Source organism: Equus asinus, chromosome 3 (genome assembly GCF_041296235.1).
Source record: "Equus asinus isolate D_3611 breed Donkey chromosome 3, EquAss-T2T_v2, whole genome shotgun sequence".
Classification (NCBI taxonomy): domain Eukaryota; kingdom Metazoa; phylum Chordata; class Mammalia; order Perissodactyla; family Equidae; genus Equus; species Equus asinus.
The window spans coordinates 59,798,166-60,374,881 of record NC_091792.1 but is presented as its reverse complement, the minus strand read 5'-3'; the positions used below and the strand labels follow the sequence as shown (position 1 = coordinate 60,374,881).

The window sequence follows — 576,716 nt, the reverse complement described above, 5'->3', positions numbered from 1 at the left end:
TGAACTAAGTTTCCTCTCAAAAGAATAAGAGGCTTTGAAAAAAAAATGTGATTAAAGACAACTGGTTAGTAAAGTGATGAGTGGAAGTAAAAAATGTGAGGATGAAATATAAAGAAAGGAAGTAAAAATGAGCAATGCTCAGAGTATAAAATACAAGTGACATCTTTTCCTATTATGACCTTACCACATACAGGGAAAATAAAATAAATACTGGAGTGAAACAGGCAATATAAGAAGAAAAAAACCAAAGAATTCAAAAGCACATTCCTTAGGAGGACATGTCAAAGAAAGGAAAGATCAGGGTGGGCTAATGAAGTTTAGGGTGAAGCCTCTGATGTCACTTTAAGAACATATGGATGACAAAGCAAGTAAGTCAAGTAGAAAAAGTAGATTCCTTTTTGCAACTTGTAGTGCTTGGACAATCCCAAGGCCTGTGTTACTAGGCCCGGGGTGCCTGAAGCACACCACCCTGAGTCCACTAATGAGCTGCTCCGACTTCAAATCTTCCAGGAATGCCATGGTCTGAGTCGTGTTGCCTTGGGCTATAGGTTTTATACAGCCTCCTGCTCTGACAGTCAGCAGATGATCAACATTTGAAGACAAATCCAAGAGTGACTGTCCTAATAGTGCCAGAGTGTTGAACGAAAATGATAAGAAACAGAACAATAGGCAATGTTTCTACAACTTCATTAAGACATTTAAAAATCCATACTTATGTATACCTATTTATTTTTTTCACAGTCATTCATTAAAGTCAGAGATGCTCAGAAACTCCTTTCAGCATCCTGGAAGAACAAGAGAAACAGAAGCAAGGGAAATATACGAACAAGAACAGAACAGTAAGTTTTTGAATCTACAACAGTGTTTGATAGCTGCTGTGGAAAGAATCTAGGGGAATTGAAATGGGTTTCTCAGACATACATGTCCTGGCATGGGAAGAGCTCTAAAAATATATTGCGTAGAGCTTGAGAGTAATCTAGAATGGTATTCATTGAAGGAGTATAATAAACGGGGGACTATTATATGATTCTACCGCTGTATGAACAGACACAAAAACAAATGAATTATTTCTTATTTTATATTACCTGTTCAGATTGCTTGCACAGAGCCTCAGATCTGTTTTAGGAAATCTTTCCCAAGACTACTAGTTAAGAACATGGTAAATTACTTTGTGAAATTATGTAAGCTGATGCTTCATTTTTTTTTATGGTTGATATGATTTAAAAGAAGACAGGAATTATTGCTGTTTCTATTTTTATTGTGATGATCTGCCAGTTATTTTTTCCCCGCATGGCAGGGGAAGGGTAACAAGGCCTTGCTCTTACGTTCCTCTACTTTTCAAAAATATGATATGTTTAAAGATTCTTTAAAAGTCCATTTTTGATCGGTATTTATATAAACAATCAGATACTTCTCAAAAGTGAAAAGTTTTCACAGAATAAAAGACGGTATTAGGATATTTCGGGTCAAGAATAAAGGTATTTGAATGACCCTGGATTTCAGAAGTTAGTAAACTTGTGTAGACTGTGGTGTAAGTTTGGATTGATAGGTGATATATTGATTGTTATTTTTGGTTTTCACGCAATATTCACCAATTGGAAAAGGAAAGTAATATCTTTTTTTCTCAAAGTAAATTGTCACATTAGAAATATTGGCATTTAATTGAACTTTTCTGTTACTTCCTAAGACCCTGGATCTCTTTCCTTGGACCTAAAGGACAATATTACTTTGGAATAATCCAAGCTGGAGTAATCCAATAATTCAAGATTTCCCATAAAAGATCCATGACTGGTGCCATTTGCAAATGGAGACAATGCTTGACTTCCTAGTGTGATTTGAGGAATTTAAGAGATAATTGGTATACTTAGTAGCGGAAGAATAGGCTCTGAAGTCAGAAAAAGAAGCAGAGACAATAAAAATTGAACAAGAATGTTCACTAATTTTATGACTTCAGATAAAATACTACAGATTTCTGAGGCTTGTTTTTCTCTTAAACTGGAATAAATAGAAGATTAGTATGGGTATTAAATGAGATAGCACATATAAAACACATGATAAATATTTTTACCTTACTCTCCAAATCTCCTCTCCTTCTAAGTGCATGGTGTTTCACAATTATCTTTCTTATAAAATTTAAAAGCTTCCTAGGAAAGTCACATTCAGTCACTAGATCCATATCACAAACTCAGAAATAGTATTTATCGCTTAGTGATATAAAGGCATTTAGGGTACTTAAGGACTTTCCAAGTTCTGCTCCTATCATCTGAAAATATAACTTGCATGTTTCCTCTCACCTGTTGAAGACCTGCTCCTCCTGAAAAGTCATCTTCCTCGGATGTGGGTTCCATCTGCAGTTGCCTTCCAGAACTGCACTCACTCTCTCCTGTATTGCCAACTCAAACTCTCCTACTCATCCATTCACTCTTAACACATCAACATCCTCTGGCGTCTGCCATCTAAATCACAATCCCCTCGAGCTATTCTACAATTTCTTCCTTATCCTTCGTGGAATCTTCTCAAAGCAGTCATCCAGGATTTCTCTACTTCCTCATTGACCATCCCTTCCTGGACCTGGCTTCTATTTCCAGGTTCTACCAAACTGCTCTTTGTAAAATCAACATTCACTTCCACATTATCAAAGTCGAAGGTCTTTTTGGGTTTAAATCTCTCGGTAGATGATGATACTTTTGACTATTTCCTCTTTCTTCAAATACTTAATTTTGGTTCATATAAAAGCCCTCTTTTGTTTTTCCTTCTAACTCCTTGGGATCATTTCAAACTTGTTCATGAGTCCAAATCCTCTGCTTCACTTGCAAATATTCTTAATGTCTAAGCTTGCATCTTTAGCCTTATGTTTATCCCCTACTATATGTTCTTTCAAGACAACCTCATTTAAATCCTGAATATATTCAAATATCCCAAATATATATTTGCAGTCTCAATCTCTCATTCTTTACCTCTCTATAGAACGGCTCAATTGAAATCTCTGCTTAGGTGTCTCATAGCACCATAAACCAATTTTAAAACTAATTTTTTTAACCCTTCTTTGTGGTTCTATACATCAAATTGGCTTAACTTCCAATATTTCCCACCTTGGAAAATGTCTCCATTATCAACCTAGTTTCCTAAGGTAGAATCTGGTGATTAATGTTGACTCATATCCTGCTTACTCATCCATGCCCTTTTTTCATCATTTACTGTTTGTTTTTTTTCAAGTCCTCTTTTCTCAAATTTTCTCTCCAACTCGTTTTCTCTATTCCCAATGCCCTTATTTGGGCCTATGTTATTGTTATTGTCATTATTATTATTTAGATTACAGCAAAAAAAGATGTTAACTTGGTCAGACTCTACAATGCTGCTAGAATCAACTTTTTAAATGGCAACATAGATCATGTCACTTTCCTATTTAAAACTCTTCATGCTTCTTCATTTATATCCGATGTATTTAAAAGTAATCAAGTTTATCTTTTAAGCTCCTCATTATCTCTTCTTTTCTATTTCTTGGTCCTCATTTTCTGTTACTGCCATAATTACTTTTGATTCAGCTATAAAGAAATACTAGCAGTTTCCCAAATGTATAATTCGGTTTCACTCTCTATCATCATTCATTCTAGATCCTCTGATTAGAATGCTCTTCCCTTTTCACTTCATTTATTATTATTATAATTCTGTCTCGAATTTCAGTTGAAGTATTGTCTCCTTCAGAGAGTATTCTGGATTTTTGCCAGGTCCCCTTTCTCTACTTTTATCCTTTCCATTATAATGCATCACATTTTACTTATACTGGTAACTTCTCTCTGTTTCTTCAATAAACTGTAGCTCTTTGAGGGCAAGACCACGTCTTATCTAGATCTATGTTTTTATCTTATGGTACCATGCCATAGCAATTCTTTTACATAAATGTTTGTTGAATTAGTGATTGAATAAAGGCTTAGGGTACTTTTGAGGAAATGAATTCTTTGAGAGGGAACACACGAGGTAAGTAGGAGGAACCAAAATGAACTCTTCCTATAATTTTGCCAAAATTGTCTTTGTCAGGATAGATGATCAAGCTATGAAGGTTCAGGGTTTATGACTGCCAGGCATTGGAAATAGCATATCCTAGGATTCGAGATGTGCATCTTCATTGAATAAGCTTCTTGCATATTTTCCTGAGTTTCTACTCAAGCAAAAACCTTTTTCTAAGGAGATAGGAGTTTAGGAGTGGCTGCAACTTTTCTGTCTTTATTTTATAATCTTTACGTATTTCCTGATTTATTTTAACTCATTTATCATTTTGTTCATTGAAAATCCATCACAAATTCAAGATAGTAACCCAAAATGCTACTTAATAGTAATTATATTTAAAAATATAATTTTTGGACAGAAGAGAGATTAGATAGTTTTTAGTCTAATCTCTTCATTTAAAAATATCTGAAGTCTTAACAGTTAAGTTAATTACCCAAATCACACAGTACGCTAGTAATTTAGGGATTCATCTTAGGATCCACTTAATGAATACATGTTTACTAATCATTAAAGAAATTGTCTGGCTATTGTAAGAATTAGCCTCAAATGTTATCACTACAGTGTTTATTTGCCAAGTTTTGAAACACTTTGATACACAAATAGCTGCTGTTTTTAGTATGGCCTGACATTATAAGATTGAATGTTTGCTAAGATATAATGTTAATATGTCAGAGCATATTTTTCAAAAATTTAACGCCATGACTCTCACACAGATGTAAAACGAACACACGTCAAAGATTTCATTCAGCTCATTAATTGATGAGAGTATCATTAAGGTAGTAAAACACTCTAAGGAGAAGTCAAGAAGGGAGACTTACATACTCATTCAAAGGCATATGGAAATGAATTAGTTAATAGATTTAAATTGGTTAGTGCCCTACATGGCAATAAAATGGTAACCTTTGGGGTTACCTTTTTTGTTGGACAGAAAAATGCAAGATAACATGTAACTTCACAGTATCTGAGCTCTACTCAAATAGTTTACAGAGAAGACACACACACAGATGACATCTCCTATGTAACTAAATAACCCTTGGGATATCCTGTCAAATAAATTTCTCATATGACATGGAAAGGGCTTGCAACCATCTGCTTTATTTCCAAGTTTTACATAATTTTAAAGTATATTATAAAAGTCTTTGCAATATCCTGCCGCATCTAATGACATAGTAAACTTTTCAGTTATGTAAACATTTGAATGAAAACTATTTGAAGAGACTAGTATCTAGTAGAAACTCTTGTAGCTCCTGACCTGTTACACAAGGTGTGTGAGTGTATTGTATGAATTAAATGAAAGAAAAGAATAACAGAAAATTCATGCAACAATAGCTACCACTTATTAGTCTCATTATCCAAGTTTGGCAACATGATCAATGTTCTGAGTATATTTTTGTCACCCTCATTACAACCTTAAAGTTAGGAATTATTTATGCACAATTAACAGACGGCAAACTAAGATTCAGAAAGATTAAAAGCTTTGCTCAAAGAAATGAAAAAGCAGATTTGAATTAACCTTCATCTGCCTCCAGTGTTCATTTTCTTGCTTCTTTACCTTGATGCTTTTTTTTATTATTCTCTGGCTTTTCTGTTGTGCTATAAAACATTGGAAGACTGGGGACTGAGATAGTCTAATATGTAAGTAACATTTTTATCCCCTGGAAAATAGCACTTAGTGACCAAGGAATAATGCCATATTAATTGATAATAACATTAATGTCTATTGAGCATGTACTGCTTTCCAGTTCCTGTGTTAATTATATAATCTGCATTATCTTGTTCAGTGTTGACAATGGTGCTATATAAAAGACAATTTTGAATCATTAGTGCTAGCACCTGAAAGTAGACTTTGTTTGACTTAAGTAAAAAATAAATGAATTAAAATCATGGTGGAGAGCTGATAGAATTCCCCAGACAGTTAGAAATCCAATCGTGGAGAATACATATGCAGGAATAAATCTTATGTGTCCTTAATTCCTGTGATAATACCAGATACTTGGTCCATTGAGAAAATGGCCACCACGACTGCCACACAAGAGCAGTTGGAACTTGCATGGCTGATGTCCTGGGCACTGCTGCCCTCTTAGCCCTAACAATGTTGCCACTGCTCCCTGAGGAATGCGACTTTCTTGTAACTGCCTCCACTCCCAGAGATAATTATCCGAGGTCTTAGTCTGGAGCAGGTGCCTGACATTAGTATCAAAGTAGAAAGGGTAGTACGTGGCATTTTTAAGTTTCTACAGTGAGACAAGAGCTCTGTCTTCCCTGAGATTCATGTGGTGAGGAATTTTATCAAGCTTAGAAGATTTATGCTAAGCAGCCTAAAAGAACAACTACAGACTATTTTACCGGTAAGAAAACTGAAGCCCGAATGATCATGAGTCTGCAAAAAGACACAGTTAATAACTGGTGGAGCCTTGATTGGAACTTACGTCTGTGTGAATCTCAAATCTCTGCTCCTAGCTCTCTTGTGTTCTGGTAGTTTCCTATTGTCCATTTCTGGTTTTTCTGAGTTATTCCCCAGTCCTCATCTCTGTTTCTTAGAAGCCACAAGTGTACACTTTTCATTACTTCCCTCTGCCTGGCTGCTGAAAGGTCCCTGCTACTACACCTCTATTTCATTTTACGAACCAAAGCAAACATCATTAGAGTTTTCCTGTGTTACTTGTTCTAATAGCAGCTCTTAGCGCTGCTTCAAGACTCTTTACACAGGAAATTCTCACACACTTCAACCTCAACCACATAATGTTTTTTTCTATATGTGAATTTTCAATTCGTTTTGTATATTATTACATCCTATGAAGCTATATATTCTTTTTTTTATGAGGAAGATTGGCTTTGAGCTGACATCTGTTGCCAATCTTCCTCTTTTTGCTTGAGGAAGATTGTTGCTGAACTGTGCCAATCTTCCTCTATTTTATGTGGGACACTGCCACAGCATGGCTTGACAAGCAGTGCTAGGTCTGTGCCCGGGATCTGAACCTACGAACCCTGGACCACTGAAGTAGAGAATGTGAACTGAACCACTACATCACTGGGCCAGTCCCATATATGGATTTGATGACCTTAAGTCTTAAAGGTTTTGGACATGGAATAATAATTGAATTTATAAAATAAAATTTTTTGAAAAGATAAATGTAAAAGAAGCCAAAATATGGGAGAAAATGTTTGTATACTGTAAACATTTTTGAAACAAAGGGAAGAAGCTTTTAGGCATTGTCAGTTGCTAGGAAACCATATGTTGGCTATATAAGTCTCAAAATAACTGAATATCTCATGCCTTGCTTTAGGCCCATAAAGTACTAATAGGAACAAAGGAAAATCTTATGTATAAAAATGTTTTTCATTTTCAGTACTTAAAAAAGATTACTGCCAAGACAATTATTAATTGAAGAGACTGCTGTACCAATAGTAAGTTTCAAATCAGACACTGTCCCTTGTTTGGAGAACTGAGCTTAAGCTGCTATATAATTTATGAAGCTATGCAGCTATGAATTAACTATCTAAATTTTTGGAGGATTAAGGTCACCATTTTAAAATTATAAATACTATTAACTACTTCACAGGGTTTCTATGTAAAATCAATAATAATGTTTTGATACAATTTATGACATATATTTAACATATAGCATCTGAATCAGAAATGCATTTATTTTGCACAAATTGATTCTTAGGAACCCTCATGCAACTCTTCCTCGTTGGCTCTATCATCTCGAAATTGTCTTATGGCAATAGTCTTTTGACAGGTTTCCTGGTCAATGGTTTTTCTCTTAGGGCTAGCTATCTTTCCTAAACAAAAATCTTCATCCTCTGGGGAAATGTTGCATAAAACAGAACAAAAAACTTCCTTCTCTAAAATTCAATAGGCTGGACAAAAATAATTAGGAGCAGTAGAACACAAATGAAAGACAAGGTACGATTTCATTCCATAAACTGAAAATGGTCATTCACAGACAGAGTTTTCCATGAATTATTGAATGATTCCTCTCCAATTCCTTCTGAAGCAGTATAGTGGGAGAAAATGAGTGGACACATTTCTGAGAACTCCTGTTAACAACAGAGATGTAGAAGGAAGAATTCAGAATGGGGATATGGGATGGCAGTAAGTTGGCACAATAGGGACCAATGAGAAATGTAAGCCACAGTCCACCACTACAGGTGAATAGCACTTCACTTGAGTGAGGGAATTTCAGGGTTTATCAAGTTTTTTTTCTCTGGAAAGGAAGAAAGTGGGAGAGGCTTGGTAAATCTCAAAGTTCCTGTATATCACAACAAGCAAACACTTCAGAGAATAGAGAAAGCAAAGACAAAGGGGTAAGAAAATTAAGAATTGGTAGTGGTACCGATGACCTAGGGGAAAGATGAATAGACATCTCAGTTTAGTGTCCTTCTCTACGGCAGCAGATAAACAACTCTATATCTGAAGCTAATTCTAAGTTTTGCTTCTATTCCAAAAGTTACTTAATATTGTCCTCAAAATACTAGTCAACAAATGCACTCAGAAAAGAGAATGAAATGAGCAATATAAATACTGGAAACTCAGAGGAACAATATAATTATTAGCAAGTTATATGAAAGAACACTTAAAATTCCAAGAAACTTCACTGAAAAATGGAAAAACACAGACAGATAATTAATTTGTATAACTGGTTACATCAATAACATATCAAAATCAGAGCATTACTAGCACAAAGATAGTAAGGAAATATAAGGAAGTAAATATTATGTTTACATTAACAATATGAACAATAGTATGCCTCATGATGAGTGTAATATGAAAAATGTAAAACCCACATGTAAATAAAACTTTTGAAATAAAAGAAGACTTGGATAAATTGAAGAAACCACCTCATTCCTGGAGACTCCATATTTTAAATATATGAATATTCCTAAAAGGATCTATAGATGAAAGGTAAACTCAATAAAAATACCAAAACTTTTTTTAAGAGTGGGGAGTGAAACTTCCCAAAATTATTCTAAAGTTCACCTGATGAATAAAGATAAGTGACTAATCATGGAGGGGGAGGAAGGAGGGACTACCACAGAAGAGAGAACAGTGAACACAGTCTGCTAGTAAAATATAACATGGCACTCAAATACTGGGAAAGAAATGGAAGCTGGGTCTATACTTAACTCCTTACGGCTGAATACATTCAACATATATACTATAAAAATTCAAATCATATAAGTCTGAGGAGAATATATACACTAATATTTTCAATGACACAGCAATTTTGATTATTCTGTGAAATCAAGAAATCCAAAATAAAGTGATTCCTGAATTTGACATATGAAAATTTAATCTTCATTATGACAAAAAAATAATAAACCTCCATAATGTCAATCTCATAATAAGGAAAAAGAAAAATGAAGCCATTTTGGGGAAAAGGACTTGTCATATATAAGAAACCAAAATTTTTTAATATATAACATATTGTATATGTCATTGTGAAAAAACAATGTGATAGACACAATGGCCAAATTACATGAGAAGGCAATTTACAAAATCAGATAAAATGAAAATGGGCAAACAATATTTTCAAGAGCTTCAATTTCATTTTTAATTTAAAAATATAGTCAAAATAGCAATAACCTACCATTTTTCACTTATCAGATTCACAGTAATTAAAATTAATCAGATAAATCTCTTTGTGGCACTATGGAAAATAAAGATCATACAAGAACTAAATTAGCACAAGTTATCAGCAAATGTCTGTTCTATAGTGCAGGGCATGCAGGATGCCAGAGAGCCTTCTCAATGCCAACCCTAGCTGCTCACATCATATTTACAAAAGCACCTGAAATCAGAGCTCACTACTCTCCCACTTCAGAGCCTGGTCTTCAGGAGGTATAAATTTCTACCCACAAAGCTGTGTTCACAAGAAATGTAACTGTAGCTTTCTGTGTTTTTATTTCGTATTTTAAGTCCCCACTTCACATCAGTTCAGAGTTTTCACCCCTTTACCCCAGGTTTAAATTAGATTCCAAACCACCATGGTGGAGGACTGTCTCATCCTTAGTCAGTTTCAACCCTCACTGACATTTGCTGAGATGTCCATTCTCTCCTTTGGACATTAAGTGATTCGTGTATGTCACAAATGTGGCTTTTCAATGTTTTATTATTTTTATTTTGGAGTCTTAACCTCCTTGGCTGGCGGGGGGAGCATAGATCCCATTTGCCGTCAGATAACACAAAGTTACTTGGATACTCTTCTATACCTTTCCCAGTGGGTTTGACAGCTTTGAGTTTGGATGTATCAACTTCTCATATTTTTTTCAGACTGCGATCTCTTTATTGACGATATTGCTTGCTCTGAATTAGGAGGTTATTTTTCTGTCTACTGAGTCCCATCAGGGCCTAGGTCTGAGTTTTGGAACTCATAAGCATTTCCTTGCTCTGACATTTCTTTCCTGAGGCAATGAATGACAAGCGGCCTAATAGGTATTGGGGAATATTTAGCCTAAAAAGTTGATACAATTTGACAATATCTGATGACAGCTCTTCTCACTTGTAACTGATACCATCTGCAAAAAATATACAGGGATGGAAATGTGTAATGGCACAAGGAGGGGGTATGGGGGAAGTTTAGAGAGATGGGCTGGGCAGGAAAATCTTGCTAATGGAGAGGTATCTGAGCTCCTTTTGAAAAATGTGAGGGATGGTGACTGGGAGAAGAAAGGAGGAAAATTTATGGTATTGATATGTAAATTTTGAAGCAGAGAATATCTTGAGATGAGGTTCAAAGTATAAGCAGGGACCAGATGATGGATGTGACGATAAAGAACTCACATTTTGTGCTGCAGATCATGGGAAGACAAACACTCATTTTAATCTTGGGAATAACATTGTTTTTGCATTTGAAAAGATCAAGTGAGTGGCAATGATTTGCATTAATTTCATGGGAAAAAAACAGATAGAGGAAGACAAATTCATAGGTTATTTCAATAGTTCAGGCAGTGGCTTGTGAACATTAGAACTAAAAAAAGAAAAGACAGCCTTGAGAGATATTTAAGTGGTATGTTGTGAGGAATTGGAAGTGAAGGTGAGGGAAAGAAAGAAATGAATTATAGCTCCTATTTTCTTGACTTTGTACTCTTGAAGTATAAGAAAACAAAAGAAGGAAAAAGAAAGAGTACAGGGAGAGGAGAAAGACTTTGGAGACAATGAACATTGAAATTGGAACAGAAATTAGTTTATTCTGAACTTGGAACTATCAAATGTTACAGTGGTCAGAAATTCCATGTTTTCTCTCTTTTATCATTATTTACTTCTTTTAAAAATTGAATTCCAGTATCTGGTATAAGATAACAAGAATAAGAAAAATCAATATTTTTGAGACAAAAATGTTGATATTGAGGAAATGCTAACTTTTATAGTTTTAAAATACCTGCTTAAAAATATAAACTACTTAGTTATTTGATTTTTCCCCCAGCCTAAATGCATACACTTAGAAAAATAAAAAGCTGTATATGGACTGATCAAATTTAAACAAGCTAAAAATTAGTCCATGCAAAAAATAATCCACCTGTTTCAGTGAATTCACAGCTGTAACACATTTCACTGACATCAGCCCACACCAGTAAAACAAGTTTCCTTTTAGTTCTGATTTTAGAATGTGCATTATCTGGCCTGCTTATAAATTCTGTGCTCTTTTTATGTTTCTACTATTAATTAGTGCTGATTTTCCTTGCTTTAAATTTCCCAAGTTGTAAACTCAGAAATGGTTTAAGTATGAGGCATTTAAGTGCTGTAAAGTGGAGCCAGTAAACTTTTTTTTTAACTGAGGTCATAATAGCTTACAATATTGTGAAATTTCAATTGTACGTTTGTCTCTCACCATGTAAGTGCTTCCCTTCTCCCTTTGTGCCCACCCCCTACCCCACTTCCCCCTGGTAACTGCTGAACTGTTCTCTGTCCGTGTGTTAGTTTGTCTTCCACATATGAGTGAAATCATATGGTGTTTGTCCTTCCGTCTGGCTTATTTCACTTAACATAATACCCTCAAGGTCCGTCCATGTTGTTGCAAATGGGATGATTCTGTCTTTTTTATGGCTGAGTAGTATTCCATTGTGTGTGTGTGTGTATATATATATATATATATACACACACACACACCACACCTTCTTTATCCAATCTTCAGTTATTGGGCACTTGGGTTGCTTCCATGTCTTGGCTATTGCGAATAATGCTGCAATGAACACAGAGGTGCATAAGGCTCTTTGAATTGTTAATTTCAAGCTTTTTGGATAAATACCCATTAGAGGGATAGGTAGGTCATGTGGTAATTCTATTTTCAGTTTTTTGAGATATCTCCATATTGTTTTCCATAGTGGCTGCACCAGGTTGCATTCCCACCAGCAGTGTATGAGGGTTCCCTTTACTCCACAACCTCTCCAACATTTGTTTTGTCTTGGTGATCATAGCTGCTTTAACAGGTGTAGGGTGATATCTTACTTTGGTTTTGACTTGTATTTCCCTGATGATTAGTGATGTTGAACATCTTTTGATGTGCTCTTTGGACATCAGTATATCTTCTTTGGAGAAATGTCTTTTCATAGTCTCTGCCCATTTTTTGATTGGGTTGTTTGATTTTTTTGTTGTTGAGTTGTGTGTGTTCTTTATATATTTTGGAGGTTAACCTTCTGTTGGATATATGATTTGCAAATATTTTCTCCCAATTGGTAGGTTGTCTTTTTGTTTTGATCCTGGCTTCCTTGGCCTTGCAGAAGTTCTTCCATCTGATGAAGTCCAACTTGTTTATTTTTTCTTTTGTGCGAGAAGACATGGTATTTGAAAAGATCGTTTTGAGATTGATATCAAAGAGCAGGCTACCTATATTTTCTTCTGGAAGTTTTATGGTTTCAAGTCTTACCTTCAAGTCTTTGATCCATTTTGAGTTTATTTTTGTGTATGGAGAAAGATAATGGTCTACTTTCATTCTTTTGCATGTGCCTGCCCAGTTTTCCCAATGCCATATATTTAAGAGACTTTCTTTTCTCCATTGTATGTTCTTAGCACCTTTGTCAAAGATTAACTGTATGGTTTTATTTCTGGGCTTTCAAGTCTGTTCCATTGATCTGCATGCCTGTTTTTGAACCAGTACCATGCTGTTTTGTTTACTATAGCTTTGTGATGTATTTTGAAGTCAGGTACTGTGATGCCTCCAGCTTTGTTCTTTTTCCTCAGGCTTGCTTTAGCTATTTAGGGTCTTTTGTTGCCCCATATGAATTTTAGGATTCTTTGTTCTATTTCCTTGAAGAATGTCATTGGGGTTCTGATTGGGATTACATTGAATCTGGAGATTGCTTTGGGTAGTATGGACATTTTAACTATGTTTATTCTTCTGATCCATGTGCATGGAATATCTTTCCATTTCTTTATGTCATCATTGGTTTCTTTGAGTAATGTCTTGTACTTTTCATTGTAGAGGTCTTTAACGTCCTTGGTTAAATTCATTCCTAGATATTTTATTCTTTTTTGTTGCAATTGTAAATGGGATTCTATTCTTGAGTTTTATTTCTGTTGGTTCATTATTAGAGTATAGAAATGGAACTGATTTTTGTAAGTTGATTTTGTACCCTGAAACTTTACTGTCATTGTTGATTATTTCTAACAGTTTTCTGATGGATTCTTTAGGGTTTTCTATATGTAAAATTCTGTCATCTGCAAACAGTGAGAGTTTTACTTCTTCTTTTCCTATTTGAGTTCCCTTTATTCCTTTTTCTTGCCTAATCGCTCTGGCCAAAACCTTCAGTACAATGTTGAATAAGAGTAGTGAGAGTGGGCACCCTTGTCACATTCCTGTTCTCAGAGGGATGGCATTCAGTCTTTCCCCATTGGCTGTGGGTTTGTCATATATGGCCTTTATTATGTTGAGGTACTTTCCTTCTATCCCCATTTTGTTAAGAATTTTTATCATGAATTGATGTTGGATCTTGTCAAATGCTTTCTCTGCATCTATTGAGATGATCATGTGGTTTTTATTCCGCCTTTTATTGATGTGGTGTGTCACATTGATTGATGTGCAGATGTTGAACCATCCCTGTGTCCCTGGTATAAATCCCACTTGGTCATGATGTATGATCTTTTTGATGTATTGCTGTTTTCGGATTGCCGATATTTGGTTGAGGATTTTTGCATCTATGGTCATCAGTGATATTGGCCTATAGTTTTCCTAGTTGTGTTGTCCTTGTCAGGCTTTGGTATCAGGGTGAAGTTGGCCTCATACAATGTGTTAGGAAGTGTTCCATCTTCCCTAATTTTCTGGAAAGTTTGAGAAATCTTCTTTGAATGTTTGGTAGAATTCTCCAGGGAAGCCATGTGGTCCTGGACTTTTATTTTTGGGGAGGTTTTTGATTACTGTTTCAATCTCTTTACTTGTGATCGGTCTATTCAATTGTCTATTTCTTCTTGATTCAGCTTTGGGAGATTGTAAGAGTCTAAGATTTATCCGTTTCTTCTAGACTGTCCTATTTGTTGGCATGTAGTTTTTCATTGCATTCTCTTATAATATTTTGTATTTCTGTGGTATCTCTTGTAATTTCTCCTCCTTCATTTCTAATTTTATTTATTTATTTCTCTCTCTTTTTCTTTGTGAGTCCAGCTAGGTGTTTTTCAATTTTGTTTATCTTCTCAAAGAAACAACTTTCTACTCTTTTTTGTTTAAATTTCATTTATTTCTGCTCTGTTTTTTATTATTGCCCTCCTTCTGCTGACTTTGGACTTTGTTTGTTCTTCTTTTTGTAATTCAGTTAGGTGTAGTTTGAGATTTCTTATTTGGGATTTTTCTTGTTTGTTAAGGTGAGCCTGTATTGTGATGAATTTCCCTCTTAGGATTGCTTTTGCTGCATCCTATATGAGTTGGCATGGTATGTTTTCATTTCATTTCTCTCCAGATATTTTTTGATTTCTTCTTCACTTTCTTCAATGATCTTATGGTTGTTCAGTAACATGTTATTTAGTCTCCACATCTTTGTCTCTTTCTCAGTTTTTTTCCCTGTAGTTAATTTCTAGTTTCATAGTATGATGGTCAGAAAAGATGCTTGTTATTATTTCAATCTTCTTAAAGTTATTGAGGCTTGCCTTGTTTGCCCATATGTGGTTTATCCTTGAGAATGTTCCATATGCACTTGAGAAGAACTTATATTCTGCTGTTTTTGGATGGAGAGCTCCATATATATCTATTAAGTTCATCCAGTCAAATTTTTCATTTAATTCCACTGTTTCCTTATTGACTTTCTATCTGGATAACCTATCCATTGATGTGAGTGGAGTTTTGAGGTCCCCTACTAATATTGTGTTGTTGTTAATATCTCCTTTTAGGTTTGTTAATAGTTGCTTTATTTACTTTGGTGCTCCCTGTGTTGAGTGCATATGGATTTATACGTGTTATATCTCCTTGGTGGAGTGTCCCTTTTATCATTATATACTGCCCCTCTTTGCCTATCATTACTGTTTTATCTTGAAGTCTACTTTGTCTCATGTAAGCATGGCAACCGTTGCTTTTTTTAGTTTGCCATTAGCTTGAAGTATCATCTTCCATCTCTTTACTCTGTGCATGTGTTTGTCATTGTAGCTGAGATGTGTTTCCTGGAGTCAGCATGTTGTTGGGTCTTGTTTTTTAAATCATCCCACCACTCTGTGTCTTTTTATTGGAGAATTCAATCCATTTACATTTAGAGTGATTATTGATTATGACGGCTTAATCCTGCCATTTTATCCCTTGTTTTCCAATTCTCCTGCATTTCCTTTATTTCTTGTCCCGTATATTTTGGACTATCAATTCAGTTAGGTAAATTTCTATGCAGGTTTTCTTAGTTTTCTCCTTATTTATTATTTTTGTCTCTGTTCTACATATTTCTTTAGTGGTTACCATGAAGTTTGTATGAAAAATCTTGTGGATGAGATAGTTCATTTTCTGATAACCTCTTTTTTCCTTAGACCAAGCCAATTAACTCCCTTTCCTCTCCCCCTCCTAGGTTATTTTTGTCACATCTTATTACATCTTGTTTTGTGAGCTTGTGGTTAAAATGACAAGATTATATTTAATTTTGGTGTTTTCCTTCCCTTTATCTTTAATGTTATGCTTGGATGTTTGCTAACCTGTTCTAATGAATAGCTACAATTTTTCTATTTTGTCTAGTTATTTATCCCCTTACTCAGGACTTTCTAACCCCTTTCTTCTTTTTTTTTCAGGTATGAGGGCCTTTTTCAGGATTTCTTGCAGGGGGGGCCTTGTGGTGATGAACTCCCTTAGCTTTTGTTTATCTGGGAAGATTTTTATTTCTCAATCCTATCTGATGGATATTTTCACTGGATAGAGTATTGTTGGCTGAAAGTTTTTGTCCTTCAAAGATTTGAATATATCATTCCCAACTCTCCTAGCCTTAAGTTTTCTGTTGAGAAATCTGCTGAAAGCCTGATAAGGGTTCCTTTATAAGTTACTTTCTTCTGTTCTGCTGCTCTTAGTATTTTTTCTTTGTCATTGACTTTTGCCAGTTTCACTACAATATGCCTTGGCGAAGATCTTTTTACATTGATATAGTTAGGAGATATGTTAGTCTCTTTCACTTGCATTTCCAGCTCTTTCTCCAGGTTTGCGAAGTTCTCTGCTATTGTTTCTTTGAACAAGCTTTCTGCTCCATTCTCCTTCTCCTCTCCCCCTGGAATACTTATAATCCTTATGTTGCATTTCCTAAGTGAGTCAGATGTTTCTCAGATAATTTCTTCATTTATTTTTAGTTTTAGTTCTCTCTCCTCCATCTGAAGCATTTCTATATTTCTGTCCTCAATATTGCTGATTCATTCCTCCATAATATCAGCTCTATTGTTCAGAGAATCCCTATTCTTCTTTATCTCATCCATTATGTTTTTCATCTCCAATATTTCTGATTGGTTTTTCTTTATAGTTTCAATCTCTTTTGTGAAGTAGGACCTAAATTCATTGAACTATCAGGATTTTCTTGTAACTCATTGAGTTTTTTTTATGGTAGCTATTTTGAATTCTCTGTCATTTAGATTATAGATTTCTGTGCCTTCATGATTGATTTCTGGGTACTTGTCATTTTCCTTCTGGTCTGGAGATTTAATACATTTTTTATACTGCCATATGGTGTGGATTTGTGCTTCCACATTGTGCTAGCATTCTATTGCTGTTTCCACCTGTAGCCACTGGGTGAGGGTGAAAGGCTGTGTATTCTGAGCCTGCCACAATCTGTGGCACAGCACCCAGGTGCTGAACTTGGGTGGCAAGCAGGGGGAAGTGGTGCTTTCTTTCTCCTGCTTGATCTCAGGGGCTTCTCACTTTGCCCTCACTATCTGCTTTCCTGGGGCATTAGCTTGATGAAGACATTCCCACCATACCTAGTTGCCTTTGTGTCCCAGGCTGTGAGGAACCTCAGAGAGTGACGTTGCTCCTGTGGATGGCTTCTCCCTCCTCACTTTCCACTAGGAGCCACGTGTAATCCCTGAATTGCTTCCCTTCAGGGAGGAAGAGAAGATTTCTCTTACTTCGATTCCACTTCCTCAAGGGGGTGCTCCAGCACCTCCACCTTCTGATGTCTGGCTGCATGGGTCTCTCAGAAGTCTTTTGCATTGTGTGGATGTTCTCTGTTAGAATGTGAATGTCCTTTTTTGTTGTATCTTAGAGGGGAGAGTTTATGGGGAGAGCTCACTCTGCCACCATGCTGATGTCACTCTCCCAAAACGTTTTTTTTGATAGTTAAGATGGCAACAGCAATCCTAGTTTGCCTATAGTCAACCCAACTAGAGTCCATGACATGGACAATGAGGGTCTATGGTCTGAACTGTTGTCTGAGTGAAATTAATGATGGCATTATTGCAAGAGTCAGTGGAGAGAGACTCATCCAGGGATGACTAGAACCAAGTGCTGAAACAAAAAAGCTTAAACGAATGTACACTTGTACCCATTGAGAATGAGAGCATCTATTGCTTCAAATCTCACTGAGACTTGATTTTTTTCATCTTTTAATGTTTTGCTATGGTATGAAAATTCTTTGGCTCCTTATTTGTTAAAAATAAAAAATGCCATTGTTGCTAATTTTACTTGGTATTTTGCAAATATCTTCTCTCAATATGTGGCTTTTCTCTTCATTGTCTTTATGGTATCTTCTCATTAACAGAATTTTAATGCTTTAAAATGTATTATTATTTAGCTTTGTAGTTTGTGCTATGTTTTCTGTTTGTTTCTCTTCTCCACATTGATGTCATAATCTCCTGATTTTCTCCTAAGATTATATTATCTTTCCTCTTTCAATAATGCACCTGGGATTTATTTTTGTGTATAATGAGATTAGGGATATTATTGGGCTTGATTTTTATAGTGGAGATATTAGGGATACTTTCTCTCATGTGGATAACTCAGTGTTCAAGCAATAGTTATCAAAAACTCTTATCTTTCACCACTGATCCAATATAGCAATTTGACATCACTCTGGCCTTCTTATTTTATTCCATTGATCTATGTACTATACTTATGGCATCAATTAATTAATTATGTCTTAATTAATATGGTTCATAATAAGTCTTGATATTGATGAGATGCCAATTCCCCCCAACTTGTCCTTTAGCTTAAAGTTGGCCGTTTTTTACTTTTATACTATTACTTTCTTGAATCAACCCATCAAGTTCCTAAATTTGTCAGTTAAATTGTTATTGGAATTATACTGAAATTGTTTCAGTGGACTTTAACTGAATCTGTTTTATTAGAATTATATTGAATCAGTTTTGGAAGAATTGGCTATTTTTCAATTCTGAGTTTTCCAATCCGTAAATGAATTGTATTTCCATTTTGTATATTACTTTAATGTTTCCTGAGGTTTTGTAAAAAATTTTTTAGTTAAAGTACACGAAATATGTGAAACAAAAGTGTATGAGTAAGGAGGATGTGATTAACATAAAGGGTTCTAAGGTCCTTATTGCAGTGAATTCCTGTTTTGAGGGAACTGAACATCATATAGTTTTTTTGACTCTCTTTACTGTCAGCTTTATTGAGCTATAATTGACATATAACATAATATAAGTTTAAGATGTACAGTGATTTGATATATGTATATATTGTGAAATGATTACCACAATAAGTTTCGTTAATACATCCATCAGCTCTCACAGTTAAACTTTTATTGTGTGATGAGAACTTTTAAGATCTACATTCTTAGCAACTTTCAGATACATAATACACTATTGTTAACTATTGTGACCATGATGTACATTACATCCCCCAAACTTATTCATCTTAAAACTGGAAGAAGTATTTTTAGACTACTTTTACCTGTTTCCTCCACCTCCCCACCCCTCACCTCTGGCAACCAACAACATGTTCTCTGTTTCTATGAGCTTGATTCTTTTAGATCCCACATATAAGTGAAATCATGAAGCATTTGTCTTTCTCTGACTCATTCACTTAGCACAAGCCCTCCAGTTTCATCCATGTTGTCACAAATGGCAGGGTGTCTTTCTTTTTTATGGCTGAATAATATTCTTTGTACATGTTAATGCATTCAAAGGGTACTTGGCAGCGCTTAGTCCTCAATTTTCATACAGCTGTGACAAAATGCATTCATCAGCATGTTATAACCATCTTGTGCTTGTGGTGAATAAAGCCATACATTGATGGCTTTCATATGGCAACACCTTGGTAAAATAGCTGCAAGTGCTTTATATTAAAACAGTTTTATACAATAATCACCAACACATAAGTATTGGCCACCTTGTATTTCAGGTGGTGATGTGTGGGTAGATGTTTTTCAGTTGGTTCTCCATAGAGGGGAATAAGGGGCCTGATTTCTAACACTTGCCAATTTTGACTTCATACTACCAACTTGATGACACTGAACACAGAACTGAAGACAGAGATGTACAATCTGCTCTCCTGAATAAGTGCCAGATGGCTTCAAAGCATCACTGATATATCTGGATATTTCATTTTATTTATCTCTTCATTTGGTTTATGGTATTGATTATTTTGACCAATTCTGTGCAATCCCATTGAGATAGGTAAGTCATATATTTCATTTTGACCCATAAAATGGATCAAAATTAGAAACAGATTGGAAAATTTGTATGAAGTTTCTATAATTTGAAAACACATTTTTTTTGGTAGCTTCTGACAGGCAAATCTCTTCAACTTAAAAATATAATAAATGTAATTACACTTTTTTAGCATTTTAAAGTAACAGTGAATATTCTTTCTTGTCTATTTGACAAGATGTTGGCCTAGTTCATTTTTATTTGATTTACATGCATTCCAAGTAAATATAACCTTCTCATGCTCTCTAGTCTCTTCATGATCTTTGCAGGGTCTCAAAATATTTTAGTCAGAGAATTCACCATGTGTAAGTAAGAAGTCTCTTGCTGAAAACAATTAGAACAAAATGATGTTATGTAGCCTTTAGTCCTGGAATAGGCTAGCTAGGCTCTCAAAACATTTTGTTCATTGAACTTAAAATGTATCAGTTTGAGAAGCATTAATTATGTCAATTATATGTTGTACGTGATTTTCTGTAAAGATGATGGGAGTGTAATTTTGAAGAAAACAAGCTGTGTTTCATTAACAGAGCTGAATATAATTATGGTTCATTGTAACAAGCCATAATGAAAGACCACAGTGCATATCGAGTTAATGTATTTATATTTACCAAATGAAGCAGCTGCTCATTTTCAGGTGTGCCCTATTTTTGCACAAATTGCACATCTTAAAATTGTTGCTGTGTTTTACTGAGCTATATAATTGTGTAATCAGATTACTTTTATTCCAAATATATTGCATTATTGATGAATATGTGTGTATTTTGTTATTTGGACATTTGTTTCCTAAGGCTATCTTGCTGTGTTAGCACAATATTGCATGTCATTTCATCTAGGACTGTCAGAGGTTGTCAGGACCAAATGTGTCAAATCTGCTAAGATGCAATCCAATACCTCCACATGAATAAAAAGTGAATATTCATGCACAGAAATACCTTCTGTTTTATTGCTGTTTTAAATTTGTGCCCTACAAACATAGGAATTCAGATGTTTTATTTCATGTGATTCTCATAAAAAATGTGGAGCATTTGTACTTGCATTTATTGCATCATTAAGTATATTTTTACTTGCATTCAATTCCTACTCTAGGTATTCCTTAATTTCTTGATGGTTTATTGATTCATTTAAGAAGTTTCTTTAAATATCTTTGTTGTTAAATAGCTTTATTGAGGTATAATTGATATACAAAAAATAACTGGATGTATTTATTGTATACAATTTGATGAATTTGGAAGTAGGCATACACCAATGAAACTATCACCATGGTTAAGGTAACAAACAGATCCATCAGCTCCAAAAGTTTCCTCCTGCCTTTCTTTTTGTGTGTGTAGTAAAAACACTTAACATGAGATCTACCCTCTTGACCAATTTTTAGTGGGTATAAAGTAGTTTCAGTTATGCAAGCTGAACAAATTCCAGAGATTTACTGCACTGCATAGTGCCTATAGTTAATAATTCAACATTGTACACAAAATTTTATTAAGAGGGTATATCTCATATTAACACACACATACAAATATCTTATTCAATATGTTTGGGTGATTCCAGGGATAGGTTTTTCATGTCATGTGGTCCCCAATGATGCTGGAAATAGAAGTACTAAATTAGATAATTTATTCCTCCTCGTTTATTCCTCGTTTATGATTTTAGTTTCTTCCCACCTCTATCCTTTTTTTAGGAAGATTAACCCTGAGCTAACATCTACTGCCAATCCTCCTCTTTTTGCTGAGGAAGACTGGCTCTGAGCTAACATCTGTGCCCATCTTACTCTACCTTCTATGTGGGATGCCTACCACAGCATGGCTTGCCAAGGGGTGCCATGTCTGCACCTGGGATACGAACTGGCGAACCCTTGGCCGCTGAAGCAGAACACGTGCACTTAACTGCTGTGCCACCTGGCCAGCCCCCAACTCTATTCTTAATGTTATCTATTTATAAACATGGCAACAAACTCAGATTTGCTCTACCAACTAAATATAATGTTTCATTTATTTTTCAGGTAAGATTCATTTATTTAGTGCCTATCATAAGGAGGTGCTCAATTAATTTTCTTTCAAAATTTCTCTGATAGTAACCATTATCTCCTCAAAGTTTTGTTTTTGTTTTTATGATCTCTTTTCTCTCTTGTCCTGTACTTAACATTTATGCCACTAATATATGTCTTAGTTTGTTCTGGCTGCTATAACAAAATACCACAGAATGGGTAGCTTATAAACAAGAGACCTTTATTTCTCACAGTTCTGGAGGCTGGGACATCCAAGATCAAAGTGCCAACACGGTTGGTTGAGGGCCCTCTTCCTGGTTTATGGCAGGTGTCTTTTCCTGTATCCTTATGGTAGAAGTGGAAAAGGATGTCTCCCGAGCTTCTTTTATAGGGGCACCAATCCCATTCATGAGGGCAGAGCCCTCATGACTTAAGCACCTCTCAAAGGTCCCATCTCTTAATACCATCATTTTTGATGGTTAGAATTTCTGCATATGAATTTGGGGGGGACACATTCAGACCACAGCAATATATAAAGAGATTAAATTGTTATTGTATTCAATTCAAACAATTAAAATGTTTCATTTGACTACAAATTTTGTTTTATAGACTCAATTTTAACTGTTAACAGATTTTTCAAAAGTAAAAGCTTATTTTATTATTTTCATCGTTATAAAAAGCATGACTGTCACTTCAATGTTTTTTGTTGTAAGTAACAGTTTTGTTAACAATTCATTATGGAATAATGGGGTCTAAAGAAAAACATTAAAAAACCTAAGCAAGATGTTCCTCTTCAAAATGTTTGAATGTCTTTAAATAATAAATTTAACTACATAAATTTAAGTAACGAGACAAAACAAATTGTTCTCAGTAATTCAATCACTGTTTCAAGGTGACAATTAAAATATTACTTTATCTGTGACATTCTCCTTGATTCCAATTCTAAATTTGGTTTACTAAGTTATTTTCTATTCTTCCTTTTCTTATTCTTTTCCTTTGTATCATAATTTCTTTCTTTCACTTGTCACAATTTGTGATATAATCCTTAATTTTGTTTTAGTTCTTTAATACCGACTTCCCCAACTTCATCAGTTTTATATTCTAAACTGATGACATGGGCTCATATTTTTGTCAACTCTTAATGTGTAGCATCTTGCACTAAAGTTGTCTGGCTGAATCAGTTTGTTAAGCATCTACTACTGCCAGGCAATGTACTGGGAGATTGTACAAAAATGAATGTTATAGTACCTCCCGTCAAGGAGCTCACAAACTATTGGGAAAAAAAGTATTTTTTAAAAAACAACAACACTAGATTGAGTTTAGGGTTATAATTGGGACTTGGCTGTATGTTGTATTAGCAGAGAGGATGATCACTTTAACACAATAAAGTCAGGAAGGATTTAGGAGCAGAAATGCTAAGATTTGAACATGAGTTCACATGGACTAGAAGGGAGTAAATGACATGCAAAATGGAACAAAATATAATGAGTTCACATATCTCTTTAATATGTGCTATTCTTCTGTCTTGCATTGACAACACATGATTGTGTGAGAATTTCTTGAGGATAGAAAGTGGAATTGCTTCATCATAGGGTTTATAATTTCTTGGTTTTACTATGTACTCGTTCACATTTCCCCATATCTCTTTAATATATGCTATTCTTCTGTCGTCTAATTTTTGCCAAACTAACAGAAGTAGAATGTTATCTCCATGTTGTTTTGATTTGCATTTCACTGGTTACAAGTGAATGTGACCAACTCCTCATATACTTAACATGATGTCTGTCTCCTTTGTGATGGACCCTTTTCCAAGGAGGTTTATATCCTCGTGTTCCCTTTTCTTTTTTCAGAGTTGCCAACTATGGTACCCCATCTTTGGTTGTCACATAGTGATCATATTTCAATCAAACAAAATGATTACAGGATATAATAATTACAAAAGGATGCTTAATGGAGATAGTGGGCCAAAATATTTTCAGGAAGGGCTGTCACAGAAAACTCTGATTACATCATTGCCGTCTTTCATATATCAAATGATCTCTGGAATTATTGATTGTAATATTTGCCTATCTCATCCTTCTGGATTTTGTCATTTGACTGTATAATCAATCTGCCGTAAATTAGAGCCAATGTGCAGATGTTAAATGTATTTAATGGAGGTACGAGGCAGTTTTTAAATAATACTTGAGCTATCAGAACCATAAAAAGTCCATCTAAAGAATGAAAAAATAGGGCATTTTGGGAACTTTGGGAGAACCTAGTTGGGGCATATTATAAGAAGTAGATTCAGTTTAGATGCCAGTCATCTAGGGGCCAGACTGGGAACCTTTGTGATGCTTCTTCCCTGATGCCTCTCATTACGTTGACCACAAGCCCCGGTTCCCTCATAATGAACTTGTTTATATCTATTTTTCTAGCAGTATACATTTTATTGTAGATATTTGATTTATTAACAAAGTGTTATTAGTTCTGGTTGTGTAATTATATCAAGCTTATTAGTGCACATGACTTGGAGCTACTTAAACTATCATTTTATTAAAGAAAAGCTCTTTGTTCTCATTACAGAGATAGAAACATAAACTTAGGATACAAAAATGGAACAAGTATAGTTTTAACTTATATGTTGTATAACTGTTATATAAACATCATTCAGTTTATCTTTCTCATAAAATGTAACACCTAGTTCAGAATGTCTGCTCTTAAAGACAGTCCTGTATTTCAATGTTTCTTATTAACTTCTGAGGTTGATTGCTTCTAACTTTAATTATGCTTTTCTAGCTAGGATTAAGTTAAAGAAATGTCAGCTTATAATTGTCTGCATTATTATCATCATCATCATCATCATCATCACATATATTAGACTGCACAGCAAAATCTGTTTTCAGCTTGTCTTCTTTTGACTGTATGTTTCCTAAGGGTGGGAAGAGAGTCCTATTTTTCTTTATTTTTTTCCTCCTCAAAGCCCCAGTGCGTAGTTGTAAGTCCTTCTAGTTCTTCTATGTGAGCCACTGCCACAGCATGGCTACTGACAGATGAGTGGTGTGGTTCTGCACCCAGGAACTGAACTTGGGCCACCACAGCAGTGAGAATGCCGAACTTGAACCACTAGGCAATCGGGGCTGGCTCACGGGGGTTATGTTTTTCTTTGAATCTCTAATACCAAGTATAATTCTTGGGGCATGGGAAATATTGCGTATAATCATATAGTGAGTTAAGATACAAAACTCAAGCAAGTGTGTATTCTGTTATGGTTCATAAAGTATCTGAGTTATAAGAACAGTGATTTGTTCTGAGATTGCATTATAGCTCACTTTTTTTGTAAGCTGATAATGCTCATGAATTTTTGTGTACAGTTGAGTTTTGCAGCTGAACTGACTATAACTTATATAAGATAATTAAATCTATTTATACTAAATCAGTTTACTAAAGGAAAGAATAAATGTACAAGAATAATATTTTCACCATTATTTTCCACAATTTATTATTAAAGAGCTTTGTCTTTTTAAGCTATACAGCAAAAAAATCTACATTTCCACTGAATTTTCTCCTAGAGTTGGTATTTCTCTGATGTTAACATCGTCACATGCAATTTTCCTCAACTTTTTTCTATAATTACATAGGAATATGTATGTGTACACCTATATGTATTTATAATTATAGTTAAAAAATTATTTATAGATTTTCCACCAAATATTATGTGTTAGGGAAGAACTTTCACTTCTAACATCCTGCTTTTTGAAACCTCAAACATTTTGTTGCAAATAACTGATACTAATTTCTGAGACTTTCAAAAAACTCTTTATGGGTTAAGGTTTACACTTCTAGAATGGTTAAATTAGGAAAGTCTTTTTCAGCTCAATTATTAAACTTTTCCAAGCAGCACCATCCAGTTCATCATCTTACATTTCTTTCGATTGTTGACCTTGTCCCCTTAGGTATATGCTGTCTGGAGCCTTATTCTGTTCCCATTTTATCTTAAGTCTTATTCTTCCCTATACCACTGTACTGAGGAATTGTTATTAACAAAGTCCATTCCTTTTTAAAGGCATTTGTTCTTTTCACCCATCTTTCCTTCTACCTCCTCAGGCAACAACAGGTATCTGGGGCAGATGAAGCATTCTAACCTTTCTTCTTTCAGTCTCCTCAGGCAAGTGCACCCAACTTGAATTTTACTGGCAAACAGTACCTTTGGAGACCTTGTTGGCATGTGCTCAAAGAACTGTTAGCTGTTAGGCAAGTTATATTTTCTTTTCACTGAGATAGCTGTTACTGTTTCACATTCAGATTTTGTTTTTTTCAATTAGTGTCTCCTTTTTTCTGGTTCTCATTTCTCCCTCCTGAGGGGACTATTCTTGCCAGGTATACTTTAACAAGTACTATCTATTTTTTTATATAGCCGGATATTACATTCAATTATTCAAAAAGAATACTGAACATGAACCTAGCAATGAAGCGTAAGCCAACTCTAATTTCTTCTGCATGCATCACAAATGTATTTTTTTTCACTTTTTAAAGGACCACCTCAAAAATCACATTTTATTTTCACATTATCAATTAAGCAAAACATCAAAAAGGTATTATGTCAGAACTGTAACTCAAATAGGCAGTGGAAAGCATCTTCTTTTCTTAATTGTGATGAGAACATCAGATTTGTCTCTGTGGTAAAATGTTTTCCCACACACATACCTTTCTTAGGGTGGGATATTCACCCACCCACTCCTGTAGGATTTTGGCCTATCCCATAAAAGCAATGAGAATAGAAGTTGGCAGGAGAGTCTGGTAGAAGGTGGAGGAAACAGATACTCTTCACACAATAACTAACTGAAGTTGGGCTATTAAAGGTGGTATGTTAGCAAGAAAATTGTCTTGTAGTATTCTCCATCTGAGACCTTTCTGGGTAAAACCATTTTCCAACAACCTCTTAAGGTCTTTCCCTTCCAGTGATGTGTGGAATCTGAAGGTTTGTCATTTCTCTCTGTCTTCTCTGTGAAAGACCAATTGTGACTGATATTCTGGGAGAGTGATCCAAAGGACAAGAGCAAGATGTAGAACTATTCGGGAAGGATAAGAATTAGGTAGATTATGTCTGGAAAAAGAAGTAAAGGGATGTATTTTGAAGATAAAGAACTCTCTGCTGTCCACTGCAGGTGAACTGTCTATGAACACTGGAAAATTAAGGGGAAAAATGAAAAATGATTGGACTCTTTTAATATGTTTAATCATTTAATATCACATTTTCTTCTGGCTTTACACAACTCATTGAGTATTTGGGAGCTAATCTGGGATTGGGTAGCATGGCAGTGTGCACAGCCAAGCCCACCTGGGCTAGGTCACACTCACTTTGGCTTCAAACTATTAAAGGAATGAGATGACACTAGAAGTGGGTGTAATCTTTCAGTTGGAAAGATGATTCAGTGGGAGAGATGATTCTGATCTGAGTTCTGAATTCCCAGGGGCATAATATTCAAGAATGGATGCTTCAGCCAAACAGTATAGATTGTACTGTGTGAGATTATCAGAGTGATCATCTCCAGAGGCTTCCTTCAGGAACTTCCACAAGAAGCAGCTGGTGAAAGGAAAGTTTGAACAGCTATGTCATTCAATGTGAGATTTCAAAAATATGTTCTTAGAAGAAGGACTTTAATTATATAGAGGAGTCAGTGAGAAATGAGTGGGTGGTAGAAGTAAGCCATGAGATTGCAACAAGAGGGGCTTGCATTTGGTCCTTGACCAGTTTGAGATTTTTACCATGTAACTGCATGGTATTGTGTGTAGAATATAAGAACTGGTTACTAAGGTGCTTAGTTAAGAAAAGACATCAAGAATCATATTTTAGGCTCAGAGAACTCCCCAAAAATTGTCCTATTACCTTTGAGCAAAGGTTATTGAAAGATACCAGTTAGTTAAAGTGACAATTCCACTCCTACCATTCCACATCAGGATAAGAGGAGATGTGAGAGGGATATGGAAATCAAATTTTGGGCAAGTACCGTGTTTAAAAAGTGTGGTTTCCCTTATCCTGAAGGGGGAGTATAGAGTGATGCTAACAGCCTTAAGAGAAATACTTTGTCAGATTTGGGCTGCCACAATAAATGGGCACTAAGATTTTGTTTCCGAGATGGATTTCTGTTTAGTTACTCATTTACCTTGACTGTTCTGATGCTATCAGAAAAGATAAGAAAAATATTGGAGGGAGATGGCATGGCTAAGAATTAGTAGATAGAAAGGGGGTCAAGATCACTACTCTCCTTCATGTTCTTGATTCCCTAGAGGAATTAAAGGTGGATTTTGCAGGTGCCAGCAAGACTAAGAGTTGGCATGGAAAGTAGACAGTTTGAGAGGCTTATTGAAGACCACTGCTGAATGAGTCAATTGAATTAAGATGCCAGTTAAGTAGGAAGATAAGTTTGGAAAAATGAAATTTATGAAATTATTAGAAAAATAAAACTGTTTTATGTTTATATATATAAATTTAGGTTCCAAAGTAAACCAGTTAACAGTAGTTCGTAAGTTTTTCATCAAAAGTTGGAGTTATAGATAAAATAATTACCTTTTTTCTTTTTTCTTTGAGGAAGATTAGCCCTGAGCTAACATCTGTGCCAACCTTCCTCCACTTTATATCTGAGTTGCCACCATAGCATGGCTTATAAGTGGAGTAGGTCCACGCCTGGGATCTGAACCCATGATCCTGGGCTGCTGAAGCAGAGCGTGATGAACTTAGTCACTATACCATGGGACCAGCCCCTAAAATAATTATCTTAATTAATGAATCAAACCTATATTAGAACTGAAATAATAATCAATGAGATTATCCAAAAGTTCTTTACTTGAGACTAGAAAGATGTCATACCTTCTTGCAGGTAAGAAAGAGAAGAGGATAAAAAGCAGAAGGAAGGGAATGTGACCAGAACATCTTCAACTGATGTATTAGTAGTCTATTGCTGTGTAACAAATAATACCACAAATTAACAGTTTAAAAAAGAAGGTATTTTCTCACACAATTTCTGAGAAATCTGGGAACATTTACAGAGCAGTTCTGGCTCAGGATCTCTTAAGGAGTTGTTGTCAAGCTGTTGGCCAGAGCTGCAGTCACCTCAAGGTTTGACCAGGGCTGGTGAATTGGCTTCCAAGTTCCCTATAGCTGTTGGCAGGCCCTGTTCCTCACTGGCTGTTGGCTGAAAACTTTAGAGAGAAAGTTTGTAAGCCTAAAAATCCATTGGAGGTAAGCTATAGGAGGTCATCAATATTAGAGAAGCAGGCTCAGAGTTTACCTCAGATGGGCAAACTTTTAATTTTCTTAATTGTTATAAAACTCATATTTTACACTGGCAAAACTATTCCTGTGGATCCAATGACAGGAAAACTCCTAGAGTATCAGATGGACACAGAAAACAAACCCCCTGCACTTTCAACCTTCCCTGTGGTTTCCCACGTCCCTTTGCCTCTCGCCTCCATCCTGAGCAGTGCACTACGAGGCACTGTCCCTTCCACCATGCTCTCCCTCTCACCTGACCAGTGCCAGAAGCCCAACCTGCTTCCTGTGAGTCAGGGATCACTTTTGCGTCATTACCATTGTGTACTCTATTTTGTCTCTAAGCTTTGTCCTTGTTATGTAAAGGAAACTGTCTTCGGAATTTAGAAAACTCCTTTCTGTCTCAACAAAGGCTAGATTTCCACACCAGTATTCCACCAGGAAATTAACAAATCTAGTTTGAAATTCAAAGCAGAGTAATGATTTCCCCTTCAGAGATTTTCCCCTTCAGATGGACTCTGAACATGCTTGTTGTGTTTCACTCTGAGAAAGGTTTTAATTTCACTTTTCCTCTCCCGCATCACTCTGTTTGTCCCATGGACCTGCGTGTACTGTCTGAAACACACTGAGTGGGAGAGAAGCACATTTTTTTCTTTAGCAAAATGGTAACTGTGATTGAAGCCCCATCTAAAAATGAATTCCTCCTATTAGAGGCATGAATACCATATTTTTTTCTTTTTGGCTTATGAAAACATAAATTTATTTCTCAAGTTCTGGAGGCTAGAAGTCTGAGATCAGATTACCAATACGTTTGGGTCCTGGTGAAAGCTCTCTTCCAGGTTGCAGACTTCAGACTTCACTATATCCTCACTTGGCAAAGATCAGAGAGAAGAAGCAAGCTCTCTCATGTCTCTTATGAGGGCACTAATCCCATTCATGAGGGCTCCACCCTCATGACCTTGTTCAATCCTAAATACCTTCCAAAAGCTCTACCTCCTAATGCCATCACATTAGGGGACAGAGTTTTAACATATGAATTTTGGAGGGGCACAAAACTTCAGTCTATAACAAACAATTTTATTTTTCTCATTCCTAGCCCCGTATTGAACCATACGGCTTCTTTATGGCATCAAAGCTTAATAAGGGAAAAAAAGGTTTTTTTCATTTGAATAAACAGATTTTTGTAATTAGATGATTGAATTAGAGACATTTATAACAAAATACCTTGAATTGAGTTTTTATTCATTCAATAAATATTTATTGAGTGTTATCTCTGTGCTAGTTGCTGAGGATATAGTGGTGAAGAAGCCAGTTAAGTTCCTTGTTCCAAGGGGTTTACATTCTAGGGGGACAGACATTGACTGAAACAACAGTTATTCATTCATCAGTTAGACCAACAGGAGAGAAATCAGAAATGTCTTTGAATTTTGACAAATGCATATACCTGTGTAACCCAAGCCCCCATCAAGACATGGAAATTTACCACAATTCCAGAAAGTTCCCTCATGCCTGAAATACTCTTCTTTAGAGTTTGGCATGACTGACTCTTTTTTGTTATTCAGAGCTCAGCTTAAATGTCTCTACCCTGTACTCCCCTCCCCCACCATATTAATTTTTAATCTAAACTTATTAAACATTTCCTTTGTGTGCAGCAGCTCAGGAATGGTATTGCTTAAGAAATCCCTGATCAATAGTATGTAACTCAAATATTCACATCAGTATTTTGTAAGAGAATATCCTCAATTGTGTCTAAGATCAAGTTAGGTTTTGCTTTTCACTGTTGTCCACACATTGCTTTCAGACTCTCCATTTACCATCCTGGTTATCAAATGTTGAAGTAATGCTGTTTATTTCAAGAATTACATTGAGCCTAATTAGAGTTTTGAAATTCATGTTATAGATACTGAGGACTATGGGTAATTGTTATAAATTATTAAGAATAGGATTCAAGTATTCTGCTGTAGGATCCAGGTTAATTTTTGTTTCTCACAATATCAATTTGCTCTAGTTTTTCTCAGTGATTATCGTGAAGTAGATATGTATTAGAAAATTTCTTTGCAAGAACTTCCATATCTGTACTGTATAGAAAAATATGTAAGATTTGATCCCTATGCCATGTTTGTTTTCAAAGAGTTTGTTTTCTTTTCTTCTTTCTTCCTTCCTTCTATAAGGGAGGAAGACAATTCCTCTACCCTCTAGGTCCTTCTGGTTGGTCTAAGAATTAAATTGACATGAGACAGAATAACAGGAGAAAGTCAAACAAAGATTTATAACATGCATACATGGGAGAAACTCAGGGAAACTATTGAACCCAGCCAGAATGGCCAAAGCTGCCACCTTAAATACCATCTTCAGCTAAAGACAAAAGAGGATATTGGCTGTAGTGGCTTGGGGCTTCAAAGGGGAGGAAGGCAATTCACATGGAAATGGAAAAGCTAATGTTTGGTAGACAGAACTTTGATAAGAATGGGCTTAGCAAGGACCCTCACAGTCTATCAATACCCAGAGTTATCTATGATGATTGCCTGTCCTGGGGACAGGCCTTTTATCTTAAATTCTTTTAGGCAGTTAGGGGAAAGGTCAAAGTTTATTTCAGAGTCTTTTGTCCTCAACCAAATAGACACATTTTGGGGTGACCAATTCTGATCTCCCACACTTAGTTCATCCCTTTCTCCCTCCCTTCTTTCCTTCCTTCCTTCCTCCCTTCCTTACTCTCTGTCTCTCTCTCTCTTTCCCCTTCCTCTCCCCTTTCTTCTCATCTTTCCTTCCTCCCTTTTGGAAATACAAAGCATTTTAAAAAATGATACATTAGCATCCATTTCTCTATCTGCATGACATGCTCGTTTTCCCCTCAGGGATTCTGACCATGTGACTGATGACTTGTATTAACTACCTTCTATCCTGCTTTCTCCCTGCATCTACTATTTATACAGAGATAATATTACTTACTTAGACTGGCCACCTCATCAGAAACAGCTTCAACTGAAGCTCAAATTCTTGGAAATAAGAACTTGTAGTATGAGCAAGCAAGATTTTTGCAAAACGCGTGACAAATATTAAGACTGAACATGAGATATGAGTCTCTCTCTTTGCATTATCCCATACCAGATACTGCCCAACTTCAAGACAAATAACTCAATTAGTGTTATTTGTAATAATTATAACCTCAGAGAATATGGAATCTCAAAAAACTTAAATACTCCCTAATACTCCAAAATATTAGACAAGTCAGTATGGAAGACAGACTGAAATGGAAAATAAAAAGCTGGCGCCAAAAAAAGAAGTTAAAATGAAAACAATTTTGTTAATGAATACTTGTAGAAATGGGGAAGCTAGTTTCATACTCTTGGCTGGATAAGAATGGAGACAGTCATAAGGTGCTTATGTGTATTATTAATAGCAGATCTTCTTAAAGCACAAACAGAACTATCTCCTTCTTGCAAGGGAATGTCTGATTGCTGAGGCCATGAGGTCTCCCAAGATAGTAGAAGTGGTACAATTGTTTTGATTTGTCATTCCTGTAGGCAAGACTCTGCTTTGCCGCTTTACACTGTTGTCTGCATCTCCAATAGGCAAATAATTTCACCTCATTGAGCTGCTTCTGGAAAGGGTGAGGAGAGTTGAGTACAACACAGGGGATTAGCTTCTAGCCAGACTTTTCTGGATCGCTGAACATCATCCTATAAACAAACATCTGACTGCTAAAAGCTGAAAGCCCATTTGCACTTTTATTTCATGAATTTCATTCATGTCATGTCATTTCATTTCATTTACTCTTGTTCAATGTGAGGATACATTCTGAATTTGATGTGTTACTTTCAGAGAGTAGCTTTAAAAGTACTATTAAAATAATATATGCTTGGCTTTTTACCTTTGGTTTCAGTTTTATAAGATTTTGAACAAAGTGAGAATTAATATAGTTTGGCAATATTAGTTACATTTATATATATGTGAAAAAGTGAAATTTGGAAGACAAAAATATTGAAAGTTCTTAGAAAGAAAGAGAAAAATATCTTAACTATTTTTGCACTGCTGCCTCAGTTCAGTATGGAGATATTTACTCCAGTTCAGTGAATATCTGGAACAAAAGTTCAAAAGAATTTATACTTGAAAGTAAAGATTTGTTTTAAAAGTTAGTGACCCTTGCTTATAATGTCTATCCTTCATAAGAAGAATCTGTATTTTTCATACTAAAGCCACAAGTAAATTCAGGATTCATGAATTAATGAATTATGTAGGCATAAAGAATGAAATTAAAATTAACATATGTGTGTTCCTAATCTCTTTACTAATGTATGCTTCTTTAGTACTAGCCGTATTCCATTTAGTGGAGGCAGAAAAAACATTGAAGTAGGTTGTGTTTTAGGATGTGGAATAATCAAAAGCTACTTAAATTTGGTGTAAGTGAACTGAAATACACTCAAAATGATAGTTTACCATTCATACATAATTTTTCTTGGAAAAAGTCTCTAGTGTAAGAATAAACTTTATCAAAGCTTTCTCATGTAACACAAGGTAATATAGATGTAAATTTTTCATTGGCCTGCCAGAATCTATTTCACCTCTAGGAATTGTGCCGTGAAGACTGGAAGTGGCAAAAGCCAGTTGTCTGCATGCCTTCAAGGAATGCTTTCTTATTTTATTTCACGTTTTGTAAAATACAACAAATAGAAATGGCTAGCATTATTATTTACTAGGAAACAAAATAAACAAAATGCAGCTGAAATCCTTTAAAAGTTAAAAAAAAATAAACAGTGTTACAAATATGGCCACATTTTCTAAAAATGATCAAAAATTATTTTCTACATCAATTTTTTCTAGCAGCAATGAATCAAGTATATTTATTATTAAATATTTACATGTGGGGTATAATTTTGTCTCATATAATTGTCGTTATTTCACAACAGTATTTAGTATTTCTGATCTTGCTGCTAATTATCCTTCTAATCCTGGCTGCCCAAAATAAAAGTTAGGATATTTTGGCTTATGATGTGCTGTTGAAAATAAATATGACAGATGCTAAGTGATCAAAAACAAAGACCCATCTAATTGCTCTCATTTTGGGTCTGGAATTCTCTTTGTCTCAAAACAAAAAGCAAGCAAATAGCACAGTGGGTATATTTTGCTTAATACAATTATGCAGATTAAAAATATCAATGGGAGTGAGGGCATGGAATGAAAATGTGATCATAAAAATGCCTTACATTCTTCAGAAGGTACAGACTGCCTTAGATGAGGGAAGGAGCACACCATTACATCCCATTTCAACTGAGCCACGTGCATTAGTCAGGGTCCCCTCGCAGATACTCCCAGAATAATTTTGACGAAACGTCTGGGCTCCGCATGGCCCAGTCAAGTTGGCACACAAAATTAACCATCACATCATGTAAGCAGAAACAAAAAGTTCTCCCCAGCAAACTGGTGGAAAGTGGTTTACGGGCAGAAGGTGGTTCATATTTTCCACCACTGCAATGGTAGGTACACATCCACTCTGACTCTCATCCCACTGATTTAAACTCCTTGTGAGAGGAAGAAGTCATGGTAGCATTCAAGGGCATAGAGAGCATAAGCATCACTCCCTTTCACAAAGATTTGCTGATGCAAGAAGTTCAGGTCAGGCACTACATGTATCATTCTGTATGTAGTCATCCTCTATGTCACCATGTCCTTGATCACAGCAGTTATTAACAATTGTCTGCTACTTCTCTGTGTTCTCTGTTAAATGGTAGGTAAAATATTGACAGAAGTTACAATGTTTGTACTTTCATTATGATATCTCCCATGCCCGGTATGTAATAGCAGATGCTCAATAAATTCAGAACAAAGGAAGGGAAATACAGATTGGTTGATCAGAAATTAAAATCAGTTTAAACTACAATAAAAGAGCTAAGCACACAGGAATTAGAAAAATGAAAATGGTTAGAAAAATAGAGTACCTTTGGCTAGAGATTGGCAGATACCAGAGCAGGGTATTATTATAACAGAGGTATAAACTTTGGGAAACACATGATGGGAGTACAAACTGAAAAAGCTCTTTATGTGCTGGATTTTGTCAGATGCTTTTAGACTGCTTTGATCTGCTGTCACCACTTGTGGACCTAATTGAGTTTTGTGAACTCCTTTTGGCCTGTTAGTTTTCTCTCGATTACACCCTTATTTTTAGACTCTGATGTACCTCCTGCTGAGTGGTTATTTTTGTAACGTCGAGTACTAGAGGGCTCAGGCTTGGGTCAGAGGAATTGGTAAATGCAAAACTCAGGGCTGCTGAATTAGAAGGGATGACTATTAGAGTCGATCATTTTGAGGCATTGGGGAAATTTTATATGCAGTTTCTAACCTTGAATTTGCCATTTTCACAAGGTTCACTAGGAATGTTCCAGCCTTTGCAGATTTGACTGGGTATATTTGCTAGTCTGTGTTATCCTAAGGAGTTAATCTGCAGCCTTCCCAGAGGACAGCAGATTGCAATGGATGAATGAGCTTCATATCTGTCAGAATATCTTCTGAAACAGTCTTTAGCTGTCATGGAAAGTTTCAAACATGCAAAGACAGAGGCCCAAATACGTGTCCTAATTTGGAAGAGTTTAAGGAGCTTCGAGGGACTTTAACTTGATCCACAATTGGTGTTCATACTTACATAGACGTGGTCCTAAAGAAAGTCATACTGTGGGACAGGAAAATCAGCTTGTGAGAAAAAAAACCCAAAAAGGTAACTTATGAGTAATGACAAAGGAAGGAGCCACAGAGACTGAACCACAATGATCAACTTGGTTTGGTTCTGAGAAGGAAAGAAGGTCAGGCTGTGCATTGCTAACCCCCTGGCCAGGCACTGCCTTTCTTCTCAAATGCTGATATTAATAGGAAGATGAGGTCTGTGGAATAGGTAAACCATTGGAAAAGCTCTGCTGTGAGAAACTCCTTTGAGAGAGGAAGTGTTTACCCCTAGCTCAGGAAGAATGGTAAGAATAAGGTGAAGTCCTTGGGAGGGCCTGGAGGAGACGGGCTGCAGAGCTGGCGGTAACTAAAATGAGCTTGATTGTTCAACTTGTGTTGGTGATTACAAAAGAACAAGAATGCAAATGGCAAGAAATGAAGAGAAAATTGTTTGCTTACGTTAACTATTCATTTTTAGTATGGGCAAATCTAAATATCAAAAATGGGTATGATTTTTATAGTGAGAGGGCCAGAAACCCTCACAAGATCAATTACAAGAAATAAATTAAGGCTGTAGTCATGGAAATGTGTGTTGTATTTTTTTTAAAACCAAATATGCACATTTGACTCTAACAAGGAAACAGGCGCCTGTGTTGGGTTGTATCTACAGGAAGGACTTGTCACAAAAATATGATACAATTTTCTTCTTCAGCATCAGCTGTGAACTATCTCAGTGTGTGAAGGCTACCAGAGAGGAAAAGCCCTCTCTAGAAATTGTCCTCAGGGGTCAGCTCTGCTGAGTTGCTTCTGTATTAATAGCCTTTTCTCTTCTTTCCATTCTGACTGAACCCATTCCTTAACAGCTCCAGACTTTATTCTTGGTAGCTCTCACGAGAGCAGTGTTCTGTGGATTGACAGTAAGGAGCGGCAGTGTGTATGGACCCTCCAGTTTACACAGGATTTGTAGTAGCTTATTTTGCCATTGATTTCAAGCTACCTGCTCACTAAAAATCCTCCTCTTATCCCTAACCACATCCACATTTAGCATGATGAAACAAACCCTTGAGTGTTTACCTAGTAAAGAAAATAATTTTCCCTGTGGTGTATTTCTTTCATGTGTGTCACCAATGTGAAGGCACTGTGGGGGATGGGAATTGGCCACCCCAAGATATGTCTCTGGCATGAGGATTATTTTGGGCTGGTTACTTGTAAAAACTGCAGACAGGAAAGCAACTCGGAAAGGTAGAATTTACCTACCCTTTGTTAAGAGACACTTGCATTTGTAAAGAAAATTCCATCTGTAAATGTGTCTCCCTCTCTACCAGGAAGAAGGGGGATGACCTTATCTCCAGAAACTCTCATCAATGCAGAAGGGAAGGACTTAACTCTGAATAATAACCTTACTTTTCTTTACTGTGCTTTTCTGGTAATCTCCCCTAACTGACTCTCCCCTACGCCCAACATCCTCCTTTGTCTTTAGCTGAGGGTGGTATTTAAGGGGAGAGCTTCTGCCATTTTGGTGAGTTGCCTCTCCCATGTATACATGTTATCAAGCTTTGTTTAATTTTCTCCTGTTATTCTGTCTCATGTGAGTTTAATTTGTTATCTGGCTAGAAGGACCCAGAGTGGGTATATCTTCCTCCCCTATAGCACATGAGGAGATAAAATGAAAATCAAAGTTCCCACAATTAATTTGATTTTAACTTAAGTCAGGGGATGGTATATATACTAAGAATTTTATTTTCAATCTCATTCATCTCTAAAATAATTGAACAGCCCTTTCTTTCATAATCAGTATGTGTGCATGTATTTTCTTTTATAGAAAGATATCTACCAATAACACAAAAGGTGTCTTTAATCTCTCGTTTGCTGAACTTATTTTATTTATTAGGAGATTTTGGGGAACTCTGTAGTTTCATAGCCAGCTGAGAGATATCTCCTGGTTAGAGTTTATTCAGTTTTTCTGCTCTACATAACCTGATTTGATTTCCATTTATTTATTCACTCTTATTTTCCATTATTTCAACCTCTGAAGAATAGTGACTTCATTAACACTCTGGAATTATATTCCCTCAAAACAAATAAACAATTCAAATTGCTATTTCTGTCAAAATTCTTTTATCCTTAAAGGTCAGCTCAAATTGTGCTTCCCTTCTGTGGTTTTTCCAGATTTCTCCTGAGTCAGAAGTGTCTTTTCTATCTTGTATGATATTTTAGCATATTGTATCACTTAAAAAAAACCTTTTTCTGAAAATGACAGTTGACATCCAGGAAAAGTACATTCCAAGTCTTTAAAAGTCACCAAACGTGTAAACACAATTTAGCTTACAATTTTTCCTTTCCCAGCTGTAATAACTGAAGACACTACTTTTTAAATTTTCTTTTTTCTTGTTTCCACATAGGATAATGGGAGACATTTGCATTCTTAATCATTTTACCATTTAGCACATTATTTCAAACTTCTATTTCATGGTAAAAGGTGGAGGAGGAGGAGCCTTTTTTGACATCTCTACTTTTTCTGCATGTCAATCACAGCCCTAGCCATTGATTTCCTTGGACTATTTTTCAAGAGAGCCCCTCATCTTGATGTGTATGCTAAGGGTGATTAGGTTTACTCACCAGCTGAGTGGTTCCTGCATACAAATTAACATCAAAGAGAAGCCAATTTTAACATCTGTCAGAGTAGAGCCAAAAAACGGTTACATATCATGAAACTTTGGAACTCTATATAAATAGTAAAAACTGCAATTGGCAAAGACTAATGGTCTTCTGTGGTTATTTTTGTCCCTCAGTATTTTTGTATTTATATTTTTACTATATAAATATTTTATTATATCATGTATTATACATTTTTACTATATTATATGTTATTTTATATTTAAATGTATATTTAAAGAACAATCTGATACTGGTTGACTTTTTTTTTTAATAAAATGCAAAAATGGTGTTTGCAAAAAAACATTTGGTGGACTAGTCATAACCCAATGTGTTTTGGGAGTTTTGGGGGAGAGGAGAGGGTCGTAGTTAAGACATGGAACTCTGGAATCAGATATACCATGCTTTATAGCCCAGAATTTATGTTCTGCTATATATTAGATTTCTCACTTTGGAAAAATTATTTATTCTATGAAAACTTTGGAAAAGTCCATGCACAAAATGTAATAGAAAATAATAGTGTATATTTTTAATTAGGATTAAATTAGGTAATATATTCAATTTAATCCTATCACTAATAAGCACTCAATAGAGTTGTTATTATTAATTTTAATTATGATCATTAATCCAGTCATTATATTTATTTTCAATAAAGGTGTGCATGGAAGGATATGCTTAGAAAGTATTAAACAGGCAGAGAATTAACAATGACAAGTATTCTTTATTGAGGCAAAACTTACTGTGAGGTGGCCCAATATAAACGCTATACATGTAGCCCCAGTAACTTAGAAGGAACACAATATCATCAGGCTTTGGAAAAGTACAAAAATATTAAAATTATAGAAACCTTTGGAATAGAACACTGTCTTCTCTTAGCTGATTTTTAAGAAAAATCTTTTTGTGACATAAATAGGTCTTAACATATAAAATGAGTCCATTTCAAATTCTTGGTGACCAGGAAAGAATTGTTACTCTCTCTCTTTTGTTATTTAGTATGCTTTCATCAGGATAGCTAAAGTTATTAATGTCAAAGGGTTTTTGTGGAGAGACTTGTAAGGGTTCTTCTCTTGTTTGAATCATAAAACCTTAATAGTGAAGCCACAGCAGTCAATTTCTACTGAGATTTGACATTCTTGCCCTCAATAGTATCAACAAAAAAATCACATTCATCTAACTCCATTGCTCTCAAATGTAACCTGTTTTTGTGCTGCAACTCATTGAAAAATGAGTTCACAAAAGAACAATATCAAAAACAAAACAGAACAAAAATCCCCTAATTCACTAATAAATCTGTCTGGATAAAGATAGACAAGACACATCTTGAAACAATAAACGTATATGTAATAGAACTGTTTCTGTGGTTGAATACACCTATATAATAAAAGACTGAAAAATGTCTTGCCTGTTTTCCACTATGGATATATTTTGAAGGCATAATTTAGAAAGGCATCATTACCTTTGTAAATTATGATCTCAGGCTAGCAATATGCTGAAGATGGTTAACTGCAGTGATGAAATTTGTATCGATTTTGTGTCCAAAAATTCCTTCAACTGAAATTGTTATCAATATAGCTCATTGTTAGAAGCATTTCTATCACTCAAGTGACTTGCTATAATGCTGAGATCAGAATGTAGAGGAAACAGGACTAACTTTAAGGATTCAAACTTCTCTTGAAATACATAAAAATTTTTTGAGAGTGTCTTGTAGTGGAGCACATCTAATGATTTGAAAGACTCAGGTTTTGGTAGCTGGCTTTATTTGTCCATTGATTCATCCATCCATTCTGTCACCCATCCATCTACGACAGGCCCTTAAGAAATAAGCATAATTTCAAGGATATAATAATGCACTGAAGAGACAGTCAACATAATGAGCAATTGCAGGCATAATCAAAGCTCTTTTGGGGGCATAATTATAGGAAAGGCTAGTATAGAATAAGGAATCAGAAAAACTTTGATAGGGTAATAAATTTGTGCTAGGACTTGAAGGATTTAGCAGGTGATATAGCAGGGGAACATGGAATGTTGAACTAGAGGAACCAGTATTACAAAGGAATTTATTTTTCATGTTCCTCTTGGTATTAGTCAGGATGCTCCAGAGAACCAGAACAAATAGGATGCATCTATCTATCTTCTGTCTATTTATCTATCATCTATCTATCTATCTATCTATCTATCATCTATCTGTCATCTGTCTGTGTATCATCTATCTATGTCTATTGAGAGAGATTTTAAGGAATTGACACCTGTGATTGTGGGGACTGGCAAGTCCAAAATCTGCAGGGGAAACCAGCAGGCTGGAGACTTGGGGAAGAGCATTGCACCTTGAGTCTGAAGACAGTCTCGGGGCAGAATTTCCTCTTCCTGGGAGATCTCTGTCTGTTTTCTCTTAAAATCTTCAATTGATTGGTTGAGGCTCACCAATATTATGGAGGGTAATTGGCTTTACTCAAAGTCTACTGATTTAAATGTTAATCTCACAAAAAATACCTTCACAAAATATTCAGACTGGTGTTCGACAAAATATCTGGGTACCACATCATAACCCAGTTGGCACATAAAATGAACCATTGCACACTCCTCTTTATTAGTGAATGGAAACTTTTCCAAGAAGAAAAATTGTGATTATTCATAACATGGAGGAAGGCCAAATAACTGATGATCAACAGGCTGAAAGGTAATTCACAGAAAATTATTTGTCAGATAACCAGTTTATCAAATTACTAAAAACAGGTATTTATTCAACTATTTTTACAAGTTTACAACTGATATTATTTGTCATGATTTTTGCAATATTTGTAGACTTCTGCAAAGTTTAATGAAAGGTTTTATTTTATCCTTATAGTAGCATTTTAAGAAATATTAAAAGTCAACCATTTCTCCACTTATCCCTATGTGTCCTTTGTCTTAAAGAGGACATTAAATATTATCTTTTTTTTGTCTGAAAGATAACATTTATACAATGATTATTGTATGCCAACCACTGTTCTAAGTTTTTTATGTGTATTAGTCCAATTAATCTCAAACTTATAAGGTAGGGACTATCATGATCCCCTTTTTCAAGAGGAGGAAGCAGAGGTTAGGTCATTTGCCCGACTAACACAGCTGGTCCACGGTGGAAGTGGGATTGCACACTCAGCTGGGTTGTAGAGCTAGGCTTACTCACTACAGCCTACTTGTGCTGGACAGGGTAATGGCCCCTCGAAGATGTCCACCTCCTAGTCCCCCCATAACTATGAATATGTTTACTTCAAATGGCAAAAGAGACTTTTCAGATGTGATTAAATTAAGGATTTTGAGATGAAGAGATTATCCTGGATTATGAGGGTGGGCCCACTGACAACTGTCCTTAAATAGTGAAGAGGAAAGCAGAAGAGTCAGAGATGTGACAAGGAAAGCAGAGGTCAGAGTGATGCTGTTGCTGATAGGGGGCCATGAGCCAAGGAATTCAGGTAGCTAGAAGCTGGAAATTTATCCTTTGTATAAATCCCCCCTTTAGAGTCTCCAGAAGGAATTGGCCCTGCTAACACCTTAATTTTAGCCCAATAAACCCCATTTTGGTCTTCTGACCTCCAGAACTGTAAGATAGTAAATTTGCATTGTTTTAACTCATTAAGTTTTTGGTGATTTTTTACAGCAGTTTAGGAAACCAATACAACTTTCTTGAAATCAATTCTTCTTTGCCTTACATATCAAATAACTACTTTAATTTTTTTAATGTCTCATGTTCAGAGTCCTCAAGAGAAGGTATGAGTCATTGTATTGGTTATTTTTCTTTGGGGGCACAATTATCACCCAGGTAATCTCAAAAATCTGCCAATGGCCTGGGCTTTACTCCCTGGTCTATTCAGGCCATTATAGGAGAGTCTCACAGGACAAGAGTTCCTTGTGTGTTCAGTGATGAGAGTGGCATGGGAGTCGCTTGGAGCAATGTAGGTTTCTCTCTAGTGTAGCACCGTTGTTGTTGAGTTTTTAAAAAAACTGTTTATCTATCCACTGCACACCAAATCTTACATTTTGCATCCACTGATCTTGATCTGCACTATTACATAAATTACAGACGTGTCCTGTGTCATCTGACAACTCTGTGCTTCATTAGCTTTTGTGTAAATAAGATTACATAATAACAGGTGATTTTTAATTGTTGTGACAGTTTTAAACTTCATTCTCGTGAAGTCTAATGAATTCTGAAAGGAATTCTCTTGCCTCTTGGTCTAATGCTTGAGATCACAGACTCTGGTGTCAGACTGCCTGGGTTTGACCACTGACTCCCATGTGCTGGGAACATCTACCAAACTCTCCTTCCCTCAGTTTCCTCAATTGTAAGAGAATAGATGCTAACAGTACCTATCTCAGAGGGTTATAGCAAGGACTAAATATCCTAATACATTTAAAGTGCTTAGAACAATGTCTAGCACACAGTAAGTGCTTAACAAATATTAGCTATTATTATTATTAAACATTTTAAAATCACTTTGGAAAGAAATTCATCTTGTTGAACTTATTTTCATATACTATTGAACCTGAATGCAAATATGATTTGTAAGATGGAGCTCTTTGTTTGCCTGATATAGATTTTGTGTTTATGTATGTCGGAAGTCACTCTGTTACAAATGTTAAAGTTCAGAAAAAGGAACATGGGTAGATGTACATTACGACTAGGACATACATCATGTCCACTTAGTGTCAAAATGGCAGACTTGATGCCAATGTTTAGACAGCACAGTTCCATGACCTTAGCAGCAATGTCTGGACGGCGCTGTTTATTCTCTCTCTTGAAATTTAAATCTTTGAACAATGGATGGTGCTAATGACAAGTATTTCATCAGTATTCACAATGGCTGACCACAGGTAGAGAGACTTTAATTATGATGTGATTGGAAGACCAATTCTCAACAACAATGCAGGATTCTTGACTTGACTATCTCTTTTGCTGGAATAAAAGCTTCCCAATACAGGGCTCTCAGAAAACAGCTGCCTTTCATTAGTGCGCTATAGTGTAGTATGTTGTTAGCAGTAAGCCTTTTATTCAAACATTACACAGAGCCCATTATGTAATACAGATTTCCTTTTAAAGTACTGTTCTCTTTGAAATGGGTCTTGAGCACCAAGAATCTCTCTTAACTGAATGCTCTGCTTATCTACAATGATGGCCCTGAGACATTCCCATGGAACCACTGGTACTTTCAAGTTTTCTCTTGTTTAGGGGTTTTGCTATCTCGTAAATTTAGTAATTTAGTAGCTTTTTCACTTTGGGCAAGTCTCTTCAATCTGGGTATTTTCTTAAATTTAAAATGGGCATAATGACCCTCCTTTATCATTTTATGTGGTCATCCTGGGGATAAAAGAGATGTATGCAAAGACATACTGATTGATAAAATGTACCAAATATAGGTAGTATGTTGTTTTAATTTTTGTGTTATACTCCTCCACAAAAAGCTCTTTGAAGCACATAATTAAAATTTCATATTTTCTCCTGAGTACATTTTTTAAAAAATTAGACTTATTTTGAGGTAACTGTGGATTCACATACAGTTGTAAAAAACAGTACAGAGAGATGCCATGAGCTCCTTACCCAGGTTCCCCAATGGTAACATCTTGCAAATGTATAGTATAATATCACAATCAGGATTTTGAAGCTGATATAGTCAATTTACAAAACCTTTTCATCATCACAAGCATTTCTCAAGTTACTCTTTTTTAGCTGCACCAACTTCCCTCCTACCATTTCCGCTCTTTAAGCCTTGGCAACCATTAATCTGTTCTGCATTTCTATAATTTTGACATTTCAAAAATGTTACATAAATAGAATCAAAAAGTACGCAACCTTTTGAGATTGGCTTTTTTCACTCAGCATAATTCTCTAGAGATTCATCAATATTTCTACATGTATCAATAGTCTATTCCTTTTTTTATTGCTAAGTAGTATTTGAAGTCTGGTTGTATCACAGTTTGTTTAAGCATTCATCCATTTAAGTATACCTGGGTTGTTTCCAGTTTTTGGCTATAACAAATAAAGCTGCTATAAACATTTATTTATAGATTTTTTTTTATGAACATAAGTTTCAGTTTTTTGGGATGTTTGCCCAGGAGTGCAATTTCTTGATTGTATAATAATTGCACATTTAGCCTGTAAAGAAACTGACAAACTGTCTTCCAGAGCGGGTATCCAATTTTATATTTCCACCAGCATTGTATGAGTGAGCCAGTTTCTCTATATCCTCATTACCATTTTGTTTTGTCACTATTTTTTATTTTAGCCAGTCTGATAGGCGTGTAGTGATTTCCCATTGCTGTTTTTTTTTTTAAAGATTTTTTTTTTATTTTTTCCTTTTTCTCCCCAAAGCCCCCCGGTACATAGTTGTGTATTCTTCGTTGTGGGTTCTTCTAGTTGTGGCATGTGGGACGCTGCCTCAGCGTGGTCTGACGAGCAGTGCCATGTCTGCGCCCAGGATTCGAACCAACGAAACACTGGGCCGCCTGCAGCGGAGCGCTCGAACTTAACCACTTGGCCACGGGGCCAGCCCCTTCCCATTGCTGTTTTAGTAAGCAGTTCCCTAACGGCTAATGATGTTGAACTTAGCACATGATTAATTGCCATATGTATATCCTCTTCAGTGAACTATCTTTCATCAATTTTTCCCATTTTCTACTTGGATTGTTTTTATTTTTACTGTTGAGTCTGAGAGATTTTTATATTTTCTAAATATTAGTTCTCTGTTAGATATGCAGTTTGCAAATATTTTCTTCAGTGTATAGCTTGTCTTTCATCTTTTAACAGAGTCTTTTGCAGAGCAAAATTTTTTAGTTTTGTTAAAGCCTAATTTATCAAATTTTCCTTTTAAGGATTTTGTTTTTGGTATCTAAGTTAAAGAAGTCTTTTCCTAGCCCTAATTCCTGATGATTTTCTCTTTTTTTTCTCTAAAAGATATGCAGTTTTATACTTAAGTCTGCGATGTGCTGTGAGTTCCTTTTTGTGTAAGTTGTGAGACTTAGTTTCTTTTTTCTTTTTATTTATTTTATTATTATTATTATTTTAGGAAGATTAGCCCTGAGCTAACATCTGCCACCAACTCTCCTCTTTTTGCTGAGGAAGACTGGCCCTGAGCTAACATCCGTGCCCATGTTCCTCTATTTGTATGTGGGATGCCTGCCACAGCATGGCTTGATATGTGGTGTGTAGGTCTGCAGCCAGGATCTGAACCAGCGAACCTGGGCTGCCGAAATGGAATGTGGGAACTTAACCCCTGTGCCACTAGGCTGGCCCCTCTTTTTAAATTTTTTTCCTATTAATGTCTACTTGTTCCATTATCATTTGTTAAAAAAGCCATTTTTCCTTCATTGAATTCCATTCATAACTTTGTACAAATCATTTGGGTATATTTATGTGTATCTATTTCTGACTTCTCTGGTCTGTCTATTTATCTGTCTATCCTTTACAAATATCACAGAGTCTTGATTACTGTAGTTATATAAAATCTTGAAATTGAGAAGACTGATTCTTTCGATTTTATTCTTTTTTTCCTGAAGCTGTTTTAGCTATTCTAGTTCCTTTCCCTTTCCTTATAAATCTTAGACTGATCTTTTCTACATGTGCAAAAAAGTCTCAATCGGATCTTGATAGTAATTGTGTTAAAACTGTATATCTTTTGGAGAGGTTGGAGAATGCTCAAAATGGAATAGCAGCAACCAAAACTGAGCAAGTGATCCAGCCTCATAGATTGCTTAAGAACCCTCCACTACAGTCACCTGCCCTCCACCCACATTCAGGCTGATCTACCTGAAAAAGACTCTAAGGATCATAAAACTTTCTGAAGAATCGTGAAGTGGTAAATAAAATGGAAAAAAGTCAGACTGTGGCCTAAAAGCCTCATGATTGTTTCTGGCAAGTGTATGCAGAGACGCAGAGCCTTGCATTTTGGCACCCACAAAACAAGACTCTGTGGAGCATGGACAGGGGCCACTGCTTGATGTTTGCTGTGGTAGTTATTAACTTTCTACGACTTTTCTAATAAAAAGAGATTTTGATAAAATGTAGAGAAAAGATTAAAAACCTAAGACACTCCAGTTCTGTTTTAAAAATCATTCCTTCTTTGACAGACTGGTGTTTCTTTTCCTGTCCAAATTTATTCAAAATCTTTAATTTATATTTGGCTCATAAGGTTAAAAGAATGAAGTAGAGGAAAAAAGTGTGGTTAACTTCCTTCCCCTATCCTTGCCATTCCCTCCTACTTTCTAGCATTCATTTTAATTTTTACTTATTTGTTTTCCTAGCTCCAAGTCTTGGAATTCCTCCTTCCTTCTTGAAAAGAGGAAAGAAAGAGCTCTGGTAATTATGTTGGATTTTTTTTCTTCTCATGTGGGAGACTTGGTTGAAAGCACTCGTGACTTCAGTTTGTAAAATTCTGAAAAGAAATAAAAGGGAGAGAGAGAGAAACAGAGAGACACACACAGAGAGGGCCCTTCTCCTCTCTTTAAACAAAACCAAACAAAAATCAAAATTATTAGTGAGCGGGGAGCCCAACTCCTGTATAAAAATCCTGCCAAGGTATCACATAGTGTTGCTCACTATCTGTATGTGCAACTAGAGTCTGCCTCCCAGCCTGCCTGAAGCTGCTCTGCAATAACCACCTCCCTACAGGGAGGGCCTGACCAGCCAGAGGACTTTTGTGTTCTGAGTTTCTTAGAGGACAAGTATCCTCTAGGCCAAAGCTTGGCACTTTTTTCTATAGCCACTTTTGATGATCTGCTGATCATTACAGACCAAGCTAAACCAGAATATCCATTTGAAAATTTCAAGCTTATTTGTCCTCAGCCTACATAGGAACGTGTCCTGGTGTTTGTCTGACAGCTCAGTGTACTAGCCCCAATATAGCCTCCAGATAGGAATAGGCAGGAAGTGTTTTAAACGCCTTTTGTGGTAGAAATGAAAAACAATCTTAGAATTTACAATCAGATAGACTCCCAAGGGTATGAGTGTTAATGTCTTTTCAAAGCGAGTGCAACCATTCCTGAAGTGATAGCGTTTTAATGGTCAATTTAGCGAGGCTGAACTACAGTTCCAAATTATTCAATCAAACATAAATCTGGGTGCTGCTGTGAAGGGATTTTGTAGAGTTGAGTAAGTCTCTAATCAGTTGATTTTAAGTTTATGAAAAGGGAGGCTATCCTAGGTGGGCCTCGTCCAGTCAGGTGAGCCTTTACAAGCAGCCTGAGGCTTTTGCTGATCTTGTGCCCTCTGAGTTCTAGCATATTGGGGTTTTTCCCTTTCTTTGAACTTCACGCCTCAGCTGGTGTTCATGGAATTCCAGCCTACTCATGATCTTCCTTTCCTGAACACCTACCTTACTGATTTTGGACTTGTTTAGCAAGTCCACACAATTGTGTAAGCCAATTACTTGTAATACAACCTTTACTATATACTTATCCCATGGTTCTGCTTTTCTAGTTGAACTCTGACTCAATTATAGGGAAGCATTTGTTACTTTTATGCTGTGAGTAAACTGAATAGTGCATCTAAACACTGTAGTGTCACTGAGGACTTCCTTTCTTGGCCATTTGAGGGACTAGATACTGTCAAGAAAGTGATTGAAAGACCTTTAATCTGTCTTAATTTTAGTTCTCCTGCAACCTTAGATTTTTTTCCCTGGACTTATAGACTTATAAAACAATTCTTGTTTTTTTCTTATACAAATGTAAGAATTAATGGAAAAATTAGGTTGTATACAAATTTTTTTATTATCCAGACACACAGCCTTAAGTATGTAAATAAACTTCAGCTTCCTTAGTTCTAAATAGATAAAAGGCAGGTTTCTGGAGACTATTCTAAGTCCAGGGATGGCAAAAGCAACAGGTCAGCATTTGCAGAAAGATAATAATTGACTTTATTTCACTCACACTCAAACATGTAATAACATGACATTTTGTCACTAGTGTCATGAGCTTCTTCCTCCTGCTATCCAGACAAAATTCATGTGTTCAGGTTGTTTCTTTAAAACTGCCTCATTGCTTCCTATTGATTCCAGCAGTAGCTTCTGTCTGCTTGTCACTACCTCACCACGCTCATTCTCAGTGACAGTGAGGGGGCCTTCTTGCTGCAGCTAATGAGTAGACTGCTGCAGCTGCTGGCATCGGGACTCTGTGGCTGGCCTTTGTTTGTCAGAGGTCTCACTCTCCGAGAGAGTGTCAGATGGTGGGTGTTCCCTCAGTCAAGCCTGGGCTGTCTTGATTTTTACCACCAACTGTAACCCAAGAAAGTCATCCATTTCATCTCCGAGTCCTCAGAGAAGGCATTGAAGAAGATTTGAGTTAGGTTGACAGCATCTAAGCCAAAAACTTAAGCCCCATTGGGAATGTGGAGAGATATTAAGTAGCCACTGCTGTCCTGTCTTGACATTCCTGTGCCATGTGATTGCTTGATGGGTGCTGGGTCTTCTTCATGCTCTGGGCCCTCATTCTCCATTATTGGAGAAAAATAAGCATTTTGAGGTGTTGCATTTCTCTTCTTATAGAAACAATGAAAAAAGAAAAAAAGAATAGGTGAATTTAAAGGAAAGCAATCCAAACTACATTGCTATTAGAAAACTTGGAGTTTGTAATTCCAGAAATCTTACAAGAGATTAGATAAAAATGGATGCTTCAATAAATTTGGGTTAACTGTAGATCTCTAAGTTCTCAGCTACTAAGGCTCATAAGCACTTCGCATTTTAAATATACAGTTTTATGCACTGAAGGACTATAATATTTCAACCTCTGCAGCCAAGAGACAGAGAAGGCACTCAGGTGTAGCAGTCTTTAGGTTTGTGGGCCTTCCATTTACTCCTATAAATGGGCTGAGACTCTGAGACATAAAACAAGTGACTGGGTGATAAATGAACTGAGAAACAAGGCAATAAACCAAAAATGGGTGTAGACAACAGATGAATGAGTCCAGAGCCAAGGCAGTGAAACGGCTTTATCATTTGTAGAGAAAGCTGAGGCAGGCTTCCACATGACATGGTTTTCATTCTGGATAGCCTTCCCCCCTTTCCTGTGCACCTGTATGTGTATTGTCCAAATAGAGTAAAACAAACCTGACAAAACAGAATTCACAGTGCCCATAAAGTATAAGAATAGCTGAGACCATTTTCTTGAATGAACACTATACTGTAAGTGAGTTTTCAATGAGGGAAAAGTGCCTTTGGGCAACAGAGTAAATAGGGAGAAAAAAAAATACTTTGAGTAAAGTTTTAGAAATACTGTTTCATTATGAAGCTAAAACGGTGACTATTTGCTTGTGGAAATGCATTTTTATTTAAAAGCATGACGATTAAAATGCATATTTATTTTAAAGTTTATATATCTCTTAAGGTTTATGTCACTGAGCTTTGGATTTATCCCCTTTGGTGTTCATCTTGACCTTACCTGATTCTATTTAAATTCTGTAGCATTTGGTGACCACTAGATTGTTTTTATCATGCTTAAAATTTTCCTGGTGTTTTGTTAATGTCGGTCAACATTGAGTAAATTCAGAGGAGAAAGAATATGAGGCCCATTCACTCACTCATTTATTTATTCAACAAATATTTTTTATATGGCAGGCACTGTACTCTGGGCTGGAGATGTAATAGTGACCACAGCAGATTGCAAGACTGTTATCTTTGAGTCTGAAATTCACTGAAAGTCTAGAAAGGCAAAAATCTAGTTAAGAATTTGGATTCATCCTCTTAGTTTAGAACAAATGATGAGGGGCCAGCCTGGTGGCATAATGGTTTGTGCACTCTGCTTTAGTGGCCTGAGGTTCACTTGTTGGGATCCTGGGAGCAGAGCTATACACCACTCATCAAGCCATGCTGTGGCAGCATCCCACATACAAAATGGAGGAAGATTGGCACAGATATTAGTTCAGTCACAGTCTTCCTCAAGCAGAAAGAGGCAGACTGGCAACAGATATTAGCTCAGGGCCAATCTTCCACACCAAAACCCACCCCCCCAAAACAAAAAACAGATGATGACCAGTGGGAATTATTATCTAAGAGAGTACTTTAAATACATATGTTATTAAGTTGGCTTCTGTTTTGATTTGGAAGAAGTGTGTGAATTCTAAAAAATTGTTATAATTCAAAAAGCCTAGGAAAATAATATTTTAAATGATTCTTTTATAGGTATGTTATTAGGCAAATAACATGAAAAGCAAAAGCATATTTGCTATGAATCAAGTGTGTACCTTCATAATTCTAAAGTTAAAGAAAGGATCTCGTCAAGATGGCAGCATAGGCAGACTCTGAACTCACCTCCTGCCACAAACACAACCAGATTACAACTATTCTTGGAAAAGTTACCCTGGAGAGAAAACTGAAAGCTGGATAAAAAGCACCCCCACAACAAGGAGCAGTCTTGACTGAGGTGGAAGAGGCAGAAATTCCTTCTGGAGAGGGAAAAGCCACCTTTGTGAGTTGTGGACCTTCACAGCCAGCCAGGCAGGAGCTACTCTAAGGTATGCAGCCCTCCCTGGAGAAGTGGGGACATTGGCAGGGCACATTTCTGCTATAAGCATCCTTCAGACTCACCACAACTGAGACGAGTGTCCTACTATGTGACTTCACTGGCTATTAACTGCAAGAGGGAAAAGCTATCAGAGGAAAGTCCCCAAAAATCTGGCTTTTAAAGGGCCCACACACAAATTCACTCATCTCAGAGAGCAACCTCAAATCACCAAAAAGACAGCTGTACCATCTTTTGGTGAAAAGAGACTCACCTGGTAGGCTCTAGGCACATCTCAGTGAGAGGCGAGATGTCTCCTGAGATGCAGATATTGGTGGTGGCCATGGTTGTGACCAAGTACAGGTGTACTGTTACAGACCTTTACAGTTGTACTTGAAGTTTTTCCCCTGGCCTGATAGCCCAGGGGTCTGCCACACCCACTAGAGCACAGATTTATTTCAGTTCAGCCATGGCATGAAGCCTGCACTAGGGACTGGCCCCACCCAACAGCAAGCCCTCAGGCTACTTGTTGGCTTGCATAGGCTGGGTGCCTTTATCCTCTATAGGCAGGTGAGTGTATCCACCTCTGTGGGGCAGGTGAAATGTGGGGGGTGTTGTTGGAGAGGTGGGGGCCTCTGCAATTGGGTGACTGGGTATGTTCAAGGGGGTCAGGAAGTGTGCACAGACCAAGGATGTGTTGACGGGGTGTGTGGACCTGTGGGGAGTGGGACTTAACAGCAGCAGAAAACCTGTGCTTCACAATCAGCCACAAAGAGTATCAACTTCACCTTCCAGAGCCTGAAACAATTGGGTGCTCCTGTACTTAGGGACAGCCCCACTCAGCTGCAATCTTAAGAGAGCTGACAATAGCCTTGCAGGCCTGAGGTCTACAGCAACTATAAGCCCCTGAGCCTAGCAACCAGCCACAATGGGTACATACTCAATTAACAGGAAAATTGCAACAGGAGTGTGCTATTAGACCTTGCAGCCAATGATGCCGGGGCTCCTCAAACCTAATTTACAAACAGCTGGCCAGGGAGGGAAAGACTAGACTCCCTAGTACCTGCAGTAAAAGCAACCCTGCCACAGCAGACGGACACATGTAGCCCAAATAGGGCTCACTCCTGGATCATTTGGACTGGTGACGAGAGGGAAGCACACTGCTGAGCCTCAAAAGGCATCTTTTACATAGGGCCACTTCTCCAAGCTCAGGAGACATAGCTAACTCACCTAATACATAGATATAAGTACAGAGAAAGATGCATAACGAGGAGGCAAAGGAATATATTCCAAGCAAGGGAACAGGGGAAAACTCCAGAAAGAGAACTAAATGAAATAGAAATAAGCAACTTACCTGACAAAGAGTTCAAACAAAAACTCATAAGAATGCTCAATGATATTGGGAGAAGACTGGATGAACACAGTGAGAACATCAACAAAGAATTGGAAAATATAAAAAAGAAGCAATCAGGAATGAATACAATACTGAAAATGAAAAATTCACTAGAGGGACTCAATAACAGAGTAGATGATACAGAAGAACAGGTCAGCAAGCTGGAAGAAAGACTAGAGGAAATCACCCAAGCTGAATGGACAAAAGAAAAAAGAATTAGACAGAATGAGAACATCCTAAGGGAAACCTGTGACAATATCAAGCACACTAACATTCATATTATAGGTGTCCCAGAAGGAGAGGAGAAAGACAAAGGGGCAGAGAATCTATTTGAAGAAATAACAGCTTAAAATTCCTAACTTAAGAAATGAAACAGACTTCCAAGTACAGGGTCAATGAAGAAATCAAAGGAGAAATTAAAAAATACCTAGAGGCAAATGAAAATGAAAATATGACATGCCAAAATCTATGGGATACAACAAAAGCAGTTCTAGGAGGAAAGTTCATAGCAATTCAGGTCTATGTCAGCAAAGAAGAAAACTCCCAAAAAAACAATCTAACACTGCACCTAAAGGAACTGGAAAAAGAAGAACAAACAAAGCTGAAAGAGCAGAAAGAAGGAAATAATAAAAATCAGAGCAGAAATAAATGAAATAGAGACTAAGAAACCAAGAGCTGGTTCTTTGAAAAAATAACAAAAATGACAAACCTTTAATTAGACTCACCAAGAAAAAAAGAGAGAAGGCTCAAATAAATAAAATCAGAAATAAAAGAGGAGAAATTACAACAGACACCTCAGAAATATAAAAGATTATAGGAGAATACTATGAAAAGCTAAATGCCAACAAATTGGATAATCTAGAAGAAATGGATAAGTGCTTAGAATCATACAACCTTCCAAAACTGGACCAAGAAGAAGCAGAGAATTTGAATAGACCAATCACCAGTAATGAGATTAAAACAGTAATCAAAAACCTCCCCAAAAATAATAGTCCAGGACCAGATGGCTTCCCTGGTGAATTCTACCAAACATTCAAAGAAGACTTAATATCTATCCTTCTCAAACTGTTCCAAAAAGTTGAAGAGGAGGGGAGGCTTCCTAACTCATTCTACAAAGCCAACATTATCCTGATACCAAAACCAGACAAGGACAACACAAAAAAAGAAAATTACAGGCCAATATCACTGATGAACATCAATGAAAAATCCTCAACAAAATACTAGCAAGTCGAATACAACAATACATTAAAAAGATCATACATCATGATCAAGTGGGTTTTATTCAAGGGATGCAGGGATGGTTCAATATCCACACATCAATCAATGTGATACACCACATTAACAAAATGAGAAATAAAAATCACATGATCATCTCAATAGATGCAGAGAAAACATTTGACGAGATACAGCATCCATTTACGATAAAAACTCTAAATAAAATGAGTATAGAAGGAAAATACCTCAACATAATAAAGGCCACATACGACAAACCCACAGCGAATATCATTCTCAATGGAGGGAAACTGAAAGCTATCCCTCTAAGAACAGGAACAAGACAAGGATGCTCACTTTCACCACTTTTATTTAACATAGTATTGGAGGTCATAGCCAGAGCAATCAGGCAAGAAAAAGAAATAAAAGGGATCCAAATTGGAAGAAGAAATGAAGCTGTCACTATTTGTGGACGACATGGTTTTATATCTAGAAAACCCTAAATAATCTACTAAAAAACTTTTAGAAATAATAAATGAATACAGTCAACTCTCGGATACAAAATCAACATGCAAAAATCAGTTGAGTTTCTATACACTAACAACAAAGTAGCAGAGAGAGAAATTAAGAATACAATCCCATTTACAATTGCAACAAAAAGAATAAAATACCTAGGAGTAAACTTAACTGAAAGAATTGTACACTGAAAAATACAAAACATTGTTGAAAGAAATCGAAGAAGACGCAAAGAAATGGAAAGATATTCCATGCTCTTGGATTGAAAGAATTAACATAGTTCAAATGTCCATACTTCTTAAAGCAATCTATATATTCAATGCAATCCCTATCAAAGTTCCAACATTTTTTACAGAAACAGAATAAAGAATCCTAAAGTTTATATGGAACAACAAAAGACCCCAAATAGCCAAAGGATTCTTGAGGAAAAATAACAAAGCTAAAGGTATCACACTCCCTGATTTCAAAATATAACTACAAAGCTATAGTAACCAAAACAGCAGGTAGTGGCACAAAAATAGACACATAGATCAATGGAACAGAATCAAGAGCCCAGAAATAAACCCACACATACATGGACAGCTAATTTTCGACAAGGGAGCCAAGAGCATACAATGGAGAAAGGAGAGTCTCTTCAATAAATGGTGTTGGGAAAACTGGACAGCCACGTGCAAAAGAATGAAAGTAGACCATCACCTTTCCTCGTGCACAAAGTCAACTCAAAGTGGATTAAAGACTTGCATGTAAGACCTGAAACCTAGAAATTTCTAGAAGAAAACATAGGCAGCATGATCTTTGACATTGGTCTAAGCAGCATATTTTCAAGTACCTTGTCTGATTGGATGAGAGAAACAAAAGAAAAAATAAACAAATGGGACTACATCAAACTAAAAAGATTCTGCACAGCAAAGGAAACCATCGACAAATTAAAAGACAGCATAACAATTGGGAGAAGATACTTGCAAACCATATATTGGATAAGGGGTTAACATCCAAAATATACAAAGAAAACATACGCCTCAACAACAAAAAAACCAACAACCCAATTAAAAACTGGGCAAAAGATCTGAACAGAGATTTATCCAAATAAGATATACAGATAGCCAGTAGGTGCATGAAAACATGTTCAACATCTTTAACTATCAGGGAAAGGCAAATCAAAACTACAATGAGATATCACCTCACTCTGGTCAGAATGGCTGTAATTAACAATACAGGTGTTGGGGAGGATGTGGGGAGAAGGGAATCCTCGTGCACTGCTTGTAGGAGTGTAAACTGGTGCAGCCACTGTGGAAAACAGTGTGGAGTTTCCTCAGAAAATTAAGAATAGAACTACCATATGATCCAGCTATTCCACTGCTGGGTATTTGTCCAAAGAACTTGGAATCACAAATGCATAAAGATACATGCACCCCTATGTTCATGGCAGCATTGTACACAATAGCCAAGACTTGAAAGCAACCTAGTTGCCCATCAAGCAACGAATGGATAAATAAGATGTGGTATATATACACAATGAAATGTTACTCAGCCATGACAAAGGATGAAATCCAGCCATTTGTGACAACATGGATGGACCTTGAGGGAATTATGCTAAGTGAAATAAATCAGAGGGAGAAAGTCAAATACCATATGATCTCACTCATAAGTAGAAGATAAAAACTATGACAAACAAACACATAGCAACAAAGATCGGATTCATGGTTACCGGAGGGGACAGGGGGGCATAGGAGGGGGAAAGGGGTGATTCAGCTCATGTGTGTGGTGATGGATTGCAGTTAGTCTTTGGGTGGTGAACATGATGCAGAAAATTCGAAATATATTATGACGTACATCTGAAAGTTATTTAATGTTATAATCCAATGTTACTGCTATACAAACAAAAATAAAATTAAAAAAATAAAGCTAAAGAAAATACTAATATACTTCACATAGACTATTATTAAATTTTTATGAATTAAATAATTTGGAGGATACATCATTTGATCTTTAATACAACCAATTTTTTATAGTAAGATCCAGCATTCTCATTCCCTTTAGAACTTAGCATGAACAGGGACCATAAAAAATATTTTCTTCCTGCTGACAAACAAACAAGAGATGGAACATATTGTACTCCTGCAAATTCAGAGGAGACACAGATAATAAGCACATTTACAACCACTGAGGAGCAAGGCTGAAATTATTCCTGTTCCTATTAGGCTAAAATATAATGAGAACCAGTAGGTAACTGCGTGGTCATGCTCCCACAGTCACCTCAGGAAATGATAGCTCTTGCTAAAATAATGAGAAGAAAAGAAAAGACTCTTTTCCATGAGATATATCTTAAAAAAAAATTCTTAGTCTTCACATAATGACAAGAAACAGAGATTGACTTATTTTGCTCAAATTTGCTACTGCAGCTACTTCCAAGAAATACAAATACAAATTTTCCTCTCTTATACTCAAATCCTTCAGAATCTTTGGAAAAATTCAAGGGCATGTAAAAGTAGTTTTTATTCTACCCTTTTTGATTTCTTCTGTCTTTTATGTTTGTACACACACAATGTTTAAACAAACAAGCAAAGTTGAAAAACAAAACACAAGAAAACAAAACTAGTTGAATTTAGTACAACAGCCCATTATTTTGAAAACAAGTACAAAATGGATGAAAAATTACTTTTTGGCCGCTTAAATTCAACCCTGTGGGCAAATTTTTAGAGTCATTTTTGTATGAAAAATGGTGCATGTATTAGATCGTTAATTGAGCATGAAACTATCAGAAAACTCTAAGAAATACTTAAAAACAATGATTTCCTGGGATCTAAGAGTTTAAATTTATTTGGGAAAGTGCAAAAAAGGAGAAAAATCAAGAAATTCCATTGAATCTAAAGTGGATATTTTCAGTATACTATATGTTGAAGTGTTTTGATCTTCTCATCCATTTTGGATTGGAAGACAAGAAGGCAGAGTGAAATCTGAAGCACAGCCATGGCAATGATACTAACCCTTCTGGTTATGTTTCTTCAAACCACTTCCAATTCGCCACTTCAAATTCCAAAGTCACTCCAAATTGCCACTTCCAATTTGTATGGGAGTCTGTGTTACAGAGTGAATGTTTGTGATCCCCCAGAATTCCTATGTTGAAGTGCTAACCCTCAATGTGACTGTATTTGGAGACAGGAGTTTGAGAGAAAGTCCTAAGGTTAAATGAGGTCATAGGGTGATGCCCTAATCCACCAGGACTGGTGGCATTATAATAACAGGAGGAGACACCAGGGCTCTCTCCCTATGCCATATGAGGATGCATCAGGGAGGTGGCTGTCTGTATGCCACGAAGAGAGCTCTCACTAAGAACTGAAATGGCCAGCACCTTGATCTTCAATTCACCAGCCTCCAGAACTGTGAGAAATAAATTTCTGTTATTTAAGCCACCTGGTTTATGGTATTTTGTTATGGTAGCCCAAGCCGACTGAAACAGGCTAGAAAATAAAATACCAAACCCTAAGAAAAATCAAGATCCACACCCATATAATGTCAATTCTGGTCGCCTCAGGGTGGGGGAGTTCAATTTCTTAAGCCAAATTTAAGAGCCTTAAGCAGAAGAGTCACTGGAAGTGCTTTACAAAGTTCATGCTCAGGCTTTAACTTGGATCACGCAAGAGAAATTCTCGCCGGCTAGCAGAGATTTTTTTAAAAGGAGATTTAGCAAGGGACTGGTTTACTTAGATAAGCGTCTAGGGTCTAGCAACTGCTGAGTTTCAGAAATTAATGTAGAAATGACTTTATTTATATTATCAGGCAAATGATGAATGAGGAAACTTTGATTATAATACTTATTTCCTGATGCCTGATATTACAATTTATTATTTGGTATGTACACAGACACATATTTTACAATAAAATAAAAATACTAAATAAAATTGTAAAGGTTATACATAACACTACCAAAAATATTTTCTGCAAAAAGAGACTAGATATTTACAATTATGTATTAGCATCTTATTCACCCTTCTTCCTGCCCCCTGCCACTACCAACAAAAAGGAAACGATTAGAACTTGTGAAGTCAATTAACCGTATTTCTGAGATAGACTAGATATCTCAATAGAAAAAAAAGACAATGCCTGTTATGCCTGTTATGGAATTCAACAAATTTATATGTTGAAGCCTTGACACCCAGTGTGACTATATCTGGAGACATGGTCTTTAAGGAGGTAATTAAAGTGAAATGAAGTCATTAGGGTCTAGTTCGGCTGTAATCCACTAGGACTGGTCTCCTCTTAAGAGGACAAAAGGGATCTCTCTCTCTCTCTCTGTGCTCACTCAGAGGAAAGGCCATGAGAAGGTGGCTATCTGCAAGCCAAGGAGAGAGGCCTCACCAGAAGCCAATCCTGCTGGCACCTTAGTCTTGGACTTCCAGTCTCCAGAGCTGTGAGAAAATAAATTTCTGCTAAGTCCCCCAGACTGAGGTATTTTGTTATGGCAGCTGAGTAGACTAATATAACACCCTATGGTGGTACCAATGAAGATGTTGCCACAGGTGACGTATTCTTGTATATGCTATAGCTTCTTTGATTGCAGTTGGATCAAGTATTTGCCCCATCTCAAACCTATAGTCTCACACAAACAATTGCAATGATAAGATATTCTAGAAAGTCAAAGAAATAAATGGCTATAAAGTGCTCCTGGTTGTCATTTAGTCTAATTGCTATTAAAATCACCCTCTTCAACTCATTTCCAAAGAAAACAGAAAATAGTGTGTTTTCTAAGAATAACAATATCAACATGACCAAATTTTAGAATATTTCCTTTATATCATTACTGAAAATCCCAGATAATATTAACACACATGAAAATGATAGAAAGTGAAAACAAATTGCTATTATATTTCAAACATCTGTGGTTTTGTTTATACAGTTTGCAGATTTCAGGTAGTTTTACAAAAGACTGATTTCTCATTTGGATATAGAAATTATGACTTGTTGTGTTTGGGTAAAATCCATTTTTAGTTTATTTTTTTCACTCTCATGTTACAAAAAGAATAGGAAATACATGTTTTTTTAAAATTGTTAAAAAAGAAAATTCATTAGTAAAAGAAAAATAAAAGATCCTTTTTGTTTAATGTTCTTTAAGACCATCTCCTTTTTAAAAGGACACTGTTAATAGTTTGATGCGCAAGTAAATATATGCACACATGTGATACACTCATACATATAATCTTTAAAAATATGATCTTACTACATATAATGCAAGATGCTCTTTTTACTTTACATGCTGGTGTCTTAGTCCATTTGGGCTGCCATAACAAAAATGCCAAATACTGAGTGGCTTAAACAACAACTATTTCTTTCTTGCAGTTCTGGAGGCTGGGAAGTCCAAGATAAAGACATCAGGTGATTTGGTGTCTGGTGAGAGCCTCTTTGCTGGTTCATAAAAGGCTATGTCCTTACATGGTGGAAGGGGCAAGGGAACTCTCTGGGGTCTCTTTTATAAGGCCACTAATCCCATTCATGAGGGCTTTGCACTCATGACTTAATCACCTACCAAAAGCCCCACTTCATAACACCATCACATTGGGAGTTAGACTCTCAACATATAAGCTTTAGGGGGACACAAACAGTCTATAGCATCTGGATAGATTTTCATGTCAGTAGGTAGAGATTGACCTCAAATTTTTATTCCGTTATATGTAGCAACTAATACTTTATTTAATCATTCCTCCTTTGATTCATCTTTCGCAGGTTGCAATCAACTTATTGACAGATTACTTGCTGAAAATGCTTCACAAAATTACACTCTCACAAGCCTAGCTAACATTAACATTACAATCACTTAAGTATTTGCCAATACAATAAGTGGAAATTTTTACATTATAGTTCAAATTGGAAATTTAAAGTTAGCTCTTGGGCATTAAAAACAAATCTGTTGGAGGCAGGCAAAACTGTGGCCCAAACTGTGGCTCTTTCATGTATTTGCTGTAAGAAATTGGTGAAGGTACTAGACTTTTCTAAACCTCATTTTCCTTATCTGTGTTGAGGATAACAATATCTATGATATTGTGATAATTACATGAATTCATGCACGTAACATGTTTAGTACCATGTGTGGCACTAATAAATTCTATATGTAAATTTAAAACCAAGTAGTAGTAGTAGTTGTAGCAATATTATCTTTCCCTTTGCTTGCTGAACTAATCCTCTTATTTTTATTGGAAACCTTTTGGTAAAGTTCTTGTGTATATCCTTTACCTCTATGCTTTTCTTCAGCATAAGTCTTCTTCGTGTTGATTTGACTTGTTGGTGTGGAGAAGAGATAGGGCTTTTCTTTAGGAGGTACACGTTATCCTTCTGTTTCTTATTGTCATCATAGGTTTTCTGGTCTCTTGGGCCATCTTTCTCTCCATAAAAACCAACTTATTAGTCTTCTACTGCAGAAACCCCACACAAGAGAGTCTTTCTCCTGATTGTATCTTAAGGATGGAGCCAGTCATCCCCTGAGGGTGTGGTGTTGTCCAAGTGTAGCTGATTACAGTCTTCTCTATTTTCCCAATTGACTACCCTTTACCCATGTCTTTCTCAGCTCCTATTGCTTCTAGTCTTGTGGTGGTGTAACTGAACTGCAGTTTTCTAGGTCTTCTATTGTTGATTTGGATTTAATTTTGTTTTTATAAAAACTCCTGTCATTTCAAATAAATTTTTGAAGAAGAGAATATTAAAAGCAGTTTGTAGGTCGACAATATTTCACTGAAAAATAATAATTTTTTTAAAGATAAAATGATGAAAACAATTAAAAACAACAAAAAATATAGTCCTCGAATCCTTTCAGTCTACAGTTTAAGGGGTTGGCAAATGCAGCAATAAATGCTTCAGGAGGAGGAGGAATGAATCTAGTGAAGTTGTAGCATATTGAGGGAATCAAGACTCAGAGCGGTCACAGCCCAGGCTCACTTGATTTATGAGACTGAGGGAGGATTTTGAGCTGAGTAACAGAAAAAGGTCCATGGCATGGATGTTTTGAGACATCTGGGGAAATGAACCAGGTGTGAGAAACTGGAAGAGCAGTGGCTCTGAAGCTTTATTATCCTTTCTCCTTCCTCTCCCCTGCTCCACATAATCTGGACTTCTCCTGGGCCAAAGGCAGAAAAGATATAGCCTGGTAACAAGGAACAGTACATGGCAGCAACTGATTGGGGAGGAAGAATGGAGAGGTCAAGAAGAGCAAAGGGAAAATGCTCAGTTTCTGTGGCCACCTGCTTCAATGACCGGGTTTCAGTGAATTGTAAGATACTTAAATAAAAAAGAAACATGGTAATAAAACCCTGAATAATTACTGCTAGTATTCTCCTCCATTTTGAGAAAGGCATAGATTGTCAAAGGAGTAAGATACAATTCATTGAGATGTAATTATTTACTGCACATGACCAGTCACTTGAACAACACATTTCGACTTCTGTTTTCATGAATCATTTACATAGAACTATATTCAGAATCTGATCTACGTTACCTTTAATATTTTCTAAGTTGGAAATTCCCTGCTGTTTAATGATTCATCTTAATTTTTGAAACAGCCAGAAGATACATAGATCAAGTTAGAAGATAAGGTTTTGATCAGACTCAAGTTCTCAGCGTCATTTCCTTGTAAGGCTCAGAAACTGTCTTTGGAAACAAGTCTAAAAGAGGGCTTATGGTAATAGGAAATGTGTATAGCGACAGAAAATAAATCTCTAAAAGCAAAGTGCATAGCTTTCTCACCTATTCTCTGCCTGGAGGTGAGTGGCTGTTCAATAAGTGCTGAATGAATACGAAAAAGAAATGAGAGAAAGAAAAAAAGAAAGAGAAAGAAAGAAGAAAAATAAGAGGCATGTAAAAGAGAAAGAAAACATAGGCTAAGTGATAGCTAATATCATTACATTACTTTTCACATTACAGGTCACTTCTGTGTACGTTAACTCTGGGGCATATACAAGTACAATAAAATAAGGACTTTTGAAAAACAATATTATTCTGACATATTCTATTTTATTTAGGGTCATTCTCATGCTGACTTTAAGTTGTAGATTCAGTTTTTAATACTTTAGAAAGAAATGCAATACCTTAGAGCATAAAGCAAAGTATAACCGGGGTTAGCATCATGAGATTTCTAAATTTTGTGGTAGAATTTGTTTAAGGAGGCATAAGAAATGTGATTGATTTCATTTCATCAGAAAATTTATCCAATTCATAGATATCTGAAATCAGATAAAGAATAGCAAACTTACAGCAGTATTATTTTCCATTTTAATGCTAGTTTCTCTGTTTCCTCTAAAGTATAATTTAACTTGAAAATATTACTGTTTTATTTATTTATTTTTGGTTGCCTGGATACAGTGAATAGTTAAATATAAATGTTTACCTTGTTTCTTTTTCAGATTTTCCTTCCTGCTTAAGTGTCTCCCCCAGTTCTTTCTGATCTGAGCATCATCTTGAGTATAAAGTACACAAGTGACTACAGTATTTTAGAGATATTGACACTTTATATTCTTTATTCATGATGAAATTCCATGGTACCTAAAAAGACGCCTAGAAAGTTTATCATAAGAAAAATAGTATTGGGGGCCCACTATTCCAAAATGTGAATTTTTCACAAGACTATTCAAAAATTTTTGTCTGATATTGTCAATATTACTCCAAGTTTTATTTTTACTCAGAGTGAAGTCATATGAAATAACATAGACATTGTTTTTGAATTTAAGAGTATATTGGGCAAACCATGTTTGAAAAATTAAACTCAGCTTTCTAAAATATTCACATTTTTTCCATAAAATCTGAGATGTGTGGTTTAGTACAAGTGCCTATGTGCACATTTCAAAATAGTTGCATGTTTCCATTCTTCTCTATGAAAAAAAATTGAAGAGTGTCAGAAAATAGGTCCATTGATTCAAAACTAACTCAAACACACTGAAAATATTTAACTGTGTTTCATCCATGGGAAAATATCCTTTTCAGATGTCAGTGGATTACTTAAAAAATACAACACTTCACTTGCATCTAATTATAGCAAAATTTCACGGGTATCTACTCTTCTTATAGTAGAGAAAAGAAAATATGAAATATTTATTGACTTCTAGCAAGGAAGTAAGGATGAGAATTAAATTTTTTTATTACTCTGTTAGGCCAGAACTGCATTAGGCCTCTTGTAACCATCTGATGTGAGAGTTTTATTATTTCTATTTTACACATGTTGAATATAAAACTCAGCAAGATTAATTAACTAGCCTCAATTCACAAGAATAGAATGTAAATGAATCAGAATTTGCATTCAGATGTATCTGTAACTAATGCCTCTGCTATTGCTGCTGCTCTCTCTCCCTCTCTTTTTTCCTTTTTCTTTTTGGCCTTTATATGCATTTATCTTGATGGGAGCACCATTCTAAATATGCAATTTCCATTATTACACCATATTCCTACATTTATGAGAAAAGAAGAAAGAATGAAAGGGAAATGAGGAGGAATAAAGGAGAAGCAAGAGAGTTAGAGCAAAAAAGACGGAGAGACCCAAACAGGGAGAGAGAGGGACTACAGATTGCAAGCTCTTTTACTTTCAAACAGTAAAACCAGAGTAGCCAGTTGACTTTTTAATTTTTTTTGCTTTGAACAACTTCTTCAGTCATTTTGAAATAAAATTTATTTTCCACATATTTCTGAAGCCACTACAATGCCCTTTCTCCTACTATACAAAAGAATTGCTCAGTCATTTCCTAAACAGACCTAGGGAATAGAAAGGGTCTCTCCTCTAGTCATCTTCTCTAAAGTTGAGAGGAATACCTGATGACACTGTCTAGAGCTTCTCTATGTCTTTGCATAGAAGGCTATCTCTTTCTCTGAGGCAATATTCTACCAAGTTCTTATATTATCCAGTCCAAGCATGTCCTCTGTGCTCTTTCGTTGTTTTTTATTTATTTTTTTTTATAGATAGGAACTTTGACTTTTAAAAAGTTTCACTTATACCTTGTCACATGACATTTGTGGGCAAATCCATAACTGTCAGGGTTTTAGAAGGCTTTAATAAAAACAGCTGAGCACGAATTACTCCTTGCTCATAAAGCTGTGTTTTTATAAATATCACTGCTTATCTAAATCCTATCCAGCCCTCCAGATTACAGAGATCTTAACTTGCCCATGAAGTCTTTCAAGACAACTCCAACCACAGTGGTTTCAGTCCTCTCTGAATTTCAGTGGAGGAAACTACAGAAAATACTCAGTTTTTCCTTTACTTCTTTGAATATTACTTATCCTCCAGCTGTCAATTTCTCATCTCCCAAATAAGGCAAAACTATCATTTTATTCTCCCCACCACCCTACCTCCAAAAGCCGAACCCAGCATCTGGCAACTAGTAGGCAATTAACGAATATTTTCTTTAATATTTTTTCTCAACTCATATTTACCACAGTAATAATGATGATGATAGAAGACAGCTTGTTCTGCAATTCCTTAATGATAATGTATAAATAAATTATTAGGTTTGGAGAAGTGTGATACAGTAGAAAAAGTTAATTTGAGAATCATAAGAGGCTCTTCACTGTTCCAGTCTCAAATTATGGTTAACTCATTTTGTGTCTATGGGCGTATCATTTAATCACCCTGGAGCTTTTTCTTATCTGTAAAAAGGAACATAGAGACACATATTCTTTAGCTTTTTTCTGGCACTAACCTTCTGAAAAAAATCTGGTTCTTTTCTTTCATCTCTATAAACTGTAACTTAGGTTACTATCATCAGTTTGTAGGCAACAGATATTTTTCTTTCCACACTTAATGGATTCTACTACAGGTTCAAACAGGATATGACAATGAAACTCTGCACTGTTGGCTACTGTTTACAAGGGAATTGTGTGCTTTAAAGTTAATATTATCCTCAGATTTTTCAGAAGAATGTTAAGGAGCAGCAGATGTGCTTAGCCATTCTCAGCTAGTCTGAGCCACCAGACACTAGTTTACAGCTCTAGGAGAGAACTAATGTGGAGGAAACATAAAAAGAACCATTTTACCTACACTATGGGGCTGGATTTTTCTATCTTGTTTTTTTTTCACAGAGGTTAGCTCTCCCCTGGTTACTATGTTCTGTCTCTTTAACCAGCAGTAAGGAACTCAGACATAATAATAGCTTCCTGTATGTTCTGTTTTCCTTGTCTCTTCTGAATACCCTCCTTTAGATCTCCAGCATTGAAATGGGAGAGAATGGTTGAGGGAGTAGGGATAGTGAATTAGCAGGAAGAAGCAACCAAAAGAAAAATATCTGAATTGTATTCCTTAGCTGGGGTTTACAGAGCACCAGAACCAGTGGTAGATGCCACCTTCACTGTACAGGACGAGAACACTGTGGGAGGGGGTACAGGTTCTGGAGTGGCAGAACCAGATGGGAGACAATAGGGTTCCCCATGGCTCAAACGTTCCTTTTGTGCACAATAGAAGTTCTTGGGAGTATTAACTGACTACCAGCCATAAATGATCCCTTGGAAAAATGAAATATTTTCAGAGAGATCTGTGTGAACATAAAGTGAGATAAGGAGAGTAAGGAGTATGCTTTCATCTGAAAGAGGATCAAGTATGTCAGACAAGTCTCCAAGAACTCAGTTGCCATTCATTGAAATGAATAGTGGTTACTGTCTATGTGGTGGAACCATACTACAAAGACATTGGGTGTTTGCTGGTATCTATGGGTTAGCCTAGGTGACTAGCCAAGGCTTGTCAGCATTTGTGGGTTAACTATGACTAATCTTCTCTACTATTTTGAGTACTTCTAAGCACATAAGTATATTATGAGATGAAGAAATGGTGGAGTGGCACGATGAGTATGCCTGATTTAGAATTGATAAATCACACTGTGACTAGGACAAAAATCTTAAATTTTTCAAGAACTCAGTGGCTTGGGCTAAAAATTTAGAATATGTTTTCTGACGTCAGAGAAATGGAGGTTCAGAATGAAGAAAAAATAATCAGCTATTAAGTAAAATTTCATTTTGCTCTACTTTTTTTTAGCTTTTATAATTCATGACTAAATAATTTACACTTAGTAAAATTTTGTAATGTGTCTCAGTAACTATAACACCTTTATGAAATAAACATTATTTATAAACACAATCTATAAAATATATGGTGATATATAAATTTTACTTTTAATGTTATTTGTAACTTAAGGTCTAAATTACTTGGCGAAAGGACTAAGTACACCAGGAAACATATTACATACCACAATATTAACAGTATTTTGTCAGTACATACATCATTTAATTGTACAGTGAACAGGCTGTTGAGGAAGATAGACATATTATGAATATTTAAAAGAATGGGTAGATATTATTCTAATAAAGAGATTATTTAAGAGACAAAGCACTTAAAGATTAATTCTATAGACTGACTTGCACCACATTCCATAAATGTTCACTATAGAAAATGTTCACTTGGGACATACTTTAGTATGTAAAGTTGTCTGGGATCATAGGGCATTTCCTTAACTTGTTCTAGTCTTCTCCACAGTTGCTTAAGTATTTTGTTCTCTCCAGAGATGGGAGATGTAGTAGGTATGATAACACAATAACGAACTCTCAGGAGTTCTGAGGCTAAATAGGACTTTAACGGACTTGAACAGGTACTTGAGAGTCATTTCAAAGTGCGAGGAATGCTGCAGACTGACTGGCATTTTTATTTTCTGCAAAACTTTGTTTACATACAAAAAGAAGCACAGTTTGTATAATGAAGATGAAAATATCAAGTACCAGATAAATCGAAATAATAAATCTAGAAAATACTAAACCTTTAAAACATCTTTTGTAAAAGAAAGTCTCCGCACCCTTCCATCCTTTTTCCTTCTCTCCCTCCCTCTCTTCATCATTCCTTTCTTTCTTTTCCTTCTTCCTTAGTTCCATCTTTCTACTTTCTTTTCTTCCTCTCTTCCTCTCTCTCCCTTCCTTCCTTCTTTCCTTTCTCCTGCCCTCCCTCCCTCTTTCCCTTCCTTATCTCTTTCTCTATTCCTTCCTTCTGTCCTTTTTCCTTCCAATTTCCCTTTCTTTTAATTATTGTTTTCTTTCGTTGATGGCCATTTGTTCTTGGAATTCTTATAAAGCAGAAAATTCTATATTCTGATTTATACTTTTTTACCTTACTCTCCACAGGCTCCAAATAATAAATTGAATTAAGAGTGAAGATGCTGAAAAATCCCATAATTTTGTTATTGCCTTGGTGTCTTGAGCAGCATACCTATTTTCTCAGTATTTTTTTTTAGCTCAAATAGGAAACACATAGCCTAAAATAGTGGGTAGGTTTGAGTTTGTGTGTGTGCTGTAAAATATTAACTTTCTTTTTTTCCTAACTAAAGATAAGAGAAATTTTTCCACTTTTCTTAAAGAGTATAATTCTTTAGTAATTATTCATGGTGCTTGTCAGGTAGCAAAAGTAATATAAATGAAATGTATTTATATCAATAAAATGTTTCTCTTTTGTAGTAGACAATTGTCTCTGATTTTTCAAGGTAAGGTCTTTGTTTATTTTCAGAAGTCTCCCTCTGATCAACCTCACATCAGCTTCTCTCTTTAACAGTAGGAGATAATCTGGCTATTGGTTCCTTGATTTTATAGAATTAAGTCAAAGGAGAAGTCCACACCATTTTTCATTTAGCATGCTAAAAAGTCGAATAGATTTTATCTAGAGACTGAAAAAAAGTACTGAATATTAGCTAAATAATCAGAATTGGGCCAAGTATTTCAAAAGATTCAAAGAATCAAATAATCTGACTCTTGGTACAAATAGATTTATAGCCAAGTTGAGGAGATAAATTGACAGGTGTCATTATTAAGGGTTGACAAACTGTGTTAGAACGCAATATATACTTAGAATGCTTTTTAATAGTCTGTGAGGTTAATATCAACTTGATTTATAAACTTTTGCACTTCAGATATATAGACATTAAAATCGATGGAAAATAGTAACGCTTTTTTCATTGTACCTTTTCCCATGTCAATTCTTGTTACTTTAAAAAAAAGTAACTGGCTTTGAATAATTCCTGATAAAATTCCTAGTGTTACTTCACGTCATTCTCATATGCGGTATTTATAATTGAGGATTTCTATGAAAGTCCTTTACAATTCTTTCCAATTTCTTAGACAACAAATCTAATATAATAGACATTTATCAGTTAGGCAGTGCTCTTTTTGACTGTGGCACAGTAGGACTCACTGTCCTTGCTCAGAGAGCAATTCCTGTTATGCCATTTCTTCTTCACAGATGCTCCTACAGACATTCACAGCTTTAGTTACTATCTCCGCCTTTATACATTTATGAGTCTCCACTGTGAGGCCTGTTTAACATCTTCATTTCAGCATTTCATTCAAGCTCATCATGTAGAAACAACACTCATGATCTTCCCACCTCTACCTAATGCCACAAAGCCAATTTCTCTTCCAACATTTCTTATGGCCATGATTGGTTGTATCTTCCACACACTTGGGGAAGCCAAAAACCCAGTTTGTTAAGCTCATTCTGCCTTTTCCCTATCTTTTGCCCCTTTCCATATCATACACATTATCAAATCCTGGCCATTTTCTTTTCTACATTTTCCTCCAATCTGTATTGGGTCCATTTACACTATCACCATCCTATTTCTAATTATCAGCAGAATTGCAACTATTAACTGGACCCTCCATATTCAGTCTTCTATATGAAAACCAATCTATACTCTCCAACTAGTTATTTTTTCTGTAACATATATCTGGTCATGTCAATTATGCCTAAAGCCTTTTATGCATTCCAATAACCTTACAGAAAAAGTCCCAAATTCCTAGTACAGCCTACAAAACGCAACATCATGTGGTCCTCACTTATTTCTCCAACCTCATTTTTGGTCACTTTTCTCTGTGCTTCAGGCACACTGACCTTTAGTTTTTCCATTTTTTGAATGTAAGGTATTCTGTATAGAATTGTGCAATGTCCTTTTTTGTCTCCTGGGTTTTTTTCAAGCTGAAACAATGCTAATGTTTTATTCTCAAAGTGAAACAACTACCTCAGAATCATAAGGAATGTTTTTTAAATGCATATTTCTGGGTTCCATTCCAGACTTTTAGTGAGTGAGTCTGGGACTACATTTTATCAGATAACCCAGGGAAATTTTATATACACAAAAACATCAAGAACCCTTACTCAATATATTAGGTTCTTTAATAGTTGGTCTTCTCTTCTCAACAAGTACTCTCAATTTAGGTCATCTTATCCATTCCCTGACATTAAACATCATCTATATGCTAGAGAAATGCACATGTAAGTCTCAAACCTCTCTTTTGGACTTTAGAATTAGACATTGAATTCCCTCCTTGACATCTCCACTAGATGGCTCACAGGCATCTCAAATTAATAAACAGGGGGTGCACTAGACTCCTCAGGGTGCCCACAGCCTTTCCCTCCTCCAGTGTGCTTCCTCAAATATCCACCATCCACTTGCTCTGCCAGAAGCTTGTCTTTCACCTCCCACCAATTCACAACTATAGCCCGTCTTTACTTCAAAAAGTTCTTGTTTCTATTTACTTTTTCTGTATAAAAAGGAAGCCTTCTTGGCCAAGCTACCAGCAGTTTTTGTTTGTACTTCTTTTTTTTTTTAAAGATTTTTATTTTTTTCCTTTTTCTCCTCATAGACCCCAGTACATAGTTGTATATTCTTTGTTGTGGGTCCTTCTAGTTGTGGCATGTGGGACGCTGCCTCAGCGTGGTTTGATGAGCAGTGCCATGACCGCACCCAGGATTCGAACCAACGAAACACTGGGCTGCCTGCAGCAGAGCACATGAACTTAACCACCCTGTCTGTACTTCTTATTTGTTTCTCCCACTTTCAGAACTACCTCCCATACCCACCCTAACAATTTTATACATTACAGCCAAAGGGAAACTGCTTCTCCACTATTTTGCTTAAGACCCTTCAAAACCTTCTCATTGTATTAGTATAAAATTTAAAATCTCTAATGTAGCCAGTAAAACTCTGCATAATCTAGCAGTTTACTCCACCTGGTCTTACTTCCTGCTGGCTCTCTTTCTGTACTGCAGCCACACTGGCCTTCTGTCAACTCTTTCTGACCTCAGGCCCTTTGCATATTCTGCATCTGTCTTTCCTCCCTCTTATCTCCAACTTTGTTTGTCTAACTCCTACTTATGTTAAAGCATCTGTATTTTACATGTATATTATATATACATGTAAACATTTCTATGTATGATATATATACGTTTTCACATACACAATATGTGTATGTATGTGTGTGTGTGAACTGTGTGAGTACACACAGAGACCCCAAACATGAGAAGGAATTACGTGTATGTGTATATGTATGTGCAAAGATTTCTCTGAGCCCTGTGAATTTAAATCATATCTCTTTATTTTATTGTAATTTATTTTTCTTCTTAGAATACATCTATCACTTTTAATTGTATATTTGATTTGAAAAATTAGTGATTTAACACCTGTTTCTAATCAGGTGGCAACTTCAGCAGGACAGGGACATTTGTTCTGAGTTCAGCACCATATCTCTGATACCTAATCCAGTGCTTGGCATATAAGAGGCATTCAGTAAATAGTTACTGAATAAATGAACAAACATGGGAATATCTCAATATGAGACTACTAAAGTGAAAAAAAACCAAATCATCCCTCATCTTAATTGTTTCTCTTGTTACTTAACTTTTTTAACCTTTAGGGTGAGGAAGGGGGTGACTTTTTGTATCAAAATTTCAATGTAAATTTGATTAACTGGACATTTAGGAAGTATCAAGACATTTGTCAAGTTTCTTGGTACAAATGCAATCATTCTGAATAAAGCATTATGCTGGTGGAAAGCATGTCAGATAACAACAACTAGTAATCAATGCTATCAAATGCCAGAATTATAATCTAAAGAGGGAACAAGCAACTTGTTCAGAATCTAGTACAATAGAATCATTATGATGGCTTAAATACATGATCAAAAACATTTATCTTATAGTTAACATATCACTTAATTGAACTATCTAGAATGGATATATAGTTGAGGAGCACACAAACTATTTCTCTCATCTAAAAGATTTACCAGGTCAATAATATGTGAACTGAGAAAGTCGGACTACTGAATATTTTTGGAATACCTAAAATTTTACAGTATTTATGTGGGATAGTAAGGCCATCAATGATGATGCCTCTGACATCAGATTTCCCCAAGTAGACAGAAAACTGCATGTCGTTTTGTATCACAGCAAATAATTCTAATTACACTGCGCAGTGATTTGAGAATCATGTCTGCTGAAGATGGTCAAATTCTTAGAAATACATTTTACGTTTACTTTCCTCCCCATTTTTATTGGTGTAACTAGGGTCAACTATAAGATTTAACCCCAGCCTAAAAATGATCCAAGGCCTTCATTATTACATCTTAAAATGACAGAAAGACAATTAAGCATTTATTTGGCTGCCTCAGCTTAGGAGAATTGGGTTGGGAGAATCTACCAACTGAAAATATAAAATTGCAGTATGACCTTGGCTGTTTTCCCAGCATCACAACTTAGGCATTGTGGCTCTCACCTTAAAAGTGATATCCTTGGGGATATAGCATAGGGAAATAGCATAGGCACAATAGTCCAGTATTGCATAAGTGTTAAAATAGAAAATGCTGGACAAGCATTTTCTTATTCTTCTGTATACAATTTATGAAATGCTTTTTCTTATGGTATTTTCATTTTTAAAAATATAAATTGTATTCCTCAAATTGAGATAAGACTGTTCAGAATGTAATGGAATAAATAGTATGTGGGGAGAAATTCACTTTACAGATGAACAAAATGTATTTGGTCATGTGTTGCTTAACAATGGGGTTACGTTCTGAGAAATGCATTGTTAGGAAATTTTGTCATTGTGTGACTATCATAGAGTTTACTTACACAAACCTAGTTGATATAGCCTATTTCCTCTAGGCTGCAAACTTGTACAGCATGTTACTGAACTGAATACTGTAGGCAATTAGGCAATGCAAACAATGGTAAGTATTCGTGTATCTAAACATATCTAAACATGGAACAGGTACAGTAAAAATACAGTGTAAAAGATGAAAGATGGTACATCTATACAGGGCACTTACCACGAATGGAGCTTGCAGGACTGGAAGTTGCTCTGGGTGAGGCAGTGAGTGAGTAGAGAGTGACCTAGGACATACTACACTACACTACTATAGATTTTATAAACACTGTACACTTGGGCCATGCTAAATTCATAAAAAAATATTTTTCTTTCTTCAATAATAAATTAACCTTAGCTTACTGTAACTTTTTTCCTTTACAAACTTTTAATAGCTTAAAACACAAACACATTGTACAGCTGGACAAAAATATTGTCTCTTTTTATCCTTATTCTATAAACTTTTTTCTCTTTTTAAATTTATTAGTTTTTTTACTTTTTAAACTTTTTTGTTAAAAACTAATACACGAGCACGCATACTAGCCTAGGCCTAGAGAAGATCAGGATCATCAACATCACTGCCTCTCACCTTTACATCTTGTCCCACTGGAAGGTCTTCAGGGGCAATAACATGCATGGAGCTGTCATCTCCTAGGCTATCAATGTCTTCTTCTGGAGTACCTCCTGAAGGACCTGCCTGAGGCTCTTCTTGAGGAGGTGACACTTTTTTCAGAAATATGTCCATGGTGGTTTGCCTAGTTTGTTTCTTTTTTCATCATAGATTTTCCTGTAATCAGATAATGCGCTATGAACACTGCTCTTTATTAATGAAAATCTTTTGGTATTGGGGTCCCTGTTTTCTAACTTTTTAAGGATATCGTTGAGGTATGCAAAACCTTCTGCTAAACACTTCACTGTAAATTTTCTTCACTGTGAACATTCTTCTTCTTTTCCTTCTCCCACAGTTTCCTTTTCTCTTGCTTCTTCTTCAGCTATACATTCCCCATTCTAGTTCCAACAACTCCTCATCAGTCAGTTCCTCAGGGACCACCTCTAGGATCTCCTCAATGTCATCTTCATCCACACTGAAGTTCAAGTTTGCCATCTCAACCAGAGTCTTGTTGATTTTTGCAACATCCTCATCCCTAAATCCTTTGAAACTGTGGACAAAGCTCTTGAGTGCCTTCTTCCAGAGGCCATTCATACTCTCCTTGGTGACACCACCCCAAGCCCAAGCAAGGTTCTTTTGTTTTGTTTTGTTTTGAGAAAGATTAGCCCTGAGCTAACTACTGCCAATCCTCCTCTTTTTGCTGAGGAAGACTGGCCCTGAGCTAACATCCATGCCCATCTTCCACTATTTTATACGTGGGAAGCCTACCACAGCATGGCTTTTGCCAAGCGGTGTCATGTCCGCACCTGGGATCCAAACAGGCGAACCCTGGGCTGCCAAGAAGCGGAACGTGCGAACTTAACCGCTGTGCCACTGGGCCGGCCCCAAGCAAGGTTCTTGATGCAGTCATAGAATTGTAATCCTTCCAGAATTGCATTAGTGTCTTTCTTAGTTGCATCAATAGCCTGGGCAAGGGTTCTACCCAGGTAGTAGGCCTTAAAAGATGCTGCAACACTTGATCCACTGGTTGGACCAAAAAGGTGGTATTTGGAGGGAGAAACACTGCTTTGCTATTGGGATTAAGATCACCAATAAAAGGAAGATGTCCAGGAGCACTATCAACAATAAGCAAAATCTTGAAAGGTATGTTATTCTCCAAACAGTAATTCTCTATTTTGCTGGCATAGCAATTCAGGAGGGCATCTTGGAAGAGAAGCTGGGTCATCCATGACTTTTGATTGTTCCTGTAGTACACTGGCACTGTGTGCTTATTGATGTGCTTGAAGGCCCTGGGGTCCTCATTGTGTCGGATCACAAAGGATTTCAGTTTGTAGCCTGCAACATTGCCCCAAGAAAGACTGTTACCCTGTCCTTAAAAGCCTTGTAACCTGGCATTGACTTGGCCTACTTATGGATGAAAGTCCTCTCAGGCATCTGTTTCCAGAATAGGAAGCTTTCATGCATATAGAATATTTGCTCTGGCAAGTAATTTTCCTCCCCAATCAGCTTATCTAGAGTTTCCAAAAATTCTTCAGCTGCTTTCACATCAGCATTCGCAGACTCATCACTCACTTTCATATGATGTAATGAATTACAATTCTTAGATTGTTTCAACTACCTGGAGCTAGCGATAAATTCAATATCATAGGTGGGTCCAGCCTTTCATTTTAACCTTGCAAACAAACTTTTTCTTTAGCCGTGATAGTCATGGTGCTGAGGGGGATATACTTCTGCATCTAGTCTCCAATCCAGGTCATTAGAAGTTTCTCTACGTCTGATATAGGCCCTTCTTGAAGTTTTGTTAGTCTTATTGGCTTCAATGAAGCAGATCCTTTAACACGTTCCATCGCTTGTTCTTGATCTCCAAGATTGTAGCTATAGTGGAATGGAACATGCCTGACTGGTGAGCAATAACCATCACTGATTTTCCACTTTTGTAGTCATTAATCACTTTTAATTTTGTTTCCAGGTCAATCACTTGACATGACCTCTTACTGGCATTGTTAGCAGTGGATTTTGCATACCTAGAGGCCATATGAACAAAACAACGTGAGATTAAATCAAGCACAAGAGAAAATGATGCAATCAAGAGACACCGTAAACATGCAATGTATGAGGATGCTGCCGGTGTAACACACTGTTTTACAGCAAATTTTTTTCTTTCTTTTTTTGGTAAGGAAAGTTGTCCCTGAACTAATATCTGTGTCAATCTTCTTCTTTTTTGCATGTGGGATGCCTCCACAGCATGTCATGAAGAGCAGTGTGTAAGTCCATGCTGGGGATCCAAACCCATGAACCCCAGGCTGTGGAAGTGGAGTGCACAAACTTAACTGCTACACTGCCAAGCTGACCCTAAACTTTTTTTTAATAAGTAGAAAGAGTACATTCTAAAGTAACAAAAAAAGTATAGTATAGTAAACACATAAACCTTAAAATAATCGTTTACCATCATTATCAAGTATTATGCACTGTACATAGTTGTATGTGGTATACTTTTATATGACTGGCAGTGCAGTAGATTTGTTTACACCAGCATTACCACAAACATGTGAGTGATGTGTTGCACTATGGTATTAGGACAGCTATGATGCCTATGATGGCACAGGTGATGGGAATTTTTCAGCTCCATTATTATTTTATGGGACCACCATCATGCATGCAGTTCGTCACTGACCAAAGTGTCATTAGGCAACGCATGGCTGTGTTTTCTAGTTCATTTCATTGTTTAATCTGAGAACAAAGTAGTTATTTCTAAAATAATTTTCAGTTTAACATGATATTTTATATAATTTTTACAACCCCACTTCTCAAGTCCTAATGAGATACAATGATCACATTTGAAAATTATTTTTCTCTATGACATAGTCTTTAATTTTAACTATTATTAAATGTAAACTTCTATAGATTTATGTGATTTTGATGGAAGTCAGCATAGATAAAATGAAGCTGAGATCAGAATTTGCATTATTATTCTTTTCAGTTTTTTCTAGTAGTGTCCAATAAAAACAAGACCAAATGCTCCTTTGTTCTTATATAATGCATACAATCTAGAGATACTCATGTATTATGGTATCTCATTGAATATTTAACATCAAAGCAACTTCAAGGTGAAAAATAAACTGAAATACTTTGAAATAGAATGATATGCTATATTCAACAATTACCTTTTAAAGATAATTGGAATACACATTTTCCTTATAAAATTGGTAATAAGAAGTAGAAGGAAGAACTATGGCCTCATTCCTTGACTAATTTTTGTTAATTGCAAACTATTATTTTAAAATACCTTACTTAAGATAAGTGTAAATAATAAAACTTACGAAAATTTGCCACAAGAATTAAAAGATCATAAACTGGAAAATGCTTTAAAATAATATCACTTCATGGATTTCTCTTTTTCTCAAATGATTCTTTTTTAGGTGAAATATTTTAGAAATATGAAGAGATAAAAAACCGTAATGGCTCTGTTATAATTTACATTTCCACATTTATCCTATCCCTTGCAAATTGAAGTGACAATATAATTGAAAATATATTTGTGTCTATCCACAAATCTTACTTAAACAGGTACTAATCAATGGAGAATTAAGTAAGAATTATACATACAATATATAAATTTCTGACACAACTTTTGCTGTAAAAATAAGCAATTTCAGGATCATAGATTTAAATGTAAAAATGAAAGAATTCAAGTATTACAAGAAAACAGGGATGTATTCCTCTATAATTTACATGTAAATAAATATTTTCTAGCCAGGACTCAAAATTCAGATGTGATAAAAGAAATGACCAATAAAATTTCCTACAATTTAAAAGAATGCCTTGTGTATGATCACAAACTTTTTTAAAAATGTCAAGAGATAACTGACAAGAGACAACAACGAGATATCTGGGAGACAATATTTGTAACACCTATCACAGATAAAGCACTAACATCCTAAACAAATGACTCTTATTGGTTGAGGAACCAGCCCTGGTAGTCTAGTTGTTAAGATTCCATGCTCTCACCATTGCAGCCCAGGTGTGTTTCCCGGTTAGGGAACTACAGCATCCATCTGTTGGTTGTCGTGCTGTAACAGCTGCATGTTGCCTGATGCTCAAAGTTGTGCCACTGATATTCAAATACCAGCAGGGTGACCCATGGTGGACAGGTTTTAGCAGGACTTCCAGACCAAGATAGACTAGGCAGAAGGAGCTGGCACCCACTTCTGAAAAAATTGGCCCTGAAAATCCTATGAATAGCAGCAGGACACTGTGTGATATAGCACTGGAAGGTGAGAGGATGGTGCAAAAAGACAAGGCAGGGTTCTTCTCTGCTGTACACAGGGTCACTAATAGTCACAATTGCCTTGATGGCACTAACAACAGATTGGTTGAGGAGAACAAGATCAAAGTGAAATAGAAAATGGGCAAAAAACCCAGAACACATATGTTTCCTCATTTGCACAAAACACACACAGAGGATAAATCAGAAACTAATGTGATTATTTACTTATGGAAGGTAGGTGGGAAATTGGTAGAGAGGATGGGAGCAGTGGAAAGGGAAGAAGGGTGTGGGCAGGACACTTCTCTGAGTATACCTTTTTTAAAATTCTGAATTTATAATCATATTAATATTTCACAAACTCAAAAACTGATTCAATAAACAAGCATAGGGAAAGGTAAACCCAAATAGAATTCAACTAGAAGCAAATGAACCTAACATGCATTTCAAATAGACAACATAAACACACTGAAAGGGAAAAACAAAGTAGTATATTTTTACTTAATAAGGACATAAGAGAAGTGAAATCAAGTGTATTTTCTCTACCCTAGCTATATTTTAAGCTTAACTGATAATTAATGTTTGCTTTGAAATGAGAGCAACTTGATCATACCATAGCATATATTTGGCTCTAATGCTAGCACTTTCTTAATGTTTAAATAGCTCAGTGGGAAAGTAAAAAAAATGTTGAAAGCCTATTTCTAACACCCTTCTCCCTTGCTATTTCCCACTTACAAGATGGGGGGTGAGATACCCAATTTCCCAGACTCCCTTGCAACTAAGTGTAGCAATGTCACTCAATTCCACTCAGTCAGACATGGGGAAGGTCTTTTACTTTCCTGCTAAGGACAGATGCAGAGGGTGCCACCACTTTCCACAACCGTGCTGCTTAGATTTGCAGCTGCCAGAATTGCCCTACCACTCTATTCCTTGTTTTAGGCCATGAAAAATATAAACCTATTTGTTCAAACTACTTTAGTTTGGTTTGCTGTTAAATGAAAACAAAAATCCTCATTTATACACAGAAGATCTGTAAGCTTAGATCATGCCCTTAAGCTGGGATGGCACAAATAAAATGATTTCAGGAATCAAAGATCAATTAGTTCTTACAGATATTAAGATCTTCTATACATAATAGTTTTATATGAATAATCTCATTGAACCTTCAACATGCTGAAGACAAAAGATTATGCTTATGATATCTATCTTATATGAGATAAAACTGAAATTCCAAGATTTGGATTGTAACACTCATGAGCAATTGTTACTGGCTACAAACAGGTTCTCTACCCACCACAAAAGAGGGGCCAAGTGAAAACTAGAATGCTAGGCTTACGGCAAGGAGAGGGTTTTTATTTTGGGTGATGTTAGCTGGGAGACAAGAGTGAGCCCTCAAATCTGTCTTGTCTCATCTCATCTCACCGAAAGATGGGAGGTGAGGGGTTTTAAAGGTTGGCAGGAATGTCTGTGTTTGTAGGGAGCAGGGGGAGTCTGTGGCCTTGCTGGAGATTTCCCACCAGCCTTTGTTGGGGCTTGTAAGGCTGCTTACAGAGAGGAAGAAGAAAGGGAATCCAGTTGGTTGTCCTTGGCCATCTGTCTCCATGGCTTATAGTGAATTCTGGAGCCAGTAAGCCAAGGAATAAGCAAGGAATGAGTGCTTTGGTTTTAACCCCATATATGCTGGATTTAATGTAGGGGAACCGATATCAAGGCAAGTATCACAATTAGCTCATAAGAAGAGCCAGGATTCGACACCAGAACTTTCTTAATTGATTTTCACCACACCTTTCAGCTTTACATAACAGGTAAATTCAAAAGAACTTTAAAGAAACGCAAATCATTATACCATTTTGGAGATACAATCCAGATAAGTAGCAATAAGTATAAGCCTCTGTGGTTTCCACCAGGACTGCTGCTTTTCTAAGTACATGTGATAATGATGGGGTTCACAATTTTAATGTTCATTACAAGATCAAATAACAATATTTGTTTGTTAATAAAACTATTTCAAAGTGTTATGGCTTTGCAATTTTTCCTGAGTAGATTTTAATAATTTTCTGATTCTGGGCAGAACAATCTTCACCCAGCTTACTTACTCAAAAAAATTGTTTTTTCTGAGATAATTGAATATACTGATATTTCTTAGAAATAATGTGTAGGACTTGAGGCATAGAACTGATAAAAGTTCCCATTGAAATATGACCAACTCACTAGTACATGATTGTGATGGGCAGAGAAATATTAGTAAGATTAAAAAACTGTATTGGGATTTGAAGTATCTTACATTCCAATTTTATTGATTCAATAAAGATTAATTGCATGCTAATATGGGTCAGCTGAGAATATAAAGATAATACGTATTTAGTATAATGAGTTTAGAGTTTGTTAGGACAGACAGTCTTCAAAGCAGCTACTGAGGAAAATGCATGACAATGAAGGGATAAATAAACATGGGAATTACATTCAAAAAGTGGTAACATAAAAAAGCAGTTACCTCTCCCATGGAATGTCAAGGAAGCATATCAGATGAGGTGCTATTTGCTCTGGAATTGACATTTTTCTGGTGAGAGAAGTTGTAGGGATTTCCCCTGAGAGAAGCAACGGCTAATAAGGTAAGGAAAAGTGACATAAAAGCACAGCACATTTGGGGAAGGCTGTAGAGGTGGACTGGAGCCAGCTTGTGAAAAACCCGTGAAGGAGTTTTACTGTAATACGTGAAATCCTTGGGGAGATTTTAAGGAAGGGAAAGAACTTGTAAATTTTTGCTTGCCAGATCAATTTTTGGTTTTTGCTTAAACTTTATTTCTCTTGGAATGAAAATAAATACACCCTCTGTCAACAATTGTGTTTCTGGGCTTCTGAAGTTGGAGGGTTTTTTTTTAATGAATTCTGTTTTATTTCATTTTGTATTATGTTCTTTCAATTTAGTAAAAATATAAGTATCACTCACGTAAACAGTAATCTTTACTATACATATTCTTATCTTTTTTACGTTAAAATGTTTATTTATTTTTTCACCCTTTCAAGCATTTTACTTACAAACATTAAGTTGCACAAACTATGTTTGAATAACTTACAAACATTAAGTTGCACAAACTATGTTTGTATAACTTACAAACATTAAGTTACACAAATTATAATTGTACAGGGTGAGAAGATACAAAATGAACAAAGCCATGCAAACCACCACTAAGGTTAAATGACAGATATTACTAGCATATCACCAGCACCCTGGAAACCTTCAGTCCTAACCACCACCTTCCAAACTGATAAACATTATCTTGACATTTAACATCCTACAATATTTTAGTTTTATCTGTTTCAACCATTCTTATTGTCTTTAAATTAAATCAAGGTATAAAGCGTTGCTTCTGTCTCAGACACATATGCATCTCCTGAAAACAGGAACATTGGTCACAAGGGGGAAAAACAAAAGATTATCAGGAACTAAGACCAGATGTCTGCCCCACTGGGAGACCAGCCCCTATATAACTGGCCTGTAATCTCTGTTCTGGAAGATGAGCTTTAAGGACATTAGTCTACCATCTTCTGCCTTTCCTGGTAAAAATGAATAAACCCTTCTATTCCATTGACTTGCCTCCTGACTTTTTTTTTTTTTTTGAGGAAGATTAGCCGTGAGCTAACATCTGCTGCCAATCTTCCTCTTTTTTGCTGAGGAAGACCGGCCCTGAGCTAACATCCGTGCCCATCTTTATACGTGGGATGCCTACCACAGCATGGCTTGACAAGGAGTGCATAGATCCGCACCCGGGATCTGAACCAGCGAACCCTGGGCCATCAAAGTGGAATGTGTGAACTTAACCACTGCACCACTGGGCTGGCCCCAGCCTCCTGACTTTTTGGCTAGTCTTGTGGCAAGCTGAATGAGCCCATTGCTCAGTAACAAATTATTTTGAGAATTCCAAGTCTTCCTCGGCTAAACCCAGCAAAAATGGAATTTACACACATATAGTCAAAAAGATCGCCTTCAGAGCAAGGTGGTGGTGGTAGCAGCAATAGTTAGAAATAAAAGAGAAGCCACAATAAAAATTTAATCATAGAGGGGCTGGCCCCTTGGCCGAGTGGTTAAGTTCGCGCGCTCCGCTGCAGGCGGCCCAGTGTTTCGTTGGTTCGAATCCTGGGCGCGGACATGGCACTGCTCATCAGACCACGCTGAGGCAGCGTCCCACATGCCACAACTAGAAGAACCCACAACTAGAAGAACCCACAACGAAGAATACACAACTATGTACCGGGGGGCGTTGGGGAGAAAAAGGAAAAAATAAAATCTTAAAAAAAAAAAAATTTAATCATAGAAAACAATGCCTGTTTATCCTTTCATCTGTAGTACTCCATCAAAGAGGATGTTTGTATAAATATTAATTTCCCCCAAACTTTTCTGTATGTTGTGGAAAAATGCAGCATTCAAAGTATATATTATTATGATAAATGTGTGTAGAGTAATTTAATGATTACGCAACTGAGCAAATATCTTTAACTTCTCATGTTTTATTTTAGTATATTCCTTCTCCAGCCTCATGGTGTTTGAAAGCATTAATGGCATACAGATAGTATAAACTGAGATTAGGTTACTGCCTATGCATGGCATAATTCTCATTGAGGCTGAATGATCTGTGGAGAGGTGTAAGCTTATCTCAACAGCCCCCTTTCCCCTCTCTCCAATCTCATCATACTGCGTAACAGAAAATCCTCTCATTCTTTCTGGCATAGAGAGAAATTTATCTTTAAGAGCTTGCCTCTGGCTCCTGGGTTGCTTAGCCTAAGCTTGCTTAGTTTTATATGAATTGTTTCTCAACCTATTTGGTTTTCTGAGCTCAGTTAATTCATTTAGACAAAGCAAGTGGAGAAATGAATTACTTAGTGGATAGATGAGATTTATGAATGAAATGCTGGTAGACAGCATTTTCTGTTTTACTTTTGTTTTAGCAGTAACACATCAAGATTCTTATCAGGGTTGAATTCATTTATTTTACTATTTGTGTATTTCCGGGTGCAACAAAATGATAAAATAACTACATCATTGATTTATTCCACTTATCTGTAATATTTAATGAATGTAAATAGCCTATGAATTATGGGTCTCTATGAGAAGAGAAGACAAATATGTATGTTTAAATTGGACTGTGTGTTGAGAGACTATCCAGAGCTGAGTACTATAGGCATTCAAAATTAACCAAGGAAATGGGGAAATCAAGAAGAAAATTAGTCTTTCTTTTTTGCTAAAAAATAAGATAAAGCCGTAATGTGCTTTTCCCACAAAAACGAAACATGCAGAGAAGCTATGCCTGCTAGAGGTGAATTGACACTTGGTTCCAACCTTTCTTACAAAAAAGAGGGCAACAAGATCAGTTACATAAGACTTAACATCCATTAAAAAAAAGCAAACCAGTTTTTCAGAAGTACAACTATTTCTGGTTCTTATACTGAAGGGAATTTTCCCCAAGGGTCCCCATAAAGTACATGCTGTGATAAAGCATGAACTCAGTTCTGCTAACAGTTGCTCTGCTGGATACATCTCAGAGAAACTCTGGTTAGGATTACTGTTCTTCCTGAGTTCATGAATGGCATAGCATTGGCTTTGCTCATGCAGCTCATGCTCCATTTTCATAGTAGGATATCTGATTATGAAACTATTTTTATTACTTCATGCTTATTGGTAATATGACATAATCATTGCTAGTCTTAGGATCATTCAGCAAATACTGGAGTTATTTTCTGTACAAATTGTTGAGACAAGACTTGTGAGGTGGGCAATGATGACTAAGATTTGTTTTTTTTTTTCCCACTCTGGTCCTAAATGTTGATTTATAATAAAGGTGATTTCCCTCTGTGAGGTATATCAGAAATCTAGGGATCTCTACTATAGTGAACAGATTTAATCCTTCTACCCTCTCTCCTTGTATTAGGCCTGTAGGCTAACGGAAAAATAATTTAACCAAAGAATCATTTCTGGCTTTTGTCACTACTTAAGACATTCAAAAAAGAATGAAATTATGAGAATTATTTTTTCAACTCCAACCCTCCCACCACTAAGAGATTAAGGGTTACTTGAGCACAAGAACTGCGATACCTTGACAGTTTATCTGATAATCCAGACAGCTACTAAGTGACCGATGGGAAGATAGCATGTACAGCTGGGATACTCTGGACAAAGGAATGATTCACGTCTTGGGAGGGAAAGAGTGGGATGGTGCGAGATTGCATCACGCTATTCAGAATGGTGTGCAATTTAAAACTTATGAATTGCTTATTTCTGGAGTTTTCTACTTATTATTTTCGAACTGCAGTTGACAGGGTAACTGAAACTGTGAAAGCAAGACAGCAGATAAAGGGGGACTACTGTATACTTTCTTTCTCTTCATTTTCCTCTTTTATTTTTCTCTTAAGAGAAAATACCAATCTTTTACCCCACTTCCTAAATCCCAATCCACTGACTATGACTGAAGGGCAGAAAGTGTGTGTGTTCCAGGCCTACCTCTATTGCAAACCCTGCTGATTGTCACTGGGTAGTCACAGGGTCCAAGCTAGGTGCCCCACAATGGCTTTCTAATCAGCTCTGCCTTCTCTGAATGATACGTTATTTTTTGTGAAGACCTCAATTACTCTAAAATCTATCTCCCAAATGCATTAATTTACATATTTATGAAAATATATATTGATAGCCTAGAATGTACCACAATTGTTACAGGTATAGAGAATTTAACAGTCGAAATTGTGCCTTCATTAAACTTACATTTTAGAGTAGTAACACAGACATTAAAAATAAACATGTCAATATTTAATGTTAGATGTGATGTGTGTTTCAAGGAAAAATAAAGGAGGATAGGTTGGATCTGGAGACATATTGCAGAAATGATACTTTTTTATGTGAAGAGCTGAGTGAAGGCCTCTGAAATAAGATTATAGATTGAGAAAGAAGTGAGGGGGCAAGTCATGTTTGTGCACCTCACCAGATTTGCTCTGCCATAGTTTCCTGATCAGTGCATTTGATGACACTCTAGAGATTACTGCCTGGTACCAACCACATTCTCGAAAACCATAGAGATGAGATTTTGACATTCATTGGAGAGAGAAAGTCGCTGAGCACCATCATTGCCTTCATGGTAGAGTCTGGGTCATAATGATTCTGCATGCAGCACTATCTGAGAACATACAGAAGGACTTTTCTATTGACTTGGCAATCCATTCAATTTTGCCTCAAAGTGACCAGTCTTATGGCATGGGAGATACAACAATGTGTTCATAAATGTAGAATTCACAGGACTTACCATGTACCCTATAAGTTAGAAGCAGCTCACATAATAGAAGAGTGGTCCAGCTTGTTAAATGCTTATTTGAGATGTTACCTTAGGTTTAAGATGCTATCCTCCAAGAAGCAATCCCAGCATTGAACCAATGGCCAATCTATAGTACTGTGTTCTCAAGAACTAGCAGAAATGCATCCCAGAACCAAAGTCTGAAGCAGGATTGGCTCCTCTCACATCACTCTTAGTGACCAACTGTACAATTTTGTTTGATGGTTGTGTAATTTTAAGCTTCGTCAGGTTAGAAGCCATTTTTTCTTGGAGTAACACATCTGCCGGGAGACATTATATAAATTACACTGAACTGGAAGCAGCTGCTACCACCTATTTAGATGTCTTAAGCCAGCGGATTGACAGGAAAAAAGAATCATTGTACTCATTTGAGTAGTTGACTCTGATTATCCAAATTTTGTGGAGCCTGAAGATTACAAAATTTGGTGGGGGGATTTCTTTATAAAAAGAGAATAAAAATTACTAATAGGGTTTCTGAAGGATCCCTTGTAGGCTACAGGCATTGGATCTTTAAGATTAATTAGCTTCACTATAAATACACCTCTGGGATCTGGGATTGCTTACATTACTTACACTTGTGTAAGTAATGTCTGAGGCCTAAAGGACTTTCTGAGGTATTTTTTGAGGCAGTCATGTTCGGTGATAACAGTGTTGGGTAATTACAGCAACCATGGTCTGTTAAGGACAAGGCCAAGAAGAGTAATGACTCCTCAGGGCTGGAGAGACTTTCCAGGCAAGCAAACTAGATCATTCAAATTTCTCACTGAAAATGAGAGGAATATGGAATGGGGAGCTAAGGAAGGTTGAAAAAGATCACTTGTGATTTCTGGAATAGCTGTAGTCCCAGGAGTTATGGTTTTAGGTCTTTGGGACATTGTAACTGGTCTCATCTTTATCGGACTTGTACCTCCTCTCTAGTTGGAAGAACTGAGGGCATCACATTCTCAGAAGAGGGTGTAAGTGAATCTATGTATACAAGGGGTGGGTTGTACCAGACTCAGTACAGGTGCTCACCCAGAATGTTCAGCCTTGTTTTTCTGCTCAGTGCTCCCGATTAACTTAAGAATTATGAGGGAGTTGAATCCCTATGTGTTGAATTTTCAGCAGTGAGAGACAGGAATGAGCGAGCAACTAAATTCTCCTTCCTTCCTCTGACAGACTGCCCCAAGATGCAGTGCCTCCATATGACCTCTCCAGAGACTTACCACACAGACTAGCAACGTGCTATGATTTTTGGTAAATCTGGCCAGCTCAGTCACACACCACATTGTGTTGGCATTCCATTCTTCCTTGATCTACTTCCCTTTTCCCCACACTCTTACTTTCCTGAGATTGCAACATCCAATAAAAGGTTAGCACAAAAATTTTGTCCCAGGCTGTTTTCTAGGAAACCCACAGGAAGATTGTTCAAGGCAGTGGGAACAGCAAGTGCAAAAGCCCTAAGTCAGCAGAATGCTCAAGCAACAGCAAGAAATCTGGTGTGTCTGGGGGTTAATTAATAAGCGGAAGAATGTTAAAGGTAAGAGGTAACCAGGCAGTTGATTATATGTGACCTATTTGGTGTCTGTAAGGACTTTATTCTCTTTTTAATCCCACGCAGGAAACAGAAAGCCACTGGAGGGTTTTGAGGACAAGGTGAAATTTTCTTTTATGAGCCTTTTAAGAGGCTCCCCCTTGAAACTGTGTGCACAACGGAGCAGAGGGGAGACAAGGTGAAATTGGAAATTAGGATTTCTTATTCATAAGCAGTTACAACATAGATGAAATAATAGTGGCTGAGGCAAAGTTGGTAGTGGTTAAGGTGGTGAGAAGTGATCAAATTTTGAATATAGTTTGAAAGTAGAGCTGAGAGAATTTACTACTAGATTGGATAAAGGGTGTGAGAGAAAAAATTTTGTCTAAAGTATACTAGGAAGAATGGAGTTACCACTACTGAGATGGGGAGATTGTTTGATGAATGTGTTTTAGGGGAAGTGAATTTGTTTCTTGGATATTTTAAATTTAAGATGTCAAAGATATATATAAGCAGAGGAATGAGTAAATCCCCAATTCTCCAAATTAGCAATCGACAATTGATAGTGATTAACATGTTGCTATTATTTAAAGTCAGGAAGCCAAATAAGATCACTTTGGTTAATAACAAAGAGATAAAGTTTCACAAATTGAACTTAAGGTAAAATCCTTCAGATTTTATAGGATGAAGCAGCAGAAGAGACAGAAGCAGTCCTGGAAGCTACATGAAGAAAAGCTTCTCAAGAAGGAAGGAGTGATGAACTGTGCAAAGCTGCTATATATTCTACTTGACAGCATGAACATTATTCATTACAGAACAACCATTACTATAAGAAGAAAAAACGGGATGTGTTTAATTCCTCTTTAGATTTGGCCTCTTTTCTCTCCCGATGGCTTTCTCTAACTTAAATACTCTCTATCACTTTTTACTGGTGTAAGAGTATAGTAGTTTGGGGTATTAAAATGCTGCTCGATCATTCTTTTTTTTTTTTTTTTTTTTTTAAAGATTTTATTTTTTCCTTTTTCTCCCCAAAGCCCCCTGGTACATAGTTGTGTATTCTTCGTTGTGGGTTCTTCTAGTTGTGGCATGTGGGACGCTGCCTCAGCGTGGTCTGATGAGCAGTGCCGTGTCCGTGCCCAGGATTCGAACTAACGAAACACTGGGCCGCCTGCAGCGGAGCGCACAGACTTAACCACTCGGCCACGGGGCCAGCCCCTTTTTTTTTTTTTTTTTTAAAGATTTTATTTTTTCGCTGCTCGATCATTCTTAAGTTCACCCCTCTACTTCCGGATACCCAGTGCGTTTCTCCATATCATACTGGCATCAAAGACGTTTCTATAATTCTGTCCTCAAGAGAAAGGCACATATATGGAGAAAAAGGAGAAAAGTATTCCTTTACATTCTAAAACAAGCCCTTGAAAGCTTATGATGACAGCTTAAGAGAGAAAAGAGTCTTTGAAATCACTTTAAAGATAAAGAACAAAAACTTAGGAGACTGAGAGTTGTAAATCTAAACTATAAACCACAGAATAGGGAAGACTACATGGTGACGAGGGAAGTTATTTCTGCTCCAAAAGACATAAATTTAGCAAGTTTGTGGGAACAAAAGGAAAACTAGAGAGGCAAGATGAAATTTTAAATGCTGGCTTCTTGAGTAGCACCCTTCTGGCAAGCATCCCCATTTTCCCCACTGTTCCATATTCTTCCACATTAGTGGAAAGCGTAAAAAATGTAATAGAAATCACAATAATTTTAAGAGTTCAAAGCTAAAGCCTCTGTGCAAGCCCTGTAACCAGTATGGTGACTGACGGGTAGGTTAGCAATTAGTGAGGGTATCTGGTCAGATGGGCTGATGCATGGTTTCCTTTAGGACAATGTGGTAAGAAACATAGCTAAAAATTATTCAGTTTCTGCAAAAATGCTGAGAGAGCCTAGGAGACTGTCAGAAAGAAGGCTGTGGTTATAATGAGAAAGATACTGAATACCTGGCCCTTGTGATAGGAGGCCATGGGAGACCACAACAGATAACTTCACTCCTCTCTTGTCCAATTGCAGCAGATGTCAGAGAATGATGATGGCCAGAAATAGGCAGAAGCTGTATCCTGGGCTGGGTCAGCTGCTCTACACTGATGGTCAGAGAGAAGAGACAAAGTGACATGGAATAGACACACCTCCTTTTCTGCTGGGGCATAAGCAAAGCTCCTAAGAATTTAAATCACATTAGAGGAAGGGAATGGTGAGAGTTGAAATGACCACACTTTAATCCAGAAGGGGCAACATTATTGTCAAATGCAAGTTGGTATTCAGCCATCAACACAAGTAGGGCACATATGATAAGTTGAGTTCACCTTTGAAGAAAGACAGTTCTCTCATTGCACAAGGGACTTTTTAAATGGAAAGTTTAAACTTACATCATAGAAAAGATTCTATTGCCTAAAGACACCCCCTTCTTCACCTTATGGGATGAGATAACAACTTTGGTCAAGGCTATTGACCCACATTTCCAACTATTACTTGTGGCATATTAGGAAAATGGAGATGGCTCCACAGAGCAGCTAACAGATGCTGGTGAGGATATGTGAGAAAAACTTGGGTCCCACATTCCCATTCTCTGAACCTTAGGGAGTAGAATATATGGCACCATTTTGTATTCTTTATTCTACATAATTTGCATTGAAAAGAATAATGAAGAGGCAGCGGATAATACATGTAAAACAATTACCGAAAATAAATGGCAACTTAAATCATACAGCTATCAAAGTAGCCTATCTGGTTTTTGTTTACCTATTCCTTCAACCCAATATTATTACAATATTTATTTTTCAAAATTGTTTTGGGTTATTCAGATGTGTGCTTTGGGAATCAGAATTGGAAAATTTGGTCTTCGGTTTCAAGTACTTCATTTTTGGACTCATTTTTAATGTGCATAGAATAAGACATCTTTAAGAATCCTATTTTCTGGTCAGGAAAAAGTGGCAGATGAGTATATTAAAAAAAATAACTAACCAACAAACCAAGTTCTGGGCCATAATATTTCCTATGCAAACAACGTTGAATTGAGCTGAGAAGCATCGTGGCACCAGGAAAAACTGAGGGGCACTGATATCAGTTAGACCTATTTACATGCTCAGTATGCAGTCTGTAACAATGGCTTTGCTTCTCTGAGCCTAGATTTCTCCATTTATAAAAAGGGATAATAAAACTACACAGCATGCTATGAAAAGGATTATATGAAATAACATGCATGAAGCTTTCTATTATACACACTTAATCTTGGTATTTCTTTTCTTTATTTAGACACCTAAAGATTATAACTTCCAAACGGCATGGACTTTCCCAGTTAAAATAGACACTACCATTTATGTAAGTATGAATTTAAAATTTGCAAAGCGTTATCAAACACAAGCAAATATAAAAAGTAAAGATAAGGAAGAAAAACTATTATAGATGATTTTGTTCCAATTCTTTGATTTTCAACTTAAAATCATAGATTTTGTTAATGAAGGATTCATAATTTAGTTATATAAAATCTTTAAGGAGCCTCTGCAAACTAAAACATGCTTAAAAAACAGGATACTGAAAGAAAAAAAATGTAGCACATAATGGACAAATGTTAATTTCAGAAATTTATAGACGGGATTACAGATTAATTTTTTTAGACTAAAAATGATTAGAAAAAGAAATAAAAGAGAGTAGCCTGGTGGTGTAGTGGTTGAGTTTGCATGCTCTGCTTCAGCAGCCCAGGGTTCATGGGTTTGGATCCCAGGCGTGGACCCACACACTGCTCATCAAGCTATGCTGTGGTGGCATCCCACATACAAATTAGAGGAAGATTGGCACGGATGTTAGCTCAGCGACGATCTTCCTCAATTAAAAATAGGAAGATTGGCAACAGACGTTAGTTCAGAGTCAATCTTCCTCACTCAAAGAAAAAAAGAAAAAGAAATAAAGGAAATGGATTTTCAATTTACACTTTGGCAACAAGTATAGGAAAGGATGATTAAATACATATTAAGTTTCATCTGCCGAAAGGCTAATGGTTAGAAGCTTGAGAACCTTCTTGTTTGTGGAACTTTGGGCAAACTTTCACTATTAGCCACTGTGGAAGTATCAACTGGTGCAATCATGTTGGAAGGCAATTAGACAGCATTCATCCAAAGCTATCCTACTTGTCCTCATTGGCCCAGTGATTCAGCTAAAAATTTATCTCATGGGTATTCTTTCAAGTCTTCCATGATACATGTCCAAGAATGCTTTTTACAAGTTAGTGACAGTAAAAGAATGAAAATGACCTAAATAATAATCAACACAGGATTGGTTAAATAAAATGCTTTTGGCTCCTGGAATGCAGCTATTTAATACAATGAGGAGTTCTACTGGCACTGGTGTTGGAACGTCTCCAAGATATATTATTAAGTGAATAAAACTTCCTATTGTAAAATAAATGTCATGGGATGTGAACTACAGCAAGGTGAAGATAGTTAATGATACTGTATTGTATATTTGAAAGTTGTTAAGAGAGTAGATTTTAAAAGTTCTCACCATAAGAAAAGAAATTGTAAATATGTATGGTGATGGATATTAGTTAGGCTTACTGTGGTGATCATTTCACAATGTATACAAATATCAAATCACTGTGCTACAAACTTGAAATTAACATAATGTTATATGTCAATTATATCTCATAAAAAAAATGAACTCCTCTCCAAAAAACACACACTCAAAAGAATGTATCTAGTACAATTATAATTGTACAAAAAAATCAGAATTATATCATTTGTATATACTGAATGTACGCACTTTTTAATGGAAAGACAAAGAATTCTTTAGAGAAATTAACTCCTCGAAAAAGGACTGGGACAGGGGTAAAACTTCTAATTTTCCTCAGTGTCTACAGTTTAGTTTTTAACTATATGCATGTATTGTGTTTATTTTAAAAATGTGTAGGTAAGCTTTGGGACAATTGGAATAGTTCTCAATAGAGGTCATTTTTTAAAGCAAACATCACTTTTTAAAGTATTTTGGTTATTATTTTTTTCTTTCCTACTGTGCTTCAGTAAAATTTACACACTCTGGTGATATTTCCTTTTGGAAACATTCCAGAATTTCGAAGGGCAGAACTTTAGTTCCAGCTGGGTTCTCTACGGTTTTTCTGCTGAACAATATGTAAATGTCCTTCTGAGTATGTCACAGTAACTCAACCTCGTTTTTCCTGTATTTTCAATAGTCCTTATGGGATTGATAAAATGCCAACAAAAATGAAGATGTTGGCCTTTTCTTTTTTCTTTTTAACGATTGGCACCTGAGCTAACATCTGTCACCAATCTTCTTTTTTTTGTTTCTTTCCTTCTTCTTTTCCCTAAAGCCCCCCGGTACATAGTTTTATATTGCAGTTGTAGTCCTTCTGATTGTGCTATGTGGGACGTCTTATTCTGTCATGATTTTGTATTTGTAATTCTTGTATATTTTTGTAATACTAAAAAACACAACATTTGATATTTTTTGTAGGTTTTTAAAATCTTATACATGTGAGACTCTTGCTGTATCTACTGGTAGAAGTGTCTCCTTCTCTGGGAACCCGGATGCCTAGATCCTCAGAGCCTGAAGATATGGGTTTCACAAATGCCTCAAGCCACTGAGAGTGACAGTAAGTGGACCCATGCCTACTTCTACACCTTGCTCCCTGGACCCACATGTTCTGTATATTGCAGACACAGCACCATATAATGATCATTGCTTTCAAATGTATACTGAAGGCTGAAGGCTGTTATGTTCTCATATTTTATTATTCCCAAGCTGGAACTTCAGTTATAACTTTTAAAAAGCTGTTCCATCACTTTCTCTCTCTAGTCATAACATACCTCCATCCCTCAATCCAAAGTTAAAATAGGCACCAATGTAACAATAGTTGATGACTTGGAGGTCTAGGCCCTCTGTTCATGGGGATTGTTTGTGTATTCTGGCCCTGTTCATGCTTTATGCTGGAGGAACCCCTTGCAGTTTTCAATGGATTGCTGGTGGGACCACCCAACCTCATAACTTGTTAGGTCTGATAGATGCTTAAGCACGTTGGCTAGTTCTGGCTGCAAAGTCAGGTGCTCTGTCTCTCCAAACAGAGCTAGAAGCTGTTTTTCTAAGGCTGTATATTTCTCTGTTACAGATGGTCTGTATTGTGACACTCTTATTGGGGCCAGCCACAAACTATACTTGCAGTCTTTTCCACCTGTGACACCTATACCATAGGGTCTGTTGGGTCGTGTGGATCAAATGGGAGGATGTTTGCACTGTAGCTTGAACCTACTCCACAGACTTTTCCTTTTCTCATCCCTACATGAAGTGGGAAGCCTTCCATGTCACTTGGTAGATGGAATAAGGTAGTATTTCCGAGGAAAGAAGTTCCTTCCAGAACCTAGATGGCCTCTAGCTATTGATCTTTCTTCTGAATGGTGAAAGATGAAAGATGCGGTAATTTGTTCTTTACTTTGGAGAGAATGCCATGGTATACACAGATCACCAGATCCCCCAAACATCACTGGAATTTTCATAGGATTTATTTCCCATCCTGTGGAGTTTATCTGTTTTACCAAGGCCTCCAGCATACTTCTTGCTTGTCAAGTCCTCTTAATACAATTTTATCCACATAGTGGACCATTGTAATTTTCTGTGGAATGACCGGGTAGTTCAAGTCTCTTTGGATTACATTATAGTAGATGGTGGAAGAGTTAGCATAGCCCTGGTTTAAGAGCATAAATAGGTATTTTTATCTTTTCCATATGAATGAAAACCAATTCTGGGAACCCTTTCTGAGAGAGTTTGGACAGTAATGCAATTTTTCAGATCAATGATCCCACTGAGGTCATGCTATGTAGCTCTAGCAAAGATAAAATATCTGGCACTGCGGCTGAAATTATAGTTACTACTTATTTCAGTTTAGACAGTACAATGCTATTTTCCAGGTTCCTCCTTACCCTTATTTTTAGTGGGGATAAGCTGCATCCTCATTACATCCTTTAGGTCTTGAACTCGAATCTTGTATGCCACAGTCCCTGAATTGTCTGGGTATTGTTCTTTCCTCAGTGTCTGGCTACCTGAGTAAGTGGCTGTTGGCCAGGAAGGACTGGGGAAATCATTGCCATAAACATTTGTTGAAGTATATATGTTCTCCTGTGAACTCAGTCTCTCCTTAAATCACTAGGTCTGAAAAACTGACACAGATCTGGAAATTGGGAACATAATGATTACTTCTTGTTAGGATAGCTGCCCTCGGCATCCTGATCCTTGATTTATTTTGAATGTAGAGATTGAGCAATATTCCTGATGGCTGTTCTTCTGTATTTCCTCTGGGGTCCCTAAGGGTTATTCCACCAGGCTGTCACTCTAAACTTGCTACTCATTAAATAATCACATCATCTTGCTTCTTTCAGAATCCTATGATCCCCATTGCTATTAAGGAATCCAGTTCTGTAGCATTAACTCCTACCTTTAACTCTTCTCTACAGGAAACAGCCTATAAGCTCTTCAAAGATGATGTAGCCCCTCCCACTGGGGCACATCTCTTCATTTTAATAAACAGAATACTCTCTGTGCCCTTCTCCCCAGCCCAGGATATAGGTATAATTCTGGGATTATATAATACATATAGTACAGTATGATTACTTCTCTGTTTTTTTTCTTACCGTCTACTAAGGCAAATCTTCCATTTCTATTTCTTTTACCATAAGCCAGAAATATTTGCAGTTTTTTAAGAATGTGGCCTTAGCGATGGGTTTACACCATCTCTCTACATGCTTGCCAGCATGTCAAATCTTGTAGTATAGAAGAGTGGTACAATATCAATAAACTTTCCCTTATCCAACTTCTTTTCCCTCCCCACTTCATCTATCTCTCTCAGGATCCAGTCCCACACAAACTCTCAGAGCTCCTGCCACAAATGTTGGCTAGGTATCATGTGTCCATTGGAGTACAGTCCCTCTCTTCTCTGAGCAGCCCTCACACTTTCTTTTTCAGTTTATTTTGTGTCTTGCACTTGCTATAGCCTTGTGGCAAGAAGGGGAGTAGGGTAAGTCTCGAGGGAGATCATATTTATGGTGCAAAGCAGAGCCTTCTGTGTCATCTTCAAGCAAAAAACGAGAGCAAAATCTTATCAGGCAGGAGTAGGCCACTTGTGCAGGCCCAAATGTTTCAGAGTGATCTGAGCTTTCATAGTTTCCGAGAGCATCAATCCACATATCCTCATTCAGGGCATTCCTTCCCAAACAGCTCCTTGGAATAAAGATTTGTTGGTTATGAAAATTTAACCTTCTCTGGAATGCTTTAACATTCTAATTATGTCCTAGGCTTAATCGTCAGTTTTTCCTGTCCTGGGCTGCTGAAGATGAGCAGTTTTTACATGTCTCCATGGTGGCCCTCTGACTTTTGCACATTACTTTAGACTGGTGCTTAATCACGTTTAACCTTTCACTATATTTCTAAGATGTAGGAGTAACGTCCAGCAACAGCATTTGGATTCCATGCTCCTTATAATTACTACTCCCCTGGAACTCTCAAATGCCTGAGTGATTGCACCATCAGTTCATTCTTTTCCATTATGGGCTCATTACAGTTCAGGACTGGTGAAAGTTTAACAATTGCACTGCTACAACCTGTCAGGCTTACCAGGACTTTCTCTAATGTCAGTGATGTGCTCTTCTTTGCCACATCATTGTGGTCAGTGGGTGATTCAGCTCCACAATCACATTACAGAGTGTACTTCATAGGGCCATTCTTGGCAACAACTGTAGTGTGTTGGGTTTGAGGAAACAGATTCTGAAACAGACATTGGCCTGCAGGGCATTTATATGGAAAGGATCTCAGAAACACCACCTGTAAAAGAAGTTGGAGTGGGCAGAGGGAGAAGTTGATTTGTGATGTAGTTTCATAGAGGCCTCCGCAGAAACCATGGGGAGCTCTAACATGAGGGTGGCCCTTCAGAGATGTCCCACATTGAGGCAAGGGGCTCAGCTTTTGTACTATCACGTTGACCACATTTGATATGGGTTGCCCATGAGGAAGGCAGGGTCATAACTTTGGGCAGACTGTTTGTTTCAGCTAAAGGCAATGCTCATGGAGAGAGAGCCTCCCCCAGCTAATATTCCTCACATCTAGGAGAATGCCTACATTGGTCCTGAAGGAGTGTGCTAAATTCTTTGCAAACATGAACTTATATATCTTCATAAGGATCCTTTGCAGTGGGTTCTGCAAGGATATTTTGCAGATGAGGAATGCACAGAAAACTTAAGTAACTTACCCATGTGGATGTGCCAAGGAAGTATGGGAGCTAGGACTCAAACCCAGGCAATCTGGCTCACAGCCTCCCAATCACTTCCTCATGCTGTCCTTAATCACTGACTTTAAATTACTATATACACTATGTTGTGTGAACTAATTGGCCTAACCTATATAAAGTATACTATGCCTCATTATACTAATACTTTAATCACTAGAATCTATACTATCTAATCACTATACTAGGTTAATCACTAGAAAATATAGCAATTTATTTTAGTGCTCCACATTAACTTACCATTTATCTTGGTGTAACGTGAGCATAATGAGTGTGGACAGAAACTTTATTAAGAGGCTTCTAGAATCAATGTTTGCATGTTTCAAATTTCACCTGTGTGTTTACGTGTATACCTGATTGGAAAGATATAGAATCACCTACTTGTGGTGACCTGAAATAAAGACAGAGGCAATAGTTGTTATTTGAAATGCAGTGGATGCCTATATAAATTGTTGATGCTTTGCATTCTTGCCCTTGTTTACACAAAGAGAAAAAATATTTTAAGAAAACACAATTTAAACTCTATTTACTTTCATAACACTTTTCATAGATTGCCCCACTCCACGATATGCCAAACACTTGACCAACATACTCAATTTAAAAAAAATATTACTGTAAATACAACATTTAGAATAGGTATAGAATGCAGTCGTGGTGAGAAAAATGTAATTATAGGACTCAGTGACCATTTTAAGGGGAACTATAGATTTTTGAGTAAGAAAATAGATAAAAAGTATTCCAATTGGAAAATGTGTTTTGAAATGCTTCATTAGAACTCGTACTGACTATGAAGCATTAACATCTTACTTTAATACATATCTAAGAATAATTTTTCTATGTTTAACTTGTAACTGTTATTAAATAAGTGGTGGTATTGGTAAAAGTGAGTGAAAATACAAAGTCTAATATGCCCACAAAGATGCACACACAAGTTTGATACATAACCAAAAAAGACTTCATTTATCATCTACTTGTTCACCACTCTAAAAATGACCAAATGGTATTATATTTGACAAAATAAAAATGTAAACAAGTGACATCTATTAGAACTTTTTTCAATAATGCAAATGTTCTATAATACATTAATTTGATCATAACACCATATCTAAGGATAACATTTTATTTAAATTAAAAAATATATTTAAGTATTCTATGGGTAGCATAGCTGGAATAGTTATTATTACTCATGGAAAAGCTCAATATGTTTGAAGTGGGAAATTTTAAAATGTAGACATGGGTTTTCTTCTATTAAATCATAGCTAAGTTCTTAAAACTTAGCTTTTGTTTGTATTGAGATATTAATGTTGCTAGTTATGTTGTCATGATAAGCTTTGAAATTTAAGTTTCAGTGTTTGTGAAATAGGCAAACAGTTAGCCATTGATGATTAAGTAGCTAGTAAATAAAGTTTTTGTCCTTTTTGAAGTTATTGATTACAGCTTTTAGCTGTTCCCCAGCCCATTGTTAACTGTGCTGCTTAGGCAGTATGCCATCTGACTGCCACTAGCCTCCTACAGATAACATCTCCCTGGAGCCTGGGTCACCATGGTAATGGGTGTGTGAGCTGTTCTTCAGGAATTAGAACCCCTTGTCCACTTCAGCCCGATTGAGACCACCAACCCATCAACTGGGCCCATGCAGATAGGTGACCTTTTGACGTCAAGAGGCTAAAAACTCCACCCTCAGATCATGCTGCCACCACCATTTTGTGATCATGCACCCTACGAAGAGCCATGAAGTCTGATTACGCTTTTGCAGATCATCAGTTACCTCACCTCTCCTCACCGCCAATCATCTATCTCCACATTTCAGACCACCTTGCCCCGCTACCCCATACATATCCCTGAGTCCCTATTTTCAGGGAGCAGATTTGAGACTCATTCTCTTGCTACCTCATGTGGCTGGCTTGTGATTAAATGCTTTCTCTGCTGCAATCTTGTCATCTTGGTGTTTGGCTTTCTGGGCGGCGGGCAAAAATGAACCTGGTTTGGTAACATCTGGGTCTGCTTGTCCAATATAATAGTCACTAGCCACATATCTCTATTTAAATTCAAATCGAAATTAATCAAAATTAAATGATATTTAAAAAATCACTTCCTCAGTTGCTGCAGCTACACTTCAAGTGCTAAATAATAGCAAGAAAGTAGAGTTATCTACAGGCTAGAATTTCCAAATGGTTTAAAGAAGTAAGTAGTTAGGGGGAGATGTGGGGCTGCATATTTTTTATTTTTCTTCTAAGTTGGGAGAGATTTGAAGATGTTTAAAGGTTAATGTGAAGCAGCCAGAAGAGTGCAAGAGGTTTGTCAATATAGGAAGGAGAGAGAAAAATCAATATAATAAAGTCCTTGAGGAGGTGGGAATAATGAGTAGAGCACAGTCAAAGATATTAGATGTTAAAAATAGAAGGGAAACGTCATTTTAAACAAGAGAAGGGAGGAAGAATGGGTTTTAAGATCGGTGACAGGAAGTTGAGGAAGGTTTTGTCTTTGGTTCTTACTTTCTTTGTCAGCTATGAATCAAAGAATCTTCTGGGACCCACAGGGGAAAGAGTGAGGTCAGAAGTTGGATATGGCGGAAAATATAAATCAGGTGAGGGGTGGGTGAAACAACAGGACCCAGGAAGAAGCAGTAGGATTGCTGGCAATGTTGAGGGCCTGGGTGAGGTTGGTGATTATTCAATTACAGTTTCAAAGGTCTAGTTAGTGGCGTGATTTTCCTGCAGCTGTCAGCGGCCCATGGTAGACTTAGGGAATGAAGTCAGTTGGGTTCCACCAGGATTAACTTTTTTTTAAGGTTTTGTTTTTCCCAGATGTTCCATTGTACTAAATAACAGATTTAGGAAGAGTTGCAAAAGAGTTGGAGCATGGAGAGAGAATTGAGCTGCCAGGATCAGAGTAGTCAATTAAAAACAACAAACCAAAAAATAAAGGTAACAGCTAAGCCTTTACACTTACTATGGTAGTATAAGCAAGAGGCTAAACCAGAGAAAGCTTCAACTCCCACACTGTTCCATTTTCCCCATGGTTGAGGGTCCCTGGTTTAGGGGCAGGTAGATTAGCACAAAAGTGAGGGTCATCTCTTTTTGCTGAGGGAACCCCAAACTAAAGGCTCCACCAGTTTCATTGATCTGGGGGCCAAGAGGAGGGAGAGGGGAAGAGTAAGAAAAGTACTGAGTACTGAGCCAGAAGAGAGAGATGTATCTTCAAGTTTCCCCCACCTTCCCCCTTTAAAGAGATTTTTGCAGAGGTGCCTAAGGAAGGCCTGTGCAGAAGGCCCCAATAAAGAGGCCTCCAAACGCAGGCACCTGGGCTAGGAATGCAGCTAAACAGAAGAGCAAGGCCAGCCAGGGGCACCTGAGTCCTTGACTGCAGCTCCCTCCAGAGCCTGCAGTGCATTGGCTGTGCCTCGAGTCTGGTGTGGGGAGTGCAGCTTTCCCCATGAGTCCTGTCAGGTGCAGCCTTTATAATTGCCTATGTTCAGCTCTGAAAAATCACATAGTTATTTTGGCCAGGAGCCAGAATCCTCATGAGAGAGTTATGAAAAGGGCGAAGAGCAGTCTATCTGCTGGAAGATTTGACAAAAGGTGAAAAAGTCATATATTGTGAATAGTTGTTTTAGAGTGAAGAAAGGATAGGTGATTAGGTCAGATAGATCAAAGAATAGGTCGGGGAGTCCGATGTGGTTTCCAAACTGCAGCTAAAATAATCTGAGGATTTGTTATGAAAGCATATTTCTAAATCTCACCTCTGGAGATTCAGATTCAGTAGTTTGGGGATGGGCACGTAAATATCCACTTAAAGCGAAGATCTAGGTGATTCTGCAGCCAATAATGTATGACCACAGTTTCAGAAAAACTGTGTGTTTAAGTATGAGTGGCTAAAATGAAGTGAAAGTGAATATTCCCAAACATGAAATTGTCACATGTATGAGAGGTATAAACTGACAAACAGAAACCAAAGGAAATGGAAGAAGCTTCTCACCAACAAAGAGGTAAAAGGAGAGGGGCTTAACTCCTGATGACATTAATAAGAGTAGGTAACATCCGCTGTCTCTTTTTCTACTTTCTAATTTGATCCTAATAACAATGCCAGCAGCCTCCTCTGGATCGCTAGTTTTATACCCATTTTACAAATTAGCCATTGAGGCTCAGAGAGTTTTAGCTACTTGTCCAAGACAGCCAGTAGGTAAAAATCAGGTTATAGTAAGAGCCCTCAGTTTTGCCTGATGTGCTTGTCAAAACTCAACCTTGTCTCTGGGTCATCATTAAGTGCACTTAGCTTCCTTTTCTACATCCTTCTGATAGAACAATTCTCATAGAGCAGAAACCCAGAGATTTGATTTGAATCATTCTCAATGATTTTGCCTCGCTTTCATTCTTTCTCTCCTTGTCTTCCTTGGTTTCTCCTGTTAGCTTCTCATGCTGGAATACTCCTATCTTAGCTCTTGTTTAGTCTTCCATATTTCCCGGTGACATTGACTTTCCCTTTTGACTTCTTCTGCCAGCAGGTTTCAATTGCCCACATTAAACAAGCAAACAAACACTAAATTAAAATACTAAGGTCAATCATTGAATGAAGTTTCAGTGTCTCAGTTTGACTTTTTATTTAAAATAGAGATTGTCCATTTCTGACAGAAAACAAAACACAACTGAAGGCTTTGATAGCATTTCTTCATTCCTGGTTTTAAAATAACCTTCACTCAAACGTGTATCTCTTTTGAACTTTTATAATTTCAGTACTGATTTTGGGAAAAGTCACATTTTTTGACTCTGAGATTTCACAGAGGATTTACCATCCACCCAATGACTCATGAATACTTTTTATTGTATAGATTTGTGAAGGTTTTAACAAGAAAAAGTAGGCCATTTATTTTCAGACTGTTAGAGTCAATTCACTACGCAAATAAACACTTATTTTTGCAACCCAGTTATTCTCAGAAAATCAATGTAAAACTGGAATTTGCAAAGAGAAAGAAAATGAGTTAGCTGGCTGCACACTAAATAAATCTTTATTCTAGCCTAAAGATGTTTGCGTACATGCTCCTAAAGCAGATCTATGGCTAACAAATTGAGTTTCAGATTGCTTAACTTCAGCAGACAGTCAATTCTCTTCCTCAAAAGAGAGGAAATGTTTGCAAAATAGTATTTGTTTATAGGCTTTCTCAAACAAAAATAGCATCACTGGCCCACTACCATTAATATTTGCTTTTAGCTATTTTTTGAAGTGCAGGTAGGTTTTGTACCAATTCAGACCCTGTCTTGCTAAATCCCCATTTAGCAACAAAGTTGATCATGTGAAGATTAAGAGGACTGGCATGAAACCAGGTATAACTAACTTGGGTTTTGGGAATTGAACCCTTGACTTTACCTAGCCAGAGCATCAAGAGACCCCGCTTGGTCTGCTTTTAATTTTTTTCCTTCATGGCTTTCTTGGATACCCTGCAGTTATTAAATTCATGATTCACAAGCTAGACTTTCATTTTAGACCTTGGAATTGGGAAATAGTAATTGAAGCTCAGAATATTTTTAAAGCCTTGTTTGGTTTACTTATCTGTCAGGAGTTCATAGAAAAGTGGAAAACAAAATGACTATCATTGACAATAAAAGGAGGAAGAGTGCTTTTGAGAGATTCTGAAATTGAAAATTTATGAGAAAATATTGAGGTCTTTTATTATTTTATTGCATTAATCTGCTTACCTCCTCAGTTGCAATCACACTCCACATTGCTATATCCTTAGAAAAAGGGGCACAAGAGATATCTTTAAAATGCAGGATTAATGAATGCCAATATATTACCATGAAATGCACTGTGATAGAGAAGTGTTACTAGAAGCAGTTACTCCTGACTTAAAAAAAAAATAAAAAGTTGTCAGTCACATTAAACCTTTAAGTAAGTGCAAAACAAACAAACACAAACAAAAACACCTTCTCCAAAGTAACGTCATGAGTACTAAGCCTGTGTGATTGCCTCTGCACGCAATCATGACATCCTTCTACATATTTCCTACATTCCACGTGCTGGTTAGATAATACAGATACATAGTATACCAGGAATCAAACTATTTTATCATCTCTCTTTGGGAGTACTTGACAATATATGGTAGATACTCAGAGAGAAGTATATTTCAGAGTAGCTCTTGGTTTACATAAAATGAATTGAGTTATTTATATGCGATAACCAAGAAATCTGATGAAATTTAATGGTCATATGGTCACTATTATAGCATCTTTGGTGATAAATAATTATTAGAAAATGTTACAAAACACCACCAATTACTTTTTCTGCATAAGACCAATCTATTATTCTTGACAACATATAAATATGTGTCCTCATTTGAAAGAGAAATAAATGGATATCGTGGCTAATGGTAAAGTTGGTTTATTATGTGATTTGTCTGTCTAAATGATTTATCTATCAAAATCTCTCCTGAAGAGAGAGAAAAGAGAAGATCAATACTATTGTTGTTGATTGGTTTATCCCATTTAGATTGAACTTGAAGTTAGAAAACTCTGGGATAAGTGTTTTTGTTTGTTCATTTGTTTATTTATTTTAATAAAGTTAGGCCCTACTGTAAGACATGGCAAATTATAACCATTGTTTACTTGACCAGTGACCTAAAGATGATAATGGAGCTTTTATAGTTATCAAGAGCCGTATGAGAAAATAGCTTTGAGGAGTTCTCATAGGGCTCTCAATAACTATGAAAGCCCTATTACCATATTTTAGCACGTACACAAAAATATATGTGCATAACATCTGTTAACATGTATATAGTATTGTCAGTTAGTGCTTCTAAGTAAACAAGCAATACATAGTTGATCAAGATAGCAGGCTGAAATGTATTTGAGATCATTGTCATGAATTTTGTGGAGAAATATCTCCTGACTTTGAACCAGAAACCATAGCTCAATTCTAGAGATGTCAACTGAATTAGTTATGTGGCTGTACATGATCCATTTGAGCTTTCTGACCTTCAGTTTACTCGTCTATACTATATACATTAAACCACGGTTTCATAGGTTTACTTTAAAACACATATCAAGTTAGATAATTAAAAACACAGTAACTCTAAACTATTGTATCTGTAAGATGGTAATATGATTATCAATATTAGATAGATAGATAGATAGATAGATAGATAGATAGATAATAGATATTATCATTTAAAAAATATATATCCTTTTATTTCCCAGTGGGTGAATACCAGGTGGGCTTAATTTTCCTATTGAGGATAGCGAAGAAAATTTGCTTTCACTCTATTCTAGAATCAGTTGAAGAAAGAGAACAGGTTAGAGGTCTCTCTTCTCAGCTGGCTTCTCCTCCACACAATCTCAGACAATATTGAGGCAGGACAAAGAAAAACAACTTTGGAAGAATGTCACATCGGGAACCAACTTTAACTTATACGTATGCCACTTTACCTATGTGTGGTTATATCTTTAAGATAATTCCTGGAGGTGATATTGCCAGATCAAAAGTTAATTGCCTCCAAAATTTTGATAAATGTTGCTATATTGTCCTTGATAGGGTTGTACCACTTTATATTCTTTCTAGTCACGTGTGACAATGCCTATCAAAATTGAGACTCTCAACCTAAGTGAAAACTGATAAATCAATTTGGTTTTATGTTAAGTTTATCTTATTAAGAGAGAATATGTTTTATATATAAAAACTTTTTGTATTCACTTTTGTTGTGAATCCTTTTTGTCATTTGCCACTTGTCATTTGATTCCTTGTTTCATTATATATAAACAGAATATATATTTGTGTATATATATATATATAGTATCTGTAAGATGGTAATATGATTATCAATATTAGATAGATAGATAGATAATAGATATTATTTAAAAAATATATATCCTTTTATTTCCCAGTGGGTGAATACCAGGTGGGCTTAATTTTCCTATTGAGGATAGCATCTCAAATTTCCTATTGAGGATAGATGAGGACTAACATCTGTGCCCATCTTCCTCTATTTTGTATGTGGGATGCTGCCACAGCATGGCTTGATGAGCGGTGTGTAGGTCTGCACCTGAGATCTGAACCCATGAACCCTGGACCACTGAAGTGGAGCACATGAACCCAACCACTATGCCACTGGGCTGGCCCCCAGAATATACATTTTTGTACTTAAATTTAGCTTTATACTTCTATATTTTATGTCACTTTTAGAAAAGCCTTCCATAATTTTAGATTATAGAATAACTGTCTCATCACTTCTTCTAGTACTTTTATGTTTTCATATGTTATGTTAAATCTGTAAGCAAACTCGGATTTATTCTCATATAACTTACAAGGTGTAAATCTAAATTCATTTTTCCAGATAGCTAGTCATTTGTTGCAATGCTGTTTACTAAAAAGTTCATTTTACATGGTAACATTATTATTATCCTAAGTTCTTACATGTGTTTGTGCCTTTTTAAGACTTTCCATCATGATCCCTTAATCTGAATCTTTATTCAAGTGGCTGATATTACATTGTTTTAATTATTGAGGAATTATACTTTGAAATATCCAGTAGGATATTTTATCCAGGCTAGTCTATAGTAATTGTGTAAGCTTTACAAATTAAGTTACAGATAATCGCTATCTTTATGAATTTTGATCATCTTTAAATGAGGACATGGTATGCCTGTCCATTTGCTAAGTCTTTTATTAATTCAGGGTTTAAAAAGACCTTTTTTTACACAGAACTAGTATATTTTCCTATTGAGTTAAAATTTCTATTAGATGTTGTGAATGCACAGATCTTAAGTGCAAGATTTGATGTTTTAATAAAGGGTTGCATCTGAATTACTCCCCTCCCAAACAAAGTAAATATTTCCACCACTCCAGAAATTTCCCAATGTCCACTTCCAGTCAATTCGCATCACCCAGAGGTAGGCACTATTTAATTTCTACCACCATAAAATAGTTTTACCTATTCTTTTAAGATTCTTTGAGAGTCACTCTTCTTGTTACGTACATCAGGACTTTTATTGCTGAAAAATGCTCTCTTTTATGGATATACCACAATTTTTTATACGTTCTTCAGATTTATGGACATTTTGAACAGTTTGGACTTTTAAATAATCTTTTATCAATGTTTTTTTCTGGGCTTATTTTAATATATTTTTTGGAAATATGTCAGAATGAAATTGATCAATTACAGAGTAGTTGCATGCTAATATAAGAAACTACCATGGGGCTGGCCCAGTAGCACAGTGGTTAAGTTCGCATGTTCCGATACTTGGCGGCCTGGGGTTCGCCGGTTTGGATCCTGGGTATGGACATGGCATCGTTTGGCAAAAGCCATGATGTGGTAGGTGTCCCGCATATAAAGTAGAGGAAGACGGGCATAGATGTTAGCTCAGGGCCAGTTTTCCTCAGCAAAAAGAGGAGGATTGGCAGTAGTTAGCTCAGGGCTAATCTTCCTCAAAAAAAAAAAAAAAAGAAAAGAAAAAAGAAAAGAAACTATCAGTTTCTAAGGTGTTTGAAAATTTTTCTAATCCCACCAGCAATAAATGAAAGCTCCAGTTGCTCTATTCATCAACATTTAATGTTGTCAAACTTTTAACCCATTTGTGTGGATGTGTAGTAATATCTCATTGTGAATTTAATTTGCCTTTTTCTCATGATTAATGATATTGAGCACATTTTTGTATTATTATTGGCCACTTGAATACCTTCTTTTTTGAAGTGTCTGCTCAATTCCTTTTTGCTAGATTGTCTAAAACATTATTTATATTGATGTGTGATTTACATAAAATGTGCCCATTTAAAAAGGTGCAGGTTGACTTATGAAAAACTTACACATTATTGTAACCACAACAAAAATCAAAACATAGAAGTTTCCACCACTTGAAAGCTTGCTTCTTGCCTCTTTGAATCAAGCTCTTATTCTACTAGCCTCAGAAAACCAACATCAGCCTTTCTATAGCTACAGATTAGTTTTACCTGTTCTAGAATATAATATAGATGAAATCATGCTATATGTGCTTTAGTATGTCACGCTTCTTTAACTCAACACACTATTGTTGAGATTCACCTGTTTTATGACATACTAGCAGTTAGTTCATGTTTATTTTGGATGCTATTTCATTATATATATTTATCACAATTCTATCCATTCATTTGTTGATGGATTTTGTGTTATTTTGCAGTTTATGGCTATAATAAGCATAGCTATTTTGAATATGTTTTGTACGTTTATTTGTATGGACATATGATTTTTACTACTTTGTTTAATGATAAGTGTATGTACAGCTTATAATAACCTGATAAACTCTCTTACATTCCCACCAGCTATGCATGAGGGTTCCCAGTTGCTCCAGATTCTCACAAACACTTGGTACTTTCAGTCTCCTTAATTTTAGTCCTCATGGTGGGTGTGTACTGGTAGCTCCTGGATGGAATTTATATTTATACTGATGCCTAAAAGGGCTGAACATCTTTTCATATACTTATTGGTCATTTCAATATCTTATTTTGTGAAGTGTTAGTTTAAATCTTTTGCACTTTTAAATGTGCTTGTCTTATGATTGAGATGGAAGAGTTATTTGCTGGACACTCATCATTTGCCAGATACATGCATTATGAATATTTTTCCAGTTTGTGGCTTACTTTTTCATTTTCTTAATGGTATCTTTCAAAGATCAGAGATTTTATATTTTTTTAAGGTCTGTTTTGTAATTTTTTTTGGTTTGTGATATTTTGTCCTATCTAATAAATTTTTGCCTACCCAAAGTTTGTAAAGTTATCCTTTTATGTTTCTAAAAGTTTAAAAGTTTTATCTTTTACATTTAGGTGTACAAACCATTTAGAGCTAATCTTTAAGAATGATTGAAACAAGGATTAAGACTTTTTTTTTTATTCAAATGGGTATCTAGTTGGTCTAACATAACTTGTTAAAAAGGCTATCTTTTCCTCATTGAAATACTTTGGCACCTTTGTCAAAAAGCTATTGACCATACATGTGTGTCCAATATATCCATACTGTTCTATTGATCTCTTTGTTTATATTCTTCTGTATAGCATATTATCTTGATTCCTATAACTTTATAGTAAGTCCTAAATCAGGTAATGTATATCATCCAACTCTTGTTCTTTTAAAACATTATTTTGGCTATTCTGTATCTTTGCATTTCCATTTAAAATTCAACTCATCAATATCTACAAAGAAAGCCTTTTGGAATATTGATTTGGATTTCTTTACATCTATTGAACAGCATAATGGAATTGTCAACAAATAATTTTGTATTTCAATCTGTGACTAATAACATCTCTTACTTAATTAGGTCTTCATCAGTTGCAATATTTGCAATTTTAAGGTGCACATATTTTGTACCTATTTTGTGAAATTTGTTCTAAAATATTTCAAGATTTTAATGTTATTGTAAATGGTATTGTGTGGGTTATAATTTTCACTTTTTATTATTAATACATAGAAGTACAAATGGCATTTTATATTTGCTTTTTATCTGCCATCTTGTTAAATTCATTTACTTGTTCTAGTAGGCTTTTTGTAGATTCCTTAGGATTTCCTGTTTCCACAATCACATCTTTTATAAATAATTTCAGCTTTGCTTTTATTTTTCCAATGTGTAAGCCTTTAATTTCTTTTTCTGTCCTTACTGCACCGGTTATACTACATGCTACATAGAACTGGAGTGAGCAAATATCCTTATTTTGTTCCCATTCTTAGGAGAAAAGTGTTTAGGCTTCATTATTGTGTGATGTTTGCTATAGGTTTTTTGCAGATCCTCCTTATCATATTGAGAAAATTCTTCTGTACTTGTAGTTTGCTCAAAGCTTTTATTATGAATAGGTGTTGAATTTTGGCAAATGTTTTTTTTGCATCTATTGAAGTGATCGTATGCTTTTTCTTTTTTAATCTGTTAGTATGGAAAATTTGATTGCTTTAAAAATATTAAAACAGGCTTGGATTTCTGGGGCAAAGTCCACTTAGTTATGAGGTTAAAATTTGCTAATACTGTTAAGAATTTTTGTTTTAAGGTTTATGAGAAATAGTGGCCAATAAATTTCTTATTGAAGGGCCTTTTTCTGGCATGTTATCAGGATAATGCTGGTCTCATAAAATGCAATGAGAACTGCCCCTCTTTCTTCTTAAAAAAATAATTTGTCAGGATGGGTATTATATTTTTTCTGAAATGTTTACTAGAATGAACCAGTGATGCCTCTTGAGATGGAACTTTTCTAGTAGCAAAGTTTTTGATAGTGAATTTCATTTCTCCAGTTCTCTTCAGATTTTCTGTTTCATTTTGGGTCAATTTTGATATGCTGTTTTTTAAAAGGAATTTTCCATTTCATTGAAAGTATAAAATTTGTTGACAAAAGGATGTCCAAAATATTCTCTCATAGTATATTTAATGTTGGCAAGATATATAGTAGTATTTGTTCTCTCATATATTTCTGATATTCGTTCTCTTTCCTCTTTCTTTTCTTGATTTACATTTTTTCTTTTTTTGATGAAGATTAGCCATGAGCTAACATCCACCACCAATCCTCTTTTTGCTGAGGAAGATTGGCTGTGAGCTAACATCCCTGCCCATCTTCCTCTACTTTATATATGGGATGCCTGCCACAGCATGGCTTGATAACTGGTGCATAGGTCTGCTCCTGGGATCCGAAACAGCAAACCCCAGGCCGCTGAAGCGGAGTGTGTGAACTTCACCACTACCCACTATGCCACCAGGCTGGCCCCTCTTGATTTGCATTTTTAAGAGCTTTATCAATTTTCTCAATCTTTCTAAAGAAGCGAATTTAGCTTTGTTATATTCTCTATTTTCTCTATATTAATTGACTACTGATTTTCTATTTTTATGGCATATTTGTACCCAATTTGTGTTTAATTTGACCTTATTTTTAGTTTCTTAAGGTGGAATTTAGGTCATTGATTTTAAACATTTCTTCTTGTCAAATATAATTATTTAAAGCTATAAATTTTTCTCATAGCACTGCTTTACCTGCATCTCACAAATTTTTGTATGTTGTATATGAGTATACTAATCACTTCAAAACGTTTTTCTGCTTTTCTATGCGATATTTTACCAGTAGGATGTTAATCTGAGCTCACATGAAAACTTCTCTTTCCATGATTCATTTGCCCAACCACAGAACTTTTTATTAGGCAACAGAAGGAAGAATATTAATTTTTCTTACCTCTTCTGTCTTGGATTTGTGCTATGAGCTATTAATTTTAGTCTAACATAACAATGATTATAATGTGGGCTTGCTTTTTAAATAATATTCTTTTAACAAGAAGACTTGAGAGAAAATCCCAAACCAAATAAAACTGATATGAACCAATACTAGGCATTCCTACAAATTGCTCTATATATTCACTAGATTTTTTTCTTTGTTTTTCTTTTTCACTCAAGTAAGCAAAAGATTTTTTCAAGAATCCATATCTATTGAAATAGCAGCGTGACAATTCAAACAAGTTTAAAGCAGGAGTGGAAAAATAGGGCTACAAACATCTATATTGAGTAAAAAGAATTTTTTTTGCTTTATGCAATTATGAATTTTTTTTAAAGAATCACTACTTTTCAAAACAGGCAATACAATATGAAGAAGCCACATTCAAGTTAATGATGTAGAAAGAAACTTTTAATAGTCATAGTTCTGAAAGGGAGGCAGGAGAAATGGTTAAGAATGTCAGCTCCATCCTCAGAGAAATGTCAGGTTTGGTCCTGGCTTGCTGCCTCCCAGTTGTGTAATTAATGGAAAATTATTTAACTTCTTTAAAACTAATCCCTTTATCTGTAAAATAGGTATTGAAATGAACAATGTGCTAGCACCATTTTTGTAGATTCACTTAAACAGTCAGGGATTTGGGAAACAGTTGTTAAGCCCCTGGAGGGTGGAATCAGCTATGTTGGAGGCATATCCACCCTGAAATTTGGATAATGTTACAAATAGGGCTTACCCCTCTACCCTTTTCAGAGAGCTGGTTTCTGAGCACACTTGGATGGCATGGTATAACACACGCCATCCAAGGTTGATGTGCTTATGCACTAAGGTACCCAGCACATGGCGAACACATAAACACTATCAATACTGCTACATTCTTCTGAAGGGCAGTGAGAGGGCTGGCCAAGGTGGAGTGAAGCAGGTGCTCTTTCATGATGTGGATGCGAGCTGATGAATGCATACGAATTTGGCAATACTGACAGCTTAAAAACCTTCATAAATCTTGACCTAGTAATTCCACGTCTTCGAGGATGTCCTGAGGAAATATTTGGACAGGATTTCAGAAATTTACAAGGTAATTTATAATGGCCAAATACTGTGCATTAAAAAAAAAGATTACACGAGCGCACACACACACACACACACAAATACACACACAAATACTAGCCAACAGTTAAATTATAAGTTCCTTGAAAGCAAGGACTGTGTCATATCTCCACTATATGCTTAGCAATTAGAAAAGTGAATATTCAATAAATATTTTTTGAATGAAAGAAAGAATAAAGGAGAAAGCTTAATAAATATTACACCTATATTATTATATATTTATTAACAATTATGTCTTAAATCATAGTTAATTAAATAAGAAAATATTTGTGTTTAAGTATTAATTAAAAAGCAAGACAGATAACTCTGGGGACCCTATAACCTCAAGTTGGGACAAAAATACAAAATGAATTCAACTGAAAAATTACTCTCTGGCTCTGTTGCTCTTACAAATATGTACATACACACACACCACTTACACTGAGCAAGGAAAAATAGAGAGAGAGAGAGAGAATATGATGAGTTAAGAAGAAATACTATCACAGCTTTAACAATTACTTTAACTGGGGATGGAATTGAAATGATCTGTATTTTCTTGTCTTCATGGTACTACTGTATATATTTCTTTTCAAAATTTCCATGACTGTGTGTTTCTTTGATTATAAAAAGGAAACTATACACTACAAAAATTAAATTTAAAGAAATATGGTTAAATAACTCATAAAGTATCCAATGAAAGTACATTAGATATTTAAATATAAATGTATTACTTACTAAAATAAAAAATAAAATTAATGGATGAGTAGGCACAAATAGATACGACTAACTGAAAGTAGCCCAAAAACTTTGTTCAGAAAACAAGAAATGCCTGTCTTACTACCTGTCTTGTCTATTCCTCTCTCCCTCCCTATTTCCTTTCTTCTTGTAAAGTGTAGCATTAAAAAAAAAATCGCATGCAACATTTTTGAAATGACATTGATCTTAGGGGTTGAAATTTTGGGCACACAATTTTCACAGCATAATCTGTATCCTCAAAGTGATAGGGAAATACAGCCTGCTTTGCAGCTTCTCAAGAAAATGTGCTATTTTTATCATCAATCTTCTCCATTTCATCTAATTCTATTTAAGGATATTCCTTTCTAAAATTATTTTAGATTACTAATTTGTGTTAACACAGATGATACCAGAAATAGAGACACCAAATCCATGATAATAGATGATACACGGTCATGGACGTACTAAAACACTGAATGTCAGCTTATTATCAACACCTTACATTAATTAGCTGATCAGTATTTGACAGTCAACTTTAATATGGCTTTGCCCTCCTTAACCTGTTGTAATGTTTTATTCTTGATTATTTTATACATGAACACTCCATTCCTCCCTTCTAAAACATATTTCCTCTGTTTTTCCCCTTCTACTTTCCTCAATAACTGTTCAATCATATTTTCTTCTCAGAGAGCTAGTATTCTTCACACTTCACAGAACCATACATCTCTTACCCATTAATGCACATAAGCAGTGAAGAAAGGCATGGGTATAGGTGTCAGCACCACTGAAAGATTCTGAAATTGGGTGTGGTCTCTGCATTTACACTTTCTAATAGGTAAGAAGCACGTGTTTTCTTGACTGTAAGTCATTTGAAAAGATCATTCCCTTTTCCTGTGTGTTTATTAAGATGAAATAATACAAAGATTGGAATTATAAAAGCACATTTTATCAAATGTGCTTCAAATGAGATGTAAGGCATAATCTGTTTGATGGGATGATTTTGATTATTTTGGGAGGTAGAAATGTTCAAACATGGGCACAAATGACAGGGTGCATTTGTAACCTGATAGAACAGACAGAAATAATGTTTTGGAAGCACAGAGGATGCATTTTGTAACTTGATGGAACAAAGAGAAATAACATTTTGGAAGCTCAAAAAATGACTTTACATATCCCCACACTTCAGTGCAAAACAATGGATCATTTAGACAAAATGGTCTTTTGCCTGATTGAATGTTGTACTAATATAAATATTGTACTAATATAAATCGTTTAGATTTAAGTAATCCAACATGAATTTTATTCCATACATAATCTTCTACAAAATGTTATTCCCTGGTTTAATATTTCTGTCCTAGTTTTCTTCAAAGTAATTTCCAATGCTAAAATGAGGCATCTGGGTGGAGTCAATTGGCTGGCTGGATTGGTGGCTTTCTACTAATTTCTTGTTATTGTGCATACAATATTTAAAAGACCATAGCTAGATCTAGGCATAATTAACTATCTGAGAATTCCACAAACACAACAGATTTGACTTATCTAAGTGGAAATGCTGCTTTGTTTTTCATTAATTTGGCCAGTTATTAGCATACTAAAAATAGGACAGTTGGAAGTTTCTGCCAGTTTGAATGAACTGAAATCTTTATGTTCCAGGTTATATCTGAGCTTAATCTCTTGCAGAGGAGACCTTTTTTTATATACCAGCTCTTTTCTTTTTTCTTTTTCTTACCTCCTGTCCCAACAGGGTACTTTTTGGAGAAATTCTTCCAAGATATACTGCTTCTACAGACGAAGCCTTATAGCATTCAAAGATATAACCCTAGTGGTCAGGAGTAGGGAGTATGATTCCTGCATGGGAGAAGCAGAGACAGAAAGAAATCAAAGTAGTGGAATAGCTCCTTGGGGAGCCTATCAGTCTGCCTTTAAATGAGACTTTGACCAAGGAATCAGTGGTCTCAGTTCCCTGAAAAGGTCAAGGTAGGCTTCTTCTGAGGTCATAAGTGTTGTGATTACTCTCAGGATATCTTTGTACAATATTTTGTCTATCCTTCTTATTGAGGCTCTGAGACTTTGGGATATGTTCCATATAATCTGTTTAAATGAAAAATAAGAGATAATGAGTGAAAATGTTTAACTGGAGCAATGTTAGTAACAATTGTTTGTTTTTCTTTGTTTGGCCAAATATAGTCCCTGAGAAACACATTCTTCAGTATTCAAATATGAAAACGAATTAGTATTAACTCAGGCAGGAAGATTCCGTGTCAAATCTTTGGCTGTATCTTTATGATATTGCATAAAAAAATGATGAACTGCCAATTAGTTAGGAAAAAGATAGATGTCTTCAAGTATCTCAGTCTAATGAGGCCATCTGTCTTATAAAACTTTAACTGTCACTAAGAAAGAAAACCTAATTGACAACCATTTATTTAGGCAAAAAGGGGCAGTAAGTAATTGGAGCTGAATGTACTTATACTTTAAGGAATTCTCACACTGACAGAAGAGAATGATTACAATTACTATGAAGTATTGGAACTGAATTAAGGCCAGTATCTACAATGTTTTGACTAAATGAGCATGTCTTAGGTCATTACAGTATCTGGAATACATTAGTGGCAGGTAAAAAGACAAGGGAGAATTTGTGAAACACAGAGAGAAAGGGGTCAGTGAAAGAATGTGTCTAAACCTTTAAGGCAAATCAATTTGAAGATTTATTCAGGCGAAGGTGGGTGGAGGAAGGAAAACTAATCTGGAAATGTGGATTTTCTAAGCCAGCCTTGTGTGAAAGGTATGGCTCCATGGTACCCGTGGGGCGCAGTTAGTGTTCATAAAGTAATCTGCATCTTGAAGACCTTTCCTTATCTCTTCACCACATCTCATCTTTCTCAGTTTTGTAATGTAGGTGAGACATCATATTTGATGGATGGCCACACAATTTTTTCTGTGACAGAGCAGACCCTAAAAACAAGCTCCATCATCTCCAAGGCCCCAGGCTATTTTCACCACACTACACTAAAAAGGATATTTTCCATATCCTGTCCTTTTCTAGGAAAGGAGCCATTCCCCTTCCTCCAGTTCGATGTGCACTTCAATTTCATATTCAAGCATCAAAGCATTGAAGACTACTAGCTCATCTCCAACAGACAGAGTGCAGGAGAAGTTTTGCTCATCTCCGAACTTAGTGTAGGTTCCTCAGCAATCTAGAAACAATTCAGCTGATGCTATTTCTACTGAGCAAAATGCAGAGGTGGCAAAAAGCCAGATAATGTGCTGCTTCCTGTGAAGCTGTGGTGGAACATTTACCTAATCTCCTGAGAAGGAACAAGTGTTCATGCAAGTAATTTCTCTTCTCTATTTAAAAATGACTGTGTTCACTATAATTTTAAAAAAAACAGCCTAATATTAAAAGGAAAACAATGGCTTTCTTGGAGATGTTTAGGTAAATATCGTTGCAGTTGCGGTAAACTTTAAAAAAAAATAGATGAGATAGCTTACAGAACCGATATTCTGGCTTACTGGAAAATATTTATCATGTGAATTACCAACTTTCAAAAAATGGACTTTTGAAACTTCCTAAGAAATGCTAATCATCGCTTTTTAATGTGCCCAATTTAATCTTTGTTTGGTAAATCCTAAGAAATCTGAGGCTTCTGCAGTGTACTGACAACATCCTTATCAATATCATCATTATGCAGTGTTAATATACAGCTTCTGGCTCTTTGTATTATCTCTTTATTTCGGCTCTGGATTAACTACAGTTTTTTTTTTTTAATAACACTCTGCATTTTTATTTGTGCATCCATAAAGTTTATATTTACTGCCCTGTTTCCAAACTATAGCATTTTATTACTCTGGAGAAAAAAATTATCCCTTTTAGCTATATTCTCCTTACTTTAGAGTACATTTCAAATGACAAGGTACTCAGGGAATGCTGTCCTTGTGCAGATCACTAGCTCAGATAATTTTCTTAAAATTCTTTCAGTAAGTACAATTTCCAATTTTTATCTTTGGAATAATATGGCACAGAATGTTAATAAAGATGTGAGTTCACTGAAGTTATACCAAAATCATTAGCATTCACAAGACAAAAATGAAATTAAGATAAAAGAAGACATTATGATAAAGGTGAATGCTTTATCTTCTGATGTTTTCAGAAAAAAAAAGTTTTCTCTTTTACTTTTCAAGTGTTTGATACCATCAATTTAAAGTAACCTTGCCCTAGATCTCGGCTTAAATATTCACCTAATTGTTCTAACTGATAAAAGTGAAGTTTCTAAACAAATTTTTTTTTTTTGCATGAGCACTAGGTCTATAATTGTTTTGTTTACTTCCCTCTCCCTGACATTAGCCTGGGTCCTGGTGAAGCAAACATGCTTGCTATATTTCTTTAGTTTAATGATTAATGACATCTGATATCCAGAACAATAAAGGAATTAACCATAAAAGGGGTCAAGTTACATAGCTGGGGGATTTTATACAATTCTAATGAAAAGCTGAAAATAAATCCATTTAAAATTAAATCCATATGTCTTTTCTCTTTTCAAATAAGTTTATAGAGAGTTTTCAGAAAGACAGAATAAGAATGGAAAAAGGAAGACAAAAACAGTTGAGAGTGCGTTAGAGAACATATGAACCAACAATGAAGGTCAGCCCAATTGCTGTGATTAAGTATAAAAGCTGGCACTAATATTTTTGGCAGCCAGAGCAAGAGGTTAAGTGCATTGCTCTGATTATCAAAAGGGAGAAAATGTCAATTCTCAGAGGAAAGTAAGACGTTCTAGGACTGTATCTGTTAATAATAGTGGCTGGTTATTAGTAACAGATACAGTAGGATGGAAGCTTAACACATCAGGGTTTATTCGCATGTGTAATGAGATATTTGAGGATAGGCAGTTGTGATACTGGTTCACCAGATGAGGAATGTCAGGACCAAGCTCTTGGTAATTCTCCTGACTTTGTCTCATGTTCTCAAATAGACTGCTGAGATTCAGCTACCTAATGCCCAGGAAGATCATGTCTGAGACCCCAGTAGTCGACAGTGTTTGGTATTATGTAGCAAAGTCCCCCTAGTAGAAACTATACCCTAAGCCCAGTTGGATTAGGTCACCAGCCATAAAAGACAGGACTCACACAGAAGGGACAAAACCGAGATTCTGTTGTCAGATCTTGTATAAAAAGTGATGACTTACTCACACAGAACAATAAAGAAGCCAGTGCTACACAGTATGAGTCTTTGTTGTTAGTGACCTTGAGTCAGTTGACGCCTAGCAATGAGGTCTTTTTGTCATTCTCTCATCTTCTGGCCCTATATCAAACAATACTCTGCTTCTATTCACAGAGTTTTCATGGCCAGTTTTTTGGAAGTGGATGGCCACATCCTTCTTTCTAGTCTGTCTTAGTCTGGAAGCTCTGATGAAACCTGGCCACCATGAGTGACCCTGCTGGTGTTTGAAATATCAGTGGCATAGCTTTCAGCATCGCAGCAACACACAGCCCCAACAGTATGACAATCAACAGTTGGGTGGTGTGGTTCCTTGACGAGGAAAGGAACCCAGGCCACGGCAGTGAGGGCATTGAATCTTATCCACTAGACCACTGGGGCTGGTTGATATGAATCCACCTAGGCTGAATTTAAAGTCTATACCTCTCTTAACATTTCCCAGACTAGCCATAAGGTTTTTCCCAGAGTATGATGTGCAGTTGAGTGTGCGAGTGGATCTAAGTTACGGGAATTGAAATACTGCCATGAGAGGAACTAGGTGCGAATCAATATTAATTTATAGATGAATATCAGAGGCTTTGGTACAAAATCTACCATTTGATAAAGCAGCAGAAAATGAAGGAAACATTTTGTGCAGAGGGAGCAGAATTTACAGAATATATATTCAGTAAATATGGTAAATCCAGTGGCCAATCAAAAATAATTCTTATGTGTATTTTTTCTAATATAATATTTAAGTGTTGTGTTGTATTTTCATGAGGATTCTGTGCTTCTTAACTCAATACAGTAATTACACATAACAGTACGTCGAAAATGTTAAACAAGCTGACCCATTCAATCTAATTGTATTTACAAGAGCATTCAAGTTGAGGATTGTTTTATTTGGCGATATCCAAACAAGAAGAACTGCAACTAAATTTATGCTTTTGAATTTTGTATTCTACTTGAGTATCTTGACCTTGAAAAGTGAAGTCACTAAATACATATACAAATCAATTCTTAAAGTACTGTTATAGGCAATGGTTTATCCACATTACTGAAATTTCATCTGATTCCTCCTTGGTTTGCAGGAAAACCCCCCAAATCATAAAGTTATTATTGTTTTGAAACCACGAAGGTTGAAACTTCATATATCCTAGAATTGAAAAAAAAAAACCCCTTCATTATTACAAAAGACTTTCCCACAATTTGTATCTTTGTGCATTTGGATGAAACGTTAATGATAATGAACAGCTGAGCTTTTCATCTGAAAAAAGCATCTGTGTAATACTAGCATTGTAAAAGAGTAAGAAAACACAACTACATATCATTAGGCTGGTTGGCATCACAACAGAGATGTAATTGAAGAAAAGCATTTTAAAACTGAGACTTTTGTTGTTGTTACTGCTGTTGTAACAACTTGGAAAGTGTCCCTGAAGAAGTTTCTTAGCTATATATACACCAAAATTTAGAGAAACATTTTCTGCAGTGCTTGTCTGTATAATACTCACATCTTGTTTTGACATGTGAGAATTAGTTTAAAATATAAGTACACATTTTAATAAACACTATTTTCCCACTCCTCACCAGAAATTCCCCTAGAGATACTGAAGGATTGCTTCAGCAACAGCTTCTCCACTGGGAATACCTCCCACTGTGCTCAAAGAATCAGGGAAGTAATTACACTGAAAAGAGAAAAAAAACTGGCTGCCTCAAGGGTAGACTTAACAGGGATGAATCATGTTTTTCAGTGTTATTTTTATCGCTGTCCAAAGTGTCATGGCTTACCACTGAATGTGACAAATTAAGCAATGCAGACAAACATAGGTATATTATTGAGTAAATGTATATCAAGATGAGGCAGAGGGCTGGTATTTTTTAATTCTTTAATGTTAGATATAAGAAAGTTCTCTATAGAATCAATTATTTACAAAATTAAAATAAACATCAATTAGGGTTTCTTTTAATAGTTTACATGAATATGAAAAGTCCATTCTCAAGAGTCTTTGCCTATAGTGTTTGAATCAAGGAAGTCTAAATGCAGTAAAAGAAACAATGCCCTGCATTTCCATGGCTTACCACAATAGAAATTAATTTCTCACTCATGTGACAGTCTGCTGGGATCTGTAAGACCTGCCTTCCACCTGCTGAGTCAGAAAGATAGCTTCCTTCCCTCTTGTGATTTTGTCATCTCCCAGGACATTGGAGTTCTTTGCTCCCAGCTGGCAAATGGAAAAAGAGGATGGATAAGGCAAATGCTCTTCTTAACCATGTCAGCCTTGATGTGCAACATATAATTTCCATTCACATATAATGTCACATCCACTGGCCAAAATTAGTTATGTGGTCACCAAATCATTCCTCAGAAAAAGGAGGTGGGAAATAACACCGCTTTTCAGACACAAGTGTACACTGCAGAAGAAGACTGGGGATTTTTAGTGGACAGCTAACTGACTCTAAAAACTCAGAATGATTTGTTTTGGGTTGGCATTTTAAAATCTTGGAGGAAGATCAGAGTGTATGAGAATGAGATCCCTGTCTCAGGATGCCACAATTTTAAAACATATTGAAAACTCAAATTTTTTCTCTGAGATCAAGAAGTCAACAGCAAAACATTACAGTTAGTTATGTACACTCATGTGCCCAGATACCTACGTTACGTGTTTAGGCATTGTTAAACACGCACTCCACGCTGAAAGCATGAATTTGCTTTACATTAGCTACATATAATACCACATGTTGAGACAGGATAGATTCATAGAAGGTTCTTACGGGATTCCATAACTAGTAATCTTGCCTCTTTCCATTTCTTCAAAGTGCTGCATGAACCTCTTGATCTATATGTAAATAAACAATGCATGACCATGCCTACAAAGTTACTGAGATGCTTTCCCTCCACATTATGTAAATTGAATCATCCGCAGTGGATCCGGTGTTCAGGCTCATTTCACATGGCATGTTTTCAGAGTATTCAAATTGGATTTATGCTTTTCAATTTTATGACTTAAAATACATAGAATAAGACCAGGAGGGTGTTTTTAGAGAAGGTAGCTTGTCCTGACTTTCTTTACCAATGAACCAAGGACCAGAAGAAGTATATATTTGCTAGGCATTAAGCAGCTAAGTAGTGCAGAGCTGACACTGATGTATACAGGATCATGCCTTTTCCTTCAGGGCTGCTTTCTATTGTTTTTTCTTCTTACTGATGAAAATATATGAATGCTGACTTGTTTTTTGTTTAATTAACTATCAGCTGAAGAATACAGAGAGTGGTATGGTTTTTCTTCATCACAAGCACATTCGTTTGAAATGTAATCCATAAACAAATATTTAGATGAAAAATTGGGGACCAGCCCCGTGGCTGAGTGGTTAAAGTTCCATGCGTTCTGCTTTGGTGGCCTGGGTTTGCAGGTTCGGATCCCAGGTATGGACCTACTCCACTCATCAGCCACGCTGTGGAGCCATCCCACATACACAAAATAGAGGAAGATTGGCACAGATGTTAGCTCAGGGCTAATCTTCCCCAAGCCAAAAAAGAGGAAGATTGCCAGTGGATATTAGCTCAGGACGAATCTTCCTCACCAAAGAAGAAAAAAAGAACAATTGAAATCAAGATGCAATTGATTTTTTTCAGCAAGCTGTTGAATAGGATTTTGAGCTACCAGAGAAGAAATAATTATGACTATTCTTGCAGCATGAAACAGCTACTAGTATATGTTATTCATTCCTGAAATATTTCGTATACTTTCAGAAAGTCAAAACTATGTTTAAACATGGATAGCAAAGAGTCTGTCTCCAAAACTGAAAACAACAAATTCAAATTAGGAGAATCTTTGGGTGAATACTGTTTTTTTTTCTTTTTTTGGTGAGGAAGATTGTCATTGAGCTAACATCTGTGCCAATCTTCCTCTATTTTACATGGCATGCCACTACAGCGTGGCTTGACCAGCAGTGCTAGGTCTGCGCCCAGGATCTGAACCTGCGAACTCCGGGCCACTGAAGCAGAGAGCATGAACTTAACCACTACACCACCAGGCCAGACCGGTGAATACTTTTTTTATTGTGTCTAGAAAATGACACGCAGCATACAGTAGTGGGAAATTTATGTTCATTTAGTTAATTCATTCATCTATTCATTGAAGAGTCATTTCTAGAAGGACGTAAGTGTATGTATGAACTCCAAACGACATATAAGTCCCATTAAGGACTACTTTTTTGCTATTTTAATTTGTGGATTTGTAGTTAAACCTCAAAAGACCTAAGATATTCAGCAGGAAAGTGACATGAGAATCTCACAAGAAAAGGAGATTTTGATATTAGTAGCTTACTATTTCTGCTCTGAGAGATGAGATGTGTAAGAATTGTATAATTTCGTATGCTTAACATTTAGTTATATGAATAAAAGATCCTAACCAACTTTACTTCAATAGGGCATTCCTTTCTTTAAACTAAATAGATTATCTTTTAAAATTCAGGTAGAAATAATAAAGTGGGAAAGGAGTTATAAAATGCAAACCTCCACTAAAAATATTTTTTAAAAATCCTGTTGATTATATTAAAAGAATTATACTCTGATTTGATTAGGAGGGAAATTCCACCTTGGATCTATTACACTAGAGGAATAGACATACTTTTATAGCTGCTCTTCATCTTTCTACCTTTTATAAATATTAGGAATGATACACAGATAGGAAGTTATCAAGTGGGATTAATCAATATTGTTTTATTATAGAAGCCATGTTTTATTAAAAAATAATATACTCTAGCAGGAGACTTCTCATACTTCTGTCTTTTATAAATACTTTCTAAGCTACCTATATATTTACATTTTCTGGATAATTGTAAATGAGAACAGAAAATTTTGATGTTTGATAATGATAAGAAATCCTTGATATGCATGGGCATAAATGAGGAATATTTGATCTGGGGACTTCTTTTTGTTGTCACAAACCAGAGCACTTCTGAGTTTATGAGAAGCATGAATATCCCATTTTTAAAGTAACATTTTCTTCCTATCTGTGATCCTTAGTGAAGTGTTGCATTCAGTAATGCCTTTTGCTTTGCGTGCTCTTTACCAGGCAGAATTACCCATCTGCAACAGACGCCCAATAATTTTGATTAGTCTGTGAATTCTTGCATTGAAATTCAGCTCTTTTGGGCAGATTGTGGAGAGGGAGGAGATTGAGAAATATCTGTGGTGTTACAGTAAGAATGTGTTAAGATAGTCCTATATTTATGCAAGGGAGGTACTCAAACATCACAAGCTATTAGTAAACAACAAAATATTCAGTGGATGTCAATGGCCTTGACAACTAATTTGTCAAAAAAAGAAAATATAGTGCTAGAGAATGTAATTGTTTTTTAAGGGTTAGCTCTGGGAAAGAAACTAATTTAAAATTACAAGCACACTATGAGACTGTATGCTTATATTATCTTTTCTAGTATCAAGGGAAACTGGGAATCTGTTTTATTGATTTACCAATTCTTAAAACTGAATTTCTGAGAAATGTGTCCTCATTTAGTATTCTAGGTCAATTGATAGTCTCTCATTGAACAGGTTACCCAAGTTTTCAGGAATTGGCATCACTGGGGGCTGAAATAATTCCAATTAAATAATTAATTTGAAACTATTTATACTGAACTGTTTTGGTGAAAATGCATGATTTGAATATACTTGTGATTTTTCAATCCAGCACTAATGAACCGTAATAGAAGAGAATTAATCTCTGCCACACTGAAGAAACCACTGTGACTCAAGACGGAAGCTCTAATCTTTGAAGTGAGTGCACTGCCAATCAGCAATTTTCTTTTGAAATGGACCCATTTTATTTCACTTAGTTGCTTTTTGAATCCTAAGTCTATCATACCCTTATCTTCCTATTAGAATAGTGCCAGGATAGAAACAAATTTTGTTGTTCAGCAAATACTAAAGTTAGAATGGAAGCCCAGAATGGCCTCTGATATAGAATTCACCTTATTTTTCTGCTGACTCTTTCTTGGAATGCTACTAGATTCTGTTCACTATGTACTATTTTTGTGCCTTTCTACTTCTGTGCTTCTCTATTATCTATGAAAATCTCCATGTATCTCACATTCAGAGGACCCACTTTATTGGAGCTCACCTCGGACTTTGATCCAATTACTCACGGCCAGGATAGCAGGAGCACACAGGGCAAAGTATGGCCACTTAATGGAGCAACACTCTTGACAGGATCTCAGAGTATGTTGGGCTCTTATTCAATCCAATTTGGGGACCATAAGTTATAAACTTTAAAGATTATTTTAACTTGCTCTTTTTCAGCCATTTTATCACAATCAGGCACAGCTATTTACCATATCCTATTACACATTATGCCATTCTGAAGAGGAACAAAGAATAGTGTCCTAAAGATTATCCACTCTTTATCTTATTGTAGAGAACACAAAAGCTCAGAACGATAGAAGGCTTGTCCTCTACAACACTGTGAGATACTACATAGCGCTGGGGTTATATATCAGATCTTCTTACGCCTGCCTATTTGGGGGATCAGAATTTACCACCTCAAGATGTATCTCTTTGGCTTGATTATTTTACGTACAAAAGACTCAGGGAGAAACTCTGAACTTCCCCCTAAGTGCCTAAAAGAATTTAAGACAGAAGGCCTGTTCCAGGAAGGATTTCATACCATAGATAACTATAGCATAAAATAAACTAGGTGTAGTAGACAGGGAGAAACCTAGCGAGGCCCATTTGTTCAAAGTCCGCCCCATGTCGTGTTGTCTTCACAAGGCATGACAAACATTTCTTTACCAAACGTTTGCTTTTCCATCTCCATGTGAATTGCCTTCCTCCCCTTTGAAGTCCCAAACCACTAGTTCCAACATCCTCCTTTGTTTTTATCTGAAGATGATATTTAAGGTGGTGTCTTTGGCCATTTTAGTGAGTTACTCAGTTTTTCTGGGTGCCTCCTATGTATGTATGTTAATAAATGTTTGATTTTCTCTTGTTATTCTGTCTCATGTCAATTTAATACTTATATCAGCCAGAAGAACCTAGAGGGTAAAGGAATATTCTTCCTCCCCTACAGTAGCAAGCTGTCTAATAACCTATTGCATGTGGACTTTGGAAATTCCAGATTTAAGGGTCTAAACCTTTATCCTTATAAATCTTGAATTAACAAGTTTTATGGAAATCAGTTGTCCTGAGGTTCAAACATATATTTTTAAAACCTTCCTAAAAAAATAATTAAAATATCCTTTTAAGAGGCAAGTTTAATTCACTTACAGCCTCCCTTCCTCAACCTTACTCCATGATGAAGTCAAAGTTATATGTTTAAAGCAAATCTGATTATGTCACTCCACTCCTTAAAGACTTCCAATGACCCTATTCCCCTCTGAGAAAGTTCAAGTTTCTTTACACAGCCTTCCAGGTCTTTTCTGAACTTGCCCCATTTACCTAGTTGAATCTCATGTTGGTCAAAAAAACACACCCTGCTTTCCAAAGATGTTGAAACTGTTTGTACTCTTCCAAGACCTTCTTCCCTGTGCCTTCTCTTCGGACTTCCTCCTCTAACTACATTGTTCCTATGAAGACTGCTCTAATTACTTTTGTACATATATTTAAACGATATGTAAACCAGACTGTGTGCCTCAGAAAAGCAGGGCAGTCAGAACCAGTTCATCAATACTTTGCAAATAAGTAATTCAAAAAATTTCCCTGAAGCCAGGTTACTGGGGAAAGGAGGGGGTGAAGAGGTGGGAGAGGGTAGTCATGATCACCTGGGAATCTGTAGATAGCAAAGCTCTGAGGCTTTGAAAAATGTGAGAAGATCTAGGTCTAAAGAAAGAAAAAAGCAATTTTAATAGTGAACTGAAGAGTTTAAATATAGAAACAAGTTTTAAGTTTAGGAATAATACCGATAAATCAATAAAAAGACAGATTTCCTTGTACTTAATTATAATCATTTAAAAATAGAGTTTGTGAAGTGAAATTTATTGGTAAAAAAATGTCAAAATTTGAATGCCCAAATCATGTATGAAAGTGATTGAATTAGCAACGTTCTTGAAATTAATCTCTTTAAATTTACTTAAAATCTCTCTCTAGGGCCAGCCATTGGCATAGCAGTTGAGATTATGCACTCCACTTTGGCAGCCAGGGGTTCGCCAGTTCGGATCCTGGGCTTGGACCTACTAACAGCTTATCAAGCTATGCTGTGGCAGGTGTCCCACATATAAAATGGAGGAGGATGGGTACAGATGTTGGCTCAGGGCAGTCTTCTTCAGCAAAAAGAGAAGGGTTGGTGGCGGATGTTAGCTCAGTACTAAATCTTCCCACCCCCCCCCCCCAAAAAAACCATCTTGCTCTGTGTGTGTGTAAAATATCTTTAATTTTCTTCCTGTTTCTGCCACTTTATATATTTTCAACAAAATTAATTTGCATATGGCTTTATTTTTATTTGATTTTCATGCACTTCACTATGTTGACCAAATATGTGTTTCAAAACCAATTCAGATATAATAACAGTACTTCCATTACAGAAGCACAATATTATCAAGATCCTGTTTTCAATCCAGATTTTTGGTAACTTGTAAGAATTGGTGAATCATATTGGTTCACCAATATGATCAAAACCGTTAAGGAGACTGGATCACAGTGAACAGATACCAGGCCTGTTGAGGTAAGGGAGAAAAAATTCCGTTACAAAATACATATGAGTTTAACTAATGGCATAGTCAGGAGAGATGAAAGCAACACGTTAAATCAGAAGTCATTGATAATTATGTTTGAAAATGTTCTGCAAGCAGTCTAGGAAAGCAAAGTGTGCTGGCATTTAAAAGATTTCAATAAGTTATTCATTCTTCACTGAAATATTACTTTCAAATTTGTGGGTTTGCTGCAAACTTTATACTGATTCATTATTTTCCCCAATAGCTGGATTTTGATTAAATAATGTAGTTACATTTGAATTTGTTCTGTTTTACCTTTCTTGAATGTATTGAGGAAATGCAATTATTAAAATGACTCTGAGTAATAACTTTTCATGATTAAAAACATTTCATTTTTTGAGAAGAGGAGGGTGTCCTTGCCTAAATGCCAATAGCCTTTAATGGAACTGCAACTTTTAAAAAACTTCATTTTTATTTTTTAAAAGGTAAATTTTTTCCTTTTTTTTCTGGAGAAGAACATTGAATGTCTATATTAAAAGGTTTTTCATTAATAAAGCATGGTATAATGTTGGCAGATAGGTTCTTTAATCAAGTATTTGTACATATTGAAGTTGTGCCAACAGTTTCTGATTTTCAAGTAACTTTTGCTACTTTTAAAGTAGTTACTTTATATATATACCTTTATGTATAGATGCACATATACATATATATGTCTGTTTATACACACACATATATGTATAACTATAGACAAATATGTAGATACATATATATGTATTTTAAGTGACATATATATGTATATACCCACCCCACCCTGCAAAAGGAATTGGGAGTGTCGAATGGCTGCTGCCTTAGCAAGTTGGTGGTTGATGGAAATGCTTCTATAGAGCTCATAGCTCAAGTCTATCAATTGCTACACAATGGTGTCAGGACCTTTTGATTCTGGAGCTAGTTGCAGATAGTGTCAGAGAATGGACAAGATGTTCTCAGCGAACTTGAGTTGTGATTTACTTCATAGATTATAAATGGTATGAAAATATTTTGGTATATCAACTATTTTTTTTTTCCGAACAAACATACAATATGCTGATACTATGTTAGGGTTTGTCCAAAGTGCCAAAAGAAATTGGGAGCAAGATTTTTAAAGCTTTGGCTTTCGATATCAAAATTGAAGTCAAAATTAAAGACTAAAAATTTGGAAAAGTATATGAGGATGGAGATTATTATGAGGACAAGTGGAGGAGACTTGAAGAGGATGAGATGATATTGAGGCTCATAAATAATCCCAGTGCCTGCCAGAGCCAAGTTAACATGAGCAGAATCAGTAGAGAGAGACTCAAGGGGAGCAGTTCCATCCACCACCAGCACAAGGCTAGCACATGGAGACTACATCAGCATCCAAACTGCTCCAGTATCTGAGTTAATCTGATGTAGTCAGTGCCAGGGAACTCTGTTAATTGTCCTTTTAGTTGGTATCTCATGAGGAACTCTCATCAAAAGTAAGTAGTATATCACCCCTTAATATCCAGGAAGGACGCCTCTCTGTAACTCTGTAACTGTGTTCAGCCCCTCACCCCGAATGTAAGAACAAGTGTGAAAATACCTTCAATAGCCTCAGACACTCTTAAGATCTCTTAAAACAGAGGTGGGCATCTCGGTGGTTTGTGGTGTGGACAAATTCTATAGTTCTGCTACTGTTGAACTGAAATGAACCTGTAGAGACATCTCCACAAGCCTTGGTATATAGGTATATTTACATATTATTTAGCATAGGATATATCCTTTAGAGACCTGAAAAAATAATGAAGGCAACTTCTCAAGAAACCCAATTTACAAATAGGGGCAAGCTTTGATATGAGAGGAAATTAACTTAGTAAACACTAATGAAACAATTATAGACATACATATATACATACAAAGCAATTGGTAAAAAGAAGAAAATATATAGGGGCTAATTTAAGTTAAAGAGTCAGGGGAGGTCCTGGATTAAAGTTGAACTTTAAAAAAGTTAAAATATAAATTTTTGACATTTGTAGAACTCAAGGATCTCTCTCAGTCTTATTCTTCTAACACTAAGGAAAACATTCATCTTGGAGGCTTCCCCAAACCTACAGGTGTCTCTGTAGCATGGATAGTCCAGTTGTTATCTAGTATGAATTTTTCAAGATGGCACAAGAAATGCCATTTAATCTTTATTTTATATTCATAAGGCAAGGCTGGTTTTATATACTGAATACATTATATATTTTAGCTGAAGTTGTTTTTATATTGAATACAATGCTCCCTGAAACTGGCATTCTAAAATAGTTTAAAGATGAACATTCAGAACATTTTTCACATTTGTTGTATTCAAAGAATTTTGCTCCAGTATGAATTCTTTGATTTAAAAGATGGAATGAGCTACAGAAGATGTTCTTAAATGGCTTATAGCTTTTAGGATGCTGCTGAATATTTTATACATATGTTTATATATATTTTAAAATATTTTTTGTGAATATATATATATACACACACAGCTATATAAACATGTATACATACATGCACATAAAATTTATATATATTAAAATCCATATTTTTTGTTTTATTCTCTTTATTGTTTTATCTTTTTTAAATTGAGTTCATAATAGTTTACATCATTGTGAAATTTCAGTTGTACATTATTTCTTGTCCGTCACCACATAAGTGCTCCCCTTCACCCCCTGTGCCCACCCCCACCCCCCTTTCCCCAGTAACCACTGAACTGTTTTCTTAGTCTATGTGTTTGTTTATGTTCCACATATGAGTGAAATCATGTGGTGTTTGTCTGTCTCTCTCTGGCTTATTTCACTTAGCATAATACCCTCCAGGTCCATCCATGTTGTTGCATGGGATAATTTTGTCTTTCCTTATGGATGAGTACTATTCCATTGTGTATATATATAATATACATCAAATATATATATCACATTGTGTGTGTGTGTGTATATATATATATATATATATATATATATATGTCACATCTTGTTTATTTAATGACCAGTTGATGGGCCCTTGGATTGTCTTGATGTCTTGGCTATTGTGAATAGTGCTGCAATGAACATAGGGGTACATATGTTACTTTGGTTTGTTGATTTCAAGTTGTTTGGGTAGATACACAGTAGTGGGATAGCTGGGTCATACAGTATTTCTATTTTTAGTTTTTTGAGGAATCTCTGTACTGTTTTCCACAGTGGCTGCACCAGTTTGCATTCCCACCGGCAGTGTATGAAGATTCCCTTTTCTCTACACCCTCTCCAACATTTGTTATTTTTAGTCTTAGTGATTATAGCCATTTAACGGGTGTTAGGTGGTATCTTAGTGTAGTTTTGATTTGCATTTCCCTGATGATTAGTGATGTTGAACATATTTTCATGTGTTTATTGGCCATCTGTAGATCTTCTTTGGAAAAATGTTTGTTCATATCCTCCGCCCATTTTTTGATTGGGCTGTTTGTTGTTCAGTTGTGTGAGTTCCTTATATATTATAGAGATTAACCCCTTGTTGGATGTATGATTTGCAAAAATTTTCTCCCAATTGGTGTATGATCTTTTTGTATTGATCCTAGTTTCTTTTTTCTTGCAGAAGCTCTTTAGTCTGATCAAGTCCTACTTGTTTATTTTTTCTTTTGTTTCCCTTGTCTGAGAAGACATGGTACTTGAAAAGATCGTTTTAAGTTTGATGTCAAAGAGTGTACTACCTATATTATCTTCCAGGAGTTTCATGATTTCAGGACTTATCTGCAAGTCTTTGATCCATTTTGAGTGTATTTTTGTGCATGGAGTGAGATAATGGTTTACTTTCATTCTTCTGAAAGTGGTTGTCCAGATTTCCAAACACCGTTTATTGAAGAGACTATCTTTTCTCCATTGTATGTTCTTGGCACCTTTGTCAAAGATTAGCTGTCTGTAGATGTGCAGTTTCATTTCTGGGCTTTCACTTCTGTTCCACCAATCTGTTTGCCTGTTTTTGTACCAGTACCATGCTTTTTTGATTACTATTGCTTTGCAGTACATTTTGAAGTTAGGGATTGTGATGCCTCCAGCTTTGTTCTTTTTTCTCAGTATTGCTTTAGCAATTCGGGGTCTTTGGTTGCCTCATATGAATTTTAGGATTCTTTGCTCTATTTCCATCATTGGGATTCTGATTGGGATTGCATTGAAGCTGTAGATTGCTTTGGGTAGAATGGATATTTTAATGATGTTTATCCTTCCAATCCACGTGCATGAAATCTCTTTCATCTCTATATGTCATCATCTGTTTCTTTCAATAATGTCTTATAGTTTTGATTGTATAAGTCCTTCACCTCCTTGGTTAAATTTATTCCTAGATATTTTATTCTTTTTGTTGCTATTGTAAATGGAATTGTATTCTTGAGTTCTCTTTCTGTAAGTTCGTTATTAGAGTATAGAAATGCACCTGATTTTTGTAAGTTGATTTTGTACTCTGAAAATTTACTGTAGTTGTTAATTATTTCCAATAGTTTTCAGATGGATTCTTTAGGCTTTTCTATCTATAAGATCATGTCATCTGCAAACAGTGAGAGTTTCACTTCTTCTCTCCCTATTTGGATTCCTTTTATTCCTTTCTCTTGCCTAATTGCTCTGGCCAAAACCTCCAGTACTATGTTGAATAAAAGTAGTGATAGTGGGTATCCTTGTCTTGTGCCTGTTCTCAGAGGGATGGCGTTCAGTTTTCCCCATTGGACATGATGTTGGCTGTGGGTTTGTCATATATGGCCTTTATTCTGTTGAGGTAATTTCCTTCCATCCCCATTTTGTTAACAGTTTTGACCATAAATTGACGTTGGATCTTGTCAAATGCTTTCTCTGCATCTATTGAAATGATCATGTGGTTTTTATTCCTCAATTTGTTGATGTGGTGTATCATGTTGATTGATTTGCGAATGTGAAATCATCCCTGTGTCCCTGGTATGAATCCTACTTGATCATGATGTATGATCTTTTTGATGTATTGCTGTATTCAGGTTGCCAATATTTTGTTGAAGATTTTTGGATCTATGTTCATCAGTGATATTGGCCTGTAGTTTTCCTTTTTTGTATTGTCCTTGTCAGGCTTTGGTATCAGAGTGATGTTGGCCTTGTAGAATGTGTTAGGAAGTGTTCTGTTTTCCCTAATATTTTGGAATAGCTTGAGAAGGATAGGTATTAAATCCTCTCTGAAAGTTGGTAGAATTCTCCATGGAAGCCGTCTGGTTCTGGGTTTTTATTTTTTGGGATGCTTTTGATTACTCTTTCAATCTCTTTACTTGTGATTTGTCTATTCAGATTATCTATTTCTTCTTGATTCAGCTTTGGGAGGTTTTAAGAGTCCAAGAATTTATCCATTTCCTCTAGATTTTCCATTTTGTTGGCATATAGCTTTTTGTAGTATTCTCTTATAATCCTTTGTATTTCTGTGGTATCTGTTATTATTTCTCCTCTTTAATTTCTAATTTTATTTATCTGAGCTTTCTCTCTTTTTTTCTTTGTAAGTCTGGCTAGGCAGTGTCAATTTTGTTTGTCTTCTCAAAGAACCAGCTCTTTGTTTCATTGATCCTTTCTACTGCCTTTTTTGTCTCAATTGCATTTTTTTCTCCTCTGAGTTTTATTATTTCCCTCCTATGCTGACTTTGGGCTCTGCTCTTCTTTTTATAATTCACTTACCTGTAGTTTGAGATTGGTTACTTGAGACTTTTCTTGTTTGTTAAGGTAAGCCTGATTGCAAGGAATTTCCCTCTTAGTACTGCTTTTGCTGCATCCCATTTGAGTTGGTATGGTATATCTTCATTTTCATTTGTCTCCAGATATTTTTTGATTTCTGATTTAATTTCTCCAATGATCCATTGCTTGTTCAACAGCATGTTGTTTAGTCTCCACATCTTTGTCCCTTTCTCAGCTTTCTTCTTGTAATTAATTTCTAGCTTTATAGCATTGTGGTTGGAAAAGATGCTTATTATTATTTCAATCTTCCTAAATTTATTGAAGCTTGCCTTGTTTCCCAATATGTGGTCAATCCTTGAGAATGTTCTGTGTGCACTTGAGAAGAATGTATATTCTGCTGTTTTAGGATGGAGTGTTCCATATATATCTATTAAGTCCAACTGGTCTAGCTTTTCATTTAATTCCACTGTTTCCTTGTTGATTTTCTGTCTGGATGATCTATCCATTGATGTAAGTGGAGTATTGAGGGCCCCTACTATTATTGTGTTATTATTATCTCCTTTTAGGTTTCTTAATAGTTGCTTTATGTACTTTTGTGCTCCTGTGTTGGATGCATAGATATTTATAGGTGTTATGTCTTCTTGGTGGAGTGTCCCTTTGATCATTATATACTGCCCCTCTATGTCTTTCTTTACCTGTGTTATCGTGAAGTCTACTTTGTCTGATATAAGTACTGTGACACCTGCTTTCTTTTGTTTGCCATTAGTTTGGAGTATCGTCTTCCATCCCTTCACTCTGAGCCTGTGTTTTTTGTTGGAGCTGAGATGTGTTTCCTGGAGGCAGAATATTTTGGGGTCTTGTTCTTTAATCCATCTCACCACTTGGTGTCTTTTTATTGGAGAATTCAATCCACTTATGTTTAGGGTGATTATTGATATATGAGGGCTTAATGCTGCCATTTTATCACTTGTTTTCTGGTTCTCCTGCATTTCCTCTGTTTCTCAACCTGTGTGTTTTGGTCTAACAGTTGAGTTATTAGTCTTTTATGTTGTGTTTCTTTGTTTTCTCCTTACTTATTATTTGTGTCTCTGTTCTGCTTTTTTGTTTAGTGGTTACCATTATGTTTGTATTCAAAATAATGTAGATAAGACAGTCCATTTTCTGATGGGCTCTTTTTTCCTTTGTCTAAACCGATTTGGTCCCTTTCCTCTTCCCCTCTGAAGTTGTTTTTCTTACATCTTATTCCATCTTGTTTATGAGTTTGTGGTTAAAATGACAAGATTTTCTTTGTTTGTGGTGTTTTCCTTCCCTTTAATGCTATACTTGAGTATTTGCTAACTTGTTCTGATGTATAGCTACAATTTTCTGACTTTGTCTATCTATTTATCTCCTTAGTCCATGCTTTGTAACCCCTTTCTCCCATTTTTTTTCAGCTATGAGGGACTTCCTGTCGATTTCTTGTAGGGGGTTTCTCATGGCTATGAACTCCTTTAGTTTTTGTTTATCTGGGAATGTTTTTGTTTCTCCATCATATCTGAAGGGTATTTTCATTGGATAGAGTATTCTTGGCTGAAAGTTTTTGTTCATCAAAGATTTGAATATGTCATTCCAGTCTTTCCCAGCTTGCAAGTTTTCTGCAGAGAAATCCCCCGAAAGCCTGATATGGGTTCCTTTGTAAGGTATTTTCTTCTGCCTTGTGGCCCTTAGTATTTTTTCTTTGTCATTTACTTTTACCAGTTTCACTACCATATGTCTTCCAGTAGGTCTTTTTACATCGACATATTTAGGAGATCTGATAGCCTCTTCCACATGGATTTCCATCTCCTTATGCAGATTTTGGAAGTTCTCTGCTATTATTTCTTTGAACAAACTTTCTGCTCCATTCTCCTTCTCTTCTTCCTCTTGAATACCTATAATTCTTATATTGCATTTCCTAATTGAGTTAGATATTTCTCACAGACTTTTTTCATTTCTTTTTAGTCTTAGTTTTTTCTCTCCTTTATCTGGAGCATTTCAACATGTCTATCCTTGATTACGCTGATTTGCTCCTCTATGATGCTTGCTCTAGTGTTCAGGGAATCCACATTTTGTTTTATCTCATCCATTATATATTTCATCTCCAATATTTCTGATTGATTCTTTTTTATAGTTTCAATCTCTTTTGTGAAGTAGCTCCTGAACTCATTGAATTGTTTCTCTACATTCTCCTAACTCTTTGAGTTTTTTGATAATAGCTATTTTGAATTCTCTGTCATTTAGATTACATATTTCTGTGTCCTCAGGACTGATTTCTGGGTACTTGTCATTTTCTCTCTGGTCTGGAGATTTAATATAATTTTTGATACTGCTAGAGGGTGTCACTTTGTTCTTTCTTATCTTGGTATTATTTGGTCACAGTTACCATCTATTGCCAGTGGGTGGACGTCAAGAACCACATGCTCTGAGCATTCTGCTGGGATCCCAGGCACTGGAGCTAGTATTGGGAGGGTGTGGGGGAGGGGCACTTTCTTCTGCGTGCCCTTGTGGGCTTACTCTCTCTGCTCTCATTAGCTGCTCTCCTGGATGTTGGCTTGATGAGGGCAACCCCAAAAATATCTTTCACCCTGGTAGGGGACTTCCCTCCAGGTTGAGAGGGCCCTAGGGGATCTTTGACATTCCCATGAATGAAAGTCTCCTTCCCCCTTTCTTCTCTCTTGGAGGCCATGCACAGTCCCAGATCACCGTCTTTTGGGGAGGGAGTGAAGTTTTATCTTACCTCATTCCACCCCCTCCCAGGGGGGCTCCAGCCTCTCCTCCATCCAACATATGGCTGCGTGGGTCTCTAAGATGACTTTTGTGTTTTGTGGATGTCCTCTGTTGGAGTATGAAGGTCTTTTTTGTTGTATGGTGGAAGGGAGAGATTACTGGGAGAGCTCACTCCATCATGATGCTGACATCACTCAATAGGCTCTATTTTAAGATGTCATGTAAAATGATTATCTATATCCTTGCATAAGCATTCATAACAGAAAATATTGTGTCTGAATTTTTCATTGTTTTCTATTTTCTATATTTTTATTTTTATGGTCAGAGTTTAGTATTATATATATTGAATTTGAAATAATATTTAGAATAATGACTAACATTTTAAAATGTTTTATGTTCATAAGAAATTTAAGCAATAAATAAGTAGAATTGACAAATCTTAAACTCCAACACCTGAGATAACTATTAGTAATTGTAGACGAATTTCTCTCTATATGTATTTCTAGCCATATATTCTAATAGAAGAATGGAAAAGACAAGCAAACAGATGGATATACAATAAAAATTTTACACAGAATTATCCTTTACAATTTTTATCAAAATATATTAAACATAAATTTACTTGAATTTAACAAAATAAAAGCAATGGAAGCTATTACTAAAATTTCTATAAATGTGTATTCCCAAAATATATTAATTTGTAAAATATTACCAAGATGTATTAATTTGTAAAATATCTTCCAAATTTAAAATATACAAGTTACTATAACACCACATTTCAATTTTAAATGCTTTATTGAGTAATTATGTGGAATTTAACATCCTTATACCTGTTTGCCTGGTTTCTCATAATTTCTGCTATTTGTAATACTATTATTAGTATTATTATTGTGATAAATTTTTGAATATTTATATCATTTGCATTTTGAAATTTAAAGATAATTCTCAAAAGAATTTTAATCTATGATGTGTTTTTGAATAGATTTAGTGCTCTTCACTGCACTAGTTGTTTTTATTCTGTTTTCTTCATGTTTTATTTGGCAAAAATTCATACCAATTTTCTCTTTTTCAAAAAGCCTTTCTGTCTTATATTCCACAAGTTCTTTCATGTTTGCTAGTTTCTGCCTTTCTCTAGTTTATTTTTATTATTCATTTTAATTATGAAATATTAAAACTTTAGAGAAAATTACTACCTGAGTATGCAGCACCAAGTTTTATCAAATCTTAACATTTTGTCATATTTGCTTCAGATCCACTTTTCTGAGAAACAACATAGTAGGCAAGCGTTGAACTTCCAGTGCACTATTCCACACCACATCCATTTTCTCTACCACTGTCTTCAGCTAAACACTATCCCAAGTTGATATTTAACATTTCCAGGTTTCATTTTTTATAAAAATTTTCCATATATGAATATATTTGTAACATTTTTAAATTTATTTTTAAACTCTATATCATCAATGTGGTCATACACATTGTGGTGCTATTTACTTTTTCATTCTTTTTGGGTCTTTATGTTTTATGTTGGTAACAGTAACTCAATGCCAGCAGTTTTATTGGTTGAGGAGTATTACATTATGTTACTTCACCAGAGATAAATTGACCACACTTTTGTTTATGAACATTCTGATTATTTCTCTTAGCTATTGAGTACAATGCTGTGATGAGAAATCTTGTACTCACCCCCTTGTGCTCATGTGCTGGAGTTTGCCCAGGATACTTGAAAAGAAGCATAATCATGAGGCACAGGGTATGAGTATCTCACGTTTTAACTAAAAAATGCAAAACTACTTTCTAAAGAGGCTTTATCAATTTACACCCCTGACTTCAGATTCTGAGTTTCCATTTCTCCCTCCCTTTGCCAACAATAGGTATTTTTGAATTGTAAAATAAGATTTGAAAATTTTATTGGGGATAAATAATTTGTTTATTCATATCCACATTGTGTAATTTTAAGGTGTACAATGAGTTGACTTGATACACATATATTGCAAAATGATTACCACCACAGGTTAGCTAACACCTCCACCACATCACATAATTAGCATTTTTTTCTGTGTGTGTGAAGTGAGAACATTTAAGATTTACTCTCTTAGCAACTTTCAAGTATATAATCCAGTATTATTAATTATAAGCACTATGCTGTACATTAGAACCCCAGAAATTATTCATCTTATAACTAGAAGTTTGTACTTGCAATTATGACCAACATCTCTCCATTTACCCCACACTGAGCCCCTCATAACCACCACTCTACTTTCTGTTTCTGTGAGTTTGATTTTTTGGATTCCACATATGTGATATCATATAGCACTTGTCTTTCTCTGTCTGACTTATTTCACTGAGCATAATGCCTTCAAGATCCATCCATGTTGTCCCAAATGGCAGGATTACCTTCTTTCTCATGGCTGAGTAATATTCCTTATCTACATATAACGTTTATATATACACACACATATGCCACATTTTCTTTATCCATTCATCTGTCAATGGGCACTTGTTTCCACATCTTGGCTTTTGTGAATAATGCTGCGATCAATATGGGAATGCAGATTTTTCTTTGAAATAGTGATTTCCTTTCTTTTGGATATATACCCAGAGATGGAATTGTGGATTTTATGGTAGTTCTATTTTTAATTTTTTGAGGGACCTCCCTACTGTTTTCCATACTGGTTATTCCGATTTACGTTTCCACCAACAGTGTAAAAGTGTTCCCTTTTCTCCACAATCTTGCCAAAACATCATTTGTCTTTATGATGATAGCCATTCTACAAGAGGTGAGGTGATATCTCATCGTGGTTTTGATTTGCATGTACTTGATGCTTAACGATATTGTGCACCTTTTCACTGACCTGTTGGTCATTTGTTTGCCTTTTTTGGAAAAATGTCTGTTCGGGTCCTCTGTCCATTTTTTAACTGGATTATTTGTTTTTTTTGCTATTGAGTGTATGAGTTCTTTATATATTTTGGAATATTAATCCTTTGTTAGATATATGATTTACAAATATTTGTCTCCCATTCTGTTGGCTGTCTTTTTGTTTTGTTGATGATTTCCTTTGCTGTGCACAAACTTTTTAGTTTGATGAAGTGCCACGTATTTATTTTTGCTTAAGTTGTTTTTTCTTTTGGTGTTAAATTTAAAAAATCCCACCCAAGACCAATGTCAAGAAGCTTGCCTCCTATTTTTTTGCTAGGAGTTTTATGGTTTCAGGCCTTATGTTCAAGTCTTTAATCCATTCTGAGTTGACTTTTGTGTATGGAGTAAGGTAGGGGTCTAGTTTCATTGTTTTGTATGTGGCTATTCTGTTTTCCCAGCACCATTTACCAAGAGACCATGTTTTCCCCATTGTATATTCTTGCATACTTTGTCAAAAATTAATTGACCATATTTGCATGGATTTATTTTAGGATCTCTATTCTGTTCCACTGATCTACGTGTCTGTTTATATGAAAATACCATACTGTTTTGATTACTATAGCTTGCTGATATGGTTTGGAACCAGGAGGTGTGATGCCTCCAACTTTATTCTTCCTAAAAATTGCTTTGGCTATTCAGGGCCCTCTGTGGTTCCATACAAATTTTAGGATTGTTTGTTCTACTTCCACAAAAAATGCCATTGTAATTTTGATAGAGATTGCATTGAATGTGTAGATGGCTTTGGGTAATTTCTAGACAGACATTCTAACAATATTAATTCTTTCAATCCATGAACATACAACATGTTTCCAATTATTTGTGTCTTCAGTTTCTTTCACTATTATCTTGTAGTTTTCACTGTCTAGATCTTTCACCTCCTTATTTACATTTATTCCTAGTACTTGATTCTTTTTGATGCAATTAAAATGGGATTGTTTTCTTAATTTCTCTTTCTGATAGTCCGTTTTTAGTGCATAGAAATGCAAGTGATCTTTTAATTTTGATTTGATATGCTGCAACTTTACTGAACTCATTGATTAGTTCCAACATTTTTTGGTGAAGTCTTAGGTTTTTCTGTATACGATATCATGTAATCTGCAATTAGAGTCAGTTTTCTTCTTCCTTCCAATTTGGATGATTTTTATTTCTTTTTCTTGCCTAATTGCCCTGGCTAAGACTTGCAATACTACATTGAATAAAAGTGGTTAAAGTAGGCATCCTTGTTTTGTTCCTGATCTTAGAGGAAACGATTTCTGCTTTTCACCAGTGACTATGAAGGTAGCAGTAGGTTTGTCGTATAGGCTCTTTATTATGTTGAAGTTTGTTCCCTCCCTATCCAATTTGTTGGGAGTTTTTACCATAAAAGGATGTGTAATTTTGTAAAATGCTTTTTCTGCATCTATTGAGGTGATCATATGATTTTTATCCCTCATTTTGTTAGTGTGGTGTGTCACATTGATTGATTAGTGGATATTGAAACATCCTTGCATTACAGAAACAGATTCCCCTTGATTCTGGAGCATGATATTTTTAACGTACTTTAGAATTCAGTTTCTAATATTTTGCGGATGATTTTTGCATTTATGTTCATCAGGGATACTGGCCTGTAATTTTCTTTTCTTGTGTCCTTCTCTGGTTTTGGTATCAGAGTAATTCTGGCCTAGTAAAATGAGTTTGGAAGTGTTTTCTGCTCTCCAAGTTTTTGGAACAGTTTGAGAAAGATTGGTATTAAATATTCTTTAAATGTTTGGTAGAATTCACCAGTGTAGCTATCTGGTCCTGGACTTTTGTTTGTTGGGAGGCTTTTGATTACTAATTCAATCTCTTTACTACTAAATGTTCTGTTCAGATTTCCTATTTCTTCATTATTCTGTCATGATAGTTTGTATTTCTAGGAACTTGTCCGTTTCTTCTAGGTTACCCAATTCAATCGTGTATAATTGTTCATAGTACTCTCTTATGATCCTTTGCATTTGTGTGTCATCAATTGTAATGTATTCTCTTTCATTTCTGATTTTATTTGTTTCAGCCCTCTCTCCCTTTTTCTGGATAGTTTAGCTAAAGGTTTATCTATTTTGTTTATCATTTCAAAAAGCTAACTCTTAGTTTCATTGATAAATTCTATAGTGCTGGTCTCTATTTCATTCATTTCTGCTAAGATCTTTATTTCCTCCCTTCTACTAATTTTGGGCTTAGTTTGTTCTTTTTCTAGTTCCTTTAGGTGTAAAGTTAGGTTGTATTTGAGATCTTTCTTTTCTTCTTAATGTAAGTGTTTATGTCCATAAACTGCCTACTTAGAATTGCTTTTGTTGTATCCCGTAAGTTCTGGTATGTTGTGTTTCCAGTTTCATTTGTTTCAAGATATTTTGAAGTTTCTCTTTTGATTTCTCCTTTGACCTATTGGTTGTTCAGGTGCATATTGTTTAATCTTCATCTCAAAGTTTTCCAATAGGTTCAACCCAAATCTTTATTTTCTAAAATATTATTTTCTTTTCTCACATACTCTTTGAGATAACATTTATTTCATCATTTGGATCTCAGCTTAATTGCCTATAAAATTCTTCCATATCTGTTATCACCTTCCCACTCCTAATGGCTCACATCACACTTTTATGTAGAAACAGAACACTAGTGTACTCATTTATAGAAGGCAATCATTCTCAAATTTAGCTTTTAAAAGTATATCTGCATTTAATTTAGCATACAGTTGCCTCATGTCCTCTCTGAGATATAATTGATATTCAATAAATATTAATAAATATTAACTTATTTACTGATAATTTCTTAAGGGACATTGTAGGCTGAAGTGATTCTAAAAAAATCACGAGGAAGCTTTGTCATATGGAGCACCTTTAAAGCCCTCAGAGAGTTTGGGTTATTCCACAAAATACTTTCCCTTTGCATATAGATATATTTATATTAATGTAGGGTATATGCAAAGTTCACAAGATTTAATTATTTAAAAAGTATAATTTCTAAGATGAGGGTGATGCTAGTAAACCTAAAAATCATGATTTAGATTAATCTACATTAGAATTATATATCAATATATATATATGAATGATACATTTTGTCTGCATTAATAAGCCTCATTGGTTTGGGCATTCTGCAAATTAATTTAATAATTAACACTAAGTCAGATCTTTTTAGGCATCTCTTCTAAAGCAATACACCAAGAGAGACATTCAAGTACAAAGATATCCATGTGGCATCTAAATTAAAAAAAAAAAAAAACCTGGAACTAAATTTCCAAAACTAAGAGAAAGGTAAATGATAAAAATAGACTAATAGATAACACCTTAATCTGTATACAATAATAGCCAGTCACTTTAAATAGTACCTTTAACATAGGATATTATAAAATAATTTTTAGATAAAATATGTGATTTATTTAAATAGATTAGTATTGGTATTAAATTGAGATGAAAGGCATTTCCTCCCTAGTCTTGAGAAAAATCATTTCAGAAATATGATCAAGAGTTCTTGTCAAGATGGCGCTGTGAGCAGACGTTGAACTCGCCTCCTCCCACGAACACAACCAGGTTATAACAATTTTGGGAAGAATCACCCTGGATTGAAAACTGAAAACTGGATAAAAAGAACCCCCACGACAAGGGACAGTCCTGACGAAAGCATAAGAGGCAGTAACTCTGGCTGGAGAGGAAAAAAGCCACCTTTGGGAGCAGTGGAGCTTCTCAGTCGGCCAGGCGGGAGCCAACCTAAGGTATGCAGCCCTCCCTGGAGGAGTGAGGTCCGGAGCGGGGGCAACACTGCTATAACCATCCTTCGGACTCAGCCCAACTGAGATGGGGGTCTTACTGTCTGGATTTGCTGGCTATTAACTGTAGCGAGGACACCCCAGAAAAGCTATCAGCTGAAAGCTGAAAAGATCCGGGTCTTAAAGGGCCCACGCACAAACTCACTCATTGCAGCAACCTGAAATCACCAGAGAGAAGGCTGACTGTCTTTTGGTGAAACAAGACTCACCTGGTGGGCTCTGGGGGCATCTTGGTGAGAGGAGGATCCTCTCCTGTGACTGAGACATTGGTGGGGGCCATTGTTCTGAGCCGGTCCAGGTGTGCTGATCTGGACACTGGTGGGGGCCATTGAGGTTCATCCCTTGGGCTGTTAGCCCAGGGATCTGCCACACCCACTAGAGCACAGATTTAATCCAGTTCAGCCAGGTCAGGCAACCCGCCCCAGGGACTGGCCCCACCTAACAGCAAGCCCTCAGGCTACTTTTCAGTCTGCATTGACTGAGTGCCTTGGTCCTCTACAGGCAGGCAAGGGTGTCTGCCTCTGTGGGGCAGGGCTTGTGTGAGGACCAGGTGAACTGTTGGGGGCATTGGGGCAGAGGTGGGGGCCTCTGCAGTGTGGTGGTGGGGTACGCTCCAGGGGGTTGAGAAATGTGCACGGACCAGGACTATGTTGACAGTGTATGTGGTCCAGAGAGGGGGTGAAGCTTATCAGCAGCAGAAGACTTGTGCATCACAAATAGCCATAAAAAGGATCAGCCCCACCTTCCAAAGCCTGAAACAACTGAGTGCCTCCATGCCAAGGGCTAGCCCCACTTAGCTGCACTCCTAAGAGAACTGACATCAGCCTTGTTGGCCTCAGGCCTATCACAACTGTATGCCCCTGAGCCTAGCAACCAGCTACACTGGGTACCAACCCAATTAAGAGGACACTTGCAATAAGAGTGTGCTAATAGACATTGTAGCCAACAGTGCTGAGGCCCCTCCAAACCGGATTTACAAACAGCTGGCCAGGGAAGGAAAGATCAGACTCCCTGGGTACCTGCAGTGGGAGTAACCCTGCCACAGCAGAAGAACACAAGTAGCCCACAAAGGGGTCACTCCTGGTTCTTATGGTCTGGTGATGAGAGGGAAGCACACTCCTGGGCCTCATAAGGCATCTCATACATAAGGCCACTTCTCCAAGATCAGGAGACATAGCCAACTCACCTAGTACAAAGAAAATAACACAGAGAAAGAGGCATAATGAGCAGGCAAAGGAATACTTTCCAAGCAAGGGAACACTACAAAACACTGGAAAGAGAACTAAATGAAACAGAAACTAGCGACCTCCTTGACAAGGAATTCAAACAAAATATAATGAGGATGCTCACAGATATGCAGAGAAGAATGGATGAACACAGTGAGCACATCAGCAAAGAATTGGAAGATATAAAAAAGAACCAATCAGAAATGAAGAATACAATACTTGAAATGAGAAATTCACTAGAGGGACTCAATAGCAGAGTAGAGGAAGAAGAAGAACGGGTCAGCAAGCTAGACAAAAGATTAGAGGAAATCACCCAAGCAGAACAGAAAAGAGAAAAAAGAATTAGACAGAATGAGAACAGTGTAAGGGAACTCTGGGACAATATCAAGCATGCTAACATTTGGATTATAGGGGTCCCAGAAGGAGAAGAGAGAGACAAAGGGGCAGAAAATTTATTTGTCAAAATAATAGAGGAAAATTTTCCTCACCTGAGGAAGGAAACAGACATCCAAGTTCAGGAAGCACAGAGAGCTCCAAACAAGAGAAGCCCAAAGAGGCCCACATAAAGACATATTATAATCAAAATGTCTAAAATTAAAGACAAAGAGAGAATCCTAAAAGCAGCAAGAGAAAGGCCACAAGTGACATATAATGGGAAGCCCATCAGGCTGTCAGCAGACTTCTCAGCCGAGACCCTACAGGTGAGAAGAGCATGGCATGACATATTTGAAGTGCTAAAAGGAAAAAACCTACAACCAAGAATACTCTATCCATCAAGGCTGTCATTCAGAATGGAAGGAGAGATAAAGAGCTTCCCAGACAAGCAAAAATTAAAGGAGTTTATCACTAAGAAGCCAGTTCTACAAGAAATGCTGAAGGGACTTATATAAGTGGGAAAGTAATGACCACAAATAGAGATAAAAGAAAAAAATTATCAAAAACCCCCAAAACAACAACAAGAAAAAACAGGCAATAAAATCACTTGTAAGGTAAAAGTATAGTAAAGGCAGCAGATCAACTACCTGTGAAGGTAATATGAAGGTTAAAAGACAAATGTACTAAAATTACCTATTTCAATGATAAGAGGGTAATGGATATACACACACTAAACAAAAGACTATATATGATGTGAAAAACATATAATGTGGGAGGAGGGGAGTGAAAAAGTAGAGCTTTTAGAAAGAGGTCAAGCTAAAGAGTCTATCTACTGAGTATAGACTGTTATATGCGTAGTATATTAAATAGGATCCTCATGGTAACCACAAACCAGCAACCTACAACAAGTAGGAAAAAAAGTAAGACAAAAGAAATGAAACATATTACTAAAGATGGCCATCAAACCACAAGTGAAGAGAGCAAGAGAAAAAGAAAGGAACTGAGAAGAACTACTAAAACACCCCCAAAAAAGAAAAAGTGACAAAATGGCAATAAATACATATTTATCAATAGCTACTTTAAACGCCAATGGATTAAATGTTCCAATCAAATGCCATAGGGTGGCCAACTGGATAGAAAAACAAGATCCAGGTATATGCTGCATACAAGAGACACACTTCAGACCTACAGACACTCACAAACTGAAAGTGAAAGGATGGAAAAAGATATTCCATGCAAATGGCAAAGAAAAGAAAGCAGGGGTAGCAATACTTATATCAGACAAAATAGACTTTAAATCAAAAACTGTAATAAGAGACAGAGACAGGCACTACATAATGATAAAGGGAACAGTCCAACAAGAAAATATAACACTTGTAAATATCTATGCACCCAACATAGGAGCACCTAAATATATAAAGCAATTATTAACAGACATAAGAGGAGAAATAGACAGTAACACAATAATAGTAGGGGACTTTAACACTCCACTTACACCAATGGATAGATCATCCAAACAGAAGATCGATAAGGAAACACTTGCCTTAAAGGACACATTAGACCAGATGGACTTAGTAGATATATACAGAACATTCCATCCAAAAACCACAGAATACACATTCTTTTCAAATGTCCATGGAACATTCTCCAGGATTGATCACATATTAGGCCACAAAACAAGTCTCACTAAATTTAAGATCGAAATAACACCATGCATCTTTTCCGACTACAAAGGTACGAAACTGGAAATCAACTACAGAAAGAAAACCAGAAAAGCCACAAAAATGTGGAGATTGAACAAAATGCTACTGAATAATGATTGGGTCAATGAAGAAATCAAAGAAGAAATAAAAAAATTCCTGGAGACAAATGAAAAGGAAAACACGACATGCCAAAATCTGTGGGATACAGCAAAAGCGGTTCTACGAGGGAAGTTTATAGCAATTCAGGCCTACCTCAACAAAGAAGAAAAATCCAAAATACACAATCTAAAAGTGCACCTAAAGGTACTGGAAAAAGAACAACAAACAAAGCCCAAAATCAGCAGAAGGAAAGATATAATAAAAATCAGAGCAGAAATAAATGAAATAGAGACTAAAAAAACAATAGAAAAATTTAATGAAACCAAGAGCTGGTTCTTTGAAAAGATAAACAAAATTGACAAACCCTTAGCTAGACTCACCAAGAAAAAAAGAGAGAAGGCTCAAATAAATAAAATCAGAAAAGAAAGAGGAGAGATTACAACGGACACCTCAGAAATACAAAAGATAATAAGAGGATACTATGAAAAGCTATACGCCAACAAATTGGATAATCTAGAAGAAATGGATAAATTCTTAGAAACATACAACCTTCCAAAACTGGACCAAGAAGATGTAGGAATAGACCGATCACCAGTAAGGAGATCAAAACAGCAATTAAAAACCTCCCAAAAAATAAAAGTCCAGGACCAGATGGCTTCCCTGGTGAATTCTACCAAACATTCAAAGAAGATTTAATACCTATCCTTGTCAAACTCTTTCAAAAAATTGAGGAGGAGGGGAGGCTTCCTAACTCCTTCTACGAAGCAAACATTATCCTGATACCAAAACCAGACAAGGACAACACAAAAAAAGAAAATTACAGGCCAATATCACTGATGAACATCGATGCAAAAATCCTCAACAAAATACTAGCAAATCGAATACAACAATACATTTAAAAGATCATACATCATGATCAAGTGGGTTTCATTCCAGAGATGCAGGGATGGTTCAACATCCACAAATCTATCAATGTGGTACACCACATTAACAAAATGAAGAATAAAAATCACATGATCATCTCAATAGATGCAGAGAAAACATTTGACAAGATACAGTATCCATTTATGATAAAAACTCTAAATAAATTGGGTATAGAAGGAAAATACCTCAACATAACAAAGGCCACATCTGACAAACCCACAACAAATATCATTCTCAATGGAGAAAAACTGAAAGCTATCCCTCTAAGAACAGGAACCAGACAAGGATGCCCACTGTCACCACTCTTATTTAATATAGTATTGGAAGTCCCAGCCAGAGCAATCAGGCAAGAAAAACAAATAAAAGGGATCCACATTGGAAAAGAAGAAGTGAAACTGTCACTCTTTGCAGACGACATGATTTTATATCTAGACAACCCTAAAGAATCCACTAAAAAACTTTTAGAAATAATAAAGGAATACAGTCAAGTTGCGGGATACAAAATCAATGTACAAAAATCGGTTGCGTTTCTATACACTAACAATGAAGTAGCAGAAAGAAAAATTAAGAATACAATCCCATTTACAATTGCAACAAAAAGAATAAAATACCTAGGAATAAACTTAACGAAAGAGGTGAAAGATCTGTACACCAAAAACTATAAAACATTGTTGAAACAAATCGAAGAAGACACAAAGAAATGGAAAGATATTCTGTGCTCTTGGATTGGAAGAATTAATATTGTTAAAATGTCCATATTTCCTAAAGCAATCTATAGATTCAATGCAATCCCTATCAAAGTTCCAACAACACTTTTTACAGAAATAGAACAAAGAATCCTAAAATTTATATGGAACAACAAAAGACCCCGAATAGCCAAAGGATTCCTGAGAAAAAAGAACAAAGCTGGAGGTATCACACTCCCTGATTTCAAATTATACTACAAAGCCATAGTAACCAAAACAGCATGGTACTGGCACAAAAACAGACACACAGATCAATGGAACAAAATTGAGAGCCCAGAAGTAAACCCACATGTTTATGGACAGCTAATATTTGACAAGGGAGCCAAGAGCATACGATGGAGAAAGGACAGTCTCTTCAATAAATGGTGTTGGGAAAACTTGACAGCCACATGCAAAAGAATGAAAGTAGACCATTCCCGTACACCATGCACAAAAATCAACTCAAAATGGATTAAAGACTTGAATGTAAGATCCGAAACCATGAGACTTCTAGAAGAAAACATAGGCAGTAAGCTCTATGACATTGGTCTGAGCAGCATATTTTCAAGTCCCATGTCTGACTGGGCAAGGGAAACAAAAGAAGAAATGAACAAATGGGACTACGTGAAACTAAAAAGTTTCTGCACAGGAAAGGAAACCATCAACAAAACGAAAAGACAACCTAACAACTGGGAGAAGATATTTGCAAACCACATATCAGATAAGGGGTTAATATCCAAAATATACAAAGAACTCATACAGCTCAACAACCAAAAAACCAACAGTCCAATTAGAAAATGGGCAAAAGATCTGAACAGAGATTTCTCCAAAGAAGAAATACAGATGGCCAACAGGCACATGAAAAGATGCTCAACATCATTAGCTATCAGGGAAATGCAAATCAAAACTACAATGAGGTATCATCTCACTCTGGTCAGAATGGCTATAATTAACAAGACAGGAAACAACAAATGTTGGAGAGGGTGTGGAGAGAAGGGAACTCTTGTTCCCTGCTGGTGGCAGTGCAAACTGGTGCAGCCACTATGGAAAGCAGTTTGGAGTATTCTCAGAAAATTAAGAATAGATCTACCATATGATCCAGCTATTCCACTGCTGGGTATTTATCCAAAGAACTTGAAAACACAAAGGCATAAAGATACTTGCACCCCTATGTTCATTGCGGCATTATACACAATAGCCAAGACATGGAAGCAACCTAGGTGCCCATCAAGGGACGAATGGATAAAGAAGATGTGGTATTTATACACGATGGACTCAGCCATAAGAAATGACGAAATCCAGCCATTTGTGACAACATGGATGGACCTTGAGGGTATTATGCTGAGTGAAATAAGTCAGTGGGAGAAAGTCAAGTACCATATGATCTCACTCATAAGTAGAAGATAAAAACGACAAAAAAAAAAAAAACCACATAGCATTGGAGATTGGACTGGTGGTTATGATTGGGGAAGGGGGGAGGGCAAAAGGGGTGATTAGGGTCACATGTGAGGGGATGCACTATAATTAGTGTTTGGGTGGTGAACATGATGTAATGTATCCAGAATTTGAAATATGATGTACATCCAAAAAAAAAATTAAAAAAAAATTAAAAAGAAAAAGAAAAAGGACTATGATCAACTATTGAGTTTCTAGAAGTAGGTACCCAGTTGGTAAGGTGTCTTGAACCTATGTGAAGAACATGTGAGATAGAGAAGTTAAGACTGGGGATGTTAGGAAAGTGGGTGGCTGAATTTAAAGACTCAATATCATTAAGATATTATAATCTTCTTTTGTGAATATCTGCAAAGCTTAGAGAGAGCCCTACTTTGATGTTTTTTCACCTACAAGGGTATAAATCCACAGCCCTGTCGTCCAATTGACCACAGCTAATTGGATGGGATGTTGATGTCTGACCTAAAAGGAGACAATCAGATACTCTCTCAGAATATGACAGCCTCTCTTCTCTACCAAGAGGGTTTATGAGAGAATTCAAGTCAGCAAATAGAGAAGAATGAAGTTGATGTACAGAAAGAAGCTGTTTGGTTTCTTTGTAATTTCATTCACTGTCTTGAGCTACCTCTTGCTAGGTTCTTGCCTTAGGTTATAGTAAATATATACATGTTCCTATAACAAATTCTACCTTCAGCACTACTTTAAAAATGCATGAGTATGGTAGGGGATAGACTAGCTTTATTTTATCCAAAGAGCACAGCTAAGGCAAAATAATAGATTTTGCAGGGAGGCAGATATTGAAATATTTAGATTTCTTTTTCCCTAGGCAGATAAAACTTTTAAACAACAGAATAGGTGACCTTGTGAGCATTCCCATTACCAGTAATCTTCATCAAGGGGCTATGTGACCTCCTGACAGAGAAGTCATTGAGAAGACTTCAGTGTTAAGTGGGAGGATAAGCTGTGTACAGGCAATCTGACTTCCAACACTAAAATCGAAGAGTAGAGTACAAAGAAGAGTGAATCTGAAAGTGACAAGTCTTTGTCACAATGCTTTGTGTTAACAATGTATAAGTAAGTAATGTTTTTAATGTTGCAGACATGTCAGGAGCACAGATAATGCCAGCATAAAATATTTTCAAAAGGGCAAAAGGAAAACTTTTGAGAAGGTTATTTTAGTAATACATTAGATAATTTATTGTGAAACATCACATTGCCTTGGAGGTCATGCAACTCCATGTCAATGAATAAAAGACAAACGATTAGAAGGAAATAATTACAGAACGAACTTTACACAAGAATATAAGTCCCACTTATGCTTGTTGTCCTAGAGTAGGATATACATTTGCATACTTTAAAAGCTGTTACCTGAGGGTGTGGCTTCCAATCAGCCTAAATCTAGGTGCTGACTGAGATCCTCCTCTTTGAGACACCGACAGGTCGTGGCACATACTCAACTACTGGGAGCCACTAAAGATAAAATAGATTTCTCAGAAAATTACAAAAGTTTGAGATAACCAACAACTAGGGTAAAGTTGAACAATAAGATTCATCTCCCACACAAAGCTGCTTCTTCAAGACTGGGAGAGGTGACTCTTATTTTATGCATAGAAAGCAACATAGAGAGTCAAGGAAAATAAAGAAACAAAAGAATATGTTCCCAACAAAATAAAAAGCTAAAACTTCAGAAGATGTTCTTAATGAAATGGAAATAAGTGATTCACCCAATAAAGAACTCAAAAAAAAAATTGACCATAAAGATGCTCACCAAGCTTGGGAGAAGAATGAATGACCATAGTGAGAACTTCAACAAACAGAGAGAAAATATAAGAAAGTAGCAAATAGAAGTCACAGAGCTGAAGAATACAATAACTGAACTAAAAAATACACTACTGAGGTTTAACCATGGACTAGATGAAGCAGAAGAAAAGATAGGTGAATTCAAAGACAGGGCAGTGGAACTCACCCAATCAGAGCAGTAAAATGAAAAAAGTGAAGATAGCTTAAGAGACTTATGGAAAAACATCCCTAACCAAGGGAAGAAAACAGACATCCAGATCAAGGAAGCCTACAGAGTTCCAATTAAGAGGAATTCAAAGAGATCCACAGCAAGAGACATTATAATTAAAATATCAAAAGTTAAAGACAAAGAGAGGATCTTAAAAGCAGCAACTTTAAAAAATCAACTTGTTAGGGCCAGCCCCAGTGGCCTAGTGGTTAAGTTCAGCACACTCCATTTTAGAGGCCTGGGTTCGTTTCCTGGGTGTGGACCTACACCACTCATCTGCCAGTGGCCATGCTGTCATGGTGGCTCACATACAAAAACAGGAAGATTGGCAACAGACATTAGCCCAGGGTGAATCTCCTCAGCAAAAAGAGGAAGATTGGCAATAGATGTTGGCTCAGGGCAAAGCTTTGTCAGCAAATACAACAACAACAAGAAAACTCGTAGCATACATGGGAACCCCCATAAGACTATCAGCAGATTCCTCAGCTGAAATTTTGCAGGTCACATGGGAGTGGCATGAAAGAAAAAACTTCCAACCAAGAATACTCTATCTCACAAACTTGTCATTCAGAGTTAAAGGAGAGATAAAGAAATTTCCAGGGGCAGGCCCCATGGCCGAGTGGTTAAGTTCTTGCACTCTGCTTCAGTGGCCTGGGGTTTCACTGGTTCTGATCCCAGGTGCAGACATGGCACTACTCATCAGGCCATGCTGAAGTGACTTCCCACATAGCACAGCCAGAAGGACCTACAACTAGAATATACAACTATGTATTTGGGGAGGGGGGGAGTTGGGGAGTAGAAGGATGAAAAAAATGAAGAAGATTGGCAACAGTTGTTAGCTCAGGTGACAATCTTTAAAAAAAAAGAAAGAAATTTCCAGACAAGTAAAAGTTAAAGGAGGTCATCATCACTAGCCTGGCCTTACAAGAAATGTTAAAGGGACTTGTTTATGCTGAAACAAAAGGACACTAATCATTAATAAGAAAACTCATGAAAGTATAAATCTCACTGGTAAAGGTAAATATATAGCAAAATTCAGAATAATCTAACATAGAGGTGGTGGATTAAACACTTATAAAGCTAATATGAAGGTTAAAAGGCAAAAGTAATAAAGACTATTATAAGTACAATATTTGTTGAGGGATACACAAGATAAAAAGATGTAAATTGTGACACCAAAAACATAAAAGAGAGGGAGTAAAAACATAGAGCTACAAAATGCATTCAAACTAATGTTGATATCAACTTAAACTTATAAATTTAAGTATTTACATATAAGCCTCATGGTAACCACAAAGCAAAAATGTATAGTAGATACACAAAAGGTAAAGAGAAAGGAATTTAAGCACATCACCACAGAAAATCATCAAACCACAAATGAAGAAAACCATAGAAGAAGAAAGGAGCAGAAGAACTACAAAACAGTGAGAAAACAATTAACAAAATGGCAATAAATACATACCTATCAATGGCTATTTTAAATGTAAATGCATTAAATTCTCCAATCAAAAGATATAGAGTAACTGAATGGATTAAAAACAAGCACCACCTATATATTACTAAAAGAGACTCACTTCAGATGTAAGGGCACACACAGACTGAAGGTAAAAGGATGGAAAAGTCCATGCAAATGGAAACCAAAATAAAGCTGGGGAGGTTATACTTATGTCAGAAAAATAGACTTTAAAACAAAGACTATAATAAGAGAAAAAGGAAGGTCATTACATAATTATAAAGAGGTCAATTGAAAAAGAGGATATAATATCAATAAATATTTATGCTCCCAACATAGGAGCATCTAAATATATACAGGTATACTTAGTTTTATTGCGTTTCACTTTATTGCACTTCATGTATATTGCATTTTTTACAAGACCCTTCACCAGCAAAAAGATTATGCCTCACTTGAGGCTCAGATGATGGTTAGCATTTTTTAGCAATAAAGAATTTTTTAATTAAGGTACATACATTGTTTTTTTAGACAGAATTCTATTGTACTCTTAACAGACTACAGTATGGTGTAAAAATAACTTTCATATACACTGGAAACTAAAAAATTAGTATGTCTCACTTTTTTGTGATATTCACTTTGTTGCAATGGCCTAGAATTAAACCTGCAGTATCTCCAATGTATGCCTGTAAAGCAATATTAACAGAATTAAAGGGGAAATAGACAGCATACGATAATAAAAGGGGACTTTACTACCCAATTCATCAATGGATACGTCACCCAGACAGAAAATTAATAAAAAAGCATTGCTCTTAAGTGACACATTAGACCAGATTAACTTAGGTAATACATAACACTCCATCCAAAAGCAACAGAATACACATTCTTCTCAAGCACATGTGGAAGATTCTTCAGGAAGATCATATGTTAGGCTAAAAAACAAGTTTTAATAAATTTAATAAGATTGAAATCATATCAAGCATATTTTCCAACCACAATGATATAAAACTAGAAATCAATTACAAGAAGAAAACTGGAAAATTCAGTTATATGAAGATTAAAGAACATGCTCCTGAACAATCAATATGTCAAAGAAGAAATCAAAATGGAAATAAAAAAATACCTTAGGATAAATGAAAACAGAAATACAACATACCAAAATTTATGGGATGTGGCAAAAGAAATTATAAGAGGGAAGTTCATAGTGATACATGCATACTTCAAGAAAGGAGAAAAATCACAAATAAACAACCTAAGTTTACATGTCAAATAAATAGAAAAAGAAGAACAAACTAAGCCCAAAGTTAGTAGAAGGAAGGAAATAACAAAAATCAGAGCAGAAATAAATGAAATAGAGATTAAAAGACAATAGGAAAGATAAATGAAAAGAAGAGATGCTTTTTGAAAAGATAACAAAATAGACAAATCTTTATCTAAGACTCACCAAAAAAAAAGATGGAGCACTCAAAATCAGAAATGAAAGAGGACACACAACAACTGATATCGTAGAAATACAAAGGCTCACAGGAGATTACTATGAAAAATTATATGCCAAAAAATTGGATAACCTAGAAGAAATCGATAAATTTTTAGAAACATACAAAGGACCAAGACTGAATCATGAAGAAATAGAAAATCTAAACAGAACAATTATCAAAAAGAAGAACTACCAAGTGTTGGCATAGCTTGAATGTTGAGAAAAGGGAACTCTTGTGCACCGTCGGTGGGAATATAAATCACTGCAGCTAATATGGGAAACAGGATAGAGGTTCCTAAAAAAGTTAAAAACAGAACTACCATATGATCCAGAAATTCCACTTCTGGGTCTTTATCTCAAGAAAATAAAACACTAACTCGAAAAGATATATGCACCCTCATGTTCATTGCAGCATTATTCACAATAGCCAAGATACGGAAACAACCTAAGTGTCCGTGGATGGATAAATGGATAAAGAAGATGTGGTATATATATATATATATATATATATATATACAGTGGAATATTATTCAGATATAAAAAAGAATGAAATCTTGCCATTTGCAACAACGTGAATGGGCCTTGAGCTAAGTGAAATATATCAGAGAAAGACAAATACCATATGATCTCTCTTATGAGGTCATGTGTCACTTAATGACATGGATACTTTCTGACAAATGTGTCAGTAGGTGATTTCATCATTGTGAGAACACCATAGAGTATACTTATAACACAAAGCCAGGTGGTATAGCCTACTACACACCGAGGCTATATGGTACTAATCTTATGGGACCACTGTCATAAACGTGATTCATCATTGACTGAAATGTTTTGAGGCACATGACTGTATGTGGAATGTAAAAAAAACTAAAGAAACAAACAAAATGAAAACAAGCAAACTGAAAAAATGAAGCTCACGGATACAGAGGTGGGGGGCTGGGGATGGGCAAAATGAGTAAAGGGGGTTAAAAAGTACAAATTGCCAACTCTAAAATAAATAAGTCATGGGGATGTAATGTACAGCATGGGGACCACAGTTAATAATACTGTATGGTATATTTGAAAGTTGCTGAGAGAGTAGATGTTGAAAGTTTTCATCATAAGAAAAAAATATAACTATGAACGGTGATGCATGTTAACTAGATTCATTGTGGTGATCATTTCACAATATGTACAGATATTGAATCTTTATGTTGTACACCTGAAACTAATATAATGTTTTATGTCAATAATATATATATATTGAAAAAAAGTCCCGGAAAAACTCTGAAGTCATTAGTTCCAATTGATATTGATTATGAAAACGAGTTTCCCTAATAGGGGTTTAAATATTTTCAGTACATTTTGCTTATTATGACTAGGAAGTGAATAATTAACTTTAGAAATGTGTTAATCACAGTTGTAAGAAAAATGGTAATACTTAAAGGGTTAAATTAGAAACTATATTTAGTAATAATAAATGCCAAATATGAATGCTAATGTTTGACAAGCATTGTAGAAAAAGTCTCATTTATTTATAATAACCTCTTAAATAGGTATTATTATCAATTTACAGGTGAGAGAAAAGGCTCAAAAAGTTAAGTTTCTTGATTAAAGACATAGAAGTGTAACAAAAATTTATACTCAGGTCTATCTGGGTCAAGGTGAGTAATGCCGGCTGCTGTAATCAATGACCAAAAAATCCTACTGGATTAAAAGAACAAAGTGCTATTTCTCCCTCATTTCAAGATTCACTGTGACTGCTTGGTAGGATAGGGAGATGTCTGCACTGTATAAACTCTCAGGATTCCAGGCTCCCTTCATCTAGCAGCATCACTGACTCCTAAAGCCTTAGAGTTGTGCTAGATTTTCTTCACTGAGTTAGTCAATGAAGAGAGAGAACCTGGAGGATTGCATGAGTTTGGAGGTCAAGCCTGGAAGTGGCATTCACCACTTTCACTGGCCAAAGCCCTGTTACGTAGGGCCACCTACTAGTAAGGGGTGGGAAATATCTTTCATGTGCCTGGTTGGCACAGCCCCAACTACTTATCCCGAATATTTCATTTTCTAATTAATCATTATAACTACCTGTACGCATTGTGTTGTAAGCAGTCAAGGCTTTATTCTTTTTATTTAGAAAAAAATAGAGAAAAAGTGCAATTATCTGGTCTTAAGCACACAAGGTTAAGTGAATACACTCAGCTAGTGAGGCTTTTCAAAAACAAATGACCAGAATACAAATTATTCAAAGTTTTAAACATTAAGGAATTGGGCTCTTTGCCAAATCCAAGGGAAAAAAGTCTTTTTGAAAAGCATAATATATTCAGGTTATTTTATCACATATATTTGTAGATTGAAGAAAATTAAAATACTTCGTTATTTTACTTAAATATGATTTGTGTACATGGCTTGAAATTAGTGGATCATCCCAAACTTCATGAGACCATTTCTGTATCTGAATGTTTGAACATTTTGATTATATTTGACTTATCAACCTGTACAATGAAAAGCAAGAACTATATTTTTATGGCACATGGCAAAAAAACACATAAAATAAATTTATTTTTGTCTTTTTACATTTTATAAATTTTTTAAAATTAAAGTAACATTTATATACCATAAAAATGCTTTATTTCTTCAAACCTACAAACAAGGAAAATATAGTCTGATAAATCCAAGATTTGTAAAAACTATGCACAAAACCCAAGGTATTTTGAAAAGAGGAAAGGTTGATATAAGTAACAGTTTTTAAAATTAACTTTTTTCTATTGTCATTTACACATCAGTATATAGACACTAATTGAAAATATGCTAAATGTGTTAATTAACTAGATGATGGGAATATTTTCAGAGTAAAAAAGAAAAAAAGGGAAAATATGCTACAACCATAATGATGTCTAGAAAAGTAGTTTAATACTTTCTAAATGGATTTCCTCCACGTTCACTGTATAACATAGCTGTCAATACTGAACAAATACAATTAGCAATAATGTTTAATTACCTTTAAACAAAAATAAAGAGATTTTCTCCCTCAACATGTTTCAAATATCAAAACCTATACTTACAACAATTTAAAACTACCAGCAGTCTAAATATTTAAAATAAAAACCTTTAGGAACTTCTCAAATGTTCTTTGTATTTCAGATACATCATCCTCCTCATCTAGTGAGGACTCCTTCTGAGATTTTTTCATCTTTCTTACTGGATGGCTTTTTCTTGCTGTTGGCTTCAGGCTTGTCTTTGTTTTTCTCCTTGTTATCTCTATCATGTTGTGGCTTATTGTTGTCTTGAACAATAGATCCATAAATTCCTCAGACCTCCCCTCTCCACATACTCAGCTGATGATCCTGTTTTTTTAATCACTGAGAATATACAAGTGAACAGAAGAGAATTTCCATTCTCTCACCAATATGTCTACTACGTACTTGCATTCATACCCCTTTTCTGTCACTGTAGATGAATTGCCTGTGTTCTAGAGGCCACTTAATTCCATCATATATCTTCTACTCGAAAGCTTCACTCCTGGGATTGTCCCTTTCTCTCTTGCATCACCGTTTTTCTCTCCCTTATTAGATCATTGACATGAGCATTCAAATTAGCTGTAATATCTCTCATGTGAAAATCTTTCTCTCTTGACTGAAGTTTCCTTTGGTACCAATCCTTCAGAAATTACTTGAAAGTTATCTACATTTTTTCTCTTAATCCTCATGTTCACAAATCCTTTAAATATCAGTCAGTTGTTCATTCCAGTTCTTCTTTTGATACCACTGTACTCTAAGTCATAAATGGCTCCCGCATTGCTAGCGCTGGTGGTAATTTCTAGGTCTTCATTTTAATTATCAACAGCATTTGACACAATTTATCACTCTCTCCTTTAATCAACAGAATCCCTTGGCTGTTGGGATACCTCTATCTTATGTTTGTGTTTTTATTTCTTTTCTATTTCATTAGCCCTCTTCTAGTACTCTTTAACTGGTTCCCCTCAACTTTCCTAACTCTGTTAGAGCAATCTAGTGCTCAGTCCTGATCCCTTGTCTATACTCATACTTACTCCCTAAGATAACCCATCTAAATTGTTGGATTTAAATATCATCTATGTGCTGCTCAATTCCACAATTACGTCTTTAAATCCAGCTGAATTCTGGAGTGACATATCTCACTATGTTTTAGTGGTAAAATACATCTCCATTCATCAGATTGCACATTCCAATAATTGAATTTATCCTTGACTCTTCTCTTTTACTCTCTCTGTCAGATCCATGAGCCAGTCATGTTTACTCTGTGTCAATTATATCCTGCCTCATGCTGTTTTTTTTTATCACTACCATAACACCCTAGTCCAAATCTTCATTGCAACTGCATTAACTGATTGTTTTCCATCCTTACTTGCTGATGGTTTATTCCCCATTGCTGCAAAAATGAGCCTTTGAAAATGTATGTCAGATTTTATCAGCTCAAAATCTTTAAATGACTTCCCTACATACCTAAAACACCACGCAATTTCTTAAATACTAGTGCAGACCCTTTATAGTTCAGACTCTGGCTACCACTCTTAACTCACATCCTATTTCTTTCTTTATCACTCACTGAACTTCAGCCATCCAGGCCCACTTAATGTTTTTCTTGACTAGGCTAGGCATGCCTGAGAGTCTTTTTATTTGCTATTCCATCCTTTTGGAACACAAGTCTGAGATTTGTATGGCTCACTTCTCTCAGATCTCTTCTGAAATATCACATCATTATAGTGGCTTGTCTTGATCACTCCCTCTCAAACAACACCCTCAGTCATACTATATATTACCCCTTATCCTACTTTATTTTTATTTACAGAATTTAAAGCTACCTGAAAATATTTTATGGTTTGGTTCATTTGTTTTCTCTCTCTCTAACAAGGAGATTATCTGTTTGACTGCTATATCCATGGTGATTAGAAGGAAGTTGACACATAGTAGGCACTAAAAACTATTTGTGAATAAATTAAAAGAATAAATTAATAAGTTCCAAATGCATTTTAAGCATTACAAAACTATTATGGTATCCTAACTTCATTGTTTGTATTGCTTTAGCCTCTGTATATGCTGGTGGTATGAATGGACCAATCTATTCATTTATTTAATAAGCACTTAATATAGTACTTTCTATGTACTAGCTACTGTTCTAAGTGCTTTTTAAACATTAACTCAATAACTAGCAAACTGCTCCAGGAATCTGTGCCACATTTCAAGCATTACTCCAGTTTTACCCTTCTTGTTATTTAATCTTATTAGTCATTCATTAATTAATTGATATTCTTCTCTCCCCAGGATTTTTTTCCTGTTTGACTTTACATTGGGCTCTTTATTCCTAAACTTTTGGTTGTGTGGATTTGATATCTACTATTTACTTGGCTTGTTCTTGGCCTTCCTCTCTAATCCCTTAAATGCATGTTTAATCACTTCTGGGACTGTCTACATGGTTTGGGCTTTGAACTTCTCAAAGCACTGTTTTATTTCTTGTTAATTTAATGACCCCACACAGGTAAGACATGTTACCCAACCACCACCAATCCCCTGTGAGGATTACCATCCTCTAGAGGATGGCAAAGAGTATAACAATGACAAGCACCAGAAGTAGGAGCCCACAGACCTCAGCCCACTGCATCACCTACAGGTTCCAAGTTGCCAAGATGGACTTTCCACACAAGGCACTGGTTGGAACAACCCTTTAATCACAGAAAAGAGAAAAGATACAGTAAGATCAGCATCTGTAGTGCACCTCAGTTCCCATGACCAGCAGTCTCCTAATAGCTGACACAGGGCTGTACATGCCCCTCTCATGCTGCATGGAAAGAGACCATTCTGTACCGATGTAGGGAAGCTTACTGGTGGGGCTGGCCAGGTGCCGTGTAATTTGCATGCTTAAGCTACCCAGAATAGAGAAAGATTTCTCCTAACAAGGAAGAAGAATCTGGGGCCAAGCAATAGCTCGGCACTCAGCCTCCATATAAGGGAATGTTCTAGGCCTACGTTGTTAATTGGGTAATCCCAGGGAGGAGCCACTGGTCACGAGATGGCTGCCTTCCCAACATATATCTTACCCTTCCATGATTTATCCAAGTTGTGTGCTTAGTCTATTTTTTGTTGTGCCTTGTCTATTTTTTATCTACGTATGCCTTCAACAAACTTATTTATTTATTTACTGGGCAGACAAATTAAATAATTTATAAATGCAAAGGGTGATATGAGTGCTATGTTTTTATTATATAGTATATATAGACTGACGGTTCTATAAAATCAGTCACTGTTAAAAATAACATTCTAAACTGTCAATAGTCCTGGAGAACCTGTGTTTGAATCCTGCCTGTTGGGACACTTTGGAAAAGCAATTTGGCAATATGAGTTAAGTATCTTTAAACTATTCATCCTCTTTTATTTGGTAATTTTAATTTGAGAATTAAATCAAAGGAAACTAGTGAGGCACAAATATGTTGATCATTGAATCATTTATGATTCAAAGAATTAGAAACTACTTAAATTTCCCAAAGGAGGAATATGAGAGAAAACCATGATGTAAATTCCTATATTCTGTAGCCAATTAAATTATATGAATTCAATGGTTTCAAATGAAGAATTGGAATGAACAATTGACTGATACTTAAAGGATTTGTGAAGATGGGGATTGAGAGAAAAAAATGTAGATAACTTTTATTTTGTTGCCTGTGTTTATGGTGTCATATCCAAGAAATCACATTGCCAAATCCATGAAGATTTTGTGCTATGGTTTCTTCTAAGAGTTTTGTAGTTTTAGGTCTTACATATAAGTTATGGATCCATTTTTTAATTAATTTATATATATGGTGTCAGATAAGGGTCTAATATCATTCTTTTGCATGTGGATGTTGTTTTCTCGGCATCATTATTGAAAAACTTTTTCCTATTGAATGATTTTGTCAAAAAATCATACGGCCTTATACGTGCATGTTTATTTGTGAGCTCTCTATTCTATTCCATTGGACTATATGTCTGTCTTTATACCAATACCATGCTGTTTTGATTATTGTAGCTTTATAGTAAGTTTTGAAATCAAGAAGTGTGAGTACTCCAACTTTGCACTTGTTTTTCAAGATTGTTTTTGCTATTTGGGGTTCTTTGATATTCCATATGAATTTTAGGAGAGATTTTCTTATTTCTTCAAAAAATATCATTGGGATTTTGATAGGCATTGCATTGAATTTGTAGATTACTTTGAGTAGTATTGACATCTTAACAATATTAAGTCTTCCAATCCATTAACACAGGATGTCTTTCCATTTATTTATGTCTTTTACAATTCATTCAGCGATGTTTTGTAATTTTCATTAGACAAAGCTTTCACTTAATTGGTTAATTGTTAAGTATATTATTCTTTCAATGTTATTGTAAATGAATTTTTTTCTTAATTTCCTTTTTCTATTGTTCATTGTTAGTGTACAGAAATGCAATTGATATTTATGTGTTGACTTTGTGTCCTCTATTTTATTGAATTTGTTTATTAGTTCTAATAGTTTTTTTGTGTGTGGAATCTTTAGAGGTTTTTACAGATATGATCATGTTATTTGCAAACAGGTAATTTTACTTCTTCCTTTCCAATTCAGATGCTCGCTCTTTCTTTTTTCTTGCCTAATTGCTCTGATAGAACTTTCAGTACTGTGTTGAAAAGAACTGTAGGGAGTGGGGACCTTGCCTTGTTTCTAACCTGAGAGGAAACTCAGTCTTTCACCATTGAGTATTGAGTACGATGTTCATTGTGGGTCTTTCACATATGGCTTTAATTTTGTTGAGGTAGTTTCCTTTTATTCTTGGTTTGTTGAATGTTTTTATCATGAAAGGGTGTTGAACTTTGTCAAATTCTTTTTCTGCATCAATGGAGATGATCATGTGTGTTTTTTCCCTACATTCTGTTAATGTGGTGCATTACACTGGTTGATTTTTATATGTTGAACTATCCTTGCATTCTGAGATAAATCTCACTTGGCCATGGTGTATAATGCTTTTAATACACTGCTGAATTTGGTTCTCTAATATTTTGTTGAGGATTTTTGCATCAATATTCATAAAGGATATTGGTCTATAGTTTTTTTTGTCTTGTAGTGTCTTTGGCCTTGGTATCAGGATAATTGTGTCCTCACAGAATGAGTTAAGAAATGTTCTGTCCTTTTTAAAATTTGGAAAAGTTTGAGAGGGATTGGTCTTATTTCTTCTTAAAATGTTTCATAGACTCCACCAGTGAATCTGACTTGTGCAGGGCTCTCCTTTGTCAGAAGATCTTTTAATGCTGATTCAATCTCCTTACAAGCTGTAGGTCTACTTACATTCTATTTCTTCATGATTTAGTCTCGATAGGTTTTGTGATTCTATGATTTTGTGTATTTCATCTAGGTTATCAATTTTTTGGCTTATAATTGTTCACGGTACTCTGTTATAATCCCATTTACTTCTGTAGAATTGGTAATAATGTCCCTACTTTCATTTCTGACTTGATAAATTTGAGTCTTCTCCCTTTTTTCTTAGTTTGTCTAGTTAGAGGTTTGTCAATTTTGTGGATCTTTTCAAAGAACCAACTTGGGTTCATTGATTTTCTCTATTGTTTTTCTATTATCTATTTCATTTGTTTCTGCTCTAATCTTTATTATTTCCTTCCTTCTTTTCACTCGTTCCTTAAGTTGTAAAATTAGGTTGTTGACTTGAGATCTTTCTTGTTTTCTAATGTAAGTGGTTATAGCTATAAATTTCCCTCCTAGCACTGTGTTTGCTGTGTCCGATAAGTTTTAGTATGTTGTGGTTTCATTTTCATTTGCCTATAAGTATTTTCTAATTTCCTTTGTGATCTCTTCTTTAATCCATTGGTCATTTAATTTCCATGTATTTGTTAATTTTCTTGTTTTCCTTCTTTTATGGAAATATAACTTCATCCTGGTGTGGCTGGAGAAGATACTTGTATGTCTATCTTTAAAATTTACTGAGATTTAATTTGTGGCCTAAAATACAGGCTATCTTAGAAAATGTCTTCTGTGCAGTTGAGAAGAATATGTATGCTGTTGTTGCTGGGGAGAATTTTCTATATATGTCTTTCAGATCTATTGGTTTATTGTGTTGTTTAAGGCCTCTATTTCCTTATCTTCTCTCTGATTATTCTATTCATTATTGAGAGTGAGGTATTAAAGTATCCAACTATTTATAGAACTGTCAATTTCTTCTTTCAATTCTGTCAGTTTCTGCTTCATATATTTTGATGGCCTGTTATTAGGTGGCTACATGTTTATAATTGCTATATCTTCTTGCTGCATTGAACCCTTTATTAACATATAATGTCCTTCTTTGACTCTTGTAAACCTTTTGATTGAAAGTCTATTTTTCCTGATATTAGTATAGCTATTCCTGCTCTCTTTTGGTTACTATTTCCATGGGATATCTTTTTCCATCATTTCACTTTCAATCTATTATTATCTTTGGATCTAAAGTTAGTCCCTAGTAAATAGTAGATAGTTAAATCATTTTTTTAATCCATTCTGCCAATTTCTGTTTCTAGATTGGAGAGTTCAATCCACTTACATTTAAAATAATTGCTGATAGAGACTTAACTTCTGTCATTTTGCTATTTATTTTCTATATGTGTTATAGTTTTTTTGTGCCTCATTTCCTATATTAATATTTTCTTCCGTGTTCAGTTTATTTTTTGTGGTGAAATGTTTAGATTCCTTTCTCTTATTCTTTGTATATATGCTATATATGCTATATCTATTTTCTTTGTAGTTACCCTGAGGATTACATTTAACATCTTAAAGTTATAACACTAATTTAAATTTATACCAGTTTAACTTCAATATCACATAAAAACTCTGCTCCTCTACACCTCTGCTCCCATCCTTTTGATTGTTGATGCCACAAATTACATATTTATACATTGTGTGCCCTCAAACATAAATTAATAATTGTTTTAAATGCATTAATCGCTTAAAGTATGTAGAAAATAAAATGTGGACTTAAAAACCAAAGTTACAATAATAATGCTTTTAAGCTAGTTTTTTTTTTGAATGTTAGCCCCTTAAATTGTGCAGGAAACAAAAAGAAGAGTTATAAAAAGTGTTACAATAATATTAGCTTTTATAATTGCTCATGTATTTACCCTTTAATGAGATCTTTATTTCTTGATACAGTTTTGAGTTACTGTCTCATGTCTTTTCATTTGACCCTGAAAGACTCACTTGAGTATTTTTTACAGGGCAGGTAGTAGTAATGAACCCCTCTGGTTTTGTCTTAATTTCTCTCTCACTTTTGAAGGAAAGTTTTTCCCAATATAGGACTCTTGATTCAGTTTTTCTCTTTCAGAACTTTGAATATATTGGCTCACTATCTTCTGGCCACTAAAGTTTCTCATGGGAAATCTGTTGATAACCTTATTGAGGATCCTGTTATATGGTGAGTTGCTTCTCTCGTGTTACTTTCAAGATTGTCTTTTTGTCTCTCAAAAATTTGATTATAACGTGTCTTGGTGTGGGTCTCTGAGTTCATTTTACTTGGAGTTTATGGAGCTTCGTAGACATTTATATTCATGACTTTCATTAAAATTAGCATGTTTTCATCCATTATTTCTTCAAATATTCTTTCTGCCCCCTTCTTTCTCTTCTCCTTCTGGGACACCCCCCATGCATATGTTGGTCTGCTTTATGATGTACCACAAGTCCCTTAGGCTTTGTTCACTTTTCTTCAATCTTTTTTCTTTCCGCTTTTCATATCTGATAATTTCCATAGTCCTATTTTCAAGTTTGCTGATTCATTCTTTTGCATGCTCAAATCTTAAATCTCTCTAGTGAATTTTTTATTTCTGTTATTGTATTTTTTTAGCTACCTTTTTTTTAAGGCTTTCTCTCTCCTTATTTTACTTTTGTTTTGTTCATATATTGTTGTCTTGATTTTCTCCACATCATCCTTTCGTTATTTGGGCATTTTTAAGACAGTTGTTCTAAAGTCTTTGTCTAGTAGATCTGGTATCAGTTCTTTTTCAGGGACAGTTTTTGTTGATTTATTTTTTTCCTTTGAATAGGTCACACTTTCCTATTTCTTTGTATGCCTTTAGTTTTTGTGGAAAACTGGATACTTGGATCTAATAATGTGATAACACTGGAAATCAGATTCTCCCCTTTCCTAGGTTGACTGTTCTATTATTTTTGTTAATTTTTGTCTTGCTTGTTTTTTGATTGTTGTAGGCAGTCTCTGTGCCTGGATCAGCCTGAGGTGTAAACTTAATGTCTTCTCAGGTCTTTTCTGAACCTGTATCTTTTCCTGGGCCTGAATGGTCACTTTCTAATTTCCCTTATATGTGCAGTTGCTTTTGAAATATCCCAGTCTTCAATGTCTGGTTGCCAAAAGGGGGAAAAAGAGAAAAATGAAGCAGGCTTGAAAGAAAGAATGCTGATCCTTTAAATCCTGTGAAAGTCACTTCAGCTGGAGGGTAGGCATTTTCAACAGTGGAGGATATGCAACGAGAATGCCTACAAACCTCTTTGTATGTACCTGTATCATCAGAAGGAACAATCAACAATCAGCATCCAGATCCTCAATATTTGGAGGAGAGGATACTTTTTGCCCAACTTGGCTTCCTCAAGCTGAACATAAGCTGTTCCTGGAATATGTGCAGAGCTACCTGCCATGGGGCTTGGGGGAGATGGATTGGAGCTGCTACTGTGCTGAGTTAAACTGAACAAAATTACAATTTATTGTCACAGCCTTCCCTTAGAGGTTGCAAGACTTCAATAGACTCTAGAATTCTGAAATAGTTACATCAGACAGATTCTACTAAAGCAATTGTTGTCTACATGGGGAAACAGATTCCTAGTGCTTTGTATTTTGTCAGCTTTCCAGAAACTTCTCACCACTACTCTTATCACTATTGATTTGTTATGTACTCTTTTGTAAAAGCCATCTTTCACTCTTTTACTTATATTATGTCTGTGAGATTCAATCCATGAAACTGTGTTAGAGTAGTTTGTTCAAGCTCATTGCTATTTAGCATGCTTTTGTATGAATACACCATAATGTATTCATTGTACTCAGAAGGTCATTCGTGTTGTTTACACCTTGGGGCTGTTTTAAATAAAACTGCTACTAACACTTTCCTACTTCTTCTGGTGCACATAGTATATGTTTCTATTGGGTGTACACGTAGGAGGGGACTTCCTGGATCAATTTGAGTACATAGTCTCAAAAAAGTTTTATTCAAAATGGTTGTACCAGTTTATGCTTCCATTAGTAGAATATAAGTTTGGGTTTTTCTGCATCCTTCACAACAGTTGATATGAACAGTGTTTTTAATTTTAACAATTTTTTTTTTTTTACAATTTAACAACTCCAGTGTGTGCATATGAAATTTCATCATGATTTTCATTTGTCATATGATGACAAATGGAGTTTTCATGTGCCTATTACCCATTTAGATAGCCTTGTTTTTCTTTTTCTTTTGGTAAAGTGGTTAATTATTTGATTGATTTGCAAACATTGTCACCTTTAAATTTCTGATATAAAACCAACTATGATTATCCTTTATATGTGGCTAGATTTGATTTACTAATATGCTTTTTACGATTTTTGCATATATGCTCATGAAGAAAATTGGCTTATAATTTGACTTTCTTGCAAAATCTTTGTCAGCTGTTCGGTAAAAGTTATGCTGCTCTCATAAAATAACTTGGGAAGTGTTCACTCTTTTTCTATTTCTGTAAGATTCTATGTCCAGAATGAATCACTGGCAAAGTCATCTAGGTCTGAAGACTTTGTTGTTGTTGGAAAGTTTTAATTATAGATCCAATTTGTATATTTAAAACTATTTAGATTTTCTAGCTCTTCTGTCAGTTTGGTAAATTTTCTTTATTGGCATAGAGTTATTCATAATATTCTTTTGATATTCTATATTATGATATAATATATATAATATTCATAGTATTAATATGAATACTATCTTTTAATGATTTTATGATCTCCAGAGGTGTTCCTTTTTTCATTCTTAATATTGACAAATTTTGTCTACTCTCTTTTTTACTGATAAGACTTTCTAGGGTATCAATTTTATTAGTTACTTAAAAGAATGAACTTAAAAACATCCTCTATCACCTATTTGTTTTCTACTTTATTAAACCATGACTTTTCTTTATTATTTCCTTTCCCCTTCTTTTGTAATTTTGTTCCTACTTTCTTGAGATAAAATTGGAAAAGTGATTTGTTACTCCTTCCTGTTTTCTAGTAAACGTATTTTAAAGTGGTAAATTATCTTTTAATCATGCTTTAGCTGCTTCCTTAAATTTGGATAAATTATAGTATTATTATCTAATTATTTTCTAATTTCCATTGTGTCTTTTTCTTTCTTACATGTCTTCATTTACAAACATCTGGCATTATCTAATGATTATTTTCCTATTATTAGCTTAATTCAACTGTGGTCAGAAACATACTACATTTGATTTCATTTTTTTGACATTTGTTGAAACTAGTTATATGGTCAGGCAAATGATGACTTTTCAGTAACTCTTCCATGTACACTTGAAAAGAATATGGATACCCTGCTTTTGTTTTAAGCAGTTTCTCTATAAGTCACTTAGACTTTTTCATCATATTGTTCATATGTTCTATCTATCTCTCAGATTTGGGGAAGGAAAGCAGTGTCTAGAATGTTGAACTTATCTCATTCGGCTTCCTTTATTTCTCAAATTTTGGCCCCTAGACTGTTGGCTACCTCAGAGGATCTTTGATAAATTTAGAGGAGATAAATTTAGCAGCTTTCTTCTTCTGTTCACAAAAACTATTTTAAATAGTTTTTCTCTTTCAAATGATACCTCAGTCACACCTTGGAATCACTGAATGAAGACATGAAGCAGGTACCACAGCTGTAAGAAACAGCACTATTTCATAGAATCAGAACAAAATGATTTCTACGTGATTTTGGAATTCTAAGAAGCTACTAATTTTAGAAGAGTGTTTTGTTAGAATATCTAATTTACCAGATTTTTGGCATGAATGTTATATAATACAACCTGATTTTTGCTTTTAAGCTTCTTCATATTTAATATAAAGACTTTATTCATGATGAGAAAAGGTGCTAAATCTACATTGTTTGGGAGAAATTTAATATTTAATTTTGCTTAACTGCAGAAAGACAATTGTAGATTATATGAGGTGGTTCTTTCCTCCTCTTTAGATTCCTTATAGTCCTTTGAGAACCTTTCATGACTTATTCTAATTTTGTCTTTTAGAGGAAAGTTGTGAGATGACTAAACATCCTCCAAAGCTAATTTTTAATGTCAAAATCAAATAAAAATAAATTCATTAATTACAAAAAATTAAACATAAAAGCACAATGAAAAAGAAGCAGGCATACATAGAGTGCTTATTCTGGTAGGTGTGTTCATATATGTTGGGTACTTTAACTTTCAAAGGGACTGTGTGAAGGTAGTATTATTACGCTTTATAGATGAGAGGACATATTTAAGAAATTAAATAACACGTCTAAATTCAGACATTTATAATTGAATAGGATTGAGAAACCCTGGCTTAACAAATAATATAAATAGTGTATAAATATTGCACAGTCAAACGGAGTCAAATGGAAAGTCAAAATTGCACAGTCAAAAGGAGTTTGGCCTTTTAGACCAAACTCCTTACTTAATTTGTTGAGGAGTAACTTTGGATAAGTGATTTAAGCTTTCCAGAAGTTAAAAGTCTCCACTTGTGAAATGAAGGACATATATTGTAATATATTGATCTCTAAGCTTTTATTTTCATTGGTTTACTTTGTATCAAACACCCAAAATCCTTTGAAATGCATATTATGCATAGTCATATTAAATTCTCAGTTTTCATTATTTAGAGATGAATGGCCTGCCTAATTTCCCATTCTAGTTTGACTGTACTGCATCATGTCCTTACAGCCACAAAATAAAGGAAAAGGAAGAAAAGCAGTTCAATCTAAGTTTTTTTGACTTTATTCTCCTCATAAGTTCAAGGCATGTGTTCTCATTTGTGAGTCTGAGTTCCAAAAATGCATCAATAAAACATAACTTCAAAAATATGCTGCTATGGACTGAATGTTTGTGTCTACCCCAAATCCACATGTTGAAACCTTAAACACCTATGTGATGGTATTAGAAGGTGGAGCCTTTGAGGGTAATTAGGATGAGGTGAGAACATGATGGTGGAGCTCCCTTGAATGGGATTAGTGCCTTCGTAAGAGTTGAAGACAGATTGCTTCTTGTCTCTGCTCTTTACCATGTGAGGATATGATGAGAACTCAGCAGTCTGCAATTGGGAAGAGGGTTTTCATCAGTATCTAACTGTGCTGGTTCCCTGACCTTGGACCTCCAGCCTCCAGAACTGTGAGGAATAAATTTCTGTTGTTATAAGCCAACCGGCATGTGGTAGTTTGTTATAGTAGCCTGAGTTAACTAAGATCTATGCTTTATAGTTCACTATGACATTATTGTAGAATACAGAATACAGTCAGCACCAAATTACCAATTGCAACGACCCTTTGGCCTTCCTTCCATCTCAGATACTTTACTATGTCAAAGAGAAAAAAGTTAATTACTTAAAAAAAATTAAACCGATAAAATTTGACAGACTATTCTTTCAATTCCATCCCTTAATACAAGCCCCTGTCATTCAGTGCCACTCCTAAATAAGATTCCTCATTTTCTGTGCTTTAGCAGTGTCTTACTAGTAGAAAGTAACTGGAATTTTCTCTTCTTCTCTTGTCACAGGTCTTATTTTTTTCCCCCAAAACTTTAATATGTGACATTATTTTCTGTTAGTAAAATTTACCTTATTACGTTAGTGGCTTAAATATTTTCCTATTTGTGGTGAATGTGTGTGTATTTTGTTTCATTTTACTTTGGTAAAGCTACAGAGAACTTATAGAAAATGGAACTTTCATCCCCAAGAGAAGACATTTTGCTATTGATAGTCCTTTTGCAGACACCTCTGAAAGTCTTCAAGCTGTACACAAAATTAAGGAATCTTACAATTCTGTATTATATTGTAAGTATTGATTCTGTGTGCCTTACCCTTACCAATGACATTTCCTTAAAGCTAAGATAATCTAACTTTAAGTGAAGATGAGTGTCTTTCTCCTAGAAGTTTCAGAGATTAAGATGTCCTGCTGGATCATTCTTCACTCAAAAGTACAATGAAAATCTTGTCTCTGGTATTCTATCACCCACAACTCTCAGCACTGCCATATATTTGTAGCACAATAATAATTGATATTCACAGTGATAACACTGAAATATGAGGTCTTGAGGTGCCTTATGAACAATCAAACAAGATCAAATTATATTTTAGAGAGTCATTACTGGCTAAAAGTATAAATAGTAATTTAAACGAACACTTTATTAAGGATAATACTCTCCGCATTCTCTTGGCAGATTACAAGATATTTATTGAATAAGTGTTTCAAGATATGGGGTTGATTTGTAAGGTGAATTTTCCCAGTAAAGTTTACATTCACTCTGCTCTCTTTCATATCGAGGCTTAAACTATTTGCACTGACTTCCAAACTACGCTCATGAAAGAATTAGAGTCAGTACCTAACGGTGAAACACACTTACATGGATAAAAGGAAATAAAATAAATTATATTTAAACAAAAAAGGTTTTTTATATTTCTTTTCATTTTATCTCATCCTAATTGCATGAATGCCCTTCATGGATAGAATTACCACCTAGCTGCTGCCAGCCAAATCAAGCTGAAACATGAAAATGAAAAAAGAATTAATCAGACATTCTTGTCAATTCCTCTCACTATAATTTTTTCTATTATATATTTTCCAGGGCTTGGATCCTTTTAGTTGTAGCTTATTTAGTACACAGATTGCCATGTTCAGATTGTCATAAGTGAATTGATTTGTTGGCACATTCTAAAAATTAATTAATTAATTTAAAAATTAAAAAAAATTTTAAGTGTGCTTATCTGGCATTTTTCCTTCATTTGCATTCTGATTAAAACCTGTTAAAGCATAATGAACATATACCAATTACTTATTTTGTTTTATTACACTAATGTTGATGTTAATGGCATATGAAAAACGTGCTAAAAGTATTTTTCCATTAAAAATGCAACATTTTAAAGTCTGTCCAATTTCCATCTGGGGAACTAAAAATTGCCATGAACTCTTAGCCGTTTTTTTCCTTAGCTCAATCACCCAGAGCTAAAAATGTGGAAATTATCTTTAGAGAAGCCTTTGCAAATTATTTCTATGAAATCAAGATCCCTAAATGTAGATCATACTTAACTTGAAATATAAACATCAATGTAATATTCTTATTTATACTGATTACAAAGTATATGCTCTGAATTATAGCTCTAGCCCTGCTACAGTAACCATTTTTAGTTAAAAATGGCAGATGAATAAGAATTTCTTAGGGGACTTTCTTTCTACTGATGGGAAGGTAGACAAAGCACTTCTATGTTGATCTCAACAGGGAGACAATTTCAACAATAGCCACAAAAATTATCATCACAGGGAAGAGAAAGAGAGAGAAAGGTTGCACGGTTAGATGGTTCTGGAACCCTCATTTGCAGTGTCCTTACTAACAGTATTTCAGCTTCCTAAACCAAGGGATGCTATAAACCAGGAGGGACTGCTGCTTTGGAATGGAAGCCAAAGGGCAAAAGATGGCAAGAAGCTAGTACGTTTCACAAGGAAGTATTTGAAGAAAGTATGTAGAAGACCAAATCAAGCAAAGAAAAAAAGGGACTTAAACCGAGAAAAATGGGCACCCACTTGATATCACTGAATAAGAAAGTTATGAAAAGGAGTTTAAGAAAGAAAAGAAAAAAAATCTGAGACAACTTACGTATAAATAAAAAATCATTTTACGGCAATCAGCTGATTTATGACTTGTGTGTTTGTCATTCCTGATCACTGAGGTTCAAACTCAAAATTAGGCTGAGTCTAACAGGAACACAACGCTGAGGGGGTAGCAGATAGAGACAGTATTCCTTGGTTGATATGTAAGAGATGACTTCTATATGTTCAACCTCCTTTTAATTTGTAATTTGGTTATTTTATTTAGCCATTCTGGGCAAGTAGCAGAATTAATCACTGCTCCATTTTAATCAAGTGTTTTAGGCCATTGTTTCTTACACGTCTTTGAACCAGCAGCATCTGCATCACCTATAGGCTTGTCAGAATGCAGAACCTCAGGCCTTACCCAGACCTGAATCAGAATCTGAATTTTGACAAGATCCCCAGGTGATCTCATGCATTTTAAAGTTTGAGAAGTATTTATGTATAAGCACAACTTAACCAGTGTTTCTCAAACATGACTACACATTAAAATAACCTGGTAGCTTTTTTGTAGACAGGGATCCCCAGGCTCCACAACTATGGATTTTGATTCAACTGGTCTGGAGATGAGTCTGGGTAGTGATAATTTTAAACTAAGCGATTCAAAGGATAGTATAACAATTGTTATTATAGGAAAAAAATGGAGAGTATTGTTTTACAAAATGCCTGTGTGTAAGAATTATTTGGTCTAGTTTTTAAAATATCAGATTTACAGGACCGTGTCTGGAATCTGAATGATTATTTCTGGGTTTGGGGACATGAATTTTAGCATGTATGCTCCCTAGGTAAACTTTACGATCAGACAACTGGGAGATCCTGAGTACCTGCAAGACAAGACAGTCCATCAAAGTCTGCACAGGGGCAACCTCCTGATTGCCAATCAGGTGGTGTCAAAAGTCTTCTGGGATCGGCCTTTCTAACATAAAATTCCACTCTGAGGGATAATTTTTAATTGATTTTGATATCCCCAGCAACATCGTTTTTCACTGTGGTTACTTGTTTGTGTCAGAGTTCTTGAAATCACTGCACTTTTAATAATAGTCCTGAAACATGGTTCACTGGAAAGCCTAAACTTTCAGAAATAGAAAAAGCTCATTTACCTCCAAGTCTAAGTAACCTGTGCAGGCAACCTGAATAAAGCAGTCATACATGGTCATCTAAGCTCTTATTTGAGATAAAGTGAACAAAACAGAAGTAATATGTTTGTCCCTCTGTCTCCTAGTCCTTATTCTGAGGGTGGTACACTCTCCCAGACCAGCAACTCTCTTTTGGTACGAACATGATGTGACTTTCCTTGGACCACAGTTTGCCTGCTGGTTAATCTCTGCCATTAGGGTTAAGTTTATTGAACCAAGGCAAATTGAAAATATTCAATAAACCAATTGCTGCAGCTGTAATATATGCTAACATTTATATACTTTTAATCTCCTTTCACACATCACATTTACATTGAAAGAGGGGTATGTCTAAGAGTTTTTGTCTTCAAAGGTTGATACATATGAATGAAAGATATCTTTTGCCTTGAATTTTTATAAGCTGAACTGATTAGAAGCCAAAATCATCATTTCATTGGATTGGTACATTATCCTAAGTGGGATAAAGTTCAAACACATTAAAATAAATTGAAAAAAGCATGTTCTAATAAGCAACTGTAATCTGTTGTCTTTACTAAAACTTGTGAATTCTAAACATAATCATATGCTCCTGTAAATCTTACCTCCCCTCTCCTTAAGCAGAGTAATCATACCACTAGATTCAACAAATTGCCCTATATACCCTATACAACAAATTAAAAAACCATGAGGCAAATAACGGAAAATTATTGAGATGCCAAAGCCATTGATTTTTCAGACAAAGGAACTAAGACCAGGATAGAAGATGTGGCTTGCACATGTAATTTTTCAGCTAGACTCTAACTTCAAGTTGTTTGAATCCAAGTCAAACACTCTTATGCTGCCTTTCTTCTTAGCCACTGCCTCCCATTTGGGGTGAATTCAAGTGACCTGGATAGGGTTAACTGAGGTTTCCATCTGACGGGAACTGATTATGTATGAATGCCTCGATCTTTGATCTGTTATGCCTTTTCAGTGACTGGCTAAGTTGCTGTAGGTCATAGCAAAACCCAGCAGCAGTAGGAATGGAATAGGAGCAGGAATTCAATAAAGTGTTTTTATTGAATGTATTACTTGTACAACGCAACGAAATTCTCCAAAATTACACTTTTTTTGGAAAAGAATAAAATTTTATAAAGATTTCTGTGGTTATTGGACGATGATCCTCTTTAGCATGTATTAAGTTTGGAGATGTGTAGATGGCATGCACTGCAGAGTAGAAACAAATCGATGCTTATGTTTTGCCCCCACATACAAAAACAGAGAATATGCTGGATATATTTGGAAAAGGGAAAATAAAAATGATCGTTTCCCATATTAAGCTTCTGAAACTTCATATGTAAAATCATAAAGGAAGTATTCTAATTATTGATACCAGTATTTCTCCTGGAAAGGAATCTACTTTTCTTTAAGGAAATACCTTAATAAGTGACATGAGTGGGAAAGCTTAGGCATAGCCTTGAGGCTACGATCTTTTAGAAGACCTTGAAATAAGGTCTTTCCATTGAAATGGCTATAAATTAAAGAAGACAAGAGAAAGAAGGTTAGCTTTGATGTGGGAGAGACTGATAGGTGGATAAAGCATAACTTGTAAAGTAGGGGAGGAGAGGACATTGATACATATGAACTCATATTTGTACCTTTGAAAAAACGTTTAAATCATTTCAGTATGAGCTTCTTAGAAAGTAGTTACTATGGCTTTTTATCCATAATCTTCATGTAAAATATATTCTTCCTTTTTTTCCCTGAAAGTAACATAACAAAGCATTACAGAATAATAGAAGTAAAAAGGATGGAGCAATTGCCAAGCATATGACCCTCATTTGTAGATTATAAAAATGAAACCCGGGGATGCAAAATAACTTTCTCAAGGTTATACAGAGGTAGTGATGATTTTAAAGACACATTATTATTATTAGTAGTAGTAATATCTTGAGTCAAACTACCTTGTAAATTCCAATACTAATTATTTTTGTTTGAAAACAATAAAGATTTAATAATTTAAAAGCTAGAGAAATACTATCATTAGATTTCTGTTGTGATCCACAGTGAACAGATTAAACAGTGTACACCAAACTACGGGTCTCGGGCATTTTTTCAGAGAAGATATTATGTCTATATTCTTACATATTAGAAATTGAGTATTACGCCATAACAATCAAATAGAAAGAAAACAGTTTTATTTACATTTATTTCAAATTTTTGCAAATTCTTTTTTTTTAACCAATTTTACTGTCTACTTTATCGGATCTTGACATAGAAGGATGGTGAGGGACACTTTTCATAATTAAAAATACGCTTTTTAGATGAAATGATAAATTTAGACTATATATTTAACTAATTTAAGAAAATAATAATGAAATTATATAGAAAGGTGCAGACATATTCTTCTATCATATTCATCGCAGTTTTCAAAAAGTATTTATTCAAATTATGATAAACATGTATTGATGTCATTTCAGTACCATTGGAAATCCAATGTATGAGAGAACTTTTAAAATACTGGAAGAGATATGTAAGGTATATTTATACATTTTGTTTTCAGAATACAAAATATGTTCTTGTGGCTTCTTATCATTCATGGTGCATAAGCCACAAAATTATTTATACCTTTAATTTTTATGATAGATTTTGTGGTTTATGATTACATTTCTTTCAAGATTTTAGAATTGAGATAACTTGGATGGCTGATTTTTAATATGATAATTAAAAGAAAAATCATTTAAATAAAAGTAAAATTCTGCACCAGTGAAAAAAATACTCAAACATATAAAATGGAACTACAGCAGGATGTGAAAGAGGCAGTAAACATTTTGAAAGGTCTACAGTCTTTTCCAAAATATACCCACAGGTTTCTAAAGTTCTGGAGATATTTAGTATAAATTATTTAAAGCTAGCTTCTTTATTTCCTTCCCTGTTTTCAATGTTGAAACATATCTTCTGCTGCTTGATTTATTTCATGGAATATGGATTTAGAACAAGATATTTCCAAAACCATAAAGATTTTCTATTATCAATAAATAATCCACATGAGTTAGGAAGCAGAGGTTTAAAATTCAAACGGATTTCAGGCAGCAACTTGTGTTATAAACCCTTTTTGTATTAAAAAAAAATCTCCCATAATAATAGGAGATATGATGCCTCAGCATTTTAGTTGTGAAGGAGATGATAAAACTACTGAGTATGCATAGAAATTTCTTATTTGGTTGCAATATGGCAGGAATTGATAGCACAAATAATCACATGTGGAATAGTACTGTAAAATTAGACGATAGTTGAAAGATATTTTACAATAGCTAAACTCTAGTATTAAAAATAAGCAATGTCATAGTTTACTAACTTCATTTTAGGTCTACATCATGTCAAAATAACTAATCATATTGATAATTAAAAATAAAAAAGTGATCTGGCAAAAAAGAATTTAATATTAATTAAATCATACACATATGCTTTAGGAGCAGAGGGTATATAGTTTGTGATGAAATAAAAGGTTAAACAGCAATATTTATAAGATAGAAATAAAACTATACTAAAGGTCTTATTTTTGTCTCATTTCTAGTGCTAAAGCTACCTATAGTTGTTTTTACTACAGCAAATCTTTGAAGATTTCCTTTTTATTTCCTAAATATGTTATTCATACTTACTAACCACGTGTTGTTATTGGGAGCATCCACTTAGGTAATAAATTTGAAATTATTAGAAAAATAATTGTCTGTAATGAACAAAGCGGCATTTAAAAATCAACGGAAATTTAAAATGTTGCAATTTGTCACTCCTGATATTAACAAATTAAATATATAAAATAAATTGGGTTTCAGGAAGATAAAATAGCCCCAAATACATTTTACAATTACGAAAATGTTGTGGCCAAGTGGGACATTGTTTCACCACTTTCTTATTGCTTTAAATAGAAACTTGAAGGGCAGTTGCTGAGGACCAGGGCTTCGAATGCTGCTAAGAATTTGAATATGTGTGCTGAAATGTCATTGGTGACTGTGCCTTCCAAAGAGGGTGTTTTCAGGTCTGACATAAGATAGTTAGATTAAAAAGTGTATTTCAAAATTTCTATAATGTAGAATTTGTGGGAGGGCTGTGAAAATGAGGTGGCAAACCTTAACCAATAAGGGGAAATAGCTCATTTCTGGATTAATTGCAACTGTCTAAAGGAGCATGTGACCTGACCTCTCATGTCAACTAATGTGAAGTAAGAATAAGAGATTTCTTTATTTCCTTAAAAAGTAGTGTGTTGTGTCTGCTTGAATAGGAATAGAAAGTTCAAAAGGCTAGTTCAAAAACAGTTCAAAAAGACATTTTTATATTTTCCCAAGATCGCATTTATAAATTATAAATTAATAATTTAGTCAAATACAATAGGAAAAAAGCCCACTAAATGTGTAAAGCCTAAATACTAAGACAAAATCAAAGTGAATATTGATATTTGAAAAATTTTAAAGGCTAGAAGGAGAAGTACTCTGCATACTTTGAATTAACTGGCTTACTGTAAAGCTAGAATAATGAAAAAAAATCATACCACGAACTATCGAACAATTATGGAAGAAGTGTTTATAGATAAGAAGAAAATTAATTACAAGAAAGAGGGTCTTCCACATTAATGGTCATTAGGCCCAGATATATGTCCCCATTTCTGTGAGATGTAACAAAAAAAAGGAGCATTTTCAAAAAAAATTTTGTCACCTGTATAAGGAATTCTTATAATTTATAATTTAAATTAATATTGACTTGGGTCTCCTGGCAGATTCAAAAAAAAACAATGTGACAAGCATAATTTTTACTTACCAGATAATGAATTTGTGACAGAAAAGTTGAAAAAAATTCACTCTTTAACAACAGAAAAGCAAAACAAAATACTTCAGTAAGGAACAGAAAATAAATTTCACACAACATTATTTTAAGAAAAAGAAAATGGGCCATGGTAGTTATTATCTTTAAAAAAAATAGTTTCTTATCACTTTTGCTAAACTCTGATTGCTGTTGCTCTTCCCCAATGAACATCTATTTAAAAATAATCTAGCAGCTCTGAATGATTCTAATGTTCAAAAAAATCATATTTAAACAAACATCAATCAAAATGAAAAGCTATCCATTCTAAGAAAGATAAAATCTTTCTGCTACATAAAAGTAGTGAAATTTAAAATGTTAACAAATAGTTGAATTAGCGTATTCTGTTACAGGCATAAATCAATTGAGGTAGTGTCTTCCTAAATGACCTGGACTCCTTACATCGCCAACGCGTGTTCAAAGGATTGAACAGAGCATTACCTTTGCTACACCAAGGCTTAAGGGCATTCACCTTAAGGGTAATACTACAGTAAAAGTCTGGTAATTTTAAAGAAGTATTGAGGTATCTGGCGATTTTAGATTATACAGGTGACCAACAATTGTTAGGAGGCTTTGAGCCAATCAAGAAAAAAGGAGCAAGAAAAGCCTTATCCTATTTGTTTTTCTTTCTTGCTTGTTAAATCAGGAATAGTTCAGGACAGTTCCGTGAACTGTAATAAGGAAAGAGCTGCATCTCAAGAAAAGGTTTCGATGGTCTCTGTCTAATTCGTAGAGGTTATCTCAGCATCTTCTTCTGTGTGTATACAGCTCCTATGTAATCCAGTACTCGGAGCTAATATCTTTGTTGGTATAGTCTTCTTTGATAGCCAGAAGTACTATTTTACCTTAACCTATGAAGATAAGTTTCATTAGCTGTTTTTTTATTTCCTCCCCAAATCACTTTTAAATCTATAGTTGGTTAATCATCTAACTTAACATCATCAGCTTTCATTATTTCAAGTTCAGTGAAATTAAAATTATTGGAAATAAATATTTGTAAAACCTTCCAATATATCTTGACAGATGCATGGAGAAGTGCTTCTCCTCTTTTAAAAATCTTATCTATTTATTGAAACTTGTAACTTCCAAATAATTTTAAGATCAGCTTGTTTTGATCCACTACATTTATACATTCATTTGTTGTTAATTGCCATCTTTAAAATAATGAGGTTTTACATCTATGAAGGTGATCCAGCTCCTTATTTATTCAGGGTTCATTTATCAAATAGAGTTGTCTAATTTTCTATAAAGAAGATCTTGGTGATAGTAGATTGATACCAAGTACTTCCTTGGTTTATTTCTATTTTCATTGGGTTGTATTGCATTTTGTATTTGATTATTAATGGTTAAAAAGAACTTCTATTGCTTTTTCACTAAATATAGTAACCTTAATGTATTCTTTTACTAGTCTTATTGTTTTCTAAAACTACTAGGATATTTTATTTAGCCAAGTAATGACAGTTTCTTTTCCATCATCTTCAAAGTTCTTATTTTTAGTTCTTGTCTAGTATCTCTGCCTAGAATCTTTGTTCTTATGTTAAGAACATCAATAATGTGCATCCTTTTATTTATCATTCGAATGGCATAATGTCATTTTCTAAATGTAAACTTTAGTATATTAGCCCAGATTTTTGATAGAAACCTATTATTGGATTAAAGAAATTTCTATCCATTCTTCATTTTATAGGTGTTTTTTATCATGGATAAAGACAGAATTTTACAATTTGATTGCCTTCATCTATTGAGTGGATCATATGTTTTTTCTCTCTTAATGTGCTAACTAGATGAATTAGATTGATAGATTTTTTTCTAATTCTAAACTATTCTTGCGCTCCTTGGATAAACTCTACTTGGTCATGGTATGTTATTACCATAGACAGTTGGAAGCATTTGCTATTAATTTTTTTCACCATTTAGTTCATATTTGATATTGGTTTATAATATTTTTTGTACTTGTCCTTTTTGTATATTAAATTTACATTAATCTTTTAGGATGAGTTGGTAAAATGCCTTAATTTTTATTTTCTCTGGAACTTCATAGAAATTAAGGATTATGTTTTTCTTAAAAGTTTGGCAAAAATCATATGTGAAAAAACACCTAGAGTTTGGGTATAAAAGAGTAGAAGATTAATCGCATGCTCAATTTTTGGATAACTATTTGTGTATTATTTAATGGTCATTGCTTTTCTATGCATTCTGTAGTTGGTTTAGGTATTTACACTTCCATTGGGATTTTCCATTTGGTTAAATTTTAAATAAAAACCAGAATGTTGACCATAATATTGTCTTATCATTTTTCACTCTATTTATAGGTATGTCCTCTTAACAGATCTGTATATATTTTCTTTGTGCTATCGTTTATTCTTAAAAAGATTTTTTATAATTATTATTTCTTAAATTGTTTTCAAAGAATTATCTATTTTATGCACAATTTATATCTGTGCTATTATTTTTCATATATTTCTGAGTTTTCTATTATTCTTTCTTTTCTACTTCTTGCACCCTTTCCTCGCTGATTTTTAGGATTTAATGATTTTAATAAATGTTTAAACGCTTTCTATGTTTTATATTGCTTTATTTCCTAATCTGTGACTGATAATTGCCTCCTCCTCTTTTCCTCTTAATGAAAGGGAGTAATTACCTCCTGTGATAATCCTGTTTCTGTCTCCTATGATATATGTTGGGTGTTTTGAAGGTATTTAACCTGTCTTCTTAGTTCACAGGTACCTGGTTTATAAACAGCTCTAGAAAAGAACAGCTGCAGAGATTCATCCCCTTCTGGAGAGCATTTAGATAATGAGATTCTGTACATGGAACTTTTCTGTAGTTCTGTGTAGAACTTGTCTGTACTTGTAATTTCTGCTGTAATTTGATGAGATTTTTGTGAGAGTCAGGATGTGTTTTGTACATGAAATAAGCATAAATTATTTTGTCCACCAAACTAAATCTTGAAGATTGCTTGCAATGATTGCATAAACATTTCTCTGATCTGTCACGTATCTATAGAATGCAACTCTGCCCTCCTTCCATCAAGAGGTGGAGTCTACTTCCTGTCTTTCTGAGTCTGGGAGGACCCTGTAATTTACTTTGAACAACAGAATATGACAAGAGTAAACTAGTGTGACTTCCAAGACCAGGCCTCAAGAGAAATTGTGGCCTCTGTTTTTACCACTGTGCAGCCTGAGACCTCCTTGCTGTCTGTGTTTAGACTACAGTAAGATGAGAAGCCAAGTGGTAAAGAATTGAGGTTTTCTAGCCAACAGCCAGCAAAAGTGACAAACATATGGCTAAGGCTATGTTGGACTTTCCAGTTTAACCAACACTCCATCTAAACGGAGCAACATGAGTAAGGCCAGGCAATCCAAACCACAGGATCAAAAGATAATAACAAATCGTTTTTGTTGTAAGCTACTAAATTGGAGGATGGTTTGTTATGAAGCAATAGATAGCTGAAACATTAGTCATATCCCTACCTCTTTTACAAAATTTTTCTTCAGTCTTCATTACTAATGGTATAAAGTCAAATTCCTTGTTGTACCCACAACACATATGCTTTATAACTTATCACATATGCTGCTTCTTCTTGGAGTTCTTGTTCTGCCTTCTTTATGACTTTTGCTCCACCTGTTATTACCAAAGTCATCCAGCTCACTTGAGATCTCTGGTGATTCTATTGTGGGAACTTCTTTGAGTTACTCAGATGGAATTAGTTTAAACCAGTAGGGCCTAGAATAATTTAATGTTGACAATAATTAGATAATGATGCATATTTAGTTTTCCATATCTAAAGGCTCAGTGGCTTCAGCCTATAATTTCCCCATAGTTTGAAATGAGATTTAGATTTTAGAGTAGAGTGAGAAAAACACCTGGAAGTGGACCATACAAGGGAATTTCCAGGTAAATTTCCATGGTGGAATGACTTCTCAAGAAACTACATCTTTTGAGAGCAATCTGTGCTGAGTAAACTCAGGGAAACAAAATATCACTTCCCAAACCTCTCAAAGACAAAATATGATGATTTATTAATTGTCAATATTAAACTTAAATGTCAAGTGGATTTGGATATAATTGACATTGTATGTTAACTCTCTAACTGTAGGAAAGTACATGGGAAGCCAAATTGTAATAGACATTTTCTTTGTGAGTGCAAAATCTAAAAAATGGTAGTTAAGCCAAAAGAAATCAGCTGGATGATTCCAATGCTTATTGCAACTATCTTCACTCACCAAAAGACCATATGTACAAGTAGATTGACCTCTTTGGCAAAATTATTAAAGTGCCTCTTTTTTGGATAGTGCAGGATGTATATTACCATCATTCTCTTCACTGAGTCAGGTTTTACTAATTTTCATGACGGTCATCATCCTGTTATTGATATGTTATTTTTCTTATATATATATATGTTATTTTCTTATATATTAAGCAAGAAGTTTAGCTAAACTTCTTATACTTATCCAGGCTTTTTATACTAATTTTATCTAGAAAATCTGTTTATGAAAGTTAGCACGGGACCGGGGAAACCAGGAATCCTATATTTGCATCTAAGGGCTTCCTGCTTTGACTTCTGAAATTTCTTTACATGTGTTTTATTTGTCATTAAAAGAAGATCCATCCTTTAGTGTTACTGCTGGCATTTTTCTAACAGTTTCATCACTATGCTCATGGTGGGTAACACACAGGATGTTTTGACTAGGCATTGGCTAAGATTTCTTACCAACGCTAAAGGAAAATTACAGATCCCCCATCAGTTAACAAGTTGAGATAAATTTGGTTTCTGCTACCATTTTGAGGACTGGAATGACAAATTTTCAAATTGCAGTTTTAGCAGAGAGTGAGATGCAGCTGAGATAGATGGTAATTTTAATTATTCATCCTCTCAACAAATATTTTTGAGTGGTTACTATGTACCAGAAAATCTTATGCATGCCAGCAGTACATATGTGAGCAAAAGAGATCTTTATCCTAATGTCTCTTGCCATTCTAGTGAATGTTCTCTATGTTTTTGCATATTTCTATCATTCTGAAAACGTGGCTAATCCCAGAATGAATACTTAATAATGTAACACTGTGTTAGAGCAAGATATACAGTATCACAGCTGTGTGATTGAAGTATAAAATCTGATTTACTTAAAAAAAACTTAGCTCTTCAAGAAAATTAAAATCTTAGAGATTAGCATTTTATTTTTAGATAAAACCACTGCTGCATACATATGACATGAAATAGGATCAAATAATTTCAATTTTTAAAGAAATGTTAGTGAAAATTTTGAACTAAAATGTATTTTAAATGCATTGTCTCACTTTATAGTGTATAGTCTTTTGAAAGTGGCTATTTGAAAGCATATAAAACCATAATTGGGGATACATGTCCACTTTTTAGAGTTAATATAGTTTTCAGAATGACACAGGTGGAAAGAACATATTTCACCAATAAGTATCAATAAATCAAAAAATACAAAGAAACAGTCATTTTCATGACTCCTATGTAGGAAAAAATAATTCTATGTGCTTATGAACTTAGCCCTCCACCTATACTTACACTATTTGTGATATCACTCAGTCTTATGGCTTTACATTTCTTCTACCTCACGATGATATCTAAATTTATGTCTCTATACATACTTTTCCCCTGAACTCCAAAATTCAAATTCTGATCTTTTCCCTAAAATCTGTTCAACCCATAGCTTAATCCAGGTTAGTCTGATGGGAACTTCATCCTTCAACATGCTTAGGTAAAATCTTGGAGTCATACATGATCCATTGCTTTCTCACATATTCCACACCTAACGATTCAGGAAATCTGTTGGTTCTGCCTTCAAAATATATGCAAAATCTAACCACTTTTCACTACTTTCACTGCTGTCAACTTGGACTGAGTCATTATCATCTCTCATTTTTGTTAGTATTAACAGCCTCCAAATTGGTTGCTATGATTCTTCCCTTATACCTTACAGGATGCACCTTTAGAAATGTAAACTCTCTGCTCTTCTACTGAAAACATGCAGTTGCTCCTCTTTTCACTCAAAAGTAGAAGTGAGTCTTTATGATGGTCTCCACTCCTCCCCATCTTCCTTTCCTCTCTTTCTCTTCTACTACTCTCCCCCTCACTCCTTCATGCTAGTCACACTGAATTTTCCTCAACTTCCAGCTCTCACCATAGGACATTTACACTTGCCAGGTACTCTTTCTATCACCTTCTCAATGAGTTCTGCTCAGATCACCCTGCTTGAAATTGCAACTGCTCCCATCCCCTGTAAAGTCTTATCTAAATTTTCTGCTCTAGCTTTTTGTAAATAATTTGTCACCATCTAATATCCTATTTGAAATACTCATTCCTTAGGTCTATTGTTTAATAAAGCATAATTAATGTAAGCTTCATGAGAACATGTTTTTTTGTCTGTTTTATGACCAGATTAGTCACTGGTACATAGGAAGCACTCAATAAATATATTTTAAATCATTGAGTAAACTCTTGTATTTTTCACTAAGTCTTATTGCATGGTTAGTAGAAAGGAAACAGGATTTTATTTGATGAATTACTAAATGTAGTGAAATTTCACTAGACAGAATATAAGAGTTTTAAACAATTACTTCTTCTGTGGTCTTACCATACTACCACTAACTCTTCATTTAGTTTGATTTACTGTAAAGTATGATGATAAAGAAATTAAATAGAGATGTCTTTTTTACTGACTCCTGTCAGTGGGAGTACGGAAACCGGGAAAAAAACATATATACTTGGCTTAAATGGAAGGAAGCATAGAGAATTTTGGGAATAATATTAACTAAGGTCTCTTGGTAAAGAACAGGCATTATAAGGGGAGGATATATTCAGATAGACAAGCCTTAAATCAAAGTTCTTAAACTTTGGATCTCTTTAGAGTCAAAGACTGAGCTACAAAGGTTCTCCAAACTCTTTGTGATCTGCACAAAATCTCACATGAATTGATACTGCTTATTTTTCCTTGAGTAGAGGGCTCATTTCACCAAAACTCTTACATAGGTTCTGTAATAACAATATGGTTAGAAGAATTGTAGTCAAGTCTAGAGATGAACAATATACATCTTCCACTCTAGTATTTTAAAGGGATGCAGGAAAAATGGTAATATATACAATTATTCCTTTAGCTAGACACTGGTTGATCAACTTTAGACTGTGAATCATGGGAACAGTTTATTTATTAACACAAAATGAACACATAAAAAATTGTATCTATATACCAATAATGAAATCACCCCACCTAGTACTACATCTTTCCAAATTTCATGTTTTATCTCAATACTCACGCCTCTCTTTAAATACTATGCTATCTTTGGACATGGTTATAAATAAACCAATTAACATGATCCACTAACTAAGTTCTAAGTTCAACACTAACATGGTTACTTTTTTTTCATGTTTTACACATTTCTTTCCAGATAGATACCAATAAATACAATAAATATGAATAAATTCTTCTACATCACATTCTTCACTTGGACATATGTATATACCAAATGTAAAGCACTATGGCATCACATATTCAATTTAAAAGATAATCTATGTCTCTTGGAAGGTGAATGCATACAATTGCTCCCCACCTACTACAAGATAAAACTCAGATTCCTAAACAGAAGTATTTTCCCCATCAATCTTGTCAGCCTATCTCCTGTAGATATCTCAAAAAAAAAAACAAAAAACAAATGAAGCTTTTGTTTTAATTGTACATGTTTATTTGCCAGCCCTACCCCACCATGAAAATTTGTGCCTTCAAACCTTGTTTCATAACACAGAAGAAGTTCTTCCTATATACAAAATATCCCCCAGAAATTGTACTAGAGTGCGAATCTAGCACTCTGGATGTTCCCAGAACACGGCATAATGTAAAGAAGGCAGTCCTGCTAAATGTGGTCTGAAGAACAGTACAGGATTGCAAACCACTTGTTATCAATTTTCAGTGAGAAAAGTACAGCAACGGGAAGCAATCTTGGAAATTTGTTTAATAACTTGACAGAAAAATTTTATATGTTTTAAATAGAATAATAAAAATAAATTGGACTTATATATATATATATTTTTTGTTTGTTTTTTTTTGGAGGAAGATTAGCCCTCAGCTAACTACTGCCAGTCCTCCTCTTTTTGCTTAGGAAGCCTGGTTCTGAGCTAACATCCGTGCCCATCTTCCTCTAGTTTATACGGGGGATGCCTACCACAGCATGGCTGTCAAGCAGTGCCATGTCCGCACCCGGGATCCGAACCAGTGAACCCCGGGCCGCCGAGAAGCGGAACGTGCGAACTTAACTGCTGCGCCACCGGGCCGGCCCCAAATTGGACTTATATTTTTATATAATTAAAAATTTTTAATTTTTCCAGTAATTTATTTTTATTGCAGTTTACAAAAGTATCGGTCCACAATGGATCTGTGTTCCTTCTCCACACATATTTTGAAAAGCTCTGGTATAAAGGACCTGGGTTTTGTAGAATGATAACTATAACTCCAAGCTCTGACATATATTATCTATCTCTCTCAGAACACTTCAGTTTTCCAAATCTCAGTTTCCATATATACAAAGTGAGGATCATCAAACCTAACATGTAGGGCTGTTCAAAATATCAGCAGTATTGGTAATTGGGTATCAACCACAGAATAAAAAATGAATTTTATTAAATAATGTGTTTTTCCTCATATCTTGTGATGGCTGAAACAAGGTATTTTATTTTATTTTTTCATGTTTTTGTTTCTTGTTTAACTTAGTCATAAACTGCATATATATCCACAGCACCTGGGGGAGAGCTTTGTACATACCCAGAGGCTCACTAAATATGTATTTGATTTGTTGACATTGTTACAGAATTGCAGTGTTTTCAGGCAGAAAAGTCAACATAGTGTTATATAAAAGCCATAAGTGTATTTCGGTTCACATTAATGTTGATCCTTTATTCCCCAAAGGTAGAGGCATAATATATGTTCCAAAAGAGTGGTCGACTTGTCTGTATTGTTGATACAATAGTCCCAGCCTAGAACAGTGTATGACATTGCTAGTATGTTTTGAAAAAGTACTTGTTAAATGAATCAAAAATAATTTGAATAACTCTTTAAACAATTGTGCTAGTTTTCCAACATTCCAAACCCACTATAAAAATCTGATATTTTCGAGGTGACGTCAGCAATATGGTAGAGTGAGCTCACCTGGGACTCTCTCCCCTCCAAACTGCAACCAAAAGCACCAACTGCTTTCCAACCAGAAAAAAAAATCCTAATAACAGAAATTGTCAGAGACCCACAGCAGCCAAACAATGGAGGGTGGAGAGGCTGGAGCTGTCCTCAGAGCAGCTGGAAGGGGTAAAAGAGATCTTTGCTGCCTCCCATAGAGACTAGGATCACTGCTGTGGGTGAGGGAAGGAGCAGGGGAGGGGCTGTGCATCCAAGGATCATTCAGGACTCCCACAGATCTGTGCAGCAGAAACCATCTAACAGGGGAAAGCTTTCGAGTAGGGGGACCACATCAAGCCAGGGCCCCAGAAAACCAGAGAGCGAGAGCTGATCCGAATCCAGGTCAGCACACAAGAGAAAGTGCCCCACTCCCCCAACCTGCACTGCATGCCGCTATCGTGGCTGAAGGCTGAGGGCTCAGAACGTGCTGCTCTCAACCCCCATCTAGTGGTGACAGGCTCTAACTGCAACTGAATAATAGCATTATGCACAAAAACTGCTCCTCTACCTTTCAGTAATTTATAAAAGCTCCAGACCAAAAGGAAAATAATAAAAACACAGAAGTATGTCCTGAGGACTTGGAAACAGGTAAACTAAGTGACAACGAATTCAGAGTAGCTATCATCAAAAAACTCAATGAAGTAAAGGGAAATATAGAGAAACAAGTCAACGAGTTCTGGAGTTACTTCACAAAAGAGATGGAAACTATAAAGAAGAATCAATCAGAAATACTAGAGATGAAATATACAATAGATCAGATAAAACAGAATATGGACTCTTTGAATGCCCATGTAGACACCATAGAGGAGCAAATTAGTATAATCGAAGATAGACAAGCTGCATGGCCCAGACAGAGGAAGAAAGAGAACTAAGAATTAAAAAAACTGAAGAAAATCTGTGAGAATTATCTGACTCAATGAGAAAATGAAACTGAAGAATTATTGGAATTCCTGAGGGTGTGGAAAAGAAAAAATGGAGCAGAAAGTGTGTTTAAAGAAATAATAGAAGAGAACTTCCCAAATATAGGGATTGAGAGAGAAATGTTTGTGGAGGAAGCTTTCAGATCTAGATTTGTCAATGTAAAAAGACCTACTGCAAGGCACATAGTAATAAAAATGGCAAAAATGAATGACAAAGAAAGAATACTCAGGGCAGCAAGGCAGAAGAAAATAAGCTACAAAGGAACCCCTATCAGACTTTCAGCGGATTTCTCTACAGAAACCTCACAAGTTAGGAGAGATTGGAATGACATATTCAAAACTTTAAAGGATAAAAATCTTCAGCCAAGAATACTCTATCCAGCAAAAATATCCTTCAGATATGAGGGAGAAATTAAATCTTTTTCAGACAAACAAAAGCTAAGGGGCTTTGTAGCCACAAGACTGCCACTACAAGAAATCCCCAAGAAGGCTCTCATACCTGAAAAAAGAAAAAAAGGGAGAAAGGGGTCACAAAACACAGAGTAGAGAGACAAATAGAATCAGAATAGGATAGCAAATATTCAACTATAGCATTAGGATAAAGAGAAGAAAATCATCAAAGAAAGACAATCTTATCACTCTAACCACAAACTCACAATACAAGTTGGAATAAGAGATGAAAATAATAATTTAGGAGGGGAGCAGGAAAGGGACTGAATCAGTTTAGGCTAAGGAAGTAAGAGACCACCAGAAAATGGACTGTTATACACGAAATTCTGAACACAAACTTCAGGATAGCCACTAAACTAAAAAACAGAACAGAGACACAAAACATAAATAAGGAAAAGTCTAAGACCCAGCAGAAGAAAATGCAGAAGTCAATGGGTAGGCTAAAACACACAGGATGAGAAACAAAGGAAATGCAGGAAAACCAGAAAACAAGCGACAGAATGACAGCATTAAGCCCTCATGCATCAATAATCACCCTCAATGTAAACAATTGAACACTCCAATAAAAACACACAGAGGCGCAAAATGGATTAAAGAACAAGAGCCAACAATTTGTTGCCTCCAGGAAACACACCTCAGCTCCAAGGACAAACACAGGCTCAGAGCGAAGGGGTGGAATACAATACTCCAAGCTAATAGGAAACAAAAGAAAGCAGGTGTCACAATACTTATATCAGACAAAACAGATTTCAAAATAAGGCAGGTAAAGAGAGACATAGAGGGCCAAAATATAATGATCAAAGGGACACTTCGTCAAGAAGAAACAACACTTATAAATATCTATGCACCCAACACAGGAGCACCAAAGTTCATGAAGCAACTATTAACAAACCTAAAAGAAGGTATCAAAAGTAACACAATAATAGTAGGGGACCTCAACACCCCACTCACATCAATGGACAGATCATCCAGACAGAAAATCAACAAGGAAACAGGGGAGCTAAATGAAAAGCTAAAACAGTTGGACTTAATAGACATATATAGAACAATTCATCCAAAAACAGCAGAATACACATTCTTGTCAAGCACACATGGAACATTCTGAAGGATAGACCATATGTTGGGAAACAAGGCAAGCCTCTACAAATTCAAAAAAATTGAAATAATAACAAGCATCTTCTCTGATCATATTGTTATAAAGCTAGAAATTAATTACAAGAAAAAGTCTGAGAAAGGCACAAGGATGTGAAGACTAAATGATATGTTATTGAACAAGCAATGGATCATTGAAGAAATTAAAGAAGAAATCAAAAAATACCTGGAGATAAATGAAAATGATAACATGCCATACCAAGTCTTATGGGATACAGCAAAAGCTGTATTAAGAGGAAAATTCATCACAATACAGACACATCTTAACAAACAAGCATTATTCACAATAGCCAAGATATGGAAACAACCTCAGTGTCTATCCACGATGAATAGATAAAGAAAATATAGTATACACACACACACAAACACAGACACACACACACATACAGTGAAAAATTATTCATCCTTAAGAAGGAAGGAAATCCTGTCATTTGTGACACTTGGATGAATCTGAAGGATATTATGCTCAGTGAAACGTCAGACAGAGAAAGACAAACTCTGTATGGCATCACTTATGTGTGGAATCTAAAAAAAAAAGTCAAATACATAGAAACAGAGAGTAGAAAAGTGGTTGCCAGGTGCTGGGGGTTTGGGGAAATAGGAAGAGGGTGGTAAAAGGGTACAGAAATAAATAAATTAATTAAATTTGATATTGTGCAGAAAAAAAGCCACTACATGACCAGAGTAGTTTAATTTTAATAAGGCAAGGGATATTTAAAATATAAGATATTACTCTAAAGATTCAGACGCCAAGATTTCAATGATTTTAGCAAAAATCTAAACACACAGGTTAACTAATCTAATTTTTATAGTTTATTTTTTATTTTTATATCAGAGGAACTAAATGTATTGCACATATTTTACTTAAAGCTGTGACTAAGGGAATTTTTTAAATGCCAGGTGATAACTGGCTACATAATGCTACTAGTGATTTCTTGTAATAGGATCAGCAAATTATATATCCTGAAGTTCTCTACTTATGTTTATTAAAAGCAATCTTCCTGTAGATACTTTAAACATTTGTCACAGAGCCAGCCCTGGTTGCCTAGTGGTTAAGTTTGGTGCTTACTGCTTGGGCAGCCTGGGTTCACTTCCTGGTCATGGAACCACACCACCCATCTGTCAGTTGCCATGCTGTGGTGGTGGCTCACATGGAAGGACTAGAATGACTTACAACTAGGATGTATAACCATGTACTGGGGCTTTGGGAGAGAAATAAAAGAGGAAGATTGGCAACAGATGTAAGCTCAGGTTAAAAAAGAAAGACAACAAAGAGAACAAGCAAGGAATAGACTTAAAAAAAAAAAAATTATCACAGTAGTTTCTTTGCTCCATAGGTAGCTCACTTAGTTATTAAAGAATTAACCAATACCTTGAATAGATTGGTTTCTAGGGATCACTAAAAGGAACATTTCCTCAGAAATGCATCCATTCAGAGTTATATAAATAATTGCCCTCCCACACTGACACCTATTCTGCCACTTATTTCAAAAGAATTTAACATTTTAGAAAAATGAGACATTTTTGATACTGAGTTTTAAAATTTGATTTGAGGGGCTGGCCTGGTGGCGCAGTGGTTAAGTTCGCATGTTCCGCTTCTCGGTGGCCTGGGGTTCACTGGTTCGGATCCCGGGTGCAGACATGGCACCGCTTGGCAAGCCATGCTGTGGCAGGTGTCCCACATATAAAGTAGAGGAAGATGGGCACAGATGTTAGCTCAGGGCCAGGCTTCCTCAGCAAAAAGAGGAGGACAGGCAGTAGTTAGCTCAGGGCTAATCTGCCTCAAAAAAAAAAAATTTAATTTTAAATTATGATGAAAACACATTAATTTGTCCTCTTCTTTTGAGAGTCCTAAAAAATATATATTGTCTACTTACAAAGATAAAAATTTCTTCTTCCTAGTGTTTGTTTCTTATAATTAGCTCTTCTATATATTTGTCTTGCTGCTGCTGTTACTGTTATGCTCCAAGCTCCCACATTCCATAATAAATAATTCTTCTTTAGAATTATAATAAAAAGAATGCTGTGTCATTTATGACCAATCCTATTTTGTAAGGGGGCTGATCTTGTTAATTGAAATGTTCATTTGTGTGTTGAATACATTAATGTGTTTGCCAGGCAAATTTGTGATGTGCTGAAAATATCTATAATGTTGATTTTAACAGACAGGAAAGCATTTGGAATTTTAAGGCAAACAAAGAAAAACAAAGACAAAAGGAGGAGGAGTGACATCAGCATCACGGTAGAGTGAGTTGCTCCCCTTGTTTTTCCCCTCTAAGTTACAACCAGTAGGACATCCATAGACCAACAAAGGATTCTCTGCACAGCCCACAAAAATGCCTGAGAGATCCATGCATCTATACATCTGAAGGCAGGTGGACTGGATATTGTGGATGTGGTGGAACCAGGGGAGCAGCAGCAGCAGCTCCCGCTCCCAAAATCGGAGGCCCCAGGAACTGTGGTGGTGCCTGCAACCAGAGGCTGTAGGGACTGCAGAAATGACCATGAACAGAAGCTCCAGGAACTGAGGCAGTCTACACTCCCAGAGGCGCCAGGAAGCACCAAAGTGCCCAAGACCAAGGTTCTAGGAAATGAAGTGGTCCCAAGACGCAGGCCCCTCCATGTTCCTGACAGGCAGTGCCTCGAACCCTGGCCCTCCCAGCAGCAGGGGCTGCATCCAAGACACTGGTACCTCCAGCATTGGTGGCTATGCTTGTGATCTGAGGTTCCAGGAACTGCAGCGGTGCTCATGACTCAGCCCCTCCCTATCTCCACGCAGTGGCAGTGGTGACCATGACCCAAGACTCTAGAAACTGCTATGATGTATGCAACTGGAGGCTCCAGGAAATGCCACGGTGTGTGTGACCCAGCCTCAAGCCCCTCTCCCAGTGGTGGCACCTCTGAGGCTGGTCCTCCCAGCAGTGGGGGCTGAATCCAAGACCCTGGGCCACAGGATAGTGGTGGTGGTGCCCTGCCGGGGTCCAGCCTCGGCAGAGTCCAGGTTCCCGTGGGAGAGATGGCGTCGGCGAAAGTGTAAGTGCTAGACGTGAGACTCGAAGCAGTTGCAAGCAAGTCCAATTTATTTCGGGGATGGGGTACACTTATATAGGAAAAAATCACACGAGGTGGTCTAACTATTGTCGTCATGGGAACAATAGGTGAGGGGCAGTGCGTGACTAAAGGTAATAATCAAAGGTGGTTGTCTACATACCAGATGTGCAGCATACATATCGATTGTTTAGGAAGAGGTTACATAGTTTCAGGGTCTTCAAAGAAGTTAGGAGGGCAGTGAGTATATAATTAACAGAATATAGACCCCCGCATCCTTGGGGGCTGCTGTTTGTTCTTTGAGATATGTTTATTGCTAGTTCTGCCTGTTTTTACAAGGCTTCCAGAACAGAGGGAAGACGTTAATCAGTAATAGGCTTTAGAAAGGAGGACAAAGGACTCTGCTTAAAGAATTATGTTCCCTGGAGAAGTGCCTTGCACGATTCTCCTTCCATTGCCAGACCTTGTCACAATACAATGGCAGCTAGATTGGGGGAATGCTTCCCACAGTGCCCATGACCTGAGGTTCCAGAAACTGTGCTGGCACCCAAGACCAGAAGCATCAGGAACCACAGCATCACTTGCAATTACTCAGTCCCCTCCCCTCTCCAGCAGTAGTGGCAGTACCTACAACATGAGGCTCCAGGAACTGCAGGACCTGGGACCCAGGGACCCCTCCTGCCATGGCTGTGGCAGTGGTGCCCATGATGCTGGCACACCTGGCAGTGGTGGTGATACCCATAAACTCAGTGCCCCTGGCATGGGAACTGCTAACACTCCCAGAAAACCCAGGAGTAGCAGCATAGAGGGGACATCCAGCAACAGTGCCCGAGACTATGAAGAAACTGGTAACAGCAACAGTAGAACCCATGACCCTGGTCCCATTGACCTGCAGCAGCCCCACAACTCCAGCCCCCACACCTCTGGCAGCGGTGCCTGTGACCCTGGCTCCCACCCTACCCTTCCCACCCCTTCACTTCGGTGGGGGAACTTATGACTCAGCCTACCCTGGAAACAGCAGAGGTACTTGTCAGCCCAGTGAATCTGTTGGAAATGCCTGTGACTGCAACAATACTGTAAGCAGCAAGGCACCAACAACTGTGGAGGCACACGAAGCACAACAAGGGCACAGATGACACCTCTGGCAGAGGCAGAGGAGGGAGGAAAGCTCAGGCTCTCATATACAACCAGAAGCAGCTCAGACTCAAAGAAAACAAGACTTACCCAAGTAAGAAAGCTGTTTGCTACGAAAAATGCACTGGCAGAGGAACAACTCATCAAGCACCATGAAAAACTACAGTAACATGGTATCACAAAAAGAAAATGACAATTCTCCAGAAACCAAACTTCAAGTCATGGAAGAATGTGATCTGATAGAGAATTCAAAATAGCTATCATGAAGAAACTCAATGAACTACAAGAAAACTCAGTAAGATGGTTCAATGACCTCAGGAATAAAATTAGTGAACAGAAGAAGTACTTCACCAAAGAGACTGACAGTCTAAAAAAGAATCAAACAGAAACTCTGGAGTTGAAGAACTCAATAAATGACATGAAGGATAAAGTAGGAAGCAGACCATAGAGAAGAGAGAATTAGTGAGCTTGAAGATAGTAATCCAGAAATGATTCAAGTGGAAGAGGAGACAGAATGAAGACTTTTTAAAAATGGAAAAATTCTATGAGAAATATTTGACTCACTTAGGAAAAGAAACCTAAGGATAATGGGTATCCCAGAAGGAGAAGAGAGAGAGAAAGGAGAAGAGAGCTTATTTAAAGAAATAATAGCTGACAACTTCTCAAGATTGGGGAAGAAACTAGATACACAAAAACATGAAACTTATCAAACATCTAATTATCTCAATGCAAAAAGACCTTCTCCAAAACACATTATATTAAAACTGTCAAAAGTCAATGACAAAGAAAGAATACTAAGGGTGGCCAGAGAGTAAAAACAATAACCTATGAAGGTGCTGCCATTAGGCTAACAGCAGATTCCTCAGCAGAAACTCCACAGGACAGGAGAGAGTGGACTGAAAGATTCAAAATATTGAAAAATAAAAACTGTAAGCCAAGAATACTCTATCCACCAAAGTTGTCTTTCAAATATGGAGAAATAAAGGCTTTCCCAGACAAACAAAAGCTGAGGGAGTTCATTGCACTAGACCTTCCTTACAAGAAATCTTGAAAAGGGCTCTCCTACCTGAAACAAAAAGGCAAAGGCATAAAAATCTTTAAGCATGGTGATAAACAGACATCTAGAACAAGAAAATTGCAACTGTATATCAGAGTAGGTTAGTAAACAATTATAACATATATGCTAATATTTTGTTGAGGATTTTTGCATCTATGTTCAACAGTGATATTGGCCTATAATTTTCCTTTTTTGTTTTGTCCTTGTCTAGTTTTGGTATTAGGATGATGCTGGCCTCATAAAATGAATTGGAAAGCATCTTCTCATCTTCAATTTTTGGGAAGAGTTTGAGAAGGATAAGTAGTAAACCTTCTTTGAAGGTTTGGTAGAATTTTTCAGAGAAGCTGTCTGGTCCTGGACTTCTGCTTTTCAGGAGGTTTTTGATTACTGTTTTGATCTCTTTACTTGTGATTTGTGTATTCAGATTCTCTATTTCTTCTTGATTCAGTTTTGGGAGGCTGTATGAGTCTAAGAATTTATCCACTCTTCTAGGTTATCCAATTTCTTAGCATATAGCTTTTCAAAGTATTCTCTTATAATCCTTCATATTTCTGTGGTATCCATCGTAATTTCTCCTCTTTCATTTCTGATTTTATTTGAGCTGTCTCTTTTTTTTATTTGTGAGTCTAGCTGAGAGCTTGTCAATTTTGCTTATCTTTTCAAAGAACCAGCTCTTAGTTTCATAGATTTTTTTCTATTGTCTTTATAGTCTCATTTTCATTTATTTCTGCTCTGATTTCTATTATTTCCTTTCTTCTACTGACTTTGGGCTTCCTTAGTTCTTTTTCTAGTTCTTTTAGGTGTAGTGTTAGATTGTTTATTTGAGACTTTTCTTGTTTGTTGAAGTAGACCTGTATTACTATGTACTTCTCTGTTAGTACTGCTTTTGCTGCATCCATAAGTTTTGGTACGTTGTGTTTTCATTTTCATTGTCTCCATGTGCTTTTTCATTTCTTCATTGATCCAACTGTTGTTCAGTAGCATACTGTTTAATCTCCACACATTTGTGACTTTTACAGCTTTCTTCTTATGGTTGATTTCTAGTTTCATACAATTACAGTAAGAAAAGATGCTTGATATAATTTTAATCTTCTTAAATTTATTGAGGTTTGTTTTGTTTTCCAACAAATGGTCTATCTTTGAGAAGAACAGGTATTCTGCTGCTTTTGGATGGAATGTTCTATATATATCTATTAAGTCCATCTGGCCTGGTGTTTCATTTAAGGACAATGTCTTCTGGTTGACACTCTGTCTAGATGATCTATCCATTGATGTAAGTGGGGTATTAAAGTCTCCTACTGTTATTGTATTGCTGTCAATTTCTCCCTTTACATCTTCTTGATTGAATGCCTCCTTTGTCATTATATAATGTCCATCTTTGTCTCTTGCTATCTTTTTAGGCTTGAAGTGTATTTTGTCTGATATGAGTATGGCTACATTTGCTTTCTTTTGGTTGCCACTTACTTGGAGTATCATTTTCTATCCTTTTACTTTGAGTGTATATTTGTCTTTAGAATGAGATGGTTCTCCTGAAGGCAGTGTATTGTTGGATCTTGGTTTTTAATCCATCCAGCCACTCTTATCTTTTGATTGGTGAATTCAATCCATTTAAATTTAGGGTGATTTTTGATATAAGAAGATTTAATACTGCCATTTTATCTTTTGTTTTCTGGTTGCTCTATATTTTCACTGGTTCTTTTTCCTTGTAGTGCTGTCTGCCATTTCAGTTTGGTGGTTTTCTGTGACACATTTCTTAGTTTCTTCTTTTTCTATGTTTTGTGACTCTGCTGTGAATTTTTCTTCTGTGCTTACCATGAAGTCTATAGAAAAGATCTCATAGATGAGATAGTCCTTTTTACACTGACAGCAACTTATCTTCATTTGCCTATGCAGGCCCATTCTTCTCCATGTTTCTGTTGTCAAGAAATTATCCCTTTTTATATTGTCAGTGTGTTACCAAATTGAGTATTTATAGTTCTTTTTAATGCTTTCTATCCCTTTAGTCTTTATGCTATAATTGTTTACTAACGTATTTTAATATAAATGTGCAACTTTCTGATTCTTTCTGAATCTTACTCAAAGATTTGTATACCTTTGCCTTTTTATTTCTGGTAGGAGAGTTCCTTTCAATATTTCTTATAATGCAGGCCTAGTGGCAATGATATCCTTCAGCTTTTGTTTGTCTGAGAAAGCCTTTAGTTTTCCTTCATTTGAAGGATAACTTGCTGGATAGAGTATTCTTGGCTTACAATTTTTATTTTTCAATATTTTGAATATATCATTCCACTCTCTCCTGGACTGTAGAGTTCTGCTGAGAAATCTGCTGATAGCTTACTGGGGATGCCTTCATAAGTTATTGTTTTTCCTCTCTGGCCACCCTTAATATTCTTTCTTTGTCATTGACTTTTGACAATTTTAATATGATGTGCCTTGGAGAATGTCTTTTTGTGCTGAGATAATTAGGTGTTTGATTAGTTTCATGTACGTCTATATCCAGTTATTTCCCCAGGTATGGGAAGTTGTCAACTATTATTTCTTTAAATAAGCTCTCTTCTCCTTTCTCTCTCTCTTCTCCTTCTGGGATACCCAATTATCCTTATGTTTCTTTTCCTAAGTGAGTCAAATATTTTGCTAGAATTTCTCCATTTTTAAAAAATCTTAGTTCCTTCTCCTCTTCCACCTGAATCATTTCTAGATTACTATCTTTGAGCTCACTAATTCTCTCTTCCATGTAGTCTGTTCTATTTCCATTACTTTCCACTTTATTCTTCATGTCATTTATTGTGTTCTTCAGCTCAAGAATTTCTGTTTGGCTTTTTAGTTTCAAGCTCTTTGGTGAAGTACTCCTGCTGCTCATTAATTTTATTCCTGAGTTCATCTAATCATCTTTCTGAGTTTTCTTGTAACTTGTTGAGTTTCTTCATGACAGACATTTTGAATTCTCTTTCAGTTATATTGCAGTCTTCCATGACTTTAAGCTTGGATTCTGGAGAGGTATAATCTGTGTCTGTGCGATACTGTGTTATTGTAATTCTTCATGGTGCTTGATGAGTTGTTCCTCTGCCAGCACATTTGTGGTAGCAAATACCTTACTACTTGGGTATGGCTTTATTTACTTTTTTCTCTGAATTGCTTCTGCTTGTATTTGAGAGCCTATACTTTCCACCTTCCACTCCCTCTGCCAGAGGCATCATCAGTGCACTACTTGTGTTGCTTGTGTCTCCAAGGTTGTTGATGCCTTGTTGCTTATATGGCTGCAGTTGCTGGTGTATGCATTAGGGTTACTGGGCTGCCAGCATCTTTGCTGCTTCCAGGGTCACCTAGGTTGTATGTTCCCCCATTGTGGCATGAGAGAGGGGGCTAGTGGGATGGGAGCTGGTGTCACAGGCATCTCTCACATATCTGGGTTTGTTGGGTCTGCAGGTGTCACTTCTATGGGCTGGGGAGCTGAAGCTGAAGCTGCACCTCTGTAGCAGGTGGAGGCCAGGGTAATGGGCTCTGCTGTTGCTAGTACCTGACTCTCCTTGAGCTCAGATGCTGCAGCCACATGTGCCACATGTGCTGCTGCTCCCAGGTTATCTGGGGGCACTAGCAATTCTGCTGCCAGGCATGCTGGGTTCACCAGTGTTGCTGCTGTACCAGGGTCCCAGCATCTTGTATGCAGCCCTAGCTGCTGGCAGGACCATTGCTGGAAGTGCTGCCACTATAGGCTGAGTTGTGAGTACTTCTGTGGTTCCTGAAGCCTCAGGTAGCAGGTGCCACCCCCACTGCTGGGGAAGGGGTAGAGGCTGAGTCGTGAATGCTGCTGGAGTTCATGTAGCCTGTGGTCTCAAGTGCCAGCCTGATTTCTAGAATCTCAGTTCATGGGCACTGCTGCCACTGCCGGAGTACTGGGGTCCTGGATGCATTCCTCACTGCTGGAAAGGCCAGTGTCAGAAGTGCTCCCACCAGGGAAGGCAGAAGGAGCTGGGTTGCAGGCATTGTTGTGTTTCCTGAAGCCTCAGGTCACAAGCGCCATCAACCACTGCTCAGGGGGAGGTAAGGGTTGAGTGCAAGTGCCACTGTGGCTCCTGCAGTCTCTGGTCTCTCGTGCCAGGGTGCTTTTTGGAACCTCAGGTCCTGCACACTGCTACTGCTGGCTTTGATCTGGTGTCAGAGGTGCTGCTGCTGGGGGAGGAGGCCGGGTCACAGGTATCATTGCAATTCCAGTAGTCTCTGGTCACAGGCCTGCAGTGATTCCAGGAACCTCTAGTAGCATGGGCTTCCTAGATGCCTGGGGCCTCCATTCACGGGAATTACCTTGTTTCAGGCTTTTACTAATTGTGTTATTTTGATGACTTCATATGTCATCATTTAAAAAAATATTCTGTATATCCTTGAAAAACTGTACATTCCTGAAATTCTAGTTTAGTTGTGCTCAATTTCTTAACTTCCTTAATTATATAACTCAAATATTCTAAGTTATTTTTTTCTTGCTTGAACTAGTATTTGCCAGTGGGATAATGGCCTTGGTGGTAGAACAACTGAGAAGTCATCTGCAGAAAATAAAAGCCCTGCAAACCTAAACCATGCCTTTTAACAAAATAATATAAGACAGAATAAAGATTTAAATAAAAAAACACTAAAAGGGAATGTGAGAATCATGTGTGTATAATCTCAAATAGAAAATACCTTTTAAGCGTTAAAAACAACAATTACAGCAGTAATTTAATAATAAGTTATTGATATATTCATTGTGCATGACCAAAAGCATCTTAAAGCTTAAGAAAAAGTTGAATAAACAAAAACGAAAGCATTTGTTACTCACATCATAGAGAAAAGGCTATTTCCCTCAAATATATGGAACTCTAAATCCTATGTGAAAAAGACCACTATACCAATGCAAAATGGACAAAGAACACAAACAGATGGTTCACGGCAAGGGGTGCATGTATAAGTGTATGTATAAATCTTATGATGTTGCCAAATCTTTCTTAGTTCCTGTGAAGTGTAAGGGACTCAGTTATTGTACACTCATACTCTTTATAATCTCATGAAGTCTCCAGTGTGAATCTTTGTTCCCCAATCTAGACATTTTCATCTAATTCCCTATTCAGTAACTTTACAGTCATGTACTGCATAAGGATGTCTCAGTCAATGACGACCACACACATGACTGTGTTCTCATAAGATTAGTTACCACATAGCCTAGGTGTAGTAGGTTATACTATCTAGGTTTGTGTAAGTACACTCTATGATGTTTGCACAACAATGAAACTGCATAACGATGCGTTTCTCAGAACATATCTCTGTTAAGCAATGCACAACTACACTTGAATGTCTAACACTTATCTCAATCTTACTATGTCTAAATATGACCTCCTATTCTGCTGTCCCAAATCTTTCTTCTCAGAGTCTCGCCTGTAATAGTTCATCGTAACTTTATAGTTTCATCATTCATGCCCAACACTGTGAAGACATTCTCTCACTCCCCACATCCAGGCTACTGGCAAATTGGGACGTTTCTACCTTCAAAAATACATCTAGGATCTACTCACATCTTACTATCTCTACTACTATTTTACAAGCTGACATGCTGCAACTCAGCATAATTAAACTGCTTATCCCTTGCTAAACAAAATAATTACCCAATTGTAGTAATAGCACCAGATGTAGTTTTCCATCATAGTCTTCTTGAAAAGTTTTTTCCCTTGGCTCCTCGTACCCTACGCTGTCTTTTTTCTCCATCATCCTCACTGACAGCCTTCTCAATCTCCTTTGTTGGTGCCTGTTCCTCTCCAGACCTCTACATAATGGAATACCCTGTGACCCATTTGTAGACCCTCTCTTTTTTCTCAATATATAATATCAATATATAATACATAATATCAATAACAATCACTTTGCAAGCGATATCTAGTCCCACAGCCTGAAAGACAACATTTTAATACTATGACCCTCTAATTTATATCTGTGGTTCTCATCTTTCCAGATTCATTTTGGAGTGCCCACCACTTTGATATACAATAGCAGTTGAGTCTCTTTTACTTCATTTCCCACTGATTATTCCTTCTTAACTCTTTTCTATCTACATGTTAAAAAAATTCATGGGGCCAGTCCGGTGGTGCAGTGGTTAAGTTTGTGCACTCTGCTTCAGTGGCCCAGGGTTCACCGGTTCGGATCCCGGGTGCGGACCTATGCACCACTTATCAAGTCATGCTGTGGCAGGCATCCTACATATAAAATAGAGGAAAGATGGGCACAGATGTTAGCTCAGGGTAACCTTCCTCAAAAAAATTCTTAATTTGTTCATAATCATTAAAGATGGTGGATTCCTTCAAAATAACAACAGAAAATACAAACCTTATGAGGGGTCTATTTTAGTTTTCAATTTTCTATCACTGTTATTGCTTGTGTGTGTTTGCAGAAGTTTTCACATTTTCTATACAGCTATTTGTCCTTCAAGTTTCCAATTATAGTCATGATTAGAAAGGAGGAGGTTTTGTAATATTTATTTTTCAGCTGTAGATATTATGTCAAATGCTCATACATTTGGAGAAACTGCTAAAATTGTCCTTTTCCGCTTAAACTTCTCTGTAATCATGTGAGCATTAAGCTCTAAGGACCCCAAGGTACAATCTTTATTCTGCACTAATACCTGCACTATGAGAAGGATAGGGATTGACAATGTTTCTTCCCACATACCTGCTATTTTTACATAGTTAGTTGGTTGGATATCCAGATGCCAAGGTTACAGACACCATAGAAATATACAGAAGCATAAAATCTCATTGGTGGGGGAAATTATAATGAAAATAATTGTATAAACTTAAAGGGCAAAGCCAAAGAACTGTACTTTAGCAAGCAATAAACTAAATAGTTAAATCAAGGCCCTTGGAATTAAAAAACTATTTTAACGTATCTTTAATTCAAATCTGTGACTTACCTGCAAGATTACTGAGACCTTGAAAGATTATTTGATTTGGCTAAGGTTATGCTACTAGATGGCAACATAGCTAGAAATAGAATTCACTCTTCCTGACTCACCTAATAAATACCAGTGCCCCATTAGGCTTGGTGTATCTTTATTTCAGGGACACAAAACTGAGCCCTAGAATTTGATTTTAGAATATATGATTAATACATAAATAAAATACACATTTTGCTTCAGTGGGTAACAATGAAATATATTCTTTCTACCAAATATATTCAAAATTATGGACATGACTAGGCCAAATGGCATTAATGTTGACTTACTTCAATATCCATGTGGATGATCCCTTTCATGAAATAGTATAGCCTTGTCCTACCAATCCCCAATCTCTTCACTTTGTGGCCCATTTTCTTCCCTCCATATCAGCATCCCACTACTATGGTATACCTAGGACATCATATCAGATATACAAAATTGCTTCTAAAATTTCTATCTCAATCATCCCATTTATTAACCACATATCATGACTTTCTTGATCATTTTCTCTAGCAACCTCCTTACTACAATTCTTCAATTCCATTAAAACTTTAATCTATTGACCTTACTATTTTCTCTCCATTCATTCACCTCAATCGTTTTAATTTCCTCCTATCCAGAATATTTTCAGTGTTTCAAATAGAAACTATTCCCTTGCATATGATTCTAACATTTTTGTTTTTTGATCCTTTCTCTTTCACACTTGCCTTGCCATAGCTTGAGGTGAACCCCAAAATTCACTTTCTCCTTTTTCACAAATAAGCACCAAAATGGTGCTATAGAAAAATAGTGATACTCTTGCTGATTGGCTTTACTTTAAATTTTAATCACTAATCTCAAATTAACCCTCACTCTTGCGTGGTGACCTTACTATTGTTTCTTAGAATTTCACTTTACCATTCTCTTAGATGATTTATTTCATGCATTAGCCTATCTCCTCAAATTTATCAAATGACCACTATCCTCAGACTAAAAGTCCCTCATCCTAACACCAAATCAAAAAACATCCCTATGGCTACACTTATCATCTTTCTTGTTCCTCTTACAAAGAAGAAAGCTTGCTCACTCAATGTATGCCATGGAAGTTGAAAGACAAGGGAACAACATCTTCCAAGTATTGTGTACACAGTAAAACAAGAAAATAATAAAAATATTTTCAGAAAAACTAACACACACACAAAGAAAATAGAGTTTATCACCTGCTGACGTCCATCAAAGGAAGGTCAAAAAGTGTCATCTCAGGTAAAGAATAACTACAGAAGGCCAATATCAGATGCAAGAAGAAATTATAAATAAATAAACTGGTGGACATATTAGTAAAGCTAAATTAGTGGGATCTACATAAAAGTATCTAATTTGCAAGGTAAACTAAAAGATTTATCTAAAATGCTAAATTAAATGGTATGTTAGAAGAGATATAAAGAGTTCAAATGACCAAGGTCATTTTATGGTTTGGAAGAGAGTTAACTGCAAAAATCTTTATGAATTACAAACCAGAAGTAATAAAATATGAGGGAAGAAAACTAAAACAGCGAAAAATAGAAATACAAAAAAACCCAGCATAGTGCAATTTTCAGCAAAGTAGATTAAAATGTCAAATATAATAATCATTAGATATTGATCAGAAAATATTGTTCCTGTCAGAAAATATTTAGATTACTTTTATGATATCCATTTTCTCACTTATACCAATATAAATATGCTATATAGATGCATATATACTTATAACAATAACATACATATAACAATAATTTATTTAACTTATTGTTATAAGTATATATGCATGTACGTATAAGTAGAACAAAAACATAAAAAAAGAGTTATAAGTTCTCATTACTTTTTAAATTCATAGTAATAAAGAAAAAATATTCTCAGTTCTAGAGATCTGCTGTACAATATTGTGCTTATAGTTAACAATATTGCATTGTACAGTTAAAATCTGTTAAGAGGGTAGATCTCATGTTAAGCATTCTTACCATAATAAACTTTTTTAAAAAGTTTATGGTAAATACATTATAAAATAAACATATTTGTTTCACTTTATATTCTTCCTTTTTATTTTGGGAAAAAAAACAACTAATATAACATCCTGGAGGGTATATATTTGATTCTCTGTCTTTAATATTGTAAATCAAGCAAAGCTGAGCAGGTGCTTGCTTATGAATCTATTTATTTTTAAAGTGAGAATATATATTTTTTTAATCTCATAATGACTTTCTGGTTAAGTTGACCTGCATAGAAAAAAATTTTGTCAAATAGAAAGAAGCAACAGATGTTTTACCAAAATAAAAAAAGTATTTTCTCCTTTATTATCTGAATAATTACAAATCAAGTAATATTGATGTGTATGTTTAACTTAATCTTATTGTAAAAATTCTGCACATAGAGCAAATAATGTATGTGGAATCATAGCTATTTATAGAATGGTGGAGGACTATGCAGTCTCTCCTTTTTTCCTACTTTATTGAAAGGATGATTAATAAGGACCACGGGTATCGTTCTTTTCATAGACGAAGTGTTGATTCAGTACCAATACATGTAGCAATGCCTAGGACAGAAAAGTAAATAAACTGATTATTTAAGTTATATTTTACTTTATTTTAAATATTAGCAGAAAGAGAAATTTGATACATGTAATAGTAATAATATTTCTTAAATGCCTTCAATGTTTCAGGTACTCTGCCTAAACAATTTATGAGATATGAAATAATATCTCTATTCATTAATTCATGCGTTCATCCTGTGACAAATACCTATTTACTGGGTATGCACCATCTGTCAACTACCCTGGCTGATGAATAAAATGACTGAAGTCTCTCTTTTCATGGAGCTTACATCCTAATCAGGCAGACAGGAAAAATCCCAGGAAATTATACATGCATACATATTTACATATATACATATACATACAAATGTAACAAAATGTCGGTAATAAATTCTATGGAGAAAAATCGAATCAAATGGGATAAAGTGATAAAAAGTGAGAGGGGGAGGTATGCTATGTTATACATGGTGATCAGGAAAAGCATCTCTGAGGAGACCACATTGGCAAGGACTTAAATACAGGGGAAGAAGTCCACTATGAGAATGTCTGGAGGGAATGGCAAGTGCAAGGGCCTTGACTGACGGAAGTGTTTTAGGAAAACCAAGTACGGTGTGAGTCAGAGAGACTGGTGGAAAATGGGTCAGAAAGGCAGCTGAGACGAGATCATGTTAGTCCTGGTAGGTCAAGAAAATGCATCCAAGGTCGTGATGAGTGAGAGACGTTTCTCATGGTCACTTAGGCAACATACACAGGAGCTGGGATTTGAAACCAGACCTTCTTTCTCCAAAGCATGTGCCCCTAATTCCTACTGTGTATCTCCTCCCTTCAAATATGTTAATAACCATCTTTTATTTATCAAATTTACCAGCTCATTGAACAAATACCGATAGGATTGTAAGCATACCTTTTTGTTGTTGTTCTTTGCTAATAGTTCAATTGCTTTTTGGAGCAGTGTATTTTGAAGCATTGTAGACCTATTGAACATCAGGTTATTTTTTTCAAATTTACTTTTTAGAGATGCTTTTAGATTTTGTCCTTTATTTTGCTACTTCTCTTCCACTCCTCTTTCCTTACACACACATGAGGTCTTATTATTTTATATGTTTATAAATGTTAATTTGATAACAAACGTCTGATACACAAGATAAGGTGAGAAACATCAATTTCCACTGATTTAAGACATCCTAGACATTTGCATCTGCTCTCTTGTTGATGTTTTTCCTTCCTCCGAATAGCAGCCTTACCTCCCAGCTACTCTAAAAAAGTGATTTCTATTCGTAACTTTAATTCTCACTATCTGTATCTTTATCAGGCTTTTCTGTAGAGACACATAGTTGTGGGAAGATTAAAAATAAATATAAAATATGTTGAGGTTAAATAATATTTTCTGACTTAAGTAGCAAGTATACTGTACAATATATAGAAAGTTTTACAAAAGGCTATGTACCCTATCTGAATTCTGAATTAAAGTATTAAAAGTCAGCCTCCTGGGGGTGGCCCAGTGGTGCAGCAGTTAAGTTCAAATGTTCTGCTTTGATAGCCGGGGTTCAACGGTTTAGACCTCAGGTGCAGACCTATGCTGTGGCAGGTGTCCCACATATAAAGTAAAAGAAGATGGGAATGGATGTTAGCTCAGGATCAGACTTCCTCAGCAAAAAGAGGAGGATTGACAGCAGATGTTAGCTCAGGGCTAATATCACACCCCCCCACCCCCCCAAAAAAAGAAAGCCTCCTGTGCATTATCATCTTTCTCTCCTAGATAACACTACATGGGCCCTTCATAATAGCTTTTTACCTTGCTGCCTGTTCTGATAGTTTTTAGATTTGATAAGCTTCAGTGTTACCTCAGGCTACTTCAGGTAAGATTTAGTAAAAATAAGGATCTGAGGCTGAAATAAATGAACTCCCTTTGAAATGCTCATTGCTAATGAAACCAAGGCTGACTGTTCTGATAAGGGCAGACTCAAAATTAATCAGCAGTAAGACATTAGGGGGAATGCTAAATTTCATTTCCCAAGTCTTTACAAGTGAAGATCCTCCTTATATTTGTATTCCAGATATTTTGGGTGGAAGTAAATTTACTGAGTGCTTTTTGTGTGTGTGTGAGGAAGATTAGCCCTGAGCTAACATCTGTTGCCAATCTTCCTCTTTTTGTTTGAGGAATATTGCTGCTGAGCTAACATCTGAGCCAACCTTCCTCCACTTTGTGTGTGGGACACTGCCTCAGCATGGCTTGATGAGTGGTGTGTAGGTCCACAACCAGAATCCAAACTTGCAAACCCTGGGCGGCTGAAGTGGGGCACGTGAAATTAACCACTATACCTCCAGGGATCCCCAGGAGTGTTTTTGAATATACAGCATTGTATGAAAATGTTCCTTTTAAGCAATCTATTAAATGCCATATTACAATTACAATAAAGTTATTTTAAATAAGATGTACCATAGATTTTTCTAAGATGACTAATCAAAGTTTGGTAAAAATATCTTCCAGAGCAAAATCACAATCATATTAGCAAAAAGATATTGTGCAGGTTTAAATCATTCAATTAATTTGATTTAAAAAATTTTCTATTTTTGATTCAGCAAATTTTCTTTTAGGGATAAAAGTAAAGAAATTTTGATAAGAGAGAAAAGGAAGAATGAATTGCCTAAAATTTTGGGAAAGCTGGAGAGAAATTGATTTCAAAATTGGGATAAAAACAGTCAAAAGAGTGCTGTATGCACTATTTACACAGGTGGGAAAATGCTAGAAGAATTCATTTATTGGTAGCAATGTGGTAAAGCTGCCTTAGGATTCCATCCGCAGCACACTGATCAAGACTAAATGGTTCTATTGAGGATCAAACACTTCCTTACCTAGAACAACAGAGACTCATACACACACAAAATTACATGTGTACTCCTGCCATTGGAGTTGCCATTTACCATTCTCAAAGGCAGTCAAAAAGGAACATCAAACCTACCCAGGCTCCAAACAAACTACTCTTTTCTTTTCAAAACCATCCTGTATTTGACACAGTCCTCTTTTAAGTGATTTCTTTTCTCTGCGAAGAACTTACCCGACATATAAGAGCCGAAATTGTACACTGGTTTCCTGAGACTAGCTTAAATACCAATTCCTCCACAAAGTATTTTCCGATGTCAACAACGGTTAATTTTCCCTCTTTAAAAAAACCCCTATAAATTAGGCATCTGTTATTTCAACCTCTCTTTTACTAACATTATGATCCATATTTGCTGGACCTCACCTAAATCTGATTTCAAATTGAGATTACACTCCCTGATTACATTGCAGTTATCAAATCACGAGAATCCTTTACCTGCTTATGGAAGTTAATGTCTCAAGTGTCTCATGTTTCACCTTCTACTTAAAGAATATTGGTCAATTAGGTTATTTTGCTCCTAAGTTTTCATCGTGCTATACCGTTGCTTCCCCTGTGGATGCTGATCTTTGCTGTCACCTCTTGGTTGGGTACAGCAATCTCTGCTGGGGACTCTGATGTTGCCCCTCCACAGCCTTGAGAGGAAACACTGCTCTTCTCAGTAGGTTCTCCTGGCTCTATACCTATTTGTGGACCTGGGACTCAGACACACATTCTTGCTCTAAATACAAGCCACTTCATAATAGCCCCATTACACCTATTCCCATTTTAGAAGTAAAAAGAAGAGTCTTCACGATGTACGCATTCTTGCCCTGCCTCTGCTTAGTAGCAGTAGCTTGAACAAACCAAAGAAAAACCAAGTATCTTCCTTTCTTTGAGTCCTTCTCTCAGACCTAGAGAGATGATATTCCTTCACTCAGACAAAATGCACTCTTAAATTCTGTTCCCAGGATTAACTACTTCTCAGGAAATTGTTATCAGAAAAAATATTTTTCAAGAGAAAACCATATTCTAATAGCCATAATAATTCATTGCCCAAAAGTCTACCAGTGGCACAATTCTCAGTTTTACTCACTGTCACTCTTAAATAGTCTATGGCTCTCTTGCCTATTAGATTGTGAAGTATGTGAAAGTATAACTGAGACTTAAATAAAATTATATGTCCCACAGTATATTATACAGGGCCTTACACAATGGAGGGATGCAATGAATAAATATTTCTTGGTTACTGTTTTGAATGGGCTAGAAGAGGGAAGTGTGTGAGTCTGTGTACCATCTTTGCCTCTCTAGAAACTTACGTGTTGTATGACTATTATTAAATGAACAGATAAGTGTTAGTTAAATTGAACCAGATGTCTCAACAACAATTGAAATATCCGAAAGGAGAAGCTGATTAAATTAGGACTATAGACAGGTTGTGGTCAAATGGAAAACATGCTTTCTCTGAGAGAATACATGTGAGTTTGGCTATATCTTCTAGTTTTTCAGAATTTGTAGCATTTAAAGTTTCACTTGAACTATCTCAATACGTACATCATAGTTAAAGTTAAATTAAAAATACAGCATACTGCCAAAATAAAATATCTATTTGGTCCGCCTATGGTCAATTTTTAATTTCTGTTCATTGTTAAGTTTCATTAGTGTTATATTTTTCTGTGTTATACACAGTTTGAAATTATAGTAGTGGAATAATGCATTAAAATTTGACAAATCTTGGGGCCAGCCCATGGCCAAGTGGTTAAGTTCATGCGCTCCACTTTGGCGGCCCAGGGTTTCACCAGTTCAGGTCCTGGGCGCGGACATGGCACCACTCATCAGGAAGGAAAACTTTAAGGAAATATCCATAATAGATTAGAACTAAAAGTTTTAAGTTGTTTCAGAAAAATCCAGGATTTGCAAAGGAAGGCAGAGAAAGTACGGTGATGTAATAGTAATTCAAAGGTAATGATTCCAATGGGCAAAATAAACATTTCACTTGTTTTGTTAAAAAAAATTGCGATTATTATTTCATTTATATGTAAGTGTAATCTTGATGGCCCTGTTTTTGTAAAAATCAATTAACAAACATATAAAACTATGCACATATATGCATGGCAAAAGGTATAGAAAAATATACACTACCCTGTTATCATTGACAAAGCTAGAGGACAAAGGTGAAGATAGAGGTTGCAAAGAGGATATTTCTAAATGTTTTAAACTTTGGCATTCTTTTATTGGTTGCCTTGAGCTTGTGTTTGTGTTTCTTAAATATTGGAGAATTTAAGAGAAGAATTTAAAAAACTTGTCCTATTACAAAAATGACAAAAATTCTGCCAAATTATGAGTAACTGTTGCTTGTAAGAGGCATTTTAGTTGACTTCTTATGATCTATTGACATTTTGAGGAAATCATTTTTTTTTTTTACATTCTCATAATGTAGCTAGTATTGGAGACTCTAAGGGAAAACTTGGACAGTCTTCCCTTATATGAAATATAGATAATGCTGCTCCCTCTAATTTATAAGGGATCTACTTTAGGGAATTATTTTGGCATTTTATTTTATTTTATTTGGCATTTTAAATTATGTTCTAAAATTTTAACACATTTCAATATTTATACCTTTTTGTAGTGTGAAATCTTTGTCTATTTTGTTCTTTTTCAGTTTCTCAAATATGTTTGCTCAGTAAGCCAATGAAATTTTCTGAGTGAGCATCCAATTGAAAATGTTCAAATTAGAAAAGAGATGAGAATACTGTGTGTGAGTATTTAAAAAAGTTACAAGAATTCATCGTATATATTTTTATATAAAAAACTTTATCCCAGGTTAATGTCTCACTTCTGAATGTCTACTTTTCAAAGTTCAAAGTTTTCCTTTGCATATATATTCTTTTGATACATGCATAGCATCCCATTATTTTGATCTAATGCGATAGACTTATTTGCTTAACATCATCATTATTAATATTCATTGGTAATTTCTTTAAGTTATCATAATGTCATATTTCTCTCTCATGCCTTGCTGTCAGTTGCAGAATAACAGACCTGCTGCTAGTAACTATGCCTGTTCAAGGAACTTTTTTCTAATTTCATTACAATTTTTAGTAATGATACAATTTTTAGTAATTAAATTTCCAAGGATAATAGAATTATGTGTGCATTCTAATGTAATAAAATTTAAAAGAAGTCTAAATATTGGTAATGTGAAGGATATGGATTTTGGTTTGTTGATTTTGTGACAGATCCAATATTCATCCTAAATGTTTTTTGATATTTTTATTTTTCAGATGTATAAAAAAAAATTTTTTTTAAATGTAAGCAAACTAGATTTTAAAGCCTCAAGTAAAATGATATTATTAAAACATGTTCTCAGCATCATTATATACACTAATCTAGCAGGAGGTAAGAGAATAAGAGGTATTTAGAAACACGTCTAATTCTAAAAATAAAATCACTAATGTCATTTGTAAAGATCACTCACTAGTATAGAATGAATAATGCACTATATATTTGAACAGTGTTTTGTAATTTAAAATCACGTTCACACATATTTTATCAAGGAATCCTCACAATAAACCTGAGGGGATGTTTTTATACATTTTCCCTTTCAGATACGTTAAGTGGGAAGTCAGACTAAATGCTGCTGTCAGCCCAGAACCAGGGCGCTTTCAAATAAAGCTTTTGCTTTCAGCCAAGACTCAGAAGTCCTTAAGTGTCTCCCAAAGTAGGAATTCCTAACCCACTTTATCCCAAGGATCCCTTTGATAGCGTACTGCTAATACACTCTAATGTTATGCCTGCACACAATAGGAGAAAGTGGTAAATTCCATTTAGAAGTCAATAAAAACGTAATTTTTTCCTATTCAGTTTTATGGACTTCATAATCTCTGTCCATGTACCTTCTTGCAGTTTGCAAACCTCAGGATAAGAACCTCTGCTTTAAAGTGCCTCAGAACTTGCTTTCCAATTGCAACAGAGCAGAGAAGAGAAGAAATAGGAAGTGCAAAGGTGGGGCTCAAGATCTCTCATTCTTCATTTGTCTGTCTTATGTATTCTATTTTATAGGAAAGGTTGAAGAATGCTTCCTCTGCTTGAAAAGTAGGTGAACGTAAACTCGGTCTACTTTTTAATGACGTTTTCTCTGCCTTTTATTCCACTCATATTAGTCTCACCTCAGATTCACTGTGTGTCCAAATAAAGAACCAGTTGCCACAGATATTTCCATCATATATAACTGTGAAGGATGTGAAGTTAAAATGACACCTCTGCCCTCCAGGGCTGTGTTGTATTTGTTAAGACAGAGCTAACGTAAAGCCACATTTTAGCAAACTTGGCTGGACCATATCCATCTTCTCAATCTGTTGAGATTCTCCTCAACAGAGCATGTAAGAAAAAGAATTAGAAGGAAAAAAGTTAACAGAAAAACAGAATCATCACTCAATTTTAGCAAATGGAACTTCTGATAAAACTTTCTTCATTCACAAATATTTACTGAAAGCTTTCTCTGTGCTGGAAAATGGGAATGGGTTTCTCAAATAGAAGTACTAGCGATGTAGGATTTCTGTTAAATTTTTTTAATTCAAAATCTTAATATTTTCAGCAATAACCAATGAATATTGGTCTTTCCTTCATTTCAGATGATTATCATATCCTCTTTTATGAACAATCCTTTATTAAAACTACTTAATATTTCTAATTATTCAAACAGCAATGATAACAAAAAAAGAATAAATAGCCTTCTACATGGAGAAGAGAATGAGATGGCAAAGGTGAGAAATCTGGAAACACTGAGAAGTGAGAGAACCCAGAATGCTTTCTATCCTTCATCTGCTAAACATGACTCAGTTGGAAGGGAGAGAAACTTCTCGGGCATGATATAGGACCTACATCTCATTCTCATAAGAGAAACACATGTAATGAGGGACACCTAAAACTAAGAATGAGATAAGAATAGTCTACTGTGATATGTTTTCTACTGTACAATGTATAGTATATTTTCTTTAACCCAATGATGGGATATTTCATGCCATTTAGTTAAACAGCATACATCAAAAGAATAAAGAGAATTAACTAAATAATAATTACTTTATAATAATCAGACAGAGTAAAAATGATGTTTCAGGAAACATTTCTCTAGAATGTAAATTCCAAGAGAGTAGGTTATCTCTGAATATTTGGCACAGTACTTCAAAAATATCACAGTTAAAACATTGCGAATGCTACTTAAATATCACTGATAATGAATAGTCCTATAGTTTCTTTTCAGTTACTATACAGTATAGTCTAATGAAACAATATGCTCCTTTAAAAATAGCTCTTTTATTGGAAATTAGAAGTTATTGATAAATCAGTCAGACTTGTGGATACCAGATCACAATGATAAGCTCTATATACCATTATTGCATTTTGATTGATGCATTATTCAACAATATAGTTGATTAGATGCCTGATAATATTATGATAGCTACTATCTGAAGCTATTTAGGATTTATTCCTCAATCAACAATGCGTGTAACATAAAATTAGGATAAACTTGAGCAAGGAGCTTACAGAAGTGATTCTTTAAATGATTCTTCGTGTAATTAAGTTCACTAGGTTACTTGGTGTCTTCCTGAGTTGCTAATCAACATTCTACTAAAGCATTTAGGGACTTGTTTTGACCACTTTTCCTTTACTTGGCATCATTTATAGTCCTGATTTAGTGTTTTGTTCAAACTAAGGTTAGAACATCATAGACTCTTTGTAGGTGGAGTGAATCAAGGGAATATTCAAAGCTTTATTACAGAATGTAAAGTATTTAGTGTCTGTAATCTTTGACACTACTGACCCTTAAGGAAATTAAATTAATTTGGTTGATATTTAATAAAAAATTAGAAGTTTATGTTTTCTATTAGTTATGATATTTTAGTCTGCATAAAGAACTTTGTGTTTAATATTTGCTACTGCCAATATCAGATTTCACGTTCAAAGATAACGCAGTGGCACACTCTGTGTAGTCATGCACATACAGGATCTCAACAAAAAAGGCAGGCATATCCACTTATCCAAAATTTTCTCACCTTGCTGTACTCTGTTGTATGTTAAAAGTCTGATTTCCATGCTTTGTCTTGGCTCTATAATTTACATTGCTCATTGACTAATATGATTAAAGAAAATTTCACTGAACTTTTAAAATGATTCTTCATTTTCATTTATTATGGGAGGCAATGCATTGGAAAGTCCTTTGTAAAGTCTATTTGCAAATGATAGGTGACATCATTACAAAAAAAATATTATTATGTTCATTCTGCTGATACAAGCATCAAACTAAGCAGAAGACAGGCTAGCTCACAGAATGCCAATGTTCATAATTTTTCCTGAACAGGATGTTAAAATATCTCGTGAAATTACTGCTCTGCTCTCTCAACATCAAGGTCTAATAACTATAGTTAGTAAATCTCGAGAATTTAGCTAAGTTACTCCATCGTATTGCTACCTCCACATCCATTTTGTTTGGGCAAGAGGCCTAAGGGGCCCTAAACTGACACTAGCCCCCTCATGTAAGGGCAGACCCTAGATAACAGCCTGAAGAGACACAAGCAGTTGCAAGTTCCTCATACGACTTCACCAACAGTCCTTGTAATCAACAATCTCCCCTGGGCAGGGTCTTCCCTTACACCCCTCAGTAAGACTTCTTGGAGCTTACCAAAACCCTGCTCTTTTTTGGTTTGAATTGACCAATCCGGCTTAGCCTGGGAACCCAAAACCACTCCAACCATGGACACTAATAAAGGCATGTGCCCCACGTCCTGTCTGGGTCTCTGCCTTGACTTCCCTGTGTGGCTTCGGGAGACTTGCCTTGTATTTCCTCCACTGCCTGTGAGTAACAAACTTCTCTGTTTCAACTTCTCTTGTGGTCTGTTGTCAAACCGCAACTCACCATTTGGCATCCTGGGCTCTAATTACAAATGTTAATTGAACAAAGTCATGACAGTGAGTGAAAGATTTTATTGATATTATACTGATGGTGATATTCTCATTTCAAAATTTTCAAGTTTTAGTTTTAAAAGTGATCCTGTCCTTCATTTATATGCATTTTAACCTATCTTCGCATTGTTGAATAGTAAATTGTTTGAACCTCTGAAGAGTGTATTTGGTTTGTCGAACTGAGCCTATATAAAAATGAATCATAAATGGCTCCAACTTGACCTAAGAACAGACAAAATTAACAAGGCTGGTAAGATAAAAATACTTTACAGATTTACTAATGTCAATCTTCAAACTAATTATAACTTAATTACAGACTGTGACAAGATTAAAATGCCATACAGATCATAATATGTTTTAGGTGGTTCTCATCAATAAATAGATAAGAAAGACTCTGAGGTGAAGAAGTAAATAATATTAGCTCTCTTAGTAGAAGCTAAATGTCAAATCAAAATATGTTATTTAAATATAAAAAGTGTGGGAGAAACCTTTAAGTTATGTAATTTCTTATGGATGAATAGTAGCCAATTAACACAGAGGATCTGAGGTGCCCCTAGGACATATCTGCAAATAGATTTTATGTTATTTCAGCTAAACTCTATTAATTAATCATTGACTTATACATCCATGAGCTCAGTTACGAAAATCTACATTTTAGTATTTTGACAGTAATGATTTATGCTTTGGGACAGAGTGAAGGCATTTTCAAAAACAAATGGAAAAATATTATGTTTTTTCATTGGTGATTTTTTTAGTGACATCATATTTTAAGTGAAATTAGACTTACGCATTGGAAGAACACTTCAGGATGCTCTAATCAGGCACATTTCAAACACGACTGGAATAAAAAAACACTACCTGAGGATTTAATACAGATTTCTTATCTCCATTCAAGATTGATTGGTCCAGGGGAATAGGCTGACAATCTGTGCTAAAAAATAAAAATAAAAATAAATCAATAATATCACCCCAATAGTGGTTTTAAATTAATGGCATATTCCCACCACCACACTGTTAGAACATTGAAATTACAGGGAAAAGTCTGTTACTCCCAAGGGACAGAGTCTCCAACATTTTCTGCCAGCAGCAGTTACCGTGAAATTGATATTCCCTTAACTTCTGATCATTTCCACATCATGTTTTGTTATTCTTTGTCTTCATAATCTTTTTTTCTTTAAACCTCCATTTTCTGCTTCATATTGCCTTAGAATGAGACACTAAAAACATTGTGTACATAATGCAACTTATTTGCTTATATAATTGTAACAGCATTCTGATGCCTATAAATTGGCACGTGTAACTCCCTAGTTTGTCATACAAGATTTCTACAATTTGAAAGGCCATGTGTTTATCTTATCACTTCGAATTATTCCACAACTCAAATTTCCTTTGGAGACAAATTCTACACACTTCTCTACTCTTATGATTTTGATAATATTTATTTCCTAGAATGAATTTTTTCTCGTCTTTTTTATTTAAATCCTACTCCTAATGCATTAGTGCAATCAGATGAATGGATTCAGAGACTACGATATTATATATATCACACACACATATATATATATACTCACACATACACACAGTGGAATACTATTCAGTGTTAAAAAAGAAGGAAATCCTTTCATTTGCAATAACATGAATGAACCTGGAGGACATTATGCTAAAGGAAATAAGCCAGATACAGAAAGACAAATATTGTTATGACCCCACTTATATGTGGAATGTATAAAAATAGAACTCACAGAAGCAGAGAGTAGAATGGTGGTTGCCAAGGGCTTGGGGCTAGGGGAAAATTGGGAGATGTTGGTCAAATGGTACAAAATTTCAGTTATAAGACGAACAAGCTCTGAGGATCTAATGTACAGCACAGTGACTTGGAGACTTTAGTTAATAATACTGTTGTATACTTGAAATTTGCTGAGGGTAGATAAGTGTTCTCTCCACACATACACACAAAAGCTAACTATGTGGGTGATGGATGTGTTAATTAACTTGATTGCGGTAACCATTTCACAATGTACATATTTCAAATCATTACATTGTACACCTTAAATATATAAAATTTTTGTTTATCAATTATACCTCAACAAAGCTGGAAAAATTTTCTTCATAAAGCTTATGTTGCACACCTCATTCCAAAAGGTTGTTTCCTGCCTGAAATTTAACAAAAGTAGCTCATTCAATCTGTTCTGTTTAATCTTGTAGATTTATGTGCCTCCTGTTCTGTGCACAAAAATTTATTGATAGATCTGCAGATGCTCTGTCAATTTGCAATACTCTGATATCCTTCTGTAAACCCCTTATGTTTCCTCTCTTAGCACAAACATAGGTTATGGATCAAGAGTTTAAGAAGGCAGGACTCCCACATCGAGGTTGCTGATGTCCTATTCATCCCAGGCTGGAATGTTTTTGAATATGGTTTATTTTAAATGATAAATATAGACAATATTGGATATTCTATAAGAATTAACAAAGATTTTTTTATACCTTACCCTCCACAGAAAAAACTCTATACTAGATACGTCTGTTCCCCAAGTCCCTTCTCTGACAATCATAACTGGAGATTTTTCTCTTTCTCTTTCTCTTTCCTAAATGCATTAGAATGTGTTTCAACAGATTTTTCAATAAGAAAAAATGATAAGAAGAAATGTCATAAATTTAGTCATCTAAATTATCCTGCAGTACTCCCAGAGCATCATGCTATTTAAAATTCTTAAAACATGTTATTTGCATGTAATTCTAACAAAACTTACATGAGTAAAATGTGCTATACAATTTTCTAAACTCTTTATAAGAATTATCATACTGATAATACTATGATGTAGGTAGTATTCTTAGCCCCATTGTACAGATGAAGAAAGTGAGGTTCAGAAAGTTTAAGTAATATGACAAAGGTCATACAGCAAATTAGGAGAAGAACAAGGGCTTTAACCTATAAATTGAACTCTACTCTCTTATTCCACTACTGACTCCCAGAATATCTGAGTTGTATATATGGCTTTCCAGAATGAACTCTACTTTCTCCAGCCTCTACGTAATCACATATGGTGGCTAAGTAACGAGATCCTGGTAATGAGATATAAGCAGAAGGAACCTTTGGTAGCTTTTAGTTGACTTTCTTAAAAGATAGCTATGTGCATTTGGTATTTCTCTCCCCATCTCTTCAAGATGATGCTTGAAATAGAAATATAATAGCTGGAAATCCATATTGGATGCATCTTAATGTTGATGATGAATTCTGTACCATAAATTTGGCCTGGCACGATTTTAAACTACTGGGGGGCCTTTACACTAACCCTCAATTGCCCACATCCCCAATTTTCCATGAGAGAGAAATTTAACTTTATCTTATTTAAACCACTGTTCTTTAGTTCTCTATTAATCATAGCTGAATTTAATCCTGACTGATAGATTTCCTAGGCTATACTGAAAAATCACGTAAAATTAGTACACCTTATAACACTGGGTTATATATATTGATATTTACTGTATTAAAACTTAGGAACTAAAAATATGTATTAATTTGTTTAGAGTGAGAATAATAAACCCAGTACATGTTAACATATTTAATGAAGAACAATTACAGTTTCCTAGGCAAACATTTAATAAGTGGCATTTTTATTTATTTATTTTTTCATTTTATTTTTTTGGCAGGGGAAGATTCACCCTAAGCTAACATCTATCGTCAATCTTCTTCCTTTTTTTTCTTTCTTCTTTTCCTCCCCCAAAGCCCCAGTACATACTTGTGTATGGCTGTAAGCTCTCCTGGTTCTTCTATGTGAGTCGCTGCCATTGACAAACGAGAGGTATAGCTCAGCCCCAGAACTGAATCCAGGAAGCCCAAGCAGTGTGCGCCTAATTTTAACTGCCAGGCCACCAGGGCTGGCTCAATAAGTGGCATTTTTAATGTCTGGCTTAACAGAAGAGAGATTGGATGGATTCTCATATCTGTTTTTGAATTTAATCTGTTGCTATATGATTTATCGGTTAATGTATATGAACAAAATTCAGCCTCACAGAGATATGCATTTGGAAAAGGGAGAGATCTTAATATTTTTTGATAATTATAGATATTCTTCTCAGGTACTATTTCAAAACTCAACAATTAGTTTCTTAAACGTTAGTTGCAATTAATGAAACTAACTGAAAGCATATCAACAACCATTTTATATTCTCTTACATTAAAATTTATTGACACACCTTGTATTTTGGATGAATATTTTATCAATTTGGAAAATATCAACTTGGAAAATTACTAAGTAATGCAGAGCTTCCACATTTCATACATTCCAATGAAACAATAAAAAATTGTATTCTTTAGTTTTACACCTAATCTCATCAGAAAAGACATTGCGTTAGAAGATACCCTCAAAATGGTGGTTCCAACTTTTCCAAAATTTTAATATTCACTTGAAAGCTTACATTTTATCATTAACAAAAATTACCTTCAGTTGCTATCCTTGAAGTAACTGTTCTGTTCATCTTAAAAAGAAAATATCTTCCAAATAATTGGGACTGATAACTATTGTTTGTTGGTTGTTCCTTCAAGTAAAAATTGCAAAATTGCATCCCGTGAAAGAACTAGCTATTTCAGCTTGCAGCTCAGTCACACTGTTGTTTATTTTTTTGAGATACCCATCATACCAGTGCTCAGCAGAAGTCCTTTCCCTGGTCCTCCTATTTTATCACACAGAATAATAAAACGCTGTGTACTCAAAGATCGATATGTAATAAAATTAATAAATTCTGCTGTTTCATCAGGCAGAAACTGTCTTTTTAAAAATTCTGAGTGAGTCACCCTGCTATGTATAGGTTCTGACCAGTAGAGATGTAGGCCGAGGGCAGAGAGAGTAAGAAATGGAAGCGGAAAGAATTTCTTCATCCTGATATATATCTCCATATCGCCCCATGTTATGTGATACTGGTATACATACATATATATTAAACAACATTCTCCTTTTCCCCTCCTTTCTTTTTTCTCCTACTTTTAGATGTGGTGAATCGGTGGTGGTGAATTTTATAATTTAGTATTTAGAACACAGGATATCACGGTGAGATTATAAGTGAACTAGAAAAAGAATGAACATTATCCAGAGACAGGGACAATGACACACGGAATACTCGATCTTTCGCTTTGAGGCAGTCCTACCTTCAGAGTGTAACTGAAACGCGGCTCTTCTCGGATCTCAAGCCGCTGGGTTCCCGACCGGAAGTCACGCCATCTGCTCTCGCGTTGTCCAGTTTAACGCGGACACAGATTTTGGGACTTCTCGGTCTCCATACTCCTGTGAGCCAATTCAGAGATTTGCGGTCAGCAACCTGGAGAACCGTGGAGCGGATGGTCTAACTTCCGGTCGGAAACGCAGCAGGGTTGAGATCTGAGAAGAACCGTTTATTCAGTTCCACTCTGAAGGTAGGGTTGTGCATAGGCTGTCGGTTCTCTTTCTCTGGCGAACTCTAATACACCTGTCTTCATGATTGTGGTAGAAAAATGGTTTGCGAGTCATTTGGGACTCAAGCTCAGAGTCTGTTTTTCCAGCCTTTCCTGTGAATTTTGTAATCAGCTATTAAATCTTCCCTTTTAATATAGGTAGAGAAGTTTTTCTTTCTCACAACTGGAGCTGGACTGATACCAATAAATTGTTTTAATATCACATAAAATTATGTTATTGTGGTTCCTTTGTGGTCGTTTTCAGTTAACATAATTTTAAATTCTTTCTGACTGTAATCGGATAACTACTCGAAGTCTCAATAGAAGTTTCTTCTTTTTAAAAATTATGAAATACTTCAACTTATCAAAAAATATAGAATGTATATCCTACTACATTTCCATTAAATTTTTACGTTTTACCAGATTGCTTCATATTTTTTTAAACAAATGTAAATTAGAGATTGGCATTTGCTTTTCATAAAATGTAATTTCAGACATTTAGCTTTACTGCTTCATGCACCTCTAATTTATTTACTCCAACTGCTATTTAATAACATATGAATATTTAAAAATGTATATATTCTCTTCCAAATAATAGACAATTAAAACGTTTTCAAATTTTTAAAAATTCTGTAATAAATACTCCAAGGTTTTTTTTCTTATGCACATGTGTAAGAATTTATCTGACATATACGTAGACTTACAATGGCTAGGTCAAAGTAAATGCAAACCGTTACTTTTGATAGCTATTGGTAAATAACTCTAGGAAATAGTTGTGCCAATTCCAACTTTCAGTAACAGCATGAGAATTTCCTTTCTGTGTATTTCTTCCCCAAACTTGGAGATTGTTTTCTATTAGAGTGTATCTTTCTTATTCATAAGTATGAATGTTTTCATAGTCTCAACAGTAATAATAATACAATCCTTGCACATATTTTCTCCTAGTCTATGACTAACTTTTTAATTTTATGGTATCTTTACTTGAACACACATTGTTAATTTAACATAGTCTATTTTATACATCTTTACTTTCATAGGTGTATCTTTTTAAAGAAATACTCCTATTCTCCAAGATTGATCAGATATTCTTTTTTTTTTAAACCAGGGTTAACTCTCTTTTTTTCTGTTTAAAATTTAAGTCTTTAATCTGCTGATGAATTTTATGTATGGGCTTAGGTGGAATTCTAATCTTCTTATCTTTTGTTTTTGTACATTTAAGAATCCTAATATAATTTAAGTAGCCCGTATTTGAGTTTTTACTATTTTTGGCTGTAATGGATAGCGTTGCCATGAATAGTCATGTACATGTCATTTGGAGGATTTAAATAAACATTTTGGATGGGTATATGGCTAGGATTGGAATTTCTGGGGCGTATGGTTTATATGCATGTGTCCAGCTTGGAGATACTGCCAAATATTTTTCCAAAGTGGTTGTAACCATTTACCTTTCACTCCAATGTAAGAGTTCTAGTTTCTCTGCTCGTTGATTTTTAATGTATATGACAAATCAATTTATGATTGTCATTTATATTGATTTCTAAAAATTCTTTATTATTTAAAATATTTCGTATTTCCTAAACTTACCTCTTAGCTTTTAGAAGCTGCTTGTATATTAGAATTTTTCATGTGGAAATTCAAATAAGCTATAGTTAATGGCAGTTTGTATATTTGCTTTTCATTTCCACAGTTTTCACTTCTTCTCAGTCTACATAATTTGGCTGAGTCCTCAAATAAAAAATTGACGCTCACAACCAGAAGGACCCACAACGAGAATATACAACTATGTACTAAGGGGCTTTGGGGAGAAGAGGAAGAAAAAAAATTAATGTAAGTAGTGATATGGAGTAACATTGATTTATTCCTAATTTCACTGTGAATACTTCTAAAAAGTTCATTTTGAAGAATGTTCCATAGTAAGCATCTCAGTGACATCCATTATCAGGTTAAGAAAGTTTCCTTTTATTCCTAGTTGACTAAGAAATTCCTTTTATTGTGAATAGAGCTTAAATGTTATTCAGTTCTTTTTTCTGCAGTTATTGAAAGGAGCCTATGTTTTTTCTCCTTTAATCTGGTAAAAAATCATATTTTATGATATTTCCTGATATTAAATTATCCTTGCCTTTTAAAAATAAGCCCTACTTTGTGAAAATGTTATTCACCCCTTCTGCTTATGAAAATGCTATTTCCTCCTTTTGCTGAATTTTATGTATTTGTTATGATTTTTGCATTGATTTCTATAAGTGAAATAAGTCTTTCTTTTCTTGTATTGTTCTTGTCCAGATTTTACTAGACCCATAATATTAGTTGAATACCTTTTCCTCTTTTTAGTCCATACAATAATTTTTTCAAGTTAGTAATAGAGATATATTCCTTGAAGTTTAACACTCACCTGTTTGTCTTTGGGGACTGCTGTTTCTTGGGGTAAAATCTAGGGAAAATAGTACATCTAATATTAATTCCATTTTGTCAATCATATTTTTAACTTCACAAGTCAATATTATTTATTTATATTTTTACTTACAATGACACATTCTGTCTAGGTTTCTTGTTAATTTTTCCTGTTGCATTTACTTATAATGTTTTAAATATCTACTATGCTGTATATATAATAATATCACAGTTTTTCATAACATATTTTTACTGGTGGCTTTATCTTTTTCATCTATATTTCTGGAGGTTTACCTGTTTTGTGCTTTTTTAAAGGAATGCATTTTCATCCTGTTGATTCTTTCTGTTCTGTTTACTTAGCATCCATTTAATTAATATTTGCTCCTATTTTATTATTTCCTGACTTATCATTTCCCCTAGGTGTGCTTTTTCTTTTAGCCTAGCATTTTGAGGCCAATGTTAGAATCCTTTATTTGAAAAAGTAATGGGTGATGAAGAAAGGCTTTGGCTTTGGAATCAGATATTTCAGTGCTCCCACCTAGTAACTTCATGACTTTCTAGAAGGAGTATAACCTCTTTGGATGTCAGGTTCCTCACATGCAAAAGGTAAAAACCATCGCCGTCCCGTGTGGCCACAGCGAAGATTAAGTGAGAAGTCTTAAATAAAGGGCTTCACATAGAGCCCAGTGTATGGCAGATCCTCACAAAGGGGAGCATTTGTGTCCATCTTACTGTTGAGGCAAAGATGAATTATGTTCATGCTGATAAGAATTTTCTTAATGTTTAGAGATTTGTTTCATATTATCAGAGGGTTGTGTGTCCTCCTTTTTTCTAACTCAGAAATATAAATCTACTACCACACTCAGAAGAGATTCACAGTCATATGGAAACACATAATTCTGGTTTATCTTGTTTATCTAAGGTGATTCAGACTTAAGTGTCTTTAAACAAGTGGTAGTATGATTTTTTCATGATAGAAACAAACCAGTTGGGGATGATATTATATCTCTCCTGTAAATATTTGAAGATTCATTTTCTTCTGGTTTTAAAATAAACCAATAGATTCTTATAGATCTAATCAGAGATGCATTACTCTTTTAGTCTCTTTATGCTAAGGTTATGTAAATAGCAGAGTCCTAGTTTGCATTTATCATTTGACAACTACTGTCTAGTTCATTAACATTTCTTGAGAATGTAAAAATATAGGCATGGTTGTAAAGAAGATTTTTCTGAAATTGTCAAGATTGTTAATGTTATGAAAAGAAGTTACTAAATGAAATATTATAGAAAGCTTTAAGAACAGAGATATTTAGAATGGATCCAGCGAGAGATAGAAGAATGATATGAGTGATTTCCAGTAGTTCTTTAACACTATTTTAACAGTTATATCTCCATTCTTTCTAATCTCAACTACTTTCCCATAAATACATAAATTTTTAAAAGTGGCAATCTCCAAGTAAACTCTGCTACTTTAATTATGCTATTAAGTCTGGGTCTAATTCTTCTTAACAAATCATAAATAAGATTTTACATTTACATTCTGCCTACAGGCGGAGAGAGGCATAAGTCTCTCTAGAGATAACTGTTCAGAAAAAACTTCAGAAAATGGCAATGTTTCTAAAAGTTTAATGTAAGATTCTTCATCTCTTCTTTAATATATGTATGTGCATGCATATGTACTTATATGTATCTATGTTAGGCAAATAGATACATATATAATGTTTTTTGTAACTAAAATAATTTTTCTTTGTGTATTATATCCAAAAGTCACATTTCACTGAGTGAAAAATGACTTTATTTTGTGAGTCTCCAAATATATGATTACAATACTTCTTTCTAGAAATCTTTACTTGGCTTAACTGAATTATTAAATTTTACAAAATAAAATGGCAAAAGTCAATTCATCTAAACCTCAATGTGTTCTCCTAATAGACAAATGGAATTAATCTGGGAGGTAATGCTTAAGAACCATTTATTTAAACTTGAAGTTTTCAGAGATTTTTTATGATAGCTTTTCTTGCTAGGGCTCACAGAATGGTTTCTATTCTGTCAAAATTTAATGAAAATTGAAAATACTGTTAAAAAAGCTAGAATTCATTATATTAAATTGCTGCCCACTGATATTATAACTGGAGCAATTCAGTGTTCCAGAGGCCTAATTTAAACTTTAGACAAGAAAATGTGATAACTTATTAAAGCGGAATTTTTTATAACTACCGTTAGCATATACTTCGATATTCCATTAGAACATGAGTATCTATTTTGAATTGGCCTAGATTTTCTTATATCAAGTATTGCTCCATTCTATTTTGAATTATATAACAGTGCATGGTGTAGCTTGTAATTTGTTGTTTTTTGTAATACTAAAGATATGTTATGTTTTTAACTGTAATTCATACAGTACATTGATTTTCTTTTTGCTATTAAGCTTCAGAAATGTAGCGCTCTATGACACAACATATATAAATCCAGAATCCAGTTCCACGCACTATAGTAAGCTACATGTATAATGGTCATTCAGTTTATTTACATAATATTCAAATATGTCAGTGGAAATTTATCTAGAGTTACTGTTTAGCTGTCAAATTAAGGTAACATTTAATGTTGTCTTACTAATCTCTGCATTACTTCTTTTGCAGTAAAAAATGTAGCTCTATCTAAGTTGGAAGTCCATGCTATTATATATGAGATGAAAGTCATAGTTTAGTGTACCTCAGTCTTTTGTTCCATTTTCTTTTGGTTCTTTTGGAAGGCTACACAACTGTATTCACCTTCTATAAACCCTCATGTAATTAAAACCAACTAAGATAATTGAACTTAATATCTGAAAGACATCCTTTAAATTCTTGGGGTCAGGCTGTACCTCTAGGGACTCAAAACTTTCATATTCTTTATTTCAGATGCCTTAGAATTATATTTATTTCAAAATAATTTCCATTCTCAGCCCCAGCCATCTTATGCATCATTTTAGTTGCCAAGTGCAGAATGCATAGGAGGGAATTATTAAAAACATACTATAATTATTCTGGAAAGAAATCAGTATATTTGCTTATTTTTCATTCACTCATTCAACAGATACTGAGTTCCTAATATAGTCTAGACAAAATTCTAGGATTTGAGGATACAGAAGTGTGGAAAAAAATGCCTCATGTTCTTAAAGCACAGTGGATGCTCAATAAATATTAGTTCACATAATCCTTAAGGGTATCCACTATTATATTTCTCTTCATAACATTTTTATGACTTTATTCATCTATAGGGATTATTTCAGTATACCTGGGAATAATTTCTACAGTTATACATTATGTTCAATTTAGGTGAAGTCTGGTTTTCAATGTCGCTTTTTCTAATTAGTATCTTGAATAACATTTTTGGTGGCTTTTGTTTAACACAGGGTCTTGGTCTTAATAGGAGCTGAAAGGCATATTTTCTACTTTGATGACTTTGGTGTTTAAAAGTGAAAATTGCTCATAACTCTTAAATCTCTTATGAGTTTGGAAGCAACTGAGCATAGACAATTGAGTACCCCCAATGGAATTCTTAATATGAGCTTTATTGCTGATCTTTGATTGGAAAATAGACGTCTTTAATTCATCCTTTTGCATCTGGACTCTGGAATGACACACCTGGGGGAGGATTTAAGTCTGAAAGTAAATCCACTTACTCAGAAGTTCTCTTCAAGTTGGGATGAGACAGAGAAAAAGAGAGACAAAGACTGATGCGAGCATTCAAATTTCCTCTAGAAGTTAGGTTGGAGCCCTGATCTCTGTGTCTCAATGAAGGAAAGCAGTAGGAGAACAAGAGGCATACATCTTGGGAGTGAGTGGCCCCAACAAGGAGGAAAAAGCTTAGCCGCATATGGTTAAATCCATTTTCCATACTAAAATAATTTCATGTAACAAAACCAGTGTTAGTCTTAGCAGTAAAACTACTGACTAATGTCTAAGACTCCTGGCTTTTAGACTATATCTCATTAAAGATATATAGTCAGACAACTGTGTTCAGTTATCACTTGAAATAATTATTTTCTATGTGTATTATATTGCCAATTTGATACTCATTTAGATTCGCTTGTTTCAATTTGTCTTTGACTTCAACAATTTGTTTCTTTTAATTATTTTTCTTCTTGATTTAACTTTAGTTTGATTATGTAAAACATTTATATGATTTTAAAGATCAAAACTACTTAAAAAGATAAAATCATCTTGCTTCCATCTCTAATCCATCCACTCCACTTTCCCCTTCTCGTCCTTTAAGTTAACCATTTTTATTTTACTTATTTCATCTGGAAAATTTGGCAAAAATAAGCTACTATGCATTTACAAACATACTTTTACTTTCCTTACTTATTAGACAAATTAAACATACAAAATGTAGTTCTGCATCTTGTATTTTTCACAGGATAATAAATGAATTCAGCAAGGTTTCAGGATACCAAATCAGTATAGGAAAATTAACTATATTTTTATATACTAATAATGAACAGTCTGATAATGAACTTAAGAAAAAAATTCCATTCCCAATAGCATAACAACATATCTAGGAACACATTAAAAAAAAAGAAGAAGAAATGTAAGATTTGTAAACTGGAGCTACAGAACTGATAAGAGAAACTAAAGAAGATCTGAATAAACGGAGACATATTCCATGTTCATGAGTCAGACAACTCAATGTGGTTAAGCTGGCACTTCTCCCTAAAAAGATCTGTTGATTCATTAAACCACTATAGATATCCCAGCAAGATTCTTTTTGTGCAGAAATTGACAAACTGCTCCTGATGTTTATAGAGAAATGCTATTCTTTTCTTTTATCATAAAATTTGAAAATCTTCTGTGGATAATGATCTGATGTCCATCTACTTTTCTTTTTTTTTTTTTGCTATTTTCTCCCTAGTTTATTCTGCTCCAGCACTTTGTGTTTTTCTCTATTTGTGAATTAACCATACAGCTTTACTTTCAGGGCCTGTATGAGTTATTTCTTTGCTATTCACCCTCCTGACAAAACGTCAAACCCTATCAACTACATACATTCTTTGCTTCATATGGAAAGCACCTGTTCATTCTTCAAGTCTCTACCTAAACCTTAGAAATGCATACTTTTAATTTTTAAACTTCACTTCATATATTTTATTCCTATAGAAAGCAGTAGTAGTATACTTCAGAAGAATTTAAAATCAGCCTTTTTTTTTTCATTTTTAATAATCCTTTTTAAGCATTAAGGTAGATGGAAAGGAAAGCACACACTCATTCTAATTCATTAGAAAATATTGAGTATCTACAAAAGCCCAGGCATTTTGCTAAAGCTGTAGAAACAAAGATGTTGAAGAAACACATCCACACAACTGTTTTTGTGTAGAGTATTTATGTCATTTATATTGAATATACATGTATGCATAAAATATATATAATAAGTATATCTATTTAATATACATATTTTATATCAAAGTATGTTCATGGCAAAATGAAAGGAAATGTGGATTTTAAATTTTCTAGTTGCTTCTTAGAAGAGTGATTGATTAAATCAAATTTGAAGGATGAGTATTACAAGTAGAAAAACCAGCATGTGTAAGCGTGAGAGATTCTGGAATTCTTGGAGAATCATATTTATTTTGTATCCCTGGAGTCTAGGCTGGGTTTGTGAGAATGACAGGAGATAAGGTTGAAGAAGAAAAATTGGTCATATCCTGAAGTGCCAGTTAACATGGATTAGTTCCAGAATAAGAATGAGAAGTCATTTAAAATCATGAAAATATTAAGTAAACTCATTTGATTTGCATCTTAGAAAGGTCGTTGCTGTTGGTAGGATGGATTGTAAAAGTGAAAACTGGTTCTCATCTGTTTACTGTGGTGGTTTGGTGAGAGATATGTATGAATATCTGTGAAGACGGAGTGAAGGGATAAGAGAGAGTTCTTGTTGGTTTTAATAATAATTTCAGTAGTGCCATTAGTGTGCAAAAGTCGAATGAGAATGTGTAATTGACATTTCCTAGTGTCTATATAGAAGAATTTGTGCTTAACAAAAATTTGAGGGATAAATATTGCAAGTAAAGAGACTAAGATATATGAGAAGAAATAAAAAGTTAATCAATTAAACAACAACAATGAAGTTGATTCCATAAGCTCAAGTTCTTTTTTTCTTGGAAAATAAAGTAAGATCAATAAACCTCAGTGAAGTAAAACCAAACAAAAACCAACAGGGCACACACACACGCGCGCACACACACACAAATAATTAAAATAAGAAAGGGGTTAAACAGCAAATAACAAGATCTAAATTAGTAAGATAACTCTATACAAAATTGGGTGTTAATAAAATTGAATTTATGAAGGAAATGATGAAAAATATTGATGGATGTCAGAATATGTCAGCCCAAATATGACTGGTGGAGTTCAGGACATGCCACTCCCAAATATGCTGGTTTGATAAATGATTATTTTGAGCTGTAGACACTTGAAAAACAGAAAATGCAGGAAGAGGCTTTCTCTGAACTCCCTTTATCTGTCTAAAAGCACATCCTCCAAAAGGAATTCAATTGTCTTAGATTCTCCTCCCTGGGCATTTCATCAACCAAGAAGGATTGACTCTTCTCACAGGTGAGACTAGAAGTCGAACCACACCTAGACAAACTTTGTCACAAACTATCAGATTTCCCATCTGTTCCTTAAAGGGCCCATTCATCTTTCCTAAAAATAATTTCTCCTCCCCTAAAAAGCCTACATTCCTTCTCCCCTTTCCTTATTAACACGGTATTTAAGCCTGAATTCTAAGCCACCTTGGGGAGTTACTCATTTTTCCCTGGGTATCTCCTATGTATACATGAGCCATACATGTTAATATACTTCTGTTTGTTTTTCTCTTGTTAGTATATCCTTTATTACAAGAGTCTCAGCTAAGAACTCAGAAGAGTTGGGGGAAAATTATTTTCCTCCCTTACATGCTAAATAAACTAAATAACAATAAAATTGCTTGAAAATAATAAAGTTTAAGACCATCAAAGAGGGGATTGGCATAACTTTCAAAGAATTATCTGAAAAAGAGTTTCCAGAATTTTCTTGTTTGTTAAATGTGGATCTCTTTCATGTTTGTACTAAGAAAATTTTTAATCCACTTAATATTATAAAGTTTGTATAATTTCAATACCACACTCAGGAAAGAGAGTAAAAGTAAATTATAGACCTGTATCATTTCTGTCAGCCATAGAAAAGCTTATCAAGTTACATTCAACAGAGGAAAGAAAGAAATCTTAATGTAAGAATTTCAGCAAATGTATTAATAGAAATAAAAACATAAAGATCTAATTAAAAAATATATCAAGTCACCTCAATTGAAATCAAAAGGGAACCACATATTACTGTAAATTCTTACTTCATACACCAGGAAAGAGTAATCTTGAAGTTTTGAGACTTATATTCTCCACCCAGAGCCTTCCTTCCATTTTATTCCTTGCCATTCTATTATACCAGTGTGTAGTCTTACCAGTCCACAGTATGTGGAGAATCCTGACTTTTTTTCTCAGCCTAGATTCTTGCCTTAAGAGGCGCAAGGACACATTTGCCATTCTCAAGTAAATGTCAAAACCTATAATTGGGTCTAATATTCACCCAGGACCTTGAATACGTGAATTGGCAAATTCTCTGAATTCACTGTTTGATAACTTTAGATTGTCTTTTTGTTTTTTTTCAAATTTACCAGTGTATTTACATTTTGGTTATATTTTATCTGTGGTGTATATATGGTTGTTATGGAAAAAAGAATCTAAATTAGCTCAGTCTGCTATATTTTGAGAACTCAGAGTTCCTCAAATGTTTTCAGCTAGAATTTGAAATATGATTCATTTTCTTAAAGTGAAGCACATATGAAGATTCTGTGCTGAATGTGTTTGGCTTGTACTAGAGGGGATTTGAAAAAGTAAAGAGAAAATAGGAGATAAAATGGACCTGACTTGGTGATGAATTGGACACAGATGTTAGTGAATGGAAATGTTAGTAAAATTTTTCTTAGGATTCTGACATGTGCAAGTAGGTGAGTGTTTTCACCACGAGCAATTAAAGGGTCAGTTTAGGAAGGAGAGAGTTTGGATGATACAGTTACTGAGACTGAGTTACCTTTAGGAAATCTAAAGAAATGGAATAAGAAGTTACTGATATAAATCTTAATCTCTGGGAAATAGTCTGGAGTAAAATTAGTTAGCTCTTTGTGTCATGGTAAAAAAAATAGTCCCTGCAGCAACAAGCAGAATATTCTCATACAACTACATTCAAAAAAAGAGAAAAGAACACATTTCCCAGTACTCTTAGAAAAATTTCCCTTGTATCTCATTGACCAAAACAGATAATTCTTAGACAAATCACTAGCAAAAAGGCATAGATCAGATGAGAGAATTGCAAATGCCAAACCTTGCCATAATTGAGTTGGTCAGGAAATAGAAAGGGCGAGGGTTCATAGTCAGGATATCTATCACGATAACACACACACACAAGTTGAAAATAATATAAATATATTGAAATAGTGATAGATGTCAATAAATATAGATATATATGTATCTAAATAACGTGTGTTTGTAATAGTGTACTGACTTACTCAGTGCTTCACAAATGATTGTAGAGTAAAAATGAAAGGCAAAGTCTTTTCAATCTCAGTTAACTGTTTCCCAGCACGCTACTCATTTTCTCTGTCTTCTATTTTATTTCTTTTTTAGTCTCATATTTCCAAGTATTTTGTAACTGACTTGAACAAAGAGATTCTAAGTAATATTTTTTAAGTAGCTCATTCTATATAGCAATGTACTGTATCAGAGTGCATACTTTTTAGCATTAGTTTTATGATAAACTGTATTACTCCCTAGATTTATTAAAAAATATACACTTTTAGAAATAATAGTCCCTTTTTCTAATTTAATGAAAAGAATATATGAGTATCAACATATAAGAAAGAAAATGTGTGATCCATTGGCTAAAATTCTAACTTCACTGAGAGTCATTGTTATCATTTTTTAACCAGCATTATTGCAACAGATTATCTTGAAGTCACCAACTTCATATTGTATGATTTCTTCCCTGATTTAAGTTTTATTAGGCTTCAGGTATCTGCCTAGAACAATTCCAGCAAACATTCTGCTTTTACAGATCCAAATTCCAGGTGGGACATCATTTAGCTTAATTTGATGGAATCGTTGAAAATACTTGACAATCTTTATTTGAATTACAAAGCTATGGTACAAATTGTAACACTATGAGAGTTCTGCCAAGGAATATGAACTTTCTATTTATGTGTATTTTCCCATGTGACTTTTCGGTAATACTATAAGGAAGTTCATTGTATTCCCATATCACATATGCAGAATAGAACTTGGTAGGAATCATTACTCTTAGGTCACCCCAAGTAGGTCACCCTGCTACCCTAAGTCGTGGGCTTAGGATAAAACCCCAAACCATCTGAACCCAAAAACATTTTGCTTCCAAAAAGCGAGTCTTTACATTCATCATTGCTTAATGTTGTTGCTGAGGGTATAGGTTTTAATGAAAAGTTTTAAAAATTATGAAATATGAATGTATTCACTTTCTATCACTGCAATAACAAATTACTGCAAACTTAGTGGGGTAAAGCGCAACTTATTATCTTACACTTCTGTAGAAGTCTGAAATGGATCTTATGGGTCTTAAACTAAAGAGTCAGCTGGACTGCATTCCTTTCTGGGGTTTCAATGGGAGAATCTGTTTCCTTAACTTTTCCAAATTCTCGAGGCTTCCTGCACTCCTTGGCCCATGACCTCTTCCTCCATCTTCATAGCTAGTAGTGTAGTGTCTTCAAATCTCATCTGATCACAGCCTGAAAGCTCCTCCAAATGTTAGCACTTGTGTGATTAGATTGGGCCCACTGGGGTAGTCTGGGATCATATCCCTGTCTAAAGATCCTTAACCTTAAACAAAACCTTTGCAGAGTTCCTTTGTCATGTAAGTCAATGTATTCACAGTTTCCAAGATTAGGACATGGATATCTTTGGGACTGTTATTCTGCCTATCACAATAAGTAACACATTATATGTTTATATTATTATTTTATTATATTATGTCATTTAGTATTCTGAAATGTAAGCAATGCATTAAAGAAGTTAATAGAGTATACATATTGTCTTGGGACCAAAGAAAGTCACATGAAGCAATCTCTCCATAATAGAAGCAAGTCTGTAACCATAGTGTTTGACTATATTTTCCTCTCAAGTAAGCATCATCATACAGGACATATAATGGAAACCATCACAAAAATGAATTGAGTCCTATATATTGTTCAATTTTATATGTGTTTTTTGGTGCATGTCTAGGTGTATGTGTATGACATACACCTTGGCTGACACATACCTATAGGAAACTGTTCTGTCTCCATATTCTGTCCTGACAGTGGCTTCTTGTCTACAATACAGATTACCCATCAAAACAATCAAGAACTGAGGCATGTCCATTTCTTTCAGAGCAGCCCGTAGCTTTTCATGATCCATATAGTCAAAGGCTTTACTGGATAGTCTGTAAGACATACACTAACCTTCTGAAATTCTGTGGAGCACTCCAGTAGCCAACATATAATTACAATTAGATTTCAGGTGCTTCTCGATTTTTGAAATCCAGCTTGGACATCAGGCACTTCTTGCTTCAGATAAGGTAAAAGCCTTTGTTGCAGTGCCTTGAGCATCACTTTACTTGCATGGGAAATTAGAGTAATGGCCCTATAGTTACTGCACTCCTTGACATCTCCTTTCCTGGGGCTTGTGATATATATTGAGCATTTCCAGTCTGTAGGCCATTGTTTTGTTTTCCATATTTGTTGACATAGTCTTATTAGAATTTTGACAAATTCAGTCTTTGTGGCTTCAAGTAGTTCTGTTGGTATCCCATATACCCCCGATGACATATTTCCAAGGAGTAAAATTGGTAGAAGAAATATCAACAATCTAAAATATACAAATGCCGCCATCTTACTGGCAGAAAGCAGCAATGACTTGAAATGACTTCTGACGAAAGTGGAACAAGAAAGTGACAAGCAGGACTGCATTTGAACATCAGTAAGACAAAAGTCATGACTACAGAAGAGCTACACAACTTTAAAGTAGACAAATGAGTACATTGAAATTGGTAAAGATTTTGTTTACCTTGGCCAGTCGTCAATTTAAATGGGGACTGCAGTCAAGAAATCAAGAGAAGACTGAGACTTGGAAGGGCAGCAGTGAAAGGATTAGGAAAGGTCACCAAGTGAAAGGAAGTGTCATTAAAGACCAAGGCCAAAATTATCCACACCCTCATATTTCCAATTACTATGCGTGGGGGCGAAAGCTGGACAGTGAAGAAGGATGACAGGAAAAAAAATTGATTCATTTGAAATGTGGTGTTGGAGGAGAGCTCTACAGATACCCTGGACTGCCAGAAAGGTGAACAAGTGGGTCCTAGAGCAAATTCAGCCTGAGCTATTGCTGGAGGCAAAAAAGATAAAACAGGCTTTTCTACTTTGGGCACATTATGAGAAGGCAGGATTCTTTAGAAAAGACAACAATGCTGGGAAAAGTAGAAGGCAGCAGGAAAAGAGGAAGACCAAATATGAGATGGATTGACTCTATGAAGGAAGCCATAAGCATGAGTCTACAGGAGCCAGAGTAGGGCTGCTGAGGACAGGATATTGTGGACATCGCTCATTCATAGTGTTGTCAGGGTTTGGAGCCGACTTGACAGCATGTAACAGACAGGTGTATGTGTTTCTTTCTACATATATCACATGTCTGTGTTTATGCAATAAAAATAATTCACCCTATTTAAAATTAAATGCAAAAATGTTGACTTGCTTTTGTTACTTTTAGGAAAAATCTATTTAAAAAATCAGGCTTTACAAAATTTTCTTATATGTTATTAGGAAACAAGATATGCAAAAGATTAGCATACACAGTAGGAAAAATTAATTGACTTTTGAGACAAAATTTACTTTAAGGTCTTGGACATAAGCCACTGTTTAACTTTCTTTTGAAATCCCACAGCATTTTTTTGCCTTTTTTTTAGCACACATTAAATCATTGCAAACTAGTTTAGATATTGAAAATAAACTGATTTAGTCAATCTGCTGATAGTTGAGGCTACATTTCTAGGTAACGTTAAAATGATGCTTTGGAAAATGTGATTCTGGGATCGTTACAAAAGACCTTAGAATCTCCCACATCCCTCTTCTATCATGTTACACAGTTTAATATATGTGATCAACTCTCACTGTTTAATTCCTTTCAATAAGTATTTGGTGATTCTTTGAATAGATATATCCTTCACAGGGGCAATATTTTTAGGTTGTCTTCAAATGTGTATGCCTAAAGGAAAATGCAGGATTTGAAATAACTATCCAGTGCAGGTTCTGGACACAATAGTGGAAAAGAGAATGTCCTGGACAAATAAATACAGCCTTGACCTCCTTTTATTAATTTATTCAGTCAATATTGGTAGTGATAGAATATTGAATCAGATTCAAATCCCAACATACCAGTCGTTATGCATTGTGTTGACCTATGATAGGTGTGTAGGTTTTAAGCTGGCTTAAAATGTTAAACAAGGTGTACAGTCTTTGCACTCATAGGCTTCATGGACTAGTGACTATAAGATGTATAGGTTATCATGTCACTATATTATATATCAAAAAAATAGTTTGTTGAGCCAGCCCTGATGGCCTAGTGGTTAACGTCCGATGCTCACTGCTTTGGTGGCCCAAGTTCACTTCCATGCTGTGGAACCACATCACCCATCTGTCAGTTCCCGTGCTGTGGCAGCTGCTCACATAGGAGAGCTAGAACAACCTACAACTAGGGTATACAACCATGTACTGGGGCTTTGGAGAGAGAAAAAACAAAGAGGAAGATTGGCAACAGATGTTAGCTCAGGGTGACTCTTTCCTGGCAAAAAAAAAAAGTAGTTTGTTGATGTTTTCTGCTTCTTTTAGTGGATTGAATCAGTTATTTTGAGCTGTCGATTTAATTTCTAGTGCTTTAAAGTAAAGGTGTAAGATGACCTTTGTGAATTGCAGTTACATACTAGTTTCCCTCTATACTTCAGAATAGTATGAAGGAAAATTGTTTTTAAAATTAAATATGGGCCATGGTACAAAAGAAAGATTAGGAGACCTGGATTTTAAGTGTATGTGGCTGCTAAGTATTCTGAAGAAAGTTACTGATTTTTGGCTCAATATTTCTTGCTTAAAATGAGGAGATGAACTAGTTCATCATTTAAATTACTTCTAGCTCTAAAATATGATTCTATTTAACTTTTTTGAAATGAAGCCTCATAATAATAGTATGATGTGCTGCCAAATTCTGAAAATGAATAGGATGCATTCAGAAAAATACTGTTTAAGTTTGAAAGCAATGTTCACACTAGCAAATTTTGATGAAAATAAAGTGGTATTGAATGTGATTTAGAGATTAACAACTAGATAACAATAACATCAAAGTGAAGCCATGTCAAAATCATTTCATCAACTTAATTTAGTTTTATAATCTAAGTAGAAAATTATACTTTATTCTTTACTGATATAGTTTATCTATCTGTCTATCTATCTATCTATCTATCTGTCTATCACATTTTATCCTAGCTCTTTAAAGGCAGGACCATGCCTTGGTAATATTTTATATTATCAGTATTTAAAACAGTGGTTGATATATGGTAGACACTTGGCGTATATTTGATGAAGTACACTGCTTTCCTACCCCATGTCTTGCCATTCCACACATGCAGTACATTCTACACTCTAGCCTCATTGTGTTCTTCACTATTTTCTGTGATCATTTTCACATTCATGATGCTGTTTTGTGCTTTTCTTCTGCATGGGATGCTGCTGCTTCCTTTCCTACCTACAAAGAGGTGTTTCTCCATCTAATATAATTCCTCCACATCCTTCATGACACATTTTAAATCTTGCTTTCCCTGAGAAGGAAAATGTTTATTTGCCTTTCTGTGCCCCCAAGGTACCTTCATATATTTTTAGTATTACAATTACATCACTCTATGTGAGTTATTCTTTGGTGTATCTTTCTCTTCATGAATCTCCAAGCTCCTGCAGGACAGGGACAGATCTTTCTTTGAGTCAGAAGACTGTAATTTTCAGTCATGACTTAAATAACTAGCTACGTCACTCTGAGCAACTACTTTCCATTTCTGGGCTTCAGTTTCCTTACCTATATAATTTTAATGTTGGAATAGCTCATTGGTGAAGTATTTTCAAATATATAATATTCTCCGATCATAATTGCAAATAGGAGAAGTCTGATAAAATATCTGATAAAATATCAAGCAGGAAAAACAGAAACAAAAACAAAAAACCTCATATTATCAACAGCTAAATAAAACTAATATATGATCATTATTATTTGTTATAAGCTTAATTCTAATTCCTGCTTTATAAAATTACTTCCCATTTACTTTTCTAATAAAATGCTTCTCTGAAGGACTCGAGCAAAATAAATATTGAAGATGTATATTTGTGATATAAATGTGTGACATTAATTTCTAATAAACAACTTTGATTATATTTTCAATCATCCTAAAGTTCTGTTTGTTGAAGTAAATCATGTAAGTAAAATAAAATAGTAAATATAACTTTTCTTTAACTTTTGTGTTGCAAAATTCATAAAAGTTTGTGGTTAAGGGTCTGCACATGTCACAATTTTCTGTCATTTTGAAGCTCTACATAATTTTTTGTACTGTCATAATTTTTCACCTTGCCGTACTCCTTTTTGACCCCTTTTCCTCTTTCATCAGTTTCACATTGTCCTTTTTAGGTTGGTGTTTATCATCTCCTTAAAAGGTTATATTCTGCTACTGATGCTTGAGGGAAAAACATGCCGTGTAATTTCGGGATTTTTAATCACAGGGACAGATAAGAAATAAAGTTAAGAAACACCTTTCATTTTCTCATTAAATAAATATTGTTTTCCTTATGTATATATAAAATGATCAGAAATTCTCTTTTGCACAAACTTTTTTTGCTTTCTTACTCTCTCACTTGTACTTCTTCCTTGGCCAAAATGAGAGAGTGTTAAATGTAATAATGAGGTAACTTCTGTACAGCAGGAGCAGTATAGTGGGGAATGGGATAAACAGTCAAATAATTAATAAAATATTGCAATTATTATTATTATATAATTATAGATTAATATGCCACTTACTTTTTTGTTGGTGCTGTTAAGTCAATTCCAGCTCCTAGTGACGCTGTATACAGCAGAACGAAACCCTGCCCAGTCTTTCTGCAACATCTTCTCACCTTCCTTGCTATATCAGACAATGCTTCACTGCTACTCATCAGGTTTTCATGGCCGACTTTTTTGGAAGTGGGTGGCCAGGTCTTTCTTCCTAGTCTGTCTAGTCTGGAAGCTCTGCTGAAACCTGTGCACCATAGGTGATCCTGCTGGTATTAGAAATACCAAGGGCATAGCTTTCAGCATCACAGCAACACGCAGCTGTCACTGTATGACAACCAACAGATGGCTCGTGTGGTTCTCTGACCCAGTGAGAGTGTCGACTCCTAACCATTAGACCACCAGGGCTGACTATGCCATTTACTAGAGTAATTGAATTCTAATAATATGTTCATAGAAGATCAATAACAACACTTTAACTTCAATTCTTTTAGGCATATTCTGCAAGTAAATAAATTAAGCTTTAATTATCAGCCCAAAGTTTAGAAAGAATAAGTATCATTAGAATAATGATTGAGGAGCCGGCACTGTGGCTGAGTGGTTAAGTTCACACACTCCACTTCAGCGGCCCAGGGTTTTGCTGGTTCGGATCCTGGGCTTGGACGTGGCACTGCTCATCAAGCCACGCTGAGGCGGTGTCCAACCTAGCACAACCAGAAGGGCCTACAACTAGAATATACAACTATGTAGTGGGGGGCTTTGGGAAGAAGAAGAAGGAGGAAAAAAAAAAAGATTGGCCACAGTTGTTAGCTCAGGTGCCAAACTTTAAAAAAAAAAAAGGAGTAATGATTGAATTATTCAATTGCATTAATACAATTATTGTATCTAGAGATTTTTTCACAGAGGAAATTATGAACAACTTCAGAGCAATAAATTTTTGTTTTAAGATACTCATTTAGATGTGTAAATTTAGATGACAAAAAGCCATTTTATAAAAAACTAAGCAAAAGAATGTAAATTTTTGTTATGAGATTCATTGTTACGTGGTCATAATGCTAAAAATTAACACCAAAGAAACCTAGTGATTCCTCAGTATCTTACTTCAGATACTCTCCCAATGACAGATTTATGAATTCACCAAGTTAGTTTCTTAGCGAGATGTTAGCAATTCACGTCTTTACATATTTTAATATTGATTTCCCATGTATTATCAATTTTAATAGATCTTTGGGGAGCAGACAGGAAAGCTAATTCTGGAATCATTTTCTGAAACTTTTATAACAAAGATTATCTCAGAGGAGTAGAGAATTTGAAGAGAACAGCATTGAAAGTAACTAGAATTGATCATTTCACATAAGAGAAGGGATTTTATGAAGCATTTTTCCAAAAATGTTCCTTTAAAGTTTTTACATCTCAGAGTGCCTATTCTAGTTTGCATTAAAATGTTAAGAATGCATGATCACAATTATATTCTAAATCAAGCTTATAGTAAATGCTAATAAAAAGATAACTTCCTGAAGTATTCGTTACTTCTCTCACTTTATTTTTCTTATAATTTACCTTATGCAACATTTGTTTGGTTCTATTTACTTAAAAAATTTTAAATACCTATTACATGCCAGACATGATAAATGCTGAGGATACAATACACAAAAGATCTCTTGTCTTTGTAGAAGTTTACACCTAAGTGCAATAGGCAAATATAAAAAGTTACTTTCACTAAAACTTGTAAATATTATCTATATACGGGTTGCACACATGCAAACTAAAAACAGGTGAGGAACCCACTACTCCAATTATATGCAAATTTTATGGCAGATGGTCACATTTAAGATTTTAAACTGGGAGGGGAGATTTTGCTCCAAGCAAAGGGGAGATGGACAAAGGCAAGAGGTGCCCATGAGCACCACGATTTTTGCAGCCCTGAATTATTGAACCACGAAGTACATTGTGAGAATGGTGAAAGATTGGGGAGAGACCTGGTCAGGAGCCTGATCATAGAGTTTATACCATTCTAAAGGAACTTGTCTTTATTCTGGAGGTCAGGGAAAGCCAAAAAACTGTTGGAAATATTCATTCATTCCACAGTTATTTATCTCATAGCTACTTATGTTCTAGTCATTGATTACACTGGTAAACAAAGTAGACTCTGTGCACAGAGTTTATAAAGCAGTATGGAAAATGTTAATTAAAAAAATAAATGCATCATTATAAGAAATAAAACACAAATGGATGATATTGTTGAATTACATTTTAGAGAGAGCAATCTGGTAGCAGCATGGAGAATGGATTTGAAGATTATAAATCTAGAGGTAGAGAGATCCAATAACTCTCAGTTGCAATGTTCCTGGAAGGAGACGATAAGAAACTGAACTTTGAAAATTGCCATAAGCTAAAAATGGTGCATATAGAATTGAGATATATTTAAGGAGATAAGATTTATAGACTATTTGGTGATTGCTGTTATGTGGGAGATAGGAGAATTATAGAGGATTCTTGGAAAACACACAAGCTTCTGCTTTGATCAACTTGATAAACAGCAAAATCTTTAACTAATATGTAGAAATATCTTTAAAAGAAACCACAGGCTATAATGATAAGTTCAGTTAATGACTTAAATTTTTTTTGCTGTTCAGCCACGTGTTACTATTATTTTCTTGTTAATAGGGAATAATTTTTCTTCTTAAGTTTATATCACAAAGCATATGTGATTTAAGTATTCTTCTGTCACAAAATGGTAAATATTTGCTTACCAAAAGTAAAGAGGAATAATTAATAATCAAGTTTGTGAAGTGAGAGATTAAGTGTAAAATAATGGAACAAAACACAAAGTGAATGACTTTATTTAACTTCATGAATATTTAAGACTTCTGGTACTTAAAGGCTTTGAAAGTTTTATCTGATTGCTGTTTTATGCAGTGGCTTGCAAGGTTTTGCATGATTATTTTTCTCCCTACCTGTCCAGTTTCAGCTTGCACTAGTCTCTATCTTGTCTCTAATTCTCTTTGGACAACCTCATTTAAGCCTCCAACCTGCTTTGACTGGTTAGTTCTTATTTATTCCGAATCATTATCTGCTCAAGAAAAATTCCGTAGAAACTTCAGCATCAGATCGTTGTTACAACCCTTATAAATATTTATTTTTCCTTCATATTACCTTCCTATGCTGCAATTTTAGATTTATTTCTTGGTTACTTAATTTATAGGTAGAGTCCTATCTATGCCCATGGAGCCTGGTTTTGTTCACTCGTCTACAAAGTCTGGTCTCACCACCTCTAGAAAATAGTAGGTGTGTAGTAAATATTTTTTAATGTGTATGATGGACAACAAATGACAAAACTAAATAAAAATTGATTTAAAAAACGACAAAAATTCAAAACCAAAAATAAATGCCAAAATATGTGTGGAATAAAAAATAGATTACTAATTCCTGAGAAGGAATAAATCCAAAAATTGAACAACACAAAAACTGAATGGATTAAAAAATCAAATAGTCATTTACACACATGAGAAAAATATTTTAAAAAGCACAAAGAATTAAAATAATCAAGCTAATTAATAATAACATGAAGTAAAAGAGTAATATGCCATGTTTCTTTTTTAAAAGTAGCAGAAATTTGCTAAGATACAGTGAAACTAGTGTCACAATGGATTTTGGTATAAATTGACATAAGAGTATGAGTAAATAAATATAGCAACAGATCAAGCACATTATAACTATGCTTCTATCGCTGTACATATGATGGATTTGTTAAGTTGGCAATCAGTATGCATTTATTTCTGATCTTCAGAACCTGGAAACACTATTTTCTGGACTGCATTACTGTTAGAGTTTTGATGTAAGTTAGGTTCTACCAATCAGATTCCCTCCTATGAGATGTCAAAAGCAGAAATAAGTGAGAATCCATGTTCTTATTGTTTTAGCTATTGCTTCTGACAATAATAGTCAGCAATGTCCCATAGTTGTGTCACTCAGAATCATGAGTGTTATAAAATATTTTATGGAGATGGTTATGGCTCATAAATGTGATGGGATCCCTAGAGTCAAACATTAATATTGATGACCTCCTAAAATTCTGCTTGCCCGAGAGTGTCACCTAGTAGTTAAATTTTCTATTAAATACTCTGTATTAACCCTGGAGGATCAGCCTGGAAATGCATATTTACCTTCCCCCCAATTTTTAAGCACTGGTGTATTAGAAATGAATTTCTGGAAAACAGAATAAAAATTACCGTTTATAATAGAGTATTGAAACCTAAAATATGTAGGAATAAGTGTAATGAATATTTGAGTGTATCAGTACACATAAAACTGAAACATGATACTGAGAGGAATTAAAGAAGAACTAAATAAATGGAGAGATGTCCTATGTTCATAGATAGGATACCAAATTTTGTCACTATCCCAATTTTGACCAAATTAATCTAAATATGCAATAACGTCATAATCAGAATCTCAAAGGGAATCTCTCTGTAGTAATTGACAAGCTAATTCTAAATTTATATGAAAATGTAAGTATCTAGAAAAACTAACACAATTATCAAAATACAGAATTGGAGGTCCCACATGATCTGACTTCAAGACAAGGTAAATCTACAGTAATCAAGAAGGGGTGGTAATAGCTTCAGAAAATACATGGATCAGTGGACCCGGATCAGTGGACACAGATCAGTGAAGTTGAGAGTCCAGAAAGACACTCTCACACATATATGCTCTATTGAATTTCATAAATGTAACAAAGTAAATCAATTGAGAAATAATTTATGTTTTACATGAATTATAAACAGACTTTTGATAAATTTGATTTTACAGAAATACTTTTGCCTTCAAAAACCACAGTGAAGAAAATACTGGTACAAAATATTGCAAAATATATCTGATTGAGGAGCTGTATCCAGAATATATAAAGAACATTTACAACCCAGTAATAAGAAGACAACCTCAAAAAACAAACAAAAATTTGAGTAGACATTTCACGAGATTATATATATGTCTAGTTACCAAGTGTTGAGGTGGTTAATTAGGACAATAAGCGAAATTGAAAGTAATAATCAAGTCTTTATTTATTTAATGTGACAGGGCAAACAAAGGGTAAAAGAAAAAAGATCTCACTCTTTTATATTACATGATTTTTCCCCAAAGAACGATACCAAGCAAGGGTCAAATGACAGTGCAGATGTGGGGGGAATCATCTCATTGTCAAGGGGCCATAGCAAAAGGCTCTTGCCTTTTTATGGACCTGAGAGACTAGGAGAAGGAAAATGGGGAAAGGTGAGGAGTCAAAAAATGCTGAGTCAGAGTGGAGAAAAGTACTTTAAGTATCTCAATTAGGAGGACTCATCCAAAATGAGGCACCTGGGCTAGGAATGTAGATACATGTAAGGGCACAGCCAGCTGCAGTGCCTGAGTTCTTGACTGCAACTTCTTCTAGAAAACTATAATACTTTGGTTATGCACCAAGTCTGATGTAGGGAGAGCATGAGGCTTGCTGAGCAAAGCCTTCTAATTGCCTATGGTTGGGCCTGTGAGATCACATACAGGATTTTGACCTGGAGCCAGGCTACTTAATATGAATAGCAAATATGCACAACTTTATCAGTTCTGTATAAATGCAATTTTAAATGAGAATATAATACTAATATTGACTCTCCAGAATGACTAACATTAGAAAGAATGACAGTACTAATTGTTGTAAGGGTTTGGATCAACTGAAACTCACTTGATTGAGGGGAATTCAAAATGGAATGGCCACTTTCAAAAATAGTTTGGCAATGTATTATCACATTAATAATTTACTCAATGTATGACTCAGCAATGCAACCTTTATGTATTTAACTGAGAGTATGAAAACTTATGTCCACAAAAAGATTTGTATGTGAATGTTCATAGAAATTTTATACATGATAAACCAAAATTGGAAACAACACAAATATCAATTTAACTTTTGTTCTCTGCAGAAATTACCATATCAAAGTCATGCTTTCTCAAATAATTCTAATTCTGTTTCCCTTGAAACTAATATGCAGGTAAGTGTTTTATGTTGTATTAGAGTTGTACAAATATATGTAAGGCTTTGATCCAGAAAAAAAATTAGCATGTAAGCTTATTCTGCAAGTATGAGTGACAGGAATGTCATTTGGTTTTAGGGGGGCAGAGGTGGTTGAATGGTCAACTTTATGATACTGAAATGTCCTTGACAAACCATCATCATATTCAATATCATTGGAGTAAAGTTCTGATATTTAATGTTTGGTGATGCCAAGAGCTGCAAGTTTTTCATCAGGTCCCAATTCTATTCCATTGTTTGGGCTAACTTCACGGGCATATAGTCACACAGGGCTCCATGCTTAGAAGGACCCCACACCTGATATGATGACCTGCTGTCACCATCTGGAATCTTTTAATAATTTTGTCACTGAACATATGTTTTGAAAGTGAAGTGTATGGAACAATGGAGCATGTATGTGAGCAGAGGAGATATGTGCAATATGCATTTCTGCCACTGTTCATCATTTCCACATTCGCATAGAGTGTTTGCAGTGCCTCCATTAGCACAGAATCCAATGGGCCAATAATGATTGGGAGTTCACAGAGACTCAAAGTGAGCACAAAGTGAGCATATTAAGTCTCACAACAGAGTAAGTGAGGGTGGTGACAATGCTCAGAGACCACACTTTCCATTTGAACGAGAACTTACTTTATATATAAGACAATGGCAATGGCATTTAAAAAATGAATAATCAAGAAATCCTACCGTATCCTTCCTTACTTATGTTACTTCTGAGTACTAGTCAATTATTTACACCTAGAATGATGACATAGAAGGAAAGAAAAGGATAGTGAAACCCATGGTTCTTTATCCTTTAAGTCTTTCCCTTACTCATCAGTAAGCCAAAAGTAGAGATTATTGATATATTTTTATCAAAAAGTGAAATAAAAACAATTGAGTTTGTTTTGTCCAGGACTTCCACTGTTCTGGTAAGAACAAAATACATATACATATTTATGAAATATAGGTTGTACAATTTCGGTGATTCTGCATACTCGTTAAATACTTTTACATTTGCTTTTAAAATTGGGATTGCGTGCTATAAAGGTAAATGTTAAAATTCAAGAGGGACATTACATAATGAGAAAGGAGTAAATTCTCCGAGAAGACATAACAATCCTTAATGTATATGCACCTTACAACAGAGTGGCAAAATATGTGAGGCAAAATCTTATTGATGTGCAAGGAGAAATAGATGAATCCACTATTACAGTTGAAGCCATCAACACCCCTCTATCAGAAATGGACAGGTCTAGTAGGTAAAAAATCAGTAAGGAAATATTTGAACTCAAAAACGCCATGAATCAACTGACATCTATAGACTGTTTCATACTACATCAGAATACACATTCTCCTCAAGCTCACGTGGAACACTGACCAAGATAGACCACATTCTGGGCCTTAAAACATGCCTTAACAAATGTAAAAGAATAGAAATCATACTATTTCTGTTCTCAGACCATAAAGGAATTAAATTAGAAATCAATAACAGAAAAATAACTAGAAAATCCTAAAATATGTGGAGATTAAATAACACACATTTAAATAACACATGGGTCAAAGAAGAAATCTCAAGAGAAATTAAAAATATCTTGAACTAAATCAAAATGAAAACATACTTATGAGAATTTGTGGGGTGTAGAAAAAGCAATAATTAGAGGGAAATTTGTAGCATTGAATGTGCGTATTAGATCAGAAGAAATATCTAAAATCATCAATCTAAGCATCTACCGTAGCAAACTAGAAAAAGAAAAGTTAAATTAAAGTAGGTAGAAGAAAGGAAATAATAAGAATTAGAGTAGAAATGAATGAATTTGAAAACAGGAACTCAAAAGAGTCAATCAGTGATGCCAAAAGTGGATTCTTTGAAAAGATCAATAAACTTGCAAGCCTCTAGCCAAGTTAACTAAGACAAAAAAAAAAGAGGACACAAATTAGTAATGTCATGAGTGAATGAGGGTATATTAATACAGATCTGATGGAAATTAAATGTATAATAAGGGAATATTATAAACTACTCTAGATCTACAAATTAGATAACCTAGATGAAATGGACTAATTCCTTCAAAGACACAATCTGAAAACTCACACAAGAAGAAACAGATGATATGAATATGCCTATAGCTATTAAAAAGTTGAATCAAAAACAGAAAGAAATTAAAACAGAAAGTACTAGGCCCATATGGGTTCACTGGCGAATTCCACTGAACATTTAGGAAGGAAATTATACTAATTCTCTTCAATCTCCTTTAGAAGATAGAGGCAGAGGAATATTTCTTAACTCATTCTATTAAGGCCAATATTACCCTGGTACCAAAACCAGACAAAGACGTTGCAAGGAACACTACACACTAATATCTCTAATGAACTTGGTGCAAAAATCCTCAACTAAATATTAGCAAATTAAATGTGACGATGTTTACAAAGAATTAGACAACACTACCAACTGTGATTTATCCCAGCTGTGCAAAGTTGGCTCAACATTCCAAAATTAATTAACGTACTCCATCACATTAACAGGCTAAAAAAGAAAAATCTTGTGATCATATCAAGAGATATAGAAAAAGCATTTGACAAAACCCAACATCCAGTGATGATGATAACTCAGTAAACTAGGAATAGAGGGTAACTACTTCAACTTAATAAAGAATATCTACAAAAAATCTACAGCTAACATCATACTTAATAGTAAAAATCTCAAAGTTTTCCCACTATGATCATGTGCAAGGCAAGGATGTCCCCTTTTGCCACTCCTATTAAACATTGTGCTGGGAGTCCTAGTTAATGTTACAAGACTAGAAAAGGAAATTAAAGGTATATAGACTGGGAAGGAAGGAATGAAACTGTCTTTGTTCACAGATGATATCATTGTCTATGTAGAAAATGCAAAAGAATCAACAAAAAAATACTCCTGGAACTAATAAGTGATCATAGCAAGTATACAGGATATAAGGTTAATATACAAAACTCAGTTGCTTTCCTGAATATCAGTAGTAGCCAAGTGGAATTTCAAATATGGACCTTGAGAGTATTATGCTAAGTGAAATAAGGCAGAGGGAGAAAGTCAAATACCATATGATCTCACTCATAAGTAGAAGATAAAAACAACAACAAACAACCATGTAGAAACAGAGATTAGATTGGTGATTACCAGAGGGGAAGGAGGGAGGGAGGAGGATGAAAGTGGTGATCAGGCACATGTGTGTGGTGATTGTAATTAGTCTTTGGGTGGTGAACATGATGTAATCTACACAGAAATCAAAATATATAATGATATACACATGAAATTTATATAATATAAACCAATGTTACCTCACTAACAAAAAACCAGAAAGCACCCATAATGCCATTTGTATTAGTACTGCCAAAATGAAATACTTATGTATAAATCTAACAAAATGTGTACAATATCTGTATGGGGAAAACTATAAAACTCTGGTGAATGAAATTAAGGAAGAAATAAATAAGTAGAGAGATATTTTGTGTTCGTGGATAGGAAGACTCACTGTTGTTAAGATGTCAGTTCTTCTCAACTTGATTTCTAGATTCAATACAAATTCAAACAAAATCCCACCAAATTAGTTTTTGAATGTTGACAAACTTACTCTAAAGTTTATATGGACAGGCAAAAGACCCAGAATATCCAACACAACATTGAAGCAGAAGAATAAAATTGGAGGACTGACACTACCAAACGTCAAGACTTATCATAAAGCTACAGTAATCAAGGCAGTATAGTGTCGGTTAAAGAACAGGCATATAAGTCAGTGGAACAGAAGAGAGAGCCCAGAAATAGATCCATACACATATATTCAACTGATCTTTGACAAATGGGGCAAAGGAAATAGAATGGAGAAAGTATTGTCTTTTCAACAAATGTTGCTGGAACAACTGGACATCCAAATACAAAAAATAAAAAAAGATTCTAGACACAGACCTTACACCTTCCCCCAAATTAATTCAAAATGGGTCATAGATGTAAATGTAAAATGCAAATTTATAAAAACTTCTAGATTATAACATAGAAGATAACCTAGATGAATTTAGGTTTGGAGGTGACTTTTTAGATATCAAAATCATTATCCATGAGAGCAAAAATTGGTATATTGGAATTCATTGATATTAAAAATTTCTGCTCTGTGAAACTCAGTGTCAAGAGAATGAAAAATAAGCCACAGACTGGGAGAAAATATTTGCAAAAGGCTTATCTCTTAAAGGGCTGTTACCCAAAATAGTCAAAGAATGCTTAAGGCTCAACAATAACAAAACAAACAACTCAATTAAAAAATGAGCTAAAGACCTTAATAAATGCCTTACCAAAGAAGATATACACATGGCAAAAAAGAATATATAAAGATGCTCCACATTGTAAGTCTTCAGGGAAATGGGAATTAAAACAATGGGATACCACTACACCCCTATTAGAAAGGCCAAATTCTGAAAGAGACGACACCAAATGCTGGTGAAGATGTGCACCAAGAGCTTTCATTTATTCTGCTGGGAATGCAAAATGGTATACCCACTTTGGAATAAAGTTTTGTGGTTTCTTGTGAAACTAAACATGCTCTTACCGTATGACCCAGCAGTCATACTCCTTGGTATTTACCCAAATAAATTAAAAACATATGTCCACACAAAAAGGTGCCTGAGATGTTTATAGCAGCTTTATTCATAATGGCCAAAACTTAGAAGCAACCAAGATGTCCTTGAGTAAGTGAATGGATAAATAAGTTGTGATGCATACAGACAATGGAATATTATTCAGCACTAAAAAGAAATGAGCTATCAAGCCATGAAAAAGACATGGAGGAAACTTAAGTGCATTTTGCTAGGTGAAATAATCTGAAAAGGCTACATACTGTATGATGATTCCACTATATGACATTCTGGAAAAGGCAAAACTATGGAAACAGTAAAAAGTTCAATGGTTGTCAGGGTTTAAGGGAGGGGGAGAGGAACAGGTGGAGCACAGAGGATTTTTAGGGATGTGAAACTATTCTGTATGATACAATAATAGTGGATGCATGTCAGTATCCATTTGTCCAAACCAATAAAATATACAACACCATGAATGAGTTCTAATGAAAATTCTGGACTTTGCCTGATAATCATGTGTCAATTAAGTTCATCAGTTTTAACAAATGTACCACTCTGGTAGGAGATATTAATTATGGAGACCATTATGCAGGTGTGAGGGCAGGGTGTATATGGGAACTCTATACATTTTCCTCAATTTTCCTGTGAATATAAAACTGCCAAAATAAATAAAATCTCTTAAATATTCATGCAAATATTTTGCATTTTAATTCTTATTTACTTAGAATGACAGTAAATATCAAGTAAAAAACAACATGAGAAGTCAAGAGAGACAACAGAAGAATGGAAAAGGCTTTATATTTCAGAATCTTTTGTATACTTTTTGAAGAAAGGACCCCTCATACTCATTTGGTACCTCATTTTGAACTTACCAATTATATTTCCAACCCTGGTTTGGCAGAAATTCTTGGAAACTTAACCTTAGGTTTATTTGTCCAGTCCCTACAAAGATTCTGTGAAGTATCTAAACTTCCTTAATTAACCCCTTTTATTTAAAAATTAATAGAGAGGATTCATTTGCTTTTGCAAGTAGAACTCTCATTACATACATAAGATACATAGAAATATGATATAAAATATCCATTTTAAACTCTTAAGTGTCAGAGAATTTTGAAAATAATGATAAAGTGTTTCAGTATTAGTTTCACATAAAATGAAGGGAATGTATTCTAGTTATTAATTAAACCTGGTTTTCATTTTTTCAGCACTCATTGTGACACACTGAAATTAGTGTAACATCATACAAGTATTCAAAAAACTCACAATTATAATTTTAACAATATATTAGAATATTACAATTAGAAACTTCTGTATAGAATGCTTCTATAAAATTGCTATTTATAAATCAATTAGGTCATCTTTCTCTAATTTTTTGAACTCATTATTGAATGCAAATATTCAATATTGTTCTATTAAAAATGTTAGCATAATGGTTTTATGAGTCTTTATTATTGCTTTTATTGAAATTATGGCATTATCTTTATAAGAACAGGGACAATGAAAGAAAATAATAACATTTCAACTTTGCCTAAACTACGCATTTACCTCGTTTTCTGAAAGTCTATAAAAAGCACTATGCTCTCATTTGTCCAGAAGTACCTAAAGATTTGAAGAAAAAAAGTTCCCCCCAATTTTCTTATTTTACAAATCTGCTCTCATATAATTGTGTATTCTCTGCTAGTGTTTGGTAGAGACAACGTATTTAACAGCTAAATCTAACAAAAAAACACAGACTAGTCTTATTTATACATTGCCATCATAGTCACTTTAAAAGTGTATTTTCTCATTTTGTTAGTTATTTCAAAATCAATTTTATGGCCAAGTGGCCTCTTTTAATGTATGTTCACTGAGAGCAGCATTCACATAAATTATTTATACTTCATTTAACAATAGTATTGAGGTTCTTGTAATTTTTTTTTTTTTTTTTTTGCTGGGAAGATTTGCCCCAAGCTAACATATCTTGCTGGTCTTCTTTTTGCACTTGAGGAAGATTAGCACTGAGCTAACATCTGTGCCAATCTTCCTCTATTTTGTGTGTGGGTCGCTGCCACAGCATGGCTGATGAGTGGTGTAAGTCTATGCCCAGGATTTGAACCAGTGAGCCCAGGCTGCCAAAGTGGAGCATGCCAAGCTTAACCAGGGGCAGCCTCAAGGTTCTTGTATTTTCTAAAGTCCTTTAAGAATACTTAAATCATTTTGATTTGAAATGTGTTCCTAAGGAGTCAGGGTGGGGGTGGGAGGGAAACAAGTGCCTACATAAGTACAAAATAAGGTACAAACTTTTAAATATCTTGAAAGGAAAGCAGTTACCTGTTTGGGTCTTTGTGCTGTAACAGTTTATTTGAGCTTTTTATAAGGTAAACATAATTGTCCTTTATCTTTTCCAGTTTCTGTTTAATTTTTGCTTTATTTAAGGTGATTTATTGTATTTAAAAATTTTAAGTATTCAAGGAATAAATCATTGCTTTTAGGCATAGAATGTTTTGACTATATAGTTCATATTAATTGTATGTAGTAGATTACTTTTTAATGTTATGCAAATATATTTGTAACAACCAAAAATTCTTTTACATTCATATATCAATCCGTTTATATTTATATTCACTTTTCTAGCACTTATAATTTGGAGTTCTTTATATTATATCAACAAATCATTTATATGTAAAAGATGATTAGAACTAAAAAATTGCATAGCAGAAATTTGTAGATTGTGCTGGAAACATTTCTGTAGACTAAACATAAAAAAATACAAATTGACCTGTTTATCGCAATACAGGCCTACCTCAACAAAGAGGAAAAAATTGAAATAAGTAATCTTAAACTACACATAAAAGAATTAGAAAAAGAAGAACAAACAAAGACCAAAGTCAGTAGAAGGAGGGAAGCAATAAAAATCAGAGCAGAAATAACTGAAATGGAGACTAAAAAAATAATAGAAAGGATCAATGAAACTAAGAGCTGATTCTTCAAAACCAAAAAAAATTTCACAAACTCTTAGCCAGACTCACTAAGAAAAAAGACAGAAGGTTCAAATAAATATAATCAGAAATGAAGAGGAGAAATTACAATGGATACCACAGAAATACAAAGGATTATAAGAGAATACTATGAAAAGCTATATGCCAGCAAATTAGATAGCCTAGAAGAAGTGGATAAGTGCTTAGAATCATACAACCTCCCAAAACTGAATCAAGAAGAAATAGAGAATCTGAATAGACCATTCGATGAAGATTTAGTACTTGTCCTCAAACTATCCAAAACATTGAAGAGGATGGATGCTTCCTAAATCATTCTGAGGCCATTATTACTCTGATACCAAAACCAGACAAGGACAGCACAAAAAAAGAAAATCACAGGCCGATATCACTGATGAACATAGATGTAAAAATCCTCAACAAAATACTCGCAAATTGAATACATCAATACATTAAAAGGATGACTCACCATCATCAAATAAGATATTCCAGGGATATAGGGGTTGTGTAACACCCCCAAATCAATCAGCGTGATATACCACATTAACAAAATGAAGAATAAAAATCAAATGATCATCTCAATAGATGCAGAGAAAGGATTTGACAAGATCCAATACCCATTTATGACAAAAACTGTGAATAAAATAGGTATGAAAGGAAAGTACCTCCACATAATAAAGGCCGTGTATGACACACCCACAGCCAACATTATACTCAATGGTGAAAACTGAAAGCCATCCCTCTGAGAACAGGACCAAAACAAGGGTGCTCACTCTCGCCACTCTTATTCAACATCAAACTGGAAATTTTAGCCAGAGCAATTAGGTAAGAAAAGGAAATAAAAGGGATCCAAATCCAAAAGAAAGAAGTAAAACTCTCACTGTTTGTGGATGACATGATTCTATATATAGAAAATCCTAAAGAGTCTACTGGAAAACTATTAGAAATAATCAACAACTACAGCAAAGTTGCAGCATACAAAATCAACATACAAAAGTCAGTTGCATTTCTACACACTAATAACAAACTAGCAGAAAGAGAAGTTAAGAATATAATCCCATTTACACTCTCAATACAAAGAATAAAATGTCTAGGAATAAATCTAACCAAGGAGGTGAAAGACCTATACACTGAAAACTATAAGACACTGTTGAAAGAAATTGAAGAAGACATAAAGAAATGGAAAGATATTCCATGCTCATGGATTGCAAGAATAAACATATTTAAAATGTCCATATTACCTGAAGCAATCGACAGATTCACCTTGCACAAAAATTAACTCAAAATGGATTAAAGACTTGAATGTAAGACCTGAAACTGTAAAACTCCTAGAAGAAAATGTAGGCAGTACACTCTGACATTGGTCTTAGCAGTATCTTTTTGAATACCATGTCTACTCACGCAACGGAGACAAAAGAAAAAATAAACAAATGCAACTACATCAGACTAAAAAGCTTCTGCAAGGCAAAGGAAACCATGAACAAAATGAAAAGACAACCCACCAACTGGGAGAAAATATTTGCAAATCATATATCTGACAAGGGTTTAATTTCCAAAATATGTAAAGTACTCATACAACTCAAAAACAACAAAAAACACACCTCAGTCAAAAAATGGGCAAAGGATATCAACAGGTGTTTTTCCAAAGAAGATATACAGATGGCCAACAGGCACATGAAAAGATGTTCAACATCACTAATTGTTAGGGAAATGCAAATCAAAAGTACAATGAGATATCACCTTACAGCCATCAGAATGGCTATAATTAACAAAACAAGAAGTAAATGTTGGAGAAAAGGGAACTCTTATACACTGCTGATGGGAATGTAAACTGGTGCAGCCTCTATGGAAAACAGTATGGAGATTTCTCAAAAATTAAAAAGAGAGATACCATATGATCCAGCTACCCCGCTATGGAATATTTATCCAAAGAACATAAAATCAACATTTCAAAGAGATTTATGTGTCCCTACTTTCATTGCTGCATGATTCACAGTTGTCAAGACATGGAAGCAACATCAACAGATGAATGGATAAAGATGTGTATACACACACACAATGGAATACTGCTCAGCCATAAAAAAAGGACAAAATTGTGCCATTTGCAACAACATGGATGGACCTTGAGGATATTATGCTAAAGCCAGACAGAAAAAGAAAAATACTGCAAAACACAAGCTAAAGAGAACACATTAGTCATTACCATAGGGAAGGAGGTGAGGGAGGGCAAAAAGGGTATAGGGCCACGTATGTATGATGACGGATAAAAACTAGAGTATTGGTGGTGAACGTGGTGCAATCTATACAGAAACGGATTTATAATAATGTATACCTGAAGTTTACACTTCAGGTTATAAGCCAATATAACCTCAATAAAATAATTTTTAAAATATAAATTGAAACAAATAATTACATAACATTTAAATGAAAAACACAGTATTCACTTTGGAGAATAACAATGGAGTTGATTTTACATCTGTTTAAAATTCATGACATAGTCTCCAAACTACATGATAAGCTAATACAAGTGGACAACAAGCTCAGTTCTTTGTTTTCTGCCAGAAGGAAGTTCATTCACATGTATTTCTCCTGTTGTCTTCTTTGTTGAGTTGCTTGAGTTGATGTAAGTAATTTGATCTAGTGGTTAGAATTAGTTATTTACCACAGTGAAAAGTTCATTTTGCTGCTGGAAAAAAAGAGCAATTTTCAGCACCCAATTTTCTTGATTATCCAGCTTGTCAGTTTATCCACATCCTCTACTGTGACCCTACTGCCACTTCTATTTTTCACAAGCTAGTTTCTCACTGATTTGGATGTATAAATAGGTGCGAATTTAACATCAACCTGGAAGATAAGAAGTTTACAAGATTATTCCTATCCTTAGTAATGTTACACAGTTACTAAAAACAGAATAAACTTAAAGTACTGAGTTGTAGTTCTAATATTTAGAAATATAACAGTCCCTATAAATTGTTAGTTTTTAAAAATAAGGGTGAGTAAAAAAGTTTACATAAATCATTACTAAGGATACTATGATTACATAATTTTAAATAACAGATAAAAATTAAGGCATAAAACAGTAGGTAGAGTACCAAGGATAAAAACAAAACAAAAGTTTTAAAATGTGGAATTTTTTATGTATTGTCACTGAACTTATAAATTGCTATCACTTATAGAACTTCAATTAATCTCATTTTTTATTTCTTCTCTTGAGTTCTTTATATTCCAAGTCTCTCCCCATTAGTTAGCTGGCCATTTAAATATTAGACTTCAATGGTTATTGATTTGGGGACAGGTAACCAGTTTGTGAGAGCTTTGACTGGTTAGTAAACACATACATGGAACTTGGGATTTCAGTGCTGAATTACTCACAATCAGGGGTGGCACAGAGCCCCAATGACACAATAGGACTCAAAGCATACTTGTTGAATTAGACCTATTCTCAGAAATGTATAGTGTTTAAAACATAACTTTATAAAGTTATACTTGTAAAATATCCAGGATGACAGTAAGTTTCCACAACCAATACTGATGCTCTTCAAACTTATAAAAATTGCCTGTGCTGTTTTTAGTCTCCAAATTGTTCCACTGCCCACCATCTTTTCCAGGCTTTCCATGTATACAATCAGAGCAAAGTCATAAGTTTATAAAGATATAATATAACAATCATAGTAAAAGACAAAAAAATTCAAGGCATTTTTGTGAAAGTTATTTAAAAATATGTTGATATACTTCTAGACCAGAATTTATTGTGTTAGGTCAGTAAGATAAACCTACTCTAAAATTATCTCCAATATTTTGTTTTACAATACAATATATTTGTATTACAATATACAATACAATATTTGTTCTCCATTGCTCAGCTGTAGAACTTGGACTTTTTTGTTATGCCTATAGATTGAGGCAAGTGCTTGAAATGAATTCCAAATTTTCAATTTGTTTTTCTCATCTAACAGATGATCTGTTCTATAGAAATATTTCACAATACTGTGAGTAAGCAGTGCATTATAACTAGAGAAGAGATTTTAGAAATAAGCTATAATAAAGGAAGATAGACTTTGTGTTTTTGAAATAAGTGATTAGAATTGTGAAGGAAAACCAATTTGTTTAGAAATTATATACATAATCTTATACATTATGGTTGTCTGCTTTATGTTTATATTAACCATGATTATGATGAATAAAGAAGTTACAGCAAAAAAGGAAACTCAGATGAAAGGGGTAGTGACATATGTTTTAAATTTTCTTGTTAAACTGGAGACATTTGGAATTATTCTGAGTTAATACACTATCTCAGGGGAAATTCTAACATTTTATATATGTACCAATAATTATAAAGTCTTTTGAACGGTTTATCCAGCTTCTTCAAATCATCTAAAACCTATTTCAGCAATGATTTTTGTGTTGACTTATAATTCTAACTCTTTCATACATATAAATATGTGGTTATATTTACCTTTTACCACCTACCTTAACCCAGATATAGCATACAACAAAAGGAAGTCATTCTTGTTAAGTTAAATCGATCATACAAATGCACAATAGAAAAAGAAATAAAAACTGAATACACATTTTTGAAATTATGAGTATAAGTTAGACTCTAAGAGCTGAGACTGTAAAGTCAGACTCCCAGGGATGGGAGCCCAGCTCTAATATTTAAGAGCTGTAGCATCTAGAAAAGTTGCTAAACTTCTCTAAGTCTTGTATATATTGCTTGTGAAACTCATTGCATTTGTTCTGAGCACTAAATGAGATAATCTGTATACAGCACTTAGCAAAAAGCCTGGTTCAGCCTAATAACTCAGGCAGGTCGATCTAAATGGTATTGGCCAGCCAACCAAATAAACTGTAAATATTTTGAAAAATAGTAATTGGTCTAATATCTCAATGATTTTTTAGATATGTATTTAAAATATTTTATTTTTCATTTGTAGATACTTTTATTCTAAATTGAGGCAGTTGATAAATGAGGAATTTGTATAGAACTCTTCAATAGGATAAACTTAAATGATAGCACCAGAGTCTGAAGTAAGACACTTCAAAGAAATGAATTGTTTAAAGTTTTAGACTATCAGAACCTGTGATTATAATTTTCAGTTGAAAAACCATTACTTAATATATTTATGAACCATTATAAGATATAAATAATTGGAAATAAATATAATTAAAAGCTATAATCTGCTTCCATAAGAAAGATTCTCAAACTTTTAACATAAAAATATACTGTATTAACATTTCACATCATTCCTAGTTTTAGGAACCAAAAGTACTACTCATGGAGGAAAAATTATGTGTGTGGATTATTCTCTTTCGGTTTTAGTTTTGAGTGATATTTGGAAGAGTAGTCTCCATAAAAAGAGAATTGGGGAAATGCCATGAATTCAATATGGATACTTCAAAGATTTTATGCTGACTTGAAATTTATTTATCCTTCAAATTCCAAGAGGTACTTCTGTCCAGTAACACTTTCACTGATTAAGGTCTAATGCAATATTTTCCCAGAAAGGATGAAATTTTTGAATGTCCTATAGATTCCCTTTGGGCTGTGCAGTTTGTTTAGTCACAGCTATGAATTCTATGCTTTCATGATTCTAAACACTAATTCTCTAAAATCATTTAGCTATTTTTTAACTATGATAGCAGCACATTGCTCCCAATAAGCTAACTTGATATTGATCAAATGGTTTGGACTTCACTGTTCTTTATTTTTAAAATAGATTTTTAAATGATAAAGCACTTTGACAAGTGTATACAAAGGAAAGTAAGTCACCTTTTCCCTCCAGATTTCCAGCTGCTTTCCTCCAGAGGTAACCATTATTAGCATCTATGTATATTACCAAAAAATTATACTTACCTAAGCCTATAAATATTATCTGTTTCATATAAGTGAAACAATGAGTTTATATGTTTTTAACACAGTCTCTTGCATATATTAAGCAATTAATAAACTACTATTGAGTTGATTTTTTTATGATCTTGCTTGATTTTTCCCAAGAAAGACATTGAATATATATTATTAACTTACTCTTTGAGGTAACATAAGTGGTATGCCATTTGAGCTATTAGAGTGAGTAAATATGCTTTACTAAAGCTAAGAAAATAGTAAATTATTTCACTACCTTGATTTATTTCAAAAATTTCTTAGGTAACAAATTGCTTGGCTATTTTTCTTAAAGCAATCTCAGTTATGTGTGCTCCTGCACTTGCAGGAATGCACTGCTGGCACATCTTTAATGCAAACATTATCCATTACAGAGCAGAGATTAAATGGAAGAATGTGTAATTGGTTTTCCAGCAGACCAAGATCATTAATGTGAAACACACTTGCATAAGCACTGTTGGAAAGGTTTTGTGCTACTGCATATTGATCAAAGGCAAAAAAGATAACTGGAAATGGTAGAATGAGTATGAAGGAAAGTGGAAAACAGCTGAAGTTGTTCGAGCATGCTAAACAATTAACTTTAGAAATTAAAAAGAAAGGTGGCTTCACTATCAGCCATAAAATTGACTAACGTACCTTTGTGCTCTTTGGTTAAACAAGAAAGAGAAAAGATTTATTTTTATTGTGTAGATATTTTAAATCTCAGTGTAAAATAAATATGTGGCTAAAATCTATGTAAACACAATGCTGCTTTTAATTTTATTTCCTAGAGACTATTGCCCATGAGAATGAAATCAATGACAATTAATTTCTATTAAATTCAAATAGTTGAGTGAAAAATCGTTTCAATGGTATATTTGGAGTTTATAATTTGACTATCATGTACTAATATAGAGTTATTATTTTTAAAATAAATTGACATCATTAAATACATTAAATGGAATTAATGAAAGTGATAGCTATATATAAAAAAGTAGATTTCATAATTTTTTTGTGTTGTTTTACCAAGAGCTAAAGTATAATTAATATGATAACAATATAGATGCAGAGGGTGTTAGATAACATTCACATTTTGCACTTCAGATTTAGGGAAATTGGTATGCAGAAAGACTAAAAGAAAGTTCCTGGAAAAGCAAAACTTCTCATTATAGTAAGTTTAGAAATATACATTTCCATTGTAAGATCTGAGACCATGAAAATTCTAGAAGAAAACGTAGGTGGCATGCTCTTTGACATCCATCTTAGCAGCATTTTTTCAAGTACTATGTCTGACCAGGCAAGGGAAACAAAAGAAAAAATAAACAAATGGGACTACATCAAACTAAAAAGCTTCTGCACAGCAAAGGAAACCATCAACAAAACGAGAAGACAACATAACAATTGGGAGAAGATATTTGCAAACCATATATTGGATAAGGGGTTAATATCCAAAATATACAAAGAACTCATATGTCTCAACAACAAAAAAATCAACCCAATTAAAAAATGGGCAAAAGATCTGAACAGAGATTTCTCCAAATAAGATATACAGATGGCCAACAGGTACTTGAAAACATGTTCAACATCATTAACTATCAGGGAAATGCAAATCAAAACTACAAATGAGATATCACCTCACTCTGGTCAGAATGGCTATAAGTAACAAGACAGGTGTTGGAGAGGATGTGGGGAGAAGGGAACCATTATACATTGCTGGTGGGAGTGTAAACTGGTGCAGCCACTATGGAAAACAGTATGGAGTTTCCTCAGAAAATTAAGAATAGAACTACCATATGATCCAGCTATTCCACTGCTGGGTATTTATCCAAAGAACTTGAAAACAAATGCATAAAGATACATGCACCTTTATGTTCATTGCAGCCTTATTTACAATACCCAAGACTTGGAAGCAACCTAGGTTTCCATCAATCAACGAATGGATAAAGAAGATGTGGTATAGATACACAGTGGAATACCACTCAGCCATAAGAGAGGATGAAGTCCAGCCATTTGTGACAACATGGATAGACCTTGAGGGAATTATGATAAGTGAAATAAGTCAGTGGGGAAAGTCAAATACCATATGATCTCACTCATACATAGAAGATAAAAACAACTACAAACACATAGCAACAGATTGGATTGACGGTGACCAGAGGGGAAGGAGGGAGGAGGGTGGGGGAAAGGGGTCACTAGACACACATGTGTGGTGATGGTTTATAGTTAGTCTTTGGGTGGTGAACATGATGTAATCTACACTGAATTTGAAATATATTATGATGTACATCTGAAAGTTATATAATGTTATAATGCAATGTTACTACTATAAAAACAAAAAATAAAATAAAATAAAAAATATACATTTCCAAAAAGGAAAAATAATTATTTCTCATTTTTCTAGGAAAAGCAATTTTATTATGGAATAGCATGGTCAATTTAGTATGGGACTGCAACCAATTAAGGAAAGAAGGTTTTTGCTGGTAATGATGATAATTTTATACTTTAATTCTATAAAACTTTCCTGTTTGTATATCTCTTTCACATATTGTTTCTTATTTCATCTCCATAAAACCTGGTGTCCTAAAATATGAATGGGATAACATTGAAAAGGAACTGGGACACAATCTAGAAATAACTTCACTCAATTTTCTAAACTCTCAAAAGAGAGAATATTTTATTTATTCCTTAATGTAGTTAACTTAAAATGTTCTATACTTACCTACAAACTGAATTGTTTGCAAAAAAAATATTTAAAATCAAAATTAAATTTATGTGACACTGAGGTATTAAATATGTGTGCAAATTCTTTGACCCTCCACCCATACAAAAGTAGAGTCTTATTCCTCTTCCCTGACTTACTAACTCACTACTAATGAATGGAATACTGGTAAACAATACAGCTTCTAGAAATCATAAGGCTTTTGTCTTATAGCAGTCGCATAGTGAACTCAAGAGATTAGTGTGTATGGCTTTTGTCTAATGGAACAGATTAAATCGATTCATAAGAAATCCATAATTTTGTTTAAAGAATATATACCAGCTTGTCCTGAGAGGGGCAGAATGAGTACACAATGAAAAGAGGCAATTAGATCCCAAACTTCCATGGTCAGGGACAAGCTGGAAAATCTACAGTACTGAAAATGAGGCCTGTGTTTTATGGAAAACGAAGAATGACTCAGAAGGGAGAACCAAGACCCCACATGAGAGAGACAAGAGCTATGGCAAACAACTTCTAGAAAGCAGTTGCAAGCCGCAATCAAGGAACTGGCAACATGTGTCTGACTAGATGTCAGAATCAGTGTGGACTAGTGATTACTGTGTGCCTTCCATTTTTTCCCCCATTTTGAACCATTGTATTTTTGTTGTTTGGGAGGAAGTTTTCTCTTTAGTTCATAGGTTTTGAGATAAAGAAGAACCATACTCTAGCAGCAGTACTTAAGAAAACATACTTGAGGTACACTTTTGCTTAATTTAGATGATGAGATCCAGGAACATGAGCCCAAGTCTGATACTGAATAGGGGAGAGTCTAAACCCAAGACTTTTGAGAGTCTTGGAAGGAATGCACTTTGCATATGGAAGAAATATAAATAACTTGTGGCCAGAGGGGAGACTTTAATGGCTTTAAATATCACCACAAATACTTTGACATTCCTCCTGTTAAAGGGTGATGTCTCATTGTCATTCTCTTGAATCCAGGCAAATCTTATTAACTCAGATTGAATGAATAGATTACTGCAGAAATGATGCTGCATCACTTGAAAGACTAAGTCCTAAAAGACGATTCTTCTTAGCTCTCTTTCTCTGTTGGGATACTAATTCTTGGAACTCAGCCATCGTGTTATAAATAAACCAAGCAGATACATGAAAAGGTCTTATATAGGTGCTCTACTCATAGGCCCAGTGAAGTCATCAGCTAACAGACAGGATCAACTACTAGGCATGTGAATGACTGAATCTTTAGTGACTTCTATCTTCAGGATTTGGTCCACCCCAGCTAATACTATATGGACCATAGAAAAGTTATTCTTACCAATCCTGCCCAAATTGCAAATTTGTAAACAAATATATTTTATTGTTGTTTTAAGCTACTCAGTTGTGGGATGATTTACAATGCTGCAATAGATAACTGGAATGTATGATTTCTTTTAAAACTGTTAAACGAGGACAGAATGAGATCATATGGTTATTCAATAAATATTTATTGAGCAGCTACCATGGAAGTAGTCTCAAAATCAAGCCTGAAAAGAATTTGCAGTCCAGGTGTCTTAAATCCTGACTTTAGCAATCTTTAAAATGTTTTATATTGTCTCATTGCAGGTTTCCTGGCACTGCTATAGTAAAATTTCCTCAAAATAAATGTCAAATTATTTTTTCTTTATGCAAAATTTCTAAGAAACTGACGTCATTCCAATAAAATATAGTTTACTATAAAATATTACTTGGAAGGCCATACCTGGAGAGCAGCTCTGAAATGCATTCATGTGCATTGATTATGGAGTTCAGTGATTATATATGTGCATTTGTCCTCCAGAAAACTCTCCAATTGTTGTTGTAAAGCACTTGTAACTCAGTAAGAATGGAGATATTTCACAAAATCTGCAAGAGGAAAAGCTAAGTAACTCTGGCTTCAAAGTTGCTTTCAATTGCTCGCAATCAGAGAGAGTTAATATGCAATGTAAATTCAGAGACCAAGAACGCAGCTTGGGAAGCAGCTGTGCATAGTAAGACTCCCTACTACTCCATCCCAATGCTTAGTTTCACATTGAGTCCTAAGGAAAAATATTTCAAACATCATTGGAGATAATCCTAATCACGGATCCTTGTGGCTGCTAAGTGACAGGAATCTCCAATAATCACCCTCCCCTCCAAGACTAAATGCAGCTGATAAGAAACAGAAAAGTAAGTTTCAGAAATTTCAGGAAAGCTTCACTGGACAAGATCTCTAGCCTTGACTCATTGCCCATGGTGTCTGCTGTGGAACTATAAAAACCACCACAGGAGGTTTGATAGGAACCCTGTCTCAAAGGACCTTACTTTCACAGGATCAATATAGACCATGCACATTTGTTGTCCTTGTCCATAATACCCATCATTCTTTTCCTCTCTGAGGACCAGTTCTCCTGTAAATTACTCTCTTCTTTTGTAAAGTCCTACGCTTATGTATAGTTGAGTGTATCAGTGTACACTGGGCAACCATCTTTCTTACTACAATGCATAATTTCCTTTGAATCTTGGTCCAGTAGGTGGAGCATAAATACTATTCTCACCATAGCCTCTGCCATGTGGATTTGTCTATTTCTCCATTCAGATTTATTGTTTTTTCTGATGTATTGTGACACTCTGTTATTAGCTAAATACATTTTTAGGAATGTTATGTCTTCTTTGATAATTTGTCTCTTTGTTATTATACAGTATCTGCCCATATTTATCTCTGATTATCTTCCTTGTTCAGAAGTCTAATTTGTCTGAAATAAATATAGCTACTCTAGCTTTCGTTTGGTTAGTGTTTGAATATTATCTTTATCTGATTGCTTTTAATTTATGAAAGTCTTTGTATTTAAAATGAAGTTTCATCTGACCATCATCGAGTTAGTTATTGCTTTTTTAAAATTCAATCTGACAATCTCTGTCTTTTCACTAACGTGTTTAGACAATTAACATTGAAATCTATTATTGATATAGTTGGATTATAGATCTCTCTTCTTGATGTTTTCTATTTGTTGCATTTATTCTTTTTTCTTTTTCTACCTTTTCTTGTTTTAATTGAGAATTTTTTATTGTTTCCTTTTGTTTCCTCATTTGACTTAATATTTATGACTTTTAACTTTCTTAGTAGTTGCCTTAGTTTAAATACACATTTTTAAATAATCTGAGCCCACCTTCAAATACCGTTCAACTTCTTTATGTGTATTGTAAAGATACTATTGCCATTTATTTCCAATTCCTCCCTCCTATTCCTTGTACCATTGTTGTCATAGATTCCATCTTACATATAAACATCCAATACATTGTTATTACTATTGCTTTAAACAGTTTATCATTAAGGACAATTAACAATGAGAAATGAAACAGAATGTTTTGCTCTCATTTATTCCATTTCTGATTCTTATTATTTTCCAAGTTTCTGACCTATACTGTACTTCTTTCTACCGAAGAATTTCCTTTAACATTGCTTATAGAGTAAGTCTGTAAGCAATAAATCCCCTCAATTGTCATTTGCCTGAGTAACTCTTTATTTTTATTTCTTTTCACTTTTGAAGGATGTTTTTGCTGTATATAAAATTCTGAGTTAGGATTTTTTTCCTCTTTTAGCAATTTAAAGACTTCATTGACTTATTGCTTACATAGTTTGCAATAAAAAGTCTGCTGTAATTCTTATTCTTCTGCCTTTGTAAGTACACCACCCCCACCATCTGCCAGCTGCCTTCAAGATTTTCTCTTTATCTTTTGGATTTCTGCATCTCAAGCGTGTTCTGTCCATGTATGGTCTTTTGTTTGTTTTTTTCTTTGTTATTTATCTTGTTTGATGTTCTCTGAGCTTCTTGGATCTGTCTGCAGGGTATAGGCTTCATTATTCTTCTCCTTAAAAATTAAGCCCTTTATTTTATAAGGGAGATGGGGCAAAGGATGTCAGTAGATTCCCACAATGGCTGAGGGTTTCCTGCCTGAGCCAGCACTTTAGGGGTATTCTTGCTGATCATCTCCAGGAGACCTGAATGGATTTCCTGGAGGAAACATCTGAAAAAATATGGTGACTCCAAATATGTGTGGTCTGTGGACTTCCCACTTTCATGCTAGCCCACACTCAACCTTCAGCAATGCATTAAAGTTTACAATTTCATCTTCCTACTGGCTTCTGTAGTGTTCAGTGGCATCTTCCCCAAGAAAATTAATGCTTGTGGTCTGCTTTAACTCTCTGTCTCTGTCTCTGAATTTCAAGTTTGTTGTTTGCCTTATGACTTCAATTCTCTGATGGGCTCAAGAAACTCTGTTGAGTTGGAATATATATCCAGCATTTTTCTTGTTGGGTGAGGGTTGGCATCCACACAGCTCTCTATATTTTTGACCTAAAATCAGAAGTTTAAAGCTAAATATGTTAATAAGTGCAGAGATCAAAGATAGTAATAAGAAAAATCCTAAGCTGCTTTGGAAAATAAAAATGCGAAAGAGAACAAGAGAGTAATTTAAAGTCCTCTAAACGCGCATTGTTGTGTTGTGGTTGGAGCTTGCCAACCTTGCAATTCTATGAATTGAGTATTGTCATGGCAGTTTATCAGGTGTATGCTCAATGATAGAACAAAAAAGAAAAGAGGACAGTGTCCTCTGAAATGGAAGCTTGGGAAATGATGAAAAACTATGAAGAACACAATCATTAGGGTCAAGCTGAGAGCCAAGAACTATCTGAAGATGCTTTATAGAGGACAGTTAGACAATGTGAAAGGGTTTGAGAAGCTTATCTATCTAACAGAATCCTGAAGAGGAAAATTTCTTTTAATACAGAAGTTTAAACAGATTTTATACACTCCTCTCTCCTTACCATTTCATGAATTTGATTTTTTTGATTTATAGAAGGCTTTAATCTGATCAGCAACATTTTGATTGTAGTTGGTGTGATACAGTACTTCTATTGATGGTACTTCCTACCAGACTTGCTAATGCGGTTAAATTTGAAATTGAAGAACTTCCAAAATCTTTGTTATGTGCAAACCCAGGCAATTGTGATATTGAATACCATCAAAATGATTGTCTGAAATATGTTTAGGTAGAAGTCTTTCAACTTTCTACAGTATTTTCATAGTGAGAACAAAGAGAAAAAAATCACACGGGTCAATTCCACCATGTCTTGGTCATAGTACTTCTTGGGCCAGCTGATTTACGGAAGAGTCATATTTATTCCTCTTTACAAATTTCCATTTTCTGAGGTATTAATTATTGACAAAGATAGGGGTTAAGGAATTAATGGGAATAAAACCTTAGTGACTTGAAATCATGTGTGCTCAGTCAAGGAGTGCATTAAACATTATATGTAAATTCTAGTTTTGATGATGAAGTCAACTAATGCTGCTATTGTTAGAAAACTAAAAACCCAATCTATTTATTTAATCTGCAGAGGATCTTACCTTTTTAGTCTGCCTTAGTGATACATTTAGGGTATTTATGGAAATAGTAGCATCAGTAGCTCTGTAGAAGAAAAAGATTTCAAAGAAAAAATTTTATGTGTCAAATAGCATTATGTAGAAAGAAAGAATTTTGTGTTCAAACAATTTCCAGAACTCTATAACCATGCTTTGAAAGTTTCTTTTCTTTTGCAATTATTAGGACTTTTAAAATGCAGGTGGACATGGTCAAATTTTAAGTGTAAGAAACTCTCAACAATAAATATAAAAAGCTGTGTTTCCTAGGCAAAATGCATTTTCTCTTATTATCTTTGATTATTGGCTATTCAAGGATACTTTGTACAAGTGGAAATTAACCCTTGGATCTGCTTTCAAAAAATATGCCTTCTGCTTTTTCTTTCTCATAATCAAGATTAATAGTTACTTAAGGTAATGTATTATAAATAAAGAATAAAAGGGAAATTTCTAAACTTTTCTAAAATTTAATTTTTTTAAATTTCTAAATGAAAGGAAATCTTCTAAATAGAGGGAAAAAGGGGTGTGGACTTTAACTCTTTATAATACACTGGTGGTACATATGGAAACACTTGTTACTGAGAATTAAGAGATTTTCCTGCTTCAAATTTGAGGAAAATTTGAAGTTTTTATTATCTAAAGAAGGTCTTCTGATTTGAATCTGGAGATAATTGATTTTTTCCCTTAGATCTCAAATTGCGCTAGTATTAGCAAATATCTGATCATTTGTTGACACTTATTTTTTAGAAGATAAAATTCTTATAAAGTATGGTCTTTGACTCCTCTTTGTGTTGATAGTTACCAGCACTCCAGAATAGATTGTGGACTAGGGTTCTGGAAAGTGACAGACACAATGTGAAGTATCTCAGGAGAGTTCTCACTGTCTTAGAATGTCATTTAAGCTGATGTGGATAAGGGCCACATGGCCTTACAAAAATTATCTTGGAGATGGAGTGAGATCTGGTTTGTTTCCTGAGACATGATCACTTTTGGATCTGTCCCCAGCAGTGACATAAGTAGGGAATATTAAATGGAGTGTTAGGCTTGTTACCCCAGAATAAGGAACTGTAGGATGGGGGTGGGAAAGGAAAATATTGATAAAGCCACTTTGATCAAACACTAAAAACCTAATTCAAAAAACTCAGGAAGAATTTGGAAATTTTAATTGTATACAATAATTTCTTTAACTTTTGTGTTTTTTATTGCTTTCCAGATTAATTAAAATTAACAAATTATTCAAATACTGTGTGGATGAATTTTATAAACACCCCTACCCACCCACCTCCACAAGTACCTGAAGTTACGCAACACTATCTGATTGGTGATTTGAAGAGGTTTGTGTATACCAACAATAGCTGAGAATGAATAGTTTCTTTTCTGCTAACTTTCCTGCCACTATTCAAATCTTTTTCAGTTTATGCTTAGATTATTTACAATAGCTGTGACCTTCTTTTGCCTCTGTTTTTCATTTCACTCCTTCACCATTATATTCTATACTGCAGCCCCTGAATTATTTTCCTTGAGCATCACTTTTGTTATGTCATTTTTCTGTTCAAAAAAATCCATGATGAGAGAGTAACATCACCATCATGGCAGGGTGAGTTGTTCCATTTGTCTTTCTCCTCTAAGTTACAACAAATCAGACATCCATTGACCAACAGAGAATTCTCTACACAGCACAACAGGTTGCATAAGAGATCCATACATCACTGAGGATGGGTGGACTGGACCCCTGGAAGGCAGTGAAACTAGGGGAACAGCCCCCTTCCCCTCTTCAAGCAGTAGTGATTCAGGGCACAGATCCTCACACAGCCACTCAGGTGGCTGTGAGCAGAGGCAGCAGGCTCCTCTGGAGACTGCTGACAGAATAGAAGAGGTGGGGAGCCCTGGCTCAAGTGACTTCAAGCAGACATAAAAGGAGCAGAAAAATCAGCCCCTACTCCCCCTGAGTAGTGGCAGGTGGAACTTGCTAATAGAGGCCTCAGTAACCACAGCAGAACTGATGACTCAGCCCCGAGTAGTGGCACCCTTGACACCAGCAGCAGGGTCTGTATATAAGTCCCCAGGTCCCCAGGACCCTAGCAGCTACAGCGACAACCATAGACCCATCACCCCTGACAGCAGGGCAACCAGCACTCCTGGACAACCCAGGAGCAACAGTGAAGGTGGTGCATGGTGCAGCAGCATCTGAGCCTGTGGAGGGCATGCAGAGAGCCAGTGGAGGAACATGAGACCTGGGAAACGTTGGAAGAAGTACTTGCAGCCTGGAGACCCCAGTGGTGACACCTGAGACTACAGCAACATTCTAAGCAGCAAGACATTAACAATCTCAGAGGCACAAGGCAGCACAAGGAAGGCACTGATGATGCCTCTAGCAGGGGCAGTGGAGGGAGGAAAGTGTTCCTTCTCAAATACAACCAGAAGGACCCAAGAACCAAAATAAACAAAGCTGTACCCAAATAAGAAAAGGTGGCTACTACTACACATGTGCTGGCAGAAGATCAATTCGTGAAACACCATGAAGAACTGCAATAACACTGCAGAACAGAAAGAGAATGACAACTCTCCAAAAACCAAACTTGAAGTCACAGAAGATTACAATCTAAGTGACAGAGAATTCAAAATGGCTGTCATAAAGAAACTCAAAAGTGTTACAAGAAAACTCAGAAAGCTAGTTCAATTGGCTCAGAAATAAAATTAATGTACAGGAGGGGTACTTTGCCAAGGAGATTAAAACTCCAAAAAACAGAAAAAAAACCTCAAGAATTCTGGAGATGAAGAACATAGTCAATTAGATGAAAAATAATGTAGAAAGCATTAAAAATAGAGGAGACCATATGGAGGAGAGAATTAGTGAGCTTGAATTCAAGATAGAAACCTAGAAATGATTCAGGTGGTGGAGGAGAGAGAACTAAAATTTAAAAATTTAAAGGAATTCCTGGATAAATATACAACTCAATTAGGAAGAGTAACGTAGGACTTATAGGCATCCCAGGAGAAGACAGGGAGAAAGGAGCAGAGAGCTTATTCAAAGAAAAAAATAGCTGAGAGCTTCCCAAACCTGAAGAAAGAATTGAACATGCAAGTACATGAAGCTAATAGAATTCCTAATTACCTCAATGCAAAAAGACCTTTTCCAAGGCATATAGTAGTAAAACTGTCAAAAGTAAATGACAAAGAAAAAATATTAAGGGCAGCAAGAGAGAAGAAAATAACCTACAAAGGAAGCCCCACTAGGATTTCAGTGGATCTCAGCAGAAACTCTCCAGGCTAAGAGAGACTGGAATGATATATTCAAAATATTGAAAGACAGACACTATGAGCCAAAAATACTATATTCAGCAAAGTTATCCTTTACATATGACAGAGAAATAAAAGCTTTCCCAGACAAACAACAGCTTAAAAAGTTCTTCACAACTAGACTTGCCTTACAAGAAATGTTGAAACTAGCCCTCCTACCTGAGACAAAAATGCAAAGGTTTACAAAGCTTTGAGCAAGGAGACAGATAGAATTAGAAAATTGCAACTCTACATCAGAATAGGTTAGTAAACACTTAATTATAACATAAAGGATAAAGGGAAAGAAAGCATCAAAAATAACTCTAACTACTTCAACTTGGTCACAAATTCAAAACACAAAACAGAATAATTTGTGACAACAATAATATAGAAAGGGAAGAGGAACAGGATAGAAGGTGCATAGGTGAATGGAGCTAAGAAGCCATCAGAGAAAGGAATGTCACATGGATGAGATCTTTTATCCAAACCTCATGGTAACCACAAAACAAAAAAATCAGAACAGAGTCACAAATCATAAATAAAGAGAAAACTGAGAAAAACATCACAGGAAACCACCAAATGGAAATGGTAGACAGAAATAGAAGAAAAAAAGGAAATATAGAGCATCCAGAAAACAAAAAATAAAATGACAGTATTAAGCTCTAATATATCAATAATCACTCTAAATGTAAATGGATTGATCACCAATCAAAAGGCAGAGTGGCTGGATGGATTAAAAAAGAAGATACATCAATATGCTGCCTCCAGGAGATCTATCTCAGCTCTAAAGACAAACATAGGCTCACAGTGAAAGGATGGAAGATGATATTCCAAGAAAATGGCAAGGAAAAGCAAGCAGGTGTAGCTATATTTATATCAGACAAAACAGACTTCAAGAGAAAAAAGACAAGAAGAGACAAAGTTGGGCATAATATAAATGGGACACCCACCAAGAAGACATAACACTTATTAATATATATGTGCGTAGCACAGGAACACTAAAGTATATAAAGCAACTATCAACAGACCTAAATTGACAAATTTTGACAGCAACACAATAATAGTGGGGGACCTTAACACCCCACTTCTGTCAATGGATAGATCATACAGACAGAAAGTCAACAAACAGTGGCCTTAAATGAAACACTGGACCAGATTGGCTTTACAGATATACATAGGACATTCTATCCTAAACAGCAGAATACACATTCTTCTCAAGTGCACATGGAACATTCTCAAAGATAGACCATATGTTGGGAAACAAAGCAAACCTCAATAAATTTAAAAAGATTGAAATCATATCAAGTATCTTATCCAAACACAATGGTATGAAACTAGAAATCAGTTACAAGAAAAAACTTGGAAAGTCACAAATATGTGGAGAGGAAACAATAAAAAATATGCTACTGACCCAATATGCTCATTATATCAATGAAGAAATCAAAGGAGAAATAAAAAAAATACCTGGAGACAAGTGAAAATGAAAACACAACATACCAAAACTTATGGAATGCAGCAAAAGTGGTACTAGGTGGGAAGTTTATAGCAATCCAGGCCTATCTCAAGGACAAGAAAAATCTCAAACAATCTTACACTATATCTAAAAGAATAAGAAACAGAACCAAGCCCCAAATCAGTAGAAGGAAGGAAATAATAAAAATTAGAGGAGAAATAAATGAAATAGAGACTAAAAAGCAATAGAAAGGATCAATGGAACTCAGAGCTGGTTCTTTGAGATTATAAACAAAATCAACAAACCCTTAGCCAGACTCACTAAGAAAAAAGAGAAGCCTCAAATAACTAAAAGCAGAAATGAAAGAGGAGAAATTACAATAGATACCACATAAATACAAAAGATTGTAAGAGAATACTATGAAGAGCTAAATGCCAACAAATTGGATAACCTAGAAGAAATGAATAACTGCTTAGAATCATACAACCTCCCAAAACTGAATGAACAAGAAACAGAGAATCTGAATAGATAAGTCACAAATAAATAGATTGAAACAGTAATCAAAAACCCCAGACAAAATGTGGAGGTGGGCAAAAGAGGTAAAGGGGCACATATGTATAGCAACAGATTAAAGCTAGACTATTGGTGGTGAACATGATGTATAATAACACACATCTGAAACTTACACAATGTTACAAGCCAATATGACCTCAGTAAAATAATAATAAGGGACCAGGACCAGATAGTTTCTCTGGTGAATTCTAGCAAACATTCAAAGAAGACTTAATACCTATCCTTCTCAAACTCATTTGAAAAATTGAAGAGGACAGGATGCTTCCTAATTCATTTTATGAAGCCAGCATTACCCTGATAACAAAATTAGACAAGGACAACCCAAAATGGAAAATTACAGGCCAATATCACTGATGAACATAGATGCAAAAATTAGCAACAAAATATTAGCAAATCAAATACAACAATACATTAAAAGGATCATACACCTGGATCAAGTGGGATTTATTCCAGGGATGCAGAGATGGTTCAACATTCACAAATCAATCAACGTGATATACTACATTAAGAAAATGAGGAATAAAAAATCACATGATAGTCTCAATCAATACAGAGAAAGCATTTGACAAGATCCAACATCTAATTTTGATAAAAACTGTGAATAAAATGGGTATAGAAGGAAAGTACCTCCACATAATAAACGCCATATAGGACAAACCACAGCTAACATCATGCTCATTGGTGAAAAACTGAAAGCTAGTCCTCTGAGAATGGGAACAAGACAAGGATGCCCACTGTCACCATTCTTATTCAACATATTAGTTTCAGCCAGTGCAATTAGGTAAGAAAAAGAAATAAAAGGAATCCAAACTGGAAAGGAAGAAGTTAAAACTGTGACCATTTGCAGATGACATGATTCTGTATATAGGAAACCCTAAAGAAGCCACCAAAGAACTATTAGAAATAATCAACGGGGGGCCAGCCTGGTGACACAGTGGTTAAGTAAACACATTCTGCTTCAGCAGCCTGGAGTTCACTGGTTCAGATCCCAGGTGCAGACCTACGCACTGCTCATCAAGCCATGCTGTGGTAGGTGTACCACATATAAAATAGAGGAAGATGGGCAAGGATGTTACCTCAGGGCTAATCTTCCTCAAAAGAAAAAAAGAGAAATAATCAACGAATATAGTAAAGTTGCAGGGTACAAAATCAACATACAAAAATCAGTTGCATTTCTATGCACTAATAATCAGCTAGCAGAAAGAGAAGTCAAGAATAAAATCCCATTTAAAATCATAACAAAAAGAATAAAATACTTAGTAATAAATTTAGCCAAAGAAGTGAAAGACCTATACACCAGATAACCTTAGACATTATTGAAAGACGTCAAAGAAGAAGTAAAGAAATGGAAAGACATTCCATGCCCATGGGTTGGAACAATAAACATAGTTAAAATGTCCGTGTCACCTAAAGCAATCCACAGCTTCACTGCAATCACAACCAGAATCCCAGTGACATTCTTCACGGAAATAGAACAAAAAATCCTAAAATTTATACGGAACAACAAAGACCACAAATAGCCAAAACAATTCTGAGAAAAAAAACAAACCTGGAGATACCACAATTACTGACTTCAAAATATACCACAAAGCTATAGTAATCTGAAAAACATGGTGCTGGCAGAAAAACAGACACAGATCAATGGAAGAACAAAATTGAGGGCCCAGAAATAAAATGACACATCTATGGACAGCTAATCTTTGGCAAAGGAGCCAAGAACATACAAGGGAGAAAGGAAAGCCTCTTCAATAAATGATGTTGGGAAAACGGGACAGTCACGTGCAAAAGGTTGAGAGTAGACCTTCTCACACCATACACAAAATTTAACTCAAAGAGGATTAAATATTTGCACGTAAGACCTGAAACCGTAAAAGTCCTAGAAGAATATATAGGCAGTACACTCTTTGACATCAGTCTTAGCAGTATATTTTCGAATAACAGGTCTACTCAGGCAAGGGAAACAAAAGAGAAAGTAAATAAATGGGACTACATGAGAATAAAAGCTTCTGCAAAGCAAAGGAAACCATGAACAAAACGAAAAGATAACCCACCAAGTGGGAGAAAATATTGGCAAATCATATGTCCAACAAGGAGTTAATCTCCAAAATATATAAAGAACTCATACAACTCAACAACAATTAAAATAAACATCCAGATCCAAAAATGGGCAGAGGATATGAAGAGACATTTTTACAAAGAAGATATACAAGTGGCCAGCAGGCACATGAAAAGGTATTCAGCATCACTAATTATTAGGGAAATGCAAATCAAAACTACAGTGAGACACCATATCACATCTGTCAGAATGGCTATAATCAACTGGACAAGAAATAACAAGTGTTGGAGAGATGTGGTGAAAAGGGAACCCTCATACCACCAGATGATTGAATTCTGGTGGGAGTGCAAACTAGTGTAGCCACTATGGAAAAGAGTATGGAAATTTCTCAAAAGATTAAAAATAGAAATACCATATGATCGAACTATTCCACTACTGCCTATTTGTCTAAAAATCAATAATTGAGAATTATTTATGCACCGTTACATTCATTGCAGCCTTATTCGCAATAGCCAAGACACTAAAGCAACCCAAGTGCCCATCATCAGATTAATGGATAAAGAAGATGTGGTGTGTAAATACCATGGAAAAACTACCCAGCCATAAAAAAAGACAAAATTGTCCCGTTTGTGACAACGTGGCTGAGCCTTGAGGGTGTTATGCTAAGCAGGATAAGTCAGACAGAGGACAAATACTGTATGATTTCACTCATGTGTGGAAGGTGAACAAACACATTAGATAAGGAGAACAGGTTAGTTTTTACCCATGGGGAAGGGGGTGCGGGAAGGCAAAAGATGTAAATGGGCACATATGTATGGCAACAGACTAAAGCTAGACTATTGGTGGTGAACACGATGTATAATAATGTACACCTGAAATTTACACAATGTTATAAGCCAATATGACCTCAATAAAATAATAATAATAAAAACATCCATGATGATTTCTCGTTGCCTACTAAAATCCTGTTTAGCACATAAGTTTTACAACTGTGGACGCAGCCTATTTTCAACCTCACCTCCAATTATTCCCTCCTATACTAATGAAATTAGTCTGTTTCTTACTCTAGAATATGCCTTATACTTCTTTTAAGTTTTAAAACTTTTACTATGTGCCCTTTCTTCCCTCTCTCCTAATTTTTAAATCTGTTCATTTTATTTGTGTAGATAAAGTTGTATGTATAGGATTATGACAGATACTGGAAGATTTAAAAGCTAATCAGAGACACTTACTGTTTTTCCTAAAACTGATGAGAATGCCAAATAGTTTTCAACGGGGTTTATATAATCAATAAAAGAATGTATGATTAATCTGGCAGTAGTGTGTATGAGAGAGTAGAGAGGGTGGAGATTCTTATGGAAACCTTTTAAAGAAGAGTCATATTTCCCAGGATAGGTAGGACTGATACTGGGGTAAGAAAGGGGTACCAAGTATCAAAGATAAATCTTGAGATACAGAGGATGACAGAAGAGGGGACAGTATGAAGGAGAGCTGATTTAAGGAGGAATATGATTTAGGTTTTAAATAGGCTGAGATAAGAGGATGCTAGGATATGACCTGTGATTTCAGGTTAGATCCTGAGCTTCTATGTTACGACTTGTTTCTTGAATACAGGATAAAGTACATAGAGTTCCATTCAAATAAAAATGATAAAATTACTTATTTATTAAGGAAGTATATGTTGTAAATACAGTACTTTTAAAAATTGAGATATAATTGACATGTGGCTTTATGTTAGTTTCAGGTATACAATATAATGCTTGTATATGTATATGTTGTGGAATGATCACCACAATGTCTAGTTAACATGTTGAACTTGTATGTTTTTCATTGTTTTTTCTTGTATTCAAAGAAGTAAATGTTTTGAGTGGAGGTTGAGATTCCCAGAGACAGGGTGTTAGTGAGAAATCAAAATGTGCCTTTTGATGGATTACTTGGTAAATCATTAAATCAGTTAAATTCATGTTGGTGTCTTCACTCCAACATTTGAGAACCTGACTGGTTTACCTAGCATTGCTGGAAAACATCTAGCAGTTTGATGTATTCTCTATGGAAAATTACAGCATGAAAGTTTTATAGTAATTGTATTGTACACTTGAAAGTTGCTAAGAGAGTAGCATGTAAGTAACTTAAATGTTCTCAATACACCAAAAAAATGGTAACTATGCAAAGTAACAGAGGTGTTAACTAAACTTATTATGGTAACGTTTCCTAGTATAACTGTATATCAGATCATCACATAATACCTTAAACTTACACGATGTTATATGTCAGATATATCTCAATAAAGCTAGAAAAGAATAAAATTTAAGAAAAGAAAAATAAATAAATCTACAGGTGTGTTTAGCCTGAAAAAACTTATATAGTAATTTAATGCTACACTAATTTGTGGGCATTTATCATCTTAGTTTTCCAAGTGTGTGCTACAACAGTGATACATCAACTAAAATCACTTTATTGCTTTACTGTTTACAGATATTTATAGCAGACCATTCATTTATTTTACCATTTTAACATACTAAATGCCAACAAAGAAGATTGCAAAAACAATCTGTCTGAAGTATCTGCCTGTTTATGCCCAAGCAATTACTATAAACCAAATTTTGAAAGTAATTTTACCAACGTAGAGTATATATTCAGAGAATCATGTAATACTATTTTTTATTTGTTAATGCTACTATGATATATTTCACTAACATTGCTTGTTAACTGGTTGTGTTTCAGAGAAATGATTTTGGCAAACATGTTAATTAATGTTTAAGTTTGATGGTTTGAATTATCTTTTTTTTTAAAAAAAATCATTCCTAAGATGAGCTATAATCATTCACAGATCATTAAACCATGTTTAAATTTCCCCCTCAATATTTGGCACCATGTTATTTTGTACTCTATAAGCTCCAGAATGTATGTTGTAAAAAACCAGAATAGGCAGTCAAGTCCAAGAAGAGGCTGATCCTTGGCTCTGCCACATCATTACCTGTACTTTTCACATGTTTATCTGGGTTTACTCAGACTTAGTTTTCTGTTTAAAATTTGAATAATATCTGTCTCAAAGGGACTGCAGAAGATGAAAGTAAATATCATATTTTAATTACCTAGAAAACAGCTTGATATGTAGGCATAAATAGCTTTTATTTTCTTTTCCTAAAATGTATTATTGTATATTAAACTATGCTCCTAAGAAGTTCCCTTTTTGCCTCCATATTTCCTTCCACCTTTTATTCATTCATTTATTTATTCAAAAATTATTTCTTGGACACTATTTGAAGCTCTGGGCATATAATAATGAATGGTAAATACAAATGTAAGCTGGTCATGGGTGAGCTTGTGATAAGAGATAAGGGGGAAAAAGTTGTGAAGGGGACAGTTGGGATGAGGGCTATAAACAAATGAAAAGAATTTGAAGCAGGAACATGACAGTGCAAATAGAGATGCCAAGAAGGCTAGTATAGCTGGGGTGAAATGAGTGGAAGAGCGTCTAAAAGAACAGCAGGTAGCTGAGGCTGTGTCACGGAGGGCCTACATTCATTTAGCAAATTCTTACTCAATACACAATGTTGTACTTGTCAGATACTGTATTAGGGACTGTGAAAACACTCGGGCTCTCACTGGGCATGAGATGATGACAAGGAAACTCATAATTATCATAGGAGGCAGTAAGTGGTTTGGTAGAGGAATAAACGAATGAAAGGAAACTGCATCCATGGGGAAATTGAAAGAATAGTTTATGGATTGAAAAAGTGGCTTAAATTGAGACTTAAAGAAAGAATGGGAGTTATTCAGGTGAATTGATTGAAGGAAGGACTGCAGAAAGGGTAGTAGTCAGTAAAAAGAAATCCCCTTTATGAGATCAAGCAATTATTGATTTGAAAAATGCAGTTTAACTTGGGCATAGAGGTGTTTTTCAAGCTCTTTTTGACTTAAAGATACTGTCTACAGTGGTTTTTTAAATAAATATAAGGGGACTCATTTGTCCCCACTGCCTTTGCTATAGTGTTAAGTTCTTTTCTTCCAGAGATTGTCTCACCTGAACACTTAATGTCAAGTTTATTTGATGGTAATTTGGTGAACTATTGTCTTGTCATGAATGCTTAGATAATGTAACCCACTGTCTGCTGAGTTTTGAAATGGGAAATTTGTATGTAACTTAAAGTTGTGACATTTTCCCTGGACATAAAACTGATTTATGGTTTTGAGGGAAACATTGATCACTTTTGCTATCCTTACTGAGAAGCAGTCTTCAGGGACATTAGCAGAGTTGATCTGCTGCTCTATATGTCATATGACAGGACACTGTTTTAAATAATCTTTTTCTGTGTACATCTCATATTCACATATTGTCAAAACAAATGTTCTTCATTCATAAATAAGCATAGAGGATATATTCCCTCCACACACCGGTTTATGGAACTTGGATTCCTAAGCAACCACCAATGGGACAGAGGTATTGTGTAGAACTGTGGAAGGCTTAATTTCTTTTGAGGTAAATTTTGACCAACCCGAAGTAGAAGACAGGAGGAATCCAGGCAGATAAATTTCCTCTCCTTCCTCTCTCCCCATATATCCCTAAATAGGTTACATGGAGAAATCATGGACCCTGGAATATTTCTCCATGTAGCTTATTTCAAGATGTCTTTTATGGCTGTCTTGTTAAACCAGCCAATGTTTCATTGTCAAACAGTGGCTACTACGGTAACTTATCACTTGTATCTTGTGAGGGGTTATTTTCTGCCTCACTTCTCTACTCACTCACTCTTGCTGCCTTGAGATTGTACCTCTCGTAAAGACAATTACCAGTTAATCCTCATGTTAGACTTTTCTTTATCAGTAATCCAGGCTATGAAAGTTTACACTAGAGATTATCTTAAAAAGAAGACATTCAGGATAGAATTTTTGAGCTTTACTTTCCACTTGTCTGAAAATAATAGATACCACATTATGGAGTACTTAAGCTTTCACCTGTGGTTAATTTGGATGAGTTATAGGTGAAACGAAAGATATTGGGAGATTAAATAACTTCCAACAGTGAAGTAGTATGAGAGCAATGGTACCTTTAATGATAATGGAGAACCTGTAAGAGAAAGGATAAGTTCAAAGTTTTTGGTAGGATCTGAAGGTCATAAGACTTCTATTGCATATTTAGGGAAAAACTTTATTTGCCTCAGTCTGAAACTATGCCTATGATCTGATTTTAAGGATGGCAGAGGTCAAAAGGACAGTAATTGATCATTTTTGTCATGTCTCCTATTAAAAATTAGGGCCCTGATAGAGGATGAATGGAACTTGGACATACAGGATAGGGGCATTGACTACAGCCTGACAGTCTTGACTACTAATTCCCCTAACTCCTACTAGCTGGTAGAAACAGCCTCTTCTTTTGTTATAAGAGGAAAGCCTCCCCGTCAGTGGATACCATGTACTATCCATATTAAGAAGTCCCTCACAAAGCAATGCTTGTTCTCTTCAGAATTCATTCACGTAACAACAGCTTGATAACAGAATAAAATCTAAATATGATGTGGGAGTACAAGTCCTGATCTGGAAAACAATTGCCTACATGTCAAAAGAGTTAACGTGACTTGGCTAATATGTACTGATAAAATTTGGGAAAATAAAATGAGATTTTAATGAACTAGGCTAAAGTGACATAGGATATAAAGCTAGATAGAGGAAAATTCGTTGATATGAAGGCATGTTACTTATGACAGGGTTCAGTGTTTTGTCAAGGACAGTTATAGCTGGTCTTAGTTTTCCAGAATGGTTCCTTGAAGCCTGCACTCAAAGGTGGTCTACAGCAAGAAAGCAGATGTACTGGAACTTCCTTGGCTTAGTTTTGTAAAGGTTGATGGAAATATTGGGATGGATTTACTACCTGGCTATATTTTTCTCAGGTGTGAGTCCAAAGGATACTCCCTATTTTGGCAATAGGAAGAGGCAGTAAGAAATTCTGTAGTGAGGCTGACTCCATCACCTTAAAGATAATGCATTAGTGTAGATTTGAACTGATTGTAGGGGATTCTTCTATAGAACTGGATGCCTAATATCAATGAGAAAGATAGGGATTATGAGATCCCAGAATAGGAAAAGCAATGTGGCGGGATTTTATTATCAGATACATGGTGGACATAATTATCATAGTGGGCGGAAAGGCTGAATTGGCTTTCAAGATTCCATTAGTTGAAGGAGTTTATAATATTGGCTAAAAAAATCATGGTGTTTTTATATTATTCTAGACTTTGCCCAAGGTGACCTGTAGCCATTCTGAAGGATAAATATGGACTGACAAAGAGAACTACATAGAAATGACACGTTTCATAGAACACAAAATGCCACCATAGTCCTCTGTTTGATACAGAGATTAGGGAAGCCAGATGATAAATGTGGTTTTGATTTGAATTCATTTCATAGTATGTCCAGTGCATCTGCAAACTTACCCTGTGCTTTCCCCCTCTGTTTCCAAATGGATAATAATTGTGATAAATATTCTTAGCAGTTGATGTAAAATTAACTTGATTCCCTGACTTAAGTTAGGGCCATTATAGTAAGAGAGTTCAAGTATAAGCTCCTGAAACTGCACCTTTCCATATAATCAAGTGAGTAAATAAGGAGTAATACTAAAGTCCTGAAAAAATTTCAAGCGTTAACACCCTCATCAAAGATTTGAGAAATGCGGAGATAATAGAGCCTATCACATTTTTATTCACTTAACCTCCCTGGCTTTTGAAAATGTATGTGGACTATGATGGGGAGATGATGGACTATCATAAAATTAATCAGCTAGTAGTATCAATCAGAGTTACTGCACTGGATATATTATTTTTACTGCAAGAGATCCACATAGACACAGGTACTTGATAGTAAACTATTGATTTGGTGAATGCTTCCCTCTGGAAATCCCATCAATGGGGAGTTGCAAAAGCACTTCAACTTTATACAGCAATACACATTTACTGTTTTGCTTCAGGACTATGTTAACTACTCTGCTCCATGTGGCAACAGAATCCACACAGCTTTGAACATCTAAACTTTTTTGTTAGTGTTATACCCGTCCACTAACTGATGACATGATGCTAATTGGACAAGGTGAGCAAATATCCTACATCCCTTACTAATAGATATGCTTGCCAGAGAGTGGAAGGTATACCTCCCAAAGAATTAGGAGCTTACTACTCACCAGTAAAACTTTTAGCGGCTCATTAGTCTTGAGCAGATCAATGCATACCTTTTAAAGTAGGGAAGAAGTTTTTATACCTCTCTCTCCCCTACTACCAAATAAGAAGTCTAGTGCTTGTTGTCTTTCTTTGGACTTTGATAACAATATATACTACATTTGGGGGCCAGCCCATTGGCTGAGTGGTTAATTTCATGCACTCTGCGTGAGTGGCCCCTGATTTTGCCAGTTGGGTTCTGGCCAGGGACATGGCTTCATTCATCAGGCCATGGTGAGGCAGCGTCCCACATAGCACAGCCAGAGGCACTCACAGCTAGAAGATACAGCTATGTATTGGGGGTGCTTTGGGAAGAAGAAGAAGGAAAAAGAAAAAAACAGAAGATTGGCAACAGATGTTACCTCAGATGCCAATCTTTAAAAAAAATATGTTTATATATACACTACATTTGGGATTGCTACTCCTATCCATTTTCTTCTAAGCATAATGGGATGAAATCAAAAGTAAATAATAAGGTTACTTGGGAAATTATCACGTATGTGGAAATTAACACATAACTAAATAACCAGTGGGTCAAAAAAGAAATCACGAAGAATATTAGAAAATGCTTTGAGGTGAATGAAAATGAAAATCCAACATGCCAAAACATACGGGCTTCAGAAAAAGCAATGCCTGGGGGGATATTTACAGATATAAACTTATATATTAAAAAGGAAGTTCTCAAATCAATAACCTCCAAATTTAAGAAATTTAAAAAGAATAAACACAAAGAAGGCAGAAAAAGGAGATAATATAGATTATAATGGAGACACATGAAATAAAAAGAAAAATAATAAAGAAAATCAATAAACCAAAAGTTTATTCTTTTTATTTATTTATTTTTTGGGGGAAGATTAGCCCTGAGCTAACTGCTGCCAATCCTCCTCTTTTTGCTGAGAAAGATTGGCCCTGAGTTAACATCCATGCCCATCTTCCTCCATTTTACATGTGGGACACCTACCACAGCATGGCATGCCAAGTGGTGCCATGTCTGTACCCGGCATCCGAGTTGGCGAACCCCAGGCCGCTGAAGCGGAACGTGCAAACTTAACTGCTGTGCCACCGGGCTGGCCCCCCAAAAGTTTATTCTTTCTAAAGATAAAAAAAAGAGAGAGAGACAAATGTTTAGCTACATTGATTAAGCACAAAAAGAGAGAGGACTCAAATCAGAAATACTAAATCAGGAATTACTAAAATCAGGAATAAAAGGTAGGACATTTCTACCAAACTTATAGAAGAATGATTATAAGAAGATACTGTGAACATTTGTATGCCAACACATTAGGTAACCAAGATAAAATCCACAAATTTCTATAAAGAACAAATTGCCGAAACTGGTTCAATAAGCAGTAAAAATTTTTATAGTCCAATGGCAGGTAAGACATTGAATTCATGATTTAAAAATTCCTACAATGAAAAAGTCTAGAAAGCTTCACTGGTGAATTATACCAAACACTTAAAGAATTAATGGCTATCTTTAACAAGATCTCCAAAAATTAGAAGGGGAGGAAAAAATTCCCAATTCATTCTATGAGGCCAGTATTACTACCTTGATACAAAAAACAGAAAAAGGCATCATAAAAAGGAATACCACAGCCAATATCCCTTGAAAATATGGATGCAAAAATATCAACAAAATACCAGCAAACTAAACGCAGAAACATATATCAATACACCCTGACTAAGTGGGATTTAACCCAGAAAGATGAGATAAATTCTCACGTTTTTTGTGGATTTGGGAATATGTTTATTTCTCTTTAAATTTTGAACGATGCTTTTGCTGGATATCAAATTCTCTGTTGATAATCTTTTTCTTTCAGGACTTTAAATATGTCATCCCACCACTTGAAATATGTCAGTCCTCCATGGTTTCTGATGAGAATTCAGCTCTTAATTTTACTGAGAATTCCTTGTACAAGATGTCACCTCTCTCTTGCTGATTTAGAGATCCTCTTTTTCTTTGACTTTTGGTGGTTTGATTATGTTGTGTCTAAGTGTAGATATCTTTGAATTTATCCTATCTGAGTTCACTGAGCTTCTTGAACGTGTAATGTTTTTCAACATATTTGGGAAGTTCTCAGCCATTTTGTTTCAAGTATTATTTTCGTATCTTTTTCTCTCTTTTCTCCTTCTAACACTCCCGCTATGTGCATATTGATAATTTTGATGTCCCATGGGTCTCTGAGGATCTGTTGGTTTTTATTCATTCATTTTTCTCTCTGCTCCTTAAACTGGATAATTTCAATTGGCCTGTCTTAAAGTTCACTGTGGTTTTTTTTTCCATCTGATCACATATGCTGTTGAGTCTCTCTAATGAAATTTTCATTTCAGTTGTATTTTGCAATTTCAGAATTTTACTTGATTCCATATTATGCTTTCTTTGTCTTTATTGATGGTCTCTGTTTGAGAGACATTGTTCTCATATTTTTCTTTAGTTCCTTAGACATAGCTTCTTTTAGTTCTTTAAATATTTAAAATAGTTTATTTAAAGTCTTGGTTTATAAATCAAACATATATGCCTTCTCAGGGATAGTTTGTTTTGATTACTTTTTTCACCATGTAGAAGCGTACTTTCTTGTTTCTTTGCATGTCTTGTAATTTTTTATTGAAAACTGGACACTTTAATAATACAGTGTGACAACACTTGAAATCAGATTTTGCCTCCTGCTAGGGTATTTTATTGGTGCTACTTGTTGTTGTTGTTTATTTAGTGACTTTTCTGCAAATTCTTTATTCTTATTCTGCAGTTTTTATTCTTCATTATGTGTAGACACTGAAATCTCTTCTTGGTTATGTAAATGGTTCGTTAATGATTGGACCAAGATATCCTTAAGTGTCTGGAACCAATAAGACTGCCTGCCTTTGCTAAGTGGTTCTGTGTATGTGTTGGAACATACCTTCAACAATCAGCCAGGAAGTTGATAACTCTTCCAAAGCCTTCACATCCTGTTTCTGTGCAACCTCAACATCAACTAGGGGTGATAACTTAGGTCTTTCTCAGTTTTTTTTGACCTTGTGTACAGTCCTGGGCATGTCTTCAACCCTACACATGTGTGTGGCCTTCTACATTCCCAGGAGTATATTGGAGCTTTTCAATGTCCTAATGGATATCTTGTTTCCTATCTTTCCCTTTTAAAATTTTTGCTTAGCCTATTGTTTGCTTCAACTGCTGTCCATTACCTTAGGCTGCTACAAAGTCAAACAAGTTACCTCCAAATATTCTCAGCCAACATTCCTAGGGAAAAGACTTTTTCAGGGCAGGAAACCCAAGTCAAGTCAAATAAAGTTGGCTTTGTAAGAGGGGTCTTCCATGAAACCACCAAATAAGTCAAATAATGGCAGCTCTTTAGAAATGAGGTGTAGGAGCTCCAATCCCATTCTCCCCCTTTGGTGACTATCAGGCTTTTATCATTTTTTTCCAAGCTGGAGAGAGGGGAATGGGAATAGGACAAGTTAAAACACCATAAAACTTTCTGTTCTTACCTAGATTCAGCCGGATTTCTAGAAAAAACCTCTCTAGATTGCTGCAAGCCTTTAGTTAATTTCTCAAGTTCTGAAAAAAATTAATTTTGACAGTATATGTCTTTCCTCACTGCTCTTAAAGAGGAGAACTTTCAAAAGTCCTTACCCTGCCATTTTTGTGACTATCTCTCCTCCATTCACTCTTGAATCCTGAAAAATCAGACTTTCTACTCTTCTGCTTATCTGAAGCTGTTATCAAAGTGATTAATTAACAGCATTTTAAATAAAATGGTTGAGTCTCAGTCCTCTTCTTGTTTTCTCAGTAACATTTAACATAACTGGTCATTGTTTTTCCTTGAAATTTTTTCTTCCCCTGACTTCCAGGATACTCCTCCTGCATCAACTGCTACCTGTTTACCAGTCATTTTAAGTACTTTGCTTTCATTTTTATTTTAAATATCTCATTCATAATCATGGTTTCAAACACCATCTATCAGTGATGACTCTGTATTAACCATGTTTCTAACATGTAAACTTGATTCCTTAGCATCTGCCCTGTATGCCTATGCTACGCACGCCTTGTTCTGAGTCACCTTACCTTGCCTTTCTACCTCTCTCATCACTTCTCCCCCTCACCTTGAGAGAAGCCCCCCTCCCATGGGTACACTTGTCAAATACAAACAAACCAATACAGAGTCTAGACACTCACCTACCTCCCTTTTCATGCTCTCACACTCCAAGCCACTATAAACATGCTCTAATAAGCCCAGGGTTAGGCATCAGACAACTAGGAACAGCCCCTGTGTCCCAGAGCCCACTAATAATTATTAATAATAAATTTTAATCAATAATGTAATAATTAATGTTTTAATTAATAATTATTCAAATTAGCCAGTCCTAAGCTTGCTTTACCCTGTGTCACCTGTTCCTTCCTACAGAAACTACAATAAAGGCTTTTGTCCATGGTTTCTTTCTTTCTCTCTGTTGTATGGCTGATCCTGGTGCTTCTTCATGTGGCCCTCCATGGTGTGACATGTATTCCCTCTCTTGGGATTGATATCATAAACTATCATGTATCAGTGTATCATTAGAGTATCAATGGCAGTCATCTCCTTATCTGTTGGCCTTACCATACCTAAATAATAATAAAACCTATTGAAACAGACTCCTAAACTTATACCAACAGTTTGAGACTTTTATCTAAACTCCAAGCTCCAAAAGTGCTGATTCAATACCTCGAATGTTTAATAACCATTGCTTACCAAAGATATCCAAAATCAAACTCCTGATATTTCCCCTGAATTTGGTCTATTCCTTTTATTCTCTATCTCAGTAAATGGCAACTCCTTCCTTAAAGTTTTATAGGCTAGATACCCTGGATTTGTTCTTGACTCTGTTCTTTCTGTTACTATCCATAGCCAATCAATCAATCAATTCTGTTGGCAATTCCTTCTATATAAACCCAGGAGCCAACCACTTCTTACCACTTATACTTCTACCATGCTGGTTCAAGCCACTATCATCTCTTAGGGGCTTGTTGTTTACTAATTGTTTTTTCTGTTTTTTCCTTGTTACATATAGTTTACACTCAACAGAGAAGCTCAAGTGATCCTTTTAGACATGTTAAATTGTATAACTACTTTACCATAAAACCTTCATCAGCTTCTCACCTCATTTATAATAAGGACTAAGGACCTTTCACAACTTGTGGTCGTCCTCCTATGTCTATCTCCTGTTTGCCTACAAGTTTCCTTCTTCCACATTTCTCTATAACCACAGTTATCTCTTTCTATTCCTCAAAAATACAAGCATATCATCACCTCAAAGTGTTTTTACTTTCTGTTTCCTCCTGCAGGAGTTCCATTTTTCCAGATAAAATTCCTGTAAATTCTCTTCCCTCTTTCAGCTTTTGTTCAAAACCACTGTCTTATGAGTCTTTCCTTAGTACTTTAATTAAAGTTGACTCCCAAACTCCAAACTTACCGTCTTATATCTTTTTCTATAATGTGTTTCATCATCTGACACTTCAGATATTCTATTTTATTGTTTATTTTTGTGTGTGTCTGTCTTCCCATACTAAAATATAAGCTCCATAAACCATGGGTTTTTGTCTGTTTATCCTCTGTCTTCTCTCAGAACCTTGATTAATGACTGGCACAAAGAAGATATTCAAAAATTTTTGTTAAATGAATTATATTTTTCAGGCTCACAGTTAAATGGTTAGACGGTGGTGATATCTCTCACTTGAAAAAATTCTTTCCATGGATTTTGAGTTCGGTAACCTTAGTTCAAATCCTTATTTTTCCAGCTACTAGTAAGTGATAATAAACAAGTGTTTTCATGCTTAAAAGAGAACATATATCTTCAGCAATGTTCAGATAATTAGAAATAATCTACATATAGTATCTATTGTAGTGCCTGACACATAGTAGGTAATAAATATATGGCAACCAGTAATAGTTTTACCTTTCCTGTATTTCCAAAAGTCAAATGTTATTTTTTCTTCATGCATCATTCTTTTGCAATTCATGAGGTTTCTCAATTATTGATAAGTCTGTCATTCCCTGGATTATTATAATTTAACAATTTCAAAAACTCAGCAGATAATGAAAGATATAGTTGTGCAATAATTTTGTCTTAAATGTTTTTTATAACAATTATTCTTATGATGCTTCATTGCTGACAATGGCTTTATTTCTTCTAGATTGCCATGCATCTGTCACCAGTGCATCAATATTTAAAAGAAATTTTATGCTTTACTTGTTTAAAGAAATATGTTTTTAATTTTTCTCCTGAGGATGCACCAGACAGTATAAGCATATCTCATTTATATCATAGATTTATAATTATTGTAAACATCTACATTCATGGTACTAAAGTCATGTTTCAGGAGTGTCCCAATGTAATTTCCTTTATTTTCCCCCTAGAATTTTAAACAATGATGTAATCCTCTTTTCAATGTCACTAATTTTTAAAAAGATGACTAAATGAAAGTCTCCTTTTCCAGGTTTTAATTTAATGACGTCTTAGGGAATGCCATTTAGGTTTGCCAAATGACAGGTTTAAAATGTTACCGAAGACAAGATGTGAGAGTAGAAACATTTTGAAATGTCATGCTATGCACACTGAGTACTTGACCTCATTTATATTCATCTTACATCTAATATAGATAAAGCACATCTGGCATTTGGTATTTTGCATATGAAAATCTTACATATCTTTGTCAGAGCCAAGCACATCCATCCACCTCTGATGTTCAAAAATAAAATCCTTTAATATTAGGAAAAGTTTAACGATTAAAAATATTTATACTTAGTTTTGACCCCTTTTGACACATAAGTGTTAGAGAAATTTTTAAATGCATGTAGAAAGATAAAACAAATATAATTTTAAAATTACTTAGAGTACAATATCAAACATATTTGTTGCTCTTTTCTTCCTTAATTCGAATTTTATCTTAGTCTTTCCATATCAAGTACTATGCCTAGTACTTAATAGGCTACAGTAAAATTTAATTGAAAAATTAATCTGACATTTTGTAATGTATTACAAAGTAGTCATTACACACACAACTTCTAAGGTACACATTTTATATAAGTTTCAAATAACAAATAATAGTATTAAGTATAAAAATAAAGATTTTTTTTTTACCTGCACTGTTTCTCTTTCCAGAGCTTGGAAAATACTAATACTTTTTCCTCTCTTTGAAACTTCTCAGCCTAGATTACTAAAGGGGACATTAGGAAATGCAGTTTTAAGAAAGTGAAGAGATTCACTTTTTTTTTTAAATCATAAAACCTAAAAGAAACTTGCTAAGGGCAGGTGATTTTTCAATGTAAATGGTCTCATTTTCTTGCAAATGTTCTAATACAAAGTTCCTCATCTCTGTGCATGCAGACTATAGCAGTATAGAAATAAATCATTGAAATATATTTGTAGTGGTATGAGAAAAAAAAGAGTCTGAAGTCAGATGTAATAACCCCCCAAAAGAAAACCCAAAGAAAAGAGATTTGAATTTACTAATTATCACATCCAGATGAAGCTCCATTGAAAGCCTTGAACTCATTTGGGCAGGGAGGATAACAACATCTTGAGAAAATATCAAAACTCATAGACAGGAGAAGGAATAAAATAAAAATTGAAAGCACTAAATGAAAAAGAAGCCTGGAATGTTACATACAAATTTTAATGTTGCTTAACTTAGTAAAAATGTTTAATAATCTAATATACATTTTTTAAAAGTTAAAAATAAAGTACTAAACCAATTTATTATTTAGAGATATACACATACAATAGTACACTTTAAAAGTGGCAAGGGAAATATTAAACACAATTCTTTTTAAAATTTAACTTAATTTTAGTTTCTTTAAATTGAGGTATATATACCTCAATATATAACATTACATTAGTTTCAAGTGTACAACATGATTCGATATTTCTATGCATTGTGAAATGATAACAACACTGTCTAATTAACAGTTGTCACCTTACATAGTTACAAATTTTTTTCTTGTCATGAGAAGTTTAAGGTCTACTCTCTTAGCAACTTTCAAATATGCAATACAATGTTATTAACTATAGACACCATGCTCTATGTTACCTCCCCATGACATATTTATATTATACATAGAAGTTTGTACCCTTTGACCCCCTTCACACATTTCTCCCTGCCCCACCCCCTACCTCTGGCAACAAGCAGTCTGTTCTGTATATCTGTGAGCTTGTTTGTTTTTGATTTTTTTCTTTTGGATTCCACATGTAACTGAGGTCAGATGGTATTCACCTTTCTCTGTCTGACTTATTTCACTTAGCACAATGTCCTCAGGATCCATCCATGTTTTCACAATGGCAATATTTCCTTCTTTTTATGGAAGAATAATATTCCATTGTATGTATGTACCACAGTTTCTTTATTCATTTATTCATCAATGGACACTTAGATTGTTTCCAAATCTTAGTTATTGTAAATAATGTTGCAGTGAACATGGGAGTACATATATCTTTTTGAGTTAGTGTTTTCATTTTCTTTGTATAAATACCCAGAAGTGGAATTACTGGATCATATGGTAGTTCTATTTTTGATTTTTTGAGGACCCTTCACACTGTTTTCCATACTGGCTATACCAATTTACATTCCCACCCACAGAGCACAAAGGTTCCGTTTTCTCCAGACCCTCATCAACACTTGTAATTTCATGTCTCTTTGGTAAGAGCCATTCTAACAGATGTGAGGTGATATCTCATTGTGGTTTTGATTTTCATTTCCATGATGATTAGTGATGTTTTCATGTACCTATTGACCATCTGTATGTCTTCTTTGGAAAAACGTCTATTCAGAGCTTCTGCCCATTTTTTAATCAGATTTTTTTTTTTTTTTTTTTTGCTCCTGAGTTGTATGAGTTATTTATATATTTTGGATATTAACCCTTTATTAGATATATGATTTCCAAGTGCTCTCTTCCATTCAGAAAAGCTTACCTTTTTATTTTGTTGATGGTTTACTTTGCTGTGCAGAAGCTTTTTAGTTTGATGCAGTCTCAACTTTATTGTTGCTTTTGTTGTTTTTGCTTTTGGTGTAAAGATTCAAAAAATCATCACCAAGACCTATGGCAAAGAGCTTACCCCTATGTTTTCTTCTAGAAGTTTTCTGGTTCCAAGTCTGACATTCAAGTCTTTAATCCATTTTGAGTTAATTTTTGTGTATGGTGCAAAATAGTGGCCCATTTTCATTCTTTTGTATGTGGCTGTCGAGTTTTCTCAGCACCATTTATTGAAGAGAATTTTCTTTCCCCATTGTATGGTCTCGGCTCCTTTATCATAAATTAGTTGACCATAGATGCATGCATTTATTTTTGGGGTCTCTATTTTGTTCCATTGATCTATGTGTCCATTTTTATGTCAATGCCATACTGTTTTGATTATGATAACTTTATAATGTAGTTTGAAATCAGGAGGCATGATGCCTCCAGCTTTGTTCTTCTTTGTCAAACTTGCTTTGGCTATTCAGGGTCTTTTGTGGTTCCACACAAATTTTAGGACTATTTGTATTATTTCTGTGAAAAATGCCATTGGAATTTTGATAGAGATTGCATTGAATCTGTAGATTGCTTTGGGTAGTATGGACATTTTAACAATATTAATTCTTCCAATCCATGAATGTGGAATATCTTTCCATTTATTTCTGTCTTCTTCAATGTCTTTCATTAATGTGTTATATTTTTCAGTGTATAGATCTTTCACCTCCTTGGTTAAGTTTATCCCTGGGTATTTCATTCTTTTTGATGCAATTATACATGAAATTATTTTCAATGTTATAGTCTCTTGTTGGATTGACTCCTTTATCATTATGTAATGTCCTTGTTTGTCTTTTGTTATAGTCTTTGTTTTTAAAGTCTATTTTGTCTGATATAAGTATAGCTATCCCAGCTTTCTTTTGGTTTCCATTTGTGTGAAGTATCTTTTTCTTTCCTTCACTTTCTGCCTGTGCTTATCTTTGCATCTGAAGTGAGTCCCTTGTAGGCAAGATATAGATGGGTCGTGTTTTTTTACCCATTTGGCCACTCTGTGTCTTTTGATTGGAGAATTTAGTCCATTTACATTTAAAATAATTCTTGATAGGTATGTACTTATTGCCATTTTGTTAATTGTTTTTTGTTTGTTTTGTAGTTCTTCTCTGTTCCTTTCTTCTTTTGCTCTCTTCCTTTGTGGTTTGATGACTTTCTTTAGTGATATACTTAGATTCCTTTCTCATTATTTTTTTTTTGTATCTACTATAGGATTTTGCCTTGTGGCTCTATGAGGCTTACATATTACAACTTATATCTATTATAGTCTATTTTACGTTGATAACAATTAAGCTTGAAACATACAGAACACGTCACAAATTTGCATATTACCCTTCCTCAGGAACCATGCTAATCTTCTCTAGATCATTCTAATTTTAGTATATGTGCTGCTGAAGTGAACACAGAAAAGTTTTGATAGTGGCCATGCCTGTTAGGGAAATGGGGTTGCTATATTGAAGGGCACAATGAAAGATGCAAGTCATTAATGAAGTAATAGTTCTTGAATTGGGAATTAGATTCATTGTACTTTTAACAAATTAATTAATTAAATGATGTTAATAAAGGTAACAATTCATAAATCAGTGAGATAGTGTTTCATTTACTATGATTATGAGTTCAAAAAGATAAAATGATGTAAGTTAAAATCCAGTAGATAATTTGCTGGAATAAATGTGTGATAAAATGGTATTTTAACAAAGAGAAAGAAGAAAATACCTAGAGGTGCTTGAGGTCATATTCCAGCTAGATAATGAATAGATTAATATTCCCTTGACAAATATATACAAATAATCAACACCTTGTATTTTAGGAGTTTGCATCACTTTTTTAATTTAGTAAATTGTGAAATGTGGGTAGAGATTGGTATTGGTATAACATTATAGAGATTTCATCATTATGAAGTTACTTTTTTACATAAATACATGTTACAAAGTTTCAGAGGTTTATTACAAAATATACATTACAATCTATGACATCAGAAACATACACATTTGTTTGCCACTTCAGTAAAATGATTTTTTAATAAATACAAATAAAGGTATTATACCTGAAACTGTGAAACTACTAGAAAAAAAAATGGGCAAAAACCTTCTTGACATTAGTCTGGGCTATGACTTTTTGGATATGACCCCCAAAGTACTGTCAACAAAAGCAAAAATAAATGAGTGGGGTACATCAAATTAAAAAGCTTCTACACAGCAAAGGAAACAAGAGAGTGAAGAGACAGCCTATGGAATGGGAGAAAATATTTCAAAATATATGTCTGATAGAGGGGTAATGCCCAAAATAAATAAGGAACTGAAACAACTAAATAACAGCAACAAAAAAAAAAATCCCAAATAACTCAATTACAAAATGGACATAAGACCTGAATAAACATTTCTCAAAAGAGACATACAGATGGTCAATAGTTATATGAAAAGATGGTCAACATCGCTAGTTCATCAGGAAAATACAAATCAAGACCACAATGAGATATCACCTTTAGAATGGCTATTATCAAAAAGACAAAAGATAGCAAGTGCTGGTGAGGATGAGGAGAAAAAGGAATCCTTATACATTATTGGTGAGAAAGTAAGTTGGTACAACCATGATAGAAAACAGTATTTTGATTCCTCAAAAAGTTAAAAATAGAACTATTGTATGATCTGGCAATTCCACTTCTGGGTATATATCCAAAGGGAATAAAATCAGTATCTCAAAGAGAGAAAGATATCTGCACTTCCATGTTTAGTGTAGTACTATCACAGTAGTCAAGATATGGAAATAAGGGGCCATGATGGATAAAATGGATAAGGAAAATGTATATGTATATATATACACATTTATATATATAATATATAATTATATGTATTATATGTATTATATACATAATATATATATGTAATGATATATAGATGTATACACACACATGTGTGTGTATCTAGTGGAATATTATTCAGCCATAAAAAAGAAGGAAATCTTGCCATTTGTGACAACATGGATGAACCTGGTGGGTATTATGGTTGGCAAAATAAGCCAGACAGAAAAAGATAAATGCTGAATGATCTCACTTATATATGGAATCCAAAAAGTCAAACTCATAAAAGCAGAGAGTAGAATGGTGGTTTCCAAGACTTGAGGGATGAGGGAAATGGGGAGATGTTGGTCAAACAGTACAAAGTTTGTTATGTATGCTGGATGAATAATTCTGGAGAGCTAATGTACAGCATGGTGATTATAGTTAATAAGACTGTATTTAATGCTCAAAATTTGCTAAAATACTAGATTGTAAGTGTTTACCACGCACACACATTGGTAACTATGTGAGGTGGTAGATATATTAATTAGCTTGATTGTGGTAATCACTTCACAATGTATACATACATCAAAACATCATAGGCCAGCCCAGTGGCGGAGTAGTTAAGTTTGCACACTCTGCTTTGGCGGCCTGAGTTTGGATTCACATCCTGGGTGTGTACCTACACAGTGCTCAATAAGCCATGCTCTGGCAGCATCCCATAAACAAAAAAATAGAGGAAGATTGGCATAGATGTTAGGTCAGGGACAATCTTCCTCAGGCAAAAAGAGGAAGATTGGCAACGGATGTTAGCTCAGGGTTGATCGACCATCTTCCACACACACACATACACACAAATCACCTTATACATTTTAAATATGTACAACTTTTATTTGTCAATTATACCTCAGTAAAGCTGGAAAAAAATCTAAAAAGATAGTATATCATGCTTTCAAGATGTTATATAACATTATTTGTCTTCATTTTGTAGTCATGCATGTCTGCGTGTTTTAAAAATTCCTATATATATATAAAAAGATACTAGTTGAGTGGAAACAAAATAGAGAGGCTCACATTTACCTTCAGTCAAATTTTCCCCAGGAATTTTAAAATGCCATAAAAATGAACAGAAATATTAGTAGTAAATTTATGGAGTATTTTCCTATTTGATTTATTCCAGAATGCAGAGTAGAAAAATTAATGACATATTAGTAATTTCTTTTTAATTTTAATGTAAATTAATCCCTTGCAATAATAGAAAATGATGAAAAATCACAAATTTAGTTTCATAATATTTACATTTGTGATTATCTAGATTATTAAATTCAAATTATGAAGTACATGCTTCCTGTTTCATACTTTGAGGGATAACAGATCAAATAAGTTCTAACGTATTTTCCTACAGATGTTAGAATTTTGCTATCTACAAAACTCCCCATGAATTCTCGTCCATATAGAACTAGCTTACTATCCCAGACAGTTCTTTAGCAGTTAATTTGTTGGAGCAATTTCCTTTGAATAACGCTTTATGATCTGTTTTTCAAATCACCAAACTATTCAATTATATTTTAGGGAGTATTTATAGTAAATAACTTTTTTCAAAATCTATTTATCAAATAAAATTTGTCAAAAATATTCTTATTTAAACACTCATTTGATGCTGTATTAAAAACATGATATTTTCAGAATCATAATAAATAACTGCTGCTTCAAATTGCCATGATCAATCTTCTTAAATTATTAAATCAAATTTTTAATATGCAAATATATTAATCACACTGACATTTAGCATTAGATTTTTTCTTTATATCTGTGTTCTGACATCTAGTATTTATCTGAAATTATAAAAGATAAATGTATTTTAAAACTCAATGAACATAAATCTCTGCATACACTTCGCATTCCCAACATCATCTTGATTCCTCTAATTTCATTCCTTCTATATAGCAAATATGTATAGTTAATATGTTCTTTGACTCTTATCTTCCCTTCAAACTGAAAGACACAAAACCACAAGGTTTTAGTTTTTTCTTCCTTTTTCAAACGATTTATTTAAGGTCTGCTATTGAAACAGGAAGCTAATTGCATGACTGTTCCTTGATAATAGCTTTTCCTAAGGATGCAGTGGAGGAGTTTGAAATTAAAACAAAATGAAACAAAAAAAGATGTTTATAAAGAAATAAATGAGTTAATGGATAAACACACCATGAAAGATCTTTGCCTTTAGACCACAGTAGTGTTGAAGCAGGATAAAGTACACTAACAGTATTTACAGGATTTACAGTATTAACAGGAAAAGGAACTAAATGCCTCTTTTTATTTTTATATCATTATTTATGAAATAGATCATCAGATCTTTTGAAGCACTGTACTCATTATATAAGAATACTTCATTTATACATTATTTTATACATAATTATATATATATTTTTGTCTCACAACTAATGTTCTAACCCATTAACACATTTTGATGCAGTTATCTTCTTATAATCCATCTTCTCCATTATTAAAAGTGTTGCCAGGGGCCAGCCCGGTGGCCGAGTGGTTCAGTTTGGCTCACTCTGCCTCGGCTGCCTGGGTTTGGTTCCTAGGCGTGAACCTACACCAATCGTTGGCAGCCATGCTATGGTGGCAACCAATATACAAAATAGAGGAATACTGGAACAGAGGTCAGCTCAGGGTGAGTCTTTCTCGACAAAAAAGAGGGAGATTGGCAACAGATGTCAGCTCAGGGTGAATCTTCCTCACCAAAAAAAAAGTGTTGCCATTTGGGGGTTCTTGAATTCAACATAATTGCTTTTTTTCTTATAAATGATTTTGCATTCATAAAACTTATAAAACAACATATATAATTCCTAGAAGTATCCCTCCTTTCAAAACTTACTTCGCTTCACCTGATATTTTAATTCATTTTCCACAGAGTAATTTTATTATCTTTAGTAATTAATATCACATACCCCTTTATATATCGTCTAATACATAACATAGTAAAGCAGCCTCTCTGCATTTACTCTGTGATGTTAGGAGGTTTTGGTTTATGTTATCTTCATCTCTGTACTTTTCTCTATGTCCCTTAAAGCTAGACCAAAGCCCAGCATATGGAAGTTGTTCAATAATCATGAAATTTTTAAATAAGGTGTAAGAAAAATTGAAATGTCTCTTATTTGCTCACTTTGTTACATTCTTCCACTGATAGTAGTTATTATATTTGTCAAAATGCTTTCATAGAGTTAATAAATAAAACTGATAACTCAAAACAGAATTTTCAAAGTTTGTTCCAAGTTTTCAAAAGTCGGCTACTCTCAGAAAGACCTGAATACCACATCCTGTCTTGTAGCTACATAATACATGTGTCCATGTATTAACAATGCTCTGCTTTGTATTTTTATTTTAAAAATCAGAGCCACTTCAATTTTTTTACTAACTTCTTTTTTAAAGGGACAAAATAATTAAGAGCAACTATCTCAAAAGCTCCAAAGTTATCCTGGATTTTTGTAACAGGTTTGAGAAACACAAAAAGGAAAAGGAACAAAAAATACATTAGTGAGGTCATTTACAACTCTATAGGCATGTATTTCATTGTCTAAGATTATTTTCACAAGCACAGGATTTGATTCCCAGTAATTTTTAAAGAAGTTTGAACGCTGTATATAGCACAAATGAAACTCTGTGAAAGAAACAATCATATAGGAAAAAAAGTCTTGATTATCTCCAATTGAATGACTGGTAAACAGAAATAGAAACTTTGTCAAGTTTTTTTCATCCTTATTTATAAAAATCTGGTTTGTTACTGAGGGATTCTATGGTTAGTGTTCAGCACATAAATATTTTGTATTTTTAGCTTCTCTTTTTGCCAGAGAAAAGCAATTTGTAACAGTGAGCTCTAATAAATAAGACAATTTTATTGCAGATGATTTGCTGTAGTTTCTAAGCAGATGATACTCCCTGCTTAAAGATTCATATATCTCACTTCAGATTTTTCTTGATCGAAGATGTGACATAAAATGTTTGCACATTCTATGAGTAGAAGTGAGAGACATACATTGTTTTAATGCTATGCATATGAAAACATTTACAGCTGTGAGAGTCTTAGGGAGTCTTGTATAAACTTTGTTTATAGAAGAATTTTCTAAGTGATAGTTAATCAATACATATGCTTTTTTGCATGTAACACCTGTTAATCACCCAAATGTACTGGATCACATTTTTGGAAATGCTGAATTAACTGACTCAAATCCAAACGTAATATTTAATTAAACAAATATGTGTTTCTAACTAGAAATCTCTTTCTAGAAAACTCTAAGAAAACCTACAGTCACACACAATTCTAGGAATTGTTACAGTATGTTTTGGGAACAGTAGATAGTGTGACATAATCACACCACCCCATTCCCTCTTTCTATGTCTACATCTCTGTGTTTGCATTAGTGATAGGGAATGTGAGATCATCAATTGCAAAAAAGGATTTTGTTATTTTTAATATTTAGTAGTAATAGAAAGACACATAAGCATGAGAAAATACAAAACAAAGGTATACAACAGAAGAGACGTGTAGCAATAGAAGAGAAAATGCCCTAGATATAAGGAAATGATAACAGATAAATCTTGGATCTGCCCAATGGAGTGAAGGGCCCTGGAAATAGTAAACGTGATGGCAAATTTCAAAGTCTTGTTTATTTCTCAGTTTTTAATTTTTTTAAAAGACAAAGCAAAGTTGCAGAATGTATGTTACCTTTATGTTGTTGTTTTCACCAGTTTTACTGTGGTGTGACTTACATACAATGAAATGAATTCATTGTAAGTGTACAGTTTGATGAGTTTTGACATATAATCATGTAACAACCATTCTATTAAGATATAGAACATTTCAATCATCCTCCAAGTTCACTTTGTGCTCAACTCTCTCATCCTTGGTTCCAGGCAATCTCTGGTCTGCTTTAGATCACTACAGATTAGATTTGCCTTTTCTAGGGGTTTTTGTAAGTAGAATAATTGAGGATATAATCTCTAGTATCCATTTACCTACACTAAGCAAAATGCTTTTGAGACTCATCCATGTTATGTGAATCTGTAGTTTTGTTTCTTGCTGATTAATATTTCACTCTATAAACATGTAAAACTTCTTTAGCCAAGCCATCCACCTGCTGATGGAAATTTTAGTTAGCAAATCAGTAATTTTGTTTTAATCAAGTCATGGTTAGTCAAAACTCTTGGACATTTCTGCTTCTGGTAAAGATAATATAACAAGGACAAAAACTACCCTCTCCCCTAAAATAACCAAACCTCAACAAAATATATGAAACAATTTTTTTATAGGCATTATGCATCAGGGTACAAAAGATAGTGTTTTCTGAGAGACAAGAAACAAATGAGGTGAACCCTGTGAACCCTGATGAAGGTGAACCCTTATGCTTTGCATTTCTCAGAAACATGAGCTACTTATTCTCCAAAGTATTGGTTTAAACAAAACAGAAGTTTCTTTCTATCCTACTAGAGCTTCAGAGTAGTCTTGCCAGGGATGATAAGGCAGCTTTATAAATTCATTTAGGGATTCAGACCCTTTCTGGCTCACCATTTTACTGTGTAGCCCTAGTCGTCATGATCCAAGGTGGCTCCTAGAGTTTCAGACATCTTGTCTGCATTTCAGGCAGCATGATGGACAAAAGGTCAAAGACTATCAAGCCTCTTTTTCATAGACGATGTCATAAAATTGCAGTATTATTTTTTACATCTCATCACTTCCTTTTACATCCTAATGGTCAAAATTTATTTGCATGGCCATATTGAGCTGCATGGGAAGCTGTAAAATAAGGTTTTTTAATTACGTAGCAGTGTACTCAGCTAACAATGGCAGTGTCAATATTAAGAGGTAAATTACAGTCTCTTTCACAAGCCCAGTTAGCCTAGTGTTCAGAGACTATTTGTTCATTATCCTAATTAGTATGCCATGGGATAGCCCTATGTTTTGTGTTTATTATTTCTAAGCTCAAAGCCTCGGTGCAGAGCTATTAGCTTCTAATGTTCTATGTTGTTATTCTCTTAGATTTTAGCATATCAATTAAGAAAATAACATAAAAAGGAGATTTGCCTCTTCAATATACTCTGGGAGCATTAAAATTAAAGTATGAATGCTATGAATACCAAATTAATGTTCAAACAATTTTATATTTGATATCGTTATGCAAGAGTTTGTTATTACAACTTTTAAGCCACAGACATATTACAAGTAGTAGAGAATAGCAGTAGGATAAAAATTATATTAGATATGAAGGGAAGTTGGGATGCATAATTCACAAACTTCTAAAGAATTTATGGAAGAATAAATATCAATTGATTGTTATTTTTTGTTATTATTGTATGCATCTCAATCCCCTGGGACATTTATTCTTATTTACAGCATAAATTGAATCCCAAGTTTATTTTAACCAATTGAAATTATTTCATTAGATTTTATCAATACTACAAAAACCTCATTTGTTTTTAATCAAAACAAACACAACTTTGGGGCCGGCCCAGGGGTACAGTGGTTAAGTTTGCATATTCCGATTCTGCGGCCCACGGTTTGCCAGTTTGGATCCCGGGTGTGGACCTACACACTGCTTGTCAAGCTATGCTGTGGCAGGCGTCCCACACATAAAGTAGAGGACGATGGGCTTGAATGTTAGCTCAGGGCCAGTATTCCTCAGCAAAAAAACGTGGTGGGGGGGATTGGCGGCAGATGTTAGCTCAGGGCTAATCTTCCTCAAAAACAAAAATTTAAAAAACAGAAAGAAAACAAACACAACTTTGATGTTCAGAGAAAGAATGTGAACCAAGGAACAAAGTATTAAAAAAAAAGATTTCTGAAAGACTTAAGTGAAGGTGTCACAGATAAACACAAACGTTAGTTACAGAGGTGAGAACAGATTTTATTCAGTAACTTACCCACAGTAGGGAAAACAGCTGAACTCCGTTCTGATCTGTGAAGAGGTGACTGGGTATTTTAAAGGGAGAATGAGGGAGAGGGGAGAGGGAACAAGCAGCTCCAGCAGAGACTGGATTTGTTAACTGGTGATTATCTGAGGGAGAAGCAACTTCTGTACTGTATCTTTATAGCAGGAGACAGAGATGCAAGTTAGAACAAGGTGCCCCCTGGGCTGGGCTGGGAGGGAGAGCAAGAGTCATTTCCCTGAATGTTTGCATTTCAAAGAGACAGCTCTCAGGTCCTTAAGAAGACAGCTGGGTGGGCAGGGGGTGGAGTTCTACAGCTCAAAGGGAGAGAGAAAGGATTTATAATGGCGAGCTTTCTAAAGTAGCTGCTCCAAGAGTGGGATTTAGGGTCCTAGATGTTTATTACCAGGTTTTACCCAGATCAAACAATCATTCTCCAGGCAGTAGACTCTTATGGGAGGCTAGGGTCATCCTAGGTGTGCAGCCTTGAGGTATTAGAGATGATGTTAGTGTTTGTTCTCTTAATTAGTTCTTAGTTCTCTTACTGTGGGAGTAGAGGAATAGGTAAAATCATTTGGGCTGAGAGTCTGCAGTTTTTAAGTTGAGGCCTAGTTGAAAAGAGGGCTCAGAGGAGCCTAAGAAGACAGTCTTTGCCAAAGGGCTTTATTTCTTTAGCTTTTGAAAAAAATTTCAACCTTGAATTCAGTTAAATAATGTAATATTGTGGTACTCAAAATACTAGAGATGTTAGCTATTTTAAGAAAATTGTTTAGACAAGAGGGTCTCTGTATTTGTATGAACTTGTCCCTTTCCTCTGAGATACTTTCTGTGTTCCAGAGAAGAGTAAAAATATGTAATATTATTTGTATTCAAACATACAAGTGTTAACTCTATTTTTTAAATAAAAACTAATTTGCTACTATTTTAACAGCTTTATTGAGATATAATTTGTATACCATACCATTTACCTATTTAAAGTATATGATTCAATGATTTTGAGTATATTCAGAGTTATGCAAACATCACCACAATCTAATATTTAGAATATATCTTCACCCTAAAAAAAGAAGTCTCGCACATTCGTCATTCCCTGTTACTCTTCCCACCTCCACAGGCCTAAGAAACCACTAATCCACTTTTTGTCTTTATGGATTTGCCTGTTTTGCACATTTCATTTGGCTTATTGTGGCTTTATTTACTTACTTGTAATAGGTCTATTCCAATTTTCTACTTCTTTTTTGAGTCAGTTTCAATAATTTACATCTTTCTAGGATTTGCCCATGTCACCTAGGTTATTTAATATGTCGGCATACATTTTTTCATAATATTGTCTGTATGATCGTTTATTTAGGTAAATTTGATACTGGCACCCTGTCTTTCATGCTTACTTTCCGTGTGGTATTATTGTCAAATATGTCATACTGCTATGTTATAGACCCAACCATACAGTTGTATACATAGTTTTAAACAAATGCTTTTTAAATCACTTAAGAGAAGAAAGGAGAAGAAATATGCAGTTTTACTGTCTTTTATAATTACTTACACAATTACTTTCCTGGTACTCTGTTTTTTTGTGCTAATTTGAATTGTTCTCTGCTTTCACTTGATTTCAGTCTGAAGACCTTCCTTTATTATTTTTTGAAAGGTGGAGTGCTAGCAACATCTTTCTTACTTTATGTTTAGCTGAATGCCTTCATTTTTGAAAGACAGTTTTGCTGGATGTAAGTTTCTTTCTCCACTTTTTCTTTCTCTCAAAACTTTAAATATGTCATCCCACTGCCTTCTGGCCGCTTACTTCTGATGAGGAGTCAGCTAACCAGCTTACTGGGGTCCTCTTGTATATGATGGGTCGTTGTTCTCTTGCTGCTTTCAAGATTTTCTGTTTGCCTTGTCTTTGTCTTTCAACATTTTTCTATCATTTGTCTGTGTCTTTCTCTCTTTGTATTTATTATACTTGTTGGTTTTTTCAGCTTCTTGGATGTATAGGGTAATATTTTTATATTAATGTGTTGGGAAGTTTTCAGCTATGATTTTTTCAAGTATTTTTGTCTGCTCTTTCTCTCCTGTTCTTATGGTACTCCCATTACGTATGTTGGTGTGCTTAATGATATCCCACATATCTCTGTGGCTCTGTTCATTTTTCTTCATTATATTTTTTCTAAATATTTCACATTGCATAATCTCTATGATTTTATCTTCAAATTTGTTGGTTCCTTCTTTTTCTTGCTCAAATTTTCTGCTCATCTCTTCTCATGAAGTTTTCACTTTTCTAATTATGATTCTCATCTCCAGAATTTCCATTAGATTCTTTACTTATAATTTCTACCTCCTTATTAATATTTATTTCTTATGACTTCATCATCATTCTTTCTTTTGATTCTTTTAATGATTGTTTCCTTTAACTCTTTGAACATATTTATAATATAGCTGCTTTACAATCTGTCTGCCAAATCCAACTTCTGAACCCTGCCAAAGACAGTTTTAATTACCTGTTAATTTTTTTGTTTGTTTTGTGTTTTCTTGTGTGTATTTCTATGGAAGAGGTTCACACTTTCCTAAATTTACGTGTCCTCTAAGTGTTGTAGAAAACTGGATATTTTAGATAATATATTGTAGCAACTGTATATGCAGATCCTCCACCCCAACTTGATGTTGTTGTTTGCTTGCTTATTAATTTGTTTAGTGACTCAACTGGACTAATTCAGTGAAGTCTATTTCCCTTTCAGTATGCAGCCTCTGATGACGCTCCTCAGAAGGCATGGTCTTGGGCCTCTGCACAGCAACCCTGATCTTCCTCACCAAGGAATGACTGTGGTTTTAATAAATCTGTCTATAAATTATAGATAAAATTCAAGATATATATAATCCATTGATATATATAGACAAACATAGATAATATTTTCTATTTGAATAAATGTCAAGTATAACTCACCAGTGGTCTGTGACCACAGTTTGTAAAACAAGAAGTTACAGCAAATTCTTTCACAGTGGGAGAAAGCGCTCATGGGAGTTTCACTGCTTCTTGCCTTCCAAAGGGGCTCCTGCTGCTTTGCCTGCATTCTCTTAGCACCAGTGCACAGTTTGCACAGAGTTAATTTATGCTTATTACTCTAAGTGTTCTGAAATTTTTCTCTTTGGTTCATTTAGTATTCTCGGCTCTTTTTCTAACCTTTTTAACTATTTGTAATCTGTTTTCAGTGAAAACTAGGAAACAGGCTATTGTGAACAGTCTATCATATGTTACCATCCTGTAATAGACTAGCAAACTTAAAAATACATTTCAAAATTTTTAGAAGTATACTTTTTCTCATACTAAATTTTTTCCAATGTGACATAAAACATGTTTATTAATAGACTCAAAGATATTTTCTCGGGACCGGCTGAGTGGCGCAGCAGTTAAGTGCGCATGTTCCACTTTGGCTGCCTGGGGTTCACTGGTTCGCATCCTGGGTGTGGACATGGCACCACTCATCAAGCCATGCTGTGGCAGGTGTCCCACAGATAAAGCAGAGGAATATGGGCCCGGATGTTAGCTCAGGGCCAGTCTTCCTCAGCAGAAAGAGGAGGATTGGCAGATGTTAGCTCAGGGCTGAGCTTCCTCAAAAAAAAAAATTTTTTTCTCTGTAAAAATTAAAAAGCCAAAAGTAGATAAACTTATGTTTAGCATTTAATTTTTACCTTTTGTGGAAATGATGTAGATATTCAATGAATATACTTTATTTAGTGTAAGTTAGTATAAACTTTTATCTTATTTACATTTATTTAAAACACTTGTTTTTAACAATCATGCTTGGATTAGACATTAAACAGCTAACTATTATCTCATTATTTTTCTTGTTGAAAGATTCTATAACAGAAATAATGTAATCTTATTTGACTAGTAAACCCAAATAGAAAAACTTGAATTGCATTTTGCATTGCATTCAGTATTGGTAACTATGAAGACATACCTGAATTTATTAAACCAACCAACTTAAACTAGCTTTTATTTACCAGAAGATTATCCTAGATCATGGGAACTTGAAAAACATTTAGGCTGTTTTTCTTTTATTTCTGAGAGTATACTTAATTTACATAGTACTTGTTTGTCTTTAAGCCAGTTGAATAGAGCTCTTTCCAAATAATTTTGACGATACCATCCAGAGGTAGAAAAATATCACATACATATATAGACCTACACACATAGACATATAGAAAGACACAAATGGAGATCTTGTAGGTTTCATTTTAAACTTTTAGCCATGCCTCAGGTATAACAATATAAAACTCATGAGTTTATGAATAGCAGTTGGAATAAGTTAAATTCTCCTGCTCAGATGACTAAAGCTTTTTACTATTTGTGGAGAAGACTTTCAAGATTTGCATTTGCCCTTGACAAGTTATCTAGACTTTGGACAAAGGAGCTTTTATAGCAGTTTGTGTATGTTTTTTTAAAAAAGGGCTCTTTACGTTTTTGTTTTCCTTTAGTCTCCGGTGAGTGGCGGCTGTGTCTTAGTTACCTCCTGGGGAATTTACATTTCAAAGACAGAGTAAGATTTCCATCTTCAAGGGACAGAGAAAGTTTGCAAGTTTTCTCCTAGGAGCTTTGGCTTTATTTCTCTATTATCAGAAACCTAGAGTAATTAAATTTTTCCTTCTTTTTCTGTAAGTTCAGGACAATTGCAGTCCAATGTTCTGATGTTTTACAATATCAGCAAATGTCTGAAGGCAAATATGAAAGGGTTTGAGTGGATTTTTAGTTGCTCTAGGAGCTATGCTTTTGTTTCTCTAAAGATTCAAGTTGTAAATTAAGAGTTGCTGATTTTCATTGTTTTTTGGGGTCTGCATTTCTGCCAGCTCTCTTCAAGGAATTAGGTGGCCTTTTCCATTATAATGCTTTGAGCTTCATTTGCCCACTTAACTACACTATTTTAAATTTGTGGTTTTTTCACTAGGGAAAAAATTTCCAACTAAGATGGAAATCAAAAGATTCCATGTTCTGCTGTCCAGGGGACGTGAATTTTCTGGGTGGGGGTCTAGGATGCATAGGAAGGCCTGAAGATGGCAAAGCCTGATTACAAAGCCCAGCAAAATGAGTCTTATTGTCTGTCCCAGGTGCTTCTGCTAAATTTATTTCCTGTTTTGCAGCATTTACATGAGTTACCTGTACATGCTAGACCCAGAGACTAGGCTAGAGTGTTTTCTGTAAATCTTATAGGGAAAGGAAAGTTAAAATAAGCAGCTGGATGTTTAAGGGATTTTCTGAGGAAGGTGGAGTTAAGGGAAGCAGCTGAAGAGATGGGCTGGATATTTTTTATGAGGAAGGTTCACCCTGAGCTAATGTCTGTCACCAATCTTCCTCTTTTTGCTTGAGGTAACTCTGAGCTAACATCTGTTGCCAGTCGTCCTCTATTTTTTGTATGTGGGTTGCCACCACCACATGGCTGCAAACAGTGGTGTAGATCTGCGCCTGGGAGCTGAACCCAGGCTGCCAAAGTAGAGCACACTGAACTTAACCAGTAGGCCACAGGGCCAGCTGAGATGGGGCTGGATTTTAAAAAGGAGAGTTTATGTGTATGTGGACTTCAGTTTTATTCTAGGTTTAATTTCCATTCTTTTATTTTTTTAAGGGAGTCCCTAAGGCTAGCTGTTATACTTCTTTGTATACGTCTTTTTTAATTTGGTCTTTTGACAAGTACTAATAAGACAATTGTTTTCAGTGAGAGCTCTCCAAAAATTTTTCAGTTTAGTCAGTTCAAAGGATCCATTGTCTGGCCATTGATGAGTAGAATCTTCATAGTGACTCAAGCCAATAAGACTTTCTATGGATTAACTAAGGACACAAGAGGTGTCCCACAAGAGAGTGCAAAAGATACAGCCCTCACAATATCCAGAAAGTTCACTTCAAAAATAATCTAAGCAAAGACCTTCATTTCATAGATGGTAGGGATGGTGTAGTGAAAACTGTGTCTCCAGTTTCCTACAAGAACATGAGACGCCTCCAGTCATAGACCCGCTAATCTGTAACACTTGGCAGGTGCTACGGGAACGGGACTTTTCCAGCACAAACAAACCAATGAAAGTTGAGATGATAAAGATCTCTTGTTACTGCACAAAGGCCATGATCTGCTCACCGTGAGACAAAAGCCAATTATCAAGAAGCAAGATGGTGGAAGAGAAAGGGCATTTTGTTACAGCTTGTTAGTAAGAAGGAAGATGGCTGACTAATGTCCAAAAGAACCATCTTAAGGGGGGCACAGAATCTTGAAGCAGTTATATGGGCCAGTGAGTTATAGGGGAAGGGGTTAGGAATGTTGACCTTCTGGTGTTACAGACTGGGAGTTGCCACACCAGATCCTTGTTTCCTTGTTTTCTTCTTTTTTTTTTTTTAAATATGATGCTAGCTGTAGATTTTTTTTTTTAAGATTGGCACCTGAGCCAACAACTTTTGCCAATCTTTTTTTTTTTTCTTTCTGCTTTTCTCCCCAGATCCCCCCAGTACATAGTTGCATATATTTTAGTTGTGGGTCCTTCTAGTTGTGGCACGTGGGATGCCGCCTCAACGTGGCCTGATGAGTGATGCCATGTCCGTGCCCAGGATCCGAACCAGCGAAACCCTGGGCCGTGGTAGCAGAGTGCGCAAACTTAACCACTCGGCCATGGAGCCAGCCCCCAGATCCTTCAGTTTCACTGATGATGGCTATCAGCATAGACTCTCTGTCTGAGGGTCATCACATTCCTAAGGAACTCAAAAGAACAAAGTTATCATCTTATCACAGCTGGGAGGTATGTGTACTAGCAGGGGTCATAAAATCTACAGAACAAGTGGATCTCCTGGAGGGTGCAAATCCAACTGGGTTAGTTAGTCGGAGGCTGTTCAAAGTTACAGCATGGTCTCTTTTCTACAATATGGCTTCCCTGTGTCAACCTTGTGTTGAGCCATTTTCACCCTTATGGACTGGACCCCTTACAACTAATTCTCCCGAGAGCTGGCATGGCCAGACAGAGAGAATGCTGCTTATGGCTTTGTATCTCACTACCCTATTCTATGCAACTGATGACTAAAGTGCACCCCTATAAGTGCACCTTCTAGATGGTGGAGAGCAAAGATAATACTGTCACTGGTCACACAAAGACAAGCTCTCAGGACATAGGACAAGATGAAAGGAAAAGCGTCATCCAGTTTTTACGTACAGGAACAGCAACAAAGTTTGTCTAAACAGATGCCAGTCTGGTGAGAACCGTGAGCTCACCAGCCTGTGAGGCCAACTTGAACAGTAGGCTTTTAGGGCCTATGCCTTCATTCTATCTTGTGGTTTTTCCTCCTTATGACAAACAACACAACAGACAGAGACAAAGAAAAACAATGGCCATCTCTGGGAGGTAAAGATTCAACAAAAATTAATAGTAGTATTCTAACAAAGTTTTTACCAGAGTTGGCAAACTTAAGGAACTAGTTACACAAATGTTTTCTCCTGCCAATCTAAATTTAGAAAAGGAAGGGACAAGAAATTTTTACGTTCCTCTCTCAACCAGGCATACAGAGAGATCTGGGAGAGCGGACTTTGTTAAGAATTCTTACCTTCTGCCAGCACTTGTCAGAAGTCCCAGGATCTCTCAGCTGCAATAGCCCTGGAGCAAGCATTGTCCAGCCAATGAAGTTTATCCTGCCAAATACATCAGTTGTTGGAGAGGAAATATTTTTCCTCTACCCTTCTAGGTTATCTTGGCTTGTCTAATATTAAATTGACAGAAGACAAATCAACAGGAGCAAAACAAACAAATTTAATTTGTACATATGGAGGTCTCATAGGTATGGAAACTGAGAAGTGACTGAAGCAGGCTGTTTTATACTTTTCAATTACTTGTGAAGATTTAACAAAACAAAGGGGTATGGGCTTGGGGGAGCAAATTAATGAAGAAGTAACAAAGTTTATTAATACTTCTTCCTCAGCCCCAAATTTCTTATCTCTGGCGTTAAGGATGCCCCCATCCTCCAAGTATAGGGAGAGTACTTTCCCATGAGAGCTTTGTTTCCTGCTTTTGGAGGAACAAAGGAGAGTTAAAGAGTTCTTCTTGCACTGGCTGTTTCTCAAGTAACTTTGATTCAAAATCATCAAAATCTTACTTTGGGATATTTTGGGGCAGTCTGCCCTGAGCCCCATCACATCATGAAGGCAAATCCTTCAGTGCCCACTTGAAACACTTCATTCCATAGGCTTCATAAGCAGGTTTATCAGGCCAGATCGGGGAACAGACAACAAGCTTTCTTGTCGCACCCCAGAACCACTTATCTCTGCCTTCAGGTGTCAATATATAATTCTCCCACACTAGGAAACTTGTTTTTGTTGAAATGAACCCATGAAAATATGCATGCACACTACCACCAAAGACACTAGGAAATTCCTAAGATTAGAATCATCTAGTTGTCTTCCCACAGAGCTAAATACAAAACATTTTACATGGTTAATGTAAGGATCAAATCAGAAATTAGAAAATTTCTTATCAGTATGATCAAGTCTGAGAGAGAGAACTGCACTATATTAAGGATAATTTTAGTTTTGGAAGGAAATTTTCTAGACTCTCCCTCCAATAACAACAACAAAAAAATGAAAACTGGATCCAAAGTACAATTTGAAAATATTTTCCCCAATATTTTTAAAGTTATTTTAACTTTGTAGAATTGACAAAAAGACAAATACAATTTATTTGAAAATAAAACTAGTCATTATTATCATATGTATTGGTATGATTCTAATGTGTTAACCAGAGGTTACAAAGAACTCCTTTGCAGTCTAAGTCCACTTGTAAAGCTATGAGAGTTCTAAAGCTCAGGACCTGAGAATATTTTGCCAAGTAAAACTCCCTGTAGAAGGGAAGATGTTTGAACTCTTTGATGCATAAGTTAATTTAATTCCTTCTGAACACTAATTAGTTCTTTAAAGCTATAATGTATATTGAACTGCTTTCTTTAATTAAATTTGCTAATGAAAGTATCTGATGACAACATCTACAATTGCAGATAAATTAAACTTTTAGTATTTTTTAACCTCTTTTTGACATTTTGATGTGATTAAAAGCATATTTAGAGTTCAACTCCAAATTATGAGATTAAATTGCTGTTTTATGTACATATTTCTTATTGTTTTAACAAACATTAACTCCAGCTCCAGTTATTAAAGATTACTCAGAAAAGAACATGGTGACAGCTACACTATGAGGTATTAGTCATATGCTGAAGATAAAAGATCAAAAAGATAGATGCAGCCTATGTGGGAACACCATGGAACATCATACCAGTCCTCAACTGACTAATTTCAGACTAGTTTTACATGAGATATAAACCTCAGTCTAAAGTCACTGTTAATGGGGGGGGAGGGGGTTCTGTGATAATATTATCAAACCTAATCCTAAGTAATACTTCTCAACCCCCATATTGTTCACAGATTGCCTGCATACTAAATTGCAAAAACATAGAGCATCAAAAAGATAACAGTTCCAAATTCCTCAAGCCTACAACATTGTTATTTTTTAACTTATGCAGCAAATATTTATTGAGTTCTACATGTTCAATAAACCCCCGCTCACCCTATTCCATTGAATCCGAAGCTATTCCTTGCTCTGCCTTTCTTAATTCTGTCTCTCCTCAAAATAATACCTTTGTATCCACATCCTTAAAACACTGCATTCCATAGCTTTTTATATGCACAATTTCCATGTCTATTCACTTTGAAGTACTTTTCTGTTTTCAATGTTTCACTAATTATATTTGTCAATGATAATTTTTTTTTGAGGAAGGTTAGCCCTGAGCTAACATCCACCACCAATCCTCTTCTTTTTGCTGAGGAAGATTGGCCCTGAGCTAACATCTCTGCCCATCTTCCTCTACTTTATATATGAGATGCCTGCCACAACATGGCCTGATGTGTGGTGTTTAGGCCCCCCACCCGGCAGCCAAACCTGCCAATCCTGGGCCGCTGAAGCAGAGCATGTGAACTTAACCACTATGCCACTGGGCAGCACCGTCAGTGTTACTTTTATGTATGTAAATACATTGTGTAAATGATTTTAATGTGACCCAAACTATTTAGCCCAAATAGCATTTCTTTTTATCTCATCTCAGGAAACAATATAGCTGTAGTAAACAAAGATATATGTTTCTCAATTTTTTAAAATTAAGAATGTCAATTTTCAATTGTCTTTCATCAGTAATACTGGATAACAGAGACAATGGAACTGTAACTTAAAAATGCTTCAAAGAAACTATTTTGACTTTAATATTATATATCATGTCAAATTATCAATCAAACGAGAAGAAATTAAACATATTTACATACTAGTAAGGAAAAGGAAATTTACCTCCAATTTATTTTTCCAGGGAATATTTACCTGTAGTTTTTATCCAGCCAAATATAAACCAATAAAAAAGGAAGGCATGAAACTGAATAAAATGTGGATCTAAATGAGAAGTCCAGTGAAAAGAAATCAAAAGGTGGCAAAATATCTGAGAGGCATGGACCACATATAATCCAAACTAGATTTTGAAGTCAGAGTTTTCTGAAGATAATATATTCAAGTTAAATGCATTAACTCAACAAAAATATGACAGTGGAACTAGATGAGCTTAGTATAAATACATATGCTCTTTTTGCAAACATGTAAAATAAATGCATTTAAAAACCAGAGAAAATGAGGGCCATGCAGGAAATGCATGACTCAAGTTTGAAGTGTCAGTACTTAAAGCAAGTGAAGAGGTATTAAAAAAAGAGACAGAATCAATTTGACCTTGAGTTCTAGAACAATTTGATTTTAGCAGAAAGATTGAGTGAAAGAATTTTATTTCTTTCAGGGTAGGCAAATTAAGAAGAATAATTTTTCAGGTGCCTTAGGGTTCCAGAAGGAAATAGATGGCTCATTCAATTTAGGATAATTCAAGGAGTGTTAATTAAAAGACTGTTTACAAATGTGTTCAAGGTTTAGAGAAACTGCAAGATCTAATGCAGTACTCCTCTCTAGGAAGAGCAGAGGAGAGGTATTACTGAGCCCTAAGGGACTAGGGATAGAGTATTTTCTGGAATCTGGAAGGAGACAGTAGTTTAGAAAAGGCTGCTTAGAAGAACACTATGATCTTTGGTGAAGGGACAAAGGCCTAAATTTACAAATGATTGTTAATGCTATGGAAGAGGCTAAAATCACCAAAGAAAACAGAATAATATAAAAGAAAGCCTAGAAGTCAAGCCCTTTTATTTTCACTATGTGTATATGCCCCCTCTCTTTCTGATTTATGAGGGTGTGCATATTTTCTAATTCATGGTTGTATCCCACAGGACCTAAATATTTCCAGGCATATAGTAGGTGCTCTCAATAAATATTTGACAAATGTATGAATTAAAGACTTGTTTATTAATAAACTATTATCTGTTAGGGGCTATTGTGCTGGGGAATGAGAAACTTAATCAAAACTTTAAGAATTTATTGTATGTCAGGGAATACCTGAATACTAGTTATTGCTTCCCATATCTACTTTCTTTATAGTTTTGGTCAGCCTCAGGCAGTGCGGTCAAAGCAACAGAACGTCATAGTTGCCAATAGTCTACGCCAATTTTCAGAAGTCTGTCACATCAAAAAGCTTTACCCTAGTTTTACTGCTATTTTTTTCTCCCCTGAAGCAAAGGCCTTCATTTGTTAGAGGCGAAGAAGGTGAGCAGAATAAACATTAACTTATTCTAACTGGTCAAGTCTGCAGGAGATTCAATAGGTCTGAGATACTGAAATAGGTCAGTAAACATCTTTTATTGGCAAACTCAAGATCTTCCTTTATGTGTTAAACCCTCAAATTCCCCCTAAACTGTTTCCTGGCCATTCTTCCAATATTGCTTTTCTAATTTTAATTTTGAATATTAAAAGTAATTGCACAGCATGGTTTTCTGAAGTCAGATATATAAAGTTCAGTTTTGTCTTCTTGGTTCAGGCTCCCAAAGTGTTTCACATAGATGCAGAAATATAAACAATATTCAGACTTGTTTTCCTTATTTTTACTGATGAAAGCATACACATTGCAGTCCTTAAAATCTTCAAAATATTTATGCCCTCAAAACCAAGTAAGTTCTTTCTGAGACCTCTTAGCAAATATAATTGTAACTCATTTAAGCCTACTTCACTCATACATTATTCTACTACGATCTATTTCCTCTTTAAATGTGTCACATCTTATCATCAGTATATAACAGATACGTTATTCTTTACTAAATCCATACATACTATACCTTATTAATATTTCCTTATTTTTCCTCTTATGTCCTTTTCTATTCCAGGATCCTATCCAGGATACCACACTACATTTAATCATTACATATCCTTAGGCTCTTTTTGGCCATGACAATTTCTTACACTTCATTGTTTTTGAAGACCTTGACAGTTTTTAAGAGTACTAGCCAGGTATTTTGTAGAATTTACCTCAACTGTGATTTGTCTGGTGTTTTTTTCATGATTAGATCAGGAATATGTATTTTGGGAGGAAGACCACAGAGCTAAAGTGCCATTTTTATCTAACATATCAAGGGGACATGGTGTAGCCCACACTTAAGGAGCGGGGAGCTATGTTCCACTTCTTTGAGGGCTGAATAGCTACATAAATTATTTGGAATTCTCCCGAATGATAGATTTGTCTCTTTTTCTTGGGAAGTATTTAAAAACATTTTGAGACTCCATCACAGATCTCCTGAATCAGAATTTCTGGAGGTGAGACCTGGGGTTCTGCATATTTAACAAGCTACCCAAAAGATTCTTAGGCAGCAAATCCGGAACCAGTTCTTAAATCCACATTGTGAAACCATTGTATTATGCCATACTGTAAGAGAAAGTTTGGGATTTGAAAAGAAAAGTGTGAAAGCAGACATTTAGGGCTTATTAGATTTTAGAAAACGAGAACTAAAGCAATAGCATGAAGCAAAGCACAGTTTGATGATTCCAGTGAGATTCTTTTTTCCTAAATGCCATTCTTAATATTCCACTCCTGACATCTATTTATGTGACTTCTGAGACACAAACAAGTCATAAACTTCTTGACTTTTCAAGGAGCTGAGTTAGGAAGCTCATCCCAGATATCTTCTTTACCGCTCCAGATCTAATCTCCATCCTTTTCCAAATTGATCCATAGCCCAAGAGGCTGAACTTTATGAAGTATGTCACTGGGCCTCCTAGTCCTATTGCTTCTTGTTGAGTTCAGCCAATGAAAAGTATCAACAGAAAGTGAAGAGAAGGGAGGATAGAGAAGCTGAAGTATGCATTCGCTCCACTCAACCGGAGGTGACAGCTTCTGTCACTTGACCCTTTCCACAAATCTTTCTTTAATAACCATTTTTTTCCTTGCTCTCAAACTGTTTCTTTCCCCATGCCCTGCCATACCTTTGTAAATAATTCCTTTGTTAAACTTTCCTCAAATGCCTAATTTGAGTCTATGATAATTTTCACATCAGAAATATCATACTGAAATATAGTTACACATGCAGAAGATCAGCAGTAACTTGTAATAGAAGGTTCTGACAAAACCCTTGGCTTGCCAATAGTGTCTCTTAATTCTACATTGAATTTAATTCCAATTCACCATCTAGACATTTAAGTCACTTGTATTTTTTTTTGCTCTGCCCCATCTAAAATTATTCTCTAAAATCAAAACCAGGTAATTTATAGTGTGTTTAGTTCTATGCTACTTTATCACATGTGTAGATTGATGTAAGCTCAACTCAATCAAGATACAGAACTATTCCATCACCACACCTGCCTTCTTCCCCTTTACCATCCCTAGCCTTGGTAACCACTAATCTGTTTTCCATCTCTATAGTTGTGTCATTTCGAGAATGTTTAGGTAAATGGAATCATTCAGTTTGTGATCTTTTGAGATTGACTTTTTTCACTCAGCACAAAAGCTCTTGAGGTCCATCCGAATTAATGTATTAATAGTTCATATTTTTATTGCTAAGTACTAGTACTAGTAGGAGTGGTCTCAGTGTACTGCAGTTTATTTAACTATTCACCTATTAAGGAACATTTTGGCTGTTTCCAGTGTTTGACTTTTACAAATAAAGATGCTATGACCAATAGACAAGTTTTTGTGTTATCATTTCTCTGGGATAAGTGCTCAGGAATGTAACTGGTGCCTCACATGGTGTGTATTTTTATTTTTTTAAAGAAACTGCCAAACTATTTTTCAGATTAAGTTAGTCTGCCATTTACATCTTTACCAGAAATATATGAAATATCTAATCACTCTGTTCTCACTGTCATTTGGTATTGTCACAGTTTTTAAATTTTACCTGTTTTAGTAGTTGAATAGGGATATCTCATCATGGTCTGAGTATGTAATTTCCTAATGGCTGGTGATAATGAGCATCTTTTTATGTGCTTGTCATCCATGTATCCTCTTCAGTGAAATGTCTCTTCATATTTTTTGCCGATTTTCTAATTGATTCTTTTAAACTGTTGAGTTTTGAGAATTCTTTGCATATTCTACGTATGAGTCTCTTTCCAGATATGTGGTTTGCAAACGTTTTCTCCCTGCAGATGACAACATTTTAGCATAGAGCAGGGAGGCTTTCTAACTACATGCTACACAGTCCTGATCTTCCACTGCAAGTGCCGTCAGTTTATGTAATTATGGGAGATGGCACCTTTGATCTAAACCTCAGTATTTTCCAGAGCTGTGGCAGAGCCAAGGCATCAAAAGTGGATTTGGAAGAAGCAAGCAGAGACAAAGCAGTTGAATGGAGTAGTACTAAAAGACAAGAGTGATGCCATATGGTGACTGAAACTGACACACTTTCGTAGCAAATATGAGACATTCCTTAAGGATTATCAGATTTCACTTGACAAGATTTGCAGGAGAATGTCTCCTATTTGAGTAGGTAGTGACAATTTAATAAAATTTCCTTACTAATCCCAGTGACACAGTGCAACTTGGGAAACACTCAACTGTTAGCCATTTTATTAATGTTTCACTCTAGTCCAAATGAATCTCTATTTCGTTGACAGAACGGTAATCTGTAGTTTCTGTCTGTTCATCACCTAGTGTCTTTCAAAAAGTCATTTTCTATAGTTTCTTTCTTCTTGACAAGATATGTATCATATGTCTCAGATTTTTTGTTTGCTTGTTTTGTTTTTTTTCATGGATAATAAATACAAAATAGATCAAATGGTATCCAGTGTTCTTTAGGATCATTGCCTACATTCAGTGTTAGGCTTCAACAAGAGTCTGCAGTCAGCAGTATCAAGGAGCTCTCTTGCCTATGATGGAAGTCAAATCGATTCCAACCCATCAATTTCTTTGAAATCTGGTTCACTTACTACTTTTGAATAATGCATAGCATTTTTTTTCCTCCCTTGTGTGGTTACTAGTAGATGAATTCACACTTTTCGGTTTATCACTTTCATTGTAATCTTTATTTATCCAACTTTTCCTTCATTTTGCCTAAATCACTTTTAAAAATTATTTTATATGTATATTTTTAGTTTTACTAAGATATAATTGACATACAGCAGTATATGAGTTTAAAATGTACAGAATAATGACATGATATACATAGATTGTGAAATGATTACTACAATAAGTTCAGTTAAGATCAGTCACCTCATATAGTTAGAAAAAAATTTTATTATCCTTGTGATGAGAAATTTTACGATGTACTCTCTTAGAAACTTTCAAATACCATATAGCAGCGTTAACTATGGTCATCATGTTGTACATTAAACTCCCAGTGCTTTTATCTTCTAACTGGAATTTGTGTCTTTTGACCACCTTTACTCAATTCCCCCACCTTTCACCTCCCACTTCTGGTAACCACAAATCTGATCTCTTTTTCTATGAGCTTAGGTCTTTTTCCTTTTAGATTCTACATATAGGTGAGATCATACAGTGTTTGTCTTTCTCTGTCTGACTTATTTCACTTAGCATGATGCCCTCAAGGTCCATCTATGTGGTCACATATGAAAGGATTTCCTTCTGTTTCATGACTGAATGGTATTCAGTTGCATATATATACATTTCTTTTTCCGTTCATCAGTTACATCAGAAACAACCTAAGCGTTTGTTTCCATGTCTTGGCTATTATAAATAATGCTGCAGTGAACCTGGGAGTGTAGATATCTCTTCAGTATAATGATTTCACTTTTTTTAAAAATTTCTTTCTGGATATATATCCAGAAATAGGATTGCTGGATCATATGGTAGTTCTATTTTTAGTTTGAGGAACCTCCATAGTGTTTTCTATGGTGGCTGTACCAATACATTCCCAGTAACAATACACAAGGATTCCTTTTTCTCCACCTCCTTGCTAGCATTTGTTGTCTCATATTTTTGATGATAGGCATTCTAACAGGCACGAAGTGATAGCTCATTGTGATTTTGATTTGCATTTCCCTAATGATTGGTAATGTTGAGCACCTTTTCGTGTACTTGTTCGTCATTTGAGTGTCTTTGGAAAAATATCTATTTAGGTTCTTTGCCTATTTATTAGTGGGATTATTTGTTTTTTTTTCTATTGAGTTGTATGAGGTTTTAAAACATATATGGGATATTAACCCGTTATCCCAGATATGTGATTTGCACATATTTTCTCCCATTTAATAGGTTACCTTTTCATTTTGTTGATCATTTCTTTTGCTGTGCAGAAGCTTTGCAGTTTCATGTAGTCTCACTTGTTTATTTTTGATTTTGTTGCTCGTGCAACAAAAAATTATTACCAAGACCCATGTCAAGGAGCTTTTTCCCTTTTCTCTAGGAACTTTACGGGTTCAAGACTTACACTTAAGTCTTTAATCCATTTCAATTTAATTTTTGTGAATGGTGTAAGATAAGGGTTTAGTTTCATTCTTTTATGTATGAATATCCAGTTTTTCCAGAACCATTTATTGAAGAGACCATCTTTTCTCCATTGTGTATTCTTGGCTCCTTGTCAAATATTAGTTGTGCACATATCTAGTGGTTTATTTCTGGGCATTCAATTCCGTTCCATGGTCTGTGTGCCTGTTTTTTTTTTTTTTGCCAGTACCATACTGTTTTGATTGCTATAGCTTTATAACATCTGGAAGTAGGATGCCTTCTGTTTTGTTCTTCTTTCTCAGGATTGCTTTGGCTATTCAGGGTCTTTTGTGGTTTCATACAAATTTTAGGATTGTTTTTCTACTTCTAAAAGAAAATGTCATTGGAATCTTGATAGGGATTTTATTGAATCTATGGATAGTTTTGAGTAGTATAGACATTTTGACAATATTAATTCTTCCAATCCATGAATATGGGATATTTTTCCACTTATTTGTGTCTCCTTCAATTTCTTTCATCAGTTTTTTTAGTTTTCAGTGTAGAGATCTTTGACCTGCTTGGTTAAATTTATTCCTAAGTATTTTATTGTTTTTGATGCTATTGTAATTGGATCATTTTCTTTATTTCTTTTTAGATAATTCATCATTAGAATATAGAGACACTACTGATTTTTGTATTTTGATTTTGTATCCTGCAACTTTACTGAATTCATTAATTAGATCTAACAGTTTTTTGGTGGAATCTTCAGGATTTTTAATTTATAATGACATGTCATCTGCAAAGAGAGACAACTCTAGTTCTTCCTTTCAAATTCAGATGAGTTTTATTTCTTTTTTTTTGCTCTGGCTAAGACTTCCAGTCCCATGTTGAATGGAAGCGTTGAGAAAGGGCAGTCTTGCCTTGTTCCTGATCTTAGAGGAAAAGATTTCAGTCTTTCACTGTTGAATATGGTGTTAGCCATGGGATTGTCATAGATGGCCTTTGTGATGTTGAGTTATATTGCTTCTATACCTAAGTGTTGAGAATTTTTGTCGTGAATGGATGTTGAATTTTGTTAAATGCCTTTTCTGCATCTATTGAGATGATCATATGATTTTTATCTTTCATTCTATTAGTGTGATGTATCACATTTATTGATTTGTATTTGTTGAACCATCCTTGCATCCCAGGGATGAATCCCGCTTGATCATAGTGTATGATTCTTTTAATGTGCTGCTGAAATTAGTTTGCTAGTATTTTACGGAGAATCTTTGCATCTATATTCATTGGGGATATTGGCTTATAGTTTTCTTTTCTCAAAGTGTTTTTATGTAGCTTTGGTATCAGGGTAATTCTGTCCTCATAAAATGAGTTAGGGAGTTTCCTCTCCTCTTTGATTTTCTTTTGAAGAGTTTAAGAAAGATTGGCATTAATTCTTCTTTAAATGTTTGGTAAAATTCACCAGTGAAGCATCTGGTCCTGGGCTTTTCTTTGTTGGGAGACTTTTGATTAATGATTCAGTCTCCTAGTAGTAATTAGTCTATTCACATTTTCTATTTCTTCCTAATTCATTCTTGATAGATTGTATGTTTCTGAGAATTCATTCAGCTCTTCTAGGGTGTCCAATGTTGGTGTTTGGGTGTTCATAGCTGTCTCTTATGATCCTTTGTATTTCTGTGGTATCAGTTGCAATATCTCTTCTTTCATTTATAATTGTGTCTACTTGGGTCCTCTCTTTTTTTTCTTGGTTAGTCTAGCTCAAGTTTTGTCAATTTTGTTTCCCTTTCAAAAAGCCAATTCTTAATTTTGTTAATATTTTCTATTTTTTCATTCTCCATTTATTTCTGCTCTAATCTTTATTATTTCCTTTCTTCTATCTTTGGGTTTCGTTTGTTTTCTTTTTCTAGTTCCTTGAGGAGTATACTTGCGTTGTTTATTTGAGATCTTTCTATTTTCTTGATTCATGTGTTTATAGCTATAAACTTCCGTCTTGGAACGGCATCCCATAAATGGTATGATATGTTTTTTCTATTTTTGTTTGTTTCAGGATACTATTTAATTTCTCCTTTGACCCATTGGTTTATCAGGAGAATTATTTGATTTCCATCTATTCATGAGTTTTCAAGTTTTCCTCCTGTTATTGATTTCTAGTTTCATACCATTGTGGTCACAGAAGATATCTGGTATGATTTCAGTCTTTTTGAATTTGATAAGGCTTGTTTTGTAGCCTAACATATTATCCATTCCATAAAATGTTCTGTGTGTACTTGAGAAGAATGTGTATTCTGCTGTTGTCAGATAGAATGCTCTGTATATGTCTCTTAGGTCCATTTGGTCTATAGTGTTGATCAAATTCACTATTCCTTATTGATATTTCTGTCTGGATTACATATCCATTATTGAGAGTTGGATGTTAAAGTCCCCAAGAATTGTTGTAATGCTGTTTATTTCTCCTTTTAGTTCTGTTGGAACGTGTTTTATATACTTAAGTACTCCAATGTTGGGTGCATAAGTATTTGCAGGTGTTAGGTCTTCTTATGGCTTGGCCACTTTATTATAATATAATCACATATTTTGTCTTTTTGTCATTTTTAGTTTAAAGTCTATTTTGTCCAATATAAATATAGCTGTCCTTGTTTTTGGGCTACCATTTACTTGAAATATCTCTTTTCATCCCTTCACCCTCAGTCTATGTGTCTCTCTAAAGCTAAAGTGAATCTCTTGTAGGCAGCCTATAGTTGGATCTTGTTTTTTATCCATTCAGCCATTCTGTGTCTTTTGATTGGGGAATTTAATCTATTTATATTTAAAGTAATTATTGATAGGTAAGGACTTACTATTGACATTTTGTTAATTCTTCTTTGACTGTTTTGTAGATTCATTGTTCCTTGCTTCTTATTCTGCTCTCTTCTTTTGTGATTTGATGACTTTTTATATCAGTATGCTTTGACTTCATTATCATCTTTTGTGTAACTACTACTGGTTTTTCCTTTCTGGTTACCATGAGGCTTACATAAACTACCTTGAAATCGTAACACCCTGTTGTAAACTGATAACAATTTAACTTCAATAGCATTCCTAAACTTTACATTTTTACTTTTCTTCCTCCTTGCATTTTAGGTTATTGATGTTACTGTTTACATATTTTATATTGTGTATCCAATAACAGATTATTTTAGTTATGGTTATTTCTACTGTTTGTTTTTTAACTTTTAAGCTAGAGTTGCAAGTGAATTATGCACCATTATTACCATATTACAGAATCTAACTTTATATATTTACCATTACCAGTGAGTTTTACACTACTTTCATATGTTTTCTCAATGTTAATTAGCATCCTTTTACCTTTATATCAAGAACTCCATTTGGTATTTCTTGTAAGGCAGATCTAGTGGTGATGAACTCCCTCAGCTTTGTTTTGTTTGGCAAGTCTTTACCTCTTCTTCATTTCTAAATGACAGCTTTACCAGGTATAGAATTCTTGATTGACAGTTTTTTTCTTTCATATTTTGTATATATCCTCCCATTGACTCCTGGCCTGAAAAGTTTGTTGATAATTCCAGCAATTTTCTTGTGGAGGTTCCTTGGATGTAGTTTCTCTCTTTTCTCTTGCTGCTTTCAAAATTCTTTCGTTGTCTTTGACTTTTGACAATTTAATTATAATATGTCTCAGTGTAGCCCTGTTTGGGTTCAACCAATTTGGGATCTTTTGGGCTTCATGGATCTGGCTATCCATTTCTCTCCTCAGGTTTGGGAGGTGTTTAGCCATTACTGCTTTAAATATACTTTCTGTCCCTTTCTCTTTCACCTCTCCTTCTGTGATTCTCATCTTGCTTATATATTTTTTTATTATGTACCATTAGTCTTACAGTCTTTCTTCACTTTTTGTTATTTTTTTCTTTTTACTCCTCTGACTGTATAATTTCAAATGCCTTGTCTTCTAGGTCATTGATTCTTTCTTCTGAATAGTTAAATCTGATATTGAAGCTCTCTATTGAATTCTTCAGTTCCATCATTATATTCTTCAGCTCAAGATTTCTGTTTTGTTTTTTTTTTTTTGATGGCTAATATTAGTTTGTTGGACTTCTTGTTTTGTTCTTGCATTGTTTTCCTGATTTCACTTGGTTTCCTGTCTGTGTATTCTTGTAGTTCACTAAACTTCTTTAAGCAGATTATTCTGAACTCATTGTATGACAGTTAATAGATTTCCCTTTCTTTAGAGTCAGTTACTGCAGCTTTATTAGTTTCCTTTGGTGATGTCAAGTTTACCTAATTCTTCATGAGTCTTGATTCTTTTCATCAGTATCTGTGCATTTGAGTAAGCTGTCTCCTCTTCCAGACTTTACAGCTTTGCTTTAGTAGAGATAATCCTTCACCAGTCAGCTCAGCTTGGAATTCTGGATGCATCAGCTGGTAGCATCCTTGGGATGGTGAGGCTTGCTGTTAGGTTCTATTTTGGGGCAAGGCCACTGCCTGAGCTCTGAGCTTGGGTGGGGGTTAGAGAGTACCATTCATTGAAAATAGTTGGCTAGATCTGCTAGTTTGGTTTCCTGCACAAGCAAGGCTGTAGGATGGCTTCTGCATTTGCCTGGATTCTCTGGTCAGGCTTTTTAAATGGCCAGGACTGGGTACTACTCAGTAGTAGACAGGGCTATGAATTGTCTTCCCTGCTTGGGTGGGGCAGTGGAGCAGACCTCCAGGCCAGTACAGCTTATTGTTTGGGGATCCAAATAAGGCAGAACTGCACACTGAATTCCCTGGATAGATGAGGTTACTAGTTCCCTCTGCAGATGGGGAGAGTCATGGGCTGTCCTGTCTGCTCAAGTGCCACTATTGGCATGGTTGTAGAATGGGCTAAGCAGCTTCTGAAGTGCTCTGGTTAGGTTCCCTGGTTGGATATCTTAAAAGGTATATTGAGCAGTGGGTGGCACTACAAATTGAAATTTCCCTGCCAGGGTGTAGCCATAATAAGGCTTCAAGGCCAGCAAGGCTATTGTTGGGGAATCAAATTAGGCAGACGTATACACCAAATTACAGGCCTGAGTGGTTGCCATCCTGGCTCTGCAGATGGGCATGCCATTGGCTGGGCTCTCTGCTCAAGTGCTGCTGTAATTGGCGTTATAACATGGGCTGTGTAGATTCCCTGGAATAATGGTTAGATTTCCTGGTCAGGCTGAGCTGGAGTTTTTATTCAGCTTTAGGTCAGCTGTAAATTAACTTATCTTCCAGCTTGGGGTTCTAGAACAGGCCCCAGGGCTGACATGACTTTTTAGGGACCAAATAAGGCAGAACTTCACACTGAGCTCCCTGGCCCAACAGGGTCACTATCTTGGCTATGCAGATGCAGGGCCACTGGTCAGACTCTTTGCTCAAATGCTACTGTAATTGGGGCTGCAGAGAATGCTTCCCAGGTTCCCAGAAGCTCTACTTAATTTTCCTGGTTGGCAAAGTTGGAGGTTGCATTCAGCAGTGGGCAGAGCTATGAATTAGCTTCCCTGCTTGTGTGGAGTTGTAGAGCAGGCACCCAGGCTAGCAAGACTTTTCTTTGGGGAACAAATCAGACAGAATTTTTCACTAAGCTTTCTGGCCAGATAGGGTTTCAGGTGTAGCTCTGCAGATGGGCTGAGCCACTGGCTGGGCCCTCCATTCAAGTGCTGTAGGGCCAAGAAGCTTCCCATGTGCTCAGGCCAGGCTTCCTTGTCTGCAGGGTTGGGAGCTTACACTCAGCAGCGAGTGGGGTTGTGAATTAGCTTCCCTGCCTCACTGGAGTGGCCGAATTGGCTCCAAGGCCAGCAAGGCTTATTGTTTAGGGTCTTGATTCAGGCAGGCAGAACTGTGCCCAATGTTCCCTGGCCAAATGGGGCTACTGGCCTGGTTCTGTGGATGAGCAGCACTAGCAACTGGGCTCTCTACTTGAGTGCTTCTGGGTTAAGTAGCTTCCCAGGAGCTCAGGACACTCTTCCTTATCAGGCATGGCCAGGAGCTATGTTCGGCAGTAGGTTGGGCTGTGAATTAGCTCCCCTACCAAGACTAAAGACTATGCAGCAGAACTGGTCCCAAGGCTGGCCAGGCTTTGTTTAGGGTCCTGACTCAGGCAGAACTGCACCTCAAGTTCCCCAGCCAAACAGGGCCATCATCTTTTCTCTATGAATAAAGATGAGTAAAGCCACTGGGTTGGGATTTCTACTTGGGCATCACTATGAATAGGAACTCAGCCTGCCAAGATCCAAGTGCTGGTTGATGCAAGCTCCACCCTGCTTCTCTGTCACAGTCTGATTCCCAGTAGTCAAGCCCCACAGATTCCCTCGTGGTCCTCCTGAGGCAAGACCAGAGTGGGCCTTCCAAGAAGCCAACCAAAACACTAGGGGAGCTGAATGTACACCCTGGGTTCTTTTTCTCCCACTGGATAAACCATAGGTTTAGGGGTTCCCTCAGTGCAGTGCTGCACTGGCCTAGGGGAAAGATGATGCACTCAAAGTGTAGCCACTCCTCTTACACTTATAATGCAGTCCATCTCAGTCTCTATGGTGTAGGGTGTGTGCCTCAGCCTCATACCTGTGTTGTAGGATTTTCACAATGGTGTCTTGTCCATCAATAGTTGTTGGTTTTGTTGTGATGAGGAGTGAAGTTGGAAATGACTATGTCACCATCTTGGTGATGTCACTCTCAAAATTGTATTTTTAAAGAATTATGTCTTCTCTTATTCTCGAAATGATTTCAGTAAATGAAGAAATACATATGTTTGTGTGTGTGTGTATGTAAGTTTGTGGATTTATATATAGATATATATATGTGTATATTTTATGAAATTGTTAATTGCTTAGTTCATATGTACTGTTTATTAAACATATTTTCATTTAAAGCTCTGTTTAGGCAATTGTCTCCTAAGTGTTTTATTTTAGCTCACAATGGAAAGGAATTTCTCAGTGCAATTTTTTTTTTGAGGAAGATTAGCCCTGAGCTAACATCTGTTGCCAATCCTCCTCTTTTTTGCTGAAGAAGATTGTCACTGAACTAACATTTGTGCCCATCTTTCTCTACTTTATATATGGGGCATTTTCCGCAGCAAGACTTGATAAGCAGTGTGTAGGTCCATGCCTAGGATTCGAACCTGCAAAACTCAGGCCACTAAAGCAGAGTATGAAAACAACCGCTACGCCACCAGTCGGCCCCAGGAATTTCCAATTCCATTTTTGAAATTAGGTTCAAGAGTTATGCTTGTTCTCTTCCAATACAGTTCTTAATATGATATAATATCAGTAATATTTTATATAAACAATATTCAAGAAATATATTTTAATTAACTTTGAGTAAAACATCCCAGAGGGAAACAGTTTAATGGAGATTTCTCATTATTTTGGTTATTAAATTTGACTACATTAAGTTACTAGAGTGAAAAGCTTCAAGAAAATATGAATTTAAATGCCATGTAAATAAATACTTAGATAACCGTGTCATAATATTTTAATCTAATTAGTGTTAAGTGTGGAAATGTGCCTCTAGAATAATCATTTCAATAACTTAAACTCGATTATATTTTAAAAGTTATCGTTTTCTTGTATATAACTCGATATTTCTTCTAAAATATTTTGATTTTGAAAATTATATCTATTGGAATCAACTTGAATTTTCTTGAAAGTATTCAAGTGTTTTTGTCCCGGATACATTTAGTTCTAATAAATCTAGAATGCCTATTAGTCACTAAATTGATACACATTACTCAGATGTGAAATCAACTTTGATATGCTAAGCAAAGTAGTATCAAGAAGATAGGTATGTTTATATTACTGTACATTATAAAGGACTCAACATCTCTGTACAACTGGAATACACAGTTATTGAATATTAAAGCTTAAAGAGGTAAAAATAATTTTTCTTCAATCTTTCATTTGACCAAAGTCCAAGAAGGAGACTAGAAATGACCAAGGTAAACAGATAATTTCTGGCAGGTGTGCTGGTCATTGGTACTGTAGAATGTTGCTCCCAACCCTTGACTTTTTTGAGGTAAATATCCTTCATCATAGTGAAGGCAGGATATTGTAAAGTTGACTATTTTATGCAATGTATCTGTAAAAATCCAGAGGAATCCCAATAAGAAACCTTGTGTAATTATGTGCTGTAAGTATTTTACTTACTTGGCTCTCTGTTTGAAAACAAACAAAAATTGGCATAAGTCTCTCATTATATCTGGTGTAGATATCTGTTAGAACAAGGAATTTGCCTCTTTTTTTTTTTTTTTTTAAAGATTTTCTTATTTTTTTCCTTTTTCTCCCCAAAGCCCCCTGGTACATAGTTGTATATTCTTCGCTGTGGGTCCTTCTAGTTGTGGCATGTGGGATGCCGCCTCAGCGTGGTTTGATGAGCAGTGTCATGTCCGCGCCCGGGATTCGAACCAACGAAACACTGGGCCGCCTGCAGCGGAGCGCGCGAACTTAACCACTCCGCCACGGGGCCAGCCCCAAGGAATTTGCCTCTTAAACAAGTTGATTGAATGTTTCTTGCTTTCACAACCTAATATTATTATAGAGGATTTCCTCTGTTCTATTACCAGATGATGAAGCAGGAAACTTTTCTAAATTTTATATTTTATAACCAGTGAAACCTTATTTTAGTAATTAAACATTTTCACCCAAATTCCTTTTATCTTATAAACTTAAGAAATAGCATAACACTTCTAAGTAGTCTAGCAAAAATAAATTTATATAAATAATAAAGATGGTAGTAATTCTAAAGTCAGACAATTTTTATAAGTGTAATTATAGAAATTAAGGACATACACACTGAAATAATTCCTTTATCCTATTAGGACTTAAGCAGACTGCTGGTATGAAATCTGCCTTTATTTTAATAACACGATTTCTCAAGACTGTATGACTAACTTTGAAAGAAGGTAAATGTTGAAGTAACACCACTACAGCATTAATAAGCTCATTTTATTTTATTTAGGAATACATTTTATTTTTCATTTAGCATTTCTCTTTATTTCACAACTAACGTATTCAGAACAAAGTGTTTGGTAAAAATTTCTTCACTTCAACCCAAATATCACTTAATTGTCAACTTTTTCCTGAATTTTAATGAAATTTTAAAAATCATAATTTTAAAGTTATATGTATTTTCCCTACAAGTATGTCATCTCTATGGTTTATGTTTTAGGTCATTTAGCACAGAACATAATGGGAGAATAAGGAAAATGTCAAATGTTTATTGCAGACATTCAACTTATGTTACTTTCTCCAGTCAATATTTGAAGCATAAAGGAAGCAAAAGGTGTGATGGAAGAAGAAACTCTAGATTAAGCTATATTCCTCTAGAAAAAAAAAATGAATTAAATTGAACTTCTCCAAATGTTTCCTTTTATGTTTTACATCACAGCCTCATCTGCAACACAGACATTTTTTGAATCCACAGAATCATTCAATATTGAAAACTGCCTATTTGAATGAATGACCCTGTGATTTTTCTGGGTCAGAAAATTTTACAAATCTGGGAGAAATCTTGGTGAAGGAAAATTTTTCTTTTCGGTGATCAGGCTTGTTAACTGCAACTCTCATATCCCCCATGTAATATTCTATTACTCTAATTTCTGTCATTCAGCTCTCTAAGGACTTTAGTGTTAGTCATTTGTACACTGGAATATATTAAGGCTACTATTATTTTTGAGGGTGGCATTTGCATTTTAAATCTTTTATCTGATTGTCTAATTATAGAATTAAAGTTTGTATTCTCTTTTAAAATTACCAGGCATCAGCAAACAAGTAGAATTTTTTTTTCTTTGTTTTTCTTGGGGAGTGAGACACAAGGTATAGAGAAGGAAGGGAATATTTAGGAATGTTGAATTTCTGGGTTTCTGAAATTTTTTAAAAAAGAGGTACTTAACTACTCCGCAAATTGGTAAAATACAACTGATTTTAGTACCAGAGATATTAAAAGTAAGATTTTTACATTTTTGTCCATTTAATGAGCTAAAAGTATTATTTTTGCCATATCCCAATCGTCTGGCATACATTTAAAAGCAGCAATTTCAGAACAGTTCTTGAAATTTAAATTACAGATACAAGAAGAAGAGGCAACATTTATCTGTTAGGTTATTAGTTTTTAGTTTTGTATAGCTTAAAGAAAGAGACCTCTGTACAAAATCTTCACAAATGACATAATAAGATAGTTATGTTTACAAAAGAGAAAGCAGTTCTTGAGCTCTTGTAACAGTTCCTAACAAATCCTCCTAACAATTCAAGATGGGACTAGTTATGTTCAAATAGCAATGATACTGTATATCTTTAATTCTTGTTTTTGAGGAAACAAATTCCAGGAAGTATATTTGACCAATTTTAAGGATAATTCTTTATGCTTAGAGTTACACTAATTTAATTATCAAAGAGAGAACTAAATAGTAACGAGCTGAATAATAAATATATTTAGACTATATAGTTGGTGGAGTTTATCAGATCTCTAGTAGAATAACTTTTCCCTAGAACCACATTACTTTTTTTTAAGGTATAATTGATATACAGTATTATATTAGTCACAGATGTACAACATAGTGATTCAACATTTCACCTCTCCCTTAATCCCCTTCCTCTGGCAGCCAGCAATCTGTTCTCTCTATCTATGTGTCTGAGTTTTATTTTAGTTGTTTGTTTTGTTTTTTAGCTTCTGCAGAGAAGTGAAATAATGCAGTATTTCTCTTTCTCTGACTTCTTTCACTAGCATAATGTCCTCAAGGTCCAGCTATGTTGTTGGCAAGATTCCCTTCTTTTTTATGACTGAGTGGTATTCTATTGTGTATATGTATATATTTATATACCACATCTTCTTTAGCCATTCATCAATTGATGGATACTTAAGTTCTTTCCATATCTTAGTTATTGTAAATAATGCTTCAGTAAACATAGGGGTGCATATAGCATTTCAAGTTAGTGCTTTTGTTTTCTTTGGTCAGATACCCAGTAGTGGAATTGCTGGATCTTACAGTAGTTTTATTTCTAATTTTTTGAGGAAACTCCATACTGTTTTACATAGTAACTGCACCAATTTACATTCCCACCAAGAGTGGACGAGGGTTCCCTTTTTTCCACATCCTCATTAACACTTGTTACCTCATTAACACTTGTTACTTCTTGCCTTTTTGGTAGTAGTCATTCTGACAGGCGTGAGGTGATATCTCATTGTGGTTTTCATTTGCATTTCCCTGATGATTAGTGATATTGAGTATCCTTCCAGGTGCCTGTTGGCCATCTGTATGTCTTCTTTGGAAAAATGTCTATTCAGATCCTCTACCCATTTTTTAATGGAATTTTTTTTTTAAATAGTTGTGTTGGGTTCCTTATATATTTTGATATTAACCCATTATCAGATATATTATTGGCAAATATCTTGTCCCATACAGTAGGTTACCTTTTCGTTTTGTTGATGGTTTCCTTCTCTGTGCAGAAGCTTTTTTAGTTTAGTGTAGTCCCATTTGTTTATTTTTGCTTATGTTTCCCCTATCTTTGGAGTCAGATCTGACAAAACATCTCTAAGACCAATATTAAAAAGCTTACCTACTATGTTTTCTTCTAGGAGTTTTATGGTTTCAGGTATTACATTCAAGTCCTTAATCCATTTTGAGTTAATTTTTGAATATGGTATAAGATAGTGGTCCAGTTTCATTTTTCCATGCAGCTGTCCAGTTTTCCCAGCACCATTTGTTGAAAAGACTATCTGTTCGCCATTGTATATTCTTGCCTACTTTGTCATAAATTGATTGACCATATATGTGTGGGTTTATTTCTGGGCTCTCTATTCTGTTCCATTGATCTATGTGTCAGTTTTTATGCCAATACCATACTGTTTTGATTACTATAACTTTGTAGTATAGTTTGAAATCAGGGAGCCTAATATCTCTGGTTTTGTTTCTCTTTCTCAAGATCATTTTGGCTATTTGGGATCTTTTGTGTTTCCATACAAATTTTACGATTATTATTGTTCTGTGAAAAATGCCATTGGAATTTTGATAGGGATTGCATTGAATCTGTATGTTGCTTTAGGTAATATGAACATTTTAACAATATTAATACTTTCAATCCATGAGCACAGGCTATCTTTCCATTTATTTGTGTCTTCAATTTCTTCCACCAATATCTTATTGTTTTTAGTGTACATGTGTTTCACCTCCTTGGCTAAACTTATTTTTAGGTATTTTATTCTTTTTGATGTGATTATAAATGGGATTGTTTTCTTGATGTCTCTTTCAGATAGCTTGTTATTAGTGTATAGAAATGCAACAGATTTTTGTATATTAATTTTATATCCTGCAACTTTGCTAAATTTATTCATTAGTTCTAACAGTTTTTTGGTGGAGTCCTTAGGGTTTTCTATATATAGTATCATGTTATCTGCAAATAGTGACAGTTTTGCTTCTTCTTTTCCAATTTGTATTGCCTTTTTTTCCCCTTGCCTAATTGCTGTGGCTAGGACTTTCCATACTATGTTGAATGAAAGTGGAGAGAGTGAGCATCCTTGTCTTGTTCCTGATCACACAGGAAAAGTTTTGAACAAAATCCACAAGTCTGTATTTTTACTCCTTTTCCACATTTTATATTTGTGATGTCACTTTTTACGTCTTTTTAAGTATCCTTTAACTAATTATTGTAGTTTTAGTTAATTTTACTACTTTTGTCTTTTAACCTTCTTAGTAGCTTTATAAGTGATTAATCCATTACCTTAGTATATATTTACCTTTTCCAGTGATATTTTTTTTTTTATGTTTTCTTGTTATTAATTAGTGCCACTTCTTCTCAACTTGAAATTCTTTTAATATTTCTTCTAAGGCTTGGTTAGTAGTGATGAACTGCTTTAGTTTTGCTTTGTCTGGAAAACTGTTTATCTCGCATTCAAATCTGAATGATAAACTTGCCAGGTAGAGTATTCTTGGTTTGATGTTTTCCCTTTCATCACTCTGAATATGTCATGTTACTCCCTTCTGGCTGGCAAAGTTTCTACTGAGAAATCTACAGATAGCTTTATGAGGTGTCCCTTGTATTTAACAATTTGCTTTTCTCTTACTACTTTTAAAATTCTCTCTTTCACTTTTGACATTTTAATTATAATGTCTCTTGATGCGGATCTGTTTGCTTTCATCTTATTTGGAACTCCCTGGGCTTCCTGCACCTGGACGTCTGTTTCATTCCCTAGGTTAGGGAAATTTTCAGCTATTGTTTCTTCAAATAGGTTTTCTGCTTTTGTTCTCTTCTCCTTCTGAGACCTCTTTAATGTGAATATTTTTCTGCATTTGCTGATGTTCCAGAGCTCCCTTATCTCACTTTTTCAAATTCTTTTCTCTTTTTTACTGCTCTGTCTGAGGGAGTTCCATTGCTTTGTCTTCCAGCTTGCTGATTCATTCTTCTACTTCATCCAGTCTGCTGTTGAACCCCTGTAGTGTAGTTTTCAGTTCACTTATTGTATTCTTCAGCTCTTTGACTTCTGTTTGGTATTTTCATGTTTTCTTTTCTGTCTTTGTCAAAGTTCCCACTGTGTTCATCCATTCTATTGCATTTGATGAACATCTTTATGACCATTACTTTCATTCTTTATCATGTTGGTTACTTATCTTCTTATCATTAAAGTCTTTTTCTGAGGTTCTTCTTCTCTTTCATTTGAAACATTTCTTTGTTTCCTCATTTTGCTTGACTCTCTGTGTTTGTTTCTATGTATTAGGCAAAACAACTGCCTTTTCAGTCTTGAGGGAGTGGCCTGGTGTAGACAATTATCCTTCTCATTCAACCTTACCCTAGCTTTTGGTAGTCTCTCAAACCTTTGTGATTGTCCAGATCACCTGATTTATTTTTCATATGCCCCCATTGTTAAGGATGTGCCAACACTTGTCAGTGTTCCAAGGGAAGGAAGCTCATTTAGCACTTAGTTTCAGGCTGATGGAAACCAGACCCTCAGCAGCAACTTTTAAAGTATGCAAATATATAGTCTTGTGGCGCTGCAGTCATTATTCTTGCTGGTTTCTAGACCAGGAGGTCTGGAGCTGTCCCCTGGGTGACAGTTGGAGAAATCAGGGTGCCAGATGAGTATATTAAGCTCCTTTTTGGAAGTTTCATCAAGCTGTAATGAGGCCAAGCTGATATACAAGGATGATGTCTCCCTGTTTACGTTCCCTGGGAGTGCCTCCTCAGGCTCTAGGTGTGTGGGAAATTTGAAGCTTGTCCCTCATGCTGAAGCTCCAGGCTAAGCCAAAAAAAATCCTTTTTTACTGGAATTCTGGGATTGTGTTTCAATCTCTTGTTTGTGCAGTAACCTGGGGGTGTTGGCCTGCCAAGAACTGTCTTTCTGACTATTACAGTTCTGTGGAACTTTGGTATGCCAGACCCCTTGGCCACCAGGGTCAGGGAATCCAATAGTGTCCTCTTTGTAGATTTCATATGCCTGCTGGCTTTAGCAAGGTGGCCAGAGTGTTTAGGGGGTGATGCATGCTCATCAACTTTAGGAAGTCAGCATGGAAATACGTGGAGTGCATGTACTCACAGACTTCAGCAGTGCAGCATGAGAGTGCCTTGTTAGTGCACATATGCCAACTGTAGGGTGGAAGCGGAAGAATGCCATGACTGCTCATACTATGCCAGTCTTAGCCAGGGGGTAAAGGAGTGTCACAACTGCCAGTGCTCGAAGACTTCAGTGGAGAGCAGGAGAATGACATGATCTATCTTTTGAGCTCGCCTGCCCCAGCCAGGGAGGGAAAGAGTGCTGTAAACACCAGTGTTCTCCTGTTTCAGCAAGGCAGTGGGATAGTACTGTTACTGCTTGCCCCTTCCTGTCTTAGCAAAGTGGTAGGAAGGTGCCACGTCTGAGGCTGCCTGCTTGTGCAAGCAGGTTAGGTAGAAGGAGTAATAATAGTGTATTCTAGTGCCTCTGTCTCCACGGAGCATTTCAACCACCCCACCCTTCTACTCCATGCTTTTAGGTTAGCAAATGAATCTCAATCATGTATGGTATAGCTGCTTTTTTCAAAATGCTGTTTTTTTCACTGGGTATGGACGAGTAAGACTGCACATGAGCCCTTTAAGAGGGAAGTCTCCATTTCCTATTGCACGTTGGGTCCCTTGGATGTCAGCCCCATTGGTTTTCTAAGCCAGAAATTTTGGGGGCCTGTTTCTCTGGTGCACATCCCAGGGTTTGGAGTGCCTGATGTGAAACACCAAACCCTTGCTCCTCTGGGAGAAGCACCTGTTTCATGAGATCCCTCCTAATTGTGTGTTGCTCACTGGGAGTGGGTTTTTTTGTAAGACCATGTCTCTGCTTCTCTTACCTGTAGATGTGGTCCTTTTGTCCTTTGTTGTGGAGAGCAGTTCATCTAATTTTCAGATCTTTTTCAAAGGGAAATGATTCATATGTAGCTGTAGATTTGTGCATCCATAGGAGAAGGTGAGTTCAAGATCTTCCTATGCCACCTCTTGGATCAACTCCTTTTCTCCACATTACATTTTATAAAATTATTTTAACAGTGCAGAGGAGATGAATCTGTTTCTGAATTCAAATAAACATTTTATCCAATATCAGATACAAAATGTCATCATATTGTATTCATAAATACCCATTGTTACAGCAAGGGAAATCATAGAAGCTAAAACACAAAAGACTAGCTTATCAAAGAATGAAGCAAGCATTCAGATAATTCTTTCTATAATCATTGCATTTCTGTTCTATAAGATAATGAGCTGGTGCTAGGGATATATTGTCTGGTTTGTTTATTTCTTGGTTTTTGGCCATGTATTTTTCACTTTATTTTTTTCGTGTACATTATAATATATTTTGTATTCTGTGTAGATTAGATCATGCTCACCACCTGAAGACTACAATCCATCACCACGCGTGTGCCTAGTCACCCTGTTCACCCCCCCACCCCCTTCCCCTCTGGTAACCACCAATCCAATCTCTGTTGCTATGTGTTTGTTGCTATGTGTTTTTATCTTCTACATATGAGCGAGATCATGTGGTATTTGACTTTCTCCCTCTGACTTATATCACTTAGCTTAATACCCTCAAGGTCCATCCATGTTGTCACAAATGGCTGGATTTCATCCTTTCTTATGACTGAGTAGTATTCCATTGTGTATATATGCCACATCTTTATCCATTCCTCCCTTGATGGGCACCTAGGTTGCTTACAAGTCTTGGCTATTGTGAATAATACTGCAATGAACCTAGGGCTGCATGTATCTTTATCCATTTGTGTTTTCAAGTTCTTTGGATAAATACCCAGCAGTGGAGTAGCTGGATCATATGGTAGATCTATTCTTAATTTTCTAGGGAACTCCATACTGCTTTCCATAGTGACTGCACCAGTTTGCACTTCCAGCAGCCATGTATGAGAGTTCCCTTCTCTTCACATCCTCTCCAACACTTGTTTCCTGTCTTGTTTATTCTGGCCGTTCCGACCAGAGTGAGGTGATATCTCACTGTAGTTTTGATTTGCATTTCCCTGATAGTTAATGACGATGAATATCTTTTCAAGTGCCTGTTGGCCATCCATATATCTTCTTTGGAGAAATCTCTGTTCAGATCTTTTGCCCATTTTTTAATTGGGTTGTTGGTTTTTTTGTTGTTGAGACATATGAGTTCTTTGTATATTTTAGATATTAACCCCTTATCTGATATATGGTTTCCAAATATCTTCTCCCAATCATTAGGTTGTCTTTTCATTTTGTTGATGGTTTCCTTTGCTGTGCAGAAGGTTTTTAGTTTGCTGTAGTCTCATTTGTTTATTTTTTCTCCTGTTTCCCTTGCGTGGTGAGACATGGCACTTGAAAATATACTGCTAATACTGATGTCAAAGAGCATACTGCCCATGTTTTCTTCTATAAGTTTCATCGTTTTGGGTCTTACATTCAAGTCTTTAATCCATTTTGAGTTGATTTTTGTGCATGGTGTAAGGTAATGGTCTTTTATTCTTTTGCCTGTGGCTGTCCAGTTTTCCCAACACCATTTATTGAAGAGACTCTCGTTTCTCCATTGTATGCTCTTGGCTCCCTTGTTGAATATTAGTTGCCCGTACATGTGTGGGTTTATTTCTGGGCTCTCGATTCTGTTCCATTGATCTGTGTGTCTGTTTTTGTGCCAGTACCATGCTGTTTTGGTTACTATGGCTTTGTAGTATATTTTGAAATCAGGGGGTGAGATACCTCCAACTTTGTTCTTTTTCCTCAGGATTCCTTTGACTATTCAGGGTCTTTTGTTGTTCCATATAAATTGTAGGATTCTTTTTTCTATTTCTGTGAAAAATATTGTTGGAACTTTGATAAGGATTGCATTGAATCTATAGATTGCTTTAGGAAGTTTGGACATTTTACCTATGTTAAATCTTCCAATCCAAGAGCATGGAGTATCTTTCCATTTCTTTGTGTCTTCTTCACTTTCTTTCAACAGTGTTTTATAGTTTTCCGTGTACAGGTCTTCCACCTCTTTGTTTAAGTTTATTTCTAGGTGTTATATTCTTTTTGTTGCAATTGGAAATGGTATGGTATTCTTAATTTCTCTTTCTGCTACTTCATTGAAGGTGTATAGAAATGCAACTGATTTTTGTATGTTGATTTTGCATCCTGCGACTTGACTGTATTCACTTATTATTTCTAAAATATTTTTAGTGAATTCTTTAGGGTTTTCTATATAAGAAATCATGTCTGCAAAGAGTGACAGTTTCACTTCTTCTTTTCCAATTTGGATCTCTTTGATTTCTTTTTCTTGTTTGATTGCTCTGGCTAGGACTTCCAATACTATGTTAAATAAGAGTGGTGACAGTGGGCATCCTTGTCTGGTTCCTGTTCTTAGAGGGATAGCTTTCAGTTTTTCTCCATTGAGAATGATATCAGCTGTGGGTTTGTCATATATGGCCTTTATTATGTTGAGGTATGTTCTTTCTATATCCATTTTATTTAAAGTTTGTATCATAAATGGATGTTGTATCTTCTCAAATTCTTTCTCTGCATTTATTGAGATGATCATGTGATTTTTATTCTTCATTTTGTTAATGTGGTGTATTATGCTGTTTGATTTGCAGATGATGAACTATCCCTGCATCCCTGGAATGAAACCCATTTGATTATCATGTTTGATCCTTTCAATGTATTGTTATATTCGATTTGCTAGTATCTTGTTGAGGATTTTTACATTGATGTTCATCAGTGATATTCGCCTGTAATTTTCTTTTTTTGTGTTGTCCTTGTCTGGTTTTGGTATCAGGATAATGTTGGCTTCATAGAATGAGTTAGGAAGCCTCCCCTCCTCTTCAAATTTTTGGAAGAGTTTGAGAAGGATAGGTATTAAATCTTCTTTGAATGTTTGGTAGAATTCACCAGGGAAGCCATCTGGTCCTGGACTTTTATTTTTTGGGAGGTTTTTGATTACTGTTTTGATCTCCTTACTGGTCATTGGCCTAGTCAAATTCTCTACTTCTTGATCCAGTTTTGGAAGGTTGTATGATTCTAAGAATTTATCCATTTCTTCTAGATTAGCCAATTTGTTGGCATATAGCTTTTCATAGTGTTCTTTTATAATTTTCTGTATTTCTGAGATGTCTATTGTAATTTCTCCTCTTTCATTTCTGATTTTATTTGAGCTTCATTAATTCTTTCTATTTTCTTTTAGTCTCTTTCATTTATTTCTGCTCTGATTTTTATTATTTCCTAACTTCTGCTGATTTGGGGCTTTGTTTGTTCTGCTTCCAGTTCCTTTAGGTGCACTTTTAGAGTATCTATTTGGGATTTTTCTTGTTTGTTGAGGTTGGCCTGAACTGGTATAAAATTCCCTGTTAGAACTGGCTTTGCTGTATGCCATAGATTTTGGCATGCCATATTTTCATTTTCTTTTGTCTCCAGGTAAGATTCCTCCTTTGATTTCTTCATGCACCCAATCATTGTTTAGTAGCATTTTGTTTAATCTCCACGTTTTTGTGACTTTCCTGATTTTCTTGCTATAGTTCTTTTCTAGTTTCAAACCTTTGTGGTCAGAAAAGATACTTGGTATTATTTTGATCTTCTTAAATTTATTGAGACTTGCTTTGTGGCCTAATATGTGATCAATCCTGGAGAATGTTCCATTTGCATTTGAAAAGAATGTGTGTCCTGAGGTTTTGGGATGGAATGTTCTGTATATACTACTAAGTCCATCTGGTCTAATGTGTCCTTTAAAGCCAGTGTTTCCTTATTGATCCTTTGTTTGGATGATCTATCCATTGGTGTAATTGGATGGTTACATCCCCTACTATTATTTTATTACTCTCTATTTCCCCTTTTATGTCTGTTAATAATTGCTTAATATACTTTGGTGCTCCTGTGTTGGGTGCATAAATATTTTCAAATGTTGTATCCTCTTGTTGGATTTTTCCCTTTATCGTTATGTAGTGCCCTTCTTTGTCTCTTGTTACAGTTTTTGTTGTAAAGTCTATTTTTTCTCATATAAGTATTGCCACTTCAGCTTTCTTTTCTTTGACATTTACATGGAGTATTTTTTTCTGTCCTTTCCCTTTCAGTTTGTGAGTGTCTTTAGGTCTGAAGTGTGTCTCTTGTATGCAGTATATATATGGGTCTTGTTTTTTTTCATCCAGTCAGCCACACTATGCCTTTTTATTTGAGCATTTAGTCCATTGATATTTAAAGTAGCTGTTGATAAATATGTGTTGATTGCCATTTTGTTACTTTTTTCCCTGGGTGTTTTAGTAGTTCTTCTCTGTTCCTTTCTTCCTCTCTTGCTCTATTCCTTTGCGGTTTGATGGCTTTCTTCAGCAATGTGTTTGATTTATTTCCTCTTATTTATTTGTTTATTTAGGATAGGTTTCTGGTTTGTGATTACCATGAGGTTCCTGTGTAATATTCTATGTATAAAGCAATCTATATTGAGTTGATGATTTCTTTAACTTGACCTCTTTATAAAAGCACTACTCTTTTGCTCCCCTCCTCCCACATTTTATGTTTTTGAAATCGTGTCCAGTCTCTTGTTTTGTGTGTGTCTATCCATTACCCTCTTATCATTGAAATAGGTAATTTTAATACTTTTGTCTTGATACTACATATTCTCTTCATAGGTGGTTAATCTGCTACCTTTACTATGTTTTTGCCTTTACCAGTGATTTTATTGTCTGGTGTTTTTTTGATAATTTTCTTATCCCTATTTGTGGTCTTCTCTTTCCCACTTAAATAAATCCTCTCATCATTTCTTGTAGAACTGGTTTCCTGGTGATAAACTGCTTTAATTTTTGCTTGTCTGGGAAGCTCTTTATCCTTGTTTCATTCTGAATGATAACCTTGCTGGATAGAATATTCTTTGCTTTAGATTTTTTCCTTTCAGCACTTTAAATATGTCATACCACTCCCTTCTAGCATGTAGGGTTTCAGCTAAGTCTGCCAATACCCTTATGGGATTTCCTTTGTGCATCACTTGTTGCCTTTCTCTTGCTGCTTTTAGGATTCTCTCTTTATCTTTAATTTTGGACATTTAAATTATGATTTATCTTGATGTGTGCCTCTTTGGGCTTATCTTGTTTGGGGTTCTCTGTGCTTCCTGTACTTCGATATCTATTTCCTTCCTTAGGTTAGGAAAGTTTTAAGCTATTATTTCTTTAAATAGATTCTCTGCCTCTTTGTCTCTGTCTTCTCCTTCTGGGACTCCTATAATACGAATGTTAGTGCACTTGATATTGTCTCAGAGTTCCTTTAGACTATTACTCTTTTTAATTCTTTTTTCTTTTATCTGTTCACCTTGGGTGACTTCCTCTAGTCTTTCATCCAGCTTTCTTATCCATTCTTCTGTATCATCTACTCTGTTATTGAGCCCCTTTAGTGAATTTTTCATTTCCAGTATTGTATTCTTCATTTCTGATTGGTTCTTTTTTATATTTTCCAATTCTATGTTGATGATCTAACTGTGTTCATCTACTCTTATCCCAATATCAGTGAGCATCCTTATGAGTCTTTGTTTGAACTCTTTGTCAGGTAGATCACTTATTTCTGTTTCATTTAGTTCTTTTTCTGGGATTTTGTCCTATTCCCTTGCTTGGATTGTATTCCTTTGCCTCCTCATTATGCCTCTTTCTCTGTGCTTATATCTGTTAGGTTAGTTGGCTATGTCTCCTCATCTTGGAGAAGTGGCCTTATCTAAGAGATGCCTTTTGAGGCCCAGCAGTGTGCTTCCCTCTCATCACCAGTCCAAATGTTCCAGGAGTGACCCCTATGTGGGTTGTGTCTTTCTGCTGTGGCAGGTTGCTCTTACTGCAAGCACCCATGGAGTCTAGTCTTTCCCTCCTTGGCCAATTGTTTGTAAATTGGGTTTGGAGAGCAACAACAGTGTTGGCTACAAGGTCTAACAGCACACTCCTGTTGCAGTTTTCCCATTACTTCAGTAGGTACCCACTTTAGCTGGTTGTTAGTCTCTGGGGCTTACAGTTGCTGTAGGCCTCAGGCCTGCAAGGCTGTTGTCAGCCTTCTTAGGATTGCAGCTGAGTGAGGTTGGCCCTAGGCACAAGAGCACCCAATTTTTCAGGTTTGCAAGGTGGGGATGATCCTCTTTATGGCTGTTTGTGAAGCACAAGTCTTCTGCCACTGCTAAGCCCCACCCCACAGAGACACACACACCATCAACACAGCCCTGGTCCATGTGCACTTCCTGATTCCCTGGAGCATACCCTGTCACCCCACTGCAGAGGCCCTCACCTCTCCACACCTGGTCCTCACATAGGCCTGAGTATGAGAGTTGGACACACTCACCTGCCTGTAGAGAATCAAGGCACCCAGTCCATGCAGGCTGACAATTAGCCTAAGGGCTTGCTATTTGGTGGGGCTGATCCCTAAGTCAGGCTGCCTGCCCTGGCTAAACTGGATTAAATCTGCACTCTAGGGGGTGTAGCAGACCCCAGGGCTAACAGGCCAGGGGAAGAACTTCAATGGTGTCTGCCAGGATCTGTGTCAGAACACCTGTACTAGGTCACAACAATGGCTGCTACCAATGTCTCAGTCTCCAGGCAGGTCTCACCTCTCACCAAGATGCACCCAGAACCTACCAGGTGAGTCTCTTTTCACCAAAGGACTGTGTAGCCTTCTTTCTGGTGATTATAGGTTGCTCTCTGAGATGGGTGAATTTGTGTATGGGCCCTTTAAGAGCCGAATGTTTTTCTGCTCTCATCAGATAGCTTTTCTGGGAGTATTCCCCAGTGCAGTTAATAGCCAGGGCAGTCAGATATTAGGGCATTCGTCTCAGTAGTGCTGTGTCTGAAGGATGCTTATAGTGGTAACAGGCTCCCACTCAGATCTCCACTTCTCCAGGGAAGGCTGTGTACCTTAAGGTGGCTCCTGCCTGGCCAGCTATGAAGCTGTACTGCTTGCAGAGGTGACTTCTTTTCTCTCCAGAAGGAATTTCTGCCTCTTCTACCTCAGTCAGGACTGTCCTTTGTTGTGGGGGTTCTTTTTATCCAGTTTTCAGTTTTCTCTCTAGGGTGAATTTTCCAAAAATAGTTGTAACCTGGTAGTGTTCAAGGGAGGAGGTGAGTTCAGAGTCTGCCTACAATGCCATCTTGACGAGAGCCCTGGTTTGTTTTATGTTGTGTTTTACTCTTATAAACAATGATAACTGCTCAGGGATACACCACCTTACTGTGAGAGTATATTTCCATTTGAAATTTCTTGGTAATGGCATTTAAAGTCACAGTTGTATATCGAAAATACTTGTAGCTCATCCTCTTTTCCTTGCCTTAAATAGACATTACCAAACACTGTGACCTGCCTTATTCTTCTCAAACTTCAAGATTCAGGATCAATTTTTTCCCTTTATTCTTATTTTTTTCACAAAACCTACCAGTTCTTGCTAATATTCGATAGTGTTCCTTACATCTGCTTTTCTTTTTCATTTCAACTAATATTCTACATATTAGTCTATTTTATTCTTAGCTTTTTATTATATAAAAGTTCAAACATATGCAACATAAAGAAGACTAGTGTAACAAACTCCTTAGCTTTAGTGATTATCAATACATGAGCAATATTGTTTCACCTTGCCCCTCACCCACAGTTATTTTGAACTATTCCTGGACATCATTCACTTCATCTCTGTATTTTTCAGTAAGTTTCTCTAACAAGTAAGCATTTTTTATTATTTTATTCATACAATTAATTTATTGTTCCAGATCCCTAGGCAGTCTCATCATCTCTTGATTATTTTTCATTTTTCTTTCCACATAACAAGCTCCTTTCATCACAGTACCTTTCCCTCAAGGAAAACAATTCTTCTTGTAAACTCTTAGACAATGAGTTTCATTCACTTCTGTGTATTTCATTTGCCATCTTTGAACATAAAAGAGATTTTTCCCTCTCACCCATCAATTTATGTGGAACCACTACTGAATGTTGTGTTAAAATGTCTCTGCCAGTCAGTGTCTCCTGCCCAAAGAATAAATAGCCCCATTCTGATTGTGGCTGTCTGCTTTGTAAGCCAAAACTTTCAAAATGGAAACCCATTTGCCAAATTAAATCCACAGATGTGTTTTTGTGGGTTTGAAGAATGCTTTTAAAAAAGAACATACATGTATTTCATACAGCATCTATACTTCACTTTGCTGCAGTCCCCATGACACCCAACCTATACTCACTTTATTGCTTTGCCTCTGAAAGCTTTTCACTTGGGATTGCTGATGTACACTGATAAAGTTAACTGTCCTTTCTAGTTCAAAGAACATCTTCAAATACATTGTCTAACTGACATTTCACAATTACCTTATAAAGTCAATTATGGTATCTCCTTTTTTCTGAAAAAGAAAATAAGACTTAAGTGAGTCACCCAATAAGATGTGTTCAGAGGTAAAGGCTATAACCAGACAAATGCATTGAAGTAGTCCAGTGTGCAACTCTTATAGAATCCATTATGAATCATTTGTTACATTAACTCTTCATGGCTTAAAAAAATTAAAGCCTTCTCCACATACTAGCAATAGGTAATCACTAATACTTATGCAATAATTATATTTATATTTGAATAAGCTCATATTTATACTATAATTTATACATGTTTATACTATCAAAATTGTATCTCATATAGATTGTTTTAAATAGCTTTAATAAAAACATTTTAAGGTTTAGAATCATTCAATTGAAGACTTAGGGAATGCAAAGAACATCTAATTTTATTTCTTTATTTTACAGGAGTAGAACCACCACCTAGAGAGAATTGTGATGCTCAACATTACATAACTCCTTAGAGCTAGATCTGGAACTAGAGTTTTTTCAAGTTGTACTTTTATCTCAGACAAATAAATATTGAAATTATTTAATTCATTACTTTGTCTTTATCTCTTTTAAGATCCAGTATGCAGTAAACATTCAAATTTGTATAAAAGTGTGGTACACAAATTTCCCTGAAAATCTTTAGAATGTCTCAAGTTCTAGATATAAAACTACCATAGAGTCAGACTCTACTGAACCACTGGAAATAATGGTGATAGAAAACAGTTATTGAGGAAATGGGATGGATTCATAACATTTCTCAGAATCAGAATGTTAGAATATGTTCCTTTAAAATGTTCTTTATTTAAAAAACTGCCTAATACAGAAGAAGTTCTTTGTCAAGTAACGTAACAGGGAAAAAGAATTTTGCAGCTGTGGGTCTTTGAGCATACCTGTCTATTAATATATATTATTAATATATATGACATGTACATACATATATGTGTATGTCTACATATCCTATTGGTGGTGTAACAAATTACCACAATATTAGTGGCTTAAAAAACACAAATTTATTATCTTACACTTCTGAAGTTCAGAAGTCTAAATTGTATCTCAGGGCTGAGTTCCTTCTGGAGACTCTTAGGAAGAATCCATTTCCTTACCTTTTCCAACTATTGCAGGTTCTCCTCATTGCTTGACTCATGGCCCACATCAAATTGCCTTTTCTCTCTCTACTCCTGCTTAACCTCACATTCTTTTGACTCTGACTCCTTCTGTGTTCCTTTTATAAGGATCTTCATGGTTACATAGAGCCCCCTGAGCTAGTTCCACATAATCTCCCTGTCTCAAGATCCTTAACCTGATCAAATCTGTAAAGGTGTTTTTGCCCAATGAGAACATTCACAGGTTCCAGGGATTAGGATGTGCACATCTTTGGTGTGACCATTATTCAATCTCTCTCTCTGTCCTATCTATTGTTAAGACACAGTTCTCTACTTAATCTTCTGTCTGTCTCATTCCAATCATGTTAAAGGGCTCCTTTCAGTTAACTCAGCTAAAACAATGCAAAGCTGAAGTTAGGCTAACATATCTTGAGGGTCCAAAACTTTCAAGTCAGTTGATTAACATATGCCATCTTATTTAATTATCAAAAGAATATTTTAGGGGCCAGCCCCCTGGCCAAGTGGTTAAGTCCGTGCACTCCACTTCAGAGGCCCAGGGTTTCACTGGTTTGGATCCTGGGCGCGGACATGACACCGTTTGTCAAGCCATGTTGAGGCGGCGTCACACATGTCACAATTGGAAGGGCCCACAACTAAAAATATACAACTATGTGCTGAGGGGATTTGGAGAGAAAAAAGCAGAAAAAAAAAATATTGGCAACAGTTGTTAGCTCAGGTGCCAATCTTAAAAAAGCAAAACAGAATATTTTAGTTTAAAAGCTGAGGACCCTCCTTATAGTTTAGGAAGATTAAGTAACTTGCAAGTTACATGACTATTAAGAATGAGATATCTTTATAACATAATACATAAACACATCTGAAATGTATAGGATAACTTAAAGGTAATAATTCAGGCTTGACTCTTATCACTCTACCATGCTGCTTGCTGAACAATTCACGGCAGAAAATAGAATAGCTTCTTCAACAGGAAAGTAAATGAAAAAGAGAGGGAGAAAAAGTGTGTATGCATGTGGACTTAAATATTAAAACAAAGTGAACATTGATCATTTTCCAAGCATAGAGTTTAAAGATTTCCCCTTCACACTTGACAGTATGTATAGTTCACATATCCTGCCTTTTAGTTTTAATGTAATAAATAACACATTTATGTCAGAGCATGAAATGAGCCATAAAGGAATTTACAAGTCTTATATAGTCTAAATATTGGGCATTTGGAAAACTATTTCTTTGAAAAGATAAACATTTAAAATATTTTGAGAAAAATTAAAAAGAATTTCTCTGTGATAATAGCTGCTTTTTATCCTCTCTTTAACATTGGATTATTTATTCTTTGAAGAAATATGTTTTAATCCAACATCTCGTTTGCAGCAGTGAACAACAGCTGAAAGAGGGAAAGAACCTATCATATATTAAAAAATATTTGTTTTTCTAATTCTGCCTATAAATTGACCTTCTCATATGCAAAAAGGATATATTCAACTCCAGACGAAATTAAATATTTTTCCATCATTAAAAATCTTGGGATTGGGGCTGGCCCCGTGGCCGAGTGGTTAAGTTCGCGCGCTCCGCTGCAGGCAGCCCAGTGTTTCGTTGGTTCGAATCCTGGGCGCGGACATGGCACTGCTCATCAAACCAGGCTGAGGCAGCGTCCCGCATGCCACAACTAGAAGGACCCACAACGAAGAATATACAACTGTGTACTGGGGGGCTTTGGGGAGAAAAAGGGAAAAAAAAAGAAAAATCTTGGGATTAAGTAACATAATTCCTCAATTAAATAAAGATGTACCTGAACTGCTTCTTTATAATATATGGAAATTATTAAAATCTATGTGGATCATAGGTGTATGACTATACTTTCCAACTAAACATAAAGTACACATCATATGGTAAAAATATTATGCAGATTTATTAAATTTGACAAAAAAGGAATATGATTTCAGAATAAATTGGAACCACTAAGAGACACAAGGACAACCAGTGCTACATCATTAAATGCTTAACAAATGATAATTTGAGGCAGATCAGAATGCAGTTTTTACTTAAAATCTCTGTGCTTCATGTTGATTATAATGAGGAATCAATGAAATGCCTAAGTAGAGATTTTCTGAATTATATCCAAGTGTCTAGGGAAATTCTCTAAAACTTTGATTCATTTTATTAGGAAGCATTTTGTTTACTTAAAAAATGACAACTATGTGAAATAAAGAAGATGTTGAGATTAATCTCTTGCTTCCTTTTTCCTTACAATTTTTTATCTTACTGGCTCCAAAATGATGATCAAATGATACAAAATAGTCCTATAAATGAATTGTTTTTGCACCTCAGAAAACAACTCTCCAAAACAAAAAATTCTCTCACGCAAATTCCACAAATCATAATGACCACAGCCCAGTGTATTTTCTAGATTTAAAAAAAAAAAAAATCCTTACTTGTCACTTGTTGGTTATTAGGGTGAAAATTAGTAAGCTGTTCCAAATTTTCCAAACGTGATCTCAAGTATTTTCCCTTCTTACATATAAAGAACAGCATTAGAAATTTATAGTGCATCTGTTGTATTTAAAGGTAAATTAAATTGTTTTTTGCATCTGAGAGTTGTAGGGAAAAGAAAACAAATAATTTTGCAGATAGTTGTATGTTCCTTAGAACTAACATCAAGAATGAATAGAATTATGTTAGAGATAGACAAAATAAAGTTAAAGTACTTCTGCTACATGACCAATCTTATTCTATGCTTCTGATTAATTATATGCCTTTTCTTTTTCTTGGCAAGAAATGAATTGGTCCCAAATTATAATGGCAACAAGCAGAAATATTTCCTTCTAATTCGTTCCCCAATGTACTGTGAAGGCCAAGCTGTAAAATTTAACAAGTATATGCTGCAATTTGGGGGCTTATGGAAAGAAACTCCTGCAGATGTGTGTGAACTGCTTCTTATCAAGATACCCAATGGATTTTTTAAAGGACCACTTCAAGTTAATTCTTTAGCTTTAAGAGTATTACAGATATTTCCAAATTTTGGTGTCCAAGCTAAGCGATTCTGATGCTCAGAGAAAGGAAGTGGTTATTCTCAGCCAATAGTAAGACTTATTTTCTAATTTCTCTCCTCCAATTTCTGCTTGAGAATTTACCTTTCCCAGGTGTAATAGACATAGGACTATTTACCCTTCTGGAAAAATTCTATAAAAAGTACAGTGATATATCTTTTCCCTTTGTATTCAGAATAGATCAGACTATCTACCAAAGTGGAGTATAAACTTAATACACTTATAGAAAACATTGCATCCTGTGTGGTTGAGATGTGCCATAGTCACATTGTATCCTTTTTATTCTGTTTTATGTGAGCTTAAAATAAACTTGTATGTCCTTCAATCTGATCTCTCCATTCCAGCTCTTTATTTCCTATAAACAATTTATCAAAGATGCACACACACACCACTCAAAGCATATTCAATATAAAGGTATATGCAGCATATTAAATTTATGCTTAGAGAAGCAAGTGTGTCATTATCCAAAGCATGATTTAGTTCTTACTATTCCTGAATGAAGTGAAAAACTAAAGACAATGTAAGGAGTTATTAATAAAGATAAGTATACAGTTTTGGTATTTCATTTCATGAATAATAACAGTTAATAATAATTTCTTTATTTTGGTTTGTTTATATCCTAATGACAAAACAATGAATAACCAAATCTATCTACATTCCCACATCTTTGTTCTGAAAGCTTTCATTCCTTCAATTCCATTCATAAAATTTTCCTTAAAATCTATCCTATGTTTATATATCCTTCCCTTTTGGCCATGGCTGATTTATCTGGCAATTGGCATATGAATTATTACCTGCTATAGAGCTTTGGGACTTGGGACCTGAGAGAGCACTAGAGACAGTCACGTGAGTTGTATATGAATATGTTTTTCACCAAATGGATAAATCCAGAAAGCTGAACTGCCACAATAATGAAAAGTGAATGAAACATGGCAAAGTGCAGGGGGAAAAAAGAAAAGATAAAAAGAGGCAATGAAAGAAGAAAGATCATCTTAGTATTTTATTTCTGGTTTACAGATTTTCTTGAGGTTAAGGTCTTTTGTGAAATACACCAATCTCCTTCCAGTAAATTTACCATTTATCTAAATATATTTTGCTTTGTCATAAAGATATTCTGTCATATTTTCTAAAGCTTGAAAATTTTGCTTGTCATATTTTAGTCTAAGGCACTTGGATCTTGTTGGATTTAGTATCTATACATAAAATGAATGAGATCGTAATATGTGAAGTGGTGGAGGGCTGAATAGCGAACTAAACTAAACTAGGTAGAGTGGACTAAAGGTAGGGTCCTCCCTGGCAGACATTACGTGGAGACTGCCTATGAAGTTTACTCCACAACTAAACTCTTAGGATTTTCTGAAGAATCTATAAAAACCAGAAGTTTTTTCTTTCATATCTGTTAAAATCAGGTTGGAATAATAAAATTATTCAGATTCTTGATAGTTATGAACCTGAGAGACTCATTAGAACTTAATTCTATGTTTTTGTTTCTTCTACTGATTGACAAACACAGTATGACAACTGACAGAAGGGTGGTATGGTTCTCTGGCTAGGAAATGAACCTGGACTGTGGTGGTGAGAGCACCTAATCTTAACCGTTAGATATCAGGGCTGGCTAGGCTTACATTAAACGTTTTATAACAATCTATTTTAAGCTCGTAACATCTGAAATGCATACAAAAGCTCTACACTTTTACATTCTTACACATTTTTTATTTATTTTTATTTTTTTGGAGAGGAAGATGAGCCCTGAGCTAACATTAATTGCCAATCTTCCTATTTTTGCTTGAGGAAGATTGTCCTCAAGCCACATCTGTGGCAATCTTCCTCTGTTTTGTATGTGGGATACTGCCACAGCATGGCTTGATGAGAGGTATGTAGGTCCACACCTGGGATCCAAACCTGCGAACTCAGGGCTGCTGAAGCAGGGCGTGTGAACTTAACCACTATGCCACTGGGCCAGCCCTACACACTTTTCATTTTTTAATGTCACAATTTATCTTTTTACCTTGTGATTCCATTAACAAATTATTGTAGTTACAGTTATTTTCAATACTTTTTGTCTTTTAGTCTTCATATTTGAGATATGAGTGATTTATCTACCTCCATTACAACATTAGAGCATTCTGAATGTAACTACATACAAGTGAGATTTATAGATTCATATGTTTTCTTGTTACTAATTAGCATCTTATCACAGCTTGAAGTTTCTTTAACATTTATTTTAAGGCCCATTTAGTGGTGATGAACTCCTTCAGCTATTGCTTGTCTGGAAAACTCCTTATCACTCCAGCTCTGAAGGACAGATTTGTCAGGTCATGTGTTCCTTGGGAGTTTTTTTTTTCTTTCAGTATTTTAAATATATTATCCCACTTCCCTCTGGCCTGAAAGTTTCTGCCCTAAATTTTGCTGATAATCTTATGAGAGTTCCCTTGTACATAATGAGTTATTTTTCTCTTGCTGCTTTAAGATTCTCTCATTGTCTTTAACTTTTGACGATTTAGTTATAATTGGGTCTCTTTGGATTCATCTTATTTGTAACTGTGGAGCTTCCTAGATCTGAATGTCTGTTTCTTTCCTCAGATTAGGGAAGTTTTCAGCCATTATTTCTTTGAGTAAGCTTTCTGTCCTGTTTTCTCTGTCTTCTCCTTCTGGGATTTCTATAATGAGTATATTTATACTTTTAATAGTATCCCATAAGTCCCTTAAGCTGTCTTCACTTTTTTTCATTCATTTTTTGCCATTTTAGTCAATTGCCATTGATAATACTTTAATGCATTGGACTTTTAAAATTTTTCCTAAGATATTTAAATGATAATTAAATTTCACTTTTCTCCTATGGACTTTTCTGAATCTGCATTCATACTTTCCAGGATCATTTGATATCTATGGCTAGATGTGATATATTCTAGGACAAAAAAGTAGTATATAGAGATTTATGGGAAGTGATATTTTAATAAAGGGATTAGAAAAGCTTTCTCTGAATAGATAACATTTGAACACAGAGTTCAGTGAAATGTAAGGGAGCCAGACAATTGGATAGAAGATTGTACAGGGCAGAAGAAATAACGTGTGAAAGTTTTATGGGAAGAATGAAATTACACTGGTTTGGAATAGAGTGACATTAAATAATAAGTAAGAGGTGGAACAATATAGAATATATTTTGAAAACAAAAGCCTAGATATTTTTTAATGGGTGAAATGTGAAATATAAAAAGAAGGAAGTAAGAATAACTGCTAAATTTTGATCTACAGAACTGACTGAATGATGGTGCTTATGACTGAGAGGAGAAATTTGTGGAAATTTATGGTAATTTGGGGATGGTATAATTATCAAAACTCCAGTTTAGGACGTTTTGAGGTATTTGTTAAGTACAATTGTGAATGACTTGGCAATTGGAGATATACATATATATATATATTTGGTTTTTGAGTTTGGAGTTAAATGCATATTTTGGCATTTGAAATCATGGGAATACATGACATTACCTAGTGGTTAAATATATAGAAAAAGAGGTCCAAGTGGATGGTCCAGAAAAGGAAACAGAAAGGTATGGCAAATGACATAGAAGAAAAATCATCAGAGTGTTTTGGAAGACAACAGAAGTAGATGATTCAAGATGGGAATGAATGGCTGTGATAAATGCTGTTGAAAGGAAGAGCAAGAAAATGATTTATAATTAACCATGGGCTTTGGTATTATAGTTCTCGGTGAACTGTTTAGGAGAAGTTTCAGTAGAGTAGAGGTGATAAAAACACTACTTGGTCATGATGTATCTTATTATAAAATAATGGATTCAATTTGCTAGAATCTTGTGAAGCACTTTTCCATTTATAGAAGTTGTGATGTGCTTTGGTTTACTTTTCTTCATGTTTCTTGTGCATGGGTTTTGTTAAGCTTCTTGGATTTTTGAGTTTATAGTTTTCAATAAATTAGGAAAATTTTCAATTATTTTTTCTCTGCGTTCCTCTGTCTCTTCTTTTAAATTTCAGTTAAATATATACTGGATATCTTCACATTTCCCACAGTTCACAGATATTCTATTCTTTTTCTTAAAATCATTTCTCTGTCTTCCTTTTTTTTGGGAGGGGGCAAGATTGGCCCTGAGCTAACATCTGTTGCCGATCTTCCTCTTTTTCTTGAGAAAGACTATTGTTAAGCTAACATCTATGCCAATCCTCCTCTACTTTAGGTGGGATGCCGCCACAGCATGACTTGACAAGTGGTGCTAGGTCCACACCTGGGATCTGAACCTTTGAACCCCAGGCTGCTGAAGAGGAGCATGCAAACTTAGCCACTACCTCACCAGGCCCTCCCCTCTCTGTATTCTATTTTGTATAGTTTTTTCATGTGACTGCACTGGTTAGTATTCAGCTGAAGACTCAAAGGGGATGCTGTGTAGATTACTGTTGCTTTCTCTCTGTGTATCTGTCCCCCTTCAGTACTCTTTTTCTATGAAGTCTAGTCCCTTTGGCCTCTGAAAATTTATAGCTTTATCTTTTCAACTCAGGGAAATTGTCAGGCTCCAACTGGGTTCCTTCTATCTGAACTCTTGCCTATAAATTCTATTCAGGTAGTATGCAGGGCACTTTGTAGGGCTCCATTCATTTGTTTCCCCTCTCTCTTTCTCAGATCCCTTTTTTGCATTGCCTTTTATGATATAAAACCTCTAATGGGGCAGTGCTCAGTAGAGACAGCTCACTCACTATTAGCTAGGGAGGCTTAAAGACTGAGGGCTGAGATAATCAGATGGCTCTTCTTACATGTTTGGAGGTTAGGATCCTAATTAGTCAAAATCTCTCTTTTTTATAGGTAAGAATATGAAAGACCTCAAGGTTATATCTTCCTTTTTTTTTTTGTCTTCTTGTAAAAGATATGATATTCAAGTTGACCTGATTTAATAATATGTATTATGTGATTGTATGTTCCCTACTGATTGTGTCAGAGGTAGTAGCTCCTCTGGCAAGTCAGTTCTTTGGGGGATTTAGGACTTATTCCGTAAAGTCCAGCCTAGATCTCATAGCATAGCCCCTTCCAACAATGAGTTCAAGCCTCAGTTCCCTGTAGTAAACACATATAATTTCGGATTAAAATATTTATAATGGTCTCTGTTTTTGCACTGGACCTGGGCTGATTTTAGGGGCAATATTAGCATATATTTTATAGAATTGTGATTAAGATAAAATACTTAGAACAGTATCTGACATATATTAAGCATACAATAAATGCAAACAATTATTACTAAAGAAATTAGCATAAATTTAACACAGAACAGAAAGATACCAAAACTAAATGTAATCGACTTCAGTGATAGCATACTTCTTTTTCAAGTTGTCTGGACAGAGTACCTCTCCATTATACACTAAATCTTTTATAAAAATTTATTTATAATCAATTGAAATTTAATGTGTTATCATTTTAAGGGTATTTTAATCAACCATTCAAATGAGAAAAACATTGTCTGTTACTTAGTACTCTGTATAATACTGGAATAAGAATGTTATATTTCTTAATTTTTCACTTTAATTTCTCAGAAAAATAATTCTTGACCATTATTATCCCATAATTTCATCTATTTTAGATTCTAAAGTAGAGAAATTCAAATGTTCTCTGTTACTTCAAACAAATCTCAAAAAACATATATGTCCTTTTCTTTGCAGTCATACTGACTTTTCAGAATCAAAGAATTACTAATAAGTTAACCATAAAAACTATAACATTCAGGATAAGCAATATATTTCTTTATGCTCCAACTGAGTAATTTAAGCTTACAAATTGAAAAAAAGTTAAAAATAACCATGATCAGCTAAAAATTGTTTATTCTTGAAGGAAGAATTAATCAGGCATTGCAAATTAACTCTCTTTAGCAAGAATACCATCATTTGCAAGAAAATTTAACTACAAAATAATTGCCGATCATCACATGGACATGGTTTTTCCCTTGATTCCAGAACACAGCGTAAAGGAGCAGTGTGTATATTGAATACTTTTGCTACACAGTTCTTGAAGGACTGGAAAATGTTTACACTAATCTAAAAATAGGTAATCATTTCTATCTTTAGAACTTTCTGATATATCTTAAATGCATTTTTCATATACCTTAATATAATATATATCTATCCATTTATTCATTCATTTCCTGAGTGTCTGCTTGCACCTGTCATTCTTGTAGGCAATGAGCAAAGTCAAAAAAATTTCTGCCCTCATAGAACTTAGATTCTGTTGAGGGATGGGAGCAGGGCAGATTATATATAGATGTCAGATAGCATTAAGAGCTACAAAGAATAAGAAAGTAAAGAAGGCACTTAAAAAAAGATAGAGTAATCAGAAATCCTCACTAAGAAAATAATATTGGATCACCAACTAAGATAGGGAAATGTCTCGCTCGTGCTGTTTTCAGGTTGGGTTTGAGAAGACTCGGAGAGAGAGAGAGGAGAAACAGATCAGATTTTAGGGGGGAAGCTCTCTGTAGTTTTGTAGAGCTTTATAGATCCATCTCATCTGTTTTTCATTTATTTATTTATTTTGCTTTTAATGATACAAATAAGTTGCTTTGCTTTCACAATTTATTGCTGCAATAATCATCCTTACGCATATTTCCCTGTTTATCTGTTTAGAAGTTTTTCAAATCTGGAGAGGAATAGCTGAGTCATAGGCATACATATATTCAATTTTCTGAAGGAAAATCAAACATTTAATAATTCTTAGGAAGTGTATCTCTCTCTCTCTCTCTCTCTCTTTTTCTCTCTCTCTCTATGTGTGTGTGTGTGTGTGTCTGTGTTTCTGTGGGTCTGTGTGTATTTCCCATGGAATAACTAAGAAATTGATCTAAATTTAATGGAGAAGTAACTAACATAATTTTTGCATGTAATATTTACTCAGTGGTATCTGCTAAGGGAGCATGTACAATTTTGCCTAATTCATAAAATATTAAAGAAATTAACTGACATGACATCATCCTTTCCTGTATCTTTTATCTTCATATGGCAATGAGCTGAACTCTAACTTCACTCTGCCTCAAAGCCTGCAGTGACTAATGAACCCTTTTCTATTTTTTGTAATCTGTTTGTAATTTGTTTTCTGAAGTTCTTGATCTCGCATTTACTCCTAAATCGGTGGGAAATATTTTTCGATTTTCTTCTCCCCATTGCAATTCTACTGTTGTTGTATTTCAGATCTCATCATTGATAGCATGGATCACCACAACAGTCTCCCACTTAGTTTTCCAGCTACTTATTTGTTTCCCTCCAATCTGTCAGTGTTATCTTTCTAAAAATGCAAATCCGATCATGCGTTTCTTTTCCTTGTTTAAAATACTTGAATTGTTTCCTAGGTCTTCAGGATAAATTTTAAATTCATTAACTTGAGGTAATAGATGGTTCATAATCTTGCCTCTATCCATTTCATAGGGATCTTGCCCCACTGATCCCAAACATGAACAATTTCCAGGTTCCCAAATGCCCTGTGCTCCCTCCACCCACCACATCTTTGCACAAGGTATGTTCTCTTTACCTTGAGTCTCCTGACTGCCCTGATTTATTTGGCAAATAAATATTTATGTTATTTAGATTTAATTTAGAAACGACCTTCATTCATTTTTCCAGGCAAAGTGTGTTGTCTCTACCCTTATTCTCCTATAGTACTCTCTGCATACCTCTACATTGTTGTTATCTAATGTCTTACTTGTGTGTGTACATATTATATTTTATGATCCATGAAAGTATGGACTGTGACTCATCTCTGAATCCTCAACATCTTTAACATTACTACATAGACCTAAGAATTTCAATTATGGAGTTTGATAAATGAATATAATATGCTAATCCTAGATTTATCATGGAGAAGTTAAAATGACAGTATCTAAATGACTTTCCATGTATTTTCTGTTTTCTCTCATCATGTTCTGACTCCTGTTAGTTCACATTAGAAGTTATATTTAAAAGGTTATTTACTTTGAAATTATGTTTATGAGTTACTTTTCCAAAGACTAATCACCTTCATAGAGATTTAACATACTTTGATGAATTAAAAATTATATGGTTGATATAGACGCTTTTGAAAGTTCCTTTTATTATAAAACTTAATTTTTTATTCTAATGTGCTAATGTTTTACTGTTGGACAATGGTTTTATGTTTTTAGAGCTAAATAAAATGAATTGACTTTAATAAGATGATTCAATACTTGATTCAGTAATTTCAAAACTATGTCTTTGTGAGCTGGCCCAGTGGTGTAGTGGTTAAGTTAGTGCACTCTGCTTCATCAGCCTAGAGTTTGCCAGTGCGGACCTACACACCACTCATCAAGCTATGCTGTGGCGGCATCCCACATACAAAAGAGAGAAATCTTGGTACAGATGTTAGCTCAGTGACAGTCTTCCTCAAGCAAAAAGAGGAAGATTGGCAACAGATGTTAGCTCAGGGACAATCTTCCTCACCAAAAAACCAAAAACCAAAAACCAAAACAAAACAAAACAAAAAAACCCTATCTTTTGGAATCCCATAGGAATTGAAAGTGGAGAGAGGCAAGGTTAGAGGAGATTGAACGAGTATATCTTCTTTTCCCCTCATCCAATTTGACCACATTTGATTTGGTTTTAAACATTTTGTTTATGTTTCCCCTGGAAACATTTACTTTGTTTTAGTCAAGTGACCCGTGGGCAAAAACTTGGATTTGATTATAGTTGCTTTAAATAAGAGAAAGTTGAAATTATATTTTTGAGTCTATTTATCATACTATGTAGGCCACTGGCCACTGTTTCTCCCGTGTGATTTCATGACTAGACTATAAACAACAACAACAACAAAGCCAAAGAAAAACTGGGACCACAAATCATAGCTTCATAATTGATCTCACCTTATACAAATCTGTTTAAATGTCTCACCTCATTTACCCTAACTGTATCGTTAGGGATCACTCAGTATATAGAAATTTTATCAGTTATTTTTACAGAGACAATATAGAATAAAGAATGTTTAGATAGATATAAAGCACTGTTAAATGAAAAGTCAAAAAGAGACACTAGAGGATCACAGGTGTAACAACTATAGGAAGGTGCTACCACCTCTAGGTTTGAGGAAACCAGGGAAAAGGTTGTGTTATTAAATCTTAGAAGCTTACAGAAGTGGCTCTATGAAGCTGATACTCAGACATTGCAGAAGCAGAGCTTCTCCACTAGTACTATGATTGCTGAGTTTCGAAGTGTGCTGTTGGGACTGAGAACAGATCTCTGAAGAGGGGGCATCTGCTCTCTGTCTCTGGAGCATCTAAGGAGGTGCATTGAGGTTAATTCTGTGAATGCGGACAATGGCAAATGGGATTCAGTTGCCGTTATGGGAATGATCTCCTAACGCTCTGGTGAAGAAATCAGGCTGGATTGATGCTGATAGGATCAGCAAGTAATCACGAAGCCAAGAGAAAGTGAACAGAAAAATTCAAGTTCCCCTTTTCCTCTTTCAGCTTTGCAATTTTCATCTAGCATATTAGTAAAAGAGAAATGTGATTTGAAATTTCCCAGCCCCAGCATCATAAAATCTATTATAAATTATTTTCTCCTGTATTGGGGAGATATAAAGCCTCAGTAGTCTCTGAGAGACTGTATCTCTTAGAGCAAAGCACACTATTTTTGATTATGATAATTACTTCTCAAATTCAGTCACAGTTACTTTTGAATATTTTGCTATCTAAACGCTAAATTGTAAAGCTAACAAAAAGAAGAATGTGTATAAAGTCATAAGGGAAAGAGGAAGAAAATATGCATAGCTGATATAGTCTTTATTTCTGTACCTGGTCCTGAGACCATAGTTGATAGAACTTTCTCTTCCATACCCATACTGTTGTTTCCTTTGCTTTCAGCTCCAAGAGTTCTTTAACTGGTGTTTTGACCCAAATCATCATTCCTGAAGGGTTTGAATATTTATAATTTTGCCTTCTTAAATTGCTATAATAGCCCATTAAGTTTTAATGAGGAAAATTGAAGGACAAGGAGGCATTCTGGAGAGTACCCTAAGTCCTTGATGGTACTCTCTGCTCCCACTGTGTACTGGCAACCTAATTTATCCTTGATAATGGGAATTAATCACCCTTACCAGTAAAGTGCGCCCCTTTTTGGCTTGTTAATTCAGTGAGGAGCATAAAATAGCCATATAGAATGTTCAATTTAAAAATTCAGCATAGTTATTGTTCATTTTACTTTTAAATATCAAGAACTCAAAATTAGCAGAGCACAAAGTTGAGGGAACAGAAAACAAAATTTCCAGGAGTGTGCTATTAGATGTAATATTGAGAGAAACCACTCCCATTTTCACATACTAATGCCAATATGCATGGAATCAGGCTATGGAAGAGAGCATATGCTGCATCCTATGTACCTAGGTTCTAAGGTAGAAACCCAGCTGGCATTGAAGCTGATTCTGTAGGCCATTTCACTGTTTTATAATGCAGGCTGTTTCTGGGTGATAAGATTTTGGTAAAACTAGTTAATTCTATGGGCATGAGTCCATTGTCATGGTTTTTTTCTGTAATGTATGTTCCTTGAACAGAAGTAATATTATGTGCAATACCACGATAATGAATAAGGCATTTTGTAAGCTGATGTATGGTGGTGCTAGCAGAGGCATTATGGACAGGAGAGAAAAACCATATCCAAAATACATATCTATTCCAGTGAGAAAAAACTACCTCCTCCATAATGGCACAGATTCAGAGTAATTGAACTGCCCAGGGATCTGGCTGGTTTTACTGTGGAATGGTATCACATCTAGAGATCAGTTTGGTCTCTGCTTTTAGTAAGGTAGGCACTCATGGTAAACAGTAGTTCATGTCACTAAACTTATGCAAAGGGAGAAAGTACATTGCGTCAAGGTCTTTAAGCAAAATTTCTGATAAATTATTGATAAACCACTAAGTCATGATAACCCAGCCCATTTAAGGAAGAAATAATATCAAAACTTCACAAACTCTTCCAGATAATAGAGCAGGGAACACAATCCAATTTATTCTATGAGGACAGTGTTACCCTAATATCAAGCTAGAGAAAGTCATTTCAAGAAAGAAACCTATAGACTAATATCCCTCGGGAACATACACAAACCTCAACAGAATTTTAGAAGCCCAAATCCAACCACATATAAAAAGGATTATAAACCATCATCAACTGAGATTTGTCCAAGGAATGCAGGGTTGGTTTTATATCTGAAAATCATTTAACATAATACACTATATTTATTTCATAGCCCAAACGAGGAAATATTTTAAACTCCTATTAACAGGTGAATATGTAAGCAAACTGAGATATCTCCATACAATGGAATACTATTCAGCAATAAATAGGAAAAATATACTAATACGTGCTAGACTATGGACAAACCCCAAAAACATTATGCTAAGTGAAAGGAAAAACAGATACAAGAAATTGAATATTCTATGATTATGTTTACATGAAATCTTCATCAAAACCAAATTTATAGAGTCAGAAAGCAAATTAGTGTTGCTTAGGGAAAGGAGGATGGATTTAAGAAAATTGATAGGAGGGATATTTTTGGAGTGATAAAAATGTCTTGAAATTGCATTTTGGTGATGTTTCCCAACTCAGTGAATTTACTAAAAACGTTGAATTAAAGAGTTAAAATGAGTGAGTTTTATGGTAGGTGAATTATACCTCATTAAAGCTATTTTAAAAAAAATGAAAATGTTCCCCTTCCTTTCTTTTTCCCTCACTAACTTTTTTACACTCCATTTTTCCTCTTTACTACCTTTCTTCCTCCTTTCTTTCTTTCTGTATCGAATATTTACTGAATCTGTACCATGAATTCACCACTGCACTGGCTAGGCATTGTGGAGAATATATCATTAATAAAACTTTTATCGCTGCTTTCCAGGAGTTCACAATATGCTTCCTGAAGAAAGAAGTAAACAAACAATAAAAATATCATGTTATAAATACTACAGTGGAGTGATATGTCCAGGAGACCATCAGCAAATAGAAAATTCAGTACCTATTATTGCTTTTGTGTTGACCAGAATCTTTTATAGAGAAGGCTATGTTTGCTCAAAGTATTAAAAAGCAGGAAGAGTTTTATCAGCCGGATTTAGGTGGAATGGGAGAAGTCATCCTAAATAGAAAGAAGATCTAAACGAGCATCACCAATAAAAATATAATTTGAGGGGCTGGCCCCGTGGCCGAGTGGTTAAGTTCGCGCGCTCCGCTGCAGGTGGCCCAGTGTTTCGTTAGTTCGAATCCTGGGCGCGGACATGGCACTGCTCATCAGACCACGCTGAGGCAGCGTCCCACATGCCACAACTTGAAGAACCCACAACGAAGAATACACAACTATGTACCGGGGGGGCTTTGGGGAGAAAAAGGATAAAATAAAATCTTAAAAATATATATATATATATAATTTGAGTCACATGTATAATTTAAAACTTTCTAGGAGCCATATTTTTTTAAAAGTGAAAATAAACATGAAGTTTTAACTTCTAAAATACATTGGATTTAACCATATATATTGAAAATATCATTTCTACATATAATCAATTTAAAAATATTAAGGCGCTATGCTCTTTCTTTTGTCATATTATTCTTCAATATCAGGGTTCATTTTATACTTATAGAACTTCTCAAATTAGCACTAAATTTTTATTCAAAATAATTGATCTGTACTTAGATATTATAAAAGTCATAGTTCAAAAAAGTATATTCACATACTCAAATTGTCCCAGACATACTTGAGTTTTCGAATAACTGAATTATCAAGGTGTTAAATTTAAATTTAAATAATTAAAATTAAATAAAATTTAAAATGCAGTTCCTCAGTTACCCTAGCCACATTTTATGTACTCGTTAACTGCATGTGGTAGTAGCTACCATTGTACACAGTGCTCTTCTAGACCACTGACAATTCTTGATATGGTATCCAGCTATAATATATAACTACAGATCTACAGTCTGATTCTAGCAAATCTGTTTCTTTAACCTTAAGTTCTTATTGTACTATTCCTGGTGGTTTGTTGATTTCTTTGATGTGAGAACAAAGGATTTGTTTTCATTCTCTTAAACTATTTCATGATGTATCAGAGGTATTATTTCAATTTGATGATGTTAAGAATGAGAATCAAAATTTTTATGTTTATTTTTTAAAATATTACACACTTTATTGCAAATGATAATATGGTATATGATTAGATATATACATGCAAATATTCCTCCATAAAATGAATAAATTAGAATTGCTAGCTTAATAGGATATATGGTTTCATTTAATAGATACCATCAAATGATATTTCCCCAAATGAATGTTTATGCTCAAACCAAATTATACGATAATAATGATTATCCCTTGCCTTGAATAATCGGTTATACAAATATATAAAATATATATAATAAATATATAAATATATATAATAATTGTAGAAAATTTATATAGAAATATATATTATATTTTAAATATGTATATCTAAAACTAAGTGTATATAGACAGAGACTTACTAAAATCAATATTTTGTCACCTTATGTTACATAATGCGAATTATTCTGTCATTCTGTCTTGTCATCTTTTAATTAATCTTTTTATTTGAGATAATTTTAGATTCAAGTGTAGTTGAAACATATAATATAGAAACATCTTTTGAACTGTTTACCCCGTTTCCTCAATGGTAACATGTTGGAAACTGTATTACAATATCACAACCAGGACACTGATATTGATACAGTTGAGATACAAACTCACTTCCATCACCAAAAAAGGCCCTCACATCGCTGTTTTATAGCCATAGCCAATTCCATCCTTCTCATCTCCCGTGTTTTGTTTTTTATAAAGATTTTCTTTTCTTTTTTCTCCCCAAAGCTCCCCAGTACATAGTTGTATATTCTTCGTTGTGGGTCGTTCTAGTTGTGGCATGTGGAACGCTGCCTCAGGAGCGTTGCCATGTCCGCGCCCAGGATTCGAACCAATGAAACACTGGGCCGCCTGCAGCAGAGCATGAGACTTAACCACTCGGCCACGGGCCCAGCCCCAACATCTCCTGTGTTTTTTAACCCCTGGCAAGGACTAATCTATTCTTCATTGTTATAATTTTGTCATTTCCATAATGTTATGTAAATTAAACAATATGATCTTTAACATTTTGGGATTGGCTGTTCACCCAGGACCATTCTCTGGAGAGTCATTCAAGTTGTTGCATGTATCAATATTTTCCTCCTTTTTACTGCTGAGTAATATTTCATTTTGTGGATGTACCACAGTTTGGCCATTCATTCATTAAAGGATACCTTTTTTTTCCCCTTCCAACTTGTGGCTATTAAGAAGGAAGATGCTGTGAATATTCATGTACAAATTTTTGTGTGAACATTAGTCTTTATTTCTCTCAGATAAATGCCTGGAGTGCAATAATCAATTTTGAGTAAATATTTGTTTAACATGTGAGACTTAGGTTTGGGTTCCATTTTTTTTTTGCCTATTGATATCCAATTATTCCAGCACCATTTGTGGAAAAAGCTATCTTTTCTCCTTTGAATTGCTTTACACTCTTGTCAAAAATTGGTTTGGTATATTTGGTGGATCTATTTTTGGGTTCTCTGTTCTGTCCTAATAATCTGTTTCTAAGCTTCTGCCAATTCCACGTGGCTTTCATTACACTAGGTATGTAATTATTGAAATAAGATGATGTGATCCAGCTTTGTTCTCCTTGTTCAATATTGTTTAAACTATTCTAGTTGCTATGCCTTTCATAAAATTTTTAGAATAATCTTGTCTACTGGAATTTTAGAGGAATTTTGCTAATACTGTGTATAAATTTGAGGAGAATTGTTTAGTCTTCCAATCCATGGATATGGTGTCCATTACATTTATTTAGATCTTATTTGATTGTGTCAATAGCATTTTGTCATTTTTAGCATACCAGGCCTGTACACGTTTGATAGATTTACATTGAAATATTTCATTTTATTTTGAGTGATTATGAATGACTTGTATCTTTGATTTCAGTTTCCAGGTGTTCATTGCCAGTATGTATAGATGAAATTGTTTTTATGTATTGATCTTGCATCTTGCAACTTTGCTGAGCTTGCTTGTTAGCTATAGGAAGTGTTTTTTGATTATTTGTTATTTTAAAATCTGCAATAGGGACAGTTTTATTTGTTCCTTTCTTGTGTTTATGACATTATTTCATTTTCTTGCCTTGTACTGTCTATAAATTCCAATACTATGTATAATAAGAGTGGTGAGAGTGGACACTCTTATCTTGTTTTTGATCTTAAAAGAAAAGCATTACGTCTTTTAACACTGAGTATAATTTTATCTGTAGATTTTTTTTTAAAGAGTTATTTTTTTCCTTTTTCTTCCCAAAGCCCCCTGGTACATAGTTTTATATTCTTAGTTGTGGGTCCTTCCAGTTGTGGCATGTGGGACGCCGCCTCAACGTGGCTCAATGAGTGGTACCATGTTTGCGCCCAGGATTTGAACCGAGGAAACACTGGGCCACCTGCAGCGGAGCGCGAGAACTTAACCACTCAGCCACGGGGCCAGCCCCATATCTGTAGATTTTTGTAGATTCTTTTTATCAAGCTGAGGGAGTTCTTCTTTAGGTTTCCGGGTTTTTTTTTAAATTATGAGTTGGTGTTGAGTTTTTTAAAAGGTTTTATCTGCATCTTATGATATGGTTTTGTGATTTTTTCTTTTTCCTCTCTTAATATGGTTGGTTTAACCTTGATTGAGTTCCTAATATTGAACTAGCCATTTATCCTTGGAATAAACACAATTTGGTCACGGTTTATAATTTTTTATGTATTGTTGAATTCTGTTTTCTAAAATTTTGTGAAGGATTTTTGTGTTTATACTAATGAGGAATATTGGTCTGTGGTTTATTTATTTATTTTTTGTATTGAGTTAATATACCTTCATAGATGAAATGTGAAGTATTTCTCACTCTTCTATTTTCTGGAAGAGATTGTGCGGAATTTGTGTGAACTCTTCATTCTCCAATGAAACCATCTGGCCTTGGATACGTCTTTCTTTTCTTTTTCTTTTTGGAAGCTTTTGAATTATTAATTCAGTTTCCTTAATGGTTATAGGACTATATAAATTCTCTGTATTGAGTAACTTTTTATAGTTTGTGCTTTTAAGGAACTGGTCCATTTCATGTAGGTTGTCAAATTTATATATGTAGAGTTGTTCATGTTTCCTTATTATCCTCTTGATGTCAACAGGGTCTGTAGTGATATTCCCTATTTCATTCCTGATACCAGTAATTTATATCTCAATCCTGGTCTTTTCATCAGTCTTGCTAGAGTCTGGTCAATTTTATTGATCCTTTTGAAGAAGCAACTTTCTGTTTTATTGATTTTCTCTAATATTTTGTTTTCAGTTTCATTGATTGTTACTCTTGTCTTTGTTATTCCCAACCTTCATCTTATTTTGGTCTTGTTTTACTCTGTTTTTTCCCTAAGTTTTTGAAATTGGAGCTTATATTGATTTTAGACTTTTCCTCTTTTCTAAGGTACTCATTTAGTGGAATAAGTGTTCTTTTCAGTCTTTCTTAAGCTGTGTGCCAAAATGCATTTTTTATTTCCTCTTCTACTCATGAATTACTTAGAAGTGTGTAGTTTAATTTCCAAGTGTTTGGAGATGTTCCTGGTTTTTTCCTGATCTTGATTTCCCATTTCATTTCATTTAGATCAGATAACACAGTGTGCATTATTTCAGTTCTTTTAAATTTGTTGATGTTTGTTTTATGGCCTTGGATATAGTCTATCTTGGTGTGTGTTCCAAATGCATTTTAAAACAATATGTATTCTGTTGCTGTTTTGTTGTGTATTCTGTAAATGTTAATCAGATCATGTTGGTTAATGGTATTGTTGGGTTCTGCTCTATGCTGAATTTGTCTTGTTAGTCTATCAATTGCTGAGAGAAAGGTATTTAAGTCTGTATTAATAAATGTGGATTTATCTCTTTCCCCTTTCCATTCTGCCAATTTTTGCTTCACAAATTTTGCATGTACATTTTCAAATGTATTTTTTTTGAGGTGTATACATTTAAGATTCCTGTGTGGTTTTGGTGGATTGGCTTTTTATGGTTATGTAATGTCCTTTTTTGTCTCTGCTCCAAATTTTCTTTCCTTTGAGGGCTATTCTATTGACATTAACATGGCCTTTCCTCCTTTTTATTGTTTAATATTTGCATGCTGTATCTTTTTCCACCCTTTACTTAGTCTATATTGTTATAGTTGAAGTGAGTTTTTTACACGCAGCATGTAATTGGGTCATATTTTTTAAGCTACTCTGACAATCTCTGTCTTTGAAATGGTATGTTTAGAACATTTACGTTTAATGTCATTATTAATGTTAGACCTTAAATCTTATATTTTTCTCTTTATTTATTTTTGTTTTTTCTATTTCTTTGTTTCTATGTTCTCTTTTTTTACTTGCTTTACTTAAACAGTTTTTAGAATTCTATTTTGCTTTATTTATGTTTTTGATATCTCTTTTATAAGTTTTTCTTGATTTTTCTATGAATTACATTAAATACACATAACTTATCACAGTCTACTGATGTCAAGATTTTAAGGTAAAATTACTTCCTTTTATGTCCCTTTCCCCTTTATAATATAATGTCTTAAATATTTTCTCCACATTTTTTTTTTTAAAGATTTTTTATTTTATTTTTTTATTTTTTCCTTTTTCTCCCCAAAGCCCCCCGGTACATAGTTGTATATTGTTCATTGTGGGTCCTTCTAGTTGTGGCATGTGGGACACTGCCTCAGCATGGTTTGATGAGCAGTGCCATGTCCGCGCCCAGGATTCCAACCAACGAAACACTGGGCCGCCTGCAGCGGAGTGCGCGAACTTAACCGCTCGGCCACGGGGCCAGCCCCTTTCTCCACATGTTTTTAAAAGCATATCAATGTTATAATTTTTGCTTTGTCAAAATAATTTAGAAATCCCAAGAAGAGAAGAAAAATGTGTTGTATTTACTCATGTTTTTACTTTTTCAATTATTATTTTTTTTCTTCTTGATGTTCCAACATTCCTTCCTTTATAACTTATTTTCTCCTTAGAGAACTCTCTTTAGTCATTTTTTAGGGTAGGCTTGCTGGTGACACATTGTTTTACTTTCATGTCATCTAAGAATATTTATTTTCTCATCATTCTTGAAGAATATTTCACTGGATACAGAATTCTGTATAAACACTACTTTCCTTTCAGCACTTGAAAACTGTTGTATGACTTCCATCTGGGCCCCATTGTTTCTGATAAAATAAAAATACATCTTCATTTGAATTTTTTTCCCCTATGGGTAAGGTATTATTTCTTTGAGTGCTTTCAAGACTTTTCTTGGTCTTTATTTTTCAGAAGTTTGACTGTGTGTCTTGGTGTGGATTTTTTTGGGTTTATTCTATTTTGTATTTTCTTAGCTTCTTGATTCTGTAGGTTTGAATCTTTTGCCAAATTTGAGAGTTTTTTCAGTCATTATTTCTTCTTTTTAATTTCAGCTCTACCCTCTTTCTCTTTCTGGGACTTTGATGGTACAAATATTAGATCATTTGTTTTTGGCCCACAGGTGCATGAAGCTCAGGAGTTTTAATTAATTTATTTTAGTCTATTTTTCTCTCTGTTGTTTAAATTGGGTAATTTCTATTGTTCTCTCTTCAAGTGTACTTAATCTTTCCTCTGCCCTCCTCATTCTGTTGAGTCCATCTACTAAGCATTTTATTTCAGTTATTGTATTTTTCAGTTCTGAAATTTCCATTGGTTCTCTTTTATATCTTCCATTTTTTTGTTAAGTCTTTCTGTTTTTTCATTTGTGTCACATGTGTTCATAATTACTTTTTGAAGCCTTTTTATGATGTCTGCTTTAAGATCTTTGTCAGATAATTCTAACATCATTGTTATCTTGATGTTGGCATTATTAATTGTCTGTTTCATTCTGAGATCTTCCTGGTTCTTGATGCAGTGCTTTTCTATTGAATCCTGGACATTTTGTTTATTATGTGGTGAGATTCTGCATCATATGTAAATATTTTATTTTAACTGACTTCCCTGGATGCTGTTATGGCAGGGGAAGAGAGGGCATCATCTCATTACTACTAGGTCAGAGGTAATTGTTCAGTTTCCATGTTTGGCCTCTGTTGACACCCAAGGGGTGTTCTTCATTACTTTTGGGTGGGGTTAGAAATTCTGGCTCTCCACTAGGCCTTTACTGCCACCTTGGAGGAATTGGCATGCCTCATGACTGCTTCTCACGTTGTCTACACTGACACCACAGGGTGTTGTGTGCTTTGACTACTTTACATGATGTTGATAGTCTGTCTCTCCAGTAGGCTCCTCTGACACAACCCAGCGTGGAGGTGAAGGATGCCTCATTACTATCAGGTAAAGGTGGATGTCAAGAATCCCTATATAGTCTCCACTAAAATCTTGGAAAGGGATTTTATTATCACCTGGCACTGATGAAAGTCCAAGACCCTTGTTCATTCTTCTCTGATATCAGCCAAGGAGGGGATTTAGGCAGCTTACAGTCTGGAGAGGATAGAAAGCTAAGCTCCCCACTTATCCTTTGCTGTTACACGTGGAGTTGGGGACAAAGTTCTTCTGTAGTGTTTGACTGGAACAGTTATTGTCTAAAAGTTTCCTATCTTTCTTGGTTACCCATTTTCTGGCCCTATTCCTAACAAAAACAGGCTTCTGTTGGGACTTTTTTGTCTGTACCTGGTTGCATTTTCAGTTGTTTGCTTCTTCAGCTCTAAGTTTGGAATATATGAGGCAAAAAGAAAACCCAGCAGCCTTGCCACCTGTTATCCTGGGATCCTGAGCTCCCTAACCAGACTACCTATTTCTTTCCATTTTTGGAGGCTTCTTACAGCTGCTTTACATATAATTTTCAGAGTTTTTAGTTGTACTTAGTGGGAGGAATAGGGAAAAGTATTTTACTTGATTTTCCCCAAAGTGAAAGTTTATGTGGCTTATCTTTTAATTTATTTCATGGTTTATTATGTTATACCAAATGGTAATTATTTATGTACTAAAGTTAATAAATTATTTCTGTAATATCTTTTTTGTTTTTACTTTGTGTTTCTACATATTGTGTTTATAAATTATTTTTCTATTTGTCTTGCATTAATTTTACAGCTTGTTTTCTTTGGGCATTTAACTTTTCAATACATCTAAAATTTATATTTGTAAATCATATGAAATGGGATCAGAGTGATTTATAAAAAAGAGAAATTCCAAGCTTTTTATTCCATCTAATGCTCTGCTATTAGATGACCATTTTTTAAATCTCCAGCCTCATTGACCAGGGCTGGATTAATTAGAAATTCTAAATATGCTGAGAAATTTTCAGAACAGAGAAGAATTCTGGAGTAGATGCTAAAAGTGCATTCATCCTAGATGAAACAAGAATTGGTGGTGGGCAACATGCTTTGTTTCACATGATGAAACATAGCAACATGTCTATTGCTGCCTAACAAAGTACTCCAAAATTTAGTGGCTTAAAGTAATGATCATTTTATTATTTCACCTGATTCAACAGGTCACAATGTCACTTAGTGCACAGAAAGAACAATTCATCTCTGCTCCTTATGTATTCTCCTAGGGCTTGAACTTCCACTCACACATCTGGCACTTCAGCTCAAATGGCTTGTTTGGCTGGGATTTGCCTGAAATGGCTCATCTCAGGTCATATGTCTGGGCCTCAGTTCTCGCAGTTGACTAAGTTACTCGTTTCTCCTCTGTGTAATACTAGAATCTGTCTCTCTCCATTTGGCCTCTCTAAAAGGCCTCTCCACCAGAGTAACTGAACTTCTTAAATCACAGCTCAATGTTCCCAGGGCACAGTCCCACATCTGTCAGAGTTTTGCTTCTACTACATTCTGTTAGTTAAATCAAATTATAAGCCCAACCAAGATTCACTGAGAGGGCTATACTAAAAGAGATAAATATTATGAGGCATCATTGCTTGAAGGCCAATAATGTGACAGACTACCACAACCTTTATTTCCCTTTATTTCTCATTGTGAGTATCTGTGATAGAACTAAGATAAACACTATAATTTACTCATAGAGACTGGAAGAAGGACAAAAGGTCAGACCATCAATCACTTAGAAAATTAGGAGAGTAAGCAGGGAAAAAAGAGTACTATTTACTGCTTTAAACATGCTAGTTGAGAAGGCCAAGAACAGCTAGAAACAGCAGCTGTTAGCAGCTCATCAATTTTACAGAGACATGTGAACATCTGGAAAATTGACTGATATGTATTTTCAGAAAATACTTGTCCATTGTAGTGTTTTTAAATAAAAACCTTTCAGAAAGATACTTCAATCTATTCCTACATTGCTCTTTCAGTTATGGAAAATCCAGTAGTCAAACTGTTGTATAATATATACTGACATAATGCAGTTTTACTTTTTTTGCTATAAGAGAGCTCTTAGATAGTTTTGATGATGCTACATTAAAAAATGTGTTGCTTCTTTAACTATCAAAAATTATACCTTTCTATATGCATTGCTATCCTAAAATTGAAAGACTAAAGTAAAATAATTTATTCAACAAACAAGGCAATATGTTAATTATTGTGGAGAATATAATAAAATAGCCCCCTATAGAATTATAGCTGACAATTTTTCCTGATGAACTTCTCAAGAATAGTTTCCATCCAGATGACAATATATTTATGATTAAATTTTTATTAATGTCCACTGAGAAGCCAGATTTCACAAGTGTACTTTTTCTGCCTTGATATTTCCTAATCAATTCCATTAGTCCAAAAAGCACTATATATGTGTATATATATATATATATATAATTTTAAAGATCCAATTTTAAGTATCCAAACAGGAGTAATATACTAGTCATCTACTAGTTGAATGTTAGACAAATTAAGAAGATTTTATATTCTAGAAGAACCTAAAATATCAGAGTTGGTTTATAGTATCAAGACAACTAGATTTACCTTGGATAAATATGCACATGGCTCCCTCTAAGAATATAGACTTCACAGGTTGTATTAAGGATGAAATTAAGAAATAAGCCTGAAGTTTAAGTGGTTAAAAAAAAGAAAATATAAAATGTAATTTATGCAATTGCATGTGCTAACAGTGAGTCATTCATGATCCAAGTTCTATAGCCTTAGGCATGTTACTTCAAATAGACACTAAACTTTAAGCAATAGAGTTGGAAGAATACAAACCAGAGGGCAGGAGAGTGCTTAACTTTTTTTTGATAATTTCCTCTTAGCTTTTACACATGTAATGAACTATTTTGAATCCCTTTTCCCTTCACTCAATCTATTTATCTAGATGCCCCATTTCATCTTCTCAGACTTTTTCTTTTTCCTTCTCAGAAAGCAAAATGCCTGGAAGGCAAGGAAGTATGGGTCAGTATTAGCATGATAAAGAGAGAACTACAACTCCTTTGATAAATTTTTAGATAAATTCAAGAAATAATCACATTACCATAGATAGTGTATTAAACTGAGTGATCTATTCAAATTTATTCAATATATATTTACTGATAGCATTCAAAACTGAAGTTACTGGGGCTGGCCTGGTTAGTGGTTAGGTTCATGCACTCCACTTTGGTGGCTTAGGGTTTGGAGGTTTGGATCCTGGGCATGGACCTACACCACTCATTAAGCCATGCTGTGGTGGAGACCCACATACAAAAATAGAGGAGGATTGGCACAGATGTTAGCTCAGGGCCAATCTTCCTCACCAAAAAATAAATAAATAAATTACTTAGCACAGTGAGAAGCAAAATTTGGCCCTTCACTAAAAGAGCCTAGAGTTTGCTAGGGGAGATGATCTGTGCATTGATATACTTAATTTTTTGGCAGTAAACATGCAATAATGGGCACAAATGTAATGCAAAGGAATTCAAATAGGAAGAAGTCATATCCTCCATGATTGATCATGTTGAGCTGGGTTTAGTGAATGAGTAGAATGTGGAGCTGGACATCTCCACAGGCAGAGTCAAAAGCACAAATAAAAAGAGACCATTTGGAATATTGAGGGAGTTTTCAAGAATTGGTGTAGTGCAATTTGAAAGAGTCATATAATACTATTCAGGCAAATAATGGGGAATTAGGGTAGGATTTTTTAATGCCAGATACAGAAAATCTACTTTTCAAGTAGGTAAAAGGGAATCATGTATGCTCTTAAATAAAATCCAATATATTAAATATAAATAGTAATTGAGAATAGCTACCCCTACAATGTTGCTTAGAGCAAACTGAACAAAGAAGAATCAGAAACTGCGATGAATACATAATCTATTGTACTAGTTAGTCCTGGGATGAGACGATTGGAATCTAGACTAAAGAGGAATGCTAAGAATGCAAAGTGTCTACAATTCCAATGAGAATAATATATTAATTATTAAAATCACTAATTTTAAAAATACTTACTTTTGAAAGATTTTAAATGTTTCACAATACTCTCGTGTATTTTCCTATTTTCAGTGATTGCATTTTTAATGACCCAAACATTTTCTGTTTTTCTTAAAATTAAAATCAACCTAGAAATAGGATGTGCATATAGACAAAAAAGTCTCTAAAGAAATCTATACTGAGAAGACTAAGTTCTGTTGAATGTAGTTCATGTATAAGACATATTTTTAAATCAAATAATTTAAGAATGGGATTTTCTTGTGTGTCTTGAAATGAATAAGCTATTCCTATATATAGCTTTCTTGTGATCTTAGCAAGGACAGAGGAGGTTTATGACTGGAGCTTTATCAGCCAAATCCATTTTCCACATCCTCCAAAATATAACCAAACGAAATTTAAATGTCAAATGTGTCAACTTCTTGCAAATCAAGTATACAGTCCAAATTCATGAATTTCTTGTTGAAGAAGTAATAGATATAAAGTAGCATTCACTCTATAAGTCAAAATAGCAAAACTATATTCATTAAGGTATAAGCAATATATCCTTAAGATATAATGAAAGAGCATAACAGCACAAGTAAGATAGGAATATACAGAATTAAAATGCAGTGGAGATACAAGATTGCTGTTATAAAATTTATTTCCCTAGAGTCATATTAAGATTTTTATTGCAGTAGGTAGGTAAATGTTCTTTAAGAACAGTTCACAGTTAAATGGGCCTTAGAGACAAGGAGTGGGACTCCATGAGATCTTGAGGTATAATAAGTAAGAACTGAAACGGTAGCCCAGAACTTTTTTGGCTTAACCTAGAAAGTGACTTGCAACAGCACAGAAAATGGGGGGCTCATTGGTTTAAAATCTCCAAATAAGTGAAAAATCATCTTTTCTTGATTAATAATTATTAATGTTAGAACTTATTACAATAAAGTCTCAGGAATAGCCCCACTTTTTCTTCTATTACTAGAAATTGTAGCCACCAGGTACAAAAGTGACCAAACTCTTATCTGTTAACATTTAACCAGAGGTAGGCGACAAATTTACTGGAATTCATATCTAAAATCAAGATTTTTCTTGAAATAAATTTATAATACTCATCTTGATAATAAGATCATTTAGTTTGTTAGAAAAGCAGCCATCTATAATTAAAAAAAATAATGCATGTGGCTAGGCCAAAGTGCACAAAACAATATATCTAAGATTAAATTAAGTAATATTTCACTGAAGATCTCTGGGTCTCACTTTTCTTATCTGTAAAATGAAAGAATAGATTTATAAGGCCCCTTACATCTTGGATGTCTTTAAGTTTAGGAATATATTTTTAAAATTCTTATCTTTAAATATGCTAGAAGCATCAAAATAGAGCTATATTTGATTTTTAATTTTTTAATAGTATTTCTTTAAGGATTGATATTTACTTTCAATAAAAATATAGGCAAATTTGTGTAAGTCTGGTTCTAATCTGTGCAGAAGAGGAGAAGCATTATGTATAAAGTGAACTGAAAAAAAATTCATAAAATAAAACTAATTCAGTACAAGAAAAAGATTAGAGCCAGAGTAACTGTGAAAATGTAAATCTCCCAAAACTCATGACAGAATTTGATTGGATGCAGGAGCAGGGAAAGAGAGGAGTGATGATGAGGCATAGGTTTCTGTATTTCACAACTGAGTGAATAGGAATGCCATATCGTGAAGTAGGAAATGCTGAGAGAAGGCGAATTATTGGGAGAAGGAGGACCTCATTTAGTGTTTGACATGTTGAGTTTGAGTAGCATCAGAACATTGAAATAGAAATGTCAGTAGGAAGCTTGTGATCTGCAGTCTTTAATACAATTATGGATTAGAGCCATCAGAATATAGATAACTGAAGATGTGAAGGTAAATACACTTGCCAGGGAAACTATGTAATTTGAGGAGACAAAAAGGTAAAATATGAAATCCTTGAGAAAATAAAAAATATAAGCTGAAGAACATATAATTGGGAAAAGAATGAGTATGACAAACAATCTCCTAGGAGAAATCTTTGTCATGTAGCTCAAAAGACAAACATGGTTCGAGAATGAGGAAGTTGAATTATACTAAATGCTTTAATAAATGTTGAGAAACACAGGAACCAAAGGATACTCTCCATTTTATTTACTAAAAGAGCTAATTGGGATGTGGACCCAATAGTTTGTTATCTAAAGTGAAACACTTATGATAATGAAAGGTAGTGCTGTTAGTAATAACATTGGGATAACAGGCTGTAAACCCAGATGATACCAGACAAACAGGGACATATAGTTACCCTAGGCATGCATCATTTGTATAAGAGAAGTTTCAGTGAACCTGTAGGAACAAGGCCCTAGCTCATTAGAAAGAGGAATCATTGGGAGATAAAGAAGTGGGAACTGTAAGTGTTTATACACTTTTCAAGATGAATGAGAAGGGATATAGGCAGTAGCTATCTGAGAGTTATCACTGAAAGATGTTTTTGTTTTGATTTATTTTTAAGATGGGAGAGTCTTGAACGTGTTAAAATTGCTAATGGGAAAGAGATAGCATATGGGAAAGTTGAATGTTCAGAAAGCGGGTGGTAAAATCAAAGAAATATTATAAATAAATAAGACTATAAAGTGTTTAGGATCCAGAGTACAGGTGGAGGGGAAGCACACTTCTCTCACTGTAACAGGAGAAGAAATTAATGGGAATCATCAAATACATCATTGCTATGGTTGTGTATCAGAGTAGCATGGAAACAAGAGAAATTTGAGCTAAATTATCTGATGACTGTGAGAGGAAATATGGTAAGCAATAGAATATGAAAACAGTGACCACTACTCAAGGAAAAAATGGAGATTTGATCAAGGAAAGGAGAAAATTTCTTGGTCGCTTAGTTGAAATTGAACGCTTCCATTGGCACAGACTTGTGATTGTGTGGGAGCTTATGCCAGCACCATGACATAGAAACAAAGAATCTCGAGAACAGTTTTGGTTTGGGATTGGTAACTTCCCAGGAAGTTGTGCAAAAAACAATGGGCTAATAAATATAAAGGAATCAGTATTACTTGAAAATAAATCTAATAAAATGTGTATAAGATCCTTATGGAAAAATTTACAGTTTATTGAAGGATATTAAAGAAATAAGTGAAGAGATGTCGTATGTTTATGGATTGGGATACTAGATATCATAAAGATATATATAAATTGTAGATAAAATGTTTATCCATGTGAGCAGGCTGAATGAATAAAATGAAAAGTCAGGAGTGAGATGATAGATTGGGATAAATTAGTTTTAGGTTACAAGGGAATGGATGTCTCAATAAAGCTCAAGAACAAATGTAGAGGAAGTGACTAAGAGAAGTAACATCCAAGGAATTTGTGGCAGAGACATGCTGAGCTTAAGATTCACAAGTCAGTCAGATCCATATGTCATGTAACTAGCTATCGGTACACTAGAGAATTAGGCTTAGGTTGATTTCTCTCCAAAACCTTTATTCTTTTCTTAATACAAAATGTCCTGTCTAGAAGTGATATTAATAAAAAATTATATTAAAATTTGGAGAACATTCATTTTCCATCTGTCTGTGCCATATTTGCCAAACTCAGCTATTGGTCTTCTTATTATGCTCCGAAATTTGTAATATTTCTTTGTATAAAGGGAGACTTGACTTATTAATGGTAACACCTCTATAATAAGTTGGACAGTCTATGTTCTTTGAAAGATGATATTCTGCAGGGTGAGGGTAATAGTAATATGGCAGACAGAGAACCACCATCATCAAAATACTCAGGAAAGTGGACAAAAATAAATGTTGTGTTTATATGTATATAACTATATGTACATTTCTTTCTATTGCAAATAGAAGACAGTGAAAAAATGGAGATATATAGTTTTAAAGATATGAAATTTAGGAGTCAATCTTTCTACTATGAATTCATTATAATCCCTAGTCATTTATTTATCATTGAAGATAATTTTTGAGAAGTCTGAAGCCATCAGAGTTCTTTGTCTTATAGCAGTGAATTCATTGTTTTGTTGGAAATTCCTTGACTTTGGTCTTTATTTTCAGTCTAAAAACTTAATAGGACATTGTCGAGATTTTTCTCTATTATTTCCTGCTGACTATCTTCCCGTCCAGCAGAAATACAGGTACCGTAACAATACCAGAAATTCACTTATTTCAGGCAAAGAAACTTAAAACCATATGCTTGAATTTTTTTATGTTGTGTTATTGTCTTCAGATTTACCATTAATTTTATGTCTTCATATTCACCATTCATTTGTATATTCATTCAACCAATATTAAATGTGGCATACACATAGTATGGCACAGATCTAAGATTTGGGGATAGAGCGCTGAGCAAAAGGGACAAAATTTGCTCTTTCATGAGGCCTACACCTTAGTGAGGAGAGAAAAAAATAAACAAAATAAACAAGCAATAGATGATAGATAGATAAGTATGAAAAGATGACTAGGGAAAGCCAATATTTTCCTGCATTTTTCAATTTCAGGAAGGATAATCATGGGTAGCCTCATTGAGAAGATTGCATCTCTGAAGGAGATTTCAGGCAAAAGGAGCTTCAAATGTAAACACTCTGAGACAGGAGCATGCCTGACATGTTTATAGAACTGCAAGGAGAATCATGTGGCTGGGGTGGAGTGAGAGAGGGTGACATAAAAGGATATAACTGCAGAGGTAAAGATGAACCAAATTGTGTGGAGTTCTGAGGATTGGTGTAAAGATTTTGGGTTTTATTTTTAGTGAGATGAGGAGATACTGGAGAGTTTTTACTAGAATGGTGCCATAATTTAATTTGCAATGTAGTCACATTACTCAGGCTATCCCATTATTTATGGACTAAAGAGGAGCAAGAACAAAATTTTGGAAATCAGTTGAGACTAATGCAGTAGTCCAACTGAAATACGATGGTGGCTCTGACCAAGGTGATAGTAATGTAAATGAAAGGATGTGGTCAAATTTGGATATATTTTGAAGGCAGAAGCCACAGATTTGACTGTCAGAGGTAGATCAAAGTGGCTCTTGGGTTTGGGGCATGAACAACAGAAATATACTTCTTACATGAGATGAGGAAGATTGACAATGGAGAATGTCTAGGAGGAAATCAGGAGACTGTTTTTGAACTTAATGAGTTTGTGATGTTTGTTTAATATTGATTGAACAGAAATTACAAGTTAATGGTAGTATATGTGAGTCTGGAGTTCAGAGAGGTTCAGACCTAATTGCAGGAAAATGAGAAGTGTACAATTTGTTGGAAAACGGTAAGTCAGTGGATGTCTCAAAGAAATGTCTGCAGCCTTCTAATATGAAATTTATGTTGATTGAAGGTGGATCCCACTGTATTATAAGATATAAATAAAATGCACCTTATACGTATAGAAACACACACACATGCACATGCACACACCTGGGTGCAGCTACACTGAAAGAAACAAATGAACATAACAGAAAAGAGAATAACAGCTAAAAAGTGATGTCAGAGGCAAAGAAAAAGGAGAAAAGGAATGTGGAAAGGGGAGAATAGTGCATAGAAGAAGGAGAAAGAGCCTTCACATGTGTATAAACTCAACCCTCTGCCGGGCCAGGAAGTCCAAGCCTCATTTGAATAGGGTAAGGACTTGAAAGGCAAAGATCTAATGGAAGGATAAATAAAAAATGGTTGTGGCTATGTTGTTTTTGATCTCATCCCTGGAATATGCAAAGGCTAGGTCAGCAGATAGCTTTTACCAATGCACTAAATAAGGTCTACTCTTCCTTGTGTGGTCCATATTTCAGTGAATAGTATCACCTGAGCTAGAAAATTGGGCTCTCTACTCATTCTCATGCTCATAATCGTATTTCCAAAAACTTCTAATTAATTAAGTTTTGTAAATGTTGCTTAAATGTTTTGCTCAAGGCTTTGTAAGTCATCTAAACTATGATAGTAATCACTTATATATCTCTTATTCTTTCAATACATTCTACATATTATTCCCTGAAATAATTCTAAGAAATAAATCTAGTCACAGAACTTTCTATATATTTCCCCATCCATTTCATGATTAACCTCAAAATCCTTAGTATGGCCAACAAAGGTCTTTGTTATTTGAGTTTTAGTTTTCTCTCTAGGTTAATTTTCCAATACTCATCCACATCCTCCATGTTCCCTAGACATATGAAACCACTTCACTGAAGTTACTTTATTACCTTTGCATGTGGCATCCCTATAGTTTTCATCTTGCCAAATTCCAGAGTAAAGTCTCTGTTCTCATCTTACTTGGTATCTTGACAGCATTTGACAACAGTGGTCTCGCTCCACTTTCTTGAAACAGTTTTTATCAGTTTTAGGACTTTCTGCTTCCTTCGTGGGAATCTCTTCAGCCACGCTTTCAAAACCATCATATCTAAAAAAGCCGTTCTCTACATGGTTGATATTTAAGCCACACTTATTTGTTTTTAAAATATTGAAAATTTCTATATTAGTTGATAAATAGTATAATAATTGTGATAAATAGTAAAAATAATAAATTATAAATTCCTTGAATTATGGAATTGCTACTATTTACAGAGTTTGTCCTTTTATTAGCTTGTTGTAATTCTATGTATTTAACATGTAGTGTGTTGATATTTATAAATTCAAGGATTTATATTAAAATATTTAAAACAAATACCCAGATTTAAGAGAGAACAATAAAAGACTGTCTTTTTGTATTTCTCTTGAACATAATAAACACAAATACGTGGATCTGCAGAAGCACAAAGAAGAGACAAAATTAATATTAAAGCACACCTCAGGCAATCTTGTTTCCTAAGCAAAATCAGAGCAGCTCAGAAGATCGCCAATGCCATTTAAAGTAAGAACAAAATAAAACTACTTTAAAACAGAGATTTGAAGGTAATAATAAAGGATATTTTAATATAGTTGTCAATATTTTTCTTAGCCTCACAAGGAAAAATATTTTAGTTATTAATACTGACAATTTGAAAACCAAAAGAATGGGAGAGCAAATAAACTAAATAAATGAAATTACAAAAAAGATGTGGAGTTTCATAGAAATTCGGAAATGATATACTGTTTGAAACAAATCGTATTGCAATATAGACTCAAGTGAAAAATTAAAAGACCTAATAATTTGAAAATGTGTTTGATGAATGAAGTGAAAAAATAGAGTGGAAGCCTTTCAATTTATTAGTTTTAATATTTGGCCAAATACTATTGTTAAGCTCTACAGGTTGAAAAAATGAAATTTATTTAAATAATTTAATATGCTATACCAATAAATTCACGTGCATAAACTGATTGTAAAAACATTGAGTGTATAGCAATATCAGATAGTTTTTAAGCATCCAAAAAAAAAACATCCTTGGATGTTTTTGCTGCAAGTTCAGCAAAGTCTAAACCTTTGTGACTGAGCCACAAGAATCCAGAGTGACCCTGGGCAACACATTTGAATCGCTCCTCATTTTGTGTCTACACTCATGCCCTTGGTCATCTCATTCTGTTTCATGGCTTCATTTATCATCCTATAGGTGGATAACTTGCAACTTCTTCTAAGACTCTTCTCCTGAATTCCAGCTTCCTATGTCCATCTGTAATAGATACCACCACTTGTACAGCCAACAGATGTCTTATATAACCTATGCCAACTGAGCTCCTCATCCAAACACCTCAACCACTGCCAACACTACCAAAACACACACACACACACAAACTGCCCCTCTTGCTCTTCTCTCACTTTCAATTTATGCTGCCATTTTCTTGGATTATTTCAATAGTGTCCTAATTAATCTCTTCTCTTGCATCCTCTTACTCCCTTTATTTTCATAACAGTCATATTGAACTTGTTGAAATCCAAGTCAACTTTATTACAACTCTGGCGTATTACTAATGGTGTCATCTGACAGAGAATAACCACAAAGAAGCCAAACTTTTGAAAGTGTTCTATCAGTCTCTGTGGTTTGGCTCCCTTTTCTTCACAGACCTCCTATCGCTCTACTCTCACCTGTGTTCAATATGTGGTTATTCAAACACACCTGACGTGCTCCTCCCTGAAGCCCTTACCACCTTGAGATTTTTGCTTCTGAGAGTGGCCTTCTCTGTCCACAGTATTTACAATGTAATGCTCTTAACTCTCTGTATTCCACTTTCCTGATTGATTTTTCTTCATAGCATTATCACCATCTGACCTATCATATATTCCTGACGTAGTTTTATTTACTTTCCATCTTCCTCACTATGCTGCAAACTCCAGAAGGATACGGAATTTGGCCTTTTTGTTCACTTCTATTCCTAGTGCCTAGAATAATGCCTGGCATGTGTTTGGTGCTCAACAGATACTTGTAAATCAGTGAATGAGCATTAGTTGCTGTAATAGACCAAACAATACCCTTTCAAAGATGTCCACATCATAATCCCCAAACTTGTGTATGTGTTACTTTACACAAAAGAACGATTTTGCCGATATGGTTAAGTTCAGGGTCTTGAGATGGAAAGATTATCCTTCATTATCCAGGATATTCAATGTAATCACAAAGGTGGTTTTGAAGATGGAGGAATTGGTCAAAAGCCTGGGAATATTGATGACTTCTAAAGCTGGAAAAGGCAAAGGAGAGGACACTACCCTAGAGTTTCCGGAGGGAGCATGACTCTTGATGACTATCATTTCTGAGTCTTAAGGTTGGTACTTTAGAGGTGTGAAAAACATGCTTCTGGGAAGAAATAGAATGGAAAGATGAGGCTGACTACTGGAACCAATTAGGAATCACAGAACTAAGGGCCATTATTAGAATAATGGTAATAGGAGCAGCAAGCACAGGAAGAAATAGAACCTTCTCCCACCACCCACTTCCAGTAGCTCCTGCGCACCCCATTTGGCGGAAGCCATATGGCAAAGGAGAAGTGAGATTTGCAGAGTACTTGTACTGGCAACACAAAGAATACAAAAGTGTAGTGTTAGACCTTGAGTCAATAGTACAATAACCATGCCATGGTTTTATATCATTTTTTAACACTATAAAGAGACTGAAAATGTGAAAGCCTACAATAATTTCTCAGTACCCCTTTAAACAATTGTTATATCTAAATCTTTAATATGCATTCAACTGGATGTATAGAAGAGGATTCTTTCTGTTTTATAGTCAACATCAAATATAACCTCATATATAGAATCATTATGTTGTACACATGAAAATGGTATAATGTTATGTGTCAATTATTTCTCAATTAAAAAAAGAAATATAATCTCTCAATTATTGTTTTAGAAATCTAGCTAGTCGCAGGGAATAGTGATGAGTTGTTTAACCTACTTCAAATGATCTCCTAAAGAGGATGGGTAATTTGAAATAATCCTGAGAAAAGTACTTAAGTACTTGCAAGTTTAATTGGGCTCTTATCACATTCAGGACTCATATGCTCTTTCTTTTCCTTTATTATTTTTGTTTCCTCTTTAAAAGTGGCTAAGCATAACAGGAATATCATGCCATATTTATTTAGTATAGGAGACTCTGTCCCAGATTTCCTTTAGCGGCCTGGTGCACCCATCCCCCTAGCTGGCTATACCCCTCTTCATTTAATCTGACATGATGGTAGGCTGCTGCTGGCTCACAGCTGCACTCTTGAGAATTGTCCTTGGATCAACTTGAGTAAGCATTCAAGGCTAGATGATTTTATAATCCTTCTCCTCCGTCCCTCCAACAATTGCTCACCAAAACAGCCTACAGTCAATGACTGATTGATACTGGGATGCTGAGCAGGGCTAACAAAAGGGCATTCTTCTTGTCTGATCATAAAATTTACTCAATGGTAAAATTCGTGTTCCAGAAATACCTGTGTGGATGGGTTCACATTACATTCTAGCAAAAACACATTCTTCCTTAGCTCTTTTCCCTCCCTGTCCTACTTCCTTTCTTCCCTAACACTTTTCTTTCAGAGCATCATCTTTATAAAACACTTGAAGGAGAATCCCCATCACAGGGCATGATTCTAGAGAGGCTGATCTAAGGTATTAGAGGACCAGAAATGTGATATGAAAGCATTTCCTATAAAAGTCCTATATTTGGAGAAGTGAATGACATCATGTATGGCCCAGAAGTTTCTATTGCCCACTTAAGATTTATCTTCTAGTTGGAATCAGAAGTTTAGAATGAAATAGCTAGATCAGGTCTCCAATGAAAATTGTAATTATAGTGCTGTTATCCTCTACAGGACTTATGCTTCTCCTGAGCTTTCTAGTTATGTTACCGAAAGTTCGGTCTCTGAACTCAGTACCAATCCAAATAACGAGAACAGAGTTTTGGGTGAAAATGAAAAGAAAAAAAATCTTACTTTTTTTTTTGCTAGGCAAAGGGAGCAGCAGCAGGATAGTGCCTTAGGAACTGCTGGCACCCCATTAAGAAGTGGATAAGGGGTTTTAAAGGTTGTGAGGAATATGGCTGCTTATAGGGAGGGGGATCCTGTGGCCTTGCTGGTCGGCACTTTCCCACCAGCCTGCGTTTGGCTTTGTGAGACTGTTTGCAGGGAGGAGGATGGTGACATAAGGGAATCCACAGGTTAGATGTCCTTGATTGTCTTCCTCCCTGGTGGATAGTGGATTCTGGTGCCAGGAAGCTTTTCTGCTGATGCAGAGGCTTTTCTTCTTTATTGCCAGCCAGCTGCAGGACACAATAACTCTACCCCTTAGTTGTATATCCAGACTTCCAGGAACTGGGGTTACTCTTAAGTCCTAAGGGAGGGAGAGCATAAGCAGAGAAAAGGAAATGGAAAAGGAAGGAAAGATTATACATGCTTTGAATTGCCAGCCTCAGTTGCTGGGTAAGTCTTTACTTCAGATAAGGAAGACATTTCTAGTCAGGTTGTTATTTAACTGTATACTTCTAATTTCAGATAGAAAAATCCTGTAACATATTCCCCATTGTCAGTTTTGCTTTCCGTTTCTTTTGGAAAGGGGCACCATGATCATCTAGCTACTTCCTACTGTATTTGGGTGACACTAGGGGGTTTTTGTGGTGGAAAGCTTAAACATGCTTTTGCCAGTTTTCTTTGTGGGTGGTTATAGTCTCAGTCACAGTTTTGGAAATACTGAGAATACAGCAGAGAATAAATTTAAATATAATATATATCCCAGCCACCAATAGGAGCATAGATAAACCAAAATGTAAAATTTCAGGCAACGTGGACTAGATTCCTTCCAGTGTCCAAGAAAATAAACTTGAAAACCTGTCATCAATATTTCTTTTCATACCATCCAGTACGGAGGTGTGATGATCTGACATTTGTTGTTGTAACCAGGTGGCTTGTTGTTTGATCTTTTCTATAGTAGTTTCTACTTGTGATGAAGTGTTTATATATGTGTAGCAAGAGATATTAGCTATAGCGCAAACCCTACCTTGTTTGGCTGGAATATAGTCCAAGGCCATATGATTATCTAATACAGCCTTTGCTAGAGAGTCAAGAGAGGTTTATAAGTTAAGGAGGGATTTAGCAGTTTCATTTGCTATGATTGTCAAGGTGTGAGACAGATTGTGGAGTACATATTGGTGGGCCACGACCCCCCACCAGGGCAGCAGAGTATACCCAAAGAAATATTCATCCCCATCAGGAATGTTTCCTGGCAAGTCTTAAGTGACTCAGGTATATAATTGTAAGGAACTTTCCCAATGTCTTGATTCATTCAAGCTGTGGAGTGAAAAAGGGGTGATGATTTCGAGAAGATGTTGAGTGGAGAAAGTGAAATTGTGGGGACATTCTGTAGCCCAAGGGTAATTATTAATTTTTCAAATGAAAACATGTCCAAGAGGGGCACAAAAAAACTTACTTTCACCTTCATTGTGAGTGTAGTAGCTGACAGAGCTATTAGTCTAGAAATAGTAACCAACTTTGAATCCAGTTCATTCCATCCAGGATCTCTCCAGAAATGAATAGTCAACCATGGATTTAATTTCTTCCACTGAGTATCTGGTGGACTGCTGAACACACATAGGGAGTTGCCTTGAGGGTGGAGGCAAAGTCATTTCAAAGTATTCGGGTATCTACTGGGTGCCCTGGATCCAATATAGAACAGTACTGGTGGAGAGAGGAAGCATAAGACAGGCAATTTTAGAAAAGTTCTCATGAGGGAAGTGACTGATGCATATGTGGTACATAAGGTTGCGAGCCCGAAGGTCTCACTTAGGGACCCAGTCCCCATCAGGGACTTGGGTAAAGTCTGATACAGGATGCACCAGGGGGTCCCCATGACCCGGAGTGGACTGAGCTCAAGGAAGACAAATCCAGCAGTCCACATCTTGCATTGCGTTAGCAATGGTTTATGCAATGCATACCAGGGAGTTGGGAGTTGTCCAGTCAGGCAATAACTGGAAAATGTAAGGAATACAGATGAATTAGCAATGTGATGTATCTCATGACTGTTTTTTGAAGAGCAGCTTAAAACCCTCCAATGGTCTGCTTTCCCACTTATCAGGAGAAGGTGCCTGTGACTAGAAATCGTCTGGCACTTCTTTACTCTAGTGTGTTGCACCCACAGTCTTATATCTGTCAACTTAAAGGATGTATGGGTGGTTAATAACACATCCTAGGATCCTTTCAACTTTTCTTCAAGTTGTTGTTCTGGTTCTTTTTCCTTCCACACCTTCAGAAGCACCTTATCTCCTGCTTGGAATGGATTCAGTGAAGTTTCAAGGTGGGGAGGCAACCTGGAGGAGACAAACTCATGTATAATAATTAATATTTGACCTACATGCTGTATATACTGTTTCAATTTAACTTCTATAATTGCATGGGGGCCCTCCCCTTTTGCCTATGGAACTAGGAAGGGTCTCCCATATATTACTTCATAAGGGCTTAATCCAAGTCCACTTTAGGGGCCACTCTAATATGGAGGAGGGCAATTGGGAGTACTTTGTCCTATTTTGAATGGGTCTCTTGACAAAGCTTGGAAACAGACTTCTTTAAGTTATGATTCATCTTTTCTATTTTCCCCATGGATTGGGATCTCCACAAGGCATGTAGTTTCCATTTGATCCCAAGAATTTTACTTACTTGTTGTATAACTTCAGCCACAAAGACAAGTCCATTATCGCTCTGGACACTGGATGGCAGTCCAAACCTAGGAATAATATCTTTTAGCAAGCACTTGGCTACCTCAGTGGTTTTCTCAGTTCTGGTGGGTAATACCACCCTGAAAAGGTGTTTATAAATGCTAATAAGGATTTAGAATTTCCAGTTGTCTTAGGCATTTGTGTAAAGTCCACTTGCCAGTCCTTACAAGGTTGTTCTTTGGAATATTGAGTTCCGTTCTGTGGGTGTTGTCTTTTCATCTTTGGGTTGTTTATAGCACATATCGGGCAGGAGTGGGAGGACTTCCAAGCCAGTTGATGCATCATGGGTCCTCTAAGGTGAGGCTGTATGAAGTCTACTAAGGCATCTCTTCCATAATGGGTACATTCATGCAAGTATTTTATCAAGGGCCACACCAGAGCCTCAGGGAGTAGAATGAGCCCATGAAGGTTTATTTTCCATTTATGAGGAGGATCCCAGTCATCAAAACCCCATTATTGTGCCCTCTTTAGGTCCTCCTCCATCTAAGAGGGGTCATATTGACTTAGGTCTAATTGTGCGATGAGGGTCCCCCAAAATTTAGGTCCTTTGGCAGCTTTCTTCGCTGCCTTGTCTGCCATTCGATTTCCAGAAGCTATATAGGAGTCAGTGTTTTGATGGCCTGGGAAGTGCATAATGGTGACTGATTTTAGCTCTGTTACTACTTGTAGCAGAGTTAATATTTCTAAAGCATATTTTATTTCTTTATTTCCTGCAGTTAGTAGCCCCGTTTCTTTCCACGTGGCTCCATGAGCATGGGCCACCATGAATGCATACTTTGAATCAGTGTATATATTCACCTTTTTCCCTTTTGACAGTTGTAAGGCCCTTGTGAGGGCAATCAATTCTGCTTTTTGTGCCCAAGTTCCCGGAGAGAGCGCCTGTATCTCGATAACCTCTCCTTTAGTCACCACTGCATAACCTGCTCGTCTCTGTCCATCATTTATAAAGCTGCTGCCATCGGTGAATAGATCCCAATCTGGATTTGTAAGGGGCTCATCTGACAAGTCTAATCAGCTTGAACACACAGTTTCTATAACCTCTAGACAGTTGTGAAAGTTGATAACATTTTCAGAGTTCAGAAGTAAGGTGGCAGGGTTCAAGATTGTTACGGTCCTTAAGGTGATGTTAGGATTATCTATCAAAATAGCTCAGTATCTGCCCATCTTTCCAGCAGTTAACCAATATGCCCCTTTTTTGTTCAAGGAACATGAGCACTTGATGGGGAACATATACCACGGTAGGCTGTCCCAAGGTAAATTTTTCTGCTTCCTGAGCAAGTCACAGGTGGCTGCTATAGCCCACAGGCATGGAGGCCATCCTTTGGCAGTATGATAAAATTGTTTAGATAAGTAGGCCACTGGTCTGGGCACCTCTCCCAGACTGTGTCAAAACTCCCAGAGCTATTCCCTGCCTTTCATGTACATAGAGTTTAAATTCTTTCTTTAGATCTGGGAGGCCCAAGGCCGATGCAGTCAATAACTCCTGCTTCAAGGTCTCAAACGCCTTTTGGTGTTCTCCTGACCATATGAGGGGATCTGTTTCTTTTCCCTTTAAAGCATCATATGGTGGTTTAGCTATTAGTCCGAAATTGGGAATTCAGATCCGCGAGAACCCTCCCATGCCTAAACATCCTCATAATTGTTTTCAGTTCTGAGGGCATCTTACCTGTAAAATTGCCTGTCATCAGTCAGACATCAAGTTACAGGTGTCTTGGCTTATTTGGAAACCCAAATAGGCCACCTGTTGTTTAAAAATCTGGGCCTTCTTTGGGGACAAGTTGTAGCCACACCAAGCAAGGGTATTGTTGGTAACTAGGACTTGCTATCAGCAAATCATCAATATATTGTAGTAATGTTCCTTGGTTGAGTTGGAGTCCTCTCAAGTCTTTTGCCAGGGTTTCACTAAACAGTGTAGGAAAGTTCTTAAATCCCTGAGGCTACACAGTCCAACAATATTGATTGGTGACCCATGTATCTGGGTCTTGCCACTCAAAGGCAAACAATAGTTGAGACTTTCTTTCCAACGGAATGCAAAAGAAAGCATCTTTAACGTCCAGTACTGAGAACCAGACGTATTCCCCTGGTACTGTAGTTACCAGCATATAGGGGTTTGGTATTGTTGGATATGTATTCTGTACAATGTCGTTAATGACCCTTAAATCTTGCACAAACTAGTACTCATCTGAGTGTGGGGTTTTTTTACTGGTAAAATGGGCTTGTTGTATGGTGATCGGCAGGGCCTTATTAGCCTGTGCTGCAAAAATCTTTGCAAAATCAGTTGGCTACTCTCAAGTCCTCTTTGTTCAGGAGATATTATTTCTTTCTTGGACAAGGGGTGCCTTCCTTCAGTTCAGTTCTTATTACAGTGGCAAATGGAGCGTGCCCAGGGACCCCATCAGCCCAGACACCAGTACTCACTTGCTGGTAGATCTCGGGCAGTGTTAGGTGTTCCCCTTCTTCTGTTCTTTCCAGGAAGGCCTGGAGTCTGAGTGCATTTTCCAGTGGCCCTTGGAGGTGGAGCTGCTGCTTCTTGGGTGAGAAGATTGAGCATTCAATATGCAAAGCAAATCTTGTCCAAAAAGGGTGATGGGACAGTCTAGTATATAGAAAAAGCTATGTTTCAGCTTTTGTTCTCCCAATTTGCATTCCAGCCATTGCAGCGTGGGTCTCTGTTGAGTTTCACCAGTGACTCCAACAATGGCAACTGGGGAATTACTCAGTGACGTCAATTTGCAGTTTAACACTGAATAAGTGGCACCAGTATCCACTAGAAAGTCAACCACTTTGGTCCCCACTGTTATTTGTACCCGGGGTTCGTGGAGGACTATTGAAATGGGAGCGGCATGCATGGCAAGGAACCCCAGGACCCATCAATCATCATCTTCCTCCTCTGAGTCTTGAACTTGGGAGGTCATGAGCTTCTTCGTGGGACCCTGCTTTCCCTCTTTGGTGCCTTTTTCTAGCTTACGGCACTCATTTTTCCATTGCCCCTCTTCTTTGCAATAGGTGCATTGATTTTTCTCCAATTTTTGGTGTCCCTTTTTCCCAGGCCTTGGACTCCATTTTCTGTTCCTTCTGTCTGGAGGAGCAGTGTAAAACAACTTGACTGACTTGGCTTTGTGTTCCTCTTGAACGTTATAGACTTTGAAAGCAATTGCTACCAATTGGCTAGAACTCATGGCTATGGCCCCTTCAACCTTATTGAGCTTCCTTCTCATGTCTGGGACTCTCTGTCCAATAAAGGTCATGTTGACCATTTGGAGGTTTTGGGGGCTTCTGGATCTGAGTCAGTATATTTTCTATATGCCTGATATATGCATTCTAAGAACACCACAGGATTTTCTCCCAGTTCTTGCTGTAGTTCCTGAACCTTATTTAAGCTCCTTTGAGAACTCCTTTTTTACATCCAGCCAGGATGCACCTCTGGTAATGGCTCAATAATGCATTCCTCACATCTGTGTTTGGGTCCCAATTAGGCTCTACTTGGGCTATGGCCACACAGGAGTGGGAATCTGATTGGGATCCACATCATGTAAATGCTGAGCTTTTGCTTTAATTTTTATTACCACAAGGCACTGCTTCTTGCCCATAAGCATTGTGCTCAACAAGGACTGAACACCTACCAAAGTAGGGCAGTGGATAGAGAAAATGACTGTAAACACATCTGTCATCTTTTGTTGGTTCTCCCAGTAGGACAGGTCTTGGCTTTTCCAATTCAGCAAATCAGAAGTTGAAAAAAGGGTATACATCCAATAGTAGACAGCCAATTGCCCCTGGCCATTTGTTCCTACAGGCAACTGGCACAGAGGGAATTGCCCTGTCCCCATCCCAGAGGATCCCTGGCAGAAAACAGTACCTTGTCGGGTCCTCAAAGGGGAGACGATTCCTGCTCCTGACTCATACCTAGGGGGATCCTTGGGGGGTTCAGCCCACCCCACTGCCTCTTCATCCAGTAAGGGTGGAGACAAAGGGGGCTATTGCTGCGGGGTTCCCTTCCACTTCCCATTGCCTGGGATTGCAGTGGGGTGTTGGGAGCACTTGCTATCAGCAGCTGTGCTACACTGAAATTAGGATCAAAAGGATTGAACACACTTGAGGCAGCCATGTCCTCATCAAGGTTTTCTTCCAGTGTCTGAGCATCTTTGACCATGGGAGGCTTGGCTTTTCTTTGGACCATCAGTTTGGTTCCTAGCTGATCACCTTCCTGATTGTGCAATTGCATAAAATCCTGCACTTATGGAATCTCATCCCATTTCCCATATCTCTCACAAAATAACTCCAAGTACGAAATAGTCTAATAATTTAAAGTTCCCTTCAATGGCCATCTTCCTTCACTTTCTAAGACATACATTGGCAAGGCAGTATTACAATAAAATACGATTTGTTTCTTAGTCATTGGCTTATAACAGTAGGTCAATCAGCCAAAATCTTCCCCAAGAGGCTCTTAGATGGAATAGATGCGGCACCTCCCATATTAACACCTTTGACAAACAGACAAATAGCAACCAAACACCAAAGAAGCATGCTTTCCTAAAAAACCCTCAGCCAGCTAATGTAAGCTGGAACAAAGAAACCAAAACCAAAAACCAAAACTTCTGTTTCTAGTCCCACTTAGTCCGTGTCCTAAACTCAGTTGCATGCAACAAATGAAGATCTACCTCATGGATCTTCTCAAATGAGCAAGGACAAAGAAATCTCCCTGTGCACACTAGAGGACTTACCCAATCTGGCTGGGGCATCGCAACTTTTCTTCCAGCTGCTTTCCTTTTCTGCAAGGTGGTTTCCCTGGTAGCCGGAGGTCTGAACGGCTGCCAATGGAAGGGAGTGGGAGAGAAAGTCCTCGAAGCAAAACTGGCTTTGCCAGCTGCTCGGGCAATCTCACCAACCATCCCAGGTGCTGCGCAGAGTCCAGCCAAGGGAGCAGACCTGGGTTTGACCGAGGGTCCAAACAACCAAGCACTGGGCCTCAGGGATGTGGCCTCCCTGAGCTTTTCTTCAAACCTCCACTTCCCCAATTTGGACAGGCATGGAGATTGACTCGGTAGTGTCTGATTAAGCTGAGGAGGTCTCAGTGGGGACCACCCATGGGTCCCAGCTGGATGGCCAGGTTTATTACTGGAAGTTTGGTCTCTGAACTTGGAAACAATCCAAATAATGAGAACAGAATTTTGGGTGAAAATGAAAAGGAAAAAGCTTTATATTTTTTTGTTAGGCAAAGGAAGCAGCAGCAAGATAGCGCCTTAGGAACTGCTGGTTCCCCATGAAAAAGTGAGTAATGGGTTTTAAAGGTTATGAGGAATGTGGCTGCTTGTAGGAAAGGGGAACCTGTGGCCTTGCTGGTTGGCACTTTCCCATGGGCTGTGTTTGGCTTTATGAGGCTGTTTTCAGGGAAAAGGACGGTGAGATAAGGGAATCAGATGTCCTTGGTTGTCTGCCTCCCTGGTGGATAGTGGATTCTGCTGCCAGGAAGCTTGTCTGCAGACGCAGAGGTTTTTCCTCTTCGTTACCAGCCAGCTTCAGTACACAATAACTCTACCCCTTTGTTGTATATCCAGGCTTCCAGGAATGGGGTTACTCTTAAGTCCTGAGGAAGGGGGAGTGTAAGCAGAGGAGCATGCAGACAGAAAGATTGTATATGCTTTGAATTGCTAGCCTCAGTTGCTGGGAAAGTCTTACTTCAGATAAGGAAGACATTTCTAGTCAGGTTGTTATTTAACCTGTATACTTCTAATTTCAGGCCCTGAGCTAACATCCATGCCCATCTTCCTCTACTTTATATGTGGGGCGCCTGCCACAGCATGGCTTGACAAGCAGTGCCATGTCCACACCCAAGATCCGAACCAGTGAACCCTGGGCTGCCAAAGCAGAACATGCATGTGCAACCACTGCGCCACCCAGCCAGCCCAATCATTGTTATTATTGGGATAAAAATAAAGTCTGCTTATCATAAAATAATACAAAGAAACAAATGCCACCGATACCACCAAAAGCAAAAAAAAAATTCTCTAGTTTAAAGAAAAAGAAAGAAAGGACTTCACAGTACAAATTAATTACCTGAGATGCAAGTATTTAGATAAGCAGAAATAGAATTTAAAAAGGATACCTTGTCATTTTTTGTGGATGGTAGAGGGATAATCTCTTTACAACTGAGGACTAAAGGACATTAGACACCTGAACTAAACTTCAATTGAGGCAGAAAGTAAATTCATACTCAGATTTTCAGATATATGGTTTTTGCTATATTTTAAGTTGCTGGTAATGACTGCCTTTGGTGAAAAGATTCCAAAGAACTGTGCAATTATAAATTTATGTACTAATTAGCAGGTAGAATCCACAATGGGAGAGCTGTGATCTATAAGCATTGAACAGTTAGAGTTAAAAGCTCATAAATTCAGTTCTAGAAATCATCATCAGATGCTTTTTAAACAAATTTATGTAGAACCAAACATCTTGGATTTTAAATAATTTCTATTGAAACTCACTTTGTTCTGGCTATATTTGCATTTCATTCAATATATGTAAATACAGTACAAGTGGTTGGATAAATCCAAAATAATTCTTAATAATTGTAGATAAAGACGTCTGTGGATATCCAAAATAGCCCTCTACCTATTAAAAAGTAATGGGCTGCCTGGATCTTCAGTGCAGCCATTTCCCTTTCTCTTTAGATGGAGCAGATAGCAGAGAAGAGTCTGATTGCTACTGTTTTGTATTTTACTCCTAGATAGACAGAAATTGGTACCACAGCTAAGTATTTAAGAAGTGAGTGTCCTTAAAGTGTTAAGCTTTATGGTCTCTTAGTGCCACATATCTCAAGTGGAAGGAAGAATCACACACATTGGGCATAAAAATCTGTGGGACATTTTATTCACTTGGGTGCATATCAGTGAGTAAATAAATATAAGTAATTGGATAAGATACCCAGGTAAAAGTAACACAGAATGGTGAAATAATAAACTATAAATTGTATTAAAATATTGCTTAGCATTTTGCTCATTATAGAGTGAATACTCAATGAATGTTGATTAGCAGCCTATCTTTTAAGAATATACATAACACAGATGAAACAAAATTGTGAGGAAAATACTTTCCATTGACCCATTGGTTAAAATTTGGGAAAGGTGATCCTCCCTGTCATAATAGTGCAGTAATTATCATATATGTGCTAAGTCAGTCATAATATATGAAGACCTTGTATTTATAATGTTTTATTCTTAATGAAAAGAGAAAGCAGCATAAATGTGTGTGTGTGTGTGTGTGTGTGTGTGTGAAAAAAGGAAAAGTAGCTTTACTCAGATGGAAAGATGCATCAGTCTTTCATATTTGGCTGCACTGATTTGTAAAGCATTATGTTAAATATATGAAATAACGAATTTTCAGAAGTGTGCAATTCAGTTGATAAAAACTTTACATATATAGTTTTAACAAAGTAATTAATTCCACAAAACCAACATTTTAGGGAGATTCCACAAAGTGATAAGAATGTAATCTGGTGCCAGATTTTCTGAGCTAGTTACCTAAGATCTGTATGCAACAGTGTTTTCATCTCTGTAGCAGAGCTCTTGTGAGAAGTAAAAATTATGCTCAGTACAGCAGTTAGCATCAATAAATGTTTCCTTTTGTCGTTACTACTGTTACTGCTAACACGACCACCATATGCATAGCACTAGTATACTGAGCACAAAGCAGTGGTATTATAAATGGAGTGATTCTACAGCCCCAACTCATTTTTACATCCTGATCTCCTGCATTATTTGAATATAGATTTCAAGAGATTTATGTATGTACATATTTGCCTTGTTAGTGCTTATATGCCACAAAAATAAAATATCTATTTAGAGATTTGGAATAAATATTTTTGAACAATATTAAACAAAGACACAAAGAAATATACACTTGCAAGATTAAATTGTTTACTGAATGCAATAGGTACAGATGTTGAGGAAGCAACAGTTAATGTAGGTGCAGAGAACTTCATAGAGTGGGAAAGTGTGTGCTTAACTTTGAATGTGAAAAAGATCTTTGAAGAATGATCACTCATTGAATATCAGTGAAGATTGGATGGAAGAAAGCTTCCGGGTGAGAGGAATGATTTAAAGTCCTAAGGGGATACTGAGGAGAATTCTGAAGGCTATTGGAGAGATGATTAGCTGTACATTGTGAGGCCAGATTATGGTGTGTTTTAAGACCTGATCATAAGCATGTTTACCTTGTCTTGACCAAAAGAGTTAAGAACCTAAGGTTTCTAAATAGAAAATGTCATAAAAAATACCTTAAAAAAGCTATTAGACAGAAACTTCTAATTTGTATTGAAGAGTGCTGAAAATGGAGAGAAGTGACCAATAAAATTGGTAGTAGGATGATCAATGCATGAGACAAAAATCTTTCTTCTTTGGATGTTTTCCAAGGAAATTGTGTATGGAAAGACAGAAAAGTGAGTCTTAGTAAAGCCTTAGAGTGAATAAATTTTGACATTTAGATTTTGAATCTGCACACTTAATATGTGCATTAGATATTTGCTCTCTTAATAAAATGTATGGAGACTAAAATTGATCTGAGAGCTCTAAATGATTGCTATTTTAAAATAGGATGATATATATTTCATATCAAGTTTTGAGGTCTTATGCAGCTGAAACTCTTAGTATTGGTTCATTTCTTAATTTAGCTTTGCTTGGCTTATGTTTATATATTTCTCCTAATAATTTAAAAATTCTTAAAGATATTTGTATAAAATATTACAATTGCTTGTTGGCATGTGCAATAAACTGATGATGACTGAAATGCTGATTTCCCCCAGACATAAGCATAAATCTTTCTTCAAAGAGACATAAAGGAAAAATACTGTCATTTTTCCATTTATATAGAACTTTGTAACAGTCTTCCTGTACTAAAATAATAAGCACTGTTCAGTATTTTTTTTACGTTGATGCTTTCTTCTTCCCTCATTTGGTAACAACACAGAATATGAGTCATTCTAGGTCAGGAGTAGGGGTAGTTTTTCCTCTTATTCTAATTAGACAATCCGTGGTTTGATGAGCCAGGTATTTGAAAAATCTAGCTCAAAGAAAGTATCATGTCTTACTACTCCATACTTCTTTCCTGGATTGACAGTTCACAAAACATAACAGTGAAATGCCTGGTAAGAAAGATATCTGAAATGCCTAATATAATATAGACAAATTATCATATTTTGAGAAAGATATCCTCAAATCTACCATGAACATCTATTTTATTACCTTTATTTTCTATCATTTTTTCTTTTTAATATTTTTCAATAGCTGATCTATGTCAATAAATTTTAACAATGTTTCATGTTAGAAACCTAATACAAATAAATGAAATAGAAAGTACATGGAGATGGTGTCAAGATGGCAATATAGGCAGACTCTGAACTCACCTCCTCTCATGGGCACAATGAATTTACAACTACTCTTAGAACAGTTACCACTAAGAGAGAACTGAAAACTGGATAAAAAGAATCTGCATATCAAGGGATGGTGCTGACTGAGGTGGGAGAGGCAGAAATTCCTTTCTGGAGAGAAAAAAGCTACCTTCTAGATGTGATGCTTCATAGCTGGCCTAAGGTATGAAGCCTTCCCTGGAGGAGTGGGGGACCTGAGCAAGAGAGCGTTACCAGAATAAACAGGTTTGAACTCAGCACAACCAAGACAAGTGTCATAATACCTGGCTTTGCCAGTATTAACTACAACAGGGAATACCCCCGGAAAAGCTATCAGACATAAGGGGAAAAAAAGCCTGCTCTTAAAGGGCCCACCCACAAATTCACCCATATGAGAAAGCAACCTAAAATAATCAGAAAGAAACGTGCACAGTCCTTTGGTGAAGAGACTCACCTGATAGGCTCTGGGTGCATCTTAGTGAGAGATGAGACCTCTCCAGGGACTGAGACATTGGCAGAAGCCATTATTATGACCTAGTACAGGCCTACTAACACAGATGTTGGCAGATGCCATTGGAGTTCTTCCCCTGGCATATTAGCACAGGGGTCTGCCCCACCCACTAGAATGTCAATTTAATCTAGCTCAGCCAGGATAGGCAGCCCACCTTAGGGACTGGGCTAATGCAACAGCAAGCTCTTGGACAACTTGTGGGCCTGCATAAGAGGGGTACCTTGAATCCCTGCAGCAGGGTGAGTGGGTCCACCACTGCAGGGTAGGGCATGTGCAAGAGGTGGACCTGTGTTGGTGGAATGTGTGAGGCCTCTGCAGTGGGGTGACTGAGTCCACTTTCGTGGGCCTGGGTGTGCACGCATGGGACAGGACTGTGTTGATGGGGTGAATAGGCCTGTGGGTGGTGGGGCTTGTCAGCTGCAGCAGACTTGTCCTTCTCAACCAACCACATAGGAAACAGACCCTACCTTCCAAAGCCTGAAACAATTGGGTGTTCCCATGCCTGTGGCTGGCCCCACTCAGCTGCAACCCTGAGGGAGCTGACAACAGCCTTCCAGTCCAGTGCCTTGCAACAATTCTAAGCCCCTGAGCCTAACAACCAACCACACTGGGGGCCTACTCACTTAAGAGAAAAACTGCAACAAGAATGTACTATTAGACTTTGAAGCCAACTGTGCTGGGGCTTCCCATGCCCAATAAAGTGACTGAAAGGATCAAAGCAGCCACACACAGCTGAGCATTACAACCAGCCAGCCAGGGGGAGAGCCTAGACTCCCTGGGCCCCTTGCAGCAAGAGCAACCCTGCCATAACAGAAGGAGATGTGTAACCCACACAGGGGACACTCCTGGAATATTTGGAACTGGCGATGATAGGGAAGCACACTGCTGGGCCTCTTACATAAAGCCACCTCTCCAAGATCAGCAGATGTAGCTGACTTACCTAACACATAGATATAAGCACAGAGAAAGAGACAAAATGGGGAGACAAAGGAATACATTCCAAGTAAGAGAACAGGACAAAACCCCAGAAAAAGAACTAAATGAAACAGAAATAAGCAATCTACATGACAAAGAGTTCAAACAATGAGTCATAAGAAAACTCACTGATCTTGGGAGAAGAATGGATGAACTCAGTGAGAAATTCAAAAAGAGTTGGAAAATATAAAAAAAGAACCAATCACAAATGAAGAACACAATACTGATGAAGAAAAATCCAGAAGAGGAGCCCAATAGCAGAGTAGATGTTACAGAAGGATGGATCAACAAGCTGGATGAAAGACTAGAGGAAATCACCCAAGCTGAATAAGTGAAAGAAAAAAAGAATTAAAAGGAACCAGAACAGTCTATGGGAACTCTGGGACAAAATCAAACATGATAACATTCACATTATAGGTGTCCCAGACGGAGAAGAGTGAGACAGAGGGACAGAGAATCAATTTGAAGAAATAGCTGAAAACTTTCCTAAGCTGAGGAAGAAAATGGACATCCAAGTGAAGGTAGCACAGACAGCACCAAACAACATAAACCCAAAGAGGCCCACACCAAGACACCTTATAATTACAATGTCAACAATTAAAGATAAAGACAGAATCCTAAAAGCCACAAGAGAAAGGCAACAAGTTACATACAAAGAAAACCCCATAAGGCTATCATCTGACTTCTCAGCAGAAACCTTGTAGACTAGAAGGGAGTGGCATGATATATTTAAAGTACTGAAAGGAAAAATCCTACAGCCAAGAATACTCTATCCAGCAAGGTTATCATTCAGAATGGAAGAAGAGATAAAGAGTTTCCCAGACAAGCAAAAATTAAATGAGTTTATTACCAAGAAACAACACTTACAAGAAATGCTGAAGTGACTTATTTAAGTGGAAAAGAGGAGAGCACAAATAAGAATAATAAAATTATCAAAAAATTGCAATAAAATCATTGGCAAAGGTAAATATACAGTAAAGGTAGCAGATCACCCATGTATGAAGGGATTAAGAAAGGTTAAAAGATAAAAGTACTAAAATTACCTATTTCCATGATAAGAAGGTAATGAAAACACACACACACACAGAAAGAGGTTAGATATAATATCAAAAACATAAAATGTGGGAGGAGGGGAGTAAACAAGTATAGCTTTTAGAAAAAGATCAAACTAAAAGACCACCAATTTAATATAGATTGCTACATACATAGGTTATTATAGATGAACCTCATGGTAATCATAAACCAGCAGCCTGTAGTGGATATATAAAAAATTAAGAAAAAGGAACTCAATTATAATACTAAAGAAAGCCATCAAACCACAAGAGAAGAACTACTAAAACACCCAGAAAAAAAGTAATAGAATGGCAATAAGTGCATACTTATCAGTAACTACTCAAATCTCAATGGACTAAATGCTCCAATCAAAAAGTTTAGAGTGGCTTATTGGATAAAAAAACAAGACCCATATATAGGGCATATAACTGACACACTTCAGAACTAAAAACACTCAAAAACTGAAAGTGAAGGGATGGAAAAAGATACTCCATGCAAATGGCAAAGAAAAGAAAGCTGGGGTAGCAATACTTATATCAGACAAAATAGACTTAGATACTGTAACAAGAGACAAAGAAGGGCAATACATAATGATCAAGGGAGTAATCCAACAAGAGGATATAACCCTTGTAAATAGCTATGCACCCAACACAGGAGGACCTAAACTTATAAAGCAATTATTATCAGACATAAAAGGAGAAATAGACAGCAAGACAATAATAGTAGGGGACTTTAACACTCCACTTAAACCAATGGATAGATCATCCAAACTGAAAATCAACAAGGGAACATTGACCTTAAATGACACATTAGACCAGTTGGACTTAATAGATATATAGAGAACATTTGATGCAAAAACCTCAGCATACACATTCTTTTCAAATGCACATGGAACATTCTCCAGGATAGATCACACATTGGGCCACAAACAAATCTCAGTATATTTAAGAAGATTGATATAATACCAAGCATCTTTTCTGACCACAATGATATAAAACTAGAAATCAACTACAGGAAGAAAAGTGGAAAAGCCACAAATATGTGGAGATTAAACAAAATGCTACTGCAGAATGAATGGGTCAATGAAGAAATCAAAAGAGAAATAAAAAAAATACTTAGAGACAAATGAAAATGAAAACATGACTTGCCAAAATTTATGGGACCCAGCAAAGGCGGTTCTAAGAGGGAAGTCTATGGAAATGCAGGACAACCTCAAGAAACAAAAAAAATCTCAAATAAACAATCTAACACTGCACCTAAAGGAAATGGGAAAAGAAAAACCAACAAAACCCAAAAATAGTAGAAGCAAGGAAATGATAAAAACCAGAGCAGAAAAAAATGACATAGAGACTAAAAAAATCAATGAAACTTAGAGATGGTTGTTTGAAAAAATAAAATTGACAAGCCTTTAGCTAGACTGAACAAGAACAAAAGGAGAGAAAGCTCAAATAATTAAAACCAGAAATGCAAAAGAAGAAATTACAATGGACACCACAGAAATACAAAAGATTGTAAGAGAATACTACAAAAAGCTATAGACCAATAAATTGGACAATCTGGAAGAAATGGCTAAATTCTTAGAATTATACAACCTTCCAAAACTGAATCAAGAAGCAATAGAGAATTTGAATATACCAACCACCAGTAAGGAGATCAAAACAGTAATCAAAAACCTCCCAAAAGATAAAAGTCCAGGACCAGATGGCTTCCCTGGTGAATTCTATCAAACATTCAAAGAAAACTTAATACCTATCCTCAAACTCTTCCAACAAATTGAAGAGGAGAGGAAGCTTCCTAACTCTATGAACCCAACATTACCCTGATACAAAACTCGGACAAGGACAACACAAAAAAATAAAACTACCGGTCAATATCACTGATGAACATTGATGCAAAAATCCTCAACAACATACTAGCAAGTTTACAATAACAATACATTAAAAACATCATATACCACGATCAAGTGGCATTTACTCCAGGGGTGCAGGGATGGTTCAACATCTGCAAATCTATCAATGTGATATGTCACATTAAGAAAGTGAAGAATGAAAGTCACATGATCATCTCAATAGATGTAGAGAAAGCATTTGAGAAGATACAGTATCCTTTTATGATAAAAACTCTGAAGAAAGTATGTGTAGAAGAAACGTACCTTATATAACAAAGGCCATATGTGACAAACCCACAGCTAGTATCATTCTCAATGGAGAAAAACTGAAAGATATCCCTCCAAGAGCAGGAACCAAACAAGGATCCCACTTACATGACTCTTATTTAACATAGCATTGGAAATCCTAGCCTGAGCAATCAGGCAAGAAAAAGAAATAAAAGAGATCCAAATTGGAAAGGAAGAAGTGAAACTCACTATTTGCAGATGACATGATTTTAGACATAGAAAAACCTAAAATATCCACTAGAAAACTAATAAATAATAAATAACTATGGTAAATTTGCAAGAAATAAAATCAACACAGATAAATCAGTTGCTGTCTGTGCACTAACAATGAAGTAGCAGAAAGAGAAATTAAGAATATAATCCCATTTACAATTGCAACAAAAAGAATAAAATACCTAGGAATAAACTTAACCAACGAAGTGAAAGATCTCTACACTGAAAACTACAAGACTGTTGAAAATAATAGAAGACACACAGAAATGGAAAAATATTTCTTGCTCTTGGATTGTGAGAATTAACGTATTTAAATGTCCATACTTCCTAAACAATCTACAGATTCAACTCAATCCCTATCAAAGTTCCAATGACATTTTTCACAGAAATAGAACAACAAATCCTAAAGTTTATATGGAACAACAAAAGACCCCAATAGCCAAAGAAATTCTTTCCAAAAAAAGGAAGAAAGCTTGAGATATCACCTTCCCTGACTTCAAAATATACTACAAAGCTCTAGTAACCAAAGCAGCGTGGTACTGGCATAAAAAGAGGCACACAGGCCAATGAATCAAGAGCCAAGAAATAAACCCACACGTCTATGGACAGCTAATTCTTGACAAGGGAGCCAAGAACATACAATGGACAAAGGATCATCTCTTCAATAAATGGTATTGGGAAAACTGGACAGCCACATGCAAAAGAATGAAAGTTTTTATACCATACATAAAAATTAACTCAATATGGATTAAAGACTTGAATGTAAGATCTGCAGCCATGCAACATCTAGAAGAAAACATGGCAGTATGCTCTTCCACATCGGTCTTAGCAGCTTATTTTTAAGTACCATATCTGATTAGGCAAGGGAACCTGTAGAAAAAATAAACAAATGGGACTACATCAAACTAAAAAGCTTCTGCACTGCAAAGGAAACCATCAACAAAACAATTAGGAAAAAATATTTACAAACCATATATCTGATAAGGAGCTAATATCCAAAATATATAAGGCACCCATTCATCTCAACAACAAAAGAACTAACAACCCAATTAAGAAATGGGCAAAAGATCTTAACAGCCATTTCTCCAAAGAAGATATGCAGATGACCAACAGGCACATGAAAAGATGTTCAACATCACTAATTATTAGTGAAATGCAAATCAAAACTACATTGAGCTATCATCTCATGCCTGTCAGAATAGCTATAATTAACAAGACAGGAAACAATAAGTGTTGGAGAGGATGTGGAGAGAAAGAAACCCTCACACACTGCTGGTGGGAGTGCAAATTGGTGCAGTTGCTATGGAAACACTATGGAGATTCCTCAAAAAATTAAGAACAGAACTTCCTTATGATCCAGCTATTCCACTGCTGAGTATTTATCCAAAGAATGTGAAAACACAAATATGTAAAGATATATGCATGCCTATCTTCATGGCAGCATTATTTACAATAGCCAAGACTTGGAAACAACCTAGGTGCCCATCAAGGAACAAATGGATAAAAATGTGGTACATATACAGAGTGGAATACTACTCAGCCATTAAAAAGGATGAAATCTGGCCATTTGTGACAGCATGGATGGACCTTCAGGATATTACGCTAATGAAATAATTAAAAGGGAGAAAGTCAAATACCATTGGATCTCAGCTATGAACAGAAGATAAAAACAACAATAATGAGGCCGACTCCATGGCCGAGTGGTTAAGTTCGTGTGTTTCCCTGCAGTGGCCCAGGGTTCGGATACTGGATGCGGACATGGCACCACTCATCAGGCCATGTTGAGGTGGTGTCCCACATCCCACAACTAGAAGGACATGCAACTAAGATATACAACCGTGTATGGGGGGGAGGGGGGGTTGGGGAGATAAAGCAGAAAAAAACCCCACAAAACAGCAACAATAATCACGTAGAGACAGAAATTGAATTGGTGGTTACCAGAGGGGAAGTACGGAGGGAAGTGGGTAAAAGGGGTGATTAAGCACACGTGTGTGGTGATGCACTTTAATTAGTCTTTGGGTGATGAACATGATGTAATCTACAGAGAAATTGAAATATAATGCTGTTAGCCCACCAAAAATGTGGTATTTACGATGGAATATTATTCAGTTATTCAGCCATAACAACAACAACAAAAGGTTAATGAGAATAAAGTTGTCAATTTCTCTCCCCTCAAAAAAAAAAAGAACTAGAGAGAACATATGCTGTCCTCAACTTGCATGTAAGTTCTCATTTAAGATGTTTTATTATTAATATCAATCAGCTGGTTCAGAGCATTTTTTCATAGTCATTAACACATTATACAGCTTTGAAAAGACAGAGGGAAAAAGCTAATTTTGCCCATATTTGTACCACGTCCCGTTATTTCTTCTAAACTATGTTATGCTATGTGCTATGGAGCATGTAACTTAAATTTACCTAATTTCAACTTCCTAGGGTTAAGGTAGATCCCTTGGTTTCCATTGTAAGTAAGAGCTGTATGACAATCTGGATGGCAAAAATTTGAGCACAAAATATACAAGCTCCTCTCATTTCTATATTAACTTTAGATTCATTGGTGAGAAGAGGAAACAAAAATGTTACTAGATGGTAGCTATTTTGAATATATGGATTTGTTTTCTCAATTGGGATATAAAATTGACATTTCATGAAGTTTTCTAGACTATTTCCTTACATCACAAGAAATAGGATGCTCATAAAAGATTTATCTTTTTTTCTCTAACTTGAAGGATGTCTAAAATAATTTAAAAGTTAGAGAGTCCTCAGTGAGAAGTTTACATGAGAATTTTTCTTTATGATCTGACTTACTCATATTTTAATTTTACCGTATTTCAAAATTGTTCCTTTTGTTTAGACTAGATGGTTTGAAATAGTCTAATCCTCGGTCTTTAAGATGACACTTGAGACAAGTTGTCTGGTTGATGAAGAAACTGAATAAAAAAATAAATTGATTAGGAAAGAAAATACAATGTATCTACTGTCATATATCGAGTGATTATAAAATGACAAATTTTCAAATAAAAAGAGAATAATTTAAATCTAATTCAGGAATATAGCATTCTTTAGTGAACAGATGTAAAAAGGAACTGACTGATAACATCCTAACCAAGCCCACTCTTTTCTATATTTAAATTTGCAATCTACTCAAGGTAGATGACCATCCCAATATTTGGCAATAGACTACGCACTTCTAAACAACATGAATCAAGGAAGAAATCACAAAGAGTATCAGGAAAGATTTTGAACTGGGTGTAATGAACAGAAACAAAGTACAAGATTTATGGAATGCACCTAAAGCAGTGCTGAGTGGAAAATAGATTGTGTCAATTTTATATATAAATGCATATATATATATACATAAAGAAGATTTATAATTAAAAATCATATATATATATATAAAGAGCAAACTAAGCATAAAGTAAGCTAAAGAGAGAAAATTATAAATGTGAGCATAAATCAATGAAATAGAAGACAATAAACAATAAAGAAAATCCACGAAATTAAAAGTTGGTTATTTGAAAAGGTTAAGAAAAGTAACAAACTTAGTTAGATGATCGGAATAAAACAGAGAAGATGGATGTAGAAACCAATACAGTCTAGAGCATAAAGTAACACGTCCTTACACAAATGTTCAATAGGTTTTCCAAAAATATGCCCAGCTAATTCTAGAGGGGGGAGGAATAGACATGTCTTTTCCACATTTTTTGTTTGGACAACTATATATCCATAAGCATGGCAAAAAAACCAACTTAAATCCTTATCTTATGCCATTACACAAAATTAGCTCAAATGGAACTACCGATATAAAAGTAAGAAAAACAATCTATTTTAACTTTTAAGAGAAAACAAGGGAAACCATCTTTGTGACCTTCCTTTGGGCAAATAGTTTTAGGTATGAATCCAAGAACGTGATTCATAGAAGAAAAAAAGAAAAAAGTTAGGATTCATCAAAATCAAAAGCTGTGCTTCAAAAGAAGTCATTAAGAAGAAAAGACCTTCAGACTGGGAGAAAATACTTGCCAATCACTTATCTCTGGAAGACTTGTATTCAGAATTCATAGATAATTCTTATGACTTTTTAAGAAGACAAAAATTCAACTAATAAAGAGAAAAAACATTTTTATAGACAGTATAATAAAGAAGATAGATGAATGTCTCACAGGCAGTTGAAAAGGTTTTTAACATCATTATTCATTAGGGAAATGCAAGTGAAAAATTACAAAGAAATACCACTATATCCACTAGAAAGCCTATAATAAAAGGATAATATTGAGTTTGGGTGAAGATGTGAAGAATCTGGAACTACCACACGTTACTTATGGGAATGTGATGTGTTACAGGCACTTTGGGGAATACTGTGATAGTTTAAGAGTTATGTGGAAATTTACTGTGAGACCTAAGAGAAATAAAAACGTATGTCCACACAAAGACGTGTACTTGAAAATCATGGAGAAATTATACACACTAGCCCAAACCTGGGAACAATGTAGTGTTTATGAACTGGTGAATAGATAACCAAAATAAGGCATATCTGTACAATGGAATATGATTCATTAGTAAAGAAATGAATTAACTGTAATACATTTTACAATATGGGCCTCAAAAATATTATTCTAAATCATAGATTCCATAATATGAACTGACAAGCAAAGGCAAATTTATAGTCAGTGGTTGCCGAGGGTGACAGGGGAGTGCAGAATAAACTTCACATAGGCAAGAGAGAAGTTTTTGAGATGATGGGAATATTCCTAAACTGGATCATGATCATGACTGCACAACTTCTTAAACTTACTAAAATTTTTGAAAAAATTATACTCATAATGAGGGAATGTTATTCTATGTAAATTTTACTCAATAAGAAGTTAAATGAAAAGTACTTCAATAAAAATGAGTCTTCTGGATCTGGCCTTGTGTCATGAGGGTTAAGTTCGTGTGCTCCACTTCACTGGCCTAGGGTTTGCAGATTTGGATCCCAAGCATGGACCTATACACTGCTCATCAAGCCATGCTGTGGTGGTGTCCCACATACAAAACAGAGGAAGATGGGCACAGATGTTAGCTCAGAGACAATCTTCCTCAAGCAGAATGAACCAATGGGAAAAAAACATGGTTTTCCTATTATATTTAACAAATTTTTAATTTTCCAGATTTTGGATAATCCAACTTAAACTGATCAGGTTTTTAAGGATGAAGAAAAACTAATTTAATTACAATGATTTGAGTCCATTAACCTACTAGGTCTTATTGGAAATATATTTATAATATATACATGCTATTTATTACCTAGAAAAGTTTACTTGTCCAGAATATAAAAAAGGGAAAGGAAGGAAGAAATTACTAAATATAAGGAAAACTATGCCATCATTTAATATACTGGAATTTCATTTTAAAGTATAAATCCTGAAACCTTTGGCTATAATCCTTAATAATGAAATAACCAAATAAAAGAATGCTTATATTAATTCACAACAATTATTGATCAAATTATATTTTTAAATGAGATTTAGCAAAATAAAGCATACTTGTTGGTGCCTTATTTAAATGTATTGAAACAAGGATGAACACTCAGTTATTTCTTAAAATCTTTCTGTTCAAATCATGGTACAGTTCATAATATAAAGCTTTATTCAGCAATATTAGCCAAAGAGCTATAATTCTATACTAAAGTAAGTAATGGGATTAGGTTAATTCTAAATAAACAAATACCCTGTTAAAAGTAAAAACTCTATTCAGATTGGTAAGATTTATGACCTTTTATAGCAACACTGCCAACAACAAACTAGCCTCTTATGAGAATCAAACATACTTTTTCTTTTTACTATCACCATCTTTCTCCATTTACCTCCAAATAATAAACATCTTTATAGTAACTTCTGGAAAAGAGATTCTGATTCAGATAATGAAGAGGTTTGATTAGTTACTCTAGTAATTTTACTTTGGAATTTATAAATATTTATAGTTTTATATTTGATTTAACAAATTTTATAACGTTTTAAAGAGGCGGCCTAATTTTAGATTGGGAAGAATGAGAGGAATAAACTAAAGTTTTAGTAAATGCTTTTATAGCCTTTGTATGTGTGCTATCACAAATATTGCTTATCTGAATACTGTGAGCATGAGTTTGACAGGAAATTTAATTGTGCTATCTTTCGTCTGCATGACTTTGCAAGTACCTTCTCATTAAATATCAAAATTTAGTTTCAACTCTAAGGTGGTTTTAAATAGTCAAGGAGCTTTCGATCACTTGTAGGTATTTTTTTTTTAATTAGAAGCCTGTCTTTGTAAGTTTGAAAAAGATTTCACCCTACTAATTTACTTTTCATTTTATTCTCACGACATCATAACTATACATTATTTTCAAACTTATGGAGCTCAATTGCTATGAATCATAAGATGAGTGGAATTGCCGGATCATAGTTTTAAAGAGAAATAGCCAAAACTTTCTGTAGTAATTATACAGTTTAAACTTTCCCGCTAATAATGGTTGAAAATTCTAGTGATTCCACCTTTTTGCTAGTATTTGTAAATATAGCCATTCTGGGTCATTTTCTTAGTGGTGACTTTGGATGGCAAGAAATTTTTTTTTTTTATGAACTTTATCACTTTCTAATAGCTTTTCTTTTCTGTCGTCTAGAAAATCTTTATGTACTGCCATCATGAAGATGTTTTTCTGTGTTTTCTGCAAAATTTTTATGGGTTTTGGTTTTTATTCAGATCCACACCACATCACAGTTGTTTTGGTATATTGTTTTGGGTATGCATAATTCCACGCCAGGGATCTGAATCAGTGAACCCTGGGCCTCCCAAGCAGAGCATGTGAACCTAATCGCTACAGAACCTGGCCGGCCCCCTCCAAATACTTTATGTCCATACTCTGCTCTTAACTCCCCACACCTTAATTCTGGGCTATGCATAGCAACTTCTTTTCAAAGTATACAGTATAGAAATGGAGGTGGGGGAGGAGGATGACATAGAGAATCCTGACAAAGAGTATCCTAGCCAGGTCATGAAGGCTAGTATCATCATAGATGAGTTGTGTTTATACAATGTACCCTTGATATGATGTGATAAAAATGTCATTTTACCTCTGCATCTTCCACCCTAAAACCAGTTTCACCATAAAAAAAGAGATTTCCAAGTTTAGAGGCCTTTTACTAAAGACCTGAGAGGTAGTCCTGAAAAATATCAAGGCCATGAGAATGAAGAAAGTCTGAGAGAGTCAGAGTCAAGAGAAGCCTAAGGAGATATGGCAACTAAATGTAATGTGATTTTCTGAATGGGATTCTGTAACAAAAAGAGTGTATTGGATACAAATTACAGAAATCTGCAAAAGTAGGGTCTTAGTTGATACTAATGTATAGATTGTCTCAGTTATAAAATACAAATGTTTGATAGCAATGTAAGATTTAACAACAGCAGAAGCTGGGTGCAGGGTTTTGTTTACAGGAACTCTCTGACGTATTTTTGCAACATTTTTGTACATCTAAAATTATTTTAAAAGAAAAGGGTTATGTAGATTTATAAACTAATGGGTAAATATTTAAAAACAAAACTTACCTGATTAAGCTAGCATAAACATAGGGAATCAGAACACTATTTCATGTTTTCTAAATTTTGCACTCATGACTGCCTTGGGAGAAATAACTATTAAGCTTTAGCTCTCTCTTAATACTTTGTATGTTCAGAAATTAGTTTGGTCTTTAAACTCGATTTTTCATACAATCCTTATCTGATTATTTTACTTCATTTTGCTAGTTTTGTAAAATGAGTTGTATTTTATCTCCTATTATATTTTATCTTGAAGAATTTCCATACAGTTTTTATTTTTTGATTGTTAGTTATTTGGAGACTTGTCTGTAAACCCTCTTGGGACTGCTTTTTCTGTTGTGGGCACATTTTAAACTAATAATCCAACTATTTTATTTATTATAGTTTGTTCAGGGTTTTAAATTTGGTTTTGTATTTGTCACATTTTTCAAAAAAGTTCATTTAAGTTTTTAAATAAATTCATATTAAGTGTTCATATTATGCTGTCAACATATTATTAGTCTTTCTTGGATCTGTTGTCTAGACGTCTGGTTTTTTTTTTTTTTTTTTTTTTGGTGAGGAAGATTGGCCCTGAGCTAATATCTGTTGTCGATCTTCCTCTTTTTGTCTGAGGCTAACATTTATGCCAATCTTCCTCTGTTTTGTATGTGGGATGCCACCACAGCATGGCTTGATGAACAATGTATATATCTGCACCAGGCATCTGAAACCCTGAACCCCAGGCCACTGAAGTGGAGTGTGTTAACTTAACCACTACATCACTGGGCCAGCCACTACTCTTCATTTTTTGCCTTAACGTTTTTCATCTTTGTCTTTTTTCATTAATCAATATCTGCAAAGGTTTTTGTTTTTGTTGTTGTTGTTGTTGTTGTTGTTGTTGTTTTGGTGAGGAAGACTGGCCCTGAGCTAACATCTGTTGCCAATATTTCTCTTTTTGCTTAAGGAAGATTGTTGCTGAGCTAACATCTGTGCCAATCTTTCTCTGCTTAATATGTGGGACACCACCACAGCATGGCTTGATGAGTGGTATTGGGGTCTGCACCTGGGATGTGAAGCTGTGAATCCGGGACTGTTGAAGCGGAGTGTGTAAACTTAACCACTATGCCACAGGGCCAGTCCCTAATTCTTAATTGTACCTTAATTTGTTTCCTTTTCTATATTTGTGTACCTTCACTTACTTATTTTCTAATTTCTTGATGATATACTGAACTTTTTAATACTCACTGCTTTTTATTATGTAATTATAACCCAGTGTTCTAATCTGACCTCTATCATTTCTTAGGTTGCATTTATATTTTTACCTCTTGATGTACAATTTTACATGGGTTTTAAGACTTAGGTATTAAAATAATTCTCAATCATCCTGAAAATATGGATCTTACTATAATGTGGATGTGCCAATTCATCCTAAGAAATCCATGTTTATATTTTTCTTTGAAATCTATGTAATATGTTAAGTATAGAATGGTGTCATAGAGAGATAGTAAGTTACTAGATGAACACATGTACAAATAAATAAAATTTATGAAAAAGGTTACTAAGTCACATACCAAAGTAACATTATTAAAGGAAATATATGCACCACCTTCACAGACATCAAGTATCCATGTGCAAAAGGAAAATGAAGATTCAAAACTCTTTTTTTCTTTTAATTTGATTAATATAACCAACTAATGGAAACAATCATGTCAAAATATTGAATAGGCAGCTGTGATTAGAGGTAAGCATCTTCATAACTCAAGGAGTTAGAATGCCATCAAATTCCCATTTGAAATTTTTTTTAGCAGTTACATGCTTGATCATAATTATTTACACACTATACCTTCTTCTTCTCTCTCATTGTTTTCTGACAAAGTTTCCATTACATAACTATGCTACTTAGTTATCTGAAAGTTCATCATGTTGACTGGTGGAATGACTTCTATTAATATTATTGAATTTAGAGTAAATATGATTTGTTAATTGCTAGAGTAATAGGTAGTGATTGCCTGTACTTCAACAAAATTTAAATGATATAAACATCATTATAGAAATTGTATTTTATACTAAATTCCTTTCTGAAGTCAACTTTTTTTTCTATCTGAAAATATTGGTGCGATTAATTAATGAAGAGCTTCTGCTGATTGAGGAAGGCTTTCAATTTTAAATAACCAGTCTTGTGCACTCACTTACCCCCCTACTCTAATTAAATGTATATTTTGGCATGAAGCATATATTTGAAGAGAAGTTAGAGTGCATTATTTCTTCTTAAAGCAAAATAAGGCAAAGAGTTAGAGCAGTCAGGCTTTGCAGGGCGGCACACAGGAAAAGCTTTCCAAAGGTCTTGTTTTCAAACTTACATTTTGGAGAGCTGACATCAGCATCATGCCATAGTGAGTTTTTCCCTTTGTCTCTTCCTTCTAAGTTAAAACCAGTAGGATACCCATCGACCAAAACAGGACTCTCTGCATAGCACACCTGAAAACCTGAGAGATCTATACATCTGAAGGTGGATGGACTGGAACTCAGGGACATGGTGCAAACAGGGGAGCAGCGGCAGTAGCTCCCAAGACCAGAAGTTCCATGAACTGTGGTCACACTTGAGACCAGAGGACCCAGGAATGACCAAGAATGGAGGCCCCAGGAATCCAGGCAACCCACACTCCTAGAGGTGCCAGGAATCACTGTGGGCTCATGAGACGAGACTCAGGGAAACAATGATAATATCTGTGACCCAGCCCCCTTTGTTTCCCCCAGCAGTGTTACCTCCAACACCAGCCCTTTCAACATGGGGGCTGCATCCAAGACCCTGACACTCCCAAAAGTGGTAGTGGTGCTTGTGACCTGAGATTCCAGGAATTGTGCTGGTGCCAGAGACCAGAGGCTTCAGGAGCCACACTGGCAATTACTTCTCAGCCTCTTCCCCTCCCCCAGCAGTGGTAGGTGGAACCTGTGACCTGACGCTTCAGAAGCTGCAGCAGTGCTTGTGACCCAGCCCCCAGCAGCAGCACTCCTGACACGATCCCTGCCAGCAGTTGGGGCTGCATGTAAGCCCTGGGTTCCTGCAAATCCAGCACCTCTGGCAGGGGCATTGCCAGGCCAGCCACCCCTGGATAACAGGGGAGAAACAGGAAAGGCGGAATGCATAGCAGGAGGGCCCAGCCCATGGCACACCCAGAAGGAGCCAGGTAAGAACGATAGCAGAGACCATGATCCCAGTACCCTCCCTCAGCTGCAGAGATGCACACAATGTCAGCCCCCTCATCAGTATCAGCAGCACCTGCAGACCCAACAGACCTGGACATGGTAGAGATGCCCATGACTCTGGCTCCTACCTCAGTCTCACCCTCCCACCAACCACAGTTGGGGAACATGGGACCCAGGCAGCCCCTGAAGCAGCAGAGGTCCTCATAACCCAGTGACCCCAGTGGTGATGCCCACAACTGCAGCAACATCATAAGCAGCAAGGCATCAGCAACATCAAAGGCACAGATAGCACGAGGAGGGCATTGATGATGCTTCTAGCAGAAGCAGTGGAGGGTGGAAAGCACAGGTTTTTTAATCAATCAGAAGCAGTTCAGAATCAAAGTAACCAAAGCCTTACCCAAATAAGAAAGATGTTTACTACCACAAATGCACTGGCAGAGAACCAACTCATCAAGCACCATGAAAAACTACAGTAGCATAGTAAAACAAAAAGAAAATGACAACTCTCAAGAAACCAAATAGGAAGTCACAGAAGATTACAATTTAACTGACAGAGCAACCAGGCAAGAAAAAGAAATAAAAGGGATCCAAAGTGCAAAAGAAGTAAAACTGTCACTATTTGTGGATGATATGATTCTATACACAGAAAACTCTAAAAAATCCACCAAAAAGCTATTGGAAATTGTTAACAAATACAGTAAAGTTACATCATGTAAAATCAACATACAAAAATCAGTCACAACTCCGTATACTAAGAATGAACTAGCAAAAAGAGAAATCAAGAATACAGTCCCAGGCCATCCTGGTGGCCCAGTGGTTAAGTTCACACGTTCCGCTTCTCGGCGGCCCGGGGTTTGCCGGTTCAGATCCTGGGTGTGGACATGGCACCGCTTGGCAAAAGCCATGCTGTGGTAGGCATCCCACATATAAAGTAGAGGAAGATGGACATGGATGTTAGCTCAGGGCCAGTCTTCCTCAGCAAAAAGAGGAGGATTGGCAATAGTTAGCTCCAGGCTAATCTTCCTTGAAAAAAAATTTAAAAAAATACAGTGCCATTTACAAATATAACAAAAAGAATAAAATACCTAATAATAAATTTAACCAAGAAGAAGAAATATCTGTATGCTGAAAACCATAAGATATTGATGAAAGAAATTGAAGAAGATGCAAAGAAGTGGAAAGATATTCCGTGCTCATGGATAAGAAGAATTAACAAAGTTAAAATGTCCATAAAGTAATCTACAGATTCAATGCAATCCCAATCAGAATCCCAATGACATTTTTCATGGGAATAGAACAAAGAATTCTAAAATTTATATGAAACAACAAAAGACTCTGAATAGACAAAACAATCCTGAGAAAAAAGAACAAAGCTGGAGATATCACAATCCCTGATTTCAAAATATACTACAAAGCTGTAGTAATCAAAACCACATGATACTTGCACAAAAAAAGACACATAGAACAATAGAACAGAATTGAGATCCCAGAAATAAATCTACACGTCTATGGACAACTAATTTTTGACAAAGGGGTCAAGACCATACAGTGGAGAAAGTCTCTTCAATAAATGGTGCTGGGAAAACTGGACAGCCACATGCAAAATGATGAAAGTAGATCATTATCTTACATTATACACAAAAACTAACTCAAAATGGATTAAAGACTTGAGTGTAAGACCTGAAACCACAAAACTCCTAGAAGGAAACATAGGCATATGGTCTTTGTCATCAGTCTTAGCAGTTTCTTTTTGATTATCATGTCTCCTTAGGCAAAGGAAACAAAGGAAAAAGTAAACACATGGGACCACACCAAACTAAAAAGCTTCTGCACAGCAAAGGAAACTACCAACAAAATGAAGACAACCTACCAACTGGGAGAAGATATTTGCAGATCATATATCTGGTAAGGGGTTAATATCCAAAATATATGAAGAACTTATACAACTCAACAACAAAAAAACAAACAACCCAACTAAAAAATGGGCAGAAGATATGAACAGACAGATATCCGAAGAAGATATACAGATGGCCAACATGCATGTGAAAAGATGTTCAAAGTCACTAATTATTAGGGAATTGCAAATCAAAACCACATGAGAAATGACCTCACAGTCATTGCAATGGCTATTATTAAAAAGACAAGAAATAACAAGTGTTGGAGAAGATGTGGAAAAAAGGGAACCCTTGTACACTGCTGATGGGAATATAAAATGGTGCAGTCACTGTGGAAAACAGTATGGAGATTCCTCAAAAAATTAAAAATAAGAAATACCATATGACCCAGCTATTCCACTTCTGGATATTTATCCAGAGAACAAAAAACAGTAATTCAAAAAGATATATGCACCCTATGTTCATTGCAGCATTATTTGTAATAGCCAAGACTTGGAAACAACCTAAGTGTCCATCAACCGATGAATAGATAAAGAAGATGTGGTATGTATATACAACGGAATACTACTTATCTGTAAAAGAGATGAAATCTTGCCATTTGCAACAGTGCAACATATGGACCTTAAGGATATTATGCTAAGTGAAATAAGTCAGATGGAAAAATATAATTATACGACTTCACTCATATGTGGAAGATAAACAAATAAATGCATAGATACAGAGAACATATTGGCGGTACCAGATGGGCAGGGGGTAGGGAGAGAGCAAAAGGAGTAAAGGGGCACATGTGTATGGCGACAGATGGAAACTAAACTTTTAGTGGTGAACACAATGCAGTCTACACAGAAGTTGAAGTATAATGATGTATACCTGAAACATATATAATGTTATAAATCAATATGACCTCAATAAATAAAAAGATTATATCACTCCTAAAAAAGAGATAATTTTATTTTTCTTTTGTTATCAAAATGTTGAAGTGTAATTTATAAAATGTTAATAAATTCAAAATTGGTGAAAATAAAAATAAATAAAATAAAATATGATATGCTCATTCTATGAAGTACTTTGCAGCTATTGAAAATGTTGAGAAGTGTTAATATCATGGATCAATTTTAAAATATACTATTAAGTGAGGAAAATAAAGTACAAAATAGTGCCTATATTCACATTCATAGTAAGAAATCAACAAGTATTTATTGAATCATATATCCAAATACATAGGGAGTATAACATCATTTTCAAAAAAAATTAGAGAACTTTGCATTTTAATAAAATACTAAAAAGATCTACACGAAATTTTATTATTTTTGTAATTTTATATAGTTGGCTTAGTGGTAATTTTAACTTCATTGTTTGTGATTTTCTATTTCCCAATGTTTGTAATTTTTACCGATTACTTCTGTAATCGTGTCAAACAATAACATTTAAAAAAACTTAGATTTTTACATATCCAAATTTTTCTGTGCCTTCTATTATGTATTTTAGAATTTTGTATTTAGGTATACTATTAGGAAAATTAATCAGCAGAAATCTTATTTAAAATGGAGTCAGGAGGCCAGCAAGGGGAGCACTCATGCCCTACGAAGATTTCAGAGCCCAAAAGGAAGAAGACTGCTTCTTCTTGCCCTATGACAGCTCACCCAATGAGAGGCTGTTACAACTCTGGCAATGAAAAGCCACAACACTTTGAATTCCCAGTCTCCTCCAATGTACACTTTGTTTACAATAGCACTCCCACCTTCCCCTTCCCCCCTATAAAAGAGTTTCTCCTCCCCTTGTTGCTCAGGACTTGCACAAAGCTTTCCATGCTTGCAGTTCATGAACTGCAATTCTTTCTGATCCTGTATAAAACCATTTTTGTTGGAGAAATAACTGGCTTCTTTTTGTTTAAAATCAATACTATGCATACTTTGTGTTTCCCTAAGACCTATCCTGAGTTTTAATAGCATGAAGTAGTTTCACCTGTTTTGCGTTTGATATAAATAGAATTATATCATATAGACTCTACTGTAGCTCATTTACTTCACTCAATACTTTGTAAATTCATTCATTTTGTGACATATTTGTAGAGCATTCCTTCTCATTCGTCTGTAGTACTCCAGCATGTGAATACACCACAAGTTATTTATCCAGGCTACCATTGATGGACATTGTTGGTTTCCAGTTTGGGGCCATTCTGATTTATATTTCTTTTTTTATTTTTATTTTTGTATATCTGTGAGTATGATTGGTATTGAGCTAACATCTGTTTGTAATGTTTCTCTTTTTGCTTGAGGAAGATTGTCACTGAGCTAACATCGGTGCCAGTCTTCCTCTATTTTATGTGGGATGCCACCACAGCATGGCTTGACAATCAGTGCTAGGTCTGCACCCTGGATCTGAACCTGTGAGCCCCCGGCTGCCAAAGCAGAGCGCGTGAACTTATCCACCATGCCTCCAGGCTGGCCCCTATGATTTATATTTCTATGAACATTTTAGGACAGGTCATTCAGTGAAAATATGGTGACATTTCCATCAGGCCTATAGCTCAGGTTGTAACTCCTCAGAGTATGTGATATATTCAGGCACAGGAAATATTTCAAAGCAGTTTTCCAGTGTGTTTCTACCAATTTTCACACCTAATACCAATGTATTTGAATTTGGATTATCCATAGCCTTGCTTATATATGATATGTTCAATCAAACTTTTATTTTAGCCATTCTCGTGTGTATAAAATGTGGTCAAATTGCAGTTTTAATTTGCATTTCCCTGATAACTAAAAAGTTGATCATCTTTTTGTATGTTTAGTGGCTGTTGGATATCCTCTTTTGAAATGTGACAGTTCTTTGGCCAAATTTCCATTGGGCTGTCTTTCTTTAATATCACAGTTTTGTTAAAGGGGTCCTATATATTCTGTATATTAAACTTCCTTATATGCATTTTGCAAATATATTCTCCAAATATCCAAGTGGCTTGTGTTTTCATTTTTTAGTGGTGTTTTCTGAAGAACAGATACTCTTATTTTTAATGTTCTATTTAGCAAGTAATGTTCTCACTTACAGATTTTGTTTTTGCTCAAGTAAACTTTGACTTCTCTGTGGTTTTACAGTCATCTTTCTCTGTTTTCCTTCGATAGCTTTATTGACATACCTTTGACAGTAGACTCTAAATCCGTCTGGAATTGGTCTTACTGTACAGTGTGAGGTAGAGATAAAGATATGTTGTTTTCACACAAATGTCAATTGACCAATACACGCTATTAAAATGTCCATTTTGCCTCTCTGTTTGATTTCACTGATCAATACCTATGTTAATTTTGAAAGCTTTATAATAGCCCTGGATATCCGGTACTGTTTTTTTTCTTCTTCAGAATGTGAGGTGAGTGGGAGTTCTAGAGTGCTTGTGTGAAAAGCTAGGTAGATCTTCCCCTTAGTGCACAATCATTTAACTGATGAAAATTTTTTGAAAAAATGCCTCTGGGAATTGATCTAAGGGCGTACAACAAATCGAGAAACATTTATCCAAACAAACCTTCTGAGTCTTGTTAAAAGCTAAAAGAAACTGTGGCATTTGACCTATAATACAATCCCTTCCCCAACGTCAGTATTACTTTCTGTATTCTGGACAGATGTGGCCAAGACAAAGGTGGTTCATTCAACCCCAAGCTCCCAATCTAGTGCTGTAGTTTCATCCAAGTAGGGACAGACCTCACACTTCCCTATTCCTCCCCTAGCTTCCTGTTTTGGAAATTATATATTACGTGGGCATTTCCAAATTTAATTTCCCGGCTCTCACTCAAAGGGTGGGAGCTGTGCTTCAGGCACAGTATTGCATCCCCAATTTTGCTTGACCCAACTCACTTGGAAAGCTACTGTTCTATTCCAGGAGGAGCAAGCTAAGAAGACCATGGTCTACCATCTTCCTCTCACATCAACTCGTAGAGTGGAAATGTCACTGTGATAGAGAAATATACTGTGTACACCTACAGCTACTATGTAGTGGCACAGATATTCTGCCAGGGGAGAGCCAGATCATAGAGCTCTGGTGAGGAGACAGATTTTATTTGGTATACAGAATGGAGAAGTTCATGAATAAGGGTAATGTTGAAAACAGTGCAAATTTTGGTGCTAATCATTTAAGAGTGGACTATCACTTCCATGAACCTAATAGCAACAAGCAAAATGGCAGTCCACCAGAAGTTTAACAAAGAGACAAGGGAAAGAGATAGCCAACAAGATTCCTCCTGGATCACATTTGTTACTACGTGTCTAGAAGGCCATTCACATGTGCTAAGATGCATCCACTCAATAGCAATCAGAGTATGATATGTGACAGACTTGAAGCATTTTCAGGCAACAATAAAATTGATCAACAAAGTGTAGACACCTCAATGGCTTAAGGGGATTAAGCACAACTTCTGACCAAATAGTAAACTGTACAAAAAGCCACTCTGATTATCAATAAGGACATAAAATCTGAGATAAATAAATAAGAAGAACCAAGTGGAAAATCTTGAGCTGAAAAGTATACTAACCAAAATAAAAATATCAGTGAAGTAGATTAGCCTAAGATTTCAGCAGGAAGAAGAAAACAATCAGCATTTTGAAGATAGATTTTAAGGATCTCACATTCTGAAGAAAAGAAGAAGAAAGAAAGAAAAACTCACTGTGCCTCTGAGAAATAAATTACTGACTCTTAAGCAATGAGTTGGTATCTTTCCTTCCTTTTAAAAAATTTTGCCAAAAAACAGCTGTTGAATATTGTCTACTGACTTCTTTCTTTCCACTATCTTTAGGTCTGCAATATAAAGGATGTTAGAACTTTTGATGTATTCCATATATTTCTTAAACACTTATTTTTATGGTTTCATTTTTCTGTGTACATCATTGTGGGGATTTTTCCATTGACCTGTCTTCCAAATGAGTAATTTTGTTATCTGATATTTCCAAACTACTGTTCAAACCATCCACTGAAGTCTAGTCATATATGACAATTTTTTGTTCTAAAATAGCCATTTGATACTTTAGTATAGATTCCAACTCACTGAGGATATTCTACATTCTTTATTATATTAGGTATATTTTTCTTCCATTTTAAAATATATTAATTATAGTTATTTTTTTCATGTACTCTTGCTTCACTATCTGGATTGTCTTGACACTGCTTGTAGTCTCTCCTTTTCTTCTTTTTTTTTTCTTTTGGTAATAGATCAGAAATTTTGATTCAACATATATGGTAATGTTTTATTGTATGCAGGGGATCATGTGTAAAACAACCATAGAAGCTCCAAGTGGCTCCTATGAAGAGTTCTCTCTCTTTGCTCTCTTAGGAAGATAGACTGAGCGGCTGGTTACCTAAAGCAAATCATGGATTGTGCGAGGTCAGAGACGAGTGAGTGTGGTAAATCTTGGATTAATTCTCCTTTCCTGATGTTGCTCAGGCATGGGCCTGCTAGAGTTTCAATTGTGAGTATTTTCTCAGCTCTGAAAGATTATGGAGAGTTAATCCCTATCACCTAGAGGTTCACAACCCAGCTCTCCAACCTCTTGCCACATGCAACATCAAAATCAGATGTGTGTTATCGAGAGACAGTACACGTGCTTGAGATAAGCCTATTTTTACTATCCCTTGTGTCCAAAGTACAACATGATTTTAAGGAACTACACTTTTGAGAAATTTCAGACTGGGTCACCAGCATCCCACAAAGCTCTCAACTGAAGCAGTTATGACTTGGGGAAAAATGATTGTGAATTAGAGACCCCTCAAAGTCTAATGCATGAACCTATCTGAACCTATGTAGTAGCTAAGAGCATTGGGGATTTCTCTTAGCCTCGGCAGAGGTCCTCTCACTGGCCAAGCCTGAGGCTCAGTACACATCCAGCATCAGTGAGTGCTCAGAGGGGAAAATGGCTGGCAAGATTCAAGGCTTTTCAGAATTGCTTTCCTGGGCTGAAATTTTAGTTCATCTACCCCATATTGCTTCCTCAGTTCTCTGATATCTTTAAATTTGGTCCTTAAAATAAAATTAGAATTTTTTAGGTTTTTTCCCTAGAGGAAACATGGTCTGCCAAGACTTTACATATCCTGCATAGAATTGTAAGTATCTTCTTTACCTTATTTTATAATTAAAGTCACAAAGGAGTTGAAAGGCAAGAATTATTTTCCTATCTTTTCAGATTTTGAAATAATTCTATGTAAGTGTCAATTACATCTCCAAGATGATAAGGATCACTGGTCTGAAAAGTTCAAATCTTCTGATGTCAGACTTCTTTCTGTGTTCTCCGTTATACCAAGATAAGTTCTATAGCAGTCGGATTTCAGTCACAAAGAAGAAAGCCACACCACCGAGATAATCATGAGTTACTATCAAGAAGATGCAGCTACTGTTTCTAGGACTAGAGATGGAGAAAAGATGCGGGGTTATGGGAAACTGGACTTTTGTAATAGGTCCTATGATCTAGGAATCTGACCTCTGAGGAGAGGGTTAGTCAACCTGGTGCTGGAACCTTAGGGATTTGGTGGAGGACTCAAAAGTCTGAGACTCAGAACTCCGAAAGTAAGATGCTTGGTAGCTATGCCAGTATCTCTGAGGATGACATGACCATTGGTTCTGGGAGTTACCAAAAAAAAAAAATATATATATATATACACATATATATATAATATATATATAAAATATTTTCTCTATGTATGTACAGATAATGTGCAGACAGAAAGTTAATGTTGATTCCAAGGTGAAAGCTGTTAATGAGGCAACACTGACATGAACACCAATCAAAAAATCCTCCAGGTTTCCAGTCTCCCTGTAGTTTCCCTTGTTGGCAGAAAGTAGTAGGGAGAGGACTGACAAAAAAGAAATGAGATTTGTAGGTTCCCATTCACCCTGTGACAAAGCAGAGTACAAAGGGAAAGATCTTTAATATTGAGAGACAGCAAATTAAAAACACACACATAACATCCATGAGCTGTTCTTTAGCTCAGGAAACACAGACACTAATTCCATGAAAAATTAACCACTAAAGTTGCTTAAAATAATGGAAAGCAGAAATATGCTAGGAATTAGTTTATTTTGCTAATTTTTTGATGGCTAATGCTTATGATCCTGAATGATGAAAAATCTGGGGGATTTTCTGTCAATGCTTATGACACATGCTGTAACATTTCTACTGCCAGGAGACTAAAACTTCATACATGAGAAAGTTCGTTTGGGATTGGGTTTCTCTTTTGAAATCTGAACTTTTTGATTTTCTTTCTGAGGTGACGTCAGAACATTTTGCTGTCAATCCTGAGGTTCAGTTGAAAAATTCTTCTTTTTTTTCTTCTGCTTTCTTTTATATCTCATACAAAGCAAAATTAAGCAAAACAGTAATAAAACAAAAAAAGGAATCAACCAAAATAATAGCATGTTGGGCTGCTTTTGCACCACCTTTTCTTTCTCGTTTGGTATCCAAGGGTGTGGGGGTGGGCCACTATCAATACTACCTCCAGTACCATTTTTGAGGCAGTCGGGAGGTTCCCAGGGATAGTTGCAATGGCAGTGATGTCTATTGTTGCAGACCCCTTTCATATTGCAGGTCTCAGGTGAACAATCACTGTCCAAATGTGACATTGGCATACATTTCTTTTGGATGCAGATATGATCTACACCACACTCTGTACCATCTTTCACTTCACCAATATCAGGTATAGTCATCCCATAATGGTAGTCTGTACCCCAGCAGGTGACGTCATTGAAGTGAGTCCAATGCACCGTAGAATGTTCTTCAAGAAAGGGAATTTTTGTCACGTTCTCACACTGAACCCTCCCACACAGGCTATCTGAGGTATTACATCGTACAAATGCAGTGTTCTTTAAACCACAGTGACCAAAACGGTCACCGCGGGTGTTAATTCTCATGTAGCAACTCTGATTTGCACTTTTAGCCTCTTTGCCAAAAATTTTTCTACAATGTTCATCACGATTATTGCATCTCTTTTCATAGCAGTAGTCACCACTCTTGCACAAGAACCCATCTTGCATATACACATCTTCTGGACACTGATGGGAAGTCCCATTGCACCACTCTGGAAGATCACATTCATTTTCCTTTTTCCTACACATAGTGCCCGATGGCATGAATTTGCAGTCTTGGCAACAAAGCCCAAAAGCACAATCAGCCTCAGGAATCAGAGTGCAGTTTGACTGACAACAATGATCTTCTATACACATTAAGGAACCACAGTCACAGTCTTCTCCTTCTTCAACCACACTGTTCCCACAGCGTGTCATGGTGAAGATACGCTCTGGACTTGGTGGAATGTACATACACTTTGTTCTTAGCATAAGCTCTGAATACCAAGTGTAACTGCAGTTGCTAAATCTATGTGTATCTCCTTTTCCTGCATTCATTATGCACCTACTTCTCCCACATGTGCATGTTCCATCATCGTGTTTCATACCCACAGTATGACCGACCTCATGTGTCACAATATTTGCAAAACTAACAAGGTCCTCAGTCTGGAAACTCTCAATTCCACAATTATGACGAGAGTTACATACTGTTCCAACATAAGCTAAGCCACCAACGATACCAAATCCTTTCCCTGAAAAAATATGTGCAGCATCATGGGGCAAGCGGTCATTAAAGCCTTGTCTCTTCCAGTCACAAAATCTCCTAAGGCCTCTGTATATGTCATCTAGCAGAATGAGGTTTCCTTCAGTCCATATCTCAATTCCCATTAAAGTCACCTCAATATCCACTGTTTTAAAAAAGTTATTTGTGTGATGAATAACTTCATACGCTTCCTTCTGCACATCTGAGACATTACTGTCACGATGAATAAAACGATTGTTGTCTACTACCACTGCAATTTCAAGATACCGCTTGTGGAGCCACCAGCCTTCATACGGAGTCCGCATCAAAGTGAAAGTATCATTCCCTTGAAGCTTTAATTGTCGAGCTATTTCTTCATCTGTTAATCCACATCTCATGGGTGGAGATTGTGTCTCTTCACTGTCAATCCTATATACCAGATGTTCAAATATGGTAAGCCTTTTGGGCGTGATTTCATAAATAGTGTCCATTGTCTGTATTATTCCTTGAAAACCCCCTACACAGGTATTCAAAGAAACCAGGGATTCTGAGTCCCCTTCCACATAACCATGATAGTAGCAGTCATTCTGGACAAAAGGCTGGTCCTCAAGGAGAGTACCCTGATCCGTGTAGGTGAACACTGAGAGGTGTCTGTACAGGAAATGCTTGTTGACCTTCATGTGGACAATGTGTCTCTGGCCTCCAAAATTCATTCTGTAAGACAGCCATCCTGAGGGATTCTTGCCGGCATCAGTGCCTGCTACCCTCAAGGGGATCACCACTTCTGGGGGACCATGGTGTGAGGAGAGCCCCACCTGGGACAATGCAGAAAGGAACAGAAACACCCTCAGCCAGAGCAGCAGGAGAATGAGCCTCACATGCACCAGGGTCTCAACCACAGCTATTATGGAGCCACCATGTACAGCCATTGGTGAGAGCAAAAGAAGACAGGGTGAGAAGAATCAGTGTTCTGTCTCTTCCCCCTGAGCTGGCTGTATGCAGCACCAACCTTTAATCTGTCCTCTGACAGAGTCACACCATCAGCGCAGCAGCACTAAAAGAAAAAAATAAGAAGAATGGCGGAGACAGGGGTGGAGGTTATTAACAGGCCAAGGTGGAGGACGAAGAGAAGAATATGGATTAAAATCTGTGGGTGTTTAATTCAAAAAATGACTCAGTATACTGCCTTGCATTTGCTCTTAAATAATGGTGAGACGGTGTGAGACTGTGGCTGTACAAAAGAATGGTGATTGGCTGGGTTGATAATTATTGAACCTGGAAGAACTGCTTTCTTCTTTGATTAAAGTATTAATAAAAACACATAGTATGCAGACAGTGTGATACATACTTGGGAAACATGAATACAGGTCTAGATAATTTAATGGTCTGGAGCTCAAATTTGGACAGAGTGATTGGGGCAAAGATACACATTAGGAATTTGTAAAATTGCATTCAACGTTTTACATATACAGTGCTTTTTAAAAGTTCTCTAGTAAGAATATCCACAGTCTTCATCAGATCATTAAAGTAATAAGAATGCTGAAAGTAATGACACCAAGAACCCTTGTCCTAGTTGAAAAAATATAAAAGTGAAGTCTGCTGTAAAGGATATTGTACAGACTGATCAAATCCACTTCCCATAGTCGGTAACATAACAATGAAAGATGCCTGATTAAGGATGCATCACCTCCTAGACTCTCTGCCCATTTCTGGTTAATTATAATTTTTTCCTGATTCTATGTTCCTTGACCTCTTTTCTCTGCAATCATTTTCTTTTCATTTATGGAATCTTCCCTTCATGAAAAGCAATTACTTCCCTCTACTCACGCTTCTTCATGGAAATCTCCGTATTCCTACTTAATTCTATTAAACCTACCAGTCAACAATGTGAAGCCCAGCAGAGGGAAAGATTTCCATTCTCAGAATCCCCATATGCCATACGAGTCAGATTTCTGTCTGCAATTTTCTTTGATTACCAAAGCTCCTTCCAAACCACTGAACTGATAGCTATCCCATCAAACCACTATTTACCTTTCTTGCTCTTACTCCAACTCCCAAATCAATCCTGCGCAAACCTCGAAGAATTTGGAGTCTGATTTACTAATTTCTCCTCCACCAATAATTTTACCAACATTCTGGATTTCGTAAGCATGTGGATAACCCATACAACGCCTATTTTATCTTAGCTTTACAACTCATTTTCAACAATATTTAGCTATTGACCTTTGGTCGTGACCTATATTTTATTCTCGCCTTTGACTGTTCTGTTTCCTATTAAATATTTAACCACAACTTTTATCCTTAATCTGAACTTACTCCTCAAATTTGTAAAAGACAAAAATAACTTTTCTTTCTATTTTTCTCACTTATAAAGTTCCCTTCATTTTATATTTATCTTTATAGCCTAGCTCTGGACTCTATCAATTCAACCACTCTTGGCTAAAATCCTCAACCCAAACTAGATTAATGCTTTTTCCCTGCTTTTATTACTTCTACAACAAACTGCCCAAACTTCTGGGAATATAAATCACAAGGTCTCTTTAGGGGAATGAGTATGTAAGAGGTGGAAACTACAAATTGGGAGGAGATAGCCTGAAACTTCAGCCTAAAGGATAAAATCATGAGCAAGAATTTATTTCAACTAATTTTATACTTTTAATAATTTGTGCTTTGTGTCTACCTTGTTTCTTAATTTTATGGTGTTCTAAATTTCCTCAACAATATATAGGACCATCAGCTGAAAATCTATTGTCTTTGTTCTCATAAATACTTATTATTGAGTTTAAATAATGTTCGTTTAAATTGTAAAACCAAGAATTCTTCATTTTGTGCATTTTAATAAGGATATGACATTTTTATTCATCTTTGCTTTATTGTTGCAGATAGTTGACAGGAGACTTGTTTCAGACTGAACATGATCCTTATCATTACAGGGACCTGAGTTCCTAGGGTACTTGGCTACTCATCTAGTACTAACGGGGAGGACTATTTCACAAATGCCAAGAGCCCACAAGAAGAATATAAGTTCCCTAAATGAAATCATTGAGGACAACATCTTTAAATTGTGAGTAAAATCCTAATATGCCTATTTAATTTCTCAATGTCTCTCTTGATATATATTTGATGATTATTATAGAGTATGAGTTGTGATGGAAAAGAATTATTCATGAATAATATAGTGCTGTTAAGAGTGAATTTAACCAATTTAAATTGGTCAAATTTATTCCTCTGACCTCAGCTTGTAGGGGTAATAGGAAAACAAACTCCAAGAATATTTGAGCCAGACTACATTTTCCAAATAACGTTATTTTATCCAATGTCTTAAGAGAGACACTTCCTGAGAGAATATAACATTTTCAGGAATAATGTGGAATAGTGCCATAATAGTATAGAAACCTCAAAGTAGACTGTGACACACTATCTTTTGTAAATTCTTTTTTCATCTCCCCACAGCTTCATCAAATTCAACAATCTCTGTTCCCTAATTATCACCTCCCTCCTCACTGTCATTATAACCTAATTCAGCTTTTTCCAAACTATGAGTAACAGCTCACTAAAAATACAATTTTATGGCTCTCAACCAAGTAAAATAGAGCAGGATAGGACATAATAAAAGTTATATATCCTTCTTAATCTGAAAAATTGGCAAAGAATCATGTTGTGTTTTTACATATGTGTGTGTATGTGTTTTTATGTATGTATACACAAATACTAATGCTTTTCTTCTTTACAACTAAATTCTTGAATAACTTACCAGTAGTAGAACTAATGGTTCTCATGAACTTTTCCAGCTATAGCCCTATCACAGATAGTTTGTACCACCCATTTCTGTGAACAAAGATTTTTATTTGAAGCTTTACATAACAAAGATAAATGAAGTCTTTCATCACTCATTTGATTATGTTCTAGATTCAACTGCTTAGCAACAAGACTCTTCCAATTCTACAGACCATGACAACTGGCTAAAGGTCCTCCTTCACTCCAACTCCACAATTCCCATCAAACTTCATCTCAAATTACTTTTCAGTATGAATAAATCTGACTATATTCTTTATCCCCATTCTATGTGCTCCCGACATACAGTATAAACACTTTAGTTCAGTACTTTTGCTCGTACTGTTGCCCTGGTCTCAGATTATTCACAAAGATTGAACCATATTATGGAACACTTGAATTCCTTCAGGTTCCAGAAAGAAGTTAAACCATTTTACAAGATACTTTTCATAGTAGTGAGCTAGGACATTTTCTTTAGTATAGACTTTAAATAATTGAGTTTCATTGGATATTTTTTTCAGGGATGAATAGAATCAATTGTGATTAACAGAAAATTTTATAACAAAGTGTCTACAAGACACTGCCTCTCCTTAAAAAGTATACATTGATTATGCTTGTGATACCAGTCACAATCAAATAATATATCAACAGATGAAACTCTAATGATAGAGTTATCTCCAATATTGAATATCAGAAAAATTAGGAAAAGATGTGGATTGTATTTTAATGTTACAAGACAAGCATGAGATTTATATTTTTTTTAAAAAAAGGGGAACTAGTATAGATATAACATGCTACACTATTAAATGTTACACGATTTAACATTCATGTAGAAAGCAGAACTTTTTACTGAATTATTGGCTAACTGAAAAGGATTGACTGTTGTTCATCAATCAGTTATAACTGATAAAAAGAAAAAGATGTTGAAATCTAACTATTAGGTCAGCTAATTGTCAAGAAAGGCAGTGGTCTTATAAGCCTCTCCAAATTTAACATTATATTTTAGGCACAAATAGTTAAAAGGGATTGGCATGTTACAAATATCCAAAATCAGGTGTTATAATATTTTCTCAGGAGAGTAAAAACTCATGTAGCATCAGAGACCAAGAGAGGAGTTTTTAGTAAATAAAGTATAGAGAGTACCAAACAGATATAATTATGTTAGTATTCCAAGTTTCCTAAGGTAAAGAAAAAAACTTACCTGTCAGTAATTACTTTAAATATAAATAGATTAAATGCTCCAGTCAAAAAACATAAAATTTCTGAATGCATAAAAAAACAAGATCCAAGTATATGCTGTCTACAACAGAATCATTTGAGACTTAAGAACACACTTAAGCTGAAAGTGAAAGGGTGGAAAAAGATATTCTGTGCAAATGTTAACCAAAAGACAGCAGCTGTGGCTATACTTATATCAGGCAAAACAGACTAAAAGTCAAAAGCTGTTCCGAGAGACAAAATAAGTATTTATATAATGATAAAAGGGTCAATTCATCAGGAAGGTATAATAATTATCAATATATACGCACCCATCTTCAGAGCATCTAAATATGTCAAGCAAATATTGACCAATCTGAAGGAACAAATAGACAGCAATACAGTGATAGCAGGAGGCTTTAATACAATAATTTCAATAATGTAAAGAGTATCAATAAGGAAATAGCATATTGAACAACACTGTAGACCAAATTATCTTGAGACATATAAAGAACATTCCATCCAACAGCAGCTGAATACATATTCCTTTCAAGAGCACATGGAATATTCTCCAAGCTAGAATCATATATTAGGTCACAACATAAGTTTTAACATATTTGAGAGGATTGAAATTATAGCAAGTATCTTTTCCAACCACAAGGAAATGACTGGAAATTGAGAACAGAAAGAAACTGGAAAATTCACAAATTAGTGGAAAATAAGCAATACACTTCTGAACAACCATTAGGGCAAAGAAGAAATCAAAAGGGAAAACAAAAAATATCTCAAAACAAATGAAAACAAAAATACAAATACGAAAACTTATGGAATACAACAAAAACACTACTAAGAAGGAAGTTTATAAAGGTAAAAACTTTTAAAAAGAAGAAAGATATCAAATAAGCTAACTTTATGCCTCAAGAAATTAGAAAAAGGCAAACAAACAAACTAAGCCCAAAGTTAGCAGAAGGAAGTAAATAACAATGAGCAGAAATAAACATCATAGAGGAATAAAAGTAATAGAAAAATCAATGACACTAAGGGCTGTTTTCTTTCAAAGACAAGCAAATTGACAAACGTTTTGCTAATCTAACTAAGAAAAAAGGAGAGACGACTCAATTCAATGAAATCAGAAATGAAGAGGAGATATTACAACTGATAACACAGAAATAAAAAAAGATCATGAGTGAGTACCACAAATAATTATATGGGCAAATTGGATAACCAAGAAGAAGTGGATAGATTCCTAGAAACATAAACCTACCAAAACTGAATCATGAAGAAATAGAAAATATGAGCAGAGCCTTAATAAATAAGACAGATTCAGTAAACAAAAACCTCTCAAAAAAGTAAAGACCAGGACCAGATGGCTTCAGTGGTGAATTCCTCTAAACATTAAAGAATTGACACTAATCCTTCTCAAAGTTGTCCAAAAAATTTAAGAAGGAACACATCTAGACCCATTTTATGAGGTCAGTGTTATCCTGATACAAAAGCCAGAAAATGACACTACAAGAAAAGAAAACTACAGACCAATAGCTCTGATGAATATAGATGCAAAAATCTCAAAATAAATACTAGCAAACTGAACCCAACAACACATTAAAGGGATCACACACCATGACCTTGTGAGATTTATCCCTGGGATACAAGGATGGTTCAGCATCTGCAAATCAAGTCCTGTGATAAACCACGTTAATAGAATGAAAGACAAAAATCACAAGATTATCTTAATAGATGCAGAAAAATTTTTTGACAAAATTAAACAGCTTTTCATAATAAAAACTCTCAACGAACTAGGTATAGAAGGAATTTATACCAGCAAATAGAGGCCGTATGTGAGAATCACATATATGTGCCCACAACCAACACCACATTCAAGAGTGAAAAGTGAAAGGTTTCCTCTAGGATTAGGACCAGGGCAAGAACGCCCGCTCTCTCTGCTTCTATTCAACACAGTACTGGAAGCCCTACCTGAAGGAATTAGGCAAGAAAAGGAAAGAAAAGACATCCAAGTCTGAAATGAGGATGTTAAATTATCTCTGCAGATGATAGGTTCTTATATATAAACAACCCTAAAGACCCCATAAAAAGTACTGTTAGAACTAACAAACACAATCAGTAAAAGTTGCAGAATATGAAATCAACATGCAAAATTTACTGGCACATCTATACACAAACAATGAACTACCTAACAAGGAAATTAAGAAATTAAATAACAATCACAAGCGCAATATTGTCAAAAAGAGTAACATACTTAGGAATAAATTTACCAAAGGAGATGAACATGTTAATACTTAGAAAATAGAGAAATGAGACTGCACCAGAACAAAACAAAACTTCTGCACAGCAAAGGAAAAAATCAACAGAGTGAAAAGGCAACATGCATAATGGGTGAAAATATTTGCAGACTATATATCTGATGAGGGTCTATATCCAAAATATATAAGGAATTCTTACAACTCAACGGCAAAGAAACAATAATTAATACATAATACGTATTAGTATGGCTAATATAAAAATATTTGTATTTGCAAGTTTTGGCAAGTATGTGTAGAAATGGGAGCCCTAGTACACTGTTGGTGGGAATATAATTTGGTGAAGCCTCTACGGAAAAATATTAAAAAATATTTTTAAGTGGAGGTTCCTCAAAATATTAAAAACAGAACTACCATATGCTTCAGTAATTCTACTTCAGTTCCAAAGAACTGAAATCGGTATGTCTAATAGATAACTGCACTCACACCTTCATTGCAGCATTATTCACAATAGTTAAAATATGGGAACAACCTAAATGTCCATCAACAGATAGAGAAGTAAAGTGCAGTATATACATAAAATATTATATTATTCAGCATTAAAAAGAAGGAAACCCTGCCATGCGTGACAGTATGGATGAACCTGGTGAACATCATACTAAGTGAAATAAGCCAGTCACAGGAGGACAAATACTGCATAATTCCACTTATAGTGAGTTATATAAAATAGTCAAACTCACAGAAACAGAGAGTAGAATGGTGGTTGACAGAATCTGGGGGGAGTGGGAAATATAAAGTTGCAGTTCCATGAATATATGCTTATACTTACGCAAGATGAATAAGTTATAGAGATCTGCTGTACAACATTGGTTCTATAATTAACAATATTGTACTGTACAATTAAAAATTTGTTAAGAAGATAAATCTCATATTAAGTGTTGTTACCAGAAAATAAATAAATAAATCTTGTGTGAATTAAAAAAATCAAATTTTTGAGAAAATAGACTAAGAAAAAAAGAGTTTCTTGGGGCCAGCCCAGTGGTGCAGAGGTTAAGTTCGCACATTCTACTTCGGCATTCCCCAATTTGGATCCCCAGTGTGGACCTACACACCACTTGTCAAGCCGTGCTGTGCTATGCGTCCCACATATAATGTAAAGGAAGATGGGCACAGATGTTAGCTCAGGGATAACCTTCCTCAAAAAATAAACAAGAGTTTCTTAGAGTATTTAGGTAAACTTTATTTCTACATACTGATACAAGGAGAGAGTGAACATTGTTTTATTTTTTTAACATCCAATTTTGCCAATGATAATCTTCTTTAGGAATATTGTATTAAATTTTCAACTGTAATTAGCTATGAAATATTAAATTTTTATATTGCTTATAAGTAGTATATTTCCCACTAATTCTTCCACTTCTCTTATAATCCAGTAACTCAGGCTTTGAATAGTATGAGAGGTAAGCCACTTTCTCCCCCTGAGTTACAGGAGCAGTATATTTAAAGCATATGTTGAACATCTTCTCTAGAAATCTTGTTTTCTTTATATAAATCTATATAAATTTATATGCTTATTAGCTTTTATAAACCAATAAAAACAGGTACTTCCATGCATATTTAAGAAAATCCACAGTTGACTACATTAATTTCCTCCAGAAAGAGAAAAGTTACTCAATTTTTTTCAAAAGCATAGTTTATACTCCTCAAACAGAAAATTTTTATCAAATTTAGGGCACATTGACATAACGCTACAAGGCTTAATGTTGAAACAAAAATATTGGTTTTTATTAGAATGTTGATTAGTTATTGCGTGAAATAATAAAATTAACGTCATTGGAACTTTCAGAGAAACATGACTGGTAAAATATGAAAGCTCTGTGAATTTCCCTGTAAATTCAACAAGACAGTTATTTTTCCAGTTGGTAGTGAACTGAGAAAGACTCCCAGCTGACAGACAGTAGGAAGCCAGGATCTTCAGACATAACCTCAATAAATGAATTGTGCCAACAATGTGAATGAGTTGCAAGTGGGTTCATTCTCAGTTGAGCCTGACTAACGCCTTGTGAGACCCTGAGTCAAAGACCTAGATAAGCTGTACCCAGATGCCTGATGCCCTGAAACTCTGACATGATAAAATGGTGTTGTTTTAAGCCACTGGCTTTGGAGTAATTTCTTACACAACAATCAATGACTATTGTACTTTTTAGGCAATACCTTATCTTTCTCTGCCATCTTTAGTCTTATTTACAGAATCTTGAAAGGATAATTTTGTTATGTGCTATTTGTTTTTCATGCTAACCAAATAAATAAAAACAAATACATAAAATAAATAAATAAATAAATAAATAAAGCTGATGAGTTGGAGCTAGAGATTTGGTTTTCTTATTACTTTAAAGTGCTACTTAGGTATAACCCTGTACTAGACTCAAATGTTCCCATAGAGCACAATTTTATATAAACATCATCTTTGGTATAGGAATTTCATTTTGTAGGTTTGTTAACTGTGTGGTGCATAATGAGTAGAGAGAGAAAAGGATGAAGATTTGGGAACTATGCAAACATCCTTATTCGTGTTGTTAAAAAAAATCACACTTTTAAGGCAACATAATATAAACACAGATTTCTCTATCTATGATTGAAAGCCAAGTTACTAATGAATTCTATAAGATGTAGTCTCAAATATCAGTAAATATCTAAATCCTAAAGAAATATATAAATAAAGAAACAATAAGAAAAATCTAAGTGCACACTCCTCTGCCACTTGAAAGAGAATAGATCTTCGCTACTCAACAGAAATCTCTACATGAATGTACCACAAAATTACAAATCAGAATCCACACCAATGTCACAAATGAAGGCAAATAATTGTCAATGTTCAAACCATGATCAGAACCAAAATTATTTTTGGATAGGAAACTTTTGGCATTGATAGGGAGAATTCGGGATAGTGGTCCAAGTGCTTAAGTGTTCTGGGAATACCAACATACATACGTTAAAATGGCACATTTTGCTATCAACGTCTAAGTGAAATCTCCAGATCTATGTCAAGGAATATATCAAAGACTGATAGAAGAATCCAATCAAGCATTTAATGTAGGTTTTTGTGGAGTGAGTCTTAGGAAGTTTCTTGGTCAAAAATCAAGGGAGGCACCATCTTCTCTCTGAACCTACAATTAACTGTGAGCATTTTCTATTGTCTTGATTTTTGTTTTTTGTTTTTTTTTGGCACCAGGAGGAAAGTTCAAAGTCCCAACATTAGCTGCTAGTCAGAAGCATTTTTCAACACAGCTCTTTGTATTTTCTTCTCTTGATGAAATGCAATTCACATTGATTTCTTCAGAGCTGTGCTGTGAGGTTCCCTTCCTGAAATATTTTTTCTATTAGAATAGATCTGGAGACTCCTCTGTCTCAAGATGGGGAAGTAAAGAGAAATTTGCCCATAGAGAATGTAACTGAACACAATTTGTTCAGGTTACTTATTGCTGTTTAACAAATTATGCTAATTTAGTGGCTTAAAGTATATTTCATAAAATTTCACAAATGTGTAGGCCAGGTTTCAGCAGGACTTGGTTGGGCAATATTTTTGCTCCATGTGATGCCAACCAATGTTCACCTGGTGGCATTCAGCTGATGGTTTGGCTGGTCATGAGGATCTGCGTTCCTTTCATTTTTTGTCTGGTGACTTCACAGACATGGACAGAAGGCTGGGCTTGGCAGAGTCTGTTTATTAGAGAGCCTACATATTACCTCTGAAGCATTAAGTTATCCTTACATTAAGTTGCAAACATTCCAGGAGGCTCAGGCAGCAACTGAAAGGCTTCCTAGGACTTAGCTTCAGAAGTGCCACTACAGCACTTTTGCCACATTCTATTTGTCAAGAAAGTGTAAGGCCAGGTCAGATCTAAGTGGGGATGGGAAGGTAGTGAGAAAGAAGAAGAAATTCCATCTCATAATGAGAAAATGGCATGTGTGTAGAAGGAAGGAAGATATTAATGACACCCATAACATATGCAAGCTACTTCAGTCCACCCTCTAACTCTAAAAATTCATCTAGAGTGTTGAACTACTTTTTTTAAGTTAATTTTTATTGAGTTTATGATAGTATACAATCTTGTGAAATTTCAATTGTACATTATTGTTCGTCAGTCATGTTGTAGGTGCACCCCTTCACCCTTTGTGCCCACCCCCCAAGCCCCCTTTCCCCTGGTAGCCACTAAGCTGTTATCTTTGTCTACCTGTTTAAATTCCTTATATGAGTGGAGTCATACAGAGATTGTCCTTCTCTATCTGGCTTATTTCACTTAACATAATTCCCTCAAGGTCCATCCATGTTGTTGTGAATGGGATGATTTTATTCTTTTTTATGGCTGAGTAGTATTCCATTATATATATATACCATATCTTCTTTATCCACTTAGTTGATAAAGCACTTAGTTGATGAGCATTTAGGTTTCTTCTACATCTTGGCTATTGTAAATAATGCTGCAATGAACATAGCGGTGCATGGGACTTGTGGAATTGCTGACTTTAAGCTCTTTGGATAGATACCCAGTAGTGGGACAGCTGGGTCCTATGGTATTTCTAGTTTTAATTTTTTGAGAAATCTCCATACTGTTTTCCATAGTGGCTGCACAAGTTTGCATTCCCACCAGCAGTATGTGAGGGATCCTTTTTCTCCACAACCTCTCCAACATTTGTTACTTTTTGTTTTGGTTATTTTTGCCCTTCTAATGGGTGTAAGGTGATATCTTAGTATAGTTTTGATTTGCATTTCCCTGATGATCAGTGATGATGAACATCTTTTCTTTTTTGTTTTGTTTTGTTTTGTTTTTTCCCGAGGAATATTAGCCCTGAGCTAACTGCTGCCAATCCTCCTCTTTTCGCTGAGGAAGACTGGCCCTGAGCTAACATCCATGCCCCTCTTCCTCTACATTATATGTGGGATGCCTACCACAGCATGGCATGCCAAGGAGTTCCATGTCCGCACCCGGGATCTGAACCGACAAACCAGCAAAGCCCGGGCCTCCGAAGTGTAACGTGAGCGCTTAACTGCTGCACCATCAGGCCAGCCCCTGAACATCTTTTCATGTGCCTATTGGCCATCTGTATACCTTCTTTAGGGAAATGTCTGTTCATGTCTCCTGCCCAGTTTTTGATTGGGTTGTTTGATTTTTTGTTATTGAGTTGTGTGAGTTCTTTATATATTGTGGAGATTAACCCTTTGTTGGATATATGACTTGCAAATATTTTTTCCCAATTAGTAGGTTGTGTTTTTGTTTCAATCCTGTTTTCCCTTGCCTTGAAGAAGCTCTTTAGTCTGATGAAGTCCCATTTGTTTATTCTTTCTATTGTTTCCCTTGTCTGAGAAGACATCATGTCCGAAAAGATCCTTTTAATACTGATGTCAAAGAGTGAACTGCCTATATTTTCTTCTAGAAGCCTTATGGTTTCAGGTCTTACCTTTTGGTCTTTGATCCATTTTGAGTTTATTTTTGTGAGTGGTGAAAAAAATGGTCAATTCTCATTCTTTTACGTGTGGCTTTCCAGTTTTTCCAGCACCATTTGTTGAAAAGACTTTTGTTTCTCCATTGTATGTCCTCAGCTCCTTTGTCGAAGATTAGCTGTCCATAGATGTGTGGTTTTATTTTTGGACTTTCAATTCTGTTCCATTGATCTGTGCACCTGTTTTTGTACCAGTACCATGCTGTTTTGATTACTGTAGCTTTGTAGTATGTTTTGAAGTCAGGGATTGTGATTCCTCCAGCTTTGTTCTTTTTTCTCAGGATTGCCTTACCAATTCAGGGTCTTTTGTTGCCCCATATGAATTTTAGGATTCTTTGTTCTATTTCTGTAAAGAATGTCATTGGGATTCTGATTGGGATTGCGTTCAATCTGTAGATTGCTTTAGATAGTATGGATATTTTAACTATGTTTGTTCTTCCAATCCATGTACATGGAATGTCCTTCCATCGCTTTGTGTCATCATCCATTTCTTTCAGGAAAGCCTTGTAGTTTTCGTTGTATAGGTCTTTCACTTCCTTAGTTAAATTCACCCTGACGTATTTTATTCTTTTTGTTGTGATTGTGAAGGGTATTGTATTCTTGAGTTCTTTTTCTGTTAGTTTGTTATTGGAGTATAGAAATGCTACTGATTTATGTAAGTTGATTTTATACCCTGCAACTTTGCTGTAGTTGTTGACTATTTCTAAAAGTTTTCCAATGGATTCTTTGGGGTTTCCTATATATAAGATCATGTCATATGCAAACAGCAAGAGTTTCACTTCTTCTCTCCCTATTTGGATTCCTTTTATTCCTTTCTCTTGCCTAATTACTCTGGCCAAAACCTCCAGTACTATGTTGGATGAGAGTGGTGATAGAGTGCATCCTTGTCTCATTCCTGTTTTCAGGGGGATGGTGCTCAGTTTTGGCCCATTGAGTATGATGTTGGCTGTGGGTTTGTCATATATGGCCTTTATTATGTTAAGCTAATTTCCTTCTATGCCCACTTTGTTTAGAGTTTTTATCATAAATGGCTGTTGGATCTTGTCAAATGCTTTCTCTGCATCTATTGAGATGACCATGATGTGGTGTATCACATTGATTGATTTGTGGATTTTGAACCATCCCTGTGTCCCTGGTATGAATCCCACTTGATCATGATACATGATCCTTTTGATATATTCCTGAATTCGAGTTGCCAAAATTTTGTTGAGAATTTTTGCATCTATGTTCATCAGCAATATTGGCCTGTTCTCTTTTTTCGTGGTGTCCTTGTCAGGTTTTGGTATCAGCGTGATGTTGGCCTCATAGAATGTGTTAGGAAGTATTCCATCCTCCCTAATTTTTTGGAATAGCTTGAAAGGGATAGCTATTAAATCCTCTTTGAAAGTTTGGTAGAATTTCCCAGAAAAGCCGTCTGGTCCTGGAGTTTTATTCTTTGGGATGCTTTTGATTGCTGTTTCAATCTCCTTCCTTGTGATTGGTGTGTTCAGATTGTCTGCTTCTTCTTGGCTTAGCTTTGGGAGATTGTAAGAATCTAAGAATTTATCCATTTCCTCTAGGTTATCCATTTTGTTGGCATGTAGTTTTTGGTAGTGTTCTCTTATAATCCATTGTATTTCTCTGGAGTCTGTTGTTATTTCTCCTCTTTCATTTCTGATTTTGTTTATTTGAGCTTTCTCTCTTGTTTTCTTTGTAGGTCTGGCTAGGGGGCTTGTCAATTTCATTTGTCTTCTCAAAGAACCAGCTCTTTGTTTCATTTATCCTTTCTACTGCCTTGTTTCAATGGCATTTATTTCTGCTCTGATTTTTTGTTATTTCTCTCCTTCTGTTGACTTTGGGCTTTGTTCTTGTTCCTCTAATTCAGTTAGGTGTAATTTGAGATTGCTTATTTGGGATTTTTCTTGTTTGTTAAGATGTGCCTGTATTGTGATGAATTTCCCTCTTATAGAGCTTTTGCTGCATCCCATATGAGTTGGTATGGCATGTTATCATTTTCATTTGTTTCCAGCTATTTTTTTATTTCTTCTTTAATTTCTTCAATGATCCATTGCTTGTTCAATAGCATATTGTTTAGTCTCCACATCTTTGTCCCTTACTCAGCTTTTTTCTTGCAATTAATTTCTAGCTTCATAGCATTATGATCGGAGAAGATCCTTGTTACGACTTCAATTTTTTTAAATTTATAGAGGCTTGCCTTGTTTCCCAACATATGGTCTATCTTTGAGAATGTTGCATGAGCACTTGAGAAGAATGTGTATTCTGCTGTTTTTTGGATGGAGTGTTCTATATATGTCTATTAAGTCCAACTGTTTTAGGTTTTCATTTAATTCCACTGTTTCCTTGTTGATTTTCTGTCTGGATGATCTGTCCAATGATGTGAGTGGGGGGTTGAGGTCCCCTACTATTATTGTGTTATTTTTGATATCTTCTTTTAGGTTTGTTAATAGTTGCTTTGTGAACTTTGCTGCTCCTGTGTTGGGTGCATAGACATTTATAAGCATTATTTCTTCTTGATGTAGTGTCCCTTTGATCGTTATATACTCCCCCTCTGTCTCTCTTTACCTGCCTTATCTTGAAATCTACTTTGTCTGACATAAGTGTTGCAACATCTGCTTTCTTTTGTTTGCCATTATCTTGGATTATTGTCTTCCACTCCTTCACTCTGAGCCTGTATTTGTCATTGGAGCTGAGGTGTGTTTCCTGGGGGCAACAGATTGTTGGATCTTGTTCTTTAATCCATTTTGCCTCTCTGTGTCTTTTTATTAGAGAGTTCAATTCGCTTCTATTTTTTTATCCTTTCTTTTTTGGGGGGGGGGATTAATTCTTTTTCTTTTTTTCATTTTTGGATGTACATCATATTTCGAATTCAGTTTAGATTACATCATGTTCACCACCCAAAAACTAATTATAGTCTATCCCCTCACATGTGAGCCTAATCACCCATTTTGCCCTCTCCCCTACTCCCTTCCCCTATGGTAACCACCAATCCAATCTCCAATGCTATGTGTTTTTTTGTCGTTGTTTTTATCTTCTACTTATGATTGAGATCATATGGTATTTGACTTTCTCCCTCTGACTTATTTCACTCAGCATAATACCCTCAAGGTCCATCAATGTTGTTGCAAATGGCATGATTTTGTCCTTCTTATGGCGAGTAATATTCCACTGTATATATTTACCACTCTTTATCCATTCATCCATTAATGGGCACTTGGGTTGCTTCCATGACTTGCCTGTTGTGAATAATGTTAGAATGAACATAGGGGTGCATTAATCTCTGCGAATTGCTGACTTCATGTTCTTTGGATAAATATCCCATAGTGGGTTAGCCTGGATCAAATGGTATTTCTATTTTTAATTTTTTGAGAAATCTCCATACTTTTTTTCCATAGTAGTTGCACTAGTTTGCATTCCCACCATCAATATATGAGGGTCTCCTTTTCTCCACATCCTCTCCAACATTTCCTATTACTTGCCTTGCTAATTATAGCCATTCTAACGTATGTAAGGTGAAATCTAATTATAGTTTTGATTTGCATTTCCCTAATAATAAGTGATGTTGTACGTCTTTTCATATGCCTCTTGGCCATCTGTGTATCTTCTTTGGAAAAACGCTTGTTCATATCCTCTGTCCATTTTTTGATCAGGTTGTTTTTTTTGTTGTTGAGTTGTATGAGTTCTTTATATATTTTGGAAATTAGCCCCTTGTCAGATATATGATTTGCAAATATTTTCACCCTGTTGGTGGGTTGTCTTTTCATTTTGTGGATGATTTCCTTTACGTTGCAGAAGGTTTTTAGTCTGATATAGTCCCATTTGCTTATTTTTTCTTTTGTTTCCCTTGCCTGAGTAGACATGGTATACACTAAGACCGATGTCAAAGAGTGTACTGCCTATGTTTTCTCCTAAGAGTTTCAGGTCTTATATTCAGGTCTTTAATCCATTTTCAGTTAATTTTTGTGTATGGTGTAAGATAATGGTCTACTTACTTTCATTCCTTCACACATGGCTGTCCAGTTTTCCCAACATCATTTATTGAAGAGACTTTCCTTTCTGTGTTGTATACTCTTGGTTCCTTTGTTGAAGATTAGCTGTTCATTGGTGTGTGGTTTTACTTATGAGCTTTCAATTCTGTTCCATTGATCTGTGTGTCTGTTTTTCTGCCAGCACCATACTGTTTTGATTACTGTAGCATTGTAGTATATTTTGAAGTCAGGGATTGTAATATCTCCTGTTTTGTTCTTCTTACTCAGGATTGCTTTGGATATTCGGGGTCTTTTGTTGTTTCATATAAATTTTAGAAGTATTTGTTCTATTTCTGTAAAGAACGTCATTGGGATTCTGATTGAGATTGCATGGATCTGTAGATTGCTTTAGGTAATATGGACATTTTAACTATGTTTATTCTTCTAATCCACGAGCATGGAATATCTTTCCATTTATCAATGTCTTCTTTGATTGCTTTCAATAATGTCTTACAGTTTTCAGTGTACAGGTTTTTCACCTCCTTGGTTAAATTTATTCCTAGGTATTTTATTCTTTTTGTTGTGATTGTAAATGGAATTGTATTCTTGACTTCTCTTTCTGCTAGTTTGTTACTAATTTATAGAAGTGCAACTGATTTTTGTATGTTGAGTTTGTAGCCTGCAACTTTGCTGTAGTTGTTGATTATTTCTAATCGTTTTCTTGTGAATTCTTTAGGATTTTCTATATGTAGAATCATGTTGTCCCCAAATAACAAGAGTTTACTTCTTCCTTTACAATTTGGATACTTTTTATTTCTTTTTCTTGCCTAATTGCTCCAGCCAAAATCTCCAGTACTATGTTGAATAGGAGTGGCAAGAGTGGGCACCCTTGTCTTGTTTCTGTCCTCAAATGGATGGCTTTCAATTTTTCACTGTTAAGTTTGATGCTGACTGTGTGTTTGTTGTATACGGTCTTTATTACATTGAGGTACTTTCCTTCTATACCCATCTTATTGAGAGTTTTCATCATAAATGGATGTTGGATCTTAAATGCTTTTTATGCATCTATTGAGATGATCGCGTGATCTTTATTCATCATTTTGTTAACATGGTGTATCACGTTGATTGATTTGCAGATGTTAAACCAGCCCTGCATCCCCAGTATAAATCTCACTTGGATGTGGTGTATAATCCTTTTAATTTACTGCTGTATTCAATTTCGCCAAGATTTTGTTGAGGGTTTTTGCATCTATATTCATCAGCAATATTGGCCTGTAAATTTCCTTCTTTGTGTTGTCCTTGTCATGTTTTGGTATCAGGGTGATTTTGGCCTCATAGAATGAGTTGGGAAGCAATACATCTTCTTCACTTTTTCAGAATAGTTTGAGAAGGATAGATATTAACTCTTCTTTGAATGTTTGGTAAAATTCACCAAAAAAGCCATCTGATCCTGGACTTTTGTTTTTTGGGAAGTTTTTGATTGCTCTTTCAAACTCTTGTGTTTGGTTTATTCAGACTCAGTATATCTTCTTGACTCAGTTTTGGGAGGTTGTATGATTCTAAGAATTTATCTGTTTCTTCTAGGTTATCTAATTGGTTGGCATACAGTTTTTCATAGTATTCTCTTATAATCCTTTGTATTTCTGTGGTATCCATCGTACCTTCTCCTCTTTCAGTTTTAATTTTATTTATTTGCACCTCCTCTCTTTTTTTCTTGGTGAATCTAGGTAAGGGCTTGTCAATTTTGTTTATCTTCTCAAAGAACCAGCTCTTAGTTTCATTAACCCTTCCTACTTTTTTTTTCAGTCTCTATTTTGTTCATTTCTGCTTCAATTTTTATCACTTCCCTTCTTCTGCTCACTTTGGCTTTGTTTGTTTTTTCTTTTTCTGTTAGGTGTAGTTTAAGATTACTCATTTGAGATTTTTCTTGTTTGTTGAGGTAGGCCTGTATTGCTATACATTTCCCTCTCAGTTCCACTTTTCTGCATCCCATAAGAGTTGGTATGTTTTGTTTTCATTTTCGTTTATCTCCAGGTATTTTTTAAAATTTCTTCTTTGATTTCTTCATCAATCCCATGGTTATTCAATGGCATGTTGTGTATTCTCCACATATTTGTACCTTTCTCTGCTTTTTTCTTGTAGTTGATTTCTAGGTTTGTAGTATTGTGGTTGGAAAAGAGGCTTGATACAATTTCAATCTTCTTAAACTTATTGAGGCTTGCCTTATTTCCCAACATATGGTCTGTCTTCGAGAATGTTCCATGTGAACTTGAGAAGCATACATATTCTGCTGTTTTTGGATGGAATGTTCTATGTGTATCTGTTAAGTTCATCAGGTCTTATGTTTCATGTAAGGCCACCATTTCCTTGCTGATTTTCTGTCTGGATGATGTATACATTGATGTAAATGGGATGTTGAGGTCCTCCACTATTATTGTATTGCTGTCAATTTCTACCTTTAGGTCTGTTAATAATTGCTTTATATACTTTGGTGCTTCTGTGTTAAGTGCATACATATTCATAAGTGTTATGTCCTCTTGGTGAAATGTCCCTTTTATCATCATATACTGCCCTTCTTTGTCTCTCATTGTCTTTTTTATCTTGAAGTCTGCTTTGTCTGATGCAAGTATGGCAACACCTGTTTTCTTTTGCTTGGAATAGCACCTTCCATCCCTTCACTCTGAGCCTATGTTTGTTTTTAGGGCAGACATGTGTTTCCTGGAGGCAGCATATTATTGGGTCTTGTTTTTCAATCCGTCCAGCCACTCTATGTCTTTTGATAGGAGAATTAAATCTATTTACATTTAAGATGATAATTAATATATGAGGGCTTAATACTGCCATTTTATCTCTTGTTTTCTGGTTGTTTTATATTTCCATTGTTTCTTTTTCCTTTTATTTCTGACTACCATTTCAGGTTGGTACCTTTCTCAGCTTTCTCTTTATTTGTGATTTGTGGCTTTGCTCTGATTTTTTGTTTTGTGCTTACCATGAGGTTTTTATAAAAGATCTCATATATGAGATAGTCTATTTTCTGAAAGCCTCTTATCCCCTTATGCTAAGCAGGTTTCATCCCTTTCCTTTTCCCCTACTGAATTATTGTTGTCACAAGTTATTCCTTTTTGTTTTGTTTGTGACTAAATTGAAGTCTGTACAGTTATTTTTTATGCTTTTCTTCCCTTTTTCTTTTATGTTATAATTAAATCTTTGCTAATCTGTTCTCATAGAGAGCTGTAATTTTCTGATTTTGTCTGTTTATGTCCTTGGTCAAAGCTTTGTAAACCTTTGCCTTTTTGTTTCAGGTAGGAGGGCTTCCTTCACTGTTTCTTGTAAGGTGGGTCTACTGGAGATGAACATCCTCAGCTTTTGTATAGCTGGGAAAGTTTTTGTTTCTCTATTGTATCTGAAGGATAGTTTCTCTTGATAGAGAGTATTCCTGGCTGAAAGTTTTTGTCTTTCAGTATTTTAACTATATCATTCCATTCTTTCCTAGCCTGTAAGATTTCTGCTGAGAAATTTGCTGAAAGCCTGATAGGGGTTCCTTGGTAGGTTATTTTCTTCTGCTTTGCTGCCCTTAATACTTTTAATTTATCATTGACTTTTGACAGTTTTACTATTATATGCCTTGGAAAAGGTCTTTTTTCATGGATGCAATTCGTAGTTCTATTGGCTTCATGTACTTGTAAGTCCAGTTCTTTACCCAGGTTTGGGAAGTTCCCAGCCATTATTTCTTTGAACAAGTTCTCTGCCTATTTCTCGCTCCCTTCTCCCTCTGGAATACTCATAGTCCTTATGTTGCTTTTCCTAACTGAATTGGATATTTCTCAAAACATTTCTTCAGTTTTTAAATATCTTAATTCTCCCTCCTTCTCTAAGTGAGGCATTTCTATATTTCTATCCTCTAATTTGCTAATTCTTTCCTCTATAACGTCAGCTCTATTTTTTAAGGATTCTAGATTATTTTTTATCTCATTAATTGTATTCTTCATATCCAGAATTTCTATGTAATTTTTCTTGAGGGCTTCAATCTCTTTGGTGAAGTATTCTTTCTGCTCATTAATTTTATTCCTGAGCTCATTGAACTGTCTTTCTGAGTTTTCTTGTAACTTGTTGAGTTTCTTTGTAAAAACTATTTTGAATTCTCTGTTATTTAAATTGCAAACTTCTGTCACTTTATGATTAGTTTCTGGAGACATCATTTTCCTTCTGCTCTGAAGCATTACTGTAGTTCTTCATGGTGTTTGAAGAATTGATCCTTTGCTGGTGCATTTGTGGTAGTATTACATCACAGATCCCACCTGCCACCATTGGAGGGAGGGCAGGAGCTGTGTCTTCCGATTCTGCTGGTAGTTGTGCTGAGAGGGCTGATCTGTATTTGTGTGGGCTGGCCACAGCTGCTCAGCAGGTTTCAGTCACAATGGTGGAGCCTCTGTGCTCAGCAGGCAGGTTCCTTTCATGTGGTGGGGGGCACTGCACTTGGTGGGGGACCAGCTGAGCTGCTGCACTAGGCAGGAAGTGCACCCTTTTTTGCAGTTAGACTGAGCTGCTGCACTTGGTGGGTGAGGCACCTTTGCGGGGACTGAGCCACCACCACTCACTGGGGAGCATTCCCATAGGAAGGGCAACTGCAGTATGGTGGGTACTACCATGGGCTGGGCTATCACTCCAAAAGCATTCTCATGTGGGCCGAGCTGCTCCTGCCTCCACTTATAATCTCACCCGTCACTGTGTGAGGTCCCTCAACCTGGATCACTGCTGCCATGGAGGGGGAAGTGTCTGCTCACCTGGTTCCACTGCTTCCCAGGGATCCAGTCCACCTAACTTCAGATGTATGGCTGCATGGATCTCTCAGGCATCCTGTTGTGCTGTGTAGGGAATCCTCTGTTGATTAAAGGATGTCTGTTTATTTTTAACTTTGAGGGGAGAGACAGGGGAGAAATTCACTCCACCATGATGCCACTCCTGTCATTAATTTTTGACAGTTTTAATATATGCCTTGGAGAAGGTCTTTTTGCATTGATGTAATTAAGAGTTCTATAGGCTTCATGTACTGTTGTGTCCAGTTTCTTCCCCAGGTTTGGAAAGTTCTCAACTATTCTTTCTTTGAACAAGCTCCCTACTTCTTTCTCCCTGTCTTCTCATATCCAGAATTTCTGTTTTGTTCTTTTCAGAGCTTCAATATCTTTGGTGAAGTATTCCTTCTGTTCATTAATTTTATTCCTGAGCTCATTGAACTGTCTTTCTGAGTTTTCTTGTAACTCACTGAATTTCTTTTATGGTAGCTATCTTGAATTCTCTGTCAGTTAGATTGTAGTCTTCTGTGACTTCAGGTTTGGTTTCTGGAGAGTTGTCATTTTCCTTCTGTTCTGCAGTGTTCCTATAGTTCTTCATGGTGTTTGAAGAATTGATCCTCTGATGGCACAGTTGTGGTAGTAATCACCTTTTCTTATTTGGGTACTGCTTTGATTACTTTGGTTCTGGTGACCTGGGTCTCATGTTCCTCTACTGCCTCTCCATGGACTCAGATGCTGCTGTCCCATGAACCACCTGTGCTGCTCTTCTTGGGTTGTCTTGGAGTGCTGATTGCACTGCTGCCATGGGTACTAGATTCATGGGTGTCACTGTCACCAGTAGGGGCCTGGGGACCTGGGGACTTGTATACAGCCCTACTGCTAGTAGACTTGGTATCAGGGTTGCCACCACTGGGGACTGGGTCATCAGTTCTGCTGTGGTTCCTGTTACATCTGGTTGCATAGGCTACCTGCCAGCACTGGAGCATGGGAAAGGGGTGTTTTTTTCTGTTCCTGCCCTGTCTGCACATAGTTGTGCTGATCAGCCATTCTTGATTTTCACAGGCTGGGCCACAGCTGCTCAGCAGAGCACCTTTACATGGGCTGGGTTGGGCTCTTGGTGGGTGGGTCATGCTCACACTGGTGGGGCTGCCAGTAGAGTAGGGCACCTTTGTGTGAGCAGAGCCACTGCCACTCAAAGGGAAGTGTTCACATGGACACAGCTGCCACAGCATGGTGGGTGCTCCTGCAGGCCAGGTTACTGCCACTCTTTAAGTATTTGCACATGGACCGGGCTACTCCCACCTCCACTCACAGTCATGCTGGCCCCTTTGTGAGCATCCATATCCTTGATCACTGCTGCTTAAGATGGAGAGGGGACAGCTCTCCTAGTTCCACTGCTTCCCAGGGGACCAGCCTGCCTGTCTTCAGATGTATAGTGGCATTTATCCCTCAGAAGTACCATTGTGCTGTGTAGGGAATCCTCTGTTGGTTAGTGGATGTCTTTTTAGTTGTAACTTAGAGGGGAGAGACAAAGAGAACAACTCACTCTGCCGTGATGCTCAAGGAATCCTAAAATTTTATCATCCACTGTTCTTGGGCGTGGTGCAGACCTTCCTCATAATTTATATAGGGTATTGAAGTGGATGCTTTTTAATTTCAAACTACTTCTACATATTTACTCTTATATAAAAAAGTCTCTCTTCTAAAGAGGCTTACTTTTTGCCTGAAGAATTTAGTAAAGGCAAAATAAGGAAATATTTATTTCATATCAACTGTATGTTTGGTATTGAGTTAGATTTGAAATACATAGAAAACAGCTCTATAATTAGTATCCTTCAACTCAAATGATTTTAGGTAAATAAAAAAAAGAAAGTAAATTAACAATCACTATAGAGTGTGGGCAGTGCTCTGATGCCTCCCAATTTTCTATATAGAAGAAGTTTAGGTTGGAAAGTGGTGGTTGTGTGGAGCTAGAAGATTTGCTTTAAGCTACACTTTCCAGTCATTTTGCTGATTTTACATAGATTTTATATTTTTTGGAATTTCAGAATGCTAAGGGAATTTTGTAAGGTTCCCTGCCTGTATCTCCATTAACAAGCCACAATTTAGCATCAGCATAGGAAATAGGCTATCATGAAAATAACCTTGATCAGCAAAGGATTTAGGAAGTACTTTAGAGGATGTAAAGATGACTTGAGTCTTGAAGGATGAGTAGAAGTGAATCATGAGGAGAATCATGGTGACTTAATACAAGAGATGATACTTGGCACAAAGAAGGCACCACTACATATTGATTGGATTGATGCGAGAGGGAGAAATAGGAGGAAGGTAGCTCCCCACAGAGATTCCACGGTGTAGAAAGTCAGAGACATATGAGAGAATCTATCACATTCAGGCATCCTACCTTCAGTATTTTACTTTATTGCTATGTGTAAGGATTTGGAGGAAAAGAATATAAAGCTGGAATGCACCTTATATTTGTTAGTTTACATGTTATTTTAATGGTGATGAGGAAAAATTGAGATATTCTAAGGAGGTGAGTTACAGGAGCAGATTTACACTATTACTATGTATGACTTTAGGTGTAGTGAAGCCTGGGTTGGGGATACCGAAGCCTAGATTAGAAATGTCTGTTAAAGAATAATGCAAGGCCAGCTCCGTGGCCGAGTGGTTAAGTTCACATGTCCGCTGTGGCGGGCCCAGGGTTCGGATCCTGGGTGCAGACATGGAACCGCTCGTCAGGTCACGTTGAGGTGTCATCCCACATCCCACAACTAGAAGGACCTGCAACTAAGATATGCAACTATGTACGGGGGCAGGGTTGGGGAGATAGAGCAGAAAAAAAAAAAAGAATGCAATGATTGAAATGAGAAATGCAGGAGAAAGGTTAAATTCTTTACTCCATAGTGTCAAAGGAAACAGCATTCTTCAATAAAGGATAATTTTGGGGAAAATGAATGAGTGAAAACATCTCTTCAGCAAGATTCTAATCACCATAATTAGTATTTTTGATGCACATTATTTATGTTATTATGAATCACTGTAACAAATTTATTGCTGAAAATAGATTGTGGGCTCTAAAATAAGTTTCAAATGACTTCTTGGGAAGCATATGTTTATTTAAGTAAACCAGAAATTTTCTATTTATTATTTTATATTACAGATAGATGTTTAACATATGTCAAGCATTTACTAAGTGCCCAGTGCTCTTCTAAGTACATTATATGCCTACAAGTTTCAAATTCTCACAATCAGTGAAGTAGATAGTATTAGTTCAAATTTACCAAGTTTATGTTGGGATTCAAAGAGAATAAGTTTCCTGAGGTCACATAGCTAGAACACAGCCCTGCGAGAACTGAATTGAAGCTGTCTGGCTAAGCTTTGTGATTGGACTTGACAAGGCAGTGTAACATCATGCATTCTGCACTCTCTTATTAACTGAGAGAGTACTACCCTGATTACATTATAATGTAACTTATTTTCTAAAGCAACATAATGCTCTTGTATCAATTCAACTAATTATTTAAAACCCAACAGTGTTCAAATCTAGAAACCTAAATGCATCCTTCTCCAATCCTTACTGTGTCCACTATATTGTCATGTCTCACCAAAGTCATTGACTAAATTCCATTTTGTTTTGTTTTAATATAGGCTTTATTTTTAAAGTATTTTTAGGTCCACAGAAAACTTGAGGGAAAAGTACAAAGAGTTCCCATAAACCTCCCCCCTACAGACTCCCTGACCATCAACATTCCCCACCAGAATGGTACATTTGTTACTAATGATGAACCTACACTGACACATCGCTATCAATCAAAGTCCATAGTTTACATTATGGTTCACTGTGAGTGTTGAATTTTCTAATGGATTTGACAAATATTTAATGAGATGTTTCCACCATTATAATATCATACACAATAGTTTCACTGTCCTAAAGATCCTCTGTGCTCCGTCATTCTCCTCTCTACCCTCCAAACATCTGGCAACAACTGATCTGTTTATTGTCTCCACAGTTTTTTCTTCTCCAGAATGTAGTATAGTTGGAATCAATCAGTACATAGCCTTTTCAAATTGGCTTCTTTCACTTACTAATGTATATTCAAGATTTCTCCATGTCTTTTCATGCCTTGATAGCTCATTTCCTTTTATGCTGAATAATATTCCATTGTCTGGATGTACCACCGCTTATGTATATCTATTGACATACTGATTTACATCTTGGTTGTTTCCAAGTTTAGGCCATTATGAATGAAGTTGCTATAAACATGTGTGTGCCAGTTTTTGTGTGAACAGAAGTTTTCACCTCCTTTGGCTAAATGCCAAGGAGTGGGATTGCTGAGTCATATGGTGAGAGTATGTTTAGTTTTGAAGAAAACTGCCAAACTGTCTTCCAAGGCAACTGTTACATTTCGTATTTCCACCAACAATGAATAAGAGTTCCTATTGCTTCATATCCACATCAGCATATGGCTTTGTCAGTGTTTGGGATTTGAGCCATTTTAACAGGTATTTGGTGGTATCTATTTCTTGTTTGAATTTGCAATTCCCTAGTGTTTATGACGTTGAGCGCGTTTTCATGTGCTTATTTGCCCTTTGTATATCATATTTAGTTAATGTCAATCCAGTTATTTTGCCTAGTCTTTATCAGATTGTTCATTTTTTTATTGTTGTTTTAAAATTTTTATATATATTTTAGATAACAGTCCTTTATAAAATATGTCCTTTGAAAATATTTTCTCCCAGTCTGTGGCTTGTCTTCTCATTATTTTAAAAATGCCTTTTCAGAGTCGCACTTTTTAATTTTAATGGAGTTCAACTTATTAATTACTTTTTTCATGGATTGTGTCTTTTGTTTTGTCTAAAAAGTCTTTTCAAACCAAGGTGATCTAGATTTTCTCATATGTTAGCATGTAAGAGTTTAGTTTTATGTTTTACATTTAGGCCTTCAATCTATTTTGAGTTGGTTTTATGAAGGATTTAAGGTCTATATGTATCTAGATTTATTATTTTGCATGTGGATCTCCAATTTGTATGTGGATCTCCATCATTTGTTGAAAATTTATCTTTTCTTTATTGTATTGTCTTCATTACTTTGTCAAAGATAAATTAGCTATATTTGTGTGGGTCTGTTTGATGATATCTCTATTTTGTTCTATTAATCTATTTGCCAATTTTTTCGCCAATACCATGCACTCTTGATTACTGTAGCTTTATAGTAAGTGTTGTAGTTGAATGGTGTCAATCTTCCAACTTTATTCTCTCTAAATGTTGTGTTTACTCTTCTGAGTTTTTTGCCCTCCATACAAACTTTAGAATCAGTTTGTCAATATCCACAAAATAACTTGCTGGGATTTTGATTGATATGTGTTGAATGTATAGATCATGTTGGGAGAACGAATGTCATCATGCTATTGAGCCTTCCCTGCCACAAATATGGAATATTTCTCTATTTACTTGGTCTTTGACTTATTTCTTCACAGACTTCCTCACATAGATTTTTCACATATTTTATTTGATCTATATGTAAGTATTTAGATTTTGGGGCTGCTAATGTAAATTATATTGTATTTTGATGACAATTACAATTGTTCATTGGTGGTGTGTAGAAAAGCAATTGACTTTGTATATTAACTTTGTGTCCTGCAAACTTGGTGGAGTATAATCACTTATTATTAGTTCTAGGACTTTTTTTGGTCAATTTGTTGGGATTTTCTACTGGACAATCATGTCATCCATAAACAAAGAGAGCATTATTTCTTCCTTTTAAATCTGTATACCTATTTATCCTTTTCTTATCTTGTTGCGTTAGGTAAGACTTCCAGTACAATGTTGAAAAAGAGTGTAAGAGGGGACATCCTTGCCTTGTTCCCAGTGTTAGTGAGAAAGCTCATAATTTCTCACTATTAAGTATCATTTCAGCTATGAGTAGGGGTTTTTTGCAGACATTCTTCATCAAGTTGAGGAAATCTTGTTATTTTTGCCTGAATATGTGCAATAGGTTACTGATTTTACCAGTTTCAGTTATGTCATCATCCCTTCTTCATGTCAAAATATCTCTACTTATTATCCAGATTGAGTTTTCTAAATATGACTTCTTTTTTTTTTTTTTGCTTTACAGAGGATATCTTGTTTTAATTTTATCCTTGAACCAGTAGAACATTCATGGCATGCTTCCTTATTTTAAATACATACTGAACAAACTAATTTGGAAACATTTTACAAAGAAAAAATGAGATATAAGAACTTTCCAAAGGAAGTTAAGATAACAAAATGATCTAGCTTTTATATCTTCTTAAAGCCTCCTAAGGACTTAATGTTCTTTTTGCTTTTTTCCTGACTGATAACATACTATATCTTACCATAAACATGACTTCTTGGTATTCCAAAATATTTTCTGCTTGATTGAAAGTGGTTGAGAGGTCAAATAAATAAAGGTGGAGTCAAGGAAAACTTCAGAGCTCTAGTCTGATATGCCCCAAAACATAAAGTGGCCATAATGTGGACTGAAGAAGAGAGTGTGGGTGAGGCAGAAATATGAGGAGGTTTGTCTTGGACAGGTTAAATGTGAGGCATCCAACATGCAGTTCAATGTAGATATGGACTGATGTGAGCTATTGACTGGAGATATTGATGACCAGGACACTGATGGCATTAACAACCATGAAATAACAAAAGGAAGGAGGGAGAGAGGGAGGGATAAAGGGAGATAAAATAGAGACTAGCAAAGGACCAAAAACTGGGACAAGGTTACATCAGCATCATGGTGAGATGAGTCATTCCTTTTTTCTCTCCCTTTTTATTTAAATCTAATTGCACATCCATAATTGAAAAACAGTACCACTGCACAGCACTCCAGGACACCTAGGAGATCCATTCATCTATGCTCATGAATATGGAGGATTAAACTTCCAAAGAAGCTGTGGAGTAAGAGGAGTGTTGGTGGAAGTGGTGACAGCAGATCTGGCAGCAGGCCAGCATGACCTTTTTGGAAGAGAAGGAGGGTGAGTGGGGGTCTGCCCAGTTGTGTGTGCTCTAGCTAGAGGGACCTGTTTGCTGTCTCTGAGGGGAGACCACAGTGACTTGAGGAACAAAAGGAAAGGGAAGAAGGCAGACAAAGGAACTGAAGGAAATTATTTCCTTCTGTCTACCTTGGGCATTCTGACAAAGGAAGTGCCCATAGACCTTTGGGACTCCCCAACTCAAGCATCCCCCTACCAGGTCATGGACACACCCAAAGCCCCAAGTGCCAGGCACATACCTTCCTTGACTCTGTCACCACCATTTATTTTCTTTCTCTGCCAAATTTCTTTTTTTAAGCATGTGCTCCAAAACTTAGCAAACTTTGGTTTCTCTGCTAAGAGAAACCAAAAACTTGTGCTACAGTGTCACCTTTTGGAAAACAAAAAGATTCCTAATTACCAACCTCTTGACCTGTTGTAAACAAGTAAACAAAAACTTACCTGGATAAAAAAGGTGTTTGCTACTTCACATGCAATAGTAGAAGCACTTTTCACCAAACACTATGAAAAATCACAGCAACACAGGAGCACAAAAAGAAAATGACAATTTTCCAGCAATCAAACCTCAAAATGTGGGATATCATGAAACTGATAAGGAGTTCAAAACAGTCATTATGAAGAAATTCAACAAGGTATAAAAAAACACAGAACAGTGATACAATGATCTCAGGAATAAAATTAATAAACAGAAGGAGTACTTTACTGAAGAGATTAAAATTCTAAAAAATAACCAAACAGAAATTCTAGAGCTGAAGAACTCAATAAATAAGGAATGCATTAGAAAGCATTGAAAATAGAGTGGATCATATGGAAGAGAGAATAAGTGAGCTTGAGGATAGGAATATAAAAATGATTCAAGTGGAAGAGGAGAGAGAACTAAGATTTAAAACAAGGGACCGGGGCTGGCCCAGTAGTGAAGCAGTTAAGTGCGCACATTCCACTTTGGCAGCCTGGGGTTCACCAGTTCAGTTCCCAGGTGCGGACATGGCACAGCTCAGAAGGCCATGTTGTGGTAGGCATCTCACATATAAAGTAGAGGAAGATGGGCATCGATATTAGCTCGGGGCCAGTCTTCCTCAGCAAAAAGAAGAGGAATGGCAGCAGACGTTAGCTCAGGGCTAGTCCTCCTCAAAAAACATATTAAAAAAATAAAATAAAATAAGGGACAAAACCATATGTGAACTATTGGACTCTATTAGGAGGGCCAAAATAAGATTAATTGGTGTAAAGAAAGGTGAAGAGATGGACAAGGGGGCAGAGAAGCTATTTAAAGAAATAATAGCTAAGAATTTCCCAAACTTGGGACAGGAACTGGATATAAGAGTCCATGTAGTTAATAGAATACCTATTATCTCAAGGCAAAAAGATCTTCTCCAAGACACATTATATAAAACTGTCAAAAGTCAGTGATGAAAAGGGAGCTAAGTTAAAAAAAGACTTGAATCTATAAAGGAAGCCCCATTGGGCTTTCAGCAGGTTTCTTATAAGAAACTCTACAGATAAAGAGAGAGTGAATGACATATTCAAAATATTAAAAGATAAAAACTGCCAGCAAAGAATACTCTATCCAGCAATGTTATTCTTCGAATGTGAAGGAGAAATAAAAGTTTTCCAGACAAAGAAAAGTAGAGCAATTATACCACTACTAAACCTGCCTTACAAGAAGAATTGAAAGGAGCTCTTTAAGCTGAAACAAACTGATGAAGACACAAAAGCAACATATGGAAATCAGTTGCATTCCTTTACACTAATGATGAAGGATCTGAAAAGAAATAGAGAGAACTATCCCATTGACAATAGCATAAAAAACAATAAAATACATAGGAATAAATTTAACCAAAGAGGTGAGAGATCTGTACAGTGAAAACTATAAGACTCTGCTGAAATAAATCAAAGAAGACATAAATAATTGGAAAGGGATCACATGTTTATGGATCGCAAGTATTATTATTGTTAAGATGACCATACTACCCAAGGCCATCTACAGATTCAATGGCATCCCCATGAAAATACCAAAGGCGTTCTTCACAGAAATAGAAGGAACAATCCTAAAATTTGTGTGGAACCACAAAAGACCTCAAATAGCCAAAGCAATCCTGAGAAAAAGGAACAAAGCCAGAGGTATTATGTTTCTGGATTTCAAAGTATACTACAAAGCCATAGTAATAAAAACGGTATGGTAATGGCACAAAAATAGACACATCAACCAATGTAAAAGAATAGAAAGCCAAGAATTAAATCCCAGCATATGTGGTCAACTGTGTTAAACAGAAGAGCCAAGAATAACCAATAGGGGAAGAAAAGTCTCTTTAACAAATGGTGCTGGGAAAACTGGAGAAACACATGCAGAATAATTAAACTGAACCATAATCCCACACCACTCACAAAAATTAACTCAAAAGGGATCAAAGACTTAAACATAAAACCTGATACCTTAAAACTCCTAGAAGATAATGTAGAGAAGAATCTCTTGAGTATTGGTTTTTGCAATGATATTTTGGTCATGATGCCAAAAGCACAAACAACAAAAGCAGAAATCACTAAATGAGACTACATCCAGCTCAAAACCTTCTGCACAGCAAAAGAAACAAAATGAAAATAAAATCTATGGAATGGGAGAAATTTTTGCAAACCATATGTTGGATAAGGGGTTCATAACCAAAATATATAAAGAACTCAGTCAACTTAATAACAAAACACAAACAATCCAATTAAAAAATGAACAAAAGGACTTAATGGACATTTTTTTAAAGAGGACATCAAAATGGTCAACAGGCTTATGAGACAATGCTTGACATCACTAATCATCAGGGAAATGCGAACCAAAATGACAATGCGATATCACCTCACACCTGTTAGAATAGCTGTCATCAAGAAGACAAAAGACAACAGGTGTTGGAGAAGATGTGGTGAAATGGAAACCCTTAGGCATTGTTGATGGGAGTGTAAATTTGTCCAAGCACTATGGAAAACAAAATGGAGGTTCCTCAAAAAATTAAAAATAGAGCTACCATATGACTTAGCAATTCTACTTCTGGGTATATACCCAAAGGAAATAAAAACAAGATTTTGACAGGATATATGCATTCTTATCTTTATCCCATCAGTATTAACATTAACCAAGATATGGAAACAACCCAAATGCCCATTAACAAATGAGTACATAAAACAAAGATGTGGTATGTACACAGAATGGAATATTATTCAGCCATGAGAAATGAGGATATCATGCCATTTGCGACAACATGGATAGACTTGAGCGTATTATGCTAAGTGAGATAAGTTAGAGAAATAAAAGTTCTGTATGATATCACTTGTATGTGGAATCTAAAAAAGTTAAACCTGTAAAGCAGAGAGTAAAATGGTGGTTACAAGTCAATGAGGGAATGGGGACAGGGTTCCTGGTGTTTAAGGGTAAAAACTTGTAATATGTAGTAAATAAACCATAGAGTTCTAATGCACAGATAAGAAAGATAGACAATAATATTGTACTATAAATATGCAATGTGATAATATCACTACATTGGCAATTATATTATAATATATAAATGTATCAAAGTAACACACTATTAGACTTACACAATGTTACATCTCAAATTTATTAAATAAAAAATAAACTGGGACAGATCTATGTAAATAGATTGTGGGTTAGGAGAGTAATCAGCCAAGAATATCCAGAAGGAATGGCCAATGAAGTAGGAGAAAAATAAAATGAGTTGTTTGTCCGGGACAAAAGTGACCAAAATATTTGAAAGAGGAGAGAATGAACCACACTTTCAAAATCTTTAACAGGTGAAGTATGATAAAGATTGAAAATTGGCATTTTGATTTATCAAAAGGAAATCATTAATGATCTTAACAAGAACAGTTTCAGTGGTAGCATCAAGGAGAAGGCATGCCTGAAGTGAATTTAAGAAGAAGAGGAGGAAGAGAGGTCTTGGGGATCCTGGGTACAGAAAAATATTTCAAAGAGCTTAACTGCAAATGAGATAATAAAATGGAGCCAGATAGGAAGGGGAATTGGGATCAAGGGAGAATTTTTATGAGATAGGGAAAGAACCAACATGGTTAGTTATCAACTTGAGAGTGAGAAATGACTGAGGTAGGTATAGAGGAGAATTACTGGAATGATGTTCTTAAATAAACTGGAGGGAATGAAATCCAATGCACACTTGGAAGACTTAACTTTATTTTTGAGCACAAATACTCTTATAATTAGAGGATGGAAGGTAGAGTTATTTGGCACATCAATAGATAGAGCTGAGAGTCCCTTTTGATTGTTTTGATTTTCCCTGTTAAATGTGATCTAAGAGAAGAGAGTTATCCCACAGATAGATAGATAGATAGATAGATAGATAGATAGATAGATAGATAGATAGATAGATAGATAGATATGGGTATTAGAATTTTAGAGTATCACAATAGAGGCTATTTTCAGCACCACTTCAGTAGGCTCCCTCGTTTCTCCTCCCACTAATTACCTAATACCTCCAAAGGTAATTTCAATCACAATTCCAATATCTGTTACAATAGATAAATTCTGCTTAATTTTGAATTCTACATGAATGGAACCAAGTAGTATGTAGTCCTTTTTCTGACTTTTTTCACTCCTCATTATGTCTATGAACTGCATTCATGTTGCTGTGTGTTATTAGTTCTTTTTGTTATTGTTGCTTTACTTTATGGTTGTTGCTCAGAATTCCGTTGTGCAAATGTTATATTCATTTATCCATTCTACTACTGAGAGAAAGCTGAGTTATTTTCAGTTTGGGGCAATTTTAAGTAAAGCTTCTATGAGCATATTCTTGTACATGTTTTTGGTTCACATAGGCATTCCTTGATCTTTATAAATGCAGTAAATCTCAGAATATACTCATTGGAATATAAAAAACATTCTCTGAATTACCTTGATTCCCTCCAACGTTGATTGTTATTTGTTGCCACTTTGGTCCTTCTCTTGTTTATTTTTAGATTTTCTCATATGTCTGGTCATCATTGGTCACCTGTCTTTGTTATCAATAAAAGACACATGGGTTTAATGTAGGTACTTGAAAGTGTTGTTTCTATTGTTATTTACCTATGAAGTTTCCTTATTTCACACTAGGAAGTTAAAGTGTTCATTGGATGTGTATAAGAACACAACTATCTCTTAAAAACAACAGACAGAATAAAGAACCTTTTCCAGTGCCAACCATGGAGGATTATGACCCCTGGGCAATATACACTCATTAGGTATACTGACACTTATCTTGCAGACAGTCTGAAATCTTCACACACAATTCCTTATTTTTAATCTGGAGTATATATTTTCCACTCACACTGAATACTGGGGACACATTACAGATACTCAGCATACATATTAACATTATTCCTATCTCTTTACCTACTTTTTTCTCTCTGAAACTTTCTGGGACTGTGAATGGAAATATGGTTTCCATGTCCAACTTAGACTTCTTTGGAAATTCTGGTTATAACAATATGATTCCAAGTACCTTTTGTTTTTCAAAAATCCTTTAACTTGATGATGTTGTGAACTCTTCCAGTCCTCCCTTAGTAGTGCTATTTTAAATTGTTTTGATGTTCTTTGTTTACTGCCATTCCAATTGTGTTAAGGGAAGTTCTCAGAGTGCCATTTTGAATTGCTGTATTTAGGCTTTGTGTGCCTGTGTGTGTGTGTGTGGTTCTAGTGCACACTACCTTTTGAACTTCTTGAAGGCAGAGAAGAATGATTTTCTCTAGTGCCTCAAATCCATAAATCCTCAATTTCATCGAAACTTACAATCCAAAGATCCTATCAACATTTTTTTTAAAGATTTTATCTTTTCCTTTTTCTCCCCAAAGCCCCCCAGTACATAGTTGTATATTCTTCGTTGTGGGTCCTTCTAGTTGTGGCATGTGGGACGCCGCCTCAGCGTGGCCCGACGAGCAGTGCCGTGTCTGCATTCAAGATTTGAACCAACGAAACACTGGGTCGCCTGCAGCGGAACGCGCAAACTTAACCACTCGGCCATGGGGCCAGCCCAACATTTTAAGAACCTTTGCCTTTGTATGTCATCCATCCACTTCCCAGTAAAATTTAAGTGACATAGTCCAATTTATTATTTTCTTGCTTATTCATTCAACTTTCTTGTTTCTCACTGTGTAAGTGGTCCCCATCTGCAACAAGTTTGACCATGTTTGAGACCAACTGCATATAGACTAATTGTGTGCTAATGCTGTGGATCTTTGCTGGAGAAAACTTCAGACCTGAGGAGTAGTTTCTTTATAAATTTATAACAGTTAAGCCCAAGGGCATCCTTAGTCTGAGCGTCTGCCCTTACTAAATTTTCCTAGTTTATTATTCTCCCAGTCAATCTAGATCACTCTAGATTACTCTTCTATACCTTCTTCTCTCTTCTCAGTCTTACCCAACCTCACTCTCAGCTAATGATATTGCTTATAAGTTTATTCATAAAGTGGAAGCAATCATGATTCCATATCCAATATATTCCCCTATATGTATCTACATCCATGCACTCCCGTTTTTTTTTTTTTTTACACTTGGTTCCAATATAAAGCAAAATACTTCACTTTTGTACTAGGTCTTATCACTGATTTCCAAACATGTTTTTAACCCTCCACTCCTCCATAGCTGGTTTTGTCAAGCTTACTAATACTTCCATGTCATTAACTCAAAAATTCAGACCTCAATTCCCAAATGAACAAGCCGATGAGCAGCATCGACATGGGTGATGAATAAATACTTTCTTCACTTGACTTATAAGACACCATGTTATCCTGCTTTACTTCAAATATTTTAGCAATTTGTTCTCAAATATCTTTAATTTCTTTCATTATCCATAACATTAAAATTTTAATTGCTTTTGGTCTCAGTGTTTGGAAATCTTCCCTTTTCTAGCTATCTCTGCTGTTTTGATTCTGTTCAGCTTTGTAGCTTTAAATACGTTTGTGTTGATGACACTCAGATTTATCTTCCTGGCTTTGCTTTTAATCTGCACTCTAGACTTTTTATATATTAATTACATGCTGAATGCCTTCACTTAGAATTCTAACAGCAATCTTAAACTTACATCAAAAACTAAACTTTTACTCTTCCCTTTTAATCTTTAATCTCCTTGTTTTACAGTCTGCCCCTTTTCAGCTAAGTGCAAACCTATCTTCTTTTTCTCAGGCCAAAACCTTAGTATCAACAGTGACTTCCCACTTTTTCCCATAACTCTTTTTAGTGATGTAGGAAATCTTGTATTTTGATGTCAAAATATGTCCAGAATCCCACCATTTTTCCAACCCCCCTTCTATCACATTTATCTGAGGTAATATCTCTCTCCTTGATTTTTATATTCATTAGTCTCCTAACCATTTTCTCTGATTCTGCTCTTAGTTCCATACAGATTCTTCTCAACAAAAGAGCCAGAGAGTTTTTAAAATGTAACTTCTCATTCCTTCTTTTTTCAAAACTTTCTATTGGCTTTCCATATCATTTATAGTGACTTACAGTGTTGTAAAAACCCCAGTCTTTACAGTTACCCCATTAGCTTCTCAACTATATCTTAACATTACTCCAGGAAATGAAGAAAGACAGGGGAGCCCAATAAGGCTTCCAAGTGATTATGCAATGGGCATGAAAGCCAGAAGAGACTAAGTAAAGGGGCGCAAAACATTACAGTTAATGCACAACCTAGTTTTGAAATGAGCTAAATTATTGGAAGAGATCTGTCAGCTCTGCCCTGAAGTTTTTATTATCAGGTACACAGCAGAAATAGCTGGAAGCCCCATGTGTTACAGTCCACGTGTGATAAAGCCAGCCATAAAGCTGCCCAGGAGAGGGAGGTAATTTAGGAAAGGTCAGTCTGTGTAACAAAAAGATGAAAGAAACATCTCCACAATACTCAAAATCACAAAGAATATCAAACAATAACATCTGGAGTGAATACAGTTATAAGTTTGTAGTTTTCTTTTTGCTAGGTTTCTAGCATATGTTCTGAGGAAGCATTGAGTAAATTAATCATCTATCTTTCTCCTTTTGGCCTGTCCTCAGGTAAGTGGGAAGTATATATTTTACTACTGAATCTATAGGTAATCTATAGAATCTATAGGTTGTTCCCATATCTTTTCCATGGCTAAGAAATGGGCATTTGACCCAGGTCCACCAATCAGATGCTCCTGACCACAATTTTGAGTCTTGAACATAGGGAACTAGAGGAGCACAGGGACTGTTTGCAGTCATTCCCAGTGAAGAATGAAGAATTACTAGGATTAAGTGTCCTAGGTCCCCCCCCCCATATATAACACACACACACACACAAACACTCCCCCTCTCTCTTTGTTCCTTCTCTCTTGTCTCAGGATCCCCTTTTTTGAGATCTTGGCACTGATAATCTCTCCCTCTTCTTCAAAACAATGTTTTCATTTGTAGGATTTTCTGCTTCTTTCATGACAGCTATTAAGTGATGCTTTCAAAATCCACCATATCTAAAATAGTTGTTCTCTCCATGGCTTATAGTTAAGATATAGGGATACTTGTCTGTAAAATATTGAAAAGCTTCCATATCAGTTTGTTATATGTATAATATTAATTGTGTAAATCTTAAGAGTAATGAATGATATAAATTATAAGTCGAATTATGAAATTACACTATTTATACTAAATTTTTATATTTATATTATTGTCATTACATATGAGTAGTAAGCATGTGTATATTGATATTTATAAATTCAAGGATTTATAAGGGAATATTAAAAATGAATACTCAGATTTAAGAGAGAATAACACAAGAATAAGTACTTTTGTATTCTTCTTAAACATAATAATGATGAATACTTGAGTCTGCAGATGTACAAAAAAGAAACAAAATTAATATTAAACCACATCACATGCAACCTTTTGCCATACAAAGTTGGAGCAGCTTAGATATCTCTAATGCCACTTAAGGTAAGGAAAAAATAAAATAAAAATTATTTTTAAAAAGAAATGTCATGTTAATAAGTGATATATTTACAATGTCAACAATACTTTCTTTACCCTTACAAAGAAAACAGTATTTTAGTTGCTGACAATTTGACGAACTATAAAAATGAGAGCTAGTAAGTTAAATAAATAAAATTTCCATAAAGATGTAGATAGTTTTATAGAAATTAGAAGTGATATACTCTTTGAAGCAAAACATATTGTAATATAGATTCAAGTAGAAATATTATTAGAGGGCTAATAATTTGAAGACATCTTGTGAAAATTAGAGTGAAAGTCTTTCAGTTTATTAACTTTTAATTTTTGGCCAAAAATGTTAAGTTCTGTAGGATGAAAAAATATAATTTATTGAAATAATTTAATATGCCATTTCAATACACAATTCCTATGACTTAGTTGATTGTAGAAATAACGGATATATATATATATATATATATATACATAACAGTTACAGATAATATATAAACAGTAGAAAAACCTTAATGTTGTTGCCACAAGTTCAGCAGAGTCTGAACGTTCTGACTGAGCCACTTGAACCAGAGTGCCCTCGGCACAGCGTTTGAGTCTCTCCTCATTGTGTGTCTACACTAATGCCTTTGGTGATCTAATTCTGTCTCATGGCTTCATGTATCATCTTATAGGTAGATAATTTGCAACTTGCTCCAAGACTCTTCCCCTCAATTCCAGCTTAATATCTATTGTAATAAACACCACCACTTGTATAGCCAACAGATGTCTCATATAACATGTTCAATGGAGCTCTTGCTCCAAACAACACCACTGCCCACACCACCAACACACACACACACATACACACACGAGTCTGCCCCTCTTCTTCTCTTCTCATTTTGAATTTATGCTGCCCCTTTCTTGGATTATTTCAATAGTGCCCTAATTAATCTTTTCTCCTTTATCCTCTTATTCCCTCTATTTTCATAATAACAGTATAATGAATCTATTAAAATCCCAATCAACTTCATTACGACTCTGCTTATTACCAATGGTGTCATCTCACTCACTGAGAATAACCACGAACTTTTGGCTGAACTTTTGAAAGTGTACTATCAGGCCCTGCAAAGTTTGGCTCCCTTTTTTTCACAGACCTCCTATCCCTCTACTTTCACCTGTGTTCAATACGTGCTTGTTCAAACACCTGACATGCTCCTCCCTGAAGCCCTTGCCACCTTGAGATTATTGTTTCTGAGAACGGCCTTCTCTACCCACAGTACTTAGAATGTAACACCCTCAACTCTCTGTATTCGACTTTCCTGATTAATTTTTCTTCATGATATTATCACGATCTGATATATTATATATTCCTTACTTAGTTTTGATTACTTTCTTCCTGACTAGACTGCAAACCCCAGGAGGGTACAGAACTTCTTTTTGTTCACTGTTATTCCCAGTGACTAGAATAATGCCTGGCACATGTTTCGTGCTCAATAGACATTTGCTAAATCAGTGAATGAACATTAGGTGCTGTAACAGACCAAATAATGCCCCTTTGAAGATGTCCACATGCTGATCCCCAAACCTGTGTGTGTATTACTTTACACAAAAGAAGGGTTTTGGAGACATGATTAAGTTAAGGGTTTTGAGATAGGAAGATTATCCTGCATTATCCAGGATATCCAATGTAATCACAAGTGTCTTCATAAGAAGAAAGCAGGGGGTGATGAGAGTCAGAGAAGGAGATGTGATCTCAGAAGTAGAGGGTCAGATTTAGAGAGAGATTGGAAGAACTACCGCTGCTGGTTTTGAAGATGGAGGAATGAGCCAAAAGCCTGAGAATGATGGTGACCTCTAGAAGGTGGAAAAGGCAAATGAAATGACTTTCCCCTAGAGTTCCCAGAGGGTGCGTGGATGTTGATTTCAGCCCAGTGAAACTCATTTCAGACTTCTGACCTCCAGAACTGTAAAATAAAACCTCTGTGTTGTTTTAAGCCACTAAATTCATAAAATTTGTTACACAGCAATAGGAAAATAATACAGTTGCATTGTCTAAACATCGTTTTAACTAATGAAAGCTAGAAACTATGGATTTTCATCCAAATTATGGCATTAAAAGTTGTTAATATTTATATGAATTCACATGTACACATAATGTAAACAGTTGCTAGGTTTTCCTGACACAAATATTCACAAACAAATGTTTTATGAAAAATTGTTCATTGTCCATGTAACTAAGTAACTTATCTTTCTACTTAGAAGTTATCTGTTTAAGAAGAGAATGCAGTTAATTTATACAAAGTTTATCAATTCAAGGTAGAGTTGCTGCTTGGGAGAGAACTTTCGTATCTTTATTTGGAAACATAACTAGTCGCTTAAACATAATAATATATGAATGATGGGTAAGCAATGAAATGTCTTTGTGCCTTACTTCCCTCATCTGTAAAATGGGAATAAAAGTAATACTTACTTCAAAGAACTCTTTTGAGACCAAAAAAGTTTCTGTGAGCAAAGTTTCTAGAACGTTGATTTATAAATTCCTAACACGTCCTAGTGTTTGCTATGACTTTCTAATATGAAAGCCCATTGGCTACATTCTTCTCTATTTAATATTAATCTAAAAACCTAATGTTTCTGAGTCTAAAATCAAACTCAATTAGAATTCTTATCTTATTTTTCCTTGGCTACATTTTTTTTTGTGAAGTGAATTAATTCACAGTGGCATAAACTTACAAGTACAAATATTCTTTTACTTGTTAGTGAAGGCCACAGATGAATTTAAAAGACCGTTTTACCTCACCTTATATTTATTTGGGGTACAGTCCCACACATATAATAATTCCCAACTTTGGTATCATTAAAAAATAATATTCCTCTAAATAGTTTACAGTACTTACAATTAATGAAACAAATGTATACATATGAAAACTATATCCCAAATTTAGCATATATTGCACCATAGTTAAACCTCTGACAAACCTGATATAACTTTTTCTCCTAAATGTTTTAACACCCTTTAAAATTACATACCCAATAACATAAAGGAAATAAAATGGGTCAGTTCATTTTAAAGTATTAATTTTGTGAATATCCAATTGTTTTCACTTTCAACTGGAAAAAAAAATAAAGCAAAACAAAAGAAAACCACATTTGGCATTCTTTCTTTTTCTCTTCCTTCCTTCCAACCTTCTTTCCTTCATCTTTCTTTCTTTTCTCATCAAACAAAATATAATCTAATTTTGTCCTACTACATTTTTTAGGCTGAAAGGGACTACTGATATGACAAAGAAATGATGACTATCATTTCTGACTCCTAAGGTTGGTACTTTATAGAAAGTGTTAAAAACATGATCCTGGGAGGAAATAGGATGGGCAGATGGGGCCAACTGCTGCTGGAGCCGGTTAACACTCACAGGACTAAGGGCTGTTGTAGAATTATGGTCACAGGAGCAGCAGGCACAGGAGGAAACAGGCAGCTCCTCCCACCACCCCCTTACAATAGCTCTTGAGCACCCTCTGTGGGCAAGAGGCTGTTTGGCAAAGAGGAAGTGTCATTTGCAGAGCACTTGCATTGGCAACACAAAGAAGAATGTAACACTGTAGTGTTAGACCTTGAGTCAGTAGTTCAATAACCACGTCACGGTTTTATATCATTTTTAGCCCAATAAAGAGATTGAAATTGGAAACTCCTACAATAATTTCTTAGCAAACTTCAAATGATTTTTTTATCTAAATGTTTGATCTAAGGTCAGTTGGATGTATAGAGAAAAATTCTTTCTGTTTTAAAGTCAAAATGAAATATAATCTCTCAGTTATTTTATTAGAAATCTAGTTTGTCACTGGGAAAAGTGATGAGTTTATAAACTACTTCAAATGTCTTTCTAAAGACAAGGAGTAATTTGAAATAAACCTGAGAAGATGAGCCCGAGTACCTGTATACTCACATGTTTAGTTGGACTATACTCATGGTTTCAGGACTCATATGCTACTTCCCTTCCTTCATTCTTTAGTTTTATTTCCTACATAAAAACACCTATGCATAACAGGAACATCATGCAAATTTATTTAGTATAGGAGACACTTTTGGTGCTCTGTCCCAGATTTCCTTTAGTGGGCTGGTACACCCATCCCCCTAGCTGGCTATCCCCCTCTCCATCTAAACTGACAGGATGGTAGGCTGCTGCTGGCTCACAGCTGCACTCTTTTCTTGAGATTTATCCTTGGATCAACTTGAAAGTATCCAAGGCAGGATGGTTTTATAATCCTTCTTCTCCCTCTCTCCAACAATTCCTCACTCAAGCGCCCTACAGCCAATGACTGATTGATACTAGTGGTACTGAGCAGGGCTAACAAAAGGACATTCCTCTTGCCTCATCGTGAAATTTAGTCAATGATAAAAATTCACATTTCAGAAATACCTGTGTAGATGGGCTCACATTACATTCTAGCAAAAACACATTCTTTCTTAGCTCTTTCCCTTCCCCTATCACACTTCCTTTCTTTCTTAAAACTTTTCTCTTAGAGCATCCTCTTTATAAAGCACTTGAAAGAGAGTCCTCATCACAAGGTATGATTCTAAGGTATTAGAGGACCAGAATTAAAATATTAAATAATTGCCTAAAAAAGTCCTTCCTTATTTTGAGATGTGATTGACAACCTGAATGCCCAAGAAGTTTCTATTACCTGTTTGGGACCACTTATCTTCAAGTTGGAATCAGAAATTTAGAAGTTTAGGATTTTCAATGAAATAGCTAGATGAGATATCCACAAAAACTGTAATTATAGCTCTATTACCCTCTACAAGACTTGTCCTTCTCCTGAGCTTTCTAGGCACATATATCAGGACTCTCACCCTAAACGAGATATTGTCAAAACCAGGCAAGACCAATTAAAATATTTTGAACAAGAATCCTAATGAATCAACTAACTAAATCATGGTTATTATTTAAACAAAATACAATCTGCTTATCATAAAATAATGTGAAGAAACAAAAACACAAAAAAAATTCTCTAATTGAAACAAAAAAGAAAGAAGACACCTCACGGTACAAATTAATCCACCTGAGATGTATTTAGCTAAGCAGAAATTGAGTTTATAAAGAATGCCTTGTCATTTTGTGTGTATGGTAGACGGCTAATCTCTTTACAGCTGAGTCAAAGGACATTAGACATCTGAATTCAACTTCAACTGGGGCAGAAAATAAAATTGTACTCAGATTTTCAGTTTTTTGTTTTTTGATGTATTTTAAGTTTCTGGAAATTCCTTTCTTCTTGGAAAGATCCAAAGAACTCCTGCAATTATAAACTTCCGTACTAATTAAGAGAGAGAATCCACAGTGGAAGAGCTGTGATCTAAAAGCAAGGAACAGTTCGAGTCAAAAGCTCATAAAGCTCAGTTCCAGAAATCATCATCAAATTTTTCGTTTTTTAATTTGTAGAGAATCAAACATCTTGCATTTTAAATCATGCCAATTGAAACTTATGTTGACCTAGTTATATTTGCATTTTATGTAAGATCTGTAAATACTGGACAAAATGGTTGGAAAAATTCTTAAGAATTGTGAATAAAGACATCTTCTGGACACTCAAAATAGCCCTCTACCTATTGAAAAATAATGGGCTGCCTTAATCTTCAGTGCAGCCATTTCCTTTTCCCTTTGGATTTAGGAGCAGAGAGCAGACCCAGAGAAGGATCTGATAAATGCTGCTTTATATTTCACTCCTAGATAGACAGAAATTGGTGCAACAGCTAAGTATTTAAGAAGTAGATGTCCCTAAAGTGTTAAGCTTTACAGTCCTTTAATGCCAAATATCTCAAAGAAGAAGTAGGAATCACATTGGGCATGAAAATCTATAGGGTATTTTATCTTACTGGGTGCAATTCAGTGGTTGAATAGATATAAATAATAGGCTAAGATATCCAGGTAAAAGTAACAGAAGGCTGTGAAATAATAGGCTATCACATGTATTAAAATATTGCTTAGCATTATGTTCATTGCAGAGTATATACTCAGTAAATGTTGATCAGCAACCCATTCTTTTAAGGATATTTACAACACAAATGAGACAAAATTATGAAGAAAGTACTTTCTGTTGAGCTTTTTGTTGAGAAGATTTGGGGAAAGTGGTCCTCCCTGTCATAATAATGCAATTAATTTTCACATATGTGCTAAATCAATTACCATATATAAATCCCTTGTATTTATAATGTTTTTCACACTATTATTGATCTAAAGGGAAATGGCTTAAACATTATTTGTGTTTGTGTGTGGGTGTGTGGATGTGAGGATTGGAAAAAATTGCTTTACCCAACAGGGAAAGATACATCAGTCTTTCATATTTGGCTGTACTGATTTGTAAAGCATTACATTACAGATATGAAAAAATGAATTTTATAAAGTATACAATTTACTTGTCAAAGAATTTTTATATAAAAGTTAACTAAGTAATTCAGTCAAATCTACCTTTGATGGATAGTCAATAGTGTGATAAGAATGGAACCTAGAGCCAGATTTCCTGGGCTGATTACCTAAGATCTGTATGTGGCAGTGTTTTTGTCCCTGTCACAGGTATCTTGTGAGAAGAAGAGTCATGCTCTGTACAGTGGTTAGCACCAATAAGTGTTTTCTATTCCTTTTTACTACTGCTACTACTACCACGACCACTACATGCAAAGCACTGAGTATACTGAGCCCAAAGCCATGGTATTATAAATGGAGTGATTCTATATTCCAAACTCATTTTTACACACTCAACCCCCTCCCATTTTTTAAAATATGGATTTGGAGGGGCCAGTTCGGTGGCATAGTGTTTAAGTTCCCACACTCTGCTTCCGTGGCCCAGGGTTCACTGTTTCAGATCCTGGGCATGGACCTACAAACCACTCATCAAGCCATGCTGTGGCATGTCCCATATGCAAAGTAGAGGAAGATTGGCACAGATGTTAGCTCAGGGACAATCTTCCTCACCAAAAAAAATATATATATTTGGAGAGATTCATCTATGTGCATATTTTCCTAGTTGGGGATCATATGCCACAATAAATAAAATATCTCTTTATAGGTTTGTAGTAGATATTTATGAACAATATTAAACAAAGAGACGAAACATACATTAATAAGATCAAATAGATTATTAAATGCAATATGTAGAGATGTTTAGGAAACAACAGTCAACACGGCTGCAGAGATCTTCATGGAGTGGAACAGATGTTTGATTAAATTTGATGAGGGAAGGACATTTGAAGAATGAGTACTCATTGAGTATTAATAGAGATTGGATGCAAGAAAGCTTCTGGGTGAGAAGAATGACTTGAAATCCTAAGGAGATGCTGAGGAGAATGCTAAAGGCTATTTTAGAGATTATTAGCTGTAAATTGTGAGGATAGATTATGATGTGTTTTAAGGCTTGATCTAAAGCATGTTTACTTTGTCCTGACCAAAATAGGTAAGAACCTAGTGTTTCTAAATAGGAAGTGTCATAAAGAACATGCCTTTAAATGAAACTCAGGCAGAAACATCTAATTTCTATTGTAGAGTGTTGAAATGGAAGTGAGTAAAGTTAATAGTAGAATAGTCAATTTATGTGAGGAAAGGTATTTTCTTTGGGTGTTCTCCAAAGACACTGTGCATGGAAAGGCCCAAAAGTAAGACTTAGTAAAGTCTTCGTATGAGTAAACTTTGACATTAAGACTTTGAATCTGCACACTTAATATGTGCATTAGATCTTTATTCTCTTCATGAAATGTATGGAGACTAAAATTGATCTGAGAGCTCTAAATGATTGCAATTATAAAATAGGACAATATATATTTCATATCAAGTTTTGAGGTCTTATAAAGCTGAAACTTTTAGTATTGGTTCATTTCTCAACTTAGCTTTCTTTGGCTTATGTTTATATATTTCTCCTAATGATTTAAAAATACTTAAAGACATTTTCATAAAGTAGAACAATTGCTTGTTGACTTGTGCAATAAATGACTGCAATGCTGACTCCCTCAAGACATAAACGTAAATCTTTCTCCAAAGAGGCATAGAGGAAAAATAAAATCATTTTTCCATTTATATAAGAACTGTGTAGCATAACATTCTCTTGTACTTTAATACAAAACAATAAACAGTGTCCAGTCTTTTTTTTACATTCGTGCTTTCTGCTTCCCTCATCTCCTAAAAACACAGAATATGAGTTATTCTAGGTCAGGAGTAGGGGTAGTTTTTCCTCTTATTCTAATCAGACAATTCATGGTTTGATGAGCCAGATATTTGAAACATCTAGTTCAAAGGAACCATCACGTCGTACCACTACTTACCTTTTTCCTAGATTCACAGTTCACAAAACATAGCAGTGATAACCTGATAAGAAAGATAACTTGTCTCTATTATATTAGACATTGCCGATATCATATTTTGAGAAAGATACCCTCAAATCTGCCATTAAGATCTATTTTATTAGCTTTATTTTATTTCATTATTTCTTTTAAATCTTTTTTCAATAGCTAATCTATGTTAATAAATTTTAACATTTCATGATAGAAATCTAATACATATAAATGAAATAGAAAGTAAAAAGTTTCTACTGTCATATATTGACTGATTATAAAATGACATAAATTTTCAAATAAAGAGGGAATAATTTAAATCTACTTAATGAATATAGCATTCTTTAATGAACAAACGTAAAAAGAAACTGAATAATAACATCCTAACCAAGCCCACTCTTTCCCATATTTAAATGTGTAATCTACTCAAGGTAGATGATTATTCCAATATTTGGCAACAATTCACACACTTCTAAATAACCCCATGAATCAAAGAAGAAATCACAAAGGGTATCAGGAAAGGTTTTAAACTGAGTGTAATTAAAAAAACACAACATACAAGATTTATGGAATGCACCTAAATCAGTGTTTAGTGGAAAATAGATTGTGTCAGTTTTTATATATATATATACATATGTAAAGAAGATTTATAATTAAAAATTATAAAAATACATATAAAGAAGAGAAAGGTAAGCATAAAGTAAGCTGAAGAAAGGAAATTATAAAGATATAATCATAAATCAATGAAATAGAAGACAGAAAACAGTAGATAACATCCACAACGTAAAAGTTGGTTATTTGAAAAGATTAATAAAAGTGACAAACTTTAGCTAGATGATCAGAGTAAAAGAGGGAAGATGGATGTCAAACCAATACAGACTAGAGGGTAAAGTAATACATTCTTACACAAATGTTCAATTGAATTTCCAAAAATATGCCCAGTTAATTCTAGAGGGGGGAAGAATAGGTGTGTCTTTTCTAGTTTTTGTTTGGACAACTGGATATATATAAGCAAGGCAAAAACCAACTTAAATCTTTACCTTATACCATAACACAAAATTAATTCAAATAGAATTACAGATATAAGAATAAGAAAAAGTCTACTTTAACTTTTAAGAGAAACCAGGGGAAAAATTCTTTGTGACCTTTGTTTGGGCAAATAGCTTTAGGTATGAAACCAAGAGTCTGACTCATAGAAGGAAAAAAAATTAGAGCTCATAAAAATTAAAAACTTTGTGCTTTAAAAGAAACAATTAAAAAGAAAAGACATTGGTAGCCTGCCTTGTGGCTGAATGGTTAAGTTCACGTGCTCCACTTCAGCAGCCTGGTGTTCATGGATTCGGATCCTGGCACAGGCCTACACACCACTCATCAAGCCATACTGTGGCTGCATCCCATATAGAAGAAGTGGAATGACCTACAACTAGGATATACAATTATGTACTGGGGCTTTGGGGAAGAAAAAAAAAGAGGAAGATTGGCAACAGATGTTAGCTTAGGGCCAATCTTCCTCACCAAAAAATAAAAAATAAAAAAGACCTACAGCCTGGGAGAAAATATTTGCCAATCATGTATCTGTGGAAGACTTGTATTCAAAATATAGAGAGAATTCTTATGACTTGTAAATAAGAGGACAAAAATCCAACCACTAAATACAATGTACTAAAGAAGGCATATGAATGCTTCACAGGCAGTTTAAAAGGTCCTCAACATCATTATTCCTTAGAGGGATGCAAGTGAAAAACCGCAAAGGAATACCACTATATCCAGTAGAAAGGCTGTAATAAAAAAGACAATATTGAGTTTGGGTGAAGATGTGAAGAACCTGGAACTACCATACATTACTTATGGGAATGTGATGTGTTACAGACACTTTGGGAAATAGTGTGATAGTTTCTTTAAGAGTTACACACAAACTTACCATATGACCTGAGAGAAATAAAAACTGTCCACACAAAGACGTGTACTTGAAAATCGTGAAGAAATCATACATACTAGCAAAAACCTGGAAAAAAGACATTGTTTATGAACTGGTGAATAGATAACCAAAAGATGGTACATCCACACAATGGAATATGATTCATTAGTAAAGAAATGAATGAACTTCTATAATATGGGCCTCAAAAACATTATTCTAAGTGGAAGAAATCAGAAACAAATGACTATATATAACGTGATTCCATAATATGAACTGACAAAGGCAAATCATTGGTTGCCTAGGGTGGCAGGTGAGTGCAGAATAAACTTTACACAGGCATGAGAGAAATTTTGAGATGATGGAAATGTTCTAAAACTGGATCATGGTCATGATTACACAACTCCATAAATTACTAAAAATGAAAAAAATTTATACTTACAATGAGGGAATTTTACCCAATAAGAACTTTTTGGGTGTTTTTTTGCTGAGGAAGTTTCACCCTGAGCAAACATCTGTTCCCCATCTTCCTCTATTTTGTATGTGAGCTGCCGCCACAGCATGGCCACAGACAGACGAGTGGTTTAGGTCTGAACCTGGGAACTGAACCCGGGCACTGAACCCGGGCCACTGAAGAGGAATGCACCTAAGTTAACCACTAGGCCACTGGGGGGGCGGGGGGGTGCCTCAACAAGAAGTTAAATAAAACATACTTCAGAAAAAATGAGTATTCTAGTAGTGTCTGGAATATGTAGTGGGGTATCTAATGTAGAATTGAGAGTGATGGTTCTCAGCTGTTTTTTATTTTATTTATTTATTTTTTAAGTCCTGGCTCTCAGTCTTGTTTTTCAAGCACATTCCACTTGTTCACAGTATTAATGCTAATGGAGGAGGCAAGGGAGAGTTTTCTTTTGTCAATGGCAAATACTCCGTTGGTGGAATTTTGTTAGTCCCTGGTGGACTTAGATGGTAAGTGGCAGAAATGCGTCAATAGTTCCTTGTTATATGGTACTTTGGAGAATGGATGAGAAGGTACAAAGTGTTCCAGCATTTGTCTAATTCTTTTACTGGCAATTGTTTCACTATATCTGATTTAGAAGCTCAGTTTTAAATTGTGCATTTATTAAGCCATGATTTATATTGAAGAGTGCCTGAGGTTTAGAGGTGCATCATTTAAATAAGAAGAAGCAGGTGACCCATCGACTTCTGTAATTACTTGAATGCTTTGAGCAAGTGAATTTAATGTGTACTTTTTATAGCATCAGTTTTGTTTAATTTCCTGTTGCTAATTTAAGGTGAAAATGGAATAACTGAAAATGTTACCAAATAAGACACACACACACAAAACATGATTTTCCTATTAGATTTAATTTATTTTTAGTTTTCCAGATTTTGGATAATGCAACTTAAATTGACCAATCTTTTGGGGATGAAGAAAAACTAATTAACTGCGATGCTTAGAGTCCATAAATGTACTGGGTCTTGTTTATTTACTACCTGGAAATGTTTAGTTGCTATACAAGACATAAAACAGGAAAAGGAAGTAACTAGTAAATATAGGAAAAGAATATGCCATCATTTACTGGGAGTTTGCCTTAAAGTATTAAGCCTGAAACCTAAGCTACGATCCTGAATAATGAAATGACCAAATAAAGAAAAATATCTTTATATTAACTCACAACTATTATTGATCCAGTTAAAACTTTTTTAAAAAAATGAGATTTAAGAACATAAAGCATACTTGGTGATGCCTTATTTGAATGTATTGGAACACGGATGAAACTCAGTTATTTCTTAAAATTTTTCTATTCAAATCACAGTACAGTGTATAATATAAGGCTTTATTTAGCAATATTATCCAAGGACTAAAATGCTACACTAGGGTAAGTAATGGGATTCAGGTTAATTCTAAGTAGGTCAGTATCCGTTTAAACGTAAAAGCTCTATTCAGATTGGTAGGATTTATGAAATCATATTATCCAGCAATACTGCCAGCAACAAACTAGCCTCTTACAAGAGTCAAACATATTTTATTTCGCTGTCGCTTATCTTTCTCTATGTACTTCCAAATAATAAACATCTTTACAACGACACATAGAAAAGGACTTCTGATTCAGATATTAAAAGGTTTGGTTAGTTACTATAATCATTTTATTTTGCTTTTTATAAATAGAGTTTTACATTTGATTTAATAAGTTTTATAACTTTTTAAAGAGATTGCTTAATTTTAGGCAGCGAAGAACAAGAGGAATAAACTCAAGTTTCAGTAAACATTTTTTAGCCTTTGCATGTATACTATTATAAATATTGCTTATCTGAATACTGTGGACATGAGTTTGACAGGAAATTTAATTGTGCTATCTTTATCTGCATGAGTTTCAAGTATCTCCTTATTAAAAACTAAATGTTAGGTTCAGCTCTGAGATAGTTTTAAACAGTCAAAGACCTTTCAAATATTTAAATTTATTTTTAATTAGAAGTGTTTCTTTGAAATTTTGAGAAGGACTTTACACTACCAATTTGTTTTTCTTATTTATTCTCAAAGTATCATAAGTATGTTATTTTCAAACTTGTTCAACTAATTGCTATGAATCATAAGATGAGTGAAATTGCTGGATTATAGTTTTAAAAAGAAATAGCCAGAAGCTTTTCCATAGTAATTATACAATTTTCATTCTCCCACTGATAATAGTTGGAAATTCTAGTGGTTCCACATTTTTGCTAATATTTGTAAATTTTAGCTGTTCTGGTCATTTTCTTAGTAGTGACTTTAGATGGTGAGAAATTCTTATGTTTGATGAAAATTTGTATCACTTTTTAGTAGTTTCTGTTTTCTGTTGTCTGTGAAATCTTTGTGTGCCTCCATCATGAAGATATTTTCCTACATTTTCTGCAACATTTTTTATTCATTTTGGTTTTTATTCACCTCTACACCACATCTTAATTGTTTTGGTATACTGTAAGGTAATATTTAAGCTCCATTTTATTCTGTATGGATAAACATGTGTTCCAATATCATCTCTTTACAAGACTTTTGTTTCTCCCATTGTTTTCTTATTGAAAAATCGATGACCATATAACTATTTTCCTATTTCCAGAGTCTTCATTGATCTAGTTGTTGAACATTATACCAGTACTACACTGTCTTGGTTACTGAAGCATTCTAGCTAGTCTGAAAACAGATAGTGTAAGTATGCCAACATTGTACTTCTTTATAAAGATTGCTGAAGATATTCTAGGTATTTTGAATTTCCATAGAAATTTTAAAATCATTCTGTCATTTACCACATATATGCACAGACATACACATGAACACACACACACAAAGCCTAGCAGAAGTTTGATTAGACTTGCAGTGAATCTGTACATCAATTGGGGAAGAATGGTCATCTTAAAAATATTGTCTTTAGGAGACTGGCCCCTGGCCTAGTGGTTCAAGTTCTGTGTGCTCCACTTTGGCAGCCTGGGTTCGCAGGTTCAGATCTCGAGTGCGGACCCACATGCTGCTTATCAGCCAAGCTGTGGAGCCATCCCACATACAAAGTAGAGGAAGACTGGCACAGAGTTAGCTCAGGGCTAATCTTGCTCAAGCAGAAAAAGAAAAAAGAAAATATGATTCATTTTGTAAATTTACATAGTGCCCTACTCACTATTTAAATGTATTTTTTACTTCAAGTAAGTATATTTTAAGGATTCCTCAAAATTTCCCATGAAAACAATCATGTCATCTGTTATTTGAGAAAGTTTTATTTTTTGCTTTAAATATAGCATGAGCCTGGAGCTTCTTCTAGTGCCAGAAAATAAGGAAGGGCTCAAAAAAACAACATGATGTTGTGTCAAAGGGACACAGGAACTAAATAAAAGTCCTCTCAATGGTCAAAACTGGAACATATTGTTTGTTTACAACATATCATAGAATAAATATCAGCCCATATTGATATGAATAAACGACTGAAGAGAGAAATAAATGGGGGAGAAGAGACCAGTCTCCCATGCAGAAAAATTCCAAATATTCTATGTACATACTCTGCCTCAACTCCTCATCCCTTAACTGTGGGCTGTGTATAGTGACTACTTCCCAAAGAACACAGTATGGAGGTGGGTGAGGGGGAGTAGCATTATATTGAGAAACCTGACAAAGACTACCTTCTTGGTGATCAAGGCTAGTATGGGATCCTGGAACAAAAAAAGAACATTGGATACAAACTAAAGAAATCCGTAAAAAGTATGGATGTTAGTTAACAATAGTGTGTAAATATTGTCTCCTTAGTTGTGACAAATGTTTGCTAGCAATGTAAGATTTAACAGTAGCGGAAACTGGGTGCAGCATTTGATTTACAGGAACTCTCTGAAGTTTCTGCAACGTTATATATATATAAAACTATTTTAAAACAGAGATAATCTAAATCCATAAATAAACAAAAAAATGAATAAACAAAACTTACCTGATTAAGCTAGCATAAACATAGGGAGTCAGAACACTATTTCATGTTTTCTAATTTTTGTACTCATGACTGCTTGTGGGGGACATAACTGTTAACATTTTATCTCTTAATACTGCGTGTGTTCAGAAATTAGTTTAGTTTTTAAGCTTGCTTTTTCATACTATCCGTATCTGATTATTTTATTTTGTTTTGCTAGTTTTGTAAAACGAGTTATATTATATCCCCTATTAGGTATTATCTTGGAGAATTTGCATACAGTTTGTATTTTTTTGATCGTTGAATATTTGAAGACTTGTCTGTAAACCCTCCTGGGACTGCTGTTTTTGTTGTGGGTGCATTTTAAACTAATAATACAGCTCTTTTTCTTATTATAGTTTGTTCAGGGTTTTACGTTTATTTTTGTGTTTGTCACATTTTTCAAAAAAGTCCACTTAAACCTTTGAATCTATTCATCTTAAGTTTTCATAGTATTCGCTCAACATTTTATTAGTCTCTCTTGGATCTGTTTTCTGGTCTGTTTTTTTCTTACAGTTCTTCATCTTTGTTTTCCTTTTTCCCTTAATATTTTCAAAGGTTTATATACTATAAAAGCTATTAACTCTTTTTTTTTTTTTAAAGATTTTATTATTTCCTTTTTCTCCCCAAAGCCCCCCAGTACATAGTTGTATATTCTTCGCTGTGGGTTCTTCTAGTTGTGGCATGTGGGACGCTGCCTCAGCGTGGTCTGATGAGCAGTGCCATGTCCGCGCCCAGGATTCGAACCAGCGAAACACTGGGCCGCCTGCAGCGGAGTGCGCGAACTTAACCACTCGACCACGGGGCCAGCCCCTATTAACTCTTAATTGTACCTTAGTTTGTTTCCTTTTCTATATTTGTGCATCATCAGTAATTTTATTTTCTAATTTCTTGGTTATATACTCAAGTTTTTATATTCACTACTTTTTCTTTTATAGCATAACTCAGTGTTCTAACCACACCTGTATCACTTCCTCGTTGTCATTTTATGATGTTTAGCCATTAACAAATATTTTATATGAGTTTTAAGATTTATGTATTAAGTAATTCTAAAATAATTTAGAAAAAATGGATTTTACTATAATACACATATGATAATTTATCCTAAGAAATCAGTGTTCCTATGCTTCTTTGAAAACTAAGTAGTATATAAAGAATTCTAGCATAGACAGATAATGAGAGTCACAAGATTAATATATGTAAAAATAAATAAAATTCATTAAAAAGGTTACTAAGTCACATACTAAAGTTGCATTGTTAAAGGAAGTATATGCACCACCTTTACAGACATTGGGTACACATGTCAAAAAGGAAAGGGAAGATTCACAATTCTTTTTTTCTTTTAATTTGATTAGTATAATCAACCGATTAAAAAAGTTCAGGTCAAAATATTGGTTAGGCAGCTGTGATCTGAGGTACACATCTTCATAAATTAACTAGTGAGATTATTATCAAATCTCCATTTCAAATTTGTCTTACTAGTATGTGCTTGATCACAGTTATTCCAAATATTATACCTTCCTTTTTTCTCTCATTGTTTTCTGATACAGTTTTTATTACATAACTATGTTACTGAGTTATCTGAAACTTAGTCATCACGCTGATTAGTGGCACAAGGAATGACTTCTATTAATATTATTAAATTTAGAGTGAACATGATTTATTAATTCCTGGAGTAATAGGCAGTGATTGTCTATACTTCAACAAAATTTAAATAATAATAATTACTTGAGAAAGTACATTTCATTTTAAATTCTTTTCATAAGCCAATCCCCTTTTTTATTTCACAATATTGGTGCTATTAATTAATGAAGAGCTTCTGCTAAATGAGCACGTCTTTAATTTTAAATATTCAGTTCCTTCCCTGTGCACTAGCTTGTACAATTCCCATTACATATCTGTAATTAGATTTATTTTCATTTTGTAAAATGATTTTCCTAATTGATCTCATTTTATTTAGTTTTTCCATTCCGATTCTTAAATCTCTCATTTTACACGTTTAAAAATATACTATGGACTAAAAGAGATAAAATCTCCACCTACTCTAATTAAACATATATTTTGGCATGAGCCATATATTTGAAGAGAAGTCAGATTGCATTATTTTTTTCCAAACCAAAATAAGGCAAAGAGTTAGAGCAGTCAAACTTGGCCAGGCAGCATCCAGGAAAAGCTTTCAGAAGATCTTTTTTTCAAAACTTACATTTTTGCACTATCCAAATTTTTCTGTGCTTTATATTATTTATTTTAAAATTTTGTATTTTTCCATATACTATGCATACTTTGTGTGCCCTCCAAGAATAAGCTCTATCTTGAGTTTTAATAGCATGGATTAGTTTCACCTGTTTTGTGCTTCCTAGATGTGCAATTATATCATACGTACTCTACTGTACTTCATTTACTTCGCTCAATATTTTGTTTGTAAATTCATCCATTTTGTGACATGTATTTATAAAGCATTCTTTCTCGTTCCTGTGTATTACTCCACCATGTCAATATACCACAAGTTATTTATCCAGGCTACCATTGATGAACATTTGTTGGTTTCCAGTTTCGGGCCATTATGACTAGTATTTCAATTAACATTGTAGTACATGTCATTCAATGAAAATATGGAGACATTTCCATTGAGCCTATAACTCGGATTGTAATTGCTTACAATATATGATATATTCAGGCATAGGGAATAATTCAAAGCAGTTTTCCAATGTGTTTCTATCAACTTTCACACCTGATAGAATGTATTAGAGTTTTAATTGTCCATAACCTTGCCTACATTTGATATATTTGATCAAAACTTTTATTTTAGTCATTCTAGTGTGTATAAAATGTTTTCAAATTGCAGTTTTAGTTCAAATTTGCCTGATAACTAAAGAGTTGGTCATCTTTTTATGTGTTTACTGGCTACTGGATATCCTTTTTTGAGAAGCAACTGAATTCTTTGACCAATTTCTGTTTTTATTCTTTAATATAGTGTCGAAAAAGTCCAATATATTCTTTATATGAACTCTTTTTCATATATGTATTTTAGAAATATATTCTAAAAATAGCCAAGTGGCCTGCATTTTCATTCTTTAATGGTATTTCTGAACAATAGACACTCTTAAATTTACTGTCTTATTTAGCAAGTAATTCTTTCACTTAGAGATTTGTATTTTTCAAGGAAACTGACTACTCAATGGTCATAAAGTTAACTTTCTCTGTTTTCATTTGATAGTTTATTGATTTACCTTGGACTCTGAGAAGTTGAATCCATCTGGAATAGGTCTTAGTGTAGATTGTAAGGTAGGGATAAATATACTTCATTTCCATATGGATATCAATTGACCAACACAAACTTTTGAAAACTCCACTTGGCCTCTTTATTCTATTTCACTGGTAAGTACCTAACTATCTTAATGTCTATAGTTTTATAATAGTCCTGGATATCTGATAGGTTTTTTCTTCTTTTTCAAAATGTCTGTTGAGTGGGAGTTATAGAGTGATTGGTAAAGAGCTAGGTAAACCCTCGTTTTAGTGCAAAAACCACTTAACTGTTGAAAATAAGAAAAAAATTAATGTCTCTGGAAATTGACTTAAAGACATACAACAAATGGAGATGCATCTATCTAAACATATCGTCTAAATCTTAGCAAAAGGAGAAAGAAACTGTGGCATGTGACCTATAACATAATCTCTTCCCCCAGGTCAGTGTTACTTTCTGTATGATGGACAGATGTGTTCAAGACAAAGGGACTTCATTCAACCTTAAGCCCTCAGTCTGGTGCTCTAGTTTCATCCACGTAGAGGCATACCTCATACTTACCTATTCCTCCTATAGCTTCCTGTTTTGGAAATTATGTATTGTATAGACATGAACAAAGTCAATCACCTAGCTCTTACTAAAAGATTGAGAGTTATGCCTCAGGCACAGCAGACCTAGAATACTGAGTCCCCAATTTTACTTGACTCTATTCACCTATAGAGCAACTGTTCTATGCCAGGAGGGGTAAGCTAAGAAGGCCATGATCTACCATCTTCCTCTTACATCAACTTGTGGAGGGGGGATGTCACTCTGATAGAGAAATATACTGTCTACACCTAGTGCTCCTATGTAGTAAGACAGATGTGCTGCCAGGATAGAGCTAGGTCCTAGGGAGAGCTGTGGTGAGGAGACAGATTTTATTTGGTACACAGAAAGGAGGAGTTAATGAATAAGGTAGTGTTGTAAACTATGGAGATTTTGATGCCAAACATTTAAGAGTGGGCTGTCAACTCCATGAACGTAACAGCAACAAGCAAAATGGCAGACCAGCCAAGAAATTAGCAAAATGATCAGGGAAAGGGACAGCCAACAAGATTCCTCCTGAGATCACACTCATCATTGTGTGTCTAGAAGGCTGTCCATGTGTGCTAAGGTGCATACACTCTAGCAATCACAGTATGGTATACAGAAGACTTGAAGCATTCCCAGGCCATAATCAAATTCATCAACATAAGGTAGAAGCCTCACTGGCTCAAAGGGATTAAGTACAACTTCTGACAAAATGGTAGCTGTACAAAAAGCCACTCTAAACGTCAATAGAGATTTAAAACCTTAAATAAGTAAATAGAACGGAATGGAAAATCTTGAGCTGAAAAGAATAGTAACCAAAGTAAAAAATTTAGTCAAAAACACCAGCAGAAAATTTTAGGAGCCAGGAGAAAGAATCAGCAAACTTGAAGATAGTGTCTACAAACAGGAGAAAAGAAAGAAACAGAGAAAGAAAAATTGTCCATGCTTCTGAGAAATAAGTGACCTACTCTGAAGCAATGTGTTAATATCTTTCCTACCTTTTAAAAAGATGCCAACAAACATCTGTTTAATATTATTTCCATTCATTCTCTCTTTTCACTTTCTCTAGCTCTCCAATATTAGAGATGTTCCAACTTTCTATATATTCCATATATTTCTTAAGCTATTACTTTTATGCTTTTATTTTTCTGTGCACATCTGTGTGGGGATTTTTCTGTTGACCTGTCTTCCAGATGAATAATTCTGTAATCTGATATGTCCAAACTACTGTTGAAACCATCCACTGAATTCTTATCATACATATAATTTTTAGTTCTAAAATGTCCACTTGATAATCTTGTATAGGTTCTAAATCATTGAGAATATTCTACAGTCTTTCTTATATTTTATATATTTTTCTTCTATTTTAAAATGTATTAATAATAGTTATTTCTTTTTTTCATGTGCTTTTGCTCCACTATCTGGATCACCTTTACACTACTTGTAGTCTTGCCTTCTTTTTTTTCTTCTGTCTGTAATAGATCAGAAATTTTAACTCAATATATACGGTAATGTTTTATTGTATGCAGGTGATTGTGTATAAAACAACCATAGAAGATCCAGGTGGTTCCTATGGAGAGTTTTCTGTCTTTCCTCTGTTAGGAAGATAGACTGAGGAGCTGGTTGCCTAAATCCAATCATGGATTTTGCCAGGTCAGAGATGAGTGAGTGAGTGTGGTAAATCTTGGACTAATTCTCCTTTCCTGATGTTGCTACTAGATGGGTCTACTAGAGTTTCAATTGTGAGTTTATGTAACTCTATTTTCTCAGCTCTAAAAGATTACAGAGGATTAATCCCTATCACCTAGAGGTTCACAACCCAGTTCTCCAATCTCTTGCCACATGCAACATCAACATCAGATGTGTATTATGGGGAGCTAGTACATGTGCATGAGATAGGCTTCTTTCTACTATGTCTTGTGTTCAAAATATGACTATAGGAAACTATGCCTTTGAAAAATTTCAGACTAGCTTACCAGCATCCCTCACAGCTCTCAAATTAAGCAATTGTGACTTGGGGAAAAATGATTGTGAATTACAGGGCCCTCAAAGTCTAATTTATGAGTCTATCTGAACCTATGTAGTAACTAAGAGTATTGGGGATTTCTCTTTCTCTCAGCAGAGGTTCTCTAACTAGGCCAAACCTAAGGCTCTATTCACATCCAGCATCAGCAAGTGCTCAGAGAAAATGATGGCTGGCAAGATTCAAAGCTTCTCGGAATTGCTTTCCTGGTCTGAAGTTTTAGTTCATCTACTCCACATTGCTTCCTCAGCTCCCTGATGTCCCTAAAACATGGTTTTCAAAATATAATTAGGGTTTTTTCTAGGGTTTTTCCAGAGGAAACTTAGTTGCAAAGATTTATATATCTTACATAGAATTCTAAGTATCTTCTTTATCCATGTTATAAGTAAAGTTACAAAGGAGTTGAGTCACAAGTATTATTTTCCTGTCTTTTCAGATTTTGAAGTAATTCTCTCTAATTGTAAATCATGTCCCCAAGATGATAAAGGGCGGTGGTGTGAAAAATTCAAAACTTCTGATGTCAGACTCCTTCCTGTGTTCTGCATTATACCAAGATAAGTACTATATCTGTCAGAGTTCAGTCACAAAGATGGGAAACCACGCCACTGAGATAATCGTGAGTTACTAACAGTAAGATGAAGCTATTGCTCCTAGGACTGGAGATCAAAGGGAAGAGGTGAAGTTATTGGAAATGACTCCTTTAGAAGACATCCCATGGATCCTACCTCTGAAAAGAGAGTTAGCCAACCTGGTCTTGGAACCTCAGAAATTTGGTGGAGGACTCAGAACTCTGAAGGTAAGATACTTGATAACTGTGCCAGTATCTCTGAGGCTGACAGTAATATCACTTCTGGGAGTTACTAAAAAAATATATATATATATTATGTAATATATAGTTATAATATTTATGTAATATATAAATATATAATTATAATATTTATTATAGATGTATAGTAATAATGTGCAGACTGAAAGTTACTGTCTTTGAAAAGATGAGAGTTGTTAATGAGGCAACCCTGAGATGAACAGCAATCAAAAAACTTTCCAAGTTTCCAGTCTCCCTCTAGTTGTCACTATTGGCAGAAATTAATAATGAGAGGCCTGGCAAAGAAGAAATGTGATTTGTAGGTTCCCATTCACTGTGTGACAAAGCAGAGTACAAAGGAGAAGGATGTTTGAAATCAAGAGACAGCAAATTAAAAACACACACACACACCCATGAGCTGTGATTTTGCTCAAGAAATGCTAAGAGCTAATTCCATGAAAAATTGACCACTAAAATTGCTTAAAATAATGAAAAGTTGAAATATGTAGAAATTAGCATATTTTACTAATTGTTTAATGGCTAATATTTATGATCCCAAATAATAAAAAACCTTTTTGTCAATGATTATAACACATGCCGTAACATTTCTACTGCCAAGAGACTAAACCTTCATATGTGGAAAAGTTCACAGGAATTGGGTTTCTTTTTTGAAGTGGTAAATTTTTGATTTTCTTTCTGAAATGTAGTCAGAATATTTTGCTCTTTTTCCTTAGTTGAAATCGGAACATTTTACTCTTCTCCTCAGCTGATCTCTTGAATATCATAAAAAAGCAAATTAAAAAACATAACAATAAAACAAAAAAAGGAATTAAGCAAAATAGTAGCTGGTAGCCCTTCACTTGCACATTTTCATTAATGTATATTTATATATATGGAATGGAATTTTATTGTTGAATAATATTCATATATATCAAGTGATTTAAAACTATAGGATTTAATGATTCAAAACTATACTATGAAGCTATAATAATCAAAACTATATGGTACTGGCAGAAAAATAGACACATAGACATAAAAATAGTTACACATAACAATAGTGACAAATAAAAATAGAAATTTATATTTTATATATATAATGGAATTTTATATATATTTTTATATATTTATATATAATGGAATATATATAAAATATATATAATGGAATATATATAAAATATATATTTGGCCATATAAAAGGAGATTCTGCTGTTTGTGACAACATTGATAGAGCTTGATGGTGTTATACAGAGTATAATAAGTCAGACAAAGAAAGACAAATAAGACAAATACTGCATGATGTTACATGTAGAATCTAAAAAACTGAATTCATAGAAACAGAAAGTAGAGCGGTGGTTACCAGGGGTTGGGGATTGGGGGCACTGGGGAGATGTTGGTCAAAATTGCAAACTTCCACTTATAAGTTGAGCATGAGGATCTGATGTACAGCCTGATGACTATACTTAACAAAACTGTATTATATACTTAAAAATTGCTAAGAGAGTAAATCTTAAATGTTCTCACCACAAAAAAGGTATGCTAATTATTTGAGATGTTGAATGTGTAAACTAAGCTTTTTGTGGTAATCATCTTGCAATATGTATGTATGATGATGTTGTGCACCTTAAACTTACACAATGTTATATTTCAATAAAGCTGGGGACAAAAGACAAATTATATAAAAGGAGATATATGTTCAAAGCACATATCTGATAAAGAACTTGCGTCTGTAGTATATAAAGCCTCTCAAAGATAGCAAGAATAAAACAAGCAATCCAATAAGAATATGGTCAAAATACTTGAGCAGACATTTCACTGAAGAGGGTACACACATGGCTATTAGAAGATGAAAATATCATAAACATAACTAGTCAGTAGAGAAATGTAAATTCAAACCAACATAAACTCTTACTGTGTATCTATTAGAATGGCTAACAAAAGACATTTATGAAAAATGTTTTCTGTTATATTTGGAATTCTCCTTTCACAAAAAGCAACAATTGCATTTCTATTCATGTTTTCATGGAAAGCTCCCCAAATCTGCTGGTTTGATTAAAACCTGGCTCTTAATAGTGTGGAGCCTTGAGGCATGGAAACTTCTCATTCTCAGAATCCTGGTATACAATAGGGTCCAGAGGCTAGGGCCCCATTGCTTTAATTCTCAAAGATATTTCCAAACCACTACACCAGGAACCATCTGATTACACTGCTTTTAAGATTTCTTCTTACTCTTCCGTCAGCCTCCCAAATCAATCCTGCACAAACCTCAAAGTATTTTCTTCAGCTGACTTACTCCTTAAGTCTATAGAGACCTCAAATGATTCTCTTTTATTTTATACTCTTTCTCAGTAACTCTCTGGCTTTTCTTTCCATCCCTAGGCAACCAATCTCCAGACTCCATCAATTCAACCATTGTTTGCCAAATTCTCAATTCAAACTAGATTTCTGCAATCTCTTGCTTTCTCCTCTTTCCCTGACACTGCTGGGGGAAAAAAGTCTCCACAAAACAATATGGATAAAAGATGCCTAAAATGGGGAAACACTATCAGACTTTAGGTGTTATATCCTGAGTCCCCAGACTAAACGATGAATTCTTGAACAGATCATTATTTCAAACCATCCTATTCTTTTGATGCAGTTTCTTTGTTCTTCGTCACAGTGCCTGTGTAACTCTCTCACTTTCTGCATTTACCTCAAGGTGCCTGTGACTGAAGATCTACATTCTTTTTATTATTGTTGACTTTTAATCGTTACTTTATATTGCTAAACCCAGGATTCATTATTTTACTTTTGTTTAATGAAGAATTTGTTATTTGTCTTAAACTTTGCTATGTAGATTCATATTGTTGGGGAGAAATACATTGAGACTGAATATTATCTTTGTCATTAAGATGACATCGAAGCCTGAGTCACTTGGGAACGTTCCCACTGCTAAAGGGAAGATACATTATTTCACAAAATGTTAGGAACCCACAAAGAAAAGCAACACCACTAGATGAAACATCCAAGGCAAGCATGTCTAACTTATAAGTAAAATTCTAATATTTTCATTTGCTTCCTATGTCTTCCTTTGATATGTTTTCTTTTTTGCTACTATGAAATGTCATTTTCTGTGAATGAAAAAAATGATTATTGATCAGAATTTATTCTTTACTTCAGCTTGTGAGAAGGTAGGGGAACAGACTCTAAAAATATTTGAGCCAGACTTTCTTTGTATTCATTACATTATTTTAGGAATTCCAGATTACAAAATATAATGAAGAAACATCATATTTTCATGAACAATGTGTACTATCATTATTGAAAATTCTTGGTTTCTAAAAGTACAGACTTAAAAGTACACTGGGAGGCTTACTTTTTGTTTTTTTGTCAACTCTTCCTTCTACTTCCCAAAGTTTCTTCCCATAAATAATTGATGCCCTAATTGCCAACTCTCACTCCATTTTACAGTTTATTTCAACATTTTATAAACTGCGAGGTAAAACCTTTTAAAAAGCAAATTTAGTTAATATCAAAGAATAAAATACAATATGTGAAAAAATATTAAAGAACTTGTATTCTCGGGGCCGGCCCCGTGGCCGAGTCGTTAAGTTCGTGCGCTCTGCTTTGGTGGTCTGGGTTTCGCAGGTTCGGATCCTGGCTGCGGACATGGCACGCTCATCAGGCCGCGTTGAGGTAGCGTCCCACATGCCACAACTAGAGGGGCCCACAACTAAAATATACAATCATATACTGGGAGGGGGCGGAGGTTGGGGAGAAAAAAGCAGAAAAAAAGATTGGCAACAGTTGTTAGCTCAGGTGCCAATCTTTAAAAAAAAAAAAAAACTTGTATTCTTAACAGGATCTGAACACTAAGCAACAAAAATTTCTGGTGTGTGTTTATGTGTACCTATGGGTATGTCTATGTGTGTATGTATGTGTACATTCGTGACTAAATACTTAGTGCTTCTCTCCTTTAAAGCCAAACTTCTTGAATGACCTACCAGTAGAGGAATTAATGGTTTCTGTTATCCTTTTTAGCTGTGACCTTAATCACAGATGGTTTATACTTACCATTTTGGCAAACAAAAATTATTTGAGACCTCTCATGGCAAAAGAAAACTTAAATCCCCCCCTTTGTCTCTCACTTTATTAAGTTATAAATTTAATTGCTTAGCAACAAGAATCTCTCAGTTCTATAAACCATAACGACGGACTTTCAAATTTCCTCCCAGTCTGGCTCTACCTTCTCTGTACAACTTTATTTCTGATTTATCTTCAACATGAGTAAATCAGACACACCCATCTTATGGTCTCCATATACACTTTATGATCACTTTGCTTCAGTATTTTTGCTCATGGTTGCATATTGTTTCCTCAAAGTTCAATCAATCATTTTAGAGAATATTTCAAATACTTTGACATCCAGAGAAAAGTTTACTCCTACTATAAAACTTTTGCTAAAGAATGCAACCATCAATGATTATCTGAAACTTCATAATGTCCAGGAATAATTTAAATCCTTTAGTATCTGCACGCAAATTTGCTTCCCATATGAGGGAGAACAGTTGTGAGATTGATTTTAGTAGAAAAGAAATAAAAATAACATTTAGAAGAAGAGAGAGTAATAATAATAAAAAAAACTATGTGGAGGGCCAGCCCAGTGGTGTAGTGGTTAAGTTCATGGACTCCTCTTTGGTGGCCCAGGGTTTGCAGGTTCAGATGCTGGGTGCAGACCTACATACCACTCATCAAGCCATGCTATGGAGGTGTCCCACGTACAAAATAGAGGAAGATTGCCATGGATGTTACTAACGCTCAGGGACAATCTTCCTCAGGCAAAAATAGGAAGATTGGCCATAGATGTTAGCTCAAGGCCAATCTTCTTCATGGAAAAAAAAATCTATGTGAGAGTGAATTTAATGGCTGTAGCTATCCAAATTCCAAATTCCTGCTAGTTATCCAAATTCCTGAACATGCTGACATTGACAAGTTTGCTGAGGTTATCCACAGACACAAGGTTAATTATTTATGACTCCTCTAAATTTGACAAGTTAGCTGTGAAACAGAGAGCTTTCTCTGGGAGTTTTTTATGTGCTAGTATCCTTCCATTAGACCTTCCACCTTACTAAGTCCAACAACATTTCCCTCATTGGGCTATTTTTTTCTCCCTGACTTCCACCATGTTAGTCCTAATGGAGTAAATTTTCTCATGAGCATTTCATGGCCTAATTTAATAGCTCTGCAATAATATTTCTTTATCTGGATATCAGAAAGAGGATCAGCGTAAATATTGGAGAAATTTTATGTGTTATTAGCAAAAACATGGATTTACTAATTTTCCTTACATTCTATGCCTAATTTGAAGTGATTCTAAGGGATCAGGTAAGTCAATATTTCTTAACTAAGAAGCATTGTTTTTTCCTAAGTGATTAACTTTTTATTGAGATATAGTTGACATATAACATTATATTAGCTTCAGGTATACAGCATAATGAATTGATATTTGTATTGTGAAAAGTAATAAAGAAAACTTCAAATAAATTGGAATCAGGCAGGCCTGTAGAGGGAGCTCTAATGCCCTACCACTCCTCATCAATTACCCTAAACAGGAAGAGATCAATTACAAACCCCAACAGGAAGAGTCAGTTACTAACCCCAACAGAAAGAGATGTACCTTGCACTCCCAAACAGTAAGTGTGACTCCTTTATTACTCCAGCAAGAGGAAGGAAGACTTCCTTCCTGCCCAGCAACAACCCCAGCCAATGGAAAATGCTGGAGTTCAGCCAGTGAGAAGCCCTTGTTATCTGAACCTTTACTTTCCTCCAATTAACTTTCATTTTTTCTTGCTGATGACTTTCTTTCCTTATCCCACCCTCTTTACTATAAAGGCCTTACATGTTGTGGAACCCCTCTGAGTATCTTTCTGCTTGCCAGCTGAAATACTGTCCAATTCATGAATTGTTTAATAAAGCCAATTAGATCTTCAAATTTACTTAGCTGAATTGTGTTTTTTAACAGATTGGTGACAAGAAAATGATTACCACAATAAGTCTAGTTAACATCCATCATTACACAGTTACAAAATTTTTTCTTATGCTAAGAGCTTTTAAGATCTACTCTCTCAGCAACTCTCAAATATACAATACAGTATTATCAACTGTAGTCACTATGCTGTACATTACATCCTCCAGACTTATTTATTTTATAATTGGAAGTTTGTACTTTTTGACAACCTTCACCCATTTTGCCCATCCCTCACCCTCCCATCTCTGGAAAATACCAATCTGTTCTCTGTTTCTATGAGTTAGGTGTTTTGTTTGTTTGTGTGTGTGTGTGTGTGTGTGTGTGTGTGAGGAATTTTTTAATGTTATCTTTTCCAAGTCTTTACTCAGATGTAACAAGGTGTATTAGTTATTGTACAGATTTTGTCTTCGTTGAATAGCAAATAGTTGAGAACAGTTCTATTATTTAGTATTGTTTTAGCTATTCAGTTCATTCTTGCCTGTTGTGACTCTAAATATTTTGCCTATTGGAACAAAAATTATTTTATCACATATTTTAGCTCAGAACTCTGGGCCAGCATAGAAAAGACTTGTTTATACCATTAAAATCTTGTACTTTGAACCATTATGAATAGTTAAAATGATCCAATGAAATGTTAGAAATTACTTAAGTACTTAGAAAGACCACTGGCATATGCATAAACTCATTTCCATGTTTATATGGTTATGAGAATATGAGAAAATAATTGAACCATATTTCCTTAATTGCTCCCACCTCTCTTTCTTTTCTTATATCTCTTGGATTTCTTTGAGAATCCCAGAGATTTTAATCATAAGCCATTTTTTAGTGGCATAGTGTCCATTTAAAGTGTGTAAATGTCTCAATGTTAATATTTTAGAGGTATTATGGTCAGATACAAATCAAAAAATTTAGAATAAAATGATGAATTTACCCATTATTGGAGCAAGGAACTTGGGGAATTATAGGAGTTTGTAGAAAAGAAAGCAGTTAGTAAAAGGACAAGACAAAATAAAATGGAACAATAGATGGAAAAGAACATAAACAATACATCTAATTTCAAATGTAAAGCTGTTGCCCGGATCCTACATCTTGATCCAACAATCTTGAGACTAAGGTGTTGTCTTTTTGAACCATAGTCTTAGGAGGTAGCTGTCCAGTGTACTATGTCATCTAGTTCTGAATACATTTTAATGTGTCTCAGAATCAGATCTCCAGTGGGACTGGATGTCCTCCTTATATGACTGAAATCAAAATTTCAAAGGGAAGCCTGGATCCATGAGTACTACTTGGAGTTTAAAAAAGTATTTATGATTATGAATAACTGAAGTGTTCATTTTCAACCCAGATCTAAACTTGAACTTTGTTGATGTTTCTATCAAAAGGCTTTCTCAATCTCTTAGTCTTCTATATTGTAGAGTTGTATCCAGAGATGTCTCCTCTTGAAACTGAAGTCTTAAGTAGATGACTATGGGCAATGCCCTAGTTTTCTAGCAATATCTGACCAGACAAAAGCTTGCTAAGATATTATTTGCAAAAGAAAGAGTCAAGCCAAATTTTGGGTGTTTTTGCAACAATTTCATGAAGTGAAGAATTATAGAGTATTGACGTGTTCGTCATTTTATCATTGGGCTAGAAGTGTAACTTTAGGTCAAGGGTGATTGAACTGTTCTTAAAACTTGAATAGTTTTGATTTTAAATGCTAAGTAGGAAGAAAGATACAGGCTTCGAATTTCTATTTAATGAGGTTATCATACCTGTCCCTTCAGTATATTTTCCTATAAAATGAGGTATGTTTTAAACTCTAAAGAATATTGAGGATTATTTACAGGTCAGAAAATACAATACATAAGATATTATGTTATTTTATTTTGTTTTTTGTTTCCTGCTTTAAAAATATTTGCCTTATGGCAAAAGAAAGTTTTACTCCAATTAGAAGATGTAAAAACAAAACAAATTTTATTCATTAAAGCTTTGGTAAAACTACGTGATCTGCATTTTAAAATATTTAAATGATTCTCAAGGTGTGACTTTAGAGCTTTGCCTTACAAAATTTTACCTGGGTTATGAAAACTACAATGAGGTATCACCTTACTCCAGTCAGAATGGCTATAATTAACAAGACAGGAAACAACAAATGTTGGAGAGGGTGTGGAGAGAAGGGAACCCTTTTTCACTGCTGGTGGGAGTGCAAACTGGTGCAGCCACTATGGAAAGCAGTATGGAGTATCCTCAGAAAATTAAGGATAGATCTACCATATGATCCAGCTATTCCACTGCTGGGTATTTATCCAAAGAACTTGAAAACACAAAGGCATAAAGATACTTGCACCCCTATGTTCATTGCAGCATTATACACAATAGCCAAGACATGGGAGCAGTGTAGGTGCCCATCAAGAGACGAATGGATAAAGAAGATGTGGTATTTATACATGATGGACTACTACTCAGCCATAAGAAATGACAAAATCTGGCCATTTGTGACAACATGGATGGACCTTGAGGGTATTATGCTGAGTGAAATAAGTCAGAGGGAGAAAGTCAGATACCATATGCTCTCACTCATAAGTAGAAGATACAAACAATGACAAAAAAAACACATAGCATTGGAGATTGGATTGGTGGTTACCATAGGGGAATGAGAGAGGGGGAGGGCAAAAGGGGGGATTAGGCTCACATGTGGGGGGATGGGCTATAATTAGTTTTCGGGTGGTGAACATGATGTAATGTACACAGAATTTGAAATATGATGTACATCTGAAAAAAGAAAGAATATTAAAAAAAGAAAGAAAATTATAAATAAAACATGATGAGGTAACCTAAGGATTTTAGGCAAAATTTTTCCCACAATATATTTTTTAACTTGAGCCAATTAATGCTAATACTTGGATTATTCTTTGTGCGTAAATATTACAGAAGGCTATCTGGAGAGGTATAAAACATTATGAGATGGTTTGAGGTGGCTGAAATGTTTTAATTTTGTAAGGACAGTTTTCTGTTTTTTTTTTTTTTAAAGATTTTATTTTTTCCTTTTTCTCCCCAAAGCCCCCTGGTACATAGTTGTGTATTCTTCCTTGTGGGTTCTTCTAGTTGTGGCATGTGGGACGCTGCCTCAGCGTGGTCTGATGAGCAGTGCCATGTCCGCGCCCAGGATTCGAACTAACGAAACACTGGGCCGCCTGCAGCGGAGCGCGCGAACTTAACCGCTCGGCCACGGGGCCAGCCCCGACAGTTTTCTGTTTTTAAAAAATCCTTGTCATTCAGAAATAAAAGTTAATAACTTTATAAAATTGTTATAACCACTTTATATATTAGTCAACTAGAGCATTTTCTGTAATATATACTTTAAATTACTCAGTTTCTTTGACTATAACTTTATCTCCTGTAAAGAGAAATTCAGTAATTTTTTAAGAATTCATCGGGGGCTGGCCTGGTGGTGCAGTGGTTGGGTTCACACGTTCTGCTTCGGCAACCTGGGGTTCGCCGGCTTGGATCCCAGGTGCGCACATGGCACCGCTTGGCAAGTCATGCTGTGGCAGGCGTCCCACACATAAGGTAGAGGAGGATGGGCACAGATTTTAGCTCAGGGCCAGTCTTCCTCAACAAAAAGGAGGAGGATTGGCAGCAGATATTAGCTCAGGGCTAATCTTCCAAAAAAAAAAAATAATCATTGAGTGTCTAAGGAAATTAAAAAAAGGAAACATCTTACTGTTACATTATGTTGAAATCATGAATTGCCTCAAACCTTATCTATCTATTTTTGGTACAAATGTTGTCATAAAACTCTTTCATGGTGACAAACTTGTATCAGAGTGAGTTAGTCATCTGAGGCAAACATGATACTGTAGAACAGTAAAAAATTGGTTTTAACCCAGAAAACAACAGGAAAATTGTAAACCACATATTCACTTTTTTTCACTGAGTAAACTGGAGCAAATTGCATTGTTTCACCCCTTAAAATTTTTCATATCTCTATTCTCATGTATTTTTAACTATGTCAAAGAAATTTACGTGCGAATTGCTGTCTTTTAGTTATGTACAAGATAACTGCTTAACTCTCCACAAAATACATATTGCAAGTACCTAGTGGTGTCCAAAAGTTATCATCTAACATTAAACTTCTCCAGTAGTAAAATGCCAATACGATCAGAAAAATCAAAGAAAGATAGTGTGAGTGAACCAAAAAGTGGGAGGTGAGCTTCTATAGGTTAAATTCAGAATAGCGCATTTAGAGAAAACTAATTTTAAAACACTCTGCTGTAATGGGGTGAGTATGAGTTATGCAATTTTACCTGCAGAGGATTTAGATGTACATTATCTCTTATAATAGATTCTTTCCTGGGTATGTTACTCAACCAAAAATGGCATCAAACTAGCTCTGACAGAGAATTTCGTTCCTTTGTTCAAAAAACTAAGCCATGACCTAGAGTGGTGTGTGGATCTCTGATAGTAGATCATAAGCAGACTGAAAAAGAATCAAATAAAGGGACCTCAAGAGCGTGTTGTAAGAAAGGATCAATATCTGTTTTATTTTTATTTGGTGTGTTAAAAAAAAGGATTCTGAGAAGGGATATAAGTGGAAGTTGAAAAACTGATGAAAGATATGAAAAGAGAAAAAGATGATTTACTTCATCTTCTTACCCTCACAATCACTTCTCATATGAATGTAACTGGTTTTCTTTCATGTCATTCCAATACAATGGTAATAGCCCTGTCTTTTCATTACTGAATTTTCCGGCAGGTTTCAGACAATCCACAGCTCTGCCATCTTAAAACGCTACTCTAGCAACACAGACGCAGTTGATTTCCCTTCCTACTCATAAATACACATACAGTGAAAAATTATTTAGACTTTAAACGGAGTAAAATTCTGACACATGCAAAGACATAGAGGAAGCTTGTAGATATTATACTAGGTGAAATAAGAAAGACACAAAAAGGCAAATATTTTATTATTTCATTGGTATTCCACCTCCACTGAGGTACCTAGAGTAGTCAAATTCGAAGAGACAGAAAGTAGAAATGTGGTTTCCAGGAACCACAGCAAGGCACAATGGGGACCTATTATAAAATGGGAACCAAGTTTCAGGTTGTAATGTTGAAAAAGTTCTGAACATGAATTGTGGTGATGGTTGCAAAATAACGCATATGTAATAAATGCCATTTATGTATACACTTAAAAATAAAGTGATGAATTTTATGTTATGTGTACTTTTACCACAATTAAAAAAAAAGAGAAAAGAAAGAAAGAAAAAAACCTAGCAAGACCAGAGACAGAATTCTGGATTCCCACCCTTCTTCTTCTTGACCAACTGTAACTCCTGATCCTTCCCTTCACAGATAAAGACACTATCATCTACCTAGTTGCTAGGGTCTAAAACTTAGGAGTCATTCCTGACTCACTTTCCCTTGACTCTAGGATAAAAACCATCACCGAATTCAGTTGGTTTCAGCTTCAACGTATATTCCAAAACTGGTCAGTTCTCACTGTGTCTACCAAAACGCCTTGGCCTATCATTCTCTCTCACTTGTAATATTGCAATGAATGGCCCTTTGACTGATCATTTCAACTCCACATAGCAGGGTTATCTAGTTTTTCCAAAGAAGTTAGAGAGCGATCTCTTAAAAATGCAAATCAAATAATTTCACACTCCTTCCCAAAAGTAACTACTTACACATCTCCAATATTACCTATAATAAAATTAATTTCTCTTGGCCTATCAGTCCCTACCTATTCTACACTCTTCCTATTTTCAAACCTTCCATTCCATTTCTTGATGACTAAACTGTAGTAAAAATGAACTTTGTTCTGAACAGCCATTTAGTTCAGGGCTTATTTTGCCCTACTACTAAGGCAATATATTTCTGAGGAGGCTCACAAGACCTTTGCAGTCTGCTGTGGGAACATGACTTATTCCCATCTGTTACCCTCCCAGGTACACAAAGCAGCATGTGGAAAGGTACCTAAGTAGTGGCCATTTTACAAAAACAAGACATTAATTCTCACCTTGTGCATAGGCCTGATCCATTCATCTCTATCCACACTGTCACATCTCTCAGCAATGTCTTTGTTTCATCCAATTGTTATTATGGCTTTTCTCAGACTGTTGTTGTAAAGGCTTGACTCTTCTTGCTGCATATTAAGGTGCTGACACAGTTAAGGAATGAGGAATAAAATGATGACTCATGAAAGAATCATCAAGGGATCAGCAAACTGGCAGTGAAAATTCTTATGCAATTCACTTGAGTCAAGCTACTAATGAAAATTCAATTTTTAAATTATTGGGTACCTTTATGTTTAGTATTACATTAGCGACTATAGAATACATAATTGGGACTTTGACTTGGTCCTTAACCTCTGGAAAATATGTGAACAGCTGATCATAAAATTTTACTATGAAAGTTATTGTAACAATATTACTTTACAGACACAAACAACATGAGATTGAAAGATGCTATTAAAACATGAAAGAAAGACACCTGTAGGAATTGGTATGAACTTCCTGAGGAAATAATATTTGTAATAATGTTTGAAGGATGAGAAGAGTTTCAAAGGATTAGGAGAGGCATTCTAAGTGAACAAAATATTGAGGAAACCCCATCAAGTTTTTCATACTGGCTGTACCAATTTAAATCCTCATCAGCAGTGTGTAAGACTTTCCTTTTCTCTATACCCTCTCCAACACTTGCTATCTCTTGTCTTTTTGATTATAGTGATTTTAACCGAAGTGAGCTGATATCTTATTGTGATTTTAACTTACGTCTCCTGGGTGTTAGTGATGTGGAGGACTTTTAAAATGATAGCTATTTGTATGTCTTTAAAAACGTGTCTATTCAGGCCATTTGTCATTTTTAAAAGTGGGTTATTTGGGTTTGTTTGCTATTGAGTTCTATGAGTTCTCTATAAATTTTGGATATTAAGTCCTAATCAGATATACGGTTTGCAAATATTTCTCCCATTCTGTTGGCTGTTTTCTCACTCTGTTGTTTCCCTTGCTGTGCAGAAGAGTTTTAGTTTGATGTAGTCCTAGTTGTTTATTTTCTGCTTTTCTTGCCAGTGCTTTTGGTGTCATATCCAAAAATCATTGCTGAGACCAATGTCAAGGAGATTTTACCCTACATTTTCTTCTAGGGATTTTACAGTTTCAGGTCTTACTTTTAAGTCTTTAATTCATTTTGAGTTAGTTTTTGTGTACGGTGTAAGATAAAGGTCCAATTTCATTATTTTGCCTCTTGATATAGTTTTTCTGACACCATTTACTGAAGAGACTATTTTCCCCCATTGTGTATTCTTGGTGTCCTGTCAAAGATTAGCAGACCGTTTGTGTATGGGTTTATTTCTGGGCTCTTTTTTCTCTTTCATTGTTCAATGTGTCTGCTTTTATGCCAGTACCATACTATTTTGATTACTACAGCTTTGTAATATAGTTTGAAATCAGGCAGTGTGATGCCTTCAACTTTGTTCTTTCTCGAGATTACTTGGCTATTTGGGGTTTTCGTGATTCCCTACCCATCTCAGGACTGTGATTTTATTCCTGTGAAATATGCCGTTGGAATTGAGATAGAGATTGCCTTTAATCAGTAGATTGCTTTGGGTAGTACAGACATTGTAACAATACTAATTATTCTAATCCATGAGCATAGTATATCTTTCTACTTATTTGTGTTTTCTTCAATTTCTTTCATCAACATCTTACCATTTTCAGTGTATTGGTCTTTCGCCTCTTTGGTTAAATTTATTCCTAGCTATTTTATTCTTTTTGATGCTATTGTAAATGAGATTTCTTTTTCAATTTCTTTTTGGGTAATTTTTTGTGAGTGTATATAAACACAATTGATTTTTGTATGTTGATTTGGTATCCTGCAACTTTATTAAATTTGTTTATTAGTTCTAACAGTTTTTTTGTGGAGTCTTTAGAGTTTTCTATATATAATATCATGTCATCTGTAAATAGAGTTTTACTTCTTCCTTTCCAATTTGGATAACCTTTTATTTCTTTTTCTTGCCTAATTGTTCTTGCAAGGACTTCCAATACTAAATTGAATAAATGTGAGAAGAATGGTCATCCGTGTCTTGTTCTTGATCTTAAAGGAAAAGCTTTCAGCTTTTCACTATTGAGTATGATGTTAGCTATGAGTTTGTCGTATGTGGCCTGTATTATGTTGAGGTGCATTCCCTCCATACCCACTTTGTTGAGTTTTCATCACAACTGGATGTTGAAATTTATCAAATGGTTTTTCTGCATTTATTGAGATGATCATATGGTTTTATCTTTCATTTTGGTAATGTGTGCATCATGTTTAATGACTTGCATGTGTTGAACCATTCTTGTATTCCATGATAAATCACACTTGAGCGTGGCATATGATCCTTTTAATGTGCTGTCACATTCACTTTGCTGGTTGAGGATTTTTGTTGAGGACCTTGTTGAGAAGGATTTTTGAATCTATGTTTATCAGAGATATTGACTTGTAATTTTCTTTTCATGTAGTATCCTTACATTACTATGGTATCAGGATAATGGTGGCCTCGCAAACAGTTTGAAAGTGTCCTGGGCTGCTCTTCTCTGTTGAGAGGTTTTTGATTACTGCTTCAGTCTTGTTACATATTATTGGTGTGTTCAAATTTTCTTTTTATTCATGATTCAGTCTTGGTAGATTGTATATTTCTAGGAATTTATCCATTCCTTCTAGGTTCTCCAATTTTTTGGCTTGTAATTGTTCAAAGTAATCTTTCATGATTCTTTATAATGTTATGGTATCAGTTGTAATGTCTTTTCATTCATTTATAATTTAATTTATTTAAATTTGCTGTCTTTTTTCCTTGGTTAATCTAGCTAAAGGTTTTTATATTTTATCTTTAAAAAAGTTAAGTCTAGAGACTGGCCTGGTGCTGTAGTGGTTAAGTTCACATGTTCTTCTTCAATGGCCTGGGGTTCACAGATTCAGATCCCAGGTGCGGACCTACACACTACTCATCAAGCCATGCTGTGGTGGTGTCTCATCTATAAAATAAAGGAAGATTGGCACAGATGTTAGCTCAGCAACAATCTTCCTAAAGCAAAAATAGGAAGATTGGCAACAGATGTTAGCTCAGGGCCAGTCTTCCTCACCAAAAAAATTCTAGGTTGCATTGATATTTTTATCATATTTCTAGTCTCTATTTCATTTATTTCTACTCTGATTTTTATTACTTCTTTCTTTTGGCCATCATTTGGCCGAGCTTGTTCTTCGTTTTCTAGTTCCATGAGGTTTAACTGAGGTTGCTGATTGGAGATATTTCTTTTTCCTTAATGTGGGCATTTATTGCTATAAACTTTCCTCTTAGAACTGCTTTTGCTGCATCCCATAAGTTTGATATGTTGTGTTTCCATTTTCTTTTGTCTCAAGTTATTTTTTATTTCTCTTTTGATTTCTTTTTTGACCCATTAGTCGTATAGTAGTATATGTTTTATTGCCATATATTTGTGAATTTTCGAATTTTCCTCCTGTTATTGACTTCTAGTTTCATACCTTGTGGAAGGAAAAGACCCTTGATGGGATTTCAATCTTCTTACATTTGTTAAGACTTGTTTTGAGACCTAACATATGATCTATCCTGGAGAATCTTCCAGAATATGTATTGTGCTACTACTGAATGAATTCTTCTATATATATTTCTGAGGTCCATTTGGTCTACAGTGTTATTCAAGTCCACTCTTTCCTTAGATTTTCTGTCTGGATAATCTATCCATTTTTGAAAGTTGAATATTGAAATCCCTTACTATTATTTTATTGCTGTCTGTTTCGCCCTTCAGTTCTGTTAATATTTGATTTATCTATTTAGATGCTCCAATGTTGGGTGTGTATATATTTATAATTATTATATACTCTTATTGAATTGTCCTCTTTGTGTTTTTGTCTTTTTGAGGAAGATTAGCCCTGAGCTAACATCTGCTGCCACTCCTCCACTTTTTGCTGAGGAAGACTGGCCCTGAGCTAACATCTGTGCCCATCTTCCTCTGCTTTGTATGTGGGACGCCTGCCACAGCATGGCCTACCAAGTGGTGCCACATCCGATCTGAACCAGCAAACTCCCGGTCGCTGAAGCAGAACATGTGAACTTAACCGCTGTGCCACCGGGCCAGCCCTCTCCTCTTTGTTATTTTATAGTGACCTTCTTTGTCTCTTGTGATAGATTTTTCTTGATGGTCTCTTTTGTCTGATATAGGTATAGTCACCCTTGCTCTCTTTTGATTACCATTTGCATGGAATATCTTTCTCCCTTTTACTTTCAGCCTTTGTGTGTCTTTAATTCTAAAGTGAGTAACTCTAGGCAATATATCACTAGATTTTGTTTTTTCATCTATTCATCTACTCTATGTCTTTTGATTGGAGAATTTAATCTATTTACATTTAAAACAATTATTAATAGATAAGACTTAATATTTCCATTTTGTTAATTTCTTCATGTTTTTATAGTTCTTTTATTCCTCTCTTGCTGTCTTCCTTTGTGATTTGTTGATTTTTATTTTATAGATATGCTTTTCTTCCTTTCTCTTTATTTTTTTTACATCTACTAGTGGGTTTTTCTTTATGGTTACTGTGAGGCTTATGTAAAACATCTTATAACAATCTACTTTAAGCTGTTAACAACTTCAATTTCATACAAAAACTCTACACTTATGCTATTGGTGTCAAAATTTACACCTTTTAAATTGTGTATAAATTAACAAATTATCATAGCTATAGTTTTTTATGCTCTAGTCTTTTAACTTTTATAATAGTTAAAAGTGACTTATAGTCCACCATTACATTATTAAAGTATTCTGAATTTGACTATATATTTACCTGTGCAAGTGAATTTTATACTTTCATGTGTTTTCATGGTGTTACTTAGGTTACTTAGCATTTTTTTTTCAACTTGAAGAACTCCGCTTTAGCATTATTTGTAAGGCAGTTCTATTGGTTATGAACTCCCTCAGCTTTTGTTTTTCTAGGAATGTTTTTATCTCCTTCTCATTTCTGAAGGACAATTTTGCCAGGTATGGTATTCTTGGTTGGCAGTTTTTTCCTTTCAGCACTTTTAATAGATCATCCCACTACCTCCTGGCCTGCAAGGTTTCTACTAAGAAATCTGCAGATCACCTTTGAGAGTCCTCTGTATGTGATGAGTTGCTTATTTTTTGCTTCTTTCAAAATTCCTTTTGTCTTTGACTTTTGACAATTTGATTATAATGTGTCTCAGGGTAATCTTCTTTGGGTTGATCTTGCTTAGGGTCCTTTGAAGCTTCATGAAAGTGAATGTCCATATCCTTCCCAACATATGGGAAGTTTTCAGCCATTAGTTCTCTACATAAACTTTCTGCTCCTCTCTCTTTCTCTTCTCCTTCTGGGCCTCACATATGTGTATATTTTATCCTAGAGGTCCCATATGGTTTCCTCATTCATTTGTCTTTTTGTTCCTCTAACTGGCTAATTTTAAAGGATTTGTCTTCAAGTTCACTAATTCTTTTTCATGATCAAGTCTGATGTTGAAGCTATTGAGCTTTTTAGTTCTGTAGTTATATTCTCGTATCCTGGAGTTGTAATGCTCCAGGATTTCTGTTTGATTATTTTCATGATTTCTACTTCTTTATTAAATTTCTTTCTTTGTTCATTCTTTGCTTTCTTAATCTCATTTAGTTTTCTCTCTGTTCTTTTGCATCTTATTGAGCTTCTTTAATATGATTATTTTGAATTCTTTGTCATGAAATTCTTAGACTTCCATTTATTTTGGGTCAGTTATTAGAGCTTTATTAATTTTCTTTAGTGGTGTCATGTTTGCCTGATCTTCGTGATCTAGGTAATCTTACATTGCTGTCTGTGCAGTTGAAAGAGTAAACACATCTCTTCCAGTCTTTACAGACTGATTTTGGCAGCTAATAACCCTCTCCTGTCAGGTCCCTGAGCTGGTGGCCTTGCCTCCAGGATCACAGTTCATGTGGGATTTGAGCTTAGTCAGATGGCTGCTGCTGAGTTTACAGTGGTTTCCATGGTTGGTAGTCCTATTTCCCATGGGTTAAGTATGTGTTGGCAATGTCTGATCCCTATTGGACAGGACTGCCATCAGTATCTTAGCCAGTAAAGCTGGCACTGAGACAAAAGTCCATTTCATGGTCTGCAGTTGGGTTTGCAAATTGTGGGCCTGTTATCATGTCGGATGGTTATAGCTTCTACCTATTCCTGGGAGGCTTCCCAATAGGTAACCAGATGGGTCCTTGGATGGGCAGAACTGCCCTCATACTGAGATGCCTTAGATGGCCTGCAGATAGGATACAAGGCACTTCAAGATCCACAGTCAGAACAAGGTTGGCAAGAATGCTACTAGGGGCACTGATGTGCATGTATCTCAACAGGTCCCTGGATGAGTAGGACTGCTCTCAAACTACAGGTAAGAGGAGCTATAGCTGAGTTACAGGGCCTCTTTAAGATCCTCAGTTGGACCAAGGTTGGTGGGCCTGTCTCTGGGAGCATGGATGGGCATATCTCCAGGTGAGTTCCTTAGTAGTCTGGAATGCTTCTGGACCATGGCTAGGAGGGGCTGGAGCTGGGTAACAGGGCCACTCAAGATCCACAGTGTAGCTGAAGTTTGCAGATCTGCCTCCAGGGGAACAAACAGGTATATCTCCCAGTGGCTCCCTGGGTGAGCAAGACTGCTCCTGGACTACAGGTGGGAAGGGCAAGAACCAGATTACAGGGCTGTTTCAAGATCCACAGTTGAGGTGAGGTCTGTAGGTCAGCCTCCAGGGGCATGCACAGCGTAACTCCTGACAGGTCTCTGGGAAGGCAGGACTGCTACAAGACCGTGACTACGATGGGTTAGAGATGGGTCACATGCTGCTTCAAGATCCACAGTCAGAATAATGTTTACAGGCCAGCTTCCAGGGGCATGGAGAAGTGTGACTCATCTCTGCTCCCTTAGTGAATGGTCCTGGTGGCAAGACCGAGACCAAGATTGGCTGTAGCTGAGTCCACAAGGAGACAGGGTTGTTTCTGGGTTTGTAACTGGGGTCACTGTGCATGAGCCTGCCACCTGGGCACAGATTTGCTTTCTTAAAACATCCCTCTTCGGTTTTGGGCTCCACTGGGGTTTTGCAAGTCACTATCTGGATTCCAAAGCTGCCATAAATGCATTTTTGTCCATGGATGGCTGCCAGATTATTGCTGTGGAGGGATATGAGCAAGGAACTGCCTATTCTACCATCTTACTGACCTATAATAACTTTTGAAGTATGGGAAGGATTTCAAAAGATAAGGAAAGGTATTCTTTGTGAACAAAATATTCTAAAAAAAAAACCCTTAGAATTTTGGGAAACTTAGGGCTTATGTAGAAATAGTTTGAAGGGCTATTCAAATATATCATAGTATTTCCAAATAGGAGAGTCGAGTGGTACAAATGGAAGCAGATAGAGGGTTATTGAGAATATTGTGTCATTTCACAATTAAGATTTTACTCTGTTGGCCATTGGCCAGGTAGCCATAAGCTAGGTAATGTTCAGAGTAGATAGTAGGCTGAAGATTTCTCCCCTTGAAGGCAAGACACATAAGTGACTGAAAGGAAAATAGAGCAGGATTTAGTGAAATTTGCTTTTCCCTCTTTACTAATACTTTTGAACATACTTTCATAAGTTTGCTGGCCATTAGAGAGCCTCTTTTCAGAAATGATTGTTCAAGTTCTTTGGCATCTTCTATTGGACTGTATGTCTATTTCACATTGATTTGAAGGAGGTTTATCTGTCCTAGATAGGAGTTCTTTTTAATATATGGGTTATGTAAACATTTTCTAAACAACTGTTGCTTGCATTTTCATTTTTAATCTCTTTTTTGGTGAGTACATACTCAAATTAAATGTAGTCTAATCTATCAATTTTTATTTTAAACTTACCAATTTTATTTTTTATTTAAGAAATCATTGTCTACTCCAAGGTCATAACACTGTACTTCTACGTTTTCCTCCAAAGGTTTATTGATTAGCCTTTGGCACTTAGATCTGAAATTAACCAGTGTGATGTAGAGATAAAGATGTATCTTTTACAAATGGGTATCCTATTTACCTATTTTATTTCATTGGTCAGTATCAAATTATTTTAATTTCTGTAGTTTCATAACAGATCTGGCTATCCAGTAGTGCAACTTCCAAGCTATGTTGTTTTTCTTCAAGATAACACAATTTTTTTTCACACTCAGAGTTTTTGCATCAACTTTAGGTTAAGCATCTCAAGTTTACAAAAATAAGATATGTTCTTATGGTTAGTATTTTCTTCAATTTATACATTAATCTAGATATAATTGACAGACAAAATTAGTTCTTCATTCAACAAATATGTTATATACCTTATTTAGTTGTATCTTGTTTAATTTCTCTTAGCAATATTTTGTACTGGTCAGTGTAGAAATTTTGCACTTATTTTACTCATTTAATTCCTCGGTATTTGATACGTTCTTTTTTTTTTTAGCATTGTGTATGTTGAACTCTATTTTTTTTATTTATCTATTTATTTTAGATTTTTTTTATTGTAGTCATAATAGCTTACAACGTTGTCAAATTTCAGTTGTACATTATTATTTGTCATATACCATATAAGTGTGTCCCTTCACTCCTTGTGACCACCCTCCACCCCTTTCCTTGGTAACCAATAATTTGTTCTCTTTGTCCATAGTCTGTTTAGATTCCACATATGAGTGAAATCATATAGTGTTTATCCTTCTCTGTCTGGCTTATTTCTCTTAACATAATGCCCTCAAGGTGGTTGTGAATGGGACAATTTCATCTTTTGTTATGGCTGAGTAGTATTCCATTGTGTATATATATATATACCACATCTTCTTTATCCAATCATCAGTCAATGGGCACTTGGGTTGCTTCCACCTCTTGGCTATTGTGAATAATGCTGCAGTGAACACAGGGGTGAATAAGTCTCTTTGAATTGTTGACTTCAAGTTCTTTGGGTAAATAGCCAGTAGTGGGATAGCTGGGTCATATGGTATTTCTATTTTTAATTTTTTGAGAAATCTCCATACTGTTTTCCACAGTATCTGCACCAGTTTGCATTCCCACCACCAGTGGATGAGGGTTCCCTTTTGTCCATAACCTGTCCAACATTTGTTGCTTTTTGTCTTGGTGATTACAGTCATTCTAATGGTCATAAGATGATGTCTAAGTGTAGTTTTGATTTGCATTTCCCTGATGCTTAGTGATTGATGTTTTTTTTTTTTTTCCAAGAGGCATTATGGGAACCACTGAAGAGCTTTAAGTAGGAGGATGGCATATCAGAATTGCATTGAGGACAATCATTCTATTTGGCACAAAGTAGTGAGAATAGCATGTGGGTAGGTAGGCAAACTTGGAAAAGTTACACAGTTTTAACAGTCACCCTTTACTCTATTCTCTTTTATATCTAAAATTCAAGTCCTATGTCTCCTAGCTTTTAAATAGTTCTCCAGTCTATTTGTAACTCTCCATCTTTACTGCCACATCTCAAGTTCTTTCCAGTATTCTCTTATGCCTGGGTTACTGCAATAACCTCTTCATGGCTCCATCTTGTGTCCCTCCAATCTATTCTACATATTATAGCCATGGTGACTATTTACAAAGACAAATCTGATTATACTGACTAGAACTCAATTTTGTTTCCCATTTCCCTCAGGTTAATGTGCTCACAAGGCTTTCTCTCTGGCTCTTGCTCATTTCTCTTATCTCACCTCTTGGTAGTCTAACTCTCCATTTAACTCCAAAGAATTTCTTTCAATTCCTATAACCACTTGCTGTGGGCCTTTAAACATGTTGTCCACTCTGCCTAAAACAATCTCCCTTGATCCCTGACCACTCCTGCCTGTCCAACTCCTACTCATTCTTTACATCTCATCTCCTTCATCCTTGGTTTTCAACAGTTTGAATATGATGTACTTGGATATGATTTTCTTTGTACTTATCCTGCTTGAAGTTTGCTAAGCTTCTCAGGTCTGTGGATTGATATTTTAAATCAAATTTGGAAAGGTTTTTGGCCATTAATTCTTCAAAAATCTTTTTCTGTCACATCTTCCCTCTTCTCTTTTTCTGGGACTTCAAAAATACAAGTATGTTAGATTGCTTGATATTATCCACAGGGCACTGATGCTATGCTCATTTTTTTTATGAATAATTTTTTTCCCTGTATTTCAATATGGATAATTCTTATCAACCTATCTTCAAGTTCACTGATATTTTATTTAGTGTCCAACTTATTATAAAACTCATCCAATGAATTTTGATTTCAGATATTGTATTTTCCAGTTCTAAAATATCCATATTTCAGAGTTTCTATTTTTCTTCTGAAATTCCCTCACCCATCTTTTCTTATATATTTTTAAAAACAAATTTATAATATTTATTTTAAAGTCCTTATAATTCCAGTTCAGTAAACTTGTTTATTTATCCAAATTTTCAAATGTAGTGCCAAACAAGAATGCTTTAGTTTGTGAAAATAACCTTCAAGCATGAAAGAGAACAAAATTTTCCTTGGGAAACAAATCATTACCAGCAGGCCAGCACTCAAAGAAATACTAACTTTTCTTTTTAAGTCAGGAGAAACATGATACCTGAAAGAAACATGAATGTATCGGTGGTGTGAAGTACACAAGAAACAGTCAATATGTGGTAAAATAATTAAAATTCACTGCACAAAACAATGCTAATACTATCTTATGGATTATAAATATATGCAGAACAAAATGCAAGCATATTTGTCACAAAGGCTGAGAGGCATGTAAATAGTCAAAAAGTCTAAGGTTCTAGCAGTATTGGGAAGAGCTAAATTAATGATATGGGTTGTGCTATATGATGCTGAAGATGTATATTGCAATCTCTAGGGTAACTATTAGAATAATAATAAGATTATGTAAATATAAGTAAATGGAGGAAAAAAGCATAATAAATGATATTTGATTACTACAAATATAGGCAACTGAGGAGGAAAACAAACATAATGCAGGTATATGAAAATAGAAAAAGAAATAAGACTATGGTAGATATAAGGCCTATGTAAATGGATTACATTAACCACGTAAAAGACTGAGATATATCAGAGTGAATAAAGTAGAAAATCTAGCATTATGCTGTTTATTGGAAACATTAAAACTAGAGATGTAGAGAGTGTAAAAACTTGAAAAAGATTTTTTTCCATGCACATGGTAACCAAATTAAATTAGTGTAATTCTCTTAATATCTGACAATAAAGACTTTAAGGCATGAAGCATTACCAGAAATAAGGGAAAATGTTTTGTAATGATAAAAAGCAAATCATTAGAAAGATATGACAATCCTAAATGTGTTTGTATCCACTAATATAACTTCAAATACATAGTGAAAAACATGGAGATAAACAAGTCCATACTCACCAAGAGGGAGACTTGTAACTCACTTCTCTCAACAGTAATAGAAAGAGTTGACAATAAATCTTGCAGGATAAGAAGATTTTCAGTATATAATTAACAAACTTGATCGAATAGACACATAAAGTGAGGGAGTACTAAACCCCAAAATGGCTAAGTTCACTTTGATTCATCTGCATATGGACCATTACCAAAGTTTATCTTATGGTAGGCCAGAAGGAAAGCCCCAACAAATTTTATATGGTTTTGATAAAGAAGAGTATTTTCTCTAAATCCTATATAATTAAGCTAGAAATCAATGACATTGAAGACAACTAGAAAAACTCTAATTGCCTGGTACAGTTCTGACTCTGATCCCAATTCTGATCATCAACTAAGATTCTGCACCAAATTTCAATGTGGAATGGGGGTTCTCCACATGAAAAAAAGAGATATTGAAACTAAGTATAACTGCCAGTGTAAAATCTGTTTTTGAGGTAACATTGACATACAGGAAGTAAACAGATCTCCCAGATTTCCAAATTCCCACTCATTCCCCCTGTTGCAGATTCTTATAGGTAGAGGGCTGGTACAGCAGAAATGTGGTTCCTAAAATGCAGAGTACAATATAGGAAGTGGCTTTGGAGCTGAGAAGCAGTAACTTGAAAACTGGTGCACCACCTGTGTACCATGCCTTTTCTAAGAAAATATAGAAACAAATTTCAGGAAAAATAAACATTCTAATTGTTTAAAATAATGAAGAGTAGTAGAAACATTCTAGAATTATCTTTTTTTAATAGATACCTATTTAGATACACCTTTTTGTATTGACTGATTTTGTTTCCCAGGTTGACTCTGAGAAATTGACACACTAGACTGATGTTGCAATTTTTGACCTTCTTTTGCAGGTTGAACTGGAACGTTTTGAAAATGTTTTCCTTGTTGAGTAGGAACATTTTGGTTTTCTTTTGGTTGTTGTGTCTTGACATTTTCTGCTTTTTTAACTTCAGCCTGAACTTTTTGGTCTTTTTTCTTAGATTTTTTCTTCTTACAAAGCAAAAGAAGACAACATAATAAAACAATCAACCAAAAAAGCACAAATCCTAACACGTAAATCTTCTTAATCTTCTCTCTCTTAGGGGGTGGGCCACTGTCGATACTACCTCCACTGCCTCTTATTAGGCAATTGGGAGGGTCCCACATATAGTTGCAATGGCAGTGATGTTTATTGTTACAGATCCCCCTCATGTTACAAAACTTAGGTGAACAATTACTATCCAAGCGAGATAAATGGACACACTTCCTGTGGATGCAGACATGTTCTGGGCCACACTCTGTGCCATCTTTCACATCACCAATATCAGGTGTAGTCATCCCAAAATGGTAGTCTATACCCCAGCAGATGGCACCATTGACGCGAGTCCAATGCACAGTAGAATGATCACTCAAAAGGGGAATTTTTGTCACATTCTCACACTGAACCCTCCCACACAGGCTATCTGAGCTATCACATTTTACATATGAAAAGTCTTTGAAACCACAGTTACCAAAACGGTCACCTTTAGTGTTTACTCGTTTGTAACAACTGTTATTTGCACTCTTTGCCTCTTGGCCAAAGATCTGCCTACACTGTTCATCACGGTTATGACAGCTCTTTTCATAGCAGTAGGCACTGCTATTACAAGGAATTCCGTCCTCCACATATACATCATCTGGACACATATGGGATGTTCCATTGCACCACTCTGGAAGATCACATTCATTGACTTTCTTTCTACATACTCTCCCTGATGGTAAAAATTCGCAGTCCTTGCAACAAAGCCCAAAAGCACAAATAGATCCAAAACTCAGAGTGCAGTTTGACAGACAACAGGGATCTTTTGAACAACTCCTTAAAATTCCACAGTCACACTCCTCTTCTTCTTCAACAATGCCATTCCCACAGCGCTTCATTGTAAACACATCCTTTGTATGCACAGTGTACATCAAACATTTTGCCTGGCGTATAGAATATTCCCAAAAGAAATTATAACTACAATTGCTAAATTGAGTTATTGGTGGGTTATCATAGCGCATTATACATGTAGGATGTGCACACTTACACTCGTCAGCATCATGAAACATCCCCAAATTATGACCTAGATGATGAGCCATTGCAATTCCAATAATGGACAAGGTTTTGTTAACACAAGTAACAACTGCACAATTTCTGTGTGATTTACACAGCCCTGCAACGAAGCCTAAACCAGTTAATCCTCTTAATGTCTTATATGTAAAAAGATGTGCAGTATCATGTGACACGCGGGGAGCAAAATTTTTGGACTTCCACTCACAAAATTGCTTCAGAGATCTGCTTATATCACCTACTTCAAAGTAGTTTTTGTCAGTCCAGACCTCCATACCAAGTAATAACAACTTAATACCCATTACCTCATAAATGGAATCCACTATATTTACAATAACATATAGATCATCCTGCAACTTTGAGACATTCTTTTCATAATGAAGGTAGAGAGTATGGTCCACAATCACTGCCATTTCAACAAGGAACTTATGGACCCACCAGCCCACATAAGAACTTTGCTTCAGAGTATAATTATCAGTCTCTTGAAACTCCAATTGGTGTACAGTGTCCTCTTGCATAATGTCAGATTTTGTGGTTGGGAATTGGGTCTCATCCATTTTATATACCAGATGTTCAAATTTGGGAGAAAAATCCATGGGCTCAATTTCATAAACAATGCTGTTTATCTGTAACAATCCTTGAAATCCACCAGAACAGGTACTGAGGGCAACCAGGGATTCCAGGTCCCCTTCCACATAACCATGATAGTAGCAATCATTTTGAACAAAAGGCTTTTCTTCAAGGAGAGCACCCTGGTCTGTGTAGGTGAACACTGGAAGGTGTCTAGACAGCAAATGCTTCTTGACTCTCAGATGGACAACATGTCTCTTGCCTCCAAAATGCAGGCTGTAAGAGAGCATGCCTGGAGGTTTCATGCCTCTTCCAGTACGAGGTAACTTCAAGGGAATCACCACTTCTGGGGGACTGTGATACTGGGGGTTCTCAGGCCACATGTGTCCAGAGGAGGACATAAACACTACAAGCCAGTGTATCAGGAGTGTGATCCTCATGTACAACAGAGTTTCAATCATAGTCATTATGAAGCCACCATATGGAAACATTGGTCCAGAGAAGAAGGCTGAGAGGGCTGGGAGTCACAGATGGTCTGGCTTCTTATTCTGAGCTGGTCTGTATCCAGGACTATTCATTGAGGATCTGTCTTCTGGCAGAGTGGAACCATTAGTGCATCAGCCCTATAAGTAAAACAAAAAGCAAGATGTAAGCAAGTCCTTATGAGAAGGACCAGTGGGGAGAAAGAGAGGCATGCAATAAAATTGATTAGCATGTTTTGATCAAGGAATGACTCAAGAAACTGCATAGAACATGCTCTTAAATATTGATAGGGCAGAGAAACCTGGAGGTGTATAGAAGAATGAAAACTGGATATAGATTTATAGTTATTAAACCTGCATGGCAGGCAAATAATTATTCATTATACTATTCTCTAAATATGTGCATATGTGTGAAGGTTTCTACAATAAATAGTTAAAACAAAGGGTCTTAAGGGTAAAGTGACCATATATCTTGGATTGCTGTGATTATCTCAATTTACACATGTTAAATTGGCATAAGTAATAATACCTCTTTTTTTCTTTTTGGTGAGGAAGATTTGCCCTGAGCTAACATCTGTTGCCAAACTGCCTCTTTTTTTTTGCTTGAGGAAGATTATCACTGAGCTAACATCTGTGCCAATCTTCCTCTATTTTGTATGTGGCTTACTACCTCAGCATGACTGATGAGTGGTGTAGTTCCACACCTGGGATCCAAAACCACAAAACCAGGCTGCCAAAGCAGAGGACACCACATTTAACCACTGCACCATGGGGCTGGCCCAATAATACCCCTTTTTTTCAACCTCAAGTGATAAATTACTTGATAACATTATCTAAGAAACATATTTGTAATAAAGTATTCATTTTTTAAATCTCTTTTATGGTACTTACCACATACCTCCTTGGAGAAAAATGTTATTTAGTTTTCTTTTCTTCTCCCTACATTACCCTCCTCGTCAACTTGTCAGACTGGAAGTACTCAAGAGCATTATTTGTATTTTCACAAGTGTTAGTATCTCCTAAGATGCCTAGCTTGATTCTTTATATAGTAAATAATGGTTGACTTGGCTTTTAATGTTCCTTGGAGTGTTACTCAAAACGTCTTTATATTTGATTATGTTTTTAATATAGAACCTTATCCAACACCTGTGGCCAATGTAGTTTCTGGAACAAGGTGGCATAGGTTCAGTTTTCTCTGATTATTCCTTCTAAATATAACTAATACCCCAGAAATAATTCAATGGAAAACAAACAAACAAAACAAAAACCCTCTGAAAGATCAAAGGAGATGACAAACTGGCTAGAGACCTCTAGACTTGAGGAATGGCAACAGGGTGAGTTCCCTGGGTTTTCTTTTTCTTTTAAAGATTGGCACCTGGGCTAACAACTGTTGCCAATTTTCTTTTCTTTTTTCTGCTTTATCTCCCCAACCCCCCCCCCCCCCCCTGCCCGTACACGGTTGTATATCTTACTTGCAGATCCTTCTAGTTGTGGGATGTGGGACGCCGCCTCAACGTAGCCTGACGAGCGGTGCCATGTCTGCCCCCAGGATCCGAACCCTGGCCACCGCAGCGGAGCACGCGAGCTTAACCACTCGGCCACGGAGCCGGCCCCCCTGGGTTTTCTTTTAATGTCTCATGTATATGCCAAACTGGGTGCTGGAGAAGTCTTTAATACAGAACCATGAGCAGGCATAGACAAAAATATCAAGAATAGTTTGCTCTCTCTGGCCAAGTGACAGAGAATGGAAAAGCTCAACAAAGAACCAGTAAGGTGTTCCAGCATCTGCTCTTGAGCCAAGACACATGTGTGGTGATTCAGTGAACCACTGAGCGCCACTACAGTGGCAACTTCAAGAGTTATAGGCCAACCCAAAAGAAACTCCACAATCAGTGCATTGGTAGGCTGTTAAACCCACCCACATTGGCAATATAATAGCCCTGGGAGGCAAAACTAACTCTCATTCAATATCCAGGTAACTGGCTAACTGATCTGCCTCCAAAGGCAGCAGTGAAATCCCAACAGTCTGAGCCAATCTCAGCTCAACAACTAGGGCAGGGAATGGGAGCCTATATTAGACACAGTGGTACCATTCATAAAGCCTGATATCTCCCATCCCTCTACCAAATGACATAAGAAGACAAGCCTGCTGGCTTCTGCTCTTCCCATCTCCAAATATGAACATGGCCCAATGATACCAGGTAGTCTAGGAAGGGCATCAGACCAGATTAAGCAGAAGAAAGGGTCAGGGGACTTGAAGACAAATCATTGCTAATTATTCAGTCAAAGGAGAAAATAAAAGAATAAAAAAAGCAAGGGACTTGTAAGACATCAACAAGACCAGTAAACAGATGATGGAAGTCCCAAAAAGAGAAAAGAGAGAGGACCAGAAAGCTTATTCAAAGAAATAATGGCTTAAAATTTCCTAAATCTGAGGAAAGAAATGGACGTGTAGAAGCCCAAAGCCCAAAATGTCTCAAATAAGATGAACCTAAAGAAATCCACACCAAGACTCTTTATAATCAAATTGTGAAAAGTCAAAGACAAAGAATTTTGAAAGTGGCAAGAGAAAGCAACATATCATGTAGAAAAGAACTACCATAAGACTATAAGTGGGCTTTTCAGCAGAAATCTTGCAAGTTTGGAGCGAGTGGGATGATGTAGTTGAAATGCTGGAAAGAAAATGTCAACCAAGAATACTACACCTGACAAAACTGTCCTTCAAAAATGAAGGTGACATAAAGACATTCCCAGACAACAGCAACATGATAGCATAAGAAAGGATAAAATACATATATAAATAATAGACGAAAACAAGATAGAGTATTAAGCTAATTATGGTGTGTAAATCACTTTTAATTCTGGTATAAAAGTTAGAATAGAGAAGAAAAAATCATGTTAAAAGATACACAATAAGAAGAGATGTAAATTGTGATGACAATAATAAAGTATGAACTGAAAAGAAGTCAAAGTGTAGAGTTTTTGTATGCAATTGAGCTTAAGTTGTTATCATTTTAACATAGACTACCTTAACTATAAGATATTTTATGTAAGCCCCAAAGTAACTACACACAAAAAGTACCTATAGAAGTTGCACAAAAGATAAAAAAAGAAAGGAACCAATGCATATTAATATAAAAAAATCAACAAAACACGAAAAAAGACAATGAGAAGAAAATACAACAATAGAATAATATTAATAGAAAACTAAGAAAATGGCAATGTTAAATTGTCCGTTATCAATAAAATTTGAAATATAAATGGATTAAACTCCCTAATCAAAAGACATAGAGTGGCTGAATAAATGTTTTTTAAAAGACAATTATATACTGTCTGGAAAAAACTCACTTTCAATATCAAGAAACAAATAGGCTAAAAGTGGAGATTGGAGAAAGATATTCCATGTAAATGGTAACCAAGAAAGCAGGAATGATGACACTTATATTGGAAAGAATAGACTTTAAATCAAAAATTGTCACAAGAGATAAAGAAGGACATTATATAATGATAAATGAATCAATCCACCAAGAAGATATAAGCAGTATAAACATATATGCACCCAGTATCAGAGAATCTAAATATATACAGCAAAGATTGACAGAACTGAAGGGATAAATAGACACCAATACAATAATAGTAAGAGACTTCAATACTCCACTTTCAGTAAAGGATAGGACATCCAGACTGAATAGCAACAGAGAAATAAGGAATTGAATAGCACTTAGACCAAATCAATCTAAAAGACATATGCAGAATATTCCACTCAATAGCAGCAGAATATACATTTTTTCTCAAGTGCACATGGATATTTCTCCAGAATAGACCACATATTCAGTGACAAAACAAATCTTAACACATTTTAAAAAATTGAAATTATACCAGATATCTTTTGTAATTATAATGGACTGAAACTAGAAATCAAAGACTGAAGGAAAAGGGAAAAATTCACAAATAGGTTGAAATTTAAAAACACACTCGAACAAGATTGAATCAAAGGAAAAATCAAAAAGGAAATTAGAAAATATCTTGAGACAAAAAAATTAAAACATGCATACTAAAACTTATGAGTTGCAGCAAAAGCATAATAGGAAGAAAGTTCATATTGCTAGATGCTTGATTACAAGAGACAAGAAAAATCTCAAATAAACAACTTAACTTTACACCTCAAGGAACTAGAAAAAGAAGAAGAAATGAAGCCCAAGGCTAGTAGAATGAGGGAAATAGCAGATCAGAGCAGAAATAAATGAAATAGAGACTGAAAAGCAATAGAAAAGATGAATGAAGCTAAGGATTGTTTCTTTCAAAAGATAAACAAAATTGACAAATCTTTAGCTAGACACACCAATAAAAAGAGAGAGAAAGCTCAAATAAATAAAATCAGAAATGAGAGAAAAGACTTACAACTGATACCACAGATATACAAAAGATCATAAGGGACTACTATGAGCTTATACATCAACAAACTAGAGAACCTAAAAAACTAAATTCCTAGAAAGGTTTAACCTTTTAGAACTAAATCATGAAAAAAATACAGTCTAAACAGACCTATCGCTAGTGAGGAAACAAAAGCAGTAATCAAAAGCCTCCCAACAAAGAAAAGCCCAAGATCAGATAGTTTTACTAGAGAATTCTACAAACATTTAAAGAATTAACACTAATTCTTTTCAAATTCTTTCAAAGAATTAAAAAGGAGAGAAGACTTCTAAACTCATTTTATGAGGCCAGAATTACCCTGATAGCACAGCCAAAGAAAAACACCACAAGAAGAGAAAAGTATAAGCAATATCCCTGATGAATATAGTTGCAAAAATCATCTACAAAATACTAGCAAACCAAATGCAAAAGCACATAAAAAGGATCATATCCCATGATCAAGTGGGATTTATCCCTGAGATGCAAGGGTGGTTCAACATGTGAAAATCAATTAATGTGATATCACGTTACCATAATTAAAGATAAAATCGTGTGATCATCTACAAAGACGCAGAATAAGTGTTTGACAAAATTCAACCCTCTTTCCTGAAAATAAAAACTCTCAAGAAAACTAGGAATAGAAAGAAAATAGCTCAGCATAATAAAGACTACACATGAAAAGCTCTTGCTTGGATATGAACAAATATCAAGGAAATTTTGTCATGGACCCAACGTTTTATGGATGTTTTGGACAGGACCAAATGTCTGCTAATCCAAGAGTAGTGATGCTGGCAATTCAGCATGTTAAAGAGAAGTCATAAATCGCTTCCATTAAGGGAAAAGGTGAAAGTTCTAGACTTCATAAGGAAAGAAAAATCATATGCTCAAGTTACTAAGATCTTTGATAAAAACAAACCTTCTCTCCATGAAATTATGAAGGACAAAAAAAAAGAAATTTGTGCTCGTCTTGCTGTGATGTAGTCTTGAGGTGTAGTCTTATACATACACCTCAAGTATATATGTATAAGAAAAAACATACTATATATAGTCTTCAATACTATTTGTGGTTTCAGGCATCTACTGGGGGTCTTGGAATGTATCCCCTGTGGAAAAGGGGAACTACTGTACAAAAATGTCTCAAAATGGACTAAAGACCTAAAAGTAATATCTAAAAATATTAAACTCCTAGAAGAAAACATAAGGGAATTGAATTTGGCAATGATTTCTTGGATATAACACAAAAAAGCACAGGCAACAAAATAAAAAATAGACAAATGGAACTACACTAAACTTAAAAATCTCTGCACGTCAAAGTAAATAATGAACAGAGTGAAAAGGTAACCTATGTATTGGGGAAAAAATTGTGAATCATATATTGAATAAGGGATGAATATTCAGAATGTATAAAGAACTTCTACAACTCAACAACAAAAATAACCCTATTTAAAAATGGATAAAGGTTGTTAAATAGACATTTCTCCAAAAAAAGGTGTGCAAATGCCCAATAAGCAAATGGAAAGAAGCTCAACATCACTAGTAATTAGAGAAATCAAAATCAAAATCACAATGAGATGTCACCTCACATCCATTAGGACCACCAATACCAAAAGAGCAGAAAATTATAAGTCTTGACGAGGGTGTGGAGAAGTTGAAACTCTCGTCTATTCTTGGTGGGAATGTAAAATAGGGCAGCCATTAGGGACAACAGTATGGAGGTTTCTCAGAAAATTAAAATTAGAATTACCATATGATCTAGAAATCCTACTTCTAGATATATACCAAAAAAACTTAAAACATGATCTTAAAGAGAGATTTATACACCCATGTCCATCACAGCATTGTTCACAATAGCCAAGAGGTAGAAGTAACCCAAATGTCCATCACAAATTTTATGCATGCAAAGGAATATTATGCCATCTGTAAAATGGAGGAAAAACTGTCATGTACTATGGCATGGATGAACCTCAAGGATATTATGCCTGTGAAATAAGCCAGTTGCAAAAGGACTAATACTATATAATTCCCTTCAAGAAATATTGAACGTAGTCAAATCATGTGAATAAACTTAACACTGATGAATTATATTCTTGGAAATAGGTTGATGGTGAATTTAATGTTGTTTTCTTACAATAATTTTTAACAACCTTATAAAATCAGTTATAAGAATCGTCATCAAATGTTTTTTAAGAAATTTTAGGGGCCGGCACAGCAGTTAAGTTCACACGTTCCGCTTCCCGGCAGCCCGGGGTTCACCGGTTCGGATCCCGGGTGCGCGCATGGCCCTGCTTGGCACTGCCATGCTGTGGTAGGCGTCCCACACATAAGGTAGAGGAAGATGGGCATGGATGTTAACTTAGGGCCAGTCTTCCTCAGCAAAAAGAGGAGGATTGGCAGCAGTTAGCTCAGGGCTAATCTTCCTCAAAAAAAAAAAAAAAGAAAGAAATTTTAAATGCAAGAAACAAGTGTCTTGCATTTTAAGTCCTGTCAATTTGAAACTCATTTTGATCCAATTATACAATCATGCAAGATCTGATCCATATGTAAATATAATACACAGTGGTTGAAAAAAATCCAAAACTAATTCTCAATAATTCTAAGTAAAGATACCTTGTGGACTCCCAAAGAATAACCCTCTACCTACCAAAAAATAATGAAATGAAAAAAAAAAAAGAGATGCCTCAATCTTCAGTGCAGTCATTTTCTTTTCTCTGTGTTTCAGTTTAGATGCATCAGAGAAAAGACACAGAGTAAGGCCTTATTAAGTTGCTTTATTTCTTACTCCTAGATAGTCAGAAATTAGTGTGACAGCTAAGTTATTTAAGAGTTTGTTCCTAAAATGGTAAGATTTAGGGCAGCTTAACATTGCATATCTCAAAGCAGAAAGAGGAATCAAGTTGACCGTGAAAATCTGGGGGCATTTTATCCATCTGGGTGCAGATTGGTGGGTAAATAGGTATAAGTAATAGATTAAAGTACCCAGATAAAAGTAACAGGAAGCTTTGAAATAAGACTATCATTTGTATTAAAATAATACTTAGCATTACGCTCATTAAAGAGTGAGTACTCAATAGATGTGGATTAACATTTTTTTTAAATATAAATTTGGAAAGATTTAGCTATGGGCATATTTTCTTAGTTGAGGCTTATATGCCACAATAAATAAAAATATATCTTTAGAGATTTGGAATAAATATTTATGAAAATATTAAACAAAAACACAAGTAAATATATCTTACTGTGATTCAGTTGATTACTGAATGCAACATGTACAGATGATGCAACATACACAGATGTTGTAGCTGCCGAAAACTTCGTGGAGTTGGAAAGTTGTGTGCTTAACTTTGAATGATGAACAACCTTTGAAGAATGAGACATTGAATATCAATAGGGAGGGATGGGAGAAGGTTTCTGGGTAGGAGGAATGACTTAAAGTACAAAGGGTTGCTGAAGAGAATGCTGGGGCTATTTTAGAGGGAATTGGCTGTAGTGTGTGAGACTCAATTACGGTGTGCCTTAAGAGATGGGCTGTAGCAACAATACTTTGTTCTGAGCAATAGGGAAGAACCTACTGTTTCTAAATAGAGGATATCATAATCAAGTGCATTTTAAGGAAACTCAGGGAGGTCTAATTTCAATTGCTGACTTTTGAAAATTGAAGGAAGGAGACCAATAAAGAGGATAGTAGAATAATCAACTCCTGAAATCAAAGCTTGCTCCTTTTGGTGTTTTCCAAGGACATTGTGTATGGAAAGGTAGAAAAGTGAGAGCTAGTAAAGGCTTGTGGTGAATTAAGTTTAACATTTAAGTTTTGAACCTGTACACTTGATATGTACATTTGATTATTTGCTCTTTTTATAAAATGTATGAATAAAATTGATTTGAGCTTCTTTAAATGAGTGTAACTATAACACAAGACAATTTTCATTTCATGTCAAATTTTGAGGTCTTATACAGCTGGAGCTTTTGATATTCACTTTTCTGTTTAATTTTAAATTGGCTAGTCTTTATTGCAACTAAATAAAAATGCTTAATGATCTGGATAAGACAACAATTGCTTATTTACAGCTGCAATAAGCCGATGAGAGCTGTAATGTTGATCTCCCCCAAAGGCAGGCTTTAGTTTTCTCCAAAATATAAAGGAAAGATAAAAAATCATCTTTCCATATGTGTAGTCACTGTGTACCATAGCATTCTCTTGTATTCAAACAGAAAACAGAGTCCAGTCTTTTCGTTTGTTTGTGTGTTTAATATCCATCCCTTCTTCTTTCCTTACCTTACTTTCCTTACCATCATAGAATATGAGTTATTCTATGACAGGAGTAGGGGTGGTTTTTCCTGATCAGACAGTTCATGATTTGATGAGCTAGACGTTTGACACATTCAGCTCAAAGAAAATATCAAATCACTTAGTACTATACCACTTCTTACTCTGTTCTTGGTTTCACATTTACAAAATATAGCAGATATTTGCCTGATAAGCAAGAATGTTTGGCTATATTATTTAAGACATTTCAGATATCATATTTTGAGAAAAATGCCTTTAATACTATCACTAACATACATTTCATTAGCTTTATTTTTGTCTTTAATTTTTCCTTTTTAAATCATTTTTTATAATGTTTTATTATAACAATCCAAAACATGTATATACTGAAATAGAATATCTATGATATTCTGAAGATATGATATACTGAAATGCAATATATATACGGTCATATATTGTGATATTAAAATAACTTTTTTTAATAATTAGAAATGAGCTAAATAATAACACTCTATCCAAGCCCACTCATTCATAAATATAAATGTGTAACCCACTCAAAATAGATCATCCCAATTTTCAGAGTTACTCTGGATTCAATTTTAATTACTTACCCTCTGACTGCCTCAAGCTTCAATTTAATTTATAAATTAGAAGACTCTGAGTTTGGAGTCAATAGGGATGTTTATTTATTTATTTATTTATTTATTTATTTATTTATTTATTATTCCTAGGAATAACTGCTCTTATATTACTGTATTTTTTATACCTACTACGGGCAGTGGTTCTTTAGCTCTTATGTTTTAAACAATTTTTTTTAATCAGCCTTCTCTTCTTAAGCAATTTTTATTTTTTTAAATATTAGGTCTACTAATTAACATTTTTATCCACCTAGTAATTTAATGTTGTGTGTGTGGATATGAAATATGTATGATATGCATAGTGATATCCAATAACATAGGTAATTGTTTTAATGTTCTGTGTTGTTTTCTGTATTCTGAAAAGTTTTAAGTAAATGTCTTCTATGACTGACTCTACAACTTGCCCTGAGAACATGATTTATTACTCTTGGAATTAAGAATCACTTCCCAACATCCTAGAAACAAAATAGCTCTAAGAATGTACAGAAATAATGATATTTTGGCAAACAATAAAGCAGACGTAAGAATCAGAACTTCAGAACACAAAAATGTGTCAAGTTATTCACTGAAAAAGCTGTATTTGACCTTTAGATTGACTGTCAGGAATAAACATCCATTTCTAAAAGAAGTTCTAATATGCAGAACTCTATGAATTCTAGCCTGTACATATGAGAAATCTGCATGTGGTTATGTATATAATTGTTACAGAATGTTTTCAATTTCACCATTCTTCAAGTGGCTCTTCTTCCATGTTGACTTATTTTCTGTGAGTTATAATGTATGTACTTTACAATTTATAATTTAAATGTATTAATTAAAGTTTAATCCCTCTTTGCTTGCATCAGCTGCTTTAATGAAAAATTACTTTCTCACAATTCTAGAGGCTGAGAAGTCAAAGATCAGGATGTCAGCATGGTCAGGTTTTGCTGAGAGTTCTTTTCCTGGCTTGGATATGGCCGCTTTCTTCCTGCATCCTTACATAGCAGAAAGAGAGAGAGAAAGCAAAACTCTCTGGTATCTCTTCTTAAAACAGCACCAATCTCATCATGAGGGCCCCACCCTCATGATCTCATCTAAATCAAATTACCTTCAAAAGGGCACATCTCCAAATACAATCATATTGGAGGTTAGGGCTTCAACATATGAATATAAGTCTTAACATTCCAGCATCAACTCTCAAGTCCAAAAGTCCCATCCAAATATCTTCTAAATAAAATATGGATGAGACTCTAGGTATAATTCTTCTAGAGGCAAAATTCCTCCTCAATTGTGAACCTGTAAAACTACACAAATTATGTGCTTCCAAAATACAATGGTGCAACAGGCATAGGATAGACATTCCTATTTTAAAAGGGAGAAATTAGAAGAAAGAAAGGGATGACAGGTCCCAAAGCAAGTCCAAAGCCTAGCAAGGCAAACATCATTAGACCTTAATGCTTGAGAATAAACTTCTTTGGCTCCACGCTCTATATTCTGGACTCAGTGGGGCTGCAGTTCCACCTTCAGAAACCACTGTGGTGGGGAGTCACACCCCTGTGGCACTCTTGAGTGAGGGTCAAGCCACCGTGGCTCAGGGCGGCCCCACCCCCATTGCTCTGCTGGCCAGTAGTGCTAACCTTTGAACCTGAGGTGAAGGCAACATTGCCGCTTGTGAAAAATAAATGTTGTTGTTTAAGCCACTCAGTCTATGGTAATTTCATTATAGCAGCCCAAATGGACTAGGACAAGTCTCTTTTCAGTTAGGTGTTTTAGATCATCCATTTTAAGCAATGTGTATGAAGGCTTTTCAGTAATTCATATTTGAAATGTAGAGCAGTAGTTGTAAGAATGGAGGAGAGAAGATATTGTCAAGAGATACTAAAAATTGATTTACTTTTCGACTAGTCGATAAGTGCAGTGGAGAATTGAGAGACTTAAAAAGTTTCTAGGTTTATGGTGAGAGACTAGGTTGGTGATTATTCCACTAACAATACATAGGATGCCAGGTCTCTAGTCAAGAAATCTGGCCAGGGAGAGGAAGAGTTCAGTGTTGAATGCATTTAGTTAGTTGGAAGTCCTTATGAGTTTACCAAATTGGAGACTCCCACTAAGTTGTGAAATATTCTAGTCTGGAGCTTAGACTGGGATTGAGAGGCATCAACATATAAATAATATTTAAACCATGGATGTGGACTAGGGAGATCAAGCGAGGGATATGTAAAAAAAAAATTAAAAAGAGGCTTGAAAACAGAATGCTGCTCCAAATAACTCTCCATGTGATGCTTCAAGGTCAGAAAGTGAGGGAAGGAATTATTTGCTAATGTTGGAGAAAATGGAGAAACCAAAGTGATGGAGTTATTGATGATGTAAATGACCAATAACATTGACTCCAACAACATTAATTTACCACAACATAGACTTTCATTTCACATGAAACTGATCTCTAAAAGGTTAAGTTTCACTAATCAAATACCTACATTCTTTAAGGTCCTAATATTTTTTATATTTAGACTTCTTTTTTGTTTGTTTGCTTGTTTGTTCCTTCAGAAGGGCTATGGTCACAGAATGATATACCGATGTTTTTAAGTTTCTGAGGTTGAATAGATCCAAGATGAGTTGTTGGATAAGTCAACCACAGTTATTTTGTTTTTGTTTTAAATTCTTAAGATAAATCCTCAGTTAGATTGCCAGAAACTTTAATAAAAGTGGCTAATGATATGAAGGACTATACTAAAGACAGAAAGGTGGAGCAGAAAAGGGGCTATTGTTATAATTCCATTATTTTAAATGGAGAGGGATTTTTACATGAGGTGGAAGACTAGTCATTCAGGGATAGATATAAAGAAACTAGAATGCTGACATCTCCCTATTCTTTTCACATGAGTAATGAGAATAAAAGAAAAACAAAAAATATCTTCCACCCATGCATGGAGACAAAAGGATATCAACACCTTTGGGAGTGAGATGGCACTTTTGTTAACTTCTCTGTTGTTTTCTATTTTATTTCCTGCTTTAGTTTTTACTCCATCTTTCCTTTCTTTTTTTTTTTTTAAAGATTGGCCCTGAGCTAACACCTGTTGCCAATCTTCTTCATTTTTTTCCCTCTTCTTCTCCCCAAAGCCCCCCAGTACATAGTGGTATATTCTAGTTGTGAGTGCCTTTGGTTGTGCTATGTGAGATGCCACCTCAGCATGGCTTGATGAGCGGTGCTAGGTCCACGCCCAGGATCCAAACCAGCGAAACCTGGGGATGCCGAAGTGGAGCACACAAACTTAACCACTTGGCCATGGGGCTGGCCCCAATCTTTCCTCTCTTTACATTCATTTTTCTGTCCTTATTTTCTACTTCATGAAACAGACATGTTTACTTTTTTTGAGATGGATGCTTTCTTCTTTTCTAACATAATCAAGTGCATAGATTTCCTTCTAAGCTGTGCCCCATAATTTTTATGTGACATTTTATATTTTATTTCAAATAAATATAAAAATGAAATGTAAAATGTTTAAATAGAAATAAGGATATTTAAATTTTTCCTATGACATTTTTTGATTCAGGATACTTTATAATTATTTTTATCATTTTAATTATATTCACAGTTACATTATTTATAGACAACAAAATGTAATTTATATAAATGTGTTTCAAGTGTGCACCATTCAGGATAGGTAAAAGTACATTCTTGTTCTTGTACAAACACGGAGGCAATAATGAACAACAAATCGATATTCTTACTTTCAGTGTAATCATTGACTAATTTCTTCTAAAATAAAGTGTATTATAATAATCAGACTATTCAGTTTTATCATTATCATCATTAGGCGAATTCTGTTGGTGTTTTTAAAAAAATTTTCTGTACATTCGTGGTAAGCCCTATGCTACAAGCTACAGACTAGAAGTTGAATTTTCTGGAAGAAACATCAAAAGAATAATATGACAGTTAAGGACTGTACAAGGTACTCTTTATTGATACAAGGAATAGACTCATGAGAACAAGCTTCACTGTATTAGATGACATCCCAGAATAAATCGACATTTTTCAGACACATCAAGTGATTGAGTCAGGAATTCCATGACTCATTTAGTCCAGTAGTAGATGAGTTTTTGAAAAATACTGCTACTACTAACCCAAGATCAGCAGAACAAGACATTAATTAGCCTAGAATGTAACTGAGAAATTTGGAATCATTCTGTTGCTGTATCTATAACTTCAATTTAGCAGGCTGTATTTGTACAAACTGAAATTAAATTCACTCTAAATAAAATCTTGTCTCAGCTGCTCCCTCTGAATTCATAAAATAATAAATATATGAAAATTCTTACCATAGATTAAAAACAAATAAATGATCATGGAAACAATAATAATTCTCTAGGCAATGCCATATATTTATTGGTCTTGACTATAATGCCACTTAAAACAATGATTAAATATCATGCAAAAGGTCTTGATTGATTTCCATTACTATTCATGACTGCATAATCATTTTCATAGGACAATAAAATTGTCTCTCTTTTGTTACTAGGCTTTATTCAGATTAACTCAAATCTATAATCATTACTATGCTTGAATGTCTCAGTTAAAGTCAAATATCATTTAATTCTGATAAGCCCTCTATTAAGCAAAAAGGACTCTACTTCATATGAGAGATGATGCATATAAAGTCTTCTTAGACTATGCAATTACTGTCACTAAATAATTAATGTCACTGTCAAATAGGCAAGAAAAATTGGCAAAACATGAGATATGAGTAAGAAAATAGAGAAAACTTTAGAGTCAGAGAGGATTCAAAGGAAATCTGATAGAGGTAAATTGGCTGGCTCTTTCTTTCTGATCTTGATAAACAAGCAGATAAGTGCAATAAAAATAATTCACAGTTATAAGAGACTTTACAAGTCCTCCAGAGAGATATTAATCCTCATGTTTTAATTTCATATGGCCACCATTATGTTAACACAGTGGCTTTGTATATTAATCAATTTCTCTTATTATATCTATGTGAAAAAAAATTCCAAATAAGAAAACTTCACACTAATGATACCAAGTCAGAAAGCAGCTAAATAAGCTTATGTAAACAAATCCTTGACCAGAAGGAGGTACTGAGGAAACAAAACTGGTATCCTGTTCTGCCACTATGAGGTGTAATCATGCACCTCATCTTCCACAGTCATAAAATAAAAGTAACCATTTTGCACCCTGAGATGAAAAATACAAAAAACCCTAGCATAACTCTGTATAGAACTACTGCCTAACTAGATAAAATCTACCCTTTTCATATGTTTCTGATTCCTCAACAAAAACAACAAAATATTTTATCTGTTACATTTACAAAGCTGATATTTACAGATATGTAATGATTCTTGTGCTCCTAATAATCATGTGAGAAACCTGCTATTTTTCCACCGGTTAACTATAAACTTGATGACCTTGGGATTTTTTAAAAAAAAATTTCTGTTGTATTTTTTATTTGGAAAGAACTTCCTTTTGAAATCTGACCTTCCTTTCAAGACTTTGCAGGAAAGCTACTTTTTCTTTTCATGGTGTCTCACTGATGAACATAACTCAATATGAAATATAATGTGTTTACAATTCCCAGCTCTAGTGAACAACTGCCAAATACTACTTCTTTTATTGTTTATTTTCATTCAAAGATTTATACGGAAAATGTATCCTAAATTTCTTAAACAAAAATAAAAATGACATTGATTGACAAGTACTGCTTAGAATTGAATCAATAGTTGAGGTATAAAAGGAAAAACAATCAAGTTTTTTGATGGTTCATTTTACTGCCTATTTTGAGAATATTCAAACCACAGTGATAGAATATTTGACTATTCCTTGTTACAGCTGACTTCTAAAGTAGATAATTACAGTCTCTCCTTAGCCCACCTTAGTTTTTCTATTGAATTAGACAGTGCTTTATGACATGCTCTTAGAAAAGGAAGCAGAAAAGGAAGTAAATATTTGTGAGTATTGTGATGAAAGAAGAGAGTAGTACTAACTATCTGTAGTGGGTTGCTCCCAAAATGTTATGCCCTTGTCTTAACCCCTGGAACCTGTGAATGTGACCTTATTTGGAAGACAGGGTCTTTGCAGATATCCTTAAGGATTGTGAAATGAGATCATCTGGGATTATGGTGGAATCTAATTCCAACAACAAATGTCCTTATTAGAAGAGAGAAGGGGAGAAGTTGCAGACACACGTAGTGGAGAAGACAAAGAGGATATCCTTGTAAAGATGAAGGTAGAGATAGCAGTGATGCTGCCACAAGCCAAGGAACCCTTGGAGCCACTAGAATCTGGAAGAAGCAAGGAAAGCTCCCCCAGAGCCTTCAAAGGGAGTGAGCTTGGCCACGTCAACACCAAGATTTCAGACTCCTGGCCTCCAAAACTGTGAAAGAATAAAATTCTGTTGTTTTAATTCACCAATTTTGTGGTGATTTGTTATGGCAGCCCTAAGAAACTAGCACACTGTCCATCCTCTAATCTCATATCCCCAGCCCCAGACAAGCTAATCAGATAAACTCATGATCATATTGTGATTTATACTTGGTACAAACCTATCTATTACAGCGAAGTCATCCTGATCAATGTAAATTTATCTTTGTTTAAGTGTACATTTTATGGAAATATAGTAATTTTATGAAATCTAAGCAAAGTCTGAATTTAGAAAAACAAACAAGAGAGAAGTGTAAAACTACTGAGTATATATATTTTCCTCCCTACATAAAGTGAGATTCTTATAAAGAAAACTTTAAGAAATCTCCCATGCATCCACTCACTTTCAGTTCTTTTTAACTACTTTTCTACTTCTCTCATATAGTCTTCATTTTAGATAGAATTTCTCCTTACCAAAAATGCAGATGAAGGATCAGAGATTTCTGGAGTCAGGTAGTATTACTCAACTTAGGCACAACATTTTCACTCCAGTTCCCTCTGTATCATCCTTAGTTAATCTCCCAGAATTGGGTAGTTCTATATCCACCATGCAATTCACCTGAACTAGTAGGGTTCATGCTCTGCCTGAAGATTCCTTATGGTTTTTTTTCATCTTTGAACCTCTCTTTTCATATGTTCTCTCCACTTTGAGATTTCCTTGCTGTCATATACACATGCTGAAGAAGACACCTTCATGTATTTTTGAAGCCTCTTCAAATAATCTATTGTCCACAATGCCTTTTTAGATATGAACTAGTCAAAACTAGTATTTTCCTCTTATATTCTTCAATTGCAGTTTTGAAAACCTTTTATCATCTGTAATATCTGTTCTTATCATAAGACAATGCAAAAGTCACTGCATTTTTGTTGAACAATAAGCAATGACAAATTACTAATTTCCTTCGTTGTGAAAAGTTTGCCTTAACCTGTATCACTTGCTTCTTTTACACTTGGCCTCAGGAGTAATGATGTTGGCATTCAGGTGGAGGGGTAGGCACTGACTTGATGCTGTTCTGAGATGATTCTTCTGTGAAAAAGTGTAAGACGTGATGTAGAAGAGGAATAGGAACTGCTCCAATCGGATGAGTCAGAAAAGACTTTTCTTTAAGATTTTTTTCGTAAAAATATTTTACCTGAAATTTGAAGAATGCATAGGAACTAACTAGGTGAATAGGGTAGGTAAAGAAATGAGGAAACAGCGTGTATGAGGACACTCAGAGGAGAGAAACTATGACTCGTTTCAGAACCTTAAAGAAAATTATAACTTTTTGGTATAGAAATCTTGATGAAGCGAGAGAGATTGATGACTTGGTGCATCTACAGAAGTTTAGGTTTATGAAGGATTACTTTTCACAATGTAAAAATCAGATATTCTTGAACTCTGACTACTAAAAGAGAGTAAGAATTCAATAGTAAGAATCTTCAGAATGATATCAAAGTAACATGATTAATTTCAAAAATTGAAATGGAAATTGAAGATCGTTCGAAATAATTTGAGTCTTTTAAAATAGATAAGGCTGGCCCAGTGGCATAGCGGTTAAGTTCATGTGCTCCACTTCAGTGGCCTTGGGTTTGCAGGTTTGGATCATGGGTGCAGACCTAGCAGTGCTCATCAAGCTACACTGTGGAGGCGTTCCACACAAAATAGAGGAAGATTGGCACAGACGTTAGCTCAGCGACAATCTTTCTCAAGCAAAAAGAGGAAGATTGGCAACAGATGTTAGCTCAGGGCCAATCTTCCTCACAAAAAAAAATGAATAAATAAAAATAAAATACATAAATAAATAAAAATGAATAAATCATCACTTGCATGACTCCATTTGGTGGACTAGATGACTAGATGACTCTCACAATTCATTTTTGCTTTCAGATGTGAAGTCAAGGAAATAGCCACCTCTTTCTTTAAGGAGCAAGACTCTCTTTAAGGAAGTTATTTGCAAATTATAAGTTAACATTTTACTGTCTCTCTGGATATTGCAACAATTCTTAATGAGAATATACTGCATAACATCTATTCAAAACATGTAACTGTTTTATTGTAATAAAAATTAAAACTCCTTGTACTAGAGAAATAAAAAGTGAAACTAATTTACCTGGAGTAACGACTTGATTATTTCAGATGAGAGAATCAGAAGGAATGGCACTGACTCTTATTCCTCTTGTTCAGGAAAGTTTCATTCTCCAGACGTAAAAGAAACTCATTGTATTTAAAATTTCCCCAGGGACGACAAATTCTCATTGTCTTATATTGGATAAAAATGTCTCTTTTAAACTCAAAAAGAGCATTCTCTGAATCATTTATTCCTCTTAGTATTTCACTTAATGATTTGAGTCTAATTGGAAAAAAATCTATAAGGAAATTGTGCCTGTGTGTTTTATATGACATAAACTTTATGCCTTAATAAAAGGTTCATTTTATTTCTAATTCATTTAGAATAGCAAGGAAAAATGGTGTTAATTAGAGGCTGTATTTTATGGGTGTTTATTGAGATACAAGTAGGAGCAATTTATATGAGACAAATATGTTTGATACTTCCTAGCTCCAATGTTTTGAAAGGCTTTTAAAAATAAAAATACTTTGTTTTATGTTTTAATAATAAGTGATAATAATAAAACTTTGTCTTATTGTGTTTTAATAGCTTTTTTAAAAGTCTATAATGAGTTCCTAGGGAAAAAGAGTTTATAGTGGTAATAAAAAATAAACCAAGTAAATTCAGAAAATGGCATATTCTGTCTAAAAGTAGTTAAAAATTTTGTTCTAAACAATCTCAATTTAGCAACAAATTTATCTTAGTAAAATTTAAGATAAATTAAAAATAATTTTTGCTATTTCAAAATCTTATTTAGTAGGCTTTTTCTTTGCTGCACATGTTGAATAAAACTGTCCAAAAACTTCTCTAACTTTTGGCTTTCATTTAGGAATCAAGGTCAAGTAGAAATTACATTAATATTGTAAATATAGAGTTTCTCCAGAGCAAAGTGATTGCTGGGTTTAGACTATCTACTTTGAGAGGAATACAATGTAGGATACTGAACTTCTGACACTGAGTGTCTTCAATGTAGTTTTGTCTTAGATTGACTTGCATCCATTTTTGCCCTGTATTTATACCTGTTGTCGCAGTGTACTTAATAATACTCCCTTTTGCTCTCCAAAGTATACAAGTTTGACAATATTATATGATCATTTTGTATAGTTAACATTTGGGGCATGCTTTCTATGTTTCTACCTGTACACTAAAAACTGTACATATATTACTTCATATGATTTCCTCAAGCAATCTTAAGAGATAAATCCTATTACTATGTCCTTCTTCCAAATGACGAAATTAAGTTTTCGCATAATTTCACCTAAGTGATTTGTGTAGGCCAGAAGCAAATCCAATTTGCTAACTCAGAAATATACGTTTTTTATCATAGTGCTATACAGACTTTCCAGTAATTAATGAATCAGTAATGAAGCTAAGTACTGTATCAAGTGTTCAAGGAAGGAAATAATCAATGGGACTGCAACACTATGAATCTATTTAATCAATACCTCTGTATAAATTAAGACAATCAAATTAACTTGCTGATTTTGTAAACTTTGTATTGCTTCCTAGATACTCCAAGCCTCAAATGTATGAGAAAGCAGCAAAAGGCCAAAAAACAAAAATCTTATCAGACACTTACTAACTCTGCATGAGGTAATAGGTTTATTTTAAGTAAAAATATTTTAACTCAATATAGAGTATAAGCAAGCTGGGCCTATGTCTCATTCATCTCTGAAGCTCCAACTCCAAGGGGAGCATAGATATTCAATAAAGATTTAGCTATAAATATTGACACTGCTTCTGTCCCAAAGTACATACATACCTTATATTGAGAAATCAATATGTACTTCTCTGAAGTGGACAATTGAAACTACAAAATATCTTTTTAATAACTATATTAAATCCTATACTCATGCTTTGTTTTAACATTATTTTATGATTTTTTTCCCCATTGGAGAAGTCTCAATTTGTACAAGATTGCAATAACAATAGGGGTAAAATTCAACAAGTTTTCCCAAAACCTAGAATCAAAATAAGGTCATAATAATGGCCCAGGGCCACCGGTTAAAATGTAATTTTTATAAGAAAGCATTTCTTGTGAGAGATATACTCCAACAATAGGATTTCATTTATAGATGATCCTTCTTTACTGATATATAGAGTTTTAATGATGGTGAAGCATATATGTGCTTTAATACTTTGAAATGCTGCACAAATTCCATGCCCTGCTAACCCATCCTGCATTGCTCTCTTGGGTCTCATCTTTCACAAAAAACATAAATGTTATAAATGTCAGATTGTTTCATATTACATTTGAATAAAGAGATGCCACAAAAAGAAAATCCAGTTGTAACCTCCTGCAAGAATTACTCCCTGTGGTCCCAAATCTCAAAGTGTCCCAAGAATATCTTGTGAGTACATGTGCTCATTGAGCTTATGTTGTGTTCCTTATTTATATATTTAGCTCTCACAATAAATTCTGAATTTCGTATGGGAAGGTACCTTGACATATAATAGACATTAAATGCATTTCTGAGGACATGTATTATATGTAGACAGTTATATTATGTATGTGTTATAAAATTGTTTCACTTGAGAAGAGAGAAAATATAGACTGTATCTAGAGCTTCACTGGTTTTCCAGACAAGGATCCTTCAATGATGTAACTGGAGGATTTGGTAAAAAAAAAACTGCAATTCTGGCAATTTTTTATCCTCATGTCTATGATGCCTATGATATAGGAAATATTTATAACTATATGTATATATGTATGTATCTATTTATCCATCTATTTTTCTTTCTCTCTATCTATAGATTCAGGTAATTTAGTAATTTAGTAATTCAGGTATTACTAAACATGCTAAAGGATTATTTCTACTTAGGCACATCTTTCTAAGGAAATCGAGTACTGTTTATACCTCTGTTGACTTATCTTTTTTCATCCAACTAGAGTGTCAGAGAATTTAGTTGTAGGCCAAGTTGAGGATCTCTTTCAAAAGAACAGACTCACTAGATAAAATAGTGGTAGACTTGAAAACTGAGCTATGACAATGGCTTTCAATTCTACCTATGGATCAGCATCTCCTGTGGAGTATGTAAAACTCTAAAACTTCTGAGTCAGAATCTCTGGAGATGAAGCTTGTATATTTTACCTTAAAATGTCCCAACAGATATGCTTCCTATAGTGAGAAGCAATGAGTGAGAATGATGCACATTAAACAGATTTTTCAAGTGCACCTCTTAGATGCAAATTTGATTAGATCCAAGAGATAGGATGGAGTGAAAGGGAAACTGTCTAAAGGGAAACACCATGCATGTATAGATCTCCTTGTTAGGAGTCTAGAAAGCGTGTATTACAAAGTGAAGAGAATGTTTATATTTGCAGGAACCATGTTCAGCATCTTTACTAGGATAAATTAGTCAATTACTTTTTTGTAGTCAGATAAAAATTATAGGGTGAAATATAAATAGCCAAAAAAAATAATAAGATGAATTTAAAAAGAAGAGATTTGTTCATAAGAAACTAAAATGCAATATTTGAGTTAAAGTTTGCATCAGTTGAAATTATGATTAGAATTACACTGGAAAAATTCAGATAAGTGTTTTGACTATAGGAATGTGCATTTTAAAAAAATGGAAATTAAAATGCAAAGAAAGAAAATGGTAAATATGAAAGAAATAGAGATTCAAACTAAAACTCTTACGTAGAAATTTCTGAGAATGAAAATATCACATCTGAAACTGACCACTATGAGAAACATAATTAAATAAAACTCCACTGAGCTGACAAAAGACTCCTGAAGATGCATAAAAATAGATTTCACCATAATCTCTAGGCCATTTAAGACATATTGGTATAGAAAAATGTTAAATGACCAAGACCAATGTTAAATGATTTCTTAAAAATCTAGGTTCCTGCAATCCCACCAAAAGATTGAATGCATAAAGAGAAATAAAATAATACTGACCTCAGTGTTCTCTAAAATTTTAAATTCCCAATTCAGTTGAGAACTGTGGGGAATATTAGCAGGAAAACATTGTGAACCAAGCATTTTATTCATTTATGGATCAAATTAACAGGAAGATTTCTGAAGTATGTGACATTTCAGAAAATATGCTATCTTATATGTTCATTTTGAAATTATTTATTCAAAATATGTTCTAGTTACCTGAAAGATAATTAATAATCGAGAAAAATATGGCATAAATTATTTGAAAGTCTCTGGAGTTATAAATGAGCAAAACTTTCAACCCATGAAAGTAAAATCCAGATGAAATCCTCAGGTCAGACAATCAAAAAGGATTGCATAAGTGCGTTTATATAAGAATGTGGAGTTGCAACTACTCTTACATGGTATTTGGATACAGCTTCATATGGAGAATTATTGGAATATGGTAGAGACAGAGGATAAGTTTTTAATCTTCTCTAATCTTCTGTAAAAAGATAGAGCAGCTAGGATAGCAAAATCTAAAAGCCACGAATAATATCTATAACAAAACTAAGTGACAAAATGAACGCCCCCCCCCCCCCGCCCCCCCGACCGCATATAACAGGGTAGGGAAAATCACCAATAGCTGTAAGACCTGTGTGTTATTGCCTCACGTGTCTGCAAAAGCAAGCAGAAGGAAGCAAAAGGGGATTTTATGGTCCAGAGAACAGGAGAACCTTAAGGTAGTTATCAGGTTCTCGATGGAAATTGAAGAATGTCAAATTGGAAAAGAGCGATTAAAACTGCCCTTTGGACGTTTGGAAGAGTTTGCACACTCCAATTTGCGAGTACATATAAGCTGTTGATGGTAAGGTCTGAAGGACCTGGAATCTGGTCTTTATAAACTCAAAATTGAACAAAGTCGCTGTCAGGACAAAGCCCCACAATAAGGAGAAACTGTATGGAACAGACTCCAAATTGAGCAAGTCAGAGACAATCATGGCAAAGATCTCTATATTGAAATGGAGAGATGCAAAGAATCTGAATAGATGTTTCTCCAGAAACGCAAATGGCCAATAAGCACATGAAAAGATGCTCAACGTGATTAGCCATCAGGAGAATGAAAATCAAAACCACGAGATATCACTTCATGCCCACTAGATTGACTATAGTCAAAAAGTTGGACAATAAAATTATTGTCAAGATACGGAGAAAATAGAACTCATATTATTGCTGGTGGGATGTCAAATGGTGCAGCCATTTTGGAAAACAGTTTGACAGTCCTTCAAAATGTTAATAATAGAGTTAACATATGACCCAGCAATTCCACTCCTAGGTATATACTCAAGAAAAATGAAATACGTCCACACAAAAACTTTACATGTATGTTCATAGTGGTATTACTCATAATAGCCAAAAGGTATAAACAACCTAAATGTCCATCAACTGACAAGTGCATAAACCAAATGTGGTATACGCACACAATGGAATATTATTTGGCAATACAAATAAATGAAACACCAGTACATGCTACAACATGGATAAACCTTGGAAACATTATGATAAGTGAATGAAGCCAGACACAAAAAGCTGCATATTGTATGATTCCATTTGTATGAAATGTCTATAACAGGCATATCTACATAAATGGAAAGTAGATTAGTGGTTGCCAGCATCTGGGAGCAGGGGTCACTCCCATTGGGAGAGATTGCTAATGAGCATAGGGTTTCTTTGGGAACCTTAAATATATTCTGTAGTTAGATAGTAGCGATGGTTGTACAACTCTATGAATATACTCAAAATCACTGTATTATACACTTTAAAGGCTGAACTTAAGGTATGTGAATTATATCACAGTAACACTGTTATATTAACGAGAAATGCAGGGTGATAAAATGTATAATTAGTTGAATAATTTATGACATTAAAAAACAGAGATTGGTAGGCACAGCAAGTCCTTGATTTTACATAATTTACCTTATATTTCAAGCCCTTTTTCTACCTCATGTTAAAGAAATAATTGTAGGCAATTCAACTTAAATTTAATTACTTCGGTATTTTCTCTCACTTCAAATTTACACTCAGGAGATTCAAGACTTTTGCCCTCTTCCTTTTCTCTGGAACTGTCTCTCAATTCTAAGGAGTTTAGATGACTTCTAAGCATAATGAAGAGGGAACGAAAGCTCCAGTCTGTGAATGTGTTTTGTCCTCTGCTTGTATGCTATTCTCTTCATTCTCAGATGAAGACCTTCTTGATATCACCTGAGATAACCCATCAACCCTGATCTGGTTAATAGATTTATGGTCCAATCTACTTTCTTCTCTAGAGTCTTCTAGCCACAATCCTCAGGGCCACTCACCCTCTATTTCACATCTACCTCACTCTCTGCTAGATCGGGAAATCCTAGATTGCTCTTTGTATCTGATCAAACCATATGGGATCTATCTTTGAGGATGCTCCAAGACCATCTGCTTAGGCGCAGGGGATTTGGGGAGATTTTCAGATTCCCTGGACAGTCATGTATGAATGGACTTACCTATTCTTGATTCCTGGTATTTTTTTCCCATTGCTCCATGCTTTGTGGCTAATTTTGTAATAGAGGAACTTCTTTCCTACATCTTACTAGTATCTAACTGTTTTGTTTCCCCTCAGAATTTCCCCTTCATTTCATTGGAAGATTTTCATTTAGCTTGAGACAAAGGGGAAGAGAAGGGTGGGGAAAAATGATAAAATGATTCTGCCTAATATCATTCAAAATCTTTACTTAGCTTACCCCTGGATTGTAATATTTGAAGTTATAAGCCAAGAATTTTACATCTTTGCTCTCTCATTTTACTCCCCCCCGATTAGGTACTGAAGGCCTCATATATTGCCATTTCTATAAAGGAAATGTAAAAAAAAATAAAATTATAAAAAAAAAAGCATTGATTAATTTACCATCTTTTCTCCCTCTCTCCGTGAGTGTGTGTGTTTATGTATGTGTGTATGTGAGAGAGAGAGATTGTGTATAAATAATAGTGAGTACTAACCATGAGGAATATTTTAAAACAGAGAAAGAGAGACAAACTTGAAATTACTTACAAATATAGAAAACTAGCCTTTAAGGGATTCCTAGTGTAAAATGGAATATGTATGTGCTCCTGGTTAATGTTAGTTGGTGGAAATACAAGGTAGGAATGGATAAAGATAATTTTTGTCAATAGAAAGTTAGATATCAGTTAACAAGATACTTGAAGCCTTGGGTTTGGAAAATATGTACATTCATGTGAGAAAGAAAGGAACTAGGTTTGAATTTGAGAGGAATTTGTCTAAAGAGCATATTAAATAGAGTTTGAATTTTAAATTAAAAAGAAGTTTCAGGGGTCAGTCCAGTGGTGTAGTGGTTAAGTTCGCGTGTCCACTTCAGTGGCCTGGGGTTCATGGGTTCAGATCCCAGGTACAGACCTATTTATCAGACTATGCTGTGGCAGCATCCCACATATAAAATAGAGGAAGACTGGCACAGATGTTAGCTCAGGGACAATGTTCCTCAACAAAACAAGAGAAAAAAGAAGGAATTTGAATCTGAGAATTAAAATTCTGAACAATATCTTGAAATTGATATGCCCTTTGTTTCTCATGTAGATATGGTAAGACCCATGTCAATAAACCAAATATGTGTTTATCCACATTTTTTCATTTCTTCTACTTGATGACATTGCTATTTAGAAGTAACCCTCAAGTAGGAAAAGTTAACACACATTTAGTTATGTGTTTGGTTTGGTATGTGGTTTGGTAATGACTTTGGCTGCCCTCTGCTTATTTGCTTTACCTGCTTCTTTCCACTACCAAAGAGATCTGAGCCCACACAGAGAGGACTAGATGGAGATGCAGTCAAATTAGTCTTCGTGCCTGATAGGTTTACAATCACACGAGTACTGCAAAACTGCTTCCTGAGAGAGTCATCCTCTGAGATTTCACTTCAGTTTTTGTTCACAAATCATGAGACTGAAGGGAGAATTTGTTTTGTATTCTACCTAAAATGAGAAATGAGGATTATAAACTGATAAAGAATATTATGGGAGAAAATGAGACAGATAAAGCCTAAATTCAGCAGTTTGATAAGCTAAAGTTTAATAACTAAACACAAAGATAGTAGACTGAAAAATAAAAGTTTCCATAGCTTTTTAAAGAATAAAGGAAAATAGTATACTAAAGTGGAATTTAGACACATAAATGTAAAGTTTCCCAGAGGAAAGCCATTCTTCTACATCAAGACTGTCAATGGCAAAAGGGTTACTTAAATTGTTAAATCCAGAGTAATTTTTCAAAATAGAGTTTCTGATTCTAGGCGAAGAGACATATGATCACTTAGAAAAAGAGTTGGTGATCTGTGAAAAAGAAAATGAATAGTTGAAGAAAATAGATGCAACCACTGTTTAGATATAGACACTAATGCCTTTAATTATTACATAAATTAGGTTTTTCTGAGACTTTAATATCATATTCACAGCTTACATAAAAGATTTCTACTTTTTAAAAAAATAGTTTTTTTCTTTATAAATTATCATTCATCTACTCATTCATTAAATAATCAGTGATCAACTGCTAGACAGTGTGTTAAAGGCTTTTTTAGAAGGTGAATGAACTGATGTTATTTAGAGACAAGAGGTAAAGATGTATTATTAAAAACTTAAATACCATGTGAAAATTGCTTTATTCAATTTAAAAGCATTTTTGAGTGCCTATTTAGTTTCAAGTTTATATCATGAGAGAGGGTAGAGTTTGATATAGAGATATTAAATAGATGAGTGAGAGTAAGAGTGTGAGGTATAAATAATGAAATAATGCAAATTATTTACTAGAAGACATGTTAGGGTTTACCAAGTGTCCAAAAAGAGAAGGCAGCTAGTTCTTTTTGAAAGCATCACAATAGACTTTCTAGTCTATTTAAGAAAAAAAAAAAAGGTGGCACAAAGAAGTACTTTATCAACTGGCCAGGGGGTGCCTTATAGAAGAGGTTATGATTGAGCAGATTCTTGCAATAATAAGGAAACTGTCTTGAAAACAAGAGGGGAAAGATATTTTACAAAGAGAGAACAATGTGTGCAAAGATAAGAAAGTTCAAATCAGCAGAAGGTATTCATGAAATTTACAGTAATTTGATATTGACCAAGATGGCCTTAAGATTTCTTTAGCTTGACCAAATTTTAGACAATTTTTTTCCCTAATTACAGGTCTCCAACCTTTCTTTTCTTAGAGCATTTACCTTAGGAAACTTGCAAATGCAAATTTATTCTCTGACCTTTTGAGATGTAAACCTTTTCCCAAACTCTTGCCAGTTTTACAACCCAGGAATGTCTTTCTCAAGGACTTGGGAGCCATCTCTTTGAAATATAATCATCAAGAAATATAGTGCCTCTATCTCCCAGTCTATGTGGGAAGGTAGGAGTCTAACTTTAATAAACACCAATTAGTAAACATGGATGGCCCATATATTTACTAACCTCCCCTCAACATCCTCCTGTACTTTTCCACTAGCTCACCCCTTACAAATTCCCTCACCTTTTAAAGTTTCAGTGGGGTTACATTCAATCTCTCTCCCCTATTGCAATAGTCTTCATCCCTATTGCAGTAGTCTTGAATAAAGTCTTCCTTGCCTGTTTAACTCCCTCTGGTGCAATTTTTCCTTGACACTATGACCAGGCCACGTGGCTGGGTATTTATCTGGAGAGTTAGTTAAAATCCAGAAACTGAGGTTTGGATGCCTTTAGGGAAGAGTTTTTAAACAAGAAAGAGGAAGACAAAATGGTTTGGAATCCAAGACTGGAGGAAAACAAAAATACTGTGGCAGTTTGTCTTACATCCCCACATCCAACAGAGGAAGGCCACCCAGGCCAAATGTTTCCTGACCCCTAATCTAGCAAAAGAAGATGAACTAGGTAGGCTCATTTCTCCCCTGGATCAAATGAGAGGTCCTATAATAATGCCAAGTGAGAAACCACTCACAAGAGGGATCTATCAGGACCCAGCTAACAATGGGTAACCAGGTGAAGTGCTCTTCTCCCAAGCTTATCCTAAGGCTCCTCTTCCTGCCCAGAAATATCTGAGTAGCAATGCACCAACAAGAGGGACTCTGCTACAACAAGAAATTTATAGAAAATCCCAAGAAATCTACTACAAAATAATTACAGGACTAATAAGTGAGCTCAGCAAGGTTGCAGGATACAAGATCAACAAACAACAATCAATTGCTTTTCTACATATTAACAATAAATATAAGAAACCAAAATTAAAAATAAATTACCATATACAATCGCTCCAAAGAAAATGTAATATATAGGTATGCGCTTAACAAAATATGTACAGGATTTGTAACCTGAAAACTACAAAATGTTCATAAAAGAAATTTTTTAAAATCTCACTAAATATCAATGGATTAGAAGACAACATAGTGAAGATGCCACTTCTCTCCAAATTTTTCTATAATTTCAGGATAATTACTAACAAAACTCAAGTAAGCTTTTTGTTAAAAATATGTTTATTCTAAAATCTATATGGAAAGGTTCAGGCTGTAAAATAGCTAAAACAATGTTGAAAAGGAAAAATCATTTTTCCTAATATAAAGCCTACCCGGATAGCTACAGTAATCAAGACAGTGTGTATTGGTGGAGCCATAGATACATAGATCAATGGAACAGAAAAGAGAACCCAGAAATAGATCCACACAAATATGCTTGGTGACATATTTGCTTTTTGACAAATGTGTAAAGGTCATTCAATGGAAAAAGGACAGACTTTTCAACAAATGGTGCTTGAGGAATTGGACATCCATAAAAGAAGAAGAGGAGTAAGAAGAGAGGGAGAACGTAAACCACACACTTGATACAAAAACTCAAGTGGATCATGCACTTAAATGTAAAACATAAAACTGTGATTTTTTTAAAAATTGAAGTCAGGACATATGACTAGGCAGTTCTTTGACTGAACACCAAAAGCACATATATGTCAAAGGACAAATTTATAAATTTGACCTCATCAGAATTGGAAAATACGTGCACAAGAAGAAAAAACAAAATATAGAGTGAGAAAAATATCTGCCAAATCAGAATACTTTACCCAGAAAAGTTGTTCTTGAAAATTAAAAGAGAGGTAAATATTTTCCCAAATAAACTGAAGGAGTTCATCACCACTTGACCAGCCTTACAGAAATATTAAACGGAGTTCTTCAAGCTGAAACAAAAGTATGCTAATTAGTAACATTAGGTAAATATAAGTTAAATTCAGAAAACTCTAATATTGAAATAGGGGTGTGTAAATCACTTGTAACTCCAGTAAAAAGGTTAAAAGACAAAAGTATTAAAAATAACTATAGCTACAATAATTTAATAGATACACAATATAAAAAGATATAAACTGAGATATCAAAAACATAAAATGTTGTGGAAAAGAGTAAAAATGTAGAGCTTTTATATGTTGTTATCCGCATATATAGTTATCAGCTTAAAATAGACTGTTATCAGATATTTTATGTAAGCCTCATGGTACTACAAAGTAAAAACCTCTAATACATACACAAAAGATAAAGACAGATGTGTCAAAGCATGCATGACAGAAATCACCAAATCATAAAGAAAGCAAACAAGAAAGGAAGAAAGGAACAAAAGAACAACAAAACAGCCAGAAAGCATTTAATAAAATGGCAACAGTACGTCCACAGGTGTGGAAAGTAATCAATAATTACTTTCAATATAAATGAACTAAATTCTCCAATCAAAAACATAGAGTGAATGGGTAAAAAAACAAGACCCAAGTGTAGCTGCCTATGAGAGGCTCACTTCAGCTTTAAGGACGCACATAGACTAAAGTGGAAGGAAGCAAAAAGATATTCCTTGCAAATGGAAAACAAAAGAGAGCAGGGGTAACTATACTTATATCAGATAAAAGAGACTTTAAGTGAAAAACTGTAATGAGAGAGAGGGTAGGTCATTATATAATGGTAAAGGGGTCAACTAACCGAAAGATATAATAACTGTAAACATTTATGCACCCGACATAGGAGCACCTAAAAATAAAGCACATATTAACGGATTTGAAGGGAAAAACAGACAGCAATACAATAATAGCAGGGGACTTCAATAACCTACATTCAACAATGTATTGGTTATCCAGGCAGAAAAATCAATAAGAAAACAGTGCACTTGAACTATGTGTTAAGTCAGATGGACCTGAGAGATATATACAGAACATTGCATTCAACAACAGCAGAATATCATTTTTCTCAAGTGCAGACAAAACATTCTCCAAGATAGATCATATGGTGGCTACAAAACAAGTCTTAACAAATTTAAGAAGACTGAAATCATACCAAGTATCTTTTCTGACCACAATGGTATGAAACTAGAAATCAATAATAAGAGGAAAACTGAAAAATTCACAAAAGTGTGGAGATTTAAAAATATGCTCCTGAACAAACAACGGGCCAAAGATGAAATCTAAAGGGAAATAAAAAATATCTCGAGACAAATGAAAATGGAAACATAACAAAGCTAAATGAGATCTGAATACGGATCTCTGTTTCTTTTCAGAGGTTTGGAAAGTTTAGCCATTAGTTCCTCGCATAAGCTTTCTGCCCCTTCTCTCTCTCTCTTCTTCTGGGATACCTGTAATGCATATACTAATCTGTTTGATTGTGTCCCGTAAGTCCCTTAAAATATCTTCACTCTTTTTTCCTTTTTTTTTAAATTATTTTCGGATGTTCATCATATTTCGAATTCTGTGTACATTACATCATGTTCACCACCCGAAAACTAATTATAGTCCATCCCCCGACATGTGAGCCTAATCCCCCCTTTTGCCCACTCCCTACCCCCTTCCCCTATGATAACCACCAACCCAATCTCCAATGCTGTGGTTTTTTGCCGTTGTTTTTATCTTCTACTCATGAGTGAGATCATACGGTATCTGACTTTCTCCCTCTGACTTATTTCACTCAGCATAATACCCTCAAGTTCCATCCATGTTGTCACAAATGGCCAGATTTCATCATTTCTTATGGCTGAGTAGTAGCCCATCCTGTATAAATACCACATCTTCTTTATCCATTCGTCCCTTGATGGGCACCTAGGTTGCTTCCATGTCTTGGCTATTGTGTATAACGCTGCAGTGAACATAGGGGTGCAAGTGTCTTTATGCCTTTGTGTTTTCAAGTTCTTTGGATAAATACCCAGCAGTGGAATAGCTGGATCATATGGTAGATCTATCCTTAGTTTTCTGAGGATACTCCATACTGCTTTCCTTAGTGGCTGTACCAGTTTGCATTCCCACCAGCAATGTATGAGGGTTCCTTTCTCTCCATATCCTTTCCAACATTTGTTGTTTCCTGTCTTGTTAATTATAGCCATTCTGACTGGAGTGACGTGATACCTCATTGTAGTTTTGATTTGCATTTCCCTGATAGCTAATGATGTTGAGCATCTTTTCATAAGCCTGTCGGCCATCCGTATATCTTCTTTGGAGAAATCTCTGTTCAGATCTTTTGCCCATTTTCTAATTGGATTGTTGGTTTTTTTGTTGTTGAGCTGTATTAGTTCTTCCTATATTTTGGATATTAACCCCTTATCTGATATATGGTTTGCAAATATCTTCTCTCAATTGTTAGGTTGCCTTTTCATTTTGTTGATGGTTTCCTTTGCTGTGCAGGAGACTTTTAGTCTGAGGTAGTCCCATTTGTTCATTTTTTCTTTTGTTTCCCTTGCCCAATCAGACATGGGACTTGAAAATATGCTACTCAGACCGATGTCAAAGAGTGTACTGCCTATGTTTTCTTCTAGTAGTCTCATGGTTTCGGGTCTTACATTCAAGTCTTTAATCCATTTTGAGTTTATTTTTGTACATGATGTAAGGGAATGGTCTACTTTCATTCTTTTGCATGTGGCTGTCCAGTTTCCCCAACACCATTTATTGAAGAGACTCTCCTTTCTCCATCGTATGCCCTTGGCTCCCTTGTCGAATATTAGCCATCTATAAACGTGTGGCTTTACTTCTGGATTCTCAATTCTGTTCCATTGATCTATGTGTCTGTTTTTGTGCCAGTACCATGCTGTTTTGGTTACTATGGCTTTGTAGTATAATTTGAAATCAGGAAATGTGATACCTCCAGCTTTGTTCTTTTTTCTCAGGAATCCTTTGGCTATTCAGAGTCTTTTGTTGTTCCATATAAATTTTAGGATTCTTTGTTCTATTTCTGTAAAAAATGTTGTTGGAACTTTGATAGGGATTGCGTTGAATCTATAGATTGCTTTAGGAAGTATGGACATTTTAACAATGTTAATTCTTCCAATCCAAGAGCACAGAATAGCTTTCCATTTCTTTGTGTCTTCTTCGATTTCTTTCAACAATGTTTTATAGTTTTCGGTGTACAGATCTTTCACCTCTTTGGTTAAGTTTATTCCTAGGTATTTTATTCTTTTTGTTGCAATTGTAAATGGGATTGTATTCTTAATTTCTCTTTCTGCTACTTCATTGTTAGTGTATAGAAACGCAACTGATTTTTGTATGTTGATTTTGTATCCTGCAACTTGACTGTATTCCTTTATTATTTCTAAAAGTTTTTTAGTGGAATCTTTAGGGTTTTCTAGATATAAAATCACGTCATCTGCAAAGAGTGATAGTTTCTTTTCCAATGTGGATCCCTTTTATTTCTTTTGGTCTGGCTAGGACTGCCAATACTATGTTAAATAAGAGTGGTGACAGTGGGCATCCTTGTCTGGTTCCTGTTCTTAGAGGGATAGCTTTCAGTTTTTCTCCATTGAGAATGATATTTGTTGTGGGTTTGTCATATATGGCCTTTATTATGTTGAGCTTTTTCCTTCTATACCCATTTTATTTAGAGTTTGTATCATAAATGGATGCTGTATCTTGTCAAATGCTTTCTCTGCATCTATTGAGATGATCATGTGATTTTTATTCTTCATTTTGTTAATGTTGCGTATCACGTTGATAGATTGGCAGATGTTGAACCATCCCTGCATCCCTGGAATGAAAGAAACCCACTTGATCATGATGTATGATCTTTTTAACGTACTGTTTTTTTTATTTTTTATTTTTTTCCAATGTACATCATATTTCGAATTCTGTATACATTACATCGTGTTCACCACCCAAACGCTAATTATAGTGCATCCCCTCACATGTGAGCCTAATCACCCCTTTTGCCCTCAAACCTCCCCCTTTCCCCAATGGTCTACTTATGAGTGAGATCATATGGTATTTGACTTTCTCCCTCTGACTTATTTCACTCAGCATAATACCCTCAAGGTCTACCCATGTTGTCACAAATGGCTGGCTCAGGGGCGTCGAACAGTTGTGATAGGCCTGAGGCCAACAAGGCTGTTGTCAGTTCTCTTAGGAGTGCAGCTGAGTGCGGCTAGCCCTTGGCATGGGGACACTCAATTGTTTCAGGCTTTGGAAGGTGGGGCTGATCCTTTTTATAGCTATTTGTGAAGCACAGGCCTTCTGCTGCTGATAAGCCTCACCCCCCACTGGACCACATACACTGTCAACACAGTCCTGGTCTGTGCACACTTCTCAACCCCCAGGAGTGTACCCAAACGCCACACTGCAGAGGCCCCGACCTCTGCCCCTATGCCCCCCACAGTTCACCTGGTCCTCACACAGGCCCTGCCCCACAGAGGCAGACACCCTTGCCTGCATGTAGAGGATCAAGGCACTCAGTCAATGCAGGCTGAAAAGTAGCCTGAGGGCTTGCTGTTAGGTGGGGCCCGTCCCTGGGGAGGGTTGCCTGCCCTGGCTGAATTGGATTAAATCTGTGCTCTAGTGGGTGTGGCAGGCCCCTGGGCTAACAGCCCAAGGGATGCACCTCAATGGCCCCCACCAGGTGTCTGGGTCAGCACGCCTGGACCAGCTCAGAACAATGGCCCCCACCAATGTCTCAGTCTCTGGAGAGGACCTTCCTCTCACCAAGATGCCCCCAGAGTCCACCAGGTGAGTCTTGTTTCACCAAAGGACAGTCAGCTTTCTCTCTGGTGATTTTAGGTTGCTGCAATGAGTGAGTTTGTGCGTGGGCCCTTTTAAGATGTGGATCTTTTCAGCTTTTGGCTGATAGCTTTTCTAGGGATGTTCTCACTGCAGTTAATAGCCAGCAAAGCCAGACAGTAAGACCCCCATCTCAGTTGGGCTAAGTCCGAAGGATGCTTATAGCAGTATCAGCCCCTGCTCTGGACCTCACTCCTCCAGGGAGGGCTCATACCTTAGGGTGGCTCCCTCCTGACCAGCTGAGAAGCTCCGCTGCTCCCAAAGGTGGCTTTTTTCCTCTCTAGCAGGAATTACTACCTCTTCTGCCTTCGTCAGGACTGTCCCTTGTCGCAGGTGTTCTTCTTATCCAGTTTTCAGTTTTCAATCCAGGGTAATTATTCCCAAAATTGTTGTAACCTGGTTGTGTTCGTGGGAGGAGATGAGTTCAACGTCTACTCACAGCGCCATCTTGACGAGATCTCCCACTCTTTTTCATTCTCTTTTCTTTTTGATCTTCTGATTGGATGATTTCTACTGTTGTATGTTTGAGTTTGCTGATTCTTTCTTCAACTTGATCTAGTCTGCTGTTGAACCCTTCTATTAATTTTTTAGTTCAATAATTGGTATTCTTCAGCTCTATTATCTCTGGTACTTTTTAATATTTTCTATCACTGTAAAATTTTCACATTATTCATGTACTGCTCTCCTGATCTCAGTGAGCATCTTTATGGCTGTTATTTTGAACTCTCTTTTGGGTAAATCACTTATCTCTGTTTCTTTAAGGTCAGTTTCTGAAGATTTATCTTGTTTTTTTTATTTGAAACATAGACTTCTACTTCTTTATTTCTCTTGACACTCTGTGTTGGTTTCTGCACATTACATTAACCAGCCATTTCTCCTAGCCTTGACAGACAGGCCTCACGCAGGAAAATAACTTTGTCAGTCAGCCTAGCTCAGGGTCCTGGTTACCTCTCAAACCTTTGTGTTTGTCCAGATTTGTTCTTAGCTGCTTTCAGTAGATAAGCGTGTGCCAATACATGCTAGCTTTCCAAAGATGTGGGAAATACCCACACATCTGTTTAGGATCCCAGAGAACTACTAATTGCCTATCCCATCCCTTTAGCTCTTTGATGCAGGCCAATTGGAAGCTCGACCTTCAGTCAGCAGCTGGGAAACTCATGACATTAGATATGCAGCCTTGTCCCTTTCAGGGAAAATTCAGGAGCTTTGTGTTTTTGCATAGTCATTTTGTGCTGAGCCAAAGGCAATAGTCACTGAGAATGCTTGTGCACTCATATAGCACTGCGTCTTTATTTTTATACGGTCCCAGGAGACTCATGGATGCCGAGCCCCATCAGCTTCCAGAGCTAGGTGATTTGGGAATCAGTTCCTTGCATGGCAGCTATATGTGTGGACAAGCTCCTTACAGGGAGAAGCTAGAGACTTGGTTCTACTCTTGAAACAATAACAGGAGAGAATGTGGAGCATATGCGCATAAACTCTTTCATGGCTCCTGTGAGCATCTCACTCAGCTCTCACATGTAGACTGATTAGAAGCCAGAACCTCAGGCAACAGCTGGGAAAGTATGCATCAAATCTCTTACAGGAAGAAACTGAGAGATGGTTTTTTTGCCTGCTCTCTCTCTGCTGAGCTCAGGATGTATCTGCAAGGAGCACTCACGCACTCATTTAGAAACTGCTTCTTTGTTTGCTGTAGTCGTGTGGGACTCATGAATGCAAGCCCAATTGGCTCTAGAGCTAGTTGATTTGGGGACCTGTCCCTTGGGTGGCAGCCATAAAAATTGGGGCACTAGATGCATGGATAAGCTTCTTCCAGGGAGAAGCTGGCAACTTTGTTTTATTTCTTGCTGCAAGCCTGAGGGAAAATTCAGGGGAAGTGCTCACTGGCTCTTTCAGGTTCCCAGGAGGATTATAGTCAGCAGCCAGATGTAGGCTGATTAGAAGACCAATCCTGAGGCAGCAGTTGTGAAGGTATGCAGTAAAACTCCTTTCAGGAAGAAATCATAGATGGACATTTTTGCCTGCTCCCTCTGCCCTAAGCCCAGAGGTATAGCTCTGGGAAGTGCTTGCATGCTCAATTTAAAATCTGCTTCTTTAATTGGTCTTGTTGCACTTGTGAATGCTAAACACTGTTGATTACTAGAGCTAGGTGATTAGGAGGCCCATCCCTCAGGTGGCAGCCTTAAAACTTGGTGCACTAGATATGTGGTCAAAACTCTTCACTTTATAGGAAGAAATTGAGAGTTGGGGGTTCCCTCCCAATTGTAAGGCATTATGCCAGGGGTGGTATTTCTGGAAAGAGCATGTCTCAGCCTTTCCTACCCATTTCAATTTAGGTGTTTTCTCAGTCACCTAATGTGTTGGAATCACTCCACTAGTTTCTGGATTTCTCATAGAGGGAATCTATCGTGTTGCTGTATATTCAGTGTGTCCGTGGGAGAAGAGAAGATCAGAGGCCTCCTATCTGCCATCTTGGTGATGTCTCTCTAAATATTCTATTTCTTAAACGTGATAATGAATACATGAATCTGCCCATATGATAAAATTAAATAGAACTAAATACACACACACACACATACACACAAAACAGTACAAATAAAACTGGGGAAATCTTAATAAGATCAAGGATTATATCATTGTCAATATTCTGGTTGCGATATTGTTCTTTAGTTTTTGAAGGAAGTTACTATTTGTGGAAACTGGGTAAAGGGTAAATATGATTTTTTTTGTATTATGTTTTACAATTGCATATGTATCTACAATTATTTCAATAAAAATTTCAATTAAAAAACCTTAAAGAGCACCACAAAAGGAAAAGATACATAAGTATAAATCTAAAAAAGCTATGCACAGAATAGGCATATTGAAAATCACAAAACACTAATGAAAGAAATTTTAAAAACCTAATTAATAGATAGATACGCCATGTTTATAAATTCTCAATATTATTGTTTCAATTTCCCAAATCACCTATAGATTCAACACAATTTTAATCAAAATTCCCGTAAGATGTTTGTAAATGTTGACAAGCTGACTATACTAATGAGTCCTCCAGAGGAACAGCACCAATAAGATGTTGTAAATATATATAAATAGACATAGATTTAAAATGTAAAATTTTTAAATTTCTAGAAGAAAATAGCTGTATGATCTTGGATTTAGGAAATAGATTTTAGATACAACCACAAAGGCATGATTATAAAATAAAAATAAATAAATTAGAACAAAATTAAAAACTTTTGCTCTGGAAAAATCTGTACTAAGGAAATGAAGAGGCACGCCACAGACTGAGATACAATATTTGCAAATAGTACATCTGATAAAGGATTTTTATCTGGTATATATCAAGAATTCTTAACAGCAACAAAAACCAAAACCAGATAAAAAATAGGCAAAATATTTCAACAGACATTCCACCAAAGAAGATACATAGATGGCAGATAAGCATATGAAAGATAATCAGTACTATTATTCATTCATGAAATGCAAATTAAGCCAAAATGAAATACCACAGTACACTTCTTAGGATGGCTAAAAAATATCCAAAATACCAAGCACTAGCAAGGAGGCAGAAAAAGTGAAAAACTCATACATTGCTGGTGGAGATGCAAGAATGCAACCCTTTTGTAAAACAGTTGGGCAGTTCATTGAGAAATTAAACATACACTTACCATCAACCCAGCCATACTACTTTTTTGTATTTTCCCCAGTGAATTGAAAACTTAAGTTCGCACAAAAACCTGTATGTGAATGTCTATACTGATTTAATCTATAGTCTCCTAAAATGGAAACAGTACAGCTGCCCTTCAACAAGTTAAACACACTGTAGAACATGCATGCAATGGTATACAGACAGTATTCAACTTAGGATGGTTCAACTTACGATTTTTCAGCTTTATGATGGTGTGAAAGTGACACGCATTTAGTAGAAACTGTACTTTGAATTTTGATCATCCCTGGGCTAGCAATATACGATGTGATACTTTCTTGTGATGCTGGGCAGTGGCAGCAAGCCACAGATCCCAGTCAGCCATGTGATCATGAGGGTAAATAACTGATATGCTTACAACCATTTCGTACCTATACAACCATTCTGTTTTTCATTTTCAGTACAGTACTCAACAAATTTAATAAATAAATTCAATACATGAGATATTCCACACTTTATTATAAAATAGGCTTTGCATTAGATAATTTTGCCCAATAGTAGACTAACGTAAGTATTCTGAGCACGTTTAAGGTATGCTAGGATAAGCTATGATGTCCAGTAGGTTAAGGATATTAAATGCATTTTCAACTTATGATATTTTCAACTTACAATGGGCTTATTGGGACATAACTCCATCATAAGCCAGGAAAGATACGTACTACTCAATAATAAAAAGGATACTGAATGTTGATTTCTGCAACAACATGGATGAGTCTTAAGTAACTTTTGCTAGTGAGAGAAACAAGACCCAAAAAACTAAATAATATATGACTTCATTTATATAACACTCTAAAAATGGCAAAAAAAAAAAAAAAAGAGGGGTGGAAAACATATCAGTGGGTATCAAGAGCTGGGAGTGTGGGAGTAGTTGACCATAAAATCACAGTATGAGGGAATTTTTGGAGTGATTGAAGTGTTCTATATAGTACTATGGTGGCAGATGATACTATGCATTTGGCAAAATCCATAGAACTATATACTACAAAGAGTAAGCACATTCTTTTGTTATATTCTTAAAAATGTTTTCCCAATTTCCTCTGTGAAAAAAATCCTTGTTTACAGTTTTATAATACTACAATAATATGATTATCACTACTATTATTAAATAATTATATATTCTCATATTATCAACACTCCCTGAGTTTAAAAACTAGTATTTTAATGGAAAACATAATGATATTTGTCCTTATACTTTTGCCTTATCAAAACTTCATATCTAAATATACACCTCATTTTAAGAACTCAAGCAAATTAAATAATATTGATAAAATTAATCCTGCAGACAACCAGGAAAAGGTTTTTTCTGAGATATGATTAACATATAATATTATATTACTTTCAGGTGTAGAACATAAAGATAAATATATGTATATATTGTGAAATTATCACCACAATAAGTCTAATTAACATCCATCATCACAAATAGTTACAATTTTTGTTTCTTGATGAGAAATTTTAAGATTTACTCTTAGCAACTTTCAAATATACAATACAGTATTACCAACTATAGTCATCATACTATATGGTACATCTCCAAGACTTATTTATCTTATAACTGGAATTTTGTAACTTTTGACTTCCTTCACCCATTTCACCCACCCTCCCCACCCCCCAACTTTGGCAGCCACCAATCTGGTCTCTGTATCTGTGAGTTCAGTTGTTTTTTTTTTTTGATTCACATATAAGTGAGATCTTACAGTATTTGTCTTTCTTTTGATATTTCACTTAGCATAATGCTCTTAAGGTCTGTCTATGTTGTTGCAAATGGCAGGCCTTTCTTCTTTTTGTGGCCAAATAATATTCCATTGTATATATAGACTACATTTTCTTTTTTTGGTGAGGAATCTTCACTCTAAGCTAAGATCTGTTGGCAGTCTTCCTCTTTTTTTTTGCTTAAGGAAGATCAGCTATGAGCTAACATCTGTGCCATTCTTCCTCTATTCTGTATGTAGGATGCCTCCACAGCATGAGTGATGAGTAGAGTAGGTCCAATACCCAAGATCCAAACCCACAAAACCAGGCCACCAAAGCACAGAATGTAGAACTTTAACCACTCGACCATGGGGCTCGAACCCCTGACTACATTTTCTTTATCTATTTATCTGTCAAAGGACACAAGTTGTTTCCATGTCTTGGTTATTGCAAATAATGCTGCAATGAACATGGAAGTAAAGATAGGTTTTTGAGATAGTGCTTTTCTTTCATTGGATAAGTACTCAGGGAGGTTGCTAGATCGTATGGTAGTTCTATTTTTAATTTTCTGAATAAGTTCCTTACTGTTTTCTGTAGTGGCTGCACTAATTTAAACTCCTGCCAACAGTGTACAAGAGTTCTTTTTTATCCACACTCTTGCCAACACTCATTTCTTATCTTTTGAATAATAGCCATTCTAACAAGGGTAAAGTGATATCTCATTGTGGTCTTGATTTGTATTTCCCTGATGATTATTGATGTTCAGCAACTTTTCATGTATCTGTTGGCCATTTGTATGTCTAAAAAAATAACAATTCAGTTCCTCTGCCATTTTTTAATTGGATTGCTTGGGGTTTTTTTTCCTATTGATTTGTATGAGTTCTTTATGTATTTTGGATATAACCCCCTTATCAGATATATGATTTGAAATACGTTCACCCATTTTGTAGGTTACCTATTTATTTTGCTGGTTTCTTCTGCTGTGTAAAGCTTTTTAGTGTGATTACTGTAGTCCCATTTGTTTAGTTTTGCTTTTTTCACCTTTGCTTTTGGTGTTAAATCCAAAAAAATCACTATCAAGATCAACGTCTAGGAGGTTAACCCATATGATTTCTTCTAAGACTTTTACAGTTTCAGGTCTTATATTCAAGTCTTTAAACCAATTTGAGTTGATTTTTGTGTATAAAAAAATTGTGGTCCAGTTTAATTTTTTGCATGTGGGTGTCATGTTTTCTCAACAATATTTAACAAAGAGACTATTCTTTCCTGTTGTATTATTGGCTCTTTTGTCATAAATTAATTGACCATATAAGTGTGGGTGTATTTCTGGTTTCTCTATTCTCTTCTATTGATCTATGTGTTTGCTTTTTCATGCCAATACCATAGTGTTTTGATTACTATAGCTTTGTGATATAGTTTAAAGTTAGAAACTGTGATGCCTCTAGCTTTTTTGTTCTTTAACAAGACTATTTTGGCTGTTCGGTATCTTTTGTGCTTCCACACAAATTTTAGGATTATTTGTTCTATTTCTGGAGAAAATGCCATTGGAATTTTGATATGGATTCCATTGACTCTATACTTCACTTTGAATAGTATAGACATTTTAACAATATAAATTCTTCCAGTCCATCAGCACTGAATATCTTTCTATTTATTTGTGTCTTCTTCAATTTCTTTCATCAATGTCTTACAGTTTTGAGTGTATAGTTCTTTCGCCTCCTTGGTTATATTTATTCATAGGTATTTTATTGTTTTTGATGCAGTTGGGAATGGGATTGTTTTCTTAATTTCTCTTTCTGATAGTTTGTTATTAGTGTATAGAAATTCAAGAGATGATTTTATATCAATTTTGTATCTTGCAAGTTTACTGAATTTGTTTATTAGTTCTAACGGTTTTTTGGTGGAATCTTTAGGGTTTCTATATATAATATCATGCCATCTGCAAATAATGACAATTTTACTTCTTCTTCTCTGATTTGTATGCCTTTTATTTCTTTTTCTTGCCTAATTACTTTGGCTAAGACTTCCAGTGTTGTGTTGAATAAAAGTAGCAAGAGTGGACATCCTTTTCTTATTCCTGATCTCAAAGGAAACACTTTCAGTTTTTCACCATTGAGTTTGATGGGAGCTGTGGGCTTGTCATATATGGCCTTTATTATGTTGAGGTATCTTCCCTCTATACTCAGTTTTTTGAGAGTTTTGACCACAAAAGTTTGTTGATTTTTGTAAAATGCTTTTTCCGCATCTATTAAGATGATCATGATTTTTATTTTTCATTTTGTTAATGTAGTGTGTCACATTGATTGATTTCCAGATGTTGAACCATACTTGCATCCCAGGAATAAATCATACTTGATCATGGTGTAAGATCCTTTTAATGTATTGAATTCAGTTTGCTAATATTGTTGAGGATTTTTGTATATATGTTCATTAGCTATATTGGCCTATAGTTTTATTTTCTTATAGTGCCATTTTCTAATTTTGTATCAGAATAATGCTGGCCTTGTAAAATAAGTTTGGATGTGTTTCCTTCTTTACTATTTTTTGGAGGAGTTTGAGAAGAATTGGTATTAATTCTTCCTTAAATGTTTAGTAGATTTCACCAGTGAGGCCACCTGTTCCTCCACTTTTGTTTGTTGGAAGGTTTTGGTTGCTGATTCAGTAATCAGTCTATTAAGATTTTCTATTTCTTCATGATTCAGCCTTTGTGCATTGCATGTTTCCAAGACTTTATTCATTTCTTCTAATTTGTCCCATTTGTGTATAATTATTCATGATAGTCTCTTATGATCCTTTGCATTTCCATGGTATCAGTTGTGATGTTTCCTGCTTCATTTCAGACTATATTTGTCTATGCATTTTTTTCTTAATGAGCCTAGTCAAAAGTTTGTCTATTTTGTTTATCTTTTGATAAAACCAACTCTGAGTTTTATTGATTATTTCTATTGTCTCTTTAGTCTTCATTTATTTCCTTTCTGATCTTTGTTATTTCCCTCCTACTACTAAATTTGGCCTTAATTTGTTCTTCTCTTTCTAGTTCCTTGAGGTTTAAAGTTAGGTCGTTTGAGATTTTTAAAATTTCTTCATTTTTTATTTTATTGACATCACATCAGTTGATAGTATTATGTACATTTCAGGATTACATCATTATATTTCAGCTTCTGTATAGACTGCATCATGTTCACCACCAAAAATCTAGTTTCCATCCATCACCATTCATATGTGCCCCTTTACCCCTGTTCTCCTCCCTCTACCCACTTCCCATCTGGTAACCACCGATCTATTGTCCATATCTATGTATTTGGTTTTTTTTAATCTTCCACATATGAGTGAAATCATTGAGTAATTGCCTTTCTCTGTCTGATTTATTTCTATTTAGCATAATACCTTCAAGGTCTATCCATGTTGTTGCATATGGCACAATTTTGTCTTTTTTGTGGCTGAGTAGTATTCCATTGTATATTTTATATATATACACCACATCTTTATCCACACATCCATTGATGGGCATTTAGGTTGCTTCCAATTCTTAGCTATTGTGAATAACACTGCAATAAATGTAGAGGTACATAAATCTTTTTGAATTAAGATTTTCATGTTTTTGGGTAAATACAGAGAAATGGAATAGGTGGATCATATGGCATTTTTATTTTTAATGTTTTGAGAAATCTCCTGTTTGCCACAGTGGCTGCACCAGTTTGCATTCCCACCAGCAGTGTATGAGGGTTCCTTTTTCTCCACATCCTCTCCAATACTTGTTATTTCTTGTCTTTTAATAATAGCCATTATGATGGGTGTGAAGTGATATGTCATTGTAGTTTTCCTTTGCATTTTTCACATGCCTGCTGGCCACCTGTATATCTTCTTTGGAAAAATGTCTGTTCATATCCGCTGCCCATTTTTGGATCACGTTGTTCATTTCCTGTTGTTGAGTTGTTTGAGCTTTTTATATATTTTGGAAGTTAACCCCTTATCAGATATATTATTGGCAAATATTTTCTCCCAGTTGGTGTGTTGCCTTTTCATTTTGTTGATGGTTTCCTTTGTCATGCAGAAGCTTCTTAGTCTGATGTAGTCTCATTTATTTATTTTTTCTTTTGTTTCTCTTGCCTTAGGAGACAGATATTCAAAAAGATACTGCTAAGACCAATGTCAAAGAGTGTACTGCGTATATTTTCTTCTAGGAGTTTTATGGTTTCAGGTCTTACATTCAAGTCTTTAATCCATTTTGAGTTACTTCTTATGTATGGTGTAAGATAATTGTCTACTTTCATTCTTTTGCATGTGTTTTTAAAAAATTTATTTAACATAGGCATTTATCACTGTGAACGTTCCTCTTTGAACTGCTTTTACTATATCCCATAAGTTTTGGTATGTTGTATTTCCATTTTCATTTCCCTCAAGGTATCTTTTATTTCTCTTTTGATTCCTTGTTTGAACCATTGATTTTTCAGTAGTATGTTGTTTAATCTCCGCATATTTGTGAATTTGTTGGTTTTCTTCTTCCAATTGATTTCTACTTCTATATAATTAAGGTCAGAAAAAAGTTTGATATGATTTTAATCTTCTTGAAGTTATTAAGACTTGTTTTGTGGCTAACATATGGTCTATCCTAGAGAATGTTCCATGTGCCCTTGAGAAGAATGTATATTCTGCTGCTTTTGGATAGAATGTTCTGTAAATATTGGTTTAGTTTATTTAGTCTAATGTATCATTTAAGTCCAGTGTTTCCTTATTGATTCTGTTTTGATTATCTGTCTATTGTTGAAAGTGTGGCATTTAAGTCTCCTACTATTTTTGTATTTTTGTCTTTTTCTCCCTTTAGGTCTGTTAATATTTGCTTTATATATTTAGGTGATCCTATGTTGGATGCATAAATATTTACAAATGTTATATCCTCTTTGGATTGAGGAAAAATATCTGTAGGCTAAGCAGGCGTGTTTAATGGTGACTAGGAGACAGTGTTATAAAGTGGACATCAGTCCAAAGCATTATTGCTGGAGTCAAATCCCAGCACTTATACTTACTAGATACATTGATTAAATTCTCATAGTTTTGTTTTGTAAACTGGAAATAAAATAGTACTGTCTTTCTCCTAGGGTGGTTTAAATGAGATAACCCAGATTAAATATTTAGGACAATACCTACTACATTGTATATATGTGATAAACAATTATTATTATTTTTAAATACAACAAATGGTTTCTCAAATATCCAGTTCTTTCTATCTGTTTAATGGTCTAGAAAATATGCTTTCTTTTACACTGAGTAGAAAATAATTTTCTAAACAAACAGATTTGGAGAAAGCCAGATTTTCATTAGAGTGATTATTTGAAGAAGTGTTCCTATTACATAATTCTATATCTTTAGAAACATGTGTACCTTAATACTTAGCTTCTATTTCTCTTTCAGTAAGCAAGAAAAAACAGAAAATACACTCTATAAATTTCAAGTTATTTTCTTAGCCTTTTACAGTGATTTTTTAATCATCAATTTTCACCCAACATTTTATCTTCCATCTGATTCACTTCTCTGCTTTTCAGGAGCAAAAGCCTTTGCATAACAAACTCGGTAGCCACTTCTTTTTTCTTTTGAAGTGGATACTTTTCCTGGCACCTTAATTTTGGTGCAAGTCTAAGTAGTATGAAATCTCATATTTAATAATGTAAAACAAATCCTGTCATTGAACATTTGAATTGAACAATTTTAAGAGGGACAATTGCATAATTTAAAGTTACTTCTCGCTCTCATTATGAGGTGGTATCTTTCATCCTATATTTAGCAAAATAACCATTTAATTAATTTTCTATTTCTCAGCCTATGAGGCATAAATATATGAAAGAAGAGGCAAAACTGGCATGATATTTTAATAATTTCTTTTAATAAGCTTTTTTTAGAACAGTTTTAGATTTACAAAAAAATTGCAAATATAGTGCAGAGAGTTCCCACATACTCCCATGCCCATTTTCCCTTATAAGTAACATCTTACCTTATATGGTCTATTTTTCACAATTAATGAACCAATATTGACACATTATTAACTAAAGTCTATGCTTTTTACAGATTTTCTTAATTTTTACCTAATACCTGTTTTTAGTTCCAAGATACCATCCAAGCTACTACATTACAATAAGCCATGATGTCTTCTCAGGCTCTTTTGGCTGTGACATTGCTGTTTTTGATGACCTTGACAGTTTTGAGGAGTCCTTGGCAGATATTTTGTAGAATGCCCCTCAGTATAGGCTTACCTGATTTTCTTTTCATGATTAGACTGAGATTATGAGTTTTTTGTAAAGAAGACCATGGAGGTAAGGTGCTAATTCATCACATATTAAGGGTACCTACTCCCAGCATAACATCACTGTTGATGTTAACCTCTATTGTCTGGCTTGGAAGCATTTGATTCCTCCACTGTAAAGTTATTCCTTTCTCCTTTTTTTTTCATATTATACTTTTTGGACAGGCCACATCACTTTACCCAGGCCACATCAAAAGAATGGGGAATTATGCACTTGCCCCAAATTTCTAACACCCACTAGTCCTTTTATGTGTTTTTACTGCCTTTTCCAGAATCTCATATAACTGAAATCATATGCTCTGTAGCCTTTTCAGATTGACTTCCTTCACCTAGAAATATGTATTGAAGGTTCATCCATGTCTTTCCATTGCTTAATAGTTCATTTCTTTTTATTACTGAATGATATCCCTTGTATTGATATAACACAGTTTGTTTATTCATCCACATATTATTAAAGGCCATTTTGGTTGCTTCTAGTTTTGGGTGATTATGAGTTAAAGCTGCTATAAATGTTTATGTGCCGGTTTTTGCATGAACATACGTTTTCAAATCATTTGCACAAATACCCATGAGAGTGATTGCTGGATTTTATGGTAACCTTATGTTGAGCTTTGTAGAAAACTTACAAACTGTCTTCCAAGTTGTCTGGGTATACCATTGTGCTTCCACCAGTAATGAATGAGAGTTCTTCTTGCTCTGCATACTTACCAGCAACTGATAGTGTCAGAATTTTGGATTTTCCCCACTCTAACAGGTATGTAGCAGTATCTCCTTGTTGTTTTAATTTGTAATTTCCTAATGACAAATGATGTCGAGAATCTTTTCCTCTGCTTGTCATCTGTATGTTTTCTTCAATGAAGTGACTGTTCTATCTTTTCCCATTTTTAAATTTGGTTGTTTGTATTGTTATTGTTGAGTTTTAAGGGTGATTTATATATTTTGGATGATGTCTTCTACCACAAATGTGTTTTGCATAGAATTTCTCCCAGTCTGTGACTACTTTTCATTCTCTTTACAGTGTCTTCCACAGAGCAGAAGTTTTTAATTTTAATAAAGTCCAATGCATCATTTTTTTCTTTTATGGATCATGCTTTTGGTGTTGTATCTAAAAATTAATTGCCAAATCACCTAGACATTGCCCTATGTTTTCTTCTTTGAAAGAAATCATTGAAAAATCAATGATTTTTTTAGACATTGCCCTATGTTTTTGTGGGTTTGTTTCTAGGCTCTCTATTCTGTTTCACTAATGTGTATATTCTTTCACCAATACCATATTGTTTTCATTATTATAGAATTATAGTGAGTCAGCATGACTCCTCCAACTTTTCTGTTCTTCAAAATTTTGTGTGTTAATCTAAGTCTTTGGCCTTTCTTGAAAACTTTAGAATGTATTTATCAATATTTACAAAGTAGCTTCCTAGGTTTTTTTATTGGAATTGTGTTGAATCTATGGATGAATTTGGGAAGAACTGAATTTTAGCAATATTTAGTTTTCCAATCCATAAACATGGAATATCTTTCTTTTTATTTAGATGTTCTTTGATTTCTTGTGTCAGAGTTTTTTAGTTTTCTACACCTAGACTCTCTACTCTCTCTACTTTTTACCCCCTTTATTTAAATCTTTATTTTTCATTTTTTGGAGCTATTGGGAAATTTTTTAAATCTCCAAATATTTGGGAATTTCCCAGCTATTTTTCTGTTTTTTTTATTTCTAGTTTAATTCTTTAGTAGTCTGAGAACGTACTTTGTATGTTTTATATTCTTCTCAATTTATTAGCTTGTGTTTATGACCCAGAATGTAGTCTAGACTAGTGAACGTTCCATGCAAGCTTGAGCAGAATGTGTATTCTGCTGCTTTGGATGGAATATTCTAAAAGTGTCCATTAGACCTAGTTGATTGATAGTGATGTTCAGGTCAACTATATCCTTATGTATATTGGACCTACTGGATCTATCAATGTTGTAAGAAAGGTGTTGAAGTCTCTAATTGTAACATTGAATTTGTCTATTTCCCCTTGCATTTCTTTGCTGGGGAGAAACTGTAGTTTTCGTCTTATATATTTTGACATTCTATTGTTAGGTGCATGCATTTTAAGGATTCTTATGTCTTCCAAGATAATTGAGTTTTTTTTTTATCATTATGTATCTTTATCCCTAATAATTTTCTTTCTTCTGAATTCTGCTTTGACAACTCTGACAATTTTATCTTTTAATTGGTGTATTTAATTGATATATAGTTGATATAATTGGATAAATATCGTTCATATTTGTGTGTTTTCTCTTCATTGCACTTGTTCTTTGTTTTTTTTTTTCCTTCCTCTGTGTTTTCTGCCTTCTCTGTTTCTAACTAAGCAATTTATAAGACTCCATTTTGTCTTCTTTCTTAATGTATTACTTATACTTTTTTGATAATGCTTTTTAGGTTTTGCTTTATCATTTACAGTCTACAATTATAATTAATCTAATTCCACCTAAAATAATTCCAGACCACTTCACATATAGTTCAAGTATCTTATAAGTATCCTCAATTTTTTCCTCTCCACCTTTATGACATTGCTACCATTCATTTCACTTATCAATGTGGTATAACCACTCAATACATTGTTATTATTGCTTTAAACAGCTAATTTTTACATTAATTACAAATAAGAAAATAAATTTTTTTCATTTAATCTTTTTCCAACACTCTTCCTTATATTTGTAGATCTGAGTTTCTGACCTATATAATTTTCCTTCTCCCCAAAGACTTTCTTTTAACATTTCTTGAGGGGCAGGTTTGCTGATATAAATTCCCTCATAGTGAGGGAATAGATGGTTCTGAGAAAGCCTTTATTATCCTTTGTGTTTGAAGGATAATTTCACTGAAAATAGAATTCTAGGTTGGCAAATTTTTTTCTTTCAACAGTTTAAATATTTCACTCCACTCTTTTGCTTTCATGGATTCTGATAAGAAGTCCTCTGTAATTTTTATCCTTATTCCTATATGGGTAAGGTGTTTATCCCCCTGGCTTCTTTAAGAGTTTCTCTTTTCCTTGGTTTTCTAAAGCAAGAATATGACCTTCACAGGTACAGACTTTTTGGTATTTATCTTTCATGGTGTTTGGTTGGATCTGTGGGGTTTGTCTCTCACTAATTGTAGAAAATTGTCAGCCATTATTGCTTCAAATACTTTTTGTGCTCCTTTTTCTCTTTCTTTTTCTGGTATTCCCATTATACATTTGCTATGCGTTTTGTAATTGTTCCACAGTTGTTGAAAATTCTGTCTGTTTTCCCAGTATTTTCCTTTTTGTTTCACAGTTTGGGAAGTTTCTATTGGCATATATTCAAGTTCACTGATTCTCTCTTTGGCCATGTCCAGTCTACTGATAAGCCCATTTTATTTTAATACTTTTTTCTTAGAGTTTCCATCTCTCTGCTTACATTATCCATCTGTTCTTGCATGTTGTGTGATTTTTCTGTTGGGTCCCTTGACATGCTAGTCATATTTAATTTAAATTCCCTGTCTGATAATTCCCAAATCTCTGTCATATCTGAGTCTAGTTGTAATGCGTGCTTTGTCTCTTCAGGCTGTGCTTTTCCTTTTCTGCTAGCACGATCAGTTATTTTTTCTTGAAAGCTGGACATGATGTGCCAGATAAGAGGGACAAAGTTAAATAGGCCTTTAGTGTAAAGTTTTATGTTAATTTGCCTTGGAGTTGGGCTGTGTCTAATATTTGCTATAGTTGTAGGTGTCAGAGACATCAAATTTCTATAGCTTCCTCATTCTTGTCTCACTTGTTGTCTTAATCTTTTCCTAATATCTCTTTCTTATATGAAGTCCACACTTTGTAGTTCTCATAGCAAAAATATACTGCTAATATACTGGAGCCCTAATGATGTAGTGTTATGAGAGAGATAAAGCATTCTATGATCTTGTAATTAAATTTTAGTCTTTTAGCAGGCCTTTGTCCACAGTCTGTGATCTTCACAAGCGTTTCTTAGCTCCCTTATCCCCTTAGATGAGACAGGAAGGCTAGAAGTGGCCAGAGTTGGGTAATAGCCCTACTCCCAAGTGAAAAAAGGCTCTGATAAAGTTTTTCCTTTGGGAAGTAAGCATTTGTTATGAATAATTTTCTGGAAATATTTGAAAATGGTTCCTTTTCTCTGCCCCCTTCAAGAACCATGAGGATGTTTCTCTTGGCTCTTCATAATGAGAACTTGGTGGGGTTCCTGGAGGTAAAACCCACAAATGTGCAGGGGCCCTCATAAGATGGCACCTCTTTCAAGGAATCTCTTACACATATGCTAGTCTACACTCAGCCTCTAGAGTTCATAAAAACTAGCCTTAAAGTATTACTACCAGTTCATGGCTTCAGCAACTTCTGCTCCAATAAAGCATATCTTAGATGTGATCCTCTGTATTTACATCTCTCTAGATTTCAGGTGACAATTTGCTCTGTGACTTTAGTTCTCTGATGGTCCAAGAAAAGCCATAGATTTCAGTTTGTTTCACTTTATTTCTTGTCAAAAAACTGTATGTGGCAACTTCCAGGATCTTTAAATTTTGGAGATAAAACCAGAAATCTGTCATGACAGTTTTAGGACTTAAGCTGCTCATGATTGGATTTGTAGGAACATTTCAATTGATTGGCTACTGCTGCCAATAGAGTTAAAAAGAAGCGTTGTATTTGTCCATTTTGGGTTTAGTAATATTCCATGGTGATAGTTAAATTTCAGTTCTTTAAAGTTTACATGTGATTTGAATTTGTCTTCACATTTTTAAATACTTAAGGAATTTTGATACTTACATTCATTTCTACCAAACCAAGATTCCAAAGATTAAAAAGAATAATCACAGATTAATTTGGTAGTTGGACAATCAATAGAGTGATTCCAATCATGCCAGATTTTCAAATTGTTACTATAACTATATGAGCCTGCCAACTAATGTATTTATTTATTTTTCTTTTAATTGTACATTTAGAAGTCCATGTGAATATTAAAATCATTTGTTTGAAAACTTCACTGTGATTTCTATACTTTTTGTAGCTTGGGAGCTTTATTAAAATTTGACCACACGTGAGCATGCACACACACACACAAACATACAACTTATCCCCTTATATATCCACTATAGCAGTTAATAATATACCTTCCACACATTACATATTTAATAAAGGTTTGTTAAATGTTTGATCTACATAAAATAGCCACAGAAAATATATTAGTCTTTTACAACCTATAATGTATAATATTGAATACTATTTCTTGACAAATAACACAATCATGCTGTGTTCATGTCCAAATCAGATGTGGATTTACATTAGAAACTGCTTTTTATTTAATTATTTGCCTTAGCATCCACTTGAAAAATGTTTTTTTGTGGGCAGGGTGACAATAAACTACAAAAAATGTGGTCTAGATTTCTTAAGCCATGTCCTTAACATTTTCCATATGTAAAGTCTTATTTATGGAAGGAATTATTCTAAGAAAAAAATCAGGGTCTAGATGTATCCTGTCCCACTGTACTGCATGTAAACAAAGATTTTTCTTTACCTCTAGTGTAATCTGTCTAGAAAACAAAAATCCTGTGTTTTGTCTTTATCAAGTTTTTGATAACTTAAAAGAAAAACTATATAATCTTATTTGACAAAGTGTCCAAAATTCTTTATATTTTTGACAAACTTGCCAAAATCAAATTCTTTTGAACTTGAACTAATGGAACTTTTCAGAGCATTCCTGGAGCATCTCAAAAGATTTGTTCTCTCTCTTCATAAAAAAAAAGGAGATATTATGTTAAATTACATGGGAAGCATTGTCAAATAAGCCTTCTTTACGTTGTGTGCATTACAAGTGTTTCAGAAGTTATCTAAAATTCCTGGAAATCTGATATTTCCTAATATAATATTAATTTTGACAAATACAATTTTCTGGTAACTTTAAAGATCATAAAACTGAACTGGGTAAAAATTTCCAGAACTAACAGAAAAATTAGATTCAAGCAGAATAAGAATTGATAACATAGGATTGAATGAACTGTTGAGGATGATCACAATTTTTATGACTTTTGTTTAAAATATTGCTGGTTCTTTAGTCTTTTGTGTTGCAGATATAAGGAAACTTTTCCTCTTGAGCTAACTATGACTTACAGCAATGTGGTAAATTCTACTTTTGTAAGCAGAATTGAAGCAATTACTTTTTCTCCCTACCTGATCCCTCCAGAATTTGGGAACCTAGTGAATATTCTTTATGGCAATATAGTTATTTGCATGAGTTCAATAAGAATGTGTTCTTTTTGTAACAGGACAAGATTGGAAACATTGGTTATATTACTGAGACTTTGACTGAAATGTCATATTTGAGAGAGATGTACATAGACTCAGATATGACCACACAGCCTTAAGGAACAAGGGTTGACTTTAGGAGGCCAATAAAGCCCCTTGAAAATATTAACCTTGTACCTTGCTTGCAGGTTCCCATCAGACTTACCAGGTGAGTAATGAAGGTCATTTCTTGGCAGGTTTAGGAACCTTGTAATATTTTGGGGACCTCAAGAAGAGAAGAATTTATCCAAATCTATAGGCAAAGTCAGATGGCTAGTCCTTGTCTTGAATTCCTGGCCTTGAGAGGCTTTTAAAAGTTCCATCTGAGAGTCCTTATGAAAGTTCCAGCAGAGTAGATTTGTATGGTCAGTCACTATTCTTGTTGCATGTATATAAATAATCAGGTGAAGTTTATTGAGGTTAGGCTTACTTTACAAACAATTAGTCTTAATTTGGCCAGCCTTCATAGAAATGAGGGTGATTTTAGAGGGAAAAGTTTACTATTGATTGTCTTTTCCTCCAATATTTGGCTAGAACTCTCCAAACTAACATTTCCAATTTTCTCCCATTCTTTTGACTTGTAATCATTATGAAACTAAAATTACTCTTGTCCTGAAGCCATGCAAGCTGAAGTTGGAAGTAAACTTCAGATAAATCACCATGACAACTCATGTATAGACAATCTTCATGCCTGTTGCTATATGGTCACTCAGAAAGATCATCAGAGACATTCAGACTACAGACCAGGAAAAATTCTCAGATTGCCTCTGCTTGCCCTCACTCCATCTGAAGATGCTTCAAACCTGACAAATTTTCTTAACTGGATGCTCTCCAAACACAGAAACTGAATTTAAAATTTGCTCCATCTGTTATGATTGCTAATATTTAATTGGTGCCTGGGAATCTGTGCTCTGAAAAATGTTTCACTCCTTGGCTATTATTCTCCTTGTAGTCATCATATTAACCTCTCTAGTGAATTATATACTTTTGAGGGCTTTAAATGCATGTCAGCAGCCACTCACCAAATGGTATCCACCAGGATCAGACAACTAGGTAAAATCAACAATAATCATGGAAATGATGAAGATGGTGACTACACGGCCCTCTGGCCTGATGACTTAACTAATGAAAACAGCAAATGCATGATCCTTCAGCCTGACTACATGAATAGTGGTAACCAAGAATAACACTGTAATAGTTGGTCATACTCTCACCCTGCTGAGGAGATGACCAAAAGAGAAGAACTGTTAAAATCGAAAGCAAGTGGAGACCAGCTTTGAAGTTTTCCTGAGCAGACAAAACAAGTTTACTCATTATTTTAGCTTAATTACCAGTCACTGTAAAAACGCTACCTTCTCACTATATAAACCGCTTAGTAATAATATACCCCTGAGCCTCATTCCATGTTTTGGTTTGAATACTCCTGTTTTTCAAAGTGTCCTTTTGATATGTGCACAATAAATTTTTACTAATTACCACTTTGATGATTCATTGGTTTTATCTTGGCTATTTCTGAACCTTTGATACTAGTCACAGAAACAGTGAAAATATAGACATCTGAATGACTCTGTCAAACATCTTGACCTAATTGACACTGATACAACACTGTTTCCAACCTCTGTAAAATACACATTCCTTTCAAGTGTGCATGGAACATTCATTAAGGTATGCCATATGCAGGACCATAAACTAAGACTCAATAAGTTTCAAAATATTGAAATAGTTGTTATCTCACCATAATGAAATCAAATTAGAATTTAATAATAAGATATCTAGAAAATCCTTTAACATTTGTAAGTTGAGTAATGCATTTCCAAAAAATCCATGTCTCAATAAAGAAATCTCAAGAGAAATTTAAAAACAATTTCAAGCTGAGTGATAATGAATAATAAAACATATCTAAAAAGCTGTAAGATGCAGCTAAAGCAATGCCATTATTAGGAAATATGAGAAATATGCTATTATTAGAAAACACTAGAAAATGCTATTATTAGAAAAGAAGAAAGACAAAAGCAAGAAAATAGAGGAAATTAAATCTACAGCTGGCAGAAGGAAAGAAATAATAAAGAATAGAAATCATGAAAACAGAAAATTAACAAAGTCAAAATGTCTTCTTTGAAAAGATTAATAAAAGTGATAAATCCCCAGTAAGAATAATCAAGAGATAAAAGAGAAAACATACATTACCAATTTCAGGAATGAAAAAAGTGATATCACTTCAGATCCTACAGACATCAAAAGGATAAAAAGGGATATTATGAATAATTTCATAAAATGAATTTCCTTAAAAACATACAGTTTATCAAAAGTAATTTAAGATTACATAGAAAATCTCAATTGCCATGAATCTATCAAATAAATTGAAATTACCAAAATCTTCTGACCAAAGACAATTTCAGACCCAGATTATTGTGATATTGTATTCCAGAAGCATTTCAGAAAGAAATAATACCAAGGAAACTTGTTTGGCACATGAGAGACAGAATGACCACATTTCAATTTGCCTTAGGAGGCAAACTTAACTCTGATATCAAAACCTATCAAAGATATTAGAAGAAAATAAATTTATCAAACATCACTCATGAATGTAGTCTCAAATATCATGAGCAAAATATCAACAATCAAATCTGCCAATATATAAATACAGCATGTCCCAAGAAGGGTTTATCACAAGAATTGAAAGTTGGCTTACATTTGAAATTAATACATGTAATCCACCATATGGATACAATAAAGGAGGGGAAATAACCATGATTAGGTCAATATTTGCAAAAAAAGCATTTCACAAAATTTATAATACAAAATATCCATGATTTAAAAAAAACCTCTCATGGAAATTGAAATGGAAATAATTTTACTTAATCTGATAAAGGTCATCTATGAAAGATAAAGCTATCATACTTAACTGTGAAAGACTGAATGCTTTCAAGAATAAAGCAAAATGTCCACTCTAATGATTCCATTCATCACTGTGCTGGAGATTTTTGGGTCTACAATAAAGCAAGAAAAAGAATTAAAAATCATACAAATTGTAAAAAGAAAGAAAATTAATGTCAAGGAATCATTTAAGAATATATCTTATCCTAAGGTAACAGAGACAGGAAAAACAGAGAAAATGAATGATTGAAGTACGTGATGCCTGCCAATCAGTTTGCCCTCTGGCCCAGGCTTTGAGGACTGGTACATCTGAGTTTTGGGTACAAGGACTGTTTACAACAAAGACAGAAAAAAGACAAGACTAAGAGTGCAGAAGGTGCAGCAGCCTTGATGTTAGCAGCTTCAGCCAAGGGAAAGACAGTTATCTTAGCTCAAATAGCAGAACCCCCATTTGGAGACACTAAAATGGACAGCCTGGGCCTCAGCAGGACAGCGTCTGTGTGGTTGCAATATTTGCCATTGGCAGAGAAATCACGTACATGTGGGAGAAAAGTTGTCACATGGTAGATAGTAGTATAAATTCATAGAATGAGTATAAATGTCTTCCTGGGAAGTCCTAGAATTAATTGTAAGGAATTAGAGAGGGGCTGGAATTCATACAAGAAGAGTGTGTATAGAGGCAGAAATAACTAGTTTGTGAATATTCAGAAGCCATTTTAATAACAGGCTACTATAGCCTAGAAAATAAAATTAAAAAGAGATTAAATAAAGAAAAAAATGATCATGTTTGAAATGCCTTTTCACATGCTAATTTGTTTCTTCCCTGCTTAATTGATTGTTTCATATTATTGTTGATGTCTCTTTAAGATAAAAAGAGACCTTGACATATTGTTAGGAGGGAGGAAGAAATCAGTTGTTAGCAAGAAATTTAAGGCAAAGGGGGAGGATAATTGAAGACACAGACCTAGTAGTGATGGTAATTCAAAGAACCGTGAGCTCAAGAAAAAGGTTAACTCTAAAAAATAAAAATAACAACCAGCTAGTCCTCAGAGATGAAAATGAAAAAGAGGCATTGAGGGTGGAAATGAAGAGGGGAGAAATTGATCAAGCTAGTATTCCTTGTAGGAAGCAAGTTTGTCAACAAAGAGTGGGTAGTTGTGTTGAATGTTGCAGAGAGTACATAGAAACATTTTTAGAATGGTGGTTGTGGTATTTGTAGTAAGATATAATAAAGTAATTTAGTTAAGCACTGTGAGGCCACCAGTGAAATTAGTAGATAGATAGATGATAGATTGAATCACTACAGTTTGTTATTGATATTATCATTATTACCACTATTTCTACAAAGTTTGGCAGACCAAAAGAGGAAGCAGATTGGGCTCAGAAATGTCAAGAAACTGTAAAAGCTAAATGAAAATACAGTATTTTAAGTGGTGCTGAGAATTTTGCTGAAATACCTGACTAAAAGCATGCCTCCAAAAGAAGCCCATATTGGTGATTAATCTATAGCTTAAAATAAAAGCTACTTCCAAAACTGCATTTCTACTTAACCCATTACTATTACTAATTTTCACTTTAACCTATGGGCTCCCATTGATGTTTCATACGTAAAGTCTGATTTTCAACTTAATTTATAGATTCTCATTGGTGTTTTAGTGTTCAGCATATACAGGGATTGTTGCTGTAAGTAAAAAGAAATAGCGCATAATACTGCCTCTGAGCATTTATTGTGCTGTTTAGTATATAAAAACCTTAGCAGAGATTTTCTTACCTATTTAGTTCTAATATACATACAGATATACCAGACATATATATAGAGAGACATACCTATGTAATATTTACACATCTATATAGATAGAAACACAAGAAACTAAATCAGCTATAACATATATGTATACAAATGTGTTTTAAAAGAGAAAAATTGATTTCTATGAGAATTCAAAAGAATCTGTGTCAGTAAACTGTCCAGCAATACAGCAATACGATAAGCTGCCTAAGGGAGAATGTTCATGCTTTCAGGTTTCACATTACATCTGGAACAATGTCAGTTTGAAGTTTTTGCTCAGGTTTCTTAGTGAAACAAACTTTGTAGCGCTTAACACTATTAAGAATGACTTACATGTGGAGAAATATAATGATTTATTTATATCTTTAAAGATGAAGTATCCTACCCATGTCTTTACACTGTGCCACTGCTTTGAGTGAATGTGATGCTGCCCACCCATGAATACTTAACATTGTTTGTGAGGTTTTGTTTGTCTGCTTTGTTTTCCAGGAGTTGACAGTTATCATTGGACTCATCCATGTGGATCCACTTACCCAGCACAATTGCTGCACATCGTGATATGCACATTGCTACGTGAAAAGGGTATGTTCAAGTACAAAGTTAGCATAACTGACCTATGTGTGGATTGATTCTCCTACCTTGTCTTAATTAGCACCTTGTGAAAAGCAGCATGAGAACTAAACATCTGAAGGCAAAAAAGAAATTAAAAAATTCTAACCAAGTATATATGTAGAATATACTTTTAGATTATGCATTGATATTTATTTTGATATTTCCTTTATATAAAGTATGCACCTAGGTGAGTATGTGTGTATATGTGTGTACTTACAGATGAATTATAATAGAATTGGACTGCAAATGATTAACTTACGGGAGAAATTTTCAGCTCAAACAAGATTCTATATAATTATCTTTAAAATCCTATTTCATGAAAAACACTGAATTTGGTGAAATATTCCATGAGACATTGATCTATATCATATAATTTGGAAGACATCTATTCAAGCCCAAATGAGTGACAAAATGATATAGGATTTTGTAAAATACTGTACCACTTGAGAGTTGGAGGCAACAAATTACTAGTCTCTGAGATAAAGGGAAAATACTGCCAACTATACAGGATTTTTCAAATGAATTCTCTGTGACTTGACTTCAAGCATCATTGAGGGCAAAGGCAGTATCATACTTTAAATATTTCAATGTTAAATATTTAACAATGGACTAAGTCAAAAACTGTTTTAACACCATATATAATTTTTGTGAATATCCTTTCTTCAAACTCTTAAAATTGCAACTCAAAGAGGTTATATTTCTTGTCAAAATTATTAGGCCATGACAATTTATAAATGACTACTTTTTGAATATGAAATTGTGTTAATAGCTTTCTCGCAAATTCTCAGGTCTCAAATTTCAAATATGAAAAATTTATTTTATCCTGCATATTTGAGATCATGGTTTCCTTCCTTGTAAAAACACTTAATTTACAGCAAACATAAAACAAGGACATTAATTAGTCTGAAGTTAAAATTTAGAAACTAGTGAATGATAAGTGAATAGAATTTAAATAATGGACTTTAAGTTGGATTTAGGTTCTGAATTAACTCCTAATTTTAGGTTATGTTTAGGTTAATTTCATAGAGGTGTCCAACTGACCATCTGAAAATTCAATAGTAATGACAAATTCACCATTATCTTAAAAAAAATAAAAGAAAAAGTAATTAGCTACAACAGAATGCTTTCTTTTTTCATTTCTGTAAACACTTTTATTCATTTCTCTCTTTTCCAGACTATGTATGAAACTGAAAAGCATCAAAATTGTGCATTATTTTAAGTCTAATATTCCAGATGAAAGATAATAGAAAGGGAGGAAACTTCAACAGGAGCAAATATGAAAGTGAAAAGAGGACAGAACGAGCATCTGCAAATGTTTTTAATTTTTGTAAAATAATGAAATATTTTTTAATCTGTTTCTCTCTCCTCTAATGAAGACATAGAAAATACTGCATTCCCGTGGTTTTTCATTTGAAGAATGTGAAAAAGTGTATTAAAAGGTTTCAGGGGCAAGCCCCGTGGCACAGCAGTTAAGTGCGCACGTTCAGCTTCAGTGGCCCGGGATTCACCGGTTCGGATTCCAGGTGCGGACATGGCACCGCTTGACAGGCCATGCTGTGGTAGGCGTCCCACATAAAAAGTGGAGGAAGATGGGCATGGGTGTTAGCTCAGGGCCAGTCTTCTTCAGCAAAAAGAGGAGGATTGGCAGCAGTTAGCTCAGGGCTAATCTTCCTCCAAAAAATAAAAGTTTCATAATAGGGTTCAAGATGGTGATATAAGAATATCCTGAACATACCTCCTCCCACAGATGCACCAAAACTACAGCTACATATGGAAGAATTTCCTCTGTAAAAACCTAAAAACTGGCTGAGCGACTCCTGCACATCAGACAAGTGAGAAAGAGAACACATTGAGGTGGAGACCTTGGAGGAAGGGTGCTATCTTTGTGCTCTCCCTCAGCTGTGATACAGAGTATCTCTTGGAGAAGATTTCTTACAGACAACTGGTGCCCTAGTTTTTATGTCTAGTGCCCCAGTTTTTGGAGCTGCCACCCAGGGGCTTCCCGTTGATCACCTGGCTCTGGTGGCCAGGGGGGTTAGCATTTCTGGGTCCTGTGGGACTGTAACAATTGGGGAGAAGGATTTTGGCAGGCAATCACCCCCAGGGCATTGCGCAGACTGCAGACTGAAACATGGCCCTAGTCTTTCCATGTAAGAGGCCTTTTGGCTTGCCTGGAGCTTTGGCCTGAGGGGCAGCCTTCAGGTTTGGCACACATATAGTGTAGGGGGTCTATGGATATTCTCTCAGCAAACATAATCCAGTGGATGCCATCTTTGTATTAACCCTCTGTCTTGTTATGAGTGTCTTATACACTCTATACACTTAAGAGTGTATAAGAAAGGAACTTACATGTTCATCTGGAGCCCTTATTTTTGTGACTGACACCAAGGAGACACCTCTAGATTGCCTAGCTCTGGTGGCCAGCAGGGCTTACACCTCCAGTCCCACAGTACTGAATATATTTACATTCTTTAAAAGCTGCTGTCTGAGGATCTGGCTTCCAATCAGTCTGAATCTAGATGCTAACTGAGATCCTCTCCTTTGGGACACTGACAAGTCTTCTCACACCATCAACTACTGGGAGCTATAAAAAATTGGCTGCTTGGATAGACAATCACAAAGGCTTGAGAGACAACCAAGATCTAGGGTAGTGGTGAACAATAAGGTTTATCTCCTACATAAGGCCATTCCTTCCAGACTGGGAGAGGTGGCTGTTTCGTCTAATGCATAGAAACTAATGTAGAGAATCAAGCAAAATGAGGAAATAGAGGAATATATTCCAAATGTAAGAAAAAGATAACACCTCAGAAAAAAAACCTTAATGAAATGGATAAAAGTAACTTACCAAGAAAAAGCTCAAAGTAATGATCACAAAGAAGCTCACTGAACTCCAGAGAAGAATGGATGAATACAGTGAGAACTTCAACAAAGAGATATAAAATATAAGAAAGTACCAAACAGAAGTCACAGAACTGAAAAGTACAATAACTGAAGTGAAAAATACAGTAGATAAGTTTAAAGCAGACTAGATGAAGCAGAAGAAACGATCAGTGGACTCAAAGACAGGGCAGTGGAACTCACCCAATCAGAGCAGCAAAAAAAAAAATAAATAAATAAAAGAATAAAAAAGGGAAAATAGGTTAAGGGATTTATGGAACAATATCAAGTGAACTATCATTTTCATTATAGGAGTCCCAGAAGGAGAAGACAGAGAAAAAGGGGCATAACACTTATTTAAAGAAATAATGACTGAAAACATCATTAACCTGGGGAAGGAAACAAACATCTAGATTTAGGAAGCCCAGAGAATTCCAAATTGCATTTACCCAAAAAGACTCACACCAGGGCACATTTTAATTAAATGTCAAAAGTTAAAGACAAGGAGAGAATCTTAAAACTAGCAAGAAAAAAAAAAAACAACTTGTTACATACAAGGGAACCTCCATAAGACTATCAGCAGATTTTTCAGCCCAGAAGGATGTGACATGACATATTCAGTGTTGAAAGAAAAAAATTTCCAATCAAGAATACTCTACCTGGAAAATTCATCATTCAGAATGGAAGGAGAGATAAAGAGTTTTTTAGACAAACACAAGCTAAAGGAGTTCATCACCACTAAACTAGTCTTACAAGAAATGTTAAGGGAACTTTTTTAAGCTGAAAAGAAAAGGCACTAATTAGTAATAATAAAATATGTAAAAGCATAAATCTCACTGATAAAGGTAAATATATAGTAAAGGTAGTAAATTAGTCACTTATAAAGCTAATATGAAGGTTTAAAGACAAAAGTAGTAGTAGTAAAAATAACCATAACTACAATAATTAGTTGAGATACACAAGATAAAAAGAAGATTATGTGATATCAAAAACATAAAATTGGGGAATAGTAAAAATGTAAAGTTTCAGAATTCATTCAAACTTAAGTTATCTTTTTATAATAGACTTTTATAAATAGAATGTGTTATATGTAATCGTCACAGCAATGACAAAGCAAAAACTATAGCAGAGATGCAAAAAATAAAGAGAAAGGAGTCTAAGCATACCACTAAAGAAAGTAACAAAATCATGAAGGAAGAGAATAAGAGAAAGAAAGGAACAGAGTGGAACTACCATATAGCCAAAAATAATTAATACATTGGCAATAAGTATATACCTATCGATAATTATATGTAAATGGACTAAATTTTCCAATCAAAAGACATAGAGTGGCTAAATGGATAAAAACAAGCCCTATCTATATACTGCTTACATCAGACTCACTTCAGATAAAGAGAAGAGTGAAAATAAATGCAATAGAGACTAGAAAGTCAGTAGAAACGATCAATAAAAGTAAAAGCTGGTTCTTTGAAAAGATAAACAAAATTGAGTCAAAATTGATTCTTGTTAGACGAATAAAGAAAGAAATATCAGAAATGAATAATATCAGAAATGAAATAGGAGACATTACAAATGATATCACAGAAATGCAAAGGATCATAAGAGACTAGTATAAGCAATTATATGGCAACAAATTTGACAACATAGAAGAAGTGGAAAAATTTCTAGAAACATACAACCTCTTAAGATTGAATCATGAAGAAATTTCAACAATCTGATTACTACTAAGGAGATTGAATCAGTAATCAAAAACCTGCAAAAAAAACAGAAGTCCAGGACCAGTCAGCTTCACTGGTGAATTCTACTAAACATTCAAAGGATAATTAATGCCAATTCTTCTTAAACTCTTTCAAAAAATAGAAGAGGAGAAACACTTCTAAACTCATTTACATGCCTAGCATTACCTTGATACTAAAACCAGATAAGGAACCAAAGTAAAGAAAATTACAGGCCAATATCTCTGAAGAATATACATGCAAAAATCCTCAACAAAATATTAGCAACTGAATTCAACAAGACATTGAAAAATATCATACACCATGATCAAGTAGGATTTATTCCAGGGATTCACGGATGGTTCAACATCTGTAAATCAATCAATGTGATACACCACATTAGCAAAATGAAGAATAAAAGATCATATATGATCCTCTCAATAGCTGCAGAAAATCATTTAACAAAATTCAATGTCTATTTATGATAAAAATTTTCAACAAAGTGGGTATAGAGGGAATGTACCTCAACATAATAAAGGCCGTATATGACAGAAAAACTGAAAACTTTTTCTCTAAGATCAGGAGCAAGACAAGAATGCCTGCTCTTGCCACTTTTATTTAACATAGTATTGGATGTCTTAGTCAGAGAAATTATGCCAGAAAAAGAAAGAAAAGCATCCAAATTGAAAAGGAAGAAGTAAAATGGTCACTATTTGCAGATGACATAGTATTATATATGGAAAATCCTAAAGACTCTACCAAAAAAAGAAAGAACTAATAAATTCAGTAATGTTGCAAGATACAAAATCAATATACATAAATCTCTTGTGTTTGTGTACACTAATAATGACCTATCAGAAAAAGAAACTAAGAAAACAATCCCATTTACAATTGCATCAAAAAGAATAAGATACCTAGGAATAAGTTTAATCAAAGAGGTGAAAGACCTGTACACTGAAAACTGAGATATTGATAAAAGAAATTGAAAAAAACAAATAAATGGAAAAATATTCCATGCTTATGAATTGGAAAAATTAATATTGTCAAAATGTCCATACTGCCCAAAACAATCTACAGATTCAACACAATCCTTTTCAAAATTCCAGTGGCATTTTTCACAGAAATGGAACAAACAATCCTAAAATTTGTATGAAACCACAAAAGACACCAAATAGTCAAAACAATCTTGAGAAAGAAGAACAAAGCTGGAGGCATCTTACTTCCCGATTTCAAACTATACTACAAAGCTATAGTAGTCATAACAGTATAATATTGGCATAAAAGCAGACACACAGATTAATGGAACAGAATAGAGAGCCCAGAAATAAGTACACATAATGTACTGTCAATTAATTTACAACAGAGGGACCAAGAATATACAATATGGAAAGGGTAGTATCTTCAATCGATGGTGCTGGGAAAACTGGATAGTCACATCAAAAGAATGAAACTGGACCACTCTCTTACAGCTTACACAAAAATAAATTCAAAGTGGATTAAAGACTTAAGTGTAAGACATGAAACCATAAAAGCCCGAGAAGAAAAGAGATGGTAAGCTTCTTGACAACAATCTTGGCAAAGATTTTTGGGATCTGGCTCCAAAAGCACAGGTAACAAAAGGAACAATAACAAGTGAGACTACATCAAACTAAAAAGCTTCTGCACAGCAAAGGAACCATCAATAAAATGAAAAGGCAACTTACTGAACAGGAGAAAATATTTGCAAATCATATACCGTCCTGAGTCGCTTAACAGTGGGGGTACATTCTGGGAAATGGATCGTTAGGCAATTTCATCATTGTGTGAACATCATAGAGTGTACTTACATAAACCTAGATGGTATAGCCTACCACACACCTAGGCAATATTTCACTAATCTTATGGGAGCACAGGTGCATATACAGTCCATCATTGATCAAAATGTCATTATGCAGCACACACCTGTATCTGATGAGGGATTAATATCCAAAGTATATAAAGAACTCATACAAGTCAATAGCATAAAAGCAAGCAATGCAATTAAATAAATGGACAGAGATCTTAATAGACATTTTTTAAAAGACATACAACAGGTACATGTAAAGGTGCTCAACATCAGCAATCATCAGGGAAGTGCAAATTAAAACCACAATGAGCTATCGCCTCACGCCTGTTAGAATGGCTATTATCAAAATGACAAGAAGTAACAAATGTTAGTGAGGGTGTTAAGAAAGGACAATCCTTACACACTGTTGGTGGGAATATAAATTGTGCAGCTGCTGTGGCAAACACTATGGAAGTGCCTCAAAAAATTAAAAATAGATCTACCATATGATCCATCTATTCCACTTCTGGGTATTTATCTGAAGAAAACAAAAATACTAACTTGAAAAGATATATACACCCCCATGTTCATTGCAGCATTGTTTATAGTAGCCAAGCTATGGAAACAACCTAAGAGTCCATTGATGGATGAATGGATAAAGAAAATATGGTATATATACAATGTAATGTTATTCAGCCATGAAAAATAATAAAATCTTGCCATTTGCAACAACATGGATGAAACTTGAGGGCCTTATGCTAAGTGAAATAAGCCAGACAAAGACAAATACTGAATGATCTCACTTATATGTGGAATATATTAAAAAAAAATATGAAAAACAAGCTCATAGAGATAGACAACAGATTGGTGGTTACCAGAGGTGGGTATCAGTGCAGGCAGGGGGACATGGGTAAGGCAGGACAAAAGGTCCAAAGTTCTAGGTATAAAATAAATGTCATGGGGGTGTAATGTACAGCATAGTGACTACAGTTAATACTACCGTATTGTATAATTGAAAGTTGCTGAGAGTCTAGATCTTGAAAGTTCTTAACACAAGAAAAAAATTTTGTAACTATGTATGGCGACAGATTTTAACTAGACTTACTGTGATGATCATTTTGCATTATCAAATCAATATGTTGTATACTTGAAACTAATATAGTCTTATATGCCAATTATAACTCAATGGAAAATAAATGAATAAATGTTGCCACATTTGGGAAAATAGAAACTTGGAAATATTTGAGTATGGCAATACAAAACGTGTGTGCTGAGCGTGAGAGAGTTAAGGCTGGAGAATGAGACAAAGATACACTTGAGTATACCCTTGATTTCTCCATGGCCCAAGTTAGTTAATACTAAACAATTACTAAAAACACCACAGCTACTCTTGCAGGAATGTGTATGCAATTATTATAATAAATAGTGGTTTATATAACTCTATCTTTTGATGTCACTCTGTATATATCTTTTAGTACTCTGTGGAAAAGCACCATATAACATTTTTATCTTCTGTTATATATTAATATGGAAAAGTATTATAGCTAAGTGTACAACAATAGAACACTACGTAAAAGTGCATTTTAAGGATCATTAACCATTTCGCTTTAAAGTGGATCCTGGGAGTTAAATATCCTATGTTTGAAAATGATGTCACATTATCAAATATGCTCTTCACCTTTTTTTAGTCCTATTTTAATCTCATTCTGCCAAATTCCATTTTTAAAAATGCTATATATTTAACGTTATAATTACCCCCACTGTGAAAAAGATAGGTTTCCTTCCAGAGAGTTCTCCTGTACAAATCTTGTCTTCAAAGGAAATACTTCATTGCTGGATTTCATTCATTTATACTATTGGAAGTTATCCAAATGTTAAGGATCAATTTAATAAATTGGTTTTCACACACAAAAAAGTTTAATAATATAATTATTTGGTATGCTTTTTGAAGATTAAGGGAAAATCACTTTATTTCACCTACATGTATGTATCTCTGTGTATGTACACGTGTATATATATTTATAGAGACAGACAGACAGAGAGAGATTGTTTTGTTTGATTTTTATGTTATTTAACAGATATCTTTTTAAATTGACCAAATATTTTCTTGGAACATTATCAAGTATTATGTAAATATCTAAGTCTTAATTATATTTTATCTAAGTCATAATTATATTTTAATTGTCTTGAAACAAAAAATTAACTCAAGGATACATGCTCACTTTTAAACAATTCAGACTTTTATAGAATAAGGAATGAAAATTCTCCCTTTTATCCTTAATCCCATGCTTCATCCCAGGAGTAACAATTATTAACAGGTGATTATATATCTTTTCAGTTATTGTCCCATGCAATTACATTTATATAGTACTTGTTTTGTGTGTTTGCATCCCTTTCAAAGATTTAGTATTGATCCTAAGTTAACGCAGGGTGTGCAGTTACAATTTGCAACACAGAAGCAAAATTTGTATTTCACAAATCACATTAGCAATGGTATATATATTTATTTTATTTCTTATCTCTTATGAGTATCATTGTTTTCAAATGTGAGAGTAAATACTGTCTTATTACATATTTGTGATGTAAATATGGTGCTTAAATGTCAATGTTTGTTTATGATTGAAGGGAATGCTATGGATTAGTGTACATTAATATTTTTGTCTATACATTTTCGGACAGCAACCTACAGATATGTACTCTATATCTACATAATTACATATTGCTCCTATTACCAAACCATGTTCCAGAGCCTCTCTTTTTAATGGCCCATTAAGATATGCTCTTTATCTATACAAATTAATTAAATAGAGTATTCAAATAACACCTTTGGATGCTCTATTATTTAAAAGGACCATTTCAAACATATATACTGTACACCCCAGAAACTATTTTCTTGAAAACTAGCAGAGTAGTTTACATTTTTTAGAATACTTCCTTGATGTTTTTAAGCTCACTTTTAGGGTCTAAGGATGTGGACATTGATCACCTTGTTATTTGTAGTTGCCTATGTCTGATTTATCCAAGTTGACAAAGGTGACCTATTGTTCTTTCCCACCTTTAGCTTAGTGCTTGAAAAGACAGTATGTTGCTGTTGTTTTTGTTAAGCAATAATGATTGTTCTCTGTGGAAAAAAACACTGTCCTTTGTAGACCAGTGATCCTCAAACTTAAGTACGCCTAATAGTTCCTTGTTAAACTTGTTAAACACACAAAATCATGAGTGCCACCAGCAGAGATGCCAGCTCTTTTCACAATGGTTCTTTGAACACTATTCTCTATTATTATTCCCAAGTTGGGAAGTTATAAGAGCACTGTGGTAAACATACTCCTGGAGCAGGATAACTAAGTTGTTGCCTGAATTTCCTGCTTCTGAACAAACAATTGTGTCGTCATCAGTATGCAACTACTCACCTCAACTTTTCCTAATCCAAAGAGCCTACAGAACCAATACGGAAGTTTTAGCCAAATTACCCAATTTAATGATTCCTTGTTCCCCAGATTATCTTAGTAATGTTAAAAATGCCAGAGCGTTTTGTAGGGATGGGAGCTCAATATTCTTCTCCTAAAATCACATATATACACCCTCAAAAGCCAATATTATATCTAAAGTGATCTACCCTGAACTAATAATGCCTACCTGTCCAATTAAACGCCATTTTGGCCAAGAGTTGGTAGCATTGTCTAGTTCCCCCTCCCACCCACCACTAGTCTCTGAACCATAGCATGCAGAATTCACCCTACTTCTGATTCTTGTATAAAGCATAAAGTGAAAAGGCTTGAGCAGAGAAGAAAACTCCAGAATTTCTTTTGAGAAGTTAGGATTTGGGTCTTAAAATCAAGGTTCATTTTATCTCCTTCTTGAATTCATTTAACTAACTCGTTTTTGAGAGTGGAAACTGATGGGCCAAAATGGATACTAGGTGATGTTCTTGGCTACTATTCTTAAGGCAGTCTTTAACAAGGTAACATATCCCTCAGTTTCTGAATAATAGCCAGTAGGCTTTTGAATATCAGTTTTGGGGGACAACTGAGTGATCTGGTTTTGACCTAAATGCCCTCATGGGTTTGTCAAGTAGTATTATAATTTTTTTTCAAAGATTGGCACCTGAGCTAACATCTGTTGCCAATCTTCTTTTCTTCTTCTTCTCCTTCTCCTTCTTCTTTTCCCTAAAGCCCCCCAGTACATAGTTGTATATTCTGGTTGTGCTATGTGGGACACCACCTCAGCATGGTTTGATGAGTGGTGCCGTGTCCACATCCAGGATCCGAAGCAGCAAAACTCTGGGCCGCCAAAGCATAGTGTGCAAACTTAACCACTCGGCCACGGGGCTGGCCCCATGTATTATAAATCTTGGTACCACTTATCAAGAATAGGCAATGAAATCTATTTATTTCCTTACTCATGTTGATTGAATACAGTGGTCAATTTGTCCTAGGTGTGGGCAATATCATGTAAAATTTTTTCAAGATTTCATTTGAGGCCACAAGCAGCCACTCTAAGTGTAGAAGGGATTCTTTCTATGTAATAAATGCCTTTTTCTAACTTTGGAACCAAAAGCTGGTGTCGTATAATATTCCATAATATTCTTTTTGAACTTCCAACAATATGGTCTCTTTTAGTATTGTGAGGATTGAGATCATGGTGAGGACAGCCGGTTTGACATAATGGTCAACTGGGGCATTCTTTTGCTTTGATGTCTCTTTTTGAATGGACTTCTATCTTGAAAATAGCAAACTCTTTAAAAACCATTAGAGCTTTTAAAATGCTTCTAATCTGCTGACCATTCTAAATTAAGAGTTCCTACTTAGGTAAGTACCTTTATTTTCTCTAAAGCTTTCAGAAATAATAGACTCTCCTCAAAGCTTTCTTTTTCTTTCAATTCAACTATCATTGTAGGTATAAACCTTCTTTTTCATTTAGCCAGGAAGCTATTGGGACCATAACAAATTCTGTCGCCTGGGCAGATTTTTGCTTCTGGGAAGGAGTCATATTCTAGTGGTGAATTGAGATCTGTTACAATGTATCCTGCTCGATATTTTTTGGTTTCACTCTTAAGATATGACCTACAAAAAAACAAGATTAAATCTAGATTTCTAGGCATGTTTTAATAAACTTCTTAGGTGTATTTAAATAAATCTATTAGATATTTAAAAAACAGTAGTTAGGGAGTCATGAGCTTCCCGTTTTCTATGGAAGAAGAGAAGTAAGATTTAAAGTATCACAGTGATGAATGGAAATGCAGGAGGGAGAGAGTAATAAGACTTCATAGAAAGTAAGCCTTCTTACTAGGAAATATTGCATATTTTCAGTGAGTGGCAAAGACTGGCAACGTAAGTGACTATTAAGTTTAAGATAGACTATAAAAGAAATCATGTTAGTAGAAGCCCCCAAGTTGGCAGCTGCTGCTATCAGCTTTAGAGGAGTAGGACTTTGGTACTGGGTCAATAGAAAAACAGCTATGTGGTATTGATCTGTAATGATTCCATAAAGCTGAGTCAGAACACCAAGGGCTTATTCAGATCTCTTATGTGTGAATAGACAGAGAGATTTATGATGGGGTAGGCCTATGGTGAGAAGTTGTTGAAGAGCTAATTTTTTTTTTTTTTTTTTTTGCTAAGGAAGATTCACCCTGACTAACATCTGTTGCAAATCTTCCTCTTTGTTTTACTTGGGGAAGATTAGCCCTGAGCTAACATCTGCACCAATCTTCCTCTACTTTGTATGTGGGTCGCTGCCAACGCATGGCTAATAAGTGGTGCAGGTCAGTGCCCAGGATCCAAACCTGTGAACCCAGGCTGCCAAAGTGGAGTGTGCTGAACCCAACCACTACACCATGGAGCTGGCTGCCGAAGAGCTAATTTCTAAAGCACAAAATGCCTATTCATGCTTAAATTACCAGGGAAAAGATTTGGTTATGAAAGAACTGGTTAAGTCATACAGTATTGAGACAATTTCTGAAAATTAGTGTGGTAGCCAGTAGCCCCCACCTGTGCATGTCCTACAATCCCCTCCCCTTGTATGTAGGTAGGATCTGTGAACATGATAAATGTCACTTCTGTGATTAGATATTGTTTCATGGCAAAGGTGAAAATACTTTGCAGATGTAATTGAAGTCCCTAATTGGTTGACTTTGAGTGATTCAAAAGGGACATCATTCTGGGTGGGACTGACTTACTCAGGTGAAAGCTGTAAAAGCAAGAGACTTTCCTACTGGCCTCAAAGAGAAACTAACAGCCATGTTGAAAGCTGCCAGTGGAAAGCAGCATCCCTCAGTAGCTGAGGACCTCAATGCTACAGCCACAAGGTACCAAATTCTGTCAATAAGCTAACAAGTTTGGAAGAGGACCTCAAGTTCCAGAAGAGAACAGCAATGTGGCTGATACTTTGATGTTAGCTTTCAAGACCCTGAGCAGAAGCCCATGTAAGCTGTGCCTGGACTCCTGACCATGGGCATTGTAACATAATAAATGTATGTTGTTGTAAGCATCTCTAAGTTTGCTCTAATTTGTTGTGCAGCAATAGGAAATGAATACATTTGGGAACCCAATGACTGCTATAAACAGTGAGACCCAGGAATCATCTGTATGGTCTCTTAGTTACTATCCTGAGAAAATTCTGAATTGTTACAATTTTTCAGGGGTGAGAAATTTACCTCCTTGGGATTAATTATGTCCCAAGGAATACACTTTACTTTGACAAAATTTTTACTTCTCTTTAGAAAGTGTGTAAAAGATAAAACCAATTAAAGATAAAACAATAAGAAGATAGATGGAGTCAGTTCTAGAGCTCAAATCAACTTTAGAGTACAACAAAAATGATCAATATATGAGATAAACATAAAACAGAGGGAAATGTAAGACTTGAGGTCTTGCATTTAATTTGAGGACTTTATTGATTTTCCCAGAAGAAAGCAAAGAAATGAATCTTTGAATAAAAAAGATGCTCAAAGAACAGAAAATAGGTTTATAGCTGTAAAATACAGTTTTATGGTGCACCAAAGGTAAAATAATATTTGGATTTGGTACTACAGGGAAGTAGGAAATGATTATTAGATTTATACTCCTGAGATTCTGAACAAATCTATATCCCTACCCTTTGGATTTTTTTTCCTTATCTTTCTTTAACTTAGAGAACAGAAGTATTACAAGGAATAGTACAAAGGTCAATGACTCATTTCTCTATTAGGTTTTCATCTTACTGATTCTAGTACTTCTTTTGGTTCTGGTTTTACAGGATATGATGCAAGTCTGGGTAGATGTTTGGAGGGTTCAGTCTGGAACTGATAGGTTCAGCCCAATAATATTGGAAAATCAGAATAGTTACGATTACTTCTTAGACTTTAAACTTCTGTTTAGAGTATGGATAAATCAATGTTTAAATTACCTATGATCTGATTATGATCGAGTCCTCAGGGATGTCCAGGAATAGGCCATCAGGAGAGCATCTATTTTATAGTAAATTCCCCACACCACCCCATTTAGTTAGTGGATGTGATGTCACAAAGGAGGAAAGAATGTTTCTCAATTAAAGATCTGAGGGTGACAGTTGGATTGGGACATGCAAACTGTTTGAAGGTTATTGAAGGTACCTAGCACACGATAGTTGTTGGCTCCCAGGGAGAGGTTGGATGAGGGTCAGGACATATCACATAAGGCCTGTCAATCAAAAATTTGCAAGACTTTTGTTTAATATCTAGAGAGATTGGCCCTTATGAGATAAAGAATAATTGGTCACTTGATTCCCCCTTAGAGACACTTCATTAATTCCCTCAATTTATTTGTTTCCCTTTTGTTTTTTAGCTAAACCAGTGCAACTATTTTTCTAATATTCTTTATATTCAAAGTATGTAAATTGAGAAATTAAGGGAGAACCTATAAGAAACATTTTGTAAGGGCAGTCTCCTGCTCTTGCTCAGTAGGATTTAATATAGTTTTATTGTCAACTCTAACTTTACTCTTTTTCTATGTGAAATATCACATATTTATTCTCCACTTTGTGCTGTTCACCAGAAAGGATCTCTCTCTTGCATCTCTCCTAGCTACATTCCACTTTTGCACTTACCTGAATCTTTTGCATATGGTAGTTGGAAGCTAAGGGAAGAGGGGTCATTCTCTCAAGTTCTGGTTAAGCTGCGGTCTTAGGGAGGCGCTGTAAACACGAGTCCCCGATGTGAGGCTTTCACAAACATACTTGCCCCTCCTCCAAAGGTAATGCTGGGCTTCGAACCGATTCTGCCGTTCTCAAGGCACAGGTTTTTTTTTCCTCTTCCTTCCTCTCTTGCAACCACAGTGGATTCCCATCTGTGCCCTCAAGCAACAGGTTTTGATGATCTTGCACTTTAAGGCTTTGTTCCACATGGGAGTAAGAGAAGATGACACTGAGTGGATATTAGGCAGCGGATGCTGTTTCACTTCCCAGACAGAACCATGAGAGAAGCTTTCCGAGGGTTTTGTCCAGTCTTCCCTGTGAGCACCTGGTGGGGTTCTTGAGGAAGAGGTTGCAAAAGGATACAAAATTACATTTGCCTGTATCCCCACGAGGCTTCCAGCTCTCATGTTCACCCATACTCAGACTTTAGCAATTATTTAAAATTTTCTGGTTGCTGCTTCTTACCAGCTTATATTGCCACTACGTATCTTATGTCTCAGGTAAGCAAATTCCTGGATCTTGTTTCTCCCCAAGAGTGCATTTCACATTCCTGATTTTAATTTTTTCCCATTGCAGCTTTCATTGTCTGATTGGAAAAAAATCATTAATTTGCATTTTTTAAGGTTTTTTTTTATCGTAAGGGAATGAGAAACACTACCTGATTGGCCATATCTCTGAGATGACATCAGAACCCAGCAGCTAGTTTTTATGCAGTTTTGCTACCATTTTGGTTGAAGTTAATCTAAAGTATTTTCTAATCCTGTCTTAAACAAAGCCATTTTCTCTGGAAAGTCAGCTGACCGCTAGCTGTGTAGACTAGTTAAGAGATTATAATAAATCATAGAGTAAATTAGAAAACAATGCTAATTTCTAAGCTCTATTTCCATTTTTGCATGATTATGTTAATCAATTTTTATACACAATGCTTACAAATCAAAATAGTAACTCATTTTTTTATTAATTATATGACTCATAACACTAATTTTAAAAGCAATGAATTTTTTAGATGGAACCAGCAGTGATAATTTTATACTTTAATTCTATATTCCATATTTGATAGTGAGTAGTCAACAATGGTTCCATTGTGAGCCTATCCAGCCATATAATAAATCAATTTTTAAAATTAATAACACTATAAAACTCAGATTTTGACTAAAATCCAACCTTACTAATATATGTTCATATCAGAGGAGGAAATGTCATTTCAGGTTAAAATCATTGGCGAGACACTGAAAGATATGCCTACTTATTCCACCAGTGGGTTACATTCATGCACACATCTGTATCGGTATGTTAATATTTATAGATCTATATGTCACTCTCTATATCTATCAGGTTCATTTTTATGGGTTATTCTTGGATTAAAAACATAGTAATCCAAATAGGTTTATATTTGCCTTTTCTTAAATAATTCAAAGTGCAAGAAGAAGTCTTCAAAGGAACTAAACACTGTTATTTTATTTCTCAAACTTGACTAGCCCACAGCTTATATAAAAAGTCAAAGGGAAACAGAAGGGGTATGTGTGTGTGTTCATCTTTCTCAAATTATCAAACCATGTCCAATGTTGGTTTGTGAGGCCGGGGGACTTTTTAGGAGGCCAAATATCATTTTAGTTTGTACTGTCATGGTATTAAAAGATATGATTTATACAGTAGAGAGTTCTTTCATTGTTATAATATGTGGCCCAGAGTAACAGTGAATACAGTGAGGAATACACTTTATTTAAATGCATATGATGTGTCATTCAACTTAAATCCTCTTAAAAATTCCAGAAGAAACGTACTGTGTTAATATTTTTTCTCGTTAAAAATTCACAAACATCTATCCTACAGAAAGAATGAGTTAAAAATACTTCATAGAAATATATTTTTGTCGTCACTATGCAGCTAATGCATCAGTGATCAGTTATTGTTATCCTGACAAATACAGAAAAAAGCCTATTCTCTGCTTCCCATAGCTGAAAGTCCTCCTAAACATTCAAAACATTCAAATCCCTCAAAAAAAAAAAAAAAAGGCATAAATGTCAAGGAGCATCACAAGCAGAATAACAAAAGTTTGCAGTGAGGGGTACATCTCTTATTGAGTAGCAGCTCTAACAATTCCTGTGACCCAATTTAACATTCTCGCTCTCTATCCTTTCCTCTCAACTGATTTTCACCAGCTAATTCATAAGTTTAGTATTTAGCTAGGTAATTTCTGAAAGGTCAACTCAAATTCTATTTTATGGAGAAGTAAGATTGTTACGGCCTCCATTAATATTCAAAGTTTTTACTTTCAAAACATTTCTGAGCAACGCAAAGAGAGGCCCTCAACTAAAGAAGGAAGGAAGGGGAATTAAAACTCAGAGGAGGTGTTGCACGTAGCAGTGATGAAAGGATCTGACCTGGCTTAAATGGCCCTAGGAGTAGAAAAGCTTGATTACTCTCAGGGAACTACCAAGTCCTGAGTACAAATATTGTTGAAGATCAATCAAAATATGGAGGCCAAGACTCTGTTCTTATAGACCCTTCTTGGCCAAAGAGGGCCCTGTTTTGTCCAGGCAGGACAGCCGTATATGGGTTATTCTTTGTTTTTATCTTAAAGTGTAGGTTTTCTAAGAACAACTTTCTGCATATTGACCATGGATCATCTAATGTAACAACTTTAATTTTTTTCCTTTGTTGACAACCCCACATGGGTTGCTAAAATAATAAAGCTCATAGAAGCTAGAGTAACAGAGTACAGGGCCTTGACCCCAGAGAATAAGTGGGAGTATGGAAGAATAAGCCCCAACATGACTTGATAGTACTAACCTGACCTATTACTTGTGATTAAGTCAACATATTGGCAATTATTATATGTATGTATATATTCACAATTCTCAATCAAACTATAAATTTAAAATTAAGAACACATGGAAATAACATAAATATTTTAGTCCTTATAATAGAGGGTCCCAATAAGTATTTCATGAACGTAAGTAACTAACCAAAATTTTGCTGCCGTGAAAATTGTAGTAGTCATTATTAATAGAAAAGATTTTTCATTTGTAGTTCTGAGACAAAGTTATAAAAGTTAATTAAAGGTTTTTATGATGAAGTTGAATAATTATAAATTTACAATATGAAAGAGTAGCATCTATTAAATTTTTATAATCTATTTAAAAAATGTTCTTACCTGGGGCTGGCCCCGTGGTCGAGTGGTTAAGTTTGCGCGCTCCGCTGCAGGCGGCCCAGTGTTTCGTCGGTTCGAATCCTGGGCGCGGACATGGCACTGCTCGTCAGACCACGCTGAGGCAGCGTCCCACATGCCACAACTAGAGGAACCCACAGCGAAGAATACACAACTATGTACCGGGGGGCTTTGGGGAGAAAAAGGAAAAAATAAAATCTTTAAAAAAAAAAAAAAAAATGTTCTTACCTTTAACTCATTAACTGTAGCTGTTCAATAGTTTGTGAAGTATTACTGAGTAATAACATGTCATTTAGAATAACTGTAATGTGTAAGCCAAGATAAGCAAACCTTTGAATTACAAAATGAGCTTACAAAATGTGGAGAGGAATGTAAACATTTTAAAGTTTCTCATTTTATTTCTGTCACCATTACTAATTATTTACAAAGTCTAATTCAAAAGAGTTCTCTATTACAGGCATGCTTTCGAATCTATAGGAATTTTCAGTGAAGAATCACTTCTTAAATGTACTTTGGTTAACCTAAAGCATTTATTTTAAATTAAGTTTTTGAAAGTCTTGTGTAATTCTTCCAAGTAAGTATCCCATCAATAGAAAGTATATTTTTCTCCACTTATATTTTATGAGAAAATAACATTATACAAATTTATAATAGAATATTACAGAATAAATCCTATCTTTTTGCAACTATGCTAATCAAAATAAATCAACCAAGGTACTATAATTAAATTAAACAACTGCCTTAAGCAGTCTTCAATAATTAATGTAGCACTTTACTTGTGTCTATTGAAATAACTTTCTAAGCCCAAGATAGAACTACTCCTGCCCAGAGTGCCACGTGGGCAAATAAAACTTAGATTAAACTTTCATGTCCCTCTAAATGCTCCACTTGACCAGAAATGCAGTATATTCAGTCAGTCAATCCCCAAACACCAAGCCAACTCTGCACCTCCCCACCCCAAACAAGGTTGACTATGTGGCCCCAATCAGATACTTTCTATTTTTGTCTTCCGTGTTCTTTACTTTTTATCCCACAGAAGCTTCCTACCTTCTGCCCCATTTTGCAGTTCTCTGAAAAGAGACTGTTCATTTCATGAAGTGTTAAATAAAATTTGTTTATATCACCTAACTTGTCTTTAATCATTTCTTAACATGTCTATATCACTGAAGTTTTGACTGAGTTCTCACAAACTTTGAGGAGACATTATAGTTACAAAGAGGTAAACTTACTCTTTAATCAATGTATTTGTAATCCATAACAATAATAAACACAACTGCTGTTATTTTTGGACACTACTGTAACCCAGGCTTCATATGAGACCCTTTATATATACATCACCCTCCATCCATGCAACTATGCTGGAAGTTATCTGCTATCCTCATTTTTACCTGTGAAGAACTGAGACTCAGAATATTCAAATAAGTCACCCAAAATCAAACTGCTTATCAGAGACAGAATCAAGATTTGAATCAAAACGTGGTTGAATGAAGAATTCTTTCAATTTTCAGTTTTCTAATCATTCTATATAATGACTTATTCCATTTATCCACAGAAGTCCATTAATGTGAACTTATTTTATAAAAATAGTTTGAACAATAAGAGAGTTGGCTATGTTTTCAAATAGGAAAATAAAAACATAGCAAGTGAATCAGTTACTATATATTAGTATAATATATACACTCTCTATATTATATATTATATGTACAGTTACTATATATTATCACTCATATACATACATATATAATAAAAACATAACTATACATATATAGTAATTATTCATTTATTTTTTAATTCCTTTTATTGAGGTATAATTGACATATATGATTGTATTAGTTTCAGGTATACAACATAACAATTCGATATTTGTATATAATATTGTGAAACAATCACCACAATAAGTCTATTTAACATCCATTACCATACATAGTTACAAAAAAATTGTTTTTCTTGTGATGAGAACTGTTAACATCTACTTTCTTAGCAACTTTCAAGCAAACAATGCAGTTTTATTAACTGTAGTCCCCATGGTGTACACAACATTCCCATGACTTATTTATTTTATACCTGGAAGTTATAACTTCATTTATTATATTTTTATTATATATTTATATATAATGACTATAGGTGACTTAGTAATGGGTTGTTATATCCTTTTATATTTAGTCAGGGTTTGAGAAATTCCACAGACATTGAATTCCAACTAAATCTATGTAGACCACTGCAACAGCCATGAGGATCTAGATATGCTGAGATCAAGCTCTTTATGACATGACTGACCAGGCTACACAACCTCTTCTTGATCCAGGAGGAATGATCAAATTGATAAACGAAATTGATGCTGAAAAAAAGAAGAACAGTCAAGAAGCAATTGAAAAGGCTAAAGTTAGTAGGTATAGAAATTGGAAAAAAGAAAAAAGAGAGAGAAGGGATGAATATCAGAGAGCATTTTGTGGGGGAAATTATAGGGGAAAAAAAAGAAGGAATCCTCAGCGTGAATCCAGAAAACAAGGAGCTTCAATGATGACCCTAATGTGAAGGATGAACAATCATGACAGGAGCAAGAAAAACAGGGGTGCCCCACTTGGCAATAAAGGAGACCTCATGAATTGGATATCTGAGCACCGGATGCACAAAAGTAATCAGAAATCAGAGGAACTTCTAAAGAAAGCTATTATCATAATTTTATTCTTCAAATTTTAACGTGAAAACATTTATTTGATCTCTTTAGGTTTGTTAATAAAGACTGTATAAAATGTATTTGATTGCAGTGTAAAAAAAAACAAATCTATTGTCTTATTTTACCAAGAATAGAAACAATAGATTATGCAGTCTTTCACATCCTTTAAACTTGATATTTGATCTCCATATTTGGAATCAACACGAGATGTATGTCACTTTGCTCAGAACAGAGATTAGATGAAACAGTAATGACATTTTCAAGGCTATCTTATGCTATAGTGCACCAATTATTTTCCTGATTTAGCTTCAGCTGCTATAACAAAAATCCTATAAATTGCATGGCTTTAAAAACAAACATTTCTTTCCTACAGTTCCAGAGGCTGGAAAGTCCAAGATCAAGGTACTGCCAGATTCAGTGTCTGGTGAGGACCAAATTCCTGATTCATAGACAGCAGTCTTCTCTCTGCGTCCTCACACAGCAGGAGGGGTAATAGAGTGTTTTACAGTCTCTTTATAAGGTCACTAATCCCATTCATGAAGGCTCCATACTCATGATTTAGCATCTCCCAATGTCCCCATCTCTTAATACCTTCATACTGAGGGTTAGGATTTAAACACATGAATTTTGGTGGGACACAAACATTCAGTCTATAGCACCTCCTAAATGGAAAAATTGCAATTTCATAAACCTATAAAGTTAGCAATCACCTAGAATCTGAACACAGTTACAAAAAAGTATATCGAAAAAGTTATTATTGGGCTGACCCCATGGCTGACTGGTTAAAGTTCTGTGCATTCTCCTTTGGTGCCCTGGGTTCACAGATTTGGATCCTGGGTGCAGACCTACACCACTCATCAGTCATGCTGTAGCAGTGACCCATATACAAACTAGAGGAATCTTGACACAGATGTTAGCTCAGGGCTAATCTTCCTCAAGCAAAAAAAAAAAACAAAACAAAAAAGAGGCGAGGAAGCTTGGCAACAGATGTTAGCTCAGGGTGGATATTCCTCAGAAAAAAACAAGTTTGTTTTTGAGATATATCGCTAGAGATATATATGCCATTTATGCTCTCATTCTAAGATACATTGCTCTAGAGTTGTTGAATGCCTTCAGCTTGGCACAGAACCAGGCATTAATGAAGATGCACAGATTCTTTTATGCCACAAGGATACACTGTATGGTTGCTATAAGTGCTTTATACACACACACACACACACACACACACATCCTTTCTCCACTCTGCTTTTGTTGCTTCCACCTACTAATCAAAAATTAGGAACAAAGAGGAAGCTAATACAGATCAATATAAAAAACAGAAGTAATCTACTTCTTAAAAAATGAGTCATTTTATTTGGAAGTCAGTACAGGCAGGGAGAAAGGCCATTTATTTTTGTTAAAGGACACTGAATGCCTGCAGCATTTTCATGTACTACTAGGCCCTTTTCCTTCACATTGTATAGGGAAGAAAAGAAAGCTCTATTGTAACTAAAATAAGCTGAATAATGGCTCACCAAGAATGTCCACATTCTAATCTGTGGAACCTGTGAATATGTTACTTTATATTGCAAAAAGGATTGCAGATGTGATTAAGTTAAGGACCTTGAAACAGGGAGATAGGCGTGGATTATCTGAGTGGGCCAAATGTAGTTATAAGGGTCCTTATGAAACAAAGGCAGTTGGTCAGAGAGGACAGAAAATGCTGCCTATCTGGCTTGAAGATAGAGGAAGGAGCCACAGACAGCTTCCTCTAGAAGCTGGAAAAGGCACAGACAAGGATTCTGCCCTGGAACCTCCTGAAGGAACCAGCCCTGCTGACATCTTGATTTTATCCTTGGGAGACTTATTCTGACTTCCTCCTTCCAGAAGTGTAGGATACTAAATTTGCGTATTATAAGCCACTAGGTGTGCAGTAATTTGTTACAGCAGAAATAGAAAATGAATACAATAATATTCTTTATTTTAACCCTGATTACACTTACTGTATATAACATCTCTTTAGTGTGGAAAATGCCTTTTCCAAAGATTTGTGCCCATTAGAAAGATTTATTAAATTTCACTATCAGTCATTTCACTTCTCTGTGTTTTTCACTCCATCTTTCTCACTTCCTACACACATAAACAGACACAAATCAGCAAAGAAAATCAATCTCTCTATAGGAATACACATCCTCTCTGTATTCCCTAAAGGGAAGGGAACTAACAAGTTTAAGTACTTATCATATTCCAATCATCTTATGTAAAATAATTTAAAGTCTGTTTTAGGTCTAATTATAGTCCTAACTTGGTATATATGAGGAATTTAACGCTACTACAAGTAAAGCAACTCTTCAAAGTAGCTGTGATTCTGATAGGTCAGAGAGACGTCTATACTTTTGTTCTGTATGTTTAATGCTTGCTTCTATTTACTTATATATTCAGGATTTGATATATGTAGAAGTTTAAAATTTTTAAGAGAGGATGAATGGATGTTAGAGAATCATTACGTTAGTTATTACTGAAGATTTGTTTATGTATTCCATATGACACATTTAAAACATGTTGCGCTGTGTCTTAATCACTTGGGCTGCAGTAACAAGCTTCTGTAGACTAGGTGACTTAAATAACAAACATTTGTTTCTTACTGCTCTGGAAGCTAGGAAGTCCAAGATCAAGATGTGAACACATGTGGTTTTGGATGAGGATCTCCTTCTAATTTGCAGATGGCCATCTTCTCACTATATCTCACATGGGAGAGAGTAGAGAGAAAGGAAGTAAACACCTTCCTGTCTCTTCTTATAAGGGCACTAATCCCATCATTAGGGCTCCACCCTCATGACCTACCTCCCTCTCACTGGCTTCATCTCCAAATACCATCACACTGGGGATTAGA

At 35.2% G+C, this 576,716-nt stretch overlaps 1 protein-coding gene, 2 long non-coding RNA genes and 1 other non-coding gene across 4 annotated transcripts; 1 reads left to right on the top strand and 3 right to left on the bottom strand.

Annotated features, from left to right (window-relative positions):
• Positions 1-117,338: 117,338 nt before the first annotated feature.
• Positions 117,339-215,788, bottom strand: LOC106831745 (uncharacterized). The gene is made up of 3 exons (XR_011502450.1): positions 215,748-215,788; positions 211,457-211,529; positions 117,339-117,567 (listed from the first exon to the last, which is right to left on the bottom strand). It is a non-coding gene; the product is annotated as an uncharacterized lncRNA (long non-coding RNA).
• Positions 215,789-215,872: 84 nt separating this feature from the next.
• Positions 215,873-561,761, top strand: LOC123284482 (uncharacterized). Its single transcript, XR_006525465.2, has 9 exons — positions 215,873-216,011; positions 217,717-217,856; positions 414,079-414,209; positions 461,901-461,989; positions 466,480-466,640; positions 468,606-468,729; positions 469,536-469,895; positions 553,329-553,421; positions 554,626-561,761. It is a non-coding gene; the product is annotated as an uncharacterized lncRNA (long non-coding RNA).
• On the bottom strand, positions 286,074-286,180 carry LOC123284876 (U6 spliceosomal RNA). The gene has a single exon (XR_006526320.1). It is a non-coding gene; the product is annotated as a U6 spliceosomal RNA (small nuclear RNA).
• ADAM29 (ADAM metallopeptidase domain 29) lies at positions 493,704-497,315 on the bottom strand. Its single transcript, XM_044766940.2, has one exon. The coding sequence runs from the start codon at positions 496,459-496,461 to the stop codon at positions 494,080-494,082; it is 2,382 nt and encodes a 793-aa protein (XP_044622875.2). The 5' UTR covers positions 496,462-497,315; the 3' UTR covers positions 493,704-494,079.
• Positions 561,762-576,716: the final 14,955 nt, after the last annotated feature.

Excerpts from the sequence above, each read along its gene's own strand:
- ADAM29 (XM_044766940.2), bottom strand. The coding sequence starts at position 496,461 with ATGTTTCCATATGGTGGCTTCATAATGACTATGATTGAAACTCTGTTG.